The sequence below is a fragment of the Mirounga angustirostris genome, unplaced genomic scaffold (assembly GCF_029215605.1).
Source record: "Mirounga angustirostris isolate CCGP_5_RB_7025 unplaced genomic scaffold, mMirAng1.0.hap1 SCAF_9, whole genome shotgun sequence".
In the NCBI taxonomy this organism is placed as follows: Eukaryota; Metazoa; Chordata; class Mammalia; order Carnivora; family Phocidae; genus Mirounga; species Mirounga angustirostris.
Genome location: NW_026991717.1, coordinates 78643206 through 79219921, shown reverse-complemented (window position 1 = coordinate 79219921; position 576716 = coordinate 78643206). Strand labels below are relative to the sequence as shown.

General features: G+C 37.6%; 2 protein-coding genes and 4 non-coding genes across 8 annotated transcripts; 2 read left to right on the top strand and 4 right to left on the bottom strand.

Moving 5' to 3' along the window:
• Positions 1-42929: 42929 nt before the first annotated feature.
• On the bottom strand, positions 42930-43502 carry LOC123862406 (proteasome maturation protein-like). Its single transcript, XM_045901960.2, has one exon. The coding sequence runs from the start codon at positions 43455-43457 to the stop codon at positions 43032-43034; it is 426 nt and encodes a 141-aa protein (XP_045757916.1). The 5' UTR covers positions 43458-43502; the 3' UTR covers positions 42930-43031.
• Positions 43503-123434: 79932 nt separating this feature from the next.
• LOC123862795 (U4 spliceosomal RNA) lies at positions 123435-123576 on the bottom strand. The gene has a single exon (XR_006795454.1). It is a non-coding gene; the product is annotated as a U4 spliceosomal RNA (small nuclear RNA).
• Positions 123577-200412: 76836 nt separating this feature from the next.
• LOC123862766 (small nucleolar RNA SNORD67) lies at positions 200413-200515 on the top strand. The gene has a single exon (XR_006795435.1). It is a non-coding gene; the product is annotated as a small nucleolar RNA SNORD67 (small nucleolar RNA).
• Positions 200516-230247: 29732 nt separating this feature from the next.
• PRKD1 (protein kinase D1) lies at positions 230248-547850 on the top strand. Of its 3 annotated transcripts, none has more exons than XM_045900646.3 (18): positions 230250-230847; positions 397907-398045; positions 467797-467928; positions 469136-469296; positions 491809-492019; positions 492178-492255; positions 494850-495054; positions 496496-496619; positions 498685-498762; positions 500027-500306; positions 501365-501417; positions 503476-503548; positions 505886-505992; positions 525201-525362; positions 525915-526013; positions 526920-527187; positions 545932-546017; positions 546866-547850. In XM_045900646.3, the coding sequence occupies exons 1-18, from the start codon at positions 230584-230586 to the stop codon at positions 547082-547084; spliced, it is 2739 nt and encodes a 912-aa protein (XP_045756602.1). In that variant the 5' UTR covers positions 230250-230583; the 3' UTR covers positions 547085-547850. The 3 variants fall into 3 exon arrangements, with proteins under 3 accessions (XP_064426964.1, XP_045756602.1, XP_064426965.1); XM_064570895.1 differs by lacking the exon at positions 230250-230847 and adding an exon at positions 230910-231100; XM_064570894.1 differs by lacking the exon at positions 545932-546017 and having other exon boundaries at positions 230248-230847; positions 546866-547078.
• LOC123862602 (U6 spliceosomal RNA) lies at positions 327236-327339 on the bottom strand. The gene has a single exon (XR_006795298.1). It is a non-coding gene; the product is annotated as a U6 spliceosomal RNA (small nuclear RNA).
• Positions 547851-575112: 27262 nt separating the features above from the next.
• On the bottom strand, positions 575113-575218 carry LOC123862553 (U6 spliceosomal RNA). The gene has a single exon (XR_006795257.1). It is a non-coding gene; the product is annotated as a U6 spliceosomal RNA (small nuclear RNA).
• Between the last annotated feature and the right edge of the window lie 1498 nt (positions 575219-576716).

Genomic DNA, 576716 nt, shown 5'->3' with positions numbered 1-576716 from the left:
TTAAGGGGAGAGGAAACCAAAGAAAGGGAATAGGTTCCATGTTCGTGTTAATATGGTGTAAACTTAGACCATACAAGTGGAAGAGTGAGATGATAAAGTGAATTAACCCAGCAGAGAAAGCAATTGAAAGCCATAGGTGGCTCTTAGAACTGAGGCCTTCTGAAAATTCACAAATTCTGGAGGAATATTTTGGAAATTTCTCAGGAAGTAAACAGGCAAGTAGGGCCAATTATATTCAGATCTCAAGCCATAAAGTAACATAACCAAAACAAGGAAATGGTATTAAATGTGTCTTAAAAACTTATAATAAAATTTATTGATTGTCCTTTCTATGCTCTTCTACCACAGGTTAAGAATTTTCCTTTTTTTCCTACTGTTCTTGTCCAGTAATGGTATCCTTAGTTCTTCCTTTGCTTCAGTAGTACCTTTTTAGCTCTCCAATCATCAAAGTATCCCCACTTGAACTTGAAGTTACCTTTCCTCCCAGGCATTTTGATCATGCCAGTTTCCATTTGGAAAAGTTCAGGATGGCTTCTATCTCACTGAGGATGAAGTTTGGGATTTTAACTTCAAGCTTTTATGTTCTTTGCAAGCGTTACGCACCAGGCCAGCTGCTCTGACCACTCCAAGATTAGTGAGTTCAAAGCCCTGTTTTGAGGTTCATGTTATTCCCACTTTTAGATTTTTTAAAATCAAAATACTTTCTGTTTGAAATGTCCTTCTGTCTGCCCCCAATTCCCAAGTAATCTATTAAAGTTATTAAAATAATGAGTTAATATTTGCTTCAATAAGTTTGAAGGAGACGTTTATGTAGAACATATCATTACTGTATTCATTATCAATTGCTACATAACAAATTCATGAAGAAAACTATGTTTGTTTTGAAAGATGGGAGACATAAACATATGTTTATGGATAATAAAGACAGTAGAGAATAAGACTTTGATGATATAGAAGGGAGAAGGGAGAAGGGAGAGTTCTGGAGTTATGCCCTTGAAAGATTGGATTTGTGTATAAGAGGAGGCAAGGCTTTAAATAGGAGTGTAGGTAGTTTATTTATAGGAAAAGGTAGGAAAGCAAAGTATATGCTGCAGGTATTGGTAATTGGGAAGGTCTGGTGGTGGAATTTCGCTAGTAGATGGGAAGAGAATGTGTGGGGGTTCTCTTATGGTTGCTTCAATTTTCTCAGTGAAATAAGAAACAAAGTCATCAGGTGAGCGTGAGGAGGTAAGTGTATGTGTTGAAATATTTGAAAGGGCTGAGATAATTATCTGTGACTAGCAGAACAAATGAACTGGGACACTGTTGTATGATTACTGGGCCCGTCAAGGACCCATTTAAATTTATAGTGACATCATTCAGCCATGTTCAATTGACCAGGCATAGGTTTGAAGTAGGCAGAAATTTGGATTTATACAGGCTTGTGATTTGGTCAAATGACTATAATAAAGTGACAGTGAAACAAAGGAATTGAAAGCATATGTGAGGGAGTTAATATAATGATTGACCATGAAACTTAAGGTGATTTAGGAGGGAAGATAAGAAAAAATATAGTAGGATTAATGGATTGGAGATCCAGGTTGGATGAATGTATTGTTAGAGTTGGGGTATTAGAGAAAGCTCCCCAACATGATAGTTTGAGGGTGAACTATGTGAAATTGAGATCATGGAGAGGTTGAAATGGTCAGCAAAGTCTAAGGCACAACCATTAGTGTTAGTGGCTAAGGTGGAGTATAAGATTATTGGAGGGAAGAAATTCATCCATGTAGAAATGGAAATTGCTTAGAGTTAAAGCAACAAGACTGTTGGATAGAGTGACAATGAACCAAAATTAAAATCTTCAAGAAATGAAAGTGGGTGAACTGGAGGATAATAATTACAACAATAAAAAGGAGTAGTGGGTAGTAAAATTCAATAGCATGAGATTTAAAAGACAAATAAGTTGGAGAACATTAAAAAATTATTCTTAGTATCCTTAGAATATTCAGGAAGCATTCACAATTCAAGAATAGGCTGCTATAAAAAGAGAATAATTTAAGAATAAAAAACAATGTGTGGAAATTAAAAATATCATTGCAAAATAAAATTTGGTAGATGGGCTGAACCATAAAATGGGCATATACAAAGAACAAATTAGTGGTCTGGAAAATAAAGATGAAAACTTTGCCTATGATAGAGACCGAAATTATAAAGACGTGGTATCTACAAGAGAAGAGTTGAGAGACATGAAGAAATAAACTGAGGCTTCAAGGAAGTTCCAGAAGGAGGGAATGGAATACTCAAACCAGTAATAGAAGAGAATCTCCCAGGATTGAAGGATCTTATTGCTCTTACTGAAAGAGCCAGTAAGTGTTGAACATGGTGGATGAAAAAAGACCTAGTTAGACACAGCATGGTACGATTAGAATACCAAAGATAAAGCAAAAATTTAAATAACTTTTAGAAAGGAATAGACTGTTAATGACTAAAGAATGAGAAACAGATTAGCATTAGACTTTTTTTTCAATCCATCACCCTGAATGTAAGATGAAGATTGAGCAGTACCTTCAAACAAGTGAGTGACAATGATTTTTTTTGTTGTGGTTAAAAACACATCACATTAAATTTACCATCTTAACAGTATTTATATGTACAGTTCAGTACTATTATGTATATTTACATGGATATACAACAGATATCTAGAACTTTTTCATCTTGCAAACTTGAAACTCTATACCCATTTGATACATATTCCTCCTCCCCTCTTCCTCCAGTCCTCAGCAACTAGCTTTTTACTTGATGTTTCTATGATTTTGTCTACTATAAACACTTTATATGAGTGAAATCATACAATATTTGTCTTTTTGTGACAGGCTTATTTCACTTAGCATGTTCTCAAGGTTAATCCATCTTATAGCACTGGACAGGATTTCCTTTTTTTAAGGCTGCACAATATTCCCTGAGTGAAAGTAGTTTTTAATTTAGAAGTCTGTGCACATCCTAACTATAAGTCAAATATGAGGGCAAAGTTTAAACATTTTTAGGCAATAAGGCTTCAAGCAGTTCACAGAACCTCAAGCATATGTTGCAGAAAGAGAAAGCTATGGAATATAAGAAATTCTGGTGAGCAGGGACGCCTGGGTGGCTCAGTCGGTTAAGCGACTGCCTTTGGCTCAGGTCATGATCCTGGAGTCCCGGGATCGAGTCCCGCATCGGGCTCCCTGCTCCACGGGGAGCCTGCTTCTCCCTCTGCCTCTGTCTCTCTCTCTGTCTCTCATGAATAAATAAATAAAATCTTTAAAAAAAAAAAAAAGAAATTCTGGTGAGCAAAATCCAGTAAAACTTTCAGTTGTTAAATAATTGCCAATATACAATACAAATAAATTAATTTGCAACTAATTTATTAGATAATTGCATTATATGAAGGGTCAAGGAAAGTTAGAGAATGCTAAGATTTTTCTCTTGTACAGCAAGAAAATATAGATACTATTTACTATTTAATTATTTTTTATTTATTTTTTAAAGTTTTTCTTTAACTTTTAGTCAGTTAATATAGTATAATCTTAGTTTTAGGAGTAGAATTTAGTGATTCATCACTTACATATAACACCAGTGCTCAGCACAAGTGCCCTTCTTAATACTCATCATCCCATTTAGCCCATCCCCCACCTGTCTCCCCTCCAGCAACCCTGTTTGTTCTCTATAGTTAAGAGTCTCTTATAATTTGCCTCCCTCTCTCTTTTTTCCCCTTCCCCCGTGTTCATCTGTTTTTTTTTTTCTTAAATTCCACATGAGTGGAAACATATGGTATTTGTCTTTCTCTGACTTACTTTGCTTAGCATAATACACTCTAGCTCCATTTACGTCAGTGCAAATGACAAGATTTCTTTTTTTTTTTGGTGGCTGAGTAATATTCCTGTGTGTGTGTGTGTGTGTGTGTGTATACACACCATATCCTCTTTATCCATTCATCAATTGGTGGACGTTTGAACTCTTTCCATAATTTGGCTATTGTTGATAATATTGCTATAAACATTGAGGGGCATGTGCCCCTTTGAATCTATATTTTTGTATCGTTTGGGTAAATACCTACTAGTGCAATTGCTGGGTGATAGGGTAGTTCCATTTTTAACTTTTTGAGGAACCTCCATACTGTTTTCCAGTGTGGCTGCTCCAGTTTGCATTTCCACCAACAGTATAAGAGGGTTCCCCTTTATCTGCATTCTTGCCAACATCTGTTATTTCTTGAGTTGTTAATTTTAGCCACTCTGACAGGTGTGAGGTGGTGTCTTATCATGATTTTGATTTGTATTTCCCTGATGATGAGTGATTTTGAGCCTCTTTTCATATATATGTTAGCCATCTGTATGTCTTCTTTGGAAAAATGTCTATTCACGTCTTCTGCCCATTTCTTAACTGGATTATTTGTTTTTTGGATACTATTTAATTGTAGATGTGTTTGAAAAATATAAATATGTGTGATAAAAATGTAAAAGTAATTACTCAATAATATAAATAGGCTCTATAGCTTTCATTTTTTTTTAAAGATTTTATTTATTTGAGAGAGAGAGAAAACAAGCGGGGGGTGGGGCGCAGAGAGAGTGAGAGAGAGAGAAGCAGCTTCCCTACTGAGCAGGAAGCCCAGTGCAGGGCTCGATCCCAGGACCCGGAGATCATGACCTGAGCTGAAGGCAGATGCTTAACCCACTGAGACACCCAGGTGCCCACTCTGTAACTTTCAAATAGAAGAAAAGGAATAAAATAGAACATTAATAAGTCAAAACATCCAGTAGGACAAAGGAGGGCAAGAGAGGACAGGAAAGCATAGTCAATAGGAAACAAACTAGGCAGTAGAAATATTGACAGATATGTCATTAGTTGTGATATTTGTCATGATATTTATGTGGGTAGTAATTTTTAATATATAATTATATTTATTAAGAATGTTTTTATTAATGGATATAATTTTTCTATTAAAAGATGGAGGTTTTCAAATTGGATAAAAACCATATTTAGGTATGATTTAGGGACAACACTAAAACAAAATGATTATAGAAAGGTTGAAAAAAATATATATATGCAAAACAATCTAACAAAACTAAAGCATGTATGGCAGTGCATCAAAAAGTAGATTTAAGGACAAAAATATTTGATAAACAAAAAGGATATTTTATGTTAAAATACAAACAGCTTACTGAGAAGATGCAGTAACCATGAAGGAAAAAATTGTTAAAAATACAAAGAAAGTAACTTATGTGAAAAGAGTTGGAAACTTAATATACTTCTCTCAGAATTTGAAAGGTCAATTGGACCAAAAAAATAGGAAAAATAAGTAAGATTTCAATAACAGTGATATTGATCTAATGTATCTCCATTTCTGCCTCTATCTTTGTAATCTATATGTAGAAAATACACATCCTTTTCGAACCTTCATGAAAAATACACAAAAAACTCCCCAACAATTAATAAAGTTCTATCCCTCCACCCCAATTTCAGTGCATTCAGAAAAATAGAAAGTTCAGCCTCCATGCTCTGATTATACTGCAATAAAATTAGAAATTAACAACAAAAATATAGAGAAAAAAATCTCTAATAATTGAAAATAATTACTTTTGAAGAGGGAGCAGAATTTGGTAGGTAAGGGGGAGGTAAAATGAGAGTTTTATTTTCTGTAAAATTCTTACCTCTCTACTGGGACTTTTGTTAACATTGAGATAGGGAAACTGAAGGGACCCCATGAAGGATTGCCTTTTAAAAATCTTCTTCCTGCTTCTATTCTTGCTAGGACCTGCACCCCCCACCCTACACATGCCTTATAGTACAGATGATGTATGTCCTTGTAAACAAGCAGTTAATGATTTCTTTGGCATCTTCCAGCACAATAGATAATATATAAGGAGTGACCGGGCAAGGTCATCATGTATGTTTTACAGACCACTGACTCACCAAGACTCCTGGTTCCAGGGCATAAATGACTTATGGAGGATGCCTCAATGCTTGTCTTTATTTCAACCAGTTCCTGGATGCCCGAGAGGACACATATATAATCCTCAATAAAAACCCCAGTCCCCAAGCAAAGATGAGACACTCTTCTTTCCTGAGTTTCCCAGATGCTCTATATCTGCACTCTCTCTATTCAACAAACTTTGCTCTCACTTCCTCTAGGATGGCATTTGATTTCTATCCTGCATGAAGCCAAGAACCCTTTTGGCTGGTACTGCAGGACCCCCTCTGGGTCCTCAGACCCAGCCAGCCTGTATCATATATTACTTCTGTATTTAAAAAATAAAAAATCTATAAAAGAAAAAACAATTAGCAAGTTATTCCTTCAGTGAATGAATAGAACCTCAAATGTTCTCTTTATCTTCTGTCCTCTTAATATCCCTGTGAGTCTCATAGAAGTAAGCATGATTCCAATGTGATGCAATGAGAAACTGAGGTATGGCTACGAAGCAGTTAAAACACTACCTGGCTAGATAATTTTCCCCTTTTGGAGGGCTTACAGGATGAGTCTACCTTTCCCCTAGACACTTGTTTTATAGAAATACATAAATAAGAATATCAATTTGTTTACACAAACAAGTCAGAACCAAGCTATAAAGATAGAATAATATATCTGAAAGTTTTCTTACTTAAAATGTAATCCACAATAATACTATGAGAAAAAATCATTTTTTTCAGACTTTTTATTTGGCAAGGACAAATTCTAGCTGCTGATTGAGGCAGTAGAATTCACTGTGTGCCTCATTCTCTGAGAAGTAAATACAAGGAAATGATTCTTAAGAGGTACAAGACCTTTCATTCTTTAGAAGGAACAAGACATTTCTGTGTTTGGGAAAGTTTGTGATCCCTCATTTTGACACACACACAAAATCTTTAAAAAGTAAATATTTTAAGTATTAAAGAACATATATAGTGTTTTAAATAATAGAATGTACAAAATAGTGAAAGCAGTGTTTTCTTATTCAAAATGAAATCACATGACTTAATTGGAAAACGAGTTCAGAGTTCAAATTTCTCAATCCATTGCAAAAAACCAATAGTTAACTTTTCAATATTTTTCTCTAGTGCCCCTCTTTAGTTGCACTGGGACTTCCTGTAGTATTCAGAATCCTGATTCCTATCTTCTTCCTTGATTTTCCACCATGAATCTTAAATTCCTTTCCATTTTGAATAGAGAGCAATTAATCTCTTGTCAGTACATCACCCTCAGGTTTTGAAACCCACACCCAATACTGGCTTAGTAAAACAATGGGCCCTGCTTGTAATGGGACCCACCCTCTTTGGAAGGAGTTGGGATTATAAATAACTAGGTCTCAGTAGTGGACAGCTCGTTTTCCAAGGCCTGAAAAAAGTAGTACACTTTTCTCAAGGACAGGTTAGTATGAGGAAGATCCTATCTTGGGAACTGTTTGAGTGGCAATAAAATTAAAATACTATATTTGATATTTTCAAATATCCCTGTGCTGTGTTAGAGAAACATGATTTCTTTCCCAAGGGTGATCAAGAAACCCCAAAGAGAACAGCAACATCAATTCTAAAAGGAAGATAATTTGCATCATATATATGTGTGAGTTCAGCTATCAGAATTTCAAATTAAGCTAATTTAGTAAAAGTCACTTTTGTACAACCAAATCATTTTTATGTTTGGCACAATGTAAAATAAAGAGTAAATATCTCACTGTATATGCTACTTAAAGTTGACTTAATTACATTTATTTCAGCACTTGGGCAGTATATAAATTAGTCATGTGAAAATATGACTCAGCCTGTGCTAACAACTGCCTTAGACAATTTTGTCTTTTTAGTGGTTAAATGGATTTTGGAAGTCTGGGATATTTTCAAATGCATTCTTGGATTTCTTTATTTATTACCTGGAAACTCCTTGCTGAGAATCAGGTCAGGACACATTGGTAGATTCTGGAGAAGTTCTGTTAGTACTGGTGAATTCCTTTGAACTTCAGAGTAGATTTCTCTGTTGAGGAATCCATTTTTGGTGGCAAAGAGGTGTTTTAGAGAATTAGGAGAAGGAAACCTATGTTGTGATTTATAAGAAGAAATACATATTTGGTCTTTGATCCCGGTCCTGTCACAGAGCTCCTTGGAACTTCCTAAGTGATGAGGGTGATAAAGGTGTCTTTTGTATTTTAATGCAGCAACTTGTGGAATGCCCCTTGATCACCTAAGGATCTGGTCTGATAGACTGGGGAACCAACCTTGGGAAGTTGGAACTTTTAGTCTCTTGCTCCTCTCCTCCCCACCTAGGGCAGAGGGGCTAGAGATTGAGTTTAATCACCAATGGCCAGTGATTTAATCAATTATGCCTATGTAATGAAGCCTCTGTGAAAGCAAAAAGGACAGGGTTCTGAGAGCTTCCAGGTTGGTGAACACATGGGAGTGCAGGGAAAGTGATGCTCCTGGAAATGGCATGGAATCTCCTCTCCCCTTCCCACATATTTTGCCCTATGCATCTCTTTCACCTGGCTGTTTTTGAATATATTCTTTTATGATAAACTAGTAAGTAAATCTAAGTGAGTAAAATGTTTCTCCGAGTCCTGTGAGCCACTCTAGCAAATTAAACAAACCCAGTGAGGGAATCATTGGAACCCTGATCTATGGCCAGTTGATCAGAAGCACAGGTGACAATCTGGACTTGTGATTGGCATCTGAAGGGGTAGGGACCGTTTCCTAGGACTGAGCCCTTAATCTGTGGGATCTGATGAAATCTGCAGGTAGATAGTGTCAGAAATAACTTGAATTGTAGGATACCCAGCTAATGTACAAGAATTGCTTAGTGGTGTGGGAAAAACTCTCCTGCACATTGGAATTATTGGAACAGAGTCTTAAAACTAAATCTGCAAGAAAGAAGACTTAAAATCATCAAACTCATTGACAACCCAATTAGATCTAATAATAAACTCAAGGCAGAGATATGGATGAGTACTGGAAGTGCTTTAAGATCCAAGCAAAAATCATCAACACTGAGCAGGATTTATTAAACACCCACTTGTGCATAATACCAGCCTAAATTTTGTACACTTACATTATTTTTGCATTCTTGAAAATTTCCCTTCAAAATTTGTAGATTTCTAATTCATTTCTTTGAACTGCATTCTTTATACCATTTGTTCTTGCTATCAACCCATTGATCCAGTGTTATGATCCCCTCCTTCCCTTCTCTTTACAACTGCTCCATCTATATTTTTCCAACTGTCCATTCCACTCTTCTTCCCTTAGTTTCATCTTTGTCTTTTTGTCTTTTTTTTTTTTTAGAGAGAGAGCATGAGTGGTTGTAGGGTAGGGGTGGGGGTAGAGGGAGAGAGAGAGAGAGAGAATCTTAAGCAGGCTCTATGTTCAGTGTGAAGCCCAACCTGGGGCTCGATCTCACAACCCTGAGATCATGATGTGAGCCAAAATTAAGAGTCTTCCGCTTAACCGACTGAGCCCCTTATCTTTGGGCCCTTTGTCTTTGTCTTTTTATTTGATTCGGAGGGTGAAGTTGTTGTTGAAGTTTAGGGTGAAGGTTAATTGCATCTGACATCCCCTATCTGCCCCTTTGGTGTTACAGAATCACCATCCCACACATTCTGTATAACATGTGATTTCTTATGGTTGCTAATACAAATCCATAGCTCTGATGAAACCTGAAGGGTAATTTGAGGGGCCAGCTAGTTCTATGTTCATGGATGACCAACCTAAAGGAAATGCTTGGAGTCAGGACCCAATAGGCCCAGAAGCTTGGGTTCCATTTAAAAAAGAACATCTTCATGTTTCCCAGCTGTCCCAGCTCTTGGCAACTCCAGACTCATGTTTTTTGCCTTTTTTTTTCTTTTTTTTAAGTAGCACCTGTTTTCATTGTAGCCTGAATTTGTAGCAAATTATTTCTACACAGTTGGAAATAACATCAAATTGGCTCTTTTACCAGGCACGCTGGACGGGCGCATTTGGGTTTCATAGATGTTTGTGTGTTCTTGTAGTGTGAAAATGCCTTTATTTAAAACAAATACATTTTCCAGCTCATTATCCCACAGTGTGAAGCCCAATTCTGTTAAAAATAATTGCAATGGCTGAATTATTTTGCTGAGAAAAACAGGTATCCACATGACACTCTGAATCCAAACTTTTGTTTCCAACAGGCTTTTGATGCATCATCACCCCAAGATACTGTTGCTTGAAAGTTTAAAGAATGTTCCTCTAATATTATTCTAATAAATATTTTTACTGATTTAATGATGAAAAATCCTTACCAATACTTATAATAAGTATATTTCACATCCCTCTTAGATTATATCAAAACAAAGTTTCTTTTATTCTATTTTTCTTTTTTTTTTAATCCTTAAAAATATTGAAACTAGTCAGATACTGTTGGGAAGAAAATAAAAGGTAATCTCATGACTTGCTATGTATTTATAAAGATGTCTGATTTGCTTTGGGACAATAAGGGTAAAAATCTGAAGAAGGTAGAACGTTAATGATGCAAAAATTTCAATTCTCACATGAAGTCTGAAACCTTGGTCCATGAACCTCTGCCATAAACATCAAATGGACCAACCTCTAAACTCTTTGCCCATATTTATTTTTGTCAGGACTACACAAAGACATTTGCCAGTCTTATTCTTTTTTTTTTTTTTTAAAGATTTTATTTATTTATTTGAGAGAGAGAGAATTAGAGACAGATAGCAAGAGAGGGAAGAGGGTCAGAGGGAGAAGCAGACCCCCCGCTGAGCAGGGAGCCCGATGTGGGACTCGATCCCGGGACTCCAGGATCATGACCTGAACTGAAGGCAGTCGCTTAACCAACTGAGCCACCCAGGCACCCGCCGGTCTTATTCTTTTCTCTATCTTTAATTTGAAGGGAATTAAAGAATAGGCAGATGAGGGAGATGATAAGGTAGAGAGAATTGAATGCTTTGTTCACCAGAAATTTTTTTTCAGTGTCTGAATCTTCATGTTATTCAAATAATCCAAGTTGATCATTAATTCTCTATAAGCTTTCTAAGGTTAAAGCAGTCATGCTATCCAGGGGCACTGGAAAATTCCTCCAGGCGAATACAGTTTTGCAGTAACTATTTTGGTGTGCAAGAAAATTTAGACTACAACTGCACTGGCTTGTTTAAAAAGGACACTGGACAGAGAGACAATCTAGTCCTACAAGTACATTTTCCTGGCCCTCAAAGGTGTTCCTTGAATAGGGCTGTGAGATGTTGAAAAATGCTGTTTTATATCCTCCTTGGTGACTCATATTGCACTTTAACGTACTGAAAGTTCTAAGAAGTTCTGCAATAAAGTAACTTGTTTAACTTTATTTAACCCAAGTTTCCCAAACCTACATGATCATGGTGCCCTTTTTATATGCAACATTTATTTACATTCTGGGATTCCACAGAAGGAATGCTATTTTTTGCTTAAAAAGCTTTGCAAGGAGGATTTCCAGAATTATCTCCTGATGTACAGGTTATGGTTGGTAAGAAATATCGTATGCAGTGATATTGCCAAAAGTATTCTAAAATCATAGAAGATGTGTGAAGGCCCAAGATATAAGGATGTAGCAATGAGTATAAGAAATACGCAATTCAGACTCAAATTTGGTTTTTCTGGCAGACTTGTCATTCTAAATTTTTTTTTAAATTATCACAATTTGTTCTTGGGATAATGTTCACAGAAACTATTATATACATGCTACATTGCTGGAAAGTAAGAGACTGGTTAAATGTTGGTGAGAGTTCAATTTTAGGGGAAAATAGTCCAAAATTTCTATTTAAAAACTATTTAATATATATTCTTTTTAAAAGTCAGTGATAAAAATGTTTGTTTCTCCCCCTTCCACCTCTCTTTGTATCCCCCTCTGCCCTTTTGCATATTTTAAAAGCCATTCTAAATCACCTCCAATGTACAGGGTAGTATGTTAGGTGCCACTGGGGAATAAGAAGAGATAGAAGGCATGATCCCTGGCCTTGAGCAGCTCATCAGAAAAGACTTCCAGTTGGATTTTTACACTGAGTATGTGGATTGTCTGTGTAGAACAATGAGGAGAAGTACTTTCTGGGAGGGAGGTTGAGTTGAACAAACAGTAGCAGCAGAAGGAAACCTGGTCTCAACCCAGAGTCAGCTAGCACCAGGAAGCAGGAATAACTCCTGTTGCCTTGAGGGAAGTGGTTACAAGCTCTCAGCTAGAGGGCTGTTCACTCAAAGGGGAATGGCCTCCTCTTTGCAGCTGGAGCCCCTTTGTTGCTTTTTATATGGATATATCTTGCTCTCAGTTTAGAAGAGTTTAAGTACAAGAATTTTGTTGAGGTCTGTGAGGAAACAATTATTTATGAACTGCATTGACATAGGGGAAAAGTCTACAAGAAATCTGTCCCTCTGATGGATGTAATGACAACTTTATGTGGGATGATTGAAAGGAGCATTTTGCACTGCGGTCATGGTTATGTTAATGAAAAGCCTTTTTCCAGTGGTATTTGTGAGGTCTGAAAATTGTTCTTACTTCCATCTAGTGAAGGAAGGAGAATATATTGGACCATGGCTAGAAACCCAGTTACCAGGTTTCTACTGGAAAATTGATGATGTTTTCCCAGTCCTGGAAAGGAAAGGAAGAAGAGGCACATTTTCCACTTTTCTAAATAAATAAAAAGTCTTTTTAATTCTTTTTGGTAAATTTAGCTGGTTTGGGAAAAGGTAGAAGGGGGAGTAAAGAATTGGAGGAGAAGGTAAGCAAGGGTCAGACTAGTTCATGGCTGTTTGTTTGATGCCAAGATAAATTGATTGCCCTGATCACTTCTCACCTTCCTCTCCCAAAGTACAAAATGGACACAATCAGCTGCTTTATAGTGACCATTAGACTTGAAAGATCAGAAAAAGTACACATTAAGAAATATTATTTCTGATAAAAGATTAACAAAACTCTGCTCTTCTGACTCTCTGCTATGTATAACCTTTGTTTTTTATGTGCTTGTTATGAGGGACTTTACCTGTGGGCTATAGTTAGTTAACCAATTAATTGGGAGTTACTCTCCAAGAATTAAGTAGGGCTTTGCAGTCCAAAGATAGAAAAATCCCAAGAAGAAGAAATGAATAATTTAATTTCTATTAAAATTAGAAAGACTTTAGACATTTTTCTGTTGTCTTCTGGAATTTTGACAGGTCTTTTTAAGCACATTGAATTTGAATTTCAGGCCATTCTAAGTTGGTCTGATATAGCAATGTCAATGATCTTTAAGTGAGACAAGAAAGATTTGTTTAATGTTAAAACCATTATATCTTTTCTTATATGGATAGAACCAGTACTTTAAAATATAGCTGATAGGGGATGTATGATGGTCTAATTATTCTAAAGGAATTTTATTTTTATTTATTTTTCTAAAGGAATTTTAAAATGGCTTATAGGTACATTTGAAACACAAACCTGGTTACTACACAAAAATAAAAAGCTTTTGTACAGTGATGGAAACCATCAACAAAATGAAAAATAACAACCTTCTGAATGCGAGAAGATATTTGTAAATATATCTGATAAGAAGGTAATATCTAAATTATATAAAAAACTTATACAACTTAACAAATTATTTGATTAAAAGTGATCAGAGGACCTCAATAGACATTTTTCCAAAGAACACATGCAGATGGCCAGCAGACACATGGAGAGATGCCCAACATCACTAATTATCAGGGAAATGCAAATCAGAACAACAATGAGATATCACCTCACACCTGTCAGGATGGCTAGACTCAAAAAGACAAGAAATAACAAGTGTTGGTGTGGATGTGGAGAAAAGGGAATACTTGTTAACTGTTGGTGGGAATGTAAATTGGTGCAGCCCCTGGGGAAAATAGTATGGAGGTTCCTCAAAAAATAAAAAATAGAAATACTATACAATCCAGTAATTCTGTTACTGGGTTTTACCCAAAGAAAATGAAAACACTAATTCAAAAAGATATATGTACCTCATGTTTATTGCAGCAGTTTTTTTTTTTTTTTTTTTTTTTAGAGAGGAGGGAGGAGTGGGGAGGGGCTGAGAGAGAGGGAGAAAGAGAATCTTAAGCAGGCTCCACACCCAGTGCAGAGCCCAACACAGGGTTCAAACTCACAACCCTGAGATCATGACCTGAGCCAAAATCAAGAGTCTGACACTTAACTGACTGAGCCACCCAGGCGCCCCTATTGCAGCATTATTTACAATAGCCAAGATATGTAAGGAACCCAAGTGTCCACTGATAGACAAATGGATAAGGAAAATGTGGTATGTATACACAATGGAATATAACTCAGCATAAAAAAGAATGAGATCTTGTATTTGCAACAACATGGATGGACCTAGAGGATATTATGCTAACTGAAATAAGTCAGACAAAGACAAATACTGTACGATTTCACTTAAATGTGGAATCTAAAAAACAAATAAGCAAATGAACAAAAAGCAGAAACAGACCCATAAATACAGAGAACTGATAGTTGTTGGGGGGTGGGGCGGGAATAGGCATCATGGATGAAGGTAATTGGGAGATACAGGCTTCTAGTTATGGAATGAGTAAGTCCCAAGGATAAAAGGATTATAGTCATATTAGAGGGAATATAGTCAATGGTATTGTAATAGGTATGGTGACAGATGGTAGCTACACTTATCATGAGCATAGCATAATGTATAGACTTGCTGAATCATTATGTTGTATACCTGAAACTAATGTAATATTGTGTGTCAACTATACTTCAATAAAAAAATAAAACACAAATCCAAAAAAAATGCCTTCAAAAATACATTGCCCACAAGCATTGAAATTCTGTGTCATTACTTTACCAAGATATCTACAACTCATGCAGCACAATAAGAGAACAAAAGAAGTATAAACAGTTTAGCTGTTTTCACTAGAATCACCTCACTGCTTTATTCTTTATATTATAGCAGCTAAGACTCATTTTAAGACCTAAAATGTGTAAGCAAGCCTAGCATCATGTATTTGTTGTCAGTCCCAGTGCTAGGGATAACTCAAAAATTTGCCACAGCAAGAGTATTTCAGTCTTAGGGGCACCTGGGTGGCTCAGTCGTTAAATGTCTGCCTTCGGCTCAGGTCATGATCCCAGGGTTCTGGGATCGAGCCCTGCATCGGGCTCCCTGCTCCCTTGGAGCCTGCTTCTCCCTCTCCCACTGCCCCTGCTTGTGTTCCCTCTCTCTCACTGTCTCTCTCTCTGTCAAAAAATAAATAAAATCCTTACCAAAAAAAAAGGGTATTTCAGTTTTCAAGAGTAGAATGTGCAGCCCAAAGGCCACAAAGGCTGGGGTGTAGTTCTTGGGACCAGGAGACTACTGAACAGCTTCTAAGATGTGGTCTGACTGAGGGGACTCTGATAATTGACCAACAGTTGGCTAAAGAAGCCTTTGATTCAGTCCTTGCCTGTGGGTGCCAATTGCAAAGCAGTGTGGGCAATGCTATATAGAAATAAATACAGGACACTATAATAGTTCCTTGAGCATCTAGGTGGGGGGGAGGGTCAGCAAAGGCTACTAAGGGAGTGATTATCATTCCATGAAGGATAAATATATAACAGGGAGGTTATTACCTAAGTGCATAACTAAGTAACAATTACTGCAAGTGTTCGTAGATGATAGGATACTTTGTAATGAATAATATTAAACTTTTACATGTGTATAGTACATCCAGTTTCTACAGCATTATCTCACACCACCTAAATGTTACCTACTTGAATATTTCCTGATGTTCTCTTTTTCAGACACATGGTAGGATTATATTTCCTTAATCCTTTGAACTGAGTGTGGTCATCAGACTTGCCTTGACCACAGAAATGTGAATAAAAATGATTATGTGTCACTTCTGGGTGGATGTTTTAAAAGCTTGTATACAATTCATCATCTCTTCTTCCCTGCTGTGATGATCCAGGAAGCCTGTATTTAGATGAAATGCTCCTCAATTGGATCTTGAGTCACTATGAGAGCAGAGTAACCTGTCAACCCATAATGGATGTGTGGTGTGGATGAGAAATACATTTTTGTTATTTTAAGCCACTGAGGTTTTGTTTTTTTTTTTTTTAATGGTGCAATCTTATCTTCCCTGATGGATATAAACATCTATCCATGATTGCTCCTATGAACTCTCATGGTACCTGGTAAAGGAAATTAATGCTGAGTAAAATACAGAAGCTGCTAGTGCTTTTTTGAAAAAATAGGCTTTATTTTTTAGGTTTTAGGGTCACAACAATTTTAAGCTTACAGTACAGAGATTTTCCATATATCTTCTGTGTCCACATATGCATAGCCTTCCCCATTATCAACTTACCTCACTAGAATGGTACATGTGTTATAACTGATGAACGTACATTAATACATTATAATCACCAAAAATCCACAGTTTACATTAGTGTTCACTCTTGGTGTTATACGTTCTATGGGTTTGGACAAATGTATAATGACATGTAGCCATAACTGTAGTATCATACAGTGTATTTTCAGTGCCCTAAAAATCTTGTGTGTTCTGCCTAATCATCCCTCTCTGCCCCCAACCCCTGACAATTACTGATTTTTTTTTTTTACTGTCTTTGTAAGTGTTGCCTTTTTCAGAATGTCATATAGTTGGAATCATACAATATTAGCTTTTCCAGATTGACTTCTTTCACTTAGAAACATGCATTTAAGTTTCCTCCATGTCTTTTCATGACTTGATAGCTCTTTCTTTTTAGTGCAGAATAATATTCCATTGCAGAATGTATCACCATTTATCTGTCCACCTACCGAAGGACATCTTGGTTGCTTCCAAGTTTCACAAAAATAAATGAAGCTGCTATAAACATTCATTTGAAGGTTTGTGTGTGGAAAAAATTAGTTTTTGTGTGTGTGTGTGTATGTGGAAATAAAGAAGTAAATACTAAGGAGCACAATTGCTGGATCATATGGTAAGAGCATGTTTAATTTTGTAAGAAACCACAAAATTGTCTTCTAAAGTGACTGTAGCATTTTGCATTCCCACCAGCAATGAATGAGAGTTCCTGTTCTGTATCATTGCCACATTTGAAGTTGTCAGTATTCTGGATTTTGGCCTTTCTAATATGCTTCTTTTTCATCTGTATATCTTCTTTGTTCAGGTGTCTGTTAAGATCTTTGGCCCATTTTTGAGCTGTGTTGTTTGTTTTTTAATTTTTGAGTTTTAAGAGTTCTTTGGTATTTTGTGGGCACCTGGGTGGCTCAGTTGGTTAAGTGTCTGCCCTCAGTCAGGTCATGATCCTGGAGTCCCGGGATTGAGCCCCACGTTAGGCTCCCTGCTCAGCAGGGAATCTACTTCTCCCTCTTCCTTTACCCCTCCCCTCACTCCTGTTCTTACTCTCTCAAATAAATCCTAAAAAAAAAAAAAAAAAAAAAAAAAGAGTTCTTTGGTATTTTGGATAACAAGCCTTTATAAAATGTGCTTTTGTAAATATTTTCTCCGAGTTGGTGGCTTATCTTTTCATTTTTTTGACAGTGTCTTTCATAGAGCAAAAGTTTGTAATTTTAGTGAAGTCCAGCTTATTGATTCTTTCTTTCATGGATTGTGCCTTTGGCATTGTATCTAAAAAGTTATTGCCATACTGAAGGTCATGTAAGTTTTTTCTGTGTTATCTTCGAGGAATTTTATAGTTTTGTGTTTTATATTTAGGTCTATTATGATTTTGAATTAATTTTTGTGAAAGGTGTGAAATTTATGTCTAGATTCATTTTTTTGTATAGATATCCAGTTGTTCCAGCACCATTTGTTGCAAAGACTGTCTTTGCTCCATAGTATTGCTTTTGTTCCTTTGTTGAAGATCAGTTGACTATATTGATGTGTGTCTATTTTGGGGCTCTCTATTCCATTCCATTGATTTGTCTATTCTTTTGCCAATACACACTGTCTTGATTACTGCAGCTTTATAGTAAGTCTTGAAGTTGGGTAGTGTCAGTCCTCTGATTTTGTTGTTCTCCTTTAATATTGTGTTGCCTATTCTGGGTCTTTTGTGCTTCTAGTACTTCTTGTAGCATAGCATCTATTATAGTGGTCCAAACGCCTTTTTCTGGGTTTCTTTCCTGATTATTGACTGCCAAAAAGCAGAGTTCTGGCTTAGTGAGTTGTTCCTGTAAAAGCCATTGCCTCCAGACACAATACAAATGAATCGGATTCACAAAAAGCATTTAAGTAACTATAATTAAAGTCCATATGTTATTAGTCCTAGAATGAGATGATCATAATTCCAAACACATTTGACAGACCTAAGATCACCTTCTAAATTATAGTTTAAAGTAATCCAATAACCAATTTGTATCAGTGTACTTACTCTCTAGGCAGGTAAAGAACCACAGTTTACCTTTCCTATTTTAGTTCATGACAGCAGTGCCTTCTCAGTCAGACCGGCCCAATTCTCTCTGTCAATTTTCACAGCCTAAGCAACTGCAAGGCCTACTGTCTCCTGCTCCAAAGTTCCTCTCACATCCATCACCTTCTTCCTACTGCATTGCCAAGGCCTAGCTCATGCTGTATTCATCACTTTCTGCATTACTGTATCTTTGTCATTCCAACTTCTAGGCTATAATCTACCCTCTTTGTTGCTATTGTTTTTTTTTCTATTTTTTAAAAAAGTTTATTTATTTATTTATTTGTCAGAGAGAGAGACAGACAGAGAGAGAGCACAAGCAGGGGGAATGGCAGGCAGAGGGAGAAGCAGGCTCCCCGCTGAGCAAGGAGCCTGATGCGGGACTTGATCCAAGGACCCCAGGATCATGGTCTGAGCTGAAGGCAGACGCTTAACCAACTGAACCACCCAGGTGTCCCTATTGTTCCTTTTCTAAATCAGATCTGGACTTTTAGTTAAAAATGGGAAACAAGGATTCATATTTGATAAATTTTTAATGTTCTACTTTCTGGGCTCATTCTTCCATGATCTTCTGGAATTAGGATTTGAGCTTCTTATTCCCATCACATAAATGAGTTCAATTAAAAAATTTAGTTTATGTGGGAGGACATTTGTGACATTTTACTATATGAGAGATATTCTTTCCCTCATAGTACTGGCAGCACAATAACAATAAAATAAAAACTGTAGCCTCAAATTCAGGTCAGATTACATTTGTTCGTCTTTTTCTCAAAAAATTTATTAGATTCCTTGTTCCCACAGAATAAAGGAATTCAAGAATAGCCAAGCTCACTCCTTACCTAACCTACTAGTTTGTCCTTTAAGGTAGAAATTCTTATTATTCCCTCATTCTTGTTCTATAATATAGTGCATAATCCAAATAAATGTTTTTAGAAATGATTTGCAGAATGAATTATTTGTTCTAATGATTAGTAGTATTGGGTGTATGAGAGCCTGGGGTTATTTGATAAATTTGATGAAATTTCAATGAACTTTTAATAAAATGCAATGAGTATCTTCAATTTGAAAAGAACAATGGCCTCAGTTAGGCTAAGGTAGTCATTTCAGCACTGAATCTCATCTATAAATTTAATGAGTTAGACCGAAAGGTCGTGTACAGCAACAACTTCTTTTAAGATAGTGAAGTCCAGCGTAAAAGGCATTTCACATAAATATGGTGGAGCTACTAAATCAATTGGTAAGGGCAGGCCATAAATCCAGTATTACAGAACAAATAAGATACATTTTAAGTGAGTCCTGTATCTGCCTATACTGGTGATCAAACAAGGTTTATAAACAAGGACCACACAAAGAGAACACAGTTGTTTGGAAGAACCTATGGAAAGTATCTTGGAAAAGGGGATTGAGACAGCCCTTGAAAATTGGGAAAGCTTTGGAAAAGAAAGAGAAAAATACTAGGGGCAGGAATAAATAATTGAGAAGCCTATCTGATTGGAATTCATGTTAGAGGAGGGAATTGAGGGAGGATTAAGTAGATAGATTAAACTAGAATCCAGGAGACTTGAATAGCAAACTGAGAAATTTGACCTCTATACTTAGTACCAGTGCTTTTTAGCTGAGGCCAAACATGGGAGGGGATAGCAAAACTTCCAGGAGAGCTTCTTAAAAACTTCATTGCCCTCTCAGTGCCTCATTTCTAAGGTGCATTGAGTGGTCCTGCTGTAGGGAACGACTGTTAATGATGGAGTGCTTAAATTGCTTTTGGCAAGAACAAATATTTGAAAAGTATTGCTGGAGGCAATTAGGAGTCATTGGAAGTTCATGAGTAGAAGAGTTTATGCCAAATAGTTATATAATCAGACAATGAGCTTCACATAATGTCCCAAGTCCCTCTTGAGACCCTCTTTGACACAACTAAAAAAAAAATTGACAGGTGAGGATATTAGAGCCCATGCTTGTCTTTTTAACTTACTATTTATGGCATATCATGGAGTTATAAGCAACAGAAATAATGTTTAAAATACTTTTTCATATTTCAAATAGGAAATATGGAATTATAATATTCATGAACATTATAAATGCTGGGATCATTTTTACCTCTTGATACGCAGGTGATGCTTTGTACAATTTAAAGAGAGATTTTTTTTTTTAAGTGTCATAAAATGAACTCTGTCTCAGGGCAAAGGTATGGCCAGTTTATAATTCCCTTTTAAAAATAAATGAAGAGGTATTTCTTTCCATCTGTTCTAAGTCCTGCACCTGAAGTCCGTATCTGACTCTGAAGCCTGCCAACATTTACATGCTGATTAATCCTATAAAATTTGATAGAGTCATTCCACTACAACACCTGGAATAATTGCATAGTTGCTGGCAAAAGAGAGCAGAAGGTACTGTTAAATCTGCCAATCATGGTGTAGTTAATAGTTCCCCAGAAATTGCACTAAATACTAGAGGCTTGACCTTTTTGTTTATTCATGACCCATTTTCTTTGTATTCTTCTTCCTTTGATTTGATTGTTTGTTGCTACATTTAACAACAACAAAAAGAAGAAGCAAGCCATCCACACCAAAATCCTCCATTAAAATTAAGCATTAATAATAACAGAGGCTGAGAACAGTGAAACTGCTGAATCCTAAGGCACATCAGTAAAATGAAGGATGGGGCTCTTTTACAGCAAGGTAGGTCTGCTGGCTTCCCTATGTTGGACTGTGTCCAAGCCATGGTGCACCCTAGCCTGGGAACAATTCTTTTTGGTAAATTATGTTCAGTTGTTACTCTAGAGCACCTTTTTTTTTTATGTTTTATTAATAGTGCCTCCGTTCTCATTAATTCTGAGAGCCAAGGAAAAAAAGAAAGGACACAGGTGTTTTAGTTTTCCCATGTTATTGATAGAAAACTAGGACATGAAGTGGTTGTAACACTTTTCTGTAGTTAATTCTGGTTGACTAGCTAGATAACCACCTATGGAAAAAAAAAGACAGTGGTCTACAGAAATAAATGGCATAATGGAAAGTATATGAGTTTTAGAATAACAAACCTTGGGTAAGTTACCTAAGCTTATTGTTACCAATTTTCTCACCTATAAAGCACTATTAAAGATTTGTACTTAACATACATTAGTCTTCTCATGATATATTTGCTTAGTTTCATTTTCTAAATTTATAAAGTAGTTGTACAATATCTGTTATGTATGAAGTGCTAATAATTTATTAATACTTATACAAATAGTATTTATCTTTTAATAAAATATAGTTTTTTTTTAATTAGCAAATGGAAAAATTGGGACATTTATATAGATGAGAGATGCCTGAGATTATTTTTAGAAAAGGAAGATTGTAAATAAATAATATTAATCATTTAGAATTAGTGGAGATAAAAATTTCACTAGGCTACAATTTTCTGAGTCCTTTAACAATAACATCTATTTTGTTTTTTATGATTATAAAAGAATATATATTCATTGTATAATGTTTGGAAAATACAGAAGAACACAAAAAGAATTATAGTTTTGCATGAGAGACTGCAGATACCCTTTTTCTTGAAAATAAATTGCCCAACATGTCAGTAAACACATTTTAAAAAGCACAGAACCTCAAGGACACACCAAAGGGAAAGGATCTAACAACAGATAGAGATGTCAATAAAATTTTAGAAGATGGGATGCAGATAGGTTGGTGCTAAATAACTTAGAAGTGTGAGAAAGTAGAAGTCTAGTTACCTACAACAGGGAATGGGGAAGGATTAAAAAAAACACGTAACGGTTTTGAGCTTCCAAATTCCGGATTACAAGCATATAAAATGTTCAATAGTCTGAGGCAGGATAGCGCTAAAAATAGGAAGATTGCTTTAAAATCTATGTAATGAATACTTAAGTCCTCAGATTCCTTCATCCCAGGAGAAGACATTTTTTGTGGAGATGTTGAACCAAAAAGACTATGGATCTAAGGTTCAGCTGAGCCATGAAGTAGGATAAATGAAAATCTGTATTAAAAGTATATCAAAAGTATATTCCTATGGAAGGACTGCCCTAGAGTAACATTCTTGGCATCTTGCCCTATCCATGTCTCACTTTTTTACTCATAATAAGGAGAAAATTATCTGGTTGTTGTATTATAACTATTGATCAGTGTTTCATGACTGGGAGGATCTAATTCATCAAGTTTTTTTCTTCTCTTTCAATGTGAGGCAGTGATCATGGGTAAGTGAATCTGCTCTGTAAGCCTGAAAGTTCCTGTAGGTATGCTGAGCAAGTATAGACAAGGGCATGGAATTTAAGCAGGCTCATTTGGCCCTACATCTAAACCACATTCTTTTAACCACATGAGTGAGGAAGGTGATATTTGGACTTCCATCTCACAGAAGGTTTAAAACTTGGGGAGAGTTTTAAGGTAACAGAGGTGTTATCGATTCCCTAAATATCAAACATCTTGCTATTTGAACAAAAAGATTCACAATCCCCTTTCTCCATTTGACTGCCAGAATATTGGCCACTGGCATGATATACTTCAAACAGAAGATGAGCCAGATCTCTCTGGGGATCTGACCAAAGGTTAAAAAAACCCCACCACAGATATATGCATTCGTGATTTTTCCAATGAAAGAGCCAGTTTGCTGGATGTTCACCTGTGGTAATGCCCACTAGTCAATAAGCCTGTCCAGGCAGAAAGAGTTTCCAGTCAGCATTTTAGTGCCTTATTCTTAAATATAAATGTACAGTCAAGGACTTTTGAGGGAAGGCTGAAATATAAAAGACAAAGACAAGAAAGAAAATAAAATGAAACAAAGGATTTCAGAGAAAACAGAAATAATACATGTACTAGAAGAAAACATCATACTTCATATTTAATATCCTCAAAGAGAAAATAAATTATTCCATGAAATAAGAATAAGATGCTATAAAAAGGTAATATTCAAGAATAAGGCAAATGTATTAGAAATTGGAAATATGATAGTTTATTGGTTTTCTATTGCTGTTATAACAAATTACAATAAACTTAGTGGATAAAACAACACAAATTTATTGTCTTACAGTTCTGAAACTCTGAAGTCTAAAGTGGGTCTCCTTGGGCTAAATTCATTAGCAGGACGGAATTTCTTTCTGGAGGCTTTAGGGGAGAATTTGTTTTTTTGATTTTTCCAGCTTCTAGATGCTGACTTCATTCCTTGGCTTGTGACTCCCTTCCATCTTCAAGTCCAGAAATGGCTGGTTGAGTCTTCATCACATTAAATCATTCTAACTCCTCTGCCTCCCTCCTCTACACTTAAAGACCCCATGTAATTACAATGCCTCACCACATAATCCAGGATAATTTTCTTACCTTAAAGTCAGCTCATTAACAACCCTAATTCCATCCACAAATTTAATTCTTTACTAGTGACATAACATATTCAGGGGTTAAAGGATTAGAATGTGGATATTTTTTGGGTCGGGCATTATTCTGCCTGCCACAGATAGCAAAAATTAAACAATCTAATTGAAGGACTGAAGATAAAATTGTAGAAGTAGCCCAATCAGTAAAACACAAAGACAAAGTGATAGGAAATAGGAGAGAAAAAAAGTCATTACATTTGAGAGCCAAGTCCAATTAATAGAAATTCCAGAAAGAAAATATAGAAAAGGGGAGAGGATGAAATTATTTAAAAACAAGCAAAAATAATATAAGAAAATTGCCTAGAACAAAAGACTTAAATTTATGATTAGCAAGTCATTAATAAGAATTCCAGTGAAGTCATCCTCAGTTTATCACAGCATAAATGCCTCCTCCTCTGCAAAGCCTTCTATGACTATTAGATGTTACTTTCTAGGGGCTCCTGTATATACATACTTTTTTCTTAAATATATATAAAGTGATTAAGTATCAAATGTAAGTTAAATACCTACTAACTTACTTATGTGCACATCCCCTCAACAATATCATAAGCTCCTGAAACAGCAGTGCTTCTCTTCCACATACATTTTCCCAGTGCTCAGCAAGTATTACATTCTAAATAAATATATATTGAATGAATGGATGAAGATCTGAAGGAAAGCACATAAATCCACAGTCGGCTAATACGTAAAGTGTTCTCAGAAAACAAAGGTTTTTCCTAGCAAATCCCCATTTATTCAAACAATTGAAAATCAGAACACTCAGATAAATTGGTTATCCAAATTAAATGAGTTACTATTAATGGTTTCAAGACTTACCAACCTTAAAACAATTTTCATGATTGACTCTATAATTATATTGAAGACAAGTTCTTCTTTCTCTGATGGTTAACTAACTAATTCAACTAACTTGTATTGACATTGTTGATCACTTGCTACATGCAAGGCACTATGCTAGGTATATAATGTAAGCAAAGAGTGCTAAATAATATCCTTCTCTGAAGGACCTATTGCCTTATAGCTTAGTGAAATGGCTCTTGTTTTATTTTTTTAAGATCCCAGTTAAAAGTTTTTCACTTTTGTAGATTTTAGATAATGGGTCTTTGGTGCACATTTTTGCCTCAAGGAGTAAATGAAATCAGCAAGAAACCCTAACTTGCCCAAATTAATTTATTTTATCTATACAGCCCTGATTTGAACCTTTACACCATTCATCAGATTCTTGAGGAATCAATGCTTACTTAGAAAGCTGAGCAATGAAATTCAGCATACTTGTTTATAACAGCAGAATACTCAATATTTTTAGTTTCACATAACATGTCTCTGTAACTTCCAGCCACTTAATCTCAGTTTCCAAAGCCTGCAATATCATGAATGCTGCCAAACTGACCTTGTGGGAAACCCAATCTTCCAATTCCTTCCTTTCTTTCTCCACCTCATTCCATACCTATGATTAACATCTATTAATAAAATTGCAATGCTCATTCATTTTTTCTTTCAAAAACTCGCCCGCAAGAGTTTGAATGAAGTCTATAGAACAAGTGATGAGACTCAGAGAGATAATCAGTCATCTAAGAAGTAAGGGTGGTGAATCCCTGCTCTCTGTCTCAATGTTTGGGGAAATGTTGGTCCTAGTTGCTCTGCATAGCACTTTATTGAATGTTCCGATAAGAGAGTATTAAATAAATAAGACACACACCTCCAAAAGCTGTTAATTAACTCTTCTGGGCCTTTAGGGTATGAGTCAGCAAGTCAACATGGTTCCTACACAGTATGATACTCTTGGGAAGTAGGAAGACTCATGAAGCTTCCAACAGTAACTAACAAATTTAGAGTCATTTAGAATTCTAACAACTGAACTGAAATACTACCCTAGCATGTTGTATCAATTTATCTTTCCTTTTGAATTTAAATATTTTAAATCTGATTGATGCCACCGTATTCATACTTTAAAAAACCCTTTGATCTACATCTCCAGAGATGAAAGTCCAGTCTTAGAGAAAGCTAATGTAGTCATGAGCTTTGCACAAGAACCCATTTTTCTGATAACACCACCACCATGTAATTAGGCCTAATGTGCCCCTCCCACACATACACCTACATACACTGGGGGAGGCTTATAACCAAGGATTTTTCCCCTCCTTTTTCCTGATTGAAGAAAAGTGGGTTTGTTTAAATAAGGATAAATTCTTAAGAGACATATAACATGATGGTTATATGGAACTTTTGAAGTCATTCTGTCAGTGTTCATATTCTAGTTCTGCAGCATGATAATATGGTAGAATGTGTTTTGTAAATAACATTACCCCATAGCCTTCTCCTCAGCCTACGGACTCAGAAGCTTTCATTGTCCACTATGGCAGGAAATGGGTGAATGGTTATATTATTATGTTATTGGAGTAGAGGGAGATTTTGTGAGAATAAGAAAATGTATTTTTCATTGATTTGATGGACCAGAAGGTCATTTAGAGGAACATGCCCCTAAGCTAGTGTTGTCCATACATTTTTGACCACAGTTCCACAGCAGGAAAAAACATTTTGCATTGTAACACAGTGCATGCAGATACAAATACCAAACTGAAACTAAAGTCTCACAGAACAGTATTTATCCCTACTATATGGAATATAGTATGATATTTTCTATTCTCGTCTACTCTAATTTGTGCTGGTTTTGATCTACTAAGTTGATGAGAGGACCCACTCACTGTTGCAAACAGTTGTGAGTGTGGTTCTGGAGTTCGTGGTAGAGATAGAGTTTAACATAGAGACTCATGAGTGATTAGCTACAGGGGGCCAGGCAAAAGTCACAAAAGTGCCCAGTTTATGAGCACCCAGATTCTAGTAGTTGGTGAGGACATGTCTTTACCTTTCCCGTATGGTTCCAGGAAAGCTGTCCATAGATCCTTAAAGAATATTCTCCCATCCTCATAGAAATAAGCTTAGGCTTGTAAAGATTCTTAATAATGGAGACATTACAGAATAAACACACCTTTTTCTTCTTCTTTTTTTTTTTTTTTGGTTAAAATTGACCATGCCCCATAACTTTAATATGTTATTATGCTAATGCAGTCTTGACAACATTTTACTGTTTATGGGAAATCTTGTTCTGTAGTCATGATGTTTTCTTCACATGGAAAGGCTAACATAATAATACTAACCTCTTCCTGTCCCTTCAATGATACCTTACCAGTGAGAAAAGAATAAATTCTATTTGGTGTGTCTGGTAGCTGAACTGGGCATGTGAGCTCAGTCCCTTTCCCCTTCCCTTTTCTTAGGGCATCCATTCTTGTCTTAATCTCCATGTTGTAAAGGAAAGCCTGTGAATCTGGGAGGGTAACATCATTTCAGTGAAATACTAGGACTTGGTGCATTGGCTGAAAACATTAAGAGACTGACAAAGATTGGCATTTCAGGACAAAATAGTACTCTGAGATTAAAATTTGTGACAGGACCTTGATCAGGAGGCTTTAGGATTGTGTGATACTTTAACAATGGAGTTTTTAATTTGACTAATTGGCCATAGAAGTTGTGGTAAGCAAGTACAATTGAGGCAAACATGTGATTATAGGAAGAAGAGAGTTTGTAAACATACCTTTTAGACATTTGGAGACAGAGCAATCCTTAGGTGTTTTACTGTGTTTTTCTGCAAAATCTGAGGACTAGGACTTTCAACTGCAACTAAGTTCCTTGTTCTAGAGTACACTAGTGTCTGGTCTTCTAGCATTGACTTCTATGTGCCAGGCCTCATAGGCAACATAGAGAGGCTGTCCTGAATCCCATTGTTTTAAATGGTGCATTTGGAGCGAAGGGAGAAAACTGGAAGGGATAACTTTAAATTTATGTGGCTTATCCAGAGTTTTAGGACCTGCCTCTTACTACAAGGTCTCAGATGGGTTTAGAATTGTTAAAGATATAAGGTCTAACCATAGTGTTAGAATTCAGAGGCCAAAACGTGATTGGCCCATAAATGTATGGTAGAATTTAATAAAAAATAAGCTGTAAGAAATATTGGAGTCTTTTTAGAAACAGTAAAAAGCTGTCTTCTTGGGCTCATTGAAATTACTGTGATCCTGAAGTTAATGAAAAATGCTTGGCATGGAACATGCTCTCTAGGGATCATAAAGGAGAAACTACAGTGGTTTCCAATGTGCTTTAGTCTTACTGGCATAGCAGGAAGAGTGGAAGTATAATAAGCTAGAAGGAGAGGCATTTATATAAGAAAAAGATGGAGATCTTCAGTTAGAGAAGAAGAAAACTAGATATTGAAGGCCAGTATTGACTGTAGGTAAAGTAATTATGTCTAACTGCCTTTAAGGAGAGCATTGTCTAAAGAGAATATATATTTTAGTAGTGACAAGTTGTTACTAAATTAGAAATGGTTAGTATCTGGCAAGATTTTAGAGAACAGATAGGAATAGACTCTACCAAAGGGAGCCAAACTCTAGGACACTATAAGAAATTTACTTGATATCACAGAGAGTCTGTAGTAAGAGAAATTGAGGTACTGCTACCCCTAAAAGAATCAGCCAGCTATACTATATGTTGCAAAAATCTGGACAGAATTGAGAGGAGAAAGCCAGGAAAATGTGCACTGTTATTGGAGATACAAAGTAAGGGTACATGGTGTGGCCAGTGGATAATTTTGACAAATTTGAAACTTACCAATATCATTTTTCCCTTTAGGGAGGCCCTTTCAATACAAAATTTTGAGTAACATGTTAGAATAAAAAAAACACATCTAGGTTACAAAGCAAAGAAGAAAATAGAAGGAAAGAAATTTTGCTCTCAATTCCAGTTAACAATTCTAGTCTTCATGGATTTGAGATGGAAAGAATCAAAGTGTTTTAAACTATTGGAAACTCAGCTGAGTGTCCCAAAGGGAATTGTTAAGATCTGACCTAAGATGCATTTCCAACTACTGCAGATAAAGGAGAAAAAAACAAACAAACAAACACACACACACAACCAAACTGTTGAAAGCTGGAAATATTCAAAAGCTAAGGAAAGACAGCATCATGAGGATCCTGTGCCATGGGGACTGGTCTGCCCTAGAACATTAGGGTTCCAAGCTTTTTAAAACCTTAATCTTACCAGCAGTTGAACAATCTCCTGAGGTGATTCTCCAACTGAAACTAGTGTGAAGATGAGAGGCAAAACTTCTCCTTGAAACAGATTTCATAACCTAAAGTAAAGTTTCTCAATCTTGTCACTATTGACATTTTGAGCTGAATAATTACTTATTGGGGGCTGTCCTATAATATTGTAAGTGGTTGAGCAGCATCTTTGGCCTCTATGCCCTAGAAGCCATTAGCAAACTCCTCCCTCTTCCCCACCAAGTTGTGAAAATAAAAAATGTCTCAGGACATTGTTAAATATCCCCAAGGCAGAATCATTCCTGGTTAAGAGCTACTGACTTAAGTAATTTCATAACAAGAGATAGTAGAAGAAGCCAGCGTGGCATGGAATGGGAATGTTTATACACAAGACATCATTGATGTTACAAGGTGGAGCTTGCCTTTAATTCATCACTGATACACTAGAGACAGAATCCAAAGGAAAAAGGGAATAAATAATCTTTCTGAATCTGTGCTGATTCAGAAAGAAAGGCATTTCAAATTAGACCTGAGGTTTAAGGCTACCATTATCACAAATTCCTAAACTTCACAAAAAGGCGGGATTATCTCATGCAATCTTCTATGAGGGGTGAAAATATGCATAAGTGTCACCTTCAACACCACCATGGGTATGATAAATACATAATGCCCAAAGTAGCCTCTTTGTAGGAGAATTCTCCCATTATGATGAATTTTTATAGTTGTGGGACAATTAAATAGGACTGACTGGCATCCTAGCTAAATGGAAACCAAGATTTTTAAAATCTAGCTGCCTTCCCTCAAGATACCACTGAATCTCTGCCATGGCCTTTGGAAACACATCCTTAGTCTGTGAACATTATTTTGTTTGGAAAAGCTTAGGGGATGGGGCTTATTTCCCATTCCAAATTTCATGGAAAATGGGGCTAGTGCTATTATAGTTTCTTATGTCTTAGGAATTCTTTGGAATCTTGAAAAGTTGAGGCTCATCAGAGATTTTGAAACTGATAGATTCAGATCCACAGGTTGTAAAGGAACTGTACCTCATCTATCAGAGGATAGAAACTACATAGCTTATTGAAAGAATCCCAACTCCACCAAGGCTTCTAATAGAGAATCTCTCTAGCTGAAACTAAGCAGAATAAGAAGCCTGACCTTAATTTAACTTGAGATACTTGTAATTTAACTTTCAATGGCAAGATAATTTTTATTTATGCTTCAATTTTATTGGACTTAATTTACGAATACTTTAAAAGTGGGGTACATAAGAGTGTTCAATTTCTTAATTTCCTGAGAAATTAATAATGGGAGAGAGTTTATATTCAAATTTGAGGACTCTTATTGCTGTCATTTTATTATTAAAGTATCTTTGATCTCATTGCAGAACCTTTGATAGCTATGTTAGTTAATGTGGCTGGAAAAAAATCTGGAATTAGAAATGGAATAGTCAGTGAAGGCTAAGCTATGGATAATGGAGTGGTCTTAGAAGTTTTAAACTATTGCATGGTTTTGATCCATTTTAGAGCATTTTGGAGGCAAAACTATGCTGACCTAAAATCCCAAATGGAGCAGTGGTCACTGTTGGGGGCCAGTCTCTTGAAAATAAGGGTTGGTCTTATTCTGATACTGTGCTATGGATCTCATTCCCTGGAGGACAGCTTGGTTTCTAGTTTATCACTGGCTTAAAGTTACCCCAACAGGTTTAGAGAATGAAAAGCTAAGCAAAGTTGGATGTGGGAACATTTATCTTTCCTCACATTTCTTTTAACGTGGAGGGATGCCTATTAGTGCAACATTCTTGGCTTCTCCTACTTCACTTCCTCCTGATGCTGATGCACTGAGTTCATCTTGGCGACTTGACTTAGGAATGTGCAGTTCCAGCCCAGCCCTTTCCTCCCACCTTTTCTATAGCCCTGTACAAGTGGGAAGTTTGCTTTGAGTTATATTCCTCAGTGCTCTCAGTTTGATAGCAGTAGACTCCATGTGGAAGGCCAATGATGTTTGGCACCAACTGTCTTGTTCTGAGGTTTTAGCCATAATGCTGATAATTATATGTGACCTACTCCTGTATGTCTCTAAAGTGGTTTAAAATTCAGAACAGAAGAAAAGGGTTCCAATTTATGAACCTCTTCAAATTCCAAAAGATCTTTTCCTTTAGAAGAGGAATTAAGGAGGTAGGAATTGAAAACTCCACCTTACCACCCAAATTTAAGCTTTCCTTGAACCTTTTGCTCCTAGCTGCCTCCTCCACAGGTACTATCCAGTTTCCTGACGGCATGCTGGATGCTGTCCCTCTATCATAGTTGGCCTCTGCATATGTTAACTTATTCTGGCCAGAGGCGAAAAAAAAGTTCTTTTTTAAATTAGCTAAGGAGAGGTTAGCCTTTTTTTCCAAAGCAGCTTTTACTTAAGGCCAGGAATCCAGGGGCAGGAGGCATCTTTAAAGACACAAAGAGGTTAAAATAGATTTCTGATCCTAATAAAAAAGAAACTGATGTTGAGACAAGATTTACTTTGGCTGGCACAGGTCCCTTTTTGTCACTTCACTCCATTTTTTGTAAGGAAATGGATTCTGTAGAAAATGATTCAAACTTCCAGTCCTTTAGATTTATATTAGTATTGTTTCTAAGTCTGGTGGGCTTTAAGTCCTTTTAGAACTTGTTTCTCTGTCTCTCCTATAGGTGAGGTAAGTGCAGTTAGGGAGACATGTACAGTACTGTATTCAAGGGGAGTGGTTTCCAGTATCCCGTCAGTACAGGTATGATTCCTACCAAATATAAAGACCCTTCCTTCATGCTAGGCTGTCTTCCCTCCATAAATTGTCTGTACACGTCTCCATCATGTCAGTCCTCTGAGCTGTATATCCTGCAATGATGGGCTATTTCATTTTCCTGTCTCTTCTTCCCCATTTAATCCAGGACAAGGGTAATCACAACCTTAGGATAATGAGCGAACACCCAATTATATCCTCCATGCCAGGGATTCTGCTGTTGAGAAAATGGAGGAAGTGCTCTGGTTCTTATCTGCTCCCTCAGGGAATTGTTCTTCTATATTTCCACTACTAAGTGACATGCACAGAGATATTCAATACAGTAGATCCCGTTAATAAACTAGTGTCAGGATATACGCCAACATGGCTTTTGAGATGCTCCCTAACCGTTGAATGAGCAAACTAAATGAGTATCCTAGGTATACAAGGCATAATTTCAGAAGGGGGCCTCACCTGTACCAACTTTACTCTTAGCCAACTGATGACTTAAGGTAGTCACTAAACAACTTTGAGTTTCAGTTTTCCAATATGTTTTTTAAAAATGATAATAATATCTACTCGAATATGTGATGTTAAAGTAATACCACAAATATAAAAATGATTGAAAAGTTGAAAGGATTTTAGGAATATTAGGCATCTGAACTGTAGTATTACATATGGTATTAATTATGGTAGTATTACCATAGCCCTGGAAGACTAAGACCTTTGATGATGGGTGTTTGGTGAATGTGCTTTTTGTGAATCCTCTATTATACTGAGTGTAGCACTGGACACAAAACAGGCACTCTAAAATACCTCTTGGTATGATTATCATCTTAGAAATATCTAAAGGATCCAGCTTTTCACAAGAACTAGTATACCTTCCTAAACATGAACGTGTGGTCCTTGGATAAACCTTTTTTCCTAATGTTGATAGTGAGTAGAACAGTCAAAACCATGTGTTTAAGCTCAATCTATGATTCTGCACAGCTGGACACTGCTTTGACTCCCCTTTCTTACAGGGAAGAGTGGGCCCATAACAAGCCTTTCCCTAGATCAGTATTTCTCAAATTCATTAAAATTCTCATTCAGTACGTTGAGTTTGGGACCTGAGATACTGCATTTCTAACAAACTCCCAGTTGATGATGATACTGTTTGTCTGCAGACATCACTTTTTGTGGCAAGGCAAGACTATTAGAGGAAATGGTCAGGAATGTTATAGTTGTCTACAAAACTTCATGAAAATAATGGAAAAAAAGAGATATTCATTGTTCAGATTTGAAGAATTCTTTGTAAATCTTAGCAGCTGGAAAGAGTTGAACGAATATGATGACATTTTCTTGCCCATTGAGATCACTTAGTTGGTGAGTAGGAAGAATTGCCTCTCAATATTGTTGTCATTGTTACAGTTACTGTCTCCATCATGAAAACATCTCTTTGGAGCACATGATTAATGATTGATTCTGCGATGCATCCTGTCCAAAGTCTACCATACAGTTTGTGTCAGATAGGCCACATTGTAATACCAACTTTGAGTAGATAGTGATACTCGATCCATTAGTTTCTATCTTATATGCATGCAACTAGTACAAGAATCAAGAATCAAACAACGTATTTATCTCCTCTCTGGTGGTAGGTAGGAGAAAGCCAATAGAATCAGAACACCCATTAACTTTTAGCATTTTCTTTATTTCTTCTCTATTTTCATGATCATAATAGATGAATGTGGTGTAACGACCATCAAGAAAAAGATAAAATATCCCTAGTATTGAGGGCTCCCCTTTTTATAATGAAAATAATCACAATAGGAACTCATTTAAATTGGGTCAATTGAGATTGGGTGAATTTGAACGAATATAAAATATGAAGTATGACATGTTTTTGAAGTGTATTACTTTCATTCAGATATCCACAATAATGAGAATGAAGCTCAAGAGCATTTTAATGAATAAAAGAGCATACAATTGATTAATCATTTGACATTGAAAATAAATTCTTCTAAAATGTTTGCGAGTATCAGAAAATTGTTCATTAAAGTCACTATTTTATTGCTTTTTTTCACCATTATCATGTATGTAAACATTTTGTTTAAAAATAAATTGAATCAAACTAAAAAAAAAAAATCCTAGTCCTTCTATATATGCCATATGATGGAGCTGAAAATAATGAAGTTTTACTGGCATTACAGTTTGCTTTTCTGTTTGGCTAAAGTTCTTTTGGCAGTAGGCTCCTGAACATATGCTTTGGTTATATTTTGACCAAGTCAAGAGACCGTTTTTAGGTGGCATAAGAATATGCATGGTTCACTTTACTTCCATTTAATACAAGTAAATTTCCATTGCTTTCCTAGTTTCCCAGTTTTGTTTAGAAGCAGGCGATGGTATCCTCATAGATGGTTGCATTCTGAGGTTCTTGTCTATAGGTGGAGCCGCCTATCTGGGGTTTGATGAAAACTCTTTCACTGATGATTCTATTTTCACATTTTTTTAAATAATCTCCCAATTAACTGCTTCAATATGTTTATGAAATTTCTAACCTGATAATACCAACAGGCATAACATTTGGTGGAGATATTTTGATGTGAGAGGAGCTGGTAGTGGTAATACAGCAATAATTGCCGGCTCATTTACGGACTATTTAGGTCGTGCAGTGAGCCAGATGAGAACAGCTAATGAGCACAGCTTCTTGCTGTAATTAGTCGAACAGTGGTGGCTCACAGATGATTTACAGTTTGCAAAAAAATCTGTGTATTTACTGAAGTGCTTATGTATTCTGTAAAGTTGTGACAAAGTAACAACTTGGGGATGTTGTGCTTTCTGCTCCCACATATTCTTCAGAGAGATTAAACAATAATGCTATCAGCACCCACAGCTTTGGCGGCAAGTGGCGCAAGTGATAGGCGGCTTCAGGTTTTCCCTTTGCCTGTTTCTCACCCAGTATTTCTTTCACATTCCCACAGTTTCTTTCACATGCCACTTTAACAATGTGGTAGGTACAACGAAGCATCTCCACAGATTTTCCGTGAAGTCTGCCATGAAGTGAGATTGTTGGGAGTCTTCTTATGGCTTTCCTCTTGGTAGAGTTTTAAAGTCCCAAGCAGCTGGAATAAATAGGCTCAAATAGCTGTAGAATATAGTGGCCTGTCTTTAAAAGGTCGATTCTTCATTTTGGAGAGGACTGAGGCCAGAGAGCTATAGCACTCAGAAAGCAAACACTATAGCAAACAGAAAGTGAACCAATTATTACAGATTTTGGAGGCATCTCACTTTGGAAAATACTCTGTAGGAAAAGAAAAGTTGGTCTGAAGCTGCCCTTGGTTTTGGAATTATGCCAGAGGCATGATTTTAAATCCCTGTGAATGATTAGCTCTCAAGAAAAGAGAGTTAGTTCATCCACTTCCCTTAAAAAATTTTTTTCTACAGGTAAAAAAAAATATTGTTGTGGGTTTCTTTTTCTTTATATTTTTTCTTAATTTCTCTTCTTGCAATGAGGCTAATTTCTTTTTATTCTAATCTTTGTACAAATAAAGTTGCTAATGTATCAGGTCAAACTGAAATGTTGTCACACCATTTGCCCACCACACTCTTTGATCAGTGTGGCAGCCAGAATGGACTGTCTTGTAGAAAAATCCCTCTGAAGGCAAAAGGGTGTTTTCTTCTGGAATCAGTCTGATGGGCATTAAAAAAAAAAAAAAAAGAAAGAAAAAGAAAAGAAAGGAAGGAAAGAAGGAAGAAAGAAAGGAAACCAGATCTATTGAAGCATTTAGTAAATCAGAGAAAGCACTTACAGAGGATGAAAATCACTTGGCTATCTTTGAATTTGTTTTAAGGTGGATTTTTTTGGTTACTCGCAACAAAAATCTTGCTAAAGGATACAGTTCCAAAAAGTTATTGTCATAAATCTGAAACAGTTATATACCAATGACAGCCCACACCATCTCTTGATGATGAACAGTTGATATATTTAGCCCTTACTTAGATTTGTATTGGAGTCAGAAGCATATAAACAGAAGGGTTGTGATCTTGTTTGAAATTGGTAAATACCATTTAAAAGAAACTGCATAACCAGAGAGTATCTCGAGGAGTAATAATAAGTTTTTATTGCAGGATTGGGCGAAATTAGGAGTAAGGAACTTAGAATGATGACTGCTAGGCCTCTGCTTCTCCACTGTGAGTTAGAGGGACTTTCATACTAACCCACAAACCAACAAAGTCAGTTTTACTCTTTATGCTCTTCTACCCTTACATGATTTTGTTGTCTTGATGTCCTTTCTACCTGGTTGCTTGCATTAATTTCTGTCAATGAATCAACAATGAAAATATCCATCCTCACATCATATTCTGCCAGAGAGCAGTCTATGGTTCTTTTAATAAGAATTAACTGATAACTAACTTAGGACAGTTCATTCTGGAAACTTTACAAGACATATAATGGTATAAGTATAGTCGAAAAGTCAAAAGGATATTAACATTTCTGTTGGTAAGAGACTGTCAAGTGCTCCTTTTAATGAAGTGTGCTTGTTTTGACGGCCTAATGGCACTTATTTTCTTATTTTCAAAGGCAACCTTCTGTCACCTCCTTTCCCCACACCAGAAAAAAGGAAGCAATAGTGCATTGAGATTAAGAGACATCTGGTCCAGCTTCTTAACAGAAATATGGCACTACAGGAGGTGCTCTAAACCCCAAGGAATGGAAATGTTAGGTAGAAGCTAGGTGTGAGCAGTGGAAGGAACACCCAAGGCAGAGTCCCAATCCCTTGAAGGGAAATGATAGAGACCGGGGCTGGAGGCAAGGATAGTGATAAGTAAGCTACACTTTAAGACCCCAGGGGCAATCACCCTGACCTTGTAGCTTCCAAGACCTTGGGTCTGACAGATCAAGAGCCACAGGTGCAGAGCAAGCCTCTCTTCCACCTCTGACCCAGGGTAACCCTTAGTTTCATTATAATGCATTTGCATTGTGGGTACAGGCTCTGTCCCCGCCCCCCCTCCATCTCCATGCTGCCCTGATGGTTCAGGTCCAAACCCTGTAGGGTCAAAAACTGGCCCTCCCAACCCATGGGAGGAGTTTCCCAAGTAATTGGAAGCAGCCTCCATTAGAGACCACCCCACTGTATGCCACAGCTCCTCCCAGCCCAGAGAGACCCAATAATATCCAATCCTAAAAAAGCACAGGGGCTGGTTCCACCTTGCAGAACCTGCCCACTCTCCCACCCTGAGAGTGTACTTTTGTTTTAATAAACTGCTTGGTGTTTGCTACTTTCCTTCTGGTTGTCTTTATTTGAGCACTGGTCCCCACATAGATCTTCTCGTGAGGAACCCAAGGATGGAGACCACCATTCATAGAACACAGACTTTCCCACTGGTAACAGAAATACTATGCTTGAAGCAAGGAAACCCTCACTTTTCCTCATCTGTAAAATGTAGACAATACTAGCTACTGTGAAAAATTAGGGAAAATTGAGTACCTAGTATAATGCCTAGTATATAGTAGATATTCAATAAAAGGTAGCCATTATTCACATTAGTAGTAATTATTATAATTTATGTAACTTGCTAGAAAAACTAGTCACTCTCAAAAAGTTGCTGAAATGTACTTTTATGACAATGATGTTCATTTAAATCATTCAATCGTTCTTTAAAATAGGTTCTTTAACAAAATGCATGTGGACAGAGGATACACCATTAGAAAGACATGTTAATTGGTGGCCTCTATGTAAGGAGAAATGTGATTCACACCTGAGAGACTATCTACAACTCCTAACAGTAATGGTGAAAATGTCTCAGAAAATTTTCTACTACACTAATTTCTCAGTATTCACTTTGTCTTTTCTGACATTTTGCTTAGAAGTGAGTGTTAAACTTTACACTATTCTTTTTAAAAGGAAAGTGTGCAGTAGCTAACTTTCAGCTGTTTATCATCTATATGTTCTTATCCCTTAGGCTCTTCTTACATACTGCATATTTCTCTATTTGCATTGTTACCCAGAAAACATAGTACTATATTAAGATTCTATTGCCCCAATTAGTAATTGTTGAAAAAAATAATTTTTGAATAGGGCTGGCAAAAAATTTGACAGGGAGAGATTTTTTTCTTTAAAATCGCGGTAATTATTAAACACAAACTTGATTATAACCCTTACAGACAGTTACTTATTGAAATGAAACTTAATATGTGAACTTCTTGTACCAAATCCCCTTGGACATTCTCGATTGTTGTGTGAAACAAAATTATTTTTCTCTTCATGAGTCTTCTAAAAGTCTGAGAGTACACTGTGTAATCATGTTAAATGTGGCCTCTTGAGGAAATGGCATGCATACACACACACACACCACAGTAAACAGAGTTGTGGAGTCTGAGAAAATTAATTAAACTTGTAGAATAAGAGAGTGTAACAAGTTCATTAAAAATGAAAAAAATTAATCTTCACATACTAGGATTTTAAAATTATTTCAAAGAGATAATTTTTAAATGCTTGCCAGTGACCATAGAATAGTTAATCTATATGGGAGATGATAAATTTTAAAAATGGTGGCAATAAAATGTATGAAAAATACTTACTTGCAATTTTTATCAAAGAAATTTTAAAAGTGAGATACTGTTTTGTACCTAAAAGATTGGCAAAAACTATAGAAAATGAATATGAATTTATGTAAGTGTGTAGAAATGAATACTTTTATACTTTTGCAGCTTCATTAAAACATGTTGTAAAATAAACTGCACATATTTAAATATACGATTTGATGAGTTTTAACATACCTGTCACACTTGGGAAGCCATTATCATATCAAATTAATGAACATATCCATCATCCCCAAGAGTTTTCTTGTGCCCTTTTGTAATTGATCCATCTCTCCTCTCCCATCTTCCTAGGCAATTGGTGATTTGTTTTCTGTCATTGTAAATTAGGTAACATTTAGTGAAATTTTATTTAAAGATAGTTATAGAGTATATACTCACTTATTGTCTCACTTGTATCACTCAATATAATTATTTTAAGAGTCACCCATGTTATGTGTATCAATAGTTTATTCCTTTTTATTGCTGAGTAGTATTCCATTGTATGGCTGTTCCACAATTTGTTTTCATTTGATGGTGGACATTTGAATGTTGTGTTTTTTTTGAAGCTGAGCTACATAGAGCTGTTCTGAATATTAGTGTACAAATCTTTATATTGACATATGTTTTCATTTCTTGGATAAATACATCATAGTGGAATGGATAGGTCAGAATGTAACGTATTGTAACTTCCCTCCCCCCCCAGTTTTATTAAGACATCATTGACATTCATTGCTGTATAAGTTTAAGGCTTACAACATGATGGTTTGATATCCATATGTTGTTAAATGATTATCACAATAGGTTCAGATAACATTCATCTCTATAGATACCATATAAAGAAAAAAAGAGAAAAAAAATCTGCTTGTGATGAAAAGTGTTATGATTTACTCTTTTTTTATGATTTTATTTATTTGAGAGAGAAAGAGAGAGAGATAGGGAGAGAAAGCACAAGCAAGGGGTGGGGAGGGAGAAGCAGGCTCCCCCCTGAGCAAGGACCCCACCGTGGGGCTTGATCCCAGGACCCTGGGATCATGACCTGAGCCGAAGGCAGACGCTTAATGACTGAGCCACCGAGGCGCCCCTGGATTTACCCTTCTAATAACTTTCCTGTATATCCTGCAGCAGTGTTAGCTACAGTCATCATGTTGTACATTACATCCCTAGTACTTATTTATCTTATAACTGGAAATTTGTACCTTTGACCACCTTGCTCTAATTCCCCTTCCCCCAATCCTCAGCCTCTGGTAACCACATGTTTGATCCCTTCTTCTGAGTTTGATTTTTTATTCATTCATTCATTCATTCATTCATTCATTCATTTATTCATTCATTTTTTAGATTACACATGTAAGTGATATCATACAGTACTTGTCTTTCTCCATCTGACTTATTTCATTTAGCATAATACTTTCACAAATATTCTCACAAATAATAGGATTTCCTCATTTTGTATGGCTGAATAGTATTCCATTATGTGTGTGTGTATGTATATGTGTGCATGTGTGTGTATGTTTATACCACACCTTCTTTATCCATTCATCCATCAGTGACACTTAGGTTGTTTCCAAATCTTAGCTATTATAAATAATGCTGTTATGAACATGGAGGTGCAGATATCTTTTCGAGTTAGTGTTTTTGTTTTCTTTGGGTATATTTACAGAAGTGGAATTGTTGGGTCATATTTTAGTTCTCCTTTTATTTTTTTGAGGATCCTTCATCCTGTTTTCTTTTTTTTTTTTTAAGATTTTTTTATTTGAGAGAGAGAATGAGAGAGAGAGAGCACATGAGGGAAGGAGGGTCAGAGGCAGAAGCAGACTCCCTGCTGAGCAGGGAGCCCGACGCGGGACTCGGTCCTGGGACTCCAGGATCATGATCTGAGCCGAAGGCAGTCACTTAACCAACTGAGCCACTCAGGCGCCCTTCATCCTGTTTTCTATAGTGGCTATACCAATTTACAATTCTGCTAACAGTGCACAAAAGGGCTCCCATATCCATGCTAACATTTGTTATCTCTCATCTTTTTAGTGATGGCTATTCCAACAGGCATGAGGTGATATCCTAATGTGGTTTTAATCTACATTTTTCTAATGACTAGTGATGTTGAACATTTTTTCTTATGTACTTGTTGGCTTTTTGTATTTTTTTTTTTTAGAAAAAGGTCAATTCAGGTCTTTTGCCCCCCTTTTAATTGGTGTATGTGTGTGTGTGTGTGTGTGTCGTTTTTTTTGGTTTTTTTTTTTTTGCTATTGAGTTGTGTAAGTTCTTTATATATTTCACATATTAACCCCTTACCAGATATGTAGTTTGCAAATATTTTTTCATTCTGTAGGCTGTCTTTGTACTTTATTGATGGTGTCTTTTGCTGTACAAGAGCTTTTTAGTTTGATGTTGTCCCACTTGTTTGCTTTTTATTTTGTTGCTTGTACTTCAGGTGTCATATTAACAAAAATAATTTCCAAGACCCATGTCAAGGAGCTTTATTCCTATGTTTTCTAGGAGTTTCATAGTTTCAGACTTACAGTTAAATCTTTAATCCATTTTGAGTTAATTTTTGTGAGTGGTGTTAGATAGGGGTCCAGTTTCATTCTTTTACATGTGAATACCCGGTTATCCCAGCACCATTTATTGAAGAGACTGTCTTTTCTCCATTGAGTATTCTTGGCTCCCTTGTCAAATATCCGTTGGCTATATATGCTTGGTTTTATTTTGGGCTTCTCAATCCTGTTCGCTTGGTCTGTGTGTGTTTTAATGCCAGTGCCATCTGTTTTGAATACTATAGCTTTATAGTATAGCTTGAGATAAAGGAGTATGATGTCTTTTGCTTTGTTCTTCTTAGAATTTCTTTGGCTATTCAGGGCCTTTCATGGTTCATATAAATTTTAGGAGTGGTTTTTCTACTTCTGTAAAAGATGCCATTAGAATCTTGATAGGAATTGCATTGAATCAGTAGATAGCTTTTGGTAATACTGGCATTTTAACAACATTAGTTCTTCCAATCCATGAACACAGGCTATCTTTCCATTTATTTATGTTTTCTTTGATTTCTTTTTATCAAAGTCTTACAATTTTCAGACTAGAGATCTTTCACTTCCTCATTAAATTTATTCCTAAGTATTTTATTGTTTTTGATGCTATTGTGAATGAAATTGATTTATTTATTTTTCAGAAAATTCATTGTTGGTGTATTGATTTTTGCATGTTAATTTTGTATCCTGCAACTTTACTGAATTTATTGATTAGATCTAATAATTTTTTAGTTGATGTTTTAGGGTTTTCTTTGAATAAAATCATGTCATCTGCAAATAAAGGCAATTTTACTTTTTCCTTTGCAAATCTGATACATTTTTTTTTTTGTCTGATTGCTCTAGCTAGGACTTTCAGTACTATGTTGAATAGGGAGTGGTGAGAGTGGGCACCTTTGTCTTGTTCCTGATCTTAGAGAAAAAACTTGGTTCTTTACCATTTAGTATAATATTAGCTATGGGCTTGTCATATCTGATCTTTATTATGTTGACAGATGTTTTTCCTATTCCTAATTTGTTAAGAGTTTTTATCATGAGTGGATGTTGAATTTTGTCAGATAATCGTATGATTATCTTTCATTCTATTAATGGGATGTATCACATTGATTGATCTGTGTATGTTGAGCCATTATTGCATCCCAGGAATAAATCCCACTTGATCATAGTGAATGGTTCTTTTAATGTGCTGCTGAATTTGATTTGCTAGTATTTTATTGAAAAATTTGCATCTATTTTTATCAGGGATATTGGCCTGTAGTTTTCTTTTCTAGTAGTGTCCTTTTCTAGTTTTGGTGCAAGAGTAATGCTGCCTCATAAAATGAATTTTGGAGTGTTTCTTCCTCTTTGATTTTTTAGGGAGAGTATCATGATTAGTGTTAATTCTTCTTTAAATGTCTGGTAAAATTTATCAGCGAAGACATCTAGTCCTGGGCTTTTCTTCATTGAGAGATTTTTGGTTACTGATTTAACCTTTTTTCTAGTAATTGATCTACTCATGTATTCTCTCTCTTCCTGATTTCATCTAGGTAAGTTGTATGTTTTAAATAATTTTTCTATTTCTTGTAGATTGTCCAGTTTGTTGGCATATAGTTGTTCATAGATGTCTCCTATGATCCTTTGTTCTTCTGTGGTATCAGTTTTAATGTCTCTTTTTTCATTTATAATTTTGTTGACTTGGGTCTTCTCTCTTTTTTCCTTGGTTAGTCTAGCTAAAGATTTGTCAATTTTATCTTTTCAAAGAACCAACTCTTAGTTTGGTTAATCTTTTCTATTGTTTTTCAGTTCTTTATTTCATTTATTTTTTCTCTAATCTGTATTATTTCTTGTCTTCTGCCAACTTTGGGCTTGGCTTGTTCTTGTTTTAGTTCCTTAATGCATAAAGTTAGATTGCTGTCTATTTGGAATCTTTCATGTTTCCTTTTTTTAAAAATTTTTTTATTAACATATAATGTATTATTTGTTTCAGGGGTACAGGTCTATGATTCATCAGTCTTACACAATTCACAGCACTCACCATAGCACATACCCTCCCCAGTGTCCATCACCCAGCCACCCCACCCCTCCCACCCCCCTCCACTCCAGCAACCCTCAGTTTCCTTTTTTGAAAAGAAAATATGTTCCATGTGTGTAGCTTTATAATTCAACATCTGTATACATACATTACAAAGTGATTACCACCATAAGTCTAGTTACTATCCATCACCATTCAGTTGATCCTCTTCACCGATTTTTCCCAATCTCCAAACCCCTTCCCTCTGGTAGCCACCAGTCTGTAACTATGAGTTTTTTAGTTTTCATTTTTGTTCATTTGTTCTGTCTTTTTTTTCTCATGTGTCAGTACTTTTAATGTTGTGTACATCAACTTATAGTAAAAAGATGACTATAAACAACATGCAGCCCCTCTATTTTCATGAACAGCACAAGAGATTACAGTAAACCGAGTTTATATTCCACCATCAAGTGTGGTTCTCCCACTAGTTCACTTTGTGACGGGTCATTAAGAATATCTTCAAATCCAATAGTCTCATCATTACCCCTCAAGATACCCAGTGAAAGGTTTGAACTTGGAAGAAATGGAAGACGCTGCACCTGCTGCACTGCCTTGAACTCCATGTGTAATTTTAGTGGAGCAAACAGACCCTGGATGTTTCTTAGTGTGGAAAAATTCATTTTATCTTGGTTGAGGTGGAAATTTTTTTCCGATAATTCAAGAGGATGACTGGGCAAAAGTTCATTTTTCACACAAGGAAGGCCTTTTCGAAGAAGATCATGACTTTCAAAAGGTCCACTTAATGAAAGTTCAGTAACTGGAATACCATCCTTTAACTGAGATCCAAGTCCTCTGGCATTCATCTTCACTTGCTCTGTGAACAGCCTCTCAGCCCCGTTACTGTCAGCCGGCCCATTTGTTCTGTTTTTTAAATACCACATATGAGTAAAATCCTGTGGTATTTGTCTATCTCTCTTTCTGACATACTTTGCTTAGCATAATACCCTCAAGGCCCAACCATAATGTTGCAAATGAAAAATTTCCTATTTTTTATGACCAGCTAATATTCCATTGTATAAACATACCACATCTTCTTTATCCATTCATATCAGAGGACACTTAGGTTGTTTCCATAGCTTGGTCATTGTAAATAATTCTGCAATGAACATGGGGGTGTATATATCTTTTCAAATTAGTGTTTTCATATTCTTTGGATAAATACCCGGAAGTGGAATAGCTGGGTCATATGTAAGTTCTATTCTTAATTTTTTTGAGGAATTGCTGTACTGTTTTCCATAGTGGCTGCACCAGTTTACAATCCCACCAACAGTGTACACCAACACTTGTTATTGTTTGTCTTTTTTATGATAGCCATTCTAACAAGTGTTAGGTGATATCTTGTGGTTTTGATTTGCATTTCCCTAATCAGTAGTGATGTGGAGCATCCTTTCATGTGCCTGTTGGCCATATGTGTGTCTTCTTTGGAGAGATGTATATTTACATCCTCTGGCCATTTTTTAATCATGTTGTTTGGGGTTTTTTGTTGTTGTTGTTAAGTTGTATGAGTTCTTTATATGTTTTGGATATATATTATTTGCAAATATCTTCTCCCATTCAGTAGATTGCCTTTCATTTTGGTGGTGGTTTCCATTGCCTTGCAGAAGCTTTTTAGTTTAAAAGAGTCCCAATTGTTCATTTTTGTTTTTGTTCCCTTGCCTTTTGAGTTAGAGCCACAAAGATGTTGCTAAGATCAATGTTGAAGAGCTGACTGCCTATGTTTTTTTGTTTTGTTTTGTTTAGAATTTTATGGTTTCAGGTCCTACATTCCAGTCTTTAATCTATTTGAGTTAATTTTTGTGTATTATGTAAGATGGTAGTCTAATTTATTTCTTTTGCATGTAGCTGTCTAGTTTCCCAACATCATTTATTGAAGAGACTGTCCTTTCTTCATTTTATATTCTTGGCTCCTTTGTTGTAGATTAATTGTCCAAATATGTGTGGGTTTATTTCTGGGCTCTCACTTCTTTTCCATTGATCTGTGTGTTTGGTTTTATACCAGTACTTTACTGTTTTGGTTATTATAGCTGTGTAGTATAGTTTGAAATTGGAGCATGACACCTCCAGCTTTGTTCTTCATTCTTAAGATTGCTTTGGCTATTCAGGATCTTTTGTGGCTCCATACAAATATTCAAATTATTTGTTCTTGTTCTGAGAAGTATGCCATTGGAATTTTGATAGGTGTTGCATTGAATCTGTTCATTGCTTAGGTAGTATGGACATTTAAACAATTTTGATTCTTCCAATCCATGAGCATGGACTATCTTTCCATTTATTTTGTATCTTCTTCAGTTTCTTTCATCCGTGTCTTATAATTTTCAGTGTACAGGTCTTTCTACTTGGTTAAATTTATTCCTAGGTATTTTATTCTTTTAATGTAATTGTAAATGGCATTGTTTTCTTGATTTCTCTTTCTGATGCTTCATTGTTAGTGTATAGAAATACCACAGATTTCTGTATATTGATTTTGTATCCTGAAATTTACTAAATTAATTTATTAGTTCTAACAGTCTTTTGGTGGAGTCTTTAGGATTTTCTGCATATAGTATCGTGTCATCTATAAATAGTGATAGTTTTACTTCTTTCTTGCCATTTTGGATGGCTTTTATTTCTTTTTCTTGCCTAATTACTGTGGCTAGGACTTCCAATATTATGTTGAATAAAAGTGGTGAGAGTGGGTATCCTTGTCTTGTTCCAGATCTTAGATGAAAAGCTTTCAACTTTTCACCATTGAGTATGATGTTAGCTGTTGGATTGTCATATATGGTTGAGACATATTTCCTTTGTACCCCATTTGTTGAGAGTTTTGATTATAAATGGTTGAATTTTGCTAACTTCTTTTTTTCTGCATCTGTTGAGATGATCGTATGATTTTTATCCTTCTTTTGTTAATGTGGTGTATTATATTGACTGATTTGTGGATGTTGAATCATCCTTTTCTCCCTGGAATAAATCCCACTTAATTATGGTATATGAGCCTTTTAATGTATTGTTGTAGTTGTTTGCTAATATTTTATTGAGGATTTTTGCATGTTCATTAAGGGTACTGACCTGTAATTTTCTTTCTTTTTTGGGGGGTCTTTGTCTGGTTTTATTATTAGAGTAATGCTGGCCCCATAAAAATGAGTTTAGAAGCACTCTCTCTTCAATTTTTTGGAAGAGTTTGAGAAGGATAAGTATTAAATCTTTGAATGTTTGGTAGAATTCACTCATATAGTCATCTGGTCTTAGACTATTGTTTGTTGGGAGAGTTTTCATTATTGATTCAATCTCCTTACTAGTAATCAGTCTCTTCAGACTTTTTATTTCATCATTATCCAGTCTTGGAAGCTTATGTGTTTCTAGGAACTTATTCATTTCTTCCAGGTTTTTAAATTTATTGTATGTATAATTGTTCGTAGTAGGGTCCTGTGATCCTTCATATTTATGTGGTATCAATTATAACTTCTCTTCTTTCATTTCTGATTTCATTTATTTGAGTGCTCTTTTTTCTTGGTGAGTCTAGCTGAAGGTTTGTTAATTTTGTTCATTGTTTCAAAGAAACAGCTCTTAGTTTCATTGATCTTTTTTTATCATCTTTTTAGTCTCTATTTTATTTATTTCTGCTCTGATCTTTAATATTTCCTTCATTTTACTAACTAGGCTATGTATGTGTTTTTTTCTAGTTCTTTTATATGTAAAAGCTTAATTGCTTATTTGAGATTTTTCTTGTTTTTTTGAGATAGGCCTATACCACTATGAACTTTTCTCTTAAGGCTGTTTTTGCTCCATTCCATTGATTTTGGTATGTTGTATTTTCATTTTCATTTGTCTTAAGGTATTTTTTAATTTATTCTTTGATTTTCTTTCTCAACCCATTAGTTGGTCAGTAGGATGTTGTTTAATTTCCACATATTTGTGGATTTTTCCAGTTTTCTTCTTATAATGGATCTTTAGTTTTATATCATTGTGGTCAGAAAAGATGTTTGATCTGATTTCAGTCTTCTCAATTTTTTTGAGACTTGTTATGTGGCTTAAAAGTGATCTATTCTGGATAATGTTTCATGCACACTTGAGAAGAATGTGTATTCTGCTGCTTTTGAATAGAATGTTCTGTATATGTCTATTAAGTCCATCTGGTCTAATATGTCATGTAAGGCTGATGTCCCCTTATTAATTTTCTGTCTGGACCTATCCAATGATGTGATTACATGCTTCATTCTACTCTTGGAGTTTAGAAAAGGAAGATTCTAACTGCCTTATTCTCTGCCTAGTAAAATATCTGAATGAAGAGGACAGGGTGCTGGTATATTCTATATTGACTCTTGTTCTCTTAATCAGTAAATATTTGAAATCTAACATTTATTATATGATTAATATGTGCTAAGCATCATGGTTAAGTACTTTATGTAAATTACTTCAACTAAAATCTATAGGTATTCTATAAAGTATGTTGTATTTTATAGGGCTGCTGTATAAAACTACCACTGACTGAGTGGCTTAAAACAACAGGATTTTAGTCTCATGGTTCAGGACAGAAGTACAGATCAAGATGTCAGCAGAGTTGGTTCCTTTTTGGAGGCTCAGAGGAATGATCTCTATTGTGCATCTCTCTTAGCTTGTGATGGTTGCCAGCAGGTTTTGATGTTCCTTGGCTTGCAACTTCATAATTCCAGTCTCTGCCTCTGTCATCACATGGCCATCTTCCCTCTTTGTTTGTGTCTTCACATGGTATTCTCCTCCTCTTATAAGGACACTAAGTCATTTTGGGTTAAGAGTCCACCCTACTTCATATGACCTTCTCTGAATTAACATCTACAATAGCCTTATTTCTGAATAAAGTCACATTCTGAGGTTTGGGGAAGGAAATGAATCCTTGGGGGATATTATTCAACCTGGTATATGAGTATTATTATTCTCCTTTGAACAGATGGGGAAACAAAAGCAGTTAAATAATTTACCTAGGGTTACATGTGTTGTGGGGAATCAGGACTCAAACTCAGAACTGTCTGTTGACAAAGTCCACTCTCTTTAACACTAAGATGAGAAGTATGAGAAACCTGTCCATCTCTCAGTAAACTTACAGTCCAACCAGGAAGCTAAGACATGAAAATTTAAATAATAGCAAAAAAGGGAAAACTTCAAAAAAATTATAGAAGTTAAGCTACCAAGTATCCTACTAATTATCTTTCCAAACAAAATAGCACACAGATATAACGTAGTCTCATTTTTCCTTTCCTTTAAAGAAAATGATGTAGGGAGAAATACAAACATGGTTATTTTACCTGTGGGGTCATTACTTTAATACAAGTTAAAATCAAAGCTCTTTGCTAAATTTCTGCCTCTTACGGTTTGTTGTATTCTCTCCTTATATATAATCTGCATCTTGAATTCATCTGTGCCAAGGCAAGACTTTGGCCCCAGAATCTTCCCTTGTCTTCAAATCAAATTAGGTAGTATTTGTAAATAACTTTTTTCTGTCTCTGTAAACTCATTGTGGTATTTTAGGGCCCATGGGAGCAGTTGGGCATGGTAAAGGCATATGAGTACTACTAAGAACCACATTTTGGGACCTGAAGATGACAGGGGTAGACATTATTTATGCTTCTGGGTCTTAGGCTTAAAGAAGAACAAACATTATGTGGGTCAAGCTGGGGCTAGGTTGGACCAGACCACTCTGGAGCTGGCAGGATTGGAGGAATCATGATAATTTATAGTATTGGGATACTAAGACACAGTGGCTGGATAAAAAGGACTTGCTGATGATTCTCTTGATATCATTAAATTTTCTCAAACATCTGATTTATATCAGTGACAAAACTTGGGACAGGAATAACCTAAGTTGCTCCTGTTACGTAGTGTATGTGGAGGGGATGCACAGAAAGGCATAGGGATTAAATAGCTCAGCTCATGTTACATTGACACTGTTGGACTTAAAAGCCCATTCTTTTAATCACTGCCTTGCATGTTCTCCCAGGGGAAGTGGTATTAGCTGTAGATAATATTTATATAGTTCTTTGGGAAAGAGAAATAACATTTATTAGTCACCTAAAATGTGTGAGACATCTTTTTATGTTTCACATATGCTATCTCATTTAATTCTTACCACTTTTTCTTTGTTCCTCAAAATAATGCTATTAGGATGTGTTATTATCTTTGTACTACAGGTAGGAAGAACAAGACTTCGAGAAGCTAAGGGCTTCTGTAAAGCACTAAGCTAACAAGCTCCATGAGGAAAGGGACCATGTCTGGGGGTTTTTGTTGATTATTTGCTATGTGTTTTTGTTTTTTATCATAGTAAACTCCAACTCAGCACAGTGCACAGAAGGCATGTTGACATCAGTGCCAGTAGGTGTTCGCATTAATTATAGCTCACTTCTTTCTCTGTGTTATTCAGAAAATGTGGTGGAGCTAGTCAGTGGCCATCGAATAGCCATATGCTCTTTACATTTTCCATTCTTCCTTCCTGTGAAGTTGGCTTCATGTGACTAGTTGTAGCCAATGGCTACTGAGTGGAAGGTATACATATCACTGCTGGTCATTTATGACCTGCTGTGCCTCTCCACCTGTGTCTTTCCTTTCTGTGGTGACCTTGGAAGGCAAGAGTTTCACATGGCATAGCTATAAGATGGAGGTTGCTCACATTGCTGAGTCAACACTTAGAGAGCAACTATACAGTAGAGCAATACAACCCACATATAAAGTGTAAATGTAAACTTTTACTGGATTCTCTCTCTGATATTTGGGGGTTGTTGGTTACCGTAGCATAGTCTGTCCTATTCTTACTATCACAGACAAATATCTTTTGTTGATTTTTAAAAAATATCCTCTTCTCCTAAGATGCTTTACTTTTCTTTTATATATTGTTTCCTAGAAAAAGAATGGTATTCTTTTGGGAGGGGGGCACTTTGTCCACAAGTGTGATCAAGAACATCTTTCAGTTTTCTTATGTTCAATACACAGTGAGAATTTAATTAGTGTTAGGTTTAATGACTGTCAGAAACAAAGAATTCCACTATTGAATACATCTTACAAATTGCTGTAAGCACTGTGATATTTGGGTACATTTGGTGAAATTTGAGAAGAAACATAATATTTGGATGAAAGCCTTTTCTTTATTTCATCATAACTGCTACTCAATTCAGGCTACAGCAGATAATTCTAATTATGGGCTGGGGCGCCTGGGGGGCTCAGTCGTTAAACGTCAGCCTTCGGCTCAGGTCATGATCCCAGAGTCCTGGGATCTAGCCCCGCATCAGGCTCCCTGCTCGGCGGGAAGCCTGCTTCACCCTCCTCCACTCCCCCTGCTTATGTTCCCTCTCTCGCTGTCTCTCTCTCTCTCTGTCAAATAAATAAATAAAATCTTAAAAAAAAAGAAATTTCTCTCTCTTCTGTCTTGTTGTTGGTGTATAGGAATGCCACTGATTTCTGTGCATTGATTTTATATCCTGCCACTTTACTGAATTCCTGTATGAGTTCTAGCAGTTTGGGGCTAGAGTCTTTTGGGTTTTCCACATAAAGTATCATATCATCTGCAAAGAGTGAGAGTTTGACTTCTTTGCAGATTCGGTTGCCTTTTATTTCTTTTTGTTGTCTGATTGCTGTGGCTAGGACTTCTAGGACTATGTTGAATAGCAGTGGTGATAGTGGACAGCCCTGCCGTGTTCCTGACCTTAGGGGGAAAGCTCTCAGTTCTTCCCCATTGAGAATGATATTTACTGTGGGTTTTTCATAGATGGCTTTTATGATATTGAGGTATATACCCTCTATCCCTATACTCTGAAGAGTTTTGATCAAGAAAGGATGCTGTACTTTGTCAAATGCTTTTTCTGCATCTATTGAGAAGATCATATCGTTCTTGTTCTTTCTTTTATTAATGTATTGTATCACGTTGATTGATTTGTGGATGTTGAACCAACCTTGCAGCCCAGGGATAAATCCCACTTGGTCATGGTGAATAATCCTTTTAATGTATGGTTGGATCCTATTGGCTAGTATATTGGTGAGAATTTTTGCATCCATGTTCATCAAGAATATTGGTCAGTAATTCTCCTTTTTGATGGGGTCTTTGTCTGGTTTTGGGATCAAGGTAATGGTGGCCTCATAAAACGAGTTTGGAAGTTTTGCTTCCATTTCTATTTTTTGGAACAGTTTCAGAAGAATAGGTATTAATTCTTCTTTAAATGTTTGGTAGAATTCCCCTGGGAAGCCATCTGGCCCTGGGCTTTTGTTTGTTGGGAGATTTTTGATGACTGCTTCAATTTCCTTAGTGGTTATAGGTCTGTTCAGGTTTTCTATTTCTTCCTGGTTCAGTTTTGGTAGTTTATACAGCTCACCATCACTCAGCATCAGGGAAATCCAGATCAAAACCTCAATGAGATACCGCCTCACACCAGTCAGAATGGCTAAAATTAACAAGTCAGGAAACGAGAGATGTTGGTGGGGATGCAGATAAAGGGAAACCGTCCTACACTGTTGGTGGGAATGCAAGCTGGTGCAGCCACTCTGGAAAACAGTATGGAGGGTCCTCACAAAGTTGAAAATAGGGCTACCATACAACCCAGCAATTGCACTACTGGGTACTTACCCTGAAGATACAAATGTAGTGATACGAAGGGGTATGTGTACCTGATGTTTATAGCAGCAATGTCCACAATAGCCAAACTATGGAAAGAGGCAAGATGTCCATGGATGAATGGATAAAGAAGATGCAGTATATATATACAATGGAATATTATGCAGCCATCAAAAGGAATGAAATCTTGCCCTTTGCAACAACGTGGATGGAACTGGAGGGTATTATGCTGAGCAAAATAAGTCAATCAGAGAAAGACATGTATCCTATGATCTCACTGATGAGGAATTCTTAATCTCAGGAAACAAACTGAGGTTGCTGGAGTGGTGGGGGGTAGGAGGGATGGGGTGACTGGGTGATAGACACTGGGGAGGCTATGTGCTATAGTGAATGCTGTGAATTGTGTAAGACTGTTGAATCACAGACCTGTACCTCTGAAACAAATAATACATTATATGTTAAAAAAAAAAAAAAAGAAGATAGCAGGAAGGGAAAAATGAAGGGGGGGAAATCGGAGGGGGAGATGAACCATGAAAGACTATGGACTCTGAGAAACAAACTGAGAGTTCTAGAGGGGTGGGGGCTGGGGGGATGTGTTAGCCTGGTGATGGGTATTAAAGAGGGCACATACTGAATGGAACACTGGGTGTTATACGCAAACAATGAATCATGGAACACTACATCTAAAACTAATGATGTAATGTATGGGGATTAACATAAGAATAAAAAAATAAAAAATAAAAAAAATATATAAATCCATAAAAAAAAAGCTAATGATGTAATGTATGGTGATTAACATAACATAATATAATTTAAAAAAGGAAAAAATTCTAATTATGGGCTCATAATCTTGGATTTTTAGCATTTAAAAATGTTCATTTGAACCTAATTATTGAATAGACAACCTAAAAGTTGCCACTTTTGTTTTTATTGACTCAAAGTTTACAGAGAAAACCTATTAGGATGATTTTCTTTTACTTTTTGCACAGAGAACTAATATATCCAGCAGTTTTGAGGCAAAAAGTAAGATATTCATTGAGGCTGCCTTCAGTTGTTTGGGCGCAGAGACCATCTGGCAATGATAGGAGATGGGGGCTCAACATGCCCTTTGTTAATAAAGTACTTGCCAGTGGGAGGAATAATTCTTCCTTTAATTGTGTACCTATTTGAGAAGAGAGAGCAAATGAAGGGGCTGCCTTCTCAGATGAAAATGATGAATGACCTTGAAGACTCAGCACTAGTCATTTTAGGAAAGCTGGATTCTCATCAACTCTGCTCATTATGAGTCCAGTCTGAGTTTACACAAAGCACCTATTGACTTCAGTGGGAGTTCTAAGGCACAATCATCCTGGGGGAGGTGATGTTTTTAAATCGTGCTTCCTATCTCACTGAAAGGCTAGAAAATGAAGGCAGAAAACACAGACACCTCAATTATGAGCCTTAAAATAAGATTAAGCATACAATGTGGATTTCACATCAATATCAACAATTAACTGCAACCACTACTTGCAAATGGAAACTTGTGGTGCTTGGTGTTATTCAGTCACTGATACTGTGAAGGGGAGGGAGAAATGTAAAAGAATCTTTCCAGAAACAAATATTTAGTTTACAATTTATCTAAGAGTAGTATAAGTGAAAGAGAAATGCTAGAAATAATGGAGCCTAGATTTTATCGATTGGTATTAGTTTTTAGGAGTTAATGATTTTATTTTTTAAACCAATAAGTACTGAACCAAACTTAATTTTGCTCAGTTCTATATCTGTTATAGCAGTTAACTAGCAGTTGTTTGACAAATCCATTTTATTATTTTTGAGGACATTGATGGCGATGAATGTAGGAGAGAGAAGACAGAAAGGAGCACTCTTGCATGGGCTCTCCTCTCAGAGATTTCATGGAATATGGATATTGTAACCTGATGACCTTCATCACATTTTACTAAAGTTATTAATCAGGATTATGGTTTCAATATCATCTAAACCATCAAGGAAAATTGCTATATTTATCAAAAGTCAGATGTTTCAAGATTGTGTCAATCCATCCCACTGAAGAGGCAAGTGGGAGATAACTGGAGTGGAATGAAGGTATTCCTGCCTGACACGTTATTATTCGTTTTTGATCAAATAATTTGAAATCTTAAGTGTTAGGAGTAAAGAGTGTTAGGAGTAAAAAGTCATATTTAAGAACTACTAGGTTAGAAGGGAAAAATGAAGGGGGGGTGGAATCGGAGGGGGAGATGAACCATGAGAGACTATGGACTGAGTCTGAGAAACAAACTGAGGGTTCTAGAGGGGAGGGGGGTGGGGGGATGGGTTAGCCTGGTGATGGGTATTAAAGAGGGCACGTTCTGCATGGAGCACTGGGTGTTATACGCAAACAATGAATCATGGAACACTACATCAAAAACTAATGAAGTACTATGGTGACTAACATAACATAATAAAATTAAATTTAAAAAAATAAAAATAAAAACTACTAGGTTAATATTCCTACCTATCTTATGATCAGAACATACTTTAAATTCTTTACTTTGGTCTCATAAAAACAAATTTTAAAATCAGCCTGGGCAGAGTCCAAAAACTCAAACTTAAAGTGACATATTGACAATTATAACAATATATCACTACTTATCACAGTGTATTAGTAATTTTTTAAAAAGATTTTATGTATCTATTTGAGAGAGAAGGAGAGTGCATGTGTGCAGGAGATGAGGGGAAGAATGGGGAGAGGCAGAGGGGGAAGAGGAGAGGCAGAAGGGGAAGGAGAGAGAATCTTAAGCAGACTCTGGGCTGAGCGTAGAGCTGATGCAGGGCTCAATCTGACAACACTGAGATCGTGATCTGAGCCGAAACCAAGAGTTGGGTGCTTAACCAACTGAGCCACCCAAGCACCCCAGTAATTTTTTCTTTATTCTTATGTTAATCCCCATACATTACATCATTAGTTTTAGATGAAGTGTTCCATGATTCATTGTTTGTGCACAACACCCAGTGCTCCATGCAGAATGTGCCCTCCTCAATACCCACCACCAGGCTAACCCATCCTCCCACCCCCCTCCCCTCTAGAACCCTGTTTGTTTTTCAGAGTCCATCGTCTCTCGTGGTTCGTCTACCCCTCCGATTTCCCCCACTTCATTCTTCCCCTCCCGCTACCTTCTTCTTCTTCTTCTTTTTTTTTTCTTAACATATATTGCATTATTTGTTTCAGAGGTACAGATCTGAGATTCAACAGTCTTGCACAATTCACAGCGCTTACCAGAGCACATACCCTCCCCAGTGTCTATCACCCAGTCACCCCATCCCTCCCACCCCACCCCCCACTCCAACAACACTCAGTTTGTTTCCTGCGATTAAGAATTCCTCATATCAGTGAGATCATATGATACATGTCTTTCTCTTTTTGACTTATTTCACTCAACATAATACCCTCCAGATCCATCCACGTGGTTGCAAATGGCAAGATCTCATTCCTTTTGATGGCTGCATAATATTCCATTGTATATATATACCACATCTTCTTTATCCATTCATCTGTCGATGGACATCTTGGCTGTTTCCACAGTTTGGCTATTGTGGACATTGCTGCTATAAACATCGGGGTGCACGTACCCCTTCGGATCCCTACTTTTGTATCTTTGGGGTAAATACCCAGTAGTGCAATTGCTGGATCATATGGTAGCTCTATTTTCAACTTTTTGAGGAACCTCCATACAGTTTTCCAGAGTGGCTGCACCAGCTTGCATTCCCACCAACAGTGTAGGAGGGTTCCCCTTTCTCCGCATCCCCGCCAACATCTGTCGTTTCCTGACTTGTTAATTTTAGCCATTCTGACTGGTGTGAGGTGGTATCTCATTGAGGTTTTGATTTGGATTTCCCTGATGCTGAGCGATATTGAGCACTTTTTCATGTGTCTGTTGGCCATTTGGATGTCTTCTTTGGAAAAATGTCTGTTCATGTCTTCTGCCCATTTCTTGATTGGATTCTTTGTTCTTTGGGTGTTGAGTTTGATGAGTTCTTTATAGATTTTGGATATTAGCCCTTTATCTGATATGTCATTTGCAAATATCTTCTCCCATTCTGTCAGTTGTCTTTTGGTTTTGTTGACTGTTTCCTTTGCTTTGCAAAAGCTTTTTATCTTGATGAAGTCCCAATAGTTCATTTTTGCCCTTGCTTCCCTTGCCTTTGGCAATGTTTTTAGGAAGAAGTTGCTTCGGCTGAGGTCAAAGAGGTTGCTGCCTGTGTTCTCCTTTAGGATTTGGATGGACTCCTGTCTCACATTGAGGTCTTTCAACCATTTGGAGTCTATTTTTGTGTGTGGTGTAAGGAAATGGTCCAGTTTCATTCTTCTGCATGTGGCTATCCAATTTTCCCAACACCATTTGTTCTTTTAATAAGGAGATTTTAGTGACATACAAACCTCATTAATCTTATTACCATGAGAGGTACGTTATAAGTGATCAACAGATACGTTTGAATAGGCTCTCACTGTGTGCCAGTTAAGTACTGTACAAAGACCTGTTCTCTAGCAGGTTTCTGTTTTATTCTACTTTTTATCTCAAATCATCTTCCCTCACCTACCCGGAGTGACAGAATTTTTACATGAGTTGGGGCGCCTGGGTGGCTCAGTCGTTAAGCGTCTGCCTTCGGCTCAGGTCATGATCCCAGGGTCCTGGGATCGAGTCCCACATCGGGCTCCCTGCTCCGCGGGAAGCCTGCTTCTCCCTCTGCCACTCCCCTGGCTTGTGTTCCCTCTCTCGCTATCTCTCTCTCTGTCAAATAAATAAATTAAAAAATTTTTTTTAAAAAAAAAGAAGAATTTTTACATGAGTTATGTGCACCTTCTAGTGCACTGCAGGTTTTTCGTAACAGTTAAACAACAACTCTAATTACTATGCATAACTGAAGAGTAATTTTCCACAGTACAGGTGTAGTTACCTGAAATCTATTCTCCTACAAAGTACTCAACACTTTTACCCTTGGTAGTTTTGCAAGGAAATTAGGTATCTTTTAGTAATCTCTCCCTTTTTTTTTTTATTTAGAAGGAGAATTGGGCTTTACTTTCTTCAGAACAGAAATGTTCTCAAATCAGTTTATTCCTATCAGCACAGTTTGCTCAGAGAAAGTTGATTCTATTGAGAAGGGTATGGGCTTTGTCCAGTTATTAGAATTGGCTAACAGTTAGTTCAGCAGTAATTATTAAACTTTATTTCTCCTGGACAGAAAATATTAATGCTCTTTACTAAGGATTTAAGTACTTCCATTTGATATATCATAAAGAAATTAGCTCTGTTAAAAACAAGATCCTATCAGTTTTGTACCCTTTGTAGCATTAAGTCAGATGTGTGTGTGGTGATGGGGTGGGTGGGTGGGGAGGGCAGGATAGGAAATGGAAAGTCTTCTCCACAAAGAAAGATTTTCTTTTCTTGACTTTTTGGAAGTCTGATATAAACAAAATAGTATTTTCTTTGGCATACTAATACATAGACTCCAACTTCATCAATTTCCTCAACCTTTAAAAAGTTTATGTGTGTAGTTCTGTATACACATTTAAACATATGCTTTATTAGAGAATTTGCTCTGTTTCAGTTTAATAATTAGTAATATAGCCTTTAGTTTCAGGTAATATGTAATCTGTTATGGGAACATTAATGAAGAGAAGGAAGAATAAAATAGGAATGTTGCTTTACAGCTTAAAGATGGCCAGAAATAGCTGCTTTGTGAAATGATGACCTCCCAAACTCTAAGCAAGTGATGGCTTCATCCTAAGGTACCTCTTATCTTCATGGGTGGGACTGAGAAAGTTAAATTCTATTCTGAAATTTCATGACATTCCAGTTTCTGTGCCTCATGTTAACTTTGACTTAATAATTATCCTAAAATTGTTGTTGTTGTTGTTTCTTAAGGAGGTTTAATATACTTTCTAGGACAGTCTGAAAGTCTGTGTTTCTTGAAAGCAAAATGGCCATGGCCAGAAAATGTTTGGCATTTTATGCTGTAACATGATGCATAGCACTTCCCCAACAGCACAAATTTAATGTGCCATTAAGCGAGGGTTCTTGAATTCACATGCACACACACACACACACACACGCACGCACGCACACATACACAGAGTTATTAATAGTCTTGCAGGACTTTGCAGGGCAGATTCCATGCCTGAGTTTGCTGATTAATTTGTGTAATTCTTTTGCAAGTGTTACACACTAGGCTTCTTGGGTATACATTAATACAGTAGACTTAAAGTCACATATGCACAACAAAACAAATCATAAATAATGAGATACTAAAAACCAACTGTCACTGAGGTAGCAATTATTGGTGTCTCTTTTTCACTTCAGTGACTTTTTCCTTTTACCCTGAGACATGCAAACAGAACAAACAATTAGCGAAATAATTGATGATCAGTACCTTCAAAGTTTGTGGTGACCTGGTTTATGCTTTATAAGCTTAATAATGAGAACACCTCCTATTACTGATTAGTGTACTGCCTGGTGCTATTTGGTGGTGCTTGGGAGGTACATCTGTATCAGACAAAAGGTTTTTATCTGCCCTTTACAGTTAGTTGGTCCCTAATGAACTGAGCTTTTGTCCCTTGCTGTTTTTAGATTCCAATTAAACTTGTTTATAGAATAGACAAATAATTAAAGATGTACTGTTTTCCACGACTTAATATCATCTTCCAATAGGGTTGTGTTGAAGTTGGTGGCAATTAACATATATAGTAATGTTTTTAATCATTTATGTATTAAAACACATGCAAAATGTGCCCATGTTTTCTTAGGCTTCTTTGTGCTTGTAACCCATTCTCTTAACTTGCTTTGGGTATGCTAATTACCCTCTGTCAAGCTGGGGTAATTCATCTTTTCCAAGAAAAAAAATTCAGTTTTCATTTTTATGCTTGAGAAAGTCAAAGAATGGCAATTTATTTTGGAGCTTTCAGAACCAGAGAAGAATGCTTTAAGGTTATGACAAACTGATTTTATGTTGTGCACAGCAAGAAGTATTAAACAGATAAATAGCATGTCATGTTAGAAATTTTACTTTAAAGTAGAATTTCTTACCTCTTTTGTTGAAGTTTCTATCAACCTCCATTCTATATTAGGTCTTTATGCAAAATACCAGTATAAAGTAGTTCTTGACCACAAAAACATGGAAAATGACGTAGCAAACCTTTTGGTAGCCATGCCTTCCCCAGTAAATTAAAATTCCCACAATCCCTAGAGACAGTGAAATTGTTAGTTCTTTTATAATCTATAGAGGAATACTCAAAATGATAATCTCAAGGTCCCATTTTCACAGTTTTTAAACAAAGATTTTAAATATGGTCAGGCCTTACCAGTGAGATGGGCAACTCTTTAAAGTGACTGCCTCTAGGATTTCCAAGAAATGTGTGACATTAGCTAGCACTCTCATATCCCAAACACTATTCCTTCCACATGGCAAGCCCTCAGTAAATGTCTGTTAATGAGTTCATTTCTCCGTCTCCATCCATTTAGTTTATTTCTTTTTGAGTGAAGTGTTAGTGAAAAAGCTGTGCCCTGGAATTCTAAGGGGCTTGTATGAACAGGGAGACTACTGGGAGGTATTATTTGGATAGCTGAACTTGTTTCCCTGAAACATCCTGAGTGTATCTTGCACAGATACTGCAATGGAAAGGTAAATTTATATAACCTGACACCTTTTGAAAGTTATGCTGTATTTGTGGTCTTTAACTTATTAGGACAACAAGTAAAATTTTTAAAAAATGGTCTTTATTCTCTAAGCCTGAGGGAAGGATGGAAACATAATTCTAGTTGTATTCTAATTCCTTTCGCTCTTTGTTCTGGAACATTATAATACTCTGACATTTTATATGGCTGCATTTTAGGTGGCTAGGAATTCTTCAGACACTAAAACCTACTACCCACTATGTAATATAAATAGCTTGGATGATACTTAAGAATGTATATTTCCAGCCATGTTTTGAATCTTTGAGGTTAGTGCTAAGTAGGCATTAATCAGCTTTTTCTATTCCTTCAGCAAAACATGCTGACAGATGACCATGGCACATGGTGTGAGTGTAGGCTACTTGCTAGGGATCCCACACATTTTGCTCCTACAAGATGAGTTGCATGCTTACCAAGAGTTAGTTGTTTGTGTTTTCAAGCCCATGTATTTATATTTGTTATATTAACCACATAAAATTAATTATGATCTTAACAACATTTTATATCCATGAAATAAAAGTGCATAAAAGAAAGTTACATTTCTGTGGCAACTACATTGAATGCTTTGGAAAAACATGTTAAAATTAAGTTACTAAAAAAAAGTGTTGTAGAATTAGATTTGGGTGAGACAAAGAAATACATAAAAATTGATGTGAACACCACGCTTAGATTGTTGTATAAGTTCTACTGGTTGAATAAACCCCAACTAGAACTCCTAGAAAATGCATTATGGATGTGGTTTATGCAAGAAAGATGAAAGGAAATGCCAATCAGCAGACAGACCCACACTCAATGAAAAGGTCCACACAGAAATGAAAATTTCTTGGTTCTTCATAAAAATATTGGTGAAATAATACGCAGTCATATACTTTAATTTAAAATGCTTAGGACAGGGGCGCCTGGCTCAGTCAGTTAAGCATCTACCTTCGGCTCAGGTCATGATCCCAGGTTCCTGGGATAGAGTCCTGCATCAGGCTCCTTGCTCAGCAGGGAGCCTGCTTCTCCCTCTCCCTCTGTCTGCCACCCTGCCTGCTTGTGCTCTCTCTCTCTGTCAAATAAATAAATAAAATCTTTAAAAAAATAAAATAAAATGCTTAGGACATATATTCTTTTAACTATCTCTCACATTAACTTCCTTTGTTGGTTAATTTGGCAACTATTATTTCCATTTGCTTCGATAAGAGAGCATCTTTTGCAGCAGATAGGTGGGATTTCCCTATAACCAAGAACTTTGGGTAATTCATTAACTAAACACCTTTGGTTGGGAGCCCAGGCCCACACTCATTTTCTTGAATTTTGCTCTAACGTCTATGATGATATTAGAGTGAAATAACTCTAGAGTATGAAAAAATGTCATTGTCCCGATTTAAAGCATGATGGGGAACTAAATTATGGCTAAGCCAAATGACTCATTCAGGATCAGATCCTTTATAAAGTGGAGTGTCTAGATAATCTCCCACTAGTTTACACTTCAAAACATGAATCCTGTACATTTATTTCTGGAAATATAATTTCTTCAAACACTAGCTGTTCTCATTTGCTGAATAGTAGGCTATCTAGATTTTGGCAGCACGTTTCAGGATTTCTCCCATTTATATGCATATCTAGTGCAGAGTATGTAAGTGAGAACTAGGCCCTGGGTAACTGACACATTAGCATGTGTGAAAATAGCTCAATTAACACAGGTAGAATGTGAGAATGTCCATTAATTCCTCAGGAAACAATGGCTCATAGTGCTAGGACCAATGCAGGGTCTTGCAGATGGTGTCAAACCAACTGTGTTTGCAAAGATACAATGCAGCATCTGGAGGGCTGGCAAAATCCAACAACTTCAGAGACAGCAAGTCAAATTTGATCATAGAGACCAACACTTGACCACATGAGTGTCTCAGCTTCCTGGGATGAGTTCCAAAATCCATCCATCTCATCCAGCGTGACAGTCGAAAAAGTCACACTTCACATCTCTGCATCAAGCCATGTCTCTGACTGTCACACAACTTGGCCTGCCTGACAGAATAAATTTATGGCATCTTCCAATGGCTTCCTCACCTTTTTTTAAATACATAACCTTTTCTTCCCCTTAAGTAAAATAATATGCATAATAGACACACTGAGCTACAAATGCAATTTTCTGTGGACAAAGAGATCAAGGATTTTAATAATTTAATTGATTTTAGAAAATGCTTCTTCCCCCACCAATTGTCCCCTAGTGGAAATCAGGGCACCAGACAATATAACTACCTGAGCATCTGGGTATCAGAGAAGGGGCTGTTGAGTCTGACTTTCTGAGTGTGAATAGCACTGTCTATTTCTGGGCATCAGAGAAGGGGCTCTTGAGTCTGACTTTCTGAGTGTGAATAGCATTGTCTCTTACTAGCTTTGTGCCCTTGGGCAAGACACTCAACTGGGCTTCGTTTTATATATTTTTTTAATTGGGGGGATATAGTTTCAAGAAGTCGGCTCAGTCATCCTACTTCTTGGACAAGATTTTGTCAACCATACCAGGACAGTTATTTTCAAAACTCATAAGGGAGTTCATTTTTTTCCTGTGATAGCAAAATGGTATAATATAGTGTTCATTTATTAATTCAATAGATACTTACTGGCTACCTTCTTTATTCGGAACACTATATGAGTGACTCCCTCATTACAAAGGTGCAGGCCTCACATAGGGTATTCAATTAAGACTTTATGAATAAATAACTTAATTGTATTCATAAAAGTGCTAAGATATTTTATTGCCTTCTAGCAAATACTGTAATCATTATGTGTCGTGAGTAGGGCAGATAAATGCTAGAGGAATTTTGAAGAGGAATCAGCCATTTTTACTTTTGCGGCCAAGGAAGACCGTATTAAACACATGGAATTTGAGCAAGGCCTTAAAGAGAAAATGACCAGGCACTGCCCTAAGTGATTTAATTACATCAGAAACTAAACCTAGATCACTGAGAGGATAGGTAATGTTCCTATTTCCATTGTACATTGGTGGTAGCCATGCTCAGAGAGGTTGTGTCCCTAACTTCAGTTGCCTAATATCACAGTGGCAGAAATTGTCAGAGGTGGCCCTCAAATCCAAGTTAGTGAGATTTCAAAGCCTTTTTCAATCTTACCACACTTAGTGCCAACTATGTTTTAAGTTCTAAATGCAAACTGAGATAAACAGAACTCCTAATGTAAGTTTATATCTGTATCAATAAAACAATGCAGGAGACCCAAGTTTCACATAGACAGACATAAACACATATTGAAATAAGCATATTTAATATAAGCCTGTTTGATATCATCAGAGATCCATTGGTATAATTGTGAGTTAGGATACTATAAACTCTTTTGCAGTCAACTCTTAATTGTTTGTTTGAGCTAATCACTTTGCTATGTTATAGTCAATGGTCCAGTTTAAGGAAAGAACTTTTATTCATCATTTATGAGACAAGTTAACTTTGTGATTAAGAATGGGAACTCTGGAGCTATACTGCCCTGGTTTGAATCCTGTCCCCATCACTTACTAAGTACATGAGCCTCAGCATTCTCATCTGAAAAGAAGGAATAATAATAATAATACTGTATTCATCATCCTTTGCTGTATAACAAATTACCACAAAAGTGAGTCAGGAATCCAGGTATAGCTTAGCTGGGTACCTCTGCTTCAAGATCTCTCTTAAGGCTGTATTTAGAATGTCAGCAAGGGCTGTGGTCTCACTTGAAGGCTTGACTGGGTGATGATCTATGTCCACGCTCACTTGATTCTTAGCAGGATTTGGTTCTTCATGGACTATCAGACTGAGGTCCTCAGGTTTACTCTGGCTGTTGGCCAGCAGCTTCTTGAATTTCCCTGCTATGTGAGCCTTTTTGTGACACAGCTCCTGGTATGGCAACTGGCTTCCCTCAAGCAAATGAACAAAGAGGGAGCCCAAGATGGAAGCCAGAGTTTTTTCTGTAACCTAATCTCAGAAGTGACATCCCATCACTTTGGCCATATGTATTCATTAGAAACAAGTTGCTATGTCCAGCTCATATTCAAAAAGAGTTGATTACAGACAGATATGAACATTAAGAGTCCAGGATCATCGCAGGCCATCTTAAAGGCTACCTACCACACCTACCTAGCAGGTTCGTTGCATGGGTTGAGTTAATATATGTAGAAGATCTTAGAACAATGCCTGAAACAGAATTAAGAGATACATGTGTTGACTATGACTTACTATATTCAAATAACTGGGATATTTAATAAATAAGACTCAGTTTCTACTTTTAAGAATATGTTAACCTAAAATAGTAATATGGCAGAAAAAGAAAGGTACCATAATGGAGGCAAAAATAAAGAGCTGTGTATATTGAAATGAGGGATTGATCACAAGGAGAGGTAAAAGATTAGCAAAGTCTTGATTAATGAAGCAATATTTGCTCTAAACCCCAGACTATGAGTAAAATTCTGATGGCACTAGGGGAGGGGAGGCTTTAGGGACTGAGGTGAACAGGGAGCTGTTAAAGGCAGCAAAGCAAGGTAGTTAAGGTTGTCCAGGGTAGCTGGGCATTATCCAAGATACCATGGGTAATCCAGGTTAACTGGGGCATCCAAAATGCAGCACTAAATTAAGAATTAGGGTGAAAAGAAGGATTTACACTTGGTTATTGAGAATATTGAGAGAAAGATATATTTGGACTTAATTCAGTCAGTAGTGGGAAGAGGAGGAATGCATGAAGCTGAACTTCAGAAAGTTTTTTCTTGCAGCTGGAGATAAGAATGGATTAGGGCAAGGAAATCCTGGAGGAGAGCCCAGTTAGGTCATTATTATAACAGTTAAGGTGATTAGGGATGAAGATCTGTCCGACTAGAGCAGTATGGAAGTGGATGAATATAAGAGAGGAACAGACTCAGTTAATGGTTTTGTTATCTCTAACGTATGGGATTTCGGTTGACTGGATTTGAGGACAGACCTAGGGACAAATCCTGGCTTTAACAACTGCTAGCTGTATCACCTTGGGCAAAGTGTTATAAACTCTTTGAACCACAGTTTCTTTGTGACAAGAGGATTAAATGAGCTAATGTATATGAATATATATAAAGGACTCAACGGAGTGTCTAGCATGATAAATGTTCAGTAAATACTAGTTTTCTCACTCTAAAAAGATTAGTATTTATAAAAGAACTGTAAATACAATTATGTCATTTTATAATTAGTCCCACTTGAAAGGGTCTAAGCTTTAACTGTTTATATACATATATATATACAGATATATATAATATTATAAATAGCAACAATAGTTAGCTTTTGTTAAATTATTTAATTTATGCCCAACATTGTGCTGAGCACTATATATGCAAGATATCATTTAGTCCTGCCATGTGCCATATGAGATACATGTTTTCATCACCTGCATTTTACAGTTGAGAATACTGAAGCTTAGAGAAACTTTTTTTTAAAGATTTATTTATTTGAGAGAGAGAGAGCACACGTGAGCTTGGGGAGGGGCAGAGGGAGAGAGAGAGAATCTCAAGCAGATTCTCAGCTGAGTGAGGAGCCCATCTTGGGGCTCGATTTCACGACTCTGAGATCATGACCTGAGACAAAATCAAGTGTCGGTCGCTCAACCGACTGAGCCACCAGGCTCCCTGAGAAACTTTCTTAAAGCCCAAAAGCTGATGAGTGACAGAGCCTGTGTTTGAACAGGTTTTTGCTGATTCCAAAGCCTTGCTCTTAGTTTATTGAGCTGTCTTTCTAAAATATAAGTGAGTCGGCATAAGTATTTCTCTTTCCATATATGTCTCACCTGGTATACCATTTGTATAGTGGGAGTTGCTAAATCAATACATGCTTGTTGATAAAGACCCATCACTCATGTTCCAATTGAGATGATGTGGCTGCCATTTTTCTGGCTTCAGACTCTCCTGGCACTTCACCTCCTGAGTGATGAATGTGGTTTTACTCCTTACTGTTTTGGCACTGCTCAAGTGCTTTAAAATGTTCCCTTCCTGACTTCGAGAGGTGATTTACCAAAACGTCAGTCAGAATTAATTTGAATGATATTCATTGCAGTTCCCCAAGGGCTGGAGTTACTGGCATGTTGTTTTTGGATGTCATATTTTGATGGGAGATAACATTTTAACTGGAGTGGGAAGGGCACAGTTTTGGATGAGTCAAGCAGTAAGTCACTAGGGACTATATTCATAACTATATTATGGTTCTGCTTTACAGGAATTGTCTAATCACAGTGATTCCAAGCCGTTTAAAGGTCCCAGCACCCTATCTTTTATTTCATTTTGCAAAAATCTATCTCAAATTATTCTATACCATGTTTTTCTTGAAGAGATTTCAAAATGAGTTTGCTTTGATGATTTTAATAAGCCAAAACCAGTAGGATAATTAGGGCCATTCCAGGAGACTGTAGGCTGTAATACCAGAATTTGGAATTGTTGATTCTGTAATTCCAGATCTCAGCTCTGCTTATTCAAATAAACTTGGGAAATCTGAAGTTCTTTCTTCTCCTCCCCCTCCTCTTCCTCTTCTTCCTTCTCCTTCACTTCCTCCTATTCTTTTTTGGAAGAGATTCTTTCTTTTTAAACTTTATTGAGGGGCACCTGTGTGGCTCAAGTGGTTAAGTGTCCGACTCTTGATTTCAGCGCAGATCATGATCTCAGGGTCATGAGATAGAGCCCTGCATGGTGCTCCACACTGAGCGTGGAGCCTGCTTAAGTTTCTCTCCCTAACCCCCCCCCCTACTCGCACTCTTTCTCTAAAAAAAATTAATGAAAAACTAAACTTTACTGAGATATTTTTGACATATAGAAATAATATATATTTAAGGTATACAACCTATTATAGGGAAATATATATAATATTGAAAAGATCACCACAATCAAGCTAAATAACTTATCCATCACCTCTATATAGTTATTCTTGTGTGTGTATGTGTTGAGAAGATCTGACTTAAAACCTATTTTCTTAGAAAAGTTCAAGTATACAATACAGTGTTGTTAATTATCACCACCATGCTGTACTTTAGATGTCCAGAACTTATTCATCCCATATAACTGAACCTTTGTACCCTTTGACCAACATCTTCCCCTTTCCCTCACTGCCCCTAGCCTCTGGCAACTGCCATTCTCTCTCTAATTTTATGAGCTTGACTTTTTTTAGATCCCTCATATAAGTGAGATTATGTGGTATTTTTCTTTCTGTGTCTGGCTTAATCACATAGCATAATGTACTCCAGGGTAATCCATGTTATTGCAAATGGTAGGATTTCCTTTGAAGAGATTATTTCTAAGTACAAAAGCACGATAACGATGTTTGCTATCTTTTGGGATCAGTGAGAGCAGAGTCTCAGACTCATATAAACCTGGAGTTGCAGAGATTTTAGAAATCATCTAATTCATGCCTTGTCTTTTAGGAACAAGAAAATTAAGATTCAGGGTAGTGAGCTAATTCATCCAAGGTCACACAATTGCTTAGTGATGGTACTAGAAATGAAATTTAGGACTCTTGGCACCTAATCCAAATTAAAGTTAAATTGACTTAGCAAGTGCTTAGGTCTTCAAAGGTGCCTTGTCTAGGTGTTCGATAAAAATGATGAAGTAGTTTAACCATAATCCTTGAGAATACATCACTGTTTGTCACTGAAGATAACATCTGCCTCTCTACATATCATCTTCTGAATTATTACTAACTGGCTAGCAACTTCATTTTGACTTTAGCACACAGTATTGCCCATATTTGTTTCCTTACCACGTTTTAGAAATACACTGGTTAAGAGATGATTCTATCAAACCAAATGATTTTCCTAAAGTATATTTGAAACAAGATCTTCTAATACCAGCATTGGACAGTATAAATTAAGCACCTATCTATACCCAATATAGTTTAGACTATATTGAATAGTCTAAGACAAACAGATAAATTCTGATTTTTCTACCTTTGTGGTATGACTGTTGAAGGGAATGGTGTGAATGGAATGTTATCCAATAAATTTAATTAAATAAATAACGTGTTAAGATACATGTATCAAAAGGGTTGCATTGCAAAGAGGTTAACAAAGATGGGTCAAGTCAATTGTTTAGATCAGTGGTTCCCAGATTTTTTATTTCAAAGACTAGGGAAATTTCTCTCCAAAATTTTGAAAAACAAATATTATAAAGCTCTGCTTGTAAACAAATTTTGATAGCCAAGTTATTTTGACAGATAATGAAAAAATGTTTAAAGAAACTTTATCTACTATTGCTATTATTATATAAGAAACAGGATATTTTAATATTTAAAAAGTTTAAGAACATAATTTCAGAATAAAGGATAACCTTCCCAAGAAAAGGTAGTTTCATTTGACACCTTTCTACCAGTAGGGGTGTATGGTATGTGTGTGTGTGCATGTGTCTGTACACCTTATGTTTCTCACTTTCTACAGGTGGTACAAACTCTAACAGCAGTGGTCCAAGGACTAGTATTGAGGAACAATTAATCTTTGTTGTGTAGAACCAGTAGATAATTATTTACTGTCCTAAAGCTAGAAAGGATTATAGGAAAAGGAGAAATTGCAGGAATGTTTTAAAAACTAAGATACCAGAGGGGCACCTGGGTAGCTCAGTCAGTTAAGTGTCTGCCTTCAGCTCAGATCATGATCCCAGGGTCCTGGGATCGAGCCCCACATCAGGCTCTCTGCTCGGTGGGGAGTCTGCATCTCCCTCTGCCTCTGCCTCCCACTTTGCCTGCTTATGCTCTCTCTCTCTGTCAAATAAATAAATAAAATCTTAAACACACACACACACACACACTAAGATACCAAAGGTTGAGAGCCAGGTACGTTTTCAAGTATAGGTATAGCCTGGAGGAAGTCTCAGCCATAGAAATGTAATTATTCAATGAACAAAGCATTTGGTACATATAGGAATAGAGGAAAAAATAGAATCTGCATAGGGAATGAGATGGAAAAGAAAAGGTTGAGGAAAACCTTTGAGCCATTTAATTAATTTAAATTTGTGGAAGTTTATTACTTTTCCTCTACTTTTTTTTTAAATCATGGTCAGATTAATAATGAAGAGCAATGATTGAAGAAAAGGGAAAAGCACTGATAGAATGGCTGTTCTGAATAAGTAATTGGAAGTATTTCCCTTTGAAAATACCCTACCTGAAATGAACACATACCTGTCAAGCTTCCAGGTAAACCCACTAACTCTCTTTTTTTGTAGTTTGTCCTTTAAAAACACACCTTTCCTGCTAAGGAAATGTTATTTAAAAATCCATAATATAGAAAATAGCAACCAGTCATTGCAAGCTAATCCTGAAACACTTTGCCTAAGAACAGCAAGGCCAGGCTATGCCAGGAGCAGATAGTCTCCCTGTAAGCCAGGAAAATTATTTCCAAATTGCCTTCCCTCCAAGATGTGGCTGTTGAGGTGTGAAGAGAGTTTTTCTTCTCTTCAGGTGGCTCATAGCTGCTCTGATTTAGAGGATGACACTTGGAAAATCACTATTGGAGATTGAGTCTCTTCTCACTTAGCGGTCATTACTTTCTTCAGCAATATTATGGAACACCTGTGTTAACCTGTGATTGGAATCCCAAAGTAGAATTTGGGAATCCATTTTCTTTCCAAAAACAATGTTTTAAATGATATAATGAGAGGGGCGCCTGGGTGGCCCAGTCAGTTAAGTGTCTGCCTTTGGCTCAGGTCATGATCCCAGCATCCTGGGACTAAGCCTCGCATCGGGCTCTGTGCTCAGCAGGGAGCCTGCTTCTCCCTCTCCCTCTCCCTCTCCCTGCCTGCCTGCTTGCCTACTTGTGATCTCTCTCTCTCTCTGTTAAATAAATGATTAAAATCTTTTAAAAAAATGATACAGTGAGTTACACAATGATATGAGTTACATACTAGGATGGAATAGAAAGGATCATCTAACTCCTTGTGTAACCTCAATGCCAGGCCTAATTATTTATTGAGCACCTACCAGGTGCCAGTTACAATTCTGGATCAATAATGGGCCTTCCCTAACTATATTTTAACTCTGTGACTGTGACTTGGGATTATCTGTTCTAATGGGCTATGGCCTGTTTTATACATTCTCCATTAAGATTCCTCTAAGTAGCCCCATTTGTACTCTTATTGTAAATTAGCATGACCAATTGTCATATTTCTCTGTTTATGAAATAGTAATTACTAATAAAAGCAAATACTCTATAGACCCAGGTCAGATTGCATGAGATTCCATATTCAACAGAATTTCACTATTCTTTTGGAAAAAATTACCTCTTTTTCTATTTCAAATAATGAAACTAAGGATTTATATTATACCCCAAAACACAATTCAAAGAATAATATAATGCAGATGCCTTAATTAATGAATGAAAAGAAGAAATGGTTGCCTGGGTCAAATATTTCCTTTTTTTTCATCAGGAGATCTTCTGTAGCCGGATTGATGCTTGCTCTCAAGAGATCACCGGTTGGGGCAGTTGGGAAGCATTTGAAGAAATACAAAGGTAGACAGAAGGGTACACTCTTCTGTTAAAGAAAGCACCTTTACCTTTCTCTCTATTCATACCTTGTTTTTTATTTTAAAGAAATATTTTCTTGATCTTAAAAATGGTGTAATTTATAACAGATAAGGGAGGCAGTGAGGGAGATGGGACAAAGTGTTGAGAGGTTACATGTGAAGTATGGAGTGTGACCAGTAAAGTGCCTTTCTTTGTACATAATGGATGTTAAGTGTCCATACTCTGAACCATACGTTCTGGGTTTGAATCCTAACTCTACTGCTTCCCAGTTGTGTGCCCATAAGCAAATTGCTAAACTCCTCCAAGCTTCAGATCCCTCAAAATGGAGATAATAACAGCACCCCATTGAAAGGTTCTTCTCTCTCCTCTTACCAATGTGTTCTATCACACTGATTGATTTGTGAATGTTGAACTGCCCTTGCATCTTGGGGATAAATCCCACTTGGTCATGGTGGATGATACTTTTAATGTATTGTTGGATCCTATTAGCTAGGATTTTGTTGAGGATTTTGGAATCCATATTCATCAGGGCAGAAGACATGAACAGACACTTCTCTGAAAAAGACATACAAATGGCTAACAGACACATGAAAAAATGTTCATCATCATTAGCCATCAGGGAAATTCAAATCAAAACCACATTGAGATACCACCTTACACCAGCTAGAATGGCCAAAATGGACAGGGAAAGAAACAGCAAATGTTGGAGAGGTTGTGGAGAAAGGGGAACCCTCTTACACTGTTGGTGGTAATGCAAGTTGGTATAACCACTCTGGAAAACAGTGTGGAGGTTCCTCAAAAAATTAAAAATAGAGCTACCCTATGACCCAGCAATTGCACTACTGGGTATTTACCCCAAAGACACAGATGTAGTGAAAAGAAGGGCCATATGCACCCCAATGTTCAAAGCAGCAATGTCCGCAATAGCCAAACTGTGGAAAGAGCCGAGATGCCCTTCAACAGATGAATGGATAAAGAAGATGTGGTCCATATATACAATGGAATATTCCTCAGCCATCAGAAAGGATGAATACCCAACTTTTACATCAACATGGATGGGACTGGAGGAGATTATGCTAAGTGAAATAAGCAGAGAAAGTCAATTACCTATGGTTTCACTTATTTGTGGAACATAAGGAATAGCATGGAGGACATTAGGAGAAGGAAGGGAAAAATGAAGTCGGGGGGATCGGAGGGAGAGATGAACCATGAGAGATTATGGACTCTGAGAAACAAACTGAGGGTTTTAGAGGGGAGGGGGATGGGGGGATGGCTTAGCCCGGTGGTGGGTATTAAGGAGGGTACATACTGCATGGAGCACTGGGTGTTATACGAAAACAGTGAATCACCACATCAAAAACTAATGGATCACCACATCAAAAACTAATGATGTATTGTATGGTGACTAACATAACATAATAAAATTAAATCAAAAAAAAGAAAAAAGAAAATAAAAATCTAATTTTAGGGGTGCCTGGGTGGCTCAGTCAGCTAAGCACCTGACTCTTGATTTCAGCTCGGTCATGATCTCAGGGTCATGGGATTGAGCCCTGCATGATCAGGCTCCTTGCTCAGCGTGGAGTCTGCTTGTCCCTCTCTTTCTGCTCCTCCCCCTGATTGTGCTCTCTCTCACACTCTCAAATAAATAAATAAATAAATAAATAAATAAATAAATAAATAAATAAATAAAATCTTCTTTAAAAATCTAATTTTAGTTCTCTTTAGGAAGAATCCTTATACATAGAAAGTTCTATTTTGTCTTGAGGTTATGGTCAAACCTATTAGAATAGCAAAATATATTGCTTTTAAGACTAATTAATCCCACCGAATTTACTCGAAGTTTCCCTCTTCTTCTTTTAAATCATTTCCTCAGAATGTCTTCCAGTAGGGCATAATTCTTTAATTTTTATAAACATTCAGATAATTTATATTGGTACATTTCTTGAAGACTAGGAACGATTTGGGGTGTATAGATTTAGAAAGACCTCATTTGGGTATTTGTAAACTACTCTTAACTCCTTTCTGTCTCCTCTGTATTTAGGTTTTCTTTTGTGCATTGATATATTAATTCCCCAAATTTATCTCCTGAAAATCTAAGGACAGGAGTATATAAGAATCATTAGCTAGGTGAATATTTCCCTTTTAAAGTTGGGTATTTTAAAATCTTCAAAACATATGTACCTTTATAGCCCCAAACATTTTGTTACAACTGTAGAACAAACCTGTGGCATCAAATTTAGATTGAAAATTAGCAGGAAGCTTTTTGAAAACACCACTGCAGCCACAGAACAAATACACAAAATAATTATTACCATCAAAAAGTTCTAGAGAGGCTTGCTTCCACAAGATGTCATTATATAAGTGATCTTTGGAGGGCCTCAGAGCTCATGATAAAACTACCAAATTGCTTATTAGGAGGCAAACAACAGCTCTGCTGAGATAAGTATAACAGGCTTAGAAAAGCACATCTATGGCACAGTCCGCCTACACAAACTCCGCTCCTACAGGAACACAGAAAACACTTTGGAATTCATTAGCATGCAGTATTTACTCAAAAGCTGCAAAAACATTGTGTTTGCATAATTTTATCAATTGTCAATAGCAGTGCTTGCCAACATTCATATCTTTATTGAGATGCAAAATTAAGAGCAGGAAGAAAGTTTGTATCAATATTAATACTGAACTCACTTGAAAAGATGACATTTATTAATAATGCATCTGGCTCAACATTCACAGTGGTATTTAAAGGCTAAACACAGTCCTGGTGCAGGAAACATTTTTTAGCAGATCTTGTTCATCAGCCACCTTAGAGTTTTGAAATATATAAACCATTTTTTTCCATTCTACAAATGGTTACTTCCCCAAAATTCTATTGAAATGTAGGATGGGCTGGATGTAGTTAGAACAAGAGCAGTAATAAGACAAAGATTACAATGCATTAAACATTTTATGGAGAATTGTGTTGGTGCAAAGCGTATTAGTTTTTAAAACTCTATGTTTGGGGAACAGCTGGTGTGGGCTGAACATGGAAACAACTGTTGTAAAACAAATGTTAAGGAATTGCTGTAAACAAGACTCCATTTATTTACAGTATGTTTCAGTTCTTTCTTTCCTCTCTCTATCTCTCACTCCTCCATCTATATCCTTCCTGGCCAATAGAACCAGGGAGATGAAAGATTCCAGTATGTAGGTAGGTGTGTGTGTGTGATGGGAATGTTGTTATATAGGCATATGCACACACACATACACACATGCATATATAATATAAAATATGTCAGCGTATTTATGTATGTATATTCTGCTTTGTTGAGTTGATCTTTTGTGCTCAGAAACTGTAAAGATGTAAAAGTGATATTGTGGCCATGATGTAGGTTGTAAAAAAAACAAATTTCATTCACTACTTTACCCATAGTCTTCATGACCAACCATCCCTTTGTTTTTTTTCTGAACTTCAACTTCAGTGCATTGTGGACACATAGCCACAAAGACCTTATATTGCTCAAAGCTAACCACACTTCATATATGACATCAGCAGTTTGGAACTTGACACTTTAGATAAAAATGAGGAGGATGCTAAGAACATTTGAAGTGGGGCAGGTACCTTGGGCTCCACCTCTCTCTTCGCATTGATCGCATGGATTGCTAGCAACACCAAGAACCTAACACCTTCTTGTCCTATTTTCAGTTGCTTCCAACCCACTCCTGCTCAGTTATTGAGCACAAAAGAAACTCATATATCAGAGTTATTTTTTTCATCTTTGGTGTTATTGCCTTTGCATGCAAAATGATTATGATTATACAGTTTAATTAGAAGAGAATGAAAGGATTACTGATAAAGTAATCTAATGGAAAGCTCCTTATGCAGTTATTTCTAAGCATATAAACTTTTGGAGGGCAGGGGGGATGTTTTAAATGCCATTTATTTATATTTTTAAAATGCCATTCATTGCAGACTTCTGTAAACACACCGGTATTTCCTGGAAGACACCAGTATCAAACCATGGCTTGATTTTATTACATTTTATGTCTCTCACAAGCATAAAGATCAGTGTGGCCCATAGTAGGGCAGTGTCTGCCTGGCATAGAGCCTTTTTCTTTTTCTTTCTTTCTTTCTTTCTTTCTTTCTTAAGATTTTTTTTTTTTAATTTGAGAGAGAGAGGGAGAGAATGAGCGGGGGGCTGGGGGGGCAGAGGGAGAGGGAGAAACAGACTCCCTGTGGAGCAGGGAGCCCTAGACGGCTTAATGCCAGGACCCCAGGATCATGACCTGAGCCAAAGGCAGGCGCTTAACCAACTGAGCCACCCAGGCGCCCCCAGCATAGAGCCTTTTCAAACTTAACTTTGGTCAGTCAAGAAACTAGGTATTTTATATGTGTATGATCTGGGTTTATGGCTAACCTGAGTTTGAAATAACCTGTGGGGCTTTAAAATAATTTATCTCCCCCATCCTCCCTTTTAAAAACAATTAAGTACTATATGTATTTGAAGTATCTATCCACAACTGTTACCTTTTGTTGTATTCTTGGACTAAACATTTTGAATTTGAAATACTGGAAAAAATACTTCAATGCACAAAGAAATATTAGACACTAAATGTACTTATCTTTTTTATTCACACATTAGCTCCAATACATCAGGAATCCTCACTAGATCATGCCATGCCTCTAGTCCAAATCTTCGATGGCTGTCTGGTTTTAGATAATAAGAAAGTACTGCTTTTGTTTTAATTTGTGACAAAACGCTGTTAAGGAAAGAATACCATTTCTCAGAGAAGTGTAGTTTTGTTCCAGTTTTCCCCTAATCCCTCATTGTTCTGTTGTATAATTTTAAGGAAAAATCTTGTGTATTCTACTTCCTATGAAATGAGAATTACTGATATTTAGAAATTGAATATTTTTCCCCAAGAGTTATGGGCCATTATTATTTATCACCCTTACCCATATGTGTTATGAAGTTTGACAAGTCCTAATTGTTTATTTTCAGTTCTTAGGAAGTAAAGTGCAATATAGAATATATTACTTTTATTATTGCAAGAAATCTATCAAACTATCACATTAACTTTGATAAGAGTAATTGATTTATTGTCTCTTTTGTTTCAACAAAAAACATCACATGCCTACTATTTCAGAAGTGGTACACAGTTGAATATTCTTTGTCATCGAGCTTACAGTTTAATAGAGTAAGAAAAAAGCATGCCAAAAGTATTGAAAATAGCATGTATTTAATGAGAGAAAGAGGGAGCTAGCATTTATTGTGCAAGGCTACTTACATAACTTCATTTAATCCCCTCAGCCATCTTGGTTTGCCATTGAGCAGACTCAGGTTCTGAAAGGGATAAACAGCTGAGAGTCTGAAGGCCAAATAGTGAGATTGTGGAGAGTTGAGGTCATGCCAAAAGCCACATCCCTTTCATCATAGTGAAAGTATATTCGCAATTCAAAAATAGGCATAGGGAAAGGTGTCAAAGGAGTCAGGAGGAGGAAAATAGATTAGGAAGGATGTTAGCAAGATTGAGCAATATTGAGAAAGTTTCATTTCATCCAAATAAGTATCTGCAAATGGTAATAATTTTTAGGGTCTTGCCTTCTCTTCTCAGTTTGCTCTTCAATTAAACTAGCCCAGAAACTTGAAACAAGTTTGGAATGAATTTTTTTATTCAAATTTAAATTGTCTTTTTTAAGACTTTATTTATTTATTTGTCAGAGAGAGAGAGAGAGCACACAAGTAGGGGGAGTGGCAGACAGAGGGAGAAGCAGGCTCCCTGCTGAACAAGGAGCCCGATGCAGGACTTGATCCCAGGACCCTGGGATCATGACTTGAGCTGAAGACAGACGCTTAACTAACTGAGCCACCCAGGCATCCCCAAATTTAAATTATTAAAAATAACTATTGACATTCATTGTTCTAAATATATCTATGACTGGAAACCCTCAGAATTCACAATTAACACCAGACTACCTATATTATGATATAATATGTTATTAATTTGCTTATTATTGCTTAACTGACCATTGATCTGTGACCAGAACATATGGTGAGTTGATGCACCTGTGCCTTTCAGAGCCCTGACCAAAGCACCGTGCTTGGGTGCTCTAGAAGGGTGGAGAGGCCCCAGAGCTCTGATGGAGATCTATAAAGAACTGAAGGTCTCAGAACAGCTCTCAGTTGCTGCTTTAATGACTCACAAGAGTCAACAATGGAAGGTGATGCCCAAAAGAATGTAGAGGAAAAATTTTTTTGTAATGGAAGAGATCATGCAGAAAACTAGCTGGCATGCATGATGTCTTTGTGACCAGTTTGTATTTACCTGCAAATTTTATAGGAATCAATACGTATCAATGTGAATTGAAAATAAAGAAAGCAGTGCAGAACTATAATTTTTCCAAGTAATGACACATTTTCAATACTCAAGTATATGCAAAGTTGGCCGGGGGGGAGCTTATTTTAAAGTCAGCACAAAAATGAGGGGGGAGCCCAAGTAAATGGATTTGATAATCTACAGGATATCAGAATTTGATACAGAATTCATAACTATATGCTTGTTTTTAATTATCAATTTAAAAATAGCTAAGGGGGCACCTAGGTGGCTCATCGGTTGGGCCTCTGACTCTTGGTTTCGGCCAAGGTCATGATCTCATGAGTGGTGAGATGGAGCCCCACATCGGGCTCCATGCTCAGTGGGGAGTCTGCTTGAAGATTCTCTCCCTCTGCCCCCCCAAATATATAAATAAATCTTTAAAAAATAGTTACAAATATATTTTTTAGGAAACAAAGTTTTGAACATCTCCTGATGCACTACCACAGAATTCTAGTATTCTAAGGGACAGAATTTGAAGTGTACTGATTTAAAGCATAATTTTCCTCCTGGAAATTTTCTAAAATGGTTGAAAATGGAGGTAAACACTTCATTTTACTCTAAGCAAACAGGGATCATTCATGCCTGTTCAACTGCTTTTTCCAAATCTTCAGAGGATCTCCTGCTGCTTTTGTTGACATTAGTAACAGCACACTGGGAAAGAAATTTTGTAGAGAGAAATGTTAAATATTTCCTTCCAAAAACTGGAAGTAGGGAAACACAAGAGAGGACTTTATGTGAGTAAATAAAGTGCTCTTGAATGATTTCAATACAAAGTTGCATTATTTTTTTCCATTTCTTAACTCAACTTTTCCAAAACTGTTTCGCCTATAATAAAAAAGGATTATAATAAAACATTATAATAAATTGCACCACCTCCCAATTATATCAGTGCTAATCAATGTTATTGCATCAATTAGGTGATAATTCAGTCACACACATCTATATTTCTATGAATTACACTTCAAGGTTTTACTGTATTATAAAAAGAATAATCATTTTAATAGCATGACTTGAATAGAAAAGTAACCAGAAGAATATTTCCACTTTCAGATTAGATATTCCGTTGTATGTTCTTAATATAATAATCCAAAAAGTTTTGGTTTTCTTCAATTTAACTTCTAAGAGAAAGAATCAAACCACAATAAAACCTATCTATAGAGGAAATGCAATCAAATAGCATGTTGCTCACTTAATAACTGAGTTTAGACTCAGCTGTATCATCTATATCATTTACATCTCTGCACTTGAGTTCATCGTGGCATCTTTATGGTGATCTGTATATAGACAATTTATGTTCAGTTTAGTTATCCAATGACATTTCAGTATACCCTGTTGAATTTATCACAAGACAGATTCAAGTAGATTCACCTTTGATGTTCTTACCAAAAAATTCTAGAATATGTATCTATTTCTATACCTATTTATCCACATATACATTTGTATGGATGGCTTCCTTTTTCCTTTCTTTTCCTTTCTTTTCCTTTCCTTTCCTTTCCTTTCCTTTCCTTTCCTTTCCTTTCCTTTCCTTTCCTTTCCTTTCCTTTCCTTTCCTTTCCTTTTCTTTCTGCGTTATTCTTTATCAGTGCAACAGGGATTGACAAACTTTCTGCAAAGGGCAAGATAAATATATACTTTAGGATCTGTGAACATAGCGTCTCTGTCACAGCTACTCAGTTCTACCTTGGAGCTCAAAAGCAGCTATAGCCAATGAGTAAATGAGTAAATGTGGCTGTGACCCATTAAACTTTACAAAAATAATTAGTGGGCTGAAGTTGGTCCTTTATCCTTTTCTGTATATATAATTCAAACTCATCTCTTATAAATTATATGTGTATGTATAACAAAATCCTCGGGAGAGATATTTATGTTTTTTGAATCTATAATATATTTTAAATAGTGTTTTTAGATTTTTAGATTTATTAGCATAGACCAGATTTATTAGCATGTGCTGTTTCTTATTTTAAATCTCTCTTCCATAAATGTGGTTACATCCCCTTTCCTAAACTTATACACTTGTTTTTTTCTCTTTTTCCTCTATCAGTTTCTTCAAAGTTTGCATATTTTATTTATTTGTTATTTTTTATTTTTCAAAAAACCAGCTCTTTACTTTTGGGGTTAATTCTTGGTAGCTGCTTTCTTACTTACTGCTTCTTGCTTTGTGAATTTATCCCTCTACTTTCTGTTCTTTTTGTTGTACTTTTCTAGCTTGAATTGAGTGCTTTATTAAACTTTGTTCACTAATTCTTTGCTTATGATAAAGGAAATATTTAAGGCTATAGGCGATATCTCATTGCTTTGCATATGTAAAAATAGCATTAGATTTGATTTCCAAATAACCTGGAATGATTAAGCTCCCACACATCACAGTTTCACAGTTGATTTAGCTCAGGTCCTAACATTAAGAGGTCATGGATCTTTATCTTGATTAGGGTAATTTGGGTAATTGTTATATGGATGTATACATTTGTCAAAACTTATCAACTTATATTTTTGAGAGCTGTGTATTTTACCATCTACAAAATATACTTCAATAAAATTACTGCCATGAAACAAAAATAAAATAAATGAGAGTGTGGAGAGGGATATTCTTGGGCACAGCTCTCTTAGCTTTCCTGGTTCTGCAGAGAATACACTGGAAAGAGCAGGGGCAGGCAACTTCAAGCTTGGGGAGCTTGAAAATCAGCCACACTGCTCTCCTTAGCCACTATTGCAAGCCCCTTCTTTGTATGCAAGGCACACCCAACCAGCTACATTTGAATATGTTGAAGAAGAGATCCAGGATTTCAATTCTAACATAACCAACTTATTTATACTTTGGAAGCCTATTCCTGTGGGGCTCATATCTTCACGCCTTCCACATGAATTCCTACTAAGATCCTCCTGATCCATGGATTTTATTACTTTATCCACAGATCGCCTAAATTCTGGCAGTTATCATGTATCTCAATTATTACAGTCAGGCCTGATTATCATTTGCTCCCATATAGAAATTTTGGCCTGACTATGCCTAGGAGATTAGGGTATGAGGTTTCAACACCTTATTCTGTCTCTTGGAATCCTTACTAGTCTTGAATTCTGGAAAATTAATTTTAATTTTGATGTATAACATTCTAATTATAATACGGGAGCCTGATCTTTAACAATAACTTATAACATGAAGATCTGTGACAAAGGAAACACCCAATAAAATTTATGTTTAAACTCTCAAAACAGAATACCACATGAAAAGGATGCTTCTGAAAACACTCCTGGTCTAAGTTCCACAAAGACGTGTTGGCTGGCAGATACACAGCTGAGAACCTCAATCTCAGGTGTTCCTAATGTCCTTATCTTGTCCGTGAAGCATAGAGACACTTACCAACTTAACAGGATACATCTTAATTTAGAGGTACAGCACACCCTTATTGCTTGGGTTTGAATCCTGGCTCTGTTAGTTACTGTAGGTTCATAACCCTCTCAGGAACTCTCCTGGTATAATATTAAACTGGCCCCTGGAGACAGAGGGCAGGGAGAGACTGAAGAGGTAGGCCACTCCAGGTTGGTAGGTGGCAGTTTTAATAAGAGCAAAGGGAATTTACATACAAGGCTTGTCTTTGGCAGCAGTAAGATGAATGGATGCCTGCATCCACCTACCAAATCTTGAAAATTTATAGAGGCCCTAACTGGGCCTAGTCACATGTACCATGCAGGTGTTTTCAACATCACATCACTTTCTAAAGGCAATGTCCTTGGAGTGCTTCTGGGAGTGGGAAAGGGAAGCAGAACCCATATTCCAAGGATAGGGAAGGGAGTAAGGAGTCTCTGAGGGCCCGGCTTCAGCTCACAGGTCAATTCGTGGTCATATCTTTTTTGATCATGTTCCTTAACAGTTATGTGATCTTGGGCAACTCATTTAGCCTCTCTATGCTTATCTGTAAAATGGGAATAATATTACTGCTAACCTAATACGGCTGCTGTGAAAATCAAATGAATTGATTCTTAGAACAGTGCTTAGTATGTAGTTAGTGCTAAATGTGTGTTTTAAAATAAATTCTATTTAACATTACCTTCAAGCCCTGTAATACTATTAGCTGGGTTATTGCCTTGATTAGGTTCCTTGTTTCTGCCTTCTTGACACATGATCCTGTACCATAGATATATTAACGTTTTCCTTTAGTTTCATGACAAATTGCCCTTTTTAAAGATGCGTTATACTCAGGCGCCTGGGTGGCTCAGTTGGTTAAGTGACTGCCTTCGGCTCAGGTCATGATCCTGGAGTCCCGGGATCGAGTCCCGCATCGGGCTCCCTGCTCAGCAGGGAGTCTGCTTCTCCCTCTGACCCTCCCCCCTCTCATGCTCTCTCTCTATCTCATTCTCTCTCTCACATAAATAAATAAAATCTTAAAAAAAAAAAAAAGATGCGTTATACTCAATTCTTATGGATATGGGAATAACATTTTTAGGTTGTCTCTTGTATTCAGTAGCTCTGTTTTAGTTTTTATTTGTTCTGACTGCTCTGCATGACCCTTACCTCTATGATCAATTGTTATTATCTTCGTTGTTGTCATAGTCCCCTCCTCCCTCTTCTGATTCCAGTGTTTGTCCTTCACTCTAAACATGCCTTACTAGTGGCAACCCCCAATCAGAGTATGTACCCTCACCACAGGCTGAGCTTACCATAGTACTTCAACATTCTGGCCACAGTGACTGGTCTAGGCACAGAGTCCCAAGTTGGACCAATCTTAATTCTTCCTTGGGACTTTTACAAACTAGCAGGAAGGCTACTTGGCCTTTTGGATTGTAAAACTGAAAGTGTCTCAGTCCGGAGTAACCAGCAACTATGCTCCCTATCTTGAGGCTGAAACCCCCATGCAGCGGAAGAGAATGGAGGCCAAGACATTTTTTTTTTTTTTTTAGAAAGAGAAGGGGAGAGAGAGAGAATCTTAAGCAGGCTCCATGCCCAACACAGACCCTGACATGCTCGATCTCACAACCCTAAGATCGCGACCTGAGCCGAAATCAAGAGTTGGTTGCTCCACCAACTGAGCCACATGCAGGTGCCCCAAAACATTCTTATAAGCAGAGAAAATCCATGGAGAGACTCTTGCTGCCATTTCAAATTTCTCATTCCAGTTACTATCACTAAAATCAGCTATATCCTTGCATTTTCTGTTTGTGTAAGCCTCCAAATTCCATACCCTTCTCCTTTTTTTTTTTTTTTTTTTTTTTGGTCTGTGTTTTTGCTTAAGTTAATTCAAGTTGGACTTTTCTCGCATCACAGTATCCTAACTTACAGAATAACTCTCTTTCAAGCAGCCAATTTTCTTTATATGTTTAGAGATTTTAAAGTGTCTCTTCATCCTTACAAATGACTGGTTAGAAGTTATCCTCAGTGGTTACATGAGGACATGGACTGCACCTCTCTTAATAATCACTACGTTTCCAGTGTTCAACATAGTATCTTATGCCATAAGATAATGAAGTCATTTCTCTCAAGGAAAACAACCAAAATAAGACCCTCCTCTTTCTATGATTCTGTGGAAGCTGAATTTGTCACTAACTGCAATCTCCAGGTACTCTGCCTCTAACTAAGGTAACGTGTGCACAATCAGTTGAGTGGTTTGACACTAGTTAGACCTTCCTGAGAAGAGAATTCTTAAGCGGGGCAGCAGGGGCACAAAACCCTAGATAGACTTGACTGCACTTGCAGACAAGTAAGAGTGAAACCCAAGGTTTTGTGTTGGGATGATAAATGGCATTCCTGGCATAAAATATCATTGTACCAGTCGCAGACCATCTGTACCACCTGTACCAGTTCTCATCCTGGATTGGTCAATGCAAGTTATGGCTACTGGCATCTCTTCTCTAAATTCTTTCTCTTTCAGTCTCAAAATTTAATTCAAACCCCATTATGCTTTCCGTCTGTCCCCAAATTTTCTGTTTTCATTCCTGCTATTAACTGTGGCTTCTTGCGTATTAGTAGCTTTGGGAATGTATTAAAGCTATCTTCTGATTATACTTGAGGGGGAAGTCAAAATATACTAAATGATGGATTTAAAGTATAAAAAGTTTATATAAGAATGAGCTCTTCCAAAGAGTTAAGCAGAGTCTTCTCAAATCAGACTTGACAGACTTAAGAATTTAAGATTTTCCAAAAAATTATGGGGGTCATTATCCCACTGTTTTGTGAAAGATAGACATGTACTGTGTCTGATTAAACACAAATTCTTGGGCTTTCAGCTGGGCCTGTAGCATGAAAGGGAGTTGAACAATAGCTTATGAATTCATTAAAATGACAGCAATGTTTCTATCAAACATCTCATCTGTTGTATTGATGAGTCACATCAGTAGAATGAAAACTTTAACCACTTTGTGTACAAAACTTAGGAAAGCAACATACAGCAGCAATTCATAACATGTACACACTCATCATCTGGTTTATAAACCATTAGTTTTGGGCCTGCATACACTGTTTGACAGATGCTTCCAGCCTCTTAGGTTTTAAACAACAGTTTTCACTTGCCAAAATTCTCACTTCATTGTTATGAATATAACATGAGGTGGTAGCAGCTGGTTCAGGTAAGCTAACAATTCTCATCCACACATAACAGTGAATCTTAAATTACAAGCCACCTTCTCAGAAAGTTAGAAGAACTTCAGATGAGTGCTTTGAAGTCCTTTTGTGGTTTCAATTTCAAAATATTGTTCAAACACCATTCTTAAATTTCCAAACAGTCCAACCACAGAAATACCCAAACTCAAACAACTTACAAATAATTTATTTTGCTACTCTATTATATAAAATCCAAAATTTAGAATGTCCAGAAAAATCTATTTCTTTATGATGGTATGTCTAAGGGGAAGGGCAAAAGCCAGGAAAACTAAGGATCTGGAGACTGTGGAAAGGTGCGCATGTTTCCATGAATGGAGAATACATCCACCCTGAAATCTGGCTAACTGGCAACCTTGAGAAGACAAGACAAAGGGTGTGTCCTCATGTACTACCTTTCCCTGAGGCCAGGCTACTGTAAAAAAATTGGCTCAATGAAATAGGAAAAGCATGCACTTAAACAAACAAACAAACAAACAGATTATTAGAACCGATCTTGGACAAAGATAGCTGATCTTGGTACAATCAAACCAAAATATAAGACAAAAATATCCAAAAGTATGCTAAAGAAGATAGGTAGAAAAGAATACATACAAATGGCCAACAGAGACATGAAAAAATGCTTCACATCACTTGGCACCAGGAAAATACAAATCAAAACCACAATGAGATACCACCTCACACCAGTCAGAATGGCTAAAATTAACAAGTCAGGAAACAACAGATATTGGTGAGGATATGGAGAAAGGGGAACCCTTTTGTACTGTTGGTGGGAATGCAAGCTGGTGCAGCCACTCTGGAAAACAGTATGGAAGTTCCTCAAGAAGTTAAAAATAGAGCTACCCTCTGACCCAGCAATTGCACTACTAGGTATTTATCCAAAGGATGCAAACATAATGATTCGAAGAGGCACCTGCACCCCAAAGTTTAGAGCAGCAATGTCCGCAATAGCCAAACTATGGAAAGAGCCCAGATTTCCATAGATAGGTGAGTGGATAAAGAAGATAAGGCATATATATACAATGGAATATTACTCAGTCATCAAAAATGGAATCTTGCCATTTGCAATGATGTGGATGGAACTGGAGGACATTATGCTGAGCGAAATAAGTCAATCAGAGAAAGACAATTATCACATGATTTCACTCATATTTGGAATTTAAGAAGCAGAACAGATGAACTTAGGGGAAGGGAAGAAAAAACAAAATAAGATGAAATCAGAGAGGGAGACAAACCATAAGAGACTCTTAACTGTAGGAAACAAACTGAGGGTTGCTGGAGTGGAGTTGGGTGGGGGGATGGGGTGAGTGGGTGATAGGCATTAAGGAGGCATGTGATGTAATGAGCACTGGGTGTTATATGCAACTGATGAATCACTATACTTCTGAACTAATAATACACTATATGTTAATTGATTTTATTTTATTTATTTATTTTTAAAGATTTTATTTATTTATTTGACAGAGAGAGACACATCGAGAGAGGAAACACAAGCAGGGGGAGTGGGAGAGGGAGAAGCAGGCATCCCATGGAGCAGGGAGCCCGATGTGGGGCTCGATCCCAGGACCCTGGGATCATGACCTGAGGAGCCAAAGCAGACGCTTAACGACTGAGCCACCCAGGTGCCCCAATTAATTGATTTTAAATAAAAAAGGAGATAGGTAGATAATTAGAATTGAAAGATTCTTAATTGACAATTAAAATAGAGTAAATAGTAGGGCCTGACAGTGGTAGGCTTCCTTTACAGTTAGACAAGACTCATATGTTTTTAGGTTTAGTTTCTTTCCTGACAAACTTTGTCTCTTTTCACAGTGCTATATCTGCCAATCCTACTTCAAGAACTCAACTTGCATACATTATTTTTCTAATCTCTTATTGTTCTTTACCATTAATGTGTAATTTTTTTCAGGTCTGGTTATTTGTAGAGTACAGACAAAAAGCAGAACACAGTGCTGGATTGTTTTTAAAACATAGGTAACCAGGTCCCAAGACATGTAAGGAATTAGAGAGAAAAACAAATGCTTTGCGCAAACTGTGTTCAGATGCGAAGGATTTATTGCAATATATGTTTTTATTCTCTCCGTAGATTGTTACTTAGAGTCTTGAGTTAACTTAATGAACATATTTCTCATTTCATATTTCTACAGTGACATATGATTAAGGACATTTGTGATGTGCAGGTAATGAGTCTATAAGTTCTGTCTCTTTGTATTCATCTATATTTATCAATGGCAAATGGCCACATAAGCAGCACAATAAGCAAGTAGTTATAATCTAATTTTTTATAGTCATTCTTCTTGCCTGTGTCTTTCATTGTACAGACAGTTTATCATCTAAGTCAGATCATTCACATTTTTTAGTAATGGGCTGTTTAATCAAACGGTGCATGTACTTAGATTATAAAGATTTTTAAAATTTATAAAAATATAAATTGCAGCCTGTGATACATTAAAATAGTTTAAATCATATAAAAGTAATTTTAATCAATTTATTTATATGAAAAGCTTAACATTAAAAGCATATTGCTAGTCATTGATCATTTTTTAGCAAATCAATGAAAATACTGCTACTTAGTAGATTTTCATTTCAAAACCTGTGGGATATTTTTTAGCCAAGACACATATCAGTTCTGATTCCAATCTGTATCACTAATGGTAGCTCTCACTTTTGGATTTATGGTTTCGTGAATTAAAACATACAGAGTCCAGTGAAATAAAATAAAAGACATATTTTTGCTACACAGCCACAAATTAAAGGACAATTCTGAGACTATTAGATACATTTCCAAATTTCAGAGAAACAATATATATTTTTTGTAACTCTCCCTCAGCTCAGTAAATTCCGTATCAATGTTAGCAGCTGGTTTATATTTCACTCACTGGGGAGTTTTTCTTCCATGCATCTTTACTGGAGAAACCTAAATCATGATAAATATTTATCATTTTGTAAATCACTTTCAAAATTGTGATTTCCATTGACTTTGTGGAAGTTCAGTTACATGAATGATTTTTCTTCCCTTACGGTGAGACGAGAATTCCTACCGAGTTTAGGGCAAGACTTAAGAGTCATAGTGTCTGTTACCTGTAGTAGAGATTCATAGGGACATGGGAAAATGGGAAGGGTATGACCTGGAATTGATGTCCAGGTCAAAGCCAAAAGATTTGTCCCAAACAGGTTGTTAATACGGATGAATGAAAGAAGCCATTCAGGAGGGAGGGGGGATTCAGGAAGTGGAGGAAGAGTAAGAGCAGCCCACTGGTGGGCAATATCATGGGTTAATTTCAGAGACAAGGTGCCAAACTTGTGGCAGGCTTGTAGTATATTCCCACATATATTTGTGTTTTCTAGTCAAGATCACTAAGAGGTCAAGATTCCATCTACCCTTTGCTCAATCTCGGCAATTTGAATTTCTTCTAAAAATTCCATAAATTGGCAGAGATTAATGGCACAAGCATGAAGAGATAGACACTCATAATGCATTACCTAATAAGATACTGAAATTCACACTATCTGTTTTCCTGTGGCACAGTGGACACTGGGAACACCAATTTCCATTTAGAATTGAATAAATTGCCAAAAATTTCATTCCCATTCATTATAGCTGCCTTATCTGAGATAACTGGACTTAGTGTTCTCAAGCTTAGATTGAACTTCTCAGTCTAAGCAGGGAGTTAGTTAGGATCTCTGGTTTGTGCAAGCCAACTAAATTAGTCTGATATTTTTAGTTTTCTTAATTAGGTTTGGTTTGAATTTAGTTTTCTTGCCCTGAAATTCTTGAATCTCAGGTAGATTTTATTTGACACTTACATTAGATGTGAATCTTCTTTAGAGTTAGTTAGAAGGGTAGGGCCTAAAAAGCCATTTGCAATGTTCATAACCAGTTAATGCTGCTAGAATGTAAAGCCCCAAAAGATTCAAGTAATGTCTTGCCTTAGAAAGTTACTAAATTACATGTTTTGAGGATTAATGTTTTAGATAGATATAGGTAGTATTTAAGAAATTTTTTTAAAATGTAAATTTATTCTTGAGTTGGTCATTTTCAGAAACTTTTCTGCTCTGTAGTTTCAGGCTTTATTAATTTTTAAAACCCCTTTTATTATTTGCTCCTACCCTATATGTTTCTTTCTTCCTTATCTTGGTTTCTATCATTCTAGTATCCATTATACACAGATTGGATGATTAGAATTTTTTCTCCATAGAGCTCATCTTTTCTAAAATTATTTTCATCCTTTTTGTCCTTAAAAACTTTTCTTCAATTTCACTAAAGTGAATTTTCTGCAGTATCCAGTCTGCTGTTCATTGCCCCTTCTCAGGTTTTATTTGAACAATTTTATTTTTTACCTTTATGACATTTGACTTTTCTTAACTTCTTCCTTTTGATATTTGACATACATTTTGGGGAACCTAAATTAGACATTGAATAAAATGAGCTTTTCGTCTTGTAGTAAATCTATTTTAGAAAAGGCATTTCCTCTGCTTCCTCCAGATGGTCTCCTTTTGACTTACTGTATCTTTTCCATATCTTTCAGAGGAAGCCCCACTCTGCCAACTCTTGGTTTGTGGGGGCCATCTGCTCTAGACGGAAGCTCATCCACACTTATTTTCTGTTTGCTGTGGCTGCCTGCCCCATATCTTGCCCTCATTCCTCTTAGCTGTGGGGTATCAGTGGCGCTCTTTCAGGGTCTCCTATACCTATTTCCTAGGTAATTTCAGAGTATGGAAAGTCACAGATCGGCCTTCTATACCACCTTCGCTACAGTAGAAATTTTCAAGTGTTTGGCGTGTAAGTGGCATTTTTTCCCTCATTTTCCAGCACTGGTATTGGCATATGAGTTTTATACTCTGTAGTCATTTCCATGGCAATTGGGAATGGAGATGAGTTAAATGTCTGCACTCAGGGTTTTTCTTTTTCCTCTTAAAAACACTATTTTTAAGTTTCCATGAAGTACTATCTCCAGTCATAGCAGCATTGAGAACTCATTGAGAATCTGATCTCTCAGATCTTTTCCTTATTCTGCCCCTTTCCCATACCTCCTGGTTTGAACCATCAGTGAGAGTTCTTAGGAGCCATGGCATTCCCATGCTGAGCATTCCTCTTCATTCAAGCACCTCTCTAAATCCTTTCCTAACAGCAGTAGCACATTTCTTCAACCCTCAGGCTTCACTTCCCCTTACAGATGCTCAGGGTTAATATTATACTGGTATATTATCATGGAGAGAATGTAGTCATCAGGGTATCTGACTGCATCAGCGTGAGTTTAGAAGGCAATTCCCTCATAGTAAGTGGGGGGGGGGGTGGAATCCTTCTCCCTCACTGAAAGAGCAGGGGAGATCCTGACACTATAAAGAATACTTATTCACATGGACATAACCCAATTTTAATCTGTTCTGTGTGATTGAATAAACTGCTGTTAGGAAATTTATTCTACTTCTTTTTATAGCTCTGAAGTGTCTTAAGGACTGAGAATCCAGGGACATAGAAATCTTTAGAGCCTGGAAAAAGTAGTTGGAGGCATTTTGCTTAAATCAATATTTTAGTCTCTTTTTCTTTTGATGCTTTTAAAGATCACATATGTTTGATGCTTTGAGGGTTGCATGAAGCATTTTTTTTAAAAAACCTGTTCCTACAAATAATAATCCAAAGCAATCATGCTTTAATTTATTCTATGATTACCGAATTGCTCTTCTTGTGCCTACATCCTAGCTAGCTTCCTATGAACTGCCTCAGTCTCTTAGATTAGTTAAAAATTAGTCACAAAAACTGAGGAATCTGAATGTTGAAATATGCTTTGTCGTGGATCTTTCTTTTAAAGCCATGACAAAGCTTAGCAAAACCTCTGCTAGTGGAAGGATGCTTGACAAAGAGAAGCAGATAGCCTAATGAGGAACAAGTGGTTGTGATTCTACATGTGGCACGTTTGGAGGAAGAACACCTGTGTTAGGTCATGGCCTAGCCTAGTGCCCTGATAAGAAAGGCTGACAACGTTGGAAGTAGGTAACTGAGCAAAGCAAGAATTTCCTCATGTTAATAGAGTAGATCTGATGCCCCTGACATTCTCTAGCCTATAGTAGTAAAGGTAGAGAGCCTGAGATTCGAGCTTATATGACCAGATCAATTCCCTGTGGAATGTCAGAGCAAGAGAGTCTGTAGTAGAGTTTTGTTGTACTCCTGTCTCCATTATACTCACTTGTACCCCTATCTCCTTCATAGCTTTTGCGATGATTATTTGCTGGTTTGATAAATAACCAAAATAAAAAAACAACCTTAGCAGAATCTGAATCTGTGTTCTGAAAAATCTTTGAGCTTGCCTGAGCTTGTGTTGTCTGGTCTGTCTGAATGTCATACAGACTAGAGCAGTTTTTAATGAGAACTTTTTATCCCGACTATTGCACCAGCGATTTCATTAAAAAGGTTTGAGGGCAAAATTAACCATTTTACCAGTGTACCAGATTTGTCTTTCAAATGTAAACACTATTCATGATCAGAGATTGACAAGCTTACATCTGCAAAGTGCTAAAGATTGTTATTTTGGGGTAGAAAATATCTCATTAATCAGAATGTTAAATAATCCACACAGTACTTATATAATGTGTTATTATTTATCAGTCTTGAGCAGCTCTATTTCCAAAGGGGAAAAACAAAATAATTTCAACCAAGTGAGCATAATATTAATGACAGCAGTATTATAAATAAATTTAAAATGATGCCAGAAAGCATGTGACAATAAGAAAAAAAATAGTTCTTGTTGATTTTTCCCCCTAAATGTGCAAAACATGCTGCTATACTTTAATCCACAGACTTTGTTTGAAAATTTCTCAAGACACAAGCCAACCCCATGTCAACAAAGGATGGGTACTTGGTTTGGTGCAATTAAAAGATTTTTACAACTTCTACAATGGAAATCTGCAGGAAACCAAGAAAACTGGCAATTCATCAAACAATCTAATTGAAGGGAAGAAACAAACAGGGTGTAGATGAACCACTGAAAAGAATTTAGATTGGTTTTTCTATGATATTAACATAGTGGTAATCTTAGGGCCCCATGAATATGAATATCAGGCTCCCTTTCATAAGCTCTCTTTGGACTAGGAATTATTCCAGTATGATGTGAATACCCTTTGACATCTCTCCTTCTCATAATTTAACTTGGAGCCTGTGTCTCTAAGCAGCTGTATTGTCATTCTTCAAATAGGACAAACAGACAGGGACACTGTTGGAAACAGGGGCTCTCTGTGTGACACCACTCAGTCTTCCTGGGCAGAGAGAATCATGTTTCCAGTTTGAAGTTCACTATTTTGATACACATTAGTAGAGTATGCTGTGAAGATGAGCTATCCTTTATACATAATTACATTGACTTCTAAGGCCTATTCTGCTGATTTGGACACCTGAAAAGTAAGTTGTTATATATGCTGAATCCTGCCACCAGAATGTATTGGGCCAAGAAATAGATTTTGTAATCTCAATATTTTTCTCCAGTGCTTTATCCAATGGGTACTATTCTAAAAGAGAGATGTTATGTGATTGTCAAATGCCAAATTCACAATCAGGCATGTTAGTTTATGTGGATTGATTCTAGAATGCCTCTTAGAATTTTTAGTTGTGTTGTGCAGAAGTTTATGTCCTAAAAAATATATAGATTCAAAATAATGCCAATCTAAATTCTAGCAGTACTTTTTTTTTATAGAAATCATCTAGCTGATTCTAAATTTCATATGGAAATGCAAAGGAACTAGAATATCCAAAACAATTTTGAAAAAAGAGTAAGTTGGAAGACTCACCCAGTCTGATTTTAAGACTTACTATAAAATGATAGTAATCAAAGCAATGTGGCATTGGTGAAAAGACAGACAAAGAGATCAATAGAATAGAATTGAGAGTCAGAAGTAGACTGCCACATATTTGATCAATTGATTTTTGGCAGAGGTGCAAAGGCAATTTAATAGATAAAGTATAGTATTTTCATCAAAAGATGTTAAAGCAATTGGACAAGGCAAAAAAAAAAAAATGAACCTTGACCCATACCTCATACTTTATGCATAAATTAACTCAAAACAGATCATAGACTTCAATGTAAAATCTAAAATGATCAAATTTCTAGAAGAAAAAATAGAAAATTTTTGTGACTGGGCCAGACAAAAAAATTCTTAGGAAGACACTAAAAGCACCAAAAGAAAAACTGATAAATTGGATTTCATCAGAATGAAAACCTACTTTGCAGAAGACACTGTTACAAAAATTAAAAGATAAGCCATAGGCTTCATGAAAATAATTGTAAAATACCTACCTAATGAAAAGCTTTTATCCAGAATATGTAAATAACTTTCAGAACTCAGTAAGAAAACAAAGAATCCAGTTTTCAAAATGGGCAAAAGATATGTACAAATACAGTACCAAAGAAGATACATGGATCACAAATAAGCATGTGAAATGATGGCCAATATCATTAGTCATTAGGGAAATTAAAACCATGATGAATTATCACTAAAACTATTTGAATGGATACATTTTTAAAAAAAGAACTGACAATACCAAGTGTGAGCAAGCATTCTGAGCAAACGGAATTCTTGTACATTGCTGGTGGGGTTATAATATAATATAACCACTGGGGAAGACAGAGGCCAGTTTCTTTTAAAGTTAAGCATACACTTAACCATATAACCTAACAGCCCTACTACCAGGTAGTTACCCAAGAGAAATAAAACTATGTTTACAGAAAAACTGATATATAAATATTGATAGCAACTTTCTTCATAGTCACGAAATACTAGAAACAACCCATATGTCCTTAACTAATGCATGGATAAACAAACTGGTACATTCATACAATGGAATTCTATTCAGCAGTGAAAAAGAATGCACCTTATATTCATTGAAGAATATGGACGAATATTAAATGTGTTTTGCTAAGTGAAAGAAGTCAGACCCAAAAGGCTACATACTATATGATTCCATTTATGAGACATTATGGAAAAGGCAAAACTATGGAGATAGATAACAAGATAACAAGTGGTTGCCAGGGTTTGGGGGTGAGGGCAGGGTTTGGCTACAAAGGGACTTGGAGGAATGTTTGGGGGTGAAGCAATTGTTCAGTGTCTTTAGTATGGTGGTAGTTACACAGCTCTATGCATTTGTCAAAATTTACAGACCCATATACCAAAAAGAGTGAGTTTTGCTCTTTGTAAATTTTAATGTAAAAAGGAAAGAACCAGTGCTTAGGACTCAAAAACATATTTTAGCTCCTTAAGGGTAAGGACCCTGGCTTCTTTTTCATCCTAGTCCCACACAGTGAGTGTGTATATGATTAATGCTTATTTAAAGTAAATTTTCTCAACATCAGGTCATAGTAAGATTTCTGTAGTCAGAACACTTCTGTGTTCTTGAGACCAACTAGGTTTATTTTTTACCAGAGATTTTTTTTAATACACATAGGAAAAGAAATAAATAAAAGAGATCATTCATTAAAGCATCCTCAAGGCATTCCTCAGAATTGTTTTGTCTCATGTAACAAAGGAAGACTTTATTTTATGATGTGTCTGCATAAATAAGAGCTTTCCCCCAAATGAACCAAAGACGTATTTTTTTTAAAGAAGGCAGAAATAACAGAAGAGAAATACATGCGACCTTTTAAAATGTTTTTCTTTCCCCCTACATTTGAAAATCTGACAGCCCCTCGCCTCCAGCACCTCAGCTGCACAATCAGGACGCAGAAGGATTATTAACGAGGGCGCTCCCATTCTGTTTTCAGACCCACATAATACCGGTTAAAAAAATAGCTTTGCTGAAAGAATATTATACATCTTTCTCACCATACTTGGAGATTTCTGACAGCCAGATCCAAAAAAGTACAACACTCTGTAGTCTATGTCAACCAGAATGAATTTTCTTTACATAGAATCAAGAAACTGCCCCGTTTCCCCCAGAGATTCTCCCAGCCTAATATTCCCTAAGTCAAATGTGTCAGGGGAAACTACATCTTGCTGTGGGATTCAGATGTAGTTCATATAAAGAAATGCTACTGTTGTTGCTGTACTTATGGTGGTGACAATCTAAAAAGTTCTCGTGACAGCAGAAATGACACTTCTGACATGCTATATATAGAGACAGAAGTGTACAGTTTAGAATCGGCAATGGATCATGACTCAGTCTGCTTGTTCTCACACTTTGTATTGTTTCTTGGCACAACTGTGTGTCTTAAAGCACACACCAGTTCTGCCAGTAACAGACCTCCTTAGCTGATCCTCATTATCACCATGGCACAGAATCAAACCCCCATTCAATTCTCTGTGCTTTTAAGAAAAGTATCTTTAAGCTTTACATCAATGTCATGTCAGAGATCTAGGGAGCTCCCTGCTTATGGATTTGCCCTCTTGAATGGAAAAGAAGAAAGGGATTAGTCAATGCTTATGCAGCAACAAAGGAAAGCTCCTGGCCCTAACATTTACCCCACTGGACTAACCAATATCAGGGAAAATAATCTTCTGCCTCTGGGGCAATAACCTTCTCTAAATCAGGAACACTCATGTTTTCCATTCTTCTCTACAACCTTAACTCTTTAACATGAGGGAATGGGAAGAAACTCTTCCCACTTTCCTTTCATCTGAAAGGCCACACATATTCTGTTTGTCATCCTGACTGCTTTTATAGTAATGGAAAAATTTGAGTAATGGAAAATGTCCTGAGGCCATGATGGTTCCTGAGAATAAAAAAAGGAGAAAATGCGGTGGAAGAGAGAAGGAAGTAGAGGCCCAGAGACAAGGTAGGGAAGAAAGAGAGGTTGAGGGGAGCCAGAGAAAAGGGGTCAGTGTCTGGGTAGACCAGTGTATGCTAACTTGTAGACTTTCACAATGGCCACAAAATCTTTATATATATGTATTCTCTGCTCAGGCAGCTAACTCTGCTGCCTTCTGGGTAATTCAGGGTTCTGCTCTTCTCCTCCAGCTTCATTACTTACCTCCAAGGCATTTTCCTTAGAGAGGACATTTGTTCTTGATGTTCCATCCCACGTTATATGGTACCACAGCTTTCTTACTGCCACCAAGAATATTCTTTTGCTTGCCTCAGGGCTGCAACATATAAGCCCCATTTATACACACACACACACACACACACACTCTCACACACACACACACGCATGCACACACACAATGGACTGAGTGACCCTGTCTGTACATCTCTATATCCCATACTTCTAAAAACTATTAGCTTGAAAAAGAGCTGGTAAAATTTAGATATGTTTTTGTGTTTTCTCTGTATCCATTCTTGAAGCTCTTTTTAAAAATGAGCATTGTATGTAATTTGTTTTTTTCTAATGTTTCTTACAAAGTGAAAAAAACTAGCTTTGTTATTGATAAACATGCTCATTTCTAAAAATGAAGATACAGAAAATTATAATAAAGAAAAATTTTAAGATACTGTCATTCTATATACAAAACAAACTGTAGTATTGCCTTTTAGTATATTATATCCTTGGCACTTGTTTCATTTCATATCTGTGATCCTTTTATTTTATTTTTAAAGATTTTCTTATTTATTTTAGAGAGAGAGAGAGCACACATTGGGAGGGGGCAGAGGGAGAGGGAGAGAAAGAACCATAAGCAGACTCTCTGCTGAGCATAGAGCCCAGAGCCCAATGTGGGACTCGATCCCATGACCAGGAGATCCTGATCTGGTGGAAATCAAGAGTCACACAGTCAGCTGACTGGGCCACCCAGGCACCCCATATGCTGTGAACCTTTTAGAATGTATATTAGGATTGGACAGTATATGCTGTAGTAACCAAAACCCAAATTTTAGTGATTTAATACTAACAAATGTTAGGTTTTGCTTATGTTACATATCCCAAATCAGTCAATGGAGGGCTGTGGACCACATATTCACTTAGGGACCCAGGCTAATGGAAGCTCCATTATCTTGCAGCTGCAAAGTAGGGAATGCCCAGCCTCCTTGATTTTTAAGCTAAGAGAAGCAAAAGATTGGAAAATCTTACAAGGGCTTTTAATTGCCACAGTTTGGAAGTGGCACACCAGTCTTCCACATTTCAGTGGCCAGAATGAATCACATAACTCTACCTCACCACAAGGGTATGACAGGAGATAAAAGGAGCAAGTAAAACGTTTAATAGGCATTACTGTCTCTGCCATATCATTTCAATAAATATGGATCTACTTCATGATCTTTGGTGGCTAAAGAATTTTTAAAATGGATATATCATAATTTGTTTAATCAACCGTAGTCGAACATTTAGATTGCTTTGATTCTTCATGACTCTAAATGACTGTGTGACAAACATCCTTCTATCTACATCTTTGAGTACTTTTCTAATTGTTTTCTTAAGATAAATTTCTGTAATTTGCATTGCTAGGTCAAGGCATTTACACAACCTAAGTTTCTAGTGCAGAATGCCAAAATACCCTTCAGAATGGATATTCAAATTTATATTGTCACAGCAGTAATGAATATATTCATTTCTTCATACCTTCATCAACAATATTATTTATTTTGTACTCTTGTCAGCAAATGGGAATGGGGGATAAAAGGAACTTTAGTGTTTTAATTTTTATTTATTTGATTCTTTGACCTGTGCTTTAAAATGCTCCAGTGTTGGAGAGGGAGGGAAGATGGCAGAAAAGTAGGAGACCCACATTTCATCTGGTCCCTTGAATTCAGCTAGATATCTATCAAATCATTCTGAACACCTGTGAATTCAATCTGAGATCTAAGAAAAGAATTGCTGCAATTCTACTAATAGAAAAGCAACCACTTTCTGCAAGGTTGGAAGTGTGGAGATGTGAATCTGAGGGGATATATTGGAAGATAAACTGCAGGGTGAGGGAACCTCCATAAGCTGGCTACCAGAAAGTGATATAGCAGTGGAGCACAAAATCAAAACTTTTAGAAGTCAGCTCTGGTGAGGGACATCCCTGCCTGAAAGGTGCTCAGGTGGTGAAGTGGGGCAGAATCCTAGAGGGGGGACAGTGTGGTCTCAGGATCCCCAGAGTCACAAAAAGAACAGGGGTGCCTGAGTATGGCAGAGTTCCCAAACATTGGAGTAGGGAAACTGGCTACAATTAGCGAGCCTGGGAGTGGCCTCTCAGCTAGGTGTTGCCATAAGCTGTGAACTGCAGCACAATCAGGCAACTGCTCTCCAAGCAGGGGCCCAGCAAGCAGCAATGACTGTGAGACCTGCCTCCTTCTCCTGGGAAGGCAAAAAAGGCAAAAGCTCCCAGAGCAGAGGCCCAGCAAGCACCAGGGGTGGTGAGACCACCTCCCCCCAACCCCCCCAGGAGGATTGGTGCAGGTGAGCACCACAGGAGTCTGCAGAGTTTGGCACACACAAAAGGGATTGACCACCTTTCCCTGAGGGTGCACTGAAGAGTGGGGGCCGTGATCATTCAGCTCAGGACTGGAGACTGGGGCACTGCCATTTTTTACTGTTTTCATTGTCTAAAGTGATGCAAAAAGCCTTCAGGGAACAAAAGCCAATAGAATAACCTGGAGCAGCTTACACTGAGCTCAGCCCCCTGGCAAGAGGTGGTGAAGCTCTGCTCAGGCAAAGACACCTAAGAATCAGTGCAACAGGCACATCCCCCAGAGGATCCACCAGCAGGATCCTCAGGCGAACACCAAGTTTATAGATCACTCAGACCTGAAAAACTCCTGTGCTAGGAGAAAATAGTATATAGAATTAGAGGGTTTTTTCACATGAGTCTTTAGTCTTTCAGTTTAAAATTTTCTTTTTTTTCCTTTTCAACTAGTTTCTTATTTTATCAACTCTTTGTTTTTAAGTCTTTTTTAAATTTTCATTTTTACATTTACATTTTATAGATATATTCTTCATTTTTCGCTTTTTACTGTATTTAATTTTATTTGTGTGTGTGTGTATGTATATATCCATATATATAGATATATATAGATATATACATATCTATCTATATATATATAGTTTTGCTTTCTTTACAATTGTGGGATTTAGTGTCTTCCTTTTTTGGGTGGGGGGATTTAGTGTCTTCTAACAGACTAAAATACACCCAGGACCAAGCGGATCACCCTGTTTTGTCCACCTATGAGATTATATTCTCTTTTTTTTCCCTTTTTTTCTTTTCTCTTTTCTTTCTTTCTTTCTTTTTCTTTCTTTCTTTCTTTCTTTTTTTTTTTTTTGATTTCTGACTTCTTTGGATTTGTCTAGTGTGTATTTTGCTTGGGTTGTGGTTGATTTTTTTGATTTTGTTCTCTCATTCATCCATTCTTCTCTAGGCAAAATGACTAGAAGGAGGAATTCACAACAAAAGAAAGAACCAGAGGTAATACTCTTTGCCGCAAATCCAATCAAAATGGATATAAGTAAAATGTCAGAGCTGAAATTCAGGATAATGATTATAAAGTTACTACCTGGGCTTGAGAAAAGCATAAAAGACACTAGAGAATTTCTTAGTGCAGAAATAAAGTCTAATCAGGCCAAAATTAAAAATGCTTTAACTGAGATGCAGTATAAAATGAGTGTTCTAACAGCTAGGGTAAATGAGGCAGAAGAGAGAGTCAGTGACATAGAAGACAAGATGATGGAAAGGAAGGAAGCTGAAGAAAAGAGAAAAAAACAATTATGGACCATGAGGGGAGGCTTCAAGAAATCAGCGATACCATAAAGTGAAACAATATTAGAATTACTGGGGTCCCAGAGAAAGAAGAAAGAGAAAGAGAGGGACAGAAGGTATATTTGAGCAATTCATAGCTGAGAACTTACCTAATCTGGGGAAGGAAACAGGCATTCAAGTCCAGGAGGTAGAGAGAACCCCCCTCAAAATCAATAAAAATAGAACACCCCAACCTGTAATAATGAAGCTTGCAAATTTCAGAAATAAAGAGAAAGTCCTGAAAGCAGCTTGAGGCAAGAGCTCCTTAACCTACAAAGGTAGACACATTACACTGGCAGCAGACCTATCCACAGAGACCTGGCAGGCCAGAAAGGCTGGCATGATATATTCAGTGTACTAAATGAGAAACACATGCAGCTGAGAATACTTTATCCAGTAAGGCTATCATTCAGAATGGAAGGAGAGATAAAGAGCTTCCAAGACAAATAGAAACCAAAAGAATTTGTGATCACTAAACCAGCCCTGCAAGAAATATTAAAGGGGATCATGTAAGCAAAGAGAGAGCCCAAAAGTAACATAGACCAGAAAGAAACAGAGATAATCTACAGAAAGAGGGACATTACAGGTAATACAATGGCACTAAATTCATATCTTTCAGTAGTTACTCTGAATGTAAATGGGCTAAATGCTCCAATCAAAAGACACAAGGTATCATATTGGATAAAAAAGCAAGACCCATCCATATGCTGTCTACAAGAGACTCATTTTAGACCCAAAGACACCTCCAGAATGAAAGTGAGGGGGTGGAAAACCATTTATCATGCTAATGGACATCAAAAGAAAGCTGGGGTAGCAACTCTTGTAACAGAAAAATTAGATTTTAAACCAAAGACTGTAGTAAGGGATGAAGAGGGACACTATATCATACTTAAAGGATCTATCCAACAAGAACATATAACAGTTATAAATATTTATGCTCCTAATGGGAGCAGCCAATTATATAACCCAATTAATAACAAAATTAAAGGAACACATTGATAATAATACAATAACAGTAGGGGACTTCAACACCCCACTCACAGCAAGGGACAGATCATCTAAACAAAAGATCAACAAGGAAACAAGGGCTTTGAATGATACACTGAACCAGATGGATTTCACAGATACATGCAGAGCATTCCATCCTAAAGCAACATAATACACATTCTTCTCGAATACACATGGGACATTCTCCAGAATAGATAACATACTAGGTCACAAATCAGTCTCAACTGATACCAAAAGATTAGGATTATTCCCTGCATATTTTCAGACCACAATGCTTTGAAACTTGAACTCAATCACAAGAGGAAATTTGGAAGGAACTCGCACTAGGAGGTTAAAGAGCATCCTACTAAAGAATGAATGGGTCAACCAGGAAACTAAGAAGAATTTAAAAAATTCATGGAAACAAATGAAAATGAAAATACAACTGTTCAAAACCTTTGTGATGCAGCAAAGGTGGTCCTAAGAGGGAAGTACATAGCCATACAAACCTTTCTCAAAAGATTAGAAAAGTCTCAAATACACGAGCTAAACTTACATCTAAAGGAACTGGTGAAAGAACAGCAAATAATGCCTGAAACAAGCAGGAGAAGAGAAATAATAAAGATTAGAGCCGAAATCAATGAAATAGAAACCAGAAAAATGGCAGAACAGATCAACGAAACTAGAAGCTGATTCTTTGAAAGAGTTAATAAGATTGATAAACCCCTAGCCAGACTTATCGATAAGAAAAGAGAAAGGACCCAAATTAATAAAATCATGAATGAAAGAGGAGCGATCATGACCAACACCAAGGAAATACAAACAATTTAAGAACATATTTTGAGCATCTATGTGCCAACAAATTAGGCAATCTGGAGGAAATGGATGCATTCCTGGAAATTTATAAACTACCAAACCTGAAACAGGAAGAAATAGAAAACCTGAACAGACCCATAACCACCAAGGAAATTGAAGCAGTAATCAAAAATCTCCCAACAAACAAGAGGCCACGGCTGGATGGCTTTCCAGGAGAATTCTATCAAACATTTAAAGAAGAATTAATACCTATTCTTCTGAAGCTGTTTGAAAAAATAGAAATGGAAGGAAAACTTCCAAACTTGTTCTATGAGGCCAGCATTCCCTTGATCCCAAAACCAGACATAGACCGCACCAAAAAGGAGAATTACAGACCAATATCCCTGATGAACATGGATGCCAAAATTTTCACCAAGATACTAGCCAGCAGGATCCAACAATACATTAAAAGGATTATTCACCACATCCAAGTGGGATCACAAGAACCATATGATCCTCTCAATAGATGCAGAAAAAACGTTTGACAAAGTACAGCATCCTTTCTGGATTAAAACTCTCACAGTGTAGGGATAGAGGAACATACCTCAATGTGATAAAAGCCATATACGAAAAGCCCACAGTAAATATCATTCTCAGTGGGGAAAAACTGAGTTTTTTCCCTAAGGTCAGGTATACAACAGAGATGTCTATGGTCACCACTCTTGTTCAGTATAGTACTGGAAGTCCTAGCCTTAGTAATCACTTAACAAAAAGAAGTAAAAGGCATTCAAATTGGCAAAAAAGAAGTCAAGCTCTCACTCTTTGCAGATGACATGATACTTGATGTGGCAAACCCAAAAGACTCCACCCCCAAATTACTAGAACTCATACAGCAATTCAGCAATGTGGCAGGATACAAAATCGATGCACAGAAATCAGTTGCATTTCTATACACTAACAATGTAACTGAAGAAAGAGAAATTAAGGAATTGATTCCATTTACAGTAGCACCAAAAACCATAAGATACGTAGGAATAAATCTAACCAAAGAGGTAAAGGACCTGTACTCTAAAAACTATAGTACACTTATGAAAGAAATTAAGGAAGACACAAAAAAATGGAAAACCATGCCATGCTCATGGATTGGAAGAATAAATATTTGTTAAAATGTCTATGCTACCTAGAGCAATCTACACATTCAATGCAATCCCTATCAAAATACCATTGACATTTTTCACAGAGTGGGAACAAATAATCCTAAAATTTGTATCGAACCTGAAAAGACCCCGAATAGCCAGAGAAATGTTGAAAAAGAAAACCAAAGCTGGCGGCATCAGAATGTCAGACTTCAAACTCTATTACAAAGCTGTAGTCATCAAGACAGTATGGTACTGGCACAAAAACAGACACACAGATCAATGGAATAGAATAGAGAACCCAGAAATGGACCCTCAACTCTATGGTCAACTAACCTTCAACAAAGCAGGAAGGAATATCCAATGGAAAAAGGACAGTCTCTTCAATAAATGGTGTTGGAAAAATTGGACAGCCACATGTAGAAAAATGAAACTGGACCATTTTCTTACACCATACACAAAGATAAACTCAAAATGGATGAAAGACCTAAATGTGAGACAGAAATCCATCAAAATTCCTAGAGGAGAACACAGGCAGCAACCTCTTCAACCTTGGCTGCAGCAACTTCTTGCTAGAAACGTCTTCAGAGGCAAGGGAAACAAAAGCAAAAATGAACTATTGGGACTTCATTAAGATAAAAAGCTTCTGCACAGCAAAGGAAGTAGACAACACAAGTAAAAGGCAACCTATAGAAGATATTTGCAAATGACCTATCAGATAAAGGACTAGTATCCAAGATCTAAGATAAAGAACTTATCAAACTCAACACCCTAAAAAATAAAAAATCCAGTCAAGAAATGGACAGAAGACATGAACAGACGTTTCTCCAAAGAGAACATACAAATGACCAACAGACACATGAAATAATGCTCCACATCACTTAGCATCAGGGAAATACAAATCAAAACCACAATGAGATACCACCTCATACCAGTCAGAATGGCTAAATTTAACAAGTCAGGAAACAACAAATGTTGGCGAGGATGCAGAGAAAGGGGAACCCTCTTACACTGTTGGTGGGAACACAAGCTGATATAGCCACTCTGGAAACAGTATGGAGGTTCCTCAAGAAGTTAAAAATAGAGCTACCCTGGGGCGCCTGGGTGGCTCAGTCGTTAAGCATCTGCCTTCAGCTCAGGTCATGATCCCGGGGTTCTGGGATCAAGCTCTGGATCGGGCTCCCTGCTCGGCAGGAAACCTGTTTCTCCCTCTCCCACTCCCTCTGCTTGTGTTTCCTCTCTCCTGTGTCTCTCTCTGTCAAATAAATATATAAAATCTTTAAAAAAAATACAGCCACCCTATGACCCAGCAATTGCACTACTAGGTATTTACCCCAAAGATACAAATGTTTTGATCTGAAGGGGCACATGCACCCCAATGTTTATAGCAGCAATATCCACAATAGCCAAACTGTGGAATGAACAAGATGTCCATCGATAGATGAATGGATAAAGAAGATGTGGCATATATACACAATGGAATATTACTGAGCCATCAGAAAGGATGAATACTTATCATTTACATCGACATGGATGGAACTGGAGGGTATTATGATGAGCAAAATAAGTCAATCAGAGAAAGACAATTATCATATGTTTTTACTCATATGTGGAATATAAGAAATAGCACAGAGGATCATAGGGGAAGAGAGGGAAAACTGAATGGGAAGTCATCAGAGAGGGAGAAAAACCATGAGAGACTCTTAACTATAGGAAACAAACTGAGGGTTGCTGGAGGGGAGGTTGGTGGGGGGATGGGGTAATTGGGTGATAGGCATTAAGGAGGGCATGTGATGTGATGAGCACTGGGTGTTATATGCAGCTGATGAATTATTGAACACCACATCTGAAACTAATAATGTACTATATGTTGGCTCACTGAATTTAAATTTAAAAAATGCTCCATTGTTCTGGGAGAAATAACTCAGAAAATCCAGGAATTCAAGAAAGAGGCCAACAATTTGTATGAAATGAGAAAAATTAAGTAATTTACGTATAAATTATTATGACAAAAATATCTTCTTTTAAAATTATGTAGTAAATAATTCATCTACTTATATCTGAAAGGCAGATTAATCCAGTTTGGGGCAGCTATTTTTATAGTCTCATAAGTTTTGCCAGGATTTCTTTACCAAAAGCAAATAAAATGTTGCCAAGTTTGAAGAACAAATTTTGCAGATATTTGCTTCAATAATATATGGAAATCATATATTATTAGTTACTTGTCTCCCAAACAATATTGTTAGAATTTTTAAAAATGAGCTGGATAGATGGAGTCAGCATTTTGGGGAGGTCTGTGAGTTAATTGTCTGAATTAAAGTATATTGGAATATTATAAAGCATATTGCAATGTATTATTATAAAGTATGTTATAAATATAAATATAACCTTGATAAGTCCATAAAAATCATTATTCTATGAAAGAAAAGCTCACTCTAGTTAAATTTTCAAAAAGTATATGATGTACAGAAGAATCATATTGAACACAAAGAACAAAGTAAAAATATCAGATCAGAATCTTTGGTAAAGGAATCTAAATAAATGTTACTAAATTAACAAGCGCGTTGTTGGTTTGAAGAGAGAGAAAGTTTTGGTCCCATCTGCTTTTTCTTCACTAAATTCCAAGTCCAATGTTAAAATATTTCATTGACTTTATGAGGTGACTTCATCGTTTTTAATCCAAAGAGAAGAATTTACTATATTTCATTGTTTCTATGGCATACTTTTTCTTGGTTCATGTTTTCACATTTCTGAAATCGGAATGTGTTTTATAGTTGCTGTTAGCTGGGCAGCAGTGAGGACTTTCAGTCATTGTCAGCATATGCATGTCAAAGCTTAGAGGATGGGTGAAGCACTTGGAAGAATGTCTTAGAGACAAGACATTTCCTAAGAGGGACACTTTTGGGAGACGATGTATGCTTTTGGTAGCACAAAGTATAATATTGAGTGGGAAAATAACATCAACAACCCTGAGTTTGTGAGGAATTGGGCTGTCAGTGCAAAGTTTTAGGAATACCTTACTCAATTTACTAGCTAATGTTTTCCTTTTCATGTAGACTCAAGAATGATATATGGTGAATATCTAGATGTGTGATAAAAGTGTTCTATCCTTGTTTAATGGCAGCATTTTTTCCTTCTTTGCAAGTGATGATATCTTAATGCCAATAAAATAGAGATATTTTAAAATCGGTATTATAAAATAGAGTCAACAATATAGAGAATAAAAGATGAAAGATTGAATGAAGACTTGAAAGAGGGGTTAAGATACTGGAAGAGGCAGAAGTGGATAAGATCATTGACATAAATAGAGGAGTTACCTTGGGAAAGAAAGTGAAATTCTTTCTCCGTTGGAAGGAAAGGAGAAAATGCACTTTCTTCCTTTACTATCCCATTGTTCCTTATACCCACCTCCCACTCATGCTGCTGCAGAAACCCAAGTCAGTTGATAAAGAGGAAGTAATTATCCTGTAGCACATTGACAATGAAGACTCTGAATAATAAAAACTGACATTTATTGAACATGTGCTATCTCCCAGGCATTATACTAGTACTTTATATGTAGGTCAGAAGAAAAAATTTGAAAGTGCATCTGTTTGAGGGCCCTAACTTTGAAAGTTTAAGTCAAGACATGTGAGGTTTCTGAAAGGTATTTTGAAGGAGGAGGAGGAAGAGAAGAAGGACAAGGTAGAAGTAAAGGCAGAAGCATGGAGGTAGTAAGATTCTCTTTATACAACAATTTTAATAGACAATCTATAGATTCCATAGCTCTGGTGTTCTACAGAAGATATCAGGGCATACTAATGTCGGGTTATCTGGGGAAAATATTTGAATTTGGAATAAAGTGAAAAATTTAGCTTAGCTGTCATGGTAAATAAAAACAAATAGTATTTGTAGAGCATGTTTATAGACCAAGCAGTGGGCTGTTTTACATTCATTCTTTCATTTACTTACAAGGAAGTAATTATTGGGAGGCAGTACAGTGAGGTGCTGTAGAGCATGAGTCCTGGAGGTTTAAGTCTTGGCTCTGCTGTGGGTTACATATGTGACCTTGATTGAGTTATTTATCCTCTTGGTCCCTCAGTTTCTTCATCTGTAAGATGGAGATAATAATAACGCCTCCTTCATTACGTTGTTATAAGGATCAATAACGTTAATTTTAAGGGGCTTATTAGAGTGCCATTATTTTCACCTTTTTATTCATTAGAAGATCAAGACAGAGGAATCTGTGTGATAGGTACTGTGATAAAATCCGTGTTTGAGGTTAGGAAACCGAGTTGTATACTTAGTGCATGGCAGAGCTGTGACATGTTCTTATGTCTCCCTGATGCCAAATCTTATACTGCCTCCCTAATATGGTTGGCACGCAATTTGAAAGCAATTGCTAAGCAACAGAGTAGACCCAGATGAATAGCATAGATTTTTAGTGAAATCACTCAGTGGGTTTGGTAACTTAAACTTCTGCAGACTGTTTGAGAAAGTGATGAATATGCAGGTAATATTTGTGTGTGTGTATAAATTTACATATTTTTCTTTTTATATTGTACATATGTATGTGTATATTATAATTACAGTATCCTGTATTTGAGACAAAACACAAAAATCATAATTAAGAAAAATGATAATATCAGTATTTAAAATGTCTGCCTGATAAGTCACAACAAAGTTATAAGGCAGACACCATGTAGAGAGAAGATATTTACAGACATGTGTGGATGTAATCATAGTATTCAGAATATATAAAGAACTCCTACAAATAAGTGTGACAGAAAATAAAATCTCAAAAGGAAGTTGGGTAAAATATATGAAAAAACAATTCACAAATTAGGAAACCCAAATGGCTAGTAATTATGAAAAGATCTTCAAGCTTGGTAATCATCCAGGAAATTTAAATTAAAGTAGGGAGATTTTATTTTCTGCCATCAGATTGGCAAACGATCTGACAATATAAGTATGAAGTGCTGGTGAGCATGTAGAGAAAAAGAAACTACCAAACATTGCTGGTGGAAATGTGAATCCATATAATCCCTTTAGAGAACCAATTCTCTCTTTCAACCAAAAGATGAAAGTACTCATATCTTACAACCCTGTAATTTCACTTGGAAGTATAAGCATCCATAGAGAGTTGTTGCACATGGGTAGAGATATGTATAAGGATATTCATACAGTATTGTGCATAATAGTGAGAAATTGGAAATATCTAATGGGGGAATAGGGAAATAAATTATATTAAATATAAATTATGGTATAATTGGTTATATAATGAAGTGTTACAAACAGTAAAAGTTAACAAACAGTTAAAGTGAACAAACTAGTTATAAATGTACTCATGGACAAGTAAAACATAATGTTGAGTGATTAAAAGGCAGGTTTAAAAATATGTACAGCATGAGTGCATTTATGAATGATTATCATAGGTGTATATATAAAATGATCTGGAAACATAATAAGACCTAGAAGTATACAAATTAAATAATGATAGCCTCTGGAGGGGGGAGGGAAGGTTGGGGATGACATGGGGAAGAGTAACAAATACTGTTTCAAATTTATCTGAAATGCTCTATTTTTAAAAAATCTAAACAAAGTGACAAGCTGTAAGCATTTGTTAGTTATAGAAAATGAATACTACAGGAATGTTTATGGTTGTGTGTGTGTGTGTGTTTGTATTTTTTAATGTTTCCTGCAAAATATTTAATGGGAAGCCAGAGTTTCCAGGAGGTCATTGCAATGGGAGATAGTATTGTTGACTGAACAATATAGATTTCAGAAGAGTAATTGTCTCTAAAATGCTTCCCTCAACCCTGCTACTATATCAGATTACTTTCTCTTCTCTATAGATTATTTTACAAACAAATGCATGTATTAATTTGGGAGGTTAACCCCTTGGCCCCATAGCACAGTAACGTGGATTAATTTCCCAGATTAGCAGAAAACACTGCAAGGCTTCAAGGAAAGAGACAGGGCAAGATGAGTAACTTCAGTCAGTATTCAAATTGCAATAATTCTCATCAATTTCTATGTGGATACTGTTCAACACAATTTGTAAATTGTAAGATTTAAAAGTAAAAGCCCAGAGTTTAAGTATGTTGGAGTTGAGCATTCGGCAGGTCAGGGCATGGTGGTGTGTATGGACTGGCCCCAGGATAGGGAGGACCTTGTGTGGCTGGGACAGAGAACACTGCAGTTTGAAAAACTGGTGATAGTCCTTGCATTTGAGCCAGAGCCAGTCTTGCTCTCCAATATCTGACCTCCACTTGGGGTCCTGGAACTGCTTGACTTTTCCTTTGTTTTCAGTACTGGTATTGAGTTGTTGCTTAATCACTCAACATTTATCAATTCTCCCTTACTATTCATGGAATACTGTGCCAGTGGAGTGGATACAAAAGAAATAGAAATCACTTAGAAGAGGAATGGAATAACTATATTAAAAATCCCTTCATTAACAGGATTAAGAAAAAATTTTTGATAAGTTATTCATACTCCCCTACACGATTATGACTTGTAGATCAATAAATAAAATTCCTTTGGCATAGGAATTTTCAGGTGAGCAAATTTTAGGCTTAGATTTTGTGGGTAAAATTATTATTTTCTCTCTTTCAATTAACCTTTCTTAACAGAGATCTCTCACTTATGGTATGTAGTGACTTCTGCCCAAATTTCCCTCAATTTTATAAATTTTCCACAAAGGCCAACTATGGAATATTTCCAGTGTTTCAGTTTCCTTCTTTCAGACTTTGATTTTTTTTTTTCCCTTAGAGGAATACATTGCCCAATGACGTAGAAATGCTACTTCAGCTCATGTGATGTATCACTCAGAAAACCTTTCTGAGCCTTAATAACATTTTCACTTCTGCTTGCCACTGTGGGATATGGTGCCGACATGCTTAGAAACTTTGTGGTCTTTCCCAGCACCTGCTTTTTTCAAATATGCAATTGAATTTTTCACAGTTGAACTCTAACATTTCTCTCCTAACTGAGCGAAGTTTCACAACACATTTGAAATATTTCTGAGGCTGGGCATATGTTCCTGTTTATCCAACACAAAGCTGAGGCCTCTTTGAACTTTCATCTCCTGATAATGTGCCTCATATTTTAACATCATAACACTCTAAGATTGGAACTGTTTAGAGGCTTTTGTGCTTTCTAAAGGATTTTCTCCTTTTTCTTTTGGCAATTTTTCTCCTTCCTCGTTTTAAACAGCTGCCTAAGGACAGCAGTAGAAGAGCACATTGGTGGTCAGTGCCAATAAACTTTTGATATGTACCCTCTATTTTCTCAGTGGGGAATTCCCTAAGAATCTTTATCTTACACATATTTAAATATCCTACAAGACCTTTTCATGAGTTCCAATACACCATTGTGGGTGTCAGAAGCTCATTCTGTGCCAAATGGCTTTGTTTCCCCAAGTTGAACCCCTTTATTTCTTTTCTCAGATGCATTTCCAGTCCCCCTCTCACTCTATTGCTGATGTGTTGCTTCCCACAGTCATGAGAGAGAGAAGCATAACACAGCCTCTTCTCCATAAGGAGATGTAATGATGTGAGTACAGGTTGGATATATGAAAATACTAAAACTCATCTTGAACTTTATCAGGGTTGACTTTTTATCTTTTGTGGATAGTTTTTTAAATCTGGCTCAGAAAAACCTGAGAATGACTTTTCTTTGGCTCTTTAACACCTTCACACACCACAAGAATATTATCCAGGATGCATTTGGCCCCCTATCTGCCATGAAACCTTGGTGAGATATTTCTCTGGAGTTCCTCCAAAGCTGGAGCAGACCACATGGCTTCCTTTGACACCTATAGGAAAGAAATAAGGTATTCAAACTATATTTGTTGGCTGTTTCCTTGGTTGGCTCCAAAATACTAACTTTACTTCAGCACTGGTACCTTATGCTAAGAAAATATTACCTTCTCAGTCCCTCTTTTTAGACGGACTTTAACATATTTTCGCCTCTTTTTGTCTTTTCCTTATGAAGGAGCATAGTAAGTCTCACACATGAGTTCTAAGGGAATGGATAAAATGATTTAAATATTTAAGACATAGTAATTAATTGGGTTGGACAAAAGCAAAACTTGCATTGTTGTCCAAAAGATTAGAATGTCCCATTTTAACAAAATCTACAATTATAGCATCTCATGTGAGCTGATTTTATTTCAGTCTAGTGTTATCTGCACTATGAATTATCTTTGAGTTCTTCATAAAAAGAACAAATTTATGAATCCAAGATGTCATCGTAATTATGCTTATGTCTTCCTGGAAATTTACTCAAGTGATTGGGCAAAAGTGAACTTTGTAGCAATTCTCTTTCTCCATCTGTGTTTGAAACCTTCATTTTTCTATAGATTTTATTTGTAAAGAATAAAGTAGCAGTTAATTTTTTATAATATAGATATACTGAGTAAATAATTGGATCATCTGGAATCTGCTCAAAGCCTAGAATATCTGACTAACCTGTCTATGCTGGCAACGTTACTTGGATTAGTAAATAAGTCTTCCTGAAAATTTTAATTAGAAAGATGACACAGTAAATATTTATTTCCCAGGAGATCCAGTGCAGCAGAAAAATCTAATCATAAGGAAGTTTGTCCTTAGTTTGGTTGTCTAAAATAAAATATTCCTGAGCGTCATCAACACACATAACTTAGAAAGTCTTAGAATTTCTCCAGATGTGTGGTCAATAGTCATGTGAAGCAGAGAAATCTATTTACTTTCTTCAGTTTTCAGTATATTATGAATTTCTTATAAGTTGTTGATAGAATGAATTATGTTCTAAATCAAGATTTTATGAAGACTTACTAGAAATGGATCAAAGTCTACATTTCCATTTTCTACATAATTATTTAGGGACTATCATCTAGCTGATTATCTTTCTTCTAATCTTTTTCTCTTTTCTAATTCATTTGTCACACACTTGTTACGTACTTATTTGTTCACTCAGCTATAAATATCTCTCAAAAGCCTAGAAATTCCAATACAAAATAGTCTTTTAAATATCTATCAAGTGAATTAAGTATAAGATTATTTACCTTTACCTTTTTCCTGTAATTCACATAACCTGTGCATCACTGGCAACTTCCAAGGGCTTTTCTTTACCATAGAATACCTATGTCCTATAAAACCACTGGCTATATGTATCATACTCTGTGCACAAAATTAGGAAGTGTACCGGAGATATCTGAAAGTCTATTAATTCAAATAATCTTAGGAAAAAAATACCTGAAAAGGAAATACAGGAAAACTGAGAAAGGAATCAAAATTAAGAATTCAAGGATGAAGTAGTCAAAACATAATAGCCCTAGTGATTAGCATTGTTTTGGGGTAAACATTTTATTTCAGTTAAACAGTGGTCCAAAAAAAATTATTGTAATTACAACGTGCAACACAAATGTCAAAATTGTTTTTAAGAGAAAGCACTACATATTCAGAATAATATTTTAGTATCAAATAGGTGAAACTAAACATTCAGATTATGTGAATAAAGATGATGAAGGGCAGTGGGGGAAGGTAGAAAGAAGTAGAGTTTGCTAAATTCCTTATTTTGAAGAAGGATTCAAAAGATGAGTTTTTTGTTTATTTTTAGTTTCTAATTGTTATTTTTCAAGTTATAAAAGTAATTATTATTGTTATAGATCACTTAAAAATAGCTTTTATGTACTGATTTAAATTTTTTTTCTCTTTAAATGCTTTTTATTTTTCCATTATTTGTGAAATGAGCCAGTTTACATACACTTATTTCAGATATTACTTGGATATAGTCTCCAAAATGAAATTCTAGTAGTGTTTTCTCTAAGTACATAAAACTATGGATTTTTATTCACACAGATTCAGTGATGAAATCCAGAACCAAAATATAACTTTTCTTTCACTCAACACTCTGACTTTAAAGCTGCTATTTACAGGTAAAGTGGTCTAAGATATTAATAAATCATGAAAGGCAGGGACTAATTCACTAATTCAAGGATGATTGCATATGTTGGTTTTGTCTATGATATTATTGAAACTTGCTTTAAGAACATGGGGAAAAATGAATCTCACTGGGCTGCAGAGGAAGAAAGAGGCCTGACAAGTTCTGCCAAAAGATTTGGTCAGGGTATGTGTGGGAGAACAGGGGAACGAACGGCAAGAGCTAGTCACCAGCAAATTGATATTGTCATCTGAGGCTGAGCGTGTCTTCTGGAGAGTGTCCTAATTTCCTAGATTCAGTTTATGTGTTTTAAAATTAGTCTGCTTTCTCTTATGCACATCACAGAAATTATAAATGAGTACTGAGCTAGAGGAGAGGCCACCTGAGCTGCTTTGAGTCATTCTCTTACTAATGACAGGAGGGAAATGAACATTACCTAGGAAAGTACCAAATGAGCATAAGGGACAAGCATTGATCTGCCTTTGCTAAAGGAATAACTTTTTGTGATTTGAGCAAAGTTGAAGAAATCCTTGGAGAAAAAAGAACAAAACACAGTTTTCAAGGATCTTAAGTAAGCCAGCAATTCCACACACACTTGGCCATTTTATTTTTAAAAAGACAAAGGGGCACCTGAGTGGCTCAGTTGGTTGAGTGTCCAGCTCTTGATCTCAGCTCAGGTCTTGATCTCAGGGTCTTGAAATGAGGCCCCACATTGGGCTCCATGCTGGGTGTGGAGCCTACTTAAAAATAAAAAATAAAAAAAGAGACAAGAGGAAATGACTTTTCAAATACATGAGGCAATTGGATTCTTAGTATATAATACCACTTTGAAAAACTTACCTTTATTTACATGTATGAGGAACAATAATGACATGCTTAAAGATAGAGTGCTTAAAAATGAGTTGAGGAGGGGTGCCTGGGTGGCTCAGTCGTTAAGCGTCTGCCTTCAGCTCGGGTCGTGATCCTGGGACCCTGGGATCGAGCCCCACATTGGGCTCCCTGCTTTGCGGGAAGCCTGCTTCTCCCTCTCCCTCTGCTGCTCCCCCTGCTTGTGCTGTCTCTCCCTCTCTCTCTCTCTCTCTGTGTCAAATAAATAAAATCTTTAAAAAAAATGAGTTGAGGAATACTCAACATATTTGAGGCTGCCTAATCATATTTTTGAAAATTTTGAAATAATATAGGCAATTTAAAAATGAAAATCTTTGTTACTTGTTGAAGAACTATATCAAAAATGTTTTTAAAAGAACATTCCTGCCTATTTGAGAGTATCTTACATTTTATTTCCAGACAAAAATATGGAAAAAAACACATATTAACTCCAACTTATTGACTGAGTCATTACATTCAGTAATTTTTTTTTTTTATCAATGACTGTGTTAGATGCTAAGGTTCATACTCTTTGCCCTCATGAAGCTGGCATAACAATTATAACAAAATAATCCCCAAAGTTAAAAATCTACTTCAAAAGGAAAGTATCCAAAATAATGGCATTTGTGCTGGGGTGATCAGGTTATGGATGATCTTTCCCTCTTTTCTCTATTTTTTCAGTTTCCTACAATGTGAATATTATCCATAAACTACCACTGATTGAGATCACTGTGCTAAGTGCTTTATAAACATTGTCTCATTAATCTTAATGATTAATAACAATCCCTATTTTATACTTGTAGAAACTGCAGTTTAAAAAATTAAAAATCATACTGCAGGCACTTATAGAGTAATTTGAAACCTGGTTGGTTTTACTTTGCATGCTCCCAACCACTATGAAACATTAGCAAATCACAGAACTTTTAAAACTATATTCATCTCCCCAGAATATAATATAATATGTTGAAAGGTAAAGTAAAATAAAATTTGCCTGGAATTTATCTTTGTAAATTATATTTTTTGCAAGAAATGTAACAATTCCTCGTTTTCTTTAAATCAGTTCAGTTTCCAACTATCTGTCCCCCTTCCCTTTAGGCTAGTGGCAACTCCTCTGTCATTCTTGAAGTTCTTCGTCCCCAAAGTTGCACCAGGGATCCAATATTATAAACTAGCTTCAAGGTATTCTAGAGATCCTGCTTATCTGTCTCCACTGGTTCATACTGAAATGTCCACTGTCCAAATCACACACTTCTTTCAGGTCAGGATAACTCTACAGCATTTTAAGTCCTATTTTGGGCATAGGGATCTTTAGAGCATTTGGAGACTTGTAGTCCTTCCCCTTTGGGGTATTGCAGTCTCTTTGGGGCATTGTTGGAGAATAGGGAGTAGGTCCCTTGCCATCCAAACCAGCTGTATAATGTAAAACCTCAGCTGGTGTTGTATGAGACTACCATTTCCCCATATCTTTGCTAATCGTCGTTAGAGGTAAAGTTAACTTATTCAAGACTGAGCTCTTGTTGGCTGCCTTCCCGAAGTGCTGGACTCCTACAAAGCTCCATGGAAAGTGGTTATGACCTATGGTTAAGGCCACCAATACTTCTCAGGCTCAAGGCTTGGACCCTAGTTCCTCACCCCTTCATGCAGTGGAGGCACCAGTGTTTCCTTAACTATGAAGGCAATGGGGTGAATTCTTTGCTAATTTACCACAACATATCCTCGCAGGTGTAAGGCTTAGATCCCACCTACCTGACTCCCAGGAGAGGGACTGACATTCTTCCTAACCATAAACACCAAACCAGCCACTTAGAACTGTAGCAACTGTTTTGCATATCATGTTGCTATTGAATCCTGGCTTTTAATTCCCTCAGGGAAGTGGTCGGTTTTTCCCTAATCCTGCAGCTTTAAAGCATCATAGTGTAAAAATCTGAGTTGGGCTCTACTATATTGTGATGTGAGATGTCAGGCTACTTGAACTTGTTTACACAGTGCTTTGACAAAAAGTATTAAAATTAAAAATTTTTTGCTCATTTCCTGAAGGGTATAAAATGATATATATTATGCCTTTAATATCTATTCCCTTGGCTATTACTGGATTGAGCATCTTCCCTTATGTTATTCCTTATTGGTCATTTCTGTTTTTCCCCTGTGATGTTCTTGTTCACAGTCTTTGCCTTTTTCTTATTAATTGGTAGAAGTTTACTGAAAACCATTCTTCTATCTCGTACATGTGCTGCCAACCTATTTTCCCATTGTGTCTCTTCTAGTTTTATTTATAGTATCTGTGTTTGCAAGAAATTTACATTTCTACTCCTGACTTTCATCCAAGCTTCAATATTTCTTTTTCTTTTAAAAAAAATCTGATCTTATTTATTTGTTGCTCTTAGAATATCTTATTTTTGATTCATATTAAGGATAGAAGCTCTCAGAGAGGACAGCCTCTGTCTCTTGGATATGTTGCTGGCATTTTTCTTTGGTCTCCCATTCTCTTGGCCCAAAGTTTGGCCTAATCTGTAGCCTCTTCCTTATTTTTCTTAGTACACCGTTTCTTCAGAGCAGTACGTCAGTGTTTTGTGTTCTAGAATACATGGGATAACAGGACATTCGGGTTCTGAGTTTCTTTCCTTCTTTGTATAGGGATTTTCTCACAGCATATTGGTGGACATCATCTTTTTAGAGAGATTGAAAGAAAACTTTGCAGATTCTGCCAGCTCTTTTTTGGGCCCAGGCAATGAGGCATGGTCATTCCAGGAATATTTTCTCTGCCTTTCTTACAATAACCAAGTTAAGAACACTCAAACTAACATCCACAATGCAGCCCTAAACATATTTTCACCTTCCTTCTTCAGTTCTCCTTGGTCTATCACAGGAAAATCCTTTATTGAGTAGCAATGAACTTAGGAAACTGTGTTTGTCATTCCCATACTGATTCAGGCTGCACACCCCTCCACTCTTTACTCAGAACAGGGACAACAACCTCAGTGGCCATACATTTGTGTGTGTGTGTGTGTGTGTGTGTTTTATTTATTTGAGAGAGAGAGAGGTAGAACGAGCAGTGGGGAGGTGCAGAGGGAGAGGGAGAAGCAGACTCCCCACTGAGCAGGGAGCCGGATGCAGGACTCCATCCCAGGACCCAGGGATCATGACCTGAGCCGGAGGCAGACGGTTAACCGACTGAGCCACCCAGGCGCCCCCATACATTTCTTTTATATATGGAAAATATTCATCTTTGTCCTAAAGTAGCTGCTTTTCCTCTGAGATGCCATGGGAAAGAGAAAGCCAGTTTTATATTTCTAAGTATGTATTGGACATCTACTTGCATGTACAAAATGAGCTCATCTTACTTTTCTCTTCTAAACCCTCCTTCCCAGCTTTTCTGTCTCGCCTGGTCCCAAACTACTGGACCTATTGATGTGAAATGCTTATAGTCAATTTTGACTTTTCTTTTCATTCCTTCCTCCCTCCTTCCTTCCTCCCTTCCTTCCATTTTTTTTAACCTTTGGGCCCTTCTAAAGACAGTTAATCAAAACACATTTGATGCCAAACAAACACACCATATTATTCTTTTCGCTTTTTTCAAAGTTGATAGAGAAAATATTTTATTGGTATGTTTCTTACAAAATGTTTTCTGAGTTCTGAATTGGAGGAAGAAAATGTTTATACAAATAAACTATCATGTGCCAGTCTTTAGCCAATGAAAGCTATACTGTAAAATGTTTCTATGATTATTTAATATGCAAATAAACTCCCATCTTTACCTTTCCCAAAAAAGGGTTCTTGGCAAACCTCTTTTCTTGGACTTTTAACAGAATAGCATTTTGTGAGTATGTGGGAGCTCTGGAGAGGGCTGGCGCTTGCTGTAGCTGTTTCTCCCGGCTCCCTACATGGTTACCTCCAGTCCCATCTATGGGAATCTCACTGCAAGTTAACTATATGTTGCCTTCTTACATGAGCCATACAACCATCACAATTTTATTTCTCAGTAGCCAGCTAGGTAGAAAAAAATTAGCTGTAATTGTAATTTTAAAGAAGCAGAATTTACATTGTTTCCAGGCTGTCTGCCAATTTGCTGTTTAGTAAAGTTAACCCAGATACAGCTTAATCAATTTATCTTGCCTTTTTTTTTTTTTGAATCACCAAAAATTCTCTTGTCAAGATCAGATGAATGGTAATAATACATCCTTAATGGTTTTGCACACTAGATGAGAGTCAGTCCCTAACTTCAGTAACTATGAACCAGATGGCATTTCCCAGAGGCCCTAATGGTCTCTTCATCCTGTCCATGGTCTGCTGTCATCAAGCTCTCTTCTCCCTGCCCAGCCTGTCTCTGTTGGCTTTAGCAAGTCCATCAGTAGATGAGGTGTAGCCTTTGACCAAATAACTTCAGAAGCAAAATCTGACCTTGTTGTAGTAGGTCTTCAATTGAGTCATAAAACTTTTCATTATATTTAAAGTGTCTTGATGAACAGATTTGAATTTTATACTCTCATAGGACATTGGGATTGCCATTTATATTTCACAATTTGCATAGCTGATTCCCTTCCTATAGCCATCCATTTTATGTTCTATAGTTTCTGCCAGTGTGTGTGTGTGTGTACAAACCACTAGAACATTGTGATATCATACTGGGATATAAAACTCTGTGGTGAGAGACAGGGTAAGATTATGGCCCCTACCCCCAGGGGTCTACCTAAAAGTAAGATTATAGTGGCATTGATAAAGCTAGTAATATAATGCAAAATCAAGAGGTGGAATAGTTTATCTCAGTCCCAAACATGTTGATTATTTTCCTATAAAAGAATAAGTAAAACTTAAGGGTCCAATTCATATCCTCTACCGTGGAAATGGCCAGACTCATTCCATGTTCTTTTCTTCACCACCAGCCTCTCCCCTGCTCCCTCCCACCATCCCCACCAATTACATGATGGGTGCAAGTAGGCAATTACATGATATGTGCGTCCTGGACCCGTTTGCCCTCACATCCCTTCCCTCCCTTTCCCTGCTCTTCTCTGTATCAAGAGACACTAATTTCCTCAGCTGTGGTTCCCATGCTTCACTGACTTCAGAATGAATTGTGGAGGGGTGTGTGGGGAGGAATAGGCCAGGGTCTCTCCTCTTCCTTCCCTGCCAGCTGCTTCATGAATCCAGCTCTTGGCAGGGAGGCCAACAATGTCTCCAGCTTCCACTAGTGCTGGGAACACTGCCTTTGCCCTTTATGCCTGGTGGATGAGGCTGGATTCCTGCTGTTGTTAATCTTTGGATTTCCCCCATGTCCCCTGTTTGGTGTCTCAACTCTTTCATCACCCACGGAATCAATTTTCTGCATTAAAGTCCCTTTAACTACTCAAGTGGTTTCTATTTCCTGGCTAGACTCTGATGATATACATAATTTCCTCAGTACATATGAAATAACCTTTCAGACTTTTTTTTTTTAAACTCTGTAAAGACTAGAAATTATTCCATCACCCGCGGAGGGCAAAGCCAAAAATATAACTGCCAAGGGGGAAACCCAAGAATGTGCAACTTTTTAATTTGTTCTGATACATCTGTTGACTTACTCTATTTAGAATATAATATTTTTATTTAAAATAAGTATTTCCCCATCAAAGATGGTTGTAGTAAAGGAATCTGTGCTTTAGTGAAGCGTAAGAAGTTGAAATATCACTTTTTACCTAATCATACTATTTTCATACTTATTGATGTTTAGAATTTTAAAAAATAAACTTTTACAAAGAGAATTGTGTCAGTAGTTTGTGGAGAAAGAAAAATCAAGCAACATATAACACTTCCCATTATTTTTCTCTGGTTAACTGATACAAAATATGAAGCTAGTAACAATAAAAGTAGCTTCCAAGGCTTCCCACTTAATTTCCAACTGGAGCAATGACTTAGAGTAGGGCCTTTTAACCCTCCTGTATTTGACATTAAATATTGACTTTCAGTACACTGCATGTTGATGTTATTCTTCTGTTTTTCAGTGTAAGATGCCAGAAATTTTATAAAATAAGCAATAAGATTGGAAGGGTATGTGTAACATTTTCTGTTTGTTGCTGTATATTCTCCCTGAAATAAATGGTGAGAGTTCCAAGGAGAATACGGCACTGATAGGAGCCTTAGATATGACATTGTAATAAAATAATTAGAGTCTTAAGTGACTTTTATAACTGTCCAAAGTTTCCATTCCCCTTTTTACTTTATTTCTGAAACAAAAACTCTAAGCTTAATTTTTCAGTTTCATCAATAATGAAAGTACATGTCACATACCAAATGCCTGCCACGAGCAATGTGTTTTACTTGGCTATTTCTAATATTTATCATGTTAGACATTTTTACTCCTATTTTACTGATGAAAAAACTGAGACTCAGATGTAAGTTCATCACTTGACACGATGCAGAATTACTTTTCTGTGAAAGAAGAAAAGCAAATGGAAAACATTTCTTGAGCCATTTCTTTGTGCATAGGACCCTCTTAGGATTTTTTTTTTTTTTTTGAAGGCCTTACAGTTGAAAATATTGAACCTTCTCAATGAGTTTACAATTTAATTTGAGAAAGAAAGTGTCCCAAATAATAAACAGTAACAAGATAAATATCAATCTAGACTATATCCAAAGATGTGTCAGAATGGTGTGGATTAATGAAATAATCTCTGAAGTAATAGAGCAATGTTAATCAGGCATGTTTTCTTTTTTTTTTTTTTTAAGATTTTATTTATTTATTTGACAGATAGATACACAGCGAGAGAGGGAACACAAGCAGGGGGAGTGGGAGAGGGAGAAGCAGGCCTCCCGCTGAGCAGGGAGCCCAATGCGGGGCTCGATCCCAGGACCCTGCGATCATGACCTGAGCCGAAGGCAGACACTTAACGACTGAGCCACCCAGGCGCCCCAGGCATGTTTTCTTTGAAGAATTAAATCATGAAAGATCCAAAAGATAACAGAAGACACAAAGTACTGAAAGAGTGAGGCAACTGGTTTGATTGAACCAGGTTAATAAATAATGAGTAAAGATAAATCAGATTTAAGATATATAAGTTTTTTTTTAAGATTTTATTTATTTATTTGACAGAGAGAGCGAGAGAGCACATGCAGGGGGAACAGTAGAGGGAGAGGGAGAATCAGGTTTCCTGCCAAGCAGGGAGCCCGATGCGGGACTCGATCCCAGGATCCTGGGATCATGATCTGAGCCAAAGGCAGACGCTTAATCATCTGAGCCACCCAGGTTCCCCAAGATATATAAGTTTTAAAAACTAAGCAGACCTGGCTAGGGCAATTTGGTAAGAAAAGCCATAAAAGGCACCCAGATTGAAAAGAATAAAATACTTAGGAATGAATTTAACAAAAGAAGTACAAAAGTTACACTCTGAAAACTATAAAGCATTGTTGGAAGAAATTTAAGGAACCAAATGAATGGAAAGACGTTCCATGTATATGGATCAGAAGGCAACATTGTTAAAATGACAATACTCTGAAATTGATCTACAAATTCAATGCAATCTTCATCAAAATCCAGCTGGCATCTTTGCAGAAACTGACAAGCTGATTCTAAAATTCACACAGAAATTCAAGGGATCCAGAATAAACAAATAATCTTGGTAAAGGAAAACAAAGTTGGAGGATTCACATTTACTGATATCAAAACTTACTACCAACCAACAATAATCAAGACTGTGTAGTACTGGCATAAAGACAGACATATCGATCAATGGAATAGAATTGGTAGTCCAGAAATAAACCCTCAAATTTACAGACATTTGATTTTTGACAGGGTGCCAAGACGATTCAATGGGGAGCGGATATTCTTCCAACAAATAGTGCAGAGACAACTGACCACACAGACCACATGACTCTCTCTTGTCTTTCTCTTGGCCCAGTTTACACATTTCTCATACCTGCTTTGTGTCTGCAAGCATTTGATTTTTCAAACTTGATCCAGTCCAACCATTCACCCAATGCTTGAATGCTGCTTATCATTTCCCTAAGAGGTTTTAGCGTATCCTTGAATAAGTGTAATGGCCAGGGATCTCCTTACATTGGGCTGCATTACTTAAATCAGTAGTTCTTTACAGGGAGAATTTTTAAATTATGTGATTATTTTTATTTTTTATAGCAGTTGGAGGACGATGCTGGTACTTAGAGGGGATGGATGCATAGAGAAGCTAGATGTCCCACTATGCATATGTCAGCTTTGCACAATAGAGAATGATGGTGCATGACCTTCAAATATCTCATCAACATTTGTGTAGGGGAAAATTGGTTTACAATTATTTATTATGACAAAGTTTCAGTCTTCATAGTTATAAACTAAAATTTCCAGGAATGCAGTACTCTTTAAACCAAGGGAATATTGCACAATGTTTCCTGAGCATTGTTCGCCGTTTCAGAAAATCATATCAACAAAACAATGTCACTCATTATAATTGAATGACCAATATAACATGCCAGTGTTATTTGGCACACATAGCTGTCACATGCAAATATATAGCAAAGGAAACCCGAGACTCTTTTTAAGAGACTTAGACTTAAATATTACGAAATTAGCAAAGATACACAAGATGCAGGGATCTCACTGAATTGTATTAATAAAGATTGTTTTTATGTTTCATATTATTGCCATCACATATGTTTTTAAATTTTTGTGAATAACAGTAAGAGATCTGGATTATAAAACTTACATATTGAAAGTATTTATTCATTTGGGGGGTTACCTGTTTTTGCCAGTGTACATAGATTCTGTCTCTGCCATTGTTTTTTTGTGGTTTCTTTTATTACTGCTTCTTTTTGCCGTACACCTTCATTCCTCATAGTTTATCAAAGGATATGGTCTCCCGGGTCTTTCTAAGTGCCAGAGACTGATTGTGAGCCTCAACATGTGGAGGAATTCAAGGCAGGAGATATGTTTTCAGAGATACTTTGTCACCATCCCGTCATAACATTGGGAATTATTTTGACATTGCACTTATAAATAAGGCCCAGCTCGTTTGTGCTAATATCATACTTCATCATTTTCTCTGTTTCCAAAGTCTGTAATTTGTCTTGGCATGTTATCTTTATTTCAATTAAGATCATTTCCCTCTTTTTCTTATAGACAAATAAGTCTGGTCTGTTAGGACTTATTTTTATTTTAGTGACCATTTATATTTCCACTGTTTTATCTTCCTGAATTTCTTGTACTGAAGGGTTTCTGACCTTAGCCCTCTTAAATCCCAGTGTGTTCACTCGGGAGGTGCAGGCATCGATCATCATCATCAAGTCTTCTGGATTAGCTTTGCCTGCGCATTTACATATTGAAATACATTATTTTATCATAAAGGACTCTCTTTTATTCCACTGACAGTGCTATTCTGAGTTGTAGTGGAACTGAGGCTCCTTTGTGCTTCTTTTTTTTTTAATTTTTATTGTTATGTTAATCACCATACATTACATCATGAGTTTTTGATGTAGTGCTTCTTTTTTTTTAATATTTTATTTATTTATTTGAGAGAGACAGAGATAGTGAGAGAGAGCTCGAGCAGGAAGGAGGGAGAGAAGCAGACACCCCGCGGAGCAGGGAGCCCGATGCAGGGCTCGATCCCAGGACCCTGGGATCATGACCTGAGCCGAAGGCAGAGGCTTAACCATCTGAGCCACCCAGGAGCCCCATGATGTAGTGCTTCTTATAAGCATTCTCTGAGCTGAACCAAAATACAAGCATTGTGGAGCCCTGTCCACATCTTCATTCTTTCACACCTTGCAGCCCAGAGGAGCCTCTGAGGTCTGGCCAACGCAGCAACCAAGAGGGTCTACCTCACGGGTTTTCTCTTCTTCATGGTAAAATTCCCAGTTGCTTTAGCCACTCCTTATGTGACAGAGTTTCAAATGTTGAAATATTGGTAGCAAGTGCTTTCAACTCTATTTCTACAATGGCTTTGGGGTCAATTCCCTAACTCTCTCTGATTTATTTTTAATTTTCACTTGTGTTCTTTCTATAATGTCCTAATTAATTCCCCCACTTGGTTTCCCCTTCCAGTTCTACTATCACAGAAGCCAGTTGACCTCTGAAGTATCACACCTCTGAAGGTGTGATCGTGGAGCTCTTCTGCTCAAAGACTTTCTTTTTTTTTTTCCCAAAGATTTTGTATTTATTTATAATTTATTTATTTATGACCGAGAGAGACACAGCGAGAGAGGGAACACAAGCAGGGGGAGTGGGAGAGGGAGAAGCAGGCTTTCCGCTGAGCAGGGAGCCCGATGCGGGGCTCAATCCCACGATGCTGGGATCATGACCTGAGCCAAAGGCGGACGCTTAACGACTGAGCCACCCAGGCGCCCCCCTTTTTTTCCAAAGAATTTCAATTTATTTATTTCCCTCCCTGTGTATATACATGTATGTATATGTACTTATTATATGTGTTACATATAAAATATATATAACACCTCTTACTGTTTCTCATTTTTTTCCTGAATTAAGTCCAAATCCCTTAATTATTTATTTATTTATTTATTTATTTATTTTTAAAGATTTTATTTATTTATTTGACAGAGAGACACAGTGAGAGCAGGAACACAAGCAGGGGGAGTGGGAGAAGGAGAAGCAGGCTTCCTGCGGAGCAGGGAGCCCGATGTGGGGCTCGATCCCAGGACCCTGGGATCATGACCTGAGCCGAAGGCAGATGCTTAACGACTGAGCCACCCAGGTGCCCCTAAATTCCTTATTATTTAATTAGCGATTTTCTTAATGCTGATCTCAAATAACTTACCCAGTATTCTTTCTTTTTTCTTTTTTTTAAGATTTATTTGTTTATTTGAGAGAGAGAGCACAAACAGAGGGAGGGGCCGAGGGGGAGGGAGAGAGAGAGAACCCCAAGCAGACTCCTCACTGAGAGCAGAGCCTGATGTGGGACTCTGTCCCTTGACCCTGAGATCACGACCCCAGCCGAAATCAGACACTCACCTGACTGAGCCACCCAGGCACCCCCCAGTATTATTTCCTTCAATCCTCTATACTTTTGCTTTGCTTACACTTTTGCCACACTGGTAGTTTTCAACTCCCCAAGCTCAATAATTGATTCAGTTCTTCACACTTTTTAAACAATTTCATTTGCCTGGAATGACCTCTTCATTTCTTTGGGCATCTTTGCTATCCTTCAAACACATATTCAGTTGTTGATTCTTTCCTGAGCTTGTGCTGATTGACATCTCCTTCCTCTGAATTCTGAGGCCCCTTTATGTTCTCTTACAACATTAGATGATACCACATATATGTTGCATATTTTCTATTTCCCCTACAAAAAATCAACTTCCTTGGTGAAATGACAGGGCATAGAATTAAGAATGTGAACTCTGGAGCCATACCTAACACTTACTAGCTATTTGGCTGTCGTAGATACCCAGTGTCTAGAGTGTATTAAGCATGTCTTTTTAATTCTAATGCTTTGTTATCTGGGAAATTACTGAGCCTGCAGGACTTACCTGCCCCTCCTAGCGCGAGCCAGTTCTTAGAGATGGTAAATGACTAGCCTGTGAGCACATTTTTTTTTTTAATACCTTATTTATTCATTCTGAGAGAGAGAGAGAGTGCAAATGGGTGGAGAGGCAGAGGCAGAGGGAGAGAGAGAATCTCAACCGGACTCCAAGCAGATGACCAAGCCCCATGTGGGGCTTTGATCTCACAACCCTGAGATCATGACTTGAGCTGAAATCAAGAGTTGGAAGCTTAACTGACTGAGCCATGCAGGTGCCCCTGTGAGCACATCTTTCATATGCAAGCTAACCAATCCAAAGCCTCCCCTACCTACCTCCTCTGTCGGGTTCTTACATGCCAATAATTCCCTGCTTCAATCACCCCAGGACTAGGCACCAAGCAACTTGGAAAAAGGCTGGAGTCTGGAGCCCCTGAAATTATTCAAACTAGAGAATCTTAAGCCTGCCTACTCTGCCTTGCTTTTTCCTTCCAATGGAAATCTCTTGCTCGCACTTTCCGTCAACTTCCTTTGTCTCCTAATTTTTTTTAAAGATTTATTTATACCAGGGAGAGAAAGAGAGCTCGAGAGGGAGAGAGAGGAGGGAGGGGGGAGAGGGAGAGGGAGAGAGAGAATCCTCAGGCCGACTGCTCCCCACTGAGTGCGGAGCCAGACACAGGGCTTGAACCCAGGACCCTGAGATCATGACCTGGGCCAAAATCAAGAGTTGGCCACTTAACCACCTGAGCCACCCAGGTGCCTCTTCCTTTGTCTCCTGACTCTGGTGCTTCCTTTTGTGGCCCTGTATAGCATGGCATGTCCCCTCCACTTGGGAACTATTCATGACAATTTGTCTTTTCAGTGGCAGTCATCTCCTGATCTGTTAGCCTCACTATACCTGAATAATAATAAAACCTACATATAAAAACGAAGTGCATGTTGGGAGGGCCAAGTGAGGTAATCTTTGTAAAGCAGAGATCAGTGCCTGATACATAAGTGGCACTGCATGAGCATTTGCTGTTAGTGAGGGCAATGATGGTATATAAAACATCTTTGTGTTCTCCCAGGGTTTTTTTTTTTTTTTTTTAAAGATTTTATTTATTTATTTGAGAGAGAGAATGAGATAGAGAGAGCATGAGAGGGGGAGGGTCAGAGGGAGAAGCAGACTCCCTGCCGAGCAGGGAGCCAGATGTGGGACTCGATCCAGGGACTCCAGGATCATGACCTGAGCCGAAGGCAGTCGCTTAACCAACTGAGCCACCCAGGCGCCCCCTCCCAGGGGTTTTTGCACATAGTAAGTTCTCAATAAATATGACTAATAAAAGAATGCAGCTCTTTAAATAAAAGTAGCTAGTCCTAAAAAGTTTTCATTGACAGAGAGCAAGAACAAATTCATAAATAGATTAGGAAAAGAGTTTTCGATTAGCAATAATCGCGCCTCGGATAAACCTCATTGGCTACGATACTGCCACTGCGCAAAGCTGGATTAGGAAAAGAGAATAATCAAGAAGAAAACAAGACAATAACCAAAGGAAAATGTTAGCATTGATAATTTGAAGGGGAGTTGGGTGGGAGCCAGGGAGCTGAATAAAGCTGAAATCAGAGAAATAGACTGCCATAAAGAAAAGAGATAAGAGGTAACAGGAGATAAAAATCTAAAGGGATGTAGAACCTTAGAGAAGGATCCAAAAGGAATAGGGAAATCAAAACTAAATTTTTAACATTAAAACCTAATTACACATTCCCTGCTCAGGGTGTTCAGGTGTGACCTACCCATCTGCAGACTTTGATACTGACAAAAAGGGGGGAATAAAGAGCTATTCTGTGCGTGTGCTTAGGGCCAAAGTAAGAACTGCGTGAAATGATTCCATTTTCACTACATGAATTTTCACTTATGAAAAATTAGACTTTTGCAGAAACTATGAATTTATAAGGACTAAAATTGTGTCATTTCTACCACAGAACAGTAGATTGTCATAGCACAGAAAATAAATACAAGTGGCACAATTCCATGTCAGTAATACATCCGCAACTCACTAATATTGCCCCTGGCAAAAAATTTGCTGAGCTATATAATGTTAAAGGAAAAAGAGCTCTTTGGTAAAAAGGATGGGCTTTTACCTGTGAGAAGTCACCTGTCATGGAAGAGGGAAAGAACAACTTAAAAACTAACAGAAAAAAATGCAAGTTGATTTTGTTAGGCATGTATCTCATCTTTCTCACCAATGGTGAGATTTTTTTTCCCTCACTGTTCTGGAAGAGAAAGCAAAGCTGAACTCGGCCAAAGTGTCCTATATGAAAACAAAAACAAAAACAAAAAAACTATGTCCATAAGCTTAGAAAAGCACAATGTTTCATTTTAAATTTTTTTTAGGAAATATGACAAATACAAAAACAGAACAGATGTTATGTCTCTAAGCAACATCATCTTTGACACATCTTGAAATTTTGTGAAACCTGCTCTATTTTATTTCTAACTTTTTATATCATAAAGGAAGGAAGACAGAAATGTTTGGTTTTTGTGTTTCCTGGGGTTGTTAGTGAATTCTTTGCTTTTTTTCTACCACACCACAAGCAAATACTTGCTCTTAGGCTTTCTCCATCTGTAATCAAAGGGTCGTTTACATACAGTTACTCATTTTATTTAATTTAACTGTGCAGCATAATTATTATTTACAGATTGTGAAGAAATATCTAAAAACTATGCTAGTACTAAACGTATTGCGGTATGGTATAAATATATTATTGTGTCACCTCTGCAACCCTTTAGGCAAAATTACTATTTATTTTCAAAAATAAATTTATGAATCACAAAAAGAAAATATACACAGAAAATTTGAGTTCTTTACCTGGCACAACAAATCAATGCCACAGTCAACAGCTTTGTCCTTTATTTATTAAGACCTAACATACAATGATGAAATTATTAGACAAAGTAATGAGTCTCTATCAATCTGTCTTTAGTTTTATAAAACCCAGCTTTACTCTGTCAGCCTTGTCAATGCTACTGAATATTAATGGGAATAAAGTTAATTGCTGGGTGGAAAAAGGTCTTACTCGAAGTGAAAAGGAAGCACCTTGTTGAAATCTGTCGTTTTTGACAAGCCATAATTTGTTTCTACTTAGTGATATGTACCGACAGGTTTCAACCTCACTCTTATCTTTACCACAGATTCTAATTATTTTCATTTGGGAAGTTGTTGGATCCTGAGCCTCTGACCACTTTCATCATTTAGAAATAAATTGTTTCATGAAAGGTGCTTATACATTCTGAGTGAAAGGAGTTTTGCCTCGAGTATAAGGAAGCAACTGCCTTCCACAACCTTTAAAAGACATACAAATATACTTACTGTATCTTAGTGACCAAGGAGGAAGGAAGAGCAATGACTTTCAGAACAAGAAAGGGTTATACGTGAACCTAATAACTTTCTAGCATAGCTACATGCTAGTTAAACCACTTCATTCAAAGAAATGAATAATGAATAATCACTTAAGGTTCATCCTGATTAGATTGTCACCTGATTGGAAACATAACAGTCAGTTGTGTTAAGAATCTTAAGAACTTTCCGTTAAATTTTAAACAGTTGGAACGTTAAAACAATACATATATATATTTTTTAAATCAGTCGTCTATCAAATGCAGTGCCATTCTTCACTGAGTCGAGTTTAGGAAATAAGCTTGAAAATGAGCACTGGCCAGTTCATAAGGTTCTTATGAGAAAGGACCAAATTAAGATGAGGTGATAAAATGAAAATACATTTACTATTGTCTATTTCCTCTTCATATAGCCTTGTAGCTGCTTTTTTTTATAAGAATCTACATTTATTGTTGGAAACTTTGACTGACCTACTCTTAGCTGAAGGCTTATTGTGGTCCTTACCCAAATAATAAAGAAAGCAGTAGAAAGAAAAAAAAAAAAGTAGCTAGAAGGAAAAGGGGTTGTTTGACGGAATCAACACAGGGTTTTGTTTTTAGAAATTAGACTGTATGGCCTAGTGATTTTGGTAATGATTTAATACATGAAATCCATCTGTCCTCATGGCCTGGCCTCTTAGAGTTGGCTGTAGATTTTTCTCTGTATTTGGCACCTACATCTAATAACATTTCAGGAACCTGCTCTTTTCCCCTTGGCTAAAAGTAAGTGCCGCGTGTGACTGGCCAGCAGATTGGGTGGCGTTTATGTTGTGGTTCTTAGTCATCCCAATTTTTCTCCACCACATCCCAGTCACAATGGGGAAAAAATGAAAAGCAGCTGCTAACAGCCTCACAACAGTTCTGTAATTACTTTCCTGGGCTGGCATTATATGATTTGACAATGGCCTGGGGATGTAACAAATAAGAAAAACCTTGTCATTCAATGTAAAAGGCTTCCTACCAGGGCAGCACACTCCCCACTTCATCAGAATGACAGTACTCAACTCTGACACAGCCAGTGTGTTTAGTGCTGAGCGATGTAACTGCAGCCAGGTGGTGCCAAGCACAAACAGCCAACTTGCTTTCCTGTTGACACCGCCGTTGAATTGAAAGAGGAATCCTAACATAGGCCAAAGATTCGCATCTCAGTTCCAAAAAGCACCAACCTATTTATTCCAAGGAGAAATGCTAATATATTATAGTTAAAAGAGCAGTTTTTAGAGATGCAGTCTTGCTTTGCCAAAGATTTCAAGTTTCCTCAATGATAACATGTGCCATTTTCATAGCTTCGCATAATCAAGTTTCATCCGACCTGTCTGAGACAATATTAGGAACTGGTTCTGTTGGTTGGTCATGGTAGACTAGCTATCACAAAAATCTATCCCAATTATCACGGAGTTAGAACTATAAATATTTTAGCCCTCATTCCCATCCGTGTCCATTAAAGAGTTTGGTGAGTGGCCTTCTACCCTGTGATTCAGAGACTCAGCCTCCTTCCATGCAGTGATTCCATCATCTTCTCAGGTCTCTGAATCCCCCACTGTATCCTATCCTTCTGACCAGAGCACAAGGAAAGAGAACAAAATCGTAAGGCAAATTTAAGAACTCAGTCTGGGAGGTGCAATCCTGTTTTACTGAATTTCCACCCCATTCTGTTGTCCAGAACTACTCTCAAGATGAACAGGGCTGAGAAATGGAGTTCAGCAGTATACCAAGGAAGAGATAGTGTCAGTCCCCGCCATGTTTAATTGCACAATAAGGTGGAGGACCATTAATCATTGCAGCTTACAATCACTTAAAAGTAACCTATGCAAGACCATTAAATTATCATGTTCCCTAGCACACTGCACAGCTCTTGTCCACTAGTATCAGTGATGAAATATATTTTTTGAAAGCAATTTTTAGCACTAGTAGTGTCATACTAGTCATAATTATACTTTAATAGGAAGTTCACTAGAGGGGAAAGAAAAAAATTCTTTTTTTTTTCCCTCCAGGAGGTATTGATCTAGTCTTTTTTTTTTTTTAAGATTTTATTTATTTATTTGACAGAGAGAGACACAGCGAGAGAGGGAACACAAGCAGGGGGAGTGGGAGAGGGAGAAGCAGGCCTCCCACAGAGCAGGGAGCCTGATGCGGGGCTCGATCCCATGACCCTGGGATCATGACCTGAGCCGAAGGCAGACGCTTAATGACTGAGCCACCCAGGCACCCCGGTATTGATCTAGTCTTAAAACCTAAACAAAGTATTCATTCACTCAACAAGTGCACTGAGTAACTACTATGTGTCAGGTGTTGTTCTTGGTACTTGAAATGCATCAGTGAGCAAAAAGACAAAAATCCCTGTCCTCATGAACCTTGTATTCTAGAGGAGGTAGAAGTAACAATAAACATAAGAAATCAGTACATTACATGGTATAAATAAGATGGTGAATACAAAATAACGAATACTTAGAGGGGGTATTGATGTGGTTGGAATAAGCCTCATTAAGAAGGTAATATTTACTAGACTTGAAAGAGTGAGGGATTATAAATGCAAGTATCTGGAGAAGAAGCATTTTAAGTAGAAGGAAAAGCAGTTGTAAGGGCACTATGGTAAGGGCAAACCTTTCATGTTTGATGAATGTTAAGAGACAGTATGGCTGGTGTGAAGTGAGTGATAGAGAAAAATAGAATGAGAAGAGATCCAAGATCCAAGGGACCAGTTCATGTAAGGCTTTATGGGCTACTGTAAAGACATTGGCTTTTTCCCTGCATGAAGTAGGAAGGCATTGGATTTCAGTTTTGAACAGAAGAAAGATTTTATATGACCTAGGTTTTATCAAGTTTATTCTTGCTGCTATGCTGTGATTAGTGCAAGAGAAATGAGCCAGTTAAGACATTAAAGTAACAATTCAGGTGAGAAATGGTAGTGGATTTATGAGACTACATCAGTGGAGATGGAGAAAGTGTTTGGATTCCTATTATATTTTTAGTCTTCTTTATATTTTGAACAACAGACCCTCTTTGTGGATTGGATATGGGGTGTGAGAAGAAGGGAGAAGTCAAGAAAGACGAAGATTTTTGGCACAAACAACTAAAATGCTATCATCAGAGATGGAAGTGGCTAAAAGCCGAACACTTTTGGTGGTAGGATGACTTTGGTTTTGGACATGGGAAGTTTGAAATGTACTACTATACACTCAAGCATATTGAATTGGCAGTTAGATATGTGAGTCTGAAGTACAGGAGAGAGGTCTAGACTGGTTTATAAATTTAGGAGTCATTAGGATGTTATTTGAGGCCAAAAACTGAGTAAAATGCCAAAGGAATGCATAATTATATAAAGGAAAAGAGGTCCAAGCATGCTCTGGGATGCTCAATTATTGAGAAGTTGGAGAAGAATCACCAGTAAAGACCAGAAACAACAACCAGCTAAGTGAAAGGAAATTGAGAAGAGTATAGTGTCCTGGAAGGCCAGTGTATCAAAGAGACAAGAGTAGCCAACATGTCAAATGCTATTGATAGGTCAAGGAAGATGAGGACTGAGAATGAACCATTAGATTTTGCAATCTGGAGGTTACTAATAATCATGACAAGAACATTTTGAGTGGAGTGGTGGGGTGAAAGCCAGATTGGAGTGTGTAGGAGAGGACTTAGAGAAGGGAATATAAAGTCTTCTAAGGAGTTTTGTTGGAAAGGGGAATAAAACCATTTTTACAGCATCTGGCAAATAAAGTGGACTCAAGAGTTCTTTTGACATGAGCAAAGTAATATTACCTTTATGTATGTTGATGGGAATGATCCAGTTGAGAGTGAAAATAAGAAAATGGGGAAAAAAAGGAAATAGGAAAATGGGGGAGGAGGATTTGTTTAAGTAATGCCTTGAATAGTCAAGAGAGGATAGGATCTAGGGTACAAAATTATGATAGGCTTTATTTTTTTAATTTAAATTCAATTAGCCAACATATAGTACATCATTAGTTTCAGGTATAGAGTTCAATAACAGATAAGAACATGGATAAGATATCTATGGTAATAGCCAGATACCAGAGATTGTCAGAGATGATGTAGGAAAATCTGTGGAAATTCCCAGCAAGATAGGAAGAAACAAAAGCACCAAAGAATGAGCAAACAAAACTTAGCATTATTAAGTTCTAGAGGCGATACTTCTAATACTCTGAATTTATGTAGGCTATTTTGGGAAAGACACCTTTGGAATTGATTAATATTGTGTTGCATCTGCACTATGAATATTTATGACCCAGGTCTCATGAATTCCATTTTCATGATTATCCTCACTTTTCCATATTACATGTCCTCCATTCCATTCAGGCTAGTTTCCCAACTAGACCAGTGTGGGTTGAATTGTGTCTCGCTGGAAGATTTATTAAAGTCGTAACCATTGGTACCTGTGAATATGAACTTGCTTGGAAATAGGGCCTTTGTATAAATACTGGGTTAGGGCCTTAAATCCAATGACTTGTATTCTTATAAGGAGAAAGAGAATTGGACAGACACAGACACACAGAGGTAAGACAGCCATGTGAAGACAGAGGCAGAAGTTGGAGAGATGTAGCTGTAAATGAAGGCACACAAAGGATTGCCAACCAGCAGACACTAAGAAGAGGCAAAGAATGATTATTGACATCTTGCTTTCAGACTCCTAGCCTCTGGAACTATGGGAGAATAAATTTCTATTATTTTAAGCCACCCAGTTTGGGGTAATTTTTTACAACAGCCATAGGAAACTATGTCAACCATCATCATTTCAGCCTGCATAATTTTTCTGTGTTCTTTCCTCACATGAAATGCCTTCTCCTTTGCTCAGTTCAATTTTTTGTATGTATTTACACATGTTAATTAAAATTATATATTGTAAGCATTTATGTTAAATGATCTATGACCAAAAATTGAAGTAGAGAAGGAAAAGCAACCCATGGCAAGTTGAAAATAAAAGAATCTATAGTATTTGTTATCAAAATAATTTAAGGAGCTCATCCCAAGCAAATTGAGTGTATTAGCCTCAGAGAAAATCCAACAAAGTTTCTTGTTTTTTTTTTAAAGATTTTATTTATTTATTTGACAGAGAGAGACACAGCGAGAGAGGGAACACAAGCAGGGGGAGTGGGAGAGGGAGAAGCAGGCTTCCCGCTGAGCAGGGAGCCCCATGTGGGGCTCGATCCCAGGACCCTGGGATCCTGACCTGAGCCGAAGGCAGACGCTTAACGACTGAGCCACCCAGGTGCCCCTCCAACAAAGTTTTTAACACTTGAGGAATGGAGGGACTCACATAGGAATAAACCAATTATATTATAGATGTCAGTCATTGTCCTCATTTCCAGTCTGTGCTCCTTCCTAAGGACATCTCCATTCATGGCCCCTGCATGGCCATAGAAAATCATAATTACTCCAATAAGCCTGATCCACTGGCCAGAGATGATTGAACCAAAATGGATGAATCAGATTCTTTCATTTGAGAATTGTAAAAAGAGCAGCAAGTGTCTAAGTCAGTTGTGGAAAAAGAGCTGCAGTGTGATAAAGACAGATGAAAATCAGTGTATGCCGAGTCAAAGCCATGTGTCATTTTGTGGGAGCAGAGAGACCGTGGGCAAAGAAAGAAAGCTGGTTTATAGAAGAAAGTAGGAGAACAAATAAGATAAGCTGCAAGAAGCAGAGACCCATTGGCATGAAGATCCATTAAAGCCAGGGGGATAGCCTTGTCCTGACCTTTTAGATCCCGTTGTATGAATCCTGGTGTTTTTTTTTCCTGCCATGAATTCTTGTGAGATTATCTATTAATCCTTAAATCAAACTTCTCTATTGATCTCCCTTCATATCAAACACCTATACAACCTTGCAGAGAATAGGCTGCCCCATGTTGTATTTTATAGAGCTGTGTCTAGAAGGACATATGGAACTGAATTAGGACTAGAGTGGGGTAAAGATTTATTCCCAGCCTTGAATAACAGTGCTACCCCTTCCTTTCCCTTAAAATTCTCAGAAATCATCATATTTTTATGTCCATTATTTCTTTTAGCCACCATTTCACATACTTGTTTGTCAGTGTTACTAGGTTGCTATGCTACTGGGTTGCCATAATGTTATGGTGCCTTTCCTAATAACAAGGATAGTGTGAATTACAGTTAGTAATAGGCAGACTGGTTTCTAATTTATATCCTCCTTTATGGATCATTTAGTAGTTCTAGACCACTAATAAGGTAGCTTAAACAACTGTAATATTTGCATTTTAAAATCCAGCATGATTATTTTCCTTTGTTTATTTGGGACAAATTTAACTCTATCTCTGTACCACTTTAGTTAGGCATTGCATGTCAAAATTGTTCCCCAGAACAGAAACTAAATGGTGGGAAAAGGAGCCACTGTGGGGTAAGAAATGCATAATTTGAAGGTAGGACCTTGGACCTTAGAGGAAGGAAGAGGTCAGCAAATCCTATTCTCAAAAGCCATCTATAAAACTGTACAGAATTGTCAAAGCAAATCTCCCAAGCATTTCAAGGCTCTAGAAACCAACCAAAGACAAACAACAAAGAGATAACCATTATTTTATGAAAAGCTGCTAGAAGTTCAGCTAAAAGCAGTGGGAAGCAGTGGCCTTCTTGCCTGGGGCTACTTCCGTCTCTCCTTTATACAAGCTCAATTGGCACAGTTTTTAGACCAGAGTAGGGTTGTTTGTGAAAACCAGCAGATTTGCTGCCAGAGGGAGAGGAATTGGTTTGGGGCTGAGAGCAAAAGCACATGCCTTGCAGGTGTTTTCAGTACAAGCAGAAAACTTGGTAAGAAATGAATGAGGCAAGACTGCAGCTCTGCTAGCCTGAGGTTGCAGTCCTGGTTGTGATGAGTGACAAGCCTACAGAGCAGCCAGAATCTTAACCAGGACATCCTGGAAGTGAGAGAGCTGCAGTGGGGCTGTATATGTTCTCCACACATCCCTGACTGACTGGGAATTGTACACACACACACACACACACACACAGACCCAAGAGGGCTGAGAGGAAAATAAAATCTGGGACAGAGGAAAATTGTCTGAACTTTGTATGTCCTCTTCAAATCACACACAGACCCATTGGCAAAATGTAAGTTTTAGGGGCACCTGTGTGGCTCAGTCGTTAAGCGTCTGCCTTCGACTCAGGTCACGATCTCAGGGTCCTGGGATCGAGCCCCGCATCGGGCTCCCTCCTCCGCGGAGAGTCTGCTTCTCCTTCTCCCTCTTCCTCTCCCCCTGTTTGTGCTCTCTCTGTCTCTCTCAAATGAATAAATAAAAATCTAAAAAAATAAAAAATAAATAGTACGATTCTAGTAATCTGTTCCATTTGTAAAAGGATTACTCTCATACTCCAAATGTATAGAAATTACCTTAAAAAAAGGGGCGCCTGGGTGGCTCAGTCGTTAAGTGTCTGCCTTCGGCTCAGGTCGTAATCCCGGGGTCCTGGGATCGAGCCCGCCATCAGGCTCCCTGCTCTGCGGGAAGCCTGCTTCCCCCTCTCCCCCTCCCCCTGCTGTGTTCCCTCTCTCGCTGTCTCTCGCTCTGTCAAATAAATAGAATCTTTTTAAAAAATTTTTAAAAATGTAAGTTTTATAGGTTCAAGGTGTTTGAGCATAAGCTCTAACCAGTTATTGGCTGGCCACTAAGCAAGGTGACCCCTAGGAAGCCAGGCTAACGAAAATAAGAATTAAAAATTTCCTTGTAGAGGCACTAGTGGTAGCACATTGCTGAGGAGACAGCCTGTACAGAGTAAGTCCAACCTAGCTGTAAAAAAAAAGAAAAAGAGGAAGAAAGGAAGAGAGAAAGGGAAGGAGGAGAGGGAAAGAGGAAAAGAAACAGTGCAAGTTCTAGAAATGAAAAGCACAATAACCAAAATAAAAAATTCACTAAAGGAGTTCAACAGCACATTTCAGACGACAAAAGAAAAAAAGTTGGAAAACATGGAGCTAGATCAATAGCAAAGTCAAACAGAAGGGTTTTGAAAGAAACAAGGGAAAATGATTCATTATATAGGGGAACAATGTGGTTAATCACTGATTTCTCATCAAAAACAACAGAGGCCGGAAAATAATGAATTGGCATAACCAAAGTACCAAAAGAGATGGAAAACTATTTTCAACCAAGAATTCTATATCCAAAAATGTTCTAAAGTCGATTGTGGCAATGGTTGCACAGTTCTCTGACTGTACTAAAAGTCATTGAAATGTATACGCTAAATGAATGGATTGTATGATATATAAGTTATACCAATAAATCTGTTAAAAACAAATAAAAATCCTATATACAGCAAAATTATCCTTCAAAAATGAAGGCAAAAATGAAGATACTTCCCCATAAATGAAGCCTGGAAGAAATCATTGCTAGCAAATCTTCCTTACAAGAAATACTAAAAGTAGTTCTTCAGGCTGAAAGGAAATGACACCAGATAGTAACAGGAATCTATAGGAAGAAATAAATAGCATCAAAAGTGGTTGACGTGGATAAATATAGACCATATAAATATTTTTTCTTTTTTCTTCAATTATTTTCATGAAAAGACGTAAGATTATATGTAAATGAGAGCAAATGATGCCAAATGCACTCAATTTAAAAGAGCACAGTAGAGCCCTCATTGACTGAAAGCAATGGAAGCATGGCATGCTGGGCCCATTGCTTGAAAGCTTACATTGCACTTTCCCTTAAAAGTGCTCATTAACTGAGAGAAAAACAACACTCAGAAAACAGGAAAACAGGGGCACCCCGGGAGGCTCAGTCGGTTGAGAATCTGACTCTTGATTTCTGCTCAGGTCGTGATCTCATGGGTCATGAGATGCAGCCCTCTGTTGGGCTGTGTGTTCAGTGGGGAGTCTGCTTGAGAGTCTCTCCCTCTGCCTGTCCCTGCTCACACACTTTCTCTCTGTCTCAAAATAAATAAATAAATCTTTAAAAAAAGAAAAAAAGAAGAAACAGGAAAACATACTATTAATTGTATGTATATATGTATTTGATATGTATATCATTGTTTTATATCTGTTACACACATAACATTTTACACATGCCTGTTTTGGAAAATATTACAGAGATAGCTTTAAAATAAATCAGCTTCCCTAGTTACTAACATGCATAGAGGCAATCATAATTACAATTACATCCAATTTACTCATATAAAAATAGGGAATAGGACAGAGGAGGGGAGAATGCTGATGGGAGACAGTAGGTGGAGAAGACTGGGAACATGAGTTACTGCAGAAGCTCTCAAAATCTTATGTAATTGTAATCTTCTTCACCTAGGGTTTGGTAAGGATAATGAAAAACTACAAAGGTGATTAAGTTTCACCTTTAAGTTCTTGGCAGTGGTGTGAACACAAGTCCATTTTGCCACCGATGGCACTTCTCACACCTCTGGGATTTGAGACACTATCATGGGTACATGGCTGATTGAGTCTGAGGTAGTTCCCTAGAAATCAAGGCAAAGGGGGCCTTTTGCCATATTCATCTATGTTAGTTTCCACTTAAAAACAGATGCCTGTCTCAATTTCTTCCAGCCTATTCTTAAACCAGCATACAACAGTATTTTTCATCGGTTCTTTCCTCAGTTCAGAAACCCTCACTGAATTGTTTTAGTCTGTCAGGCTCTCTGTGATCTGAATTTAACCATGTTTTTCACTCTTGTTTCCAAAATACTTACAAGCTAGTCTATTCACAGTGGAGCATTTTAACCAAGAAAATTATTGTCAAAGAGATGAAAAACAGATGAGAGACAAAGATATAAAGATGGTTGAAATAGGCAAAAAAAAAAAAAAAATCACCACCACCACAAAAATGAGGAAGACACAGAAAGGAATATATAGAGTTGATGAGAAGATGAAGTAACAAGTTGTCACATGTCTTGCCAACCTTGTCCTTTGTAACCTTTTATTATGAGAGTAAGTCAAATACACCAACCAGAATAAACAGAACCTTAATGCTGTGAGTTGGAGACTCCCACCAAAAATATCTCTTTTACTGCCCTAACTTGTTTTTAAGAATGCATCTTAAACCAGTTAAAAGATTATATCACTTTAGAATATATCAGCCAAAGATTTGGTGTTTGAATGTGTTTAGTTGGAGAAAATGAGATATAGTTATTTAGACTCTCCTGAATTCTTAATATACATTAGGATCTGAGGGACATGATTAGTCCTTTTCCTGATGTTTAGGCGAAGTGGTCAAGGAGAGTATATTTGCCTCTCCATTGATTGTGATCCTTCCCACTGTTTTCTGTGGAGTTATAAAGGATTAAGAAGGGAAAAGAGTCTACTCACTCCTTTTATTAGAACCCTTAAGAGGAAGTCTTCTTTCTGGATTATCCTCACCCCTTTGCTCTTTTGGCTGTAAGCACTTGCTCGCTGCTAAATCAGTAGGACAGATTTTGTATTGTGGACTCACTTCATCACAAACTCATGGCTGGGCCTTGCTTTATTTTTACTGTGTAAAGCTGGCAATTCATGCCCCTATGTTTTCTTTAACACCATACCTAGTAGGCAACTGGATAGCTGTGTTTGTTGTTTGTTGTCTTTTAATCCTGACCTGATTTTAGGGGTATCTATATTAAAGATTCTTTCTCTGAATTCTTAGTTCTTGGCCTGAAAGCACAGGGGAACCATCCAATTTACTCATATAAAAATAACCAGCCAACCCATCTTCAGGAATTAGCCTCTCTGATTTATCAGCCAGCCTTTTTCACATATCTAGGTACTGAGGGAAGAGGACAGAGGAGGGGAGAATGCTGATGGGAGACAGTAGGTGGAGAAGACTGGGAACATGAGTTACTGCAGAAGCCCTCAAAATCTTATGCTTGGTGATAGCAGTATGGATGATGGTGGTGGTGGTGGCGGCTGGGGTACCACATGACACGTAATGAGATGTACCTTAAAAGCTGTACAAGTCTTCCAAAAGAAGGCTGGCCAAAGAAAAACTGCTCCTATTTTATAGTGTTGCCATGGGATGATCTTATCAATAAAGTTTGATGACAATAATGGTAGAAGGCAGGTGAGTAAACAGTATTTTTAAGCTCAGATGGGGAGTTGCTACACCTCTTAGCCCTCATGAAAGACTTCTTGTGCTTTTTTCCCTCTATGAAGTCAGTAAAATTGACCTATTCAGGGCTTTTCTAACTTTAACAAGTGTGATTTAGTCACAGTGTTCTGAATTCTTATTCCTTTCCATACATCATCCTTCATCTTGGGGAGAAGAAAAGAACAGAACAGTTAAATAGGAAGGGGTTTATCCTTAACTACTTCTTCTATTCTCTTCTCATCATCAAAGAACTACACATCTCCCTGCCAAGCCACAGAAACAAAATAAAGCAGATATGTGCCTCTGAGCCTTTCTGGATATTAAGGGATGGATTGAGCAAAGATCATTTTGTGGCAGTTATTTGCCTTTGTTTCTGAGTTTATGTGGTTGTTTCCATAGAAGTTTTGTTTTTCTCTATGCTGTGGAAGTGTCCTAACAGTAGTCATTAAAAATATCAACATGCTAAACAAATACCTAATAGATAGTTAATATGTATTGCAAATATATCCTTTCCTTCGCATCACACTTTAATTTCCTTCTCCAAGGTGGACATGCAGTGGCATACCAAAGGGGAAGGAGGTGGGGGAGGACCGGAGGCCTGCCCTGGTGAGGAGCAGTACCTTCTCACCAACATGATTTAGAATTGCACGGAGTCAGAAAAAAATAATCAGATTTTCAGCTGGTTTTATGAATGTTTTTCACCTCTTTATAGACAGGGTGCCTCCTTCTCACCTACACCTGGGGCAGACAACACCCCTACACCACCCTCACCTTGCTCACTGCTGGCATTTAGAATACACAAGACATGCATATTGAGCCCCAAGAAAATAGAGGCTTCATCTGCACCTTTTTACAAGTGAACACATAGGCAAACATGAAAAGACAGTTATATTAATATAGGATCTAGAGCTCTGTGTCTAAAAACAAATTCCTTAGTTGAAACCTTCTGGCTCTGCTGCTGAGAAAATACGTATGGACAAATATATATCTTGTATTTGCAACCGTGCACACGTTTGTGGCTTAGTGCACAGTTAACAGTTCTTATTCCCATAGATACATGAGAGGGAGAAGGAGAGAGACAAGGAGATAGCAGCTGGATAAACTACTCCGAGCTCCTCAGATAGAAGTTGTGTCCTTTTCACCTCTCAATGGTAAACTGAAGAGAATGGTAATGCCTACCTCGGGAAGTTGCTGCAGGATTCAGTGAAATGAGGCACATGCAGTGCTTATTCCAGCCTAAGTCCGCGTCGAATAGTCATTAGCTATTATTTTTATATGAACTATCCTTTTATTGCAGTGAATTGCTTATGTTTCTGTATGCTCCATTTCCCTTTTGCCAATTTCCCCACACCTGCATATTTATCAGGCAGAGGAGGAAAAGGCATAAATGTTTTCTTGGTGCCATCACCCGGAAGCAGCTGTGTGCCCGCCGACTCCCCGGGCCACTGCTGCGAATAGAAGACATTTCCTGGGGGCCACGCGTTAGTCGAAGTGTTTTTCAAACATCAGCTAATTCAGTCCCTCCAGCAACATGATGAGGATGAGGAAGCCGATGAGGAAACTGAAACCGAGGCACAAGCATTTTGCTGCAAAGCACAGGAACATGTGGCCGAGGCAGGAAGTCAACACTGGGAGTTGGGCAAAGCTCTGGTGGTTTGGACCAGCACTCTGCCTCGCCTCCTGCGGTCCCTCACGGATACACAACGCGGGGACCCACTGCCCGCAATGTGGGTGCTTAGACTGCATTAAGATCCATTAACGCGGGGCGCCTGGGTGGCTCAGTCGTTAAGCGTCTGCCTTCGGCTCACGTCATGATCCCAGGGTCCTGGGATCGAGCCCGACATCAGGCTTCCTGCTCCGCAGGAAGCCTGCTTCTCCCTCTCCCACTCTCCCTGCTTGTGTTCCCTCTCTCGCTGTGTCTCTCTCTGTCAAATAAATAAAATCTTAAAAAAAAAAATCCATTAACACAACTAATAAATCATTGAGCACTACATCAATAACTAATGATGTACTATTATATGTTGGCTAACTGAACATAATAAAAAATAAGTAAAATAAAATAGTAAAAAAAAAGATCCATTAACAAGGTCAGGTTAAATAGTTTGGAAGACAAGTCAGTTTCATAAAGGGAACGTCTCTGTCTTTTTGCCACCTGTTACAGGTTGCTTCCTCTGGTTGTGAGGGGGACTAACGAATACTTCACCACCAGAGCGGGGAAAAAATCCCACCTCACACTTCAACACTCCCAGGTGTAAGAAGCACCATTATTGTATAGGAAACATGAGACATTAATTCATTGACTAGATTCTCTCCTCTTTGTCTTAAAACAACTGTCATTTTTCTAGTCATCAGTGGGCCTTTTTGAGCCTTTCTTTGGTGAGAATTCCTCCAGATTAGATCCCCCTCCTTCACTCCCCTAGAGAGAAAAGCAAAATAAGAGCAAAACCCTCTTTAATATTATAAACTTAACTTCAAAAAGGAAACCCATCCCCAGAAAGTACAGTAATACAGTATGATCTTACTTTGGGGATCTATTTGCCTTCTCGAGGCTAGCGCTCTCCTAACATTTCAGTTCAGAGCACATTGCCCTCTGTTATGTTACCACCTGCATGGCTGGCTCCATTCACCTCTAGTGCCAAGAAGCATGAGAAGATTTTATAACAAAAGTAATTGTAATAGGATTTAATCATGTTGTTGGCAGCAAAGGGCCGGCAACCTTAATGATAATGTTACAATAGAGAGCCCTGAAAATTGTATAAGTAGGTAAAATACTGTAAATTGAAGGTGGCTTGTGCCTGTAATATACACTTTAATAGCCATTCAAAGCCAGGCACCGTGAAAATATGTCCGGCCTCTATAAGGCATTAAACATGAAGCAAACCTCTGACAAAAGTCCAAAATCCCAAAGGATGCCATGGCGTTAAAACCCCATCTGTTAGAAAACTGCATTACAGTGCATCCAGAACACCTTAAGAAATCAAAAAACAAAGGTGGAAAATGAGAATTTACAAATTACTAGATCTTTGGAAATTTTGAACAAATGAAACTTCATGACACATTATTTCACCTTTCTAGCTGGTATGGGTAGACTGGAACCCTGAATTTAGATGGCAAAATAGATGCACACATATAATCTTTTGGCAAATGCTTTAAGTGACTTAGAGTATGGTATAAGCCTAATGTCAGGTTGATCAGGAAGCTCTCACTTACAGGTTTTCTATATGTTCTCTAAGAGCTAATCTGTGCATTAGCTGATACCGACACTTTATTCTAAACCTTTCTAGAGTATTGCAAATGTTAGTTCATCGGGCTCAACAATACTCTTTTAGGATAACATGAAAAATAATATTAATAACACTTTGGGCTATTATAATGCTTTTTATCTGAAAATCCCTGAAGGCATCATAAACATTAATAACATGAACAAAAGTCCTAATAATACTAGCTGGATCTCAAACAGAAAAGATTCCTAACCTCATTTTGCAGATGCTGAGATTTAGTCACAAATAGGCTAGGAAAATTGCCTCAGACTACAGAAGCAGTCACCAGCTGAGCCAGCAGTAGAAATCAATGCTTTTGATTTTTATGTCCCTATTTCAGACACTGTACTTTTTCCTATAGAAACAAGAGGCATTCCATCTTTACTCTTGGATGTAACATTTTGCATTCACAAAACCATCTAAACCTATCTAGACTTCTCCTCCTTGCCTACCTCAGTTATTCCCAGTATCAAGAACCGCTTCAAGGTTCACTTTAGACATCTATTTTAGGTATAGATACAAATATCGTAATGGCTGACTTTTCATGTTCCCAATCATACCTGCCTGTACTAGATGTTGTTCATGCTTTAACTTTAACAAGATCATGAATGGCTTGATTTTTTTTTTTTTTTTACCATAGCTAGACTTGGAGCCTTTATTGAATTTGAAACTTGCCAAAGCAAGTGACAAAAAAACAAAAAATCCAATTCATTAGATGATGTCACTAAGAATTTTTTTTCCTACTAACTGTTGGTAAATATTTACCTTAGACTTAATTTATGTTAAATCCAGCTTGTACTTTGAGTGTCTAATCTCTTTTAAAGTCTACTCAAAGCCAACTAACTAGTTTCTTCTCAGATTATAGATCTTGACAACTTTTAGTATTTCTCCCTTAGAGCTGCTTTCATGAAATGATGTGGAGCTTTTCAGCTTTACTTTTGAAGGAAGGTGATGCTTTGCTTCCCTTTCATATTTGCTGAAAGCACCTTTGCCAGCCAGCTAGCATCTGTGCTGCATGTGAACTTTTCTACAGAATCTCCCAAACAAGGTGAAAAAAAATCATTAGTAGTCCAGATTTCAATCTTCTGCACAGCTCAGGTAACAATAAATGAGTAATTTGCCGCCCTTCGCTTTGGCAAGCTGATGCCTAATGATTACCCAGGGACAGGATAATGGTACCATAGTGATTACACTGTTTTTCTAACCACTTTCAAGGCCTTTGCTTTCAGACCTGCCCTAATGAAAAGAAAGCTCTGAAATTGGGCCAGGTCTTTATTAAAAATGTTCTGACAGGCTCTGCTTAGGGAAAATGTATTCACTTCTCAGATTTGAACCTTCTTCTGAGGATTTGGAAGGCCTGGGCTCCAGAGTAGATATGATTGCCTGAACACTTTCATAATGAGGAAATGAGGTGTTGGTTAATTCCATAAGCCACTGGAAAGATTTATTTAAAGAAGATACGATGATAACCCATCTCTAGACAGTGAACTGGCTCAGGGAGCACTATACAAGACAAGGAGACAGAAAATCATAAAAATCTGATCTTTGCTTATGTTACTGAGTTACTGTGTGACTTTACAAAAGTTAATATATCTGAGTTTCTTGGTCACTGTAGGCAGCACAGCTGTCAGTCATCTATTTGATAGCTAGAAGAGATTGATGGATGACAATGATAGATACACAAGCACACGGATAGACTTACTATGGATGGGAACCACTATCTGTACCAGCAGTTGTGGCTATAACTACTGCCTTCTAAATTTTTATATGCAAGAAAACATATTGGCTGTGTTTACTCAGCCTCCAGTCCATCCTGTATACTACTGCCTGAGCTATCTTTCTGAACCACCATATTATACAGCGTCACAGGTTGTAATACCTCACCCGCGCCCACTGTTTGCCAGAGGATGGTTTACTTGATAAGGACCTGGAAAAAATTTAAAATGCATGAGCTGTATCATGAGTATTATGTGAGCTTTGGGTGTCACACATTTGACCATTCTCGTAATTCTAGGGTGGGTACCCCCTTCCCCCTCCCCAACATTGGGTAAATAGGAGATGATCAAAGTGGTTGAGTGTGTTGTTCACCTGGACCTTGCTATTATTGGCCAGCATGATCTCAGGACTTGGGTAAGAGGGAAACTGAGTCAAGGGCCAAAGTTTTAATGAATATTCAGAAGCAGTTTTGAGGCAGGTAGAGCCTTAACGATAAGAGCAGACAAAGAGAGAATATCCAGGTACCATGAGCCATGTGCCTGGGTTAAAGATTGTCAGAAATTGCTGACCTTCCTAATCCTCAAGTGGAGATATGGGAGAATTGTAGGAGGTAGGGGGGAAAAAAAAAAAGACCCATGTCTGGAGAGACAGATCTATGCCAGATGCTATACTAGACACTGGTCATGATACTTCATTTAATTCTTTCCCCAAACCAAGTAAGATGAGGTATTATGATCTCCTTTCTTCCGAGGTGGGAGCCAGGGCCCATAAAGATGGGGAAATCTGGCCATGTTCTCACAGAGAGACAAAGGCTAGATTAGAACACTCATCGCCAAAGTCCCGCAACTGTACCAGCATGACTCCTTCAATTCTGACCATTGAACATTTTATTTTGAGATTCTCTTATGTTCAAAACTCTATTTTAGGCACTGAAGATACAGGACATCAGTGCGTGTACAAGAGTTCCTTGCTCTCAAAGAGCCTGCAATGTAATGGGAAATACCATCATAGCCATTCCTCTGGGAGAGGCAATGACTTATGCCAAAAGAATTTTTAAAGATTGGTAATGTGAGGTCTGTCTTTACTGCATACTGTATTATAAGTTATTTTCAAACCTAGTGTACTCGTTTTGCCAAACATGAGAAGAGGAACCACTTTTACCAGTGAATATAGAAACGTCTATATTTAGTCACCCTTTTGTTTTTGGATCTTGCACCAGCCCATACAACTTAAAGCTGTTTCTGTTTCTCTTATAAGCAGCCTAGATACAGGCATTGTATGTGGTTCTTTAAGAGCCTTATGATTTTTTATTACCCCTTTGTGACAGTTTTCTCAGAGTTATGCAAATGGTATGCCAAGTGTAGTAGACTGAAATTTCTTCCATTTTATCTCTGTCCAAATAGAAGTTGCCTCATCTGCATATAACAGTTCCCTTTGCAACTCAGTTGTAGTAGAAAATTGGAAGTCATTTGTATTTGCATTTCCTGGGGATACAGACAAGAGCAGATGCCAATAATGGATGTCATAATTTGCTGCCTTCTCTTTGCTGCCTATAAATCTTTGAATATTTTTCCTACAATAGCGAGTAAAGAGATTCAGCAAGCATAATGGGGAGAGAGGAGATGTAAATCTCAGCAGTGGTGGTGGATTCCAGCTATGAATATTTCAGAAACAAGACACTCTCTTTAAATGAAACACTAATGGTTTTTAAGATGCTGATAGGCCTGATGTGCTTTTCATTTCATTTAATAACCCAAAACCCCTGACTGTACAACACTAGATCCTGGTTGGTAGATTCTAAAGAAAGTCTTTTCTCCTCTTCTAATTTCAAATGCTGGCCTTATTGTGGTGTCAATTCTTGATTACCTGCATACTACACCAGAGATACACAGGTATGCACAATTCAAAAATGTAAATAATTTATATTTCGTTCTGAAATGACACTCACATGCAAAAAGTCTCTCTGTCTCATACACATATACACACCCAAACTCACCCCCAAATACCTAGTCTTGAGTCTTTCACTCTCTGAACCCTCTTTCAGTTAGGTTATGACTCAACTGAGTGATGGTGAGTATTTAAACATTGATATGGAAGACAACATCTTTACTCAAATTGAGTCTCAACTATAGAGATTTCAAAATGTAATGTTGTTGATTAAATGTCCATTTTGTATTTTTTCTCACTTCTTATAAACTGTGAATAGTAAATTAGGATAACCCCAAATTATCCAAACTCCTCTTTCCTAATTCACATTGGCCATTTTTCTACCCATTTTGCTTTAAACATAAACCTCTATATGCTACATTGTTTCAGAAATTCTGGAGCCCTTAGCAAGACTACCTTGTTCACACAGGTTTGTTGTTGTTGTTGTTTTTAACATCTGCCAAAGTATACAGCCTTTCTATAAGGTGTCTATTATTACTGTAGTGAGATGTTTAAATACCTTAATTAGTGCAAATGTTGTAAACTAACCCCAGTATACCTCATTAACTAGCTATATTCAGTAATACTACTGCCAGAAAGAATTGGCAAGCCATTAGCTTAAAGCAGTTAATCCCAAAAAAAAGAAGAAAAGAAAGGAAAAAGAAAAGAAACTAAATAAAAATTAACACCTAAATGAGCTTCCACTGAATTCAGAAGAATGGTGAAATCCAGAGTAGTATTTAATTCTGACCACAAATCTCCAAATTTGAACTCCGTGAACTTACTGCCTCAATCACTCTTCACTCCCTACCGTGGCTACACCATTCTTAGCCTAGTTACCTCTTTTCTCTTCCTTAAAAGCCAAATGTCATTTTCATGATAAAATCTTTTCTAATTCCTCAGCAAAGAGTTTCTCATTCCTACTATAGTAGAGCTGTCGGTGCCCAGCCCCGATCCTCTTCAGCAGGCAGCATGCCCAACCCTCAGTTGCTGTGAGTGTTGGCCACTAAGAACCGGCATACGGCCACGCTCTCTACCTGAGGATTGCCTCCCACCAACAGGAATCTCCTCACTCAGAAATGTCTGACATGTTGTTCTCTGTCCTGGGAACTTGCTGATTTGGGTATCCAAAAGGCCAATCTCTTGCTGCAAGATAGGACAACTCAGTGTGCCATTCATGCTCTAGGGATCGCCACGGGATCGCTGAGGGTAACCTGCTGTATCTCTGCCTACTTTATCCCCTGCCCCATTCTGCTTTCCTCACTAACTTAAGGTTTCTCCTGAGAGAACGCCTTCATTAAATCATTTGCACAAGAAATCCCTGTCTCTGGTTCTGTTTAGAACACCCAACCTAACCTAGTCGGTGCCAGGAGTGATCTTATAAAGTAGTCTCTAAGAATGCGAGACTGGAGTTAAATCATTCACCAGCCAGATGGCAACAAAGACTCCATTACTGTTGACTGGTACAGTATTGATCATCCCTGACCTGCTGTAACAGTATAAATGCTGAGACTTTCACTTCTGGTAATCTCAGATGACATGGTTTATGTAATGTTCTTGGTGCATAAGAATTTCAGAGTAAATAATAACTACAAGGACTGTGGTATTTGGTAGCTGTTGCTAAGTGCCATTAATGCCTTAAATAGAGAAATGACAGGCTTAGACTTAATCTCCAATTTAAAGCAAACCATGCTTCCTTGGCTGCAGTGAAAGAGATCCATATCTCTTGTTGCCAAAGTGTAGACAGAACTGACAACCAGGCACAGGACTTAACTGCAAGAGTGGCAGAAATTCAAAGAAGCCTGAATTCATAACCAGTCAGAACCCTGATAGGGCTGGGCCCAACAGAATGGGCTCCCTCTTGATAGGGTTCATCGGGCTACTTCCATGGCTGACTGACCTGTCAATCACAAAGACCAGCACTGAGCTCCCAGTACAGGACCGTCCCCCAGACTAATTAACCACTTGGTTGCAAATTGATTAAATGGACCCCTTTCACCCTGGAAAGAGAAACAATTTAATCTGATTGTGATTAACTTGTATCCTAGATATGAGTTTGCATTTCCTGTTCATAGTGCCTCAGCCAGCACCACAGTTGAAGGGGCTGATCTATCAGCATAGAACCCATATACTATAGTGCTGGGAACCAAGACCTACTTTATGGCAAATGAAGTGTCTGGCTTCTATACCATTCAGAGGCTGCCGGCCTGACAGTGTTGGAATGACCTCTTGAAAGTACACTTGAGGCTTAAAGATGACACCTGGTAAGGATATGAAGGATATGGTGACTCCATGATGCTGTGTCCCCAGCAGGCAGAATATATGCATCTGGTAATCAAGGAGTAGAAGTGGGAGTCACCTCACTCCCATAGTTATGTAACCCACTGGAGAATTTGTGGTTCCCAACTCATGTATTTAGGTTTTGTGTGTCTAGAGATCTCAATGAGGAGGAATACTCTTTTTGTTTACCAGGGAAATTAACTATACAAATCACACTAGTCATTTTGGGCTCCAGCAGGAAAAAAAAAAAAAAGAAATTATCATACTGTGAGGGGTAATTGAACTCTGATAACGAAGAGTAGTTAAGACTTGTCTCATAATTGTTGCATAATAAGGTAAAGAGTAATAATTTCGGCACACAAGTGACCCCATGAGTCATCTCTTGGTATCTCCATGCTCCATTTTAATAGTAAATGAGTAAAGGATAAATGGGTAAATATAGCAACCATGACCTAGTACAGTCAAGATAACTAGGGATTTTGATCTGTGAGGGATGAAGGTCTGTCTGGGTCACCCTTCTAGGCAAGACACCTGGATCAACAAAATGCTAGCCAAGGCAGAGAGGAATCTAGAATGGGTGGGTTGTAGGGAACATGATGCACATTAGTGCAACAGGAACTGTAGTTTGTCTCAATAATGCTCTTCTTATAAGTTTCTTCAAAAATTCTAACCAACCAGAATCTTGAAGAAGTTGTGCCATGATGATATGAACTTTATGTGAGAAACAAGTGAGTCTGAGCAGTATTTATGGTGGAATGTAGTAGACACAGATCCTATTTACTGGGCTAGCGCACCCATCCCCCAAGCAGCTCTGATGATAGTTTACAGCCTATGGCAATATTCCTGAGAATTGTCCCTGGCCAACAGAAGCCACCCCATTTGGAAATGTACAGGAGCGTATGCCCTTTCCTCAGGACCAGCCTGAAAATTGTCACTTATTCATAAAAGGTTTGAACCTTTACCTCAAAGTGGGACAACTTTATGATGCCATTTATGACCCTGACCTTCTCGAAGAATCAGACTAAAGCTGAATTTCTACTGAACTCTCATCTTTGCCTAGCTTCTTGCTTCCCTCACCAGGTTGCATCTGAACACACTCCTTCACTAGATAATTTGCTTGGGAATCTTTGTCTCTTAGGCTCTGCTTTTAAGAAACTCACCCTCAGAAACTTTCTGCATTCCCATAGCTCCTTTTTTCACTTTGTATCAAATACCTCTTATCATGTCATTTAATACTTTGCATTTGTCTTCAGTACTACCAGTGAGCTCCAGGAGGACTTGTCTGTGTTCTCTAAGACAATTCCTAACATAGACTACATAAAAGCATATTGAATGAGCTAAACAAACAACTAAACAAATGGGTAAATAAGTCATTATTGTCATAGGGTTTGCCAAATCTGGGCTAGTCTATGCCTGGATTCTTTTAATCTTAATTAGAAAAAAAAATTCCAGATATTTACTGTAACTGACCAATGGTTTCAAAGGTTGTAATTCTCAATCAAATGTAATTTCTCATAATATTTAGGCATTTCTCTTTGTTTTCAGCTCAACACCTGAAGGTGGTGAAATTCAATTGATCAGATTGTGCTGGTCTCAACAGCTACTATTGCTCACTCTATGATGAGAGGAATATACCATATACTGCCCTAGCATAGAGGAACCCCTCAAGGGTAAATTGATTTTTACAATTTCTTCTGATGGTAAAATACCACTAGGCTTTTCCCCATGGGGAAACCCTATTAGATTTTCTTTTGCTTTATTTGGGAAACAGTGGTTCCTATGTATTCCAAAGTAGTTTAGGCATACATATCAAAATAAGCAAACATTTCTAAACAAAGATGTGCAAATTTTCTTCACTTTTCCTCTATGCACATTTATAGATGTTTTATTGGAGAAATCTCAGAGATTTTGGTTAGCAAAGCTTGCAGTGTGGGATATTTCCCATTTGTTCTTTCAGATTCATTCCTCATTTTCCACCCTTCTCTCTGACCTAGGAGACTGACCTGTATGAGCAGCATCAATGGTAGAATTTTATCATTAGTGAGGCTGAATATTTTTTCACATACACATATGCAATATATGTGTATTTCTTGATAATCTGTTCATGATCTTATTCCACAGGGATGTTTATCTTTTTCTTAAAGATTTATAAGAGTTATCTTAAATAATTACATTTATTAATTATAAGTTATAAATATATAACATATGTGTTAAATATGATATAGTATAATTATTTTTAAAACTTATTTTTTTTATAAACTTGCATCTAATATTTATTAACATGTTTCTTAACTACAGATTGTATCCAGGATGATGCCAGTATAATACTTTAGTAATGCTAAACATCACATAAATTGTGGTAGACGATTTTAATTTAGTCCCTTGTTTTACATGTAACAACATTATTTCTAGTTTTCTGTTTATTTTTCACTCTTTTAAAACTGTGCATGAATCTTTATTTTTATATTATCTAATGGTTTCTGTGTTTTATATCTAACTTGGAAATGTCTTACCCATGGAAAATTCTGGTTATGAGTCAAATAAATGGAGGATCCCAAATAATAGTTGGCTGCTATGAGTAATACCTGTTGTCTTTTGGGGCTACTGAAAACAACCACTGACTTGGACAGTAGAAGACTGAAGAACATCAGATTTCTTTATCTATTGTAGTATAGATCATATTCATTGATTTTCTTTTAAAAATTCTTCCCTCTATTTGGAGTTATCTAGTTATAGAACTTCCCAGTTATTTTGTAGAGGCTGGAGGCAAGTGTACCTATGGAGTTACTCAAGCATTTCATCCGCTGATTTAAGGATTACTAGTAGCTTTTCAGGTCTCTTGGTAAATGGTCGATGAAATATGTTGCCTCCAAAATCCCAATAGCCCACTAGGTGTTATGCCTTTTTTTTGGTTGTGGGAGAGAACAGATACAACGACTTATCCTTCATCTTAGAAGACATAGCTTTTTTTTTTTATTAACATATACTCTATTATTAGTTTCAGAGGTAGAATTTAGTGATTCATCAGTTTCATACAACACCCAGTGCTCATTACTTCAAGTGCTCTTCTTAATGCCCATCACCCAGTTACCCCATCCTCCTACTCACCTCCCCTCCAGCAACCCTCAGTTTGATCCCTATAGTTAAGAGTCTCTGATGGTTTGTCTTCCTCTCTGTTTTCTTCTTATTTTATTTTTCCTTCCCTTCTCCTATGTTAATCTGTTTTGTTTCTTAAATTCCACATATGAGTGAAATCGTATGGTATTTGTCTTTCTCTGACTGACTTATTTTGCTTAGCATAATACACTCCATTTCCATCCATGTCATTGCAAATGGCAAGATTTCATTCTTTTTGATGGCTGAATAATATATATATATCACATAGAAGGCATATCTTGACATGCCCTAAAGTACTGGACTCCTAGAAATTTCACTGAGATAGAAGATTCCTGAATTTTTGTCAGATTTATCTCCCACCCTCTGACACACAAATGTCTTACCAGTAAGTCTAGAGTAGTTACTTCTTGCTTACTAGGTCCAGTCAGCATAATGTCATTAATGTAATGGACCAGTGTGTTATTTTGTGGAAGGAAAAGGCAGTCAAGATCCCTGCAAACTAAATTATGACATAGGACCAGAGAGCTATATATCCCTGGGACAGGACAGTGAAGTTGCATTATAGGCCATGCCAGCTTAAAGTAAACTGCTTCTGGTGGTCTTTATAGACAGATATGCAGAAAAAAGCATTTGCTAGGTCAGTAGCCACATAGCACGTACCAGAATTAATTGCTCAATTAAATCCTATCTGGTATAACAGTTGCAATTGGGGTAACTATGTGCTTAAACTTACAATAATCTGCCATCATTCTCCAAGATCCATTTGTCATCTTCACAGACCGAATAGGCAAGTAGAATGGGGATATGGTGAGAATCACTATCCCTACATCTTTGAAGTCCTTGTTAGTGGTACTAATCCCTGCAACCCTCCAGGAATGTAGTTTTTAGTTCACTCTTTTCTTAGGTAGAAGCAGTTCTAGTGGCCTCCACTTGGCCTTTCCCACCATAATGACTCTCATTGCACAGTTCAGGGAACCAGTGTGGGGAGTCTGCCAATTGCTCAGCATGCTAATTCCAATTATGCATTACAGAACCAGAGAAATAACCACAGGATGGATTTTGGGCACGACCCCACTGTGAGTCAGACTTGAGCTAAAACTCCATTGACCTCCCGGCCTCAATAAGCCCTACTCTATCTGGTAGACTATAGTGATGTTTTGCATCTCCTGGAATCAGTGTCAGTTCAGAAATAGTGTCCGCTAGTCTGGAAAGATCTGATTATTTCCTTTTCTCCAATGCACAGTTACCCTGGTAAAAGGCCATATGTCCCTTTGGGGAAGGCTGGGATAAAGATTAGTAGTATAAATTTCTGGCAGTGTACCATGTTCCCTCCTCAGGGAGGTCCTTCCTCAAGAGGGCCTCCTTTGCATTTAAAGGGCTCTGGATCTGTAAACTGGCTCAAGTCTGGGAATTGATTGAGGGATTCTGACTCTGTTTTTATGATTCAAGTCAGACTTTCATTGACTTAACTTAGAATTTTTCTGCTTATACAGATCAAATAAGAATTTAATAGACTTTCTATTTCACTTCTAGGAATACCATGATCAGCTAGCCAATACCATAGGTCTGCTTGAGTCAGACTATTCTGAATGTTGCTTTTCCTCTGCTATCCATTACACTCACCTTTCTTTTGGCAGCTGAGTGCCACCACTTGACCTTTGCCACCCTGGGATCCAATTACTCCCATTGCATTTAGGTTTCCCAATTCAGTGACTGCAGATCCCAAAGTAAGGTCTGGCTTCCAGAGACAAGCAATTACAGAGCTCTTCCAGGATGATGGGGCTCCCCTCACAAATTTATTACTCATAGTTGCGGTGAAAGGTATATGTTCTGGACTCCTCCAGGGTGGTGAGTAGGTCTTAAGTGACAAATCCACTCTAACATTCCAATCTTCCTAAGTCTTTGAATCCCTTCCTCTACATTAAACCAAGGTAGGTCCAGCATTTTCAACTACTCACTGTGGGCCACCTTTTGGCCCATATTTCAGCCAACCAACCAAATAAATTGTTAGAGCCCTTTTAACTCCCCCAGATGCAACATTAAATGCAGAATCTCTGCTTAGTGAGCCCATATCAATGAATCTGACCCAATCAACTTTATATTTCTGACATGATTTTCCCACATCCTTATAATCCATTCTCACACATGTTCTCCAAATTTCTGTCTGTGTAAGTTAGAAAATTCAAGTAGTTTTTTGGGAGTATATTGCACCTCTTTATGGGTCATACTCTATAACTCAGTCTTAGGGGCCTACTGGGACTTGAGGCTAGTTTTAGGTCTAGAAGCAAAGAGGGGTTGTAAGAGTGGGTCCTGAAGAGAATCAGCATTGTCTTGCATGTCAGCTATCTCAGGGGAGGCCATTATAGTTTCATCAGGCAATATACGGTTAATCCTCTCAAATGGAGCTGGAGAGGCAGCTTCTACTGGGGCTGGGGAGGCTATTTCCACTGGGGTTGGAGAGGCTACTTCCATTGGCAAAGATGATTCATCAGAATTTAGAGTCCCAGTGTCTCCACCCTCATCAGGTTCTTCTCACACATCTCCATTCCACTTTTCAAGATCCCATTTTTGCCCAGTCAATGCCTTTACTTTAATAGTAGACACCCTACAAGGCTGGGTGTTCAAATTGCATTGTAATCCAGTCAGTTGCAGGTTGAGATTCTGCATTTGATTTTTAACAATTTGAGCCCTGAAGCTACAGGGGATATGAGTGCTCTTTAGGGCACACACAGAAGCTTTCAGGTCATTTCAGTGGTGCTTGGCGCTGGGAATTTGAATTCCTGAGTTCATCCATTTCTTTCCCTACTCTGGCCAGCGGCATTAGGAACAACCAGTCAATCTCTTTATACTTGTTAGTTTGACAAAAATGTTCAAAAGTATCATATACAGGGCACCTGGGTGGCTCAGTTGGTTAAGCGACTGCCTTCGGCTCAGGTCATGATCCTGGAGTCCCTGGATCGAGTCCCGCATTGGGCTTCCTGCTCGGCAGGGAGTCTGCTTCGTCCTCTGACCCTATCCCCTGTCAGGTGTTCTCTCTCTCTCAAATAAATAAATAAAATCTTAAAAAAAAAAAAGTATCATATACATAGTTACTCAGACCCTTGCTTATAAGTGGCTGTTTAGGAGTCTCTAGCAGTGATAGTGTACTTATCTCTATTGCCTGATCATGCCAGGGACTATCAATGCTCTCTTTACTACTAGAAATAGAGTCATTAGCATCTTTAAATCTAATTAGATTAAAAAGCCAGTTCCACAAACCCCAGAACCAATTCAGAAAACACATCCTTCTAATTCTATTTCTATAAAATTGTCCTCAGTACCAAAATCTGTTTTATTAGTGTTCACCAGAGAAACAGAACCAGTAGGATAGAGATTGAGATCAAGATGGAGATAGTGGGGCAGGATGGGGCGGGGGAGAGGGAGAGCGAGAGCAAGAGAGAGAGAGAGGGAGGGAGAGAGGAGAGATGGAGAGAGAGATTTCTTACAAGGAATTAGCTCACACTGTTATGGAGGTTAGTAAATCTCAGATCTACAGGGTGAATCAGCAAGCTGGAGACTCAAGAAAGCCAGGGGTTAGGTTCCAGTTCAAGTCTGAGGATCTGAGAACCTAGAGAGCTGATGGTGTGGTTCTACTCCAAGGGCCAATGCTTGAGACCCACAAAGAGATGATGTCTCAGTTTGAGTGCAAAGGCAGAAAAAAAACCCCAGTATCTCAGTCCTCAGAATGTCAAGAACTCTCTTACTCCCGGGAGGGTCAGCCTGTTTGTTCTATTTAAGCTTTCAACTGGAGGAAGCCTATCCACTTTAGGGAAGGCAATGTGTTTCACTCAGCCTACCGATTTAAATGTTAATCTCATCTAGAAACACCCTCTCAGAAACATCTAGAACAATGTTGACCAAATATCTGGGCACCCCGTGGCCCAGTCAAGTTATCACATAAAATTAACCATGATACTAGACTTTCCTGAAATAAAAAGTGTTAACCATTCCAACTTATGTGTTATTTTTGGGTATTTAAGTCTCCACTTTTTTTCTCCTCCCCAAATTAATCATTATTATCCTTGCTGTTTAATGCAGTCAGTGCTTTTTAAAATTTATCTACTTTTTTTAAAAAAGATTTTATTTATTTATTCATAAGAGACAGAAAGAGAGAGGCAGAGGGAGAAGCAGGCTCCCTACTGAGCAGGGAGCCCGATGTGGGACTCAATTCCAGGACCCTGGGATCATGACCTGAGTCGAAGGCAGATGCTTAACCATCTGAGCTACCCAGGCACCCAGATTTATCTACTTTTTTACCTGTTTACTTGCTCACCTTTCCTTCTTTCAACTTAATCTTTCTTTATTGACTCAATATCCTTTTTCTTGAATATACATTAGAAATTCCTTCAGTGATGGTCTTTTGACTATAAATACAATCACTTTTCTTTGTGAAATGCTTATTTTGATCCCATTCTTAAATGATGTTAGATGAATCCAAAGTACTCTTTTTTTTGAGAACTTACTTTTTTCATTGAAGAGAATAATTCACTGTCTTCCCTTTTTCATTATTGCTATTGATAAAAGATATGTCTAACTATTGATTGTGATCTGTCTCTTCTCTTGGCTTGGTTTTAAAAATCATTTATTTGCCTTTGCTAATTTAGAAACTTCTTGGGATTTATAAGATTTCTTGAACCTGAGGACTAGAGTGCTTTATCACTTCTGGACAATTCTCAGCCAATCTCTTTATAGACTCGCCACCATTATCTCTCTAGTCCTCTCTGAAATTTCTTTTGAATGTTATTATGAGACTTTCTAATTTTACCTTCATGTCTTTTTAACCTCTCTAATTTTTCCATTTCTTGGTCTCTCTTTGTTTCTGTGAATAATATCTTCAAATTTATCTTTCTGTTCACTAACTCTATCTCTAGCCATAACTAATCTTTTTTATTTTCTGTTTCAGTGACTAAATTTTTTATTTCTACAAGTTATTTTTCATTCCTTTTTTTTCAAATTTGGTCCAATTTTTTTATTAGTAATAATTTTGTACTATGTTCAGTAGAAATTATAGGAACAAAGCAGTTAACTGGAACCAGATATAAACAAAATGCATATCCTTAAAGCAAACATATAAGTGTCTTTTTAATTCTTTTAAACAACAATGTATTTATACTATATGATGCTTTTGTAACTAAATTTTCTATAATAATGAATTTTGGAAATATTTACACATCAGCATATATGGATCTACCTAATCTTTTTTACTTGCTGCAAAGTATTCTATTTTATGCTTTTTAAATAACATTACATTGCTTTCTTAGACTTTTGATTCTTTATTTATTTAAATCAGTTTAAACATACTTCTTTTTTAGTGTGTTTCAGTCTTATTACCTAAAGCTTCTGGGTTCTTATTCTGTTTGCTCTTTCTGTGGATACAACTTTTTGGTGTAGACTTTTTTTCCTACTCAGATCTCAGGTCAACACAACAGGTTCCTTTCATTTCACTTTGTCAATAGATGGATTTTTCCCTAGCTACCATTTTCCTGAGGGCATAGCCTTTTATACGTCTTGACTTTATATATAACTCTATGAGGGGAAGGTTTGCTAGTCCAACTTCCCAACTGAAGCAGTCTTAATGTCTTATTTTTTGGTCCACAATGTTTATTAAATTCATTTGAATAACAGGACTGACTAATGTCTCCTACTCCCTTAAGCTGCCAACGTGTCAGAATCAGTTTACTACTCTGGTTTTCAGTGTCCTTGCTTTCAGCCCCTGGAGATTTTACAACTTCTTTGTGAGTTTGACTCTGTATTTTAAACAATACTAGTGATGTGATTAGCCCATACTTATAGGTGTTTGCAATTGAAGGTTCTCAGGATCTAATCATCTGTAATATTGTTCAACATAAAAGGCCTACTGTTTCATCACTTAGCTTAGAAATGCCTGGATGTCACCTACTTTTATAACTCTCTCCCTACCTCTGAACACCACTGTCTTCATGTGTTCTCTTTGATATATTTAGGTAAAAGAGGAGCTTATTTAAGTCAGAAGCTTTGATGTGAGGAGTGATCTTGTTTGAATTTCAAAGTGAAAGTGAATACACATAATATACAATGTCAAGGACATATCTGGCAAATATCTTTATTCTTTCTCTCCTACTTTCCCTTCTTTCCTGTGACAATAGCTCAAGGGCATTCCTGTTTCAATCCCAAGTCTGATCTATATTTTACAATTACATTTGAGGCAGTACACGGTCGGTCATAGAAATAATAGTGACTACAGTGAAACCATCTGAATTATAGTTTAGCTGTACTACTAAACTGTATGACCTTGAGTTAAATAGTCTACCTCTTAGTGCCACTGTTAATCTGTTATGAAACCTTCAAGCTGTGTCTAGGACCATGTAATCCTGGAGCTTATTACTTCTAAGAATTCCTTCTAGCCACCAAAAGTACAGAATGATTGAAAGCTGGAAGTTTTCCTATTTATAAGTGCTTAAAATCACACTTTTTAAAGTCATTCATAAAAATTGCATTAAAGGGTAACTCTTAGTGTCTGGTTTTCCCCCCATAAATCAGGAAAAAGAAGTGGTTGGAGACATTATATTAAAATTATTTAGGGTAAGGAAACATATCAACACGATTTGAGTAGGAAAAGTCTAGGCACCTGGGCATGTAGGTGTCTAGGTTACATGAAAGGCTAGAGATAACTATTCTGACCCAGAGCATAGTTGAAGGAATTAAATATAGTCACAAAGCATATAATTAAACAACTAACTATTGTGTTTCATTCTTTACAGTAATTTGACATTTCAGCTATAGCCTGTGCTTATCCTGTCTTCTCTTACATTTACCCTTACTCCTATTCACACAATCTACTTAAGCCCAGAAATCAACAGAAGTCATTAGAGAAGGTCTCTGAATCCAGGCCGCACTGGATCCAAAGAGTTCCTTGTAGTAGTTCAGAATTACATATTCATATGTCTGTGGCCAGAATACTCCCCTTAATAAAAATGCTGGGAAGGACATTTGTAGATCTTTTTGCTTGTGGCCTTTTAGTCATTTTACCATTTCAGAGGTGAATCACTCTTTCCATTTTGCCTACTCAAATGTATATGGGTTCATTCTGTACTCTTACCAGTGATTAATGGTATTATTTTATCTTTACCTTTTCTTCACTGGTAGTAAAGAACCTCAAAACCTGTGATATAATTTTCTCAAATAGCACTGATAGCGTTTTCTAGACTCACTCTCTGGAGGCCTTGAGTTGCTAGTAGGGAAATGTACCTCCCATAGACGTCCAGTAGATGGCAGGTGCAGTACTTCAAACCTCTCATAACATGAAAAAAAAATCCAACAGCTCAATACATAAATGTAGATTGTTGCTGTGTTTTAAATCTCAAGAGCAATAAAAAAAAGGAGTGAAACTTTTGTTTACGGATCTCGTATTATATTACCATATAAGTATCTTCTTATTTTTATCTTCTACTAAAAATACAAATGCAACAAATGAAAATATGTCTTTATCAGGGAATGCCTGCAATTCCAGATTGCAAATTAAGTATTTAAATGTTGAATAATATAATCACCACGTTATAGATGTTAATTAAAGTGCTTAGTGAACAAAGATACATTTAGCAATTTTTAAATATAAATTTTGGAGGATGAGAAACTATTGTTTCATAGCAATTATAATAGGCTTCCATTTACATTTTATTTATTCATTTTTTATACATTCATAGATGGCAGAAGTACAAATATAGATAGATAAGTGCATACATATGTATATACATACAGACAAAGATTTCTCAACCCATTTCTTTGCTTTCTTTGAATAATGAATCCCACGGTGTTTTCTTCAACTTACTGTACAAATGAATTTCTACGGTGTATTTGGAAAGAAATTCCTCTCTGTGACCTATGGTAAGAAACAAAGAGGAATGCTTGGGGTGGCCCCTTACAGATGAAAAATGAGCACTCAGTCAGACCATACATCACCTGACTAATAAGACAGATGTTTGTTTTGGGAGGGATGACTGTGAAAGCTGCAAAATATTCTATTACACATTCATAGACACACTTTCATTGAAAATGTTTCCAGGTGTGACAAATCTAAGGTACCCAGGACTTTCAGAAATATTTTTTTAAACTTAAAATACTTTCCAAGTACTTAAAAATAGTTTTAACTTCAACATATATCTTAAATTCCTTATAAACTTATCATATTTGTGTTATACAGATGATGTTTAATGGGACTTATTTGAATGAAACTCAGCCAAAATTATAGTTATGTGAGTTTGGGCTATTTGCTTGGTTTTCCCAACTTTAATAATATGCATTTTAGTTATTTTATTTATTTTCTGTCCTTTCCCTTAAATTGTAAGCAGAGTTATTATATGGTTTTATTCATTATTGAATCCACAACATTTAGAACAATGCCTGACACTTAGTGGATGCTAAGTACATATGTGTTGACTAAGTGAATGAATGGCTAAGGTCGCAGAATAAAAGAAAATAACGAAGAGTAGTCACTCAGTAAATGTTGGATTGGCTCAGCTCCCTCTTTTTCTGTCTCCTCTAGCACACTAGAAACCTTGGAGTCACCTTTGGTTCTTTTATTTTCCTTCATCACATTGGATTAGATCATCATTTTCAAAATCTTTGCTCCTCCAAGTGTGGTCCACAGACTAGCAGCGTAAGTGTTACTTGGGAGGTTGTTAGAAATTCAGAATTCTGGGCCTTAGCCCAGAACTTACTAAATAAGATTTACATCTTAAGAAGGTTCTCAGGTGTTTCATGCACACAGTAAAGTTTGAGAAGCACTGATCTAAGTAAGTTTGTTTCTCCTGTCCTAGATTTTTTCACTTTTCTCTAATCACACAGAGATGACTCTTCTGAGAGAGAAGTCTTCCAAGTTAGTTCACTTGCCACTAAACTATAGAGCATACCACAACCAGATTCAGTTTTTTTAAAATATTTGATTACATTGTACCTCTGCTTAAGGATCTACAATTTCTCCTTTTACTGAGTTGGTTATAGGAAGTCTAAACGATTCTTCATTCTGGAATTCAAGCCTCTTCATCATCTAACTCTAGCCCCGCAACACAATCTCATCTTTTATCTTTATTCTTTAGTTGGATTTCTGCAAGTTCTTGGCTTTTTGTCTCTTAATCTAGAACACATGTCACTTTTTACTTAACCAAATGTTATTCATCATTCAGGGTTTAACACAAAGAATTAATCCTCTGAGGTCTTTCCTCATTGCTAGAGCTCACATGGATTTCTCCATTTTCTATGGCACCTAATTATACCACATAATGCTCATTAGAGAATAAGTTGCATTGTTTTGGAGAGTTTGTTATGAGTGAATTTCTTGTTTCCCCAGTAAGATTTTAAGTAAATCAAAAGCAGAAATTTTACCTTTTTATTTCTTTGGTATCATTCATAAGTGTTTCAGAAACTTAAATAAATCTTTATGTTCTATTTTAAGCTAGTCTACTGTTAGGACTCTCTGGGTTTCTAGCAACACAAAGCAAAACTAACTAACTTAAGCATAAGGAAATATCTCACAGAATCTAAGGGCAGTTCAGTAGAACATTGGAAGGTTTAAGAACTAGAGTGTGGAAAACTCTCTAGAATTCTTTCACTACTCAGATCCCTTTCCTTTCTGCCTGGTCTGCTCATTTGCACACATCTGCTTCATTCTTCTTTCTCTCTCTGCATATTAACTGTCTCTGCTTCTCTGGTCCGCAGGACAGGAAGATGACACTCACCAGTAGGCTCTATCTTTGAGCCTGCATATTTCAGAAATTGAGTCAAGCTCTTCTCACCCTGATCTTAGATTTCTGATTAGTCCAGCTCAGAGACATCCAGTCAACTAGTGTCAGAGAAATCATCACTGCCAAGGCTTCAGTATTTTTGTGATAAACAGTTAACAGTGGAGAGAGGGGAGTCATAACTTAGGAAATTATTTCCACGTATGTACATTATAACCAGCTAAGGTAGACTCTTAGCCCCATGTCTAGTCAGGAAGGAAAAAAATAAAGCTTTTTTCCCCTGAAGCAATACAGGCAGTATAATTAATTCAACAGTCTAGCTTTTTCTTTTCTCAAAATCTTCAGTTACAGGTTTCTTTAGTCATGTGAACAGTGAAATAGATATTTCACTCTCCACTTCATCATGGCCATAGCAAAAGCAGTTTCCAGAGTTGCAATCAGTCAATATGAAAATATATGTAAAGCATCCTGGGACTACAAAAAAGGGGAAATAGCCTAGCTTATCCTAGTGCTAGGGAGTAAGGGTCAGGAGAGATACATTGAAGGGACTAATGCTGGAATTAATTTTTCACCTAACATTACAAAAAATTTCAAACATATAGTAAAGTTGAAAAAATTTAGCAAACCTTTTTAAAGAAAGCTTCTATTGGGGCACCTGTGTGGCTCAGTCAGTTAAGTGTCAGACTCTTAATATCAGCTTAGGTCTTGATCTCAGGGTTGTGTGAGTTCAAGCCCTATATTGGGCTCCACACTGGGCATAGAGTCTACAAAAAAAACCAAAAAACAAAAACCACCTTCTATCATTACAATTTCACTCTATCTTATCACATCTATCCATCTGTCTATTCCTTTAACTATGCATCAATTCAGGTATTTTTTATTAATTTCAAAGTAAATCTCATCAATACACTTTTCCTAAATGTTTTTGCATGCATATCATTAACTAGCGTTCAGTATTTGTGCCCAGTGTTTTTCTTTTGATGTAAAGTGTGTAATACAATAAAACACACACACACTGTAACATTTGCTGAGTTTTGATAAAGGCTGAGTTTGGACAGCTGTGGAACCAAACTCCTGTCAAGATAGAGACCATAACCATCACTTCAGAAAGATCCATCATGCCCCATCAATCCCCATGCACATCCACTGACACCAGAGGCAACTACTGCTGTGATTTTCTCCACCAAAGATTAATCTTGCCTGGTTTGGAAATCTGCACAAATGAAATCATATATTCTCTTTTGTGAAGGATGTTGTGTCCTTTTTTAAAAAAGATTTATTTATTTATTTTAGAGAGAGAGTGAGAGAATGGGGGGAGGCAGAGAGAGAGAATCTTCAGACAGATACCCTGCTGCACTCAGAGCCTGACACAGGGCTTGAACTCATGACCTACGAGATCATGACCTGAGCCAAAACCAAGAGTCAGTTACTCAACCGACTGAGCCACGAGGCACCCCAGGATTTTGTGTCTTACAAGATGAAAAAGGACAAGTCAGGGAATTCTGTGAGGGGGGAAAAGGGAGAGTTTGGTCAGATTGTACAACCCACCCTAGCCAATTTTTGAAACATCTTGGTAAATTTCACGACTGGACCCTGCTTTCCTGTGAAATCCTGACTTTGACCCCTTGACTACCTAGATATGAAGAATCAGCAGTCAGAATCTTTTGGCTTGTGATATTTTATTTTCCCTTCTCTGACTTATATGAAACTGTTGCTACTAAACTCTTGATGTGACAGTCTAGAATCAGATTGCTTTAGTGTAACTTCTTGTTTTATTTTTTAGAGAAAAGATATTAATTTTATTTTTAGATTTGTAGTTACCCTTATTTTATTTTTTAACTTTTTTTTTTAATTTGAGGAAAAAAAGCTGCAACAAGAATACTCTATCCAGCAAGGCTATCATTTAGAATAGAAAGAGAAATAAAGTTTCCCAGACAAACAAAAGTTGAAGGAATTCATCACCATTAAATCACCCTTACAAGAAACATTAGTGGGAATTCTTTGAGTGGGAAGAAAAGGCCATAATCAGGAGTCATAAAATTAAGAGAGGAAAATATTTCACAGGTACATACAAACATAATAAAAGTAGTAGATTAATCAGTTATAAAACCAATACAGAGGTTAAAACACTAAACAGTAAAATCAATTATATCTATTAAGGGAACAATCCAGCAAGAAGACATACAATTGTAAATATTTATGCATCCAACATGGAGCACCCAAATACATAAAGCAACCATTAACAGACATAAAGGAAGAAATAGATAGTAATACAATAATAGTAGGGGACTTTAACACCCTACTTACATCAATGGATAGATAGATCATCCAGCTAGAAAAACAACAAGGAAACCATGGCTTTGAATGACACATTGGACCAGATGGATCTAGCATATATTCCAAACAGTTCAATCTCAAAACATTCTTTTCAAGTGTACAGGGACTATTCTCCAGAATAGATCACATGCCAGGCCACAAAACAAGTCTCAACAAATTCAAAAAGATTGAAATCATATCATGCATCTTTTCTGACCACAACACTCTGAAACTAGAAATCAGTCACGAGAAAAAGTCTGAAAAGAACACAAATACATGGAGATTGAATAACATGCTACTAAACATGAATGGGTCAACCAAGAAATCAAAGAGGAAATAAGAAAATACATGGAGACAAATGATAGTGAAAACACAAAGGTCCAAAATCTTTGCAGATGCAGCAAAAACTTTTCTAAGAGGGAGGTTTATAGCAATACAGGACTATTTCAAGAAGCAAGAAAAATATCAAATAATCTATACTTACACCTAAAGGAGCTAGAAAAAGAAGGGCAAACAAATCCCAAAACCAGCAAAAGGAAGGAAATAATAAAGATTAGAGCAGAAATAAATGAAGTAGAGACTAAAAAACAACAACAAAAACCCAGATCAATGAAATCAGCTGTTCTTTGAAAAGATAAAAAAAATTGATAAACCTTTAGCCAGACTCACCAAAGAGAGAGAGAGAGGACTCAAGTAAATAAAATCAGAAATGAGGGGGAGGAGCAAGATGGTGGAGGAGTAGGAGACCTAAATTTCATCTGGTCCCAGGAATTCAGCTAGATAGTTATCAAGCCATTCTGAACACCTACAAACTCAACAGGAAATCAAAGAAAGGAACAGCAGCAACCCTCTGAACAGAAAAGCAATCACTTTCTGGAAGGTAGGACATGCGGAGAAGTGAATCTGAGGCAATATTTGGGAAGGTAGACCGCAGGGGGAGGGAGCCTCCATCAGCCGGCTACTGGCAAGTGATAGAGCGGCAGAGCACAAAATCAGAACTTTTAGAAGTCTACTCCGCCGAGGGATGTCGCTCCAGTGACTAAGCAGGGGTGGGGGGTTGGGGGGGTGGAACACTTGCTGAGACAGTGTGGTCTCAGGACCCTCAGGGTCACAGAAAGACCAGGGGTGCCTGAGTGTGGCAGAGCTCCCAGGTATTGGAGCGGGGAAGCTGGCAGCAAAGACAGAGCCGAGGAGTGGGCTCTCAGCTTGGGGTTGCCATAAAGTGTGATCCACAGCACAGTCAGGCCACTACTCTTCAAGCAGGGACCCAACAAGTGGAAGATCTGGGGAGACTCCCCTTCTTCCTCCAGGAGGAGTGGCACAGGAGCGCACTGCAGGGATCTGCTGGGTTTGGAGACTGCAAACAGGGTTGTGTGCCAGAGATAAAAACACTCCGTCACAGGCTGGGTGAGCATGGAGTGAGGCCAGACACCAGGGAGAAAGGAGTGATTGACTGCTTTTCTCTGAGTGAGCACTGAGGAGTGGGGGCCCGAGCTCTTGTCTCCTCTAGGACCAGAGATTGAGAGGCTACCATTTTCACTCTCACCCTCCAAAGCTGTACAGAAAGCTTTCAGGGAACAAAAGCTACTGAGAGCAAACCCAAGCAGATTATTTAGCCTGGCACCCCTGGAAAGGGCGGTGCAATCCGCCTCTAGCAAAGACATTTGAGAATCACTGCGATGGGCCCCTCCTCCAAAAGATCAGCAAGAACATCCCAGCCAAAACCAGGTTTACTGATAAATGAGAATGGCAAAACCCCAGTGCTAGGGGAGTACAGGACATAGAATTCATGGCTTTCTTCCCATGATTCTTTAGTCTTTCAAAATTAAATTTTTAAATTTTCTTTATTTTTCTCTTTTTCTATTTTTTAGTTGAATTTTTCTTCTTTCCTTTTTCAACCAACATCTTATCAATTCCTTTTTTAAAATCTTTTTTAATTTTTCATTTTTACAGTCATATTCTATTTCTTCATTGTATCTAAACTTATTTTTTGTATATATATAAGTTTTTCTTTCTTTAAACTTTTGGGATACAGTTTCTTCTAACAGACCAAAATATACCCTAAATCTAGTGTATGACGTCGTCCTAGTCTCCCGTCTGATCACATTCTCTTTTTTTAAATTTTTTTCATTCTTTTTTCAACCAACTTCTTATCAATTCCTTTTTTAAATCCTTTCAGATTTTCATCTTTTTTTTTTAAAGATTTTATTTATTTATTTAATTGACAGAGAGAGAGAGAGAGAGAGGGAACTCAAGCAGGGGGAGTGGGAGAAGGAGAAGCAGGCTTCCTGCTGAGCAGGGAGCCCGACACGGTGCTCTATCCCAGGAGCCTGGGATCATGACCTGAGCCGAAGGCAGTCGCTTAACCAACTGAGCCACACAGGCACCCCTTAAATTTTCATCTTTACACTCTTACTCCATCCCTTCATCGAATTTACCCTTATTTTTGTATATATATATATAAGTTTTTCTTTCTTTAAAATTTTGGGAGGCAATTTCTTCTAACAGACCAAAATACACCCAAAATCTAGTGTGTGGCTCTGTTATATTCACCAGTCTGATCATATTCTTTTTTTTTTTTCCCTTTCTTTTCCCCCTGGTTTTGAGTCTCTTCTGATTTGTTGAGTGTATATTTTTCTGGGGTCGTTGTTACCCTTTTAGCATTTTTTTAGCATTTTGTTCTCTCATTCATCTATTCTCCTCTGGACAAAATGACAAGATGGAAAAATTCACCTCAAAAAAAAGAACAAGAGGCAGTACCGACTGCCAGGGACCTAATCAATACAGACATTAGTAAGATGTCGGAACTAGAGTTCAGAATGATGATTATAAAGATACTAGCTGGGCCTGAAAAAAGTATAGAAGATACTAGAGAAACCCTTTCTGGAAAAATAAAAGAACTAAAATCTAACCAAGTCGAAATCAAAAAGGCTATTAATGAGGTGCAATAAAAAATGGAGGCTCTAACTGCTAGAATAAATGAGGCAGAAGAGAGAATTAGTGATATAGAAGACCAAATGGTGGACAATAAAGAAGCTGAGAGTGGCACCTTGGTGGCTCAGATGGTTAAGCGTCTGCCTTCGGCTCAGGTCATGATCCCAGTGTCCTGGAATCGAGCCCCACATCGGGCTCCCTGCTTGGCGGGAAGCCTGCTTCTCCTTCTTCCACTCCCCCTGCTTGTGTTCCCTCTCTTGCTGTGTCTCTCTCTGACAAATAAATAAATAAAATCTTTAAAAAAAAGAAGAAGAAGCTGAGAAAAAGAGAGATAAACAATAACTGGATCATGAGGGCAGAATTCAAGAGATAAGTGATACCATAAAGTGAAACATTAGAATAATTGGGATCCCAGAAGAAGAAAGAGAGAGGAGGGCAGAAGGTGTATTGGAGCAAATTATAGCAGAGAACTTCCTAATTTGGGGAAGGAAACAGGCATCAAAATCCAGGAGGCACAGAGAACCCCCCTAAAAATCAATAAAAATAGGTCAACACCCCGACATCTAATAGTAAAACACACAAGTCTCAGAGACAAAGAGAAAATCCTGAAAACAGCTCAGGACAAGAGGTCTATAACCTACAATGGTAGAAACATCAGATTGGCAGCAGACCTATCCACAGAGACCTGGCAGGCCAGAAAGGACTGACATGATATATTCAGAGCATTAAATGGGAAAAATATGCAGCCAAGAACACTATACCCAGCTAGCCTGTATTGAAAATAGAAGGAGAGATAAAAGGCTTCCAGGACAAACAAAAACTAAAAGAATTTGCGAACACCAAACCAGCCCTACAAGAAATATTGAAAGGGGTCCTCTAAGCAAAGAGAGAGCCTAAAAGTAACATAGACCAGAAAGGAACACAGACAATATACAGAAACAGTCACCTTACAGGCAATACAATGGCACTAAATTAATAGCTTTCAATAGTTACCCTGAATATAATTGGGCTAAATGTCCCAATCAAAAGACACAGGCTATCAGATTGGATAAAAAAACAAGACCCATCAATATGCTGTCTGCAAGAGACTCATTTTAGACCCAAAGACACATCCCAATTGAAAGTGAGGGGGTGAAAAACCATTCACCATGCTAATGGACATCAAAAAAAGCTGGGGTGGTAATCCTTATATCAGACAAATTAGATTTTAGGCCAAAGACTATAATAAGAGATGAGGAAGGACACTACATCATACTTAAAGGGTCTGTCCAACAAGAAGATTTAACAATTGTAAATATCTATGTGCCTAACATGGAAGCAGCCAATTATATAAGCCATTTAATAACAAAATCAAAGAAACACATCAACAACAATACAATAATAGTAGGGGACTTTAACACCCCCCTCACTGAAATGGACAGATGATCTAAACAAAAGAACAACAAGGGAAATAAAGGCTTTAAATGACACACTGGAACAGCTGGACTTCACAGATATATTCAGAATATTCCATCCCAAAGCAACAGAATACACATTCTTCTCTAATGCACATGGAACATTCTCCAGAATAGATCACATCCTGGGTCACAAATCAGGTCTCAACCAGTACCAAAAGATTGGGATTTTTCCCTGCATATTTTCGCACCATAATGCTTTGAAACTAGAACTCAATTACAAGAGGAAATTTGGAAAGAACTCAAATACGTGGAGGCTAAAGAGCATCCTACTAAAGAATGAATGGGTCAACCAGGAAACTAAGAAGAATTAAAAAAATTCATGGAAATAAATGATTAATGAAAACACAACTGTTCAAAATCTTCGGGATGCAGCAAAGGCGGTCCTAAGAGGAAATGATATAGCAATACAAGCCTTTCTCAAGAAACAAGAAAGGTCTCAAATACACAACCCAACACTACACCTAAAGGAACTGGAGAAAGAAAAGCAAATAAAGCCTAAACCCAGCAGGAAAAGAGAAATAATAAAGATCAGAGCAGAAATCAATGAAATAAAAACCAAAAGAACTATAGAACAGATCAATGAAACTAAGAGCTGGTTCTTTGAAAGAATTAATAAGATTGAAAAACCCCTGGCCAGACTTATCAAAAAGAAACCCCAATATATAAAATCATGAATGAAAGAGGGGAGATCACAACCAAAGAAATACAAACAATTATAAGAACATATTAGGAGCAACTATATGCCAGCAAATTAGATACTCTGGAAGAAATGGATGCATTCCTAGAGATGTATAAACTACCAAAACTGAACCAGGAAGAAATAGAAAACCTGAACAGACCTATAACCACTAAGGAAATTGAAGCAGTCATCAAAAATCTCCCAACAGGGCGCCTGGGTGGCTCAGTTGGTTAAGCGACTGCCTTCGGCTCAGGTCATGATCCTGGAGTCCCTGGATCGAGTCCCGCATCGGGCTCCCTGCTCGGCGGGGAGTCTGCTTCTCCCTCTGACCCTCCTCCCTCTCATGCTCTCTGTCTCTCATTCTCTCTGTCTCAAATAAATAAATAAAATAAAAAAAAAAAAAAAAAAAAAATCTCCCAACAAACAAAAGCCCAGGGCCAGATGGCTTCCCAGGGGAATTCTACCAAACATTTCAAGAAGAATTAACCTATTCTTCTGAAACTGTTCCAAAAAATAGAAATGGAAGGAAAACTTCCAAACTCGTTTTATGAGGCCACCATTACCTTGATTCGAAAACCACAGACCCCATCAAAAAGGAGAATTACAGACCAATATCCTTGATGAACATGGATGCAAAAATTCTCACCAAAATACTAGCCAATAGGATCCAATAGCACATTAAAAGGATTATTCAACACGACCAAGTGGGACTTATCCCTGGGCTGCAAGGTTGGTTCAACATCCACAAATCAATCAACGTGATACAATACATTAATAAAAGAAAGAACAAGAACGATATGATCTTCTCAATAGATGCAGAAAAAGCATTTGACAAAGTACAGCATCCTTTCTTGATCAAAACTCTTCAGAGTATAGGGATAGAGGGTACATACCTCAATATCATAAAAGCCATCTATGAAAAAACCCCAGCAAATACCATTCTCAATGGGGAAAAACCGAGACCTTTCCCCCTAAGGTCAGGAACACGGCAAGGATGTCCACTATCACAACTGCTATTCAACATAGTATTAGAAGTCCTAGCCACAGCAATCAGACAACAAAAAGAAATAAAAGGCATCCGAATCGGCAAAGAAGTGAAATTCTTACTCTTTGCAGATGATATGATACTTTATGTGGAAAACCCAAAAGACTCCACCCCAAAACTGCTAGAACTCATACAGGAATTCAGTAAAGTGGCAGGATTTAAAACCAATGCACAGAAATCAGTGGCATTCCTATACACCAACAACAAGACAGAAGAAAGACAAATTAAGGAGTCGATCCCATCTACAATTGCACCCCAAACCATAAGATACCTAGGAATAAATCTAACCAAAGAGGCAAAGACTCTGTACTCAGAAAACTATAAAATACTCATGAAAGAAATTGAGGAAGACACAAAGAAATGGAAAAAAGTTCCATGCTCATGGATTGAAAGAACAAACATTGTGAAGATGTCAATGCTACCTAGAGCAATCTACACATTTAATGCAATCCCTATCACAATACCATCCACTTTTTTCAAAGAAATGGAACAAATAATCCTAAAATTTGTATGGAACCAGAAAAGACCCCAAATAGCCAGAGGAATGTTGAAAAAGAAAAGCAAAGCTGGCGGCATCACAATTCCGGACTTCAAGCTCTATTACAAAGCTGTCATCATCAAGACAGTATGGTACTGGCACAAAAACAGACACATTGATCAGTGGAACAGAATAGAGAGCCCAGAAATGGACCCTCAACTCTATGGTCAACTCATCTTTGACAAAGCAGGAAAGAATGTCCAATAGAAAAAAGACAGTCTCTTCAACAAATGGTGTTGGGAAAATTGGACAGCCACATGCAGAATGAAACTGGACCATTTCCTTACACCACACACAAAAATAGACTCAAAATGGTTGAAAGACCTAAATGTGAGATAGGAGTCCATCAAAATCCTAAAGGAGAACAGAGGTAGCAACCTCTTTGACCTCAGCCGCAGCAACTTCTTCCTAGAAACATCACCAAAGGCAAGGGAAGCAAGGGCAAAAATGAACTATTGGGACTTCGTCAAGATAAAAAGCTTTTGCACAGCAAAGGAAACAGTCAACAAAACCAAAAGACAATCAACAGAATGGGAGAAGATATTTGCAAATGACATATCAGATAAAGGGCTAGTATCCAAAATCTATAAAGAACTTATCAGACTGAACACCCAAAGAACAAATAATCCAATCAAGAAATGGGCAGAAGACATAAACAGACATTTCTGCCAGGAAGACATCCAAATGGCCAAAAGACACATGAAAAAGTGTTCAACGTCACTCGGCATCAGGGAAATCCAAATCAAAACCTTAGTGAGATACCACCTCACACCAGTCAGAATGGCTAAAATTAACAACTCAGGAAATGACAGATGTTGGCGAGGATATGGAGAAAGGGTACCCTCCTACAGTGTTGGTGGGACTGCAAGCTGGTGCAGCCACACTGGAAAACAGTATGGAGGTTCCTCAATAAGTTGAAAATAGAGCTACCCTATGACCTATAGTGAAAATTGAGCATATTAATAAGAAAGGAGGAAAGTTGTATCTCGGTATTTTGCTACTAAGGAAAGCCTGGTTTTTTGTTTTTTGGGTTTTTTTGCCTCCTCAGATTCAATAAATTCATTTGTACATCCAAGAAATACTCACTGAGCATCTCTGTTCATCCAGCACAGGAGTTATGGAGATGGACGGAACCAATCCTGATGCCCAAGGAGCTTAAAGAAGCAGGAAAGCTAGATGCATGAACAAATGGGTAGGGTGCCATGTGAGAAATGTTGCAGTAGAACTTTGTGATGATAGACGGGGAAACAGAGATGAGAAGGTGAAGGTGACCTAGACAAATAGAAGGGAGGATAGAAAAAGAATTTATGGATGAGGAAATCAGTAGGAACTTAACAAGTGTAGAAGAAAAGGACATTCCGGGTCAGCAGTTTCTTGCAGACAAATGAGAGAATTTATGTCTCATGCAGGGAGTGGAACATAGGCAGAGAGCAGGCAGGGTCTGTGATGGGATGTGGAGGTGAAGCAGCAAAGCAAAATGAGCAACAGGAGAGAAACTCAGGTGTGCAATATGGGCAGGTACCTGATAGTGAAAACCTTGAATGCGAAGCTATGGATCTGAATTTCATCTCATTGTCCATGGAAAATCATGAAAGATGTTTTTGTTTTATTATGTCAACATTATGGCATGATTTATAATATAGAAAGATAAAGTCTGCAAGATTGCAGAGGATAGATTAGTGGGGAAAGAGACTGGAACCACAGACCATCTTGGAAAACTTCCAATAGAAAGTGGTTTGGTACTCTGGAAAACAGTATGGAGGCTCCTCAAAAAGTTGAAAATAGAGTTACCCTACCACCCAGAAATTGCACTACTGGGCATTTATCCCAAAGATACAAATGTAGTGATCCAAAGGGGCACGTGCACCTCAGTGTTTATAGCAGCAGTGTCCACAATAGCCAAACTATGGAAAGAGCCTAGATGTCCATCGACAGATGAATGGATAAAGAAGATGTAGTATATATATACAATGGAATATTATGCAGCCATCAAAAAAATGAAAATTTTGCCATTTGCAATGACATGGATAGAACTAGAGGGTATTAATCTAAGCAAAATAAGTCAATAAGAGAAAGACAAGTATCATATGATCTCACTGATATGAGGAATTTGAGAAACAAGACAGAGGGTCATAGGGGAAGGGAGGGAAAAATAAAACAAGATGAAACCAGAGAGGGAGACAAACCATAAGAGACTCTTAATCTCAGGAAACAAACTGAGGGTTGCTGGAGTGGTGGGGGGTGGGAGGGATGGAGTGGCTGGGTGATAGACATTGGGGAGGGTATGTGCTATGGTGAGCACTGTGAATTGTGTGAGACTGATGAATCACAGACCTGTACCCCTGAAACAAATAATACATTATATGTTAATAAAAAAATTTTTAATAAAATAAAATCAGAAATGAAAGAGGAGAAATGACAATCAACATCAAAGAAATACAAAGGAATATGAGAATATTTAAAAAATTATATGCCACCAAATTGGATATCCTAGAAAAGGTTGATAAATCCCAAGAAACATATAACTTTTCAAAACTGAATCAAGAAGAAATAGAAATTTGAGTGGACCAATTACTAGCAATAAAATTGAATCAGTAATTTAAAAACTCCCCAAAAACACAAGTCCAGAACCAGACGACTTCACAGGTGAATTCTACAAAACATTTAAGGAAGAGTTAATATCTATTCTTCTCAAACTATTTCAAAATATAAGAGAGGAAGGAAAGCTTCTAGATTCATTCTATGAGGCCAGATACTAAAACCAGATAAAGAAACTACAAAAAAGAGAACTATAGCCCATATCTCTGATGAACATAGATGCAAAAATCCCCAACAAAATATTAGCAACTTAATCCAACAATACATTAAAAAATCATTCACCATGACCAAGTGGGATTTATTCCAGAGATGTACGGGTGGTTCAATATTGGCAAATCAGTCAACATGATCAATCACATTAATAAGAGAAAGGATAAATTCATATGATCATTTCAATAGATGCAGAAAAAGCACCTGACAAAGTACAACATCCATTCATGATAAAAACTCTGAACAAAGTAGGTTTAGAGGGAACATACCCCAACATAATAAAGGCCATATATAAAAAAAACCCTGCAGCTAACATCATCGTCAATGGTGTAAAAACTGAGAGCTTTTCCTCTAAGATCAGGAACAAGACAAGGATTCCACTCTGACCCCACTTTTATTCAACATAGTACTGGAAGTCCTGGCCACAGTAATCAGAAAAGAAAAAGAAAAGGCGTCCAAATTGGTAACGAAGGGGTAAAACTTTCGCTATTTGCAGATGACATGATACTATCTATACAAACCCCTCAAAACTCCACCAAAAAACTACTAGAACTGAGAAATGAATTCAGTAAAGTTGAGGATACAAAAATAATATATAGAATCTGTTGAGTTTTGAAATACTTATGAAGTAGTGGGAGGAGAAATTAAGGAAATGATCTCATTTACAATTGCATCAAAAAGAATAAAATACCTAGGAATAAACTTAACCAAGGAGGTAAAAGACCTGTACTCTCAAAACTATAAAACATTGATGAGAGAAATTAAAGATGACACAAACAAATGGAAAGATATTCCATGCTCATGGCTTGGGAGAACAAATACTGTTAAAATGTCCATACTACCCAAAGCAATCTACAGATTTAATGCAATCCCTATCAAAATACCGACAGCATTTTTCACAGACTAGAACAAATAATCCTAAAATTTGTATGGAACCACGAAAGACCATGAATAACCAAAGCAATCTTGAGAAAGAACAAAACTGAAAATATCACAATCCCAGATTTCAAGATATACTACAAAGCTGTAGTAATCAAGACAGAATGGTACTGGCACAAAAATAGACACAGAGACCAATGAAATGGAATAGAGAGCCCAGAAATAAACCCATTCTTTTATGGTCAATTGATCTATGACAAAGGAGGCAGGAATATACAATGGGAAAAAGACAGTCTTTTCAACAAATGGTGCTGGGAAAATGGGACAGCTACACGCAAAAGAATGAAACTAGACCACTTTCTTATACCGCACACAAAAATAAACTCAAAATGGATTAAAGACATAAATATGAGACCTGAAACCATAAAATTTCTAGAAGAGAACATAGCCAGTAATCTCTTTAACATCAGCTGTAGAAACATTTTTCCAGATTTGTCTTCTTTGGCAAGGGAAACAAGAGCAACATTAAACTATTGAGACTACCCCAAGATGAAAAGATTTTACAAAGTGAAGGAAACCATCAACAAAACAAAAAGATAGTCTCCTGAATGGGAAAAGATATTTGCAAATGACATGTCTAATAAGGGTTTAATATCCAAAATACATAAAGAACTTATATAATTCAATACCAAAAAACAAATAATCCAATTAAAAATGGGTAGAGGACATGAATAGACATTTTTTCAAAGAAGACATGCAGATGGCCAATAGACACATGAAAAGATGCTCAACATGACTAATTATCAGGGATAAAAGCCACAATGGACTATCACTTCACATCTGCCATAATAGCTAGAATCAAAAACACAGGAAATGGTAAGGATATGAAGAAAAAGGAACCCTCATGCACCCTTGGTGGGAATGCAAACTGGAACAGCCACTGTGGAAAACAATATGGAGGTTCCTCAAAAAATTAACAATAGATTACCATATGATCCCATAATTCCACTACTGAGTATCTACCCAAAAAATATGAAAACACTAATTTGAAAAGATATTTTCACCCCTATGGTAATTGCAACATTATTTACAATAACCAAATTATGGAAGCAGCCCAAGTATCTATCCATAGATGAATGTATAAAGAAGATGTGGTATTATATGCAACAGAATATTACTCAGCCATGAAAAGGAATTAAATCTTTCCATTTGCAACAACATGGATGAATCTAGAGGGTATAATGCTAAGTGAAATAAGTCAGTCAGAGAAAGACAAATACCATATGATTTCACTCATATGTGAAATTTAAAGAACAAAACAAACAAACAAAGACAAAGAAACCCCACTGAAATATAGAGAACAAACAATGGCTACCAGAGGGGAGGTGGTTGGGGGATTGGGTGAAATATGTGAAGGGAATTAAGAGTACACTTATGGTGATGAGCACTGAGTAATGTATAGAATTGTTAGATCATTATATTGTACACCCAAAACTAATATAACACAGTTATAAGTGGACTTTTAATCCCCTTTATTTGACCCATCCCCCCCCATGCCTCTGGCAATCATCAGTTTATTCTCTGTATTTATAGGTCTGATTCTGTTCTTTGTTCATTTGTTTTGTTTTTTAGATTCCACATATGAGTGAAATCATTTATTACTTGTCTTTCTCAGTCTGACTTATTTAGCTTAGCATAATACCCTCTAGGTCCATCCATGCTGTCACAAATGGCAAGATCTCATCCTTTTTTATGGCTATATAATATTCCATTATACTCTTTTTAAATGTCAGTTGATAAAAATATTATTGTATTCCAGACTAGGAGTCCTAGGTTCATCTAGGTTCAACTACATACCTGTAGCACTACTCTCATCATGGCTCCTGGCTCCCAATTCTGTGATTCTCTAGATCCTCCTTATGCCTTTAGGTGTGGAAGCACAATCAAATATTTCTTGCCTTTCAGCACTGCTAGTAAAAAAGCATAAAATCCCAGATGATGGGAATGTTATCACATGAGAAAATTTCTTAATCAGCTAAAAGAGCTCAGCATTCATAGCTATTCAAAGCAACTAATCAGACATTTTATCCTAAGAAAAAGCAAGTGGTAAAGAGAGTCATAAAACACTACTTCCAAGAACTGTGTCAAAATTAAAACAACCCCCCCCCAAATTTGGAATAAATGGTTACTTTACTAGCGTGCAAATACATAATGATGTTCTAAGTAATAGTAAAACAACTTTTAATTCAATTGCATGAATTTTAAAGGTAATTTGAGGCACAAAGATCACATAGATGTAGTTTTTTAAGGCATTTAAGTAATCTCTTATCTGTTCTCATTGCCATTGTTTGCAAAGGCATTGCCTGTCCTTAGTGAAGATTTTACTACCCATCACAATATTCAACAGTCTTCTGAAATATGAGTGTGATATCCAGGTAATTTGAGAGAATTCTCCGTTTTCATTCCGTAAACTATTCTAGGCCTTCAACTTGGCACTATTCCCTTTATCCTCTGACTATTCATCTTCTTTAGGACAATTCAGCAGCCAAGATTGCCCCAGAAAGATCCACTCTATCATTGTGAAGAGGAAAATGCCCAAGTCTTCAGGAATCACTGCAAGGATAACAATCATCAAAAAAAATCTAGCTGTATTTCTGCTATTACAAGCTGTGTGATCTTGGTTAACCCAATATATTTCTTTGGGCCTATGGTTTCCTGCTTGTAAAATGAAAAATACTGTGGTTCTACTATAAATAAAAAATGTCAGCTTAAAAGGGTACGTAAAAACACAGTTATTTTTAAATGTGATTTTAACATCCTTGTTTCATATAGGTTGTACAAATTCACATCATTTTGTGTTACTGGATTTGTTGGAGAGTTCATGAGTGGTGATCACAGATGCTTTTTTCCAGAGTTCTTGGAACAGTAAGGGTTAGAATTTTCTTTAATAAGTTTTTTTGGAATTCATTAATTAATTCAATTATACATTACTTGATTTCCTATTATGTGCTTCATATAATTTCTACAGAATTTAACTTGTGTATAGTAGGCAACCAGGAAGTAGGAAATAAACGAATGACTGAATAGAAAACATTATATCCTAACTTTCAAGAAACAGGCACATAAGGTGAAGGTACTTCTATTCCCACTCCCTGAGCACTAGTACCCTATACTTCTGTTCTCCCCGACCAGGCTCTGCCCATCCAGATAGCACCTTTTTGAGAATTAGAAAAACACACTTCTTCTTCAAGGAAAGAACACCTATATTAGTATATTTTCTCATTTGTCAATAGCAAAAGTTATAACAAAATGAATTGCTACCCCAATCGGATTTTGTTACAACAAATGGGTAAGTATTTTAAATATTAGTTATTAAATATAATTACATGTAAATCATGTCTTAGTGAAAGTACTTGTATATTTAAACTGGGAACTCAGCAAACATTCTGATGGAGTAAATGTAGATAATATTAACTACAAAATGAGATTAACCATAAGACAACTTTAAAAATGTAAATATATGCCTCTTAAGCAGTACATCTATCAAAAAAGAAGCTTCTGGATTCAATGGTTGTAAAGAAAACATGCAAAATGGAAAAACAATAAAGATGTGAACCAAGACCCATTAGATACAGTGCTTTTGCATAATGTATAACCCCAAGTGTGTGATGCAGGCCTATCCCTGTAATATGACTCATATCTCAGTGATTTTCACATACAATCCCCTCTGTTGGAATGTTATGGCCACCTTTCCAATTACGAGAAACTTCTATTCACTTTGTGGCAGACATTTCAAATTGAACCTACCTAGTGGAATATTCTGGAACTTTATTCTCCTGATTTGTTGAGCCTTCTCTGTGCGCTCACAGCAGATGGTTCCTTTTGTATTGCAAGATATTTATCAAGTTGTTTTATGATACAATTAGTAGTGTGCTAGTAAACAAGCTCCTTGGAGGGTGTGGGGGATCTCCGATTAGTAGCATTTGTTGATTTCCATTGTATACTCTCATCTTGGCCAATTTGAAGCTACCACTGATTTTAACAACTGACTGGCAAAAATTCCTAAATGGCAAACGATTGGCTCTCGTGAACCTTTATCAACCAGCTCCAGCACATCAATGGATATCATTGTTTTATATATCAATCTTCTCTACTGGATGGTGAATTTCTCCAAGCCAAGAATCCTGTATCCTGTATCTTTGTATCCCTACAAGTTACCACAGTGCTTCCAGCACTACTTGTTAAAAAGGTTTCCTTTTCTCCATTGAATTGCTTTTTCACCTTTGTCAAAAATCAGTCAGACAAATAAGTAGGGATCTATTTATGGATTCTACATTCTATTCTATTGATCTATGTGTCTATTTCTGCCAGTATCATATAGGGTTTTTTTAATATACTGACTTACTCCATTTTTCTATATATTTTTTTAAAATTTTAACTCCAGTATAGTTAACATACAGTGTTATATTAGTTTCTAGTAATTAACTAGTTCTATACATTATTCAGTGCTCATCATGCTAAGTGCACTTTTAATCCTCTTCACCCACTTCACCCATTCCCCCACCCACCTCCCCTCTGGCAACCATCAGTTTGTTCTCTATAGTTGAGAGTCTGTTTCTTGGTTTGTCTCTTAGTTTTTTTGTTCATTTGTCTTACTTCTTAAATTCCACATATGAGTGAAATCATATGGTTGTCTTTCTCTGACTGACTTATTTCACTTAGCATTATACTCTCTAGCTCCATCCATGTTGTTGCATATGACAAGATTTCATTCTTTCTTATGGCTGAGTAATATTCTGTTGTATACACATCTTCTTTATCTATTTATCTATGGATGGACACTTGTGTTGCTTCCATAATTTGTGATAATAATTTGTAAATAATGCTGCAATTACCATAGGGGTGCATATATCTTTTCAAAGTAGCATTTTCGTATTCTTTGGGTAAACACCCAGTAGTGGAATTATGGGATCATATAATAGTTCTATTTTTAATTTTTTGAGGAAACTCCATACAGTTTTCGCAGTGGCTGCACCAGTTTGCATTCCTACCAACAGTGCAGGAGGGTTCCCCTTTGTCCACATGCTTGCCAACACTTGTTGTTTCTTGTGTTTTTATTTTAGCCATTCTGACAGGTGTGAGGTGATATCTCATTATGGTTTTGATTTTCATTATGATGAGTGCTGTTGAGCATCTTTTCCTGTGTCTGTTGGCTATCTGTACAGTATCATACAGTTTTGATTATTATAGCTTTATAATAAATCTTGAAGTTGGATAGACTGATGCATCCCACAAAATTCTTAGTCTTAATAATTGTTTTGGCTATTCTAGTTCCTTTGCCTTTCCATATATGTTTCTAGAATAATTTTGTAAATAAAAAATGTAGAGATTTTGATAGCAATTATGTTAAACCTGTATATAAATTTGGAGAGAATTAATATCTTTACTATGTTGAGCCTCCTAATCAATGAAAATGGTATATATCTTCATTTATTTAGATTTATTTAGTCTTTGGTTTCTTTCATCAGTGTTGTGTATTTTTTAGCATATAAACGATCCACAGAGAGAGAGCAAGAGAGCACAGGCAGGGGGAATAGCAGAGGGAGAGGGAGAAGCAGGTTCCCTGCTGAGCAGGGAGCCCGATGTGGGGCTCAATCCCAGGAACCTAGGATCATGACCTGAGCTGAGGCAGATGCTTAACTGACTGAGCCACCCAGGCAGCACAAACTGTCTTCATTTTTATATTTACATCTATGTATATCCTTTTTTTAATGATTATAAATGGCATTGCATTTTTAATTTCAGTACTTATGTGTTCATAGATAGTGTATAGAAATACAACTGATTTTTTACATGATTATTTGTAATCCTATAACCTTGGTGAACTCACTTATTAGTTCCAGGAATATTTTGTAGATTCCTTGGGAATTTTTCTGTGTAGATAATCATGTCATCTGCAAAAAGGTAAAGTTTTATATCTTCCTTTTTAATCTATATACATTTTATTTCCTTTTCTTGACTTATTGCATGGGCTGAAACTCCCAGTACTGTTTTGAGTAAGAGTAGTGAGAGCATATATTTATGCCTTGTTCCCAATCACAAGGGGGAAAGTATTCAGTTTTTCAGTCTTTTTCTATCAAGTATAATATTTTTCTGGAGGTTATTTGTAGATAATCTTTGAGAGGTTGAGGAAGTACCTAGACCAGTATTTAGGATACAAAGATAAATTGCATAATCTCCATCCTCAAAAAGCTCAAAGTTTAACAAAGGAGACAAATGCAAACAATAACTAAAATATAATGATGAAAATATGTATAAGGCATTACAGAAACTCTAAGGATGGGGACATAATAACATTTATACTAGAGTGAAGGTGAGCATGAAGGTCAGGAAAGCTGTCAAAGGGCCCATGCTGAGTTAAGTCTTTTCTCTCTCAACATTTTGTTATGAAAATTTTTCAAATGTACAGCTAAGTTGAGAGAATTGTAGAGCTCCCACCTCAAGAACCTAGAAAAGGTAGAGTAAAATAAACCCAAAGTAACCAGAAAGAAGGAAATATTAAAGATAAGAACAGAAATCAATAACATTTAAAACAGAAACACAGAATAAGTCAATGGAACAAAGACCTGGTTCTTTGAAAAGATCAGTGAAAGTGACATATCTTTAGCAAGACTGACAAAGGAAAGAGAGAAGACATAAATTATCAATGTGTGGAATGAAACAGGATATCACTACATATTCTGCAGACATGCAAAGGATAATAAAGGCTTACTATGTATAACTATGCACACATAAATTTGACAACTTAGATAAAATGGAACACTGCATTGAAAAACACAAACTACCACAACTCACCTAATATGAAATAAATAATTTGAACAGACCTATAACTATTAAGAAGATTAAATTACTAATTTAAAAACTACCAAAAAAGAAATCTCCAGGACCATTTCACTGGAGAATTCAGCCAAATGCTTAATGAATTAACACCAATTATACATGAAATCTTCCAGCAATTAGAAAGGGAGGGAACAATTCCCAATTTGTTAATGAAAACTATTACCATGATATCAAAACTAGAGAAAGACAGTTCAAAGAAAAACCATAGACCAATAGCTCTCATGAATATAGACACAAAAATCCTTACCATAATATTAGTGAATAGAATCTAGCAATATATAAAAAGGATTATATGCAAAGGCCAAGTACAGTTTATCTCACTGAGATTTTTTTTAAAGATTTTATTTATTTGAGAGAGAGAGAGAGCATGAGCAGGGGAGAGGGGTAAAGGAAGAGGGAGAAGCAGGCTCCCCTCTGACCAAGGAGCCCGATGCGGGACTCAATCCCAGGACCCTGAGATCATGACGTTAGCCGGAGGCAGATGCTTAACTGACTAAGCCACCAGATGCCCCATTATCTCACTGAGGTTTTAATATGTATTTTCCTGAAGACTAAGGTTTAAGGAACTTCTTAGATATTTATATGAGTGCATTTTTTGGGGTCTAATGTCAAATATCTTGCCCATTTTTTATTGTATTGTCTGTCATTTGCTTATTGATTTATAGGAGTTCCCTGTAAACTCTGGATACAAGGTCTTTACCAGTTAAAGGTGTTGCGAATATTTTCTCCCTTGTGACCTGTCATATCCCTCTGTTAATGGTTTTGTTTGTAGAAGAGGAGTGTTAAATTTTAGTGTATAATAGTTTGATCATCATTTCCTTTATGGTTAATACTTTTTGTGCCCTATTTAAGATTTTTTACTGTTATGAAGAAATGCTCCTTTATTATCTTCTAGAAATTGTATTATTTTATCTTTCATATTTAGCTTGCAATCCCTTGATCTTTGTGTATGATTTGAGATAGATATTATTTCATGTTTTTTCCAAATTAATATTTAATTGATTCAGTATAATTTATTGAATAGGTTACTCTATTCCCACTGCTTTTCAGGTCTTTTTTTGTCCTTATATGTATGGGTCTATTCCTGGATTCTTTGCTCTGCTTTACTCTTCTATTAACCTATTCTTGTAACAATGTCACAAAGCTCTCTCATTTTTTTTCTATTTCTTAAAGGTGGTCTCACTGTCCTCAGTATTTTACATCTCCATGTGAATTTAGGATTATCTTGCTGACTTCCACAAAAAAAAAAAGTGCTGTCACTTAGCCTGGAATTTCATTTACAAACACTTACAGACTACTTTTTAATACAATTTATGAACATGGTCTATCACTTCATTTATTTAGGTATTCCATTTCTCTCAATAGTGCTTTATAATTTTATGTATCTGGAGGTCTTATGTATCGTTAGATTTATTCCTAGGTATTTGATTTTTAATGCTATTATAAATGTATCAGTCACTTAAATTCTTAGTGTCTTATTTTCCTTATTTTTACCCTATATGGTGGGTACAGCTACTTTAGATAAAGAAAATAAAGCTTAAATTAAAGGAAATTATTAGGGAGGTTAATTTTCTCGTAAAAGGTCACACTTCTAATGATTGGCAGAGTCAGGATTTAAAACCAATCAATTTTATTCTGGAGCTTACTCTCTCAACCACCACCTTATAGGATCTTATCAGTCATTGCTGATTTCAGAAATGCCAGTGGACTGTGATGAGGCTGGCCACAGAGAGTACTACAAAATGCCCTATACCTTTGGGCATCTGCAGGATGGCAGGCATAGAAAAAGAAGAAAGGAAAATATAGCCTTGTAAATTTGCCAACAAATTAAATTCTCAGATTCCTAAGAAAATACCTAAAAGGAAAGCACTGAAGGTGATTTTTAAAGCCTTATTTTCAAGTCTGAATTAAAAAGAAAAAAGAGAGGTGCATCATTCCAGAGGTCCAGTTCCGGTTCTAAGACTTAGATGGGTTCTTACTAGTTAAAAGTCATGATTGGCATTATTCTGGCTTTATGGGAAGCCTGGTGCAGCAGGCACAGACATTCCCAAACTGGTCCAGGCCAAAGAGACCCATGAGTGTCCTCAAATGGGCAAACACTAAATTTGCTTCCCATGTGATCTGGGGCACAAATGGAAACACTAAGACCAAGGGTGGAGTTCCTAGTGAAAATACTGCTCATCCTAATGGGATAGTGACTCCAAGACTTAGGGAAGTGCAAGCGGGAAGAGCAAGCACTCTTCTTTTTGTCCTGGTTATGGAGTAAATAGACTTTTTTTTTTTTTTTTATGGTAAACAGCCCTCTTTGGGTTGATATTTTTATCTAGGGGAATATAGAGCCACGTAGGGGGTGTTGGTTTATGGACAGACTCCAGTTGCTGCAATTTCTAATCTGCTAAGACAAGCGGTTGTGGGGGTCCACAGAAACGAGTGGGATCACAGAGAGGAGCCCCATTAGTTCCATAAAGCCAGGCTGAGCTGAATCTGTTTGCTTTCATATATTAGGTGTCTGATCAATGAGGAGGACAAGGTAATAGATGGGGTCGCGTTGAAGAACTGCACATTGGTCCTCTCCTTCAGTCCCCCGTTTTACTCCCCTACCAATTATGCAAGGCCTATTAGAGGCTTATCCCAGACAAAGAACATTTCACTGGAACCTCTAGCTGAGCTTTCTGGAGAACAGGACTGAGACACTCCTAAGGAAACATGTAGTGACCCACAAACAAAGGGGATAAGATATGTGTTCTATGATGAGGCTCCCCTACTCCACACCAAGGGAAAGGTCACCACACAGCCAGCCAGGGCTATTGGAGTAGGAGTTACAGTTCTCAAAACCCTATTTGTGACAAAGACACAAGTCCCACACTCTTGAGATGGTGGTGGAAGTGGTATCTCGATTAAAAGTAAAATTTCTTTGCAGAAAAGATAAGGATTTCTAGAATGTGTCAGGATGGTATTTTTTTGATATTTACTTATGTTTCATATCCTAGTATTTCCTCCTTTTTACTACTCCCATTAAGACAGATGAAAGATCATCTTTATAGCCCCAGGGAAGGAATATGAGAGGTTTTAGGGAGTAGAATAAACAGCTAGGACAGAAACATTAGAGAAAAAAAATGCTCAGAGACCAGAAAAATTTCCCTTGGATCAAAGAGGTGGGAGGACTTTGAATGGCTTTCTGAGAGTGTGTCTGAAGACACAGGACCCTGGGCAGCCTCTCATAAGGAGGTTCCTCAATGGAGGTTGGTGAAATCCTGAGCAAGAGAATATAATGCACAATGTCCTCAAACTCATTTGGCCACCTAATCCTTTCTTTCCTTGCAGCTTAGTGTAGAGGTCTAGTATATTGATGAACAACTTCTGAGAAGCAGTAGATTGTACACAGTCTCAGGGGTGGGGGGTTTACAGAATGCAGGGAAGATATCCATATTCATTCTAACCCAGTGGTTAAGTAACACACATTTCTTTAAAAAATTAATTAAGCAAGTATTCTCTTCACAGCTGAAATGGTAGTAAATATCAGAAGGGTGAAAGTCCTTTCATCTGTGTATAGGCTACAAATGTTTTAAGTCTTTAGTGGGGTTATCAAGTGTTTAAATGACCCTGTTTTCCAGAACAAAACATTCTGGAGAAAATATTTCTTTCTGAGCCATTGGCTGCTGTAGAACAAGATAAACAGGTTTTGTTGAAAGAGAGAAAAAAAAAAGGTAACTTTTATTTTCAGAAGTAAACATGTTATTAAAAAAAATAGGTACATCTGTCATCAAAATGTCTATCTGATTGTATTATGAACTTCAGTTTTACAAATGTATTCACATTTCTGTTCACTTCCCATTAGTTTTTCTACCCTTCCGTGAAACACACTCATTTTTAAAAATTAAAATCTTTTTCTTGCACAGTTGTTTCCCAACACACACACACACACACACACATCCTTATATATATATTTTTTTCTTTAAAAATACATATGAGGTCATTTGTTACCATCAAATACTCCCCTAATAAGAATCAATTGTGGTCTAGCCTAGGCAAACATGGAATTAAAAGTGATTATTTATTAATGATTGAATTCCTGAAAGGGGAGAGTTCCTCAGTGCAAAGCATCCCTTTATTTTGTCTTTGTTTAACTTACCTAAACTGGAGTTAAGACATCTGAAGTGCAACTTGGTTGGAAAAACTTGAAGTCAACAACTGATTTATTTTCATTTCCTGAACTTCTGGGGTCAGATGCAAGTGAAATTCTGTAGGAAAACACACTTTTCAATCACTTGCACTTTACTTCCTGTCCTCATCAAAACACACAAAACTCTTTTTCAGGGAAAAGAATTCTTGTTGGAAGGACAAATCTGATTGCACCTAAGGTCAAATTAGCTTTTATCTGCGAGCGAGAAGGAACTCTGAGACGTGTCAGTGTAATTTTAGTAAGTAGAATTAGGAAGCCCAACAATTGCCAGGAATGATAAACATACCATGACAGTACCTGTTGCCCATGTTCACTTCTGGCTTTTTGGGGTTCAAATATCAGAGAACAACGTGGGAGAATGTGCAATGTGATGTATGAGATGATCATCAGGTGTCATATTTTGTCTTGGGGTAACCTTCAGTGTCTCCCCTAATTAGCACCTCTCTCCCTTCAGATAGTCTCAGCTTCTAAGCCATTTAATAAACAGAGATGTATTCAGCACACAGGAAAGGGCAGGATTGCAGACACGGTTGGGCAGCGCCTTTCCACTGTTTCTCCGTCATACCCAAATACCCACAAGGCCTGATCTGTGATGTAAATAAAGATCAAAATGTGTTACACATTTTATCAATTGTTATTTTTCGTGCTTTTTCCTAAATGTGTTTTCTAATTTTTCTAATTTGCTGTAGGAACTACTCGAGTTATTTAATAGTCAAAATATAAAACACCCCTGGAAAGATAAAACACTGAAAAGATCGTTACTATCCAGATTGACTTCTCATCCCAGCAATGACGGATTTTTCATGTCAGTTTTAAAGAGCAATAATGGTAAAAAGCAAAATGGCATGTAACAAATCGACACACTAAACAAGCCTCACAATACTAGGTGAGCTTATGAAATTGTTGGGGGTTGCACCATTTTTGACATAGAAAAATGGCTCTTTCATGCGCTTCGATGTAGTAACGAAGCACACAGACCTCGTCTAAACTGGCTCCCTGTTGCCCTTCCAGACCCCCAAAGGTGAAGCTTCCATGTGTAAACTCAAGAAACCCTCTAAGTGCCGAAGCTTTGTGATGCCCAACTATGCTAGCAATGGTGATAATGGCAGTTGCCCCGTACTGATCATCTACTATGTGCTAAGAATCTTAGGTTATGTATCATACTTAATCATTACAAACAAAGCATTGGCATATCCATTTTGCCAATGAAGCTCAAGGAGGGTAAACATTTTGCCAAATTCACACAGGTAGGAGGTCGTAGTGTTGGTGGTCTTAATTTTGCCTAACTCCAAAGTGTGCAGATTACATCCCTTCCCACAAATCGTAAAAGTTCGTTTTCATTTAATTCATTTTCTTTTCTGAAAGACAACCAGTTTCACTATGTTTTCAAGGTGTCAGCTTGGAGTTAAAAATAACTACTTTCTCATTCACTGCTATAAAAACAAAACAAAAAAACCCACAAACTACAGTTGAAATACATGAGTTCAAAATAAAACAGTTGCAAAACAACTAACCTAACTAAAAAGCAATAGAAAATAAGTATAGTTTAAATTTCTACTTCACTGCCTGGTTTCCTCTAACCCTGGTTAAACTGTCACCTGTAATTCTTCAAATGCAGTTCGTCTTTATTTTCTATTTTTAAAGTTTTTTAGTACAGACTCTGATGAGCTTTTGTTAAAAAACAAAAACCACCCAAAGGAGTCAAAGGTAGCCAGGTGAATGCACCTGTGAGGTTAGCTGTTTTCTTTAGATTCAGTAGCTTACAGAAGCAGCCAGGGGTGATTCTGTGGGTTCTGCTGCCTGGCGCAAGTGTGATCTGTCAGACAAAGTACAAATCGCAATCCCCGTGAAAGTACCTAAGGAGGGAAATACAGTGAGCCTCAGTATACACTTTTTTTTTTTTTTTTAAAGAGAGAGAGTGAGAGAGAGCAGGAGGGTCAGAGGGCAGAGGGAGAGGGAGAAGAGAGAATCCCAAGCAGGCTCCATGCTCAGCATGAGCCGACTCGATCCCACGACCCGAGATCATGACCGGAGCCAAAATCAAGAGTCAGACGCTTACCTGAGCCACCCAGGTGCCCTGAGCCTCAGTATACATTTCAGTCAAATGTACACACACTTAATTACTAAAAAATTTATCCAGGAATCTTAGTAAAATATTTTAGCCCGTTGTTTAAGGAAGCATATGTGCAAAATGCCCACCATCACTCATTCCTCTATAATGTTCTGAGAGTTTAGCATGACATTTGTTTTTCTAGCAAAATGACAATGATTTAATTTAATTTAATTTAGATTTTTACCTCCGTGTGCTGCCTATCTTATTTAATGTCATCATTCCCATATTTCATCAATGCTAAAGTGCACTTTCTGCCCTCATTTTCACATCTCTGAAATCAGGATGTATCTCATAATTGATGACATCTTCTAATTATTGTTGGCCCAGAACACAGTTGTAATATAATTTTCATTACTCATTCATGCATGAACATCTTAATTATTCTGTTGATACAGCTGGACAATGGCAATTCCCTGACCTTTTCGTCAAGAAAAATTTTAAGGATCACTTGAAGGCATATAAATCCTAGGCATTGTCTAAAAGCCTTCCTTTGACATGTTCTTGTAAGATCAACAAATGCCAGAATCAAAGCTTATAACTTCAAAGACGGTCTCTGAAACAATAGTGAAGAACTCTTGTTGCCACAGAGGACAATACTGTATGAACAGAATGGATTTTGATAATTCTGAGTAGAAAACGACTTGTAAGAATTGGATTCTGAATGTAGAAGTGTTTTTAGGAATGCTTTAGCCAATTTATTTTATGTTTTCCTTTTCAGAAGAGTGAAATATGACTTAAACATTTTCTATCTAAAATTCAAAATAGCCCTTCCAGTTTGTTCAAAATAAAAATTCTAAGGGTAAGAAAGCATTGTGTCATAGTTTAATAGAGTTTGTTTTCTTTTTTAGTAATAGGTACAGTAATGGTGCATTTTACAATCAAAGTTGCCATAGATCAGTAATAATCTAAGCTAAAGATGATCAGAGGTTTCCACAACATCTTCACTGCCTATACACAATTAATTGCAAGACCTTGTCACTTTTTCTTCTGGAATATAATTTTAGTCTCACCATCTTCCCCCATTCCCAGTATTTTTTTCCCTCAATTATGATCCTCATAATTTCATCCAAGATTGTTACAATAGTCCTTTATAGTTTTCTTTGTCTTGGGTCTCTTCTCAGGTCAATTCATTCTTCACAACACTGAGTGATCCTCATGAAACACAGCTACATTCAGATCTCTACTCAGCTTGAAACCCTCAATAGCTCCCTATTTCCCAAAGTATGTTTCATAAATATACTAAAAGCATGTCCTCTCCCTACATGCCCATGGCTCATCAACCGAAGTTCTTTTTCCCCTTTAGTTTATATCCTCATTGAGGACAGGGTTTGTATCTATTTTGCCAACCACTAAATTCCAAATCCTTAGCATATCACTGGCACATATGGTCTCAATAAATTTTTGATGAATGAATACATGAGTCAAATATGCTTCGTAATCCATCTAAACATCAAATTCCAGGTAGCAGCTATCTATCTCTTAGAGTTGGCACTTAAAGTTAACCATCCCAAACCTACAGGACAAAGTCCTAAACTCTTTAAAATAGTAATCAAAATCATTAAGTCTATCCCTATGATCTTCTACAGTCTCATGTCTTGTCTCTTTCCACCATGCCATCTTATTCTCCAACCTCATCAGACCACTTGACATTTCGTGAATAGTCTTGCCAAAATTTATAACTTCTTCCTCTGTGTTCCTCTCCTACTGCTAACTCAATGTTATTACATTGAGCTAATTGTATATATATCTGTTTGCCCTCTAGAAAGTGAGTTCTTTTTTTTATTATGTTATGTTAATCACCATACATTACATCATTAGTTTTTGTAGAAAGTGAGTTCTTTTTTTTTTTCTTTTTAAGATTTTATTTATTTGAGAGAGAGAGAATGAGAGACAGAGAGCATGAGAGGGAGGAGGGTCAGAGGGAGAAGCAGACTCCCCGCCGAGCAGGGAGCCCGATGCGGGACTCGATCCCGGGACTCCAGGATCATGACCTGAGCCGAAGGCAGTCGCTTAACCGACTGAGCCACCCAGGCGCCCTAGAAAGTGAGTTCTTAAAGGAATTATGCCATAATCATTTTTATGCCCTGAATACCTAGAGTCATTTTCATCAGGAAAATGTGCTGAAGTAAAATGTTTATGGGTAACTATTATTTTCTTTGGGCTGCCATAACAAATCACCACAAACATGGTGGCTTAAAAGAACAAAATTTATTCTTTCATATTTCTGGAGTCAAGGTGTTGGCAGGGCCATACTCTTCAAAGAATCTAGGGGAGAATCTTTTCTCACCTCTTCCAGCATCTGGTGGCTCCAGACACTTCTTGGCCTCCATCTTCACATGGCTTTCTCCTCTTTTCTGTGTCTTTTCTCCATTAACATGATAAAGATGCTTTTCATTGGAGTTAGAGCCCAACTGGATAATCTTGAGATTCTTAGCTGATTTACACTTGCTAAAACCTCTTTTCCAGGGGCACCTGGGTGGCTCAGTCAGTGAAGCATCTGACTCTTGATTTCGGCTCTGGTCATGATTTCAGGGTCATGAGATTGAGCCCTGTCACAGGCTCCATGCTCAGCAGGGAGTCTGATTGAGACTCTCTCCCTCTCCCCCTCCACCCCTGTGTTCTCTTTCTCTAAAATAAATAAACAAATCTTAAAAAAAAATTTTTTTTAAATAAACCTCTTTTCCAAGTAAGATTACCTTCACAGGTTCTGGGATGTAGACATATCTTTGTGAGGGGCACCATTCAACCCATTAAATGGCTTTCTAGCATACATACTTTTCTCACAAATATTTCTAAGTGCCTTAGAAGTGAGATTTAGCAGATCTGGAAGATTCTAAGGCACAATGTAAAGGTGGATCTCCAAGAGACCACATATAAAAAAAACCACACATTTTGAATAATACTAATATATAATCAAGTTGCTTAAATCTCGGGCTAATGTTGCCATTTTGCATTACTGCATTTTTACTGATGTTAGAATTATGTCCATTCTGTGGTATATCACTAAAATGCAAATAAGTTATTCTATTACAGACCATGGAATATAATCTCATCCCTCCTCATTCAAAGTAAGCATGCATTTTATTCATACACTTTCCAAAGACAAGCAAATTATACCAAAAGCTATAAAACCATATATAGCTTTTGCTGTTGCTAGCCCAGTGGAACATTGCTATTTCTTGTTGGTGTCCCTTAACCTTGCCCATAAATTTTAAATAGTTTATTAGTTTTGCTTTAATTTCTTCTTTTGAGAATGACATCTGTTTCCTTATAGGATCCTAAAAGATGTAACTGGCATTAATGACCCCAGGAAATAAACCTTTAAAAGGGAATTTTGTAATTAAGTTGCTAACACATTTATGAAGAATGCAGATAACCTCCTTGCCATAGGGAAATATGACAAGAAATCATGGCATATAGTGGCATCACTATTACTCAAATTATCACCTATGGTGGCACGGAATAGAGAGTAGGTGAGGGCAGAATACTGGAAGACCAAGTGACTGTGACACTTGATCACTTTGGGCACAATGGTGACTACATAACTGTGGCTTGCACTGATTATTTCTGACCATTCTCTATAGTGTGTAAAGAGAAGAGGACAAATTGAAGGCCCTGAATGCCAAAGTCATTGCATAAAGGAAAATCACAAAGCTTTTATGGCTAATAAAAAGGAATGTTTTATCCTTTATAGCTGCAGAACAGATATGGCTAAGGATCAAGACCCTGGCCTGACTCTAAAAGTTGCAAGCTCTGGTGCCAATTACATATGCCCATTTGATCCAGGGAATAGGAAGTAGCAAGCACCCTAGATGCTTTACTAAAATACTTATGTGCCAAAGGAGAGGAGGTCAACCCCACAAAAGTGCTGTGTCCTTCACAAAAGTGAAGTTTCTAGGCCTCTGTGTCATCTGGAGCTTGCTGTGATGACCTTTCTAAAATGAGAGTCCCACGATACTGCCCACCACAATTAGGCACAATTTCATGCATCTCTGGATAACGGGGGCTGCATGTACTACATTTGGGCACGTGGTTCCAATTTATTTCCTGAGTAATCCATAAGGAAGTTTTGAGTGATGTTAAAAGCATAAAAATATTCTGCAGCAGGGGCAGGGGCAGTATAAACTACCTTGCCACCTAAGCCTTAGGACCCAGCAGATGGATTTCTATTCAGAGTTTTTGGCAGACAGAGAGGATCTGGTAAACCTTGATAGGAAAGCACTAAGGGCTGGAGTAAGTTCATGTCTTCTTCTGCCATTAACCATTTTCCATTTGAAAGCCAACCTCTGGCCTGCTTTAGTGGAGCTTGAAGACCTGACCATGAGAGATCGAGTGACTCTACAGTCTGAACTGCCCATGTTATGATCTACTGGATCACAAAATTGCACATGTGCAGTAGTATTCCATTGTTAAATGAAAATGGTATGTATGAGATTGAGATTTAGCCAAAATGGAAGTTTCTACAGAACGAATGAGTAGGTAGCTCAGAATCCCATGGTATCTGCTTCTACTGCTTTGCCGCTTCTTTCTTAACTTGCGTCCCTGGCTCAGCACTGTATGCCAACACATGCCAGGAAGTAGATAGCCACTGCATCATCGCTCCCCCAGAGGTGGCCCTGAAAGACAGAACCTAAGGAAAATCCTCTAAAAGAAAATATCTAGTTGTCTACTTGGCAGGGAAGGAGAGATGCCCGGAGATGCAGGTTTATGCTGATTTCTAAGAGTAGATAGCAAGTTTACTAGTTGGGCAGGGACCTGGGAAGAACAACATCAGGAGAATGGTAATAAGAAAGAAGGGAAAGAGGCATCTGGATGAGCCCTTAATAAACTGGTAAATAAAGCTTTTAATAGGCCAGTGAGTAAGATGACATAACCCATAGATATCAGTCAGATTTTAATCCCAGCCACTCTCCATGCTTGCTAAATGAGCCTATGAGAAAGCACCAAGAGGGCAGGGATGGAAGTCTTGATTGTACTCAACAATATGAACTTTTCTCTCACGAAGGCTGAACAGTAGCTACTCCACTCCTGACCCCACAGTCTCTCAATTCATCCCCAAACCTGTTTTCATCCATGGGAGAAAGGCCTACTACTGCAGATAAGAAAAGTTGAAACATCAGAGAGACTGGAATTGAAGGACAGCTATTACCCACTTTATATGTGTGCCCAGAATCTTTTCCCCTTCCCCACCATTTCCTTAAAGTGATATAGTGTACAGATTATGGCTATATGGGATTGGTTTTCTACTCATTTCACACTTTACCGAGAAGATGACAATTCAGATCTTTTTAGAAGGCATTTTAGAGGAGACTACCACCCTCTGTTGAGTTGTCATTTTTAAAATTTATTTGACTTGCTGCTGTAAATATCTGAAAAATTCAGCAAATTGCAGAATACAGATTAGTAGTCAACAACAAAAATTAATAATGAAAAGGAAGCACTGGTCTTTATTGGCAATGTGAGCATCCAGTTTCACATTGTCACTAAACACATCGGAGTGTCTTTGTTCCTTCTCTTAGCATGAACTGTGGGTTGATGTCAGAGTCTGCTGTGACACCTGCCAGCAACTCTGCCCCTTCATAATTCAGTTTTTCTCACATGAGCAGAGCTATCTATGAAATGTACTAATAGATGTGCGCAGTTTGTTTGTTTACCAAGAAATTAGAAAATTAGAGTTCGACAGAAGGCGGGGTGGGGGGTGTCATGTAATCACGCTCACTTTAGTCTGTTGAGTTCAAAATATATTGTGATGCTAGCATTGTGTAATGTTACCTTTGATCCTCTTGTTAAAATACAAAGTCTTATAAACTAACAAAAAAAGGAAAATATACATATATATATTTTTTTAATTCAGCAGCAGAAATTTCAGGCCATTCTCCTGAGACATAATTTATTGGTTCCATGACTTTTTAAGTTTCAGTTTCCTTATTTAGGTTTCCACAAGTTAGTCATCACTTAGAGCCTGCATTTTTACTTTGTAAGAAGGGCCTGTGATCCCTTTAAATTTAGGTTGTTTGAGCTGTGAAAATGCTTATAAAAATAAACATGTTTTGTTTAAACTGTTCTAGTTTAAACTGTTCTTGTTTGTCGGAAAACTGCACCCTATTCATGCTTTTGTTTTGTTCATTGTCTTTGCCTTGCTTTATTTTTCTGATGGAGTAAAACCTATGATTTGTAGTCTAAATTTTTTGTAACAAACTTGTGATTATTTGAACTCATTTCCATTATAGTCTGTGCCTATCTTATTTAGTTTGCAAAATATCTTTTTGGGATATTTAGGGGCTAAAAAACTAAAGATTAAGTAGGGAATTTAATTTTAGTTCTTGAATTTATTGGCAAAATATTATAGCTATGTCCCAAATAATTAGAGAAATGTAAGTTATTAGCTGTGTCCACTCAAGCAATATAAACTTAATTTTGTATACTTTTTTTAGAGTGGGAGAGGGACAGAGGGAGAGGGAGAGAGAGAATCTCAGGCAGACTCCACGCTGAGTGCAGAGCCTGATGCGGGGCCTGATGCGGGGCTTTATTTCCCAACCCTGAGATCATGATCTGAGCCGAAACCAAGAGTTGGATGCTTAACTGACTGAGCCACCCAGGTGCCCCTGATTTCATATACTTTTTAATGAATCTCTTTATCTGCCAATCCTTGATTAAAGTAAATAAATTAATTCCTTAAGTCATATTTATTTCTATGTTTTTTTAAATTTTGCCCATTTCTAGAGAGAATGCCTTGGTTACTGCTTGGTACCAGATAACCTCTTAAAATACAAATGAAAAAGTACACCTGATTTTTTTTTTAATATTTTAGTTATTTATTTGAGAGAGAGAGAGCACGAGCAGGGGGATAGGGAGAAGCAGGCTCCCCGCTGAGCTGGGAGCCCAATGTGGGGCTCAATCCCAGGACCCTAGGACCATGACCTGAGCCGAAGGCAGACATTTAACCAACTGAGCCACCCGGAGGCCTGGCAAAGTACACCTGATTTAATCAGACTTGCTTCTAAGGACTTTATGTCTGTTTCACTTGAAAACCCAAGATTATTAATGTTTCTGAAAGTACTTGAGAATGATTCCTTCTAAAATCATATGGCTTCAAGTTTATCTTCCTTTTCAAATAAACTGGACTTAATATTTAAAATAATTTATTTAAAATAATTGTTAAATTAGTAATTTCTTTTAACTTAGCTTTCTAATCAGCTAGTAAAACATGCATAACAATGCAAATGTCAGCATATACAAATTTGGGAACTGTGGCAGTATGGAATAAGCCATTTAGTACAACATTTGGGGAGTAATGCAGGTCAGACTGGTACTAATTTTAATTTTGATTAATATCTGGCTTGTCAGTCTATGCATTTACATTTTCAATGTTGACAAGTATAAACCACAGGTGCTATGCCTATAGACAACTAATAAATGTTTTTTCATTACACTATTACTTTCTTTAAAGTATTCTACTGATTACCAATTGCACCACTGCTCAACTGAACTTTTTTTTTACAAAAAATGTACAGTTATGAATAAAAACAATAATTTTAGTCTTTGTCAGTATATAGTAATTTTCTTTAATTATCTTTACAGCTCAGAGGCCAAACTATATAGTAGAGACTATGTCAGGATCATCTCTAGAGACAGGTTTCTCATGCTCATGGATAAAAATCAGAGTAAGAGTAAAGTTGTCAAACTACACCAGAAATCAGCAGGTGAACAAAATTAACATGGCATTATTTACTCTTATAAACTTTTAGGCTTTTAAAAATATCCCTTTGTAAAAGCCTTGACTAAAAAATGTGGCCAGGGCACCTGAATGGCTTAGTCGTTAAGCGTCTGCCTTAGGCTCAGGTCATGATTCCAGGGTCCTGGGATCCAGCCCCGCATCAGGCTCCCTGCTCGGCGAGAAGCCTGCTTCTCCCTCTCCCACTCCCCCTGCTTGTGTTCCCTCTCTTGCTGTCTTTCTCCCTGTCAAATAAATAAATAAATAAAATCTTAAAAAATAAATAAATAAACAAACAAATAAATAATGTGGCCAGAGGGGATGGGGGGGCTAGGCAAAATAGACAAAGTGCGCTGAGAGCTACCAACTTCCAGTTACAAAATAAGTAAGTCAGATGAAACATGAAAAGTACAGCAGAGAAATGTAACAATACAGACTTTTTAAAAAACAGCTTTTGTAGAATTCAAGGCAAAAAGGAAACAATGAAAAATATACAACCCACAATGAAGCTGTTAGTTATGGACTTTTAAGTACAAAATGTGTAAAAATATATAAAGAAAATGTTTTAGGGATACAAAGATTCCTTGAAAAAAATGCAGTACAAGTGTTACAGAACCTGGACTGGATCGCCCGATGGAAGAAACAAGCGGCACCCGGAGATCTTGGAGGATCAGAGGTTTATTTAATGCTGACAGGCTCAGAGGAGGGTGATCTCCGAAGGTCTGAGCCCCGAGAACAAAGGGGGCAATTTATACATTTCTACTTCCACATACTTGGCACTTCTGGCGCGTGCACGAAGTGGGGCAGGGAGAAGAACCTGGATTGGTGCGCGTGGGAAGCAGAGCAGGGAGAAGTACCCGTAAGAGCCCCAGGGCAAGGACTGGGACCCTCTCACTGCCTCGGTCAGCCATCTTAGGTCACAGATTTTCCTATCATTCCCCCCTTTGATGCCCCTTTATTTTATTTTATTTTATTTTTTAAAGATTTTATTTATTCACTTGAGACATAGAGATACACAGAGAGAGAGAGCATGAGCAGGGAGAGAGGCAGAGGGAGAGGGAGAAGCAGGCTCCCCGCTGAGCCAGGAGCCCGATGCGGGGCTCGATCCCAGGACCCTGGGATCATGACCTGAGCCGAAGGCAGACGCCTAACCATCTGAGCCACCCAGGCGCCCCTTTGATGCCCCTTTAAACACCTAGTTTAGAGGGCATCATTTTTAACTTCTAAGGGGCGATAGTGAGTAAGGAATAACTGGAGTCTGATTTTAGCAATTTGAGTAGTGATAAACCTAGTAAGAGCATTAAGAATACAAGGACCAAATGCTACTATGAGGAGAAGCAATAGGAGGGGGCCGACGAGGGGGGCGAACCAAGGGAACCACTGTGAGAGGGTATCCCACCAAGTTGTCCGTTGGAGTGTTTCCCACCGGCAATGTACTTGTTCCTGTAACTGGGATAGAGTTTTCTTGGACCACCCCCAACTCGTTAGCATAGAAACAACATTCCTCCTGTAAGAAGAGGCAGAGCCCCCCTTGCACGGCTGTGAGCAAGTCAAGCCCACACCTGTTTTGGAGGACCACTGAGGCCAGTGAATCGAGTTGGTGCTGCAGGGCCAGGGCTGACTGAATGAGGGCGGAAAAGTCTGCTGTGAGTTGTTGCGCTGACCCCTGGTACTGAACCTGAGACATCCCAATGCCAGTGGCACCAAGGGCAATACCTGATTCGGCCAGCAGGCTCACAATAAGAGGGATGGCCGCGGGGAAGCGTCGAGGGCGGCTGGGAGGTCTCCATGTGAGTGGGGCATAGCTCCCAGGGAGGACTGAAAGATCAGGTAAGAGGCTGACAAGCGTGCATGACTGATCGTGTGGGGTGATGCAGATGTATACACCTTGATCACGAGCCAGAAAAGTGTTGTTAGGTGCACAGACTTGACTGTGGCCCATGATGGGAGAGGAAGAGTTGCCATACAGCAGTACTGGAGCCAGAAAGGGATAATCTGAGGTCCCCGGTGCCAAGGTGGGAGGTGACATGGTAGATTGGTTGAGGATGACACCTAGGTATTGGATGGGACCGGGCTTCATACAGATCCAGCAGTCAGACACTAGGGGTGGATTCGAGTGGTTAAGCGCTTGGTGGGAGGCATTAATCATACCTAACAGTTGTGCTATATATAGAGTGTGGGGTCCTGTCCATTGTGGTTTGAGGGTATCTTTCTTCCAATCTTTGACCCAAACTGAGTCCCCTGTCTGGAAGGAGTGTACCTGAGACCCTAAGGAGATTGGAGCCCTCTCATTGGTGTACTTTTGTAATTTATTTAGGGTGGCCCCCAGGGCCTGAAGCTGCTCCTTTATCCCTTTATCTCCAACCTGATGCAAGTTTCCTGGAAGACTTCCCAAGCACGGGGGTGGCCATCCATATATTAATTCGAATGGGGAGAAACCGAATGTCCCGGGCATGCAGCGAGCACACAGGAGGGCTAGGGGTAGCAGATCCGGCCATGGGAGGTTAGTCTCCTGACAAAACTTTGCTAAGGTTCCCTTGAGGGTGCGATTCATTCGCTCTACTTTCCCTGAACTTTGGGGCCGGTAAGCGGTGTGGAGTCTCCAGGTGATGTTGAGGGATTTGGTCAAGACCTGTACAAGGTCTGCTACAAATGCGGTCCATTGTCACTATGGATTGTTAGTGGCAGGCCGAACCGGGGCACGATCTCCCACAAGAGGACTTTAGCTACTTCCTGGCTTTGTTCCATCCTGGTCGGGAAGGCTTCAACCCACCCAGAATATGTGCATACTATTACTAAGAGATATCTGAACCCCCTGCTCGGCTGCACATCTGTGAAGTCTACCTCTAGATCTTCGAACGGGGTTGCTCCCATCCTCTGGACACCTGGCGGGGGCCATGGTGCAGACCAAGCATTATTTTTAGCACATGTTATGCATTGTTCACTCGTTGCTCGGCATAGTGCTGGCAGCTGACTGACGTAGTAGTGCTTCTTGAGAAGGGCCTCTAATGCAGTTTTCCCCAGATGAGTGAGTCGGTGGTATTCTTTGACTAGATGCCCTCCAGTTGCTGTTGGAACAAAGTTTCACCTGCCTGGCATCATCCACCATCCCTTTTCAGTCAGGGTGGCTCCCTCAGCCATGGCCCATTCCTTTTCCTTTTTAGTGTAACTGGGCAGAGGGACTTCTTCCAGGGGTGTCAGGGCCATGGTGAGGGAAGGGGCTGTGTCCATGTCCTCACTGGCTGTGGTCTTGGCTGCCTCATCTGCCAGATGATTTCCCCATGCTTCTTCCTCCTTTCTGGTGTCCCTTACAGTGCAGGATTGCTACTTACTTTGGAAGCCAGATGGCTTCGAGGAGTCTCAGTATCTCCTCCTTGTTCTTGATAGCTTTTCCTGCTGTGGTTAGGAGGCCCTCATATATTCTGAGGGACACAACTGCATGAGGGACCTTGACGTTTGTCCGCCTCCTTGATGAGTAGGACTGTGGCTGCCAGCGCCCTGAGGCATGGTGGCCATCCCACTGCCACAGGGTCCAGCTTCTTTGACAGGTAAGCAACTGGCTGTTGCCAGGATCCAACAGTCTGGATGAGTACCCTGAGCGCTATTTTTTCCTTTTCATCTACAAAGAGATTGAAGGGTTTTTCTACATCTGGTAGGCCCAGGGCTGGAGCCCCCCCAGGGCAGTCTTTATCTCTGTGAGAGCAGCTTCTGCTCCTCAGTCCAGGCAGGGAGTTCTTGATCTGGTCCCCCTAAGAGATCATAAAGGGGTCTTGCTATTGCTGAGAACCCAGGGATCAAGATGTGGCAGAATCATGCAGCCCCCAGGAATTCTCGTAGGCCCCTTTTGGTCTGGGGCTGTGGCAGGGAGATGATGACCCTTTTCCTCTCCAGTCCTAGTTCTCTCTTCCCTTGGGTGAGGAGGAAACCAAGGTATCGGACCTGTTGTTGGCAGATTTGTGCCTTCTTCCATGAGGCTCAGTATCCCGAGTCTGACAGGAGCTGTAGGAGGGCCTTGCTGCCTTTTGTGCAGTCTTCTTGTGTGTCACTGGTGAGGAGGAGGTCATCCACATACTGGAGGAGGGTGCATCATGTGGCCTCTCTTGGGAAGCTGGTGAAGTCCACAGCCAGTGCTTCCCCAAAGAGGGTTGGTGAGTTTTTAAACCCTTGCAGGAGGTGCGTCCAAGTCAGCTGCATCTGGCGCCCTGTATCAGGTTCAGACCATTCAAAGGCAAACAGTGGCTGGCTCTGGGGAGCCAAGTGGAGACAGAAGAAGGCATCCTTCAAATCTGGGCAAGTGAACCATCTGGCCAACCCTGGGATTTGGCTGAGGAGGGTGTATGGGTTTGGGACCACTGGGTGCAGAGAGATGGTCACCTTGTTGATGGCCTGCAGGTCTTGAACTGGTTGGTATCCCCCTCCTGGCTTCTTGACTGGCAGGAGTGGGGTATTCCAGGCTGACTGGCACTCGACTAGAATACCCACTTCTCTGAGTTTGGTCAGATGTTCTTGGATGCCGATCTTAGCTTCTTGTGGAAGGGGGTATTGCCTTTGCCTCTGAGGTTGGGCTCCTGGGATTAGTTCGACAATGATAGGGGCCTGATTCCGGGCTAGTCCAGGTGGGTTGTTTTCAGCCCATACTGAAGGGAAGGCAAGTTTGAACTCCAGTGGGCTGCTCGGTTGGGCCTGGACACAGAATAGCCTCCATTCTTCTTCCGTTGGCGTGGTAATTGCTAATATTAGAGACCCTGCCTCCTCTTGCGTTGGGTTCAATCAGAGGCTAGTGTGTCCAGTGGGCTCAAAGGTTATCTGAGCCCTAAGCTTGGAGAGTATGTCTCGGCCCAGGAGAGGGATGGGGCAATCAGGCAGATAAAGGAATTCATGTCAGACCTTGTGGCCCCTGAGTTTGCACTGGAGAGCCTGGCAAAAGGGCTGTTATATCGCCTGCATCCCGGTGGCCCTGAGGATGGTTGCAGTCCTTTTGCTGAAAGGTGCCACTGGGGAGATAACAACAGAGTGCTCAGTGCCAGTATCAATCATAAAAGTCACTGGTTGGCCCCCCACCTTCATTTTGACCATGGGCTCATGGGGGCCAAGGAGGAAAGAGCCTGGTCACCCTCAGTCTGAGTCCATTCCCGCAAGGCCTATGAGGTACTCCTCTCAGGGTTCTTCCTTATAGTGGCTGAGCTTTTGAGCCTTTCCCCAGTTGGAACATTTGTTTTTCCAATGCGCTGTCTCTTTACAGTAGGCACATTGATCCCTTGGCAAGGGGGTTCTGGGCTTCCCCCTTTTGGTGGTTGGGGTCTCCCCATCTTTGTGTTGTCCTTTTCTTTCAGGGTGGTGAGGAAGCTGACTTTCTTTTTCATCTTTTTGTCAGCTTCCTGTTCAGCTGTGACCTCTCTGTTCATGTAGACTTTATTGGCAATCTCTATCAGCTGGGTGATGTTCATCCCAGCAAAACCCTCTAGTGTCTGAAGTTTTTTCCTGATGTCTGGGGCGGCCTGAGCCATGAAGGAGGTGTTTACCATCTGTTGGCTTTCCTGTGCCTCAGGGTCAAATGGAGTGTATATCCTGTAGGCTTCACATAGTCTTTCATAGTAGTCCCCGGGGGACTCCCCTGGTTGTTGAGTGACCGAGGAGACCTTAATCATATTCATGGGTTTCTTAGCTCCTGCCCGGATTCCCTGGAGGAGGGCCTCCTGGTACCGGCAGATGTGGGCCTGTCCCTTGGTTGTGGTGAAGTCCCATGCTGGGCGCTCTTCGGGTTCGGCTGCATTAGCCCAGGCGGCAGGGCCGATGACTCCCACTGGTGCGTGCTCTTCCAGGTACTGCCATGCACCTTTCATTATTCTCCTCCTCTCCTCTGTGTTAAACAGGGTGCGGAGTAACTGTTGACAGTCTTCCCAGGTTGGCCGATGAGTCTGGAAGAGGGATTCTATGAGGTCTACCATAGCCTGTGGTTTCTCAGAGTAGGATGGGGTGTTATTTTTCCAGTTGAGGAGGTCGGTGGTGGAGAAGGGCTGATAATACATCATGGAATGGCTGGGTTGGACCGTCCCATCTTCATTGTGCCTCTCGGGTTCCCGCATCTCTTGTACTGGCATTTGAAGAGTGTTTGTGCCTGGCCTGGGGCACAGCCTGGCTGCTGGTCCTGGAGAAAGTGGATTTTTTAGGCCTGGGGGCACCAGTGGATCCTCTGGGCCTGGGGACGCAGGTGAAACCGATGGCAGCAGAGTGTCTGGAGCTGAAGGGCCAGGTGTAGACAGTCTTGGGGGTATCTATGGTGGGGGCAGGGTCGGTTTGTCCTCGGGATCTCTGGCTAGGATTTGTGGAGACTGGGGCTTTTGCTGATTTTCTTTAGGTTGCTTGGATGAGGCAATTAAGACCCTGGCCTGTCCCTGCCTATTGCAAGTGAGTTGCACCAGGGGGGAAGAGCCTGAGCAATTCCTAGCCAGGAGTCAATGTACAGAAACTGGTCAGGGTGTCCTGGCTTTCCTGTTATGACTCGCCATACTCGACGAATCACTGGGACATCCAATATCCTGTCTGAAGGCCACCCGACAGACGTCAAAGGTGGGCCATTCCAATTCACATAGGGTTCTCAACTTGCTGGGGTTCATCCTGACTCCATAGTCTCCTGAAAATCCCTTCTTGAAATTTTTGATCATGGTCTCTAGAACCATAGGTTTACTCTGCCCTGACCCCATGGTGATGTCCCCATGTGTGGTGGTGCAGAGACAGACAAAGGGGGGGGTGCCTCCTGAGATGAGGAGACCAATCAGATGCCCATCTGGCCATGTCCTGAAGGAGCTTAGGTGAGGCTTAGCCGTAGCGGTCTCAGTGACTTATGATCGGAAACTATTCTGATGATGCCATAGACTGTATGCCATTCACCATGGAATTACAGACGGGCCCACTCAGACTCCGTAGGCTTCTGGGGACCTTAAGGCTGCCCACCCGTGGAGTCACAGAATCAGTCTGCTTGAGCAAGCCCGGTTGGACTGCACATTCACTCACACATTCACACTCCAGAAGTTATTACATTCCCTCCCTGGGAATCCCTATGTGTGAGACCTCTAAGAGGTCTCTGGGAGGTGATCAGGCTCCCCTTCCACCACAATGGGGCTGGGCCTGTCTGGGTCCTGGGGCCCCAGGCCTTACCGGAATCCAACGTTGGGACCATGTCCTCACCTGCCAAGTCTCCTCGAGTCCAGCGAGAACAGCGGAGCGGGGCTGGTCCGAGGTGACCAGGGTGAGAGACTGCTGAAAATTAGGCAGGGTGCGCTTTCTCTGTTATGATCCCTCATTCCGTCACCACCCCACCATTACCCCCAAACCAGTGGCAACAATGGGCCAGCGTGGTTCGGTTTCCTGGTCAGGGAACCAAATGTTACAGAACCTGGACTGGATCGCCCAATGGAAGAAACCAAGCGGCACCCAGAGATCTTGGAGGATCGGAGGTTTATTTAATGCTGGCGGGCTCAGAGGAGAGTGATCTCTAAAGGTCTGAGCCCTGAGCACAAACAAAAGGGGCAATTTATACACTTCTGCTTCTGCGTACTTGGCACTTTTGGCGTGTGCACGAAGCGAGGCAGGGAGAAGAACCTGGATTGGTGCTCATGGGAAGCAGAGCTGGGAGAAGAATCCGGAAGAGCCCAGGGGCAAAGACTGGGACTCTCTCGCTGGCTTGGTCGGCTATCTTAGGACATAGATTTTCCTTATCAGAAGTAGGGGACCACACCACTCTATCAATCTTTGACAAATTAAGGCAAAACATGAATAAGGTACAGATGTGAAAAATATAATTAGCAAATTTGATTTGAAAAATTGTAAATATGTCATTTTTGTGTCCTATACTTGAAAACACCCACTTTTTTTTTTTTTTTAAGATTTTATTTATTTATTTGGCAGAGAGAGACACAGTGAGAGAGGTAACACAAGCAGGGGGAACAGGAGAGGGAGAAGCAGGCTTCCCGCCGAGCAGGGAGCCCGATGTGGGGCTCGATCCCAGGACCCTGGGATCATGACCTGAGCCAAAGGCAGATGCTTAATGACTGAGCCACCCAGGTGCCCCGAAAACACCCACTTTTAAGAATCCATGGAACATTCACATTCCTTAATCTTATAGTAAGCCATAAAACACTCAATATAGTTCACATATTCTCACCACACTGCAATAACTATAAACATTAATATTTTAAAGCTTAACCATAGGCAACTTGGAAACAAAAAAATTTCTCTAGTAGTTAAATTACAAAGTATTTAAAATAGAGAGTGATGAGTTGCACACTGGTGGAGCCCCGGTATCAGGTGATACAGGCACCACTCAGGACCACCCTGCTGACAAAGTGTTTAAAATAGAAATTCACAGTAGGAGAGCTTATTTTTCATTCATACTGGAATTCAAATAAAATTTGTAAGCATAAGATTTTTATATTTGTTAAAGAGATATTGCTTTAAAATTTTGAGAAACACTGATTTAGAATAAAATCAAAATATATTATGTATGAAAATTCATAGGTACGAAGTCAAGCTTGAAACAATGCTTAAATGTTTCTATTATTGGGCGCCTGGGTGGCTCAGTTGGTTAAGCGACTGCCTTCGGCTCAGGTCATGATCCTGGAGTCCCTGGATCGAGTCCCGCATCGGGCTCCCTGCTCAGCAGGGAGTCTGCTTCTCCCTCTGAGCCTCCCCCCTCTCATGTGCGCTCTCTCATTCTCTCTCTCTCAAATAAATAAATAAATAAATAAATAAATAAATAAATAAAATCTAAAAAAAAATGTTTCTATTATTAATCAGTATGAATTAAAGTTACCCATAATGCTTAAAAAGGTAGAAAGAAAGCACAACCATCTAAAGAAATAAGGAAAAAACAATTAATAAATTCATTGATCGCTGTCAATTCAAAAGTCTTAAGTAGAATAAAATGTTCAACAAATTTGAAAATATCTTTCAAAGTGATTGATGAAGGAAAAGGTAGATTAATGGGAGGAAAAACTACTATCTTTGTATTAGTAAATCAAAAAAGAAAAAGTTTCACTATCCAGAGCAATGTTGAAAAAAATTTTACTGAACTGGAAAGATAAATTAACAACATGATCAAGAATTTTTATTTCCAACCAACTGCGGGTCTTATATTTAATGGAGCATTTATATTAAAGTTAAATTCAGGAATGACATGGCCTGCATCACCGTCTCTATTTATCTATTTTTTCCTGGAATTTAAGCTAATGCTAGGAAACAAACCAAAAAAGAAGGAAGGAAGAAAGGAAGGAGAGAGGGAAGGGAGGGAGAGAGGAAGTGGAAGAGGAAAAGAAGGGTGGAGGAAGTGAGCCAGAAAGAGAAAATGAAGGGTATAAATATTGGAAAAGACAAAAATGTACTTGGAGGCAACAGGATTATCCTATCAGTGCCCCCAAGGAAATGTTAGCCGTTAACAAAAACTAAAAAGCATAGAATTCTTATGAAAAACAAAAGCAGGGGTGCCTGGGTGGCTCAGTCTATTAAGCAGCTGCCTTCAGCTCAGGTCATGTCTGGGATCAAGCCCTGCATTAGGCTCCCTGCTCAGTGGGGAGTCTGCTTCTCCCTCAGACCCTCCCCCCATCTCATGCTCTCTCACTCCCTCTCACTCAAATAAATAAAATCTTAAAAAAAAAAAGCAAGCAAGCAAGCAAGAAAGAAAACAAAAGCAAACTAGAAATATATTACCCCAAAAAAGAGATTTAAATGAATGGGCATTTATTTTCTACTGGGCTTTTTGGTAAGATTCAATATCAATATATCAATTCCTCCAAATTAATTTATATGCTAAATTCAGTTCAAATAAAAACCTTAACAGAATTTGTAAACAATCTTGAAGTACTTCTATGATGCTTCTGGATAACACATGAGCAAATATTGCAAGAAAAAATATAAATAAAGAAGAGTAACGAGAAGGAAATCACCTCACTAATATTAACACATATTTGTAAACAGCTGTTTGCATTTTTAATCACATATGAATCATCAGAAAAGACATTGGTGCTTCATCTCTAGGAACTTGGAATGAGGTGAACGGTTGTGTCTGAAACATTAGACAAATCCAAATAAAGACCATCTAAACAAACACACATTCCACAATAATCATATGTTTGCAAGTGAAGGAATGAAGTCACTTAATGAGACTGAGTGAAGAATGAATGAAGTGTAAACAGAAAAATTCAAAAGATAATATATATAAAAAAGAACACACAAATAATCCTCTACTTCTTCTATAAATAATGAGTAAAAGAAACTGGCCAAATGTGAGTTGTTGATAAAACATTTAAAGTAGTAAAATGTCTTTTAAATTTTTATTTTTCAAATATTTGTGTTTCAAGAGCAAGTAGAAATGAGATCATCTTTTAACTGATTTGATCATTTATAAACAAATGTGCCTCTTTTTTATTATTTAGCTTTCTTCCAGAGAGCAACTTCTAATACAGGTGCAGAATTATGTGTTCTCAAAGATTTTGTTATAGTCTTTGGTAAGTGTTTCAAAGTGGAAACAAAGCTGACCTTGGAGTGTAGTAATTTATCATTAACAGCTCTCCACAAAATCAACTTTAGAAGTTACAAATGAAGACTTACCATCTAAAAATTTGTCACAAGAGTTTTCTGCTGAAGGAATTCAGAGGAGAAAGCACTCACCTTGCTCTGGCAGTTTTTAGATGGTGTTTCATTTATAGACAGAATAAAAGAAATATGAGCTTGTCATATCGGAGCTTATTTTGCAAACTTAAACGCTTCAAGTGGAGCATGACTTTAAAATTTTCTTTTTTACACTATTAAAACATAATCGTGAGAGTTGTGCCTCCTCCCTATCATTCCAGAAAAATTATTCTAATTGGAACCCTCATCCACAGAATCTCTTTTTCTCCTTGTTTTTCTTTGCCTGAGACAACAATCTTTCAAATCAGTCTTTTGACTCACCTCCCAAGTCGCCTTTCAAAGACTTCCCCACAGGCAGGATAGGGGAGTGGACAGAGGCCTGGCTGGAGGAAAAGGAAACTGATTTCGATAATAGCTTTGTACACGTTTACTTTCTCTGAAAAGGGAAAATGACACCCTTTCTTTCCAACGGCCCAATGTGCGGGCTCTTGACTTTGTTCATTTATCTACATTATGCCCCCATAACATTATCTAATTATTTCAATGTGTTAAGAACAAGGGACCAGGACATATATTTATTTTATATTACCTACAGTTCTATCATGGGGCTAAAAACTTAATACTTCTGTGGGGCAATACAAATTTTGAATTGAATGAGAATTATTATTCCATATTACAATACTGAAACACTTTAGAAGTCTAAAGGGATAAACAAATATAAGATTTTATTACTATATTACAGAAGTTGGGGGGCACCTGGGTTGCTCAGTCCATTAAGCATCTGACTCTTGATCTCAGCTCAGGTCTTCATCTCAAGGTTGTGAGTCCAAGCCCTGCATTTAAAAAATAAATAAAAATGTATTACAGAAGTTGGAAGTTTACTATATCTTTTTTTTTTAGGTGAAAATTCTTTTTTTTATTGTTATGCTAAGTGAAGGAAGCTTATATATCTTAAGTCTCTTTCCTATCTTTTATTTTATTTAGTCCAAAAGTATTAGAACCCAAATTCTATTATAGTAAACTCCTAGGGGGTGATCTAAGCTATATTATTGCCTTAAATTTTTTTGTCATATTAGTAACACTGCAAAGTTGGCTGGAGGTTGGAAATAATTGTTATATATAATTTTAATCTTTTTTGTTAGAGATAATTTTAGATTTTGTTTCAGGATAATAATTATCATCCCTAATGGTAATCTTCAGTTTATCTTCAAAATGTTCAAACATATTTTTTGTTGACTTAGATCTTAAGTACACTAGTTTTTTTCCACGTGAAATTATATTTTCTTATAGTCATCACATATATTTAGCCACAACCAGTCTATCACAGGTGAACAATCTTTTGTCCACATTTAAAAATTCAAAAGCTCTGAAAACTAAAAACTTTTCATGACTCATTTGGAGTCAGCATCAAACCTAAACTGCACTCATTAGGTGGCAAAGCTTGACTTGGACTGACATGAAGCTATTTATATCTTTATTTGTTTTTGTACATTTTGTCACAAAATATAAAAATATTAATGTTTTTGATTACAGAGTGTTGCCCTGGCCTGGATGGGGTTGTTAACAAAGAAACAGTAAATGTATGACTTTGCTTTCTAAACTTTGAAAACAATTTAAATTCCCAAACACATCTGGGGTGGTTGGCCTGCATTTGTATTTTCCCTCAAAAAAAGATTTTGATCATATCAAGAAAGATCACAGCACTTATTTTTAGGGTTAGTCCTTGCAGGTTAACTCTTCATTCCATTGCTGTTTGACTGTTTGCTTTACCTCTCCTGGTTATGGACATTATTCTTTTCTACCTTTACTATAATTACCTCTATTCGGTGTTCCTTTGTGTCCCCTGGACCAAAAACCACCCTTGCCATACCTCTTCTTTGTCACTGCTACCCCTCCTTGTTTGTTCCTCTGGAGAAAAAATCTCTGCAAATCACTAAAGTAACCTCTTGACTTGGTCTTCTCACTTTCCCACCTCTATACTCCAAATCTCTCCTTATTTACCTCTTTCCATTATTAATTACAAACAGTCAACTTCTGTGGCTTTTGAAACTTTTTGCTCTTCATAAAATGGGAACTACAACCCAGTTTGAGAGAAATTTATTCCAATGTACTTTAAGCCCAGAGATGGATATACTGCATAGTAGTCAGCATGTGTAAGTTACTAAAGAAAAAAATGAAGATACTACAGTGTTCTGGTTACCTGTTGCTGTATAATGAACTACTCCCAAACTTGGTGATTAAAGAAAAAAAACTTGCTCATTATTATTTTATTTCATGATTCTGCAGGTCAGGATTTTGGACAAGCACAAAGTAGATGGCTTTCTTCTCCTCCATGATGTCTAAGGCCTCACCTTGAATGACTTTGAGACTCTAATTGTTGGGGGCTGGAGTAGTTAAAGATAAGCCCAGAATTTCTCTCTCTCTCTCTCTCTCTCTCTCATATCTCATTTCTCAATTCAATCTGACATAGCATCACTTCCACTATACTGTATTGGTAAAAGCAATGAGAGAATTGTCAAAGAATTTGTGTCCATCTTTAATCTGCCACAGCAGGTCAATCAACTCCTATTCTCTGGAGTCCTTCTCTTTCCTTTTATTTTCTTACTTCTATGGTCAAATGACTTGATTCAATGACCACCCTAAGTTGATTTCCAAAAGTTTTCCTAAGTCATTATTTTAAAAATGCAATTTCTTTGTATTTTCTGTTATACTTCCTCTATTCGTCCCACCTCGTACTATAATAAGGCCAAAAGAGGTAATGATTGCCCTAGTCATGCCTTCAAATTGCGGTCTAAAAATTATCTGGAAATAGAAGCAGTGGCCAAGAAAGAGAATATTTCCGTCTTATTTTTTCTTCATAAAGGCTCACAATGAGAAAGTTGTGGATATCTCTCATCATTGTTCTCTTCTAAAAGATTAGCAATTTGAGAAATAAATTTAGAGAATGCTACAAAAAGGATCAAAGGAGATATTTGAAAAGTCCTTTATTTCTCCCCTCTAATAACCACATATTCTTGAAGACTAGCTTCAAACATATTTTATAAGGTGTAATTAAAGTTCTTAATTGCAAACAGGACAATTCATTTCAGCTACTTACAGAAAAGAGATGAAGTAAAGGAGGGAGAAATAAAGAAATCACACAAGCTTCTAGAAACAATGAACAGGAATACATCCAGAGAACTGGCCTGACAAGAAATGTGTCACCAATGTCTCAAGAATGATAGCACTACCTGCAGTAGGAAAAAAAAGTCACCATACAGAGACTTTTCACACATAGTTCACTTCTAAATCATTGTCTTCTGTGAATGTTTCTGATTGATGAACCACGGTCATATTTCCCACCCTAGCTACTGCACTCTCTTGGACATGTAGGATTTAAAAAGAAAAAAAAAAAAAATGGAATCAAACTTGAGAAGATAGAACTTAGAGTGTGGCAATATATCAAAATGCAAAGTATGGTGTTTACAATTGATTTGATAGGCAGATATAAATGAGAAATACCTATCTCAGCCCATCTTTCAGTTGACAAATTCATCAATTTGTCTACTATATAAAACTTACAAACAGCACAGCAACAATATTTTCCAGCCTAATATTCTGTAAAAATCCCTTGTACTTTAAAAGCTTTTACTCTTTTCATGAAGGGATTACCCAGCTTCTCTTCAATTACTTAATCCAGCTCCAAGTATGAGACCTAGGTGATAGTTCTTCTTCCCCCATATTCTGTGCTTATATTTCCCTCCAATATTCTGTCCTATCCTCCAACCTTCCTTGCCATCTATTTTCCAATCTTGTTCCTTGTAAGTCCCTTAAAATCTAAACATGTAGCCATGAATCAATGTATACCCATACCTCAGGCCATCACTTCTGGATCCTGAGATTCACCATTTGAAATTTTGTCCATTTTGAGTATCTTCCTTCTCTGTTGTTCTTCAGATTACCCTTGAGTAGCAACAGAGTACACTCCTGCCTGATACCAATACTTAACTACAAACCCAAAGTATCCTGGACTCGGTTTTTACCGTCCTCAGTGAACTGACCAAAGGGAATTCCTCTTGAGGCCATAGTTGTGGATTGAGAGACAAAATGCTGTGTAGCAGGAGTAAGCACCCCATGGATGTGAAACTTACTTGTGCCCATAGGGCCTGTTATACCCATTGAAGTAGTTCTCACTTCCATCTGAAGTAAGGAGTGCTGCTATGTATGCCTGATTGTTGTTTTAGATGATACCCATGGGCATCTTCGTTGGAATGGTCCAGAGGCAACTACAAGAAACAGTAGTTACAGAACAGCAAATATAGAATAACGGTTGTTACTGGATTTGTCTTACAATAAACTACTGTAATTCTCCAAGAATTATCTATAAAGACTAGAGGAGGGTTGTATAAGGATATGATAGAAATCAATGTTCCTGAATTTTTCCAGTCTTTGTTGGAGGTACTAACTTCTGATGTTCTTCAAAAAAAAAAAAAAAAAAATGGAACATTGCTTTTGTTTTATTCTTTTTATGGGGAGTAAGATCTCCCGTGGCTTTCACTTGGCTGTTTCTGCCTTAATACCCTTCACTCCATAGATTAAGTAGCTAATTCAGACTTTCTGCCAGTTGCTGAGGATATCTATTCTAACAGTAAATTAAAGAATTGAGAGAATACCCACAAGATATGTTCACAGACCTGATCCCATGACGCTATGAATGCAAGCCCAAACTCTATTTATCATTTGACCCCTCCTTCCCCCATAAAGATCTTCTTTGTCCAGAGGAACATTATCCTATTCTGGGCCCCAGGGATTAGCATTAGGTCAGATCACCTGACCACAAAATCCTCAGGGCATAGTTATGTGTTTCAGGTCCTTTGGAGGAAGGTGAACAGTAATATTTATAGTGATCTCTGTAATGTCTGTAATGGGCATTGTGTGTACTCCACACAAATCTACTCAGATTTCTTACCATTTTTTGTGAATGTTTTGGATCTGCAATTCTTCTTTTAGAAACTGCCTGTGGACTAATGGAGTCACTCTGAGACTCAGGTGCAGAGAATCAAAGTACCTGAAAGTAAACTCCTGGACCCCTCAGATAACCATTAGCCAATGGCTGTGGTACAAAAATAGGAAAGCTCAGCTCCCTTGCCTCCTTGCCTCGAGCTGGGACGAACTCTGAGGTCCAATTTGTGCTCCAGAGATCCCTTAGAGTCCAGCTGAGGCTAGGACGTTGCCTGAAACTGCACCTGGTTTGGCTTTTCCTTTTCCCAGTCCAGCGTCCCCACTCCCCTGCTGGCTCTCCTTGGAAGCACTTTTTAAATACTCCATTTGCATAGAAACCTTCACTTCAGAGTCTGCTTCTGAGGGAACCCAGTCTAAGACAATGTCATCATAGGGTTCATCCTCAAGAATTCCCAGACTCCTTTTCATTCAAGAAATCCTGTGCTGTGAATTGACTTGGGGAGCCATGGCATGGAGGCTCAATCCTAGAATCTGTTTTCCAGGTGGAGTTGTTGCTGTTGTTTGTTTATTTGTTTTGTTTTGCTTATACAGATAAAACGGGACCTTAGTGGGTATGCAACTTTTTTAAACCCAAGGATCTCCTAATCCATCAGCAAGGTAAAGTGGTGTGTGTCAAATGACTCTGATTATCACTACGTGGGTTAGGTGCTGCTAATGAAGCACATATTAATGGCAACATCTCCCACCATTGTTTTCAGCCTGCAGAGAATAGATACTGCATCCTTTGCAAAGATGGTTGTGTCTATTTGTCTTATTTTTAATACAAATTTTCCTTTTTTCTAAACCTATATCTAAAACTTTGCCACAGTATGTAATTATATTCCATTTGTTCTGGTCCAGAACCTCAGAATCCATTCCCACATATATTCCTGCAGGTTTTTGCCGATGTAACTTGGCAAAATACTGCGTTCTTTTTGGTGTATGAGCGTGTTATACCTGGGTTTAATTTTGCAGTGGCTTCTGGGAGCATGCTGGACTCTGACACGAGTTATGAGTCTAAGGCATTGGAGGATATCAGGAATAGGTTGTGAGGAAATTTATACCACCTTGCAAGGTAACTGCCCCAGGCAAGGTGCTTACATAATTTCCAAGGAAGGCAGAAGCAGCTCATCAAATGCTGGAGGAAAAGCTATTTCTTCTAGCAAGGGATGTTTAATGACCTAGAGTACCCAGAGTGCTCTGAGTTTTCATGGTTTTCCCATTTATCCCAATTACAATTGAGATTCCAAAGTTCTTAACTTTAAATAAAACACATTGTACCATTTGAATTCAACTGACGTAATTCAGAAACCACAGGATTAGACTGTGCATTTAATTTTCAGTTTCATCAGCCCTGCAGAGATGAGAGCTAATTTTAGGGTAATCATTTTATCGCCCTGGCTTTTTGACTCTCTTGAACTGGGAATTTAAAACTTTAAGCTTGTCATTTCCTTTCTTTCTATGCTCAGCACATTTAGTAGTTGACTCACCCTAAAGATCTGGCATTCTTCATGCCCATTATACTGTTCTTTTTTTTTTTTTTTAAGATTTATATCTATTTATTTGACAGAGAGAGAGAGCACAAGTAGGGGGAGCAACAGGGAGAGGGAGAAGCAGGCTCCCCTCTCGAACCCTCAGTTTGTTTCTCAGAATCCATAGTCTGTCATGGTTCGTCTCCCCTTCCTATTTCCACCCCCCTTCATTTTTCCCTTCCTACTATCTTCTTCTTTTTTTTTTTTTAAACATATAATGTATTATTTGTTTCGGAGGTACAGGTCTGTGATTCAACAGTCTTACATAATTCACAGCGCTCACCATAGCACTTACCCTCCCCAATGTCTATCACCCAGCCACCCCATCCCTCCCAATCCCCACCACTCCAGCAACCCTCAGTTTGTTTCCTGAGATTAAGAATTCCTCATATCAGTGAGATCATATGATACATGTCTTTCTCTGATTGATTTATTTTGCTTAGCATAATACCCTCTAGTTCCATCCACGTCATTGCAAATGGCAAGATTTCATTTTTTTGATGGCTGCCTAATATTCCATTGTGTGTGTGTGTGTGTGTGTGTGTATACACATCACATCTTCATCCATTCATCTGTTGATGAACATCGTGGCTCTTTCCATAGTTTGGCTATTGTGGACATTGCTGCTATAAACCTTGGGGAGCACTTACCCCTTCGGATCACTACATTTGTATCTTTGGGGTAAATCTTAATCACTTCCAAATTGAAGACTTATGTGGGTGCAAATGATTGGTAGAAACTGGTCCCCTGGCTGCAATCCTAGGCACAAGGGAAGTTAGAAAATGCAGATTTTAAATTCTATTTGGGAAAGCAGAATTCAAATATATCAAAACACAGGTGAGGGTTCAAAGTATTTTGTGCAACCAAAATTGACGAATGGATACTGTATATGGCAACTGTGTTTAACATACTTCAATAAAATTTGTGAAAATACTTCAATAATTATACCTCCTTTTGTCTCATATATTTATAATACAGAAATGATGCTTATAATACTGGTATTAACACTTCAGCACTTTAAGTGTAGACTTACTTCCATTTATATCCCTTTACTCTCCCCACTTTTAAAATATAATTTTCTCAAATATTTCCTCTATAGTCATTGAACACCACATCAGATGGTGTTATAATTTTTGCTTCAACCATCAAATATGATTTAAGAAACTCATGAGAAGTGATATAGTTTATTACATTGACCCTTATTTTTACTCATTCTGGTGTTCTTTCTGTTCTGAAGTTTCAAGTTTTCTTCTGTTATAATGTCCTTTCTTTTTAGAACACTTCCTTTGGCTGTTTTTTAAGGCTAGATTTCTTGGAAACAAATTCTATTCTTTTTTTTTTTTTTTTTGGTCTGAGAATATCCCTATTCTCCTTTCATTCCTGAATGACATTTTGACCAGATATACAATTCTCTTTTTGTTAACTTGCCCTTTTATTAACTTTACTGAGGTATAATCGACAAAGAAAATTGTAATATATTTAAAGCAAACAACATAATGATTTGATAGATGTGTACATTGTGAAAGAGTTTCCACAATCGAGCTCATGTATTGAGAGAAAACTTTCAGTACTTTAAAAATGTTGTACCATTTCCTTCTGGCCCCTCTGGTTTCTGATGAAAAATCCACTGTCATCTGAATTGTTTTTCCCCTAAAATGTTATTTCTCTCTAGATGCTTTCAAGATATTTTCTTTGCCTTTACTTTTCAGAAGTTTAATTATACTATGTCTTGGTATGAACTTCTTTGGTTTTATCTAAGCTGTGTTTCACTCAGCCTCTTGAATATGTAGGTTTATGTCTTTTGCCAAATTTTAGAAATCTTCAGCTATTATTTCTTTGCATGCTTTTTCAGTCTCACCATCTCTCTCTTGGTTTTTTTTTTTTTTTTTATAACTCTGGTGATACAAATAGTGGCTATTTTGCATTGTCCCATTAGTCTCTGAAACTAACTTTCCTTCCTTCCTCCCTTCCTTCCTTCCTTCCTTCCTTTGTAGTCTATCTTCTCTTTGTTGTTCAGATTACATAAATTCTATTTCTCTGTGCTAAGTCCATTGATTCTATCCTCTGTCATCTCTACTATTGAGCTCATAAAGCATGTTTTTATTTTTGATAATGAATTTTTTCAGTTTGATAATCTCCATTTGGTTACTTTCTTCTAACTTGTATTTCTTTGCTGAGATGTTCTACCTTTTCATTTGTTACAACAAAATTTATAATGGTTTGTTGAAACATTTTTATAATAGTTTCTTTAAAATTCTTTTCCCAATAATTCCAACATTTGATTCTTCTCCGTATTGGAATCTGTTGATTTTTTTTCTCAGTCACATGATTTTCCTAGTATGATGAGTGATTTTCTATTGTATCCTGCCCATTTGGGATATTCTGAGACTCTGGATCCTATTTAATCTTCTTTTAGGAGCCAATCCCCTAGTGAGGTGTAGTCCAAGGGCTGGGTAAGTGTGTATGTTCAACATCTTGCTGGGCTTCACTGATAGCAGCCAGGCAAATGTGGAGCCCTAACTGACATGGCCTCATCTGTCCAGTCAGATTTCTGTATCTAGTGAAAATATCCTTCCAGAATTAAAGGAAAATAAAGATAGTCTCAGATGGAGGAAGACTAAGAGAATTCAAATGTAGCTGACAGACTTGCTCTCAAAGAAGTACTAAGGGAGAGTCTTCACACAGAAGGTAAATGATACCAGAAGGAAGTGTTAAATATTTGGAATGAAGGGAAAATAATTAAATCCATGGAGGAGTTACATAGTAGCTGGGGTATGGCACTGTAAGAGAGAGTTGAGCCCCCTGGAAGCACAGGCCAGTGATCCAGAAGGTAAGGATGTGGAACTAGGAGAAAGGGGAATAGACTTAGGGTATGAGCCACTGGGCTTTCCAGCTAAGAACGCAAGCCCTGAAGAAGGGTGGAGAGCTACACAGAGATATAGGCCATCAGGCTTCATGGTCAAGGACACGGAGTGGCATCGGGGGCGCTGTGGCAGTAGAGGGCGAGCTAGTGTTGTTGAGATATTGGTTACACTGAAAAAATAAGTAAACTTATTGAACAAATACATAAATATGTTGAGGATGATGGGAACCAATTTCTCATGTTTAAGAACATATTAACAAACTCAGAAGAGGAGGAAGTTAGAAAGCCCTGAGGTATTGGATTACAATTGGGGGTATCAACACGAACTCATTGTTTTATAATCTATTTATGCAAATGGATATAAAATAGTTCTAGAAGTATGAATGTGTATATGTTTATGTATGTATACATATATTTCCTAGCTTTGTCTACTAAGAGGGGCTAGAAGGTATGACCCAGAAATAGCAACTGGCCTTGGCAAAGTCCTGATTTTGGTTTCTGGTAACTATCTTCCACTGCAAAGAACCAGAACTTCCTGGAGAAATGACTGACTCTCGGGCTGAGGATGGAGGACAAAGTGAGCCTGGAATATATTTTTTGCCAAAAAGTAAGATACTCTATGATAGGGACACATCAAAAGACACAGGTATCAGCTGAAAGGGGCTCAGTGGCTGAGTATAGGAAAATTTGAGCATCAGAATAAATAGTAACAAAAGATTTCAACACTTCAGTTAAATAACAATCCATTAGCCCACAATCATTAATTTTAAACATGAATAAATAAATATAATATCTTCTCAGAAAAAAAGGAGGATGTAATAGCTAACAGTGAGCTTTGTTACCTTGTAGAGGAAACCTCCATTTAGAGGACAGAGGTTCATAAAAACTTACAGTAAAGGTCTGAGGTTTCCAGATCTGAGATAAAATTCTTTTATACCTTAGATTTGATGTTGCAAAATGTGACAAATACATTCAATTTTTCACTCTTTAATATACACTAGTTCTTAAATTTTTAGATCAAAAATTTCAAAAGTTAATTTCAGTTAATTTCAAAGATTTTCAAAGGTTTTTTTTTTTTTTTAATAGATATCCTAGATTTTAGTCCTTTGTCAGATAGGTGGTTTGCCAAATTTTCTCCCAGTCTGTAATTTGTCTTGTCTTTTTTTTTTTTAAGATTTATTTATTTATTTGAGAGAGAGTGTGAGGGAGGGGGCAGAGGGAGAGGGGAAGAGAGTCACAAGCAGACTCTGCACTGACCCTTAGCCCAATGCAGGGCTTAATCGCACAACCGTGAGATCATAACCTGAGCTGAAAACAAGAGTCCAACGCTTAACCGACTGCGCCACCCAAGTACCCCTGTAATTTGTCTTTTCATCCTCTTTTATTTTTTTAAGATTTTATTTTATTTTTGACAGAGAGAGAGTGTGTACAAGCAGGGGAAGCAGCAGGCAGAGGGAGAGGGAGAAGCAGACTCCCTGCCAAGCCAGGAGCCCGATGTGGGGCTCCATCCCAGGACCCTGAGATCATGACCTAAGCCGAAGGCAGACGTTTAACCACCTGAGCCACCCAGGCACCCCTCTTTTCATCCTCTTAATAGGGGTTTTTGCTTAACAGCATTTTTGATTTTGATGAAGTCCTATTTATTGATTTTTCTGTTATGGATCATTGCTATGGACTGAATATTGTGTCCCCTAGCTCCCAAATTCATATGTTGAAGCCTCATCTCCAAGGTGGTGGTATTTGGAGGTGGGGCCTTTAGGAGGCAATTACATTGTGAGAGAGGAGCCCTGATGAATGAGATTAGTGTCTTCCTAAGAAGAAACCCCAGAGAGCCAACTTTCTTCCTCTCCCTCTCTCCTCTCTCCTCTTTCTGTCTGATCTCCCCAAATAGGGGTACAAGGAGAAAATGGTCATCTATAAAGTAGGAAACTGGCCCTCACCAGCAGCTGACAATGCTGGCACCTTGATCTTGGATTTCCCTGCCTCTAGAACTGTGAGTAATAAATCTGTTGCTCAAGCCACCCAATCTATGGTATTCTGTTATAGCATCCTGGACTGACTGAGACAATCATGCTTTTGAGGTCATGTCTAAGAACTTTTTAAAATTATGGATTTAATTTCCTTAATAGTTAAAGGGTGATTCATTTACCCATTCTATTGAGTGAGTTGTGGTATTTGTTCTTTTTGAAAAATTGCTCCATTTCATCTAAGTTGTCAAGTTTATGTGTGTAGAGTTCTTTATGGTATTCACTTATCATTTTGAAGTCTGCAGAGTCTGTAGTGATATATCCTCCTTCATTCCTGATATCAGAAATGTGTGGCTTCTTTCAATTCTTTGTCAGTTTTTCTAGAGGTTTTCTTATTTTTATTGATGTTTTTAAAGAGCTGAATTTTTGTTTTATTGACTTTCTCTATTTTTCTGTTTTCAATTTTATTAATTTCTGCTCTTTATTATTTCCTACCTTCTGCTTGCTTTGGGTTTGTTTCCTTTGTTTTCTGAGCTCTTGAGATGGTACTTAGATCATTGATTTGAGATTTTCATTTTTTCCATTATATGCTGTTAGTGCTATAAATTTCTCTGTCAGCATTGCTTTAGCTGTCTCCCACAAATTTTTTTTTAATTTAATTTTATTATGTTATGTTAGTCACCATACATTACATCATTAGTTTTTGATGTAGTGTTCCATGGTTCATTGTTTGCATATAACACCCAGTGCTCCATTCAATAAGTGCCCTCAATATCCATCACCGGGCTCCCACAAATTTTTATGTGTTGTATTTTTATTTTCATTTAGTTCAATGTATTTCTTGATTTCCCTCAAGACTTCCTCCTCAGTCCATTGTTTACTTAGAAGTGTACTGCTTAGTTTCTAAGTGTTTTGAAATTTTCCCATTATTGTTCTGTAATTGATTTCTAGTTTAATTCCATTACATCAGAGAACACACTCTGTATGATTTAAATTCTTCTAAGTTTGTAGAGATTTGTTTTATTGCCCAGAATATGCTGTATTTTGATAAATGCCCACTGCATGTTTAAAAAGAAGGTGTATTCTGCTCATGTTGTGGGGAGTGTCCTATAACTGTGAATTCAATGTTGTTGGTTGATGGTGGTGTTGATTTCGTCTATATACTTGCTGATTTTCCATCTAGTTGTTTTATCATTTGTTGAGAGTGGGGTGTTGACATCTCCAACTCTAAGTGTGAATTTGTCTGTTTCTCCTTTCACTGCTATCAGTTGCCCCCCACCCCCATACTCACTTTGCAGTTGTTATGTTTGGGGCAAAGGGCAATCCATTTAGAATTGCAGTGATTTCTTGGTGGATTTACCCTTTCATCATTATGTAATGTCCCTCTCTGTCCCTAGCAGTTTTCTTCACTGAAGTCTACTTTAATTAATATTAATATAGGCACTTTGTTTTCATTAAAGTTTATATGGTATATCTTTTCCATCCTTTGATTTTCAGTCTTTCTGTAGTGTTATATTTGAAGTGAGTTTTTGTAGACAGCCTACACTGGGTTGTGATTTTTAATCCACCCTGCCAATCTCTGCTTTTTAATTAGTATGTTTAGAACATCTACATTTAATGTAATTATTGATGTATTAGGGTTTATATCTGCTATTTTATCTGTTTTCGGTTTATCCTGTTTTTCTTTTCTGTGTCTTATTTCTGCTTTTCTGTGTGTTACTTGAACATTTTTTTATAAATTTATTTTGATTTATTATCTGTAGTGTGTTTGAGTGTATATTTTTGTATAGATTTTTTTTTTTAGTGGTTGCATTAGGTTTTACATTGTATATACATAACTTATTATAGTATTCTGGCATCAACATTTTACCTATTCAGGTGAAGTGTAGTAATCTTATTTCCCTTTAAGTCCCTTTGCCTTCCATCATTATAATTGTCTTAACTATTTCCTCTATACAGACCAAAAGTGACATCATACAATGTTATAATTTTTCTTTCAACTATCAAATCCAATTTTAAAAACTCAAAAGAAGGAAAGTGTATTGTATTTACTGTGTGTTTATTTTCCCATCATCCTTTCTTTCTTGTTTATGTTCCAAGTTTCCTTCTTTTATCATTTCCTTTCTGTTTCAACAACTTCCTTAGCCATTCTTTCAGGGTAGGTCTGCTGACAACACATTCACTTAAGTTCCCTTTTATCTGAGAATGTCTTAATTTTCCTGTTGTTCCTAAAGGATATTTTCACTGGATATAGAATTCTATGTTGACAGGTCTTTTCCTTCAACACTTAAACAATATTGTGGCTCTTTCTTCTAACCTCCACAGTTTCTGATGAGAAATCCCCTGTCATTTGAATTGTTTCTCTTCTAGAGATGAGGTGGTATCTGTTGATTTTCTTTTCTTATTCAAGTAAGGATTTCCTGGTTCTTGTTTTGACAGTGACTTTTTAATTATAATCTAGACATTTTGGATCCTGTGTTATGAAATTCTGGATCTCATTTAAATCTTCTGTTTCAGTAGGTCTTCGCTGACACTGTGCAAGGAATGAAAGGGAGGTGCCACCTAATTACTGCCAGGTGGAGATGGAAACCCAATCCCTCTGTCAGTCTCTTTTGTCCCTCCGGTGAGGAGAATCACCTTATTACTGAGTGGGTGTGGAATTTCAGGCTCCCCACTATGCCTCTGCTGAGACCATTCTAGCAGTAGGGGAAGGGGGATGCTTCATTACCACTGAGAGGAGGGGGAGTCTAGATTTATCATGTTCTCTCTACTGATTGGAGATTATTGACACCTGAAAGGATTGAAAGTCCACTTGGCTTTCTCTGATATCATCCCAGGGCAGAGCGCAGAGTGGTGGGGTGGTGTGGGTGGGGGTTGTGGGGAGGGTGTTGCCAATTATAGTGGGGTGATGAGAAGCAAAGTCTAGGCTTCCCTCTTAGCCTTTGAGGATGTGGGGGGGGGGGTCCAGTTTTTCCCATGGTGTTAGGCTGGAGTAGGGCAGTTATTGTCTCAAAATTTTCTGTCTTACTAGGTTTCCCCTCTCCTGATCCTTTGGCTGGAGAAAGCAGACTTTTTTAAGGGCTTTTTGTTTGCACTTATTGGTGTTTCTAGGTTGTAGGCTTCTCTAGGACCCAGCATAGGCATGTGAGACAAAAAGAAAACTTACTTCCGTGTTATTCCGTGAGTCTCAATGTCTCTAGTTGATTCATCTTCTCTTTACTTTTCAGAGTCTCTCCATTTTCTTTAACATACAACATCCAGAGTTTTTAGTTGTACTTAGCAGTAAGAGTGGGGAAAATTGTATCTACTTTATGTTATCCAGAACTGGAAGCCCTTTAAATGTGATTTTAAATTTCTCTTTTTGTATATATTTTATACCAGTCATATACCATTCATATAATTATATATATATTAAATTACAAATAATATACAAACATATATCAAAAGTACATGTTCTCTCTCTCTCTCTCTTTTTTTTACAGTGGGGTGCATAGCCAAATGCAGATTGCAGACCACTGGTGTAATCAAAACAGCGTTGACTCATTCTTGGCTTGGCACTTTTACAAACTTGTGTGATTTGCAGCATTTCTTTTTTTCACCTCTAAAATGAAGCAATTCGGTAAGACGGTCTTTAATACCACTTCTACCTCTAATATTCTACAAACAATAACAGCTAGTATTCCTTCCAAAAGATATAAAATACCACGTGAAAATTGTTTCTCTTATTGGTGGTTTCTTTAAAGCATTTTTTAAATCCTGAAAAATATTCATTCCCTCAAGGACAAAATTTTATCCAATTTGATTATAATAACTTAATCAAGATTGATCTCATACATGTGATTGTTACTCAAAAACAGCAAAATAGATTTGATTAAAAAGACTCTATTATTCTAATTTTCTGTGAATTGTTAAGTTCAGGGTTGTATTATCTTATTAAGTAATTTAGTATTTTTCCTTGACATTTTTCAGTAATATACTCCCCTCCCACATTTTTCTGATGGAACCAAAAAGGTCAAAAATTGGAAAGGGAGGCTATTGTACTCTGTGCCGAGTGGTCCAGAAAAATAGACCATTGTCTTTTGTGCTCTGTATGTATACATAAAATACATTCACTCTACCCTCACACATTACATGCTATTGTCTTCCTTAGCTAGTGCTGCCATAACAAAATATCCCAGACTAGACAGTTTAAGCAACAGAAATTTATTTTCTCACAGTTCTAGAGACTGGAAGTCCACCATCAACATGCTGGCAGGACTGGTTTCTTTCAAGGCCTCTGTGGCTTGCAGATGCCCTTGCCCTTCTTGCTGCCTTTTCACATGGTCATCCCTCTTAGCACATATGCTCCTAGCGTCTTTCCACGTTGTTTTAATTTCCTTATTCCGACACCAGGCAGATTGGATTAGGGCCCACCCTAACAGCCTCTTTTTAACTTAACAGCTCTGTCTCAAAATACAGTCACCTTTGGGGTACCGAGGGTTAGGGCTTCAACATAGGAATTTTAGAGGGACATAATTCAACTCCTAATGGCCACATTCATCATTCTGCCATTAAAATATGAATTCTACAAGTTAAGATTTTGAGATGAGTCTCAGAAGGGCTATTTTACAGTGACCATAGCTTTATTCTGGCTAATACAGTGCACTGGAGTGTGTGTGTGTGTGTGTGTGAGTGTGGGTGTGTTTGGTATTTGTTCAGAAGAAGCTAGCCTTCTCTCGGTTGTTTCAAGGCTGTCGACTGCTAAAGTGCTTCACAGATATGCAGTTTAACAGTATCTTTGAGTATGAATCAGTTAGAGATATTACACTGACATAATTTGGGGATGAACCAAGCAAATTTTCTAAGCCAAATAGAATAATGTTGTTTAATTAATTTTTAAACTAAAAACTGGATTATTTAATCAATTGTGTCATTACTCAATAAGCTGTAACTTTGTAGTTGTGGAATCATTATGTTGTATTCCTGAAACTAACATACCACAGTGTGTCAACTAGACTTTAATAAAAAGGAAAATACAAAAAATAAAAATAATCTGTAACTTTGTAAGTTTGAAAACTGGGATTGGTTTATGAAAATAGAAAATTTTCTTTTAACATATTTTGCAAAGTTTTAAAAATTAATTTTAAACATCCTTTATTCCATCTGCTTGTGAACCATGTGCTTATCATTTTTAAAGTACTATACTTTAACATTAAGAAAATTAGATTGGCACTTATATTTCTAGCCAATTAACAAAAAGTATGGTTGGGAAGTAGCAAAGCAAATACTTTACAATTTTGCTTGTCAGTGATATTTCATGAAGTTAATTAATTTCTGTCATAATAAAATACAGTAAAAAATGTATATATATTTATATTCTATTACTTACTTTCCAAATATAGCATACATCACTGTTTTGATTTCTGACAGCAGAGCTGATGTTCTCCTGAGGTGTCAAATTTGATTTGAATATTCAATTAAAAAATCTATGATATGTCTTGCTAGTTAGAAAAACGTGTTTTTAGGTTTTATGTCAGTTTAATGTAATTCACCATCATGAATTCTTTGAAATTTTGTGCATCATTATATTATTCTATTTTAAAACCCTCTACATATAATCCTTATTAGCAGAGTCAATCCCTCCCACAATTTATTAGTCTTATTTTTTTTCTTGTAACTGTATTTCTAAATCTTTATTACAATTTATGAATATATTTTCTGCCCAAGTAATGGTGCTATTTTTCACATTTTAAAAAAATGTGTCAGCAAAAAAATGAAATAAAATAAATGTTCAACTATAGGGAGTGACAAACCACATTCTAGAATATTCTGCAGCCATCCCAAATGTTTCTGAAGAATATTTAATGACTTCAGGAAAATGCTTGGTATGTTAAATTTAAAAATCAGATTAACAAACAATATTTTAATTTAATTTTTTATTTATATTTTTTAAAGATTTTATTTATTTGACAGAGAGGGAACACAAGCAGGGGGAGTGGGAGAGGGAGAAGCAGGCTTCCCACAGAGCAGGGAGCCCGATGCAGGACTCGATCCCAGGACCCTGGGATCATGACCTGAGCCGAAGGCAGACGCTTAACTGACTGAGCCACTCAGGCGCCGCTCAAACAATACTTTTAGTATGATTCGACACACACACACTCACATAGAAAAAAATAGAAGATTAATAGTAATGCTGAGTTAGATTATAGTTTTTTTAATTTACATCTTATTTTTTCCTAATTTTTAAAATTAATATGTGTTACTTTTATAATCAGGAAAATAACTGTACATGTTATTCCACAGCTGAGATGGTTGATTTTGGGGAAGCTAGGCCATTAGATTATGCTATCCATTTCTTGAAGACATTTTAAACTCAAGTCATTGACTCATTCAGTAAACAATTATTGAACTATTACCAAGTATCAGTCTCTAGTCTATGCCAGGTAATGGTTCTATACCACATGAGGAGGGGTATGTGGAGATGGTTATAAAATGGTTCCCACAGGGTATAGGATGCATCAATACTATGTGATGGGTGCTAGGGTAATAGCGCTAAGAAAGTGCTATATCCGGACAGAGTAGTAACTATGCGAATCGGATCTGACTAGATCACGAGGATAGCATTTATCTGAACCTCATTAAATGAGTCCCAAAAGGAAATGTCTTCATACTTAGAGCTGGTTACTGACTTGAGCTTTTGAACAGGGTGGATATAAAAGACTACTACCTTGAAAAAAATGTGTGCAAATTTTTAATCTTCAAAGTGGAGTTGAACAGTTTATTCAAAAAGCACATTAATAAGCATTTGCTGTGTACTGGTACTAAGGGATAGAAGGGTACGACAAGAGTCTTGCTCTCAGGGAGCTCAGAATGTAAATCAAGAGTTTTTCCATGTCTTGTATAATATGGACACCTGTGATAATTTCATCTAAAAAAATTTTTTTTTAAATCAGACAATAAGAATTAGGAATTCATTGTTTTCCTTCTTTTGTTTTGCCTGTGAAGAAAGTTAAAGCCAAATGTTACAGCAGAGATTGTGGATATTAGCTAAAGTATTTGTGCTACTTATTTATTTTGATAAGATTTTTCTATTCATTAAGATGGTTTGTTTTTTGAAAGAACACAGGTAATAAATCATTAATAGATGCTTTTTATCATACAATTATGAAGTATTTTAATATTCTTTGTAAAAACAAAGAAAATATGTTTGGTAAAGGAAATAAAGGTTAAAATGAATCTTCCTCATTGATGATTTAAATTGTTTATTTCTCCAAAGCAAGTAAAATTTATTTCAATAACTAAATTTTTTAAAATTTCAACTTGTAAAGGGGCACCTGTGTGGCTCAGTTAGCTGAGCATCAGACTCTTCATTTTGGCTCAGGGGCTCTGTGCTTAGCAGGGAGTCAGCTTGAGAGTCTCTCCCTCTGCCCCTCCCCCACTCAGGCACGCTGTCTCTCAAACAAATACATCTTTTAAAAAAAGTTCAGCTTGTCAGGTCAGATGTAGATGAAAATGTATTGAAATAAAGAGAAGACAAAGATGTATTGGACAGTCATAGGACAGCTGTTGCATGGACAAACAAACAAGCATTTAAATCCCATTATCTACACTTGTCAACCTCAAGGCGGCATTCAACCAGAGAAGCAAAGCAGAAAGGTTAAGGTATTCTAGAATGTTCTTTTTTCATCTAAAAGAGTATGTGCATAATTCTTAAATACATTCTCAAATAAGTCTAAAATCTAATGATTTTTTTTCTTTTTCAGTTTATGAGGACTTCAGTTTTCCTAGACAGTCTGGTTGACTGATTGAACAAAACAAAGTATATTTATGAAAAGTATATACAATATCTTATAAATATAAACAATTTATATATATATAAAATTAATATTTAATCAAGAAGTAAATATTCTGCTTAATGCTGTCTGAGGCAGAGATTTTTAGTTTGAATGCATGTGAGTTCATATGCGTAAATAATTCAGTTGAAAAATAGTAAACTATGGGAAAGAAAATTTACTGTGGTTGCAACAGTATGACTTCCAGGATTGTATGTTTGAGGATAAGAATTAATAAACAAAATGCAGCATGATGACTAGATAAAATATGGCTTCAATTCCATATAAATGACCTCATTTTAATTATGCATCCTTTCAACCTTGTGCCATGTGAATTTTATAGTAATATGTGAATTTTAGAAATAATGCCATTTAAAATTTTTCTAAGCCAAGAAAAGCAAATTATTTTTTCTTAAACTATTAAAACTATTTTTCCTGGTTATGTCACTAAGAAGTAAATCTGCCAGATTCTTTCCCTTAAAAAATTTCATTTTCCAAATCAAGCATCAGAAACAACATGCAAGAAATTTCAGGTCAAAAAAAAAATTTTCCAGGAAGGAACCCAAAAAGTAACTTTGGATTAATGGCAACTCATTTACTCTTTCTTAATTTTTCAAAATTTAGTCAGCGCTTTTTAAAATGTACCAAATAAAATAATATTGAATCTCACAAAATGACATGTACTAAGAATAAATTAGGTTATGGCATATTATCAACTAATGGAATGTATTTGATAGTCATAGCTGGAAAGTGTTAGGCTATGACAACAAATAAAATCCAATAAGCAGGGAAGAAAAGTTTGTATCCCTGGAACGAATGGGCCTTGAAAACAGGATTAGAAGAATTGCATCTTTATAAAAAGAAATGTGCTGTTGTTAATGGTTTCTGAATTTGAATATTGGATTGATTTAATAAAAGCTGATGTGCACAATTAGAGTTGGCAGCTATAAGCAATAGACTGTGAGTATATTGAAGTTCAAGGAAAAAGTGTGTCATTCTGTTTTCTACAGGGAACCTGAGCTAATTTTGTACCTTTGGGCCAGTAGGTTTTGGTTCTTACTAGAGCAGCAGAGTCAAAGTTGTTACTGCCCAGGAAGGAATGATGTTTAGGGAATCAAGTCTAACAAGAACAAAAAATGGTAGAAATGTAAATGTATGTGTGCAAAAGTAAAGCTTTAAGATTTTGAACAGGGATGCCTGGGTGGCTCAGTCAGTTGGGCGTCTGCCTTTGGCTCAGGTCATGATCCCAGGGTCCTGGGATTGGGTCCCGCATCAGGCTCCTTGCTGAGCGAGGAGCCTGCTTCTCCCTCTGCCTGCCTCTGTCTCTCTCTCTGACAAATAAAATCTAAAAATAATAATAATAATAATAATATTTTGAACAATAAATTTTATTTTTTTCCCTGGACAATAAATTTTAAAGTACACTCATGACCTCAAAAATTAGAGAAATATCGGTTAAAACATACTTTAGGAAACTTAGAGGTAAATGCTGGAAGCTGGATCTATTTCTTTTAACCCATTGATGAAAATAAAAGCAAATAAAAATGTCCTCCAGTAGCTGACTATTGACTTGAAGGAAAAAAAATGTCTAGAAATTAATACATGTACTTAGATAGCTCCTAGATTGAAGTACTAAAACAAAAAAATCCTAAGAGTAATAATGCAAAATAAAAACTATAGATGGATATTTTTCTGATTAGATTAGGGAATTCCATTCTAAGCAATATAAATAAAGGCAGAAAAAATATTTATAAAGCAGCTTGAAAAATACAGCCCCATAAAAAATTAAAAGATGAATGGCAAAAAAGCAATTGCTTTTATATATAACAAAGGAATGGGGCGCCTGGGTGGCTCAGTCGTTAAGCGTCTGCCTTCAGCTCAGGTCATGGTCCCGGGCTCCCTGCTCAGCGGGAAGCCTGCTTCTCCCTCTCCCACTCCCCCTGCTTGTGTTCCCTCTCTCGCTGTGTCTCTGTCAAATAAATAAATAAAATCTTAAAAAAACAAACAAAAACCCAAAGGAATGACATTCTTTACCTATTAACAGTCTCTTCTTTATTTATGTGTAGAAAAGGAATATTCCAATATAAAAACACGTAAGGAATTTAGAATATGATATTCAAATAAGAAGACCAAGTGACCAATAAGCACATTAAAATGTTTAACCTCACGTAAGTAAAAATTAAAATGAAAAATTCAATTTTTGCCTACAACTTAATTACTCAGGGGTGGGAGAATGTTTAAAAACTTAGCACTCTTTCTTTCTTTTTCTTTTAAGTAGGCTCTACACCCAACGTGGCATTTGAACTCACAACCGCAAGATCAAGAGTCACAGGCTCTACCGATGGAGCCAGCCAGGTGCCTCCAAAACTTAGCATTCTTATGTATAGCTAGTACTTATTGCTTTTAGCTTAAAATAACCTTTATTTGTATATACTCTCGTTCATATAGCTTATATCTATTTTTGTTCATTCTCTTTGCAGATCTGTACTCATCTAGAAGTTGGCATGTGGTCACACTGGAGTCTGGGTTTATTCCTCACCTAGATCATGATGATTTTATAGTTGAAAGCTTGTCTTCAGAGAAGGCCTCTTGTCCTTTTTGGAGTCTCTAACTCTACAATCTTACCTGTTTTTTTCCCTTGGAATTTAAAAAATCTGCTTTCTTAAAGAATCAATTTTCTTTTCTTCTTGGTGAACTAAACAAGTTCATTTCTTTTTTATTTCCCATGAAGATATCAGTAAGATAGGCAACATTTTATCACACACCCAGGTTTTAGTAGGTTTTTGGCAGATGTCTATATGGTTGACATCTCCATTAGGACCTTCTTTTTCTTTTTCTTTTTTCCTTTTTAAAGATTTTATTTATGTATTTGCCTGGGAGAGAGAGAGAGAGAACAGCAGGGGAAACAGCAGGCAGAGGGAGAGGGAGAAGCAGGCTCCCTGCTGAACAGGGAGTCTGATGCGGGGCTCCATCCCAGGACCCTGGGATCATGACCTGAGCTGAAGGCAGACGCTTAACCTACTGAGCCACCCAGGCATCCCTTATTTTTCTGTTGTACCAGTTTTGTCACATTATCCTTATTTAACCTGATCTTACAGACTATAATTTATGAATGCTCTTAAACAAACAACAGCATAAAATGTTTTTATCATATATATTAATAATCTATCATCCATCCATCATTATCTTTATCCGTATGCTTACAACTTCCAGTGTTCAATTATATAAAAAGAAGGACATCCTGGGACCATACTTTCTCTTTCCAATTTCTCATTTCCACATTGGTGTATAATTTCTCTGATCCTCAGTTTCTTAGGCTGAAAAATGGTTGTTTTAGAGGATAGGACCCTTTCAGCTATAGAATTGCATATCTTTTCCACTCACTTCTCTTTCTCTGTTGCCCATTTCATCTGAACAAAGCATATAGTGCTTCCAGACTGACTCCCATTCAAATCAGATTCTTCTTTTTTTTTATAAAGATTTTATTTATTTATTTGACAGAGAGAGACATAGCGAGAGAGGGAACACAAGCAGGGGGAGAAGGAGGGGAGAAGCAGGCTCCCCGTGGAGCAGGGAGCCCGATGTGGGGCTCGATCCCAGGACCCTGGGATCACGACCTGAGCCGAAGGCAGACGCTTAACGACTGAGCCACCCAGGCGCCCCTTTTTTTTAGATTTTATTTATTTGAGAGAGAGAGCAAGAGAGAGTGAGGGAGCATGAGTGGGGGGGAGGACAGAAGCAGGCTCCCACTGCACTGAGCAGGGAGCCCGAAGCAAGGCTCCATCTGAGGATCCTGGGATCGTGACCCGAGCCGAAGGCAGATGCTTAACTGACTGAGCCATCCAGGCGCCCTCTAATCAGATTATTCTTAATCCTCTGATAATTAATTATGAATTAGTGGACACTCCCAATATTATGTGCATCTGTTTTTGTCATTCATGCTCTTCTTCAAAGTATCTGCTTTTAATTATCTGAGCAATTTTCTTTACCTTTAACTTTTAACTTAAGGTCTTTTAAATTTGTTGTATAGTACTGTTTCTCAAAGTGTGTTCTGTGGAACACTAGCTATGTGAAATGTTAAGATATGCTACATGGTAAAAACAACAACAGCAACAAATGAGGAGGGATTTTAAAGTCAAGAATGTCTAGAAAGTATTGTTAAGTGAAATAAAGCTTGTAGGACTTCTTAATGCCTTTATATGCTAATTTATATTGAGGATTTAAGTGCTAATTTAATTTATAAGCTATAACAAAAAATGAAATTTATGCAGTTATTTTCAGAATTATTTCAATATACAGCTCTCTTTTAGAGAATATCCTACAGAATTAGCATTTATCTTTGGAAATTGTTATAAATATCTCCATATGCTTCTGCACACCCAACTCACTTTTACATACAGTCTTCGTTAGCGTATTGAACCTTCTTTCTAAGATAGGTTACCCACAATTAAAAAAAAAAAATGAAATCCTGGGCACCTGGGTGGCTCAGTCGTTAAGTGTCTGCCTTCGGCTCAGGTCACGATCCCAGGGTCCTGGGATCGAGCCCCGCATCGGGCTCCCTGCTCCGCGGGAAGCCTGCTTCTCCCTCTCCCACTCCCCCTGCTTGTGTTCCTGCTCTCGCTATCTCTGTCTCTGTCAAATAAATAAATAAAATCTAAAAAAAAAAAAAAAAGAAAAGAAATCCTATTTCATGAATATAATTTGTATAAATAGCTATTCACTTTCTATTTCTTCTTTTCCAAAGTTCACACATCCAGAAGGCATTAAAACCACTGAATTCTTTAAAACCTTCCACATGTTCTATGTATAATTTTGAAGGCACTGGAGATACCCATCAGATTTCTTTCAAGTATTATCTATTGTTCATTCTCTTGTCGTTCAGCAAAAGTGGGTAGAGGTTGGCAAACGGTCAGATCTTAGGTGCCTGCCACAGAAATTGTAATAACCACTCATTGGGAATTTTCTGCTTCTTATGGGGAGCTCCTGTGGTTTGAGTTTTTTTTTTTTTCTTCTTCTTGTTTCTCCTTATTCATTCTTTGTCATTCAGTAATTTACCAACTTCTTAAAAGTAATTTTAATTCTTCAGGGCTTCCTTAGAATTTTCTCCCCCGCCCCTGTTTCCTTCTCAGTGATTTCCAACACCCCACAAGAATCTTTCATACTATTGAGAAACCAGAATATAAGAAGCAGCTATTTACATAGCTTACTTTCTTCCTAAGTAGGACATCTAAGCCCTGTGAGTTGCATGTAACTGATGAATGCCTGAAGTCTTCCCTCTGTAGATTTCTCATCTAACATCTCCACACTAATGATTTCCAAATGTGTTTTTGGCCCTATTCTCTTTCCTAAACTCTGGGCTCAAGTATTCAGTTGTAGTTGTTATCTCCAGGTTGAATATCTGGTGGCATCTCAAACTCCACATGGTAAAGCAGAAATCTTATTTCTTTCAAAACTTGCTTCCTCCCTATCTTCTCTGTTTCAATCCAGCACCACCAATAGGCTAATTGCTAAGAAACTCATGAGTCTGTCATGAATCCCCTCTTTTCTCTCTCCCTATAAACCTCATTCATCAGTTCTACCCCCAAAATAGAGCCGGCATCTTCCTATTTCTTAATATCTCTACTACAACTGTAGTCGTCCAAACCACAAATGTCTCTAGACTGGACAACAGCAAGTCTCCTACCTGGTGTCTCTTCTTCGATTCTTTTCTCTTATACATGGTAGCCAGAGTGCGATTTTTAAAAACTGCTAATTAAGGGCGCCTGGGTGGCTCAGTTGGTTAAGCGACTGCCTTCGGCTCAGATCATGATCCTGGAGTCCTGGGATCGAGTCCCGCATCGGGCTCCCTGCTCAGCAGGGGGTCTCCTTCTCCCTCTGACCCTCTTCCCTCTTGTGCTGTCTCTCATTCTCTCTCTCAAATAAATAAAATCTTTAAAAAAAATGCTAATTAAATCTTACTCTCTGGTTTAAAAAACCTTTCAGTATTTTGGCAGTGCAGCATAATAGAAACTCTTAACTATGGTTTTCAAGACCCTTTGTGATCTGGCTTCTACCAGCTATCTGACCTCATTTCACACACTTTTCTTGTGCCTTGAAAATGCCAAGTACATTCTTTGTTACACTCTTTATGTTAACTGGTCCCTATGCCTCGAGTGTAATTAACCCGGATCTTCTTAAGGCTGGCCCTTTTCCATTATCTAGGCTTTGGCTCAAGTGTAAACTCAGTTGAAACCTTCCCTCATCCCTAGTTCAAAGCAGTGTTCCTTTCTCTACTATCCTCCCCACAAGTCATTCTTATTACTATTGCATTATTTTTATTCATTGCAATTATGATTATCAGAAATAATCTTAGTTACTGTTTTCCTTTTTTTCTTTCCTTTTTAAATGTGATTCGTTATGGCAGGGACCTAGTCTGTCTTCACAGCTGCACGCCTGGTGCCCGTTTAGTGCCTGACACAGAGAAGGCCTCAATACTTTGTTGTGTTACCTATTAAACACGAATGTCTTCAGCTAAACTAACTTTTTGTGAGTACCTTGTAAACTGACAAGGAAACTTTTTTTTCTGGTAATAGAAAGTTGGGGGAATACTCTATCCAAACTTTAAAAGAAAATGAAACACGTGTTCTGACATTAAAAAAACAAAAAACAAAACACAACTTCCTAGAGAATTCAGAACAGCATTGTATCAAGAATAAACCCACCATTCTCCTACTTTAGCTGAATCTGCCATATTAGAAAAATTATACTCTACCATGGATGAAGAGAACTACTTCATGAGTAAGGAGGCAGGGAAAATGCCAGTCCATCCAGGTAGACCTTATCACACCATCAGATCCAGAGAGAATAAATTTAAATCTCTTCTAGAGCAGCGAATGACATAGGATCATTGGAGACCTTCAAGGCTCCGTTGCTAAGCCTGAGAACAGGGGTCTAACAGGAAACTAACTTTTGATGTCCTGTCCTGGGTCAGAAACATAGATCAAGACATACGTACATACATACATACATACATACATAGAACAAAACGAAATAAAATGCAACTTAAATACAAAAGAAAACGTACATACTGATTTGCTCGAGTAGGTGGTATGCGCACTTGTGCAGCGTAAGGGGAAGGACTGGAGAAGTGGGCTACGTAATTTGCCCAGCCCACTGCAAAATGAAAAATTATTAAGAATTCCAAGATGGTGAGAGGCAGCAAAGCATTGTGGCAGAGGGTTACACCCGGCAGGGCCCTTCTGAGGTCAGGGCCCTGTGCACCTGCACAGTCACACCCCTGAAGCCCATCCTGGGGGAAGGATAGGATTAGAATTCGTCTCCACAGACTGGGAAGCACCCATCCCCCTACCCCTGTCAAGACAACAACAGCAACAACGAAAAGCAACTACCAGAATTGGAGCAGATAGTGCCCAGCCTTGATGGTGGTGGCGCTGGGTGAGGCCGGGAGCACCAGTCCTACAAAGCAGACCTTAGAATGATGGGAGAGGAAAGAAACCAGGGTGTCCGAGGCTCCAGAAGTAGAGGTGTCAGATAGAGAATAAGATAAAGGGAAAGAGGCCACATCAGACCTTCCTCCTGTCTTTATGAAGACAATGCCTGCTCTTTCAAGAGACCATCTCCTCAGTTCGGCCACTTGTGTAAGTCTGGTGCCTTGGGAGCCGCGGTGGAGTAGGTGGAGTGGAGTATCGGGGTGTGTCAGACACAAAAAAGGTAGAGACAGGTTTAAATACATTTCCGTGGACAGGCTTCCTACCCTCTCTGGCAAGAAACCCGAGGGCTCCCAGAAGGAGGCGGGCTGTAAGTGGATTTCCGAGGACCCTCTATTTTCATCCTCCCTTGAAGCTTCGAAGGTGAGACCCACGGAAAACCGCAGGGCTCGGCGTCCTTCGGTCCATCACAGGTCGCCCCACTGGTAGAAGTGCGTTGTCCTCGGGCATTTGGAACTGGTGGCGGGGACTGGGGACAGGGAAGCTGGCGGCGCTAGGAAGCGGGTCGGAGGAGATGCGCCCCGTCCCCTCCGTCTGCGGCCGGGCACCCCGGCCGGCGGAGACCGGAGTCCGGACGGAGAGGGATGGACCACGCCCGCGGAGGCGGCCTCAAGCCCCGCCGCTCAGTCCTGCCCGGGCTCGGGGAGGCTCAGGCCCCGGGAACCCAGGGCAGAGGGGGCGGCGACCGGGCGCCCTGCGGCTACTGCGGCCGCGCGGCCGCGGCTCTTGCGGCTCCGGCGCCCGCCGGGTGGTGTCTCCGCAGTGCCCGCCTCCAAGCTCCCCTTCCCCGCCCCTCGCGCCCCCTTCCCCGCCCCCGCCCGGCGCCCGGCGCCCGGCGCCCAGGCCGCGCTGACCCGCCGCCCCGGCCCTCGGAGCGCGCCGCGGCGGCTGCTCCACGGCGGCGGCAGCGCCTCCCGCGAGCGGCGCCCGCGCTCCCGGCGGCGCAGTCCTCCCGCCTCAGCCATTTTCCCTCCCCCGCTCCCCTCCCGATCCTCATCCTCTCGCCCTCCCCCCGCGCGGGGACTTTTCCGGAAAGTTTTTATTTTCCGCCTCGGCTCTTGGAGAAAGAAGCTCCCGGCTCCGCGGCAGCAAAACTTTTCGGCTGCCGCTCCGCCGGCCCCCGCCCTCGGCTGCCCGACCCCGCGGCCCTTGGCGCGCCCTGCCGAGCGATGAGCGCCCCTCCGGTGCTGCGGCCGCCCAGCCCGCTGCTGCCCGTGGCGGCGGCGGCAGCAGCGGCCGCCGCCGCGCTGATCCCGGGGTCCGGGCCGGGGCCCGCGCCGTTCCTGGCTCCCGTCGCGGCTCCGGCCGGGGGCCTCTCGTTCCATCTGCAGATCGGCCTGAGCCGCGAGCCGGTGCTGCTGCTGCAGGACTCGTCCGGGGACTACAGCCTGGCGCACGTCCGCGAGATGGCTTGCTCCATCGTCGACCAGAAGGTAAGGCGCCGTACAGGGGGCGCTGCCCGTCCGGTCGCCCCTCGCCGCGCCAACTTTCCGGCTCCGGGGGCTCGGCCGGGAGCCAGCCTCGCCGGCGCTCTGGAAGGGTCTGGCACCGGCCAGGGTTGGACGCCGGCGTCTGAGGCACTGCATTCCCTGTTTCCGGTTCTCCCCTTGCCTCATCTTGCATTCCCGCTTTCTCTGCAGTCCGCAACCTCCTCACCCATTTCCATTCCTCTCGGGACATTTCCAGGTATGTTGCTTGCCCATTTCTCTTAGCGCCTCTCCCTGCTCTTAAGACTTCCCGGCTCCCCCCCCCCCTTCCCTCTGGACCTTGGACCGGCACGTTCCTGGCGCCAGATTCCTCCTTCCCGTACCAGAGTTCCCCCCGCCTCCCCCCGGGACACGCTCAACACGATTTCAGCACCACTCCCTTCCTCTTCAGGCCCCTCTCCCAGCTCAGACTGATGCTGAGGAGTTCCTGGAATGATCTAGAGATGAGGAATTTCTCACCTGTCAAATAAGCTTTTAAGAGGGGGTGATTGACTCAGCCAGCTGTGAAAACAACTGACCAGATCACAACCACTCGCCTCCTGGTAGTTTTTTAGTCCTACCTTTGTGTGAACGTGAAAGCAAATTTTTCAACCCTGAGGCACTGATAGTGGGGCATTGAAGTGGAGGCACAGACATATAAAAGGTGGGGGCACTCCCAGGAGCACCCCAAGGCTGGCTGTGCCCTTAAGTTTGAGGCTGTGGGACTCTGGACGGCAGTTACAAAAGGCAGGTTGGAAAAAGTGCCGTTATCCTGGGCCAGCCCACCCAGGGAGGAGACTCACCCTGCCCACCACTGTTTATAGTGCAATTCTGAATTTCAGGGTGTTTCTGTAGCCATCTAGAGTGATGTTGCATGGAAAGGGGTGATAAGAGTGTGAAGGAGAGGGGGCCATGGCGCCAGGCTTCTCAGTATAAACAGGCAGGGTTTAGGGGGTGGGGACAGAAGTCTCTAAAGGTGCTGAATTTCAGCCCTGGAGGACTGGCTAGTACTTGCCTTATAAAGGTCACTTGAATAATCATGAATGTTTTCTTTAAAGTATTTGGAACAGAGTTTGCTAATTCCAAGTGTTGTTAATTGTGGTATCAAGCACAGGGATTTTTAGAAAAAGCCCCAGGGAAAAATCAGTAATCTAAGAAGTTTGTAAAAGTTCTGGAGGCTAGACTAAGCAACAATGATGTCAAGAATTTTTGGTTATTGAATGTAGTGACATTTTACAGTGCATATGACTCAATCTTTTTCAACTTCCATGTAAATGACAAATTCTGTCTAATTCTAGTATAAGTCCTGTCCTGTGCCTCCTCATCAATATTATGGAATATTTGTTGCAGGTGAACAAGAGTACTCTCCTAGGCACTGAAAGCCTTCACTTAGTGGAAGTTGTAGTCTACAACAGTCTTCATTAGGGTGCAAACCAGTGGATTTAAGAGCATTACTGGATAAGCATAAAAACAATGTATAATGAAATTTCTGAGAAAGCTAATGCAATTGTATAGAATTTTCATTTACCTAAATTTAAAACAAGTGGTAGAGTCACAGGGAATATTCAGATTGAGTCAGATTAATATGGATGGACTGTTTTGACCAGCTTTAACACACAACACACACACACACACCCCTTGATGGAGTTTAGGATGGAGAGAAACATTAATGGTTCAAGAGGTTTGGGGATTTGGGATTTTGAATGGAGAGTGAATTCCAGTTGTCTCAGTAGCTACCAAGAAGGGGGTTCTATGGAGGGAAGGATATGAGTGCAAAGGGAGAGAGGCTCCAAGCACCTATGGATTGCAGCAGGCCTGAGGGTAGTGACTAGGTTATTTAGAGAAACTATAACGGTGAAAAGGCCTTGAAATTAAAATGAACATAAATTAGTAGAAGCCTCAGTAGTCTTCCACATAGAGATATCAAACCAAGGACATCTGAAAGATGTATTTGCTGTGTAGAAGATGTTTTAGAATGCCAAAAATGTTATGGTAGAAAGAAAACTGGAGTTCAGTCATGAGCTACTTGAGACCTGAGCCAACACTCTGGGGAGAGACCTGGAAAGGTACCGGAAAGGGAAAATCATCAGCCTTGGTGGCTGATTTATAAGGGGAACCTCTTCCTTTTGTATTTACTCTTGTAGCTCTTCTCTTGCTGAAAGAAGTTTGAGAAGTTAAATGGCTTGGGATAGCCAAGGTAAAGAACTCCCTTGTACTTTTTTTTTTTAAAGGTTATGGCAAAGAGTTCGATTTAGAGATATGGATTTGAGGGTTATTTATATACAGAATACTGTAAGTAAATATTTACTGGATGGTGGGTCTGGACAGAAAAACTTCCATCTCTCTGTCTTCTGTCATCTATCTTGAGCTACATTATCACCCAAGGCAGAAACAAGATTAAGAGGGCTGAATATCCATCACAGGATAGCAGGGATCTCTCTGCTTTGTGACAATGGAAATGGCAGACAGGGTCAGTGCTGAATTAAGGAAATGGGAGGAGATCCTTTGTCCCTTATTTCAGGTTCTTTTAAGTACTGGCTGAAGATAACCATGATAGGAGGGAAAAAGAGAGAGGGAGGGAGGGAAATGAATGTTTTAGGTTGGATCTGAGAGTTTGAAGTCATTTACGATTTATAATGTAGACATGGAGTCATGTTGAGCTTACAGCAGAAGGTTCTCCTGATTTTCTGAGCCCTCTACATTCATTGGGTTTTTTTTTTAGATTTTATTTATTTATTTGAGACAGAGAGAAAGCACAAGCGGGAGGAGGGTCAGAGGGAGAGGGAGAAACAGACTCCTTGCTGTGCAGAGAGCCTGGTGCGGGGCTCGATCGCAGGACCCTGAGATCATGACCTGAGCTGAAAGTAGACGCTTAACCAACCGACGCAGCCACCTAGGCGCCCCTCTACATTCATTGTTTCATTAACTTTTTGAAAAGGGGTTTCATAGGATTTGAGAATTCTCTAAGTACTCATACTAAAAGAGATCAGAGTAGCTTAAATCTTTGGAAGTATTAGCTGACAATTCAATTTATTTCCTCAACATTCATGGGCCATTTCTTGTGGGGTGTGCAACTGAGGTGTGTAGGGCTGAATAAGAGAGATCCTGTCCCTGAGAAACTCATCTTCAAGTTATTACTGTTGTTATTTAGAATTTAGAGTATAGTTTTTCTTTGATTATGTAGATTTGGAAACTGGCAGACATTTGATTGTACTTGAAAAATTTTAATGGTAATTCAGCATTTTAAGGTAAATGTAGTCCAAGTATGTACTGAATTATATGGCTAAAGAATTACTTCTTTTATCTTTTAGTTTAGGTCAAAAATCTAGTCTGGCTCTTCTGTATGTAACAATGTTTAAATATACAAGATGTTATTCCTTCTTTTTTGGAAGTATTAGCCTAAGGTTTTACTTATGCTTATTTCTTTACTTTGCAAGTATATAACCTTGAAGGCTGGTTGTATATAAAGACATGCATTTTGTTAGTATGTTATAAAAACATGATTATTGTTTTCTGGAAGGCAAAAAAATAATAGTAATGGACTTCGCTTTGAAACACTGTTACTTTTTACTATCAAAGGAACCTTGAATATACAGACTAAGAAGGAATTGTTTTGAGGCAAGGAACAGTATCCCAAAGGACGAATTAGTTTGGTTTCATAGTACATTGTCTATCTACACACACACACACACGCGCACGCACACACGCACACTTTTTTTAAACAAGCAGTACTAATTTAGGGATGTGAGATGCAACTAATATGACTACCTGTCCATTCATTTTGGTTATTATCTTATTAGAAAGATGACTCATATTTCCCTTTTGAATTTACTAAAATGAAGTAATAACATCAGTAAGTCTCTTGGCATATAGTTTCAGTTTACACAGTCATGTATCTGACCAGAGAAACTAAAGAGTGAGATTTTATAGAAGATAGCTCACTAAAAGAATAATAAGTAGCTTTGCTATGCTTATAATTGTTTCACTTTCTTAATTGTAAATTGTTCTCTTAGCAGTTGTAGTGTCATTTTTGCCTTTATTGTAATTTTAGCTACTCTATTTCTACAGATTAAGCTGGAAATAATTAACTACTTGATCAGCCCAACATATGAGGAACAACAACATCCTTTTAAGCTAATGATGGTGTTTGGGTCTTAGGTGTATACTTTTTTTTTTTTTTAAGATTTTTTATTTATTTGACAGAGAGAGACACAGCGAGAGAGGGAACACAAGCAGGGGGAGTGGGAGAGGGAGAAGCAGGCTCCCCGCTGAGCAGGGAGCCCGATGCTGCGGGGCTTGATCCCAGGACTCCGGGATCATGACCCGAGCTGAAGGCAGACACTTAATGACTGAGCCACCCAGGCGCCCCTAGGTGTATACTTTTTATTCAGATTTTATATTTGTCATTATTATAGGTCATTTGATTTCTGATTTAATGATGAAGTATAGAAATTGTCCTTTCATTAAGTGATTCTTAATATAATTCAATAGTGTATGTTTAAAATTATAATTTCAAGCTTAGTAGTATAATAGGAATATATTTTGATATATATGTAATGCTCATGTACTATATATGTGCAGTTTTTACACATATACATAGTAGTTTATTATCTAAGTATATAAGTGTGTTTTGGAACATAGTTTTAAAAGCCCACTTTGGGGGTGGATCATGACCTGAGCCCAGTGCAGACGCTTAACCACTGAGCCACCCAGGTGCCCCAGAAAACCTTTTCTTATAGAGGTATGCTATTTGACAGTTTTCGCAAGAAGAATATTCCTTTTTTAAAAAAATTTTATTTAAGTAGTCTCTATCCCAATGCAGGGCTCGAACTCACAAACCTGAGATCGTGGGTCATATGTCCTTCTGACTGAGCCAGCCAGGCCCCCCACAAGGAGAATTCTCTAGAATATTCTATATTCTAGAAAGTATTCTAGAGAATATTCTAAGAATTAGATGATTGGATGTTTTGACAAATATAGAAATTAATTTGGGCCTTTAGATCCAGGATTGAGATAAATGTAAAAGAATTTTCTGTGAAATCTATAGTGTGTGTGTATGTGGGGGTTGGAGGGTAGGTGGGGTTGGAAAATTTTTAGTAAAGTTTGAAAATTTGCCCCATACTTGATAACTGTGTTTGTCCATATCAACAGGCTTCTATCACGGGTATTAAGGGAGATTTAAAACTTTATTTAGCAGTTATTATTACTCTTTTTTTTTTTTTTTTTGGTGAGGTGTTTATATATAGGCCTTCACCAGTTTATGCATGAATAACTTTATTGACCTTACTGGACAGTACAAACAAATTTGTAAGCTTGTGAATGTGTGGTTGTGACTTATCTAAGATTACTTTGAACATTAAGGATAATATATATAAAGGATTAAATATACTGCCTGGCAAATAGGTGCATAGTAAATAGGATTATTGATATCCCAAGGCTTTACAAACTGGCATACTGTCTTGTTAGCAAAAGAAATGTGTACTTTATCTTATATCAATATTTGAATAAAATTGTAGTATTAAAAAGCAGTATGACTTTAAGGCCTGTAAGGCCTAGATAACATGTTTTCTCTGTCCTCTATAATACGGCAAATCTTAGGAGTAGTTGTTTGAAACTGCTTCTCAAATTTCAACCTCTCAGAATTCCTCAAGGAGTAATTTGATTATTGCTAAATGCAAAACACATATGCTGATAAAAGTACAGCACATCTTCATTGCTTTTTATTATTTTTGACAAGAAGTTGATTTAATTCTTCAGTTGCAAGTGTAATTTCAATGATATTTCATTTGATAAAAAAGGGAAATAAAATAGGTAAGGGTACGGTATTTGGCAACATAATGATTCTCAAATCTGGTCCTGAAGACCAAAATCAGAAGTTCCTTTGCAAATCTACCCTTGATACGAGGAGGAAGGCACTTGGAAATGACTTTGGGAGATCATATTTTGCTATTATACTAGCATGTAGGGGTTGTTTGCTAAGTTGTTACATCTGATGAATAGCTCATATAACACAGTTGTTTGCACACATGCCGAAGTGTGATATTGGGATGAGAGGCAGTTTTACTCGGAAACAACTGAGTTAGCCGTTTCGCTGAGCCAATCACAAATCTTTTTCAGATCTTTTCACTAATTACTCCTTACCTCTTATTAAAGTCCATGCCCCATTATAAAACCTTTAAACAATCACAATCAGTGATCTTTCAAAGTTCTCGGGGTATCATGGCCAACCTTCAGGGGGGGCATTCATAAGAGCTTCAGGGCATCTGGTATAGGGAATGGGAAGAATTTGAAGACACCTAAGAGTGATTTCTTTATCAAAGAAAACAGATTATTAGGGTGGGACAGGAGAATATTTCTCATTTTATGGAAAAGTCCAGTCTCCTGGCCATGAGGAACCATCTGTAGAGTCTTTGTACTCAGTGTCTTTGAAAGGTTTGGTGTGCATCCTGGATATGGAAAGCTGCAACTAAGAACGTATGTGACTTATAGAGTTGTAATTATTTAGAGATTGGTTAGTCCAGTCAGACCCTCAGAACAGTAACAGTAGGGCTCGAGACCCTGTGACCAAAAGCAATGGTCTAGGTCAAACAGCTATAGCTTTTGCTCTTGTCAAAAGCTGGAAAGAGTCAGGGAAATGGTAGGGTTGGAGGGGTGGCAGTTAAGCTTTGGTATAGGTGGTGACCTGAGCAGGCTACCGTAGGCGAGGCTTCTGGGATTATGAGACTAGTGGCACCAGAGGGCAGAAGAGGACAGTGAAGCTCTGACCTCCTGTGGATTGAGTTAGTGAGAATGGCCCCACCACGTAACTCATGGATAGCAGTGGGGAGAGGTCTAGGGGTGGCTTTTTACAAGCTGAGTAGTTCTCCTTGGAAGTTTTCACAGTGTCACAAATGAAAGGTTCAAAGAGCAACTCCAGGATGACTTGGTAGGAGAGTTTTAGGAAGAGCTCATCCCGGGAGCATTGGGTCGTGCTCTGTAAGGTTCTGGGCCTCACGGTAACAATGGCCGGCAGAGGGAAGCCTCCAGGAACAAAACCTTCCTGGCATGTACTCTCTGTGCCTGCCTGTATCTTGGCTTCTTTTCATTTGTCATCTCTGATTTTCACAGTAGCCCTTTGCGATAGACATTCTCTCTACTTTAAGGGTAAGGAACCTGAGGGGGTTAAATTGTTTACCCCATTCCACTTGGCTACTAAGTAGAAAGCAAATCCCCCAGTATCTGATTCACTTCACTATAGCTATTCCTAAGAACAGAGGGGGCTGGGCTGGCCATAGATCTGAACAGAGAGTTTGGAGTTATCAGAGTATGGGAGAGGGGGAAATGTTAAATTTCCTATTGTGTTAGCTGAAATTTACTTAAAGGCACTTAACGCTTTGACAGTGTATTATTTATGTGTGTGTTTAAGTGATTCCTTAGTCTGGAAGGGTTCCCTCGTCTGGAATTCACATCCCACTTCGTGGTCAGCTAAATGTGTAGTCACTCTGGTGGCCGCCACAACAATGCTTCTCTTACTGAGCAAGATCCTGCCCCCGCCTCTCCCCCCAAGTACTGACAATTAATGTGAGGAACATTAAAGATGGACTCTCCCTGGGAGTATTAGGGCCATTACAGATAGCTGATTGCCCAAAGTATTTTAGAGCCATACCTCACCCTTGAGGAATTAATATGCCTTTTTTTTTTTTTTTAAAGTGGAGTGGCAGAATTTGGTTTGAATTTGCTTTTATTTTACTCCAGTAAGAAGAGGTGGAGATAGCCATGCCTTACCCATCTTTACATTTCCAGACACCACTGTTGTTTTTCCAAAGAAGTTAATTACCTTGTGTGATTAAATTGGCCTACCTTGGTTCACAACACTTCTTCCCAGGGAGATATGGACACGGAGGTATCTTGGAAGAAGCGATTATGGAAGACCACCTATTGATCAGTGTGGCTCAAGACTTGTGGGTATAAAGAATCTTAGCTACCAGTGTAAATCAGTGAATCATTTCTTCTTGAATACTTCATTGATTTTGAGGAGATTCTGAGAAAATAACTAAAGGTCCTTAAGAAAAGTGCCTTTCAGTGGTTGCTTTTCATTTGAGAGGTATTTGGATTGCCCATATGCTAAGGATCATGTTTTGCAGATACATTTTCTCTTTTTATAAGTTTTATGTATTTGTTTGCTTATTTTTGGTCAGTTATGAATGAACACACCCTAAGGTAAACTTAGTCCCACTTGTTGTGCATGATTAATCAGGCCATGTGGAGGTTTTCTTTCCACTGCTGGCTATTCCAAATTGTGACTTGCCTTGCATTCCTTTGCATTGCTTGTGTACAGGGCTAAGGCCAATATTTCCCTTGCAGACTAATGGTACTATCTTTAGGCTTTACAAAAATGTATCTTTATATATAGACACAATATAATCTAAAGTATATCAGTAATTCAATTAAATCCAAAGGGTTCCTGCCCTGCATGACTACTGGGAAGCATGTAGTAGTTATTTGTTCCTAATAGGTGAGAAGGGTGCCTGAAATGTTGCCTCTTTTTGATAAATTTAGAACTTTTGCAGCTTTAATACAATGGATGAGTTACATAGAGAATTCTCTTTTGATATGACTTCCTGGTGGTCTCTTGGCTGACAGAAAGGCAACAGACCTCTCCAGCTGTACTAGAAGTCTGAATCTGCTAGGTATCTGTTAGTCAAGTACTGTGCCTTGTAAGCCTTATCTTGAGACCATTCATCTTTAACTAGTAGGACACAGGGCATCAGTTGCTGTTTGAGGAGTAGTTGGATGGGTCACTCATGCCTAGCTCTTCTCTACTAAATGACTAGTGCTGAGAAATAGATTAGCCTCAGAATAGCTCCTAGACAGGAATGCTCTGTGCCCTTCCCTGTGACAGATGTTAATTTCATCTATTGACATGGAATGAGCTGTTGTCACCCTGGGATATAGATCTTCAGAATAATTAAATATAGCCAGTAGCTTTTATTCTTCCAAGAATAAAAGACTGAATCTTGCATGATCTTTGCTTTTATTCAGTTCTTTGGGAATGGACCAGTAGAGTGGATCTGAGCTAATACACTATGTTAAATAGAATGACTGTAAAACCACTTGTCCAGAACCCTCAGTTTATGTCTGTTATCCTAGAATTCCTTTTGAGTGTGTGTTCAACAATAAAAACTGGAGTTTTAAGTTAAAAATAAACAACAAGCAAAAACAGAAAAACCGTCCTTAGGGAAGACATTTTATGATCTTTTGGCCAAAAATCCTTGTTTGTTTGTTTGTTTGTTTTTAAAGATTTTTTTTTAAATTTATTTGGCAGAGAAAGAGACACAGCGAGAGAGGGAACACAAGCAGGAGGAGTGGGAGAGGGAGAAGCAGGCTTCCCACCGAACAGGGAGCCCGATGCGGGGCTCCATCCCAGGACCCCAGATCATGACTTGAGCCAAAGGCAGTTGCTTAACCTACTGAGCCACCCAGGCACCCCAAAAATCCATGTATATTTAAAGATAAAACTTACACCTAGAATTTATTTCATGGAAAGAATCATTAGATTATATATATTGGCCATGTCATTTTGAGTAACTTTTCTAAATGGAGTCTTAAGTTAAAAACAAAAACAAACATAAACCTTACTTTGGTTAGAATGTTATCCCCTGTGATCAAAAGTTTTCGTATAACTTAAAGATGAACTGACAATGAACATTTAGAATTGGTTTCATTAACTAGTTAATTAGATCTCACTTTGAATGTAGTATTTAAAGTAGTTTTAAGTCCACTTTCTCCAACCACTATAAATCAAGATACTTTGATAGGTTTGTACATGTTTATTGTGTCAAACAACAAATAATTTTACTTATTTTGGTAGTTCATACTACCTTATTATTTCAAATAGGTAAACAGGAAAGGCCTGCCTTGAAGCTTCAGCACCCATGGCAACCATCACAAAGGCAAAATATACTGACTTACATGTAGAAGGATAACATTATCATAGTTTTGAGTTGTACTTTATTATATTCTGTGCGCTGGAGAAAATAACATGGTTAGCAAAAAAAAGAGAGAGAGAGAGAATTTCACACAAATGCTCTTGATTACTTAGAAAACTCCTTTTCTATTTAAAAAATAGGCAAATAAGGGATATAAAATTTTGGAAATTGTACTGTCCCACAATCACAACATGTAGGCTGTAGCTCATATTTTCTTTTTTTTTTTTAAAAGATTTTATTTATTTATTTGAGACAGAGAGAATGAGATACAGAGAGCATGAGAGGGAGGAGAGTCAGAGGGAGAAGCAGACTCCCTGCTGAGCAGGGAGCCTGATGCGGGACTCGATCCCGGGACTCCAGGATCATGACCTGAGCCAAAGGCAGTCGCTTAACCAACTGAGCCACCCAGGCGCCCTAGCTCATATTTTCTTAAGATGTTCAGAGGCATAGACTGAATGAAGCAAATACATGTTATACCTATCACTCTTTACTTGGTTTCTGTTGATAAATATGTTGTTGAAGTAATACTAAGAATTATAGGTTCAGAAATTATAATGTTGAAGGTTCTGGCTCCTGAAAAATAATGCAAGTTAGTGGGTCTAAAGCCACTTGAAAAGGAACTTGATTTTGTATGATCTTTTCGGTTCAGATTTCCCCACGTGAAAAATTATAACTTTTATACTTCAATTACTTAATTATTTTTCTTTTATTTTGAAAATTACAAAATTACCATGTGTGATAGGTTGAATAATGACCCTCAAGGATGTTCACATTCTAATCCCTGGAATTTGTGAACGATAAGGCAAAAGGGACTTGGCAGATGTGATTAAGAATTTTGAGACAGGGAAATTATCCTGGATTAACTGGGTGAGCCCAGTTCCATCACATGAGGGCCTTAAAAGTGTTGAATCTTCCAGGTTAGGTCAGATGGATGAGACTGAGAAGCAGGAGAGATTCTAACCGTGAGAGGGACTCTATCCCTTGTTGCTGACTTTGAAGATGGAGGAAATGGACAAGAGCCAAGGAATGCTGGGGTCCAAATATGAGGGAAGCAGGGGGTAGTTAGAGCATAGTAGTGATAGGAGATGTGACAACAGAAACAGAAGTTTGGGGTGATGTCAGGAAGCAAGTAATACAGTCAAAGCTGAGAGCTCAGAGCTCAAAAAGGCAAGAAGAGTGATCTCCCTTCGGAACCTCATAGGGAACCACACCTTGACTTTAGCCCAGGGAAACTGATTTTGGACTTCTGATCTCCAGAACTGGAAGAGAATAAATTTATGTTTTTAAAAGCTGCTAGGTTTGTGGTTGGTTGTTATAGCAGTAACTGGAAATTTAATATGTCACATTCATTGGAGAAAAGGTGAGAAATTCACATAAGCCCCCAAATGGATCATACTACCCAGATTTAAAATATTTTAATAAATATCAGATGTCTGTCCTACAATAAGCTCATCATAACTTCTTTGTGGTTTTTTTATTTTCTTTTGATACTATTGTTTTTTCTAGTTTGTTTTTTTCCCTGACTTTATTGAAATATAATTAACATATAACGTTGTGTAAGTTTGAGATATACAATATGATAATTTGATTCCTGTATATATTGCAAAATGATTGCCACAATAAGATTACTTAACACATCCATCACCTCACATAACTGCAATTTTTTCTTTATAATGAGAGCATTTAAGATCTTTTGTAGCAACTTCCAAGTATATAATAAATGATTGTTAACTATAATTACCATGTTTTACATTGCATTCCCAGAACTTATTCATCTTATAACTGGAAGTTTGTGCCTTTTGACCAACATGTCTCCATTTCAAACCACTCCACAGCTCTTGGCAACTACCACTCTATTCTCTGTTTCTATAAGTTCAGCTTTTTTAGATTACTCCTTTGAGTGAAATCATTCAGTACTTGTCTTCCTCTGACTTATTTCACTTAGCATAATGCTCTCAGGAACCATCCATGTAGTTGCAAATGGTAGGATTTCCTTTTTTTATGGCTGAAAAATATTCCTCTGTGGGCATGTGTGTATGTGCATGTGTATCTATCCCATTTTCTTTATTCATTTTTCCGCTGATGGGCACGTAGGTTGTTTCCATGTCTTGGCTATTATGAATAATGCTGCAATGAACATGGGGGTGCAGATATCTCTTAGAGATAGTTATTTCATTTTGTTGGATGTCTCTTCCTAATCAGTCTTTTAGAGATAGGAGAAAAGAGAAAGTGTCCAAACTCACACTTCTTACTCCATATTTACTATAACTATCACAACCAGATGGTTTTATTTTTCTTTTAATTAATTTATTATTGAGGTAAAATTAGTATGTAACATTATATTAGTTTCAGGGGTACAACATAATAATTAGATATTATCATTCATTACAAAGTGATCACCACAGTAAGTCTAGATACCACTTGTCACCATACAATTGACCCCTTTTACCCATTTTATTCACCCTCCAATCCCTTCTCCTGTGATAATTTCCCACATCTGTTCTCTGTATCGATGAGTTTTGTTTGTTTGTTTGGTTGTTTGGATACCACATGTAAGTGAAATCATATGGTATTGGTCTTTCTGACTTATTTCGCTTAGCTTAATACCCTCAAGGTCCATGCATGTTGTTGCAAATGGCAAGATTTCCTTCTTTTTTGGGTAATATTGCATTTTGTATACATTCCACATCTTTATCCATTCATCCATGGATGGACACTAAGTTGTTTCCATATCTTGGCAATTTGATACTTTATCTTTCCATGTCAGTTTTTTTTTTTTTTTTTAAAGATTTTTATTCATTTATTTGAGAGAGAATGAGACAGAGAGAGCATGAGAGGGGGGAGGGTCAGCGGGAGAAGCAGACTCCCTGCCGAGCAGGGAGCCCGATGCGGGACTCGATCCCGGGACTCCAGGATCATGACCTGAGCCGAAGGCAGTCGCCCAACCAACTGAGCCACCCAGGCGCCCGTTTCCATGTCAGTTTTTAAATATAAAATGTTCAGTGCCTTTTGGAGTAATTTTTATATGAAGCAAATGTTTTTCAGATATTTATTTTGGCTTTATAATTTAATATTCAAGTTAAAGTTACAGGTTAAGATATTAGTCTTAATTTTTCTAGTGCAACTTACACTTTTTTTTTAAGTCTAGCAGATTTTAACAGTTACACTTAAGAACCTTTGAAGAATTATTAGTATCCTTTACAAACCCAATATTTAGATACTTTTGAACATTTTAAATTGAATTTGTAAATTTAATATATTTGATTTCCTTTAAATATTGCAATCACCAGCCTGATAAAGCTTTATATGTCTTTAATCCTTCTGCATCTAGTAAGTGAAACTAATAAACATGCAAATATGGTAAAGTTTTAAGTTCCTAAATGTTCCAGTGTTATACAGATAAGCCACAATCAATTGCTTAATTATATGTATATAATATGCACAAAAATATTGATAATATAGTTTTCTCAAACTGTTCTATATTTAATTTCAGATACTCCCATTTTAAAAGATGTTTTTCACTTGTGAAATAATTATCTGATTCCAAACAATCTGTGGAGTTCCCTTCTCGTATAAATTTTGCCGTTATCTTCCTGGCTTGATTAAGGTTGCATAATCCCCAGTGCTTTTCACTGGGACAGAGACTGAATTCTTGTAGGCAAGGTAGATCAGTTCTACAGAACTCTATTTCTTTCAGTGCTTCTATAACTTCAAGAAAGGGAGGGAGGGTAATTATGTAACTTACATCCCTGGGTTCAATTATATTTAAAATATATTCAGTATATTACTTCTGTGTGCCCAAAAGTCTCACATTCCTTCCCAGAATGATCATTTGATTGGATTTTGAATTTCTTTAGCACTTAAGATAAGTGAATCCTTTTGTATCTACACTAAAGAACTTTGAACCTAATAGAGTACTGCATTTTTATATTCTTTCTCATAAGGCTACATAATTCTTACAGATATTAAATATGTGTAATTGACTGTTGGCAGCCTCTGGGGTTTTGCCTGACCATATTCTAGTCACAACTCATAGGATTGTTCTTTTACTTTAATATCTTCTTCTGTAAATATAAGAAAGAATGCTTAGGACACCACCTTTTTTTTTTTTTTTAATTTAATTTATTTGTTTGTTTATTTATTTAGAGAGTGTGTGCTGGGGGTGGGCAGAGGGAGAGGGAAAGAGAGAATCCCAAGCAGCCTCCCTGATGAGTGCCCGCCCCTGAGATCATGACCTGAGTGGAAATTGAGAGTCAGATGCCCAACTGACTGCATCACCCAGGTGCCCCAGGACTACTTTTTAATATTTAAATAGAATTGGTATACGGATTTATCACAATATGTTTCACTTGTTCCCTACTCCTGGATATTTAAGAGTCAGTTTTTGTTTTTGTTTTTAAACATCTTTATGCATATACCTTGGCAGATTTTTTCCACTTACATATATAATATTTATATTTGAACTTGTCTGTTAATTTTCCTAAGATTATTTAATATTTTGATATCATCAGTAATACTTAAAAAATTTTTTTTTCATTGGTAATATTCTTTTTTTCTTTTTTTAAGATTTTATTTATTTATTTGACACAGAGAGAGACAGCCAGAGAGGGAACACAAGCAGGGGGAGTAGGGGAGGGAGAAGCAGGCTTCTGCTGAGCAGGGAGCCTGATGCGGGGCTCAATCACAGGGCCCTGGGACCATGACCTGAGCTAAAGGCTGACGCTTAACGACTGAGCCACCCAGGAACCCCTCATAGGTAATATTCTTAAGATTAATATTTAAATTGTAGTTTTTATAGTGACTCTTTGCTTTTTTCAGTTTGAAAAGCAAATGCATAGGTTTTTGGGTTTTTTTGCTCTGTATTTAAAGAGAAAAATGAGGGGCCCCTGGGTGGCTCAGTCGTTAAGCATCTGCCTTCGGCTCAGGTCGTGATCCCAGGGTCCTGGGATGGAGCCCCGCATCGGGCTCCCTGCTCAGCGGGAAGCCTGCTTCTCCCTCTGCCACTCCCCCTGCTTGTGTTCCCTCTCTCGCTGTGTCTCTCTCTTCAAATAAATAAATAAAATCTAAAAAAAAAAAAAGAAAAAAATGAGGTGAAGCACGTGACAAGGTGCAGAATAAACTGTTATATTTAATAACCAACACTTAAGCCCATTATTGGGTTGACTGCATATGAAATACATCTAGTAAATTCACAATGAACAAACAATAAAATAAAAAAAAATTAACTCCCATTTTCCTGCTTTTTTTTCAGTAAGCACTGGCCTGATAGTTTCTCTGTATAACCAAATTCATTTTCATCTTTTAAAAAGCAGTTTGAGAAATACACATTTCTATAAATATTTTAGAAAGTTCCATAGAATAATTTCTTAAAAGTTAAATTTCACTCTACTTGGTTCTTATTCAGTTCTCGAGAGTGTTCTTTAGAAACCTGAAATATAAAAAACTGAGTTTTTTAAAATATGTAAGTGTGGATGTCATCTTTGATATGTCCATTTTTCACCCAGAGCCCTTTCTTTTTGCAAAAGAAGCCTTTGCATTGCTTACTGAATACTGTAGAGCTGTCTTTGTTCATTTAAAATATGTTTTGATTGAGAAAACTTTGATTTACACACAAAGTTTCTTTGTTAGCTGAAGTCAGTAAATTTGGGTAAATCACCTAAGAGCATAAACACCCTTTGGGCCATAATCTTTGACTGTTCCCGCACATATCCCAGGTATCTAGAAGAGTGCCTGGCACTGAATGATAGGAAAGAATGATTTGTCCCATTATTTACTGTTAAGTTCCCAGAAGCAGTGTTGTGTGGTCAATCTGTATGCAAATTAAGTTTTTTGTTATATCTGGGCTATTTGTTTTCTAGGAAGTGCTGTTTCTACCTTTGATCCATAATTATTATTCAAATCAATGCTTTTAAAAGGTGAATTAGAAGTGTTTTAGGAGGTAAGAGGTACTTAGGGGAGAATGTGGGACTTGTATTTGAGACAACACACAAACACAAAACCCTGGGATTTGAGTCTCTTCCGAGGAGTTAGTATTCTTCTCATCTAACTGGGCCAAGGATTTAAAGCCAGTGAAAGCCTTCTTCCTTCCTGAAAACATTTTATGATAGAGCCTGAATAAATATTTGTTGAATTGAATTGAGTCTTTGGAACAGGAGTCTTTTGTGGTTGTTAGTGGATACTTAGTTGAAATATTTTGAAAGACACTTCAGTGTTTTACTTGTCAAACCTCAGCCTACTTTACCTGTAGATTTTAAGAACATAATTACGGAAATAATAAAAAGCCCCACATATGAAATATAGCGGTAGGAGAGATGGTGGTGGAGAAGAACAGTGTCTTTGGGGAAAAATCAGGAAAAGACAAACTCAGCCAATGTTAGCTGGAAGTCCCTTTGCTGCTCTTTTGCTTCCCACAGGCTTGTGAAGTGAATTTGAGAAACTCCTATGGGCTGACGGGGAACATTTAGCAGAGTGGCCCCCAGTGAGGAAATTTTTCATAGTTAATAGTCTCTAGTTTGGGTGCTTTCGTGTGAGTCAGGAGGATTACAATTTAAAAACATTTACCTTTTCTTTGTTTCCTGCCAATTCTTAACCTTAGTTACTTTAATTTTTTACTTTTTATGTCTCAATTACTGTGTTTTATATTTCTGAAGTCATATTTCAGTTTTTTAAATGATTGAAAATTGTGCTTCTTTTTGAAAATCATTTTATTCATACTTTCAATACTTCTTTATTATATACTAGATGACAGGTGTTAAACTATATTTATACCCATCTATATGCACATGTTTGTTTGCGTTTCTTATCTTATTTTCTGTGATTTTTTTAAAAAGTCTTTTGCTAATTCTTTTAATTTTCTCCTCTTGGTAATTCTAGCTCTTGACAACCCAGATTTACACCTCATATGTTTTAAATTTTCTGCCCTGCTGTTTTGGTTTCCCACCCCCCCCTTCATAATTTACTTTCTCATGCAGTTTTAAACCTCCTAGGACATTCTTAAATGTCTGCTAGATTCTCATGAGTTGATTTTCTCCAGAGTCATAAACGCCGCTAGGTGGATATCGTGTTTGATATTCTGGAACCCTATTGTTTTTTAACATAACATCCAGTCCTTGGATGAAGAATTTGTCACTCGCAAGTACATAACCACTGTATTTTGGGCAGTTGCAGGCTGTAAGCCAGAAGTTGCGTATAAACTTCTACAGTCACTCCTGGGGAGGGCTTCTCCCAGTCGTTGGTACTAAACCAGGGGAGATGATACCCCCATGTCACTCATTCATAAGAGGTGGAACAGTAGTAATTTGTAGCCTTTTTTAAAAAAAATTTTAAACTATTCTGCTTTCTAGGCTGCTTATTCCAAGGATGGTCCCCACCTTTCCTGTTAAGAGTTTACAAAGAACTAAGCGGTTGGTGAGAACAGGAGTTATCTCAGCTTGGATTTGCACAATGCAGTGTGTTTTCTCCACTGGCAAATAGCTATTTAAAATCATCAAGTGCACCTTTTATCCAGGCATTTTAAGAGTAGGTCTCTTGATATACAAAACAAAACAAAACAAAACAAAAAAAACAAAAAAAACCCCCAAACCCCATTCCTCCTGTTTATTTTTGGATTATTGACTATAGCCTTCCCCCCCAATTCCTTGGGGTGTAGAGACATGGAAGACTGGAGTCCCTAGAGGGAAACTTGGTCAAATTTTAGGAATTGGGCCAAATTACAACTCTTGCTGGTGTAGTGAGACCTTTCTGCCTTTCCCCTCCAAGAATTTTTCTCTCTGACTCCCATGAAGGTGCGCTCTTTTATCTTTTGGGGAGTCCATCTCACATAGTCGTTGTGGTTGTGCACCTGAAAATCAGCTTAGGAAGTGACATCACCCATCTGGCAGACCCAGAGTACAATTAAACTGTCTTCAAAAAAAGTGACCATGTGTTTGTTCTCCACATATTATGATTTATTGACCTTTTGTCCAAACTGATTTCCAACTAAAAATCTAAGTGTGGATATTTTAGACCAATGATTTTATGCTAGGCATAGTCAGGATTTAGATATTCTTTAGTGCCACCTTTTTAAATCAGGAATAATAACAAATTGCTTTCAGGTTTTATTAATTTTCCTTGGCCTTTGAATCCGTGAACAAAAACCAGTTGTGAGTTAATCTACTTGAACTCAGTATATAGCCCTGATCATTTAAGCTCTATCAGAATCTGCACAGTAAGGGACCACTGGCATAAAAATCAGTAGGAATCAACTTCTGATAGGCCAGTTAAAATATTTTTTTTTTTTTAAAGATTTATTTATTTATTTGACAGAGAGAGACAGCGAGAGAGGGAACAGAAGCAGGGGGAGGGGGTGAGGGAGAAGCAAGCTTCCCGCTAAGCAGGGAGCCTGTTGCGGGGCTCAATCCCAGGACCCTGGGATCATGACCTGAGCTGAAAGCAGACGCTTAACGACTGAGACACCCAGGTACCCCAGGCCAGTTAAAATATTAATAGCAGTCATTATGATGATGATTATTAATCTCTAATAGAGCTAACATTTATCAGCCATTACTATACCAGTCTTTTAAAGGGCCTACCTAGACTAACTCATTTACCCAAGAGGTAGATAACTACTTTTACCCTCATTTTACAGGGGAGGAAACTGGGGCACAGAATGTCCAGGATTACATAGGCAGTGAGAATTGGGGTTTAAATTTAGGCATCTAAGCTCCAAAGTTTTATGTGCTTAACTATCAAACTATATGTATAGAATGTCTTAAATATTTCTGGATGGATTAACAGATCTTAAAAAAATTAGCCTTTTCTCTTTAGCTTGTTTCTTAATCATTTGATAATTCTTTTGAATGAGCTAGATGCCTGTTTTAGAGAACACACAGAAACTATTCTTTTATAAATTGATACATTTTATTATTTGGAATTACAAGGAGCCCACACTGGAAACTGACCCTGTTAATTAATTATTGCCATAAAGACAGGTACCTATAAACTTTTCTAAATCTAACTTTATTATGTTGGCCAATGTTTCCGAGCTTATAATTGGTTTAAGAGAAGCAATCATATTATATATGTGTGTATATATTTGTGTTTGTAAGAAAAAATACATAAAACATATGTATTTGTAAAAACATATAATTGTATGTGAAATATATATGTATATTTATTTTAAATTTCTTGGTATCCTCTTAAGTAGTTTATCTTAAAGAGTACATTAAGACTAGTGCTGTACAATGTTAGATTTCCTTTGGATACTTTATTAGATTTTCATTTTCACTTTTTAATTATGAACAACTCTATATACCCATCACTCAGCTTCAGTAATTATCAAAATAGCAATCCTCTTTCATTAATAATTATTTTTTTTGTTTCCCAGTCATTACCCCTTTAGCCTCTTCTTGGATTGTTTTAAAGCTAGATATTAAGATTTATTTTAATCCAATTTCTGGAGAGTCTCCAGAATGAGTTTTGGAGAGAATCCTGGTGGTATATAGTAGTACCCTCTCTGAGGCTTCATGCCTTGCATTTTTATAGGTGCTTGGCTTTGAAGGTGTCCTTACATTTATATTTTATTGTCTGGTAGGACATGTGGTTCTCTGTTCAACTGGCAACAAAGAAAAACTATATTCCAGGCATTTTACTGATGCTGACTACTTAGTAGTATCTCATGTGAGTGATGGCTGTCAATAAAAATTGCTTGAAGGACATCTATCCCTCCATCTAGTCTGGATCTTTTAAAGTACAGTCCTGAATCAAGTTATATTCAAAAGTTGTGTGTTAAAAGGCATTGCATTGGTGAAATGCAGACTTACTTGTGGTGATGCCATTAATCCATTTTTAGGTTTGTAAGACGGGATGATTCTATGAAACTCAAGTCTGGGGTAAGGACCGATACATGTTCATTATAATGTTTGGTCTTCTTTATGAGGAACCCGTAGAAAAATTTCCTGTTAAATTTTAATTCCAAAAAATAAATAAATAAATAAATAAATAAATTTTAATTCCAAGAATACTTGTTTCCCTTCTGAGCCATTCCTGTGCTTTTAATCTCACTGATAGTGTGAAGTGTGAAATTAACATTTTTCCATCTTGTGTTGACTGTCCTAAAGGTCAGGGCCAATTTGGGGCCCAAAGAGCAGGTATATAGGACATTATGGCATGGATTTTAGATTTGTTCCTACTTCCCCTTTATCCTCACCCTTGTTAGTCTTTCTTGCTTTTTCAGGTAAGACAGAATATAAGCAAATTAACAAATTAATCCTGATAGTGGTTATCTCTGGTTTGGGATAAGATAGCTGATGTTACCATTTTCTTTTTATTTTCCTAAATTTCTTATAATATATGTGATTACAAAAGTAATAAGGAAAAGATGTGAACGCTTTTAAAAATTGAAACTGAATACTGGGCGCCTGGGGTTAAGCGTCTGCCTTCGACTCAGGTCACAATCCCAGGGTCCTGGGATCAAGTCTTGCATTGGGCTCCCTGCTGAGCAGGGAGCCTGCTTCTCCCTCTCCCACTCCCCCTGCTTGTGCTCTCTCTCTCTCAAATAAAATCTTTAAAAAGAAAATTGAAGCTGAATAATGAACCACTAATAAAAGAATTGTGGTTGGAAAGCCAGAGTCGTGTGAGATTTGAAGGGATCTGTGGGTACAGTTTTTTATTTTGTCACTTTGAATTAGACTTACTTGAATTTACTAAGTAAACCTTTATGGATCAGGTTGTATGCTAAGCACTTTCTGAACAGTATCTCATTCCATCTTTGGAGCATCCCTGTAGGAGAGAAATTTTCAACCACTCCTCTGTGGGTCAATTAAAAAAATGTAATGATCCCTTCTCAAAAAATATCTTTTAAAGGAAATAACAACTTCAGTTAAACAACTGTTAATTTGATGCATTAGCTTTACTGTATTGGCGTTGTCTTCTTTTGATAATAGAAGGCATTGTATTCTTTTGATAAGCCATATTATTTTTTTATTTTTATTTTTTAAATTTTTTATTCTTATGTTAATCCCCATACATTACATCATTAGTTTTAGATGAAGTGTTCCATGATTCATTGTTTGTGCATAACACCCAGTGCTCCATGCAGAATGTGCCCTCCTCAATACCCACCACCAGGCTAACCCATCCTCCCACCCCCCTCTGCTCCAGAACCCTCAGTTCGTTTTTCAGAGTCCATCGTCTTTCATGGTTCATCTACCCCTCCGATTTCCCCCGCTTCATTCTTCCCCTCCTGCTACCTTCTTCTTCTTCTTTTTTTTTTCCTTAACATATATTGCATTATTTGTGATAAGCCATATTATTGATAAAAATAACTTTACCCATTTCTTCTGATAGCATAATGTATTTTGAATGAGTTTCTTGAAGATGATTAAATCACAATTCCAGTGCATCTTGCTCCCAAGTCATGCTTTGAGCCCAGTACGCCATGAGGAGAGTGACAACATGACAATATGAAAAGAGAACACTGGCTTATGAGTAGAAGACCCAGGTCATGGTCTTATATGGATGCAAATCCAGTACTTCCTGTGTGCTAAGCTCTGTTCTAAGCACTGGAGAGAAAAGCTCCAACAGCTTTGGGATTCTCCATAGTCTCCTAACTTTCTGAATTCTGAGCTTCCACATCTTTACCCCTGTCTCCTCTAACAGGAGTAGCAGTCCCTGCTGTTGTCACCACCAGGGGTTGTTGAAGGATCAAAAGAAAAATGGCTTGAGGGAGTGTTTTTTGAAAAGGGCCCAGCAATGTTAATAGTTAGAAGGTAGTATGTTCCAGCGAAATAGTTTAACATTTTTGTGTTACTGTGGATCAGATGCAAATGTAAGTTGATTAAATGATAAGTGTGGAGCTGAAAACACATGGAATTAATGGACTTTTAATGCTTTACCTTTTAAACTGCTCTATAGTAGGGTTATTATAAAGATTTTTATTTTTCTCTTTCCAAAGCCAACGGTTTTTATTAACACTGGCTCTTGCTGTGAACACTATCAGGGAATGGTTTAGAGGACAAGCCTGGGTTACTTGCCTTCTGAGTAACTTTGGGCAGTTTGCTTAAGATCCTAATTGCCTTTTCTGTAAGATGGGGATAATAAGTGTCTATGCATCATAAGAATTACTTTCTAAGGTTAGCATGTAGGTTGATAACATCTATAGAACACACAGTGCTTTACACATGCTAAGCAGTCAGTCCATGCTAGCTAGCTCCAACAGACTCCTGTATAGCATTCATTATGAAGGTCATAATTTCAGTCCTGTATGGGCAAAATACTAAATGGTAAATTCTTATTTTACATAAACAATCTCTATGTTTAAGGGTGTATTGTGTAAAAGAAATTGATTGTACAGTTTTCTGACAATTAAAAACTGGCAAATGATTTATAGAATTGTAACTCTCATGAAGAGAGGTTTAAATTTTATTTACAAATATATCTAAGTTCAGTGTTATGAAAATACTTTATTTATTTGATATAAACTGCCTTCTACTGGTGTGTGCTTGTACTGATTCTTAGTGAATTGTAGATTGAATTAAAAATAGCAAGTGCTAACCTTGATGTAAATATTTTCATATTTGCATCACAAGTATGAGAATTTGCACTTTGAACATTTCATAAATATTAATCAATTAAACTTCAGAACACTCCAGTGATCAAGATATTGTAAATCAACCTTCTGGATGAGTATTAAAATTTGCCAGCCCACAAAGATATTCTCTGCCTTCTGTCCTCTAAACTACCATCCAGATAAGAGTCTGTAATATTTATTTGTTATTTAAAATGTATCTCACTTTCTTTTTGTTTTAAAAGAAATATTTAAATATTTAAAAACGTCTGTGCTAAATAGCAAATGAAAGCTTACACAGTTTGTAGACACAATTGATATAATCCTTTGGACATTAGAGCCTACTTAGTCAAATTCTCAGCCACCTCTTATTAAAAACAAAACCAACATGAATAGTCATAACAGTGACTACTTTGATCAGAATTATCAATCTGGTTATTGAAGATATAATGATATGGATGAACTGATGATGTGCTTCACCTTAAATTAATCTAATAGCCAAGTGAAGTGATGACATGTGATATATTTTACACTTATACATCAGAAGCACCAGTATTTGAATAATATGGGATTCATTTATTCAGTATACATTGAGTACTGCTGAGGAAAAGAACTTACCAAATTATTTAAAAACTTTTAATTTTTTCCCTAGCTTTGAAAATTATATGTCTGGCTTGAATGATACAGCATAGGGGACCAATATATGTTTCATTCTTTAATATTTTTAAAATTGAGGAATAGTTGATATTTAACATTAGTTTCAGGTGTACAACCTAATGATTCGATATTTGTATGTGAAATATTTGTATACAATACAAAACAATAACCACAATAAGTCTAGTTACCATCCATCACCATACAAAGTTACAAAACATTTTTTTCTTCTTGTGATGAGAACTTTTAAGATTTACTCTCTTGGCATTTTCAAATATGTATATATTTGTACATAATGTACAATATTATCGACTATATTGACCATGCAGTACATTATATCCCCATGCTTACTTATTTTATAACTGGAAGTTTTTACCTCTTTATCCCCTTTACCCATTTACCTCATTCCCCAGCCTCCCTGCCCCTTGGAAATTGCCATTATGTTCTCTTATGAGTTCTGTTTTGTTTTGTTTGATTGTTTGCTTTGTTTTTTAAGATTTCACATATAAATGGTATCTTATGGTATTTGTCTTTTTCTTATTTCACTTAGCATAATACCCTCAGGGTCCATCCATGTTGTCACAAATGGCAAGATTTCATTATTTTTTTTATGGCCGAGTAATATATATGTATATATATATGCTACACCTTCTTTAGCCATTCATTCATTGATGGATACTTAGATTGTTTGCATATCTTGACTAGTATAGATAATGCTGCAGTGAACATGGGGGATACATATCTCTTTTCAAATTAGTGTTTGGGTTTTAACACCCAGATAAATACCCAGAAGTGGAATTGCTGGACCACATGATAGTTCTATTTTTAATATTTTGTGGAACCTCAATACTGTTTTCCAGAGTGGCTGCACTAATTTACATTCCTACCTGTAGTGCCTGTAGTTCCCTTTTCTCCACATCCCTGCCAACACTTGCTATTTCTTACCTTTTTGATAATAGCCATTCTAACAGGTGTGAGATGATCTGTCATTATTGTTTTGATTTGCATTTACCTGATGATTAGTGATATTGAGCATCTTTTTATGTGCCTGTTGTCCATCTGTATGTCTTCTTTGGAAAATTGTCTATTCATATTCTCTGCCCATTTTGTAATCAGATTGTTTTTTTGCTATTCAGTTTTATGAGTTTTTTTTTTTTAATATATTTTGGATCTTAGCCCCTTAGTGCATTTATGAATTGCAAATATTTTCTTCCATTTCGTAGGCTGCATTTTCATTTTATTGATGGTCTCCTTTGCTGTGCAGAGGTTTTTAGTTTGATGTAATTTCATTTGTTTATTTCTGCTTTTGTTGCCTTTGCTTTTGGAGTTAGATCCGAAAAATCATTGCCAAGATAGGTGTCAAGCAGCTCATTGCCTATATATTCTTCTAGGAGTTTTATGGCTTCAGGTCTTATGTTCAAGTCTTTAAACTATTTTGAGTTAATTTTTGTGTAAGATATAAGATAGTAGTTTAGTTCTTTTGCATGTGGCTGTCTAGGTTTCCCAGCATCATTTATTAAAGAGGCTGTCTTTTCCCCATTGTGTATTCTTGCCTTCTTTCTTGTAAATTAACTGACCATGTATATGTGGGTTTATTTCTGGGCTCTCTGTTCTATTTCATTGATCTATGTTTCTGTTTTTATGCCACTACCATAGTGTTTTGATTACTGTAGCTTTGTAATAGAGTTTGAAATCAGGGAGCATGATGTCCCCAGCTTTGTTCTTTCTCAAGATTGCCTTGGCTATGTGTGGTTTTGGCTGTTGGCTTTGGCTATTTTGTGGTTCCATACAAATTTTAGAATTGTTGTTCTGTTTCTTTGAAAAATGCCAATGGGATTTTTATAGGAATTGCATTGAGTAGATAGATTGTTTTCGGTAAAATGGACATTTTAACAGTATTAATTCTTCCAATCCATGAGCATAGAGTATTTTCCCATTCATTTGTGTCCTCTTCAATTTCTTTCATCAGTGTCTTGTTTTTAGTGTACAGTCCTTTTATCTTTTTGGTTAAATTTACTAGTAGGTATTTTATTCTTTTTAATACAGTTGGACTGAATTCATTTATTAGTTCCAACAGTTTTTTGACAGAGTCTTTAGGTTCACTATAATATAAAATCATGTCATCTGCAGATGTCAAATAGTGATGGTTTCACTTCTTCCTCTCCAATTTGGATGCTTTTTGTTTCTTTTTCTTGCCTAATTGCTGTGGCCAGGACTTCTAATACTATGTTGAATAAAAATGGTGAGAGTGGGTATCCTTGTCCTGCTCTTAGAGAAAAATCTTTCAGCTTTTCACCACTGAGTATGATTTTAGCTGTGGGCTTTCATATATGGCCTTACTATGTTGATGTATGTTTCTTCTATACCTACTTTGTTGAGAGTTTTTTTCGTAACTGGATGTTGAATTTTTTCAAATGCTTTTTCAGCCATTACTTCTTCAAATAAGTCTTCTGTCCCTTTCTCTCTCTAATTCTCTTCTTTTTCTTCTCCCTATAATACAAATGTTATTCTGCCTGATGCTGTCCAATAGTTCCCTTAAACGATCTTCACTTTTAAAAATTCTTTCTTTCTTTCTGCTGCTCAGGGTGAGTGTCACTGCCCTGTCTTCAAGCTCAGTGATCCTTTCTTGTGCTTCATCTAGTCTGTTGTTGAACCTCTCTAGTGTATTTTTCAATTCAGTTATTGTATTCTTTAGTCTGTGACTTCTGTTTGGTACCTTTTTATATTTTCTATTTTTTTCTCACTGTGTATCTTTTCTCTCTGCTCTCTCATCTATTCTTTTCCTGAGTTCAGTGAGTGTCTTTTTGACAATTACTTTGAACTCTTTATCAGGTCAATTACTTATTTCCATTTCATTAAGTTTCTTTTTTTTCTGAATCTCTTATTTTGTTCTTTTTTTGGGAACATATTGCTCTGTTTCCTCATTTTGCTTGACTTTCTGTGTTTGTTTCTGTGTATTAGATGAAACAGTTACCTCTTCCAGTCTTGGAGGAGTGGTTTTTTGTAGGAGATAGATCTTATTTTCAACTTTGCCCTAGCTCTTGTTTGTCTTTCAAAACTCTGTGATTGTCTAAACACCCTGGATTTATTCTTGACAGGTCCCAGTCACTGAGGGTGTTTTAAGACCTGCCAGTGTTCCAAAAGGAGGGACCTCCATCAGCACCTAGTGTCAGGCTGATTGGAAGCTAGACCCTTGGGTAGCAGCTTTTAAGGTTTGCAAATATATACTGTTCTGTGGCACTGCATTTGTAAACCCTGCTGGCCTACAGACCAGGAGATCTGGAGGTGTTCCCTGGGCCACGTTGTAAAAACTGGGGCTTCAGACAAGTATAGAAGTCTCTTTCTGGAGGTAATGATGAGCTATAGTGAAACTAAGGGAGAGAGTAAAGATGGCAACCCAGCTTATGTTCCCTGAGAGTGGCTCAGAAGCTTCTAGATGTGTGGCAAAGCTGAAGTCTCCCCTTCAGGGTGAAACTGAAAGACCAGGGCTGGGGGATGTGGACATTGGTGGGGGGAGGGTGTGTTTCATTCTGTTGTCTGTGTAGTGCCCTGGGGGTGGTAGCCTACCCAAAACTTTCTCTTCAATGTTACAGTCCCCTGAGGCACACCAACAGAAGCCCCTGGCCACCAGATGATCAAGGGGTGTCCTCTGTGTGTAGTGCGTTGGCACCTGGCTTAGGAAGGCAGTGGGAGAGTGGTGGGCTAGGACATGCCTGCCAGCTTTTGTGGGTTTGTGGGAGAGCACAGGGCCAGGGTATCCTGCCACCTTTAGTGGGGTGGACAGCAGGAGATGGTGATAGGACAGCAAAAAGATGGTGTCCACCATCACCTCCCATCTCCCGGGAGAGGAGGCCCCTGCTCCCCTGGCAGATGCTTTAAGATTAGCAAATGAATTACCTTCACATATAGTCTAGGTACTTCTCAAACTTCTGCTTTCGTGCTGGTCCCTGGGGTGAGTCTGCATGCAAGCCCTTTAAGGGAAGTATCTTCATTCTATATAAACCTTTGGTTTTCAAAGCCAGATGTTTTGCGAGGATCATGTCTCCATTGCAGGTCCCAAGGGTTGGGGTACCTGATGTGGGGCATGAACCCCTTTCTCCTCAGGGAGAAGCTCTGGTTTTGTGACATCCCTCTCAATGATGGGTTGTGGTACTGTGGGTGGTATTTTTGGCAAGACCATGTCTCTGCCTCACCTACCTACCTTGAAGTGGCCCTTTTACTCTTTGTTATGAAGGAGCTGTTCAGCTAGCTTTCAGGTCTTTTTCAGAGGGAATTGTTCTATCCATAGCTATAGATTTGGTGTGGCCATAGGTGGAGTTCAGAATCGTCCTATGCCTCCATCTTGGGTTGCTCCCCTATTGCTTTAATCTTTGAGCTCATCTCAAGAAGAGAAAGCATTACTAGTTTTCTGTTTTTATGTAAAATGTCCTCCAAATCAAACTTCACATGCAGATAATGTTTTGAGTATTGCAGAGGTCTTTTTTTCCTGATAACTCTGCATCACTATCTCTTTAGCAATAACTCAGCTTTTTTTTGGATGACTTCATAGGCTTTTGGTGGGTCCTATTTTGCTTGATAGCTTACTACAGCTATTGTGCACTGAACAGTTAGTTAGCTGTCAAAATACTATGAGATCATACAGAAGCAGTCAGTTTCTGCCAAGTTAGTAAGTTTCAGAACTCTAATTCTTAATCATATCTTTAGGAAAAAACAATAACTAGACACCTACTAGATACATAGCACTTTGTCTATTTTCTTTCCTTTTTTCTTTTTATCTTCATAAAAAATGCTCTGAGGTTGCAATTGTTCTCTAATTTCACAGATTAGGAAACTGTGACACGAAGAATTTAATAACAAGGCTGCATAGTTAGTAAATGGCAAAGGTCTATTTGCTCCAAAACACTTGTTTTCTCACTGGATTGTAGTTCCTCACTAGAAATCGTTATGATGCAATGCACAGTGTTGCCTTAAGTGTGGCATTTGTCATCTGGCCATGGAAAACACCCCCATTTTCAAAGTGAATTGGAAATATTAGAGCTGTTTGTATGGTTCCATCAGTGTAGAGAGTTAGTGGGGGCTTTGGAACACAACTTCCTCCCCAACACATACTTCCTCTTTCTTTCTTCCATAAGAGTGTTTGTTTTTAATTCCGTTCTTAAAGTATAAGTTCAAAACATAAAAATATTATATAATGCTTCCCTGTGTAGTGAATTTTAACTCTAAGGTTAAATATGAGTTGCCTCAGTCACACTGTTTACCACCAAATAGGCTCCAACTTAGGAGGCACAATTTTACTACTTCTGAAATTGGATTATGTCTTATCTCTGTTCTGTAGCATTATGAAGAGTTCTTTCTTTGGTTAGCTGCATGACCTTGGATAAGTTACCAAGCCTCCTTGAACCTTTTTCTTTTTAAACTTCTGGAAGTATCTCTAGATCTTAATGTTCTACCTGCTTATTGAATAGATCTATTGAAACAGAGTAAACCAAACCTTTTGTAAGCTTTTCAGCTCTATAAACATTTAACATATGGGTGAGTGATTCTCAGATATGAGTGTTTATTAGAATCATCTGCTGATTGTGTGAGTGCTGAGTGCAGAGTCCTGGGATTCACTCCCATTGATTCTACTTCTGTGGATTTGGGGATTATAAACAGGCTATTATAAAAAGAAGTAGAAGTAGAAGAAGATTGTGCCAATAAGCATGTGAAATTTTATAATAAAAATTCACATAAAACATCTCTAAGAGACTGATTTTCACCTATTAAATCAGTAAAGATGAAAATAGTAGGGGCACCTGGGTGGCTCAGTTGTTAAGCGTCTGCCTTCGGCTCAGGTCATGATCCCAGGGTCCTGGTGGATCAAGCCCCGCATGGGGCTCCCTGCTCGGCGGGAAGCCTGCTTCTCCCTCTCCCACTCCCCCTGCTTCTGTTCCCTCTCTCTCTGTCTCTCTCTGTCAAATAAATAAATAAAATCTTAAAAAAAAAAAAAAGATGAAAATAGTAGTACTTGGTGTGGGGAAATGACTATTTTATGTTGTTGATTGAGTATAAACTTGGAATCACCTTTCTGGAGAATAGTCAGGGAATATGGATTAAAAGGCATAGAAATATTTTTGTTCCTTTGATTTAGCAATTCCAGTTCTTTAATTTTTTAAAAATAAAATCCCATGTGTACACAATCCTATATGTGGGCATATTCAGTCGTGTGTAGGAATATCTGGTGCATAGTTGTGTGGTTTTTTTTTAAAGATTTTATTTATTTATTTGACAGAGACAGAGATAGCGACAGCAGGAACACAAGCAGCGAGAGTGGGAGAGGGAGAAGCAGGCTTCCCACTGAGCAGGGAGCCCGATGCGGGGCTCGATTCCAGGACCCTGGGATCATGACCTGAGCTGAAGGCAGACGCTTAACGACTGAGCCACCCAGGCACCCTGGTGCATAGCTGTTTATGAAAGGAAACAAATTGCAGACAACTCAAATATCTCACAATAAGGAGTTAGGTAAATGAATTATGTTATATCCATATAACGAAGAATTATGCAGACATTAAAATGTGGATGTAGAACTATATTTTTATTTATTTGAAAGATGTTTGTGATAGTAGTTAAGTAAAGAGGGTTTCTGAACATGTGTAAAGTGAACAAATTAAAATTTTGTATAGGGCACCTGGGTGGCTCAGTTGGTTAAATGACTGCCTTCGGCTCAGGTCATGATCCTGGTGTCCCGGGATCGAGTCCCGCATCGGGCTCCCTGCTCGGCAGGGGGTCTGCTTCTCCCTCTGGCCCTCCTCCCTCTCATGCTGTCTGTCTCTCATTCTCTCTGTCTCAAATAAATAAATAAAATCTTTAATTATTATTTTTTTAAGTTTTTTTTTTTTTTTTTTTTTTTTTTAATTCATGAGAGACAGAGCGAGAGAGAAAGGCTGAGGGAGAAGCAGGCTCCCAAGGAGCAGGGAGCCCGATGCGGGACTTGATCCCAGGACCCTGAGATCATGACCTGAGCCGAAGGCAGACGCTCAACCATCTGAGCCACCCAGGCGCCCATAAATAAAATCTTTAAAAAAAAAAAAAAATAAAAATAAAATTTTGTATATATTTGTAAAAGTCTAGAAAGATACTCTGATCATCTAAAATGGTAAATGGTTTTCTTTGGCTGATGGGATTATAGATGTTATCAATTTTAATAAAATATGAAAAATTTACAAATTTTTGTAATTGGAAAAAAAAGAAAATAATTTTTTGCTTTTAAAAGGAAAAATATTTAGGGAACTTTGATTATTGATAAATGTCATTATTTTCTCTCAGACTTTGTATCTGTAGCCCCTTTCATCCCCCCATTCTAGTTACTTGGTTTGTTTTCTTCTAAGGCTCTTACAAGAAGACTCATTTGCATGTTAGTTGGGGTTATAGAAGCCAAGGAGGTTCTTGCCCCTTCCCTGATTTCTGTATCTTTAATTCTCATGGTAAATTGGAATGTCTTAAAGCTCAGCCCTTTTAGAGGATTTTGTGTAACTAAGGTTTAGTCACGATAACATCATGAACTTTAACTTGGTTGCCACATTATCTTGTTTTGGATTGTGTTTGCCCAGCTTTATAACCATATCTGAGAATTTTGCTGATGGCAGGAGAAATAAATTCTCTTTTTATTTTCCTGTTAGCTTACTGATTTTCAGGGAGAGAAAACCAGTGATCAACTTCCCCTCCTGTTACTTAAGCAAATACTACTTGTAGGAGGGATAAACAAACCTAAGGTAGGCTAACAGTCTGGATGGGGAATGTGTGTGTGTGTGTGTGTGTGTGTGTGTGAGCATGTGTGTATGTCTGCACATGCATGTAGAAGCTGTAATCCTGATGACTGGGAATGGCTAACATCAAAAAGACACGAAATAACAAGTGTTGTCGAGGATGTGGAGAAACAGAAACTCTTGTGCGCTGTTGGTGGGAATGTAAACTGGTGCATCCACTGTGGAAAACGGTATGGAAGTTCCTCATAAAATTAGAAAATAGAACTACCATATGGTCCAGTAACTCCATTACTGGCTATCTACCCAAAGAAAATGAAACCACTAATTCAAAAAGATACGTTCACCCCTATGTTTATTGAGGCATTATTTACACTATCCAAGATATGGAAGCAACCTAAGTGTTAATCCATAGATGAATGGAAAAAGAAGATGTGGCATATATACATATAATGGAATGTTATGCAGCTATCAGAATAAACTGGTGGTTGTCAGAGGGGGGAGGGCTAGGGGGTGGGCACAATGGCCGAAGAGGAGTGGGTGATACAGACTTCCAGTTAGGAAATGAATGAGTCATGGGAATAAAAGGCACAGCATAGGAAATATAGTCAATGATATTGTAGTAGTGTTGTATGGAGACAGATGGTAGCTGCACTTGCGGTGAGCGTAGCCCAACATGCAGAGATGTTGAATCACTGTGTTGTACACCTGAAACTAATGGAACTTTGTGTCAGCTATACTCAAATAAAGAAATTCACAATTTGATGACTGGGAAGCATTAAGGATAAATGAATTTACTGAATTTAAGAGTCAAGAAATCTGATTTAAGCTCTGGCTTACTATATTAACTACATAGGAAAATTATTTAAATTCTTATAGGTTCTGTTTTCTCATCTATGAACTAGAGGTATTGGTTCCCATATTACTTTACAGGGTTTGGGATGTGATTCAATCAGATAATACTTTGTCCTTCCTTCATTCATTTGTTCTCCAAATATATATGGAGCACCTACTGTATACTAGGCATTATTCTAGGCACATGATCTATTAGTGCACAAAACGGACAAAACCCCTACTTCCTTAGAGCTTATATTCTAGCAGGTAGAGATGAACAATGAAAAATAAGCATAATAAATAGTAAATTATATAAAACATGATTAGTGCTATGGATAAAAGTAAAAGATATGGGTAAGGAGAACTGAGAGTGCTATGGGTAGAACAGGGTAGGGTGGTGGATGGGGGAGCAGGTTGCAGTTTTTAATAGGGTGTCAGGGTGGACCTTCTCGAGAAGGTGACATTTGAGGAAAGATTCTAATTAGAAGAAAGAGTAGCCATGTAGCCATGTGGACATGTGGGAGAAGAACGTACCAGGCTGAGATGACAGTGAGGGCCAAAGTCCTGTGGTGTTTGAGGGACAGCAGTGAGACCACTTAGGCTGGAGTGGAGTGAGTGAGATGAGGGGAGCTAGGTATGGTCAGATCGCAATGACTTGTGGGCTCTTTAAAAACTCTAGCTTTCCCTCTTAAGGAGATAGGAGCCATTACAGGCTTGGAGAGGAGACGTGATGTGACCTGATTTAAGTTCTTAAAGGATCACTTCTGTCTGATGTATGGTGACTAGACTGTGGGAGTAAGAGTGGGAACAGAGGGCCTTATTAGGAGCTTTTACAGGAATTCAGGTGAGAGGTGATGGTGGCTTGGGTGAGAATGAGCGGTCTGGGTAGGGAGAGTCATCCAGGAAGCACGTGGAAATGAAGGTGTGTTTATCCTTTTTTTTTTTTAAAGATTTTATTTATTTATTTGAGAGAGAGAGCACAAGCAGGGGGAGTGACAGAGGGAGAGGGGGAAACGGACTTCTTGCCGAGCGGGGAGCCTGACGTAGCTTGATCGCAGGACCCTGAGATCATGACCTGAGCCGAAGGCAGATAATGCTTAACCGACTGAGCCACCTAGGCGCCCCAGGTGTGTTTATTCTTATAAACACGGTGTTGAGCTAAAGGGTATTCACTTCTCATATATTTTCTTAAGGGCTTAGAATTTAAATATATGTTGTTATTTGAATGTATACTTTTTAATATCAGATGTCTAGAAATTAAATGGGACCTCTTAGTTTTAGTTTACTTTTACTAAAGCTCTTTTGAAGAAATTGAAGTTTCAAGCTCAACAAAGATTGCTTTTGTGCCTCCTCTGACAGTACAGGTAGCATATGATCCAGGGGTGGTTCAGTATTGCCCTGGCTTATTTGAGAAATTGAGATGTCCCTACACCACCACCCATTCTCTATCCCCTCTCTAATCACCAAGTCTTGTCCACTGTATTGTTTTTTTTTTTAAGATTTTATTTATTTATTTATTAGAGAGAGAGGGAGGGAGTGAGAAAGAGCGAGCGCATGCACAGAGGGAGAGGGAGAAGGAGATTCCCTGCTAAGCAGAGAGCCTGATGCGGAACTCGATCCCAGGACCTTGAAATCATGACCTCACTGGAAGGCAGACGCTTAACCAACTGAGCTACGCAGGCGCCCCATCCATTGTGTTTTTGAGTGATATCTCAAATCTGATTACTTTCCTCCATCTCCACTGTTAACCCCACGGTCCTAGACATCATCAGTTTTGCTTGTATTACAAGTATCCTCTTCCATTCTGTACTTAGCAAACAGAATTTTCTACAAATGCAAGTGTCATCAAATCATACCCCTGTGTAAAAACCTTCAGTGACTTCTGTAGATTATTTTCACAGGCCCCTGTCCATTCTTCACCTTACTCTGTCCTGTGTCCCAGGAGGTGCAGACCACATCACCAGAAATCCTTTGGCTTCTGCTTCCCATTGAAGATGTTATATACTTTCTGCACCTAAGATGAAGTCCACAATCTATGACATGGACAAGAATCTGCAAAGAAGGCCCTGCAGGGTCTGACTGATCCACCCAGGAGACTCAGCTTGCCTCTTTTTCCATCTCTGGCCCTGACAGTTGCCTTTCAGTTCCTTAAAGACCCCAAGCCCCTCCTACCTCCTTGTGTTGGTACTTCTCGTTCCTTCTTACTGGACTACTTTTCCTCTACCGCCCTTCCCCTTCACTTGTCTCACCCTTGCCCATCCTGAATGTCTGGGCTTTAATGTTGTTTCCTCGGAGAAACCTTACATGGTTATACACTCCATTTCTCACTAAATGTTCCCTTTGTAGCAGGTGGCATGACTCTACATAAATATTCATGTAACTATTTGCATAATGTTTCTCTTCTCTGCTAGATTCCAGGCTTTGTGAGGTCAAAGATATGCAAGTTTTTGTTTATCTTTTAAATCTCTGCCTCAGAAATACTTGATCCATACAAAATACTCACTAACTCACTAACTGCCCAGAAAATGCATCCTGAAAGTGAAGATAGCTTCACCGGTTGTTTTCGGTAATTATCAAGGAAATTTTAATGTGTTAGCGTAGAGTCAGACCTAGGAGCAGAACTAGAATTTCAAATCACAGTGAGAACTAGAATTAGAACCCCGGTGTCTGTGCATTCTTCCTGTGTTGCAACTGACCCTCATGAACCTAGCAGTACTATGTAGGAGACTCGAACCACACGCTAAAGAAAATAATATCAGCAAGGCATTTCTTATCTTTCAGTTTTGAGGTTGAAAGAATATATTTTTTCATTTCATATATTTATTATGACTTCTGTAACTGGAATTATTGACTTTTTCTTGGGTAACTTCAAGAACAAAGTTACATTTAACAAATAGAAATGAGAGAGAGAGGGAAAGCTTTGGCACCAAATACCTGGGTGAAGAAAAAAGAATGACATTAATAAGACTTGAAAAACAGAACTAAAACTAAAAACTAGTTATTTAAAAAATAAAAACAATTCCAGTTATTTTAAAACAATAACTTTGGTCATTAACACCCTCGGTAAAGTATAACTTGAAACAGGAGTATTTGGTCTTGGCAATAATAAACTGCTCTGTTATATGCATTAAATGTATTAATTTATCTGATCTTATCTGATCTAATTAATTAATCTGATCTTTTACATTTTTCTGTTATAAAACTTTACTTATTCTACTATTTCTACTAGAAAATGGAAATGTATCAAACTCTCAGTAGTATAACTTAGTTTTATTTCATCGATTGTCATTTTTTTCATTTTAAAAAGTTTGAATTGTATTTTGAGAAGGTTTATCAATAGCCATTTCAGAAGCAAATAAACAGATACGTTATTGAAATACATATGGTATTCTTTTTTTTTTTTTTTTTTTTAAAGATTTTATTTATTTATTTGAGAGAGAGAGAATGAGAGAGAGCACATGAGAGGGGGGAGGGTCAGAGGGAGAAGCAGACTCCCTGCCGAGCAGGGAGCCCGATGCGGGACTCGATCCCGGGACTCCAGGATCATGACCTGAGCCGAAGGCAGTCGCTTAACCAACTGAGCCACCCAGGCGCCCTACATATGGTATTCTAAGTATTTCAAATTCATAGAGCTGAATGGAATTTATTTTTAACATTATGAAGAAATAGTCTTTCATGGACATTTTTAATGGTGCTTCTATTCCAAAATAACTTTTGTGGCTGTGACATTCTAGAAATAGATGTATTTGATGGAAATGTTGACAGATTCTTATTTGTAAGCAATGAATGAAGCCACCTAGAATTTTAGTGACTTCCCTTCCAATGAATGGCCATTCATATTTATTATTATCAATTCTAATAATAATCAGTTTTAGAATGCCAGCTGGGCACTGTAGAACATTTGATGTGATCTCAATCTAATGAATCCACTTCTAAAGTACCATTGTTCAGTACATGAAAGTGAGTGCACACCTGAGAAGAAGAGTCAGCCTTGAGCCTTTGCCTTTTCCAGAAATTAATAATATGATAGGAGGTCAGGGCATCTATGCAATAGACCTTTGAGCATTAAGTCATTCTTGGCACTGCAAAGGAGGGTAATTTGTGTAAGACTTTTATTGTGAAGTCTGTCAGCATGGAAACTGCAAAACAGACTCTTGAAAGAGAAAATGCGTAATACTCTTCTTTTTCTTTTTTCTTTTTTATTCCTTCCTTCCTTCCTTCCTCCCTTCCTCCCTCCCTCCCTCCCTCCCTCCCTCCCTCCCTTCCTTCCTTCCTTCCTTCCTTCCTTCCTTCCTTCCTTCCTTCCTTCCTTCCTTCCTTTTTGTTGGTGTGGATGGCTACAATTTAGTAGCACAAGGCACGGAAGATTGTTCTTGATATGAAGAGAAACTTCCTCAATAGCTTGGCGAAGGTGTTTGGAAAATTTGAATCCTTAAATGAAAAGAGAAAACTCAATTAATAATTATTTATCTAGTATCTACTGTGTACTTATCAAGGTATTACATTTAATACGTTGGTGTGTTTTTAAATGAAAGAAAGAATGGTTGTCTGTTGAAATGAAAGAAAGGTGCCAAAGAGCTGTGTGTAGAAAAAATACCTGGAGAATGTGTGACCTGTAAGAAGTGTGTGATAAAACATTCACCATATATGAAGAGGACATGAAGTTTGGTGAAGCTAAATAATTCTTAATTTATGCCAAAGTGAAGTTATTTACTATTAATATCAAGGCAATAAATTAAGTGACTTATTTGTCAGCATCGGTGCTGACAAATTTTGACAAAAAATTTTGAGAGGTGAATAGAAAGTCCTTTAGAAGTTTTTATAAAAAATAGGGGTGACTGGATGGCTCAGTCGTCTGGATGTCTGACTCTTGATTTTGGCTCAGGTCATGATCTCAGGGCTGTGGGATCTAGCTCCACGTCGGGTTCCACACTCTGTGGGGAGTCTGCTTGGGATTCTCTCTCCCTCTTTCTCCCTCTAGCTCTCCCACCACTCATGTGTGCACGCACTCCCTCCCTCCCTCTCTAAAATAAATCTTTTATTTAAAAATTTTTATAAAGACTAAATATGTATGTATTTCTAAGTAGCTAGCTACATGTAAACTCTCTTTCTGAATTTAATTCCATGAATATCTCTCTAGATATTTCTCAGAAAATGTATATTTTATGTAAGGGCTAAAATAGAGGTATTTTTTTTTTTAATCTCAAAAAGGGATTAAAAAATACCAAAAATTTACCATTCGGTAGTAAAAGCAGAGACTGTGCCTCGGAGAAATAAAAGAGGGTTAAGATCCTATTCAATTAGAGGGATGCTTGCAGAAGAGGTGTGCACTGGAATAGACCTTGAAGAGGAGCAGTTTATTTGTGTATATGACGGTGGAGAAGGGAGAGGCATCAGGACTGACAGTGATGGACTGTAATAGTATAATAGCCCTAAGGAGGGCCCGTACTGAGTGGAGCACTGGGTGTTATGTGCAAACAATGAATCATGGAACACGACATCAAAAACTAATGATGTAATGTATGGTGACTAACATAACATAATAAAATAAAATAAAATAAAAAAAAGAAAAAAGAATAGTCTAATAGCCCGTATGTGTGTGTGCATGAGAGAAACAGAGGAAAAGGAAAACTGGTATCTAACTAAATATTTCACTTGTGGCTTTTGGTTACACCATGCAATTGGACAGACAGTTTTGCCATCCAAGGTGGCTCTGTTTTATATGATTAAATTCCACTCTGATTATTGCTTGAGTCTCTGAGCAGCCTATACCTCTGCCACAGCAATGATATTTATGCTCCTTTAAAGGATTTTTTCCGCTTATTCATTTTATCTTTGTAGCTTATTACATAGCTGTGTTTTGGGCATCCTGCTAGCATCCATTCACCATATTTGTGTCCTGTGATAAGAGATGTTGTATGTTGGTGCATTTCTTCCTTAATAAGTTCTGAGTGTCTAGAACAGTGCCTGGATATAAGCAGGCATTTGTTAAATATTTGGTTAATGTTTCTGGTAGGGATTCTTTCTTGCTGTTTAATACCAGCTATATTTTATGTGAAAGGCAGATAAAACTTACCACAAGAAACTGTGACCATGGTGGTAGATACAAATTTCAGTCATATGAAGCATCTAATTTCACAACAGTGGATCAGTTTCATAAAAAATTACATATCTTTGTTTATCAGAGTATGTAGTGTCAGACAGAAATTAGGCTTTTTTTTTTTTTTGTATAATTGGTTTCAATGTTTGCATTCTCATCTATCTGTGTACTGCTAGTTAGGCAATGTCTTCTCTTGGAAGAGTTATTGCATTAGAAGATTTCATTCCCTTGGAAGATACTTGGAATATTTTATCTTTAGCCATTTTATTGAAAAAAAAAGGGGGGGGGGCAGGTCAAGGGACTGATTTCAGTCCTGTGATAGTCCTTTAAAAGTATCTGAATTTGGGGCACCTGGGTGGCTCAGTTGGTTAAGCGTCTGCCTTCAGCTCAGGTCATGATCCCAGGGTCCTGGGATCGAGTCTGGAATTGGGATCCTTGCTCAGCGGGGAGCCTGCTTTTCCCTCTGCCCCCCACCCCCCCACTTGTGCTTGCATGCTTTCTGTCTCTGACAAATAAATAAAATGAAATCTTTTAAAAAAAAGAATATCTGAATTTTCTAAGGTTATTGCCTAACTCACCTTCATTTGTTATGTTGTCAGTTTTCACACCTATCTGTCTGTCTATCCATCCATCTATTATCTTTCTGTCTGTCTCTCTGTCATCTACCTATCCATGTAGCTACTTACTCATCTGTGTATCATCTCTATATTATTGTGTCTATCATCTGTCTGTTTCTCTACTTCTATCATCTATCTGCCCATCTATGTATCTGTTCATCTTCTATTCATCTATCAATCATCTACCCCTACCTACACACACACACACACACACACATGTATTTATTTTAGGATACCATTTATTATGTCAGGTACCAGATCACATTTGTTATTCCTTCCAGCATATTTGCTTTATAGATGAAGAATTAAGAATTAGGGGGCTTAGCTTTCTTGCTCAATTAATGAATTAGGAGCAAAAATTGATTTTAAAAAGATCCTTTATTTGATGGGGTTTTCACTTTTGAAAGATGCTATTGAGAGATTTAGTCTTTTACTTGTAACAGATTGGGAGAACTAATAAAAAAATTTTTTTTTTAAAGATTTTATTGATTTATTTGACAGAGAGAGACACAGCGAGAGAGGGAACATGAGCAGGGGGAGTGGGAAAGGGAGAAGGAGAAGCAGGCTTCCCGCCGAACAGGGAGCCCGATGCGGGGCTCGATCCCAGGACCCTGGGATCATGACCTGAGCCGAAGGCAGACGCTTAACCGACTGAGCCACCCAGGCGCCCCTAAAAATTCTTAACAGTGAGAAAAAATAAAACATTTGAAATATCTGAGCATGTCAAAACTAGCAGTTCTTTGCTTTATCTTAGGAGAACAGGATGGTGTCTAGAGAGGACTACATTTGATAAGATATTGGTAAAAATATTAAACGAATACTGTGGTAGTATCAATAATATAATCGTATTTAAGATTTAAGGGATTTAAGAAGTTCATATGCATACAGAAAATGATACAAATCATTTGAGAACCTTGTTAGAGAATTACCAAGGAAAGATTTTTTGCTTAAGTGATTTCCTGTGTTCTTCAGGGCTAACATTTGTCCAAAAGTTTCTCTTTTGGAGTCAAGGAGAATGCACAGGATTGAAGTCTATCTATGAGCTTCTTCAGATTAGAATTCCCTAAATGCCTGGAGTACTGCCAGCTATTACCGCCAATATTCTCAGTTTGCAGCCTAGGGTATAAAAATATGTAAAAATACATATTTTTAATAAGCAAATTTGGGGGTTATGACTGTTATATTACTTCAATTCCAATGTGAACAGTTTTTATAGTGAAATGATCTTAGTTATTTTATGCTAGGGTAGCATAGCATAGACCTTTGACTTTGTCTCTATACTTCTTTTTTTTCTTTAGTAGCACTTATCTCATTATTGTCTTACCACAATGTAATTTCACATTTATTTGTGTGATTCTCTAACTGCTGTCTCCTCTGTTGGACTCCATGTTCCACAAGAACACTTTTCTGATTCCTTCCGTAGCCTTAGAGCCTAGGATTATGCTGTACACACACACACACACACACTGTAAATTCTTGTTAGGGGAAGGAAAGGACCTCTGAGAGACTTTTAGACTAGGCTAGATAAGAACTCATTACAGCATCCCTGACTGCATTATTTTCTATATGCTCAAAGAGCCTATTAAAGATGGAATTGTCTTTAGCAGCCTATAGCTTTTATTTTTTATTTTTTAAAAAAGATTTTATTTATTTGTGAGAGAGAGCACGAGTGGGGTGAAGAGTAGAGGGAGAAACAGACTCCCTACTGAGCAGGGAGCCTGAGCCGGATCATGACCTGAACCCAAGGCAGACACTTAACTGACTGAGCCACCCAGACGCCCCAGCCTATAGCTTTTAAATGACACCTTTTCCCATTTTGAAAATCCTTCTTTGATTTACTTGGATGTATTCATAACTAAAAACACATGGATACATTGACTTGTCTGATTTTCCCCAAAACATTTTTTTTACCTTGAAGAAAATAACAATGTATATTAGATACTTGCTTGTATTTGCGGATGAGGAAATTGGGGTGAAGTCCTTTTCTTATGATCACTTAATTAATAATTAAAAGGAAGATAGAAAGAATTGTATTCTTTTATCTCTCTCTTTTTTTTGCAAAGAAGAAAATAACCGCTTAGTTTTTCAGGTGCTTCTTTCTCTATTTAGCTGTGCAGTTATATTGCAAGTGATGATATCGTTACTTCATTTTCAATACATAACTCTTTTATTCCTTTTTCAAATGTCCATGGCATTGGTCAGCGCTTCCGAAAAAAGTTTAAAATGTGAGCAACAGTATTTCTAGAAGAATACTCCTAGTGCTTCATTATTAGGTAATGCTATTAGTTGTTTCATATAGGTTTTTTTCATGTAAATGGAAATTTTTTTTATCCCTAATACTAGTAGATAATAGTATAAACATCTATTAATATTAAAGAAGCACTGGTAGAGATCATTGCAACTACAAATCTTAATCAAAATTTTGGTTCGGGAATAGCCTTACTAATTTATATCCAAAACATAATTGTCTTTAAAATAATAATTTCAATCATATTAGGATAGCAGTATTTATACTTTTTTTTTAAGATTTTATTTAATTATTTGACAGAGAGAGACACAGCGAGAGAGGGAACACAAGCAGGGGGACTGGAAGAGGGAGAAGCAGGCTTCCCGCTGAGCAGGGAGCCCGATGCGGGGCTGGATCCCAGGAGCCTGGGATCATGACCTGACCTGAAGGCAGATGCTTAACGACTGAGCCACCCAGGCGCCCCAGTATTTATACTTTTAAATTGCAATAAAATTAAGATGAGTTTAAGAAAATAGTATCAAGGACTAGAGGTCTAGCGCTGCTAACTTTAGTAATGTTACTCTGAGGAGAACCCAAGCATGTTAGGGTTGTGGGGTGTTTGCACACGTTAGGAACACAGCAGTTCGGGGCATAGAAGATATCTGCTTCAGAGCTTTAAGTCAATATCACTACTTGAATAATGAAGTGTTAGCTCTGCTCTGCTTTACCCAGCACATTATTTTTACCTTATTTCATCTTGTACATTGTATGCTTTTTTGGTGAATTTTTTTTTAACCATTTTAGAAACAAGTTTGAGTATGTATCAATAAATATGGTAAATAACTTAGGGTTGTAGTAATAATAACTTACACCTTACCTAGGAACTGAATCTCTGCTTTGTGTGGTGTACTTGTTCTTTATATCACTCCTCCGCTTTTTTTTCCCATTTCATTGCTATGTGGACTTTTATTCCCATTACTCACTTATGTTAACCCTGTGAGTCAATATGGATGTTACAGATTCCCTCATATACCACTGTGACTTATTGTCCTGTTAACCTTGAATTGTACCATTTAGGTCTGATTTTCTTTTTCTTCTCTTGAATATATTTGCTTACTAATAGGTTAACTAAAATATGCCCTATGTTCCAGGTCTCAAGTATCCCTTCAAGGGATGCCTTTCTAGCCTAATTCATGTAAAAGTTGATCTATCTTTCTGTAGGTCTTCCAGCATGATTATGTTTGTCCACTCATCTGGGCATTTATACATTGCCTCAAGTCTTATTCACTGGGGCTCATATCACTTACAACATATTACACTGTATATTTATAACCTAAGCTTTTCTTCTTCATTTTGCAGTCTTTGAGAAAAAGCGGTGTACCTTATATGCTGTCATATCTCTCAGGGAGCCTAGAGCTGTTCCTTGTATAGATTAGGTGCTCAGTTTTCTCCTCCTTGTCTTCACAGAACAGATACCTTATTTCATGCTTGTTTGAAATCTTGCTTCTGCTGCATCAGTGATATGGACATAGTAAATATACTACACATGCAGATATGATACAGATCAAACCTTCATGCATCATAGAGGGCATGCATTTTGTTGACACCACATCGTGTTCTGGTTGCACCCCTAGCAGGAGACCTAACCATCTTTGTACAAGAGGAAGGCAGAGCGATAGTGGCGTTAGGCTGTGTTAAAAGTATTCAAGTCCACCTGCAGGGCAGTTGGGATTGCTTTCTGGGCTTTTTCCTGGAGTTTGAGCTGAGGGAACGCATTAAAACCATCTCTAGAAGATTTTATATTAACATTGGCAAGAAACAAACAATTGACATCAGGCATAAGTCTTAATTTGCGTTATGCTTTTGGCGCATCGTTGCTGGGAAAATTATGCTAATCCTCACCATCTGCAGCTACCAGATGTGCCATTGAGAGGTGCACAAGTTCCTTTCCAGAAAACTGTTCGATGTCGAATGTCAGTCATTCCAGTTAAAATGACAGCACCTACCATCAGAGGAGGGAAGACAACTACAATTCATGTTTTTTCTTTACCATCACATACAAATCTGGATGATTAATACTGTGATAAATGTAGCTGACAGAGGAAAACTAACAAATGTAGTTGCTCAGTCCATCTTTTGTTCTGTTGCAAAATAGCTATGGAATCTGTTAAAGACTATCTCATTGAATATACATGTACAGTGGGTGTGGTTACGTTCTGCTGACTGCATTACATTTCTTGGCTTGTATGGTTTATTAAGAGAATTGGCTGGAAGGGTGTCAGCAGATGGTGCTAGGCACAGAGTAAGTTTTGTCATTGCATGGTTTAGCATGCTTCCAGGAACTCTCTCCCAAATATGATTTTTGAAAATAAACTTGTTCATTTGAACACACTGACAGGTTCTTCCCCGAGAGTCGTATATCATAAGAGACATTGCCATCAATTTACTGGAACTATGATTTTGTTCCTTTTGGTTGGGAGGAAGAGAACAAGAGAGAGTAAGAAGTGGTGACAATGGACTTTTATTTAAAATCTTTAATGTTTTACCTGGATCTGGATGTATCTACATTTAGACGTATTAGGAATCCTTTCTGTACTAGTTTCATACCTTTTTAATTTTGGCAGCTACAGCTGAGCATTACAAGAATGCCAGGGCACAGAAGCACATTGAACATACCAGGTACACCCTAAAATTCCATTGATTTCTAGAATATTAATGAATAACAGTGTATGCCAGCAGCTGGACCTTACCGTGAGCCTTCCTTGTTCAAGAATGTGTCAGAGTGGGGAGCAGGTGCCTTCCTCCCCGTTCCCTCATTCCTTACTCAGGTCCCTGCCAGCCACACCGTGCTGTTGCCTTGAGAGGCTTTGTGTGGACATCAGAGTATTTTCTCATAGCTTAGGTATTCTGTAAACTCATTCTAACCAATGTGTCCAAAAAAAGTATATTTTCATTTAAATTACACTCCATAGGGAATGGGGAATTCCCCCTTAACCCTGCTAACTGCTGTTCTTATTCAAGTTTTGTCAGGAAATGGGGCATTTTTAAGTCATAATTATTTCTCCAAACTGCCTGTGATGAATATCTGAAGTCATCCCTTTGTCCCATATTTGTATGTGGTGGTGTTCTTAAATCCTGAGTAAATGGGAATTTATAAAGGAATATGAAAGAAGAGGCAGCTTAGTCCAAAAAATAAGGGTTCCTCTGGATGAGTAGGAGATCATGAATGTTGAAAGAGTTACACTGTTTTGTCTTTTTGAACGATAGTGCTCCCTGAAAGTTCATCTCAGAGATAAATACAACTGTGTTTTATTTTCTCAGGACTGAGGAATAGAGCCTACAAAGGAAAATATTTTAAGTAATTTTCGTCACTCTCTGTACCTTTGCCCTACTTGTTCTTGCTGCCTAGAGACTTGTCACTTTACCTGTGCAAACCTGGGCTCAGCCCCAGGTAAATTTTTGCTCATTCCCAAAGCTTAATTTCCTCATCTTCTTTCTGGAGTGCCTTTTTTTGACCTTTCAGGGAAGAATTCTGTGCTTGCTTCATTCTGAACCCCCAGCCTCTTTCTCTTCTACTCTTGAGTGGACTGCTCACCTGGTCCAGTAATAATAATAAGCTAGCATCTGTCTTTGTCGCCTGACTGAGGTCCTTGATGTGTTGAGACTGCTCTCTTTTTTGTTTTGTCAGATATAGCTTTGAATCTGTCTCTGGAACATTATAGCATCTATTAAATATTTGTTGAGCAAATAGATGGGTGAATAATATTATATTATTCTTATATGCAGAGTTTCATATATGGAGAATCATCTTCGATGTCTTTAAGGTTCACGAGAATATAACATTTTGGACTATAAATAGCAGACAAAATAATTTGTGTCTCTTAATTTTGAAATATGTAATAATGTGTTCTATTATCATTGGTATTGCTAACATTAGACTTGAAATATTAATACATTGGTGTATATATGTATGTTTTTATAAAATCTCATTACCTTTCAGTGTTTCAGTCCAGTTTTACATTTGAAATATTTGTCATATATGTTTCACGTTAAAAAAGAAGTTAGCTCACTGAAAATCCTGATAGCAAAAGTCACTTTTAAACTTTTATTCATTGTACAAGCAGAACATTGCATACATTTTGAAAAAATTCTTTTAGTCCTAGTGTCAGTAAATTACTTGTGATATTTTTGTCTGTACTCCTGTAGACCTTTTAAAATGTACTTATGTACAAACTTTTAAGTAAAAGGAAGATCTCACTGTACATACTGTTCTTTAACTGAGCATCATTTTTGAGTTGACAAAATTACCCAAAACATTTTAGGGTAGGAGTTGCCATTTGATGATCATCTCTGCAGATGATGCTCACATTGAAACTAGAAGGTCACCCATATGGAGAGGTTAAAAATAAAATCTGCTGGCCTTCAAAATCCTTTTATCAGCCACCTAACGGGGTCAGATACTGACAATGATGCATCTGAGAGCAGTGAGTAAAGACAGATTGCAGAAGTTTCATAATTGTGAATTGTGTTCTCAATTTATTCATTTTTGCTTATGTTTGTTCCCTGTCTTGGGGTCTCTGGACTGTGCAAATTTAGGTGGCAAATCTCAGATGTAGCCCCAAAGGACTAGTAGTCATTTACATATTCATGCATGAAATAAAGTATTTTATGATATGTCAATCAAATATACCCAGAAATCAGAAGACAAGTTTTTTCCCAAAGTAAGTTCCATCTAAATGTAGCTAAAAAGAGCTACTTTGTCATTAAAGTGAATGAATATTCATTTTTAGAACAGACATGATGTTTGGATTGTGTTAAACATATGTCTGTTAGTGAAAGTGTGAGTCACAAAGAAAATTTCATCTAAAAATAATATCTATAGAAAAAAGGAATAAATATAAATATGGAAAAATACTTCTTTTTTCTGTAAACTTTTACTTCTTTATTTTTAATGCTTGTGATATCATGTATTTATTTTCTGTTATTAAAAGAAATGGTGGACCATGTTCAGAATAGCATGATTCACAATGGCTAAGAGGTGGAGTCAACCCAGGTGTCCTATACAGGGATAGATGGATAAACAAGACATGGTATATACATACAATGAAATATTATTCAACCCTAAAAAGGTAGGAAATTCTGACACATGGTATAACCGTGGATGAACCTTAAGGACATGATAAGATTAAATAAGCTAGTCACAAAAAGACAAATGCATATAATTCCACTTATATGAGGTATCTAGAGTTGTCAAATTCATCGAAACAGAAAGTAGAATGGGAGGTGCCAGGATCTGGGGAGAGGGAGAAATGGGGAGTTGTTTAATGGGTATAGACTTTCAGTTTTGTGAGATAAAAAAGTTCTGGAAGTTGGTTGCATAACAATGAATAGACTTACCCCTTCTAAACTATATAGCTAAAAATGGTTAAGGTAGTAAATTTTATATTATGTGTATTTTGCCACCATAAAAAGAGAGAGAAACTGGAGAGAAAGTATAATTTTTAGATTGGAGCTTATTTATTTTTAACCATAATTGTTTCTACAGAATAGATACCTAGGATTGGTCTTGGACCTTTAACAGGGTTATGATATAATACATGATTACTGATCAAATATAGATATATAAGAAAACTAGTTAAGGCTCAGTGGCAAGTAACTTGTCCCTAAATTGTCTATTTTATTTATTTTTGGTAGAAAACACTGGGCATTGTAAATTATTATTTGTAGAATAATTAAAAGCTAACTACGGGGCACCTGGATGGCTCAGTCGGTTACGCATCTGCCTTTGGCTCAGGTCATGATCCCAGGGTCCTGGGATCGAGCCCCGCATGGGGCTCCCTGCTCAGCGGGAAGCCTGCTTCTCCCTCTCCCACCTGCTTCCCTCTGTCACTGTCTCTCTCTCTCTCTGTCAAATAAATAAAATCTTAAAAAAAAAAAAGCTAGGTAAAGTATTAAAATCACCATGTTCAAATATGTATTTAACAGAGCTTTGCTTTTTAATGGTTATTAATAATCCAGAGACATTGATTTATTCACAGATTTATTGATGGCTTACTATTGTGTTAGAGACTGAGCTGGGTTCAGACATATAACGATGAATAAGTTAAGTCTTGTCCTTGAGGAATCTAAAGTCAATTGGAATGGAGTGGGAGGAGAGTAGCAAACAGAAAATTACAGTAAAGTACCATAAAGATTATGAAAGGGGTAAATTAAGAGTATAATGGAAAAATGTAGGGTTTTGGGAGTTCAGGGTTTCTGTTTTGGGGCTTCAGGAAACAGCTTGTGGAAGAACCAGTAGCTTTGTTCAGTGAAAAATGTAAGTTCACTGGGTGAAATGTTTGGAGGAGAAAATGGAGGACACTAAATGCAGAGGCTGATCGGTCGAGAGAGCTTCCGGTCGTTTTGCAGGGAGAGTCCTTTATGTCTGCTGTCCTGGAGTGCATGGGTTCTCTTTCACTGTCCTAAGTCCAGGTTTGGTGGTGTGCCTGTGGGGCTCAGCAAACGTGGCTTAGTAACTGAGACTAGTTTACTGTGCTTGGAACACTGAGTTTCCCCTTCTTTTGGATATATACCTAGGAGTGGAATTACTGGGTCATGTGGTGATTCTATGTTAACCATTTTAGGAACAGTTTGTCACAGAGACTGTGACATTTTACATCCCCCACCAGCAAAGAATCAGGGTTCCATTTTCTCCACATTATTGCAAATACTTGCTTTCTGTTTTATGTATGATTCTTGGACTTTAATAATGATAATACTTCTTCCCATCGGGGCTCTTGTGGACTCCCTCGCCTCTACCCCGCCTGCCAATTTTTATCTGCCCATGAGGCATCATCTCCATTTTATAGGTGTAAAAACTGAGGCTTAGGAACATTCAGAAGTTTGCCTAAGATAAGTAAGTGCATTGTATCTCGGGGTAAAATCTGTATAGCTGTAAAGACAATATACACATGTTCATCATTGGTCTTTATTTTTCCTCTCAATGAAATAAAACCAAAACCAAAACCAAACTAAACTAAAACTGAAACTAAAACTAAAATGGAGCTAAAACTTGAAGCTGAAATGTGTAAAATTACAGAGCAACCTGCTGTTCAAGACACACGCGGCTTTTACTATGTGGACTACCAGGCAGTGAAAACCTATATTAATGCACCCGGCAGTTACATTTGATAAAATTGTTAGAGAATAGATCTTAATAACATAAAATAACTGCGTGAATTTGATCTGTGAATGAAGAGTTTTCCATTTTGTGTAGTTCTTCAAACTCTTTTGAACATTCACACCATTGGTGAAAATAAAGTTGATCACATATTCCTATATATGTGATCTATATTAATAAATGATACTGTAGTAATACAACTTATAAATTATAAAATAAAAGCAATATATTTTGTAAAGGTAAGAATAACAATTTGAAATTATTGAGTATGAACATAATCTCCATTTTCTTTCTCTATACAGTGGTTTTTCTTGCTCATTTCTGGAATCGGTGCCCCTCTACTTATATAAATTACTGATTAAAAAATGGCTAACAGCCATCTTGTGTGATATGTTCAGCTACTTTTTAAAACAAATATTTAAAACATCCTTTGTATGTGAAAGTTATTTACTCAAATGAATTCACAAGTGCATATTGAATATTTATTACATACAAAGCATTTTTGTACATATTGTGATCTTGCTTTGCTCTCTGCAAAATATGCAGTAAAGTTTAATTGTAACTATATCCACCTAAAGTTCCAAAAGCTTGCCCTTGAGGAAGTGCCTCTAATTGTGGGAGAAAAGAAGTATAAGCAACATCAAATTTACTTATAAAGCAACCTTCATCTATAACTTGTATTTAAATTGTCTTTGGAAAAGTGAACGAGGTGATAATTTATCACATGAAGTTGTTTGTGCTGATGTTTTGGCATTTTGAAGAAAAGCACAAGTACATAAAATCTAATAGAGTGTCAAGGGGAAACTGGCAAAGCACTCTGTGTGATCTCAGGAAAATAATGTCTAAAATACATATGTATTTTTTAATAAACTGAATTCACTTAAATATGTTTCTGCTTTGACTGCTTTTGTGCATCGATTTGCTCCATAGCAACTACCTAACAGAACTATTCTAAGGGGGAAGAAAGAAAAGGAAGATATTTAGTGTAGAGATTTTGAGTCAGCTTTTGAGTCAGCTGTTTTCCTTTTGACCATAGTAATTAATTAAGAATATTTGAAATGTATTTTTGTGGTTACATTTTAAGTACATTAGTGAGTTTTTCCTGAATGGTGTGTTTTTGTTTTTTCATTGGGTAAATAAATGAATTTCCTCTCTGGAAACAAAATCAGATTCAATTTTTTTTTTTTTTTAAAGATTTTATTTATTTACTTGAGAGAGAGAATGAGAGACAGAGAGCACGAGAGGGAAGAGGGTCAGAGGGAGAAGCAGACCCCCCGCTGAGCAGGGAGCCCGATGCGGGACTTGATCCCAGGCCTCCAGGATCATGACCTGAGCCGAAGGCAGTCGCTCAACCAACTGAGCCACCCAGGCGCCCCCAGATTCAATTTTTTTAAGGTCAGAATGCATAAACTTTTTGCTCAGTGGCTCTTGAAACTCTCATGGCTCCGTGCAGGTGACTGTCTAGCTAAATTCCAGAGATGACACTAATGAGTAAGAAGAGTGACATTATGGGAACAGCTTATCAATGAATACAGCTACTGTTATACTAGATCTGGAATAAGGAAAAGATGACAGTTTTCCATTTGTGTAGGAGAGTCAGGAACACTTTCTAAGTGTGTTTCACATTTTTTACATACCCTTTTCACCCTTATTTTAACAAGATTAGTGGATGGTAATTTGGGCCAAGAGGTTTACCATTTCATGCAGAGCTGACTGGATTTCCAAACATGTTATCATCTCTTTTAGAAAATAGGTTAATATGTGTGAGTCAGGAGGACCCAGACCTAGAAACAAATACTTTGGCAGACAGTTGATATAAAGCAGGTAAGAACACTTAACTATCATACTCAGACTGTGGGTCTAGAACTGCTCTTTCAAATGATGGTGATGATGGTGATGATGCTGATAAGAACAGCTAATGTTTACTAAAAATTGACTGGAACCTACTTTGCTAAGAGCTGGGTATGTATTATCTCATTTAATCCTCAGAACTTTGCATGCATTGTCTCACTTATCATGAGTTACTCATAATCCCCTTTTTATAGATGGGGAAACAGATATAGTGAGTTGTTCAAGGTCGCATATTTATGGCCAAGTCAACTTAAAAACACAGGCTTCCTGACCACAGAGACTGGGTCTGTGACACTCTGCTGCCTCTGATTTTGGTGATAAATTTTTTGGCAGATGGTGATCACAGAAGTTGCTTTAAGTCCCAACACTCAAGTACTCTTTTTTTCTAAGGCCAAACTGTGTGGCTTTTATCCCCACCCCCCACATATTATATTATCGCTTTTGTAGTTTTAAAGAGGAAGGTGTGAAAATTTGAAATGTTACCTATTCTCATTTAATTTCCTACTTTACATGGAGAGCATATCATACCCAGATCTAAATGTCATTACCATTTGCTTCTCACACTTAACGAAAGGGAAAGTATACGCTCAGTTTTGAGCAGAGGCTCCCTTGTAGGAGTATAACAGTGCTCAGCAAAGTTTTGGCACTTGTGTTTGGCAAAACATCCCAGGCAGATGAATGATTCATATGGCAGGAGCACTGCTACTCGGAAAGGTGCATTAATATGAATATTAACACCTCAAAGTGTTTGTGAAATAACCTTAATGGAAGGACTAGAATATTGACAAAACATTATCAAAAAATTATTCTATATTTAACAGATAAAGATACAAAGAGTAATTTATTGCAGAAGTCTGTGATGATTCAGTTCCAAATTGAATGTGATGTCTGTAATTATACTTTAGAAGAATATTAAACAATATGGATGTGATATCTGATTCTTAAATATCATCATTACACTGAGTTCTAAATATAATCCATCTATAATCATACTTACAACAGATATTACTGTGTTACTGCAATACTTAGATGTAACAAGAAAGAAATGGAAAATCCAAATTTATGTGATTCCAAAATAATTCTTAGCGTTTCTTCAGGGGTTATTAAGACAAATGGAAGGGATTTTTACAAGGTATAGTTCAGTTGCAGTTTTCTTTCTCAGAATTCACATTATTGCCACAGCCTACGAATGACAAACATTTGTGGACTATGGCAGCAATCTGTTGGGTGTTTCAATCTATTTTGAGCTGAAATTGATTAGCACTTTATGAAAAGTGTACAGAAAATTGCCATGCTTATCAAGGCAAATCAAGCCATAATTCTGCCTTTTTTTTTTGTACACCTGCAGCTATGAATATTTTTTGGTGGATACACTGAGATGTGCTCAAGAATATACATATTGGACTGCATATCATGCAATTTATTCTGATCTTACTGACAGTTTGCAAACAAAAACTCAAAACAAGATGCAACTGTGTGCAGCTCCCGAACTGTAGGTTCTGATTTTGGCATCCGTGAATGCACAAGGAAAGGGGCCTACAGCTGAAGAGGTGTGCTTTTGCTCATCTTACTGTGAAATATAATCTGGGCATTTGTTTGATGGATTTCATGAAATATGGAGGAAATCTGAACTAAGGGTAAGAATTTCAGCTGATTGCCTTTATTTTTACCCCACCTTGGTAATACTAAGGAGAAGAAATGAAAATAACCTGGAGTTGATGACTCTAGTGACGTAAGGTAACCATATTCAAGGGGAGTCGTTAAGAATGAGGAAAAGGAGGAAGTGAGCAGTGACGGTGAATTTCATATTTTGAGAGGAAGAGCCCTTTCTGTGGCAACACCTTCAAAGAAAAACAAGTATTGTAAGCCAAAAGAAAAGGAGGAAGACCATGGACTACATGAAAGTCAGTGTTATTCGAAATACTTTTAAAAACAGAAAAACAGGGACACCTGGGTGGCTCAGTCATTAAGCGTCTGCCTTCGGCTTGGGTCGTGATCTCAGAGTCCTGGGATCGAGCTCCGCGTCAGGCTCCTTGCTCAGCGGGAAGCCTGCTTCTCCTTCTCCTCCTGCTGCTCCCCCTGCTTGTGCTCTCTCTCTCAAATAAATAAATAAATAAAATCTAAAAAAAAAAATATAAACAGAAAAACAGTGTAGAAATAGGCTAGTCTTCATGTTGTCACTCTCAGGCAGAGGTGAGAATATCATCAAATTAAAAAAAAGAAAGAAAATCGTTGAAAATTTACAGGTGCTATGGAGTAAGCTATAGCGTCACCTGAAGTTCAGTTTAATTCCAGCAAATGTTATAAGTTGCTACTTAAAAGTCCCATGTTGTGTGCAGTTCTTTTACTTTATGCGTGGCTCTATGTAGAAAAGGATCCTGAATCATCTTGCTAAGTTCTAGATCTGCAATGAGTCTTCTGATAAAATTCTGTATTTTACATGAAAACACATTTTTAATAAAAATTTTAATCTTAAAAAACTGTTTAGATGTTTGTAATGAAAAATAAGGAAAAGGAAAATTGAAATCATTCATGATGCTAACACTCAGACTATATCATTCCACTCTTTTTATTATAGATTTGATGGGGTAAACTGTTTTGGGATTTGCTTTGCTATACAATACACTATGAACCTATTTCTGTGTCATTAAATACTCTCCTGTGATATTATATTTAGAAAATATTCAGGTTTTTTTTTTTTTTAATCAGGTGGACTTTCCAATATTATCGTATGGATTTCCAACATACAGTCTCTGCATGTTTGGGTGTTTAGATATTTCCAGTATTTTGCAGTTAACAATAGTAATAATTTTTATCATCATCATGGACATTAACAAAACTTATTGAGGTGAAATTCTCGTAACAATCACAGTGTTGTACATTCACCACCTGTCTCTACTTCCAGAGCATTTGCATCACTCCAAAGAAACGCCTTATCCGGTTAAGGGGCATTTCTGTTTCTGGCCTCAGCCTAACTCTCCATCATTGTCTCTCCCCTCCTCAGGTTTTTTCCAGTGCCCAGACCAACCTTGTGAATTCCTGCTCTGTCCCCTTTGTCAGTTGCATTCACTGTCCATTTCTCTTCATCCATTATTCAAACCCAAGTCAATTATCATGTCATTTGTGGAAACCTCTCTTACCAACTCAGCCGCCATGATCTCTCTCTTCTGAAAACTGTTTGCACACATGTCTGTACTATTCATGTGACCCATTTTGCATCTTATAATGCTATTCCAGTAGCATGTGTTGCCCAAAAATTGTATTGCAGACAATTTCTGTTTTGCTAGAGTGGTATCTTAACTATTTTATGTTCCCTGATGGTTGTCTTAGTACATGGCACAACAGAAATGCACAATAAATTCTTCTCAAATGAATTAAAATTCATTTTTCCCTCTACAGACCTTAGCATAGTGCTTAGCATAGAGTCCCAACAAATATTTACTGATTGATTTAAACATATTTATACTTTTACCTAATTATCTCTCTTGAGGTCACAGTTCTGCATAACTAATAGCTTTGTAAACAAGTACTGTATGTGTACTCTCATTTATATGACCTTATTTAGGAGATGCATTTTTAAATACTGAGATTTATTGAACAAGGCAGTATTCATATGTAAATCAGCCTTTCTTTCTTTCTTTTTTTCTTTCTTTGAGTTTGGCCTAGTCTTTTCTCAGCCTTCATATTTCTATGTGTGATGTTTGTTTACATATGGCATTTCCACCTGTGGGACTACAAAGTGTAGGATTATGTTTTTGCTTTTGTTTTCCTAATGGCACTCCTGGCTAGTAGCTTCAGAGGTTTCATATTGACTGTGGGCCCTTCTTGGCAAGTGTTTCTGGTATCTCAGAGCTCATTTTCCTAGAGATAAAAATTATATGATTTCTCCCTAAGTGTATTTGCTTTGCATTTGTGTCCATGTTGGTTGGACTCTGTAAGTGGAATGCGTGTTTCCATAGGAACTAGGAATAATAAATTGATATTACTATGCCTAGAGTTTCATTGTTCTGTGAAGACATTTCTGAAGCAAGAGAATGTGAATCTGTCCATTTGGCTTTCTATAATAATATATATTTTTGAAAAGTTCCACTTTACTCGAAAATAACTTTCTCTTCTTCATTACTTCTGAGGAAAAATTCCTATTATGAATTGATGAATTTTTCACCCCACTTTACCCTCTTATATGATTCCATGAAAAGCAGATGAAAAACAAATGCAGTGAAGATCAGATTCCGAGCTAATCTCTCAAAGTGTATTTCCTTCCATATATTTCTGGTGGACTTTTTACAGCATAAGGGCCACCATTTATTTTTATTGTTCGTGTAATCAGTGAATAGGTTGAGCTTAATTTTATTGACACTCCTTTTTAAAACAATTCAGCCTGATTTCAGTAGTGACATATTTTGCATCAGAGAGGACTAAACTGTGCAAAGTGGCATCCTTTGAGGAATGCTCATTACCAGAGTGGCAACAAGGAACTCAGCTCAAGCAGTTCCTATAGTGATTGCAAACTGGCTCACTTCCCAGCTCTTAACAATTTCAGTGTGGGTTTCTCTTGATTGACCATCAGTCTTCGGCATCTCTAAACACATATATTACACACACACACACACACACACAAACACACACTTGGCCAGACACAAGATAAACAAACAAAGACTCTTATTAAACTCCAGGAACAGCTTACATAGAGTGATTTAATCCTTTTTGCATATAAATAAGATCCCTGCTCTGCTCTGCTATTTTGGAATATGGAAAGTCTATAAAGCTTGACTCTAAATTTCAGAAGGCATAGTCAACTGTAGAACGTTTTTGAGTGGTCCAGATATTCAGGGTCTATGACTAACATTCTCCCAACATAGATTCTCTCTAGTCTAAAACACATTTGCCAGACTAATCATTCTGAGACTGATTTGTGACTGCCGCTTCCAGCTTCAGAGGTTGTTGGCTCACTTATCCATTACTTCTGTCATTTATTTTTGGGACATTTAGCATGTGCCAGGTGCTATACTAGACGGAGTGTCAGAAACCTGCTTTATATAGCCCCATACCTATTTTTTTATTATAATGTTACGTTAGTCACCATACATTACATCATTAGTTTTTGATGTAGTGTTCCATGATTCATTGTTTGTGCATAACACCCAGTGCTCCATGCAGAACGTGCCCTCTTTAATACCCATCACCAGGCTAACCCATCCCCCCACCCCCTCCCCTCTAGAACCCTCAGTTTGTTTCTCAGGGTCCATAGTCTCTCATGGTTCATCTCCCCCACCGATCCCCCCCGCTTCATTCTTCCCCTCCTGCTATCTTCTTTTTTTTTTTTTAACATACACTGTATTATTTGTTTCAAACGTACAGATCTGTGATTCCACAGTCTTACACAATTCACAGCGCTCACCATAGCACATACCCTCCCCAATATCTATCACCCAGCCACCCCATCCCTCCCACCCCCCACCACTCCAGCAACCCTCAGTTTGTTTCCTGAGATTAAGAATTCCTCATATCGGTGAGATCATATGATACATGCCTTTCTCTGACTGACTTATTTCGCTCAGCATAACACCCTCCAGTTCCATCCATGTCGTTGCAAATGGCAAGATCTCATTCCTTTTGATGGCTGCATAATATTCCATTGTATATGTATACCACCTCTTCTTTATCCATTCATCTGTCGATGGACGTCTTGGCTCTTTCCACAGTTTGGCTATTGTGGACATTGCTGCTATAAACATCGGGTGCACGTACCCCTTCGGAGCCCTACGTTTGTATCTTTTATGTAGCCCCATACCTATTCTGCCCCGAGCACCATGGCTAGTGCCACCTCTGTGAACCACAGTCACAGTCATCTCATAATAACATAGATTTGACCGTGTTACCTACCCTCCTGTTTAAAACATTTCCGTGAAGTCCAGTTACAATTGGCCTAAGATTCAAACTCCTTATCACAGTTCACAAAGCCTTGTGTGACGTGGCCCCTGCCACCTGTCTGACCTTTCCTTCTATTCCGTCCCTTGACCACCATGTTCCAGCCACACTGGCCACCTTTCTGTGCCCTGAAGAGGCCAGGATCTTTCTTGCCTACAAGCCTTTGTACATGCTGTTCCCTCTGAATGGAACACCCTATCCCCTTCTTGCCAGAGTTGGCTCCTTCTTCTCTTTCATGTCTTATCTGAAATGTCGCTCCTCAGAGAGTTTTCCTCTGACTGTGCTATGTAAATAGGCTCCCCATAACTCTCTCTTGTTATACTCTGTTTGTCTTATAGCACCTTCAAAGTTCTAAGTTTATATTTATTTGCTTTCTTTAATTTATGCTGCCTTCTCTAAAGAATGATATCGGGAGGGGGTTTATAGCCTGTGAGAGTAAAGTTTCTCTCAGGTTGAAGAGGAGGTGTAGCAGAAGGGAAGTTTTGAGAGGGCCAGAAATTAAACAGTGTGAGATTACTTCTAAGATTTTATTTTATCTTATTTAAAGATTTTATTTATTTATCTGAGAGAAGGGGGAGAGCCAGAGGGAGAAGCAGACTCCATGCTGAGCAGGGAGCCCAATGTGGCACTCCATCCTGGGACCCCAGGATCATGACCTGAGCCAAAGGTAGATGCTTAACCGACTGAGCCACCCAGGCGCCGGTCTTCTAAGATTTTAAATGTGCATCAGTTATCAGGACAGCTTTTGGGGTGAGGCTGCGTGTGTAGGAGGCCATTTTCAAGTGGAGATGAAATGAGGGCTCATAGTTGAGTGTCTACCGCAAGCCAAACTTCACTGGGCATTCGGTATATAAGCCTCAAAACACAATCCAAATTGTGTATTTTTACCTCCTTTGTTGTAAATTAATTGGCCATATATGCATGTTATTTCTGGGATTTTTGTTCTGTTCTGTTGATCTATGTGTCTGTTTTTATGCCAGTACCATACTGTTTTGACAGCTTTATAATATAGTTTGAAATCAGGGAGTGTGATACCTCCAGCTTTGTTTTTCTTTCTCAAAATTGCTTTGGCTCTTTGGGATCTTTTTAAAAAAAGATTTTTTTTATTCATTTATTCCAGAAAGAGAGAGAGAGCATGTGCACTTGGGAGCGGGGGGAGGGTCAGAGAGGGAGGGAGAGAGAGAGTTTCAAGCAGAATCCATGCTGAGCATGGAACCTGATGCAGGGCTTGATCTCATGACCCTGAGGTCATGACCTGAGCCAAAACCAAGAGTCTGACGCTTAATCGACTGAGCCACCCAGGCGCCCCGCTATTTGGGGTCTTTTGTGGTTCCATACAGACTTTAAGATTATTTTTGTGAAAAATGCCAGTGGAATTTTGACAAGCATTGCACTGAAACTGTACTATACTTTGGGTAGTATGAACATTTTAACAATATTATTCTTCCAATCCATGAACATGGAATATCTTTTCATTTATTTGTGTCTTTTTCAGTTTCTTGCATCAGTGTCTTTCGCCTTCTTGGTTAAATGTATTCTTAGGTATTTTATTCTTTTGATGCAATTGTGAATGGATTATCTTCCTAATTTCTTTTTCTGATTGAAACAACAGATTTTTGTACATTAATTTTGTACCCTGTAACTTAATTTATTAGTTTTAATAATTTTTTGGTGGAGTCTTTAGGGTTTTCTATATATTGTGTCATGACATGCGCAAATAGTGACAGTTTTACTTCTTCCTTTCCAATTTGGAATTCCTTTATTTCTTTCCTTGCTTAATTGTTGTGGCTAAGACTTCTTTTTTTTTTATTCTTATGTTAATCCCCATACATTACATCATTAGTTTTAGATGTAGTGTTCCATGATTCATTGTTTGTGCATAACACCCAGTGCTCCATGCAGAATGTGCCCTCCTCAATACCCACCACCAGGCTAACCCATCCTCCCACCCCCCTCCCCTCTAGAACCCTCAGTTTGTTTTTCAGAGTCCATCGTCTCTCATGGTTCGTCTACCCCTCCGATTTCCCCCGCTTCATTCTTCCCCTCCTGCTACCTTCTTCTTCTTCTTCTTTTTTTTTCTTAACATATATTGCATTATTTGTTTCAGAGGTACAGATCTGAGATTCAACAGTCTTGCACAATTCACAGCACTCACCATAGCACATACCCTCCCCAGTGTCTATCACCCAGTCACCCCATCCCTCCCACCCCACCCCCCACTCCAGCAACCCTCAGTTTGTTTCCTGCGATTAAGAATTCCTCATATCAGTGAGATCATATGATACATGTCTTTCTCTGACTGACTTATTTCGCTCAACATAATACCCTCCAGTTCCATCCATGTCGTTGCAAATGGCAAGATCTCATTCCTTTTGATGGCTGCGTAATACTCCATTGTATGTATATACCACACCTTCTTTATCCATTCATCTGTCGATGGACATCTTGCCTCTTTCCACAGTTTGGCTATCGTGGACATTGCTGCTATAAACATCGGGTGCACGTACCCTTTCGGATCCCTACTTTTGTATCTTTGGGGTAAATACCCAGTAGTGCAATTGCTGGATCATATGGTAGCTCTGTTTTCAACTTTTTGAGGAACCTCCGTACTGTTTTCCAGAGTGGCTGCACCAGCTTGCATTCCCACCAACAGACTTCTAATACTGTCTTGAATAAAAGTGGGGATGGTGGCCATCCTTGCCCAGGCCTTTCCTTGCCATTCCTTGTCTTAGTGAAAGAGTTTTTAGTATTCCACCATTGAGCATGATGATAGCTGTGGGTTTGTTTTATATGGTATTTATTATGTTGAGGTACCTTTCCTTTATACCCATTTTGTTGAGTTTTTATCACAAATGAATGTTGAATTTTGTCAAATGGTTTTTCTGCATCTACTGAGATGATTATGTGATTTTTATCTTTTATTTTGTTAATGTGCTGTATCATGTATCATGATTTGCGAGTGTTGAACCATCCTTGTATCCCTGGAATAAATCTCACTTGATTGTTATGTATGATCCTTTTAATATATTGTTGAATTTGGTTTACTAATACTTGTTGCGGATTTTTGTATCTATGTTCATCAGGGATATTAGCGTGTAATTTTATGATGAAAAAGGCAAGAATATACAATGGGGAAAGGACAGTCTCCTTGATAAATGGTGTTTGGAAAACTGGACAGGCACTTGCAAAAGAAGGGAACTAGACTAGTATCTTACACCATACACAAAAATTAACCCAATGGATTAAAGACTTGAATTTAAGACCTGAAACTCCTAGAAGAAAACATAGGCAACAAGCTCCTTGACATTTGATTTGTTGATGATTTTTTGGACTTGACTCCAAAAGAAAAGGCAGCAAAAGCAAAAATGTAAACAAGGGGAACTACCTCAAACAAAAAGCTTCTGTGCAGCAAAGAAAACTATCAATAAAAGGAAAGGCAGCCTACTAAATGGGAAAAAATATTGGCAAATAATATATCTGGTAAAGGGTTAATATCCAAAATATATAAAGAACTCAGCCCAATAGCAAAAATACAAACAATCTGATTAAAAAAAAAATGAGCAGAGATTTTTCTCCAAAGAAGACATATAGATGGCCAACAGGCACATGAAAAGATGCTTGCCATCACTAATCATCACGGAAATGCAAATCAAAACCATAAGGAGATACCACCTCACATGTATTAGAATGGCTATTGTCAGAAAGAGAAGAAATAACAAATGTTGGTGAGGATGTGGAGGAAAGGGGACCCTCTGCACTGCTGGTGGGAATGTAAATTGGTGCATCCTCTATGGAAAACAGTATGGAGATTCCTCAAAAAATTAAAAATAGAACTACCCTATAATATAGCAATTCCATTTCTGGGTATTTATCTGAAGGAAAAACCCCACTAATTTGAAAATATATATGCACTCCTCTGTTCACTGCAGCATTATTTTTAATAGCCAAGATTTGGAAACACCCTAAGACTTCATCAATGGATAATGGATAAAAATGTGGTGTGCGTGTATGTGTGTGTATACACACAATTATATATATATATATATATATGTGCATACCACTCAGCCATAAAAAGCATGAAATCGTGCCAATTGCAATAACATTGATGGGCCTTAAGGAAATTATGCTAAATTAAATAAGTCAGACAGGGAAAGACAAATACTGTGTGATTTCACTTACATACGGAATCTAAAAAACAAAAGAAAACAAAACCATACATACAGAGAACAGAATGGTGGCTACTAGAGGGGAGGGGGTCGAGGGTGGACAAAATAGGTGAAGAGAGTCAAGAGGTTTCAATTATAAAAGCTTTCAGTTATAAACTTTTAATTAAAATAAATAAGTATAGCATGTTGACTATAGTCAATAGTATTATAGTGAATACTTGAAGATTGCCAAGAAAGTAAGTCCTAAAATTTCTTTTCATAAGAAAAACAATTTTTTTGGTACTTTTTGTACATTTTTGTGTGTGGTGAAGGATAGTAACTAGACTTATTGTGGTGATCATTCCATAGTGTATACAAATACTAAAACATTATGTTGTACACCTGAAACTAACATAATGTCATGTCAGTTATACCTCAATTAAAAGACAAAAATAAAATTCAAAACTCAAAACCCGCTATAGTAAGTTTCTTATTGTTTCTAACTTCATTCCTCAGTGATTTTGTCTATTAACCTCCTGCCTCTGCCACTTTCTTTTCTCTAAATCCTGTTTAGGTCTACTGTTTGCCTTTCCTTTTTGCCTGTTTAAATCCTGTCCATCCTGTATATCCCAACTCTTATAAAGATTTTATTTATGTATTTAACAGAGAGAGACACAGTGAGAGAGGGAACACAAACAGGGGGAGCGGGAGAGGTAGAAGCAGGCTTTCCGCAGAGCAGGGAGCCTGATGCGGGGCTTGATCCCAGGACCCTGGGATCACAACCTGAGCCAAAGGCAGACGCTTAATGACTGGGATACCTAGGCGCCTCTATATCTCAACTCTTAGAAGTGCTTTCCTGTTACCTCCTTTCTAATTGCCCACATCTCCCATTGGTATGTGTCATCTGTCTCTCCCCTGCACATGCAGAGAGTTGGTTGTATCATTCTATATCTCTGCTGCCATTGTGTTTTATCCTTTCTCCCACAGATCTTGTTTTCCTAGTTAGACATAAGCGTGAACGGCGCATAACAGTTCCTCATGTATCTTTGTAATATTATGTCCCAATGAAGTGTGCTAGGGAAGACATGGGAAAAACATTTGATGATGGAAAATTAAGTCAGAATTTCTTGTCATATAGAGCAGCTGCCAAAGTGTTATATGGTGCTAATATATAGCTAATTAAGAAATTAACCATTTGACTACTTTGTTTATAAAATGTTTTGTGTTGCCTATTATTTCAGTAGAAAACTGATGGAGACTAGACCTCTAAATGACATAGTTGCCGTATTCAAGGCTAATCAATGTATGTTTCTTTCTTTCTTTTGGGCAGTGCTAAAATAAAGGTAGTATACTTTCTAAATTTCCATGAATTGTTTTCTGTCACTTTATCTTATGTGACCTTTCACAATGACTAATGTATAATGAATATCATCATTCAACATGGTTGAATAATAGTATTTTTGTTCATTTTAATGTTTGGATAATGCAACATTCTAAATTTTTTTTTTTTAAATAGGTTACATTGGGGAACCTGGGTGGTTCAGTCAGTTAAGTATCTGCCTTCAGGCTCAGGTCATGATCCTGGGGTCCTGAGATCAAGCCTTGAGTCAGACTCCCTGCTAAGCAGGGAGCCTGCTTCTCCCTCTGCTGCTGCCACTCCCCCTGCTGTGCTCTCTCTCTCAAATAAACAAAATCTTTAAAAAAAAATTACATTTAAGGAGTATTGAGTACAAGGTAATGTTCATTGATTAAAAAGTACTTTCTAAGGTCTCATATAAGTTGTAATTATTAACAAGTATTATTGTATCTCAGATGTATGGAAGTTAATGGACAGTTTTCTTAATAAAATACAGGATTAGCAGAAGGTTTGTTGTAATAAGTAATATGGAGAATAGCCAGGTGAGTGGAATTTGGGATTCCCTGCCAGTACCAGAAACAACATAGAGATAGGGCAGATGGCAAGACATAGGTAACTGAAACATTTTGATGGCCATTTTGATTTCCTCATTTGTAGGATTTTTGAAAACTTACTCATTCAGCAAATGTTTATTTAGTGCCTGTTTCATTGTGTTGGAGGGTAGAGATAATTACAAAGAGAATAAGACAAGCACAGTCATCCACCCCCATGATACATTATCTTCAGTATGCAATTGAGCATGCAATTTTTTGGCACCTACCTCCCTTGCATTTTGTATATTAATTTCATATGATCACTGAGTACTCCCAGACTGATTGATATTATCATAAATATATGGTAGCAGTTTTGTGTATATTTTTATAATTAGATGTTACTTGCACACATGACTTGTGTTCCAGAAGGTAGATACAGAAAATAGTTGAAGATTTGAAAAGACTACTATAATTTCTCAGTTCATTTAAGATACAGCTATTTGAGGAAAAACCTGATCAAGTAATTTGAACATTGGCTCAAAGATCAAACTTAGGGACAATTCAAGAGCATCCTCCAGCAAACTATGAGAAATCTAGTAGTAAGTTTATTCACATGGACTGTTAACTATAATCTTCTTTTTCCTTTATTTCTCTGTTCTTTCTATCTTAATCCCAAGGTCTTGGGATTTTAAGTAAATTGCTCCTTTTTAAAAAAGATTTATTTATTTATTTTAGAGAGCGAGAGGAGGTCTGAGCAGTGTGTGTGGGGGGGGAGGGGGAGAGAGGGACAAGCAGACTGTGCTGAGCGCAGAGCCTGACATGGAGCTCCATCTCACGACCCTGAGATCTTGACCTGAGCCGAAATCAAGAGTCTGTTGCTTTAACCAACTAAACCATCCAGACACCCATAAATTGATTCTTCTTAAAGTTATTTTCAGAGTGATTTGTTTTGGGTACCAAAATGTCCCTCAATTTATCTACATATTCACACTCACACTCTCCCTTTGCCTTGTGTATGTGGTATGGTACATTTAAGTGTCTGTTCTGAGCCTTTGCAATACAAAAATGACAATACACTTATGGTAAAAAAGACTGGCATTCTTAGGAGAAAAAGTAGCTTGCTTCTTTTTTTTTCGTCATGCTGCCTCTACTAAGGGTCTATGGGAAAGAATAGGTATTGGACCCAGAGCATTGGACTGCCTAAGACATACTTTGCATACGCTTGGAAGTCAGATAGAATGTGCCTTCTTTTGAGAGTCAGGGTCTACATTTAAAAGGGAGAATTGGATTAATTGGTAGATAAATTGAGATTCCATGTTCAGGTACCCTTAAAGACTTTTAAGTGCAGGCTTTACTGTTTAGATATTAGGTGAAACTCTCCATATTACTGTCTTTGATTCCTTTTGTAGATTTATAAGGATATCTTCTGACCAAGTTACATTGGCAGGAATATTAATATGTTATTAGTTGAATTCCCGTATGGTCATTGCCCAGTAGTTGAGCATATGTCCCAATTAATGTGATTTAGTTCTACTTTTTAACTGGTAAAATAAATACTCTTTAGTATCTTGCTTTAGAGTTGGATTCGTTGCTTTACAACTGATACTATACATTCATATTTTAAAAATGAGTATTTTTTACTGTAAAATTGTATATCATTTAAGTTTACCTTAAAAATAATTTAGCTGTTCTTATAGTTCCTCTGTTTCCTAGAACTAGCTAAAATTGCTGTTATTCTTTTGTGGTTTTTGAGATCATATTGTCTTACCTTAGATTCTCTGAAAAACTGTATGCTTTACTGTGTTTTCTTGGGGAAAAAGTGTGTATTTCAAGCCACTGTTTTCTAGGGTAATGGATAATATCCAAATATGAAAAACAGATCTGGAGAGAAAGGAAAAGCATGAATTCAAGATTTTTAAAAAATAAAAATTATTTCAGTAGCATCAGATTAGGATTGGAAGAGAGGAAGACAAGAGCACGTCAAGAACACTAATGAACAGAAGCCATGGTTCTTATACTTGGAAGTGAAAATTGGGGAGAAAAGAATTTGTATGTTTATTATTTCCTGATGGGAACTTTCCCTGTCCTCTTATACTAGGTCCCAGGTGTGCCTCTTCTACTTTCTCTTAGTGCTAGGTACCTTTTCCCTCATGGCAACATTTGCAGTAGTAAATGTAATTATTTAATGATACTCTGTCTCTCCCTGGTAATCAGAGTAAACATCATGGAGCATGGCACATGGGCTCAGTGCATTAAAAGTACAACAAAATAAAAATGTTGGGAAGACAGAAGAATATAAAAAATAAATGGTGTGCATGTTGTCATGTGAGAACAACAGAATGCCTTTTGTTATGGTTCCCCAGATGAAAAACAGATAGTAGAACTGAAAAATAAGATGGCTTGCTTTCAGCTCCAGGGGAGTGGTATATTTTCTTCACATGGATGAAGCATTCATTTGAAAACACTTTGTTTTGGATTCCACTGTTTCCAAAATACTTTTGTATCTGATATTTTGTTTTTTACCTTAGTCTTCCTATGAGGAGGTATGAGTAGATTTTATACTTCCTTATTGATTAAAACACAAAATGAACGATACTGAAAAGATAATTAGGGAACCTTCCAAAATGCCCAGAGTAGGGAATTTAAAAAACTCTGACTTTTGACTTCAAAACGGACTCTCTTCTGCCAGTGTTACTTAATACGTCGTTTTTCCCACTTGAGAGGTCAGTGAAGGAAACCCGTGAGCCTCTGCTACAGCTGTTCAGTAAGGTTCTCAATGAAGTGGCAGCTTTAGTCCAACTAGTAGAATGTTGCTCCTTCTCAAAGCCAGTGTTGACTTTGTTCTGTGAAACTACCAAAGAAGAGAATGCTTGGTGAAGACGTAAGATAGAGTTATATTTGGTATGGAAGCTTTTAGAAATGGTGTGTCGGGGGCGCCTGGGTGGCTCAGTTGGTTAAGCGACTGCCTTCGGCTCAGGTCATGATCCTGGAGTCCCGGGATCGAGTCCCGCATCGGGCTCCCTGCTCCGGGGAGTCTGCTTCTCCCTCTGACCCTCCCCCCTCTCATGCTCTCTCATTCTCACTCTCAAATAAATAAATAAAATCTTTAAAAAAAAAAAAAAGAAATGGTGTGTCAGGCTGCAGTTTGTAAGTCAGGGCACCCCTTATTAGCGGTAAGCTAAAACCAGCTCACTTCATGAGAAGTGGCACAAAGAGGGAGACTCCCTTTTTACTTTGCATTTTGACCCCAGCTATTACTCAGTGAAAGTTCTACTTGGTTTAGGAGGTGTCAGTTGGAGTTTATTTGGACTTCTTTTGTTATTTTTTTCTAACTGAAAAATGAGTTTGATTTGGCTTGTTTTGTATACTGTCGAATAATTTTGAATAAATATTAAAAAAAGTAAAAGATGGAAGGGAGGGCCTATTTCGTCTCGGCTTGAAAATTAGACTAGTCTGTTTTTTTTAGTAAATGTGGAGAATGTAATCCGTCTGATTACAGAATTAAAACATAAGTGGATAAGATAAAGATCTGGAAAGAGCTGGGAAGTTGATGTAGTGGAAAGTCTATTGGCCCTGGAGTCAAACGATCTAAATTTGAGTGGAAGTTTTTCTTATTGAGTGACCTTAGGATTGTCACTTAAATTGTTTAAGCCTCAGTTGCCTTATTTATGAAGAGAGAATTTAAACATTTACTTCAAAGGATAGGAGGTAATATTTATAAAAGCACTTTCTAAATTGCAAATGATTAAACACATGCAAGGTCTGACTATGAAATGAAAAAGGCACTTGTGATGTGTGTAAATCTTACAGTGACATCAGGAAGCAACAGCTAAAATGATCTTAATTTCTAGAGCTATAGCTGCAGAAGAAATAACTCTGTGTATCAGCTCTAGACAACAACATCTCAGATGATATTTGAGCTCAATGAACTTAAATTGGAGCTACCATGAAACCTCCGTGTATTGCTTCTGGACTTGGTTGCAACAGGTCTGAGAAGCCTGGTTAGACCTTTTGTTTTGCAGTCTCTACTGTTAGGAGCACTGTTACCATCTGTCTTGCCCTGTGTTAGGAAGAGTATCGCTGTGCGGCTTTCTGAGTTACACATTGCCTATGCAGTTTAGATTGGATTTAATTCTTCCAGAATTTTTCCAGCAATAGCCAGAAATATTTTCTACAGTGGACCTTCTGCCCCTCCACGGCCTTCAGCGCAATAGAGTGGGGTCAGGCCTAAAATCAGTGTTATTTGTCTTATAATCATGATTATTTTTAGGAATAGCACTCACAGCAGAAAGAAGTGTACTTGTTTGGAGATTGCAAATGTGGTGTATTTATTCATGTGTATTCTGAGTGGAATGTTTATTTTCTTGTCTCTCCCTTGTTGCCCATAAGTTTCTAGGAATGAACGGTTGATTTGACTAGCGCTGAATGATATGAGAAATGTTCAAAATACCTACAAGAACCCTTTAGTACATTTAGTTCAAAGATCAGTTTACTCATTCAGATTATGAAAAATATTAATTATATATTGTTTTACAGAAATATCTTAGATTAAGGGGCGCCTGGGTGGCTCAGTTGGTTGAGTGACTGCCTTCGGCTCAGGTCATGATCCCGGAGTCCCGGGATCGAGTCCCGCATCGGGCTCCCTGCTCAGCAGGGAGTCTGCTTCTCCCTCTGACCCTCCTCCCTCTCATGCTCTCTGTCTCTCATTCTCTCTCTCGCAAATAAATAAAATCTTAAAAAAAAAAAACAACTATTAAAAAAAAAAGAAATATCTTAGATTAAGCTTATTATTTTTAAAAATATGTTATTTCCTGAGCACTGTTTTCACCTGATGAAGAATTACAAGTCTCTTTCTAGGCTTTGAATGCTTATTCCTGAGTCATGTAACTTTATGATTATTAGTAATTAATTAGTTACTAAATTCTCCTTTCCATCTTTAAATTCTTATAATGACGTCAGGGTTATAAAATGAAGCTTGTTTTATTTCACTCATTTATCTAATGGGGAAGCTGGGTGGCTGAATATAAAAGAGACATTATTATCAGGCTCTTAAAGATTTATTTATTTTAGAGGGAAAGGAGAGCATGAGTCAAGGGAGGAGCAGAGGGAGAAAATCTTCAAGCAGACACCCTGCTGAGCATGGAGCCCATGAAGGGCTTGATCCTACTACCGATGAGATCATGACCTAAGCCAAAATCAAGGGTCAGACACTTAACCTACTGAGCCACCCAGGCGCTCTGATGGCCTGATATATTTTGAGAATTATCAAGCATTTAATGTGTGAGTCTGTTCAAGTAGAGAAATGGTCTACTATTTTATAAGTTAGTATAAATAATGAATATATTGGTCTAAGAAGATAATTTGGCCTGCCTTTTGCCATCGATATAATAATCATGGACTTTTATAATTAAAAAGATAATAAATTATTAGAAATAAATGGTATTGTCATTTGATTTCACTCCTATGTGGACTCTAAAAAACAAATGAATAAACAAACAAAAAGTAGAATCAGACCTGTAAGTATAGAGAACAAACTGATGGCTGCCAGAGGGAAGGGGGATGAGATGTTGGGCAAAATTGGGGAAGGGGAGTGGGAGATACAGGCTTCCAGTTATGGAATGAATAAAAGTCACAAGAATAGAAGATGCAGCATGGTTAGTGATATTATAATAGTGTGTGGTGACAGACGGTAGCTGCACCTGTGGTGAGCACAGCATAATGTATAGAGAAGTAGGATCACTATGTTGTACGCCTGAAACTCATGTAATATTGTGTGTCAACTATACTCAAAAAAATTAAAAGAAAAAAAGGACATAAATGGTATTGTGCCATTGTTCAAATAGGGGAGACTTCCCCAATATTGGAAGCAGATGGTTCTTGGGGAGGTGACTTCAGACACCAAATGTAAAGTATCTTGTAGTGTCCTCTCCCCTTAGTTTTCTAAATAGCAGTATTTTTTCCTCCAGAAAATGAAATGGGAAGATCTTACAAATGCATTTATGTGATTTGCCTTCAGAGATCTTTTCAAAGAAAGAGGATAAGAAGTTTATGGCACTGTAAAAAAAAAAAAAAAAACAGGGAAAGCCATTATATGGATGGAATTTTCTCCTTTTGGTGCAGGTGGAAACTCTCTTTGAAAGCTTGCCATTTTTCTAAAAAAAAAAAATACTCTCAGAGAGAACTGGTACCAAAGACAAACCCCAGTGTCATGACACGCTATCTCTAGTGTTTCAAAGGGATTGGTAGGGCGTGATTTAAAAGGACATGATCACAAGCCCAGACCTAGTCTGGCACTTGTGGGGTGAAACAAGAAGTAGAGACTGAGTGAGGGAAGGATCCAGAGTATTGTTCCTAAAGGCTTAGTGTTTACCCTCAATGTCATATGAAGACATTTCCTGTTCAGTTCAGTCACTCACTTGTTCAACAAATATGTACTGAGCATCTGTGATTTGCCGCACACTGTTTTAGGTGAAGACTTGAGCAGGGTGAGAAACAGTATAAACCCTCATGGAGTTGATAGTCGAATGAGAAAGGCAGACATTGAATCAACAAATACATAAATATTACATTTATTGCAAGGACTGATAATGTATTATGTATTATAACGTCTGATAATGTTATGTGATTAGAAGAAAACCAGGATCAGGGGAGAGAGATTCATCAGGAGGCTGCCTTACCCTCCTTGTCAGGGAGGCCTTCCCTCCATTTATTCATTTAATCACCTGTCTGCTCATCAGTTCACTTCATGAACTCTGCTACTGATCTAAGAAGAGACAATTATGGTTTCTGTTTCAGAGAACCATATGGGTGAGTTCTGTAGAACTTAGAACTCATTCTCCTATACAAAATAATGTTAAACAGATGAAGTTAAGTTTCCTTGCTGGCTCACAAAAATCCCACTAACTCATGTTAAAACTTCAGTGTGGTACCAATGATGGACTCCTGCATTCTGGTGCTTGGGAGAAGGAAGAAACCAAGGCATTGGAAGGGAAGGAAGGAGAGGACTTCCTCCTCTTTCCTGGACGCCAGGCAAACATCTTGCGGGCAGATTTTTAAATTGGCTAGTTTGGGTTTCCCATTATTCTGTCACGTTTTCAGCCCACCAGACTTTCTTTATTTCTCTCACGCTGCCCTTTTCAGTCCCATTCACCCTGTTCCACTCTTAGAAAGTGTGCCATGGCATTTTAGTATTTTCTTTATCTTTGGTTCTTCCTCAGGTACCATAGGAGGAGAGAAGATTGATTGCTCTACTTACCATAAGTGTATGAAAGAGTAATGATGTGAGCATAACCCTAATCTGAACAAAGGAATTTGCATTCTTTTTTTTTTTTTAAAGATTTTATTTATGTATTTATTTATTTGAGAGTGTGGGGGAGGAGCAGAGGGGGAGAGAGAATCTCAAACAGACTCCACACAGCATGGAGCCTGATGCAGGGCTCCATCCTGGGCCCCTGAGATCTTGACCTGAGTTGAAATCAACAGCCATTTAACCATCTGAGCCACCCAAGTGCCCCAGGGATTTGCATTTCTAAAGAGGGTACTTGAATCACTAATTGCTGGACTTGTAAGCTAACAAAGTCGGGTGAAAATACTCAAAATGTAGTGGAACTACTACTGTCAGTCAGGGGCCACCAGGTCACCAAGGCCAATGCTTCCCTTTTGTCTACTATGGGGTAAGGTGTGCAACCTTGCCTTTCACCTTTTTTCTTTTCCTCCTATGAACAAACTGGAGTATTTTCCTCTGAGGGCTCCCCTGTCGGCAGGGGAAGAGAAAACAGGTACAGAAGGCACTTTTATTCTCTGCCTTTTTAAGTTAGACATTTGTAGGTCACAGGTGGTATGGGTGGACTTTGTTCTACCAAGGTAGGTAGTCTGGCCTGCCACCACATGGAAGGGGGCAGCCAGGAACAATGACGGTAACAGTGGTTCTATCAGAGACTGTGTTTTCTGATTGTCTAATATGCTAGATATTTCACATGCATTCATGATTTTGTTCAGTTTCAGCCACAGTCCTCAGGGTGTGTAATTCGACCATCCACAGGGAAAGAAAGCTGAGAGGTTGAGTAATCTGCCCAGCGCAACATAGTAGTGGAGTTGGAATCAAGATTCAGGTTTGTTTGATCCTCAAGTCTCTTTTCTCCTCACCCCCGTTATCCCAGAAATAAGCCAGTGATGGTTCCAGAGACATTAGTCCCTTGTTAGACTTGAGCTCTGTTAACTCAGGACCAACAAGCAGCTCCTGTGTCCTAGATGCTAGGCAGCTGGGTGAGCTGTGGAAAGACTGACAGCTGGAGTTCCTTTTGATTTTACTCCTGTCAGCTCACCAGGCTATAGTCGGTTCCCACCTCAGGTAGTCACTCCCCAACAGGCCTCTGAGGCCTTCTGTGCTCAATTTGGTCCTAAATTTGCTCTTTCCTTTCTCTTTGGAGTATACAAAGTAGAAACATGGATCAGCTCATTAGTACAATGAGCTGACAGCCCTGTTGGTCCTTCTCGTGCTCACTATTCACGGGGCCTTCTGCTGCAGATTTTAGATAAAGTTTTCTCTATTATTCACACCCTTTATCTGTTTGTATTTCTTACTCCATGGACACTTTCACTGATTGTTTACTTTTATTCCCCAAAAACTCTAATAAGAAATCTGTGGTTTTTATGCCTCTGTTGTTCTGCTTAGGACCCTGACAGAGCTTTGGTTGTGGTTGTATTACCAGTTATTCAGGTATTTCAACAACTGGCCGTTATTGTTTTATTTTTTTATTTTTTTTGAGGAGGTTGGGGAACAGACACTGATGCCTGGGTTGCTATATTTGGAATGTAAAATGATACGCTTGGCTCAAGTGAAGGACTCCTTGTAGACTTTGGCAAAAGGATTTGTCTTTGTATAGACTGGCAGCCGCTTTTTGGTTTTCTAGTATTTTCTAGTCAGCCAATTTCAACTTCCTTTACCCTATGATGTAAGGTATGGGATGCATTGTTCTTTATACCATGTCATCCTTCATCCAGACGCACATGTTTCAGTGAAGCCTAAAGCTGAAGGAATAGAACGATCCCATTGTGATGGGTGTGCAGACAGGCTATGATGTATTCTCCGTTATCAAAGATGATATCAAGTGTACTTTTGCGTCAGAAACTTCATCACCAGTGAAGACGGTGGAATATATGGAAAGACAAGGAATCTAGGTGGCCTTTGTATGGTCCCATCTCTGGTACTGACTAGAAATGTAACCTTTCCTAAGTTCCTTTATTTTGTAGGTCTTAATTTCCTAGTTTGTAAGTTAAAGCTGTTACTAAGATGGCCATTTCATTCAGGTCTCATATTCTATAATTTAAGGCAGAAATAAAAAAGAGTGCAGAGAAATGCATTCTAGGAATGAAGAACATAAGTAAGCCTGAAAAATTAAAAATATATGATGAAATATGGAAACAACACCAAAATATAAAATTTCATATGTAAATCTCAGGTTGTATTGAGATGTGGTAGAAGGGTATGGATTTTGGAATCCACTACTATAATTTACTTTAAAACATTTCATTATGACAGTAGTATAGTGTGTTTGTGTTAGTTTAAGCTGTATTGTAGGGTGGCCATTGGCCTAATCAGGAATACACATCACTGAGAACTAAGCATTTAATCAGAATTCAGTCTGAAGAGATACATACCACCAGCTGTCTTTATCTCTGGTCAACTGTGAGTTTTACTGGTAAGCCAATTAATGTTAGAACTGGATTTTCATTGGTAAAATTTTTGGCTTCTTATTAGCATAAGGGGTGCTAAAATGAGTTTTTACTTTTTTAAAATAAAAAGTGGTATTCAAGATTTGTGGATTGGCTACAATATCTTAGACATACATCCTACCCTTGCAAGAACATGGCATCAGGATCTAGTGAGGCCTTCAGGAATGGCAATGGAAGCATGCATCCTAAACTAGCCAGCTGATAAGCTAGAGGATTGTGGTTGCTATATATCTGTTTAGGGATGACTGAGTCCTCTCTGTAGATTGTTGCATGGAATATATGATTCCCCTAAAAAACCCCTAAAAAAGAATAGAAACCTGGGACCTCATTGAGTATATAAACAAGCTTAAAGAACTGTTTTGTTTGTTTGTTTGTTGATAATTAATGTTCTAAGGCTTGCTTTTATACCTGCATGTGATGTGCAGGGAAATCAATCGATCAATCAATCAATCAATCAATAAATCCAGACCCTTCACTGCCGTCTGACTGTTGGTGGTGGCTGTCAAAGAGAGCTTCCTAGCTGTGCATGACCTAAGTACCTTAGACAGGTTTTCATGAAAGTCAGAAAATCTCAACTCTGCCACTTAACCACTGTACGATGCATTATTTAGCATTCATGAATCTTGGGTTTCTCATCTGTACATCGCCTCAACTGGTGATTGTGATTACTGAGATAATATTATGCCCTGTCCTTGGCACAGCTCTTGAAACAATGGTCAGAATGAAGGCGGGGTTTGGTTATAGTTAGGATTGCCCAGCACATTTGTGCTTGACCAGGTCCTGGATGAAGCCAGTGGTATTAGACACAGTTCCTCTGCCCTACAAGAGTCACATAAACTACTAGGGTAAACACCTGATCCAAACTGGGCCAGATAGATGATTTTTCCTAGGGATTCGGCTGTTGACCCTGCAGCTGGTAGTCTCTAGGTGCGTCTGGAGCTGTGTAATGTGTTTAAATTGGGGAGCTGTGGGGTGGTGACCTTTTTCTGTCTTGAGGGGTTCAACTCCGTTTCTGCCCTAGCTGCAAGAGAGACTTCTGTGTCTATCTAATAGATAAAATAAAATACATAAAAATAATCTGGGTTAACTCAGGTTAGTTTCTATCAGTTATAACCAAAAAAAAAAAAAAAGAAGTCTGAACTCCATTTTCAATGTTACCAAGTAAAGTTAGTCGCATCTTTGTCAGGCTGTTGGTAGCATTTGATTCACAGTATTGTCATCCTCTTTCTTGAAATACTTTCTCGGGCGCCTGGGTGGCTCAGTCGTTAAGCGTCTGCCTTCGGCTCAGGTCATGATCCCAGGGTCCTGGGATCGAGTCCCACATCGGGCTCCCTCCTCGGCGGGAAGCCTGCTCTCCCTCTCCCACTCCCGCTGCTTGTGTTCCTGCTCTCGCTATCTCTGTCTCTGTCAAATAAATAAATAAAATCTTTAAAAAAAAAAAGAAATACTTTCTCACTGGATACCATTACACTGTGGTATCCTGACTTTCCTCCTACAACAGCAGTGACTCTTTTCCAGTCTCCTTTGCTGGATTTCACCTTCTCTCCCCAAGCTCCAAATGTCGAAATCCTGCAGGGTTCTGTTGTTGGCATTTTCTTCTCTTTACTTACCCCTGGATATTCATGTGGTGCTCTTCCTCCCTTCAGTCAGAGTTCTGCCTAGGTGTCACCTCCTCAGAGGGACTTGCCTTGACCAAAGTCAAATACACCCAGCTTCCTCTCATGCTTGAATTTTTTTTTCCTCCACCAGTTTTATTTTCCTTGTAGCACTTACCACCACCTGCAATTTGTTTTTATATTTGTCAGTTGTGCCCCACACTAAAATGTAAGCTCCATAAGTCAGGGATTTGTCTTGTTTTTTCTGTATCCTCAGAGCTTAGAAGGATGCCAGACATCAGTAAGTATTGATTTAGTATTATAATTAATGAATAAATATTACCAACAACTATCACTACTTAGATGTTGAAAAATATGCCACTTTATTGATTATATGAAACATGTATATCATATTTCCTTAGATTTAAGATTTCATATTTTATTTGAAATCCATTTGCATCTTCCAGTTGTTATCATTTATATTTAATATTCTGATATAACATTCTGATCTGTTATTAGATTTATCAACATCTTATTCTAGATGATAAATTTTAAACAAGATATTGGTCTGCTCCTTATCAAATATTAATAACAATGCATAGCTTGTTTGGGAGTATTTTTTTAATTTTAAGTTTTTATTTTTTTCATTAAATATTTATTTATTTTTAAAGATTTTATTTATTTGACAGAGAGATAGCACAAGTAGGTAGAGAGGAAGGCAGAGAGAGAGAGGGAAAAGCAGGCTGTCTGCTGAGCAGGGAGCCTGATGCGGGACTCGATCCCAGGACCCTGGGATCATGACCTGAGCCAAAGGCAGACGCTTAACCACTGAGCCACCCAGGTAACCCAAGTTTTTATTTTAATTCCAGTTAGTTAACATACAGTGTTATGTTAGTTTCAGGTGTACAGTACAGTAATTCAACACTTCCATACATCAACCGGTGCTCATCACAAGTGCACTCCTTAAATCCCCATCACCTGTTTCAGCCATTACCCCCACCCACCCCCCTCCCCTCTGGTAACCATCAGTTTGTTCTTTGTAATTAAGAGTCTGTTTCTTATGTCTGTCTCTCTCTCTTATTTTTTTCCCCTTGTTTGTTTTGTTTCTTAAATTCCACCTATGAGTGAAATCATATGGAAATCATATGTCTTTCTCAGACTGACTTATTTCACTTACCATTATATTCCCTAGCTCCATTCATGTTGTTGCAAATGGCAAGATTTCATTCTTTTTTATGGCTGAATAGTATTTCATTATGTGTTGTACTATGTCTTATAAGTTGAACTATAGGTGTGTTGTACTATGCCTTTTAAGTTCAACTATAGGTGCCTTATAGATAGTGGTTTTGATTCTTTTTTGATTTTGATTTTTTTTTGCAATTGTATTACTTTATCAATTTAGCAAAATATGTTGCTATGTAAAATGTGACACTTTCTGAATCTCATACTATCAAAATCATATGCTATCTTTCATTTACTCATATTTTTGGAATTCTGCAGTGATCTTGATCACATTGTCTTTTTTTTTAAGATTTTATGTATTTATTTAGAGAGAGCACAAGCAGGGAGAGGGTTTGGGGGAGAGGGAGAGAGAGAATCTCAAGCAAACTCCCGCTGAGTGCAAAGCCTGACACGAGACTCGATCCCACGACCCTGAGATCATGACCTGAGCTGAAATCAAGAGTTGGATGCTTAATTGACTGAGCCACCCAGGCACCCCTTGATCACATTGTCTTATGTTCGAAGTTTATCTAAATATTTTCCAAATGTTGAACTTCAGTAAAATAATGTAATTTTGCAGCTCTTTTTAAAGGTTTGTTTTTTGTTGTTGTTGTTTTTTGTTTTTAGCTTTACAAGTTGTTTATTCAGCACTGCAATTTTCATTTCTTAGGAAACATGAAACTGTAGTAAATTGTTAACAAAAAAAAAAAAAAGAGGAAACCTGTGTCTAAAACAGTTGAATAAATTAGGACTCAAGGAAGAAGCAGTCCCACACATTTTGACTTTCCCACATTTTAGCAACACTTTTCAAATTTTGAGAAGTAATTTCATAGATCTGTTGTCTCCTCAAGATTTTTCAGTAAGAGTACTATTGATTGTTTTCATTGTTTGAGGAGCTAGAGTGTTAGAGTTTAGTGGATAATTGAAGCTCACCATAAAGATATGATCTGTTTTGTTTTTTTTTTAAGATTTTATTTATTTATTTGACAGAGAGAGAGAGAGAGAGCACAAGTAGGCAGGCAGGCAGGCAGCAGGCAGAGGGGGAGGGAGAAGCGGGCTCCCTTGTACTAAATTTATACCTGACAAAGCCATAGGTTATAAGTGCCCATTTAAAATGAATATTTTATGTCACTGTATTTCATCATAATTTGTCTTTCTTGAAAGTAGGTTTTTAGTTACTTAAAGGTTTATACAAATGAATTTGATTACCTCTCTACTTTTATAGTGTTAAATATTAAGCTTTTCTAAATACATAGAAAGAAAGCTGAATAAACATCCTTAGTGCTGGGGCGCCTGGGTGGCTCAGTCGGTTGGGTATCTGCCTTCTGCTCAGATCATGATCCCAGGGTCCTGGGATCGAGCCCTGCCTCGAGCTCCCAGCTCTGCAGGAAGCCTGCTTCTCCCTCTCCCACTCCCCCTGCTTGTGTTCCCTCTCTCTCTGTGTCTCTGTCAAAAAAATAATATCTTAAAAAAAAAAAATCCTTAGTGCTAATGGCTGATACTTATTAGAAGCAGTTGATTGAAAGTGCAATGGTTTGGGCACCTGGGTGGCTCAGTTGGTTAAGCGACTGCCTTCGGCTCAGGTCATGATCCTGGAGTCCCTGGATCGAGTCCCGCATCGGGCTCCCTGCTCAGCAGGGAGTCCTGCTTCTCCCTCTGACCCTCCCCCCTCTCATGTGCTCTCTCTCATTCTCTCTCTCTCTCTCAGATAAATAAATAAAATCTTAAACAAAAAAATGTAATTTGGTTTACAACACATAAACCATTGCACTTTCTTTCTTTCTTTTTTTTTGTAAAGATTTTATTTATTTATTTGAGAGAGAGAGAGAGAATGAGAGAGAGCACATGAGAGGGGGGAGGGTCAGAGGGAGAAGCAGGACTCCCTGCTGAGCAGGGAGCCCGATGCGGGACTCGATCCAGGGACTCCAGGATCATGACCTGAGCCGAAGGCAGTCGCTTAACCAACTGAGCCACCCAGGTGCCCCCAAATTACATATTTTTAAAGGTAGACCAACCCCGTCCTTCAGGCTACAGCAAAGCAGGGAGACCTATAAATAGTGGTTTTTGTTTGTTTTTGTTCTTCTTTTAGTTTTGGAAGTAATTTAATTTTGAAATCTTAAAAGAAAAAGAACACTTTAGTCACCATAAGAAAAAAGGGTGCTTAGTTGCCTTTCACTTCTTTTAGTTTGTGTACTTATTGGAATTACTGATGCTGTGGAAGTGCATGATTTTTTTTTTTTTCTTTCAGTTTTTAGGACCACGTAAGGTCTAAATCCAGCCATGGACATAAAGACTTTTTATTGGGTAAGGTACTAGATGGAATCATTTTAATTACACTTAGAACCAGAAGCTAAGCTAACCATCCTGGTGATAGGTCTATGTTTGCACTTTATTTTGATTTTTAGGAATACTTTGTGGAATTATGTGGCCTGCCATTGTTTCCTCTGACTTTCCTCTCTCCTAAACTTCATCCTCACCAAAGATTGCTCATCAGCTCTGGCCTTGCTACCTCTTGGTCTTTACATCGTCCATGAGCAATGCACGTTCCACTGCTCACCCCACAGGGCCTTCACAATTCCGGCTTGCTCCCCTAGCTGAACGCTGGATCCTCTGATGACCCTAGTGTTTCTCTCAGAGCTCTCTCCAGGGAGGCTGCTGTCCTTGCTGTGTCTGAATGAGGACAAGAAGGAGGCATTGGCAAACCTGACAACCAACAGCCGAGTCCAGACTTTGGTTATGTGATTTCTCAGCAGCTCCTCTCTGCAGTTGCAACCTTCTACTTTATGCCAACAACCGCTACTCACCTTCGGTAGTGTGGTTTGACCTCTTGCCAACTGTCATTCTTGACCTCTACGTCTGCAACATCACTTAATCGTCCTTCAGGGTTTTCAGTACCACTGACCGCTTTTTCAGCCTCTAACCTTGTAATAAACCTCCCTGGGCTCCATCCTACTCTCAATTACCATAGTAATTTTCCTAGTTCACGTCTCTGACTTGAGACTGAATCGTTTAAAATCGTCAGTGATTCCTGAAGGTTTAGCAAATAGAGTGCCAAAACCTCAGGCTGACAGTCCTGCCTTGCCCCCTAAATCAGCTCCAGTTTATGTCCACACACCTTTATTTCCCAGCTGGCGAGGTGTGCTGGATGTTTCCAAGCACACTCCCTTGTTTTTGAAATGTCCTCTTCCATCTGGCTGTTTCATTTTAACCATGCTGGAGGGAAAACCTGCCATAATAACCACCTTCTCAATGAAACCCGTCTGGATTGTGTCATCGGAGAAGTCCTCTCTCCTGTTCTCCCTTGGTACTTAGTTCATACCTTTCAAGTGATATTTATTATACATTTTAATTTTTAATGCTTTGTTGGATTTATGATTGCATGAAATATGAAAAGTATCCTGGGCCTCAGGAAGAATATGTTATTTTTTTTTTTAAGATTTTATTTATTTATTTGTCAGAGAGAGAGAGCACAAGCAGGGGGGAGCGGCAGAGGGAGAGTGAGAAGCAGGCTCCCCGCTGAGCAGGGAGCCCGATGCGGGGCTCAATCCCAGGACCCTGGGATCATGACCTGAGCCAAAGGCAGACACTTAACTGACTGAGCCACCCAGGCATCCCTGTTACTGGTTTTATCTGCATTTTTAAGTAATTTGTTCAAATGCAAAGCCTAGAGGAAACAAACTTACAGTCTGGTCAGTGCGATTGAGGAAATGAGTCTTTGAAGGAGAAGTAGCCAATTTTTGATCAAAGTTGGTCTAAAATCACCAGTTTCTTGAATTTACACTGTAATTCGGTACTGTGTAATTCTAAGATTTTTCACCCAGTAAAAAAGGCAAAGCAGAATGTGTTATCCAGTTTTCAGTTATTCAGGCCAGCACAGGCAGGAAATAGAGTATGTGATGGAAATTATTATTATGGTCATCAGCACAACCAAGTTGCTAAGTCATAGCAATGAATAGTTTTGATCTTTTCATTTTCTTTAACTGCTCTGGTATTTGTGTAAAATAAATTTATTTTTTTTCAGTGTGCTGGGACACCATTCACAACATGAGTACATGACACATTTCTAATCAAATGTACTTGTTGGTTGGTGTCTCTATATTTGTTTATATTTCTTTATATGTTCATTTTAATTTATCAGATTGTAGACTCATCAATGAGAAGGATAAGCTAGTTCTTCAGAGGGAAAAGAAAACCAGTCTTAGTGCGGCATCACGTAATAGGAGGTAGTAATGAATAGCATTTAAAAGCATTGACTTTGGAGTCCTCTGCCTGAATGTAGATCTTAGCTCCACCACCTTTAGTTGTATGACCTTTGTCTAATTACTTAACAGATGTGAGTCAGTTTCCTCCTTCCTAAAATGGAGATAATGTTTACTTCATAGGATGTATGAGCATTAATGAGATAATCCTCGTAAAATGGTTAGGGAAGTACGTAGCACATAATAATTGCCTCATAATGTTAGTAACTTATTTTTGTTACTGCTGTTTTAATAAATATGTTACAAGACAATGCCACTAATATTTAGTGAAACAGAAAACAAAAGCACTGGGAGAAAATTCGTTCTCTGATAATCAATAAACTGGGAAAACCAAGCATTAAATAATTAAGAGCATGCTTTCGTTAATCTGCTTTGTTCTAAGATTTAGGGCTAGCGAAACCAAGAACTTAGTTATATGTGAAGACTAATGTCAAAGAAAAAGAAATATTTTATTGAAATCCAAGCGATGTGTGTGCTATGTGAAAGAAACTAGACAGAATTATTTTAAAAGGGAAAAAAAATCACTTAAAAAAATCAGGCCTCTACTTCAAACAAAACAAGAAAATTTAGACAACAGTATGTCACCATGAACAAACTAGATAAATGGTACAGCTATCTTTTTGCCCAGCTCACAACCTGGATTTATGAGTTCTCCCAACCAGAACAATGAACAGCTGACAGCTTCTGTCTCTAGCAGATCCAGTTTGATGAAACTCATTGTTGTTTTTTTTTAACTGAGAAACCCTGCTTGAAAGTATTTGTGTAGTTTAAAACAAATTCAAGTGTTATGAACACATGCAATTTAATATTAAAACCCATATCACTATTTTTCAAAGGAAGAATAGGTCTACTGCCATAGGAAATGGATAGAGAGGCTCTCTTTCAAGGGAAGACGGAGAGGGACATGCTCTTCAGAAGACAGCTGTCTTCCTTTGCTCTGTATTTTGCCTTGAGAGGTTTGAATAGCTACTCTCTTGAGAGGTTCTCTTTTTCTTTTCTTCAGATTCACTACTATGTATTCAGTAATGGGGCTGATGGGTAGAAAATAGGGGAGTAAAAGGGATTGCTTTTTTATATATGAAATTGGTAGAATTCAACAAATAGCAATTTCAATGTATAGGAAGATAAAGCAACTAAAGTAAAGTTCTTTCAGAGATAACTCAGAAAATGGGTATGTGGTCAGTTGTAAAGTAGAATCCTATATTACACGTTTCTTATACCAAAATGTTTCCTACTTGATGGGAAAAGAAAGGGTGTTCAATGCTGTCTGCTCTGGAAGCAACAATAAATACCTGACATCATCAGAATCCATTTCCTCTGAGGCACACTGCCTCTGGTTGGTGAGTAATGCTTTTTATTTCAGTAGCTGTATTGAAGAAAGGAAGTTGCCCATCCCACTTTGGGCAGCTGCATGTTACAATGAAATTTTAGTTTCATAGCTGATGTGTATGTAGGCCCTTAAGAATTGTGTGTATAGGTACGAGGAGCAGACTTTAAAGGGGTAGAATTTTGGAGATCATTTTGCTTAATATATTAATTTACATAAAAGGAAAATGAGATTCAGTGACTTACCTGTAGTCATACAACTAATTTGGCAGGGTGTTAGATATGTAGGACAACTTTAAGTACTGTTTACTCATCCACATGGTATCCACAAGAATAATGCAGGATAGGGAAGGCATTCATCAGGGACTGGAAGAATGAAAGGGGGGAAATCGGAGGGGTAGACGAACCATGAGAGACGATGGACTCTGAAAAACAAACTGAGGGTTCTAGAGGGGAGGGGGGTGGGAGGATGGGTTAGCCTGGTGATGGGTATTGAGGAGGGCACATTCTGCATGGAGCACTGGGTGTTATGCACAAACAATGACTCATGGAACACTACATCTAAAACTAATGATGCAATGTATGGGGATAATATAAGAATAAAAAAATTTAAAAAAAATGGATTGTTTTCAAACTCTATACTTTTGAGATATATTTTAAAAAATAAATATTTTATAATGAATTATAGGGAAAAATAGATTTTGTCCTTGTAAAATCTTCTCTTGTATAATATTCCTCAGTTGTACATAATTTTGTATTTCCAAATTCTCCAAAAGTTTAAAAGTGTAGGTTAACTCAGTAATAAGAAAAATTGACTCCAAAGAAAGAAGAAAGCATATACAAAGTACGATACCCAGGTACAAACAGGGGCTAAAATAAAATACCACAGATTGGCCAGTTGATAAAATGTACAATCATATAAGTTCTGGGATCCTTGTTAAGATGGATGATGTTACTTTAATAAAAATGTAAATATTTAAATATTTTTACTTAAAATGATATAAAATGAAAAGATAATTCCACTTAAAAATGAGTTGATGAATTCTGAATTTTATTGATAGTAACCAAGGATTTAAATAGTCATTTTAAGGGTCATTTTGCTCAGTGCAGAGAAGGAAAGTCCAGTTCTTGTTCTCTTAATTTTCTTTGAGCAAAGAATGAGGGTGCCATTTCTAAAAATTTTGGATGAAAAATATAAATGCTCATATCAATTTGAATGTATTGTGCTAATCAAGAAAAAAAAAAACAGATAAACTTTACTATCCCCAAATTAAAATTTATGTATAATAATGGAGACTATGAAAAAAGCTAAAAGCCAAGTTAGTTTGAGAGAAAACAACATACATAACAAATCAATATTTGTTTGATATTTTACAAAATCAATAAGAAAAATGCAAATAAGCCAATGGAGGAATGGGTGAATGATAAATAAATTTAAAGACAAGGAAATCTAAACAATATACTGGTATTCAGGAAAATGCATTAAATAAGAAAGAGAAAACCACTTCAAGTCCACTAACAAAATTTAAGAGTTTAGAGAATATTATGCATTAGAGAAGAATTGGCAGGGGAGTTGGGTGGGGCTGACTGTCTGTATAGTGGGTAAAGTGTGCATTGGTATAGTTCTTTCGGTAAAGTATTTGGCCATGTCTAGTGATGCTGGACATATACACTGAGTCAGCCATTTCTGCACATAAGCCCAAAGAGACATGTTCAAATATGTTCACTGTAACTTTGCTATGATGAAAAACAAGTATAATTTATATAATAATATGGTATGTTCATTGGATGGATATAACTAGAAATGAAAAATAATGGCCTAGATATACATACATATGTCACAAGGACAAATTCCCTCAAGCATACTTTCGAGTGACGAAACAACAGACTGACAGTGTAGAAGGTGCACATAAATAAAAAATAATTCCACCTGTGTCAGTTATGAACACTTACAGTAAGTGATTATGAAGTTATCAGAGACTGATTAAAGCATGGGCTGGAAGAACACAGAACAGATTGAGGAAGGGTTGGTCACAAATGGGGAACACAAAAGATTAAAATGTAAAATTAAGATTAAGATTTAAAATTAAAAACTCCTATATAGAATAAGAAATTTAAAAAAATGTGAATGACTACTAGACTGTGAATGGGAAAAAAACTAGGTTTAGGCCTTGTTCTGCTATTTGCTTAACTTAGTTTGGCTTATATCCAAAACAAGATGTTATTATTAGGCCATCTTAAATGTTTTGTCCAAACTTAAAAATTTTATGAGCTTTGTAGCGGTGTGACATTAGGCCTATTTTGGAAACGTTCTTTGTCCTAGTTTACTTATCTGTAAAATGGGACAAATAGTATAGTACCTATTTAATAGGGTTATTTTAAAGAATATATGCAATAATTCATGTAGAGCACTTAGCTCTGTCCCAGACAGATCTCATTGCTCAATAAATCTAAGTAACTACAGACATGACTGCTGAAATTCATGACACAGATCAATTATGGGATGGATACTTTAATCATAAAGATTATTTTCCTCTTTAGAGACTTCTTTTAGATAAATTTTTCCAGGATATTACAATAGCCTTGTTGTATTTATGACTCCTAGGGACTCATGTCTTATATAAAATAAGATGGTTATACTTTTTCTAAATGTCAGTTATACGCAGTTTTTAATCTGGAAAGGAAGAAAATATATACTTATATATATGAAATAAGGAAAGATTTTAAATGTGTTATATGTGATTTTTTTTTTTTTTTCTATCAGAAGGTCTATCAGAAGGGAGACTGTACTTGAACCAGGTCCTTTATTAAGTCTGCTGATTGTTATGGTTAAATATATACTCACTTGAGGAAAGTGAAAAACTATTTTATTGAGAAAACAGTATTTAATTATGTAACATGAGAATGGAGACATAGACTACTTCCAGGGTAGACCTGACTTAATTCTCAAATATAATTCAGTAAAATATAGATTTCTTAAATGAGAAGATTTGACAATGTGCATAATTTAATTGTACAAAGACAAACTCCACTCTGAATGTCTTCTTGGCAAACGAAGGCCCATTCAGGCATGTTTCAATGCAGGCTCTGGGGTGGAGAGTGGGGAAGGAGGGAGGGACAATTTGTAGTACACTGTGTCTACTTTATGGCTACTGATTTTAAACAATTTCAGATTACCCTTATTGTCTAATCATATGTTTGGGAGGATGGGCTATTTATGAGATGTTAGCTTTCCAGATGCTCGAACAATGTGCTTTAAATGCTGTATTCATAAACCAGCCCCCAAAATGTGGCAGATTAGCTGTTTCTAATCTTTGAATTCAGAACAAATGTTAGAAAAAGGAACACTTGCAGATCTGTGTAGTCTCTATTACCTCATTAAAATGTATTTATAAATGAAGTAGACGAGGAGCAAATGTCTGCACAAAACATTACTACTTCATTAATATTTTTTTTATTACAAAAGCACTTTCTGTGAAGTCTGTCAGCCTAAAGGAAATAAGTGAATCAGTTGTCTTTCATTTTTGTGTTTTGTTTATTTTCTCTGATATGCAAACGCAAGTTTAAAAGAAATGTTTTAGCAGTAAATATGACCTCAGTGAAATAAAAAAGAAAAGTAGCATGTGACTAGGAACAACATCTGGTTCAAAGTAGGCATAAAGCTAGGATTTAAGTGAGGAAATCGTCTGAACTTGAACAAGTTTCTATTTTTCTTAAATGTGAGGTTTCTGTGTTGGTAGAGAAATACGTTATGGTAGGTTTCATGCCTAAGGGTAATTCCTTAAAAGGCTTCTTGTATCAAGCGTAGCTAGAAACAACAAAGGGACATACAAACAAACCTTTTCTTTCCCCTCCAAATTAGAAGTTTTGTTTAAAATACTTGGGTTGATCCTTTTATAAATTATATTCCCCTTTGGATATGTTTTATTTCACCAGGAAGCACCCATGACATTTATTGGCATGTGTAATTTGAGAAAAACTCTTCTGAAACCCAGAAAAGAACATTTATCTTTGATTCCTCATTTTTTTTTAAAGATTTTATTTGACAGAGAGAGAGAGACAGCGAGAGAGGGAACACAAGCAGGGGGAGTGGGAGAGTGAGAAGTAGGCTTCCTGCAGAGTAGGGAGCCCGATGTGGGGCTCGATCCCAGGACCCTGGGATCATGACCCGAGCTGAAGGCAGACGCTTAACGACTGAGCCACCCAGGTGCCCCTGTCTTTGATTCCTCATTAAAGAAAACTGGAGACCCACTAGATTTTAGAACAAAAAGTATTATCTCTTTTTGGAAGATTCTCATACTTCATAAAATTTTAAAACATGAATATTCCAATCCTCCCATGGGATACAGCATTAATCTGAAAGGTCCCCTGTCGAGGGGATTAATTCTCTGACTTTTCAGTATGTACTGACATACTGAATTGATTACTGAGTTAGTGTCCAGTTGGACTAAATAATATGTTGTCATCAATACTGACAAATGCTGGAATGTTTGTAGCCAAAAGGCTCACAAATTAAAACGACCAAACAAAAAGGCAAGATACATCCTAAATTATCTACCTAGTGATTTTTATATGGCTGATTGTATAACTATCCCCACGTCACCTAGAATGGCAACCAGTTAAAGAAGATACTCAACAGTTTTTGATAGAATAATTTCATAGTATGGTGAATACATTTCTTGAATGGGAATGTAGTCTGTTGGGTTAGTCAAGTTGTTTGTTTTTCAGGTAACATTTTGACAAGTCATTTGATACATGGATTATAATTGGAGAGACTAACATTGTGCCTGATTATTTGTATAAGGCCCTGAACAGAAAATGAGAATTGACTCTACTAAATTGATTTCCCGTTGATAGAGCTCATGTAGTAGGGAAGGGAAGGGACCTCGCCATGTGCTGGTGCTACTTGAAATAATGGTGGTTAGAGTTTTGAAGGGGGATGGAAGAGTTAAGAATCAAGTTTATTTTTTAAATTATTTTGGTTGTTCAAAATGATAAAATACAGCTCCTACCTTTAATTTTCATAAATGGAAAATTGTGAAAGCTTGTTTTGGAAACTTGGACAAAACATTATTTAGCTTAGTCTGCTACCACTAAGTTTGATCCTTGTAGACTTTGGCAGAAGGTAGCAAGTGTGACAGAGGCTGTTTCTCTGAAATGAATAAAGGAACATTAAAACATTCAGATCCTATTACTTCCATTTAAAAACTTTCCAAATACAGAATTGCTGCACCATCAGCATAGCTGATAACTCACTTAAAATTCACACAAACTGATTAAAAAATGCAAAGGCCTCAAGCCTGGCATTCCAACTGTGCGCATTCTGATTATACTGAATGCATGCAGTGTGTGTTTGAGGAATGTGTCAGTTTATGAAGAACTGGGGGAGTTTCTAAGGCTTAACCTCAGAGTTCTCAAATTGAACATTTGGAGAGCCAAAATACACAATGGAAAATACACACAATCTTACTGTTTCCAATTAGAAGTGGGCTCCTGTTTTTTTGACTTCAGCAGGTGGCTATTCATCATTAAGATGAAAAATGTTTATTGTGAATATAATATTTTGGGATATTTACAATTGGGAATCAAAACCCATAAATCTTCCCCCCCCTTCCATCAACAATTTTATAATGGTCTCATACTAATATTTCTGTCCTCTGACCTATTACTAAAGAATACAAAGGTGGACTTGTCAGCTCTTAGGTTCTTTTTTATGTCAGCTCTTGGGTTATATAATAAGGACAGTGTCCCACTAAAGAGTGTTTGTATTTGATTTAGTTGACTAGGGTAGTACGAAAGAAGTGGTAATATGGTATTCATTCAGTGATTTTGTCATTTGTATCAATCAGTCTGATGGGATGAAGACCCTGGGTATTTTGAAATTATGAGCCTTATTTACATTTTTAATCACATGTGTACTTTAATATGTTCACATTTGAGGGGTGCCTGCATGGTTCAGTCAGTTAAGCATCTGCCTTCAGCTCAGGTCATGATCCCGGGATCCCAGGATCCCACCGGGCATCACATCGGGCTCCCTCCTCAGAGGGGAGTCTGTTTCTCCCTCTCCCTCTGCCCCTCTCCCCTCTCATGTGTGTGCTCTCTCTCTTGCAAATAAATAAATAAAATCTTCTAAAAAATATGTTCACATTTGAATGGTTTTTTGTTTTTTTTTTTGCATTTTTCTATGAAAACATAGGCATGGAAATAACTAACATTAAAAATAGCTTATGAGGGGCGCCTGGGTGGCTCAGTCGTTAAGCGTCTGCCTTCGGCTCAGGTCGTGATCCCAGGGTCCTGGGATCGAGCCCTGCATCGGGCTCCCTGCTCAGCGGGGAGCCTGCTTCTCCCTCTCCCACTCCCCCTGCTTGTGTTCCCTCTCTCGCTATGTCTCTCTCTGTCAAATAAATAAAAAAAAATCTTAAAAAAATAAAAAATAAATAAAAATAGCTTATGAGCCCACTTTTGGTAGTTACCATGTATCAAAATGGGATACTTGTGATATTCTTTGTTTACAGAATGGCAGGTAATCATTGAAATGCAAATCACAAACTTACATAATGAAAAATTATGGAATTCCTTAATGGATTGTCACTGACGGTATCAAAATGGAAAGTCAAGATGGAAGGTAATATTTAATGAGTGCCTATGGGTTACCAAGTGCTAGGCTCAGTTTTTCACATATTATATTCAATTATTTCCATCTGGATTCTTGGCAAAGTCAAGTAACTTGTCCAAGGTTATCCGGCCTGTATATCTGGGAATTCAAGTCTATTTGAATTCAAATGTGATTTTTAAACCTGGAGTGCACCATTTTCAATCTTGGGTTAGTCTTTTGTATAATTTACTTTTGACATAACTTTAAATTTTCCTTAGGTGTGTATAGATATCTTGATTCTTCACAGAAATTTCCAGCTCTTCTTTAGTTAGATGCTCCTTTAAGACAGTGGTGGGACTGAACCAAGAACTGTGGGAGTATTTTCTTAGTAGCAAGAATCCATAAAGAATGTCCTTTTTGCATCCTCGCTGCTTGTGGGATATTCCCTAAACAGAATAGTTTCCAGATATGCATGAACAAAACCCAGGATTCTGTACTTAGAGCAACATTTTAAAAAATGTTGATGAAAATGTAGATATTACGTACCTAAAGTAAAGGGCAGAACATTAACTGCCTGCAAACATAGTGATTGCTTTCTTCCTTTGGAAGCTAAGGATCTCTCTGCATGAGATTTTATTTATAAACAATGCTGTTTCTCTTACAGGAGGTTCATCATAAGGTCATCTTTTGACCAGATTGAAGCACTAAAATAATTATTGCTCTATTAACATGCTAGACCAATGGCAAAACCATTTTGGATCTGAGCCTTTATTTGCTGAGTTAGAAAGGCATAAAGTGAATATTGGCCCAAGAGAAATATTCACAAAATGAAAAAGAAGGTTGTATAACGTGCATAGGACAAAATTCAGATCATTTCTGGTGAGCCACTTGAAGAATTTTGTATAAATCATACCTGCGTCATTTGTTTTGAAGCTACTAAACTTGATCTGTGACCAATTATTTTCTATAGTTCATGTGTAATGAATACTTGCAGTCAGATGACTGGGTATTATTTATTCAAAAGATTGTACGAGAAAAACAGATTGCTTTCTGTGGTGACCTGGGAGGCCAAAAACATTGAAGATATGGGTAATACATTAATCATGAAATTTAAAAAGAAAAAAAAATTGTGTAGAGGGTAAATTGGTTCATGGAGTTAGTTGTAAAACCTGGTTGCTATGCTGAGTTACTAGGGTAGGTATCACCGTTTCTGTGAGAGGATAGATAATTGCATGAAACTGGTGGTCACTGTGGGGGATAAACGCAACATGTTTAAAAGGCTGCTATGACTATGAAGTCCGTGTTTGAGGAGGTCGTGTGTGGGTGTGTGTGGGTGCACGCACACATGCTCTCACATGAGATCTGCAGGCATTCCATGGGGAGGAGGCTCATTGTTTAATCCAGAGTCACTTGGCATTGCTGTGTTGAATTATTTGCATTATTTGAACCATGGTTTGTTTTAACGTTTTTTTCATCAGTAATTTTTAAAAGAAGGGTTGAAGATTAGTGTTCAAGAATGAGTTTGTGAACCTTTTTTCTTTGTGTTGCTTTATAAGCCTTAAATGGCTATCGAGGCTCTAGTGTGTCCATGATTATGCTTCCTTTTAAAATGAAGTCCTCTGTTTAATTTTGTAGTTCAGTGTGTAGGCAAGAGTGTATAGAATGAGAACTTAACTTGAACTGTATCCACACTTAAAAGTCACCGTCTTATTTGGATATAGTAAAGATTGGTGCCAGTATAATAATTAGGATGTAGCAAAACATCTGGTATGTAAACACCGTAGTGAATGTGTATTGCATGTTGGTTGAACTGTGGTCACTGGGTGTCTAACCCATATACAAGTACCATGTAATGCTGGTTACCATATAATTCTGTCCTCTCGTTCTTCTTCCTTCTCTTAGCTTATTTTCTTTCTGATCATCTTTAAATATCTATTCTTAACTATCTTCTCAAGCTACACATTCTTTTTTTTTTTTTAAGATTTTATTTATTTGACAGAGAGAGAAACAGTGAGAAAGTGCACACAAGCAAGGGGAGGGGCAGAGGGAGAAGCATGCTCCTCACTGAGAAAGGAGCCCTTTGCGGGACTTGATCCCAGGACCCTGGGATCATGACCTGAGCCGAAGGCAGACGCTTAACCACTGAGCCACCCAGGCGCTCTCAAGCTACACATTCTTGAGCACTTAATCATTCTTAAGGTTCCTTTCCCTGACACACAGTAATTGATTATTGAAAAACTGAATGAGGCTAAACTATTCACTGAGACCTTCTCAGACACTCCATATACACCTTTATTACAGCAACATTTCATAGATGATATTGTAATTACAGAATTATGTCTTTTTGCTCCTTAGATTGTAAGTTCCTTAAGATTAGTGCCAAAGCATATTCATTTTCTCTTCCTACCATATAGTCCAGTGCCTGCACATAGTAAGCACTAAGTAAATATTCACTGAGTCAGACTACTAGAGTTGTAGACTTGGTGGTGTGGATGAACCTTATTTCCAGGGCTGATCTGGGGTGGCTTTGTGATCCTACAACGGTTGTGTTTAAGGTGGGTGGACGTTCCTCATCTTCTCATTGTGGACGTTGTGAGTTTATAGTGGCTGAGAAACTGGAGTGTATTTAGGAGTGCCTTTTAGGAGACCTTAGTTTTAGAAATAACTGCCACTCCATGTGGACCAAGGCCTTTTGAGACTCGAATGTCTGTGATAGCCTACAACATAGTATCAGTACCTTGAGGGCAAGTTTCAGGAACTCTCTGTGTGCTGTAAAGAGTGAGCTCAGTCCATGGGATTTAATTCATACTTGTGGTTCAGGTCAATATAGTTTTTCATTGTTGCCCCCTCCCTTTTTTTTTTTACTTTTTATTTGGGAATTATTTTAAATTCACAGAGAATTTATAAACTAAAAATAATGCAAAGATCAGTCTTCTGGCTTTTACCCAGGTTCACCTAAGTATTTTACCCCATTTGTCTTCCCCTCATTCTCATGCTTTTTTCCCCCTCCTGAACCATTTGAGTGTGTTACATACCATGAGCCTTTGTATCCATCCACTGTAGTGTGTATTTCTCAAGAACAGGGTATTCTTTTATACAACTAGAGTATAATTATTAGCCTCAGTAAATTTATCATGGATAAATACTTTAATCTATCATTTGTATTACAGTTTTATCAACTGATTCAGTAACTTCCCTTAGAGCATCTTCCCCCTCCCGTAGGAGTCAGCCTAGGATCAGGTATTGAATTTGGTGGGTTTATGTCTTTACCCTCCTTTAATGTGGACATTCCCATAGCCTTTCTTTGTACTTTATGGCATTGACTTTTGAAGAATACAGTGTACTCTACCTTCTTTCCTTAATAGGATATTCCTTATTTGGGAGTTTGATATATTGGTAGATTCTGCTTTATCATTTTTTTTCTTTAACTAATCATTGGATTTGCACTAATAGTCTATCACCACATCTAATATAAATAATTACTGTGTAAAACTGTTATTTAATTTTCTTTGAGTAAATTAATATTACTTATGAAACTACACAGAAATAAAGCAGATCCTTCAAAAATGTTTATGTTCAAAAGAAGCAGATTGAATAAACCAATTTTTGGTAAATAAGCTGTTCTGGTACTGTGAGGAAAAAAAGTCTACTCTTGGGTTTTCATTGATAACAAAACCAAACAAAAATAATTGTATTGGAGAACAGATAAAATTTTTGTTTTATCTTGAAATAAAATGGTATTTCAAATGAAATATCTATCTCAGTATTTGAAATTTTAAATGCCAAGAAGATTGAGTTTATCTCCAGTTCCCTATGCTGACCAATTAATTGATATTAAGTCTTCAAATAAAAATTTTTGCTGTTATTTTGAGGAAAGTACTTTATACTACAGGTGCTTATAAATTAATTCCTTGGAGAATAAAACCCTCAAGGTAAAACATAATACATGAATATTTAGTAGATAGCAAATATTTAGAATGTTTAAACAAGGAAGTAAATTAGTATCAAATTAAATAAGCTGCTATGGATCTTTATCCCCACTATTGGAGAGAATTGTGTGGTATGGTGTTTCTGTTTGTTGTTGTTTGTCATCTGTTCTGACATCTCAGCTAAACTCATGAATTGAGAAGCAGACTGGGCTTATTTCCACAACATTCAGACCTTACTGTGCATTTACATTAGCTTACAATATGCTGCTTTTTTCTTTCCAAACACGGTCATCTTCAGTGTTCACACCTTAGGGCGCTCTGCACAGTCACCGTCCACAGTGCAGGCAACTTGTCGTGGGCAGCAAGGGACAGGAGATCCTGTCAAATGCCATTTTTGAAAACTTTAATTTGTTTTTCTCTCTTCGTTGTTTATGATAACCTTGTAGAAACTTGAAAATAGAATTTCCTTCCCTGCTGTTTTTGTCATTTGTGTTTGGAAGTCCTTTTTTTTTTTTTCAATGAAAAATAGTTATGTTGCCTTTTACTGAAAAGGAAACAATCTCCAAACCTATATACCCTTTTACTTTCCTCTGTAATAAAGATGTTGTCTTTTCTTTCTTACTGGATTTTTGGGTGGAATTTTTGAGAAGAGTTAAGGAGGCAGTGGCCAGGAGAAGCAGGGAGTAAGGTAGTTATTAAGAGCATGGACTCTGAAGTCTTAGAGCTTGGGCTCAAATGTTGGGTCAAGCAGTTTACTAGCTGTGTGGTCTCAGGGACATTATTCCATCTCCGTGTCCCTCTGTATTCTCATCTGTAAGTGGGAATTTTATAACTGTACCTACTCATACATTTGTTATGAGGATTTATTGAGTTGATGTTTGTAAAATACTTAAAATAGTGCCTAGAATGTAGTAAATGGTATGCTTTTGTTAAATAAAGACAAATATCTCCCCCCTGCAATCTTACTGCACTCATCCCTTTTCCTCGTGGTATGTTAGTGGAAAACAGTCCATAGCTCTCTCTTCAGAGAGTCCTCCTCAGAGAAGTAGGAGGACCCTAACTGAACATTTTTGGAATTTAATCTTTTCAAAAAGTTGAAATGCATCAGTTTGCCACTCATTTCTGTGCTTTAGCTTCATTGAGAGAAGGCATTATTAAAAGGCTAACTATATTTGTTCACTTCTGGACTTCTTACCCATGACATGACTTTATTTTGATTTAGAAGCCCTACTCTGTAGTTTTTGTGAAGAACATTTAGTTTAAAATTTAGTTTAAAATTTCACAGATATCAGGTATGTAAACTTGAAAGAAAACACATTTTCCAAGCTGTTTCTAAGAGATACAGGCTCATTCTTCAAACACACATACACACACCCAGCTAGCATAAAAGTAGGGTATGTAAATGTATGTTTAGAAAAATTAGTTGAAGCCTTCAGTCCTTAAGATGTCTTTTTTATCTAAATGTGGTTAAACTGAGTAATTTTTGAAGCCTAGTAGGTCACAGGTAGTTTATATTTATTTTTTACTGGAAGTTAGCAATAGAGAAAACACGGTCTCTTGGACTGCCAGGACTTTGGGGGCATTTCAATATGTGGAGACCATTTTTAATAATCATAGCATTACGTGAAATAGATTATTTACTTTATTGAGGACATAATATCCTGATGACAACTATCTTAGTTCTGGTTGCTATAACAAATTATCATGGAGTGGGTGGCTTAAACAACAGACATTTATGTTTCACTGTTCTGGAGGCTGGCAAGCCCATAGTCAAGGTGGCAACAGATTCCATGTCTGGTGAGAGCCCACTTCCTGGTTTGTAGATGGCCATCTTGTGTTGCAAGACAAGCACAAGCAAGGGCAAGCTCTCTTGTCTCTCCTCTAAGGGCACTAATCCTACCATGAAGGCTCCACCCTCATGACCTAATTACCTCCCAAAGGCCCCATCTCTTACATTGGGGATTTGAGTTTTAACATATGAATTTTGGGAGTGGGGGGTGGGGACACAAACATTCAGTCCATAGCAATAACTTCTATACTCCACTGAAATATAAAACTGTCAGCAAAGCTAAAGAATCCCTAGCCAACCTTTTTAACACAAGGCAAAGTCAGAGTAAATGTAAACTTCTGCAGGATTATTAATGATATGGCTGAGGATATATATTTAATAGAAAAAGAAATCACCCAAGCAGTTACAGTGGGTAATGAAAAGAAGTTTATGTGTTGGTCAGTGAATGATGAGAACTTAAAAAACAGATTACTTTTCAGATTATTTAAATGTGTTCATGGCTAACAATTTTTCTATCATTATGTTTTACAAATTTCATAACAATAGATGTAAGCAACAGTAAACTATATTAAAAAAAAAAGGTTGAAAATCAACTCCAACTCCATACCACTATGGTTCTATTGTGGCACATGGTTAGTAGCTGTGGTGATAGCTCAGGATCTCTGCCTTTCTCTCTGTGCTGATTCCTATAAACTGCTGATGAAAGGCTTCCAAGGGGAGTTTTGATTAACTACTGACTTGGCTGTGTTCCATTCATTCTTCCCTTTGCCTGTACCTACACTGAAGGTAGAAATATATTTTTTTTAAGTTAATGGAGAAATGAGTATTATTAACATGTAGAACACTGGCACCACATTGAAACTGGTAGACCTAAGAGCTTTTATAATTTCTTTTGTTTACCTGGAAATAAAAATGGGGTCTGGAGTTGTGCTGTATGAGAATCGCAGTCAGAGTGGTCAGTGGACTAGGAGTCCACTTTAAAAAGACTTTTATTTTTTATTTTTTTAAAGATTTTATTTATTTATTTAACAGAGAGAGACACAGCGAGAGAGGGAACACAAGCAGGAGGAGTGGGAGAGGGAGACGCAGGCTTCCCGCGGAGCAGGGAGCCTGATGTGGGGCTCGATCCCAGGACCCTGGGATCATGACCTGAGCCAAAGGCAGACGCTTAACTGACTGAGCCACCCAGGTGCCCCTAAAAAGACTTTTAATGTACATACATTGTTAATAGTCTGGGAAGAACCCTGAGACGAGGAGACTCTCCAGATGGTGGATGTTACATGATGCATCAGGTTGAATTTTTAGTGAATGTTCCGTTGCATAGTTCTGTAAATGGTTCCAGGCTTTCCAGTTAAGTACAACTTGGATTAATGGTTAGGTTGTTATCAATAAATTTCTCCACATTTGCTCTTTTCATATTCAGACCTCAGTTTGTGCCAAAGGCTTGTATTATGTACTTGGATTTTCCTCGTTGTTATGTTTCACCTCTTGCTCGCAACAGTTTCCCTCTTAGGGACATTTTGAAACTGAATGTCTGGAATGGAGAGGTGAAAATATGTTGGAAGGATATAAATCATGAGACTCTAAATGGTATTCATGTTAACTATGATGTTCTAGTGGATTGGAAAGAAATAGCTAATTACCATATGTTTGATTTAGCTTAAATAATTCAGATACTTCTAATGGTAGTTTTGCCATTTTGTGATTAATTATTTAACGTTATAGGACTGTGCAGTTGACTGTGGTAATTAAAGGGTCATTTGATGCACATTTTTAGTAGCTTTTTAGCTTTAAAGGTGGTAAGAAACCTCTGAAATAGAGCTTGGAAGAAGAGCAGGGGAGTTAGAGGGGCCATTGATTTGAACGACACATTTTAGAAAACTAGTTTTTAAGAAACAACACAGAACACTTGGCATTGTTCATCTACGTTCAACCACACGTTTTGTCACCTTCTTTTAGATTGGTGTTTATTTAAATATTAAGCCATCCTTTCTACTTCTATATAGTCACACAATTCAGGTTGGCTCTTGACCTGTATTTTGCTTAGTCATTAATATTTTTGCATGGTAGTTCATTCAGCTTCATGAAATATAATTGGCTTAGTTTCGAGTGCTAAGGAATCAACGATGGAATAGAACAGAGTCAAGGTTTTTGTGGCGAGCAGATACAAAGCAGTATTTATGTTGGTGCCAGCGATGGAGGCGGCAGGGAATCGCTGGGAGGGCGCCCCTCCAGCCTGGGACCCAAGCCTACACCCAGCGGAGAGGGTTTTGAATATCCCTTTGAGAAAGAGTATCGAAGTCTGGGTGTGCAGACTGCGCTTAGGGTGCATGCAGACATATCAGGGGTAAGCTGGTTGGGACTCGAAGGCCCAGGATGGGACAGGGAGAAGCCCAGTTCCTCAGTACACTGGCCCAGTCAGGAGCCTAGGAATCCCTAGGAACCTGAGCCAGCCAGGACAAAACTAGGGCACCACGAGCAAGGACACATTGATAGGCAGCTAGCGCTGCTCTCCTGCCTCGGGAGGTTTCTTAAGTGCTTTCTGTTAGGCTGCCGGGCTGCAAGCTTGGCTCGATGAAGACTGGGTGATTTGCCACACCTGGCAAACGCTGACTTGGAGCTGCCTGCATATCCAGATCTGACTGGTGCTGACAGTGAGGAATTCTGTCGCGGTGCCGCACAGTATAGTCAAGCGAGGTCATGAGCAAAGTGCTGTCTTATCTGTGGTTCCTTCCCTTCTCCTTCCATATTTTAACTCTGAAATAAAGCTGAAAGGGAATTTCACTAGCTAGTGAAGAGGAAAAAAAAAAGAAGCCAGGTTGGAGGAAAGTCTGTACATATCCATTCATTAATTCAGCCTTTCATTCAACAAATTTTTTTTTGAATGCCTTAGTATGTAATTCCCCAAAGTGAATGAATATTCATTTATCTTTGAAATTCAAATTCTGTTTTACTAATGAACAGCTCAGTGTTTTACCCAGAGGTACAGAGTTAGCAGCGGCAACGTTAATTTGGATCCCAGACCTCTTGCTTTGTGTAATCAGTTCTCCAGGTCCCTGTGAAGTCCTGGCTTGAACCAAAGGTGGGTTTATCTTGGCTATGAATGCGTCTGACTGAGCAAGAAATAGTAATGGGATGCATAATTTATATTGGAGTTGGTGCTAAGCACTTGAGAGGTCAGAATGGGAACCGGCTGCCATAGTTGATATAAACTGCTAATGTCTGTAGAGTATTTTCAATGTGTTCGACTCTGGTGTTGAGGGCGTCTCTTCGATTGTTTTACTTAATGCAGTTTGAGTAGAATTAGGTGCCCTTTGAGCAGTCTTGATCTCTGAGGCCCTACAGACACCACCACACCCTTTCCCCCAGGATTGTGACAAGATTGATCCCCTTTGGGCATTTGCTCGCATACACAGTCTTAAAAAGCAACAAAGAATTCTCACTTGGCTCAGGTCCTTGGGAACTCAGTCTGGAGAATTCAGATTTTCCCTATTATACTTTTGTTTTTTTTTTTTTTTTAGCATTTGACAGGCAAGATGTTTTGTCTTATGTATATAAAAATTAAGTAACTGTACCAGCATCAAATATGTACTTTCAGTTGTAAATGGTACCCAAGCCAACTTTCTGGGTGCAGTAATTCAACATTTTAAAGTTGATTTTGCCCTATTTAATACACACTTATTCCCCTTTTGTGAGTAAAGGCATGCTTTTGCAAAGACCACTTTGGTTTCTAGAGTATTTTTATAGTTTCTAGATTGTGTGTTTTCATTTTGTCTTAAGTAGGTAAGAGAAGTTTTAACAAGAAATAGAGCTGAGCACATTCCTCTTGGTAATGTACAGTATGGTTAACATGCTGATTATAGATTTTGTATTTGACCTAGTTATTTAAAGAATTGTTCTTTTATATCCTATCAAAGTCAAATTATATTCAGTTTAATGTTCTGAACATATCCAGGTATAGGTAGTTTCGGTAATGATGGCCTGTATGCTGTTTTTTGTCCATTTAATAAGCCTTGGATGTTTTTAAAATTGAGATAATTATAATATACGGTTATAGGAAATAATACAGAGACATTCCTATATAGTTTATATGGTTTCTCCCAATGGTAACATTTTGCAAAACTGTGGTATAATATCACGACTAGGGTACTCACATTGACGTAATCCGCCTTTCCCCATTTTACTCAGATATTCCCAGTTTTGTGTGTACTCCTTTGTGTATTTGTCTTTAGTTCTATAAAATAAAAATACAGAAACACGTAATGAATTTGTGTGTCATCCTTGTGTGGGGGTCACGCTAATAATGTCTCTTGTCCAATTTTAGTATATATGCTGCAGAAGTAAGCACAGGCCCACAGGCCTTTTTGTTTTGTTTTGTTTTGTTTTTTTGTTTGTTCTGTTTTTAATGAATCAGGGCTGGCTTCACGGGCCTGTGACCAGAGTGTTCAGTTAAGATTTAATGCTCTGGCTTTGCTGTCTTGAAATCCTTAGTTTTACATGTGAATTTGTGTTTCGTAAGTGAAGTCTGCTGGGATAATGGAGCCCGCCCCTGCCTTCCACAGCTTGCTCCCCCACCCCCTAGGACCCCAAGGACCTGGCTTCTTCCTTCACACTCTGTCCCACAACGGCTGCTGCCTTCAGTACCTGGCAGGGATGGGGTGGGCTCTAGAACAAGAGCCCAGGACATTTCAGGACTGGACACTGATGCAGTTGTCCCCATCCCGGAGTGTCACAACGATGCCTCGGTGGGGTAAACTTCTCACTTATCCCAATTTGGGTGCCTGATGTATCCTTGTGTAGAGATTTTCAGCGCTCCTGGGGATGGCTTGGGGTGGTGTGCCTTGGGGAAGGGAGACTCCTGACTTGACTTCCCCTCCCCCAGTAGGTGCACAGAGCTTTGGTCTGCAGCTGGACGGAGAGGAGACTCAGTACCCAATGGCGGGGGGCAGTTTGTGTGCACCTGAGGGCAAATGCAGGCTGGTACCCCAGGTGTGCACTCACTCTGCAGGTTGTGTTGAGGGATCACAACGCAGACTCGCAAATAAACAATACCATGGCAGGTTGAGAGAGAAACTGCAGAGGAAAGGGAAAATCTTGGTATTTTATAGTACCTTTAATGGAACGTTTCTTCTGCCTTTTGAACATAGGGCCCCGCATTTTCATCTTGCACAGGGCCTGCAAGTTATGTGGCCCATTCTGATAGGCATAGTGTTATCTTCAGCAGTCATTTACTATACACAGTGCCCCCTTGTTTTCACTGCATCATGCTATATTTGCTTCACATTTCAGGGACATAATAAGAAGATATTCAGTGAGACTGTGTGGGGACTAGAGCAGCACAAAACCCATAATGATATAAATATGTGGTGGAAAATTACAATAAAACTCTTGCATCTTCCACTTTAATTTTGCCTCAAGGAAATGGCAAAATGCCCAGCTGGCAATAACCAGTTCTAAAGGAGCTGCCAAAACTGCTAGGTGCTGAAATCTATAGTTTGTTGCTCTTCCCCATTTTGGAGCTTGACTATAGGTTTTGAGGTTGGGGTTTCAAAGCCAGAGCAGGTGCCTGCCACCTGGAAGCATTTTCTTAAGTGCCTTGCTAATATCAACACAATGAGACCTATTGAAGTGTATTTTTAAATAACACTGAAGCTGCTTTACATGTGTATACATGCCTATTGAAATACAATCATAAATAGGCCTGAAATGTTTTCATCTGGAATTCAAAGGGATATGATTTGTGTCTTGGAACAATAAAGGATTCTTGTAAAAAGGAACATGCTGATGGAAAACATTTAGATAAAATTAAAATATTTGAAAAGTTTGTAAATGTAGGTTGAAGTACAGGCAAAATTCGATTGCTTCACCTTAGAACCCTACGCACAGACGTGCCTAGTACCTATCAGGCTGCAGTGCTAGCGAGGGCGAGGGCATGGTGACAAGTAAGTACAGTTGTTGGGACACATTGCAGTCTTGGAGGCCAGGGGGGACCCCTCTTGTTTCATTTGAAAGAATTAGCTTCATTTCTGTACTTGTAAATACACTGACACATCAGATCATTTCTGGATGCCGAAAGGCAGGTCCTTGTCTCCAATTGAGGTTTTTCTTTTCCTTAAAGCTAGTGTTAGAATTTTCCATGAGCATCTCTGTATATATATTGTATTAGGGATCAGTGAACGTCAGAAGTTTCTGAGGTCAGTTTTTGTTTTAATGCTTGTCTGTACAATCTGAACAGTGTCCCAGTGCTCATCTAACCAAACAGCCACTTTGTTTATAGTTCTGCCTGACCTGAGGTATACTCTGCATAATGCGCCGGCTGTTTGCTAGCTCAGACTACATAATTCAGACTGGCTCTAGCAACATGAAGTCCAGGCAGAGAGGGTTCCTTGAAATCTAGGATTAAAAAGAATGCACTTTCAATATTAGTTTCATATCCTATGCCCTCTCCCAACCCTATTTCTAGAGCCCAAAATAAGAGCAACAAACTCAACAAGCAAACAAAAATCACCCCCCTGCCCCGCCCCGATTTAATAGTCTTCTCTTCTCCCTACTCAGTCTTACAGAGTTGCTAATTAGAAGCAAAATATCCAAACAATCTTGTAGGAAGAAGAAAGAGACCCAGCAGGGGACATAGATAATCTGTAAATTAGGTAATTAGTATAAGAATAATCATGACTCTGTTGTCCTTGAGTGCTTTTTCATGTATTTGGTGCAAGTAAACTGTTCAAGTCCTCCTGTGGTCCATGAGATCCACCACTTGACCTGCTTTCCTCTCTTGGGCATTTATTTGCCAAGCAGATCTCTGTCTTCATTCAGGCATCTGAGTCTGAGTGGGTGATGCCTCTGTTTTCACAGTACACTCTTATAAATCTGTTTTTTCTCCAAACCTTACTTTCATTTTCTAATTTTTCCTTTCTCCAGCTTGTTCTCCTTTCCTATCTTGCCCTAACTTGTAGATTTTCCTCTCTCCTCTCCGTTGCATATCCCCCTTCATTGGTCACTTACAAGTCCTTGTATCACCTTGTGGTGATTCGCACTTCCCATCAACACTGAAATGTGCTCATGTTCCAGAGAGTGGAGGCAGGGCTCTGGAGGCATCCTGGAGGGGTTTGCACCCTGGCTCCACCACTCACCAGCCTTGTGACTCTTGGCTTACTTAACTTCCTTTCTTCCTTCTCCACATCCGTGCAATGGGGATGATTATATAGTTTATCCCTCGTAAAGTTGCCGTGAAGATTAAATGAGTTATTCCATATCATATATTTAGAACAACGCCTGGCACGTAGTAGGTGCTTAACAAATGTTAGCCATTATTAGTACTTAGTGTTTGGTTAACGGAGTTATGTGACTCTTGAGTCACCTATTAGAGTCTTATTTTTCTGGCATCACCTATTAATATCCTAGATAACGGGTTCCTTGGAATACGTTTGGAAAATGCTACTCAGGATATGTTTAGTGTTGCCATTTTTCTCAAGTCATTTTCCAAGGAGGGCAGTTTGAGGTGGAGATTCTAGAAGTAGAATCTCTCTTATGGTCAAATCCTTCTTTTGTAAAGCATCTCTCCACTAGTACGCATGGCTTTTGTGTGCCCTTTCTCTCCATGGGACAGTAACATGCGCTGACATCTTGCTACCTCAGGTGTGGTCTGCTGACCAGCAGCATGGACATCACCTGGGCGCTTGTAAAAATGTAGATCTCAGGCCCTACCCTAGACCAGCTGAATCAGAATCTGCATTTTAGCAAGATCCCCAGGTGATTCATAAGTACATTAATGTTTGAGAAACATTAGGTTAATGTTTCTGGGTCTGGAGCACCAAAATTCTGCTCTAGGGAAATAGGAAGACATCAACCTAAATTCTGTTTTACAGTACATAGTATTGATTACTTCTACAAGTATAGCACTTTAAACCCTATGTGATTTCCTGGAAAACCTATATTGGCATTCTCTTGGGTGTAATTGTTATCGATTAATGTCATTATTAAAAGTGTAGCTTAGGTCTACTGGGAGCTTTAGCTCATTGAAAGAAAAAAAAAAACCCTACCTCATTGATTTGAAGCCTTCAGTCAGTCATTCTTACCTTTTCAGAAAACACTTCAGATAAATAGCAATAATCTTAGCAGTGAGATTTGTCTCAAGGGATAATCTTTCCAACAATGACTTGCATTGATTAAGTTCATTGCTTTTTAACTGTTCACTTTGTTGCTGTGGTAACTCTGTTTTAAAAATTAGGATGCATTTTCTTAGCTGGGATTGAGTGTGGGGAGGGTAGCACAAAGAAGCACATTTGGGCTTCTACTACTGGTTAGATACCTGCTGACAGTCTAGTGTTCTTGATGTGTTCTGAATATTGCTTTGTTGAAGCAAGGTTCTGGTAAGGGGAGGCATTGAATATGTTTAAGGGGTGGACAACATACAGAAGGGTCAAGCTGGTATAACGAGTCTTGGTATCTCTACCAGGTACCAAGAAAGGACCTAAAGTGCTAGATTATTAGCTGGACAACTTTGCTTTTTGAACAGTTTAGTTTTATAAACCATGTGTTGTTAGATTGTTACCTTGCCTTTTGCATACCTCTGTCCTTATGGGTGGGTGGAACATTTGGAAAATCTACAGATTGCTGTGGTTGTGGAGAGTGAAGATTCAGCTTGCTAGATGGAATTTTGATTTACGAACCACTAAATGGAGTGTATTAACTCATTCAGCTCCTTCAGCTACCATGTGTTCTTTATAATTGCAACGATAAATATTAATTTAAAATAGAATTTACTTGAGTTTCCATAACATTAACTGCCTCTCCATAAAGAGAGACAGCAGAAATACAAGACTGGTATTATCTGTCTCCCATACTTTGCCTTACAAAAGTAATCTTAACCTGGAGCGCTTGGGTGGCTCAGCTGGTTAAGCGGTCTGACTCTTGATCTCAGCAGGTCTTGATCTCAGGGTTGTGAGTTCAAGCCCTGCATTGGGCTCCATACTGGGTGTGGAGCCTACTTAAAAAAAAAAAAAAAAAAATCTTACTAAAATGTAATTCAAATCATGTCTCTCTGTTACTTAAAATTCCCTGGTGCTTCCCATCACCCCCTGAACAGAGCATGACTCATGAAGACAGCTTCTGACCATTTCCTATGTGTACCTGGAGAAATACTTGGCATTTTCCAGAACACTTTATGATTTCTCAAACCTATGGATTTCTGACCATCCTGGTTCCTCTAACCTGCATGACATTATAGCCCCTCACGTGCTCCCTTCTCTGCCTGGTGTCATAGCTTCAAGACTCAGCCCAACCATATCACCTCTGTGGAACCTTCCCTAACCCCATAGGTTGTTTACCTTGTGTGTGCCTACTTCTGCCGTGACATTTATCATGTTGTATTAGTCAGGGTTTTCCAGAGAAACAAAACCAGTAGAATATTGTTGGGGGTGGGGATGTGTGGGGGCATGTGAAAAAAAGTTGATTTCAGGGAAGTGGCTTATGTGATTGTAGGGGCTGTTAAAGTCTGGAATCCAAAGGGCAGACTGTCAGGATGGAAACTCTCAGGCAGGAAATGGTACTGCAGTCATGAGGCAGAATCTCATCTTCTTCACGGAAACCTTCATTTTGCTCTTAAGGTCTTTTAACTCATTGGACGAGATCTATCCAGATTATTGAGGGTGATCTCTTTACTTCAAGTCAACTGATTGTAGATATTAGTCACATCTACAAAATACCTTTACAGTAACATTAGTGTTTGATTTAAATAACTGGGTATTGCAGCCTAGCTAGGTTGACACATAAAACTATACATCATATGTGGCATACTGCAATTATTTATGTACCTGTATTTCCATCTTAGGACTGTGGGCTCTCTCAGTCATAAACAAACATTACCTTTAAGTAACTCAAACATTATTTTATAGATTGCTTAAATTGTGAAATAAACATACTATTTCTACCATTTATTCATTATTATTTTAAAGATTTATTTATTTTAAGGAGAGAGAGAGTGTGAGCAAGCACACGCAAGTGGGGGGAGGAGCAAAGGGAGAGGGAGAGGGAGAATCTCAAGCAGACTCCCCACTGGTGTGGACTCTGACAAGGGGCTCCACCTCAAGGCCCTGAGATCATGACCCAAGCAGGAATCAAGAGTGGGACACTTAACAAGTTGAGCCACTCCGGCACCCCAGGATTTCTACCACTTAGATGGATTAGTCCTTAGAAACTTGAGTCAGTTTGCCTATGATTTATAATGAAGTTCTCCATTGATACTTTGCTAATAGTTTTAAATGAAAGGAAACAGAGGAAGTAGTATATTATTAGCAATAATTTATACATTATATATTGGTAGAAATTCATTATATGCCTTATTATTAAACTTGCAAAATATGGGTATAACAATGAAAGAAAATGATCTGTGGAAGAATTGGGATTCATCTTGTTTTAAAAATAAGAGATCTGTATCATTTATGTAAAAATATGCTATTTTTATTTTCACTCAGAAAAATCCTTAGTATATATAATACTTAGTAAATATAATACACTTGCTTAATAAGTGTTTGGTGTCAGTTTTTTTTCCATCTTGTGTCACCACTGAAAAGGCAATTCCCTTATTCTGATCCTATCTTTGTAAGTTTTTGAAATACAGCTCAAAAGTCTTTTCTCTCAAAACTTCCAGGATTAAGTAGTATATTTTGATGTTCCTTTTTTCTTAATATTTGTATATGTGTTCACATTTGCCCTTTTTAAAAAACTTACTGTTATGCCATTACATAACTTTCAAACATCAATTTACCCTTGAATCTCTTAATATCACTATTTAACACCTGCACCTGGGTTCATTATTTAAGGTCAAATTCCAATTGTCTAACTCAGCCTCCTTGTCTTTCCTGCTACTCTATATCCACTTTGTTCCTTGGCACATGTGTTTCTCTTAGTGGTGCTTGTTGAAATCCAAATCACTAACCTTGGAGTATGCATCAACCTTTCCAGGTCCCCCACCTTTCCCATCCAATCAGATGTTCGGTGAATTCCAACAGTTGTCTTTTCCTGAGTGTCTCACCTTCGCATCCTCTGTTTTTATTCCAACAACTGTCTTTCCAGCTTGGGTTGTTATAACCCCCCCGTGTAGATTCTTGCAGTAAACTTAATGGACCAGTCACTCCCTCCTCAAAGATATCTCCTGTGCTCTCAACAAGTTAATTATGCTAATATAGTTACTATTTTGATATTCACCAGCTCAAAAAAAGAAATCAAGACTTGGTGGCTTCCCATTGCCAGTAAAATAAAAACAAAATGTTTTCCAATCTGGTCATTTACAGTACTCCAAATGGCCAGTTTACCTTTACAGTTTTCTTATTCAATCTTCCTATGTATGGAGACATCAAAATTGGACTGTTTTTTTTTTTTTTTTAAAGATTTTATTTTTTAGAGAGCGAGTGAGAGAGAAACAGCATGAGAGGGGAGAGGGTCAGAGGGAGAAGCAGGCTCCCCGCTGAGCAGGGAGCCCGATGTGGGACTCGATCCCAGGACCCTGGGATCATGACCTGAGCCAAAGGCAGATGCTTAACCATCTGAGCCACCCAGGCGCCCCAAAATTGGACTGTTTTAATCAATATGTACATTGTGTTTCCCCGTCTTTGAACCTTAGCTGTGCTTTTCTCTCCACCCGGAATGGCCGACTCACAATTTCTGCCCATTAAAATTCTTCCTATCTTCTTTCTTTTTGCTGAAGCTGCTGGGTCCTTTTCAGCCTTCAGTGTACAGATATGGCTTAAAGACCAGCACTGGGGAGGAGTACAGAGAGGACAGTCATGCATGGCCTGTCACATGACTGATTCATTGAGGTGCAGTTTTTGGTTCTCAAATTTTAAGCTCCAAAAATTTTATTTTTTCCTTCCAGCCAGAGGTGCTATAGTTCCTAGAAGACAAACCCTGCTAGTAAAACTTACAAAAAAATTTTGTGATCTAGAATGGCTGTTTACCAATTCACGGTGAATGATGTGCTTATTTAATGATGGAGAGGGTATTGCCTTCTCCATAGCAAGACACCTGCAAATCAGTAACTGGAAAGTTGCTGAATCAGCCCAGAGTTGAAACCTGAGGAACTGGTTGGTCTTGAAGGATATTCCATCTAGGTTGTGTGAAAACCTTGTTGCCTTATTGGGTCACATGATAAGGTTCTTTTCCTTGGATACTTTGATATAAACAATAATGGATCTTCAGGTTCTGATCCCTTATCCGTCATCCCAACTGACTGAATTACAGTTCTCCTTTACATGTTCCATTCCAATAGTGTCATTCGGAAGATGCTGCTTTGTGACCTTGTTTTAAATTTAGCAACACTCTGTCCTTATCAATTAATTTGTAAGGTGATCCATGTCTACACAACCACATTTAGATCTACCTACAGTGGTGTCTTTGGATGGCAGATCTCATATGTCATGTGTTTGGTTTTGACCCTTCCTGGTTTCAGAATGTGCCTTTCGTTTGAACTTACACCAGAATTCTTAAATTGCTTTATGCATTAGATGCAGTCACTTCTGTATCTCTTTCTTAATATGTTTGTATTATGGTTATTTGCATACTGGCCTTATTTACTACATGTCAGGTCTATATTGCTTGAGAACAGGGACTATTTTTTAAATTTTCATTTGTTTTTTCTGTAGTCTCAAATATGATGACTTTGTTCTTTCCAAAAGTGAACTCTGACATTCATTCCTTCATTTACTTATTTATTTTCCCCCTTCCTTCCTTCATTCCTTCCTCCCTCCCTCTCCTCTCTCCCCTTTTTCCCTCTCCTCCTTCTTTCCTTTGTTCCTTCCACACACATTTATAAAACACCTACTACCTGCCAAGAATATATCAATGTCTGCTAATCGGTTATAAAACCCACAGACACTAATAGTATGGTACTACCACTCGTTGACTGCCCTAAGTTCTTCACCAGATCCAAATAATACCACCAAATGGTATGTATGAATACACTGCCTCCCCATTTTGCAAATAAATGGACTGAGATTCAGAGAAAAAAAATTACTTTCTTAAAACCACACAGTTTGTGAAATAGCTGGGATTTAAGCTCAGGATTGTTGCCTCAGTTTATTCTTTTTTCCTATTTTTTATTGGTGTTCATTGGAGGCACCTTTATGGTTTAAGGTACTGTGTGCATTAGTTGTATGTGCCAACGTGGCTAGGCTGTTATGTCCATTTATTGGTTCAGCACTGATCTGAGTATTGTTGTGAAGGTTTTTTGTGGTTTTATTTTGTAGTAGTTACATCCATAACCAATTGATTTAAATAATAATGTGGGTGGGCCTTATCCAATCAGTTGAAGGCCTAAAGAACAAAAACTGAGAAGAAATGTTGTCAAGAATACAGCATTAGGGTGCTTGGTTGCCTCAGTTGTAGAGCATCTGACTCTTGATCTTGGGGTTGTGAGTTCAAGCCACATGTTGGGTATAGAGATTACTTAAAAATAAAATCTTTTAAAAAAATAAAAAAGAATGCAGCATCAATTCCTGCCTGAGTTTCCAGCTTGCCTGTTGGCCCTGTAATTTTGGACTTGCCAGCTTCCACATGCATGTGAGTCAATTCTGTATTATATATTCTGTATATATATATATACACATATATATGTATGTGTATATATATATGTGTACACACACACACACACACACACATATACACACTATTGGTTGTGTTTCTCCGGAGATAGAGATTGATTGGCTAACTAATACAGCTTCTGACAATTAAATTGACAGAAGTATTATACAAAAAAGTGTTTATTGCATTATCTTAAATTTCCAAATTAAAACAATGTTTTAAATTTAAAATCTATATGGCATACAGTAATGTTTTAAAAATAGGTACAGTTGCCGGGTGCCTGGGTGGCTCAGTTGGTTAAGCGACTGCCTTCAGCTCAGGTCATGATCCTGGAGTCCCGGGATCGAGTCCCGCATCGGGCTCCCTGCTCGGCGGGGAGTCTGCTTCTCCCTCTGACCCTCCCCCCTCTCCTGCTCGCTCTCTTCATTCTCTCTCTCAAATAAATAAATAAAATCTTTAAAAAATAAATAAATAAATAAATAAAAATAGGTACAGTTGTTAACATGGTCTTAGGTAGGGAGCAAGTGTGGAAAAGGAAGGAGAGGAATGAGGGATTGGATCGTTTTCCTAAAGTGACTGAAACAGAGAGTTGAAACAACCTGAAAATACTCATTCATGTGATATCTGCAGGGAAAGATTTATACATTTGGCAAAGACTTTCTTTCAAGAAAATCCACCAATGACAACAGCAAAGACAAACCTGTTTTTTTCTTTTCTATTTGAAGTTGGCATTTGTCTACACATAGAGTTAATAGTGTTCACACTTTTACGTTTGGGTTTTACAAGGTACAGCAAATCACGTATTCTCTTGAGACATGGTTTTCCCAAATAAGACATTGAAAAGGAAAAAGAGCAGTGATTTTAGGATTGCAGTAGAAAAGTAATTTCATTGTTAGACTCAAAGTCATATGGTCAGTCCACAGATGTTTTCTGTTTCTTTGTTTGCTATAAATCAAAGATAACACTAATAAACCCCAAAGTCCAAAATACAGACTTTAATTAAATAAAAATTGGACCAAATCTAGGAACAGAGTTTTAAACTAATGTGAATACTCTGCTTTATTCCCCCTGCCGCCTCCCCTTGGGATGGTATAGCACAGTGAAATTGATTGGAAATACACAGTTAGTGGTAGTAATGTTCTACAAAGTCACTTCAAACACTGAATTAGCAAATATTGAACCATCTATTGTTGCTAGGGGAAATACAGTGTTGATTCCTGCAAGCCTCTGGTTATATTTTTGTTTACTGATCGACACATGTATCTGCTTACGTGTGTTTCTGTTTAAAGACACCTTGTTTAATATATTCATGGCCAACACTACTATAACTCATGCCAGATCTAACCCACATATTTTCTACATAAGGCTCATCACAGCCTTCTTCCTTTCGGAACACTAGACAGCACTTCAGTATCATGCTTGGGGGCCATTTTAAATAACGAAATCACCAGTGAGAAGCACAAAATAAAAGGTGGCACTTACTAGACTGAGAAAAGTACACTTGTTTACAGTATGAGAGCTGAAACAAGAATGCAGAGTGTCAGCTGGGGATGTGCATGTTGGGCAACTCAGAAATTTTGCCACTCTGTGAATGACCCAGAAATGTCTGAGAATGACCCTGAAAGCACCATGAATATTGATTTTGGGGTTACAAATACATATTAGCCGGTAGGCGAATTCACAGATACAGAATCTGCAAATAATGCAGATCTACTTTAAACAGCTTGGATCTTTCTGGAAGATACATATATTTGTGAATAAACAGCCTCCTGCAAAGCCACTCTGTGAGAGAGTGCAGTGCTGTCCAAGTTGTTGGGCTACCAAACATTTTATGTTCATTTGCAAGATTCTTTAATAAACATTTTTAATCTTTGCTACTGCAGTATTTTAGGAAGAGAAAAGAAGTTCTATAAATAAACAGATCTCCAAATATGGCAATAGGCTTTCCTTAGGAAACTCTGAGCAATTTCAGGTGTTTGTTTTGAACCACTAGCATGTGTAATAAAATCAACACAAATAAACAAGAAATCAAAATCCGAGCAAAGTAGTTTGTCATCTTTTCCAAAATATTAGTGGAGAAGCAGTTTGTTTTCTTTCACCAAGATTTATGAAGTCAATTCATTAACATGTCACGTGTTTAACCATGTTAAAACGATTACTTGTTTAATTGAGGTTTTCACCTTTTGATGATTTTTATCATATTGAAATTTGCCAAGAAATTAGCAAGTCTACAACTTTGATTCTTGCAAACTGTTTATGTACTTTTAGGTTGATGCCAATCCTTCAGTTCTTTACTTGTGAAGCACTTATGTGCAAATTTCTGTGCTTAAAAGTCATGAATTAGCAACCCAGGGCTTTTCTTGCCTTAACCAGCTGCCACATCATGGAGGTACCCCCACCCAAGAAAGAGGAGTGAAAGGAGATGCCATTTTATAGGTACTGAAGCAAAATTAGAACTCAAGGGCAGAGGCAATAGATCAGCTCAACTACTGGTACCAAAAAAAAAAAAAGAACAAAAGAAAAAAATGAAAAAGAATCAGAGATGTGGAAGATGATTTGAATATTTTATTGTCAGTGTTTCCACCACTAGACCATTGTACCCTGAAAAAAAAAAGAAAGGGTAGGTTGTTATTTCTTTATTTTGAAAAGATATTGCAAGCCACTTTTCTTAGCCATATCATAAATTAGAATGGGAGAAAATAGATTTATATTATAGCAAGTAGAATTTAGTTTTTACTAGTGGAAGGAGACCCTATCAGAGGACTTTGGTTATGAATATTTATGACCTGAAATACATATAAGAAGTAAATTAGAGAAATTAGCATTGGCAATAATCATATTCATATAGTGACACTCTGACTTGGAGAGAATTATATTAGGTAGTCAGAAAACTTAAGCCTATTGCTGCTTGAAATTATGTATATGTGGATCCTTAATGTTCTGGGCTTGAATTTGAAAGACTCACTCATCAAGATTTTTAGACACATTATATTTGCTTTTGCAAATTAGAAGCTCCAACCACAGATGCAAGTGTACATTGCCATGTGTGGAATTAATGCTTCAGACAGCTTATGAATATGTATGTGTATTTTGGTGGCGCTTCTGCTACATAAGTCTGAAAAGCAGTGGGAAGTGGGTGTAACTGCGTGGAACTGCATATTGCTGTCAGGAAAGTGCAGTTCTCAAAGAAAAAAAATTATAGGGGCAAATTTTCATTTCAGACGTGTCTTCGGAGACAAAATTTTCCAAGAGAGAAAAGCTGATATTTGTCCATTTTAATTAAATTAAAATTTCTGTTGGCATTTTCATAACATAACAGCTTGGAAATGTTCTGAGGACAATGCTGTGTATTTAAGTGTGCATACATCTTCATGATGGTTTCTGGAATGCCTTAAGTTTTAATACGAGGTGAGATTTGGATGATATTTAGTTCTGTAGTTACAGTTGATCCTGGTTAAATGGCTCTATTACTGGTATGAATTGGTTGAGTTCAGCTTAAATTTTAGTGTAAGGTTTAGTTTCTATACGTCCCCTGGATTTTGATATTAACCAGTGATTACCTCAAAACTGTGTTCGTTTCAGCAAAGAAATGCAAAGTAAATGGTAGTGCAGTTGCAATCGCTTCCGTTTTATGGTTTCCAGGCCTCGGTGGTGTGGTCTCTCCAGTAGTGGACATGGCTTGAGATTCCTGGGCTCAGTGGGACAAAGGGTCTTCACCATTTACGTGTGGCCCCATGGGTAGTTTGAATTAATTACCCATTATGGTTCTTGCAAAGTGGCCTCTTCCATAAAAGTTTTAGGTGTTCTGAGAAACCTTGTCACTTAATATGACTGAAGTAGGATTAGATTATATTTACATACTTTATATGTTCTAACAGTGCAATTCCGATAATTTCAGACATTTAAACCATTCCTTTCAGAGCACATTTTGAACATTAAATTGAACTGGTGCTGGTAACATCACCACTCCAGCTTTATTTTATTGAGTTAAACTTAGTACATTTGACCAATGAATAAATACCAAAGAAATTTTAATTCATCACTTACCTAAAATTTATTTACAAGTCATACTTATAGCCTTCCTAAAAGACCACCTGGTACAGCTTTGCTTTTTTACGTGTTCTGGGAATAGTGATCATCAGGGGATTACCCAGTATCATTTATGAAAGGGAGAAGAACAATTGACTGCTGCTTTTTATATGTAGTTAGAATCCCTGTACACTTTAATTACTTTGAAAATAGGACTGTCCTAATTGAGGATCAAGTTTTCTAGACAAAAATATTTCCTACCATTTAGCTCAGGCCATCATTTCTCAGTGGATTTTCCTCATTAGAGCTTTTGATTGGATTAGGGGAATGTGTTGTTTAGGAACTTTAGAAAGAATTAATTGTTACAAATTTTCACTTGTCTTTAAAACAACCAGAAAAAGCCCCTCTTGCCTCTTCACCTCTCTTGTTTCTCTAGCCATTCTTTGTTGCCCTTGGCATTGAAATTCAACAAGTCTGTACTTGTCTCTACTTCTCCTATAGGTATCTCTTAAACATACTTTAATTAATTTAACACTGTTGTCCCCACCACTCCTCCAGCAATCTGATTAGGTTCAACAGTGACCTCCAAGTTCCTATATCTATTCGTCATTGTTTGGTCTTCATCTTACCTGACTTACCCCAGAGCAGCAGAGACAGATGCCCATAACTCACTTGTTCCTAACTTCTCTTTCTTTAGACCTTTCCACGTCAGAGTACCCTAGTGATCAGTCCTTGGTTCTCTTCTCTATTTGCACTTATTATTGGAGATCTCATTCAGTCTTGTGACATTAAATATCATTTATAGGCTGATGACTACCAGATTGATGTCTTTATACCAGAACTTTCTCCCAAACATTCAATTTTTCTACTTCACAAGTTATAGGAATTTCTGGTTCTACATCCAGAAATTTTAATAGACCAGTTTTGCATCTTCCACCAAAAAAAAAAAAAGCCATCTATAAGATGATAAATAAAGATGCAATTTAAAAACTTTGATATTGTTGTAATTAAACATTCATTTTAATTTCCCTATTCAGGAGTTGGGGAATTTACTTCAGATATACAAACTAGAATCACTCAATTCAGGAAGGCACATCATACACGTTTAAGTGATTTTTATGCATACTTGTTGATTGCTATTTCATATTTAAGATTATTTACCTAACAAACTAATTCATGCCAACATAATATACCGTGTAATCCTATTGGGAGATATCATTTAGCCAGAGAAATCATTTGCTCTCTTAGAAGTGTTACAAATATGCGTATCACTGTTATTTATATATCAATAGATGAAAGAAGAGTGTAGCATTTATAATTAAGTAGGAAACACACATACTAATATGACCAGCTAACACATTTAAAACGATCTTAGTAAATTATGTTTATTTTGCTTGTCCTCTTTTGTAAGTGTTGTTATTTTTGCCTATCTACCAATAAAAAGTTAACTGTTTTCAACCAAGCTGAAAATTGAATTTTATAACTTAAATATGCAGTTCACAGCATATTTCATATATTGTTAGGCTTAAAAATGTCCCAAATGATAATAATGAGCATTCTAGAACATTTTGTTTTCTGCTAAGTGTCTTGAATGATTGTTTTAATACCTAGAGTTTGGCAATATTCCAAATTATTATATTTATCATTCTTACCTTGTTGGTCAACTTTACTGTAATTTTCCAATGGAAAAGAACTCTGATTTGAAAGCAATTTCAGGCAGTTTCATTTCAACCATAAAGTCACCAAAATGTATACCCATTCCTAAGTTATACTACTACTCATGTTGAAGAAAGGACAAAGATTCCAGAAATGTTTATTAGAATTTATTATATGAGACTTGGGTGAGACTATAATAGAAACATGAGTTATTTAACGCACAATGTTGCAAAACAGATGTAAGAATATGGAGGTAGATAAACTTTTTCTATATCTCATGTGGTTCAAAAACAGACATATTTACTATGTAAAATAGATTAAAAGTAATTAAATATACATAAATAAATATATTTTAAATAAAAATAGAAGAAAAACATAAAAATAGACAAAAGCAAAATGGCTTAGGGGTGACATTTTCTGGCTTTCTATATTAAAATACTCAATAAATTTTTAAAAATTTTACTGAATAATAATTGACATATATAATATTATATTAGTTTCAGGTATACAACCTAGTGATTTGATGTTTATAATCATTTACAGAATAGTCACCCCATAAGTTTTGTTACCATTTGTCACCATACAAAGTTTTTATATTATTTATATTATATATATTTTATATTATATATATATATATTTTAAAGATTTATTTATTTATTTATTCATGAGAGACAGAGAGAGAGAGAGGCAGAGGGAGAAGCAGGCTCCCAAGGAGCAGAGAGCCCGATGCGGGACTCGATCCCAGGACCCTGGGATCATGACCTGAGCCGAAGGCAGACGCTTAACCATCTGAGCCACCCAGGCGCCCTATTTTATATTATATTTATATTATTTTATATTTATATTCATACAGAATAGTCACCCCAATGAGTTTAATTACCATTTGTCACCATACAGAGTTTTTATATTATGCTGTACTTTATGTCCCTGTGACTAATTTTTTATAACTGAACAGTTGTACCTCTTAATCCTCTTCACCTGTTTTGCCCACGTACCCATTCTAACTTCCCTCTGCAACTATCAGTTTCTTCTCTGTATCTGTGAGTCTGTTTCTCTTTTGTTTATTTTGTTTTTTAGATTCCATATATAAGTGAAATCATATAGTATTTGCTTTTCTATGTCTGACCTATGTCACTTAGTGTATTACTCTCTAGGTCCATCCATGTTGTAGCAAATGGCAAGATTTCATTCTTTTTTATGGCTGAGTAGTAGTCCATTGTGTATATATACCACATCTTTATTCATTCATCGCTGGTTACGTGGGTTGCAACCATATCTTGGCTATTGTAAATAATGCTGCAGTGAATATAGGAGTGCGTATATCTCTTTGACTTAGTGCTTTTGTTTTCTTTGGGTAAATACTCTGTAGTGGAATTACTGGATCATATGGTAGTTTTATTTAATTTTTCGAGGAACCTCCAGGCTGTTTTCCATAGTGACTGCACCAATTTACATTCCCACCAACAGTAAATGAGAATTCATTCCCTTTTCTCCACATACTCACCAGATATTATTTCAGATTCTCAATAAAGTTCATGGTATGATGAACTGTTGGATACATATGGTGACTAGAAAATTAATATTGATGTCATTTACAGAATTAATGAAAATGTGTAAGAGTGATATACAAAGGAAGATATTCAGAGAATGAAAATAAATTTTCATATAAATGAAAACAGTTATCAAAGATGAAAGGAAAAATGTTCAGCTTAGTAATATTACAGAAATGTAAATCAAGTGTGTTTATTACTGTCTACTAAATTATTAAATAACTAAAAATTATAAATCCATTTTAGGTGAGTCTATAGGGACATGTGTGAATTCACACAATGATTAATTGGAAAAATTTATCCTTATATTAGAAGGGCAAAAACTGTGGTTATTCCTTTGATTCTATCATTTGGCTTCTCTTTCTGAGACTTTTCCTTGAGAAAATGATTCCAAAATAAAGTACAATGGTGGAGGCAGACAGAGAAGTATTTGGGGTTTTTTTTATATTGATTTATGAAGATATAATGTAGATTGATGAACAACTGTGTTTGAAATAAGTAAGTAAATCAAGGTGCAGCATTTTATCTCCATGGTGATTATAAATACCTAACGCTCTGTATGTAGAAGGGGAATGAAAGGAATAGGCCAAAAACCAAAACAAACCCCCCCCCCAAAACCCCTAGTAATTGATGATTGATAGATGTTATTTAGTGTAAGAGGAACTTTATAGTTTTGTTTACTTCTTCACTAATTTAAATTTCAAGTTGTAATAATTGTTGCATATCCATGCTTTAAAAAGGAATACAAGAATTTTATATACTGAAGTATATTCTACCGTATAGCATAATGTGTAAGTCATGGCCCTTATTCTGTGTGAATAAAATTAAAACTTGAAAACAGCCTAAAATTACTTTTTGAAATTCTGAGCCCCTTTTTATAAAATCAGCATGTTAACCTTAAATTACAAGTTGGATTTGAACCTAAAACATCTGTTAATATATCTACATTTTATGCCAACAAAACAAACTTCATCACTATGCACAGCAGAAATTTGCAAACTGCTAATAAGCTTGATTTGAAGTGGCCACAGTAAAAAAATCTGTTTTGGAAGGAACATTCAATGTTAGTAAATTCAGAACAGAGCCCATGAATAGCTGTGTTGAGAAAAGGTACTGTTTTACCTTATGTGTATGGTTGTAGCTTGTCATTGCCTCTAGCTCTTCCATTAATGCCAAAGATACCTATACATGGAATAAACATAATATTATATGTTTAAGAAAAAATCTAATCAGATTTCACATCTCATTTTCTGTGGTGAGACAGAAGCTGTGGGTGATTTAAAATCCACTGCTTCAGTAGTGTTGCAGGAGTTCTGGAGACCAAGTCCATTTTTTAAAGTTTAAAAAATTAAACAAACAAGCAAAACCCAAAGACAGAGCAAAAGACCACACTTGTACTTGTTTCTTCCTATTTGAATCAGAAATATCCACTGTTCATGAATATGATTATTTTGAACATTGCTCCTATTTAAGCGTAAGAAACCAAATTGTTCAAAGAAAATAGTGTTTTTACCTCCCAACTTCCCATGGAACATACATTGAAAAGATAGCCGTGGGATTTAGGCTCATGAGTATCTTAGAACAAATTGATTCTTGATAGTGGCTTTTGTTTTCTTTAAGGAGAATGTATCTTAGATTTACCTGAGGGCGGGGGGGGAAGTGAATAGATGAAGTGTTTCTTGAGTTATTATGGTATGGATGATTTTAAAATAGTTTGCTTCTTTTATTTTTCCTGTAGGCATTTTTTCCTGCCAACATTTTAAAGATGACTACTATATATGAGATATGGAATTGGATGTCTTTTTAAGTGCAATTCCATTTTCTATTCTGCAGAAACACCTACCATTTAAATAAAATTACAGTGCTCCTACAAGCAAAAAATAGTCTTTTGTTACCCTTGTATATTTATGCATATTTTGCTTTTATTTTAGCCACAAGAACTTTTTTCAGTTTGGCAGCACTAATAATCTGCAGATTGTTATTTTTTTTCCATGATGCAAGTGTGAAGTCTTTTAAAAGGAATCTGATTAGGTGTCTGTATATTGCCATTCTATTCTCCTGTATGTTTTTTAATGCGTTTTATTTTGCAATTAGATCACTTTTGATCCAGTGAACATTAGGGGAATGTTTGGCTTTTTTATTAATTTATTTATTTGTTTGTTTGTTTGTTTCACATGCTCCCTCTTTTTTTATTTTAGTTTTTTTTATTATTATGTTATGTTAATCACCATACATTACATCCTTAATTTTTGATGTAGTGTTCCATGATTCATTGTTTGCGTATAACACCTGGTGCTCCATTCAGTACATGCCCTCTTCAATACCCATCACCAGGCTAACCCAGTTTGTTTTTCAGAGTCCATAGTCTCTCATGGTTCGTCTTGTTTGGCTTTTTTAAAGCAGTGGCTTCACTTTGGCAGCACTTTAATATTGGCTGCTTTACTCAGACCTTGCTAAGTGAACTTGGATTATTTTTGTCTAGTTTCTGTCCTGTCATTGCTTTCTTCCCAGATATTGCTGCATCCAGGTATTTGGGAGTTGGTAGCAAGTTTCTATGTAGATGATAAACCTTTCCTTCCTGCCTGAGATCTTCAACAGTTCCATGTTCTGGCACTTTCGAGATTTTAGCAGTTTTCCTGGATGTTGCTGTCATTGGACGGCAAAATTATTTCCTCCCCATTTTTTGACTGATTTGTAATGGTCATCACATTTTAGCATCCTGGTTGAAATTTCACAAGCCCATGCCATGCCAAGGGTTGGCCTTGGAAACTTTCAACATTAAATAAAATTCTTCTCTACAGAGGAATCACTCATGATAACATTTGAGATAAATTGATACATGAGACATTTGTAACATTATTAATATTTGATAACTCAGTATACTAGGAAGGTCTCTACCTCATCCTACCTAACTCCTTTCTGACCTTGTAAAAGATACTTCATTTTTATCCTATTTCATATTCTAGTGTATGCTTGGTATTAAAATTCATTTGTTTGCTAATTTTACTGTGACTGAAATCTGTAGTATAAAACTTCAACTATAATATTAAATGGTGTAAGAATTTTGACATTTTTAAAGTTTTATTTTTTTATATTAGAACACAGTTTTGTGTGCTTTGAAGGGACTTTGTATAATTTCTCTCATTGGGAGAAAAATATAGGCAGAGCTTCACTTTTCTGATTTATGATATGAAGACGATATGTATGTTTCACAGAATTAAACCGGGTACACCTTTAGAATGGCAAAAATTAACATGATTTATTGTACTCAGTGTTGGTGAAGATGTGAAGGAGCTGGAACTCTTATACATTGCTACTGGAAATATCAAATGGTATAATCACTTTGGAAAACAGTTCAGCAGGCTCTTAAAAAGTTAAACAAATGCTTAGCATATATTCTAGCTATTCCACTCCTGGGTATTCACCTAAGAGACATTTATTGTACCTTGGTATGGCGTGTCTGTACCAAGAATTATGTGCAAATTTTCCAATAGTAGCTTTGTTTGTAGTATCAAACTAAAAATAACCCAACTGTTCAACAACATGTGAATGTATAAACAAACTATTGTATATCCATATCCATATGATGGAATAATACTTGGTTATGAAAAGGAATGGAATATTGAGATACGGTACAGCATTGAAGGATCTCAAAATAATTATACTGACTGAAAGATGATACACACAAAAAAGTACATAATGTATGATTCCATTTATAGAAAATTCCAGAAAGTGCAATCTAATCCATAGTGCAGAAGAACAGATCAGTGGTTGCCTGGACTCAGAGGGAGAGAAGGACCTGAGGGAGGGACTACGAAGGAGCTGTCGGAGAGTGATGCCTTTGTACCTATTTTAGTCAGTTTGGGCAGCTCTAACAGAATACTATAGACTGGGTGGCGTAAGCCTTAGAAATTTATTTCCTATAGTCCTGAAGGCTTGAAAATTTGAGATTATGGTGTCAGCTTGGTCAGGTTCTAGTGAGGGCCCTTTTTCTGGCTGGCAGATATCACCTTCTCACTGTATCCACATATGGTATCCACAGAGATATCATCTCTCTCATGTCTTTTCTTTTAAGGGCACCTATCCCATTCATGAGGTAAGTAAAATAAGTAAACAAATAATAATAATAAGTAAATACAGTGGCAGGTCGTGGGATCTCCAAGTGACCGCTAAATCTGGGGTTCACTGAGATGGCCCAGACTGAAGAGGAGCTATGACCGAGGACTTTGGAGAGATGCAGAAGGGCAGAACTGGACAATTTCAATGGCTTTCAATGCAAATTGGAGAAGTAAGAGACCGAACTATGACTGGAGTTGCCATACTCACCCCTACCCCTTCTGTTTCTTGCAAGTAGCATGACAACATGCATTCAGATCTCAAATAACGTTATTAGGGTAGGAGAACCAGAAGTGCCCTGGGGAAGCATACACTTTAAGCCTCTGATGAGCAGATTCTGTGACAAAGTCATGATAACAACAGTGAAACAGACAGCTACAAACTCTCAGGTCCTTTGTTGTTATTCCTGAAACAATAGATGATGGGTAGTTATTCCTAGCACATCTGCTTCTATTCCTAGTATATACTAGATATGTCTGGTCTGGAGGAGTAGGAAAGATCTTCAGCTGAATGGTTTAACTGTGTTGTCATTGTCATCTTCCTCCTCCTCCTCCTCATCATCACTGCTTCATTGAGTGGCTTTTATGCCGAGTGCTTTTCAAACATGTAATTTTCAAAGTAACCTTCAGAGAAGACTTTCCTGAAAGCCTTTTCTCCCATCCCTCTTGCCCAGATTAAGTCAGAACTTCATTTTATGTGGTCTCATAGCATCCTGTACATCTCTCTAATGCTTGTGACTATTGCAGTCATATAATGGATTACATAATTAGGATTGTTGTTGATTAATATCTCTATCCCCTCTAAAATGTGAAACTTATTCATAACATCGTGTACATACTTGAAACTTAATACTATTTGTTGAGTGAGTAAATGAATAAAATATCATCACAACATAAATTTTATGATATGGCAATAAAGGCTCTGTAATACAGTGATTCCGAGTTCTGTATAAAGATGTTTAGAAATAATTTTAATTTTAAACCAATGGAAAAAAAACAACAGAAATATGAGCAATGGGATTGAAAACAAACATAGAAATTGTTTGTTTTCTATGTTGTAGATCAGTTAAATCAGAGAAAAATCCTCTGAGGCTGGCTATTCCAGGGATTGTTAAACTTAATCAATTGATGAATACTTTTGTCAATGAGAGGCATCAGCTCCTTTTTTTAAAAAAGCAAAAGTAAAGACCTAGTGGTATTTATGGCGTCTGATCAGCATGCTATTGAATAAATTATGAATCTTCTGTTACATTACAGCTGGCATGATAAAAACTAAGTAATAATTGGACTTTATCCATAATATACATCTTTTTATTGTAAGTTGCTCATTCAGCCAAGCACACATCATTAGCAAGTATAACTTTTATGATATACATCTTTAAATGCAACATACTTAGATGATGCTTCTAACTAGTTTTCATCCTTATTATTAAATAAACAGTGAAGAGTTCCCAAAGAAAATGCCATAGAATATAATTTAAAAATTGTTATTATATATATGTATATCATATACATATTAAATATTAAAATTGTTCAGAGGAAAGATTTATAGTTCTAATTCATTTCCCTTACCTAAAATAAAATCATATTTTGCAATTTGTTTTAGAAGCTTGTTGTTGTTAGTAACACTCACAACTCAGGAGAAATCATTAAAGTAAAATAGTCCTCAAGATAAGGCAAATTCCCCAAAATGTATTTGTGAGTCAGGCCAGAACGTACTCTTGCAAGCAAAACACTTGGCTAAGACACGGGGAAGCACTGATAGTGTTCAGAAATGTTCACTGGTATTTAATTTATTTTTTTAATTAAAACAATTATTATTGAAGTATAGTTCACATATAATGTTTTATTAGTTCAGATATACAATTTGACGATTCTATACATTATTCAGTGCTTACCATGGCAAGTGTAATCACCATCTGTCACCATCCAGTGTTATTATAGTATTATTGACTATATTCCCTATGCTGTACTTTTCATCTCCATGAATTATTTGTTTTGGAACTGGAAGTTTGTACCTCTTAATCCATTTCACCTATCTCTTGCCCACCTCCCCTCTAGCAATCATCAGTTTGTTCTCTATATTCAAGAGTCTTTTTGTTTTTGTTTGTTCATTTGTTTTGTTTTTTGTATTACACATATGAGTGAGATCATATGGTATATGTCTTTCTCTGACTTATTTCACTTAGCATTATACTCTGTAGGTCCATTCATGTTGTAGCAAATGGCAAGATCTCATTCTTTTTTTATGGCTGAGTAATAATCCATTGTTTATATACCACATCTTTTTTATCTGTTCATCTGTAGATGGACACTTGGGCTGCTTCCGTATCTTGGCTATTGTAAATAATGCTGCAGTGAATATATGGATACATACGTCTTTTCAAATTAGTGTTTTCGTTTTCTCTGAGTAAATACCCAGGAGGAGAATTACTGGATCATATGGTATTTCTATATCCAAAATATATATTAAAAAAATAGTTGTATAAATCAACAACAAAAAACCAAAAAATTTGATTAAAAAGTGGACAAAGGACCTGAACAGACATTTTTCCAAATATAAACACATGGCCAATAGACATTTGAAAATATGCTCAGTATCACTAATCATCAAGGAAATGCAAATCAAAACACAGTGAGATATCCCCTCAAGCCAATCCGAATGGCTAGTATTAAAAAAGACAAGAAGTGACAAGTGTTGGTGAGGATGTGGAGAAAAGGGAACACTCATTCACTGTTGGTGGGAATGCAAATTGGTGCAACCACTATGGAAAGTAGTGAAGAGGTTCCTCAAAGAATTAAAAATAGAACTATCTGATCCAGTAATTTCACTAATTCAAACAGATATACATTCACTGTTAACTTTAGATTATCACTGATGACATCTCTTGTTTATCCAGAACCTTCTCAAAACAAGTAGGATTTTAGTCTTTAACTGGAAAGCATCATGATACAGTGTCTTAGGAAACAGTTATTTTCAGATCCTCAAGGAATACAGGCATATAAAGAATGTATCATAGATCTGTTTCTGGATGCACAAACCATATGGATATTCTTGACAAAAGAAAAAATGATTTAATCAAAGAGGAAGAATATACAACAACCACTTCATGGAAATAGCAACAAAGTGAATCATATACCTTGGTGCACTTTCCAAGAATATTCACAAATGATACAATGGTCTCCTTTTAAATACTTTTAAGGAACAATATGCTGACTGCTCTTTTTTCCCCTGTCAAGTTAGTTTGGTAAAATTGCGTTTGGGGATTATGTTATGGAAGTGTTCCTATAAACTAAAATCTCTGAATATGCAACACACAAAATGAACTTGAAAAATGTTGCAGGGCTGCCTGGGTGGCTCAGTTGGTTAGGCATCTGGTTCTTGATTTTGGCTCAGGTCATGATTTCAGGGTTGTGAGATCGAGCCCCAGGTCAGGCTCCATACTGGGTGTGGAGCCTGCTTAAGATTCCATCTCTCTCTCTCTTTCTCTCTCTCTCCCTCTGCCCCTCCACCCCCCACCTCTCCAACTCCCTCTCCTAAATAAATAAATAAATAAATAAATAAATAAATTAATTAATTAATTAAAAAATGTTAAATGTTTTTACCCTCACCTAGTGGTGAATATTTGTTATTTTTTTAGATCTTCCTATATTTTGGGGACTCTCTAATATTTTGAGACAGAGTCCTCAGCCATTACCAAGACTGAAAACCCCTTCCCAGTCTTCTTTGTAATTTATCACAGCCAGATCCACTTTGGGCTTGCGTAATGGCGGCCTGATGACTCTGTCAGTTGGTGGCTGCAGGAGAAAGCAGTGACAGCTACTGATGACAGTGTCTAGCAGTGTCTTGCTATGGGCTTGCAAGCTGGGGGTCACTGTCCAGTGGTGGGAGCCTCTGTTTTGTAACTTGAGGTATTTTATGACTGATGAACTTCCTCAGGCTCTCTGGTCCTCTCAAGATTTTGCAAGCTACTCAGATCTCTTTAAGTAAAATCCTTATGTTCATAAATTAGAATATGCTTCTGCTGCTTCTACCTAAGAACATTAAATGACACAAACTTTTCTCTCTACACTTTCATCAAATCTTGTCATTTCATGCTTCACATTGGCCTCTGTCATACCCAATTTCTCATCTCCATTGGAATGGTAACTACAGCTTCTTGGTAAAGTCTTTTCGGTCTTCTCCTATGATTTATCTTTTATAGACATCTCTTTAAAACACAGTTGCTATCTGCTGCTTTCCTGTGGAGCCCCAAAATACCTCCATAGTATCTTCTAAATGTTGTGAAGCTTTGGAATCAGATGGACATGAGCACACATTGTATCTTAGGCAGAGCTTTGCACCCTCTGGGCAATTGTCAGATGTCACTAAAGACAGTATTGGTAGTAAGTAGGTGTCAGGAACATTCTGGATGATAATAGAAGGAAAAATATGCTTATACACATAGATCAATATGAATAATATATAAGGTATAATGCAGGATATATGACATGATATATAATATGTAATATTCGTCGTGTATTATTTTATATAATATACAGTGTTAAATAATGTTCGTATTCATTTATATAAATAAATTTTATTATATAACAGTCCACACCACTATTTTCTTACACCTTTGTATGTATGTGTATGCGGTGTATAGTTTCTTTGTTAGTTTCCTTACTATACAGATGGGCTGGGGGTTGATATAGCAGACTGCTGCTTTTTTCCACATAAAGCAAAATATTGGCATGGATTCTTTTTCAAGAAATTTTTACATTAATTCCTGAGGAACATAGATACTCCATATTAAAAAGAAAAATAGGTGGGAAAATTGATGCGTATGGAGGAGTCACTTTCTAGGTGTGTCCCTGAAGGGTAGACCTGTCTGTGTTGCTTTGGTTTTCTCCTGTTGGTGATATGTGGAGCTCCCATGACCTCTGTTTCTTTCTTTTTTTTTTTTTTCCAGGACTCTTATCTGTTGACACTTCTGTTATTTCCTGCTATTTGTAAAAGTTGCTGTAATACTTTTTTTTTATTATTATGTTATGTTAATCACCATACATTACATCATTAGTTTCTGATGTAGTGTTCCATGCTTCATTGTTTGCGTATAACACCCAGTGCTCCATTCAGTACGTGCCCTCTTTAATGCCCATCACCAGGCTAACCCATCCCCCCACCGCCTCCACTCTAGAACCCTCAGTTTGTTTTTCAGAGTCCATAGTCTCTCATGGTTTATCTCCCCCTCTGATTTCCCCCCTTCATTTTTTCCTTCCTGCTATCTTCTTCTTTTTATTTTTTTTAACATATAATGTATTATTTGTTTCAGAGGTACAGGTCTGTGATTCAACAGTCTTACGCAATTCACAGCGTTCACCATAACACTGTAATACTTTCAGTTTCCTTTTTATTGGCTAACATTTGGCCCAGGCTCAGTGTTTCGGGAAGTGGGGGGCAGAAGGAAATGTGGAGTTCAGGAATTAGAAGTGACTTGGTCTCACTACTTTTGTATCCTTTCTGATTCACAGAGGCACATGCACCCCGATGTTTATAGCAGCACTATCCACAATAGGCAAATATGGAAAGAGCCCAAATGTCCATTGATTGATGAATGGGTAAAGAAGATGTGGTATTTATATATATATATATATATATATGATGGAATGATATATGATATAAATGTATATATATGAATAAATGATTATATACATATATATGATCGAATATTACTAAGTCATCAAAAAGAATGAAAGCTTGCCATTTGCAATGATGTGGATGGAGCTAGAGTGTATTACTAAGCAAAGTAAGTCAGTCAGAGAAAGACAAATACCATATGATTTCACTCAGATGTGGAATTTAAGAAACAAAACAGATGAACATAGGGGAAGTGAAGGAAAAGTAAAATAAGATAAAAACAGAGAGGGAGGCAAACCGTAAGAGACTCTTAACCATAGGGAACAAACTGAGGGTTGCTGGAGGTGAGGTTGGTGGGGGAATGGGATAAATATGTGATGGGCATTAGGAGGGCACATGATGTAATGGAGCAGTGGGTGTTATATGCACCTGATGAATCACTAAATTCTACCCCTGAAACTAATATTGTACTATATGTTAACTAACTTGAATTTAAATAAAATCTGGAAAGAGAAAAAAGAGTGACTTGGTCTCCCACATTCAAGACAGTGGGTATTGTGCTGGGCTTGAGACATATGTAACCAAGGATATTTATAACAGAGGGGGAACATCTTTTAAAACTGCTTTGAGAAAGTTTAATGCATAGAGTAATCTAAAATATACAGCGTCCTGCCAGAAAGAAGGTATTTGAAACTACTTTCAGACCATGGGAGAGATAGGCTTTTGTTTGAGGCCTGTTATATGGTATTTCTAGATGGCAACGAGGTAACAGAAGCACATAGTAATTGTTTTGTTTGATTTTTTTTTTTTTTTTAAATCAAAGAGAAAGAGCTTCCAACTCAAGAGGTAGAACAAAGCTGGCTAGCAGAAACTTGATGCCTAAAAATATGTGGCTATTAGTGAGTGAGCTTTTAGGTAATGAAGGGATGATTTCTTTCTTTCTTTCTTTTTATTTATTTATTTGACAGAGAGAGACACAGTGAGAGAGGGAACACAAGCAGGCGTGAATGGGAGAGGGAGAAGCAGACTCCCTGCTGAGCAGGGAGCCTATGCGGGACTCGATCCCAGGACCCTGGGTTCAAGACCTGAGCTGAAGGCAGCTGCTTAACGACTGAGCTACCCAGGCACCCCGAAGGGATGATTTCTTGTGAGTCCAGACTCACCATGAAGGGATGTTGGGATCTTTACAGATTCAAAGAACTGACGAGTTCTAAGAAATTAAAAATAATTTTCCAGAAAGGGTAATAGAAGAATTTGTAAATTCCCAATTATTAAACTTAACCTCGAACTCTTCAGCCAGATTTCAAAATAGATCATGAAACTGTGAGCCTTCAGAAAAGTAGCAGTGATTATTAACAGGAGATGAGGCATGGCTTCCAGAATCCAAGAGGAAATTGTGCTTCACTAACTTGTGCTGTTAATTAAATAAGGAGGCCATTAGACACAGGTGGTTCTAATGGGTTAGTAACCTACATAAACAAACCAAAGCTAAGCCTGTAATGCCTCTAGGTTAAGAGATCAAAACCTAAGGACAGCCAATCACAAACAGCCAAGTAGGCTTTCCTGAACAAGGCAACCGCTTAAGCTATAACCAATCAAATAATTTCCTTTTGGGCCTTCCCTATAAAAGTCTTGTCCCTGGCTCCTGTTGATGGAATGCTTCTAACCACTTCTGGTTTGGCACGGTCCTATTCCAAGGCATTTTTGCTCAAATAAACTTAAAGTTTTAATATGCCTCAGTTTAACACTTGGTATCTCTTTTTAAATAATTACTTGATTCAAGGGCATGCATGGAACTTTGTGTATGTGGTAAATTTGGACCTTGTTTTTTTTTTTACAAAATTACTTTTGATGGTCTTATGGAGTAGATGGAAAGTATGGGCTTGATGGAGATAGCTTAGTTCTTAATTGTGAAATTAACTCAGCAAGGACTGGTGCTTAGTGGGTCAGTATGTCTCCCTGTGGGGGGTTTCTAGTTATGTGTTGCAAAGTTCCATCCTTGGGCCTTGCCCCATTCAGAAACATATCAGTGACTTGCATAAAGACTAGAAGACCTACTTGTCAATTCTGTGTATATCTAAAGTAGTGGGATGGTTAATAAAGGACAGGGAGGTATAGCACGCACTTTGGAGTCACACAGACTAGATAAGAATGCTGATTCCAAGGCAAGTCACTTTAAAGTTTTGGATTTCTGTTTCCTTATCTTTAAAATAACAACCAATTTTCTGTTATAAAATAGTAGATACTCACCGAATGTTAACTGATTTCAACTTCTTAGTTGAAAGAATAAAGGTAAATACTTCAAGCAACTCAAAACTTGTTCTGTAATGAACAGGGTGATTATTATGTACTAGTATAAAACTAAACTTAACTATTGAAATTAATCACTTATACAACATATAACTGTGCATGAGGGCAAAAGAGATTCTGGAGGGTTTGCTGACTGATTTTCAGTTGACAGTATTCTATTGCTAACAAAACAGACCTTATTCTAGGCTGCATATTTAATAATAACATGAATGAAGTACAAAGTACCATGTTTAGTTTGAGCACTTTGTTTTGGAGAGAACATTGACAAAACGGGAGTTCAGTCCAGTGATGGATCTTGAAACCATATCTTTTGAAGAACAGTTGACAAAACGGAATATGTTTAACTTGGAAATAAGAAAATAGGTAGAGCAGAAAATCTGGGTACTTTTTTGTTTCAGGGGCAGAAAAGATTCAGGAAAGTCTGGCAGCATGAAAATAAGGATTTTAGAGGTGAACGGTTGTGGATTATATTAGGAGTAATAGAAGATCAGCCACATAACTTAAAAAGATTTAAACAAGAAAACATGGAGTACAAACCATTCTTGTTTGGAGAGTGTGTTTGAAGGAAAACATGATTCAGTTGGGAGAAGAAACAAATTCCTACCCTTATGGAGAATTTCTCCCTCACAACAGTCAGGGATTGATTAGCCTGTTTTTAAGTTCAGGGCAGCCAGTGATACCAAAGTGACCCCAAAGAATCTGTAGTATGTTGAGCAAATGTTAATAATAAAAGTTTGTCTATTTGTTTGTTTCCTTCCCCTACACCCAAACATCTGTGATCTTAAATTCTGATTTAAAGTTTCACATTTTAAGGAATCACATTCTTTTTGGTCCCTAAAATTTATTATTTATTTGAATTATTCAGTTATTTATTATTTATTTCAAAATCTATTAGAAGTCATGAATTATGTTCAGCAGCCACATTTTTCCAACTAAATTTTTTTAAGGTACTCAAAAAATAAGTCCATGGGAGTATACATATTATAAATTATAGGTAGTACTTCTACTCCTGCTGAGGTTGAGAAAAAAGTCACATATTTCCTTATACCTGGAGAGCATGACATCGATTACCGTATTGTCAGCACCGTTCAGCATTGGTGAGATTCATGGACAACACCCATGGAAAGAAAGCCACAGTTGAGGTACTTATCATACTTGTAAGAATGATGACTGTTAGATTAAATGAGGCTAAAATTGTATTGAGCAAGTGTCATCCTATTTCCCCTGCTCCTTGAATACTTACTCCAGGATGTGTTAACAGTGTCATTGTTTTTCACTGATTGAGAAAGCTGTCGAAGAGAACCAGAAGTCAGGACAATGGCCAAATTAGAGCCTACAGTGAACATAGTGGGGCAGTGGAGAGGGTTTACTGAAGGGACTATATGGTAAGAGCTGATCTGACGTCGTACACTGAAGAGAAAAGATACGGTCACGGGTCTTATGGAACTCAGGATTTAAATCAGTGTTGCTTCTCCTGTTCTCCTCCTCCTCATTTTCCTCCTCCTACCGTTTCTTCTCTTTTCTCCTTCTTTTCTTCCCTCTTCCTATTACTCCTCTTTCTTCTTCTTTTTTAAATATTGCTTTCATTATGAAATATAATATGAAACCAGGAGAGTCCATAAAGCTGAAAGTATGGTTTAATGAATATTATAAAGCACAAATTCATGCAGTCATCACCAGGTCAAGGAAAAGAACATTGACAGCTCTTCCAATTATAACCTCTCCCACTCCCCCGTTCCTTTCCTTTTTCCTTAAAATTTTACCCCTATGGGGGTGCCTGCGTGTCTCAGTCATTAAGTGTCTGCCTTCAGCTCAGGTCATGATCCCTGGGTCCTAGGATCGAGCCCCACATCAGGCTCTCTGCTCAGTGGGAAGCCTGCTTCTCCCTCTCCCACTCCCCCTGCTTGTGTTCCCTCTCTCGCTGTCTCTCTCTCTGTCAAATAAATAAATAAAATCTTTAAAAAAAAAATTACCCCTATGGGGTGCCTGGCTGGCTCAGTTGGTGGAGCATGTGACTTTTGATCTCAGGATTGTGAGTTTGAGCCCCACACTGGGTGTAGAGATTATTTAAAAATAAAATCTTAAAAAAATAGAATAAAAAATAAAATTTTACCACTACATATGTACACCTAAACAATATTGGTTGGTCTTACCTGATTTTGACTTTCATATAAATTTAATCATGCTATAGGTACTTTGGTGACTTGCCTTTTTTCATGATTTATTTACTTTAATGATTTACTCATGTTATTGTGTATAGTTGTAGTTTGTTTATTCTCATTGCTATAAAATATTCTATTGTGTGTTTATACCACAATTTATTTATCTATTCTGCTGTTAGTGGACTTTTGGGTTGTTTCTAGTTTTGGCTGTCAAGAAAAGTGCTGCAAAGAACATTATTGTACCAATATATCTCTTGATGTTCCCTGTTCATGAGTTTCCCTAGGGTATATACCCCAGGGTGGAATTTCTATAGCATGTGAGTTTCTTCAACTTCACTAGAAAAGGCCAAATGCTTTCCAAAGCATTTTTTAAAATCAATTTATATTCATATTAGAAGGGCATGAGAGGTTCTGTTTCTTAATTCTCAAAAACGTGTCCCATTCCAACATCAAGCAGTCAGGAGTGTGTGTAGCATCTTTAATTGTGTCTTTGTTTTTTTTATTTTCCTGATTATTAACGAGGTACACCACCTTTTCATGTATTTTCACCATTTAGATTTACTCTTTGTGAAGCATCTATATATATTTTATGTCTATCTATATTCTGGATACTAGTCCTCTGTCTATTACATGTATTGCAAATTCTTTTCCCATCCACTGTCTTCCTTTGTTTCCCTATCTTTATGATGTCTTTAATGAACAGAAGTACTTTATTTGAACATAGTCACGTTTAGCTGAGTTCTGGAATTAAGCTAACTTCCTCTGGAAAGAATCCATATTTGCTTCTGCTGGGCACAAGGCAACACTTTGAATGTAGCACCAACCAAGCTTAAGGCTTGAATTTCTTTGGAGGATCTTCATAATGCCAATTTGGGCTGCAAATCCATTCTATTTCACCTGTACTCTAAATTTAAGTTGGCATTCCAAAAGGAAACAATACTTGCTTCTGCCAAGGTGATCTCCTGTTAAATCCTCCACTCTGTGTCAGTCTGGGGCTTTGATTTCTGTCACCTTCTGCTAATGAGGCCATGAAGACAAAAGGTCAGATCTGTAGGAATTTTAAAATTTGTCAGAACTGGCTAATGGACTCATGGAAAGAAAACTTCCATGCTAGCTTATCTCTCTGGGTTCCTGCAGTACTGAGCTAATGATTCCTTATTATCTTGTTAGTTCTGTGATACTTTTAAAGTGATTTATTAAAAAAAAAAAAACACAACAACCTACCCAGCATATATATATATATCTCCCCAGTGGAGGAAGATTGGTTTGAAACTCTAGTTCGTCATTATGGCAAACTGGCAGTTCTCCAGTGGTTCTTTATCAAGAGTGTACATCAGAACCAAATAGGATCTTCCCCATTTTAGCCCCTCAATTATGCGTTCTTGGGTCCCACCATGAACATTTTGATTCATTATGTCTGTGAGATAAGTCTCCCTAGATGATTCTGTTCTGCAGAATAAGTATCATTGTAAAAACAAAATCAATCTATCTGCAAAAAAAAAGTAGAATATTCTAATTTATGAATTTAAAGCAGATTATAATCAACAAATTAGAGGGGTAATTTAGATTTGCCTAGATTGCATTTGGATCCAGGATGAGCCAAAAGTCACCAGACAGTATATGTTAACTAGATGAGGAGCTACTGTAGCTAGTTCTCTGGGGAAAAATTAGGTTTTAGCTGCTCAATTCCCAGCCCATTGTCCATTCTATGGCTCCTGTGAGGTGCAAACCATGTCCTGAGCCCTTGAACACCTGTGGAAGACCCTGGGGCACCATCCAAGGCCATGGGAACTACATTTCCTGGATGTGAAGCTTTTGCCTTTTATTCTCCCTACCACAAGGAACACAAAATTAACAATAATCACAACCACCCCTCCTCATTACTAATCTGTAATTTACTTTTTTTAAAATTTATTTTTTATTTTTTTAAATTTATTTATCTGACAGAGAGCAAGAGAGGGAACACAAGCAGGGGGAGTGGGAGAGGGAGAAGCAGGCATCCCACTGAGCAGGGAGCCCGATGTGGGGCTCGATCCCAGGACCCTGGGATCATGACCTGAGCCGAAGGCAGACGCTTAACGACTGAGCCACCCAGGCGCCCCTGTAATTTACTTTTAAAATACTTCAGTATAGAGAGTAATATGTGTGTGCTGAAGTTGACTCTCCACTGTAGGCATAGTTATTTATATAAGAAGGACTTTTAAGGGGAGTCTGCAATCTAAAATGATCACTAAGAACACTTCAAATATTGAACCACAAAACTCATCTAATATATACAAATGTATCAATATATATGAACTGCATACAGATATGAACCATAGAATTCATTAATTAGTAAAATGGATGCTAGAATTCTTCAGTGGTGAGACAAGTGCGGTTTGTTAGGAATTGTATAGGTACCTCCATCCTTGGAATGAAGTGTATAAGAATCTTGCAGATAGAACAGCTAACCCCTTCAGAGTAAAGCCCCTTGATTGAGAATTCCAGTGGGTCCACTCAAAGAGCATTCTGTCTTCTAATTTGACTAGAGGGCTAGCTGATTCTTGTGGAATGGTAAATCTTTCATGCAGGTGGTATGTGGAGTGCCTAAAAAGACTAAGAGAGGGGAGGGGCACCTGGGTGGTACAATTGGTTAAGAGTCCGACTCTTAGTTTTGACTCAGGTGGTGATCACAAGCCTGTGAGATCAAGCCCTGCACTGGGCTCCATGTTCAGCATGGAGTTTGCTTGGATTCTCTCTCTCCCCTCCTCCCCCACCTCCCCCTCCTCCCCCACCCCCCCTTCCCCTCCTCTCCCTCTCTCTCCCAAATAAATAAATCTTTAAAAAAAAAAAAGACTAAGAGAGGGGAGTTGAAGAGTCTGCAGTAACAGGTGGCATGATGGTGTATGCCTTCTTGCTAATGCTTGTTTGAACTTGTGGTCTAGTTCAGTCTAGGAATTGTTTTCATTAAAATAATTTTGCTGATTATCCGATGCTACTCATATGTTTATCAAAAGAATTGGGCAGTTGTGCCTGGCCCAATTGTTGTATCAGTTTGAGACACCTCTTTTCCCATTTTCCTTCAGGAACCTCTTTATTTCGGGAAACTCACTTGTTTGCTCACAAGAGGAAGAACTCTTTTCTGTGTACGGGAAGCCTTCTTTTATTTATTGAATCCTGTGCTCCCTTTTTATTTTACCTGTTAGACTACTGGCTAATATAATGATACCAGTGACAGCATGAGTTTATGAAACCATGACAGGCAAATAGTCAAAAGTAATAAAATTAAGCCTGAGCACTCTAAAAGTGCAGTAGTGTGGTGCTATTTAGACTGGAAGCAAACATTTCACCTACCTCAGCAGATTCTGAGTACACTCCAGCCTTCTAGAGAAATGATGAAGACTTGTTTTTTTGAGTACTGTTAATTATCTAACTCAGTCATCCCAACAACCAGATGAGAAATGTGTTCTTATTCCCACTTTGTGGATAAGCAATCCAAGGCTGAGACAATGCCAAATTAGTTGATGAATTTGAGCATTGAGCCCAGGGCTTTAAAATGCCTCTGCTTTTGGTGGCCCACTCTGGTGCTTTCAGTAATTATTGATGTTTATTATGGTGACTTCAAGCTAATGTTTAAAATTTTAACTTATGTTTAACAAAGTTATACTTAAGGAGGAAAGGAAACATTTTCTATTTTAAAGGGATTTCAATACTGGTTACTTAAAATAAGAGGTTAAAGTGGTAATTAAAATTAAAACATAAAATCTAGCAAACAAGGGTGTGCCTAGGACCACCAATTCTGTAAGAGTTTAAGATAAACTTCTACAATGTAACTATATAAATATAAGCTACCAAAACAAAAACTAACAAGAAGCTATTATTATATATCTATTATATAATATATGTAATACATATATTATAATATAATATATATATGTGTGTTTATGTTGCAAAGGATCTAGAAAGACTGAAGTGGAATGAGTTATGTTGTAAGGCTCAGTAGAATGGAGCTTCTGGGTAGTAATCAAGAAATAATTCCCCAATATGTATTTTAGCTAATGTGTTGAATGTTAGTTGAAGGTGAGAAAATTCTAGTCGGTGAAATCTAAGTGTCCCCTTTTTTTTTTTTTTTTAAAGATTTTATTTATTTATTTGACAGAGAGAGACACAGCGAGAGAGGGAACACAAGCAGGGGGAGTAGGAAAGAGAGAAGCAGGCTTCCCGCCGAGCAGGGAGCCCGATGCGGGGCTCGATGCGGGGCTCGATCCCAGGACCCTGAGATCATGACCTGAGCTGAAGGCAGTCGCTTAACCAACTGAGCCACCCAGGCGCCCCTCTAAGTGTCCCTTTAAAGTGAATTTGAAATCCAGAAGCTGTTCTAATGAACCGCTGGTGCAAGCAGGATTGAACTGTGTGAGCTCTCTCATTGGCATAACTCAGCGACTCTGTAAAATAGAATGCAGAACAATTTCTCCAGTATGAGGAAAGAGGGAATCTGGGGTTAGCTGAATGGAATGCTGCCTATTAAAAGAAAATAAGAGTGCTATTGAAAACTGCCATCATACAAAAATAGTAAACCATGCTGTTTGCCCATTCACTGGACGCAACAGTCTCTTATTTAATAACATTGGGGAGGTCTGTATTTCTGAAGCCTTTGCATGTATTTACAATCAAGTGTAGGTCAGCCAGATTATTTTAACTTTTGTCCATAAGCCTCTGAATGTGAAAAAATTGGAATTTGTTTTTATAAATAAGAAATATTTGCCAGTGACTAATATGCAGTTTCTTAGTCATAAAGGAAAATGTATGTATGGAGTTTTCTGTAGGAGTGCTCTCTTTTAAGAGTTTTCACTCAGTGAATTTTGCCACAACGCACCAGTTCTTTGCTCACGTGAGGTTGGCACCTTCGACACGCAATCCCAACTTCTGCCGCTGAGCCTGTGGCTCTTCTATTTTCTGTGTGTTTGGTGGGCTCTCACATTTCTTACGTGAAAGTACAGTGTTGTGCATCTGAATAGAAGCCTCCCTCTTGTGCTAAAATAACTCGTAAACTTACTGGGTGTCACTAAGTTGCACAAGCTCCAAACCACTGCAAAATGAGGAGGGCTAGTGCTGCAGTTCATTCCCCATCTGTGGTGGCTTCTAGAATGATTACATTTTCAAATTAGTATTAGGACAATGGTTAAAGTTACCTAAAGTGTGAAGATGCTTAACACATGTTTTTGAATGTGACCAGTTTAATCATGGAGCTTCCTTTCATACTAATAGAAAGATTGCTGTTTTTAAATTAATTAGAGTCCATTATATGAGCCCTGTGCCTTCCACACACTAGGTGATTCACATGCTGTTTGAGGCGAACTCCATGTGTACTTGGCATAGTCTCAATTACTCTTTTTCATTTTTTTCTCTTCTTTAGTTTGCTTCCTACTAATATGTCTCACCTCCCTAGCACCTTCCACCCTTACTGCCTATGTACCTAATCTCAGTAGTGTGTACTAACTACAGTTGTGGAACCTTTAAAACCCAACACAATTACAAGTCTCCTTAGACTTTAGAACCCTGTGATGGTTAAGACCAAAATGACCACATGTGACTAATGGACACCGTCTGTACAATGTTGACATACTATTGCTCTGTAGCACAGTTTTATATATAAAGTTTATAAATTGAGAATTCTTTTTTTTTAAAGATTTTATTTATTTGTCAGAGAGAGAGAGATTGAAAGAGGGAACATAAGCAGGGGGAGCAGCAGACAGAGGGAGAAACAGACTCCCTGCTGAGCAGGGAGCCTGATGTGGGATTCGATTCCAGGACCCTGGGATCATGACCTGAGCCGAAAGCAGATGCTTAACCAACTGAGCCACCCTGGTGCCCCTAAATTGAGAATTCTTAAGGATAGGAACTCTTGTATTTAAAAACTTATTTCTATTGGAAGGGAATGTGCTTCTGTCAAATGAATATAACTGCAGTATGAAAAATAATTGATGTGACAATTCAAGAGTGATAGATTAAGGTTTCAAAATCATCAAGTTCTGCATCTGAAGAGGGAGGCCTCTCTTGGTCCCAGCCTTGGAGAAATCAGAAATTATATGAAATCTCCCCATTTTAGCATATTGGCCAACAAGATAAAGTATGAACTACACCCAACACCTTGGTGGAATTTGAACCCTTGTGCTCTAAAACTCAGTTAAGGAATTGACTTTTTATATATAGGATATAAATAAGTCCTGATCTTGCTATTAAACTTCTACAGTTATACATTTGCCAGCTATCTGCAAATGTGGAAAAAGAAGTAAAATACACCCTGCTCAATCCCTTCCCTCCTTGGCTTCCTCAGAGAGAGAACAGGCTTTTACTAAAAGAAATGTCTGAGGTCTCTGACCTCCTGCTGAACTGCCAGCTATGTCTGGAAGTTTTATTCTCATGGTTTGCTGGGTCACCAGGGTTTGAAGACTCACTGTAGTAGCCACCTTGGAGTCATGTCTGGACAACTGCTCAGGTTTGGCTCATACTCTATGGTCTTTCTACTCTGTGGTTAGCATTTCCACCCTCTTTCCTTCCTTTCCTTTCCTTTTTCCTTTCCTTTCCTTTCCTTTCCTTTCCTTTCCTTTCCTTTCCTTTCCTTTCCTTTCCTCTCCTTTCCTTTCCTTTCCTCTCCTTTCCTCTCCTTTCTTTCTTTCCTTTCCTTTCCTTTCCTTTCCTTTCCTTTCCTTTCCTTTCCTTTCCTTTCCTTTCCTACCAAGAGAAATAATAATAATAATAAATAATAAACCAAGCTCTTTCATTTTGAACCAAGAGAAATAATTTGTTTTTTCATTGAGGTATAGTTGACATACAATGTTCAGTTACTTTTAGGTGTATAACATAGCGATTCGACAATTCTGTACATTACTCAGTGCTCGCCATGCTAAATCTAGTTACTATCTCTCACCACCCAAAGTTATTACAATATTATTGACTGCATTCCCTATGCTGTACATTGCTGTGACTTGTTTGTTTTTATAACTCAAAGTTTATGCCTCTTAATCCCCTTCCCCTATTTCGCTCATTCCCCCGCACACCCCTCTGCTCTGACAACCACTTTCACTTTTCTCTTCTTTCACATTCTTCACTCTGCTCATTGACGTATCTTCTTTTTTACTTTCCTTGCTTTTATCCTCCCCTCTTGGTGAGAAGAGCTTTTTATTTACCCCGTAGGAAACTATAATTTTGGCAGAAAATTACTGGCTTTTGAGCAGAGCATTCAGAAAGTGAGGCACACCCAGGAAACAGACCTTGTATCCTGGCATTTCATAGCTCCTAGAACAATTCCTCATCTCCTTTCGAGTCTGTTCTTCCCCTAGATTCCTAATTTCAAAGAATGTCAACATGAACTGTCTGGTGGCTCAATCCCCATATCTGAGTGATGTCTCCACTCTGCCATTTCCCTATGCACGCTTCACCCTCCTTATCCAGTCTGCTGCCCCTCACTGTTCCCCTGCTGCTCTGCCCTTGGGAAGGCCCTCAGCATTTCCTGTGTTGGGTCATTGCTGCTCTACTCTCACTCCCTTTAAGCCAGTCTGTGGGAAACCTCATTTATGATCAGGCCATGTTTCTATTTAAAAACAACAACAACAAAAATCAAACTCTTTTGTGTCCACACTAAAACAAAAAGTCCTTGTTGTAGCAATCAAGGACTATTCCCTGCCTAGCTCTCCTGCCATTTTCCTGAAATATGATTTGATATGGCTACACTCAATCCTTAGTCACTCTCATGGAGCATATATATTTGCACATGCCCCTCGCTCTTTGTGCAGCTTCACCTCATGCTTCAAAACTCAGGTGAGATGACACTTTCTCCATGTAGCTTTCAGGTGGAGCTGGGTACCCCCCTCATCCATGCTCCCTTGGCACCCTGCATTAGCTTTGTCACTGCGTGAAGACTGCGTGCGTGGTTCTCGAGCTCTCTTACTAGACTGGGAGCTCCTTGAAAGCAGGAAAGAGCTTTCATTCCAGAATCCTTAGGAGTTAATGTGATGCTCGTCTGTATGCCCAGGCACCATGTTAGAACCTGAGACTGGTGAAACAGCTAACCGACTTCACTTACTCATTAAGGAAGATATGGAGCTGTTCCAGCTTACTAGCAATATGATGTTAACTCTGCTGATCTTTGTTAATAACCAAATACAATATCTTACAATCATTATTTTTTATACAGTTGAAAACTCTGGGTTATAATTATATGATTTTTAGTCTTTTGACTACACAGATAAATAAATCTAAAATTAAAAAGATGAAGTTTATATGGTAAGGGTGCTGTGGGCTGAATGTGTCTTCCTTGAAGTTTCATATGCTAAAATCCTAATGCCCAATGTATTAGGAGGTGTGGCCTTTGGGAGTTGCTTAAGTCACTAGAGTAGAACCCTCCTGAATGGTATTAGTGCTCTTTCAAAAGAAAAAAAAAATTTTTGAATATAGTTGACACATAATGTTACATTAACTTCAGGTATACAGCATAGTGACTTGACATTTCTATACATTATGCAATGCCCACCACAAGTGTAGCTACCATCTGTCATCATATATTACTATTAAAATATCATTGACTGTATTCCCTATGGTGTACCTTTTATTCCTGAGACTTATTCATTCCATAACTGGAAGCCTATAACTTTCACTCCCCTTTACTCATTTTGCCCATCCCCGCCATCTCCATCCCCTCTGGCAACCATCAGTTTGTTCTCTGTATTTATAGGTCTGATACTATTTTTTTTTTCCTTGTTTATTCATTTGTGTTGTTTTTTTTGGGTTGGTGTTCTTATAAAAAGAGACCCCACAGAGCTCCCTATCCCCTTCCTCCCTGTGAATAAGCAGATTTTTGCCATGCAGAAGAGGGCCCTCACCCGATCATGCTGGCACTCTGATCTTGACTAGATCAGATCTTGACTAGAACTGTGAGAATAAATTCTATTGTTTATAAGCCACCCTCCCTGAACGGACTAAGACACAGGGGCTTCAAAGTCGAAAAGTCTGTTCTACCAGAGAATATATTTAAGTTAAAAGAAGCATAGAAATTGGTCCATGGCCACTCTGCCCTTTTCATAAAATTCATGACAGCTATCTCAAAGGGCAGTTGTTTTGATGAGTCCTGAGCCTGTCACATAATTTCTGAAATAACACATCTCTCAAGTAAGGGACTACTACTATGGTTTTGCCACTATGCAGGCTCACAGAGCTTTGTCTGCAGAACCTCAGGCTTTCTGATTACTTGGTAAAGACTCTAGCCTGCAGTGAGGTTAGGAAGGACCAATGGCAAAGTTCCTTCAATCACATGAGTACTCCATATCCACACTGGTGCTGTTTTCTTCCATCAAGGATAGAATAAAGGACAGACATAGGGCAGTTTTGGTGAAAGTTTTGTCTTGCTTTAAAGTAATATCCAAAGAACATTAGGGTGTTTTTTTTTTTGAAATGTTGCTTTTATTCTTGAAAGTTTAATTTGTAGAAGAGGAACTACCACGTGTATGTTTTCAAAATGTACAAAAAGAAATCCTCAAAATCTTGAATATACCTTCATCACTGATCAATTTTTGATTTAAATTTTGATTTAAAAACATAGAAAGTCTTTATGCATAGTACAGAGAAAGAACACTTCAAACAGACTTTGGCAGCATGTGTCATTGTTTCTAAATGTAAAGTTTTTAAACATAGCTTGGTACAACAGTTTGTTACAGTTAAAATTCAGTTTGTGTCACTTTTAGAAATCTAAACATTGTTTCTCTGTCATATGTCTTTGAAATGATATCATATGTTCTAGAAACTCAGTGGGGGTATTGAGAGTGCCAGAACTTACTAGAGGAAAAAATATATATGTATTACCATTATAGATATAGATAAAGATATGACTATATATCAAGATATTTTTTCCATTTTTTTTTTCTCATTAGGCTATGAAACTGTAATGTCACACTAACTATGTACACACTAACTATAAAAATTGAGTGAAAAATGTGTGTGGCAATTGGTAAATCTCCACTCTATCTGCACATCTATGACACTGTGACCTAGGCATTGTGTGGCTATGCTGATTGGGTGGAGAGCTAAAGAGAGAGCTGGTTGTTCACAGGGTCAAAAGCAAGCCAAGGTCTGAAAGTGAGATCAAGGCCATTGAGTAAGAAGGCTCTGTCCCAGCACATTTGAGAACAAGCAAAAAATGTGGGCTCAGGATATCATGCCAAGGGCCAGGGAGTCATCAGCTTCCTCCAGGCAGTGTTTTAGGGAGCGGAGGTCAGTAATCCACAAAGAACCAGGGAGGATCCAAGTTTACAGGCTGAGGCTTTAAGACCAAGTTTTTAGGAACTGTGTAATTACAAATGCAGAAACTGGTTGAAAAACTTTTTCTTGAGGAACTTGATACACCAAACCATATTGACCAGGGGTGGGTTTGGTTTTATCCAGGACTCACAGCACCACCAGGGTTTATCTCCTGGCTTAGTTGACCTTACATTTGGCTCCAGTCTACACAGTGAGCCCCTAAAGTCCAGTCTCTCCCCTTAGGATTCCAAGGTTCCAAATTGGAATTAACCAATTAACTATTAACTATTAAAAACAAATAACCTGTGGCCTGTTGGCTTTATAAGTCAATCATACCAAACTTTTAAGGAACTCTAATTCCTATTGTTGAAAGTTTGTTCCAGAAAATTGAAATTAGCAAAAGCTGTCCAGCTCACTAACTGAGACTAGTGACATCTTAACTTTAAAGCCTGATGAGCACAACAGAGGAAAAATCATTATAGGTCTGTTTTTCATGTCATGTAGACACCACAACCCAAAGTAAACCAATAGCTAAGCAGATCCTATAGTGTATTACAAATAATGCATCATGATAAAGTGGAACTTGATATTTGATATTTTAAAAAAAAGAATAATTCATCTATTAGATCAAAGGAGAAGAAAAAATCAAATGATTATCTTGATTGATCCCAGGAAAGCATTTGATAAGGTTCAATACCTGTTTATGAAAAATATATCTTGGGAATAAAGAATTAGAATGGCGCTTCTTAATTTAGGAAGTATCATGTACAAAAAACTTGTAGAAATAATTATATTTCATGGAAAAGTTTAGTACATATTTTGGAACATTAAAAGGTGAGCAGGTAAAGAACAACACTTTAGAAAAAAAAAAGAAATGGAAATATTGGAATGAGAGAGGTAAAGCTCTCGCTATTTGTAGATGAAATGACCATCTATCTTAAAAGAAAAAATCCCTGAAGAATTTACAGGCAAACTACTAGAACCATTAAAAGAGTCAACTAAGGTCCTGGATGCAAGATCAGCTTTCATAAATCAATAATATTTTTCTATACTAGGAGACATCAACTAGACATTACAGTGGGGAAAAAGAAAGCAATACAAAGCATTAAATATCTAGAAGTTAACATAATTGAGTTTGTATAAGGCTTCCATGGGGAATATTAAAACTTTAATAAAAAGTATAATAGATGATGTTTATAAAAAGAGACAGTCCATGCTCTTAGTATGATATAATTTAATATTATAAAGATGTCAAACTTCCCTAAATTAACCTTGATCACAGTTTCAGTTAGATTAAAAAATACTAATTTTATTATAAATTTTTTATGGAAAAATACAAATTCAGAAGGAAATGAATCATCCTCAAGAAGAGGAAAACAGAGATTTGACCATCAAATATTAAGATGATACCAAGTCATAATAATTTTTTTTAAAGTTTTATTGGTATAAGAACAGAGAGGTAGACTGAAAAGATTGAATGAAGGGCTCAGAACTAAACTGATATATATGGGAAAATTTTATATATGATAAAGAATTGTACCACAGATCAATGAGGAACAGATGGATTAATTAGTAGATGATATTGGGAAAATTGGCTTATAATATGGAAAAAATAAAACATGCATTTTTAATCTTATACACAAAGGTGTATTCCAAATAGATGAAAGACCTAAGTCTGAAAGCTGAAATTATAAATTGAATAAAAAAAAATTAGGAGACTGTCTTGTAATGGAGAGAAGGAAGAAGGCCATCTTAAAATTTCAAAACAGAAATCATAAAATGAAAAACTGATGAATTTTATGACATCACTTACAGGATTTCTGCTCACTAAAGGACACCATCAGGGACATTAATAAACGTGTCTAAATGGGTGAAGATATTCCTAATGTCTAAAACCCAATATATAGAATACAAAGAGGTCCAAACAATCAACTACAGAAAGAAAGCAACACCAAAAGAAAAATAAACAAACAATATGAACAGCTAACTTACTGAGGAAGAAAATCCTAATGCCCACAACATCAAATCATTTTGTAATTAGATAAATGCAAACTAAAGGAATTTTGAGATGTCACCTTTTACGTATTAAAATGCAAAAAACATTAGAGCTGGATAATGCCAAGTATTGGTGAGGATTTGATAATTAGGAAGCCTCAGGCATTGCTGGTGAAAGTGTAGACTGGTGTAGCCATCCTAGGGAGCAATCTGGTACTATTTAGTTAAATTGAACTATACAAATATTATAACTCAGCAGTTTGGGTACATATGGCCTCAAGAAATTTCTCGCATAGCTACATGAGGAGCAGGGATCAACATATTTATTGTAGCATTGTTTGGGGGGTGGGCAGTGAGTTGGAAGAAATCTGGGTGTCATCACTAGAAAAGTAGATAAGTAGTTTATAGTGGACATCAAGGAATAGAATGAAGCTGGTAGAAACTATGGATTTGATGTGCATATAGCAACATGGATACATCTGAAAAGCAAAAAAGGACTAAAATGATATGTTGCATAATGTTATTTTTATAAATCAGATATATGAATGCATATACAAACCAAAGATACACACGAAGCATCTTACAGTGGCTTTCCCTGGGGTGGAGAGAGAAAAGGAAGTAAGTTATAGTAATAAAAGAGAGAGAGAGAAAAAAAAGACACACCAAAGGAAGCAAGAAGCATAGATATCATTTCCAAAAGAAGGAAGAATGAATCCTATCTGCCAAAAATAGCAAGTGTCTACTGTCTCAGGAATGTCTCAAGAAATCAGGATATCAAAAGTATACTAACAGAATATGTGATACTGTGTGAACACCAGCCTCCTTTGACTTCATTCATTGATATTATCACACTGAGAACCACTCAAGGACCCAGACCCCTAAAATGTGGGGAAGAATGACCAGCTACTTAAATTTAAGGAGAAGGGTTTGGAAAGCATTAGCAGAATGGATTCTGAAATACTCATCATGGCACAGTAAATTAGAAACTAATCATTCTCTCTGGCTCTTTTTTTTTTTTTTTTTACTCTTCTTTCTTTTATATGCCACTTAATTTTGTCTATACTGCCATTTACATTTTTTGGCTCTGTCCTTTCATGATCTTTTTTCACTGCATCAACTTGTCTTCCAATTTGTTTTTTTCCTTTCTATATTAAAAAAAAAAAAACAAACAACCTACTGTCTTGTTATTTCTCCTACATTTTTCCTGTTCCCAACAGTCACATAGGGTCTCTCCCCATTTCTTTCTACTAAGAGGTTGATTTTCCTCAGCCTGGAGATCTGTCCTGCACACCTCCCACACTCTATTCCTATATATGACTTCAGGAGGAAAATGGTGGGAGTGAATAAACTACTAGGTTACTTGATCTTATTTTCATGCACATATTTTGGCAGGAGAAAGTAAAGGTTATGAAAAAAATCAGGCTTCAGGAAAGTTTTTTTTCTAAGTACATTTACTTTTTTTTTTTTTTTTTTTTAGTACTGTAGGTTGTTCTTGATGATTTCACAGATGGAAAAATTAAATTGAATCACTGTTACCAATTAATACCCTGTTTTGGCCTTTGGCCTTATGTTAAGTTGGTGATGCCCTCACAGGTCCTCAAAAATGAGGCCCACATAAGAAGCTGTTACCTGATTCCTATTCCTAATTGGTGCAAACATTTGAGAGAGCCTGGATATAAAAAGAAAAAAAGTAATTGTTCATTCCTGGAGAGGAATGCAAATAAAAAGTTCTTGTTTTTAGAAATCCAGCTCCTCACCTTACCTCCAGCCATTATTCTGGCTTTTCCTGCAGGTTTATAAGGAAGTTGCAGCCCACTTTTACTAATTATGTCATCCTTTTCTAAAGAGTTGAGCACCATTTCCTTGAGGAAAATAATTTATTTTATTATCTTTTTTTTTTTTTATGATGGAGAACTGGAAGAATCTCTTCTTTGTCTCAGCCTCTGGGACTTAGGGGGCAAGATGGCACATCATATAATACTCAGTAGTATGCTGGTAAACGTTTAACAAGAAATGCTGAAAAAACTATTGTAAGTTTTAATGATATAAAATGTAATATAGCATATAATTTACAAATAAAATGTGCAATACCCTTTATTATAAATTCCATATAGCCAATTCTATCTCATAGAATAATTTTGTCTATTTTTTTTAAACTCTTGTATCCTGTGGTTGCAACCTATGTTTGCAAATGATAAACAATTGTAGTTCTGACATGACCACTGGTGTATAATTTTATGTGAATGAGTAAGATGAAAATGAGGCAACAAAGGTGGATGTCAGAACTTCACATGTTCATCAGTGACATGAATGAGTTCTTTGCTGAACCAAATAATAGTTTTGAATACTGGAAAAAAATTTTCTCGGTTTGTGTGTGTATATGTGTGTACGTATGCATGTGTGTGTTGTTCACGTGGCAACAGTGGCTTCAGGGGCTGGCAAGAGAGCACAAATGCTAATCTGTACAGCTTGAATCACGCTTGCTTATATCCTCTTGGCTAAAGCAAGTCACATGGTCGATCTCAGAGCCAGAGTGGGAGGGCACTGAAAATTACAGGACAGCTAAATGGACATGGATACAGGGAAGGAAATAATTAGTGGTCATTTTTATGTGTTTCATGCATCATAGATGCCTTCCACCCCATGTCACAGAAAACCCACAGAAAAATACTGAACGATAAGGCACATAAGTATATTTAACACGGAGTTTGTAGGTAGGGGGCTGTAGGCTCTCCTCTGCTGCTCCACAATCTCAGGTTGCGGGGATAGTATCTCTAGGATTCCTTTGGCTTTATCCCCTTGGTCATAAGATGGTTGCCCATATTCTAGACATTTTGGCCTTACAAAGCTTGAATAAAAGCAGAAGATACCTGAGGGATCAAGGCAGTGAGAAAGCTTATTTTGCATGCCTCATCCTTTTTTTAAGCTTTAATTAAATGCCAGTTAGTTAACATACAGTGTAATATTAGTTTCAGGTGGACAGTATAGTAATTTAGCACTTCCATATATCACCCGGTGATCCAGATAGCCACATGATTTTTTTGCACATAGGTAAGGAAGCTGACACCAAGCATGGATCCGTAATGACCAATAAGTAGGTACTTGAGCCAAGTGTGCCTGACCTGCGTGCGTGACCTTGGTGGTGTTCTTTCCATGATTGTATCTTGGTGCTCGTGACTGTACCGTGGTGGAGGAAGCACCTTTACCTGCATACCCTCCCAACATAGACATATATGCACACATACAGATGTATCTGGCATATATTCTAACCTGAATAGGCTATGAAATTCTGTCCTAGAATGCAGAGCACAGCCCATAGCCTGGTTCTTGTCTGTCTGTATAACTGCCTCCTTGTCACACCTCCATTTTTCCCTCCTTTCCTGTGTGAAGGTGGGACTACAGTCTGGCACATAACATGGTGTGAGCTGGCTGGCTACAGAGTGGGAGAAGAGATATAGCATAGTACTTCCAAGAGAACGGCAGAACTAAATCCTTCTGTTATACAATAGCTTCCCCCCCTTATTTACAAAGGGATTATACATATGTAGTGAGAAGCTTGAAAAATGCAAAAAAGCACAAAAGATAATACAGTCTTTCATAATCCCATTGCCAGATATATCTTCAGTTGATATTTTTGGATTCTCCTCAAGTCCTTTTTGTATGAATGCCTTTATTTTTAACAACATATGGGTTTCATTGTCTATACTATTTTATGATCTTTTTCACTTAACAGAGCATCATGGCAAATTTTTCACAACATTAAAGATTTTATTTCCACCATTTGTTCATTTGTTCAGAACATATTTATTGAGAACTTCTTTTGTGATTGGCATTGAATTTTAAAGGTGGTATAGGAATACATTAAAATGACTCATCTTTGTTTCTTTAATTTTCTATTGATGGCTATTAATTCATTCAATAGAAAAATATGCATTGAGCACCTCTTATGTACCTGGAATTTACTAGGTGCTGAGGATGTAGAAGTGAATGATGCATATAAGACCCCTGCTCCCTGTATATTGAGGGAAATCACAGTCAGAGTCTCCATGTAAATATATGCACAGGAAAGGTGACAACCTTTGTATGATCTGTTTCCATCAGATTGCCATCTTCTTGATACTTGTTAGAAGTTTTGGTTCTTCCATTGCTCTCTCCAATCCCATGTTCAGGGTAATATGGATTAAATTCCCTTTGTACTTTACTATTGTTTCAGAATTTGTGGAAATGAAACTTTATTTTTTAATTTTTTTTGGATATGAAACTTTAATATGTATGCTTCATCTGTCATCCTGGACCAGAAGGCTTATTGGCTTAAATGATTAGAAAGGACTTTCCCCAGACAGATATACTCTTATATTTCTTTCTCATTTATTTATTTAACTATTTGTTTTATATTTAATTCCTTTAGCATGCATTTTGGTTGGTTGTAGAGATTTCAGTTTATTTTTCTCCAGTATTTTAAAATCTGAAATCAGGGGAGCCTGGGTGGCTCAGTCGTTAAGCGTCTGCCTTCGGCTCAGGTTATGGTCCCAGGGTCCTGGGATCGAGCCCCGCATCGGGCTCCCTGCTCGGCGGGAAGCCTGCTTCTCCCTCTTCCACTCCCCCTGCTTGTGTTTCCTCTCTCACTGTCTCTCTCTCTCTGTCAAATAAATACATAAAATCTTAAAAAAAAATAAAATCTGAAATCATAGCACATTATATGTATTCCATAATTATAGCTTTAACTGTTTTTTTCAAAAGATTTATTTATTTGAGAGGGGGAGGGGCAGAAGGAGGGTATTTTAAGAGTGTCGAAATAGGCTGCTAGTTCCAAAGTAAATGAAAATTCATTCAGTGACTAATGGGGGGAATTGGGAAGGAATGATGAAGATATGCTGTTTATGGAGCATTCATTTGACAACCATTAGTTAACTAACTGCTCTGCACCTGGCCTTGTCCTGGGTACTGGGATTCAACAATGAATCGAACACATGGTCCCTCTTCAAGTGAGGGCACATTTTACTGATTAGAGAGATACTGTATGTATACACAGTGAGTTAAAAAATATAAAGATATTTGGGCAGAGACCTGAATTAAATGAAGGTGTGTGCTAGTAGACTGTTAGGTGGAAGAGTGTTCCAGGCAAAAGGAACAGCAAGAATGGAGACCATGAGTCTAGCTGTGCTTCATGGCTGATGCTTCCCAAGAAGAGTGGCTGAGGGGAGAGTGGAAAGTGGTAGTTGGTAAGTGAGAGAGGTGAACTGAACCAACATCGGGGGGTTATCTATTAACTTGGTGAATCAGCATATTCACTTTTCTTTGCTTAATCTGAAGTTTCTAGAGGTGATAAGATACTCTGGTAAGTCAACTGAGGAAATACCCACAGTGGCACAGAATATGAGAATTAGACCCTCAGAGACCTGGAGTTTCTAAATTGGGGAAACATGCTTCTTCAGTGTGAGCAGTCTGCCAAAGTCATTGTAAACGTTTGAGTGTTTGACTGTGTCTGGCTGTAACCTCTGCAAGGAAAGGAAATCCTGGTTTCTAAAAATAAAGACGGTTTTTATTTTAAGAGTCAAAGGGGAACAGATCGTCCCAATAAATACAGGTCATTGACATGTTTTAGTTGTGGATTTAGAGTATGAAGAGAGATCATCTCTTTAAATCTGTGGACAGCTAGGTGCCCATTTTTTTAAACGTCTCTGGATAGATTCTAAAACCTCTATTGAGAAGTCATGAATTAGTTTTCGGTACTTCGGTACTTACCCAACTTGCGGTTGGGTTGATAATTAAAGAAAAGTGATGTAATAGTTAACCAATTCCTCTAATACTTTCATGAGGTAAAATAGCTTGCTTTTGTCGTGTTATTTATTCATGCACTCATCACTATGTATTGAGCACATACTACCTACCAGGCACTATTCTAGGCTGTTGAGTTATAATAGTGAATCAGATGGAATAAGTTCCTGCTTTAATGGAGCTTATGTTGTGGTTGAGAAGATAATAATTTTTAAAAATGAAGATAGATCTATAGCTTCAGGTAGTGACGATTTTTCTGAAGTAAAAGGAAACAGGAAAAAAGAAAGGCATCAGAGGAGCTGTATTTTACTTAGGGTGGTCAGGGAAAGCCTTGCTAAGGAGGTGACACTTGAGCAACATGAAGGAATTAGCCATGTAAATATTGAGAAGAGGAGTATTTCAAGCAGGAGGAAAAGGGCAAGTGTAAAAGCCTTGAGGAGGAACTATCTCTGATTTACTTGAAAAACGGTAATGGGACCAGAGTGGAGGAAGGGTGGCAGAAGATGAGGGCAGAGACGTAAGAGCCTTGTGGGCTTTGGTTACGACTGAAGGATAATTCTAAGTGTGAAGGGAAGCCATCGGAAGGCTCTGATCTGATAGTCGATTTAAAAGGGCGACTCCCATTCCTGTGTGTAGAAAAGATTGTGCAGCCAACAGGAGGAGCAGGTGGCTTGAGCAGTTATGGCAGTATGAGCAAGAGATGGTGGCTTGGACTTGGGAGATAGCAGTGGAAATGGTGTCAGATTTTAGATTTGGAGTATATCATGCTTGTATTGCAGAGCTAATAAGATTTGTTGATGGGTTCCATGTGAAATGAGAGAAAGAGAAAATTTAAAGATGATTCCAAGCTTTCTGACCCAAACAACTGGATGTTGGTGCCCTTTCTTGAGATAGGGACAGTGAAGGGGAAAAATCAGGGATGAGTAGTCAAGAGTTCTATTGTCAATCTCATAGATGTAGCCGCACAGAGATGTTGAGTGTTGTTAGATAGATGGGTCTGTGTTTTAGAGGAATGCTCAATGCTAGAGGTAAACATTTGTGCCATCTGAGTATATATGGTATCTAAAGCCAGGGGACTGGATGAGATCCTCTAGGGTGATTATAAATAGAGAAAATAGACTTCTGCAGAATGAGCTCTGACCACTCCGGCATTTATCTAATAGGCTGGAAAGAAGAGAAAGATTCAGTAATTGTGACTGAAAAGTTGTAGCCTTTCAAGTAGAAGGAAAACCAAGAGAATGCACTATTCTGGAATCAAGGGAAGAAAGTGTTTGTTGGAAGGAGGGAGTGATCACCTGGGGGGCAAATGCTGCTGACATATTGCCTAAGAGGATGGAGATTACCCATGGAACCTGACAATGTGAAGAACAGCTCATCTGCAGGCCATTCCAGTGAGAGTGTATGCATGGAGTGCTGATGTTTCTCGTGAGGACAAACAATTTCTTTAAATAGGATGAGGGAAATGGGTGCAATTTGGAGTGCAATACACCTTGACTGTTTTTCTGGTAAAGTGAATTCTGATAAATGTATTTGAAGTTTTGTGAAGGACAGTGTTTTGATTCTTAATGCATTTCAGTCTCAACTAATGAATTTTATTTTCTATGAATTTAGAGTAAGATTTATATATAAATTTATATACATATTTAGTGAGCTTTAAAATATCATGTTCAATTCAAATGTCTCAGTTCTACTTTTTATATGCACCCATTCCCTCCCTCTGGAAAGGAATATGAATTAGTGCAATGACTGGACCCAGATGAAATGACATAATCACAGACCGAGCCCTTTTATAAATTCCCAGTTGCTTCAAGAATACAATAGGGGGTTTTGACAACTTGCAGTTGCTGGCCTATTTAGATGGCCCAGATTTCTCAGATATCACAGGTTCCTCTCCTGAGGTTTTGTTGTACCCTCTTTTAAAGTCAAATAGAAGGGGTGCCTGGGTGGCTCAGTCAGTTAAGTGCCAGACTCTTGATTTCGGCTCTGGTCATGATCTCAGGGTGGTGAGATCAAGCCCCGTGTCGGGCTCCACGCTCAGTGAGGAGTCTGCTGGAGAGTCTCTCCCTCTGCTCCTCCCCACCCCCCTCAAAATAAATAAATCTTGGAAAAAAAAATAGTCAAATAGGAACTTCTCTTACGATGTCTCACTTAAAACATTTCCTACACTGACTTCTTCCGTCTTTACTGTCTCGTGATTATTGGCAAACTGGATCATAGAAATGCAAAGGGAACAGGAAGTTAACTTTTGGGGGATTGCCTCTGGCAACTCTAGGAAATTCATGAAGTTTCAGCCGAGAAAACAGAGAAGGGTATCGTAGATCTTCATGAAAATTTTCCATATCGTTTACCACTGTTCTCCAAGCACCCAAAAAATAAAAATATAAATTTATACTGAAATAATTTATGTCACAGGGTATTAGTATAATGCCATTGTTTTCTTCTTAAAAAATCGTTTTATATTTTTTATATATTTATATATATATTTATATATTTATATATATTTATATATATTTTTTATATATTTTTAAGATATATTTATATTTTATGACCTTTGATAAGTATGATAAATGAAAGCAATTAACCTATTTAATGCGAAGTCATAGTATAATTCATAGTATATAAGTCATAGTATAAGATTTTGCCTACATATAGGTATCCCCCCTCACTTTTTGAAAGTTCTTAATGATCCACTTTGCTTTTATGAAAGACCTACATTAGTACTTATTTTAGCTAACTGAAAGGAATTTGAAGAGGATTCTTGCTTTTACCAAGAAAAGGCAAAAAGCAAAAATAGTGTTGAGCATTTGCTTTTCAGGGGCAGTTATAGAGGCAGCATGCATCCCAGGCGGTGAGAGGGGCCCTGCAAATATGCTTCCCCTGAACTACACTCACTGAGTGTGTCAGCATCTAGTCTCTACAGCTTTGAACTGTACCTGTGAGCATCTGTGCTTTATCTCGACTTATTTTGTGCATCCCTTAGCGAGATGTGTCCTCAGGCATCAGAAGAGCCTAAGAAGGGTTATTTTCTGTGTTTGAGAATGCTCAACAATTTTCCCACGTAAATTAATGGTAATTGCTTTTTCCCTTTACCAACGTTTCGGCTTACAAAAGGTTTTCTAGGAATGCCCTACTTTTGGGTAGTGGGGGGAGCCTGTATTCATTTTTTACTGTACCGTTCATCAAAGAACACAAACTTTTATAGATTTTTTTTTTCTCAACATCTCATTCTTTAATTCTTTCTCTCTCTTGGGATCAGGTGAACTTGATCTCTCTCACCATTTTTCAGATTTCGTCTTTGTAAATTATCTACATCTGCCTTTATGAGAAACAGCAATAGACAATTACTCAGTTTTGCTGGAAATACATTTCTCTATGACCCAGTAACCTGAATCAAGGTTCTAAGGCATCACAGATATCCATAAGCGCTTTTGTAGATGCCTTTTTAATATAAGCGTAAAGAGGTCTTTGTAGGCGGGGCCAAAGCTGCTCTTGCCTGAGAGCTCAGCTGAGGACATCTGGCCCCTTGGGAGTGAACTGAAAGGCCAATTTATTAAATGTTACTTCTGGTGGGGTGGCAGGTGGTTTTATTATCTTTGGCCACTACTAACTCTTCCAAAAGCTACAGTAATCTTTCCAGAAGCTGTATAGCATTTTACAGGGGGTGAAGAAATTCTTTCCTGTCTTGGGGAACATCAAAGTAATTGAGAAAAATTGTTTTCATTTTGATCCTTTAAATCAGATGAAATGCCTGCTTATCAGTACAAAGAAGAAAAAAAATACAGCAGCTCCTTGGGGATTTGGTTTTCAGGAAATGAGATTTTTATCCATGGAACCAAAGGATCATTAGCAGTACAACCAGAACAATGGAATTCCACAGTATCAATGCCAACATCCAAATCTGTGGTCCTTGCTTTTTTCCTAGTACAGTACATGAAATTAACACAAAAATGTCATAATATGAACAAGTACAAGGGAGTTGTTTAAAAAATTAGTTGAGTTACTTTCACCAAATATAGGTTAGTTTTGAAGAAAAATAATAGATATCTTAGGTGTAATGAATATTTATATCAGAGAATGCACAACATTGGAAGGTAAGAAAGCCTTAGTGTAGCCTTTTTAGTTTCAGGATCTGGCTAGAGCCAATTAGAAATCATGTCAGCTATATGGAAGCTACAGGAACTAAGCAGAAATTGCAGAACAATAAGCAGGCTTATTGTGCATCCAAGTGGTCCCTCATATGGAGTTTTGATAAAGAACAGAGTAGACTAGAAAATCTTCGTTTTCTTATAACTAACTTACTTATAACTAAGTAATAACAACAACAAACATTATCACTTTCCTTGGTTCTATTATAAATATTGTACAGGTTTTTAAATTTATTTTATTGTTATGTTAATCCCCATACATTACATCATTAGTTTTAGATGAAGTGTTCCATGATTCATTGTTTGTGTATAACACCCAGTGCTCCATGCAGAACGTGCCCTCTTTAATGCCCATCACCAGGCTAACCCATCCCCCCCACCCCTCTCCCCTCTAGAACCCTGTTTGTTACTCAAGAGTCCATAGTCTCTCATGGTTCATCTCCCCCTCCGATTTCCCCCCTTCATTTTTCCCTTCCTACTATCTTCTTTTTTTTAACATATAGTGTATTATTTGTTTTAGAGGTACAGGTCTGTGATTCAACAGTCTTACACAATTCACAGCGCTCACCATAGCACATACCCTCCCGAATGTCTATCACCCAGCCACCCCATCCCTCCCACCCCCCCACCACTCCAGCAACCCTCAGTTTGTTTCCTGCGATTAAGAATTCCTCATATCAGTGAGATCATATGATACAAGTCTTTCTCTGGTTGACTTATTTTGCTCAGCATAACACCCTCAAGTTCTATCCACGTCATTGCAAATGGCAAGATTTCATTCCTTTCGATGGCTGCATAATATTCCATCGTATATGTATACCACCTCTTCTTTATCCATTCATCTGTCGATGGACATCTTGCCTCTTTCCATAGTTTGGCTATTGTGGACATTGCTGCTATAAACATCGGGGTGCACATAGCCCTTTGGATCACTACATTTGTATCTTTGGGGTAAATACCCGGTAGTGCAATTGCTGGGTCATATGGTAGCTCTATTTTCAACTTTTTGAGGAACCTCCATACTGTTTTCCAGAGTGGCTGCACCAGCTTGCAGTCCTACCAACAGTGTAGGATGGTTCCCCTTTCTCCACATCCCCGCCAACATCTGTCGTTTCCTGACTTGTTAATTTTAGCCATTCTGACTGGTGTGAGGTGGTATCTCATTGAGGCTTTGATTTGGATTTCCCTGATGCCGAGCGATGTTGAACACTTTTTCATGTGTCTGTTGACCATTTGTATGTCTTCTTTGGAAAAATGTCTGTTCATGTCTTCTGCCCATTTCTTGATTGGATTGTTTGTTCTTTGGGTGTTGAGTTTGGTAAGTTCTTTATAGATTTTGGATACTAGCCCTTTATCTGATATGTCATTTGCAAATATCTTCTCCCATTCTGTTGATTGTCTTTTGGTTTTGTTTACTGTTTCCTTTGCTGTGCAAAAGCTTTTTATCTTGACGAAGTCCCAATAGTTCATTTTTGCCCTTGGTGATGTTTCTAGGAAGAAGTTGCTGCGGCTGAGGTCGAAGAGGTAGCTGCCTGTGTTCTCCTCTAGGATTTTAATGGACTCCTGTCTCACATTTGGGTCTTTCATACATTTTGAGTCTATTTTTGTGTGTGGTGTAAGGAAATGGTCCAGTTTCATTCTTCTGCATGTGGCTGTCCAATTTTCCCAACACCATTTGTTGAAGAGACTGTCTTTTTTCCATCGGACATTCATTCCTGCTTTGTCGAAGATTAGTTGACCATAGAGTTGAGGGTCCATTTCTGGGCTCTCTATTTTGTTCCATTGATCTATCTGTCTGTTTTTGTGCCAGCACCATACTGTCTTGATGATGACAGCTTTGTAATAAAGCTTGAAGTCCGGAATTGTGATGTCACCAGCTTTGCTTTTCTTTTTCAACATTCCTCTGGCTATTCGGGGTCTTTTCTGGTTCCATACAAATTTTAAGATTATTTGTTCCATTTCTTTGAAAAAAGTGGATGGTATTTTGATAGGGATTGCATTAAATGTGTAGATTGCTCTAGGTAGCATTGACATCTTCACAGTATTTGTTCTTTCAATCCATGAGCATGGAACGTTTTTCCATTTCTTTGTGCCTTCCTCAATTTCTTTCATGAGTATTTTATAGTTTTCTGAGTACAGATTCTTTGCCTCTTTGATTAAATTTATTCCTAGGTATCTTATGGTTTTGGGTGCAATTGTAAATGGGATTGACTCCTTAATTTTTCTTTCTTCTGTTGTGTTGTTGGTGTATACGAATGCCACTGATTTCTGTGCATTGATTTTATATCCTGCCACTTTAGTGAATTCCTGTATGAGTTCTAGCAGTTTTGGGCTGGAGTCTTTTGGGTTTTCCACCTAAAGTATCATATCATCTGCAAAGAGTGAGAGTCTGACTTCTTTGCTGATTTGGATGCCTTTTATTTCTTTTTGTTGTCTGATTGCTGTGGCTAGGACTTCTAATACTATGTTGAATAGCAGTGGTGATAGTGGACATCCTTGCTGTGTTCCTGACCTTAGGGGGAAAGGTCTCGGTTTTTCCCCATTGAGAATGATATTCACTATGGGTTTTTCATAGATGGCTTTTATGATATTGAGGTATGTGCCCTCTATCCCTATACTCTGAAGAGTTTTGATCAAGAAAGGATGCTGTACTTGGTCAAATGCTTTTTCTGCATCTGTTGAGAGGATCATATGGTTCTTGTTCTTTCTCTTATTAATGTATTGTATCACATTGATTGATTTGCAGGTGTTGAACCAACCTTGCAGCCCAGGGATAAGTCCCACTTGGTCATGGTGAATAATCCTTTTGATGTACTGTTGGATCCTATTGGCTAGTAATTTGGTGAGAATTTTTGCATCCGTGTTCATCAAGGATATTGGTCTGTAATTCTTTTTGATGGGGTCTCTGTCTGGTTTGGGGATCAAGGTAATGGTGGCCTCATAAAACGAGTTTGGAAGTTTTCCTTCCATTTCTATTTTTGGAACAGTTTCAGAAGAATGGGTATTAATTATTTAAATATTTGGTAGAATTCCCCTGGGAAGCCATCTGGCCCTGGGCTTTTGTTTTTTTGGGAGATTTTTAATTACTGCTTCCATTTCCTTAGTGGTTATAGGTCTGTTTAGGTTTTCTATCTCTTCCTGGTTCAGTTTTGGTAGTTTATATATCTCTAGGAATGCATCCATTTCTTCCAGATTATCTAATTTGCTGGCATATAGTTGCTCATAATATGTTCTTATAATTGTTTGTATTTCTTTGGTGTAGGTTGTGATCTCTCCTCTTTCATTCATGATTTTATTTATTTGGGTCCTTTCTCTTTTCTTTTTGATAAGTCTGGCCGGGGGTTTATCAATCTTATTAATTCTTTCAACAAACCAACTCCTAGTTTTGTTGATCTGTTCTACTGTTCTTTTGGTTTCTATTTCATTGATTTCTGCTCTGATCTTTATTATTTCTCTTCTCCTGCTGGGTTTAGGCTTTATTTGCTGTTCTTTCTCCAGCTCCTTTAGGTGTAGTGTTAGGTTGTGTATTTGAGACCTTTCTTGTTTCTTGAGAAAGGCTTGTATTGCTATATACTTTCCTCTTAGGACTGTCTTTGCTGCATCCCAAAGATTTTGAACAGTTGTGTTTTCATTTTCATTTGTTTCCATGAAATTTTTTAATTCTTCTTTAATTTCCTGGTTGACCCATTCATTCTTTAGTAGGATGCTCTTTAGCCTCCATGTATTTGAGTTCTTTCCAACTTGCCTCTTGTGATTGAGTTCTAGTTTCAAAGCACTGTGGTCTGAAAATATGCAGGGAATGATCCCAATCTTTTGGTACCAGATGAGACCTGATTTGTAACCTAGGTTGTGATCTATTCTGGAGAATGTTCCATGGGCACTAGAGAAGAATGTGTATTCTTTTGCCCTGGAATGGAATGTTCTGAATATATCTGTGAAGTCCATTTGGTACAGTGTATCATTCAAAGTCTTTATTTCCTTGTTGATCTTTTTTTAGGGCAGTTCTCTGTGCCTCCTGGATTTTGATGCCTGTTTCCTTCCCCATATTAATATGGGAACTTCTCTGCTATAATTTGCTCCAATATAGTTTCTGCCCCTCTCTCTCTTTCTTCTTCTTCTGGGATCCCAATTATTCTAGTATTTTTTCATCTTATGGTATCACTTATCTCTCAAATTCTTCCCTCACGATCCAGTAGTTGTTTACCTCTCTTTTTCTCAGCTTCTTTATTTTCCATTGTTTGGTTGTCTGTATCACTAATTCTCTCTTCTGCCTCATTTATCCTAGGAGTTAGAGCCTCCATTTTTTATTACACCTCATTAATAGCCTTTTTGATTTTGACTTGGTTAGATTTTAGTTCATTTATTTCTTCAGAAGGTCTTTCTCTAATTTCTTCCATGCTTTTTTCAAGCCCAGCTAGTATCTTTAAAATCATCATTCTGAACTCTAGTTCCGACATCTTACTAATGTCCGTTTTGATTAGGTCCGTGGCAGTTGGTACTGCCTCTTGTTCTTTTTTTTGAGGTGATTTTTTCAGTCTTGTCTTTTTGTCCATAGAACAGATGAATGAGAGAACAAAATGCTAACAGGGTAACAATGACTCCAGAATAATATACACAAACTAGTCAGAAGAGACCTGAAACCAGGGAAAAGGAAAGGGAAAGAAAGAAAAAAGAAAAAAAAAAAGGAATACGATCAAATATGATCAGTGCCACACACTAGATTTTGGGCGTATTTTGGTCTGTTAGAAGAAAGTGCCTCCCAAAATTTTAAAGAAAGAAAAACTTATATATGTACAAAAATAAGGATAAATACTAGGAAGGGATGGAATATGACTGTAAAGATGGAAATTATAAAAGATTATATAAAACAAATTGATAAGATAAGAAGTTGGTTGAAAAAAGAAAGAAGAGGAATTAAAAAAAAATAAGGGAGAGAATGTGATAAGGCAGGAGACTAGAACAAAGCCATACACTAGAGATTTAGGGTATATTTTGGTTAGAAGAAACTCCCAAAATTTTCAAGAGAGAACAACTTATATATATACCAAAAATAAGGTTAAGTACTATGAAGGGATAGAATATGACTCTAAAAATGAAAAATAGAAAAGATTTTTTAAAAAGGGATTGATAAGGGGCGCCTGGGTGGCTCAGTTGGTTAAGCGACTGCCTTCGGCTCAGGTCATGATCCTGGAGTCCCTGGATCAAGTCCCACATTGGGCTCCCTGCTCAGCAAGGAACCTGCTTCTCCCTCTGACCCTCCCCCCTCTCATGTGTTCTCTCTCTCTCATTCTGTCTCAAATAAATAAATAAATAAATAAAAATCTTTAAAAAAATATAAAAAAATAAAAATAAATAAAGGGATTGATAAGATGCTGGTTGAAAAAGGGTAAAAGAAAAATTAAAAAAATAGAAAAAGAACAAAAAGAAAATAAAAAAATTAACTTTAACTAAAGAACCTAGACTAAAGAATCATGGGAAAAAAGCCATGAATTCTATGTGCAGTGTTCCCCTAGCGCTGGAGTTCTGCAGTTCTCATTGATTGGTAAACTTGGTCTTGGCTGGCTGTTCTTGCTGATCTTCTGGGGGAGGGGCCTGTTGCCGTGGTTCCCAAATGTCTTTGCTGGAGGTGGAATTGCCCCGCCCTTGCCCTGTCCTGGCTAAGTAATCTGGTCGGGTTTGCTCTCCAGAGCTTTTGTTCCCTGCAAGCTTTCCGTAGGGCTTTGGAGGACGAGAGTGAAAATGGCAGCCTCCCAATCTCCGCCCTGGAGGAGCCGAGAACTCAGGGCCCCACTCCTCAGTGCGCCCCAAGAGAAAAGCAATCAGTCACTCCCATCTCCCCTGTCTCCGGCCACACTCCGTGCTCACCCGGCCTGTGACCGCACGTTTCTATCTCTGGCACCCGACCCCATGTGGAGTCTCCAAACCCAGCAGATCCCTGTGGTGAGCTCCTGCGCCGCTCCTCTTGGGGGAGGAAGGTGAGTCTCCCCGGATCTGCCGCTTGTTGGGTCCCTGCTGGGAGAGCAGTGGTCCGACTGTGCTGTGGATCCAGGTTTATGGCAACCCCGAGCTGAGAGCCCACGCCTCGGCTCCGACTCTACAGCTGGCTTCCCTGCTCTGATTCCTGGGAGCTCTGCTGCACTCAGTCACCGCTGGTCTTTCTGTGACCCTGAGGGTCCTGAGACCACACTGTCCCGTGAGGGTTCCACCCCCCGCTTTGCCACTGGAGCGACATCCCTCAGCGGAGCCGACTTCTAAAAGTTCCGATTTTGTGCTCCGCGGCTCTATCACTGCCAGAAGCGGCCGATGGAGGCCCCTCCCCCGCCGTGTATCCTCCTGAATATCGCCTGGGATTCACTTCTCCACACGTCCTACCTTCCAGAAAGTGGTCGCTTTTCTGTTCAGAGAGTTGCTGCTATTCTTGTCTTCGATCTCCTTTTGAGTTTGTAGGTGTTCAGAATGGTTTGAGCCCTCTGTAGCTGAATTCTGGGACCAGACGAAATTTAGGTCTCCTACTCCTCCGCCATCTTGCTCCATTAGTCTGTACAGTTAGTTTATTTAATAATTTCTACAGTGGTTCTGGGAAGCAATCAGTAAACAAAGAAGTATATGTATATGTGCCTATAATACATATGATATATGTCACATATATATACATATATGTGTTAAATATAGAAATATGACTGGGAAGAAAGTTTCTTTATAAACATAAATATGATAAAATGCATGGTGAATTTTCAGGAAGGGTATAGTATATGCCACATTTTCCAAACTTATTTCAGAGCTTCTTGTCATAGAGCTACTCATGGAGTAAGTATATGGGAAATGTTAATTTTATCACTGAATTCTGACGTTGGTCTAAGTCCAGGGGATTCTTAATAAACAATTTGTGGGGTCTCATATGGTGTCAGAGCTATAAAGTAGATCCTGACATGGGCATTAGTCCCAGCGTGAACTACCATGAGATATGAAGGAGTAATGATGTGGGAACCGACAATACTTTTTTCTCCCCTTGATCGAAGGAGCCTTATTACCGTGATGTTAAAGAACATGTAAGATTTTTGCACAGATGCTTGTGCTCCCAGCAACTCTGACCTGTTACCGCCCTCCTTCCAAAGTTACTGCTTTTGAACATTGGATCTGAGCTGAAATGCCATTTCTTCAGGGAAGCCTTTCCTAATTCCCTGTCTGGTCCTTTGTTGTATGCTTTCTTGGGAAGTTGCTCCATTTCTTTATTACACTTATCTCACTGTCCTGTTACACCTTCATTTGTGGGATTAGCTGTCTGATGTCTGCCCTTCCTCCCCCACTTGTGCTCTCCCCTTCCTTCTGAGAAGAAGGGACCATGTCCAGTTTGATTTATCATTGTATCTCTAGGTAGGGACCTAGTACCTAAAAGTTTGGGTGAACGAAGGACTGGGTTCACTTGTGGTGTGCTGTGATATGTCTCCCCGACCTCTTGAGAGAGGTGTTCTGTGTGTTACGTGTGCTGTAGTGATCCAGGTGGGTGCTCAGCAGGACGGTTATATTTGTGACATCAGCCTTTCCACTTCATTTGGAAGGTCTGTGTCCCATCCCCATTTCTTGTTCCTTTAGGTATATCATTCAAAGAGCTTTGGTAAGAAAAGTATTTTACCTCTAAATACTTCTCCCTAACCTCCATTTCTAGATTTCTGATCTGAGGCATAATCCAGGCAGTTCGTCTCTCTCCCACACCCTTCTCCAGTATGTTATATCCCTGATGATTGCACATACTTAGGTCTGTCCAATTATTGTGTGAACAAAAATTACCTAGAGTAAGATTAATTTAGTCAAAATCAAACATTCTAGAACATAAGAGTAAAACAGTTAAAAAGGAGATGGTTTACTCATTCAGTTATTTTGCTAAAGATTGTTTTTTTTTTTAAACTGGCTTTTCTTAAATTGACCAGACCAGCTGTTTATACAGTGCATAGCTGTTTGAGGGTTAATGCCATCATTAAAGATTACATAAATACTTTGTTGTGAATGTGTGTAGTTAAATTAGCATTTTCTGGTCATTGGTTTATGTATATTTAATGTTAAAATATAGTTTTAATTTAATGAAAAGTTACACTTCATGCATCTGAAATACAAACTCAGATTGTAATACGCTAATATAATTATCTCTCATTATCATCAATGAGCATGATGGACATATGTACAAATTTTCCAAATAAGAGTACATTTTATTTTCCAATTTTATCTTAGATAATATAGTGGAAATCTTTTCAAATGTATCACTCAATACTATGTATATGTTTCTTTATATCTAAAGGACCAATAATTCTGTAAATATTAATTATGGTTCTCTTATAATAAAACTCTCCTTTGAGGGTAGGATGTGTAAGACTGTGACCTCCCCCGCCCCCCCCCCCCCCCGCCTTGTCTTAATGACCCCGACCAGGTTTTCTTCTGCTATAAGCTGTCCATTCTGCTATCATTCAGCCTTCAGTGGGCTGCCTCACTGCCACTACCCTTTTAATGACTTGTCTATGTAGTAAGAACTGAAGATTGCCATGGAATAGCTGTTTTAAAATTCACTAAGTCATTTACCTTAGTTTTGTCCAAAATCCAAAATCTGTAAGTGTGGGTCCAGCACTTTCTGGCAAAAAAAAAAAAAAGGTGCTCAGGGTTTTCAGTTCTGAATCACTGTTGGCTGGACGTTTGGCCACTCTTCCTGTGTTTCCTTCCTAGGAGAAGTGGAACTGAGAGGGAAGATCAAACAGTATGAGTAAGGAGACCTGGCTTCTCATCCTTGTTCTGGCATTACCTAGCATTGTGACCTTGGATAGATTCCCTAGTAAATTCTGAGCATTAGTCTACTCATCTCTAAATGAAAAGATAAATAACCTCTGGAAATTTTTCTTCTCCAAAGTTAATGATTTTTAATTTTTGGTAAAACCTTTTTAGTTGCTGTCATATTCTTCATTTTATCTAATATGTGCATCCATTATCATTAATTCATTTAAGTAATGAAAAACCATGTAGCCTTATTAAGAAATGTAAAAACTATACAGTATTCTATAATGACAGTTGAATACAGAGTAAGACAAAGAGTGCGAAGTACATTTTTTTCCATTTCCAAGCTGCACATCTACACACCTAATTACTGTTGTGTGAATAATTTCAGAGTGCCTACTAAGTCTTCTAATAGCTATCACTGACTAGTAATCTGTCAAGGTATAATGCAGTATAATATGTTTTTACACAACAGTGGTGAGGCTCTCATTAATTATTACCACCTATAATTGCTTGATATGAACATTTATTTTAAACCTTAAAAATTATAGACAACAAAATAATGATCTAAAATACCTCCAGGAAGTCTATACACAGAAGTTACTGCATTAGAGTTAATGATGTATTAAGTCATTTCTTACTGCTTTTGTCTTTTTAATAGATGACATATTATTCAAATTAACGTAGAAGAAAAGTTTCTACTAACAATTAAGCATCACACTGAGTCACATCTGCTGCCTTAAAGATAAGCATATAATTTATTAAACAGACTTCTTTAGCAATATCTGGTATATGATGTCAATATATTTATATGCCCTAGGAAGAAGAATTTATAGTCTAGCTTTATTCCCCAAAGGTGTTGCAAGTTCTTGTTATATGCATGTTTCTGTTTCTGGTAGTACAACCAACTTTTAAATCTCATAACCAAAATCTACCATTTCACATTTAATCTAAGGATTCCAAGCAGACCTCTCCTTGATGAAATATATTCCTTTTTTTCCTCAGATATTTTTTTCTGCTTATTTTTCTTTGCTGCAATGCAAATGGAGGGTAAGGCTAAGGTCCAAATGTAAAATTATGAATGAAAATGATTGTTTTAACAATGGGATTTTGAACTTAATGGAAAGGAGAGTGGCTAAAAAAGAAAATCTAAGCAGAAGAAAGTACGTGGGTCAGATTCTAGATCTGCCTTTAGGAAAGCAAGAGTGGAATAAATTCAAATCCTGTCTTGAATGAGAAAAGGAAGTGTTTTGGCACTAGAGCAGAGAGAGGAGGACTAGACAGAGTGACTTTTGTGTTTGTAAATTCAGACCTTGGAGATTTCTGAAGTTGATAGACCCTTGGTGTTAGGCATCCCTTTTCAAAGGAAGCATTGGGTTAGTAAAGCAGAGTCATATGATTGCAGGTGCTGGTGAGAGAAAGAACTACAGAGGGAGCCAGGCAAGGGTTGTGATTGTTCGCTAGGGTTCTCTGCATCTGGACAGCATGCCTGTGGCCCAGAAAATAGCAAAGTAAAATGGAGAATGGGCTCCTGGCTTTGTAGGCGACAGTTGTGCTGTTTTTCATGGCTTGGGCAGTGTATAATGCATCTTCTTAAGGCAACACCGTAACTATCATTTAGTCATCATTTTCAGAAACTGGAATTCTGAAAAGCTTTTCAAAATATTTCATGAAAATAGGTGTTACGGATTTATTTTCATGAATCATATCTTTTGGACTGAGAGACCAGTGATTCAACCAAGAATCTGTAATAACAGTTGCCACTAGGAGAGATAGCAAAGTTCTGCCACTGACAGTGATTCTTAGTTATTGTGATGGAACACTATTCAATTTTCTGCCTGGCTTGGGGGGAGGTGGGTTGGGTAGGGGAGGGAGAGAGTTAAAAAGAAAAGTTAATTTTTTTTTCTGGATTCTGTTTCCTTAGATTCAGAAACTAGTCACACAGCTATGTGGTCATAGGGTGGAATTCTTTTCATGTGTGCCTTTTTGAGGATATGAAATCACCAAATCAAAGAGCCTGTGCCCAAATTTGAATATATTTCAGAAATATGCCTCCAGATAATATAGAGTATTCACTTTTTCTTTCCCCTTTCATTTACACTTCATAACTTGTGTTTTAAATGACAATTAGTGTTCATGCTTTTGGTGGGCTTGAACCAGCTCATAATTTGGTTGCTACCCAGTGGTTATTCACTAAGTATTTGTTGTTCTTTCATATACTTAACTTTTTTATATACTTACATTATTAAAAAGTTATATAATATATATTATATATATAAATTATAAAAAAGTTACTAGACTTTTTTTTAATTGTGAGGTGATTAAAAATGGGATGGGTTAGTGTCCTAGGAAAAGTTAAGAATGTAAGTTTACCACGGTTGTCTTAGGTCTCACCCATGACATCCCTCAGCAGGATTCAGTTGACCTAAGGATCCACTGCTTTCAGAACCATCATCAACTGCCTAGTTGTTCCTGCTTTTCACAGTTCAATGCTAACATCATCCAGTGAGGGACCCCAGAGGCAGTTTTCCCAACTGTTTAGGCATTCTCGTTAAGATAGTTGCTCATCCTGTATCCTTGTTGTCCCAGTACTCCCAGAACAATACTTAGGGAGTATTTTGGCCAAACTAGGAAGTAGTAGAACCTTTTTAATTTCTTTGCTCATTAAGGGTGGCCAGTCATGGCACCACTTGTTACAAACAAGAGAGTTCTTGGAAAATAACTTGGAAAGCATCTTTGATGAGAAGAGTTCAATATTCACCTGCCTGGTGTGTTCTGTAATTGAGCAGAATAATTTAATTCCAGGATTTTCATCACCTTTTAGCAAAAGTAAACTGGCCGTGTATTTTCATTTCTTAATCAGGCCATCTCACACACTCTCTCTCTTTTTTTTTTTTTCTACTTGACTGAATCATGGATTAATTTGTTTCTGGTATTGCTTGTTCCTTGCCCTTTGTGATTGGCCTCAACTGTGGAAAAGCACCCTTTGTTCCTCAGAGTTCCCGTTGGCCAGGTCACATTTCAGCAACTCATTAAAACATGTATTTATTCTACTCTGGAGCACATTGTCTGGCCAGCCATGAATTTATAGTGAAATGTAACAGTAAATTGTGCTCTGTGGTCAAAAATGCCAAATGATACACACAGCAGCACAGAGGTTTCCAGCATAGGGTAGAATTAAAGAGCTTAGGACCAGTGCCGTGATTGTTGGCCGTATTTTCACAATGGCCGGTTTTGTTACAGTCGAACTTGGAGAGAGCTTGAAATCACTTATCTCAGATGTTTGCGCTCACAACCACAAAGCCTCTGAGAAACACAGAACTGATCTTGTAATAAGCTCCAGCTGAGTTTACAAGCCTCTGAGCCTTTCTGAAAGCCTGTTTAGTTTAATGAGGGTTTTCAGATTTCAAAGCTCACACACCTTCACGTAAAAACAGATGATTATGACCAAATTAGGGAATGTTGTTCCATGAATATTTTCCCCCAATATGTTCCCTTCTCAGTTGTCAGGCATTGTTTTGTTATACTTTCCACCTTCCAGACATCATTTTTAAATACAATTTTTGGAAGTCTTATTGTATAGTTTCTATTCAAGCAGAATGTTATGTTACATCAAAGAAAAGATTTTTTTCTCTTACAGTAAAAGGCAAATGTGCATATATTTTTCTCTGGCTAATAAAAAAGGTACAATTTGAAAAAAAAATCGAACCCTCAGTTTCTGCTGCCATGACAACTGTCCCGTGAGGCTAGGCCTTCATGTTCACCCCTGTGCCCTGCTTCACAGGCCTCTACAACCTGATTCAGAATGGCTTGTTAATGAAGAGAGAAAAGCCATGTTTATGACCCAGTAAGATGGAATGTGGGAGAAAGGATATCCACGCCTCATTGCTCTATATCTTGGACAAATAACTTCCATGAATATTTATGATGGTATCTTTGTTTTTTAAATTCAGTCTTTTTAAATAATAGCTTTAATATGGGTTGTATATATTGGTATTTTTCTATCTATTCTTATTTTTAAAAGTGTTTTGTGAGTCACCCTCAGAAAGAAATATAATAATTAGGATGTGAGGCACTCAAGCCTTACTTGAATACAAAATCATCCATTCCATATACCCACTTTTACAAAGAGGCACAATATAGAATGGGATACTCAAATGTTAGCAATCTAAGACCATAGAGAAATAGAATTTAGAAATGTCCTTGAAGAAAGGACAATTTCCTTGCTGAAGAAAGCAAGAGGTGTGTGGACATGTTGACAGAAATCATGATGAGGTGGCAGAATCCTTGTCTCCTAAGCCCCTCTTCATTATTGCCACCTGATCCTTCCTCCACACAGCACATCCACAAGACATTATTAGAAGACACTGTAAAATTTGGCTCTTCTTTGGGAAGACAATTGCTATTTCATCTCTCTTCCTGTCCAGCTATTTATTGTCTACTCACCCCACCTCAGACACTGAATCCCTTGAATTTTCTCTCTCCTGTCTTGAGTCAGAATCAGCTACCCATGGTTTTGGAAAGGATATGGTAAGATGATCTGTGCATTAATTAGTGTATTTTGAAGAACATTTGTGATCAAATCAGGGAAAATTCTTTAAGTTAAAGTTTAGGTTTAAGAGTTTTATGATAATTATTAAATTTTTTAATTTTATTTCATTAAATGTATTTTATATATTTATTTCAACGTCATCTTAAATGTACTCTTACCAGTTGTGGACATTTTATTTTTCTTTGACTGACTTTTCTTGCAAATGCTATTTATATAGAATTGGGTAGTCAAAAGGTTGGGTAGAAAAGATTAGCATTCTATATTTTAAAAGCACATGAGGCTTTGAGTTCTACTCCCAAGGAGTATCTGGTATAGGACATGCTCACCTCCTCCAAACAAATAGAAAACACTACACAATGTGTAGAATGCCTGTTTTCGGACATTTTCCAACAGGCAATCCAGGATTGTGATCCCTGAGAGAAGAGAAGCAAACAAGGTAAGTAATAGCTTTCTGCCTGGAGGCAAAATCCAGAGTGTAGTGTAGGGAGAAAGAACCTAAGAGGAGCCTAGTTGTCTGGCTGTATGGAAGACATACAGAATAGAGCCCAAGGTGACCACGTCAAAAGGATTTTTAGGGGAGAAGCACTGGAAATGTGGGATCTATACAGAAAAAGAGCTTCAGAAATCTGCTTAAGGGCCTGCTTGAGTATTAGATTGAATACAAATCTGTGTATGTGTATAATGAAAATCATTAAGGCAGAGGAAAGAGCAGTTGTGTGGAAGCTATGAAATGAACACTTACCAGAGCTCACACAGGGCTGAGAGACAGTTGAGTTTCTATCAGGCAAATGGGAGAAATTTCACTGAACACTTAAGGTATTTCATAGAGATGTTCAAAGAGTTATGTATTAATAGTAGGGTTAAACTATCCCTAGAGGAAATACTACTCTAAAAGCTAACCTAACAAAGCTTAAAAATAAGCCTTGAAAAGACAAAACTGATCTGCAGTTTTCTTAATATTTTTGCCAAGACAAATATCAACATTCTTTAAGGGAAGACAACAAAGTCCAACTGCTCACATTAATTCATAAAATCTGGCATCTAATTTAAAAAGTACATGTATGTTCTACATATAAATGAAATCACATGGTATTTGTCTTTCTCTGACTTATTTCTCTTAGCATAATTAATACCCTCTAGGTCCGTCTGTGTTGTTGCAGATGGCAAGATCTCATTCTTTTATATGACTAACATTCCATTATATATAAACCATATTTTCTTTATCCATTCATTTGTCAGTGGACATTTAGGTTGCTTCCATATCTTTGCTGTTGTAAATAATGCTGCAGTAAATACGGGGGTGTATATATCATTTCAAATTGGTGTTTTTATTTTCTTTGGGTAAATACCCAGTAGTGGAGTTACTGGATCATATGGCATTTCTCTTTTTATACTTAGTGAAATAAGTCAGGCAAAGAAAGACAAATACCATATGATTCCACTTACATATGGAATCTAAGAAGCAAATGAACAAACAAACAAAAAAGCAGATACAGACCCATAAATACAGAGAACAAACTGGTGGTTGCCAGAGGAGAGAGGGTAGGGGGTTGGGCAAAATGGCTGAAGGGGAGTGGAAGGTACAGGTTTTTGGTTATTGAATGAATAAATCAAAGGGATGAAAGGTACAGCATAGGGAATATAGTCAAGATATTTTAATAGCATTATATGGTAACAGGTGGTAGCTACACTTGTGGTGAGCATAGCATAACATATAGAATTGTTGAACCACTCTGTTGTACACCTGAAACTAATGTAACATTGTATGTTAACTATACTTCAATTTTTAGAAAGTACACATATGAAAAAGCAGGAAATGTAGGAGGAAATGTAACCCATAAGGATCAAAAAAGAGCTAAAGGAAATAGATCAGAATGGTAGAGGTGATGGACTTAGTAGAAAAGAACTTTTGGGCGCCTGGGTGGCTCAGTTGGTTAAGCGACTGCCTTCGGCTCAGGTCATGATCCTGGAGTCCCGGGATCGAGTCCCACATCGGGCTCCCTGCTCGGCAGGGAGCCTGCTTCTCCCTCTGACCCTCCCCCCTCTCATGTGCTCTCTGTCTCTCTCATTCTCTCTGTCTCAAATAAATAAATAAAATCTTTAAAAAAAAAAAAAAAGAAAAGAACTTTCAAGGATTTACATGAAAATATGAGGTGAAAGACTTGTACAATGAAAACTGTAAAGCACTGCTCAAAGAAAGGAAAACGAACACAAATAGAAAGACATTGCATGTTCATGTATTGGAAGAATTAATGTTAAAATGTCTGTACTACCCAAAGCAATCTACAGATTCAATGAAATTCATATCAAAATACCAATGGTATTTTTTTATAGAAGTAGAAAAAACAATTCTAAAATTCATATGGAACCACAAAAGACTCCAAATAGCCCAAGCAATTTTGAGCAAGAAGAATAAAGCTAGAGGCATGATACTCCCTCATTTCAAAATCCATTACGGTAATCAAAAACAGTATGGAACTGGCTTAAAAACAGATACATAGACTGATGGTCAGAGACTGATCAAGCAAAAAGAGAGAAAAGACACAAATTATGAAAAAGTAATAAGACAGTACTGTGGACCCTACAGACATTAAAAGGGTGATAAAAGAATAATATTAAAAAAAACCTTTTTTGCCCGGAAAGTCAACAATTTAGATAAAATGAATAGGTTCCTTGAAAGAAAACTGCCAAAACTCACTTAGGAGAAAATGGAAATCTAAGTAGTGCTATCTAAGAGATAAATCTTAGTAGAAAAATCCAGGCTTAGATGGCTTTGCTGGAGAATTTTACCAGATATTTAAGGAAGAACTTATACCAATTGTAAAGGAATCTTCAAGAATATGCACAAAAAAAAATGAGCCTAAATTGATGTTTTTTTACTTCATTCAAAAATTACCTCAAACTGTATCATAGATCCAAATGTAAAACCCCAAACAAGAAAATGGTAGAATAAAACATAGGAGAAGATCTGTGTTACCTTAAGTTACACAAAAATTTATCAGATATTAAACCAAAAGCATGATCCATAAAGAAATATTTGATAAGTTGGGCTTCATATAAATTAAGAACTTCAGAAAATAATGTGAAGGGAATGAAAAGCCACAGACTGGAAGAAAAATCTATGAAACACGTATCTGATAAACAGCTTTTATCTAGAATATATAAAGAACTATCAGAGCTCAATAATAGAAAGACAATTCAATTTAAAAAATGGGGAAAGGAGTTGATCAGTTGTGTGCATGGGGGTGGCGCAATGGAAAGATGCTCAATATCATTAGTTGTTAGGGAAAAATTAAAACTATGAGATAGAGTATCTACAATAAACAACCAACATCTATTAGATTGTTTTTCTATTTCTATATCAGAAAAACATTGTTTTTCTATTTCTAACACCTATTAGAATATCTACAATAAAAACAACCAACATCACCAAGTGCTGTCAAGGATGCAGAGCAACTGGAACTCTCATACACTGCTGGTGGGAAGGCAAAATGCAATAGCCACTTTCAAAACAGTTTGGCAATTTTTTATAGAGTTATCCAGATACTTCCATACACCCCAGAGAAGGAAAAACTTGTGTTCACACAAACGCCTCTAAGTAAACATTTATAGCAGCTTTATTTGTAATAGTCAAAAACTGGAACTAAAATGCCCTTCAATTGAGGAATGGATACATACACTGTGGTATATCCATGCACTACAATGGAACACTCCTCAGCAATGAAAATGGATTAATGGGCAATCTTAAATTCATTACACGAAGTGAAAAACATCAGATTCGGGCACCTGGGTGGCTCAGTCGGTTAAGCGTCTACCTTTGACTTAGGTCATGATCTCAGGGTCCTGGGATCAAGCCCCGCATCGGGCTCCCTGCTCAGTGGACGTCTGCTTCTCCCTCTGCCCCTCCTCCCCACTGTGCTCTCTTTCTCTCTCAAAATAAATAAATAAGAAATCTTAAATAAAAAAGTAAGACATCAGATTTAAAATTATATACAATGTAAAAGGTACAATACCATTCATATGACCTTCTTGAGAAGACCAAATTTTGGAGACAGAAAGATCAGTGTTTTCTAGGGGCTGGGGGTCAGGGGAGAAGTTGATAACAAAGTGGGAATGGAGACATTTTAGGGGGCGATGGGATCTGTTTTATAGCTTGGCTGTTTTGTGTATACCACATAGATGGTATGTAGTTATTCCTATCCATTTGTCAAAACTTGCAGAACTGAGCACTAAAAAGGGTGAATTTTACTGTATGTCAATTATACCTTGACTATTTAACATAGTATAAAAGTATCAATTAGCTTGTATTTGTGCCCTGACACTTATTTTTTTTGGTTTCTATTCTAAATTTAGGAGGATTTTGACATTTAACCTATTGTGATATTTGTATTTACAGTTCCCTGAATGTGGTTTCTATGGAATGTATGATAAGATCCTGCTTTTTCGCCATGACCCTACCTCCGAAAACATCCTTCAGCTGGTGAAAACGGCTAGTGATATCCAGGAAGGCGATCTTATTGAAGTTGTCTTGTCAGGTAGTACACTTATTTCTCTATCCATTGATTAATAGTTTGTATTTGAAGACATCTTGGGCATAAGTTTTTAAGGCAACATAGAAAACATACATCAAACTCAGCCCTAAAAGGAAATGTTAGGCCTCTGTCTACAGGAACTTCCAAATTATTTTTTGGAAAAAGCAAATGGTTTGCCTCGAGTTGGCTGTTTCTGCACCCAGTACGGCCCCAGTCACTTTCTCCAACTTTACCATCTCCCCAAGCCTCCCAGCAACACACAGGCATACTTTTATTCATCACCTTGAATCATATGGGCAGCAGCAAAAGCAAACTAAAAACTCCCCAGTGGTGAAAGATAGATGTTAGGACCCCAAATGCGTGGAGGGGCTGGAAGCCAAGAAATAGCAACAGGGCTAGGAATCCGTAGCTTTAGTTAAGTCAGATGTCTACTCATTCTAAGCCAAGACCAAGTTGTAAAACAGAGTTCGGGAGTTACAGCAGGTCAGGCTGTGCCCTGTGATACTAGCCAGATCCCTCCTTGAGGAGTGGCTGTGTTTCCCTCTGCCCAGGTTTAGATTTCTTATTTAGGATTTAGAAGTTACTAATCAGACTGTGTGTATCAATACAGAAAAAAATAGGCGTATTTAACTTAAAAAAAAAAAAAGTGCCAGAGAACAGCTGTAGTGGGGATCCTTACAACAATGATCAGTGCAATAATACAGAGATACAGATTTTTAATGTTTAGTTTTGTGAAAATTGAAGAATTCTTGAGAAACTCTGATTGTATTGTTCCTTTCTCCCCTCTGGCCATCTTTGCTTGTTATTTCTTTGACTAAAGGAAATCCATTTGCTTTACTGATTCTAGATTTCACTTCCTCAAGTTCCTCAACTTGTTCAGAGCCCAGACCTTGGTTGCACCGATTATAATTCAGTTGGACTTTGCTTTGATTCACTCCAATTTGTCTTTATCTTTGTTTATCAGCTATCACTGTGTGAGGTCCTGGGATTGCCATATTTTCACTGTGTAGCTAGATCCTATAAACTTGTTTCGTTAGATAAAAGAGTAATAATGTTGTTTATAGGGTTGCCGCTTGCTAAATCAAAAAAGCAAAAGCTTTCATGTGCTTTCTGTAGACAATATCAACCACTTTATTATTATTTTTTCATATATATATTTTATTCAAGTATAATTAATATATAGTGTTAAATTAATTTCAGGTGTACAGTATAGTGATTCAGCAATTCTACACATTACTCAATGCTCGTTATGAGTGTACTCTTAATCCCCTTCCATCTATTTTACTCATCTCTCCCACCCACCTCCTCTCTGGCAATCATCAGTTTGTCCTCTATAGTTAAGAGTCTGGTTTTTTTGTTTTTTGTTGTTGCTCATTTTTTTTGTTTCTTAAATTCTACATGAGTGAAGTCATGTGGTATTTGCCTTTCCTTGACTGACTTGTTTCAATTATCATTATACCCTCCAGATCTGTCCATGTTCTTACAAATTGCAAGATTTCATTCTTTTTTATGGCTAAGTAATATTCTGTTGTACATACATACCACATCTTTTTTATCCATTCATCTGTTGGTGGACACTTGGGCTGCTTCTATATCTTGGCTATTGTAAATAATGCTGCAATAAACATAGGGGTGCATATATCTTTTTGATTTAGTGTTTTCATTTTCTTTGGGTAAATACCCAGTAGTGGAATCTTACTGGATCATATGGTAGTTCTATTTTTAATTTTTTAAAAAGATTTTATTTATTTATTTGAGAGAGAGAAAAAGAGAGAGACTGGGGGGGGGGGGTAGGAGCAAGAGGGAGAAGCAGACTTACTCTTGAGCAGGGGGCCCGATGTGGGGCTAGATCCCAGGACCCTGGGATCATGACCTGAACCAAAGGCAGACGTTTAACCGACTGAGCCACCCAGGCACCCCTCTATTTTTAATTTTTTGAGAAACCTCCATGCTGTTACCTTTTGTTGGCTCTTTCACAAAACTAGTACACCTGGCCTCAAAAAGCTAGTGCCTCAAAAACTAATGATGTAATGTATGGTGATTAACATAACATAAAAAACAAAAAAACAAAAAAAAACTAGTGCCTTAGACATACTGTTTTTTAAGTTTCCTATTTCTGAACAGGAGGGTCTGTCTGTAATAAATTATTCAGGGAAATCATGCCCTGGATCCATTCTCTCTATAATTCATATTAAACTCATAGCCAGGCTGCTTTGCAAATAATGTAATACTTTTTATGAATCCTTTTTTTTTGCCTGTGGCAATGTCCAGAAATATATGAGAATTTTAAAATTGCATTTCAAAATTTAATTTATTTTTCTTTCCATTTTATTTTTGTTGTCAAGCACTTTATAGTGATGCCAGACAGATTGAATGCAAGCTAGGTGTGGGTGTGCTTGTGCTTGTGGGAGAGGAAAGAGGGCTGCCTGTTTGCATGTTATCCCAGTGAGTGGGGCCTGCTCTTCGGCACACTGACCTGACATAGCTCTGTGCATTGCCCTGCCGCCCAGGGAACAGCATGATGCTCCTCCAGCCATCTCTGCAAACCAAGACCCTCATTGTGCTTATACTCTAACTTCTTTTGCCAGCCACCCTTACTGTTCCGTGTTCTGCCTCCCCTGTCTCCATGGCCACCACTGCTGGGAGGGCATTTAAAGGCAGCCTTTTTTCTTACCTGTTGTCCCAATACCAGACTCAGGAAGGTCTCTCCTACTCTTATCAGCTTACTTGTTGGTATTTAAAAGGAGCCATTCTGTAACAGCCTACTTTCAGACTTGAACCTGGAGACTTTCAACTTTTTCAGTCCACATAGTACCACGTCCCCAATGTCATTTAACCCTTAAATATTCAAGTATATATGTTTAATTAAATATATGTATTTATAATTACTTATTATATATAATATATGTAGTATATGTGTTTTTTATATATACACGCATTCAATTATGTTTAATTGATGATCTCCCGCATTTCCCTGTTAGCTTCTTTGGTGGCTGTATTCTCCTCCCTCCTCTCCCATTCAAATGCTTCACATTGTGATTTTCTCAGTAAATGTTAAAAATGGTTTTTCCTTAACTCCCCCTCCCCCCATTATAACCTTGTTTCCCCCCCACCCCTTTCCTTTCTGCTTGTCGTCGGTTTCCTATGCCTGAGCTCACCACGAAGCCATGGTCCAGCTCCTAGGTCCTCGCTCGGGCACTCCTCCTCCATCTTGCCTGCCACTACCAAATCCACATCGCAGGCCCTGTCTTTTGACTGTAGCTTTCAGTCACCAACTCCCTACCATCTTAGGACTGTGTTTTTCCCTTTCTTTTTCTCTCCCCTCAGCACATGGGCCACCATGTGCACGTCTTACGTCACTTTGATGCAGTCTCAACTCTCTTGTGTTCTCTTACACCCTTGCAGGGCCCATTACGCAGGTCTGTAATCTGAATAACTTTACCATCCATTTTTGCCATTCCTGGTCCTGAGCTACACAGGGCTGCTAGACACACAGTCCCCTGCCTCTGTGTCTCAATGCAGACTCGCCTTTACCGGTCTTACTGCTGTTCACCAATCTCTTCTTCCCCCTGTCCCCACATCCTTTTGTTACCACAGTTGAGGTTCTCAATAAAAATATATGAGCTGATTGATTGACTAGTGGCTTTCACATTAGAAGTTACCACATTTACAAAATTTTGACAAAATATTGATTTGTTATAAAAATATTATTTCTAGGTATATCCTCAATAGTAAGAAATAGAAAGTTCACATCTCCTTGCTGTGCACTGACTCAGCCCTTACCAGAAATTAGCACCTGTGATGTGGGCAGGGTTGCGTTGCATTATAATTGGAGGCAAGACAAATGATTGCTAACGAAGGCATGTCAGGTGTGAACGTGAGGGAGCTCCTATCACTTACTCATTCCTGACCGAGTCCCGGAAGAATATGCAGTGCAGTGTAATATGCCATTTCCTGAAGGTGTGGTTAAGTATCAACTTCATTCAAAATGCAATGGCCAAAGGAGGTAGGAGAACAAAACACAGGGCGCACCCCCTCTGTTGTCTTTCGACCCGTTTGAGAACATAAACGATGCTGTGGAGATTTTCCTCTTAATGACTATAATTTTATTGTTCTAACTCATTTGTCCAAATTTTCTGTTTTTCCTTATGAAAAAAGAAATTTTACTCTGTAGTTCAGCATAAACATAATTTGATTCTTTTAATGTTTAACCTGTATTCCACCCATAGGAACATGTTCTGACATAGGAGTCCAGTAAAATGTGAGAAAATATGGAAAAAATTAATTTTGAGGAAGGTGAAATACTCTAGTCTCTTCAGGCAACCATCAAGAATTTTCTCTTGCTTCTGTCATTTTGTGCTGAGACCTTTCATCGTCCGTTAGTACTAACCAGGCTGCTCCTGGCTAATTTGCTGGTTTTCTCCTTTTTGAAAAACAGGGCTTGTATGAGCTAGTGCATTTAGACCCTGTAAGCCAGGAAAACATTGCTCATGGGTGGATGGGTTGGGTTCTGGAGAAAAAAAAGAAAGAACTCCATGGAAGTTCCCCACCATGCACACTCCCACCACTGGCAAATTTTCTTTGTTAAGCAAAGGATTAGCATTGGTACTATTGTTATGGAGTAGGAAAACACGGCAAATGGAAATTTCTCTTACTAAAGCCAAAGTCAAGTTCAAGTGTGTAGTCCTAAACTATAAAATAAAGTTCATGGAATTCATCTGATACCTTCTTCATGATGGGTCTCTATCAAAGCCTGATAATTCAGCCATAGCAAAGCAAATTAATAACCAGCACTGCATTCACATGACTCAACTCTTTGTTTTTTGTTTTGGGGGGGCTTGATCTCTAATAATTGTGTGTGTGTGTGTGTGTGTGTGTGTGTTGCGCGCAGGGGTGTGTGTGTGGGGGGTGTGTGTATCTAATAGGTGGTTAAATGGAAAATAGACAAGGACTACAAGAATTTCTCTAGTAAAATTACAATTTTAAAGTCTTAGAGCTAAATGTTGAATCTTTCCTTCTTTCATTAATGGTAAAAATCCAATTTTTTTCGGATATTTTTCACTAGTTTTTGCAATAGATTATGCAGTATTATTTATAACTTTTGCAAAGCGGTGTCACCACATGTGGCTGGTTATTTGTTCCACACCATCTAGAGATAGGAGCCTCATTAGAAAGCTAGTGCTGTAGCCCAGGCAGAGGGGGCTGTGGGCCTATTTTCAGGCCATGATTCAAGAGCTGAAAATGGGATAGAGAGATTAAGGAATATTTTAGGGGTAAAACTGAAGAGATATATGCCCATTTGGATATAGTTGATGAAGGAAAATGAGAATATGAAGAGGGCTCTAAGGACAGCTACAACCACCTAAGAGTGATCACATGCTCTTTCCCTCCCACCCAGTCTTGCTCTCACATGTTGTTCAATGTGTTTGTTGAGTGGTTTAGCTACTGCTCCAAGACGCTGGAGAACTAATTTCTTGGGCATATAGTATCATTGATTTCCTTTGTGATTTTGTACAAGTTGCATAATCTCTGAGATTTAGGGGTTTTTGTGTGTTTCTCAATCAAAAAAGAACCTTACACTGGATGAAAGTATCAAACAGGGGTAATAGTGCCCGGATTCCATATTTTCTATTTACATCTTTGCGAAGACATTTAGTCATTCTGTGCCCTAGTTTCCTCATCTGTGAAATGGAGGCAGCACCAGCATGTACAGTGTGAGGTTACTACAAACATTAAAAATAAGTTAATGCACATAAAGCACTTCAGAGATTTCTACACACAGGCAACTACACAATAGATGTTAGCTGTTCTGGTTGCTTCTCCTCCTCACACGCTAAGCTGCCTTTCCCCACAATGTGCATGGTTGTTAGGGAATCCTGGTCTGACAACTTTGAGAATTGTTGTGTCAAACAATGTTAAAAGAGCTATTTATTGCAGGACTCTTAAGAACTTTGGTTCATGCTAATATGAAGCATAACTTTCTAAGATCACTTCCCAAATTCACTTTAACACAGATACTTGTTTTTTCCCAAGTATATAGTGAGTCTTGGGCTCAGCAATCTACACTGGCGATACTCCTCTGGGTCAAGCCCATGGACCAAATGGTCTGAGAAGGTCTATTTGTTCTCTCTACACGTAGGCCACTTCTCTCTCACAGAGGGGAATACTTGAACCATGGAAAAACAGGAGTTAGGAAGAAAGAAAGCTTTGTTTACATAATAGCACAAGCTTTTGAATCTGTTTACATAAGTAATGTTTCCTTCACAATGACTCTGGGAGGTAGTGAAATCAGATATCTTAAAAGCTATAAAATGTACATTTTAACTTGCCCACATCCTGCAGTGAGTAGTAGAGATAGTACCAGAACTTGAATCTAAGTGTTTAATCACTATTAACGTTACCTTAAGTTCAGGTTAACCCTTTGAACTTGCACCAGTAAACAGGATTTCTTGAGGATCTGTTCAAAGAATTCCTACTATGGTCAGTTGATATTTCAGGGAAATATTGATGGTATTTGTAACAACAAAACCAGTAACGAGCTACAGGTTCCACTGGCATTATTTTTATTGTAGAACCCTTATCCCCTCTTTTTCATGAAAAAATAAATATTTAATAAATATAAAAACTGTGATCAGGTTAAGAAAACACAGAGGTTTTTCTTCATAGAGTGACAGTACAAAATAGGAAAAAATATTTTTTCCTGCTTAAACAGGATCCCATCATATAATTTCACAACTCTGATCAAAATTGAAATATTGTCTTAGCATCAGTGTATTTCCAGGAATCCTTATGACCATGTTTTTAACCTATTACTAGGCTTCAGTGCCTTAAACCATGAGCCAAAAAAGGTAAAAAAAAATCTAGCAAGGTCCTTTTTTCTTTTATAGAAAATGTAAATTATTGATTTGTGTGGTACTTTGCCAGTTATATCCATTTCTGTCAGATATAGGATACTGCTTAGCAGTGTTTTATACTCCCCTGAAATATGGATGGAGGAGGAAAACTGTGAGAGTGATATATTAGGTCACTGCATTATTTTCCCCAAGAATACATTAGATAGACGTAGTTTTGTTTGCTTTTAAGAAGAGTGAATTAATCGTGGGAAGCACCTCCCCAGTTTTCATACTGCTTGAGTAATTAAGGTTGTAAAAGGCCTAGCCTGAGTACTCAATTTATATTTCTCTGTAGTTGTTTTGGACATCTAAGCGTTCCAGGCTTTGTGGTGCCAATTCCTGTCCGACTTTAGTTGCAATTATTTGTGCTGGTGGTTTTATAATAATGGAAAGCTTAAATGTAAGATTACAGGTCGTTACTCTTTTCTTCGAAGTAGCGTTTATGTTAAGTGTGTCTTCAGCATTTCCTTGTTATTATTGTTAATATTAATCCTCTTTCCGTCTTTGTCTTGCAAGCAAGCCTCATTTTAGGTTCTTTGTACTACATTAATCGTTTTCATAGAAAAGTGAATACAAAGAGGAGGCTATTGGAATGTTTCCATAGACTTTCCGCCTTTCCCAACTTGTGACCTCAACTGGGATATGGGGGCTCGGAGCACTCCTTCCTTACTTTGATAGTTTTCTTGATTATTTGTCTCTTTGTAGAGTGGAGTCTCTAGGGAGATGTGGCACAGTAGTGCATTGCTTCTCTGTCTTTTTATACCCAAGTAACCCTAAGTGTCAAGGCAGAGTGAAAACATTCTTCCCAGGTAACATGGGGCATAAGACAAACCCTAAAGGGAAACGTTCTTTGAAGAATCTTATTTCATTTGAAAACTTTATGGACATTTTGCATTCTGCTGTGTTCGATTTCTCTTGTTTAATTTTGAATAAATAATATTTCTCCCCCATGTTGTTCTTTAAGAAAAACAACATTAATGATGATGATATAGGGTGTATAGCATTCATGATGTGTTAGGCACTGTTTTAAGTGCTTTGCATATATTAACTCAGAAATATGCATCACAGTTATTTTATGGCATATATCCACATAAATCCAGTTTGATAATTAGTGGACTTCCAGTCAAAGACTGGGCTGAGCTGCCATTTATTTCTTGCATAATAATTGGCAAGTCACCTCCTTTCCCTGAGTCTTTATCCATCACCTGTCAAATAGCAATAGTAATATCCTTACTATGGTGCTGGGCTGTAAATTCCATGAGGATAAATATAAAGCATTTCATAAGATGCCTGGTGAATGTGAGGTACTCTGCCTTCTTGTTCTACCTCCACCCACACATTTCTTGAAACAAGAACCACTTATTTTTATATTGAATCCTCAGGACCTGGCATGTCACATGCAATCAATGTCTGCTGAGTGAATGAATGGATACTTGAAGTAACAAAATGAACAAACCAATAAGCACGTTATTAAATTGGTGCTTATATATGATATCCAGAAGTTACTGATGTTCTGTAGGAAGAATTTCAATGCTGTTCTGTAGGAAGAATTTCAGTGCTTACTGTTGGCTCTCCTTGGCCTAATCTATTAGTAATATCAATATTATTATCACTTGACTAATACTTTTTTTTCCAGATTCTTGCTATCTTCTATATGTTGTCAAAAACTAATTATTTTTTAGAAATTACTTATTTTTAGAAATCCAGTTCTGCTTTCAAAATATTTCAGCGTCTTTTACAACATTTCTCATGTAAAATAAGAACTAATTCATAAAACACCAGTTGTTTTCCTATCTGATTCCCACAACTCCTGGATTATGCTCATCACCATGACCAAGTAACTCATTTGCTACCAACCTCAGTTCATTCTTCCTTCAACCAGTTTTCCCAGCCATTGCTCTTTTCTTACAAATATTCTTGCTCTCTTTCTTATAATTTTATTTTTTTATTTTTATTTTTTTATTTTTATTTTTTTTAAAGATTTTTATTTATTTGAGAGAGAAAGAATGAGAGACAGAGAGCATGAGAGGGAGGGGGGTCAGAGGGAGAAGCAGACTCCCTGCTGAGCAGGGAGCCCGATGCGGGACTCGATCCCGGGACTCCAGGATCATGACCTGAGCCGAAGGCAGTCGCTTAACCGACTGAGCCACCCAGGCGCCCCTCTTGCTCTCTTTCTTAAACGTGTTCAGTAATCACTCCTTTTGGATGCACCACCCCTCGCCCCTCCCCCATGCTAATCTCACCTGCCTTCATCAGTTTAGTGTCATTTCCTCATCTGGAGCCTCAGTGCTCTATACCTGCGTTAACTCTTAGTAATGACGCTGGAGCTGGCCTCAGGCTCTGACTTCTCTATTTCCGTGTCTGGAAGGAACAAGGACTGATACCCTGGGATGCCGGCTGACCTTTCCTGCTCTTCCTCCTCCTCTCACCCCCAGTCCTCACACTGGAGCACCGTTGCTTTATCCACCTAACAGAACAACTGTCTGTGCCTAAGGCTCAGCTGGCACCATCTATAGGAAAAGCTGAGTCATGTGTTCCAAAACCAGAGTCTAAATCTGCACAGATCTCTGTCCACGTACCTACCGTGGTTCAGAGACAGACGTATCAAGCCCCTCTGTTCACGCAGAATTAGCCTGAGGCCTAGTTCTTCACCATCTGGCAAGTGGATAGCCAGCCATAAATCAGAGTTTTTCCTTCTCTTCTCTTTTCATCTGTTACTTCTCTAATCGAAGCCAGTATTACAACTCATTCAGATAAACAGGAAAAGAACACAGGGGTAATGAAAACCACACAAAGAGGACTTTTTCTCTGTATTTCCTGGTCTCTGTGTAACCAAAAATTCTTTATATTTGCTTCTTAGGGTGGAGATTTAACTGTCTCATGTATGTAAATCTTACCATGTTAGCACCTCAATGTACAACAGGATCTCAGAGAACTTTGCATATTCAGAATCATTCTAGAAAATATACTAAGATACTAGCTCATTCTTTTTGCCTTTTTACATGAATTGGTATATAAAACACACACACAAAAGTCTTATTAATCTACCTCATTTACCAGATTTGACTCTGAATTATGTGGGACTTATTTAAGAAATTGCACTCCAACTCAAAAATGAAGATTTTTACACATCAGAGGTAATGAAACAGATGACTTACAGGACTAGACCCTAATATAAAAAATGTTTTAGGCAGTCACAGTATCTGGTAAATAGGTATTTCCTTGGCTCACTTCTATATAGAGGTGATATGAATAGGTTTTTTGTCATAATCTTTGAAAAAATTATTATTGTTGAGTTAGCACAAAATTCTTGTGTTCTAGGCTCAAACTGGAGAATAAAACTGTTTCAGTTCTTATTTTGTTCATCTGTTATAGAAACACGAAATTATGTTCATGAGAATTGGCTGAGAGATAGGCAACCCCACCATTTCTCTAGTTCTGCCCTGTCCATACTAACTGTGAGTGGCTATACTTAACTAAAAGTAAGTAAAATTAAAGCTGAGTTCCTCAGTCACACTAACTGTATTTCAAATGTTTAATAGACATGTTAACTAATAGCTGCCATATTGATATAAACATTTCACTATCAAAAAGAAGTTCTGTTAGAGCAGCTAGATAAACCACATTTACTCCTAAAGGTCTAGAACACATTGTTTGCACACACACCTACACACCCACCACAGGCTGCAGAAATGCTTTTACTGAAATGTCTTTGATATGACATTTAGAGGAATGTTAGAAATAACACACCTGAATGCTTTGGTAGTATATTTACTACCAAAATCTCAGGGGAGAGATTGTCCACTGTATTGCCCTGTGACTTCCTTATAGGACAAATTCCTCAGACTTTAGTATCCCAAAACAGCTTTATTTTCTGAGTAATGTTACTCTTATATGATGTCTGGTTTTTCTTCTTGCTTTGGCCTCTCCCTCTCAGATCAGAATTCATGGGCTGCCTTTAATATGACACAAGTCAATACTATGTCACTTTTACTATACTAATTCTTTATATTTGCCACAATATTCTATTTCCCCAAGTTTCTTAATTTATCTTGTTTCATTGAATGCTACACAGCATACCTTAGTGCTTAAAAGCACAGACTCTGGAACCAAGCCGCTTGAGTTCAGTTCCCAGCAGTGCATTTATTAGCTCTGTGGCATTGGGAAGGCTAGTTAGTGTCTGGGTGTCAGTTTCCTCACCTTCAAACTGAGGATGCACATGATAATCATGTATAGTATCTAACACACTACCTAGGACATAAGGAACTTGTAAAGTCATATTAGAAATGAAGGAGATAGGAAGTGTAGATAGGAGAAAAAAAGGTCAGGAAGAAAAATACAGCATCATGATACAGTATATAGACTAATTGTCTGATTGATGAATGGCGTCATTTCTTTGTTTTGTCTCACCTTTTTTCCAACATAAATTTTTGCTGGCTTACAAAAACATACAAAATATAATAAATATAAATATATATAAATACAAATATAATACAAATTTAAATATATAAATATATGAATATAAATTTATATAAATATAAATATAATAAAATTGTCAGCAATTGACAGTGGATGTTGTCCAAGTTAGAAAAGGTAACTTTCTTTTTTCTTTTCTTATTTATTTGGGTGGGGGGCAGAGGGAGAGGGAGAAGCAGACTCCCCGCTGAGCAGGGAGCCAGACGCAGGACTCCATCCCAGGACCCTGGGAACATGACCTGAGGCAGACGCTTAACCAACCCAGGCGCCCAGAAAAGACATCATTTTTTTTTTTTTAAGATTTTATTTATTTATTTGAGAGAGAGAGAGCTCATGAGAGGGGGGAGGGTCAGAGGGAGAAGCAGACTCCCTGTTGAGCAGGGAGCCCGATGTGGGACTCAATCCCGGGACTCCAGGATCATGACCTGAGCTGAAGGCAGTCGCTTAACCAACTGAGCCATCCAGGCGCCCAAGACATCATTTAATTAATGTGAATTCTAGAATATTTATTAAGAAGCAGTCATATAACTTTATCCTCACACTTCATGAGCTGCTTTGAATTCGAGGAAAGCCTGTTTTTGAAGGCCAAACCTTTTGTTGGTGTAGTGCCCATCTGTTTATTCTCAGGAAAACCATCTCTCTGGGTTTTGGGGAAATTTACATAGCAGCATTCTGAATGCAGTTTTTAAAATTTTTTGATCAAGATTGATCAATAAAAATTGATATTGATCAAGACTGTTTATGATCTTACATCGTTTTTTGTTTTTTTTTTCCTTTTTTGCTGCAAAGACATTAGCATGCTTTCTTGTCTTCTGCAGGGATAATTCCCTTAGTAATGAGAAAAAATTATAACATATACTTTGTTTCCCTATTCATCTCTCTCTCCAACACACACACACACACACACACAACAGGAGGGCTTGGAAGAGGAAAGGAAGGAAGGAAGGAAAGTCAGAATTATAGATACCATCAAAATCTGAAATAAAGGCATCAAAGGCTGCCTGTGTTAAGAAAGGCCAATTGGAGAATGGCTACTGCATGGCTGTCTGGAGACCTCTACGGCATGGGTATTTTTGTTTGAGGTAAAGGATTGGGCTTCCCTTGAAAAGCTGCCACATACCCCTTTTGGATGTCCCACGATGGGTGGTGGCTTACAGCACTTCAGTTCAGTAGCTCCGACGTGCCACCATCTGCCCAGCACTTTCATTCTGCCGGTTAGCGTGTCGCTTATTTGCTTTTAACATGCAACCCATGTAAAAATCCCTCATAATCTGCCAAAATTAGAAATGCAGCTGTTTTAAGTCTTAAACAGCAATAGCACTATTCATTATGCCAGTATGCAGGAATAAAATAGAAAGATGTATTTGAAAAGAGCAATACTACACCAGAATGGATTTGTACCTCCACTTTTCTGGGTTATTTTTAAGACATCTATATAGCCTGTTACCAGTGTTGACTTCAGGCTTTAAAGTGAAGTTGACACATAAATATACCAAATATCTCTTTCCCTACATATATTTTAATACAAGAATTGAGATTTGAATCAAGCTCTGAGCTTTTTTTTTTTTTTCCATGTTGTGAGGCAATTTCAGCTTTTCAGTTTCTAGAAAATGACAATTTTTTTTTTTTGGCTAACTCTGGGTCTCATCTTATTCTATTTTTATTTTTCCTCAGAAGTTTTTTGAGGTTCTCATTATTATAACTTGTTAATCCTGAGAGCATGGTAATGTAAAGCTGTGTAGAGAATCCTCAATGAGTCCAAACAGTTGGTCCTCTATTAAAAAAAAAGAGAGAAAAAAGATTTTTCTCCCCACACAGTAATCCCTTGATGTTGAAAAACAAAAACCAAAGGTAAAGTAAAAACTACTCCTTGCTTCACTATGTTATCCACAAGCAGTGTTTTAGGAATGATAGACATTAGGAAACAATGAAGATCTGGTATGGGGCAGTCCATCCAGAGATACCTTTTTTCAGTGATTAGACATAACTGTTCTGAAACTAAAGTTGCATAGTTTGAAATTGGTTTGCTCCAGCCTTTACACTTTGATATTTGTATAGGTTTAAAGGTCTAAGTTGAATTCATTTGATGTGTTAATATTGCCCCCACGTGAGATCTTTCACCATGTGGATTTTAAGCACTTAAAATCATTTGCATTTGTGAGAACTGACCTGTAAAAAATTACTTCCTATGGAAGCAGGTCATGAAAAGCAATGACAGAGCAAGACATAAGTTTGCTGAAATGAATGTACTTGATATGCATTTATCTTACATATTCAGTGAGATTAATAATCCTACTAAAGGATGGAGCAGTAGGTTATCGTTCTTAAAAAAAAAATCTGTATAACAATTAGCTCAGTGCCAGATATACAGTAGTCAGTCCAAAAATACTTGTTCATGATTGATATGCTTTACTTTGCAATTTAAGACTTCATATATGGCTCTCAATGTGAAAGGAAAAATTTAAGTTTGATTTTAGGGAGTTAAAATATTTGGAAAATTTCAAAGTTAAAAGAGACATTATTTCTTATGACATGTTATTCTAACAATTATCATAAATTTTTTTGTAAAAAATTATTGTAAAATTTCAATGAAAAATATTTGTTTAATTCTATAGTCTTAATATACTACCTTTTCCATGTAGAAAAAATGTGTAATGTTTATATATTGAGCCAAATAGATTCATCTTGTCCTTCAAGCTTAATAGCAATTTCAGGATTATCTCCTGTGTAAATCTCTACTCTTGCTGGTTTTATGCTTTTAAAGACATTTAGTGCTGAGCAGAGGTCTTGGTTTGCTATCTCTAATGATTGAAATCTATTTTTGGTTTCCTGGAGTACTTAACATGCAGAACAAGTGAGACAAACACAAATGCATCTTTCCAGCTTTAAAATCAGACTAGCCTCCATAGATGATACCAGCCTAGCAAGTGAATCAACAGTCAAAACCCAATAGCTTTTTAAATAAACTTTTAAATTTTTTAATAGTTTTAGATTTACAGAAAAGTTGCAAAGATAGTACAGAGAGTTCACCTCACCCAGATTTGCTTTCCTTTAATGTTATCATCTTACATTGTCATGGTACATTTCTCAAAACTAAGAAATCAACATTGGTCCATGATTTGAACTTACCAGTTTTTTTCCCATTAATAATGGTCCTATTTCTGATCCAGGACCCAATTCAGAGTACCCCATTGCAGTTAGTTGTGTTTTTTGAGCGTCCCCTGGTCGGTGACAATTTCTCAGACTTTCCTTGTTTTTCATGACTTTGACGGTATTGAGGAAGACAGATCAGGTAGTCTGTAGAATGTCTCCCATATGGGTTTACCTGATGTTTTTCTCATGAATAAACTGGGTTATGGATGTTTGGTTTAAAGTGCCAGGGAAGTGCAGTATACTTCTCAGGTGTCAACACAACCTCACTGATGATGTGAATCTTCATTACCTGGTTAGGGTGGTGTTGGCCAGGTTTCTCCACTGTAAACTTACTATTACTCTTCCCCTACTCGGTTACTAATTTTAGCCTCCTTCAAGGGAGAAGGTGAGGATAAGTTCCACCCTCTGGAAAGGGAACTATCTATATATATTAAGTTGAATTCTTCTGGAAGGAGAATTTGTCTCTTCTCCATTTATTTATTCAAAACACAACTTTAGGGTTTTTTTTTTTTTAACTACATTTAATAACACAAGTTTTAGTGCTGTACATTTAAGAGAATACACACATGTATGTGTAATTTAAAGAGATAATTATGGATACCAGTGAATACCAGTATGGTCAACTGTGGTGGTTAATTTTCTGTTAGTTTGACTGGGCCATGGGTGCCCAGATTTTTGGCTAAACATTCTGGTTATGCCTTTGAAGATATTTCTGGATGAGATTAACATTTGAATCAATAGACTGAGTGAAGCAGAGTGCCCTCCCCAGTGTGGATGGGCCTTCTCGCTCAATCTCTTGTAGTCCTATCAAAAAGGCAGAGTAAGGGAACATAGTCTGCTTGACTGTCCCTGAGCTAGAACATTGCTCTTCTCCTGCCTTCACACTGGGATTAGGATTGGGACTGTTTCATTGGCTCTAGAGCTTGCTGACTGCTGATCTTGGGACTTGTTAGCCTCCATAATTGTGTGAGCCAATCTTCATTCTATTGGCTGTTTTAATCTGGAGAACTCTGATTAATATACCAATCATCCCACTGAAGATTAGAGAAATACTATAAGCCTGAAAAACCCTTTGTGTGCCCCTTCCCTGACTTTGTCTCTTTCTGTTGAAATTTATGTTAATCACCTCTTTGCATTTATTGTTTTATGTGGTGAGATTTTAAAACTTATAAATTGAAATTCTTCTAAGATACTCTTCTAATTCTTCTGTTAAATAGATATGAATCTGAGCTAGCAAAGTCTCTAAAATAATTCTTTTACACTTTACATTTTCCCCTTTTATTTAGGAGAATAAAATGCATGTCTTCCTTAATTCTTTAGTAGCAACAATGATAAAGCATACTCTGAATAAACTAAGTCTTAAGGAGTTTCTTCATTCCATAAATAATCTGCTTCTGAAGCAGGTGCTAATCAATGGATAAGGATCCTCTTATATTTAGTTCTAATTTGCCATGAAAAAGGAGCTTTGCTTAATAACAATTTTCAAGTATTGTAGTGCAAATTGTAGAAACTTGACATATTAATACTATGATAAAAGCTAAGTCATATAAAATATATCTTGGAGCAGTTATATAACATTGTACTGTCTTTCTGTGGAATGAGTGATTATAGCTTTGTTTCGATTTAAAGACCTATACTTATTTTTAAAATAAATATTATAAGTTGTAAAGACACTTGATGTCTTTACTGAGACTAATAGGTAAGGAGAAAATACTTAGACAAATTTCTTTTTTTACATTATGGCCACTGTATACATTTTGAAATTAAATTTTTAAAAGTTTCAGATGTTTATGCACTTAAAACAATAGTATTATAATCCCTAGAACAAAGACCTGCAAGCTTCAAACCCTAATAGTTAATTCATGTGTCTAAGTCATTTAAGTTTGCCCGCTGACCACATGCAAAACTAATCCTACTCCCACATCTTAATGTCATCCTTTAAATACTTAATGCCCTAAAATCTCCTCTTTTCTGGGTCATGCTTTCTTTTATTTTTTCATTTGGTATTTTTTCCAGCTTTATTAAGATATAATTGACAAGTAAAATTGTAAAGTACTTAAAGTGTACAACATGATTAGTTGATACATGTGTAGACTGTGAAAGGATTGCCTTCATTGAATTACGGAACTTCTGTCACCTCACAGATTTACTTTTTTGTGTGTGAGACCATTTATGTTCTACTCTTTTAGTAAATTTAAATCATGCAATACCATGTTATCAAGCGTAGTCACCGTCACCATGTTATATATTAGATCCTCAGGCCTTAATCATCTTATAACCAGGATATGTTTTTATAGTTCCTTCACTTGCCTAAAGATCATTTACTTGGTCATCCCGTTAAATTGTCCTACCTAACGTCATTTTATTTGCTTGATAAAGGCATCACTATGTGTTACTCTATTAGAAAGGGATGATAAGCATACTAGATTGACTGACAGTGTGTACTTACTAAGCAACATCTGTGTTTTGGATTATAGAGGAGTCCCCAAAAGTAAGATTGACAAACTTACCTTTAATGGTCAACTGGCGCTACAGTCAGAAGTGATGGGTAGTTGATGGAGACTGAAGTGTCAGAGTCAGATAGTTCCAGAAGTCATGACAGTGTCAGTGATCTGTCAACCTGAAAGATGTATCCTAGGGGTCATTTTATGATTGTGAGTAAGCAAATCCAGGTAGGTACATCAACATTCAGGAAGCCCATAGGGTTAGTATGGGTACTTAAGTCAGATTTCGATTTAAATATGATATGGATGATAATCAGTTTAGAACATTATCATTATTACTTATCAATTGAAAGAAAAAACTTTTAATGATTTTTTTTGTGTGTGGCTTTTTTAAATTCATAACTTGAATAGCATCTAACAACGATGTTACTGAAAAACTCTCATCAGTGAACAAGAATAAAGACTATATGGAATGAATTTCCATTGAAGTTCAAAGGCTTAAAAAGAAATGAGGAAACCAAATTTTTAAAATGGGCAAAGAATTTGCAAAAAAATGAGCAAAGGATTTGAATAGAAATTTCTCCAAAGAAGTTGCATACATGACCAATAAGCACATGAAAAGATGCTCAACTTCATTAGTCACTGGGGAAATGCAAATCAAAACCACATGAGGTACTACTTTATACCCCAAAATCAAATAGAAAGGCAATAACAAGTTTTTTGGCAAAGATGTGGGGAAATTAGGAGCCTATATTGCTGATTAGAATGTAAAATGATACAGCTGCTTTGGAAAAGAGGTTGACAGTTCCTCACAGTTTCCCAGTAATTGACTCCTAGGTATATACCCAAGAGAAAACATGTTCACACAAAAACTTTTACACAAGTATTCATAGAATTATTCACTGTAGCCAAAAAGTGGGAAAAGAACAAAGCTCCATTGACTGATGAACAGATAAACAAAATGTGGTATATCCATTCAATTAATGTTATTTAGCCATAAAATTGAATCAAGTACTGATACATGCTACATCATGGATGAACCTTAAAAATATTATCCTAAATGAAAGAAATGACACAAGTGGTGAATTATTGTATTATTGTATTATTTCATTTCGGTGAAATGTCCAGAATAGGGATAACCATAAAGACAGAAAGTAGATGGAAAATAAAATAAATAAATAAATAAGAATTTGGCTTTTCTGTTCACCTAGAGGATAAAGGTTTTGTAGAGGGAGGACAAGGGAAGGTATTATATCAAAAATACCGTGGAGGTCTTTTATACACAATTTTAGTTGCTTTAAGAACTTTTAATTGCTAAAGATCAATAGAATATAAGGATTACAGAGTCAAAAAGCTGAATATAAGCTTTATTTTGGGGACTTAAGGAAGGATTATTATTCAAATTATGTTCTTAGGATAACCTGTCAATGTGAGTAATTCAAAGGATTTGGCTTTAGCACGTTGCAATATTGACGTGTAATATGCTTTTGATCCTTTTGCTTTAGAGATTTTTCTGTTCTTGCCAATGCGGAGTAATCTCTTCTCAACTGATACATGTTTATGCAATGATATGATATTCTTGATAGAGCAATACTACATCTTTAGCTTTGACAGAACAAATATTGCATGGACTGACTTGTGTGTGTATGTGTGTGTGTGTGTGTTCAGTAATTAGCTGGTGTGGGATGCCTGGGTGGCTCACTTCATTAGGCGTCTGCCTTCAGCTCAGGTCATGATCCCAGGGGCCTGGGATCAAGGCCCACATCGGGCTTCCTGCTCAGTGGAGAGTCTGCTTCTCCTTTCTCTCTCCCTCTGCCTCTCCTCCTGCTTTTGCTTACTTTCTCGGTCTTTCAAATAAATAAATAAAATAAAGTAAAATAATTAGCTGCTGCCCTATTTTCAGAGGTGCTCAATAAATATTTAGCTATTCTCTTGTTCACTCTGTCTTACATTTTATGAGCTCACAGATTTTTATGTGTTCATTTGAGTTAAGGGCACTAGAAACAACCCCCAAACCCAGTGCAGTATGATGTAGAACTCTGCGTGGTCTACATACCAAAACAGTAGCCCTAGAATTTAATTGTCATACCTGGTGTGGTGGGAGCTTAGCAAAGGTGAAGAAGATTTCTTGAAGAATGAAAGGCAGAAAGTGAAAAGGAGACCCTAGCTTTAGTCCACAATCTGGTAGATAGACTCCTAAATATTATCATGGTTTTTACATGGAAGGTGGTGGGAGCCTTCTCTATTTAAACGGGAAAACTTTGTGAGCTGGAGATCAATAAATGAAGATGAAATAACTGAAATGAAAGCATAGACAAAGGATAACCAAAAACCCTTGGGAAAAAAAAAAATCATAGGTTTGATCACATCATGAAAAAAAATCTTAATGAATTCCTCAAGTAGAAACCATTCATAGTATGTTTCTTAACATGAATGCAATAAAGTAAGATAAAATAATCTAAAGGACAAATATATCAACTTGGAAATTTTAAAATATCCTTCTAAAAATTCAGGTTACAGAATAAAAGCAAACAGTTAAGTTATGGACTATTTGGAAATGAGTATGAGAATACTGTACATCCTGTACTTTAGGATATTGCCAAAATTGTCTTAAGAAGAAAGTATATAGAGGGAGGAGTTAAGATGGTGGAGATGTAGGGGGACTGTGGGCTTGCCTTGTTCCTTAAACACAGCCAGATAAATACCAAATCATTCTGAACACCCAAGAAATCAATCTGAGGACTGAGAGAACAAAGCTGCACACCTACAAGTAGAAAAACAACCACCTCATGGAAGCTAGGGGCTGCAGAGAGTTGATTTGGGGGAGAAAAGAACTGCAGGTGGTGTGGAGGGGAGGGAGCCCTGATTGCGGGGGTGGGGGGGTGGTTGGAGAGAATGCAGCAGGCAAGGGATTGCACAAGAAAAACTCTTCTCCAAAACCACTGACTGGGAAAAGGAGAGGGGCTGACTACCACAAGTTTTTATCAACAGTGGAGCTCAAAGTCTGATGTTTAAGAAGTCCACACCATTGCTGGGGTCATGCCTGGTGAGTTTGGTGGTACTCCAGTGAGGAAGGAGGGCAGAGACCCAGAATCGGGCACCACAGTCTGAGGATCCCCTGTATCACACGGGGAGAAACAGTTCCCTTTCTTGGAGTGCATTTGAGAGTGGTGGCCTGGCCTCTCTGGGGACAGAGGAACTGGTGGCACCAAGATGCTGCCCATTCCCTACCACAGGAATAAAGACACCAGTTGAGGGCAACAAGCTTTGGTGCAGGCTTGTTGCTGTGCTTTAGCATAGACTCTGAACTGCTGGGTGGTCATGAGACTGCTTTTCTGGGACAAATCAGCACTGGCCACAGCCCAGTGAGATTCTCCCCCATAAGATCAGCACAGGTCCTCAACACCTGCGTCCCTAAAAGTTGGAAGTTTTGAAATCCAGGCACATGCCTAAGAAAACACAGGAGTACTGTGTTACCTGGCAGCAGACAGCTTGGATACAGACAGGGTGAATGCAGGAATCTGACAGGAGCCGGGAACACAAGAGGGCTGATTGATTGCTCTTCTGTGAGAACTTCCTGAAGAATGATGGGCATGAACTGTCTGCTCTGGGGAGGAGAGAGTCGGCCACGCCATTTCTTCCCTATCCCCCATGAGCACTGACTGACTTTGGTGAGCAGCACAGCACCCCCCCAGTGGAGGACGGAGCTGCTTACATCAACCCCTGCAGATGCATCTGCACTAGGGCAAGTCAGCCTGAGAATCAACGCAGCAGGCCCCTCCCCTAGAGGACCAGCACATACCCCTCACACACACCAAGTCTCCTGATCATAGAGTGCTGCAAAGCTGTAGCTCTAGAGGAGATAAGATCTAGCTGCTTCTCCTCCTCCTCCTTCTTCGTCTTCTTCTTCTTCATCTAGCTTCTTTTAACAAGCAGACCCTAACACACCTAGTTAAAACTTGCCACACAGTGGACAAAATCCAAGCACGCCCCACTGCAGGCAAGGAGAAAGTCTGCAGAGGACTGACCTAAGGGAAGGAGCAGCCAAACACAACAGCAGAGTGTACATTCTGAAATACCTCCTGAAAAACCAGGCACATGACAGTATAGGAACTCTTCTTAATATAGCCATTACTCTCAGGAGCAGGAATATAACAGGCTTTCCTAACAATCACACACATAAAACAGTGACCTAGACAAAATAACAAGACAGAGGAATTCACCCCAAAAGAAAGAATAGGAAGAAGTTATGGCCAGGGATTTAATCTATACAGATATAAGTGAGATGCCTGAACCAGAATTTAAAACAATTATAAGGATCATAGCTGGGCTTAAGAAAAGCATGGAAGACACTGAAGAATCCCTTACTGCAGAGATAAAAGAACTAAAAACTACTCAGGCCAAAATAAAAAATGCTATAACCAAGATGCAAACCCGACTTAATGCAATGACAATGAGGATGGACAAAGGAGAACGAATCAGTGATATAGAAGATAAAATTTTGGAACATAATGAAGCTGAAAAGAAGAGGGAAAGAAAGGTATTGGATCACAGATGCAGACTTAGGGAACTCAGCAACTCCTTAAAGCATAATAACATTTGTATCATAGAAATCCCAGAAGAAGAAGAGAGGAAAAAAAGGGGCAAATGGTTTATTTGAGCAGGTTACAGGTGAAAACTTCCTAATCTGGGGAAGGAAACAGACATCTAAATCCAAGAAGCAAAGAGAGCAACCATTAAATTCAACAAAAGCTGAACATCGCCAAGACATATAATAGTCAAATTCACAAAATACACAGACAAGGAAAGAATCCTGAAAGCAGCAAGGGAAAAAAGTCCTTAGCCTGCAAAAGAAGACAGAGCAGGTTCTCAACAGATCTATCCACAGAAACTTGACAGGCCAGAAGAGAATAGTATGATATATTCAACCTGCTGAATGGGAAGAATATGCAACCAAGTATACTTCATCCAGCAAGGCTGTCATTCAGAATAAAAGGAGAGATAAAGAGTTTTCCAGACAAACAAAAACTAAAGGAGTTAATGACCACTAAACCAGCGATGCAAGAAATAGTAAAGCGGACTCTTTGGGGAAAAAGAACACCAAAAGCAACAAAGACTAGAAAGGAACAGAACGTCACTAGAAACACTGACTTTACAGGTAACACAATGGCACTAAATTCATATCTGTCAATAATTACCCTGAATGTAAATGGACTAAATGCTCCAATGAAAAGACATAGGGTATCAGAATGGATTAAAAAACAAGACCCATCTATATGGTGACTACAAGAGACTCATTTTAGACCTAAAGACACCTGCAGGTTGAAAGTGAGAGGATGGAGAACCATCTGTCAGGCTAATGGATGTCAAAAGAAAGCCAGAGTTTGTCAAAATCTGACAAACTAGATTTTAGGCCAAAGACTATAACAAGAGATGAAGAAGGTCATTATATCATAAATAAGGGGTCTATTCCTCAAGAAGATCTAACAGTTGTGAATATTTATGCCCTCAACTTGAGAGCACCCAAATATATAAATCAATTAATAACAAACATAGAGAAACTCATTGATAATAATACAATAATAATAGGAGGCTTTAACACCCCCACTTACAGCAATGGACAGATCATCTAAGCAGAAAATCAACAAGAAAACAATGGCTTTGGATGACACACTGGACCAGATGGACTTAACAGATACATTCAGAACTTCTCATGCTAAAGCAGCAGAATGTACATTCTTTTCAAGTGCACATGGAACATTCTCCAGAATAGATCACATACTGGGTCACAAATCAGCCCTCAACAAGTACAAAAAGATTGAGATCATACTATACATATTTTCAGACTACAATGTTATGAAACTGGAAGTTAATTACAAGAAAAAACTTGGAAAGACCACAAATACATGGAAGTTAAAGAACAGCCTATTAAAGAATGAATGGATTAACCAGGAAATTAAAGAAGGAATAAAAAAAAAATACATGGAAGCAAATGAAAATGAAAACGCAACAGTCTACAACCTTTGGGATGCAGCAAGGGTGGTCCTAAAAGGGAAGTGTATTGCAATACAGGCCTACCTCAAGAAGCAAGAAAAGTTTCAAATACACAACCTAACCTTATATGTAAAGTAGCTAGAAAAAGAGCAGCAAATAAACCTTAAAACCAGCAGAAGAAGGAAAATAATAAAGATTAGAGCAGAAATAAATGATACAGAAACAAGAAGAATAGTAGAACAGATCAAGGAAACTAAGAGCTTGTTCTTTGAAAGAATTAATAAAACTGATAAACCCCTAGCCAGACTTACCAAAAAAAAAAGAGAAAGGACCCAAATAAATAAAATCACAAATGAAAGAGGAGAGATCACAACCACCACCACAGAAATACAAATTATGAGAATATTCTGAAAAATTGTGTGTCAAACAGAGCAATCTGGAAGCAATGGGCAAATTCCTAGAAAGATACAAACTACCAAAACGGAAACATGAGGAAATTTAAAATTTGAACAGACCCATAACCAGCAAAAAAATTGAACCAATAATCATAAAATCTCCCAGCAAACAAAAGTCCAGGGCCAGATGGCTTCTCAGGGGAATTCTACCAGTCATTGAATACCTGTTCTTCTCAAATTGTTCCAGAACATAGAAATGGAAGGAAAACTTTCAAAATCATTTCATGAAGCCAGCATTATCCTGATTCCAAAACCAGACAAAGACACTACTAAAAAGGAGAATTACAGGCCAATATTCCTGATGAACTTGGATGCAAAAATTTTCAACAAGATACTAGCAATTAAATCCAACAGTATATTAAAAGAATTATTCACCACAATCAAGTGGGATTTATGCCTAGGCTGCAGGGGTGGTTCATTATTCACAAATCAATCAACATGATAAACCACATTAATAAAGGATAAGATCTATATGATCCTGTCAATAGATGCAAAAAAAAAAAAAAAGCATTTAACAAAATACAGCATCCATTCCTGATAAAAATCCTCAACAAAGTAGGGATAGATGGAACATACCTCAACATCATAAAGGACATGTGTGAAAGACCCACAGCTAATATCATCCTCAGTGGGGAAAAAGATGGAGGGCTTTTTCTCTATCAAGAGGAACAGGACAAGGATGTCCACTCTCATTATTATTTAACATAGTACTGGAAGTCTTAGCCTCAGCAAACAGACAACAAAAAGAAATAAAAGGCATCTAAATAGGCAAGGAAGAAGTCAAACTTTTCACTATTTGCAGATGATATGATAGTCTATGTAGAAAACCTGACAGACTCAACCAAAAAATTGCCAGAAGTAGCAGGATATAAAATAAACGTACAGAAATCTGTTGCATTTCTATACACCAATAGTGAAGTAGCAGAAAGAGAAATCAAGGAATTGATCCCATTTACAATTGCACCAAAAACAATAAGATACCAAGAAATAAACCTAACCAAAGAGGTAAAAGATCTGTACTCTGAAAACTATAGAACCCTTATGAATGAAATTGAAGAGGACACAAAGAAATGGAAAAACATTCCATCCTTATGGATTGGAAAAACAAACATTGTTAAGATGTAAACTACCCAAAGCAGTCTACACTTTTAATGCAATCCCTATCAAAATACCACCACCATTTTTCACAGAGCTAAAGCAAAGAATCCTAAAATTTATATGGAACCACACAATAGCCAAAGCAATCCTGAAAAAGAAAAGCAAAGCTGGAGGCATCACGATTCCAGACTTCAAGCTCTGTGACAAAGCTGTAGTCATCAAGACAGTATGGTAGTGGCAGTGAAACACAGACACATATATTCCTATATATACATTGGAATATTGCTCATCCATAAAAAAGAATGAAATCTTGCTATTTGCCGTGATGTAGATGGAGCTGGAGTGTATTATGCTAAGTGAAATCAGTCCATCAGAGGAAGACAAATACCATATGATTTCATTCATATGTAGAATTTAAGAAACAAAACAAATGAACATTTGGGAAGAAAAACAAAAAAAGAGAGAGGGAAGCAAGCCCTAAGAGATTCTTAATGATAGAAAACAAACTGAGGGTTGATGGAGGAAGGTGGGTGAGGGATGGGCTAAATGGGTGATAGATATTAAGGAGGGCACTTGTTATGCTGAGCACTGGTTGTTAGATGTAAGTAATGAAGCACTAAATAAATAAAATAATTACAATATCCCCAAAATAAAATTATTAAATTAAAAGAAAAAGAAAATATATATTCTTAAGTGCATTTATTAGAACACAAGAATGTTTGGAAATAATTTATCGTTCCACTCAAAACATGTAAAGAGAACACTAAAATAAGTGAATTGCATAAGATTAAAGAGTATACTATGCATATTTTTTACCAATACCCTTGAAAATAGAAATTCGGTTTATGCTACAAGTGAAGGATTGCACACTTTTTAAAAATTTATTAATGTAATTTACACTTTAATCTACATTAGTGGATTAAAAGAGAAAAATGTTATGATTAACTCAGCATGTATTGGAGAAGTTTTGCATTTTTTTCTGAAATAAATCTATAACAAGTTAGGAATAAAGATAAACTTCCTTAACTTTATAAAGCATATTTTAAGAAACCTGTATCAAACATCTCATGTAACAATGAAGTGAGAAAGAATCATTCTCAGGGCGCCTTGGGTGGCTCAGTAGGTTAAGTGTTTGCCTTTGGCTCAGATCATGATCCCAGGGTACTGGGATCGCACCCTGCATCAGGCTCCCTGCTCAGTGGGGAGTTTGCTTCTCCCTTTCCCTCTGCCTGCCGCTCCCCCTGTTTGTGCTCTCTGTCTCTCCCTCTGTCAAATAAGTAAATAAAATCTTTAAAAAAAAGAATCATTCCCATAAAAGTCTGGAATAAAACACAGTAGTCTGGTCTCATGCCGCATTATTAAATATTGTACAGGAGTTCTTAGCTAATGATATATGAAAAAGAAATTGTATGTAAGTATTAGGAGGAAAGCCAACTTTTTTTTTTCAACAATATGATTGTCTAATAGTTAAAATCTAAGGAATTTAACTGAAAAGCTCTCAAGATTGATTAGAGGGTTAGAATAAAGTGATAATAAATCATAACTCATGAGAGAAATTTATAAAATACTTAATTATAAACCTTAGAAATGTTGATGCCTCTAAAAGAAAACTATGATACATTCCTGGAAGGCATTCAAAGAAGAGCAAAGAAAATAGTTCCATTTTCCTACATTGGAAGATTCAATAAATTTAACATTTCAGTTCCTCCCAGATTAATCATGTGTTTACTGCAACCTCAAGTTTAAAGATTTATTTATTTGAGAGAGAGAGATAGCATGTGTGCATGAGCAGAGGGGCAGAGGGAAAGGGAGAAGCAGACTCTGCTGAGCAGGGAACCTGATGCAGGGCCCAATCCCAGGACCCTGGGATCATGACCTGAGCTGAAGGCAGATGTTTAACCAACTGAGCCACTCAGGCACCCCTTAATAAAGTTTAAAAATAGTTTTATTTAATGTGAAAAGCTGATTTTGGAGGAAAATATGCAAGAATAAGACTATTTGGGTTATCCAGATTATGATTTTCTTGCGATTCTTAGAAAGTTGGAGGATTTAGGTCTGAGACAGGAAATAAAGCAAGATGAGCCTGCAATATTTTATTGTGCCAGGAAGCAAAAAAGCTATCAAAAACTAATGAGTTGAGAATGATATCACCAAAATGACAATCAGGAGTTGTTCCTGACTTCAGTCTTCCTCACAAGAAGAACAACTAACAACTATTCAAAAACAAGACACCACTGAGAGAGTTCTAGAACACAGGGGTGAAGCTGAAGTGCCAAGAGCACCACAGAGACCAAGACAGACTGCATTAGAAGTTTAAGAGAAGCAGTTGACCAATTGCCCCTTCCCCAGTCCAGCACAGAACCATGCAGAGAGGTATCCCCTGATCCTCAGGTTCCTTCAGTGAGGAAGGAGAACCCAGGGGGGACAGCCAGCCCCTCTCCAGCATTGTGGGTCACTTTGTGGAAGCCCCTACTCTGATCTTGCACCAGAGGGCTTACAGGGCAATGTGTGGGGCTCTACCACTGGGAATCTGCCTGTGATGGACATAGGAGGGAGTGGCTTGCAACACCTAGCACACAGGACCTTTTCAGACAGCTCATATCTGCATTGTACAGTGATCTCAACCAGCAACTTTGTTCAACTTGGAATGTGGGTTGGCTTAAGTCAAGAAAACAAAGAACTTTACCAGCTTTAGAGCTTCTTCTCCTGCTGTGAGTGAATAGGGAATCTAATTTGTATCCCTGTTCATTGCTGAATATAGTCTTCAGCCTGTGACCAGGGAACCTAACCAGAGCACATGTGAAGCCACAGAACTCATACTTTGTACAGTGGCATTTGAACAGAGAGCACAGCCTGTGGCTTCCCCTATCTGTAGAACCAGTGGCCTCATCTGCCCATGGAATTCAGTGTAAACTTTGGACTGATTTGGGTTCCCAAACAATGAGGTATATGAGGCCCTGGGTCTCATTTTGCTGCCCTGCCAGGACAGGGTAGCTCATAATCAACTACTATATATAGTAGCTAGTCCCAACCACCTAGTAAGCCTGACAAGGGAATCTAGGCAACTGCAGAGCCCATCTACAATCTCATTTGGGTAGGGAGCCAAGCCAGAAGTCCTGTCTAACTGTTCTCAGCCACTGGCACAATCCTCATCCCCAATCTCAGAGCTCAGATAATTTCCTTGCCCCAAAATAGACCATATTAAGACCCCACCTGTTCAGGAACATTACCAGCAGACATACCCAGAAACCCAACTGAGCTGACTGGTGAAGAACTGTCTCTGCCAAAGCCAACCTCTAAAGTCTGGAAGAGGAGCTTGATTATTCAAATGCACAGATATCAACATAAGGAATAAAGGAGATGAAAAATCAGGTAAATATGATATCACCAAAGGAAACTGGTTAAGCTCCACTAACTGACTGTAAAGAAATGGAGATTTCAAACAATGAATCATGGAACACTACATCAAGAACTAGTGATGTAATGTATGGTGATTAACATAACATAACATAATAAAATAAAAAGAAAAAAGAAATGGAGATTTCAGAATGTCCAGACACTGAATTCAGAATAATTCTCTTTAGGAAGTTAGGAAACTATTAGAAAACACAGACAATTAAGTGAAATTAGAAAAACCATGCATGAATAAAATGAGAAGTTCAACAAGGAAATAGCAATCACCAGAAAATACCCATACAAAAATTTTAGAGTTGACAAATATAATAACTGAAGTGAAGAATTCAATAGGGAGTTTCAAAGTAAACTTGACCATGCAGAAGAAGAATCAGTGGCTTGAAGGATAAGACATGAGAAATTACCCTGGCAGAGGTGTAAAAACAAAAGAGAATGAAATTGAGTGAAGAAAGCCTAGGGGTTTATGGGACGCAATGAAAATAAATAATATTTGCATTATGGAAATTCTAGAAGGAGGAGAGAAAGAGAAAGGGACAAATAGTATATTTACAGCAGTAATGGGTGAAAACTTCCTGAAGCTGGGGAAAGAAATGGATATCCAGATCCATGGGGCCAAAGGACCCCAAATAGGCTGAACCTGAATAGGACTGCATTAAGACACATTATAATTAACTTACCAAAAATCAAAGACAAAGAAAGAATTTTAAGAGCAGCAAGAGAAAAAAGATAAGTTGCATACAAGGGAAATCCCATAAGAATATTGGCAGAATACTGAAGCCAGGAGAGAATGGAATGACACATTTGAAATATTCAAAGAAAGTAACTGCCAAGGAAGAATTCTATACCTGGCAAAGCTACACTTTTGAAATATTGAAAGAAAGTTAACTGTCACCAAAGAATTCTATATTTGGTGAAGCTCTTCTTCAGAAACAAAGGAGGGATAAAGATTTTCTCGAATGAATAAAAACTGAGGAAATTCATTACCACGAGACCTGCTTTACAAGAAATGTTAAAGGAAAAAAAAAAGAAATGCTAAAGGAAGTTCTTTGAGTGGATGCAAAAAAAACCCATGAGTTAATGTCATAAAAATATAAAAAAGTAGTATAAATCTCACTGATAATGCTAAATATATAGTTATAGTTAGCTTCCACAGTATGGTAATAGTGGGGTATAATTCACTTACAACTGTAGTTTAAAGTAAAAAAAAAATAGTAAAATAATTATAATGATGATAATCTGTTACTCATTGCATAATAGAAAACAAATATAATTTGGTTTTTTTTTTAAAGATTTTATTTATTTATTTATTTGAGAGAGAGAATGAGAGAGGGAGAGCAGGAGAGGGGGGAGGGTCAGAGGGAGAAGCAGACTCCCTGCTGAGCAGGGAGCCCGATGTGGGACTCGATCCCGGGACTCCAGGATCATGACCTGAGCCGAAGGCAGTCGCTTAACCAACTGAGCCACCCAGGCACCCCAGAAAACAAATATAATTTGTAACAGCAGTAATGTAAAATGTGGAGAGAAGCAAAAGTGTAATTTATGGATTCTATTTGAAGTTAAGTTGCTATCAGTTTACAATAGGGTATTATAAGTTTAAGATATTTTATGTAATTCTCATGGTAACCACAAGGGAAAATCCTATAGTAATTATGCAAACCAACATGATGAAAAAGTCAAATCATACTGATACCAAAGACATCAAGACACAGAAATGACAGCAAGATAGGAAACAAGGAACAACAGATCTGCAAAACAACCAGAAAAATTTTAGCAAATAGCAATAGTAAGTTCTTGCCTATCAAAATTACCTTAAATGTAAATGGATTAAATCCTCTAATTAAAATAAATAGAATAACTAAATAAATTAAAAAAACACACACACAAGGTCCAATAGTATGCTGCCTGTGAGAGCCTCATGTTAGCCATAAAGACACACATAGACTGAGGTGAAGGGATAGAAAAAGACATTTCAAACAAGTAGTATCCAAAAAATGCAGAGGTAGCTCTATGTAGCTTTAAAACAAAGACTATATTCAGAGACAAAGAAGGACGTTATATAGTGATAAAAAGGTTGATACGTAAAGAAGGTATAACAATTGTACATATTTATGTGCCCAGCATTCAACACTTAAAGGTATAAAGCAAAAACTAACAGAGCTAAAAGGAGAAATAAACAATAATATGATAATAGATGAGGACTTTAATAGCCTACTGTGTGGATACATCATCCAGACAGAGAATCAATAAGGAAACAACATATTTGAACAGTACAATAGACCAAATGGACAAAAGACACATACAGAACATCTATCCAACAACAGCAGAATACACATTGTTCTCAAGCTCACATGAAACATTTTCTAGGTTGGACCATCTGTTAGGCCACAAACAAGTCTTAGCAAATTCAAGATTGAAATTATACCAAGTATCTTCTCTGACCGTAATGGCATGAAACGAGAAATCAATAACAAGAGGAAAACTGGAAAAATTCATGAACACACGGAAATTAAACAATTCTCTTCTAAACAACCAATGGATCAAAGAAGAAATTAAAGGGGAAATAAATTTTCCAAAAAAACCCACCAAAAATGGAAACACAACATACCAGAACTTATGGGGTACAGCAAAAGCAGTTATAAAGGAATTTTAGAGGGACATATCTAAAGAAAATGAAAACACTTAACTCAAAAAGATATCTATACCACCTTGTTCGTAACATCTTTATTTACAATAGCCAAAACATGGAAACAACCTAAGGTCCACTGATGGATGAATAGATGAAGAAGTTGTGTTATATATGTGTATATATATAATAGTGGAATATTACCCAGCCATTAAAAAAAAAAAAAACACAAGAAAGGGGTGCCTGGGTGGCTCAGTCATTAAGCATCTGCCTTTGGCTCACAGGTCATGGTCCTGGGGTCCTGGGATTGAGCTCCGCATCAGGCTCCCTGCTCCGCGGGAAGCCTGCTTCTCCCTCTCCCACTCCCCCTATTTACGTTCCCTCTCTTGCTGTGTCTCTCTCTGTCAAATAAATAAATAAAATCTTAAAAAAAAAAAACACAAGGAAATCCTGCCATTTGCAATAACATGGGTGGACCTTGAAGGCATCATGTTAAGTGAAATAAGTCAGATGGAGAAAGACAAATACTGTATGATCTCACTTATATGTGGACTCTAAACAAAGAAACAAATTCATGGAAAAAAATATCAGACTTGTGGTTATCAGAGGTGCAGGGTAGAGGGAGGGGAAACTGGAGGAAGGTGTTCAGAAGGTATAAACTTCCAGTTATAAGATAAATAAGTACTAGGGATGTAATATACAACATGATGATGGCAGCTAACACTATACAGGAAAGTTGTTAAAGAGTAAATGTATGAGTCTTCATTACAAGGAGAATTTTTTTTCCTTTTTCCTTCACTTTCCAAGTGTTTTCTTTTCTTTTTGTTGTATCTGTATGAGAAGATAAATATTAGCTGAACCTATTGTGGCAAGCATTTCGCAATATGTGTGAATCAAATTATCATGCTGTATGCCTTAAACTTATACAGTGATGCGTGCCAGTTACTTCTCAGTGAAACTAGAAAAACAGCAACAAAAAGAGGATTAATAACTCTTGTTGAAGGGATGTAGGAACCAACATGAAGAGTTTCCCATTGAGTAAATACGGTGCAATTTAAGCATCCAAAAGAAAAATAAGTTCAATTGATGGAAACATATTGGATATATATAAAAATTTGTGAGCTCATGATATGTAAGACAAAGAGTGAAAAAGAAGAAAAATACTTATATTGGAAATAATTAGGGCACCAACTCATTTTGAAAATAATAGCAAGTAAAAGGGAAAAAATTAAGAGTTTATCTTGCCTTTTCTGTACTAACTGTATTTCAGGAAAACCCAATAGCACCAGTTTATGAGGAAGAGATATGCTTTATAGAATTATCCCAACTGGGCGCCTGGGTGGCTCAGTTGGTTAAGCGACTGCTTTCGGCTCAGGTCATGATCCTGGAGTCCCTGGATCGAGTCCCGCATCGGGCTCCCTGTTCGGCAGGGAGCCTGCTTCTCCCTCTGACCCTCCCCCCTCTCATGTGTTCTCTCTCTCTCTCATTCTCTGTCTCTCAAATAAATAAATAAAATCTTTAAAAAAAAAAAAAAAGAATTATCCCAACTAACAATATGGAATGAATAATAGAATTAGAAAATCACTGTTTTGCGGTCTCTAATGAAATTGTTTCAGATAATGTTCATCAGTGGATGAACTAAAATTTGATTTGATTCTCAAATTTTAGTGAGCATCAGAATCTCCTGGGAAACTTGTTAAAAACAGATTGTTGGGCTTCATCCCCAGAGTTTCCAATTCAGTATGTTTAGGTGTAGCCACGAATATGCATTTCTGATAAGTTTTCAGGTAATGTTAATGCTGGTGGTCTGAGAACCACACTTTGAGAGCCTCTGCATTAAATGAAATTTTGGTGGGGAACTTCAGAATGGAAAAATCATGCTGTTATCACCAGAATCTACTCATCAGTGAGCATTACTAAAGTGGGTCAACCAGATATCATAGACCTCCAGATGTTATGTAAAATGAAGTACACAGTACTGAGTTGCATTAGATAGGGTTCTTCAGAGAAACCAAACCAATAGAGAGGTCGTGTGTGTGTGTGTGTGTGTGTGTGTGTGTGTGTGTGTGTGTGTAGAGAGAGAGAGAGATTTTAAGGAATTGGCTCATGTGCTTGTGGATACTGGCAAATCCAAAACCTGCAGGTTAGTCCAGCAAACTGGACATACAGGGAAGTTTGATGTTTCACCTTAAGTCCAAAGGCAGTCTGCTGGCAGAATTCCCTCTTCCTCAGGGAATGTCAGTTTTTTTTTTCCTGTTAAGACCTCCAACTGATTAGATGAGACCTACCCACATGATGGAGGGTAATCTGCTTTACTCAGAATCTACTGATTTTAATATTAATCTCAATTTATGAATGCTTTTACAGAAATATTTAGAATACTGTTTGACCAAATATCTGGGTACTGTGGCTTAGCCAAGTTTACACATAAAAGTAACTATCATATGAACTTAAAATGTTCTTGCCAAAAAGTTGAACCTGAATCCAGGCAAGGCTCCAGAGCTAACTTTTTTTTTTAATGGGAGAAAGAGGAACAAGGTAAATGATAAAACAAGGAATAGAAGTGATTAGGCTTCTTCGACATGTCAGTGGTATTGAAAGAAGGAAGGAAGGGAGAGAGGGCAGGAGGAAGGAAAGGGGAAAAAAGGACAGAAAAAGGATGGGGGATTGCCCTGGACCAAGAGAGATTTAAGAGATATAACAACCAGATGTGATGTATTGAACTTGTTAGGACCTTATTCTCACAAATCAATCATAAAAAGAAGTTTTGAAAACTATTGGAGACATTTGTTTATGGAGCAGAAATTATCAAGAAAGAAAGTCTTTTGTTAGTTTCAATAGATGTTATTATGGAATTTGTGATTACATCTGAAAATGTCTTTTATTTGAATAAGTGCATTCTGAAATATGTAGGGGTATAATGACAAAATGTGTGGATGGAATCTGCTCTCAAATACTTCAGCAAGGGAAAAAAGAATTAAAAGGGATAGGTGAAGCAAATAAGGCAAAATTTTGATAATTTTTGAATCTGGTTTGGGAATGGGAGCTCACTGTACTATTGTTTTTCCAGGTTTGAAATTTTCACAGCAAAATTTCTTTTAAAAAAACCTTTGAAAAGAATAATAGAGGGGCACTTACCCTTCCAGATATCAAAACATCCTATACATCTACAAAATTAAAACAGTGTGGTTTTGACTGAGAGATAGGCAGCTCAGTAGTAAAATATAGTCAAGAAAGAGACATATTTGTATATGAACATTTAGTTTCATTTTGAATCAATAGAAAAAAAGAATGCATTATGCCATGTGATGTTGGAACAATTGGATATCCACTGAGAAAATAAATTCTAGGGGTGCCAGGGTGGCTCAGTCGGTTAAGCGGCTGCCTTCGGCTCAGGTCATGATCCCAGGGTCCTGGGATCAAGCCCCACATCTCGGGCTCCTTGCTCAGCAGGGAGTCTGCTTCTGCTCCAGAAATGCAAACAAATGAAATTAAAGGGAAAATGTGCAAAGGTCTGGACAGTTAGTTTACAAAAGAAGAACTAAAAATATGTGAAGACAAATGGGAGACTATTAATAAAAATTTTGAAAAGATGGTCAACCTCATTTGTAATCTAAGAAATGCAAATTGATAGGATAGAGTTTTCACCTAGCAGATTGTCAAAAATAAAAACCCTGGGCAAGATCCAGTACTGATGAGGGTACAGGGAAATGTGCAGCCTCACTACTGTAAGTTGAAAAGCAAATTGGTAAAGTTCTTTTGATGGCCAACTTGGTAGTTCCTTTCAAAAATTTTAAAAAGCAAACTTGTGACCAGGCAGTTCTCCTTCTAGCCCTCAGTTCTTTAGAAATGCTCTCGCATTTAATAAAAATACTCTTACAAGGTTATTAGGAACACATTAGAAATCTGCTATAAGTGCCTTTTATTATTAGAGAACCAGAAAGGAATCAGAAAGGATAGAATATTCTGCGGCATTTAAATTTCAGTGATAACATGGAATGGCAGAAATTAATTTAGGAGGTCAAAGGATATCTACCATCTAGGATTTTTCCTTAATAGGCCATTATTTAATATCTCATTCCTTCCCTGTCAAGTTTGACAGAACTCGATTAAGGCTTACTTCATGAAATTTCAAAACTATAAATAGCTTACCTTATAAATAACACCAGTGCGCTTGTTACTTGTTGTCTTCATTGAAAAGTGGCATCCTAGAGGACCACATCTACTTCTCATAGTTTTAGGAATTTTATAAGTTTTACATAGTATCTCATGATCCAGGTAACAGTCACTAGAAACATGTATTTATGTTTCAAATGTCATTTTTCAATTTTTCTAAAACTTAGTTTCAAATATCCAAATCTTTGTAGTGAGGAAACACCAGGTTCATGCTCCAAATATTGACACTTTGACAGATCTCATATGACTAGTGGTAACAGTTTTTAGAAAAATTAGAACTATAAGATGTAATCAGAAAGACATATTTCAGTAAAGTTTTTGAGCATCTCTTGTTTTCATGTGAATTTTGACCTCGGGTTACTTTAGAAATGCCTAGCACATCTTTAGATACTGCTTTGCAAGTTTGAATAGACATTTATTCTCAGGTGCTCTGTCTTCTCTGGCATATAAAATTACAGGGTTCTTATATAATATCAAAAAAGTAGAAAGCTGTGGGAGTTATACAATTTCATTATGTCAAACAGGAATACATTAAAGCTTACTGTTTGTTAAGGTTAAAAATACATTTGCTGAAATTGCTGGAGAAATTCAGGCACAATCATGTCAAAAAAAATGAAAAAGAAGTGAAGTGTGATTACCTAAAATTTCTTCAGTCCAATTCATGAAACACAATTTTATATTAAAACATTATTCCCCCAAACTTGTTTTACGCATACATTTTAATAGAAAAGATGTTTGCAACAGGATAACATACTGTAAATCAGCGGCTGCCCTAAAACGGCTTCATGAAATTTAAAATGTTACTAAAAGATCTGCATACATGATACAGACCGTCCTTATTTTAGAGGATAGTAATTCAGATGAAGTTTTAACTTTTTATTAAATGTCTAATCTTGTGTACATACACTCACTTAGGCAATAGAAACGCCAGGAGTTGTGTTGGTGTTATCATTTGCCGTTTGAGTTGTAAGTGTTAAGAACACTTCTCAAAATATGCAGCTGTGTGTTTCAGCTCCTACTCCTGAGATTTTAAACTGTCCTGTCAGAGTAGGAGTGGACTTAAATACCGGTATGGGATTTTTTTTCTTCATGTGTATCAAAATGTAGCGACAAACCAGCAGTGCGTAGGTCAGATACAACCTGCAGATGTGCGTTGAGAGTCAACAAAATGGTGGGGTTTTTTTTTTAACTCTTTTTTTTTTTTTTGAAGATTTTATTTATTTGACAGAGAGACAGTGAGAGAGGGAACCCAAGTAGGGGGAGCGGGAGATGGAGAAGCCCACGCCCCGTTGAGTGGAGAGCCCGATGTGGAGCTCGATCCCAGGACCCTGGGATCGTGACCTGAGCTGAAGGCTGATGCTTAATGAGCCCCAAAATGCTGTTTTGTTTTTTTTTTCTGGAAAATTAGAGCAGACATTTAAAAATATGGAGATTTGACATAAACTCTGGACTTCAGGGTTGTCTTGAAATTTCAGAGGAACCAGCACTCAGGCTCAGCATTCCACGACAGGCCCCCCGCCCAGCATAGGGAGCTTCCCTGCTGATGGAACGATGGAATTTCAGCACTGTTGTTCACTGCAGTCACTGCCACTCTTCATGGTCTTCCTGTCGCTGAGGCCGCATTATTAGTCACTACTTATCTTTGCGATTGCCAGGTGTCCCTAATAATTTAGAAATATTTAGTAGGACCTGTGTCTGTAGCCAGTGACAGAAAACCAAAAATTGAAATGGCTGCATGTTTCAAGTAGAGAATATGTTTAAGTAACATAAAGTGGCTCATTTTGTTCAATTTTGTTTACTTTCTACCAGGTCTTATAAACATTTAAAAATTATCTTTATTGGCATAAAATCCATAGATCATAAAAATCAGTCATTTAAGATTTATAGTTCATTGGTTTTCAGTATAGTCACAGCATTGTGTAGCCATCATCATCTAATTTTAGAAATTGTTGGGGCACCTGGGTAGCTCAGTTGGTTAAGCATCTGCCTTCAGCTCAAGCCATGATCCCAGGGTCCTGGGATTGAGCCCCGACATCGGGCTCCCTGCTCAGTGGGAGTCTGCTTCTCCTTCTCGCTCTGCCCCTACTTCCCCTCTCTCAAGCTTGCTTTCTTGCTCTTGCTCTCTCTCAGATAAATAAAATCTTTAAAAAAAAATTGTCATCACCCCCAAAAGAATCCTCATAACCATTAACGGTCTTCATTTAAAAGTATGGGGGTGCCTGGGTGGCTCAGTCAGTTAAGGGTCTGACTCTTGATTTTGGCTCGGGTCATAATCTCAGGGTCGTGAGATCACACCCTGAATCGGGCTCAGCATGGAGTCTGCTTAAGATTCTCTCCCTCTCCCTCTGCTTGATCCCACACACTCATGCTTGATCTCTCTCTTTCTCTCTCAAATAAATAATTAAAAAAAATAAAAGTATGAAAGTGGTAGAAGATGTGAAACAAAGGAAATCAGCTTTAGTCTGTTATCCAGATTCTTTTCCAAAATTTGGGAAACTTGGTTTTCATGTCTTATAAACAGCTGGCCTTTCCTAGCTTTTTGTATACTTCAAGTTTTATAACCAGGTCTCTTGTGTCTTTATCCGAAATAATTATTTGATAAAAAGAAAACCCCCCCAAAACCTATACATATGCACATACATAGGCAAGTACGTGGCTCTGTGGAGTATCACTAGATGCTTTCCTGGTGATGGACATGAATCCATTAATTTGTAATTTGTATGCTTAATGTTCAGCTCATGGGGGTTTTTTTGTTTTGATTTTTTTTAATTTATTGGACTAACCTGAGCAACTCTGACACATGCTTTGTAGAAAATAAGAGTCTCTATGCTGTAGTAATTCCCTCATCTTTGAGTAAATACCAAAATGAACCTTTATAAAAGACCAATTCCTAAGACAAAGTGACTTTATTTGGCTCAAATCAATCAACTATTCAGTACTTTTTTTTTCCCTCAGTGATCTCAACTTGTCTACTAATCCAATATGAAATTTATATTTTAAGTTCACTGGACTATCATTTTTCTGCTTTCTTTTCTCTCTCTCTTTTTAAAGATTTTATTTATTGATTTATTTGAGAGTGAAATAGAGAGCATGTGTGTGCGAGAGAGCATGAGTGCAGGGCGGGGTGTGGGGGTGAGAGGGAGAAACAGACTCCCCGCTGAGCAAGAGGCCCCATGCGGAACTCAATCCCAGGACCTCAGGATTACGACCTGAGCCAAAGGCAGACACTTAACCAGCTGAGCGACCCAGGTGCTCCTCTTTTTTTTTTTTTTTTAAGTCTAGGATAACATGCACCAGTTTCCACTGGCTGGCAATCCCCCTCTTTTCTGATACTACCCTAATGATTCGCTCTAAATTCTTATAGTTTGAAGATGTGTCCCCTGAACTCTAGACTCTCATATCCAGCTGCCTACTCAGCATCTCTGTTTGGAATGTCTTATAAATTTTACAAAGGCAACATGTCCAAAGCTGGACTCCTCTTTGTTTCCTCTAGACTGGCTGCTCCCGTACTCTTCCCTTCATGGTGAAAGGCAATTCCATGCTTTCTGTTGCTCAGGCTATAGATTCATAGAGCCATCCTTGCTTTCTCTCTTTCATACTTTACATCTGCTCAGTTATTAAATCATATCTACTCTGCCTTCAACGTACATCCAGAGGCTGATCACTTTACCCTTTCTCTACCGTGCCTGCCCCAGTTCAAGATATCATCTCTCACCTGCTTCTGTCCTTGCCCCTACACAGTTTATTCAAAATATAGCAGTTAGATGATCTAATTGAATTCTTAGCCTGTTCCTTGAACATACCAAGTCCATTCCCACTTCTGGGTCTTTGTACGTGCTGTGCTGTCTGCCTTGAATGCTCTTGACTCAGATATCCATGCAGTTCATTTAGTCATTTCCTCCACTCTCACTCAATGGTACCTTCTCTATGAGTTCCTAGCCACAGTGTTTAAATTTTTTCTATCTAATAATCCTTATAATATAAAGTTGGCTCTTGAATAATACAAAGGTTAGGGGTCCCAACTCCCTGTGCAGTCAAAAATTCATATATAACTTTTGACTCTTCAAACTTAACTACCAATAGCCTACTGGTGACCGGAATCCTCACTGATAACATTAATAGTCAGGTAACACGTATTTTGTATGTTGTATGTATTATATACTATATTCTTACAATAAAGTAAGCTAGAGAAAAGAAAATGTTACAAAGAAAATCATAAGGAAGAGAATATACATTTAGAGTACTGTACTGTCAAAACTCTGTGTATAAGTGGACCCACATAGTTCAAACCCATGTTCAAGGGTCAACTGTAGCATCCTTATATATAATCCATATACTACAGTATTATATATATCTTCTTATAATCTCCTCTTTGTAATCATATTATAATTGCTATATTATAATTATTATAGTTATAATCCTGTATTATATATATAGTATTCCCCATAATAAGTAATAAATCTCCTTTTATATATAATTATTATTATGTGTTATTATAGTAACTGTCTTTAGATATATGATATATATGATCACATGATTTTGGAGGCTGAGAAGTCTCGTGATGTGCCATTTTATAAGCTGGAAAACCAGAAAAGCCAGTGGTGTAGTTCTAGTCCAAGTCTGAAGTGTTGAGAACCAGGAAAACTGATGGTGTAAGTTCTAGTCCAAGTCCAAAGGCCTGAAAACCAGAGAGCTGATGGTGTAAATTGTGATCCAAGTCTCAGTTCCTGAAAATTAGGAGTGCCAGTGTTGTTAGTCCCAGTCTGAGAGCAGAAGACCAATGTCCTAACTCAACCATCAGGCAGGGTGAATTCTCCTTTCATCTACGTTTTTGTTCTATTCAGGTCCTCGATGAATTGGATGATGCCCACCCACACTGGGGAAGCCAGTTTGCTTTACCCAGTCTCCTAGCTCAAATGCTAATCTCCTCTAGAAATCCCCTCACAGACATACCCAGCAATGATGTTTAACCAAATATGTGGGCACCCCATGACCCAGTTACGTTGACATAAGGTTATCACACATTGCTATTTTCTTGCATGGATTTCTGGATTTCCCAGAATTGGTATTAGTTATAATATGGAAACTATATATTTGCTACAACTGTGAGTAAATAAATGAAATGATCTGACCCAAATTTGCAGCACAAAGTATCAGATTTAACTGCATCTTCAACAACTCCTGGCCTTCAAAATTCGATCTTTTTTTTTTTTTTTAAGATTTTTATTTATTTATTTGACAGAGAGAGAGATAGCGAGAGCAGGAACACAAGCAGGGGGAGTGGGAGAGGGAGAAGCAGGCTTCCTGCCGAGCAGGGAGCCCGATGTGGGACTCGATCCCAGGACCCTGGGATCATGACCTGAGCCGAAGGCAGACGCTTAACGACTGAGCCACCCAGGCGCCCCAAAATTCGATCTTGATGGGCTGTAGAATACAAACGACTGGAAGCTCCCAATTTCTTAGAAGAGGTATTTTCTGACTATCAGCATTCAACAGTGACAACATGAGTACAACATCTTTAGAGTTTAACCAATTAGTAAGGGCACCAGAACTACACTGCTTGTTTAACTCAAATGCTTTCCAGACATTGTTTCTAAATATAAGACAGATGTTTGTAATTTGCATTGAAAAAATGCACAAGTTCATTGCCAAATAACAGAAGATTTCAAAATATATCATGTGCAATGTATTACTGAGCAATAGTTTAAGAAATAGCAGGGCCATGTAATAATTGCTTTATTACATTTGGCCTACACTTCTTTATATGAGGATATTTGTTGTCATGTACAATTTAGTCACTGTAGAATGAATCAATATTAGCCAATGTAGAGAAAACTACTGTAATTATTTGGCAAACTTGTATCTCTGATAACTTCCGGAGTCATAAAAATCTTATATTTTATCAGGCTCCCTATGAGGACATGATGACAATTTCTTGAAAGGGAAGGGTGGGTGAATCAAGTGTTTGTATAGTAGCATTCAGAGTAATCTGAATTAGGGGAAGTTGAGGATGGTGAATAAGTGTTAAATCAGGCCACTGTCATTCTTATAAAAAAAATTTTTTTAAACTTTGAGTGCAATAATGATTCCAGTAATTACATTCAAACTAAACTAATTGCTAAAGGAAAATATTCTATTTGTCTCCTCTTCCAAAACATTTTAAGTCCCTTTTTCTGGTGGCCATCAAATTTTGCAAATTTTCCTCCATGTAAATAAAAATAATCCTTTTCCTAAAAACTACCCCAAGAACAGTCATTCTGTGGTTCTCCTTTATTAAAACCCGTCCTTAAGTCGTAGTGCTCTCCTGTTTTCAAAATCCAAACGAGGTCAAGTGCTAAGACAATCTGAAACTCTAGGGCACTGTGCACACGGAAGGATGTAAAGCAAGAATTGAATCATCCAACAGGTACATTTGGACCAAAGGGTATTGGAACACTATTTTCTTTTGAGCAGAATTTTTAAAAAATGAGTGAGAATTCTGTTGTGAAGTTTGTTTAAAGACATTTTTACATACATAAAATGATGACCATGATTATCATAAGGAGGCTGACTTACAAATTAATTATCTCAAGCACATAGTGCCCTCATGGGAAGATTTAAGTTTCCTCAGTGCTTGGCTGTGTGGGTTAAGTTTCACATTTAAAATATTGCATTTGTATACCGCCCTGAAAGTTGATTATGCTGCTTATTCTGGTGGAGCACCTACCTAGAATCATATGTACATATTTTGAAAAGCCCCGGAGGAAGGCTGCCTCTTCATTAAGGTATGCAGGGAGATGGGGAAAACTCTTTTTTAAAGCTCCCATAGCTGTATGCTAGCGTGGAGCATTCTAAATATACCTTCAAAGTTTGATGGAAATATATCCCTTTTTTTTGTGACATAGTGGTGACAAATTGAGGGAATCTTTGTTTTAACTTTATAAATATTAAATGCTGAAGAAGTGATCAACAACCATATTTAACCCTTTGTACACTGCTAATCCAACTAATTCTACCCCTCGAAGTACAGCCCCAGGATGAGATGTTGTCTCAACAGAATAAAACTGTTCTGTTGTTGCTGTTGTTTTGGCAACCTCTGCTGGGCAGTGTGGGCCTCAAGCTGTTTAGATCTGTGTGGACCATATGCTCTCAGAAAGCCCTTATTCTCATGGCAGTAATTTTAAAGATCACATCAGTGGTTTTAAATTTTGGCTCCTTATTAAAATCACATGGGGGAACTTTTTAAAAATACCTGTGCTTCACCATCCCCAAGACTTACTCATTTTGTGTAGGTATAATCCGGCACCTGTATAGAAGATCCCAGTAGAATTTTAGTGAAAAGAATTGGGCTGCTTCTCAACTCCATTTAAGTTTGATCTTTAATATAATTAAACCTGCCATTTCTTCATGTTACAACAGTGTCTTGAGCATCTACTATGTGCCAGGCACTGTGCCAACATGAGGATAAAATGGTGCTCAGAATAGCCATGCAACTGCCATTATGGGACTTAGAGCCCTGTTGGAGAGTAAACAAATCACTAGACAGTTTTCATACAGGACCACGGTAAAGACAAACAGGTCGTAAAGGTGTCTACCCATACTGAGGGGAAAAGGGAAGTCAAGGGCAGACAAATGAAGTTTATGCTGAAAACTGAAAGATGGTCAGACTCAGTCAGATGAGAGGGTAGGAATGGGGAGCATTCTGAGGAAATCAGGAACTCAAAGTCCAGGAGAGTGTGTGTGCCTGTCACAAAATGAAAGCATTTCAGTGATGTTGGAGTGGGGTCCCAAGGTTAGGAGTTCAAGTTCAAGCAGAGAAACAGATCTAAGGATTATAGTCATGTCATTATTCCTACAAGCAGTGTTTTTTGTTTTGTTTTGTTTTTTAAGATTTTATTTATTTATTTGCCAGAGAGAGACAGCGAGAGCAGGAACACAAGCAGGGGGAGCGGGAGAAGCAGGCTTCCAGCCGAGCAGGGAGCCCGATGCGGGGCTCGATCCCAGGACCCTGGGACCATGACCTGAGCCAAAGGCAGCTGCTTAACGACTAAGCCACCCAGGCACCCCACAAGCAGTGGTTTTGACTCTCTTGCCATGACACTGAGAATAGATTGAGCAAGGAGGCAAGAGTGAAGCCGGAAAGAAGGGGTGCTGAAGCAGAAATGTAGTTAAGAAGTAATGGTGGCTTCCGTCACAGCAATAGAAATGGAAAGAAGTAGAAAGCCTATGAGAAGAATAAGAGTGAATTATTGGGTATTTGGAGACAGAAGAGAGGATGAAGGCATCCATGCTTTGGATATGGGCAATTTGACCAAATTAAGAACCTTAGGAGGAAAAACAGGTTTTGAGGAGAAGTTGATGAATTTGTTTTAGAATAAGTTACATCTGAGGCTCCCATGAACTGAACATATTCCCCAAGCCAATCCCTAGTCCCAATATCTGTCATGAGCTTTTATATGCATTACCAGATGTTGGGACTAGGGAAAGACTTGGGGATATAAACATCCATAGGATAATTAAACCAGGAGAGTAGATGACTTCATTCAGAAAGTGAGAAGGGGAGCCTGTATTTCAAAGTTTAAAGAACAAGGAGTCTGCGGTCAGGACACTGGACATAGGTATAACTAGGTTTTAGTTCTGGCTTTGCCACGGCTTATAACTGTGCCACAGGCAAGTGATTTAATTGTTCTTATTTCATTTTCCTAAACCCATACCAGGAGAAACTCCTGCCTCCACCTAAATCATAAGGTTATGTGGTGGGCAGAATAGTGCCCCATCTAAGATGCCCATGTCCTGAGCCCTAGCACCTGGGAAGATGTTAGCTGCATGGCAAAGGAGAATTAAGGTTGCAGATGGAATTAAAGTTGCTAATCAGCTGACTTTAAAATAAGGAGATTATCCCTGTGAGCCCACTATAATCAAAAGAGTCCTGACGTGTAGAGGAGAGAAACGAGAGAGAGAACCAGAGAGATGGCAGCAGGAAAAGAACTTGGCCTGACATTTCTGGCTTTGCATATGGAGGAATGAAGGGGTCCGGAGGCAAGGAATGCCTGCCACCTCTAGAAGCTGCAGAGGCGAGACCAGTTCTCCCCTGTGGACCCCGGCAGATATGCAGCCTGCTAACACCTTGATTTCAGCCCCCTGAGGACCCCTTTTAGACTTCTGACTCCCAGAAGTGTGAGATAACAAAGGTGTGTTGTTTTAAACCACTCAGTTTGTGGTATGGCAGCAGTAGGAAACTAATTCAAGTATTGAAGTAGTGAAGTCAGGTAGGGATATGAAGTAGGTTCGAATGTAGCAAATGGATATACAAATGCACATGCTTCTGAGGGCATGTTTATGTGTCCCTCTACTAATTTCAGTGACAGATATTGAGCACTAGGTGTGGGTGAATTGTGCCAGATATGATTGATTTTAACCTTAGACTCACTAAGTAGATAGGAAGTAACAGGGAAACTGATGAGGAGACAAATGGCACAAAAACATAGTTAACGATGAGGGGTGGTTATATATCTGTGGAGCGCTAAGTAGTATGTCAGAGTGGATGTGCTAACCGAAGCGAGCGTCCCACCCCAAGCAAAGACTGCGCACAGTCAGGGCCCCCTTCCCACATGGCTCTACGTGCAGCAACCTGTGCCGGAGTCTTAGAGGAGCTCAGGGTCTCATGCCGCTGACCTTGAGGAAGTTAGCAGAACTTTTTCAGTCCCTGGTGATAGGTCGTTGTAGAGCTGCCTGAAGAGTTAAGTGTACCCATAATTAAACCCTTTCCCCTTCTTCTCTCTTCTCCATCCCTAATCCCAGCCAGTTTCTCCTTCCATCAAAAATCTGAAGACACACAATTTCAGCTGGGCTTTTTGTACAGCTAGTAAAATAACTTCACGTACTTTACTTCTCCTTAAGAGATTAAAGTCTGTTTTTTAAAGATACGCAAAAATTTTTCAGCTCTGATATGTATTTTTTAGAGCCCATATTATGGAAAGAAATATGTTGCAGATGGCGACCAGGCCTCTAGGGAATGCGCAAAGATTAGGGGTGGCTGACTGGGCATGACCTCTGCCTCAGGAAGCCTTGAGCTAGCAGATCACAGAACTTGAGGCAGGGAGCAGGTGCTCAAGGTTATGATGTTCAAGGATAAAGTAGAACAGACTAAGCTTTAGGAACTGGGCCAGAGAAGGCTCTGACAACAGAACTGTGACATGTCGTTAATAGTCAGCTGGTGGTAAGTTCTTCACTGTGGTCAGCATCAGCCCTATCTAACCTGAGGTAGAAAGAATGGTAATGATAATAGATTTCCTTCTTGAATATTTAACAGAGTGCCAAATATTAACTTAATCACATTACAAGGAATCTTCAAAATATTTTGTTAAGCAAAATAAGCAATAAGCAATGTGATTATCATTCCCAGTTTACAGATGGAAAAACTGAAGCTTAGAGAGGTTTAGGAATTTGGCCAAGATCACACAGCTGATAATTGGCAAATAGAGTTACATGGCCTATAGACAAAGCCCTTGACGGGGAATCCAGAACATCTGTCAGATAATGACAGCCCCTGAGTTCGTATCTGTGGCTGAACCTCTGGGATAAAAACTGGCAAAGTAACAGATGAGGTAACAGATACAGAGGGCATACCTAGGCGTGGATCCCAGCACAGATTATGAGGAAAAGATTCAGCCGTCAGAACGGGGGACTTGAGCACCCTGAGTATGGAGAGGAAGACTGAAGAACACAGTTGTCACAGTGGATTAACACGGGTATCTAGGTGATATGCCAATGGCGGAGCACCAGCTTAAAGCCCCCAGATCTCTCCCACTGACAACACTCTGTAATCATTCCCCTAAATGCCTCCACCCAGAGACTTAGTATGAGACTCCTGGTGCTTCCCAGCGCATCTGGTCAGAGTCAGATACATCAAGCAAGTTGGTCACCGGCTGAATTATGGAGCACACTCTCCACTCAAACAAGGAAGAACCGAAAAGGATTCCAATTACGAGGAAGAGGGTGAAGGGAAGAGGTTTTGAGCTCTTGGTGGGACAGGAGCTCTGTATCCCAAACTGTTAAAGAAAGTAGCAAGCCCTTTGTAAGTATTGTGCAAACCAAATCCAAAACTGCATCATGTCTTCCCCCTTATAATACGGCTACTATGGAAAGTTATTATGTGTGTGTCTTTGAAGACTTTAAATGGAAATAAACATTTTCCCTAAATCAGCTGTCATCATCAAAATGAGAATCTGTCTTACTGTTAGAAATTCTGAGTTTAAAAAGTTTCTATTTCTAAAACTAAATGCTGATGAGAGCTATACAGTCCAAAATAGAATTTTTTTTTCTAAGCATAAACATCTGAAATTTGAGTTATAGTTAGCTGGTCCAGTATTGCATAGAAAAGACTTAACACACACACAAAGAGTGAGGATAAAGATACATCTTTGCTCATTCTGTGAATTATAACTATTCATCTTTCTTAAGTATGAAAGATCCACAAAAGATGCTGTTTGCCTCCAAAAATTTATCACCTTTACTGGAAAATATGTCACAGTGTTTATGACAGGATTGGGAATTTTAACCATCTACATTTTTGGTTCAGTTCGCTGAAAGTATCTTGAACAAGATGAAGCCAAAGTTGAATTAAATGCTCCCCTTGTAACAGATCGTGATCCCTAATTCATTTCCGTGAGATTAAAGGAGTACTTTACTTTTTTTTCCTTGCAGATGATGAAAAACTGTGTTTAGTTAAGAACATCATTCAGTTTAATATTTCAGAGAGATAAATGGTGATAACTTACAGAAAAAATGTAATCATATAAGCTTGTGGTGTATGCAGAAAGTTCATTTGTAAAGAACTTCATCGCTATGGTCTTTTTTCACCAAAATGAAACTTTTTAGATGTTTGGATGTGCTCTATCATTTCTGTCAGAGTCAAGTTCCATTGCAGATGATAAAAGGAACAGTGGTTTTAAACGCATTTTGTTTGGCATTTACTTTCTCAAATATATTTAGACTGACATTGTGGAGCATATTTAAACAAGCTGAAAACAGGCACTCAAAGCAGGGCAAGGGCATACTTTCAAGCAGTCATCAAGTTAGATGTTCTGGGTTCAAATAAGGTGTCCCAAATCCCAAGGGCAGTCAAGCTTCTGCCAAGTGGGCTGCTCTTCTGCACTTCGAGTGGGAAATTGCGGGAGAAGTCGCCTTGGGCCTGTAGCCTGAGAAATGCTGCTGGATGGTGATGAGCCAGGACGTTTGAGGGGCTTCTGTTTTGGAGTTTGTCTAAATCTTACTCTAAAGAAGGACTCCATCAAAGTAAAGCTTTGTTTCAGAGATACTTTTTGTAGAACACTCCCTGAAAGGGGGAAAAAAAAATTCTTCCAGAATTCAGAAAATCAAGTCTTCTAAAATAAGCTTAAACTGTGAGTCCACTGGAAAAATTGTGTGCCTTAATTTGTTAACAATCTCAGGGGTGTGATAACTGCATGAGAAGCCAAGTGTATTTTCAGAGCTTTTAGCTCAGAATAGTTCTGCATAGCCCCACCCAGTGAGCAGGGTCTTTCCCTCCTCGTCATCGTCCATTCAAGCTTGCACAGGCTTTTTAGCGGGCTGGGAACGTCCTTCTGCTCTCTTAGAATCATCCTGTTAAACCCATATAACTGAGAACATTTCTGCTCCCTTAACCCTCAGCCAATTCTAATTTCTCTTAGCATCTGGGGACATGGGTTCATTTATAACAAATATTTCCTCACTGGGTACACCACACCTCTCAATGACAAGTGTAGGGCACAGAAGAAATGTAAAATGTGATAAATAGGTCTCAGGGGCCTAAAAAGAACATGTTTCCTTACCTCTTCCAGCTACTTAATTGAGGGGAGAGCAGTGCACTTAAATTATTGATGTATAATATAAGGACAGTACATAGAACTAAATGATCCTCTTTGTCTTAAAGAGTAAGGGCTGTGAACATTATAAAGAGGATATTTGGAGAGTCCGGGAAGACTTTCTGGAAATGATGGTTTTGGAACTGGGCCCTAAGGGCTGGTTTTGAGGAGTGTGAACATGTAGACACAAGGAATTTGTTAACTGTGAGAAAATGGTCATTAGCGTTTGATAGAGCCCTGGGTACATCCATGGTCTGCCGGTACCAACCAGCATTATGTCCTTGGACAAGTTCCTTAAACTCCGAAAACTTTAATCTTGTCATCTGTTAATGGACAATGACAGTAGGATCTACCTTGTTGCAGTTTGGGGTCAGGTGTGAGTGAGATCATGCATATAATGTTTAGCATAGTGCCTGATACATGCTACATGCATAATAAATGTTAGTTATTACTGTTTCTCACTCCATATTCTACTCCGTAGTCCTCTGTTCAGCGTTTGATCTGGTTTAATTACCCTTCAGTTTGGACATCGCATCTCCCTTAGCTTCCATTGAACTCCTGCCTCTTCTCTGACTGTAGCTCTTCCATCCCTCCAAAGACCTCCACTAGGCCTCTTTACTCCTTCTGTTGGTAACCTTGTCACTCCCGTGTCTTTAAGAACTGTTTGTGGGGTGGGTGACTTCTCCACTCTCAGTCTCTGTCCGAAACTCTCTTCTGAAGCACATTTCTAACCATTTGGTCGACATCTCCACTTGGATATCCTAGTGGCACTCCTAGCTCAACATATCCAGAACAGAACTCATTGCTCCTCTGGCTCAACTCACCCCTCCTGCTGGTGATCTGTTATCCTTGATGGTAGCATTTGGTTTCTGGTCAGTTTGTAAGGGCTCAGTTGACACTTTTCTCAATAACGTCTCATTGCATCTGTTGTCAAGTTTATAACTTGCCTTTCTTTTTCTCTCCTTTGTTTTTACCATCAGAACCCCTGTAGCTGTTCCTAATTAGTGTCCTCGCCCCTCTGCAGTCCATCCTCTCTATGACCATTCTACATGTCAGTCTTCCAAAAACCTGACCGTAATCTGGCCTGAAGTCCTCAGTGCCTTCCATTTCATCATCTGCTGAATCCCATTTCTCTAAGCATCCAGCCCTTTCTATACAAGCCCTGACTCACCTTTTGGCTTTTCCCTGGCAAACTTCTGTACATGCTTTTTGGGTGTTCTGTGATTCAACCTAACTGAACAGCTGACCTTCTTGAACTGTTCTTTGCTTTTTTGGGCATTTCCTTCTGCTGAGAATACCAGCCTCTTTCCCAGCTTTGCCTCTTAAGGTTTACATTTACCCTTCAAGATCCAGGTGAGATCCCAAGTTCTGCATGAAGTTTCCCCTGCAGTGTTACAGTACTTGTTACAGCTACGTAGTGTTTATATATATTTGATCTCTTCTACTAGACCATAATCTCCATAAGCACCCCAGCCATATTTTACTTTTTCTCTTAGCATCCCCACCTCCCCTTGCCTGTCCCCTTCCTAGCCCTGTGTATTCCATGCAGTTGCTGTTCAACAGATGTTTCTTGAATAAATAATGCAGTGAGAGACAAAGCCATTTAATTTTAAGCAAGCGAGGAATATTGGTGAAAGTGGTATTTCAGGAAGATTGGTCCAATATGGATTACATGAAGGATTTGAGCTAATTTTACAAAACACTTGAAATGTACAAGGGAAAGTAAAATTATTTAAACAAGACCTTGAACCCTTTCAGTCCTTAGGAGGGACTAGAAAAAGCCCTTGAGATAGAGGTTAAAAGAAATTCTTCTAATACATATCTTCTTTCCTACCAGTGTGCAAAGTTCAGTATCCTCACTTTAACTGATGCTAAATAAACAAGTACATAATAATTACCAAACCTTGTTGATAGTCCCAGATCTGACATTTACATTTCTATATGAACTAGTATGATAGAGAACCAGAAGCCAAATTGCATACCTACACCCTTAATTACATGAATACTCACACAGACATGTAATGTAGACTTTATGATTCAGTGGCTATTAAATTATGTACAATGATCCATGGCCATTTTGCTAGTTTCCACTTTCCATTTGTTCATTCTGTTTAGGTTCGGTGTAGTTTTTTTTCTGGCAAATGTCATTGGTAGTATAATTGAGAATTACATCTATACTCAGCAATTTCAAAAGCTTAACTGCTCATTTTCTCAGCATTCTCTTAGTGTTTTTGGCTTCTACGGATCCTTCTAAAAGCATTTCACCATTAAGTATGTGAATTCTTGAATACAGATTGTGCCATGTTGCATATTTGAATAAAAAGCACAGAATCGAAACTATGATCCATGAGGGCAGGTTCTGATTTTACACAAAGGACAATAAAATATAGCTATGACAAAAGAGAAACATTTCTCAAAGATAATATTTTTCCTTACTTAATTTAAAGATATTCAAGTGTGTAATTGCTTGACATATCTAAGTGCCTGCCTAATAATTTCAACATAATAGAAGTCTCTGCATGGCTCACATTACTCAGAATACAATGGAGAATAATGCCTGTCATAATGACTTTCCAAATACACATTGACTGGTGACGTGAGGGAGGCAGGGTTGGTCCCATGTGGACACTGTTAACAGTGACACAGACAGTTTATTCACCTTTCCCTTCACCCAGTGTGAAAATATTACTCATCTCTTTAATGGACACATATAAATACAATTAGCTTGTGATTACTCAGAAACAGAACAAATTTGCCAGGGTACCAGTTTCTCTTCTCTTTTTCCTTTTTATTCTTAAGCTTTTAAATTCATCACCTATTCTCATTCTCCTGAAAAGACAAAGGGTCAGGGAGCAGAAAGAACATAAGAAAACTTTGAAGTTTTACTGTGAGAAAAAATTGGAGGCAGTAGCTAAATAAAGTTTGGGGATTTTTTTTTTTTTTTAATGCATTAGTCTCCCAGTTTTGAAAGCAAGAGAATATACAATATGAAAGGGAGCAGGTAAACAAGAAGCAGTAATACTTTCTTTGCAGCAGGAAATTTGTCCCAAAATACTGGTATAGAACACTACAGGGCGAAGCTGAAACAAATGGAACAGTGCTTCCCTGTTCAGTTTTCTTTTGCTGCTTTAAAAATTTTATTTTTTATATTGAATATTTATATTCAGACAGCACAAATTTATCTTCTAGTTCTGGAGGTGAGAAATGCAAATGGGTCTCACTGGCCTAAGAGAACATGTTTCCTTGCCCTTCCCAGTTCTCAAGGCCCACACTCCTTGGCCCTTGGCCCTCCACCATCTTCAGAGCCAGCAATGACCAAGTGAATCCTCCTCATTTTGCATCACTCTGCCTTTGACTCCTCTGCTTCCCTCTTCCACACTTAAGGACCACTGTGACTACATTGTTCTGACCCAGATAATCCAAGATCATCTCCCTGTCTAAAGTCAGCTGATTAACAGCCTTAACTCCAACTGCTAGCTTAATTTATCTTTGTCATAACATATTTACTGGTTTGGGGGATTTAGATGTAGACATCTTTAAGAGGGGAGGGAGTGACTGTTCGGCCTATCAGTCTTCCCTCTGGCCTGAAAAGATTCACATCCAACCCATATCCAAAATACACTGACCACATCCCAAGATCACCCAAAGTCATGATAGAATCAACTCAAAGTCCAAAACCTCATCAGCTCAGAAGTCTCAGATCTCATTATGTGCATTTGAATATCCTGGGTATCTTGTTAAAATGTAGATTCTGATTCAGTGGGTCTGGCAGGGTAGAGGGTTCCCACCCTCTAGAGGGTAGAGTATGAGGTGTGGTTGTCTGAGATTGCCTTTCTAAGAAGCTCTCAGGTACTGATGCTTCAGGTCCATGGACCACATTTTAAATAGCAAGAATTTAACTTTTTTTCTAAAAACCTTAGTGGTAATTGTTGGAAAACGTTTCATGAGATTTGGATTTAGATTTTTGGATTGAATACACAGAGCATGTCTTTAACAGACTTTAATACGGTGTTATCTAATGGGGAGACACACACACACACACAACCCCCCCCCCCCCCCGCACTCCCCTCCCCAAAGGAGGAGGCCAAAGGCTTATGTATGCCCAGCGCTTTGACCCCAGTGTATACTCTTAGCCATGACTTAGAACTGTCATATTCTACTGCAATGGCTATCCTAGCTCCACATATAGGTCAAGTTGATGAGGGCAGTTGCTTCAGCTGTGGAGTGCCATAGCCAATTAGAGAAAACACCATCAAAGGCTAGCCTTACTTCCTACCTCTTAGGCTGCAAGGAAGATTGAAGAGACCACACCTTTCCTTACCCCCAGCCGACTTTATTCCTCTGAGTGTTCCACCCATTTGTAGGACTTCAGTCTACATGGTTTCTTGCAATCTGACCAATTAATTACAATGTAACTCCCCCTTGAGAATGGACCAGGTACCGTGGTTGTCCAGAAATGGTCACCTTGGTTCCCCCCCTTAAGGGGGTCTGCCTCTTTAGGTATGGATGTCCCCTGGGCAAGCTGAATTCAGATGTGAATTTCTGATGAAGGAATAGACAGAAAGTAGATACCAAATGAGCTTACAGGGTTAGAGGTGAATGATTCTTATCCAAAAAGAAGACTCAGTAAACCTGCTTCTTGCTGTTTAGAATCCATTTCATCAGGGTCCAGGATGGACCATCAACTCTCCATAAGTGGCATTTTTAATAGGATGGTACCATAGCTTTGAGGACAGACTCTCTGCTCTCTTATGTAATCTTTCATGCCACACTGGCCAAGTCCAAAAAATAACTTATGTGTACATTTTAGAATCCACAGAGAGGAAACACATAGCTTCTTTCCCTTGGTTATCCTAGCAGCTAATGAAAGTAGAGATGCCAGGCAAGGGATGACATATATATGGCCCCTGTTCCCCATCACTCCTTGTTCTTATGGCGGATGTTCACAGCATTGCCTTTGGAGAGTTATTGAATCTACAGGCAAACACTGATCAGTGGTAAAGGATGTTTGGAAGATTGAAGAATTTTACTTCAGTTAGACTGTCTTTCTCATAGGTTTCTGATTTTACTAGGCTTATGTTAAACTGGCATATTCACTCCTATGCTTTGAAACATAGCATCAGGCATATTTTTTTTACTGTGTTAGCCTCACTGATTGTCATCATACAATTCAGAGTCACATATGTCTTTTGATGTTCTTAAAATTGTTATATACAATGTTGTTTTATTTCCCTCCTTAGCAAAATTATGGATGGTGATCACATCTTACTTCAAATATGTCCCTTAATAGCTTGAAACGTAATAAACTGATGCTAGGTTCTAAGTCCTTTTTAATTATCAGCTTATGGAGACCCATGAAAATCAGTGAGGTCAGCCTTAGGCAGTGATTTTCAACCTTGTTCACTCTTGAGAGCTTAAAAAAAAATGAATATCTATGGTCCAAACCAGAATAATTAAATCAGATTCTCTAGAGCTCAGGATCAGAACTTTCCATAGATATAAAGCTTCCTAGGTGATTCTAGTGCACAACCAAGGTCAAGAACTTCTGCAGTAGATGCAGGCAGTTTGTGAGGAGGAAGTGCAGGGAAGTTTAGGAAAGCCCAGCTGCTTTGACACTGAATAGGAAATATGTATTTGTTCTTGTTTCTCCTTCTTAAGGCATAAAGAGGCTCGGAGGAAAGAGGTGATGAACGTCTCAGCTCTGCCCTGGGCTTATTAAAGGTGCCAGAGGGCTAGTTATGGGTCACCTCAGCAGGATTATCATGATATGGCTACAGTCCAAGGACATTTTGCTCTTGCTCCAGTCACCCTAAAGGCATCACTGCGGACCTCTGCTACCTTATAATTCCAGTTGCTGTGGATAAGAGAAGCTTAAAGGAACAGGAGATTCCTTTGGCTTTCTAAATGAGGAAAGAAATACCTACGTAACTGCTTTCCTCTCTTTTTTTTTTCTTCCTCAGTTTCCAGCAGGCTGCACTCTGCCCCTTCACTCCCTCTTGCAAAGGTCTCTAACTGACCTGATGTGAAAAAGTCTGGAGGTGTTTTCTCAGGCCACACAATTCACCCTTCTCCAAAGGCTTTCTTCCTCCCTCATCTGTGACAGAGTAGCTCCTGGGTCCCCCTGCCCTCTAACAACCCCTCACCTGGTTATTTCTTAGCCCTCAAGCCTCAAATCTTAACTCTTTGCTCTACTTCTTCTCAAAGGTTCGTGTAGTCTCTACTGGACTGATGTAGGTTTTATACTTAAATCTTTCATTCTCTCAACTATGGGTCTAAAACATGGGCTTTCCCTTCAAACCTTCCTTTCTTTCCTTTTTTTTTTTTTTAAGTAGTGGTGCCATTGTTTTGTTTCATCCATGCAAAAACAAGCCAAACATAAAAACAACTCCAAAAATAAACAAGTGGAGTCCTATTTGTCTTCCCATTCTTCCATAGGTTGTCCCTTTCTTCTGTTTTCCCACTGCTTCTTTCCTAGCTTAAGGCCCCCTGGGTTCTTGTTGCTTTCTCAAGTGTCTCTGTACTTTCTGTGTTTTCCCTTTATATGCTCTAAACATGAGTGAACTCATCTCACCAAAACCCTTTTCTACATACTTCACCTAGCTGGAGACGGGATCACAAGGCAGTTTCCAAGGTAATGGTAGTTTTCTTCATTTGGATAGAAAGTACGATGGCTGTTTGTTATTATTCTTTTTTTTTTTTTTTTAAAGATTTTATTTATTTATTTGAGAGAGAATGAGAGACAGAGAGCATGAGAGGGAGGAAGGTCAGAGGGAGAAGCAGACTCCCCGCCGAGCAGGGAGCCCGATGCGGGACTCGATCCCGGGACTCTAGGATCATGACCTGAGCCGAAGGCAGTCGCCCAACCAACTGAGCCACCCAGGCGCCCTGTTATTATTCTTTAACCTACTCATATGTTCTACATGCTCTTTTGTATATGTGATACTTTTAACTAAAATAAATTCCAGTCATTTTTTAAAAAAGACTTTAAAGGATGTCTTACTGCATTCTAGAGCCTCAACTTGAGATACCAAAATTGGCCATCAGCTGATCCCAGATAAACTGCCCACTGTCTTTCCCACTTCTTGACTATAATGACCTTCCCATCCGATCATGTTGATTCCTTCAGTACTCCAAACTTCCCACATTTATTTCCTCTTCTGAACCTTATTCCCACCGTGTTTCTATCTGAGAAATTCTGTTTCTTCTTCAATCCAAGATTTATACTTTCCTTCATCTTTTATAGCATATCGTTCTGTGCAGTCTCCCTTCTCCTTCCCAGGAACTCTTCCTGACCTTTACAATCTCCCAATCCATATTTGGTTACATACTGTGTTATAGCCTACTTGGCCTATTTTGTTTGTTTTTTAGTATATTTACCATCTTTCTTCAGCTAGAATATAAAATCCTAGTGGAATGACCATGAATCTTTTTGCTATTTTCTTTTAAATATGTTGGAAGAGGCTATATTTGTTTGGTTTAATCATGTCAAGTGTAGAAATAATCCAGAGAGTGTTATTGTAAATGTGGAGTGAGCCGAGAAATGTTGAAGGCCAGATACAATCTTTGAGTGCCAAGAACAATGGCCTTTGAAAAGACTTCAAAGCTCTACTAAATGTAATAATCCTACAGGCAAAATCACCTTTTGGAATATTTTGCTCAGAATCACTTGTGCTAATATTATGTTTATAGCACCCTTTAGGAAGATGGGCTAAAATTGACACGTTACATGTTGAATCTATTCTTTGCTTATTATCAAATCAATTTTCTTCCATTAAAATTTTCACTTTTAGGGTTTATTTTCATAAGCTTTTTAGATAAATGTGGCACATGGCTTGGTTTCTGGGTTTTTTCTTTATCATTTTCATCTCAGAAAATTACTGAAAAAGAGTCCAGGAAAATGATTGCACTCTCTCCTGCCATATGGCCTTCTGATAACATGCAGCATTTAATAATGGCTGGAGCTTTTAAATTACCTAAAGCTGGAAGTTGATGTACAAACTGTCCTCTGTTTTTAATGTTTATTTTAATGCTTACTTGTTATCATTTCAAATAATATTTTATGATTTAAGGTAAGGATTATCATGTTAAATGTATGCTAATCATGTTGTGATTCAAGTATTCATGGTTTATTAATTTAAATCTGCACATATATGTTAAAATCCATTATCTTCATCAGAGATACAATTAAAATCAATTGAGTACTGAAATATATTTTAATAGTAAGATTTATTCACTGTCATATGATTTGGCTTGTAATAATGCATTAAAATATTCTCTTTACTCTCTGGTATATGCACTCACACACACATACACACACTTTTTGTTAGAAAAAAATTACAATTTGTTTGAGATATATCAACTTTCTCCCCGCCCACTCAAAAAAAGAGCATTGTGTAGACAATTTGGGTGGAATTTCTATCAAATACCTAAGCACAAACTATTTCAGAACACATAAAAGTTGAACATCTTGTCTAATAACTAACCCAAACCTAGCAAAATTTTAATACTGAAACCTGGAAAAGACACCATAAGAAGGAAAAGGAAGTGCAATGGATTGAATGTTTATGTACCTGAACTTCATTTGAAGTCCTAACCCCCGAAGTGATTGGTATTAGGAGGTGATTAGGTCATGAGGGTAGATCCTCATGAATAGGATTAGTGCCCTTATAAAAGGTACCACAGAGAGCTCTATCACCCCTTCTGCCATCTACAATTAGTGACAGGAAAGACCTCCATCTGTGAACCAGGAAACAGACTCACCAGACACTCAATATGCTGCCGCCTTGATCTTGGACTTCCCAGCCCCCAGAACTGTTGTTTGTAAGCTATCCAGTCTGTAATATTTTGTTACAGCAGCCCAAGCCGACTAAGAAAGGAAACTAAGACAGGAAGAATAGACTGTGTCCACTAATGGAATGATTAATGTTTTTAAACACTTACCATTCACTAGGCACTATGATAAGCCTTTTTCAGAGGTATAGAAAAGTTAAGCAATTTGCCAGGAAGCCCCCAGTTACTTAGGAGTAAAATTGTACCTAAAACCCAGGAATATCTGAAATCAGAACCTACATGCAATTAATGAAATATTTTTGCTTTCTGGATACAAAAGCCCTAAATAAAGTGTTGAGAAAAATAGAATCTGTAAGAATACAAAAGAATAATACAAAATAACCAAGTAAGTTATTCTAGGAATAAAAAGTTGATTTGACATTATTAGTCAATTTTTATAATCTTTCATGAATCTTAATAAGAAGTAGTTAACTTAAATCAATAACATCATTTTTAATAAGAATATGCAAGGCACAGTCCAATTAAGGTTAAGAAGAAAAGAGCTATCTTTCCTAGTTCAGGAAATTCTTAGCAAATGGAATAACACTACAAAAAGAAATGAAGTAGGAATATTGGAAAGGAACAGGCAAAGTGATACTAAATTTGCAGTGGATATGATAACTTGGAAAATCCATATGTAGGTCTGGATTCAGGATGATCTAAATTATTCTCCAGGACTTTCCTCACTAAAGTGTCTATGCGTTTTCGCCTAATTTGTCCACATTCAAAACCTGAATTACTATTGCAGTTATCACTCTCATATTACAGATGTGGTCACCGAGACCTGCAGAATCAGGAATCATGGCCAGGCTCAGACACCTCGTAAGTGGTGAAGCTGGCTTTCAAACCAGGCAGTCTTGCTCCAGAATGGCCTTTCTAACCTGTTACACTGCATTGAATAACGCAGTCCTTTCTGCCTCCATGTTATCTACATGCCCAGCACAGAGTGAACTCTGCCATTACTCAAGATAATCACAAGAGAATATTCCCCTAGACTAGGAAAGGAGCTGCTATCCGTATTTCAAGGATTGCAGATATAATTTGAAAACTACTTTGTTCCCCTCCCTCTCAGTGCTGGTATATCTCCCTGGAAAAAAACATTACTACCTAAAACTGCAACAGGAAACATCAAATTTACGTAAAAATTTACCTCTATCTTTTTTTAAACATTTTTTTTCCTATGCTATTTATCCTCTGTTGTCCTGAAATCACTAGATAGCTTGTTTAGAATTTATTTGCTGATAAAATTAACCCTTTGTTGCTTTAAGTAATAATGACATTGGGATTTGCAATTTAAAACGGGAGAGAAAGTGGAATTAAATGCTAAAATTCAGATATGACTGTAATAGTACTATATGAGACTAAAATGTATATTGAATGAGTAAATGAACAAAGTTACAGTAATAATTCACTTACCATACACATGCAGAGCATTTTGATATTCAAAACATGAATGTTGTTGCACAAAATTAATTAAAGCTTGTCCAAACATAGTTAATTTTAGATTAAAAATCATAAACTGCAATTACTTGTGGTGTTTTCTAAAAATTGGTAATGATGATCTCCCAAAATATTTTCTTGAGTAAGACCAAAGTTTGTGATCTCATTTACAAAGATGGAATGTGATGTAAGATCCTAAAATAAGTATAGACAGACCTGTATATGAGTTATGTCCCCAAACACATTAATTTGTAAATTAAATATTTAGAACAAGAATGATTTTGTAACTGAAAGAATATCATAAATGGAGATAATAGTTCCAAACTAATGTACCAAAGCCCACTGAACCTACAATGTACCCACAATGAACTAGGTTTCATGTACTTATTTACCATCTACATTAGATTCTTTTTTTTTTTTTCAAGATTTTATTTATTTATTTGACAGAGAGACAGCGAGAGGGAACACAAGCAGGGGGAGTGGGAGAGGGAGAAGCAGGCTTCCCGCCGAGCAGGGAACCCGATGCGGGGCTCGATCCCAGAACCCTGGGATCATGACCTGAGCCGAAGGCAGACGGCTTAACAACTGAGCCACCCAGGCGCCTCCCATCTACATTAGATTCTTTGATCAACTGTCTTTCAAACCTATTCTTTTGGTTCTTTCCTTAATATTGTTGAGAGTTTTTAACATAGTCTAGATACAAGTCCTTTATCGAAATGTATTTTGCAAATACTTTCTCCCAGATTGTAGCTTGTCTCTTTATTTTAAGAGATCTTTTGAAGACCAGAAGTTTTTAATTTTGATAAAGTCTACCAATTTTTAAAAATTAATTAAAGTGTTGGTTGTATCTAAGAAATCTTTTTTTTTTTAATTTTTTTTTTAAAGATTTTATTTATTTATTTGAGAGAGAGAATGAGAGAGAGCACATGAGAGGGGGGAGGGTCAGAGGGAGAAGCAGACTCCCTGCCGAGCAGGAAGCCCGATGCGGGACTCGATCCCAGGACTCCGGGATCATGACCTGAGCTGAAGGCAGTCGCTTAACCAACTGAGCCATCCAGGAGCCCTGAGAAATCTTTTTTTTAGCCCAAGGTCATAAACATTTTCTCTAAGGTTGTCTTCTAGAAGTTTTACAGTTTAGGTTTTATGTTTAAGTCTATGATCTATTTTGAGTTTATTTTTTGCTGATGACATAAAAACATAAGATTATTATAAATCTACATATGCATATATATTTGAGAAAATGTCTACTATATTTTACCATATTTTGTGTACTACCACAGTATAGTGCCAAATATAATACTGTTATTTTAAAATATTTTCTCATTAAGATGATTGTGAAACTGTTATTTGAGTTTATTATTCTACCCATTTCAAAAGATGAGGTAAATGAGGTACAGAGAGATCCTACAGCTTATAAGTGGTAGGTGGAAACAGCGGTGAAGCCACCTTATCTCCTCCCAAAGTCATATGCTGTCCAGTGTTGTAAAAAAGAAATTGTTTTCAACAGTAAACATGTTTCAGCCCATGTTATGGATGTCCTGGACTGATCACAAACATTCCTTTCCGCCTCTGCCTTCCCCCTGGAACCTGGGCTCTGGACCCTATATCCCTACCACCCTCAATCTCAAAATGACCGTATGCCCTAATGCCCTGGTAGATGGATAAACTGATGGTCTGTTGAAAGGATTCACCTGGAGAGTTGGTCAGCAGGCTGTAGTGTATCAACCACACGGACTACAACTCAGCCATAAACAGGAGTGAACTACAGATTCACATAGAACATGCATGAATTTCAAATGCATTATGCTGACAGAAGCTATACTCAAAAGGCTACATTTATATGACATTTTGAAAAAGGGACAGAAAATACATCAGTGGTTGTCAGGGGAGGGTGCCAGGGGTGAGGAGGGGATTGTCTACACAGTGGCACAGGGGAATTTGGGAGGAGTTGATAAAATTGGCGCGTATCTCGATTATGGTGTTAGTTACATAATGACATGTTTATCAAAATTGTGCACAAAAAAGCGTGGATGTTACTTAATGTAAATTGCACCTCAGTGCACCTGACTAAAAAGCATCAACTCAGATTTTCAATGGGTAAAGCTCTTATTCTGGTGAGCTAGCGTAGACCAATGAAATCAATGAGCCTGGTTCTTCAGAAAGAATGCAGGGAGCTCCTCAGCAGCACATCCCCTTCCCTTGGTCCCCTGAGCGGCAGCCAGAACTTTTCCCGTGTGCAGCAAGCCCTGGATTCAGTTTAGCCCGCACTGAACTCTTGCTTCTTCTGCAGTGGGAATACCCAGCAGATTTCACAGCTTTTAAGGGTTCTGTTGTTTGTGAATCAAAAGTAAGCATCTGTTTTTATGAAAGGTACAGTGAGACTTCAGCTTGAAGCAAAGCATCTAGGACCTCAGTCTGGTGTCTCTGTGTGCAGATGTCCTTGACAACAGTGATGCCATTTGTTGCCAGAAACCCTGCTGCCTATCAGAGCATTTCCCATAGTACTGTACCTAGCCTTATCTACCAGCTTTTTGTAAGTATCTAAAGGGCGGTTTGCATGTGGGTGTTCCTCATGTAAATGAGGTCATTATCCTTTTAAAGGTATAACATTTCCTGTATGCTCCGGAACTTTCTAAGAAACAGACTTGACCTTTCTTTCCCTCATTCAGGGTGCCTGCAGAGCCTGCACTCATTAGCTAGAATTTGACTCCATGACATTTTTACTTAATTTTCTTTTTCCTCTATGTTGGACACATGGGGCAACCATTTATGTTCTTTCTTGACCTGAGATGCTCTCTAATCTCTTTCCAGCTGTGGCATTTGTCATTCAGTCACATCAGGATACAGTGACCCTTCTTTCCCCACAGCAATTCCCAACTGTTAATTGATTCATCTTAGAGAAGGAACTAGACACCGTCCTATGGGCTTAGCTTCATTTAATTAGTGTTAACCAGAACAGTAGATAGAAAAGCAATTTCCTCTGGAGTGGAAACATATTCTTTATAAGGTAATGGAGGGAACAAACGGTAGTAGTTTTTAAAGCCCTTGGTTTTTTTAAGTGCTATGGATTGGTAATAGATTTAAAAGCAGTATTGCCTTCCATTAATATTGATGGTGACAATAATAATTATAAATAATATTAATAATAACTGGGATTCAAACCCAGGTCTTTCGGATTACAAAGCCCGCACTGTTAATCTAAATTATGCCAAGACGTTTTTGTGATAACCACTGCTGGAACTGTGCTGGTTACTTTGTGTCTTCCTCACGTCCCAGTCAAGTGAGCTTTACTAAGCGAGTTTTGTAGACAGGGAGACTGAGGTTTAGAGAGGTGGACTGTGACTTACCCAAGGTCACTCACTTGCTATGACCAGGATTAGTAGCCAGGTCTGCTCTGACGCTGTGTCCATGGTTTTCATCACTATGACACCAGGCTTCCTTTACAGTAATAAGGAACTAGCAAGGACATCTCTGAAAAGCACTGCTAGACACTTTTTAAAATGTGATCCAAGTTATGGTTTTGATGGGCTTTGCTTTTAAACTTCAAATACTGTATTTAGAGATTGCTGGGATTTCGTAAAATATAGAACCTGGGATCTGCAGACAAGCATATGAGTTTTGAAGGCATTGCTTTATTTATTCAGTCATGGTTGAATCATATTAATTGATCATTAATATGTGCATATAAAGTGAGAGAAGGTGTGATCTCTATCCTCCAGCAATCTGTTATCTCAGATGTGAACAGATAAAGGAGTAAGGAAGGGGATTGCTATATAGAGTGATACATTTTATAACACAGGTGTGCCCAGGAGCTTATGAGAACAGAGAAGAGGACAGTTTACATCAGGTGGGGGCGGTCGTATCACAAAAGGCTTCCCAGAGCAGGTGATACTGAGCTGAGTTTGGGGATGAGTAGAGTTAGCTTCCTGGGGTTACCACATGCTAAACAAAGCAAAGGTTTGGGTGAAAGACAGGGAAGCCTACGTCAGTAGTGGTTGGAGCACACTGGGAGGCATTGCTGCCTCTAAAGCAGCTGTTCTGCAAGAACCAGAGTTCAGTTGCCTGGGAGGGAAACAAAGGGTCGGTCACTGAGGCACTAACTCTAACTCTGCTGGTTCAGGAACAGATCGTCAGCCGCTTCCTGAGCAGGGTTGTAGCCCTGCCATCAAACACTCCTACTGTCTTGCTGCTTGCTTCTGGTTAAACAGAGAGGAAAAAAAAGAAGAAGGATTTATTTTTTTCTGAGCAAGAATGCATATATGCAGACTTTCCCAATTTTCATAACGGAACATAGGCCTTGTCACCTGCATGTCTGGTGTCTGACAATGCATAGGGGGCTCTCCTTGTATGTTAGGAGTTACATTCTGAATACCTGAAAATGTTAATATAACTAGCTTTCTGTGACCTAGCTTTATATAATTATCATAAATCTATTGTAACCATGCTTAAAAAAAGAGACTATCATTATGACCCTTTGGCAAGTCAACCAGTAGTGCCTACTACATGAGCATCTTCATGAACTTTACCATTCATTTTCTTCCATCACTGTTAAGACTTATGAGCTCCCCTTACTTTCTACAGTCACGTTTCTTTTATAGATTTGATGAGCGTTCACTTCTGTTTTGTTCAGGTTGGTGTGTTATTTGAACTTTTTATTCATCAGGTATAACATACATAATACATATATAGGTGTGTATGTATATATACGTACATATATAACCTAGGAAGTTTCCTATGTTTCCTTATTTCCTATAGTATAGGACTATCTCCTGTAATATAGAAAATAATATAAAATCGATTTTATAAGTTATAAATAAGTTATAAATCATTTGTAATTTATAAATATTATATAAAAATATATTTCCTATAGATTAGGAAATAAGATTCTAAGTTATATTTTCCACCATGTAGCTAATTGTTAATCATTTGGTTAGATGTTTTCCTGCTGTACTGATTTACGATATTCCCTCTGTCATATTTTAAATTCATACATAGAGTGGATTATTGTGCTATCAAGGCCTTTTTTTTAACTTTTGTCTTACAGCCAGCACATTTTCAAAATATCATAGTTTTATAGAATATTCTGATAAAAACTAGGGCTGAATTTCTTCTTTACTCTGCTTTTAAACTTTTATGTTTGTATCAGAATATTTTCTGTTTTTCATACAGAAGGCCTTCAGAATAATTTCATTAGGCCCAATAAGATTTTGTTAGAATATTCTGTAAGAATATTGCAGTAGATGTTTTCTTAAGATTAAGGCTGAATTTTGAGCCCTTGTGTATAATTTCTTATGGCTTATTTAAAATAGTTCAGTTAAAGCCCTTAGATAATCTTTGTTCATCTACTCTATTTTCTTCTCAAATATATTTGTTCTTCTAATTTTTTGTTTTTTGAAAATAGTCCTCTTCCCCTAGAAAAGATAGGGAAAGAATTACAACTGAAAAATTCAGCTTTTTCTATTTTGTTGCATTAAGCTGTGTTTTTTGTTTTTGTTTTTGTTTTTGTTTTTTTTTGATGGTTCAGGACTGTCTCGGCTTCATCCTTTCCACATATCACATGGCTGCAAGGTCTTTTGTTCTATTTCAGGCTTTTTCAAAGCTTCGGCTTTTTCTTTCCATCAGTCTTCTTGGGGTGGCTCTTACTGGCCAGAACCGCCATTTGCCTTCACCGGACTCTGCTGCCCCTTCTGTAGCTCATGCATTTTACTTTTCAGTATGAGCTTGTCAGAGAGTTCCCTGGGAGGTTACGTCAGTTTCTCTAGCTCCCACCCCTTTTTCTTCCTAATTAGGATAACTTGTTATTGTGCTATCAATCTGGCTTGAGAGACCATTCCTCCTGGAGCCATGTTTTTTTAAGGGTCTCTGGCCATGGACTTATAAAATATTTTCCCAGAACTTTCTGAACTGCCTAATCAACATATCTAAATGCATTTTATGGTTTTTTTTTTTCTCTTGGCTGCTATAACCTCTGGGATATTCATAGCCTCCCAAGTTCCCATCATTGCACCTCGCTAACATTTTTCTGGTCAGATATGAGTCAAAAATGGAAATTCCAATCTCATTTCTTCAAAGGGAGAATCTGGTACAAACATGGCTTGGAGTGACTGAGACAAATGAAGAAGCAGAAAGAAATGACCAGCCTTAGGATGTCCATGTAGATATGTGTGTATGGGGGGCAGAGGTAGTACAGACATATGCAAACTTAATTTTATAGGTACTGTCAAATATGTGGGCCACAATAGCATAGAAATGATCTGTTGTCAAACTTCACGTGCCTGCCGCATGGACAGTTGGGAGTCCCTTTGCTAACTGTCCTGACAGTGCACCAAAGATGAAATGTCAAGAACTCACAGTAATTATAATTATAAAGAAATATGTAGCTAATCCTATAAATTGTCTATACTTAAATAAAATCGGACTATATAAAAATGTTCCCTCTTCATCCCATTGTCTACTTTTCAAAATACAATGCACTTCATCCTTCGGTTCTGTTCAGTGTCTGTCCTTGAGGAAGCTCTCCCTGACAGATCCAGGCAGTTTTAGTCACCCTTTTCTGTTTCCATTTCTGCATTTTCTGTTATGATTATTATGGGTCTGTCATCCTCACTTCGATTTTGAACCCTCAATAACAGGTACCGTTTCCTTGTCATTTTTCTTTTTCAAACATATACTACATTACTTAGTGGGTTGTAGATAACGTCAGTAAAACTAGCATTAGTCAACTACATACTTGAAGATATTAGGATCACTTGGCCTCTGCGAGCTAATTTATGAAAGATGTGGACCATGTCGAAGTTACAGAGGAGTGTTTGAGTCTCAGTATATAAAAAAAAATCTTTCTACTAATTTGAGATATTCACAAATGCAATAAACTGATTTGTGAGGAGTCATCATTCCACCAATGGAAGCTCTCAAGGAACCGAGGATGATTTATGATATCTATTTGGGTGTCTGGATAAATGATGGGATGTTAAAGGACATAATGGTTTCTTAGCCTTAAAACTGATGAGTATGTGTATTTATGTGGGAATGGTACCCAGAAGCTATTTGCAGTATTCTGGAGGTTAAGGAAAAGGCAAATTTATCTACAATAAATCTTAACAGCTTTAAAAAACTTCATAATGTTTTGCACTTGGCCAGACTTACCAGTTGAATGTGGCAACACTGGTTATCATGTGGACAAAAAATTCCACTGGCTGTTAGTGATGCATTACCTTTGATTTTGTGACAATTTAAAAACCAGTTATTGTTACTAGCTCCTATTGGTTTGGAGGCAGAAGGATTTAAAAAAATGGAGTCCATGCAGAAAGCATATTAAAAGGATAGTTGATCACAAACAGAATTAATTTCATTCTATGGTTATTTCATGGACTCCTTTTCTGTCCAGTATCTTTTGCATCTCTGAGATAAGGATGCATGATACGAGGTTAGTGTGTTATATTTAAATGCATTTTTTAAATATCTTTTCTAGTGATTCATAAAATTAAGATACAGTTTATAATCCATAATGTTTTTAATGGTCAGAGAAATACGATAATTTGATCCAGAGCGGCTTAGAGAATTTGTATGGTTCAGGTGTGAAGACTGTCTGAATCAGGATCCTCTATTACCTAGGACAGCTTCTTAATTTCTCTGAGACTCAGTTTTCTCATTTGTAAAGTAGGGATAATAACATCTACTTCATAGACTGCTGGTGAAAAACGGAAAGAGATGATACTTGCAGTGTGTTAACCTTTTCTCTTATATCTGTCCCAAAATGCTGATACCAGAAAGAGTTAATGCTTCTCTGAAATTGCCAAAATTACCAATAAAAAAAATTACTGAAAATCTTGGAGGAGCTGACATTATTTTATTTTATTATGCAAATAATTTTGACCTCTAGAGATTATTTATTTTGCTTCAGAAGCCTCATTTCTTCTGTACTGCTAACCAAACAGTTTATTCCATTTTGTGCAACAATTCATAATGAACCTTAAAAGAACTACTGATTATTTTAGAGTTTTTGGCTCAATTACCTGTTTCAAAGGCTCAGTGACTAAGGAAAGCATGTCATTTTCTCCTCTCTTGCACACTGGTGTATAACAATAGACTTTGAATAGAACAAATCAAAGAGACACAAATACCAGTATAAGGGGCCCATTGTGCTTGGTTTGTAGCCCTGTCACATGCTTTTAATTTAGGTTGGTTGATTGATTATGACAAACTGACAGAGATAGTACATTGTTCCTCTCTTGGAGTCTCTAGACACTTTAATATTCCTACTCTCATCTGTCCATTTTGATTCCAAAACTTAAGTGAAATGGAATTACAGCATTCACTTTGTTTTCCTGTGCTAAGTGATTATCTCTGAAGTGCAATTTTGTGATTAGGCGAGATGGCATGCATACACTCAGCTAATGCTGATTTCCCCCAGGGTGCAGAACAGGTAAATTCATAATGAATGGATGTTGTGCTTTGATTTCAAATGGATGTAAAACCTCCCTGTACTTGGTAGTTTTATTTTAAAAATGTATTTAATTATTCTAAAATTAACAGGAGAATATTAAAATTGAACTTTAGAAAATGGCATTTAAACATAAGTCAAGGGTGCTAACCGCTTATGAATGTTAATCCCCTTTAAAAAGTGAAAAAACAAACTTATCTGGCATAAATGGGGTGGGGGGGTGGAGAAGGAGTGTGGTCATTGAAAATCTTCAGTTTAATTATTTATATTTTTCCTGATTAATTCAAAAATATCTGAGAGCACAGCTTAGTATTCATATTCTCAAATATTAATGTTCCTTATTTTGAAAACTACAGTAATTATTAACTAATTGGTATTATAGTATTGTCATAGTTGTTTGGTCCTGAGGGGTGACTTTTTTAGGGGGAGGGGAAAGAAGAGGCAAGGAGTTAACGATTGGCACAAAGTATTTTCTTTGATATTTTATTTTTTAAAAGATTTTATTTATTTATTTGACAGAGACACAGCGAGAGAGGGAACACAAGCAGAGGGAGAGGGAGAAGAAGCAGGCTTCCCGCTGAGCAGGGAGCCCGATGTGGGGCTCGATCCCAGGACCCTGGGACCATGACCTGAGCCGAAGGCAGCCACGTAATGACTGAGCCACCCAGGCACCCCTTCTCTGATATTATAAAAATAATTTTTTTTTTCTCTCTCCATAAGTCAGAGAGCTCAGTTTTAAAGAGAATTTACCATCCCCAAATTAGACATGTTTTGACCAAACCACAAAATTAGATGATTGGTACCCAAATCATACTCCTTTACTGATAAGCATTGACTATAATATTGTGAATCTTGAAGTGAGAAACATAATATGCAATTTTTCAACTTATTTCATTTGAAATCCTTTTTATAAAGAATATTAACGCTAGTCAGAACTTCATGGAGGCCGTGTTGGTGCATGGTTGTTGGTGGTTCTTTGATCAGCTTCTTCTTCCCACACTTAAATCTCTTAGCATAATATCTAATATATATTAAGAGCTCAATACATCCTAATTATTCTTGTTATTTTAATTATCTTTCCAACTGAGTAAAAGTCATGATTTTAATAAGTTGATTTTCAACAGTAAAGCACATTGATTTGGAATAAAGTGCTTTTATTCAAGGCTCAAAGAACAATCAACCCATTAAAATTTTCAATCTTCTATTATGGTCCAGTTGTATGTCCTGCGAACCATCAGTAATATTCTTTCTGGTTGAAGTGAGTCACTTTCCTGCATGTTCTATTATCACTTGCTCTGAGGGATGTGTTACCCTCAGAGTTGTCCTCATAAGTTTGGACACCTACCTAGCAGAGATGAATGGCCTACATCTTCAGTTTGCACTCTGTGACACCTTGTATACTTGAGTTAACAAGGTAAGCACTTCCTAAGTACACTCAGTGAGTGATTTGTTAGCCTATAGCCTGCTCTCCAAGGCAGCAATAGGAAAACTGCACATATTTATTCTCCACAGCATGGGCCTATTGGACATAACTCTTTGGGCGGAGATAGGGAAGATAAGATGTAATGCCGGTGTGATGAAAAGGACAGTGAACTGGGGGCCAGAACACCTATGGGTTGTAATTTTAGTTCTATTTAGTATCATAGGTCACATTTTGTAGTTTCTCTGAACCTTGGAAGTCATTTTATACTTACCGTGGGGTTTTTTTGTTTGTTTTTACCTATCTTTCTTGCTAGTTTGGTAAGCTCGGTAGAGAGGTCTTACCCATCATTAGATCTTTATCCCCATTTGTACCATTGACAACACTGAAGGTGCTTAACAAAGGTGTGTTGAAAAAGTAAGGCAAGAAGGCAACCAGAAGGAAGAGAGAAGCAGAATAGAACACTGTATTTAAGGCCTAAGTTCCCCTCACCCCACAAATTCTCTTTGAATAAAACCTTATGAAATCAAGTGCACATGGTCCTAACTTTAATGGAAGTGTAAACTTTTAGGGCTTGGAGAAGTTACCATCAGTCAGATCTTCTCTTTTTATGTATGAGAAACTGAGGCTCATGATGATTAGGTGAGGTGTCACTTGAGTAATGGCAAAGCTGAATCCAGCTCTTCTCCCTCCCAGCTCAGCACACTCACTCGACTGTCCTGGGTAAGCTCAACATTAGGCTATGTATGCAAATAAATCTAGAAAGTTACACCCCCTACCCATTAGAATTTTGGTAAAGTGGGTGGTCTTTTACTTTCAATTCTCTGTATCTTTCTTGACTTGAACAACAACAAAAAGCATACACTACTTTTGTAACACAACAAAAAATATCATTTTGGGGCGCCTAGGTGGCTCAGTCATTAAGTGTCTGCCTTCGGCTCGGGTCATGATCCCAGGCTTCTGGGATCGAGCCCTGCATCGGGCTCCCTGCTCAGCGGGAAGCCTGCTTCTCCCTCTCCCACTCCCCCTGCTTGTGTTCCCTCTCTTCGCTGTGTCTCTCTCTGTCAAATAAATAAATAAAATCTTTAAAAAATATATCATTTGGAAAAATATAATTTAAAAAAGTAATGAATTTCAGTACTTTGCAGGAGTACCATATAGAATAAGTAGCAATATGTGATAACAAAAAGTACCCTACATCATGAGTATAATTTGCTAAAGTGTATTTCTCAAGGAGTGGACTGGAATTCACCAGTGTGTGTATTAAGTCCCTCTTACCTATTGGTGAAGAGGCTGCTTAGTTATTTTTAGGTCATAATAAATGCTTGTTTATATTGCCTTAAGAGTTCAAACAACTCTATCTCCCAAAGAAGAGGCTGCTTAGATTTCTCATCCGTCTTCCAGTGGGGCCCTACCCTTCTCATGTAGTTCTACTGGTCATATTCAAGTATTCCATCTTCTGATCTGTCAAATTCAATCCATCAAATTTGTTTTTCATTAATATTTCTGACTGCCTTTCAGGGAAGAAAAAGCAAAATATTTTTTTTTAAAGATTTTATTTATTTATTTGAGAGAGAACACATGAAAGGGGGGAGGGTCAGAGGGAGAAGCAGACTCCCTGCCGAGCAGGGAGCCCGATGCGGGACTCGATCCAGGGACTCCAGGATCATGACCTGAGCCGAAGGCAGTTGCTTAACCAACTGAGCCACCCAGGCGCCCCGCAAAATATTTTAAAGTAACATCAGGTATTTGTAAATCTGATTGAACTATCCTTGATTCATGCTTTCTTCCACATTTTACCTATTCTCAAAGTGCCCTGAAACTTTGACTAGCAGGAAGATGGGAGAGAGGCTATGCCAAGCCACCAGTGGTAAAGTTGTGGGTGGGAAGAATGGAGTCTCACTGCTAAAGCCAAGCAGTCTTGCATCTTATCTTTCCTGACTTTGCCCAGAGAGTTATATCCATACTTGCATATTAATTATCCTGTATGCTAATTATCTAAAGATCAGAGTATCCATTTGACTTATTTTCCAATGTTACTATTTCTACAGCTTCTGCCACCTTTGAAGACTTTCAGATTCGTCCCCACGCTCTTTTTGTTCATTCATACAGAGCTCCAGCTTTCTGTGATCACTGTGGAGAAATGCTGTGGGGGTTGGTGCGTCAAGGTCTTAAATGTGAAGGTAAGGTCTTTCCTTCCCCAATCAAGTCAGTCACGTGCAGGAACATATCAACTATCTGCTTATGTTGTGCCCTCTACAATAATGTCATCTTTCCCTCAGATGTCTTCCAGCGATTTTTTTGGGTGCGTGGATTCTGTTCTGTTCATTTCGTTACATCTCCTGTCTTCAGCATATTTGCTCTGATCTGGGAAACCTGACACTCACACCATTTACATATTTTGTAGATTTGTTTCTTTTGTGTTATTTTGGCAACAAGCTAAAAATAATATTTGCTTCTTCAGTCAGGATTTGGATTAGTAGGCATTCAATAAATGTTTGTTAAAATGAGCAGAGATTTAGGAGGTTAATCAAACCATGCAAGGTCATTCAGCTGTAGAATGGCAGACTGGAGCTTGTACCTATGTGTCTTACGTGAACAATGAATAGTGGGAATATTGAAAAGAAAATGGTGCCTTCCTAATGATCTACCATGTGGAAACTACCATGTAAGGTATTTTACATATTTTCTTAACAAAGTAACGTATTCCTGGGGCGCCTGGGTGGCTCAGTCGGTTAAGCGTCTGCCTTCGGCTCAGGTCATGATCCCGGAGTCCTGGGATCGAGTCCCGCATCGGGCTCCCTGCTCCGCGGGAAGCCTGCTTCTCCCTCTCCCACTCCCCCTACTTGTGTTCCCTCTCTCACTGTGTCTCTCTCTGTCAAATAAATAAATAAAAATCTTTAAAAAAAAACAAAACAAAGTAACTTATTCCTGTTTTATAGACAGCAAAACTGAGGTATGCAAGGTCATGTGGACAAAATAATTGTCGAGCCAGGATTCAAATCGACGTAGTTCAAAAGTTGTGATGAACTGTGATTAACTTTCCCTTATGCATCCACTCGCATTAAAACTTGTAGCAGTTAAAAATGCCTCAGGTGATCTCTTTGGGTTTTTGTTGCTAGATCCCTCAGAGCCCAAGTCCATTCTATCAAAGAACATTTAAAAAAAAAAAAAAGATGACTAGAATAGTTGCTGAGCTGGTCCAATAGAATCAGAATTCAAAACCCACCCTATTTACAAAATGTGAAAAGAAATCAGAAAAAGCTCAGAGAAAATCTGAATTTCCAAATAGCCTCAAGAAACAGTACTATTTTTAAAAAGCATAATTTAATACCAGAAGAGCTTTTAATTTATGGTTGAACAAAAATCATTTTTACTTTCTCTTTCCAGGATGCGGTCTGAATTACCATAAGAGATGTGCATTTAAAATCCCCAACAATTGCAGTGGTGTAAGGAGGAGAAGGCTCTCCAACGTTTCCCTCACTGGGCTCAGCACCGTCCGCACAGTGTCTGCTGAGCTCTCTACCAGCGCCCCTGACGAGCCCCTTCTGGTACAGCCTCCTGTTTATCCATTTATCCATTTACGTGAGGAACCTGTGGGACAGTGTGGTAACAGTGTTAGCCAAGACAGTGCCCTGGGAGGGAGGACACAGCCAGGGTGTTAATGACCAGGTTTCCTCAGGGCCTATGCTGGAGATTGGTCAGTACTTCGTCAAATACCGAGCAGCTTTGCGTTTGCTTTTATCTGTGAGCTTCGTGCAATTAGAAATATGTGAGGTTTCATCGTGGTCGTAGGGCCAGAGCAGCACAAACCTAATGTGTGAATATTGCAAAACATGAGTTCGTCGAAACTTGGAAACCAGAGATAAAAGAAGTTCTCCTCTGGAGATTATTAGAGTGCTTTGTGATGTCGCTGAATATTTATTCTGGGAGAAAATTTTAAATTTGCTCTTATGAAAATAGGCAAGTCTTTAATGTCTTGGCATCACTGGCGTACATTCTGCGATATTGTCAGGGTGACGCTGATGGACAAATGCTGAGAGAAAAACAGGACTTGAATACTTTAAATATTTCCATTAGCTCTAAAATACTTATGGATATGACTTAAATAGTCTTCTTTAAGACAGTTAAATTCGGATTTTCCACACATTCAAAACCAAGTAAAAATTGTGGTAATTATGTGAATTATTTAAAATAAGAACATAGGGGCACCTGGGTGGCTCAGTCCTTAAGCGTCTGCCTTCTGCTCAGGTCATAGTGCCAGGGTCCTGGGATCGAGACCAGCATCGGGCTCCCTGCTCGGCGGGGAGTCTGCTTCTCCCTCTTCCACTCCCCCTGCTTGTGTTCCCTCTCTCGCTGTGTGTCTCTCTGTCAAATAAATAAATGAAATCTTAAAAAATAAATAAATTGATTAATTAATTAATAAAATAAGAACAAAGCGGGGCGCCTGGGTGGCTCAGTCAGTTAAGCAGCTGCCTTCGGCTCAGGTCATGATCCCAGCGTCCTGGGATCGACCCTGCATCAGGCTCCCTGCTCAGCGAGAGACTGCTTCTCCCTCTCCCTCTGCCTGCCTCTCTGCCTACTTGTGCTCTCTCTCTCTCTCTCTGTCAAATAAATAAATAAAATCTTTAAAATAAGAACATAAGCTAACAGTGTGAGACATTAAATTTCCCATAGTTGCTCCTTTCCCCCAAAGAATATTACAAAGAATTTTTAGAATCTAACTATTGTAAAAATCAATTAAAGAAAAACTTTAAAAATTATTACAACATTAAAAACTAATGATGTAATGTATGGTGATTTCCATAACAATATAAAATTTAAAAAATTATTACAACATTAAGGTTAAATTTATCCTTCTTGGAGTGGAGAAGGGTGATAAATTTTTGAAGACATCTCTAAAAAAAGGTGTATCAATGGGTCCCTTGTTTGTTACAGCATAAACCAGACATATAGCCCAAATGCATGCTCATTTTGGTAAATAGGAAAATGTCATAGTCTGTTTTCCCAAGACTTTCTTTTGAGACTTTGTTGTGTTTTCAGTCTTTCATGAAGTGAACCTGTTGGGGGAAGGCAAATACTTAATCCTGCCATTTAACTAGAAGAATATGTTATGTTCGGTAACTATTCGGAATGTACATGCGTAATTTTATATTATTCCATAATGTTGCATTAATTGGAACTAGTGATATTCTAACTGAAAGGTGCTTAAATCAAAGGCTATTTACTTTTTCAAATAACTCATGTCAGCTTCCCAATTCTGAAATTCCTTGATTTAGTTTGAATTTTTATAGGTAGTGATTTTTCAAGTTATAGTAGTTACTCTTGCTTTTAAGTTAGTCACTGAGACAGTGTTTATAGAATACTTAAAAATAAGTTTAAGAAACAAAATTGTAAATTAATTGTATATTGCTTTCAGTTTTACCAAGAAAAGTTCTTAAAAAATTATTTAACATCCCACAAGAAATCTAAAACTCTAAAGCCATTCATTATTAGAATAGATTAGAAATCTAGATGATTAATACTAAAGATTCTTCTTTTAGATCTATCTCAACTTTTTATAATATATACATATATATGTATACATGTTTATACACATGTATACACATACATCCATATAAATAATATAAAACATTATGTATATAATTTAGATTTTATAAGTATAAATTGAATTACATATTTAAATTATATGCATGTGTATATTTATAAATATATATAATTTATATGTAAATATAATTAAGGGTACATAACTATAGTCTTTAACATGGGTTTTTAAATCAAATTATTTAATTGCTTTATTTAACCAAATTAAATAATTATTTCATCATTTGAATTACTTGATTACAAGCTATATTTTACATGAAATGTTGAAATTCATTAGTGCTTTATTGCTGAATGGAAATTTTTATAGTAGAATGCTTAAAATGTTTTTTTTAATATATTTTTAAAAATCAGATTTTAACCATGTCTGTCAAGAAAGCTTATAAGATTGTGACCAAATCAGAAATTTGTAAGGTGAGAAAATATTGGGGCCATAAAATACTTTGAAAAATATTATTATCATAAACTTTCATAACCTTGTATAAAATGCCCAGCAGGTAGCCTTTACATGAGAAATGCCTTTGGAAATCATGTTTGTGACACTATTTGACCCGCTAGTTCTCAAAGTCATGTTTTCCATGTATCAAAGCTCTTTGTACCTTCACGGTATACCTATTTATCTCTTGTTTTATCCGATAACTGAGAAAGGAAGCCAACACTGGCCCACTTTGAGGAGGGCATGTATTTTCTGGTTGTCTTGGGTCATGATTATGCCTCAGATGCTTTATGTAGGGACAAAACTACCCTGCTCTACCCAGGCATTTTGGAGTACAGTGAATATGTCCTTCTTTATCCCTGGGCAAGACATAAAAGGTCAGTAATTACGGTTTAAAATTTATAGTGAATTATCTAATCAAAAGTAATATTATGGAAATAATAATAAAACCTTTTAGTTATATATGCAATAAAAGATATTTTTCCATTTCTGAAAAAGACAATGACCAAGGTATAAAGGTGGCATTGCTTATTAATCCCATTGATATCATCCATGTTGCAAGTCTGCCATGACAAGTGTATAGATTTTTTCTCAAACATAAGAAAATGATTTTTCCTGTCCATACTTGATGGCTTATTTTGACTATAAAATCACCATTTCACAGACAGATGAAGACACTGGTAATTCTATTAATTTATTCATTTTTGGCACATAAATTGAATCTCAGATTTCCACATTGCTGCTAAGATAGAAAAACAAGTATAACAACATAGATCATATGACAGGCTTTATCTGTCATCAGTTTTGGCTGTAAACTGCATTCATTATAACAACCATGAGGCAGTCCATCTTTTAAGAAGACCCCAAATGCAGTCAATTTATGGCATAACAGCTCAGCAGGGGGTGTATACCTTTTTGTAAACCATCACCAGTATTAGGAGGAAATGAGAAAAACTCAATAGGTTCTTAAGTAGGCTACATTAATATATTCTATCATTATGTATAAGTATACTTATTAAGATTATATCCATTTTATAGACTTTTAAGAAAATTGCAGAAGTCAGGATTAAATGATCCTATCAGTCATTTCTCTGTACTTTACTCATCTTTTTATTTATTTTTTTCATCTTTTTATTTTTATTGACAAATGTTCTTGTGTTATTTGGGAAAAGTCAAAACCGATTGGAACCATGTTATATGAGACTTAGTCTTAGGCAAAAAGTTAATAATCTCTTTCAGAATTATGAAGAAGCTTATATCTGATCAACTGTCCTACAAGGGACAATTATAAAAGCTGAATAAAATAGAAGAAACCAGAAGAAAATAATATTTGAAGATACCCAAGAGCAACCAAAGCAATCAGGATTTGAGGGACTGGTGTCTCAGAAGGAAGGAAATCACAGAGAGGTCAGAGCACAGGATAGGCGCCCACAACAAAGAAGTATCTGGCCCCAAATGTCAGTAATGCTGAGGTTGAGAACCCCTGAGGTAGAACCGTGCTGGAGAATTTCCATATTATAAAGCCGTAGTTAAGACAATGTAGTATTGCACAAGGTTTAAGTATTAAAAAACAAGGTGGTATTATGCAAGAGCAGAACAATAAACCAATCAAACAGCATAAAGAGTCTAGAAACTACCTGTGTGTATGTGTAAGCCAACTGATTTCTGACAAGGGTATCACTGCTGTGAGAAAAAGATGGTCTCTTCAACACATATTTCTGGGACCAATTGGGTATCTATCTGGAAAATATGAATCTTGACCCTACCTTACACCATATACAAAATTAATTCAAGGTAGATTGAGAGCTTCTAGGAGATAACATAGAAGAGTATCTACAAGAAATTGGGGTTGGAAGAGCTCTTTTAAACAGGACTCAACTCACTGATGTCAAAGGGAATAGAGTGATAAATTGGACATCATTAAAATTAAGAAATTGTTTTCAGCAAAAAAAAACCATTGATTGGAAAGCAAGTCACTGAATGGGAAAAGGTATTTTCAATGTATCCATCTTATAAAAGACTCATATCCAGAATGTATAAAGAACATCTACATAAATTTAGAAGACAGACAACTCCATTTAAGATACAGGCAAAAATACTTGAAAAGCACTTTATAAAAGAGCACAGCCAATAAACATGAATATGTACTTTACGTCATTAGTTATCAAGGAGTCTAAAGTTAAATGAACAGTGAAATAGGTCCACACCAGAATGTCTAACACTGAAAAAAACCCTGATAATAACGAGTATTGATGAAGATACTGAGGAACTGGAACTCACAGACACTGCTACTGTGTGGATATAAATTGGTTCACAGCTTTGGACAAATGGTTGGCATTTATCTTCTAAAGCTGAACATATGCATATCATGTGACTCCACAGTTCTACTCCTAGGTTTATATTCAACAGAAATGTGTATAGACATGTATAGAAAGATATGTACAAGCATTTTTTTTTGTTTCTTGCTTTTAAATTTTTTAGACTTCATTTTTTAGAGCAGTTTTAGGTTCTTAGCAAAATTGAAAGAAAGGTACAGAGATTTCCCATATACCACCTGCCCCCACACATGCATTGCCTCTCCCATTATCAACATCACTCGTCAGAGCAGCACTTTTGTTAATACTGATGAGTCTACACTAACACATCATAATCACCCAAAGTCCCACGTTAGTGTTCAATCTTGTTGTACATTCTTTGGGTTTGGGCAAATGTATATTTGTGTATTCATCATTATGGTATCACATGAAGTATTTTCACTGCCCTAAAAATCCTGTGTTCCACCTGTTCTTCCCTATTCACTTTCACCCAATCCCTGCTAACCAGTGTTCCTTTTACTTTTCCATAGCTTTGCCTTTTGCAGAATGTCATGTAGTTGGAATTATACAGTATGTACCCTTTCCACATTGGGTTCTTTTACTTAGTAATATGCATTTAAGTTTCCTCCATGTCTTTTCATGCCCTGACAAGTCTTCCCTTTTAGCATGGAATAATATTCCATTGTGTAGGTATCCACAGTTTATTTATCCTTGCACCTAACACAGGACATCTCGGTTGCTTCTACATTTCGGCAATTATGAATAAGGCTAATAAACATTCATGTATAGGTTTTTGTGTAGACATAAGGTTTCAACTCTTTTGAGTAAGTATCAAAAAGCTTGATTGCTAGATCATAAGGTAAGAGTATGTTAAGTTTTGTAAGAAACCACCAAACTGTGTTCCAGAGTGGCTGTACCATTTTCCATTCCCACCAGCAATGAATGAGAGTTCCTGTTGCTCCACATCCTTGTTAGCATTAGGCGTTGTCAGTGTTCTGGATTTTGGCCATTCTGATAGGTGTATGGTGGTATTTCATTGTTTAAATTTACATTTTCTTGATGACATATGATGTGGAGCTTCTTTTCATATGCTTATTTGCTATCTGCTTATATCTTCTTTTTTTGTTTAAAGATTCTTATTTTTAAGTAATCTCTATGCCCAACATGAGTCTCAAACTTACAACCCCAAAATCAAGAGTCTCATGCTCTACTGACTGAGCCAGCCAGGCACCCCTGCTTATACCTTTTTTTAGCAAGGTATCTATTATTTTTGGCCCATCTTTAAAATTAAGTTGTTTGTTTTCCTATTGTTGAGTTTTAAAAGTTCTTTGTATATTTTAGGTAACAATCTTTTATTAGATGGGTCTTTTGCAAACATTTTGCAAATATTTTCTCCCAGTGGCTTGTCTTTTAATTCTCTTGACAATGTCTTTTGCAGAGCAGGAATTTTTAATTTTAATGAAGTGCAGCTTATCAGTTGTTTCTTTCATGAATAGTGCCTTCGGTGTTATATCTCAAAAGGTATCACCATATTCAAAGTCATGTAGGTTTTATCTTATGTTATCTTCTAAGAATGTTATAGTATTGTGTTTTACATTAAGTCTTTTACATTACATTACTCTATTACATTGCATTGCTCTGTTACATTAAGGTCTATCCATTTAAAGTTAATTTTTCTGAAGTGTGTAAGGTATGTGTCTAGATTTTTTTTTTTTTTTTTTTTGCATATGAAATTTAGTTGTTCTAGTACCATTTGTTGAGGAAACTGCTTTTGTAAATTGTATTGCCTTTGTTTCTTTGTCCAAGACCAGTTGACTCTATTTACAAAGGACTATTTTGGGGCTCATTAATCTGATCCATTGATCTATTTTTCTCTTCTTTCACCAGTACCACACTGTCTTGATTCTTGTAGCTTTATAGTAAGTCTTGAAGTCAGGTAGCATCAGTCCTCCAATTATGTTCTTCTCCTTTAATATTATGTTGGCTATTCTGGATCTTTTTCCTTTCGTCCTAAACTTTAGAATCTGTTTGTTGATGTCCATAAAATAACTTGCTAGGATTTTGACTAGGATTGCATTGAATCTATAGATCAAGTTGAGAAGAACTGACATCTTTACAATATTCAATTTTCCTGTCCATGAACATGGAATGTTTCTCCATTATTTAGTTCTTATTTTATTTCTTTCATAAGAATTTTATAGTTTCCCTCATGCACATCTTGTACATATTTGGTTAGATTTATACCTAAGTATTTCTTTTTGAGGCGGTGCCAATGTGAATGGTATTGTTACAAGCATATTTGTATCTTTATTCATAATAGCTAAAAGCTAGAAACAAATAAATAGTGAGTTATAAAGTTATTACGTTTCTTCATCACAGGTCATGTGAGAAAATAAAATCAGAATAATTAATAATTAGATTTATTTCTGAAATTAATATTGGTTGATGAAAATGGGGTTATAGGAATTATATTATTTAATAAAGGAAAACAAATTCTTTGGGTGCTAAAGAAAAGTCATGTGTCACATCATCCTAATATGCATATCATTTGCATAATCAACATTGTTTTCTACAGTAGCTTTTACTACAGATGAAAAACTGTAATTCAGATGATCTTCCTTCAAGGGGAAAACAAAAATAAAAACAAAACTATAGCATAATATTACAGCCAACTGCTAAAGGAATAGGTGGCACCTATTTGGGATGAAAAATAACCTTTCTGGTGATTCTACCTTGATAGCAAAGTAGAAAGAGCTGTGTGTCCCCCCCAATTTTTTCTTTAAAGTAATGGTCCTATCACATATTCTGAAAAAAAAAAAAAAATTTTCCTGGTCAGATAATACTGGGAAGTCCTTCTTGGTCCATCCATGTATTAGACATCGTAATATTTATTAAGCATAATTATGGGTCTCAGAAGTCTTGGAATAAAGAAATCAGTGTTCCTATACTGACTCAAATATGGAATCCCTTTTTCCTCATAAAACTTAGGGATATCCTATAGGGGAAAAATACACTTTGAGAAATGGTAACTTAGTGGAATAAATGAACATATGTTGCATAGATCATCTTCAAATATCATGAGCTGAATAGCATTCAGCTGAAAGTGAATGCTGATTAGAGCCCAGAGTAAAGGTATTCAGAGCTTACAAACGGGAGGAAAATCATGAACTTTACATATCAGATATGTTGATGAGGATAAGGATAAGACCTTATTTTGGAAATTGAGAAAATTGATTGATTTCCTCCCCCAAAGAGAAAGCATTGCCATCTCTGTATGAAAATGTTCCATAAAAGTACATACAAAGAGGGTTATAATTTTACCTTGTAGGGACCCAGGGCGGGCTATCCCAAGATGGGCCACTTTGGCATAAAGATTGTTTTGAGTTAAAAGCAATCAAAACCCAGCAGATGCAGGGAAAGCTCTCTGCCTCCCCCACAACTGCCTAAATTTGCATTGGAAAAGAGAGCCTGTAACAGGAAGAGATCTATTAATAGAGACTCCCCTTTACCTAAGGAACTTATCTGCATAATAGGGCAACTTTGTTTTTCCAAACATCTCTCTTCACCTTCTTGCTAAAGACCTTCTTCCCCTATATATCCTCAGGCCCTACCTGTCTCATTAGCTCATATAAGCTTCATGTTGCCTCATTGCTTTTGGAATTTCATGTCTGTGTAGATTCCCCATGTGTACAGCTATTAAAATTTATTTTCTCCTGTTAATCTGTCTCATGTCAATTTGCTTCTAAGTCCAACTACAAGGCCATAAGGCAGAGGAAGGTCTTCTTCCCTAACATCCCTAAAAGTCTGTTTGGATCTGTTCAAATGAGCGGTTGTTAACCCTGAGTTCTGCACATGCTTCATGTCAATCCAGAAATGTAGCAGGTATTACTGGGTAACAGTTAATCTTGTCAGAACCTCAGTCTAAATGTACACTACTTCCCAATGTCTCTGATTGTAGATTGTACATTGCAGAATAGGGTATGGGGGTTCAGAGAACAATGGCCATGCATTTTTGTTAAGAAAAAGAGTCAGCTATATTTTAGTTTTGATTTGGGATGAAAAAAACATATTCAGTGTAAATACAGGATATGTGTTGTTTACTTAACCAAGATGTTTCTTACATTTTTCATTGATATTCCTCTTAAAACAATTTTTCAGAATAACCTTTCTACTTTTGAATTATACTTCAACCTTGAATGAAATCAGACAGAAAACAATGATATGCAACAAAGATTTTAAAATGAGCAAAGAATGCATTGTAGGCATATTTCTCTCATTAAAACTCTAACCCACTGTTGGACTTTCCAGGTTTGTAAACCACTGAGTAATACTGATTATTCATCAGCTTATTCTTGCCTGCAGGCAGATAACAACTATGTAACATTTGATTACTTTGATGACCTTTTTCATTCTTTTCCCATTGAGAGGATGAATTATTGTGAAGAAAATCTAATCCTTTCCGTAAAGGTCAAAAATGCTTCATTTTGACTATAATTTATTTTCAACAAGGTGAAAGAGCTGTCTTTCATCACTGACACCTTAACAAGTAGATTTTTTTTTTTTTACCTCTCCCAACTCACAAATTGTAAACTGTGTTTTTGCAATCTTGACTTAGTGTTCATAATTCCATTTAAATGTTAAAAAGTAGTTTCTAACTCAGATGTCTCTGTGACCGTAAAGCTGATTAGTGTAACATTTTGCTTGAAAATGCATCTATATAAAACATTACTGATAACATGTCTTGCTTTCTTCAAATAACACCATTTTCTTGTCTTTTTTCCTCTTTATTCTGCACCTTTGCCTGCTTTTTGCTCTTAAAACTTCATGTTTCAGTCTCCTGTGAGTCCTGGCTTTGAGGTAGGTACTAACTCACCTGACAATAGGAATGTGCCTCACCATCTTTTACAAACCAACATAATGCTAATAGGTTGACATCAGACAATTATTTGTATTAACTCTGTGAGAATAATCAGGTCAGAATTTAGCTCAGAATCCAACCTATTGAACTGCAGAAAGCCCATAGGTTTTTCTAGGAAATTGAAAAGACAGGTTGAGAATAGAACAGAATACAGTCAGCACGCACTTTACCTGGTGACATGTTAACTGAAATGCATGCATATTGGAATTGTATCCCGAAGCCAGGTACCACAGAACCATGCAAAGTGAGGCCACCATCCCAATATATATATATATACACACACACAGGTTTTAGTTGGCATACAACAAGGACTGCCTGAAGATGAATATAACTTTTTTTTTTAAGAAAGAAGCTTTTTTTAATCCTTAATGTATTATCACAATCTATTTAATTATTTTTTAAAAGGATGGTATGCAAGTGGATATATCAAGGTCTCAGTCCAAGAAGAAATTATACTTACAAAATTCACAAATTTCCTTCCTAAAGGTTTTAATTAAGCCCCCCTCCAAAACTGGCCTTTTATTTATCTTAAGCAATTGATAGCCTGGACTAAGAGGAAAGGCATTTAGATCAAGTGTTAAAGGAGAGTATACAATGATGCTTTTATAATGATAACTTGTTTTGACCAGTTGGCTTATTAATCTTTAGTTTTCCTTATTTCCGTACTTCTGGCAAATTGAGAATTGACATATTATTTTTCTTCATGAGACTATAAATTTCAAATACCATTATCAGTGTCCATTCTTAGATGGTCTTGTTAAAGTAACTCTAACAAAGGAAGCTAATGAAAACACAACCAGAACGTGTTCTAGGTTAAATAAAATTGAGAAGTCAAGATATCTTGATTCATAGGATATAAAGTGAAGATATCTACTTCAGTAATAGTAAATTTCTATGTTTGGAAAAATCATCCTAGTTCAAAATGTGCTCTACTTAGAAAAGTCCAGGGTGAAAGCTAGGTAAATGTAATTTTTTTTATATTCTTGCAAATGTAAATTTTGTAATTTACAATACCTTCCAGACATAATTTGAAATGGGAATTAGTATCTTTCCCTTCAGATTGTCCTTTCGGAATGAAGCCAAAGAAGAATGAGAAGCATTTTTCACTTCCTTCTCCTACATTGCAATCAGGAACAGATTATCTAAGGGACTGAGGGAGATCATCTACTTTTCTGTGAAAGTTATACAACCTCTAAAGGCCACCAGGCTTTCACAGGATGACTCCTGATGCAAATAAGATGCATTTTTGGCACAAGCTGTTGTTCTTGAACTTGTTTATATCCAGTTTGTTGAAAAGATAGCAGACTTTTGTTTTTATACTTGTCTTGGAAGAAAATGATGCATAAAATTTGACCAATATATTCATGACAGTGTAAGTTGCAGAATTCTTATAGAAACCACCCCTCGGTTCCACATTCATGTCCTGGTCAATTAACATTTTTAGGTTTATAACTCTGGAGTGAGGAAGCATACGAAATTACATAAATTCTCTGCCCTTATGGAGCTTGCATAAATGGCCAATGTGCAAACAAATAGATATAGTATATATGTCTTTGTAAAAACTTCCTGTGTTATATTGCAATGATATATATATTAACTTTCTTAATCTCTCCTATTGATTAAGTTGTTTTCATTTTTTAATTTTAAACATAGCTGAAATAAGCATACTTGTGTTTTTGTTGTTGTTGATTTGTAAAAGTGTTAGTAGGTTTCTTGGTCAGCATTTGTTGAATGTATTTAGTAAGTTATCTTCTTAGAAGCCAAATGGACTGAAGAATATATACAATTTTTTTCCAAACAGCTCTTCAAAAAGTTGTAAAAGTTTAAATTTATAACCCTGTGAACTACAATGTATGAAAATTTCTATTGCCTTATATTCTTCCTGACAATAGATTTTATCAGTATTTTAAAAGGGTTTTGTTTTGTTTTGTTTTTTTTACTAATTTGACAGGTGAAAAATTTCTATGCCTAAATATTATTTCTTTATTGGAAGATAAATAGCTTTTCATATATTTATTGGCCATTTGTATTTCACCTGTGGTGAATTGCCTTTTTTTCTGTTGAGTTGCTTATTGGTTGCTTAGAATCTTTATATAGGATTAATCCCCTGTTAATTAATCCTGTGTTAATATGATTAATCCTCTGTTAATATTTTCAGTTTTATGTGTGCTTTTGCCGTCTTTTCCCACCCTGCTATTTTGACAGAGAAAAGACATATTTGCACTAATTTTCTTACTACAGATAGACTGTTGAAAATTAATCAATATGGCCAGATTAAACATAATACCCTTGCAAATGACTTGTTATTAAGGGTGCATATTTTCTAAATAATAATTTGCCATAAACTGCTATTACTTTCATAACGTTTGCTGACTCACATTTAATTACACAAGCATTGTATTAAAAGGAACTCTTGCTTGAATACTTTCCTAGAAAAATCTCCCCTACAAATGATTCATTCAGTTACTGTTTTTGTTCATTAAAAAAAAAAAAATGAAGACAAGAGGATACCAGTATTGCATTATCTATCTGTTACTGGATATCATCCTGATATGCTTTATCATATCCAGGTAGATTCTTTTCAAATGAGCAAATAATGGAAAAAAAAAAAGCTATTTCTAATCGTGAATGAAACTATGATGATATTTCTGACCAAATAAATATTTTCCAGGGTATTTTCCAAAGCAGCAAAGTCTATCTAGAAACAGAGACTTAAATTGTTATTACTCTTGTGTTCTGGGGTTCCAGGAATCCTGGTGATTCATCTGAATTAAAAAGTCATTTTTCCATTGAAATATGCACCATAACATCCATGTAGTACATTTGCCAGATATTGCAAGATTTCTTTTGATGATTGTGTAAACTATTTCTCCAGATTCAGACCTGGGTAGTGTATATGTTCAGTGAGGAAAGACATCCAAGAATTCTTGAACCAGCACGTCTCCACCTCCTGAGAGTTAGAAGAGTATGTGCAGTGGTGGGTTTGTCAGGAAGGAGCCCTTCAGTAAAATTAAGAGTGTGTGGTCTACTTGATGTGTTACTAATCAGCTGTTGCCTGATTTCATTGAGTGTGTCTGGCTTACTATATGTGCATTATTAATTCATGCTCTGAACAAAAACTTCCAGATGTGTAACTCTAAATTAAACACTTCAGGAGTGTTCTTCATGAACTCCTGCAGGGGAGAGGGGCATTTACTACTTGCCCACACTTACAAGCATATAGGTCTTGGGAACTAATGGATCTTTAAAGCAGGCTCTGTAGGGCCTGTGTTCCCCTCAGGAGAGGGACCATGGCTTCCCTAACTCTACCCACAGCCATGCCTTAGGACACAAAACACGGCTCTCTACCTTTCGATGCAAAACAGCCACCCACCCTTGTTATCAATAACAGGCATTTGTTCTAATTCAAGCCAGACCTGGCCAGATTTCAGTCGCTTCTCATTTAATTGCTGACCAGCCATGACTACTGAGGTCCTCAATTAACTTTGAGAGCTTGTGTCTTCATGAAGGTTTCTACCCAGAAAAAAAGTTTTGTGTAGGAGAAATAATAATGAAGTGTGAGGAAAGTGGAAGATTGGAATTGGTATTATAAATTAGACTTCCAGAAACTTGAGAAATAATTCAGCTTAACATATCTATCTGTGTTTTCAGAAATATTTAGATACATGATTTTACTTGGATCATTAGACATGGTTTTCTAATATTTGGTTCTATTTGATCAGATGAATTCCTCTCTCCCTTCTCAAGAAGAGTGAAATTATTGCCATTTTGATAATAAATATAGTGAAATGCAAGATGAAACAATGTCTAGAAGTTATGAATAAATATACATACCTCTTTGTCCAAATAGCCCAGTTTTTTAGTGATACCTATCTTTCTATAGCTATGCATTGAAAATATCACTGAGTGGTGTAATTTTATTGAGGTAGTGCTTTCCTGTATTTTTTAAACTCAAAATTGATGAGGAAAAAGTCTCATCTTATTCTTCTCTCTTTTTCAACTGAGTTACATTAAAATCTAGCCTTTGGTTCTGCCATGTTGTTTCAGAAGCACAAGTGCACGTACACACACACACACAGAGCACTTCGTAGTCACCATTTACTGTTATAGGTTAAGATTCTATAAAATACTCTAAAATTATCCTATGAGCCCTTAAGTTATACTTATTTTTGAAGGGAGAGGCTCACCTTTATAGCCTTGAACTGTGTTTATGGCATGCTTTTCCAGCTTTTCTTTGGTGTCTCTAAGGCAGTAATCAATGTGACAGCCTCTTTCCAGATAATTTCATTCAGCTTTCTCGGACCAGGTCCCTATCAGCTTAGGCAGGGTCAGATACTATGGGAATGGGTGTTCCTAACATCACTGTTCTTGATTTTTCCACAGAATCTATTTACCTTCTAGTTCACTTTCCATGTGTAGACCAATTCTGACATTTGAAGCCCCGAAACAGAAACTGTTGACATGCAAAATTATTTTCTTCCTCAGTGGAAGTGCTCCTTTTTTATTGTGTAAATTTAGAGTGCATGGCATTAAGGTCACATTACCTTCAAGTAAAAAGAGAGGTAATCTTATGTTATGTTTCCCCTTTCCTCCAAGATCCCACGATTGGTAGGATGTTGGTAACTGACATTTTGAAAGAACGGTACATGTAATTTGCAACAATTCTCGAACAGTTCTGGTGCTTTCCCTGCAAAGGGTGGATCGCTTAAGCAAATAGTAAGGTTCCTTTACCCTTTATTTCTGTTTACCCAAAAGAGAGTGATGCAATAAAAAAGTTAATGTAACTTTCAAGATTATTTTAGCACTCAGAAAATCCAGACCACCTTGTATGTTTAATACAAGATTATACATATATATGTTATTACCCTGAAAGCTTTCACAAATTGCAGGAAACATTAAGAAATGCATTCTCTGCTGTAAAATACAGCACCGGTCACCACTAAGCAAGGGCACCCTTTTTTTTTCCTGCCCTATAGCAACTCTTTTCACTGTTATGAAAAGGTGTTGATTAGCTTTTATATATGCTATATATATTTAGGGTATCCAACTGAGTGAGGAGGCAAACTCATTTATCTGGCATGCTTGGCAGGCAGCTCAAGGGGTGTAGAATCAGAATTGTAACGGAATAGCGTTGAACAATCGAAAGTCACCAAGCACCCTACCTTCCCTCTACTCAGTGAAGTACAGGACATGGAAACAGGGGTGTTCCTATATGAATTCCATTTCCCAGGGGTCTTCAGACGTATCTTTTGCCCAACAACTGGTCTGTGCTGGAAAATCCCTCACTCCTTGTGTGAGAGGTAGTGTGTTCATCTAAGTGCTGTTGAGAGAAGTTGATCATTTTTAAAAAAAAATTTTAAATTTTTAAAAAATTTTTTTTATTTTTTTTAATGTTATGTTAATCACCATACATTACATCATTAGTTTTTGATGTAGTGTTCCATTTCTTTTTGCTTCAGAAAGTAGTCAGCCTCAGACTGAGCATTCACAGTGTTGTTTTACTGGCAGCAACTAGGGGTAGGGTTAGATAATCATTTCCAAGAGAGATAAAGAGGTATCAAAGTAAATAGAGAAATCTCCGTGTAGTTTCAACATAGTCATTCATGGCAGGAGTCACTTCAGGGTCCACACCAAATGCTTATTCTTCAGGAAGCCTCTTTTCTGAATGACCCCCTCTGCCTCCACCATGGGGGTGGTTTCTCTTTTTTTCAAACCTTCATATATATGGGTACTTATTCTATGCAAGACAGTATTTCAGAAGTTGGTGATACAGTGATGAACAAAACCATCAAGATTCTCTCCTCATGGCCCTTATATTCTATTGAAAGGAAACAGTAAAAATCCAATATGCAAGTGGGCGAATAAGACAGTTGCAGGCTTCAGTAAGAGCTCTGGGAGGAGATAGGATGGCATGCCAGAGAGAATGAACGGGGAGTGAGCAATAAGGTGGGTGGTCTGGAGGCCTCCTGGAGAAGGTGACATACGAACTGAAATCTAAAGAATAAAGCAGAACCCTGTATGCAGAAAGAAGGGAAAAGCACATATTGTGATTGTTGATAGTAACACTTATGTTGTTTCCAGAATTCTATTGGATTTAGAGTTATCAGGCACAGAGACTTATTTACTGGTCTTTCTATGTCCTGCAGCATCTGAATTGGGCCTTCAGGTTAAGATTTGCCCCAGGAAATGCTTGTTAAATTAAATAGATTAATCATAATGGCGAGAGAAGAGAACTATCATAAGGCACTATTCCTCACAGTTCTTTGAATGATAGTCCAAAATGCTAGATCCTAAAACTTTTGAAATAAAGGATTGTTTGGTTGGATGTTTTCACACAGTTGTGCTAGTATCTTTTAAGTATAACAGCACCTGAATAGGAAAGTAGGCCGACAACTGAGTGATGATGCTCATACAATAGAAGCTGTTTATTCTGCTAGTCATTTTGTTCTAGAAAACATGCACGACTCAGATGCTATCCTCTAAGCACAGACAAGCTGGTTGGAAGTCTCTTCTGTAGGTCAAGGTTAAGGGATTCACAATATTTTCACATAGCATTATAACATGTAGAACATGTTATTACTTAATTATTCTCACTTTCCCCCCAAGAATTCTTCCATCATGATTTAAATGAAGGGAAGAAAATCCTTTCTACTTTCATATTAGCATAAAAGCAGGGGATGTGAGAGCTGGGAGGGGCTAGGGAAGAGGAATCACTGTTAATCACCTGGCATGAGACTACCTGAATTCAGAGTTCTGCTACTGACGACTGTGTGACCTGGGCCAAAGGATGTAACCTCCCTGAGACTCGGTTTTCTTATTTGTAAAATGGGGGGTCATAACACTAGTTGGGTGTGGAGTTTAAATGAGTTAATGCACATAAAATGCTATGAAAAGAGCTTGGCACATATAAAGGTTAAAGAAAGTGTTTTATGTCATTATCTAGTTCACAGGTCTCGGAATCCCCACGGGCCAGATTTATTCCCCAAGTAAGTTGACTGGTAAAATGTTTCATATTTTTTTCAGAGTTGCCAACATTTAAAAATACAGTTATTTCATAAAACAACTAGATTTTTTTCTGCTTGTTTTGAAAAACTCAGAGGCCTGACAACACTGGGCTCACATACTCACATGGCAGCTATCAGCAGTCTATGAGCAGGGGCCATCCCTTTTATTCTGAACCTTCCTCCAATTTACCATAGTCTCCACCATTCTCTATTGCATCCCTGATACTGAAGGGGGCTACGCATTGATCTTAGCAACCTACAAGTATTTGAACTTACTGTCCCTCTCTTTCTAGAGCAGAAGAGTTCTGACAGATTTTGTATTTGTGTTGGATATGCCAAGTAGGGGTGAGGAGCAAGCAGACAAGTACAGAGAGCAGTTGCAATGAAAAACATTCCTTAGCAAATTGTACTCTTAAAATTGAAATCCTGTAAAGCAAATATGTCAGAGTTACAACCCATATAACATGTTTAAAAAGAGGCTTGGGGTGCCTGGGTGCCTTCGGCTCAGGTCATAATCTCAGGGTCCTGGGATAGAGCCCCGCATCAGGCTCCCTGCTCAGTGGGGAGCCTGCTTCTCCCCACCTCTCTCCCTCTGCCTGTCCCATGCTGTTTCTCTCTCTCTCAAATAAATAAATGAAATCTTTTTTTTTTTTAAAGGCTTATATAATAGTCTGTATTTGCATATCTCTATTGAAGTGTCACATCCATTATTTCCATGCAGTTAGTTCTTGAAAACATTAATTCTGTTCAGTTCAAGCAATGTTTATTGTTTATCATGTACCAGGCACTTGTTTCCATTCACAGAGGACAAATGTGATTAAGACAGTGTTTTTCTCTTAGGAGCTTATTGCCTTATGATTGAGACAAGTCCAAAAAGGATGTCAACATGTATGCTAAAGCGTTCTCTACTTTTCTGTTTCTCTTTCACTCAAGGGGAGCTTATGTCACCCCAAATCCATTCCCAGTATGAGGCTGTGAAATGAATTCTAGTTAATGAATATAAATATATTAATACCGCAGTTTTATTTGAACCAGGCATTATGTAAAGTGACTTTTATCTTCCAAAATCTTGTGTTTGATTTTTACATCAATGGTAATCAGCAAACGACAAGGAAAGGCAACTCCTCCCCCTCTGTTTTCTAGCTTTACTGATGCAGAGAATTCATTTTGAACCACGAAGTGGAATATACCTTGTTGGGAAGTGGTTTCAGAGTCCTGTTAAATGTTAAAGAAGTGCTGGCAGTTGGAGTTTCCATAATGTAATCTAAGCCATCATTTCCTGGGAAGGTTCCAAACTTGCTGAGTCATTAATTTAGCATACCAGGTTAAAAAGCAAATTCAGTCTCTAGAGAAGCAGGGTATATTATCTGTGTAAGTAAGTGTTCAGTGCATATCATTTTAACTTTGGCTGTAATTTCAAATGAATACTGTTAGCATAAGAAGACTACAGACACTTTACAACACTACAGACTTAAAAATTCATTTCTACAATCTTTATTTTATCTCTAAGCCGGGCTTTAAAAATCAGCTTTCATAATTTTTGTGTTCTCATATTCTCCCCTGTCTGTGATGTGGATACATCTTACACTGAGAACAGAGAAGAAATCTTGATGCTTTGCATCAGCTATAATTTGCCAAATCAAATCATTTGTACACAGGCGTCTGAGTACCATACTTCTCAGTTATGTCAGTTCTCCCAAAATTTGCACACCTGTAACTTGGTCTAAACTCCTCCACTCAGGAAAAGAACAATTCATAATACCACTGGCTAGTGTAGAAATGTAAATTTTTAGAAGTACATCCTCCTGCATGCACTTACCATAATTGCAGAGAAGGGAATTTGAGATCTGTCCTGTGAGTTTTGAGCCAGTTTTTGCTCTGAACATAATAAAGAAGCAGAATGAAACAAAATGTAGCTGTTCCCTTTCCAGAGCATTTCAACTTTCCTCCCCTATTCCCATAAAAAACATTCATTCTACAGGTTGCTCAGGTTCACCAAATACATGGTGCCAAACTGGAACAGCAAGTAGCAGTGGGAAATAATTTAAACACCACTTAGTTAACCTAGTAAAACCTTCACTGGTGTTGATGAATAAAGAATTTTCTCTTTACCAGAGCTGACTTTAAAGAAAGATCTTATGGGGCACCTGGGTGGCTCAGTCGGTTAAGCATCTGACTCTTGATCTCAGGGTCATGAGTTCAAGCCCCACGTTGGGCTCCATCTGGGCATGGAGCCTACTTAAAAAAAGAAAAAAAGGGGAAGATCTTAAAGGACTGTGTACATTATAATTATACAAATAAGTAAAAAAATAAAATGAAGTTAAGGAAGAGATAAGACAATACTATTTCTCTTTATGTTGTATGATAATGTATCAACATGAACAAAAGCCCGGTTGTTTAAGTCAACATTACTCCTTGACTTTGACTCACCACTACGTCTAATTTCATGTTGAAGTTATTTTAAAGACCAAGCTAGTTGGATTTAGATCAGGGAGATTTTATTAAGGATCTGGTTTTTTTGTTTTTTTTTGTTTTTTAACATTACCAATTTCTAAATTTTGCCTACTTTGATACAACAAACAAAATACTATAATTATGGCTTTCTGGTCCACATACCTTCAAATAAAACTTCACATAGTTGAAATTACATTTTTTGGCTTAAAATGGTAACTGAATATTAATTATTAAGGAAAAATGCATCACTGATTCTGAAAATCCTTAGGAATGTTTGGTTTGTGTTCACATCATTAGAATTAGTTTCAAAGGGATGATTGGCAGGATTACTGAAAAGTTGGTGCGTTAACATTTACATAAACAATGATAAATGTGTATTACAGGGCAATAGCCTTATTTCATAGGCTTTTGTTTGTTTTACAATCTGTTATGTATCAGTGAAGGCCTTGTTTTGCATTTTGATTGAAGAATGGATAAATATAAGCACTTACAGAGTTATCAAATAGTGACCCACTCTTCCTTTTTTGTCTTAGCTTCTGAGATTTGCATCCTCGTAGGAAAAACCACATGCACGTGTGTGTGTATACTCCAGAAAAATAGAATATAATTCTGCAAACAAAACTTCCAAAGCCTTTCCCATTCTCCCTTTCCCAGAGTGTGTGTTATCTAGTAAAATTAGACACAAGCTCCTTCTAGCAGTAAATCAGTTCCCACATAAATCACTATGCATGCAACGCATCTCAAGATTTTAAAGCTTTACTTTTTAATTTAGAAACATAGGCCACATTGAAATTAAGTAATGTATTTGGAACTATAAGAAAAGGTGATGATATGTATTTCTGGTCATGATGCTAGCTGATTTTAATTTTAAAATGTCATGAATGCCAGGAGGGCACTCTTTGTTAATGCTACTAAAAGCTTAAATCGCTATTAAATCTTAAGTGCTATTAAAGTCTTAATTTCTGACACTATAAATTACAGAATTTGAGTTGTTATTCCGTGCCAAGCACACATGTGGCTGTATGAATCTCACCGTTGCCTGAATGTGTGTATAATACAGTCTCTAGGCCACAGTGACAGCTAACTTCTCTTCTTTAAACTCATATAACATTTTAAAATTCCGTATGCAATCCTGCCTTGAAGGTAATAAAGGAAATGACTTGTAGTTTAAGGCAGTGTTTATGTGAATGTTACCGTGTTGGCTAAGAAGAAAACATTCAATTTATCAGATTGCCTCTTGCTCTTCTGAGTGACTTCACTCCACGGTATAGTAAAGAGCCCTTTGTGAAACTGGTTCTGTTAACATAGCCTAGAATTAGGTGTCTTAAATTAAGGAAAATAGTTGAAGAGTGATTTGGTCAACTTTTCATAGGATTTTCCAAATCTGAGACCATTTTAAAATGTGACACCAGGTCAGCTTTTATTCTGAGTGTTGAAACTTTCCAACTATGGAAAAGTACCAATTTGCATTTTAGTCTATGCTTAAAACTGTCCCGTTAGCTACAGTTATTCAAGAAGGACACGTAAAACTGAGACCTAACCCTGTGGATTTAATTATTTTTCAATTCCATTGAAGATATTTATTCAGTATATTCGTAGTCATGATTCTGGTCTGGCAAACCTTTGGCCTATCATTAGAAGCTCCCTCAACTTCTCTGCAAGAGTTGAACCGTTCCAGAGTAATTATCCTTTGTAGTTTTCTTTTATAGGATTGTAATTACAAATTTAACCGTAGACATAATATCCCTGTGTAGAACTTCATCTCAGATTTCTTTTTATTGCAGCTAGTAAATCTGCAAATCAAAATATCCCCATTTGGTAACACATGGTGCTACCTTTTGGTGCTGATAGGCATTGAAATGGGTGGAAATTGTACATAAATATGATTTTTTTTTTCTTATCTTGTCAGTAACCATTCCAAATCAGAAACTAACTGAGTAAGGTAATACTATAAGGGCTCTGGAGGCAAACAAACGTGGGTTCAGGTTTTGGCTCTTGTAGCATTTGACTCAAAAGAATATATTTAAATTTTGTGGGCTTAGATACCTTGACTTTAGATAATAAAGCTTATCTTGTGAGGTGCCTTATACAACGATTACTGAGGGTAGGAGCTTAATAAATGAGATCTATAAGTATAGTAACTATTAAAAAGTAACTCAATTCCTCTTTTATTCTGATAATTCCAAAATACATTTATTCTGATCATTCCCAAGTACATTTCCTTGATATCAAGAGCTACATGAGGGGCGCCTGGGTGGCTCAGTCATTAAGCATCTGCCTTCGGCAGGGTCTTGGGATCGAGCCCCGCATCGGGCTCCCTGCTCCGCGGGAAGCCTGCTTCTCCCTCTCCCACTCCCCCTGCTTGTGTTGCCTCTCTGGCTGTCTTTCTCCCTGTCAAATAAATAGAACCTTTAAAAAAAAAAAAAAAAAAGAGCTACATGAAATTGCCCAAAAACATAGAAACAATTTTAATTCATTTTATTTTAAATTAACTCATTTAATTAAATTTATTTGAATGTAATAATGTAATAATTATGTTATAAATTTATATATAAATAACATGTATAATAATGAATATATATAAATGTAATAAATTTAAATGAATTATTTAATTCATTTAATTTTAATTGGTTTAATTAAAAAATCTATGTACTGGGCTGATTAAATAATTTTAAAATGAGAGACAAGAGTCACAGAGATGTAATTATAACCAAACACCCATATTTGTGTGTCTTGTATAGTCCACTAGTTGCTTTGTTTTTTAATTATAAAAATGACAATATAATTTTAACCCTTCACTTTTCTATTGTTGAGGAATAATATCAAACCATATTTATTTTTTCTTTGAAGAACTTCAGAGGAACCGTAAGCACTTTTCAGATGATGCACTATGCAGACCTGCTTGCCTTTTTTTTAACCACGTGCATGTCATACTTCAGAAAATGTCAATGAAATAACATGTGCAGTGGGGTGAAGGACCATTGTGTGTTTGCCTTCAACTTTATACTTCTGCATTACAACTAATTATGTTACTTTTTAAAAGCCCCAAATTTGAAAGTTCTAGAAATCAGGTTCAAATATTCTGATCTCTAATTTTCTTCTTTTCAGACTGTAAAAATAAGGTAAATCAGATTAGAAATAAAGGGGGTATAAATTACGTTAAATAACAGAAACACAATTTTAGTTTACTCCTCTCATTTCCTTATGGACCCAACCACTAAACAGTAAAACAAAACAATTTATATATATAGATATATATATATATGTGTTTATATGTATATATAAATCAAGTCATCTCTTACATCTTATTATCCTTTACTGTATTTCAAACATAGCAAAAGTCACCATCAGAGTCCTTTATTGGTCGAGAGAAGAGGTCGAATTCTCAGTCATACATTGGACGACCGATTCAGCTCGACAAGATTTTGATGTCTAAGGTGAAAGTACCGCACACGTTCGTCATCCACTCATACACCCGGCCCACCGTGTGCCAGTATTGCAAGAAGCTGCTCAAGGGGCTCTTTCGGCAGGGCCTCCAGTGCAAAGGTAAGGAGGATCTTGCCACCAGACATTTGTCGCCAGCCTCACTTTGATCTGGAAAGTAGTCCTCATCCATTTGAAATTACTGTTCTTTTTCTTAGTTCACAACTCCTCTTTCTGATGAGTGCTTGGTTTTTGTTTCCTTTTACAATCGTTGTGATCAGATTGCAGATTCAACTGTCACAAACGTTGTGCATCCAAAGTACCCAACAACTGCCTTGGTGAAGTGACCATTAATGGAGGTAAGTGAAAGATCAGCCGTCACATCTGTGCTTCTTCCCTGTTCAAGAGTGTGTCCATAATGACTTCACAGGATTTTTTTTTTTTGTTACTTGTGACCCAGCCCAAAGTAAATTATGGGCTCAGCTTGTTCTATTTGACTTTAGAAAAACGCTCGTCATTGAGTTTTGATGAAAACCAAAGAGCTTGGGGCGCCTGGGTGGCTCAGTCATTAAGCATCTGCCTTCAGCTCAGGTCATGATCCCAGGGTCCTGGGATCGAGCCCTGCGTCAGGCTCTTTGCTTGGCGGGAAGCCTGCTTCTCCCTCTCCCACTCCCCCTGCTTGTGTTCCCTCTCTCGCTGTGTCTCTCTCTGTCAAATAAATAAATAAAATCTTTAAAAAAAAAAAAAAAAGAAAGAAAACCAAAAGCTTGACTTCTATGCAGTGCACAGCTAGTACTAAAAACTTGGATGTCCAGAATTTCTTTCTCAGCTTTCTTCTTAATACTTCTTTCCTAGTTTGTTCAGAAATGTAGAAAATGTTGGAATGCCTGCAAGTTATAGCTCTCAGTCTCTTTTTCTCCATCCTTCTCCTTCCAAGCATTGGGACAAAGATTAATTTTTCTTTGGGAGGAAAGGGAGGGAAGAATCAGAGACCGACCCATCAAGAAATAATCACCCACTTCTTTCCTCCACCCAGTTAATTCGGTTATATGTGTGCTTATTAACTTGAATCTTTAATAATAATAATAAAAAGAACTTTAATTCAGCCAATTAAAAATATATATTGTTTTTTATACTTGGGAATATTCTTTTGGGAAAACTCTAACTGTAAAAATTAACTTTGAAAGATTCCTAAGTAAAACATCATGTCCTAAAGGAACAGCTGACATTTTCTTCCTGAGTAGTATTCCTAATGGAGTCTTAGTAAAATATTTGACTTAGTACCCCAGGCTGACTTTTTCTGTAGACAGTGGACTGCTTTATACCTTGAGTCAAATATCAGTTTTGTGATTCCTCTGGGAAAAAAAATGGTGGACAGAAGACCAGAGAAAAAAATTGAGTATTTTTAATGCTAAAACGCTGAAAAATAAAGGGTTATCTTTTCTCCAGAACCTTCTTCTCTAGAAGAAATATGTACCTAGTAGAAGAAGAGGGGAAATCTCTCAAGGAAAGCATTTCTATACTAGTTCCTGCCTTGGAGATTCATGGATTAACTGCCAAAATGGAAATCTTGGCAGTCTTCCCACTTTCTGTGGCATGTGGAATTGACTTTTTCAGGCCCAGGAAATGTCAGTATGTTCTTGATAACTGGAACTAAGGGGAAACAGTGCAGTTTTTGATATTGTTGATTACTTCGAAATTGCATTTTCCCATACAGTCAGAAGAATCTGGTAAAAACGTGAATTTCCCAAGCTTGGCAGGCTGAGGTCCGGGATCTATTTTTCAGTTTAAAATAAGTACTCTGCATTTGTAAGTACAGTTGACACTTGAACAACTTGGGGATTGGCGGGGTACCAACCCCTCCATACAGTTGAAAATCTGACTATAACTTTTGGCTCCCCCAAAACTTGACTGCTAATAGCTGACTGTTGACCAGAAGCCTATTAATAACATAGTTGATTAACACATATTTTGTATTTATATGTATTATATACTATATTTTTACAATAAAGTAAGCTAGAGAAAAGAAAGTGTTATTAAGAAAATCATAAGGAAGGGGCGCCTGGGTGGCTCAGTTGGTTAAGCGACTGCCTTCGGCTCAGGTCATGATCCTGGAGTCCCGGGATCGAGTCCCGCATCGGGCTCCCTGCTCGGCAGGGAGTCTGCTTCTCCCTCTGACCCTCCTCCCTCTCATGCTCTCTGTCTCTCATTGTCTCTCTCGCAAATAAATAAAATCTTAAAAAAAAAAAAAAAGAAAATCATAAGGAAGAAAATACACATTTACAGTACTGTATTGATCGGAAAAAATCTGTGTATAAGTAGACTCACACAGTTCAAATCCATGTTGTTCAAGGGCCAACTGTAATTATAATTTATTGCATTACCATCAAATGCATGATGACAGGATTCAGTATTACTTCAAATATCAAATATCTTAAGTATTTAAAAACTGCTGCTTATGTGACCAATGTGATATATTGGAAGCCATGACTTAAAAAGTTACTGGAATAGCAAGAATCAGTGACCCCGGGTCTTCTTGCATGTGAAAGTTTCCCTCATCCTCCCATGTATCCCTTTTTTCCCACTGGGGCTGGGCTACTGAAATAGACCAGTTTTCTCCTCACTCGTTCCTGGTATCACTTTGGTTCCTAGAACTTTGCTTCTGTCCCACCCTTGGCTTCCTTCCATGGCTCCCCATGTCTTTTCATGTTTTTAGGCTTAGGGGCATGAAAAAGAAACATCTGCTTATAAAATTATCTATTCATCCTCTGATAATTTCAAATACTTATGAACTAAAATTTAAAAAAAATAAAGAAAAGGAAAGAGACGATCAATTCTTGAAATAAGTTTTTTTAGGGCTTCCAATTGATAATGTTGAAGGATTGCCTAACTCTCGTAAGCCCTGACTCTAGGATTCCAGGCTTATCTTCATGGATGCAAAACAATTTTTTAGATTTGCTTAGCCCTGGGGCAGAGTCTGATGTGGTCATGGAAGAAGGGAGTGATGACAATGACAGTGAAAGGAACAGTGGGCTCATGGATGACATGGAAGAGGCAATGGTTCAAGATGCTGAGGTGGTGATGGCAGAGTGCCAGAATGACAGTGGGGAAATGCAGGACCCAGACCCTGACCCTGAAGACTCCAACAGAACCATCAGGTGAGGGCTGCACTCCCAGTCTCACTCCAGCAGGGGAATTTCCTTTTTAAGATTCTTTGCTATTTTTATCTATTGGAGAAGAAATTTAAAGTGTGTGCTTGATTTGTTTATGAATGCGCTGTGAACTAGGGGACAGCCAGTGGAGTTAGGAGGTCTGGATAGCCTTAGAGAGGTGTAGTTTTGCATCCTTTCTAGCATTGCCTGTTTCTGTGATCCCTTTTCTTTTGCATGTGAAAGTTACTCATACTTGCCAGCCACAGGTTTACTGCTAAATTAATGTTTATTCAGAGTTCATTGTTTGGACTTGCAAAGATCAGGGGCCAACCTCAGTGGACACCATCTATCTTATAGCTGGCCCCTTATACAAATATCACATATGTCTACATCTTACTGTTCTGTATTTTATTTCAGAAGTATGTGAAATTTTATATTGGGATTTGATCATCTGTACTTCTTGATTACTAGATGATCCCCATTTTTGATATCAGGGATCAGCATACTATGGCCAATGAGGCTGCTGCCTGTTTTGTAATAAAGTTTTATTGAAACATAGGCATGACCCATTCATATTGTCTGTGGCTGCTTTTGCATCACAATGGCAGAGTTAAGTATTCTACAGAGCTTAAAAATGTTTACACCTAGTCCTTTGCAGAAAAAGTTTCCCAGCCTCTGATTTACATTATAAAATGTATTCACACTTTTGTGTCCGTTTTACAAATGCTGTATTTATTGGCAAACTGAAATTGTTCATGAGTAGAGAGATAAAATAATTGGATTTTTTCCATTTAATGGCATAAAAAATATACTGGAAAATATTAGTCTTGTGACGGAACTATCTTTTGAAGGTGTACCTTTCTGTAGTATCAAAGTGGGGGGAAGTTTGGGGGGAGGTGCTTGCATATATGCATAGTGGGTAGGGAAGAAGACAAGAAGAGACAGAGACAGAAAGGAAAGGCAAAGAGATGAAGGATCCTGTGAACAATAGCTATTTAAGAGAGTTTAAATAGCAGATTCTACTTTTTATGAAATTATCCAGACTCAAATTCATGTTCTATGATATTATGCACATGATTAATATTTTGCCTGTAGTCTATGATAAGTAAGCAAATAAGCTTTTATGTGTGATTCTGAATACTGTGGCCTCAGGACACTAAGACGGTAATCTAGCTGGTGTTTCCCCAAAACTGAACACCATGCGGTTCCACCTAAAAAACTAAGGTGATTATTATCCTGCTTCAGGATTTTTAAAGTGTACCTGTGAAGTGCCTATCACTCAGAGTAATCCAGACTCTGAACCATGGTATTCTGACAGTACATTTCACCAAAAATGGGATGTGAATGTTTTTTGACTTTCCCTCTGAAATAGCTGAAATAAGGTTTTATGCAGGAAAAGATCTGTATCTAAAAACATTTCTCTCCCAAAATATTTTGACTTTTCAAGTCCATCAACAAGCAACAATATCCCGCTCATGAGAGTCGTGCAGTCTGTCAAACACACAAAGAGGAAAAGCAGCACAGTGTTGAAAGAAGGATGGATGGTCCACTACACCAGCAAGGACACCCTGGTAAGATCCACAGCCAGCCGTTTACTCTTGGCTCACTAGCTTTCATTAGAAGAGTTGCTAGTGCCTTGTCAAGACCCGCGGGATGTGTGAGTTAGCAGGAGCAAACCTCTGCTTGGGCATGGCGTAGGATCTGGTGGAACACATTAATAGTCTCTGGGTGTCAGATGTAGTTGAGCAAGCAACTGAGTTAGAAAAAAGTGTAGACAGCAATCTCAGGGAAACAAAGTCATTTACCTCTGTTACTTGAGATGATCTCCGAACAACTTGAATGTCTACCTGTCATTTTATAGCAGTCATGAAAATGACAGCATGTATTTTCAGAATGCTCCTTTGTGATTCAGAATTTAAGAAAAAAACCAAAACACTGCATTTTAGGGAGAGAAAAAAACAATGATAACTATTATATACTTTTTAAATCCTTAATTAAGTGATCACTTAACAACTGACCTATTCGGGAATACATTGATCCTGTATTTTATTAGATAAAGGACAACATATTTTAATGTTTTAAATGTAGTCTGAGGTGTTCACTACTCCAGATTTTTCTAATAGGTGATGAATGAGATTTGTGCATGTGTGAAAGAGAGAGAAAAGAAAAATCTTCGTTTTTGTTGAACTAATTGGCATTTGCTGATAAGCATCTTTCTTAGTTACTGGTAGTGTTTTCCACTCACCTCCTATCTATAGGATCCCCAACATTTCTTTAGAAAAATAGACACCCATAACCTAATTACTCTATTTATAATATCAGTCTTCTCTGCTGGAGAGAGATTTACATGACTTACTATAGGATCCAATTGAATATCATCCTCTAGTTCTTCCTAGACATGGCAGACATACAGTATTTAAAGCATATCTAATATATTTGACTGGTCTAAGATAAGTTGTGATTCAGATCAAGAATACTGCTAGGGCTTTTTGGTCTAAAAGGATGAATACACCCCCCCCCCCCACACACACACCCTAAAATTGTGGAACATATACCTAGGCTGAACAAGGACCTTATCACCAAATCATGGAAGTTTAGATCTGTAGTCAACTTAAGAGAACATAGAGTTTGGTGCATTCCCCTGACTTTGTTACGTTGATGTCATGGAGTCAGACTTGACATCCAACAAAATATTCTTTAGTTCTTTTGTAATATTCAGAATTCTTCCATCTCTAATGGAGGCCAGAATAGTTGACTGGATAAGCATGGTATTCCTTATGTTCTGAAATAACGAGTATACATAAATTCTACATCTCTTATTATCTCTTATTATATCTCTTATATCTAACCCTTTTTATTTTATTACAAACTACAAATCCACCTCTAGTTCTGCAAGCAGTCAAATAAATTTTTAAAATGGAAATGTACCTGGGGCGCCTGGGTGGCTCAGTTGGTTAAGCGACTGCCTTCGGCTCAGGTCATGATCCTGGAGTCCCGGGGTCGAGTCCCATGTCGGGCTCCTTGCTCAGCAGGGGGTCTGCTTCTCCCTCTGACCCTCCCCCCTCTCATGTGCTCTCTCTCTCTCATTCTCTCTCTCAAATAAATAAATTAAAAAAAAAATCTTAAAAAAAATAAAATGAAAAATAAAAAAATGGAAATGTACCTGAGTGGCACAGTAGGTTAAGTGTGGGTTTCGGCTCAGGTGGTGATCTCAGGGTCATGAGATCAAGCTCCTTGGGCTCCACACTCAGCAGGGAGTCTGCTTCAGTTTCTTGCTGCCCCTACCCCCTGTGTGCTCACTCTCTCTCTCTCTCAAATAAATAAATACATCTTTTAAAAAATAGAAATATTTACTATGCATGCACTAAGTGCCAGGCGCTACACTGGGTGCAAATATATTATCTCCTTTATTACTCCTAACTCTCTAATGGAGATGCAGAAACTTATCACACAATTGCTAAATAGTCATCTTTTTCTAGAGTCTAAAATTCAGTGTGAGTCTTCCTGGTCCAAAGCCCATCAGATCTTATGTCTCCATTGGGAAAATGTTTTGGTTTTATCATTCTTAGGTATTTTTTTTTAATCTTTGGTATTTTTAAAATTTTTAAAATATCCTAAATCTAATTTCTGTTTCAGCGGAAACGGCACTATTGGAGATTGGATAGCAAATGCATTACCCTCTTTCAAAATGACACCGGAAGCAGGTACTACAAGGTAAGGATGGCTCTTGCCTTAATTGGAGTCTCCTGCTCCCTCTTATCTTCTTGGGAATGTAGGGTGTTAAGAATACAAAATACGTCTAACAGACATGACAGTTTTGTGCTTGTTCCAGGAGATATTTATTATTTTTCTGTAGTTTACAGATCTGGGGGGAATCAGGTTGTGACCCCAAGTTAGTCATCTGTGAATTTCAGATTTCCCTGAGGAGTGCTTCTGGCCCCAGGAAATGGTGGTGGGGAAGAGGAAGTTTAATTGAGTATATTAGATATGTGCATTTTAACTAGAAAATTCGAAGTCCAGCAGATTAGCTACAAGAAAATTCTTGAAATCCACTACATCCAGGTTTTTTGTTCATCTATAGTCTTACAACACATTCCCCAGGGGGTTAAGAAACATTGTATGATGTCTCCATGCATTGCCAATATGCATAAGGAGCACTTTCCTCTAGAGAAAAATTTGGCAGCAGTTTCTACTTTGTCTCTCTACGTGAAATAGTACAGATGTCACATAATGTATCACCCAGTAAAACATGGTTCCAAAAGAAGTTCATAGTGAAAACAGTATATTCTTGCTCCTTCAAAATTAATGCAGCCTCAGCCATAGTTGACATGACTCACAGCGTCTACTTTACACAGCTCTAACAGAAAAAGGAAACCTCATTAAGTTTTAAATGAAAAATTTATTTTAGAAGTTATTATTTCTTAGTCACGCCATACCTCTGCATAGATAATGTGGTGATTAATTATTTTTTGCTGTCAAAATTGTCTTAAAAGCAACGGCTTTTAAAATCAATCTCTGTGGTCTACCTCACTAAAACTGTTCATTTGGCTATACTATTATATTAACATCTGTTGAATCAAATTATGTGATTCATTTTCAGTGCCTAAAAGGATAGTTAAAACTTAGCAACAGCCAGGCATACCCAAGTGCATTTCAAAAGTGTTGTGATTCTATCTCACCATTATAAAAATTAATCATTTATATTCTTAGATCTCGATGCAGGTTCAAAATCATTATACCTATTTGTACTTTTTCTTGCCACATGAACATAGTAAAAAAGTCACTTGAATTTTTCTGGCAAGAGGAGATGATAAAGTTTCCCCCAGTAAAGCTTAACAGTATTCTGTGTTTAATAAAACTATTTTACATGAACGATGGCTATTTGTAATGTCATTTGTCACATGTGCCTAGCATGAATTTTATTTGAAAGTTTATAGACTTGCGATAAACTGCAGTTAGTACACTCTTTCTTCCACAGGAAATTCCTTTATCAGAAATTTTATCTCTGGGACCAGCAAAAGCTTCAGCTTTAATTCCTAATGGAGCCAATCCTCATTGTTTTGAGATCACCACAGCCAATGTAGTGTATTACGTGGGAGAAAACGTGGTCAATCCTTCCAGCCCACCACCCAATAGCAGTGTCCTCACCAGTGGGGTTGGTGCAGATGTGGCCAGGATGTGGGAGATGGCAATTCAGCATGCCCTCATGCCCGTCATTCCCAAGGGCTCGACTGTAGGTTCAGGAACCAACTTGCACAGTGAGTCTGCTCTAGTTTTGTGTCTATAGAACAGATGAAGAGAGCCTCTTTGGGGATGACTTAGTTTATTAGAGAACATTGGGTCTCTCAAATAGAAGCTGCTACACCTACTAAGGTATCTCATTAAATGATCATATGTTATTGGTTTCTTTATTTTATATGAAAATTTGAACAAATTCATGTAAACTCTGTGTATTAGGTAATAGCAGGAATCTAGAGCTGTGGTTGGTCCTAAAAGAAGGAGTAATCTAGTCATCTTGCGTTTGATCTGGAATGCCAGTCTTGTTATTTGCAAATGTGAGTTAACATGTTTCCTCAAAACCCCCTAACATGGTACTCTGTGCAGGATACTTGGTGTGCAGAGTACTTGGAAATTCTTGATAACTGTATCCCAGAAAGAAATCTCTGTTCATTAGTAGAATGAGACAGATTTTACCAAAATGCAACTGTGATTAGGTGTTGAGGATGAATTTTAAAAAGATATTTTAGAGGAATATCTATGTAAAAATATGTAATTTTAAATTTCAAAATGGCTCTTAATAATGAAGCTTATCGGGGGGGAACCTGTTTTTCGTATTGCAATAAGTTATCTGGTGATTGATCACAACTTTTCAATTGATCTGTAAAGCAATGTACATATAAATAGGTTATATATGTTTATTTTGGTGCTAAGCATTTTACGTGAGGTCTCTTTTAATGCCTAAAACAACCCCGACAGGCGGACGTTAATGATTTGCCTGTGTTACAGGTGAGGAAATCAGGCCTTAGAGAGATTAAGTTGTCCCAACATTACCAGAGTGGTAAAGCGGCAGCCAGCATTAACCCAAGGCTTCAGAACTCCAGACTCTAAACTGACAAAATATTATTTTTCAAAGCCAAGTACAGAGTAAATCTGTAATTGTAAAAGGAAAGAAATATTCTAATGAACATTTTCCTAGAAACATTTAATTGCTGTGATTTAAAAACAGCCTGCAGCTTGATTAGTAAAGCCTGTAATCTGCTTGCTTTGATGTTACTTCTCTTACTTCTTTTGTGTATTTTTTAACATGTATTTCCAGGAGATATTTCTGTGAGTATTTCGGTATCCAATTGCCAGATTCAAGAAAATGTGGTGAGTGTGTACCTACTAATATAAAACTTGGTAATGTGATTCTTTATTGGAAAATAAGAGTATCCTAAATACACGTTTATTTATCTAACATTTTAATTTTTCAGTATTTTCTAGAAAGTAAAATAGGGTCTATTGGGATATTTTTCTTCCATAAGATTTTAAAAACATTATATTATGTGGATTTTTTAAAGTGATTTTTCTATATCCTGTAGTGTGGAGAGCTAAATACTATTATTCATCTCAGATAAACAAATATAATGCAGTGACTGATTTTTCTCACATTTGCCCACCTTGGTATTGGAATTTTAATGGTCACTATAACACAATACCAAACAAAATAAATTCTTTGAGTTGCACAAGTGACCCTTAAATTCTCATTCCTTGATTGCTACCTAGCAGTGCTGTCTTATGACAAGGAGTTGTGAACACTTTTAGAGTCACTTATGCTTATCAAGACCTCAGAAAACTTCATAAATCATTATATTTTATGGGTTCATATTCTAACGCCCTAGTCGGCTATGCCACATAACTCCATCCTTTCAACTCAGTTTTTGAAAATCATAAACATGAGATAATTTATTATATTTTGTCATGACAGGCAGCCAACATGTAATAAAGCCTTTCCTACCCCGTCCTGTGACTCAGACCTTTTGCTCTGTTTTCCCTGCTATACCTATGACTGAAAGCAAAATGTTTACAGCCTTACTTACACTTATGTGAGTTTAATTTTTAAAGAATAAAATCCATGAAACTCTGCTCATCACTAGTTATAGCTTTGCATCCTTTGCTAAATTGGCATAAAGTAAACTGAAAACCAAAGCTGAATTGAAGAGAATTAGGAAAACTTCATAGTGAAGGTTAGTTGTAGTCTTATGCTGTTAATCTTGAAATATATTTCTAAACACTTGCACATTCCTCTTGCTCTTGATCAGCCAGAGAAGACTTTGGGAAATAAAGGTAATCTATAAGCCTCTTGGAAAATTCTAGATACCTGTCAAGTCATTCCACCCTGTTCAGCCACTGTTATCCACTGAAAATTTGGGGTGGGCCATTAAGCCATATGAAAAAGATGGAGAAGCTGGGACTCAAAATACTGGAACAGTTTTAATTTGTTTTCTTGTCTCCAGACAACCTTGAACTCACTCCATGGTTACTCTGAAGGGATAACAGAATAGAGACAACTGGTAGTTGTTTTATAGGGAGGAGCACAAAGGAAAAGATAAGAGTGGGTAGGAGATGAAGAGGGTAGGGATTTGATGTAAAAGGACTCGCTTTCTGAAAGGACAAAGACTGTAAGAGTGGAGGACAGGCAGAAAATTCAGTATGATATAATAGGAATACATAAAGTGGAAAGTGGTGTTTGTGTTTTCATGAGTGTAATCATCAAATAGAGACTGTACGACATAGATTAAAATATAATGCTTTCTTTAGTAATTATTATTTCAAAGAGAGAAGACTAGACATTTGGATCTTGTGACCTCCAAAAGTGGTAAAAATAGCTACCTCACAGATGAGAGTTTCACAGTGGGTTGTCATCCTTTTGTGGTGTCTCCAACTCACAGTGATTGAGCCCCTTCAGTTTAGATTCATCTGGGTTGGATGGTTGATAAAGAAGCATCCTCACCATCCTAGCCATAAAGAGTGAAGTGATTGGAATCAGGACTTACACAGACATGTGATTGGGACCCAAGATTATTTAACCTGAAATTTCTAAATAACCATCCCCACAAGCAAATCTCTTTTTGAATACTTAGAGTAAGTAGCGTAGTATAGTTATAAGTCTTATTTCTCTCTGTTAAAACATATTTGACTGAACATTATGAAACCTCTGCTGCTTAAGAACCAAATAGTTTGCAAAAATATTACACTATTAAATTAATTGAAGAGTGTGCTTTGAGTTCTATAGTGATGCTGCACATTTCATCTAGCATTTACAATCTTATCATTTACATTAAAATATCTAATAATATTAGTAATGTATGTAATAGACATATAATTTATCAGGACTAATGTTCTGTTCTATTTCATGTTTGTTTTTCCCTGGACTTGCACCTGTAGGACATCAGCACAGTATATCAGATTTTTCCTGATGAAGTACTGGGTTCTGGGCAATTTGGAATTGTTTATGGAGGTAGGTTAGCTCACTAGTATTTTTATTAACTTGGAATTTTAGCTACGTGTATTTAGAACAGTAATATCTCCAAGAAAAATATAATAGACAAGACCTATGTGTACATATATTTGTATGTATATCTCTCTGTGTTTTACCTTTTCAGAAATTTCTCTTGAGATAGTCACTATCTGGAGAACTGGATATTTCTGTCTTGTAAGAGAAGTTTTTCTACTCCTAAAAAACTTCTTTTGCTTAACTGTTGACGGAGTCTATACACAATGCTGGTTAAATATTGGTTTATTTAGACAAACTATTGAGAAGCAAGGAAGTTATAATTCATAAATTAGTTCCATTTCCCTTTAGCATATTTGATCAGAACTCTACAAGAAATCCATTCACATAACTAGACAAATAATCTTTTAATTCTAAAATCTGTGACAATGTATTTCATAAAGGTTGTCATTTTTTAAATTTTTGAAATGAAATACTAGGTTTTTACCCTTTTCCTTATTGTCAAGCTATTTGGTGAATAACTCTGCTGTTTTAGATTCTAGCCGGTTCAATTATATTTTTCAAGTCTTTAAGAAACATTTAATACTTATACTTTACCTCCCCTATAAACTGACACCACAACTTTCAGTTCTTGGATATAATCAGTTAAAAAAAATTATCTTTTCTGTGAGGTGGGAGGGCTCTGAAATAATCACAGTGTCTCACTCATTATTGTTTATGATAGTATAATACGTGCTTTTTTAGTGGATTAAGTTATATGCTGTTCTAAAAAGTGATTTGGGCCGCACCTGGTTGACCCAGTCAGTAGAGCATGTAGTTCTTGATCTTGGGATTGTGAGTCTGAGACCCACATTGGGTGTAGAGTTTACTTTAAAAAAATAAAAAAAAATAAGAAGTAATTTTGATTCTTATAGAATGCTCAAATGCTATTTTTTTATGGGAATCCCACCGATGAGTCAGCAGACATTGTGCTTTTTGTTAATGCATAACAGTGTAACAGTGCTGCACAGAGTATTGCTCTGCAGTGTAATCATTGCTTGCAAAAAAAAAAAAAAAGTCACGCAATATAGAACATAGTAAATATAACTGCACATCCTGTAGGGGTGAGAAATGAGGGCAGAGGGATGAGCAGGTGCCAGATAATTTTAATACCCGACACTGAAGGAGCAGGCCCAAGAAGAGGCCTCCACAAGGAAACTGAAAAGTTTAGACCGGTCTCATAGGGGATGAAGCAGATGAGAACGACTATCAGAAGAGAGGTCAAGTACTCTATATCATGACAGAGGAGTGGAAACAAAAGAAGCTCTGACCCTGAAGAGAGTAGAGAGTGGAATGACTAAGTAGAATAGAGATGGCAGTGCATCCAAGAGTAAGTGATGTTAAGGAAGTAGAGAATGGGAAAACAGGACAATCTGGGAGTGAAGGAAGGAGGAGTCAGAAGGAAGTCAGCAAGAGTCTGGAAGGAGTCAGAAGGAAGAGTGAGAGTAGAGTGTAGGGGGGAAGGAACGCTGGATTTACAACAAATGTAGGTATCATGTAATTTCAGGTTTGTATGTGAAGGAAAAAACCCACATAATTAGGTCATTTTCATTTTCATACTTATTTAACACTACTCTATTCTATACCTACTACAGTATAGTAGTGTAGAAATTAAGAGCTCGAGGGTGCCCTATAGATTCCCTAAAATGTTTGTTGGGAGGCTTAAATGGGATGTAATGTATGTAAAAGGCCTGTCTTGTGATGACAATGACAGTGATGATGACGAAGGTTTTCTGAGTTTGTATAATTCTCTGGGCACTGTGTGCACCTTACATATCTTATTTCACCTGATGCTCAGAACAGCCCTACCATTGAAGATGAGGAAACTAAAACTCAGAAAGCCTAAAGTGATTTGCTCAGGGTCACAAAGCTAGTAAGTAAGAACCAAGACTTTTTATTCTTTCCCTTACGACATGCATTAGTTTATCAGGACTTTAAAATTATACTTTCTTAAGGAGAGCATTTCGCTGGTGGTATAAGATTGTTTATATTAACTAGCTCAATATCGTGTTTCTAAATCATATATTTTTATGAGAAAATATTAGGCTGGTGATATGTATAGACTTTAATGTCCCACTTTTGTTTTCTAAATTGTGGCTAATTTTATGGTACATATTTGATTTAGAATAATGGAGCTAAGAAATGAAATCTTGATGGATGTAAGTCAATGCTCATTAGAAATGTTAATGCATTCAATGAAATATTTTTGTAATTCCCAAAATTGTCCTTGTAAATTCTGGTGTTCTTTAATATAGATGATACTTAATAACATTATCCTAATATCTTCCTCTTTTTATTTTAAAGGAAAACATCGTAAAACAGGAAGAGATGTAGCTATTAAAATCATTGACAAATTAAGATTTCCAACCAAACAAGAAAGCCAGCTTCGTAATGAGGTTGCAATTCTTCAGGTACATCTTTGTTTTTCATTTGGAGTCTCTAAGATTGTCCCCCAACTTCTGCAGAACAAAGAAAAGGTCTCCAGATATCTATGGTGTAGTTTTTTTTGGAACGCTTTAAAATAACAGGAAAGGCAGCTTGAGCATCCGACTATTGCCTGGGTAGTATCTTTCCTAAGTCTGGGCAGTAGTTGTTCTCTTTTATGTACTTAATTCTGGGTTTTAATATATTATTAATGCCCATTAAATGGGTAATGTTTCAGCATTTGCTCACAGTGGACATGCTGAGACCATTTTGTTTTACATCGTAAATGACCTTGCCTTCATAAACATTCCTCCTTTATGCTGTGATAATTATATGAATTGAGTATGGAACTGTCAGCATATCAGGTACATGAGTAATGTATGCCCGAGAATCAGATCGTCTTGGTATTATTAATGTCCTTTTTGTCTCTCACTGTAAGCCTTTCCCTTCATAGTGAACATGTTACTTAACTCCTTTCATTAACAGTAATCCCTTTTTCAAGCCAGAATATGTTAGTCAAAGATATTATGTGGTATATATAATTTTTGTAACCATTAAAACTTTTTCCACAGACTGAAAGGAAATTGAGCAACTGTTTGCTAAATGTGGTCAACCTAGCTCTTCAGTCTAGACAATCAGGCCATTGATAAATGCCCGTTTTTTATATAATCACCATAATTCTGTACTTGTGCAAGCTGTTCATAATTTCTAATTCATAGCTTTATTGAATAATTTTCATTTGAATGTGGCTAACAAAACAGATTGCATTTCTTCATTTATTGTTTCATTGAACTGCCATTTATTGAGTTTCATACAATAAAAAGTTGAAAAAGATGCAATTTCTGCCCTAAAGGAGCTCATGTGCTCAGACAACCAAAAATAATGCCCGCTATACATAGAAAAATAACATAGACTTTTCTGGGACTCAGAATTTCTAAAGATGGTGTTTTTGTGCTTTTGGACAACTGTGTAACACAGAGAACTACCACAGTGTTCTATGTTTTCCTGGGGAAGATGATAACCAGGCTCTGAAGATGCCAGTTTCATAGATTCATAGCTTAGTGCTTGCTAATCAGTTACCAAAAAAGATTTTTTAGAAAATTCTTAACTTGGCAACATGGAGCTGTTAATGACGTCTGAAAACTTAGTAAATGACATCATGCCAAACCTGGCCCCTGCTCTCCCAGTCTCTACTCCCAAGTATGGTGTCCTGAAGGCAGATCCTTTGCAACATGCCAACCTCCAGACTGGCATATGTACAGAGACATTTATCCTTGCTTGCCAGACACGAGAGAGGGAAGCTTCCTGGTTAACATGGCTCTGTCATTCTACATGTTATTGCAGTGGCAGAGAGTGATCGGATCAATGTAGAAGGTCTAATTCTTTGTGTCTAGGCCCTATAATTGGCTCTCCCCAGCCTTGTCAGTAAGTATCAGCTACTGACTCTATAGTGAGGTAGAAAAATAAAATACACCTGAGCATAAACTGCCTCCCGTCTCCTCTTCTAAAAGAGTAGGCACAGTCGACAACTCAGATACAATAAAGAGACATTTGGCAAAATTTTCATTATGGTTTTCAAAAAAAAAAAGTTTGTTTAGGTTGAAAGTCAAATTCTGCCCCTTGAGCATGTGAAGAGGTTGAACAGTTCTCATATTATGGCCTGGAATCTCAAAAATCGTCATTGCTCATCCCTCATCCCCACTGTCCCTAACCATTCACTTTATTCATCAAACTCCTATTGATTGAGTACATAGCATGAGCTAAGCACCATCCTAGGTCCAGTGAATACAGTGGGGACAAGACGCATAGATCCTTGTTGTGGGTCTTTTTTTTTTTTTCTTGAAGTGGTTTTATTACAGCATGGGGACAGGTCCCATGGACAGAAAGAGCTGCCTGTTGTCGTGGGTCTTAATTTGAATCACTCAGCTGTACCTTCAGTCACATGTTTGCAACTTATTTATGTGTTGAATTTTCAATCATGTAACATGTACCATGAGTCTTCTTAAGCCTTGGCTTAATTACATGCACATGCGGGATTCAGAAGTTCATACTTTTATCATAAAGTTGCCAATTGTTTCAAAATTTCAAATATAGGGGACTCATCCTATCTCCCAACTGAAACAAATGAAAGAAAATGTTTTAACCCTTTAAGCATTGTCTGATTTATCAGCCTCTCGGGAAAGATTATAATTCAGTATTCAAAGACAGTGAAGTTCAAGCTCACCTCTTTTGAGTCTTTGCTCAAATATCATCAACTGTATAAGTACCATGCTTACCTTATTGAAAACTACAATTCACTCAAACCGCCTCCCATCCCTACCCCTGTGCCCCTCTTACTCTGATCTATGTTTTTTTCTTCCATAGCACTTATCACCTTCTGTTCTATTAAAGAATTTCATTTATTGTATTTGTTGTGTGTTTCTCTCCCCAGCCCCCTAGAATATACACATCAGGAGGGTAGATATCATTCTTTTGTTTACTGATATATCCCGAACACCAGAAATTGTTCCTGGCACGTATCAGGTGTTTAGCAAATATTTGTTGATTGAATATTTGTTGAATTAAAATTGTACAGAAACACCATCCTGTCACATAAAATGTCCTACATAGTATCTAACCAGGTAGCAGAAGTCTAGACTGCATTTGCTATTAATGGTTAATTGATTGGTTAGTTAAGAAGGATTAACTACGGTTAATGGGGTTAGTTCTTTGAAAGCCCTCATTGCCTCATTTTATATTTATCAAAAGTAAGAATTCATCTTTTTGGACCTGAAAAGACAAAGTGGTAATGGGGTTAGAGAGTGGGGGTTAGAATTCTGACTCACTAACTGATATGTTCAGAAAAAGTACCATGATTGAAGTCAACTGGATGGTGAGCAAGGTTTTCTTCTACTACTCTTGAGGAACAGAATTCCATCCCTCTGGATATAAAAGTGATTCCTAGAAGCATTTGGTATCCTCTGCCTTGTAGTCCCCTACTTAGGAAAGCTGGAGTCCTAGTTTATGGTTGTACCTGAAGTCTCACAAGTTCTGCCCTGTCCCCTTCCTCCAGATTCTCCAGAAGGGGCCGTGTGGGCTGAAGTGACTGATGGCAGAAATCCCTCCGCATGCAGCTCTTCTAGTCCTCTGGTCAATTTCTGATGTGTTTCTGTTGTTTGTAGAAAAGTACCTTTGCTTATAGAAGACTTCAGAGTTGTGTAAATATGGAATATGTGAAATAGTAGAATTCTTTCTTTGTCCATTTTCTCCTTGCTGTATAACCTAGGTCAGGGCTTTCCAAAATCTGATTCAGTCATTAGAAAACTAAGCTCTTCAGATATTTTTGAATAGTTGACAAATTAAGGCAAGTGTGAATCTTACGGCATAGTCATCCCTTACTTATATCATTTAGAATAGCCTATTTTCGTTAGATGTGAATACTTCGTTATTATTATTATGTTTCAGTGGAATGTTAATGTACATGTTAAATGTTTCATAAAATCCCCAAGGGATCCTGCTTATATTAGTATGTTAAAAGTTGTATCTTGATTTAAAAAAAGACATAGCAAATTAAAAAAAAAATTTTTTTCTATTCATGTCAGCAAAATAAGAATAAGAAGATTGTTGTTTTATGATTAGGAATATCACAGAAAACTGACCTTTTACAAGGAGATGGCAACTGTCTCTTACAAAACTTAGGAACTTAAAATTTAAAGTAAATGGTATTGGTATATTTAGTATACTGTACTAACACGGACTTGTTCAGTCAGAATTACAACACTAGCACTTCTGTTTATGATACAATGTGTGAAAGCATTTTGGAATTTAACAAGGACTGAATATAGAATACATAATATAGAAAAAATACATAAGAATTTTATAAGCCATAAATTAAATGTATCCCTTTGCACTCCAAAATTACCTCTATTATTCTGGTTTCTCTCTTGTGAGGCACTCCTCTTCCCATTCAAGTCTCTCTTCCCTTAAAAACCAAACAGCAGCAACAGCCAAATGTGGTCTTGATTTGTCCAGGCTAGCCTTGCATAGCTGCATCCAATTCTCCCTTCTGTGTGGCCACACTTTAGATTTGTGCTCTCCTCTTCTTTCCATTCTTGTTCATACATTCCCTTGTCTTTGGTTTCCACACCTTTCTTAAAGAAAATGCAAGGTCCTTTTGCCATTGCCTTGTTTTCTCCTTCTGCCTATCTGTCACCCTTTGGCTCTTTTTCAGTCTTTATCCAACTTGACTAATCTCAATCCTTATGCAGCATTGATCATTTGTTCCCCTGCATTTACAAGATCCTCTTTCTCCTTCCCTGCTAGTTTCTCCAAACTTCTTCCTGAACTTCTCCTTTCTTTCACCTAACTGGCCTATGCTAATGTGGGACTCATTCCCGGAATGAGGTCACCCACTTTAAGAGCAGCCTCTGTCATCCCTTTCCAGGTCATTCCATAATTTATCTTTGAGTTCTGATCTTCCAGAGGCACTTGAGTCTCATATTTTTGACCTTTGGACATCTCCACTTTGCTGGGCCAGTCTCACCCCAAACCAACCAGCCTAAAACCAAACACTTAATCCTAAGGTCTTATCCTGCAAGATACTCTCTCCCTAGCTTTGTTTTGCTTTCATTCTTCCAGTTTCTAAGGCAAGAACCCTTTTCCTCAATTAATAAAAGTATTAAGTCAATCAACAGTACCTATGAAGTACTTCCTTCCTTTATACAAAGCGATATACTGAGCCTCTGGGCCATATAAAAATGAATGAAACCTTTTAAGATGTTTATCATCTATCTGGGCAGTCAGGTACAAGTAACTACAAATCAGGATAGCTGTGGAAGCCTAGTGAAAGAAATCATGGATTATGACTGAAGCCCGAATGTTGGAGCAGTTCCAAGAGAAATGGCATTGGTGAAGTCTTGAAAGATTCATGGGTTTTGATAACCAAAGAAATGTTGGAAAGGGTTATTAGGCTGAGGGGCCACCTTAGTAAAATAAATATTCTATGAAGATTGAGTAGAAAAATTTAGATCATTTTAGAAGATCAGCTTTCAGACATTTTTCCTCATGTATCCTCAAAAAGAATTCTAAAAAACGTTGTACCTTGTACCTGGTTGTGTATTTTTAAGATGACAGCTAGAACTCTTTTATCAGACATTTAAAGAGTTTTAGTTTTGCACTATATTAAAAATATTGATATTTAAAAATAAAGCTATTATATCACTCCTTTACAAGTGTGCATTAGAATCTAATTGTCATAGTCATTTGATATACTTTACCAACCATTTAAAAAAATATATGAATGGGCTCTTCTTTGACAATATAATTCACAATATTGCTTTGTTTTCTTTGACTATATTACACTTTTCTCACAAAATTGCATTCTAATGTAATGTGTTTTTATAATTGAAAATCTTTTATTGGTCCCCTTTCATAATTATTTACAGTAAAAATAGGTATATATTTTAAATTTCTTGATTACAACACTTTTAATAAGTGTTTCAAAGCATTCTTTTGGGTTCAGTTATCATTACAAGTATTAGTAAAAACTTAATTGCATAAAATTTTACCTATACTTGTTAAACATAAAAAATAAGATGCTACTGAAAATACACTATTTATTGAGATTGACTTTTTAATTTAGTTCATAAATTGGTGTGTGAATATTACTTGTTGTTTGAATTAGACAGAATTCAGCAACAATTTTCTTTCTTTTTTTTAAACTATAGGAGCCAAGTTATAAGCCCAAACAAAAACAGTGATTTATCTTCAGAAATTCATTTCAGTCCTCTCTCCATTAATAAATCCCTTAAATCTCTAATTCTGATGAAAGCATGAATTAGAAACCAAGTTACAGATGAATTGATTTCCAAGTTAGAGTCATTCACTTCAGACTGGCACAGTATTTCAAATTTTCTCTCTGCTTTTCTCTCAGGGGATTTTTCTCCCCCCGGCAAGGTGCTCTAGTAATATTGGGAGTAAGTGAGAAGCATCCATGGAAGGAAGAAAAATGATTATGAAAGGAAACATGTGGATGGAGAATTTGAGAACTACACAGATATTTTCAGATCTGTATTAGAAGTTATTTGTGGACTGGTCTGATTCATTCATTCATTCCTCATATATTCTTGAGTGCCCACCGTGTTCCAGCTACAGTAAAGATACAGATATAAACAAAACAGATTTTCTTAAAACTATATAAACAAAACAGATTTTCCTAAAACTATGCTCTGCTCACATATCTCTTAAAAATCTTTCTGTTCCCCAAGAGTATGCCTACTTGGTTAGGAGACTGCTGTGGTGGAACATAGTGTTCAGTAAGACCAGGAAATGGCTTTCATGTGAGTTCATGGAGAACCTTAGATATTGTGCCAAGTTGATTGGATTTTATTATGCTTGGGTGATTGTAAATTATTGAAATGTTTTGAAAAAATATTATGATCAAATTAGCATTTGGAGATGGCATATTATAGAGAAAAATGTCTAAAGGCAAGAAAACCTCATTGGAGGCTATTTGCTGTTTTCAGCTGGTAGTGACAAAGTGCCCCTGTTCCTCTTCTTTCTTGCTATGCAGTTGTCTTGGCTTCATCCTTAACATTTCCATTGGCACTAGTCTAGACCAGACTGTTGTTGTTGTTGTTTTTTTTTAAGATTTTATTTATTTGTCAGAGAGGGCGAGAGAGTGAGCACAAGCAGGAGGAGTGGCAGGCAGAGGGAGAAACAGGCTCCTGGCTGAGCAGGGAGCCTGATGCAGGACTCGATCCCAGGATCCTGGGATCATGACCTGAGCCGAAGGCAGATGCTTAACCGACTGAGCCACCCAGGCATCCCTAGACCAGACTTTTAAATTCATGCCTTGATTGCTGCAATGGGTGATATTCTGATAGTTTGGTTCCCCACTCCCCCAACCCCACTCTGTCATCATCTTGCTGACCCTGCCTTTTCCCCTGTCCATCCTGAAGACCACAATCAGATGAGTCTTTAGTGGGTTTCCATCCTATCCCTCCCTAGCTCAGTAGTTTTCTTATTTCATCAAATCTGTTTTTAGCATTGTAGGTGATCATGCTGGACCTTATCACTCCTATTCAACTGAGTCCTTCTTTTCAAGTTACTGTTCTCATCATACTCTTAACCTCTGGCCATTGCTCAGCTTTTAATTCCAAGCCTGGATGCCCATCTTGGTTTCCTTGGTTTATTCATGTTTGATTGATCTTCGAGATGTATCAATCCTCTCTGACTGCTTGTGCTCTTTTCCATATCTCCTGTTTACTTATGGTTTCTAGTCTTCATACAAAGCAGTAATACTTATCAAATACTTCTTATGTCATAATTATATTATAAACAAATTTGAAGGTCTCAGCAACACCCTTGTTTTCGGTTTCCACAATGCCTAGCACAGTAGTAAAGACATTACAAGTAATAGGTTAACATTTGACAAAATTGTCTTAAATCACATACTGTATTAAATTTTAAGGGCCTTTGTTATAAAACCTTTTGCGTGAACCATTAAATTTTAGGCTCGAATTAGAAAATTATGGTATTTGAGGAGGAGGAAGAGTTTGTAGAATAGCTGTTAATTGTTCCAGATGTACAGCTGTCTCAAAAGCTGAATCCTGTGGGGAAAATTGGGCTTTAGGTACAAAAGAAGTCAGAGAATGTGTCAGAGCGATACCTTTAAAGACAGTGGAACCTCAAGATCAAGAGGGGATTTGGTAACCTAGAACTATACTGTGGTGGTACATGGGTTTAGAAATAGAATGAGCTGCCAGTCAGGAAAATAAGGAATCATCAAGGCAACTTGTCAAGGTGGATGTCATAACAGGCAGAGGGAGCACTGAGAAGACTGACCACAGGCAGCATTCAGAAAACCAGACAATATGCTGAGATGGGTTGTGAGATCATAGTGAAGAGGCTTAAGTGTCATGGAGCCTGGGGCATACCAGTTAGAACAGGCAGGACCCCAGTCCTAAATGGACTTGAGTCCACAGAAAAAATTAAAGCAATGTGTAATATAGCGTTTAAAGAACATGCGTTCTGGAATCAGATGCCTGGGTTTAAAGCTCAGACTTATTTAAGAGTTCTCAGGAGCTTGGATAAGTTACTTACACTGTCCGAGCCTCAGTTTCCTTCTCTGGAAAACCTCGTAGAGATGTTGTGAGACTCGGAATGTGATAATTTTGTGAAACTCTTCACAGTGCCTGGCAGGTAGTAAAGGTTCCATACTTACTAAAGTGTTACTAGCTTTGCCACCACTAGGTCGTAAAGTCTAGCTCCTAGAAAGCGGGTCCCATAACTTGATGTTGAATTCCGTAAATAGAGAACCTCAAGACACATTGTTTCATCATAGCAAAGAACATGGTTGACTCAAAGCATAGACTCAGGCTGAAACATACCTTAACATATGCCTGGCCCCTGATAGGCCTTAGTAAATATTTATTGAACCAATTATGTCACCACACCGAAGAAACCAGGGGAATACAGAATTGCAGAGCATGCCAATAAGATAATAAAGCATTCCTTATCATTTGTCTAAAAACATGGCAATTTGTCTTCACTGAGCAAGATGAAATATATATCTTATAAGTAAATGGCTTTGTTCTCTTAGTCTAGAAGGATGATCAGGAGGTGGAGAAGAGGTGATCATGATAGAAAACCAGAGAATAATACTGCTAAGTGTGGGTGGGAAAGTGAAAAGTTTTGCAAACTGGTGATTTTTTAAAAAATCATGGAGGAGTCAATTTTTCTTTCTCTAGAGAAAAATAGGCAAAATTTGACTTTCAGTGTGTAGGGAGAGGTTTGTTTATACTTCTGTTGTTTCATCTAATCTGTTTATTATATTTCCTCAAATATTTCTTTGTATTTTATTGCATGAAGAATTTTCATGAAATTGTTTCTTTAGATAAGACATGTTTTGCAACTCTGAGGTAATCTTGTTATCTTCTGCATGTTCCAAAAAATGAAGCCCATTGATTAGGTATATACATATCTAAAATAGAGCAAGAAAGGAAATAAAAATGTATTATAAGAAAAAGAAAAGGAACTTAGAAATTTTTCCAAATAGATATTCTGTTCAGTAAGAAGTTAGTCATAGTGAAAACTTAGTGTCAAAAAGCCAGGTTCCTTGCAAGTCAAAACTGTTCCCCTTTTTTGGGGGGGGGTAAATCTTTTTAAACTTTGATTTCCTTAATTATGAGTTGGAATTCTTCTGACTTGCTGTACTTGGTTTACAAGAATGTTTTGGAGAACTAAATTAAATAATATATTTAAATCAGTGTTTCCCAGCATATTTTTGGAAGAACACTAGTCTTTTGAGTTTGTTCATGGAAGGGGATGGGGGTCAAGATTCCCTCATTGAGACAGTTTAGAAAATGCTGTGTATGATATCCAGGTCATCCACGTCTTGGAAGTGAATACAGTCTTTTCACTTATTAAAGCCCCATAATTAAGAACTCGTTTAATTTTGAGAATATGCCAATTAAACACGTTTTGCCACAGAAAGCTTACACAAATGTGAAATATCACCATTTGACCTTTTTGCACATAACGTTCTGTCTTCTATTCCTGTCCAGTAGACCCTATATACTTGTTCCACTTCCCATTATCTGATATATAAGACATCAGAAGGAGTATGTGTCTGCACAGATCATTTAACGCTATAATAGAATGTTATGCTTTCTGGAGTGCTGGCATCTAAATATAGAAGCCGGGCTACAGTGATATGATTTGTTAAAAATTACACTTTAAATCTAACACCAAGACTGGATTGGATTTATGCATTCATGTTTCTAGCCAGATAGATTAACAGGAAATAAAAAAGTGTTCCAGATGTGTCTCCATTGCTCTGCATTTGATAGCAAATTTTTAAAAAATCCAGATATTTGAACCATTTTTCAGCTTTTATATACAATAAACATATCTTGATTTACAAATTCCAATTTTTCTGTTTTAACAACCATACTTTAATTCTTGCCTTTCCCCTAAACACAAACAGTAATAGCATGGAAGAAGGGGGGTGTTATATTTTATGGGTGAAATGTTGCTAACATTGATTTTTTTTTAAGGTATTGATCAGTCGTTAATTTTCTGTCCTTGAAGTTTTTGTTGTTGGCTCTCATATATCAACACCTTTTTACCTAGTCAACTTAAAATTCTGGCCTTGGTTAGGGGTCAAGAAGTAGGTACTGGAGTACATACAAGGTCCTTTCTGTTGGGGTCTGTCCTGAGTTCTCCTGATAGAAACCACTCCCCCTTCACCCAAAAATTACAGTATCAAACTCAGGCATATATAAGCATTAATTCCAATGAAACCTCAGTGTATCAGACCAGATGACAGACTTAGGACATCTGGATTTGGTTTTTTAAATTTTCCATGTACCTCTAATTTAAAGGATTCCTGGTGATGGATGGAAAACATCACATAGCTTTGTACTATTTCTACCTGATAAGAAGTCAAAAAAAGATGGAAACAGTATGAGAGAAAATGATGGGAGGGTTTTTAAAGTATTGTTTTATATATATTTCCCTTTAGCTTCTCTTAGAGGGTAAGAAGAGGACTCATTCTATTTATCGTGTGTTTGCAGCAACCCTGGAATCTAAAGCTAGATTGAAGCATTTCCAGAATTGATGAAGAGAAGAATGACTCAGAGATGTGTAGATAGGTTTATGGGTATACATGAATACAAAATCATGCATCAGCCCTCAGTTGATTTTCTTGCTGAGCAAATATTGAATTGGTCCTTTTTCTTTTTCTTTTCTTTTTTATTTCTTGGGCCAGTGTTACCTAATACAATACACAAGACTTAAAGCTATTTAAGATGTTGTAGTAGACTGTTCATTACAAGCTGGCCACCTGCAAGTTGACTGTCTTGAGAGCCAGGCACAACACAGGTATATCTCTTGTTTTTAGCAGTTAATGAAGATGCTTCAACGTACTGTTTCTCTCACAGAATTTCAGACTGTATTAAACTAGCATTAATCTGTGCTAACTACTGCTACAACCAAAGTAAATTACATTCCAGTTGTGATGGATGGTATGAGCAGACAATTCTTACCAAAAATTATATGAACGTTTCTGAGGTCCAAGAGTCCAGTGGGTTAAGTTTGATTGTGGCCCCATTGATCTCAGTGTCAGCCAGTGATAGCTATATATAAGAGGATGGATTATTATAGCTGGTCTTGTGGTTGAAGTAATGTTGTATGCCTTTATTCCTCTGACAGTGCATGTTAGCTTTATTTTGTTCTAGGTTGTTATCAAGTCCCTTTCTAAAAGTTTGCAGATGAAATTTGCCAAAAATGCTAAAAGATAACTACTTAAAGTAGGACCTCATGTAAACTGTAGGCCTTTGGCCAACTGAGCATGAAATGGGCACACGTTTACATGCAACAACCAGGTGATCTCCATTCTCACCTGAGGCCAGGAGGGCCTTCGCCTAGTGCAACACAGCCCTCACTTGGTTGACCTCAGAGTAGATGCATCTCTGCCATCACTGAGGTCTAAAAACACAGCAAGGGGAAAGATGGGGGAGGACACATTAGAAGGTGCAAGTTTGTGGCCGTTCACACTTGCCCCGTAGCCTCTGTTAGATGAACGGCAAAAGGAAATTTTCTTTGCTGCCACTTACTGTAAACTTTCAGGTATCAAACTAGAGAGAGAAATGTAACCCAGAGCTTTTTAAAATGACAGAAAATCTGCCTAATAATATTATCAGTTAACCTTTACTATATATCAGGCATGATTTCAGGTATTTTATACACATTAAATGATTAAGTCCTAGTCACATTTCAAAATTAGACATATTATTCTTTTTTTTAAAAAAAAATTTATTGTTACGTTAATCACCATACATTACATCATTAGTTTTAGATGTAGTGTTCCATGATTCATTGTTTGTGCATAACACCCAGTGCTCCATGCAGTACGTGCCCTCTTTAATACCCATCACCAGGCTAACCCATCCTCCCACCCCCCTCCCCTCTAGAACCCTCAGTTTGTTTTTCAGAGTCCATCGTTAGACACATTATTCTTATGCCATTTTACGTACAAAGAAATGGAAGTCGAGCTGGGAAGTGCAGAGCTCCAGTACACTCTGGCATTCTGTCTCTAGGTACTGTGCTCCTGAAATTCTGTTCCACGCCTTGAAACTTTCCTTGTAGTCATGCCTGCTCTGGGCTAAAGCAAAAATGGAGAAAGAGAAGGGAGTCCCAAGGGAGTACACAAGAAGGCAGAAGTACGGTGACCCTTATTATCTGAAAAGCCCATTTTTCATTGCTTTATTTCTCATCCTCAGGACAGTAATGAAATCCTAGGAATTAGGTTTTCATAACTCATGTACGGTGGGGGGGGGGCGGTGGTGGTGGCATGGAAGGAAAGGGATAATTTAGAAGGAATATACTGACGGTGGCCTTCAGCAACTGCTGCTTTGCTTCTCTTGCTGATAACTCTTGCTTAGTAGCCTTTGAGAATGAGCTGAAACTATGAATAGCTCCTTATTGAGAACTAGATATAAAATAAATACAAATCACCCAAATAGCAGGAAAATTATGGGTTTCTTCCTACCAAAGATGCTGAAGTATTTATCAGGGCAGTGGCCAGAACTTGTATGTTTTGAAGGAGTGGTGCCCAGAAACCACTAGGAGGTCTTTGTCATTCCCCTGAGACTTCAGAAAATCATTTTTCAACTCACACTAGTGGCAGCATCTCTGATATTAGTCATCATCAGAATCCTGAGATTGCTTACTAGCAGATTCAAGTGAACTTACAATGAAAAATTCATGTACTGTATTCTTATATGAAGAGAAGATACCAGCATAGACCATATCCAGTGCAAAATGTGCTGACCAAATATGTCAGACATGCGTTATCATCTCTTCAGTAAAATAATTTAAATCCTAAAGAATGTTATCTACATACTAAAACGTAAGGAGATACAGGAATTTGTCTTTCAATCAAATTAACAAATTTGCATGGGACATTTAATATGTACCAGGCACTAGGCTTATACTGACTAGGAATATAACAGATAAAATATAGGCCTTATGGAGCTTATAGACTTGTAGATAAGACACACAGGTTCACCAGTAACTGAGTATGACATGTTAACTGTTCTGAAAGAGCATTTATCAAGGATTGAGGAAAGAGGGTGGAGAGACACCCAAGTCAGACTATGGGAGTCAATGAAAGCTGCCTGACCGCTAAATATTCAGACCAGGCAAAATGGTCTGGTTCAGGCTGAGAGAAAGTATGTGTGAAAGTGTAGAAAGGAGAGAGAGAGTGATACTTGTTCTGAAAATAGTTTACTGTGGCTAGAGAGAAGGGTAGATATGTAGGAGAAGAAGAAAAGATGGGGAAATATTGGGGTGTGGGGAGGATAAGTAGTTGATGGTGAAGGGTCCTGTGTGCCACGCTAACAGGGTACATCTCCTCCTCAAGCTAGTGGTGATTCCCTTATGAACTGGAAGTAAGATGGAATAATCACAATCACAGTGGCAGCCCTTTGAGGAGTGGGCTGGAGGAGAGCAAAACCTAAGAGGAGATCACTTGGGAGGCTGTGGCCCATCCCTAGGAAAGAGATAAGGCTCAAACTAAGGCATTGATGGTTGAGGATGTGAGAGAAATTCTCAGTGTGAGAGAAATTAAGGGGATGAGCTCTAAAACTTTCAGAGACCAACTGGTTGTTAGAAGTGAGAGGGAAGGGAATGTTTAGGATGACTCTCAGGTTTCTGACCCAGATGGCAGGGCATTTAGCAAGAGCGGAAACACCACCACAAGAGTAAGTTTGTATGGAAAGACACTGATCCCAATGTTGGCATCATTCATTTACATGAAAAAAGACACTTGGATATAAGATTCTGGAATTTAGGAGAGATAGCTGAGCTTCCCTTATCAATTTTGGTATTATCTTTACTGAGTCTTCTTATAATCATCTGCTTTCTACATTGACTTTTGTTGCATCTCTCCAGGAATTACATGCTTTTTCCCCTTTATAAGGCATCAGATGATGGTGATTTCGAGGGTCCTTAAATGAGTATAAATTTTAAGAGAATGTGATTGGAAAATAGATAAGAAGGTGTGCTTTTCTCTCAACCCTGGCAAACGGGCAGTAATGAGGATCAACAAAGCCATTGCCACAATGCTTTACTTCTGAGAAAGGCACCTCATGTCCCCACCAATACCACTGTGTAATGGAATATTCTTCCTTCTGTTCTGCATGCCATGTAGAATTTAGACCTTGGACTCATCATTGTTAAATTTATTTCTTTCTGTCTCAGTATGAACCAAATCATTCAGGTGTTTGATAGAAAAGTAGTCAGAAGTCCCCATATTAAGGCTATATTGCTCCTAAATAACCTGTTAAAAAGATATGTTGATTCTAAGTCTCCTCTTTTCCTACCTCTCATATGTTTGAGTATAATAATCCTGAAGGCAGAATAAAGAATGGGAAAACATGACACCTTTAACTTATCACAGCTAAATATATGGAATGAATACTGGACTTCAGAGTTGAGTATTAAAATAAAGCAACACTATTAGAATTAAAGAATACAAGTACTAATGAAATATTGCTTAACATGAATCCAAAAAATATAAATAGAATGTATGCATTCACTAAAAATGTGGATTAGTTAAATTCTTATTTCTTTTTTTTTTTCAGATAAAATATTGTAACCTTTATAAAAGCTTTTGCTTTTAGTGACTAGTTTCCATTAATTACATAAGGATTTTCTAGGCAACTTGAATCAGGAAAATTTTTGTCTTGATCTCCAAATGGTATTTCCTCCAGACTTCAGAATAATTTATATTCACCCTGTGGATATGTCATCAATCTGTGAAGTGTGAATGGACACTATTCTTTCCTGTACTTGACCAAATGTTTCATTTCCTGAAAATTAAGTTGCTTAAATGTAACGAACAGATGGCCAGAGAGTCCAGGAGTAGATTACTCTGCCATGAAATTTATTATCTGAGTTCCTGAGGCAGGCCTGAGAAGTTAGCACAATTCCTTCTGAACACTAGTCTGCCATAGTGTTGTGGTCATCAAGCCACTTTTCAGTTAATTCAGTTACTTTGGACATTAGTAGGAAAAGTTGAAAAGCTATTTCATATTTTATATAGAAGAGTAAAATTGTGAACAAGTCACATGGACCGCTTGGGTTGAAGCTTATCTTAGAGTTACCCTTAAGGAATTAAAAAGGTAATATGAATTATAATAGAAAATAAGGCCTTGAATTTTTTTTTTTTTATTTCCAGTCTCCAAATACTATCTTCTCTAGGGTAAAGAAGTATTCATCAGTATAGTATGGAGAATATGGATAAATAAGGCATGATTCTTTCTATTCTCTTTTCTTTTGTTACTGTCAAATATAAAAACAAGTTTGGTCATTTGGGTCAATGCAAAAAATACAGCTCGTGAGTAAGCATCTGTGATAGCCTTGTCTCAACTACACATGATAAACTTTAAAAATGTCAATTTGTTATATATCAGCTCTGCCGGAAAAAAAAAAAGTCATTTTTCTCTTGGAAAAATCTTTCAACTACCACTCAGTGTATTCTTTTTTTTTTTTTTTAAAGGAATCTGGAAAGGATTTTTTTTTTTAAAGCTATCTTTTATTTATCTATTTGACAGAGAGACAGCACAAGTAGGCAGAGTGGCAGGCAGAGGGAGAGGGAGAAGCAGGCTCTCCGCTGAGCAGGGAGCCCGATGCGGGGCTCGATCCCAGGACCCTGGGATCATGACCTGAACTGAAGGCAGCTGCTTAGCCAACTGAGTCACCCAGGTGCCCCCCACTCAGTGTATTCTTTAGCAAACCTAGAAAAGCATAAACGTTTTTATAAGAGCAAGGGCCACGTGCAGCAAACATATTAGTCTAAACTTTTCTAAAACATCTTTTTACCAGTTGTGTAGACATGACTTTTAGTTCAATGCTTTTACTGAATTTTTTATAAATCTATATACCTAACTATATTCAAAGTCCCTTATTAAAAATAGCAAACTTTCCCCTTATCCTTTCATAAAGATGTTAGTAGGGGACATTTTAGAGTGCTTCAGAGTTTACAGTGAACATGGCACAAGATAGTTGACAGTGAATAATCTCATTAATCTGTTCCATACTTTTGGCCTAGAACATTCTGGGAATACACCAAATAGATAAACCCATTTAAGTCCTCGCCTCATATAGGAGCTCCTTAAGTCATGTTGTAGAATAGGGAATAGGAAAAAAGAAATACTGACACAGGATGTTAGTACTTTTAAGACTTCACTCACATAGAGGAATGCCAGTAGAAGCACATGAGAATCAACATTGCATGTATATTTGGATTAATTTAGGTAGGAGAGCTTCCTGGCCATTTCCTGACTCCCTCTTCTTCCCCACCCTTCATAGCCCAAGACAGGGTACAGAAGCAGCACCACTTCTGTTCTCCCCTGCACTTCCTGAGCCTCCTTTTCATTGATCTTCTTCACACTCCAGTTTTTCCTAGGTCTACGCGGGAGACCCCTTGCATTGCTACCTTCTTCTGTCTGTCTCCTGCTTTCCTATTCATCGTTGCTGCTCCCCACTCAGTCAACAAGGCCTTGGTCATTTAAGAAAGCCAAACTCGGGGCACCTACATGGCTCAGTCGGTTAAGCGTCTGACTTCCGCTCAGGTCATGATCTTGGGGTCCTGGGATCGAGCCCCGTGTCAGGCTCCCAGCTCAGCGGGAAGTCTGCTTCTCCCTCTCCCTCTGCCTCTTCCCCTGCTTGTGCTCTGTCTCTCTCTCTCTCAAATGAATAAATAAAATATTAAAAAAAAAAAGAAAGAAAGCCAAACTCTCCAGAATATTGCTTAAATGCTTAAAGTTAGAGTAAATAGAAAAAAGAATCAGTTCAGAAGATACTCAAAGAGGAAGGTACACTTAGCACATTTCACAGTGGACTTGTTGCAGGAGAATCGTAACTCAGGCAGGACTCTTATGTCATTCTTAAATCCTTTCCTGTCATCATTGATTTAAAAGAGGGCAGCTGAGATGCCTGTATACCCCAGGGGCTGGTAGGCTTTCTACTCGGTGTGGCTCCTGGATCCAGGAAGGGGATTCAAGACCATGTGACAGCCTGGGCATGGGTTCAGGTATGAGCCATGCTATCACTGGTCCTCCATACTGCATATCAAATGGACTCACAGAGTCCTTCATTAGCGTCTCCCACCTAACGATCTGGCACCCCCACAATGGTCAAAGCCCAGCAGCTGTCCGGTATTATTTGTAGCCAGTCAGGACAAATAAAGTAGTAGTTTTGTTCATCTCACTCCCTCTCCATGTACTTCAGCTCTGAAGCTAGAGGCTTAGTCTATCCTGAAGTAGACAGTTTTGACCAGTTAACAGTGTGACAATTTTTTTTTTAAAGATTTATTTATTTATTTATTCATGAGAGACAGAGAGAGAGGCAGAGGGAGAAGCAGGCTCCCAAGGAGCAGGGAGCCCGATGTGGGACTCGATCCCAGGACCCTGGGATCATGACCTGAGCCGAAGGCAGACGCTTAACCATCTGAGCCACCCAGGCGCCCAACAGTGTGACAATTTCAAGAACAGTGACTCCAGCCCTCTGGAGGTGAAAGGCTTTGGGGTAGAAGTGTAGACATCTGTTCAGACCACGTTCAGAAACTTGCTCTTTCCTGACCACATTAATGGTACAGGATTGGGCATCAAGGCACCAAAATCAAAAAGACCCATCAGGTGTCTGAGGCAGAATCAGCATGGCCCAGGTACGGGCAGGGCGTCCTGAGAGACGGGTTATCATCATGGGAGCTTTGGTCAGGCTCCGTATCCAGTTCACGCCAGACTCTCCTTGTCCGTGGGCAGAGGGAGGACGACAACCGTGCAGAACTCACCTGCGATCCCTTCTGCTACTCACCAGCCAGTACCCATCTGTGAAGTCTAAAGAGCGAGCCGTCTCAGGTTTCAAGAAGTTTGTGAAAATTTCGTTTTACGTGCACTTTTATCTCTGAAGGAGAATTTTTTTTCTAAAATCATTTATTTTTTTTTCTCTGTCCAGCTGTTAGTACATTTCAGTTAGTGCCTGATTTTTTCTTTAGGTAGTTTGTGTTCATGGTGATTTTTTTTTTTTCTGTTTCTCGCTGAAATGTAAGTGGAATGTATAATAGTTCTTTTATTTTTTTTATTATTTTTTTTCTAAAGATTTTATTTATTTATTTGGGAGAGAGAGAATGAGAGAGAGAAAGCACATGAGAGGGGGGAGGGTCAGAGGGAGAAGCAGACTCCCCGCCGAGCAGGGAGCCCGATGCAGGACTCGATCCCGGGACTCCAGGATCATGACCTGAGCCGAAGGCAGTGGCTTAATCAACTGAGCCACCCAGGCGCCCCAGGAATGTATAATAGTTCTTTTAATGTTAGGATTTTTTGTTGTTGCGCACAGAAGAAAAATAAAATAAAGGTCAGATGATCGAAGGCTTTGTTGATGACCCCACAGCAACATTCAGACTGAAACATCCTCACAAGGGTCCATCTAATGTTAAGAGTAATTTTACTTGACATATGTGACAATTAACATGTCAAGCCGAATGCATCCTCTCATTAGCCATCGCTTTATTGTGGAAATATTTATTGAGTGCTTGAGAACCACGCAGGACTATCACGTGGCATGGGTACCGAACAAAACATGGGCTCAATAATTTTTTTTTTTTTTTTTTTTTGCTGTTTTCCTGGCAATCTTCACTCTGTATAGGAGTGTTGGTAGCAACTACTGCAGCTTCTCTTAGCAGAACAATTCCAAAAGGTTTTGACTCATGTGCTTCCTCAGTGCCATCTGATGCGCTGCAAGTACAGATTTCATCTTGTCTACATTAACTTTCTATCAAGTGTGTAGAGATGGCCTAGTATGCTTATTTAGGGTGGTATGCTTAATATTGGAGATGATCCTGAGAAATTACAGATTTCTCAATATGGCATTCTAATTAAAACCTAATTAGCAATTCACTCTGCTGGAACTTAGGTTTTTCAGCATAGAAAAAAATAATTTCACTCTGCATAGAAAGTAAAGATATATTTCTTGGAGACATTATAATTTCAAAAATATAAGGCAGCACATGTGGAATTTAGAAATGTTAAAAATCTGAAGTGTAGGTTTTTCCATAGCTTTAAGCTTGAACAGTTTTATATAATCAGTGAGCTTGCCAAACAGTATCAAAAAACTCATTTTCTTCAAGTGCTTTATTTATCTTTAATAGAACCTTCATCACCCTGGTGTTGTAAATTTGGAGTGTATGTTTGAGACGCCTGAAAGAGTGTTTGTTGTTATGGAAAAACTCCATGGAGACATGCTGGAGATGATCTTGTCAAGTGAAAAGGGCAGGTTGCCAGAGCACATAACGAAGTTTTTAATTACTCAGGTAAGAAATCAATTAGAGACAGAAAAAAAAAGATAATATTCAATATCAAATGTTATCACTGTTTTACTGCAGCTTCCTAGCCTTGTTTAGTCCCTGAGTCCCAAGTCTGACTTACACTTGGAAAGGTGGTGGGGGCTTGTTGTATTATTTCGTTTCTATCTGTGGTTTCCAGAGTCCAGCATACCAAGTGAGTCATGCGTCTGTGGGCCCATGTATTAAAACTACTCATGAAACTTTCAATTGCACAGTGACTGAGTCCTGGTTCTTTGAAACTATTCAAGAATGGGTCTCCCTGGAAGATATTACTGACATCTGTTATCTACACCTGTCTTGGTTGCTGTATCAATACCATCATATGCTACTCTTTCTGCTCTCGTTTCCTTAGAAACCTGCCCTGTGAATTGAGCTCATTTCAGCGTCTTGGTGTAAAGAGGCTTAACTGTTCATTGTGGGTTTTCTCGTGGCCCTTCCAATTTATGTCCCAGTAGAAGACATTTAGAAATAAACTCATAGACCAAAATAAGATTATTTTGATGATTTTCTTGTCTCTAGATACTTGTGGCTTTGCGGCATCTTCACTTTAAAAATATCGTTCACTGTGACCTCAAACCAGAAAACGTGTTGCTGGCATCGGCAGATCCTTTCCCCCAGGCAAGTATGAAAGCCTCTCTCGGCAAAGCCAGCTGATGGCAGCCGGCTCCCCTGCAGGATTTTTTCCTCAAAAGCTTTATTTGTTTCATGTTTTACCTGTTCGTTTTCATCCATTTGTCTCCTTCTTCGATCTTGGGGACTGCAGCTTTGTTACTCTGGCTTCTCAGTTCAGCCTGCCTGAGTGCAACACGTGCAGAGCCTCCTCATTGTGCTTGTTCAGCTGGTAGTGTAGACAGAGCCTGGGACACTGGCAGCCCCAGGCAGTGCTGAAAACACTGGCCAGGGAGGGAGGAGAACACTGAAGAGTCCCAGGGACGGTGAAGTTCAGTGTTGTTCTGAGGGGCAAGGGCAAACGTTTCTGCTTTTCCTCAACTCAGAGGATGGAAAACTACTGCACGTCTCCCCAGGGAATCTGCTATCCGAAGTGACCTAAGGCGGCTATCCGCCTTGCTTCCCTGACCTCTTCAGGTTCTGTCTAGGTTCCCAAGCAGAGCTGATTTTGAGGATCATCGTAGGTAATATGACAGGTCTCTATGCTGATCCTTCAACCTTTACTTATAATAAGCCCTTGCATTCCAGATTTGCATGAGGTTTTTCTGCCTTGTAAAAGTATTACCCACTTCTGAGTATACATATTTTCACATTTATCTCTCAGTTTTGTGTTGGGGGGAAGGAAGGATGAATGTTTAGATGATTTTTTCAGGAATGAAAATATACTTTTGTACCAGCGTTTCACCACTGTCTTCAAATATATAAAATGGAAAATAGCTATTACTTCTATCATGCACGAGAAATCTATACAATATATGTGAAGTATTCTAATTGTCGTTGACAGACCTGGGCTAAGACACACACAGACACACCATTTGTGACCTTACCGTTTCTGCAAACATCTATTACCAACAGGTGAAACTTTGCGACTTTGGTTTTGCCCGGATCATTGGAGAAAAGTCTTTCCGGAGGTCAGTGGTGGGCACCCCAGCTTACCTGGCTCCTGAGGTCTTAAGGAACAAGGGCTATAACCGCTCTCTAGACATGTGGTCTGTTGGAGTCATCATCTATGTAAGCCTAAGTGGTACGTTCCCGTTCAATGAAGATGAAGACATACATGACCAAATCCAGAATGCAGCTTTCATGTATCCACCAAATCCCTGGAAGGAAATCTCTCACGAAGGTACTATCTCCCACTCAAAAATGATAATGGCTTAATGCTTAAATGTTATACTATTAATTCAATTGTGAATTATTAAATTGATAAATGTTCATTGCAAATTGTCCACTGGAGTAGGGGCACAAGTTGTTAAGGTGGATTAGGAAGGAGTAAAGGAAATGGAGACCGAAACATCTTCTGATGAAATGTCCATATTTTATAGAGAAATTGAGTGATACATGTTAAGAGACAACTGAAACAAAAAGAAATTGTTATTATTTTGGCATATTGCCTTAGAACTTGTAAACGTTGATGTAATGGAAACAGCTAATCTCTTTTAAGAGTAATCTTTACTAACCATATGCCTGTTTCTGTATTAAGCACTTTATTAGGGACACACGAACTTTATGATGATAGTGATATTTTAATTATCATATTATATATTAGTATGCCAGTTCTTTGTGTGCTGATTTCCTTCGTGTGACGTTAGAATATATATGGTATTTTCTTTAGCGATTTCCCTGGTATTATATTTTTAGGTTGTTCCTATTTGATCCTTATATATAATTTCTATGTGTATCTCTGATTGATTTCTTTAGGATAGATTGCCTTGGCAGTGCTGCATTATTTAAAGTTAAACTCTTAAAAAAAAACTTTCCTTCTTCTTAGAAAGAGTTTTAAAAGTGGGAGGGGCAATCAGGGCAGAGAAAATGGCACACCCAGTGCTGCGGAATAGAATAACCCGATGAACGTACTTTGGAGTTTCTTTAATTCTCACAACAACCCTGTAAGATAAGTTTTACTGTTACACCTGGGTTTCAGGTAAGAGCACTGAGGCAAAAGAAGGGACACCACAGGCCAAAATCACAGAGCTAGTAAGTGGCAGAGCCAGAATTTATACCCAGACAATCTGCGCATACATTCTTTAACCACCACCGGTTAATGACCGGTCCTTCTTTAGTTTTTAGGCCATGTCTAGTTCTAAGTTTGTTCAGATTTTTCGCCACTTAAAAAGGCAAATACAGTCATAGATAAACATCTGTTCAATACCTGTTACTGAATGTGATGATGTAGAAATTGGAAAAGAATGTAGATAAACTGCCTCAGGTAATTAAGTTCTTAGACTACTGTTGGTATTAAATGGCAAGAGCTATCCATTATCAGGGCTTTGAGTTACTATTAGCAACAACCTTTAACATCCTCTAATTAGTTGTAAATCATAGCTGGATGGATATATCTTAAAGGAATCTGTGACCTACAAAAGAACTATCATGTAGCCAAAGCACTAATGAAATATTTAGGATAATTTAACAGAGACAAAAAGCAAAAGTATCATTATGTTTCCATTCCAGAAGGCAGAAAGGTGGAATTATCAAATAACCTCGTGACCAGTATCCTTGTTAGGAAACACTACCTTTAAATACGGTTAACCATTATGCTTGATACCTGCAGTCCAGAAATCCAGTAAAATGACTTGATATTGTTACCGCAGTGCAAATTGGGAATACCTCTGAAGCCAGTCACATTTTCCTGTTATGCAGGAATAGGACATTGGGAAAATAGCCTCCACATTTTAAAATCTTTTTCTTGGAGTAGTGGAATAAATGATGCCCTCTCTCTGGTACCGTGGAAATGTGCTGGCCTAGCCGTGTTGATACAGCCTACTGAGGCCGGAATCGAACAGTCACAGACTGTGAATGTTTAATTATCACTGATAGTAGAGACCAGAGACCTAAATATTAATGCCTCAAGGAACTGTAGTTGGGAAACCCCATATATGTGTGTGCACAAAATTTGCAAAGAAAGAGATGTAGCATTTCAGAAAGAGAATTACATGGGAAATTTAAAAAGGCATTTATATTTGACCAGGAAGTACATATTTGACTTGCTGTACATATTTCTAAGTGCTAAAAATTTCCTACCACTCAGACAAAGTGAAGTGGAGGCCAGCTCAGATAGCCCCTCACTTTTCTAAATGACTCAGGTATCAGTTGGGAACTAACTGGCCTCTCTCCTCAGTATCTTCTTCCGACTCATCCTGGCCTGTGAAGCACAAGAGCTGTCACTGCCTGCCAGTTGAGGCTCTGGATGGCAAATGAGTTACCTAGCTGCTGGTGTATGAACAGAACTAATAGTCAAATATAAAGAAGTTAGTTGAAGATGTCCTAATATTAGCTGGAGTGTTACAGAAGTAGTTACTGGCCTGGAGTCTATCCCACTATCTTGTTGAGAACAAATAATTCCCTCATGAAAAGTAATAACGGGCTGGTACGACATAATTTTAATCACATAGGAGCTGATAAATACACAAGCAAGCTAGTATTGGTAAAGGATGGTCACAACTGATATTAGTGAATTTTTAGTCACAGTATACTTTAAACCACACCAGACTACCATCCGGATACAAGGAAATAAAAATCTAAGCACCTCAGTGACTCTAAAATCAAAGGTAAGGAACAGTAGTCAAGCAGTTGGGTTTATCATCCTATCTGCCATTCTCATTAGCCATCACTTAACCTTCTTTGAGCTTTGGTTCCTGCCTACATAATGAGGTTGTAACAGAGACTGAATGAAATAAAGGATGTGAAAAGCATCTACAAAGGCAGGTGTGGGGTGAACCAAGGATTTTGATTTAGGAGGAGGCTATAACACTAAGCTCTAAGCAATTGCTCTGGCGGGTAACCAAGAATTGATTGTATAATTTTAGAAATTATATGCAAACTGATGTGCATGTTTCCCAAGGATTCTTCAGACATATTTGTAGTTGTATTTTTTTTTTTCTTGGCATGAAAACGCAAAAGAAAAAAGAAAGTTGTAGGGTCCTTGTAGCATACATAGATGGGTCAGAATGAAAAAAATTCCTGGGTCATGCATTTTTTTCTGTTAGTATAGAAATGTACCTGATACAATATAATACTATGTATTGGAGTGCTGGAGTTATCATTGTGCCACTTGAACCTCCCAACAATCCTCCAATATGTAACTTGTTTTAGTCTCTGTAATAGACAGAAACCGGAAAGGTTAAGTGCCTTGCCTAAAGTCACACAGTGGCAGGACTTGGATTTGAAATTATTTGCCTCCATTCTTTATATCATACATTGTTGTACATGAAAGGGTGCTTCTTTCTTATGGGTTGATGTTTAGGACCCTATAGAGAATATTTTAAACTCATTCATTATTTTTGCTATGATGATAGAATAAGCCGAGTACTAGCATTCTGGAGATGTGCTTACTAATAATTTAGCAGTGAATTAATTAATCAGGACTCTTGTATGCAAATAATAGAAACCTATAACTAACTTAAGCAGAAGATAATTTATTGACTCACACAACTGGGAAGTCGAAAAGATGAACCTCGTCTCTTTGGATCCGGTGGTTCAAGTGTCCTACTTCTCCATCTCTCATCATCTCCGCTTTACTTTATGATGGCTTCCTTCTCAGGTGACTCTTCATGTGATGCCAAGTGATCCCCGGCAGCCCCAGGCTTTACATGCTACTCATTGTACATGATCTCAGAGTGGAAGAATAATTATCTCTCAGTAGCCATAGAGTCTCTAAAAGGGGCACTGATTGGCTCTGCTTAAATCCTGTAATACCCTGGGAACAATCCCATTGTCACCGCAGGAGTGTGGCTTTGATTGGCCATATGGATGATGGAGAGCCTCTCCAGTTTGGAGAGTAAGCTCCTGCAGGGAAAGGATAGTAGGCTAAAAACAAACACAAAAGCATTAACAGATGTCCATTATAAAAATAGATTTTTTTGTGAATCAAGGTATGATTTGAAAAATGAGAAAAAATTTGAGGAAAACTTAACTCACCAAATGTTACAGGTACAAGGGAGATAATAAAATTAAACTTTCAAAGAAAAAAATAATAGTGGCTAACACTTCTACGACATTTGCATTATAGCCAAGCACTTTACATATATGAACTCATTTAATCATCCCCAGCCTTTGAGTAGATACTATAATTGTTTCCATTTGAAAGACGAAGTGGTATAGAGGGTTAAGTGATTTGCCTGAGTGGGGCCAGGGTGCAAATCCTGTCAGCTGGCTCCAAGGTAGATGCTCTTATCTACTACATTTACAGCCTCTTGATTATCCTTCTAATGGATTTTGCCATGCTGTCACATTAAATTTTAATATGCTTTCACCAGCTTAGAGCTACAGTAGCAACACAATTTTCAATAATGTCTTAAAATACAGGGAAACAAGATCATGTTGTGATAATGACCTGAGTTGAGAGCTCTTCCACTTAGTGTAACGGTGACCCCATCCAAGTTACTTACTCTCTTAGGTCTCAGTTTTCTTGTCTGAAATATGGTGACAGTAATTCCTAATTCACTGGGTTATATTAAGTATTAAATGAAATTATACTGCAAAGTGCTTAGCACAGTGATTGACATAGATAGAGTACCTTAAATATATGAACACTTTCTGTTTTCCAGTCACTTTACATGATCTTTGTATCTGTCTTTATATGTGTATTTAGTTATACCCACACATGTATATAATTATATAAAGTTATATATGTAACTAAACATATATTTAATTACAGTTATATATAGTTATTTATATATAGAACCAAATACACACATTATAAATACAGTTGTACAAATATAACTAAATAAGAATGCATGTATACAATAAAACCCTCCAGAATGAATCATATTACAAATAATTGCACAAGAGAAGACTTGAGGTAATCATGAGATGGGAGTTTGAGAACATTACAGTTCATTCTAAGCCAGCGTTGTGTATTTGTTTCATTTCCTCGTTTCATTTCATCATTGTGACTACTGGATGGGCATTTGACATCATCCAGTTTATCCATTATTACCCATCAGTGATTACACATGGCCTCACTCCCACCTCTAGCTTTATCACATGCTGAGTTCAGTTTGGCCCTCAACACATCCATCCTATGACCTTTCTCAGTTCCTTGAAAGGACTTGTGTACCTGTTTTAAAATATGTACTTGATTAGGCAAATTTACTTTATCTTATGGAAAGAGCAGCCCATTTCCACTTAAACATTTTTTAGATAATCAGATGAAACTTAAGGAAAATGATGCCTTACTTTATCATGTGTCAATGTGCCCTTCCTTTCATTGCATTTTTAGCAATTCCAAAAGAACAAGGGATAGACCAGGCTATTCTCCATGTTTGGCACATCTGGTACAATAATAAGGGTAAATCTTGGATGGACATTGCCAAAACATCAGAAAATTGCAAACAAGACTCTGTCTATGACTTAAGAAGTAGATACCAGGGGTGTAAGGCTTAGAAATGGGAAATGGAAAAACTAGCTAATAGAACACAGGAATATTTGCAAGGAAAGGGATTTCTAATAATTTTGCCGAAGAACCTTCTTGATTATGGCTCATTTTAAACAACCTGTCATAGTCTAGCTCTAAGTCTGTAGCAGGCATTTTTTAACTTTGGCATGCCACCCTTTCATCAGAGGAGCTAGTTAAAAATGGAGATTCCCAGGCTCCACCCCCATAAGCTGCAATCCTGCCCTGAGAATGTAAAAAGTCCACGGATCACACTTCCAAAAACGCTGCTCCAGAGCCCTGATCCTCTGAAAGACCTAACAGCTGAACAGTGCTCTAAAATTTTTTTTTCTAAAAAACTTTTTAAATAAATTCCCAGAATTTAAATTTAAATAAACTATAAAACTCCTCTCTAATTCCCAACCTCTTTTTGCATTCACATTTTCTTTATCAGATATTTAATATCAGGACATGTAATTTTTTCCAAATGTTAAATGTATTTCAATATACATTGTCATGAAAGTAGTAAGAATAGAAAAACTTCTTGACCAGTTTCTTTTGTGAAGAATAAAAAAGAAAACATATAAACTCCAGGAAATACAGAAAGTTGTATAATAAAGTTATATACAATACATAATAAACTAACATGTGCCATGATTTTGAGCAATTAAAGGAATGTGGGATAAGAGAATCCTTTTAACACATGAAAATTCTCCTTTGAATGGACATAGGCTTGGAAATTTTATATTATAGGTTATAGGGAATAGGAGGCAGGGATTATAATCTTATAGTTCATAATAGTTACATATAAGTTATTCCACATATTAATTTAAAATTTTAGATAACCTTTAGACCAAGCATGTCTGACTTTATTATACTTATGCAAAAGAATGTAAATAATGAAACATCTGCAATCCTGAGAAGGAGGAGAACAGAGAAGAGGTAAAGAGAACTCTAAGAGCCATAGCTTTCACAGAGTTCATATAAGATTCTGCCTAGGTGAACGGACAGAGTCATACAAATTTACCTGTGTATGATTTAATATATAATTTAATCTTAAGAATTAATACTTGTGAATAAATATTACGTATATGTATTGTGATAGATATCTCATATTGTGTGCCAGGCACTGTTCTAAATTACAAAGGTGGCCAGTACATTAACTTAGGATAATCTCATTACTTGGGGGAAGGAGGACAATAAGGTCAAGAAAAAAATAAGATGATTCATTGTCCTTAATGGAAAGGAATCTGTTTGTTTTGTTTTCTTTTTTAAGGTGATTCTTCTCAAACTCTGTGATAAAGGACCAGTTTTATTTTATCTTAATTTCCAAACATATGGACCAGTACTTTGTAAAATAAAATAAATGTGACAGCAATATCATATTGCTATAAAAGTTTCCAAAGACTTAGTCTTACTTTCTATACTTATCTCATTGTAGACCAATAAACAGTTCACAGATTTACAGTGATCCATGGACCTCCTCTGAGTAGCGCTGGTTTAAATCAGAAGAATTTTTTTTTTTTTAAGTAGTTAAAAGAGGTAATCTCTGGAGAGTGGGTCTCATAATGAGATGTGAGGTTTTTACTTTTCATTTTGAACTCCTTTTCCTGATTAATTTAGATCTTCTACCAAGTGCATGCAATACTTTTATTACAAAATAATCAAAGTGGGGCGCCTGGGTGGCTCGGTCAGTTAAGCGCCCGCCTCTTGATCTCAGCTCAGGTCTTGATCTCAGGGTCGTGGGTTCAAGTGCTATGTTGGGCTCCATGCTGGGCATGGAGCCTACTTAAAAAAATATATAAAAAATAATAAAAATGAACAAAAGTGTGAGGGGGGAAAGAATGCTCCAGAAATAAATGGAGTACAACCTTTTATATAATTCTTCTGTGCCTGGTCTAAAAATGTCTAAAATTTTAAATACACAGACAGTATATGTAATATTTTATATATAAGTATCATTCACTGAAGAGTGAGGGTTATGCTTCCTTTTCCTTAACACCAACCCTTGCATCGTGACTGGGCAGATGAAGAAGACATAACCTTCACTCTCTAAACCTGTGTCCACACAAAGGAGAATTTTCAAGTGTGAAAGTCAAACAAATTCTCTTTTCCTAAATTCTTTCAGTTGCTCAGAATCATAACATACATCTTAAACTGTTCTTTCTTATGTATGACTTTAGTAGGCAGCTTTTGTTTTCCCAAGATTTTACTCTTAGAGGAAGAAGGGAAGTGACATAGATAACTGAGTGATGTGGATTGTATAGCTGGTAGAGTGAGATATCATATTTGTTCCAGTGCAAGTCATCTCACCAGAACTCTGACAAACCTGCAGCAATGGGAAAGCATTTATTAGAGTAAAAAGTACATTTCCATCATCAAACTGAATCAATGTGTTCAATTAGAGACACATAGTAAATCTGAGGAAGGTTAGTAATAGACTGTGAAGATCACCAGAGAAATTACTATTTTTTTTTTCTTCTGAGTTTTGATATTCCTTTATGTGCCATTAGGGAGGCAAGCAGGCAGTAATCAACACAGAGGCAACCTTGGAAATCGTCTCACAATGAGCCCCCACCCCCTGCAGACAGAGATCATGTTCTGTATTCACAGGTGAAGTCTGAAGAAGCACCTACTCTCAAATCACCTGCTGTGTTGTTACTGCTCAGCTTCAGAGTCACATGGTTAGTTGGTATTATCAAGAATTAAGAGCTGACATGAAGCTTTCACATTCCACATATAAGGGGAGGGGGGAGGAAACCCCTTGCTATGAATCCTATAGCTTGTCTTCAGTTCAGAATGATCAAATCATGATGATGCCCCAGTGACATAGGGTTTTTCCACTTGTGTACTCGATTAGCCTCAAGGTTAGTATTTCTGTCTCCTCCTTTCCCTAATAAGCATAGCTGTAATTTATTCTTCCAGTGAGTCTCAGTCCTTTGGTGAGATTTATGCACAGTGTACAATATATGGCATCTCGAGTCATGGACTAGCTATCATAATATACCACTAAATTTATCAAAGCATCCCAATTTTACTTTAAAAGCAATTTTTACCATTCACTGTGGTTAATTCAAATAAAATTGGTCACAAGTGTGTTTTTCCCCCAGAAATTGAAGATGAAAAATACAGCCAGTACAAACACAAAGCAAAGCTAAATAAAAGCCTAGCACCAAGAATACCACATGGTATGTTTTCAAAATGAACAGTGTTCCAGAACGCTAAACACTTAAGTTGGAAGTAGCACTTTACCATGAAAAGGAACCAGCTGTAGGTCCCTCTTGCACTACATATTGTTCAAAACAAAAAATAACCCCGTTGAAAATAAGCCTCGGGTAGACGAGACCCAGAAATCCAATGGTGTAAGAAACAAAAGAAAGACAATTGTCATTTTAATAATTAAACTCTGTTTGTAACAGTTTATGAGGATTGCAGATCCAGCAAGCCTGCTGAATATTAATGAATAGATTGATTTGTCAACATATTAGCACCACTGTCAGACATATCAGCACGGGGGAGACGTGAGGGGACGAGCTGGTGAACTGCTTCAAAAGGCTTGACTGAGTCCCAGGAAATTCTATCACGATTGGTAAACTAAAGTGAATTATGTGGGTTCGAACTTCCACGGGGTTTAATAATCCCCACTTGAAATTCTGGAGTTACTTACGTTTACTTTTTTTTTTTCTAAGCCATGCACTTCATTCAATAATAAGGAACTTTAAAATTGTGAGCAGTGATTTTCTTTTTAATCTAATAGAGTGAATTCTTTATTATGTATGTATGTGTACATATACATGTATTTCAAAATCCAAATGAGATAATATTTGAAAAGACGTACCACCAGGAAAGGAATTGTTTATTTTCATAGCGAGTAAGATAAAACGAATAGAATTTTCTCTAAAATATGGTAATTTGTAGAAAGAAACTGCTGAGAAGTTTTAGCAAGAATATTGGCATTACAGGTGCTCAAAAATCAGCTGTTTATTTGTCCCCTCCAATTGAAGTGTTTCCTGTATATCTCAATTATAAAATTAAAATTTCACTTATGAATGTATATCATAGTTGAGTTGAAATATGACATCTGAAATGTCAGGGTAGAAGAACAGTGAAGTTTTAAGTATTCTGAGTTTGCTTTCTTCTATAATGACAACACAGAATACTTCAAAATACAGCAGCTTAAAAATCTTACTTAACCCCTGTACTGCTCTATAGTTCAAGATATCGAGTAATTATCCAGAACATTCTTAAATTGCTTCAGTGATAGAAAATACAGAGTTTCATGAGGAGCCCTGTTTCTTCTGAATTTGACCCTTGCACAATGAGCAAAAATATCTCAGTGTTTATATCCACTGTTAGAACAAGCCAGCTCCTTTTTCCAATTAGAGGCTCATCTCAGAGGTTTGCAAGCAGCCATCATGTCACCCCTGAGCTCTGCTTCCCTCCCCTCCCCTCCCCTCCCCTCCCCTCCCCTCTCCTCTCCTCTCCTCTCCTCTCCGGCAGTCAGCTTTTCCTTCACAGCCTCTTATTCACTCTGGTCCAAACACTCTTATCTTCGTTTATGTTCTTTTGAAATCGAACCCCAAAACTGTTCTCACTCAGGTTCCGTGAGTCTAGTTAAGTGTAAAGTGATGTCACCACTTCCTCATGATAAAGAACACATTTCTTTTAGCATGACATAAAATCACAGTTGAGTTGGGAATAGTAAGTAAACAAGTGTTGAGTTTACTGTGGATTTAGAATCCTGAATTCTTTCTCAGAATGTTGTTGGTAAGCCAGGTTTTCCAATTCTGTACTTAGACCTTTCCTTGGGGTGGGGGGGAGTGGGACCTAAAAAGAGGACTTCTTTTCATTTGTCCCTTTTAAATGTTATCTTATTAGTACGGCCCATAGCTGCAGATACAGTTACTTTGGAACTTATTTGTGTAATCCAATTTGCTTGCTCTTCCTGTTGGCATCCTCTGAATCCTAAAACCCTTCTGTGTCTTCATTGCAGAATACTGAACCAGATAGGGCTGAGGACAGATACCTTTCTCTATGTTTAGAGACCTTTCTCTATGTTTACATCCATCCATTCAGGGGCCCTTTAGGTGATATTAACCAATTACTAACTCCTGTCAATGTTCTCATAGCTCTAGTTCCTTGCTACTTAAAATGTGGTCTAAGGTTCTTCCCGGGATCCACTAAACCATAGATTCTGAGGTCTTACCCCGGATCTACCAAATCAGAATCCTCAGTGTAGGATCCCTGGATTATTCATATGCATGTAAAAGTCTGAGAAGCACGGCTTGGCAGAGTTGTTCTCAACGATAGCTGCACATACTAGCAAAAACTTGAGATACTTCTAAAAATACTGATACCTGGAAGCCCCTCCCTAAAGATTTTCACTTGAACCTGCGGTTTGAGTATTAGCATTTTTTTAAAAACCAGAAACACAGAAGCCTCTCCAAAGGATTTTAATGTGCAGTGAAAAAGGGGAAAAAAATCCACCTGAATATCATTAGGATCATGTAGTAAATGTATTTTGATTTCTACCTTAAATTTTGAACCAATTTGGCATCAGTTTGGGGGCTGCTGTAGGCAGTTTTTTAACAACTCATGATTTCCAAGATTGTGTTCCTAGTCTTCAGGAGGAACTGAAATTGTAAAGCAAAGGCATAACCATTGATAGAGTAACTTTCTACAGAAGAAAGAACTGGAAAAGGAAAGATACCGACTTGAGTCTCGAAAGGTCCTGCACTTGACTGGATTGGGGTCATTGACTCAGACCGAGTGAGAGGATGATTTCTAGTGGCCTTGTTTGCTGCCAGCCTCTGGTTTCAGCCCAGGAGAAGCGTCCCGGTTAGTGTTGCCGGGCAACAGCTTGCTGGGTTGAGAGCTGGAATGTGAAGGGTTGCAAAATGATTTTTAAAATAAACACACAACTTACCATCAGCATGAAGCAAACCAAGAGAAGTACTGAGCACTACACTATGACAGGCAGTGAGGCAGAATTGAAAGGGGAAAAAGAAAATACCTCCTGGAAGGCAAGGAGCGCAGTGGTTTGACAGATGATGGCTCCATCACTAGAATAATAGTTTCGATCTGGTTTCCTATTTGAAAATTTGTACCTGACTAGTTTGTGGATGGACAGAAGACAGTGTGGGAAGTGTTGAAAAGGTACTGTTTCTGGAAAAAAGAGGTCAGCCCATGGGATTCACAGGTAATTTCTCTTCTGTAAAATCAACATTGCAAAATAACATGATCTCTATTTCAGATATTCTCAGCATTATTTTGATTTTCTGATAGAAGTCACCAATCCTGTGATCTATTACATTTTATAGAGTTGTGATGTCTTTCCATCCAGGGATATGTTTAACCAAAATAATACAAACCATATGCACATAATGTGGATATTAAAACTTAGAGCTGAGAAAGTGGCCATTTAAATTTCTAATTAATGTATTCAATCTACCAAATGCCGTTTAGCAAGCATTTTTCTAATGTGCTGAATGATGCATTTTATTTTAAATATTTATGAAACTTATGTACAAAAATCAGTACATAATCTGTGTGACCTTAAAGGATTTAAAATCTAGTGGGAAGAATTGGGGGGAAGACAGGCATATACTGAGATAATACAAGATGGGAAATGGGAAATGACTGAGAGGTTTGACACGCGGGACCTATTATATATTCAAATATGTCCAATTCTATTCATTTGGTAGGATTTTCTCCAGGTTTTGGATGTCCTTCAGTTTAGCCATAGTAATGGCGTATGCAAATGTACCAATCTATATAGAGAGAAGCTTTTTTTTTTTTAAGAGAGGGAGAGAGGTCAGGGAAGGGGAAGTTGCAGAGGGAGAGGGAGAGAGAATCTTAAGCAGGATCCACACACAGCATGGAGCCCAACCTGGGGTTCATCTCACAACGCTGAGATCATGACCTGAGCCAAAATCCAAAGTTGGACAGTCGACTGACCCACCCAGGCGCCCCGCACAGAACCTATTCTGTCCATACACGTGGTATTTACTTTGAAATACAGAATGACTGCAATATAGTCTCTACAATTTCAAAGGTAATTTTGAATTTTGATGCCAGAAAAAATGGAATCCATACAATTAGCACTCTGATGGAACATTTCTTTTCCTATTAAAACAAAGCCCTTCAGCACCTGCATATACGATTTAGTTTTTGTTTTGTTCCGATATACTTGTACACCTGGCAGACAGGCTACCCAGAACTTTAGCTATCCTAACATCTGCTAAAGTTCCATTCCAGCAAAAGAGAACGTCTGATTCAATTTTCTCTTTGCTTTCCTGACATTTTAGACTCTCAGCTGATGGGGCAATGAGAGAAATTGCTATACAGGAAGTTAGGGGGAAAGTAACCATGTTAGCCAAGAATTTATTGTGGCAAAAAAGAAACCTCAGGCTTCAAAAAACAGATTTTCTTTTCTCTTGTTTTCTAACTTATAGGAGACATCAGTGTGAATCCATGGCTAGAGACATCTTAGAAGGCACAAAGCTCTTTTGCTCATGAAGGATAAGGGATTCTTTAAAAATGAAAATTTGAACCATACAATTGCTTAAAATTTTCCAATAACAAATAAAAGGGAAAGAGTTTCCACATTGCCTCTGTGGTGGGGTCATTGGCACAAAGGTCAAGAAAGAATTCTTGATATGTTTTATGGTGCAACTTCATAAGTTTATTTAAGTAGCACAGGGACAGGACCCGCAGGCAGAAAGAGCTACCCTTTCCTGAATGAAGCTGGTGCTTATATGCCTAGTGCTCAAGGGGGAGGATGCAGGGAATATTAGATCATAAATGTCTTCTTTGAGTTTCTACTCGTAAAACTACTTTCACATGATTTCTCTGGTGCTTATCATTCAGTTCGATATTAACTATTGGTGAGATAGACAGGCAGTCATGAGACCCTTTAAGAATGTAGCAACCAGCATGTATTTGATCTATATTGAAACTCTGCAGGCTATATAGGTCAGCCTTCTGGACTAAAGGTGAACATTTTTCTGCTTCTCTCCCTCATCACCTCGATGTGGCTCTCCAAGGTGTTTAGAGAGCTTGGATTTACGACAGTTTATTAATGACAGGGAAGGAGGGGATTGAGTTTAAGGAAGGGAACAAAACCCTCAGAATATTAGAAAGGCTAACTCCCAGAATAAATGGCAGAAGGTAATCCTACTAGTCTCTGAAAAAGTTACCATATTTACTGCAAAGAGGAGAAATCAGCCACTGCCTATTTTTCTCCTGTTTTCTTCAGGGAGGGATGGGGGAGTCTTCATACTGAGAGAATAAAAGGAGGAGACTGTGAAACATATATATATATATATATATAGTCCAAGGGAATAAAGGATTCCCTGCATAGCTTTTGCCCTAGCCAGTGTTAGGTATTCAAAATTGCATCTGCTGATTGCCCAGAACTGTGGAGACCAGCACTGTGTTGCAATAAATTTCAACTCTTGAAAGGCAGGTATTTGGATATATCCTTTTTGCTATATCTAGGGAAGGAGGTACAAGATACCAAGATTTTCTGAGACATTATCTCCTTCTCCAGTATCCCTTTCTCATGGGGCTATGGAAACCTCTTCGACTGCAGATCTTCATGGAGCTCTGGGGAACGTGGAGTTCCTGCCTCCTTCTACCTTGCCCCTTGGGCTCTGGAGTTCTGCTCTGCTGTGGTGCCAACATGCATTTTCCTTCTGACTTTCCATTCTAAGGCAGTCCTCTTCTCTACTCCTGTTTCCCACAACCAGACCCAGAACATGTTCCCTCTTTCCTTTGCTCAGTTTTGAGAGAAATTCACAGAATGGCCCAATTTTGTATCTGTCTCTCCCATTTTCTCTCCCTCCCCCTCATCCCCTGCATTCCCTTTAGATCAGATTGCTGAGTCTTGATTTCACATTTGGGAACTGGAGTTGAGACCCCCATCTGGACTTTTCTTCTGATTGCTGGCTCTATTTTGGGACTGCTGGGGCTACTCCAGTTTTACTAGTCTTTTAGCTTATTTGTTACTGGCTTCCTCTTCCCTTAGCTTGGACCCTCTACACTCTTAATATTACACCTAGTAGTTTCTGCTGGGAGTTAGCTTCTATCACAAAAGGAAGGACACTCGATGGCATCTATAAAAATGTTTATGACTGCATATTAAAGAAGTTCACAGTGGTGCTCTTAGAGCCATTGTGAGTAATTTTTAATCATGGATAAAATGAGAGAGATGCCAGGATACTTAAGACAGGCCAGAGTTTTCTGAATTTCTGAAAGGGGTAAAGAATGAATTCTGAATTCATTCAACAAGAAGCTTAACATTGATCCTTGACAAAATCCTAGACTGAATGATAGAGTAGATAGTGTTCAAACATTTAGAAAACAAATCCTGGCCCTTAGAAGGAAATGACTAAAAGTCAGTATTAGTCAATATTAGTTTACTTAATTTTTTTTCCAGAATAATTGAATTTTTTTTTTAAATAAGAATGGTAAAATAAGTACTACTGAGGACTAATGTGCCTTCACTATAATAAAACATTTGGAAAAAATCTCCCATCCATCTTCCATCTTTGGAAAAGATGATAAAATAGGGGGGGCGCCTGGGTGGCTCTGTTGTTAAGCGTCTGCCTTCGGCTCAGGTCATGGTCCCAGGGTCCTGGGATCGAGCCCTGCATTGGGCTCCCTGCTCCACAGGAAGCCTGCTTCTCCTTCTCCCACTACCCCTGCTTGTGTTCCCTTCTCGCTGTGTCTCTCTCTGTCAAATAAATAAAATCTTTAAAAAAAAAAAGATGATAAAATAGGGACTGGATGGCAGTACTCCTAGGAGGCGATTGCCTTTTTTTGTCAGCCTTGCTCTGAGAATAACCAGTAGGCATGGCGGTTGGGAGTATGATCTAGGATAGAGTCATCCAGCCTCATATTAAAGCATTTTCCTGACCAAAAAAAAAAAAAAAGGTTTCTAATAATCTAATTAATACATAGCAGATAGACTCATTCAGTTGGAAGTGGTAGATAGCTAGGATACTTAGCCCTTATGATAGGAGGGGCTCATACCATATTCAAAATAGTTTTTGAATGCCAAAATGTTGAGTTAAACTCACAGAAGAACATAAGAACATAAAAGTGTGGTAGAAACCTAATTAAGAAGAATTTAATGTCCAAAATTAGAAAAAATGTTAAATTTAATTAACTTTTAACATTAATATCAGTTAGTAATAATAAGTTAATGGTATGATCTGGTTGCTATATGCCATAGTCTTTAACAGCAGGGGCTTTGGAGCCAGACCCCCAGATTTCAGTCTCCGCTCAGGAGCTGTCTGACTTTGGCCAAGTTACATGACCTTTTCCTTTTATATAAAGTGGCAATGAAAATAATAACTACTTTCATAGGGTTGTTATCAGGACTATGTAAGAATATGAATGTGCAATTTAAAATACCCTCAGTTCTAGGCTACCTGAATAATATCTGGGTGTACAAATAAGTCAGTTAATTATGAGGAGGCTTCTGTCAACAATGAATAGGAACATTGAAGAAAAGCTAGTGAATGTCAAGGGTGCACAGGAAGAATGAGGAGTGTGAAGGACAGCTGAAGGAACTGTAAGAAGGTGAAGTGAAGGTGAATTGCTGTCCCTAAGACTTGAAAAACTGTCATACAAAATAGAGCCAAGTTAATGTGGGTTAGCTATAAAAAGACAGTTTGGGGCATACTATAGGAGAAACAAATTCTTGTCACTAGTATTCATGGGCATATGAAATAGACTGGACCGTTGGAGATAGTCTCATACTATCTCCAGTGTGTCTGTGCGCGCTCACGTTTTGCCTTTGCAACTAGATTGGGAGCTTTTTAGGGTTAGAGCTTTATCATTAACTCTTTTGTTCCCTAAGTAATTGCCAACAGTCATTCCTTAGGGAAGATTTGATGAATGAATGGTGAATGAACAGATAAATGAATGGTTGACCCATGTGAGGAACATAGCCAATAAAGAGAACATTGTGAAAACAAAACTAGAATTTATTTTAAAAGTGGGTTTAGTGAAAGGCATTTTGGATGGTACAGTTAATGCTGGATTGTATGACTTGATTAATAAAAAGGATGTTTTAAGAGCTCCAGGAACAGCGACAATTAGAATGGAGCTCTCAATGATGGGCCTATTTTCCGAGTAACACCAGGTGCCCAAAGTTAATTATCCCCATTTTTTTTTTTCTACCAAGAGCCACAAAATATATTTATAAACACACAAATCCACTCACATATTTATATGCACACACGTATCCCTTCTAATTCTCTCCTTATATCCTAACCGATTTTCTCTTGGTGGTACTTGCCCTTATTTTGCTGTGTTTATTCACATCGCCCGGCTACTGCGGCTGTAGTCAGACCTGTGATTGTGTGCTTCCTTCAGCAGAAAAAATTTTCCATCTCCACATATTCCATTCCCTTCAGACGCTTACAGTTTCTCCTCTGGCAGTCCTTCCCTCCCCATTAGGCAGTGTGGCTCACTGTTGGGGTGTATTTGGGCACAGACCAGGCCTTTTGTTGAGTTACTGTACTCCTACCTTCCTAATTATAGAATTCAAAGCAGAATGAGTGAATTAATAACCTGTATTTATTGCCTGCGGGGTCTGGGGAAACGTAATGCCATGGCACACTTAGAGTAGCATATAAGCTCTCCCGAGTCTCCCCTCATCCTCCATTTCTGCTCTCTGACTTCACAGCAGCAAGAATGGAAGGTGCAGTTTACTCACCAGTGAGTAAATCATGTGAATGGATGTTTTAAAGCACATGCCCAATACACAGTTCACTGAGAGAGCTATACTTTCAAAAGCTCTCTGGGAACACATGCTTGGAGTTTGAAATTGTACTAAGTACGTGTTTCCTGAGATATCCTCGCTGAGGCAAGGGTATATGGGCCTAGACAGCACTGAAATGTGTGCTATTGCCTTTACTTTCTCCAGTCGAAGGATTCTTAGGTGTTTGATTCTCCAGCCGTTCAAGCATGCAGACAAATACTTGGAATATTAGTGTGAGAGAGCTAGAACTCTGGATTGCCAAGACTATAGACATAATTTCTCTTTGCCCAATAATGAGAAGGATTCTGATTCATTCTCTTTGAAGCAGTCTTTGTCCCAGCTGCCTCTGGACCCCTGTGATTGCCTGTATTTTCAGATCCATACAGGCTGACATAAACCATACATAGAGTCAAAGTCACCTGAATCAGGACTTGGTGGTTGGGGAAGTTGGGGAATTAATTCACATTTTTTATATCAGCTACCTATTTGATTAAGATTTGGAGGGGAAAGATCCATCTCTCAGGAAACCTAATGACCAGGGTAGGTTAAGGATAGAAATGAACTCCGGTGAAATGTGAATGTTTCCATTGGTTTGGCAGATTTCGCTAAGCTCTTTCTTGGGAAGAAAATGCTAAGATGAAAGAAATATGGGAAGTTATTACAAGAATGAGTAAGAAGTGTAATAGTGAATTTAATAATGACCTAGTAATAATAATCTAGGCTGAAAATATAATTTTTACAAAGGTGAGGGAAAATTCTGTCACATGGTAACTCAGGTGCTTTGTAACTAGATAACTAGAAAAATAACTTCCCCGCCCACCCTCTGAATTACACTCTGAAGGAATCCCAATCACAATCAGAGTACTAAGCTGGATAGACTGGTTCTAACCTGTTTTCTTTCCTGTCTTCCTCTAGTAAACAATGAAGGCTGATATAATTCCAATTCATTGGATATTTTAAAAAACAAAGTGAAAGAGACCAGAGTGTTTTCCTATTGGGCCATTTTTAGGCTCTGAGTTTATCCTGAATCTTGGCCCATGTTATATTTTATTTTATTTCTTTTGGTGTCCAGATGTCTGTCATTTGATTCAAGACTTTGAAGCCTATTATGCATATTTAAACTTTAAACACATTTTATAACAAAATTAGTAAATGCTTTCTCTTGAATATTAGTTGTATCCTGCAGTTAGTGTAAGAAATAGTTAAATGATGTACATTTAAACAAAACTCCTACTTTGGAAAAGTGTATTAAAGACCAGACCAAGAGGGCGCCTGGGTGGCTCAGTTGGTTAAGCGACTGCCTTCGGCTCAGGTCATGATCCTGGAGTCCCAGGATCGAGTCCCGCATCGGGCTCCCTGCTTAGCAGGGGGTCTGCTTCTCCCTCTAACCCTCTTCCCTCTCAGCTCTCTGTCTCTCATTCTCTCTCTCAAATAAATAAATAAAATCTTAAAAAAAAAAAAAAAGACCAGACCAAGAGAAATTCACATCATGTTCACAAAAGACTCAGACTTCCTCCTCCATAATTATTTTCAATTTCATTTTTTAACATCCAAAATAAAATGAAGGCCAAGGTTTTAGAATTCTCAAGAGGTATTTTCTTCAGGTTCTAGTGCCTGTTATCACTATGCTGCATTTAACAGTGTGAAATAAACTGTAAATGAATTATTCATATGTTCCAGATTTGTCATCTGTTTTTATCAATAATTGAAATTTTTTTCAGCCATTGATCTTATCAATAACTTGCTGCAAGTAAAAATGAGAAAGCGCTATAGCGTGGATAAGACCTTGAGTCACCCTTGGCTACAGGTAAAGATCAATCACTGGATATTTTCCCAATCAGATGGACTTCTAAATATTTACAAGATTCTGGTATTATATGTAAAAATCTTTTGTCATAGTCTTAAAATTGTTATTCTTATATCAATTTGTTTGCCAAAATGCATGCAACATCTTAGTATTTAATAACAATTTAGTGTTTCTAGATCTCTTTCTCTCTACCAAGAATATTTGACGGGGGAGAAATATACCACATTACACACTCATGCATATGTCCTTACACATGCACCAAAAATAAAAACAGAAAAACAAAAAAAAAATTAAGGGTCATTATAAAACTCCAAGGACCAGATTTCAAGAGTGTCTATATGTATAATCCTGATAAATGTCCAAGCAGATGCTCATCTGGTCATGTACTATACTCATTTGGAGGATGCGTTTTTAAATCCTGGGCTAATATTCATGGAACAAATGCATAACAAATATAAAGTATATGCATGTGTTTGTTTCCTCTTATATATTTATTTTCACATTAAACGTAAACATTAGAAAAATGATACTATACAATACTGAAGGATTATTCATAGGCATTAAATTTCAGAGGAATACCAGTATTCCTAATTGGTTGACTGCAAGCATTAATTGCCCACTCTTTGATGCATGATATCATATAAACAGTCTGCATTTGCAGAGTTTAGGTAAATAGGAAGGCTTTGGTGCTGATGTTGTCACCTGAGGATGCGTGATGAGAGACACAGCACGGATAGAGTGGAAGGGAAAAGAGTAACTCATCAGTTGTGGGAATTAACAAGAAATGAAACCGTATTTTAATGAGTTGTAATCGTCTCTATGGTAATATTTTGGAATTTCTTCCTCAGGATTATCAGACCTGGTTAGATTTGCGAGAGCTAGAGTGCAAAATCGGGGAACGCTACATCACCCATGAAAGCGACGACCTGCGGTGGGAGCAGTATGCAGGCGAGCAGGGGCTGCAGTACCCTGCTCACCTGATCAATCCAAGTGCTAGCCACAGCGACAGTCCTGAAACAGAAGAAATAGAGATGAAAGCCCTCAGTGAGCGTGTCAGCATCCTCTGAGTTCCATCCCCTATAATCTGTCAAAACACTGTGGAATTAATAAATACATACGGTCAGGTTTAACATTTGCCTTGCAGAACTGCCATTATTTTCTGTCAGATGAGAACAAAGCTGTTAAACTGTTAGCACTGTTGATGTATCTGAGTTGCCAAGACAAATCAACAGAAGCATTTGTATTTTGTGTGACCAACTGTGTTGTATTAACAAAAGTTCCCTGAAACACTAAACTTGTTATTGTGAATGATTCATGTTGTATTTAATGCATTAAACCTGTCTCCACTGTGCCTTTGCAAATCAGTGTTTTTCTTACTGGAGCCTCAATTTGGTAAGAGTCTACAGAACCTGTCCATGAAATAGTTCTGTTCTGTGTGTCCCATTGACATTGTCATTATAAGGAAACTCTTGAAGAGTAGATTATTACCAGTTCTATGAACAACTCCAAAACTCATGTGGAAAAAAAAAAGCGAATGATGGGGGATGGGAGATGGATATACAGTCCTAGACACAAGTGCATGGAAGAGTTTACTGTATAGATTCAAATCCTTTGCCTGCCTGGTGTGCCTCAGTATGTTTAAACTCAAATAAGTGGACCTAGGTGCGCCTACTGCTCATAAGCCTAAATGCCTTAGAAATGTAAACTGTCATCTATAACAGATATTTCCCCCTTTCTTACAATACCCTCTGTACTGTGGAAAATCAGCAGCTAAGCAACCTTTTGCCTTTGTGTATTTTTCAATAATAACAAATAAATATTCTTGTCAAAGAATGTGTCCACTTGACTGAATCATTTTCATTTGCTTTTAGGCCATTTAGGAGCAGAGGTATTTGCTCAAAAAGCAGAGAAAGTCTCATGGTTTTGAATTTAGCTTTAACTACTATGAAACCTAAAAATGTGTTTCAAGGTGTAATGAAGTATTTCTGTTCTAGCGTGTCATCTAGTTTCCAGTAGAAAAAAGAGCTCTCAAAGAGAAAAACAACCAAACAGGAGACTTGGAGGCATAAGTAAGAATATTACAAATGGCAGTCTCGATGTAGCATCCTGATTTAGTCCGTATAAAACCAGGATTTATTACAATAATGGCTCTAATTTCTTTCTATATTATCTAAACAAGAAGGTTCTAAAGTGAACTACAAAAACACATAAAGACTAGAGAATAATTCCTAAAGAGAAAGCCACCTGAGGTAAAGTTCTATAGCCTGGGAAAGAAAACTTTCTTTGTAGCAAGACAACAAAGCATTAGCATGTGTAGCGTGTTAAGGCTACACAATATTTACAGATGGGGGTAGAATGGTTGCATCTTTCCAGCGGTTAGTCACTATTTTGAATCATTACCTATTCCTTATTCTGTTCTGTTATTATTTATCTCTTTATGTCTCAGAACACCAATTGAAACTTTTCAAGCAGAAGAATAAGCAACATCATAGAGTTCACTCTGCCAGCAAGACAAAGTCTGGGTAGAAGCCAGGATAAGGAGTGAGCCAAAAGACCAGCTAAACTATTGTAATAACCCTTCTGGGGTGATGAGGACCTGACATAAAACAGTAGTAAATAGAATTTAGATGTGGAATTAAAAAAAATCCAGAATGAATCCTAGGTGTTTTGGCTTGGATGATTGATGGAACTATTAATCAAAAGGAGTTACAGCCTTAGAAAGGGTGAGTTCATGTTTGAACATGGTGAATATAAAGTTCGATAGGACACCAAGTTTGGGATATCCTGAAGGCATTTATATATGTGCCTGGAGCTTGGGGAGAATTCTGGAGTTGAAGATACAGATTAGTAAGTCAAAATCCCACCATATGTTGATCAGAATGACTTGGATCCTTGGGGATAGCGTGAGACAGAAGGCATCTTGGGACACAAGCCTGAGAAATACCAATACAGAAGGTTCAGTCAGAATGAAAGGAAAATTGAAAAGGAATGCTTAAAGATGGAATTAAATGAAGCAATATTACAGAAGCCAAAGGAAGAAGTTCAAAAATGAAGTAGACAACAGTAGAAAATACAATGGAGAGAGAATGATTTCAGCCTTTTGGGGGCCAGCCTTACCAACCATTCCAGCATTTTGTAATGAATATGACTACAGCTACATTCAGAATAGCCATGTCAAAAGGACATCTGTGTGCTATTGACACCATCTATTGTGCCTTGTCATCAAGCACAGGAAAAAGAAAAAACGGCTGTGTGTTTTCAGAGAAAGGGGGGCCACTGAAAGTCATGCCACTTTTCTTCCACCCAAAATATCTACAAAGAATCCAATTTCATTGAATGAGCACCCACTTTCTATGCTAAATTATCATCAATAAAGTCCAGACTTCACATCAGTGGTATCTCATAGTATCAAATGATATGGGCATGTCCATAGTCTATGTTTAATTTAAAAGACAACCCAGCATTTTTGATACAGAAGTATCTTCTGATTCTAACAAAAATAAGAGAAATGACAAAAGCATGTTTTAGGGAGGCTGTGTCCTCTGTCATTGTCACAGAAGCAATATTCCTTAGGTAAGGACATTATCAGCCCAAGATGCCATAAAAATTGCTGGTCTCTACGTATCCTGAACCATCAGCACAAACAGCCACCATTCTTACATTTGTCCTGAGCAAGAGGACAGTGCTGAGAAAAGTATTTTGATCACTGATGCTTTTGATACATCCATTTGTCCCTAAGGAAGAGATCATCTTTGTGTTTAGTGAATACTCACTCTGATGGAGACATTTTGAGAAATATGTAATGAACCTTTGTATTGAATGTGTAAAATAAGTACAGCGGTGAAAATAAGCCATCTGTTTCCTCTGCATCCATTACCCAGTGTTAAAGCTTGACTACCCCTGTGAAGTGATTCTGTTTGCAGACCATTTGTTTGGAGTTGGTTTAAGAAACCAAGTACTGGTTCATCTGAAGATCCACCAAGGCCCATGGAGAAGGGCCAACTGCTTTCAGTGGCCAAAAGGGAAGAAGTTCCTTCATCTCAGCCTTTACACATTGCCCATAAGATGGTTCTGGCCCCCCGCCCCACTCCCTTGCCTTTGCTCCTATTCATCCTTTAAGCCTGAATTTGACCTATGTCTCACATCGTTTCTGCTCCCCTGCTTCTCTTTAACTGCCTTCTTTTTTGTTAGATATTTTTAGTATCCACCAACAAATTACCCCTTGACTTAAAACAGGCTCAGCTTCCCACTTTCAACAGAACAATATAAACAAATCATCTTGAGCCTGGCTTCTCCTTTTAGCAAATATTTTTGCAAAATAATTTCTGTCTATTCTTTCTCTGGTAAATTTCTCACTTTTTTTCCCCCTTTGGCTTCTGTGTTTATATCCCATGGAATAAATTTTCATTTTTATTATTGATAATCCTCCTCTCACGAAAGTCATCAATGGCCTCTAACTCAAAAACGATGGATTTTCTCAACATAGCTTAGAGGTTAGAAACCCAAATGTAGAGACAGACACTTTGGCTTGAATTCTGAGTGACCATGAAAGCACTACAATCACTCATACATCTTTAGGTGTGTTGTGAGAGACTAAATAAAATAATACAAACGTACAATTCAGTGCATACTTGGCTTGAGACGTCGATAAAGCCATCAGTAGTGGTTGACTGTTGTTTAGTCACTCAGCAATGACTCTTGACCACTTCCTGTGTGCTGGGAATATAGCAGCTGAGAGGTAGGTGGGGTCACTGTCCATATTGCCTATGACCTGTTTTTCCCTGAGGTCCTAACTCTGTTTATTTTGATGGCTACTGAAAGGGGCGTGAACTTTGAAGCTTAATGGGCATAGATCCAATCCCAGCCCCAGGCCTTGTTAGTGAACTTAGACAAACTACTTTAAAGTCTCTGAGTCTCCTCATGAGTAGAGTGGCAACAATGCCTATTTTAAAGTGCAGTTGGGATAACTAAGATAAGTATGTAAATTTCTTAGGCAAATTGCTGGCATGTATTGCAGGTCAACAAATAATTTCCTCCTCTCCCTGACCTCTGTTTGCATTTGCCAAGGTTTTCCTTATTTCCTTTTTCGATATTTTCTCTTTCGATATTTTCTCTTCATATGATTTATTTCCAAATCCATATTGGCTACTAAACTCTCAGCAATCCAGTTTCCTCTCTCCATGAATTTATAGGCTCTATATATCTAAAGATCCTAAAATCAGCATTATCATTTTCACCTTTAAATCAGCTGCATCATAGACTTCTTCTAGGTGGAACTTTTTCTTCAGGCTCTCCTCCCTCCCATCTACTCTCCACACCACTGCCAGATTTATCTTCACCAAATTTGCTTTCATCCTTTTACGCGTATGTTCTAAAATCCTCAAAGACTCTGCTCCCAGTTATCTACAAGATACATTCAGGTTCCTTAAAGTTACAAAAGCTGTGGAGTCCAAAAATTAATAAAGTTCTATTCAATAAGAATTCTATGTATCCCACAGATTTATGGAACACAGAATTTCAGGACTTAGACAGGAATTAGTTTTACCTCTTTGAAGTTCATTTCTTATTTCTATAACAAAACAGGAAGCTAGACAATATGACTTCTAAATTATCTCCTAATTCATAGATTTTATGAAAGCATGGTTTAATCTGAATGTCAACAAGGTGCCAATGATGTACACTTTTTGTCAACTCTCTTTATGTTTCTAGTTCTCTGGGGCAAATGCTCTTTTGAAAAAGGGAATGTCACATCCTTTCCTGACCTCCTTTTGTCAAAGATTGTGTCCAGGAACTTTTGACAATAGATGGTTTCTTTAAGTGAATCTGAGCTACCAGATCGCTGAAAAGTGTGAACGAAAGTGTGAACATTTGCTGCAGAACTTCTTTCTGTATCTTAAGTGAAATGGTAAGACTTTGAATTAAGATTTGTTTTTTTCTGGGAAATGGAAGAATCTTCATGTCTTCTGCTGGTTTTTTGTTTTTTGTTTTTTTTTAAATATGCCCTAAAACCCTTGGATCTTCTCCTTTTGAAATATTTTAGTGTAGCTTAGTCTGAGAACAGAGGTTGGGCTTTACTTGAGCGTTGGGCACTTAACTGATCTCAATTGTCAAGGAGATTTTTATTTTCTCCTCATAATTTTTCCTCCACATTTAAAGGCAGGTAACTCTCTCGTATTGGTTGGCTACTGGATTCCACTAGCTTCCACAGAGACAAGGATAATTAGGGGCAAATACCTGAGTGTGACCAATATTAGGTCTCATGTAAAATCTCCAGCTGGATTCTATGCAGGAGCTTTCACCCCTTTAGATTGAGGGAGAGGAGTAAGAGGAATCGCTTGAGTAAAGATACGGAAGTCAGAAGAACCTGACATGAGTAGAAGAAAAGCTCCCGATGAAGTAAAGGGTTAATATGAAGGTAGACCCCGGGAGTAACATTGTCCAGGTTAAATAGAGCTAAATTATCAAAAGCCTCAAAAACCAGGAAGAAGAATTCACCCTTTGTCCCAAAATAAGTAGGAAGCTAACTGCAATTTTTGTAAGGGGAATTATGGAATTCTTTTCTTTTGCACTTAAGAAAGAAAGAAAATTTGGGGGGGGGTGCAGTTCTACGAATTCAAATATTTAAGTCATGCTTTTGTTCATAGAGAGTAAAAGGCTTTAAAAAAAATAATGCAAGCAGAGTCCAAATTAAACAGACTATCCTCTCATTAATTCCTTTCGAAGACAGAGTACTCTTATTTTCAGAGGTGAATGAATGTCTTCCTTGCACTTGATTCTCTTTCTTCAGACACCCAAACTAAGAACATCTCAAAGGAGATAGTGACTTGAAGAATAAGCCACACTTGGACTTCATAAAATTGTAGCTTGTGTACATAGAGAAATAATCATTAGAGCCAATTATCTTTAGACAGACTGATGTTTCAAATTCTAATTACAAAGTTTTAGCCTTGTTAACACATGTGCTTCATTTTATATCTTGGCTACCACATTTTATTGTTACAATTCATTAAAAATAATGTGAAAATGAAGATGATCATAAACTTCATCATACAAGCAAAAAAAAAAATAGGGCCTGGGTAATGATAACAACATTTATATTTGCATAGCAACTTCCTTTTAAGGAGCTCAAAACATTTCACAAATATTATCTCATTAATCCTATGAGTAAAGCAATAAAAAATAGATATCTGAGCTAAGGAAATTGAGGCAGGAAAGGGCTACAGTTTGTTTCTAATGTTCCACATTGAATTATGAGCAGATGAAGGAGTAGTCAGATTTATTTTTTATTTTAAAATTTACATATAGTAAAATTGACTTTTTTTGGTCTACATTTTTTATGAGTTTTACCACATATAGATTAATGTAACTATCATCACATTCAGGGTACAGAATAGTCTTATCACTCAAAAAAAAAAAAAACCAACTTCTTTATGATACTCCTTTGGAGTCAAGCTCTCTCCAACATCTACCCCTGGTGAACACTAATCTGCTCTCCATTCCTATGGAGTTGCCTTTTTCAGAATTTCATATAAATAGAATCACAGAGTATATAAACTGTTGTGGTTGGTTTCTTTCCCTCAGCATAATGCCTTCGAGATTCATCTGTGTTATTGCGTGAATCAGTAGTTTATTCCTTTTTATTGCGGAATAGTATTCCATTGTGGGGATGTATCAAGTTTGTTTATCCATTCACTTATTACAGGACATTGAGGTTGTTTCCAGTTAGAGTTGATTTTTAATAGAGCTGCGATATGTATTTATGTACAGATTGTGTGTGAAAATAAGTTTCATTTCTCTAGATTAGATACCCATGAACACCGTTGTTGAGTTATATGGTGTCTGTTAACCTTATAAGAAACTGACAAACTGTTTTTCAGAGTGTGGATACCATTTTTTTTTAAAGATTTTATTTATTCATTTGACAGAGACACAGCAAGAGAGGGAACACAAGCAGGGGGAGTGGGAGAGGTAGAAGGAGGCTTCCCGCCAAGCAGGGAACCTGATGTGGGGCTCGATCCCAGGATTCTGGGATCGTGACCCGAGCCGAAGGCAGACGCCCAACGACTGAGCCACCCAGGCGCCCCTGTCGATACCATTTTTAATTCCCACCGGAGGCGTATGAAAGTTCCAGTTGCTCTATAGTCTCATTAGCACTTGGTATTGTCACTCTTAAAAAAATTATTTTAACCATTGTAATCAGTGTGTAGTGGTATGTCATTGTAATTTTCATTGCATTCCCATAGTGGATAATCATACTGTCTTCCCTGTGCTTATTTTCCATTGGTTTATCTCTTTTGGTAGTGTCTGTTCAACTGTTTTGCTCTTAGTAGTTCTAGAAATTTTGTAGATTCTTGGGGAATTTCTACACGGATAGTCATCTGCAAATAGAGAAAATGTTATTTATTTATTCCTGATCTTAGGCATTTATTTATTGATGCTTTGTATCTAAGCTGTCAAATTTAGGCAATACATACATTCATCAATTTCATCAGTCTTTTCAAAGAACCACATTTCAGTTTTAATGATTTTTTCTACTGCTTTTTTTTGTTTTAAATTTAATTGATCATATCTTTATTATTTTCTTTCTGCTTCCTTTGGAATTCTTTCTAATTTCTTAAGGTATATCTTCAATTATTGATTTGATACTTTTATTTTTAATACAGCATTTTATTGGTAAATATTGCCCTCAAGCATTACTTTAGCTGCATCTCTGAAATATTGATATGTTGTATTTTAATTTTGTTAAGTTCAAAATATTTTCTAATTTCCCTTCAGTCATCCTCTTTGAACCATGGATTATTTAGAAGTATGTTCTTTAATTCCCAGCTACTTGGAGGTTTTTCAGTTATCTTTCTGTTATTGATTTCTAGTTATTCTTTATGATTGGGCAATATATTTTGTAGGATTCCATTCTTCTTGAATTTGTTATGATGAAGATATGGCCAATCTTGATAATGTGTCATGTGTACTTGAAAAGAATATGTATTCTGCTATTGTGGGGTGAAGTGTTCTACAAAGGTCAACTAAATCCATTTGAGTGATGGTGTTGTTCAGTTCTTCTGTATCCTTCTGGTTAATTTTACATGGTATATGCTTTTCCATTCTTTTACCTTAAACCTACATCCATATATTAAAAAGTGAGTTTCTTGTAGATAAATGTAATTGGGTCTTGGATTTTTAAAATCATTATGAAATCTTTTTTTTTTTTAAATAGCTGAGACAATTTAAACTTAACATAATTATTCTTATTTTTGGATTTAGGTCTACCATGATTTTTTTTGTTTGTTTTCATTTCCTCTCTTTTTTTTATTTCCTTCTTTTCCATTTCTTTCCTTATATTGAATTATTAGAATACTTTATAGTATTCCATTTTTGTTTATTTGTTGAGTTTTACTATAGCTCTTTAATTTTTTGTTAGTGGTTGATCTAAGGATGACAGTAGACATACCTGAAGTTTCACAGTGCATGTAAAAGTAACATTTTACAACTTCAAGTACAATATATAAATTTGCAATCTTGTAGATCATTTATCCTCTCCTCTTTATGTTGTAGTTGTAATATGTATTACATCTATATTGAAAACCCAGAGGCACCGGGTGGCTCAGTCGTTAAGCGTCTGCCTTTGGCTCAGGTCATGATCCCAGCGTCCTGGGATCGAACCCCACATTGGGCTCCCTGCTCAGCGGGAGGCCTGCTTCTCCCTTCTCACTCCCCTTGCTTGTGTTCCTTCTCTTGCTGTGTCTCTTTCTGTCAAATAAATAAATAAAAATCTTTAAAAAAAAAAAAAAAGAAAAAACCCCATCAGACTGTTATAATTTTTGCTTTCAACATACATTTTTAAAAAGAGTTAAGGGGAGATTTGTCTATTATGTTTACCCAGATATTTACTATCTCTGTCCCTCTTCCTTCATTGTTGACATTCCAAGTTGTCCTCCAATGCCATTTTGATTCAACCCAAAGAACTCCTTTTTACATTTCCTTAAGAGCACTTCAGCTGGCAACAGCTTCTCTAGTTTTCCTTCATCTGCGAATATCTTTATCTTACCTCCATTCATAAAGGATACTTTCACTAAGTGTAGAATTCTGGGTTGACATTTCTTTTCTTTCAGTACTTGAAAATATCCCACTGACTTCAGACCACTACTTTCCGGATTCTGATAAGGAAATCTGCCATCATTTAATATCGTCTCTCTACGTGCATGCAATGTTTCATTTTTTTCTAGTAGCTTTCAAGATTTTTTGCTTGTCATTTGTTTCTGGGAGTTAGATTCTGGTGTTTCTGGGCATGGATTTCTTGGCACTCATCCTGTTTAGGTTTCATTGAGCTTCATGAATCTTTAAATTATGGCTGGCCAAATTTATAAAGTACTTCCTCACTCTTTCTTATGATGGTTTTTCTGAACTACACTCTTTCTATTATTTTTCTGGAACTCCAGGGATGAATGTTTAACCTTTTGGTATTATCCCACAGATCCCTAAGCCTGTTCATTTTTTTAATCTCTTTTTTTTCAAATGAGATACTTTCTTTTGATCTAAGTTCAAGCTTACTAATTCGTTCTTCTGTCATTTCCATTCTGTTCTTGAATCCATCCAGTGAGTTTCTGGTTTTTGTTATGGTATTTTTCAGTTCTAAAGTTTACCTTCAGTTTTGTTTTTATGTCTCGTATTGCTCTTCTGAGACTTTTTATCTTTCCATTCATTTCAACAGTATTTGGCATTACTTTTTGGAGTATGGTTAAAATCACTAATTTTTTTTCCTGATAATTTCCACATCTATGCCATCTGTTGAGAGTTTCTTGCTTCTCTGTATGTTAAATTTGGGGATTTTATCATGAATATTTTGAATAGGATGTGGGTTCTTTAGTCTTGTTTAAATGTTGTAAAGAGTATTGATTGCATTATTTGTTTCTTGATTTTAATAGTAATAGATCCTGTTAGATTCAAGCTACAAATTCCTACTTGCCTTCTGTGGGCTGTAGTTCCAAAGTCAGTTAACTTTTGAACACTTGTGCTGTGTCATTTGGACCTGTCTTTTGTGTGCACCACCCGGTGGCAGTCTAGGATCTGGGAAATGGTCTACCTCACCATTCACTTCTCAAAGTCTTTGATAAGCAGACTAGAGATAGATTTAAGCATGTACAACTTGTGACTGAGCCCAAAAGTTCATATACAACCTTTTGGAATTATTTTCCTGAGCGCCCTCCTCTCTGAGATCTCCCTGACACCTTCTGTGTCACAGGAGCCCCCTTTTAATGGTCCTCTCGCTAGTAAGTCAAGGCTATGGCTTCCTCACTCTGTAACATAATTAGCATGACTGTGTCTGTCTCCAGGGCCAAGCAGCAAGAGGATATATAGAGAAAAAGACACAATGGGGTATTTCCCTACACTCTTAGGACCAGAGTTCTTCTGGTCAAGGGGAAGTGCTCCTTCATTTGAGTGTTAAGTGCCTGCCAGTCATTACCATTGCTGTCACTGCTGTTTTAGGGTTAGCTGGGGTGAGAAATCATAGAAAAAAAGCACAGAGTATTTTCCCTCACTTTCTCTGACACCAGGGGGCCCTTCCTTGCTCATTAGCTAAGAAATAGCTTATCTTGGAGCCCTTTCTATTCACATTCAGTGCACAGTCTCAAGTCCCAGGCTGTTTTTGAGTTCATTGCTAGAGATACCAGAGAAGAAAAAAAATGGGAAACTCATTGCTGATTTGGGGATACTTCACGTTCTGGTTTCCTTCTCCAATCTGCCTACTACCATTTACTTTTCAGAGTCCTCAGATAGCTGCTGCTGCATTATGTCCAGGGATTTTAGTTTCTTTTGGGGGAAGAAACTGGGTGGAATGTGTTTTCTCCATTTTGATTGGAACCAGAAACCAAGGTTCATGTTTCTTGAATCTTAGTCATCAAACCAATCTTGAAGGTGTGCTTTAGTCTAAAACCTAAAACAAATGTCAAAACAATAATGGTATATAAGATTTAAGTAATAAAGGTGCCAAAAACTCAAGCATTTCATTTAACTCTGCCATAACTCTATGAAGGTTGTATGATAGGCGTTTTATATATGTTTAACTTTATAGATAGGGGCCTGGGGTACAAAGAAATTAAGTAACTTACCCAAAGCCACACAGCTAATAACTGATGGGGTCAGGATTTGAATCTAGATAGTCTGGCTCCAGAGACCAAGCCCTTAATCATACATTGGTGCTTAATATTCTATTTCTATTTTCTCTTTTTGTTTTATTTTAGTGTATGTGTTATTGTGTGTTTATGGAAGAACACTGAGTATAACTATATAGCTACAAGCATAGCTTATTTTACCCCAAGTTTAGGAGAGAGAAAAGATCAGTTGGCAAAGAGGTGATATGACCACTTCTCAGAAAAACTGAGAAAATATTTTGGGGATCAAAACAATTTTAAAGCCCACTGATCCTTTAAATATATATGTGTATCAGCTGGATTTATTCACACACATCTCCTTTTCCCTTCAATTTTTAAACTCTAATGTTAAGTAGAAGGGCATATGGAGGATAGGAGGTTTCTGTTAGAATCAGTCCCTGCTGTAAAAAAAAATTTTTTTTAATTAAAAAAAATCGATAGTTTTCACTCATTTGTAAAATTAAAACCCCAACCAAGACACTAATGTAGCCTATAAAAAGTGAAATCTGTGGAGTAGGCTGGTCTTGGGCCACCACAAGATGAGTACAGAAATTATAAGTGTTTAGGCATTTTTATAGCAATTTGATAGTCTTTCTGTTGTTGAATAAAATAACTAAAAAGCAGATTCGTATTTTTTGTCCTTGTTTTTATTTTACTCTCATAGTAATTCATTTCTAGTATACTTTCCAAAAGTATAACTATGCTTTGGATTGGAAATTAAAACAAAAAACAAAAAAACTGATTGTTACCCCCCCAGCTTGAGAAGGGCCACACTGCTTTCTAATTTTAAAAGAAACAATGACAAAATTAATGAGAACACAGGGTCCTGACATGATTTTCTTCCTTCAGAGATTCTTAGCATTTCTAAAAAGTATGCCTGGCATTTTAAGTAAGGTTGTGTTTGTTTTTAAGAGACAAAGTCCCAGAGAAAGGTCCCCAGAACTGATGTTGAATCTGTCTGAAAGCTCGTGTTTATATTTATTTCTTTTCCCTCGAATTTTAGGTTTGGAGAGTAAGCGCCCCCCCCCCTTCCAGTTCCATAAGGAAGAGCCCAAAAGCGGCTGAAGCAGGGGAAGATCACTGAGGCCAGGTAAGGTCCTGGCCTGGGTGGGGTTTCTCAGGGCCCTGGAGGTCCTTGAGGACCACTGTAGTGGTCTCAGACCTTGGGAGATAAAAGGCAATGAAGACAAAAGAGAGGGGATTGGAAGCAAGTGCATCCCAGCACAAGATTGGCTCTTTACCTTATTACTCAACTCAGCAACAAACAACTCTTACTCTTAATCAGCTCAACCAACACCCTACTAATTAATATTTTTTCACCCACATGCTACATAAACATCGACATTTGGTTAAACACAACAATCCACCAACTTCTCTGGAGGTTTCCTTAAGTATCTGGAATTAGATCTTAATATGAGAATGTATTGCAACAAGCACTAAATGTGTTCTTAGAGAAAAGAACTGTATACAGTGTGGAGATTGTGTTCCTTGTGATAAAGTTTTACAATATTTAATCAGAAAAACCTATCCAAATTTGTTCAAGACTTTTTCTTTTCTATTTTGCCTTTTTTTTTCTAATAGATCCAAATCTCAGTATTGTAAAAACAAAAGTATTTATGGAATTGGAAAATTGGGATATATAAATGTCTGAGTTTGTTCTAACAAAAATATTAATAAGAATTAATCAAAAAATACTGAAAAGAAAATTAAGTCATTAGTTATATATATCATGTTTTTTGAACTGGTCCATCAATGTTGGCTTATAGTGTTCTGATATCAGTTGCCTAAATATGTTTAAGTCTTTCCAACTAGTTGAGCCACTCTATCCTGTAAAAATTAATAAATCTTCTTTGTGAGGTAGGAAACCCAGTGTTTTATCCAGGATTTCCTGGAAATTCTTGGCGTAGTCTGATATTTCTTGGATTATCTCTTCCTACTTACAAAAAATATTTTTGATCCCCTTGTATTTTTTTCTAGTCTGTATTTGCTCAAATGTGAAACATAGCCTTTCAATTCCCTAAATTATCAGTTCACGAGGCATCTGTGCTTTGTAAACCTTTCCTGAAGATTGGGTTCATAATAGCTCCCACTTCATACAATTTTTAAGAGCATAAAGTGAACATATGAAAAGAAACTCCCTCGTATACAGTAAACATGTAATAAATGTTGGCTGTTATTATTCATTTAGGGATAATGATATGGAGTTATATCATAGCAGACAGAATAAAATGGAATGTTAGACATCCCTGACCTCTTTGAAATTCTTTAGCCTGTTCATCCATAGGCATTTCTCTCCAGGTTAAACTTGCTTCCATGATCTGCTTTTTACTCTTTCAACCTAACTGTACATATCTCAGTTCCTGTTACTTTTCTTAGTCATAGGGACTCAGCTCACTTGCTCAGTGTCTGTCTCTCTGTCTGTCTCTCTCTCTCCCCTTCCCTCTCTCCCTCTACCCCCTTCCTTGTCTCATAGCATTCCTGTCCTCTGGTGTGGTAGAGAGGAGAAAGGATTGGGATCAGACATGGGACCAAGAATCTTTTGATGGATCCTTTCATCTCCCAAGTGACCTATTAAGGAGGAACTGTTCCACTACCCTAACAGCATCAGGCCAGTCAATTGTGAGATTAAAGGTTAAAGTGGCCCCAATTTATAATTTGATTTTACCCAATGATCTCCAGTAATGAAACCATCATTGAAGCAAGGAGAGTTAGATTGGGTGAAAAATGACTCTTAGAAAAGTCATATCAAATATTGTTCCACCTTCAGGGGTGCCTGGCTGGCTCAGTTGGTTAACCATGCCACTCTTGATCTCAGGGTCTGGAGTTTCACCCTTAGGTTGGGCATAGAGCCTACTTAAAAAAAAAATATTGTTCTACATTCAATCTTCTAATAAGCTATAAGCAGCAAATCTAAATAAGAAATAACGACTTGGATTTATTTGTTTAATCAATTTAGGTAAAATTATATTGAAAACATTCTTTTCAAAGAAATACAATCTGATACTAACAGACCTCTAAAGAAAAAAGCCAACAAACTTTCAAATATTTAACCAAACTAATTCTTCTACTTAATGAATTTTTAGAGACTGTTCATGTATTAGTTTCCCAGGGCTGCATTAACAAAAAAGTTGGTGGCTTAAAACAATAGAAATGTATTCTCTCATAGTGCTAGAGACCAGTTGGCAGGGCTGTGCTCCCTCTGAAGGCTCTAGTAGAAAATACTTCCTTTCTTCTTCCAGCTTCTGGTGGCTCCAGGCATTCCTTGGCTTGTGGCTGCATCATTCCAATCTCTACCTCACTCTTCACATGACCTCCTACTTTGTGTGGCTCCTCTGTGTGTTTCTTATAAGGATATGGTGTAACTGAATTTAGTGCCCACCCTAAGCCATGATGGTCTCACCTTGAGGCCTTTAACTTAATTACATCTGCAAAGACCATTTTTCCAAACAAGGTCACATTCACTGATTTGAGAAGTTAGGATATAGACACATCTTTTTTTTTTTTTTACAATTTTTAAAAATTGAAGTGTAATTAGCATACAGTGTTATGTAAGTTTCAGGTGTAGAACATAATGATTCAGTAATTCTATCCAATACTCAGTGCTCATCACAGTAAGTGTTCTCTTAACCCCTTAATCTATTTTGCCCTTCCTCCCACCCACCTCCCCTCTGGCAACCACCAATTTGTTCTCTGTATTTAAGAGTCTGTCTTTGTGCTTGTTTGTCTCTTTTCTTTTTCTTTCTTTGTCGTTTGTTTTGTTTCTTAAATTCCACATGAGTGAAATCATATGGTATTTGTTTTTCTCTGATTTTTTTCACTTAGCATTATACCCTCTAGGTCCATTCATGTTTTTGCAAATGGCAAGAACTCATTCTTTTTTATGGCTGAATAATATTCCATTGTAGATATATACCACATCTTCCTTATCCATTCATCTATGGATGGACACTTGGGTTACTTCAGTATCTTCACTATTGTAAATGATTGGTGGGAATGCAAATTGGTACAGCTGTGGAAAACAGTATGGTATGGAGGTTCCTCAAAAAATTAAAAATAGAATTACCACATGATCCAGTAATTCCACTACTGGATATTTACAAAGAAAATGAAAATATTAATTCAAAAATATATATGCATACCTATGTTTATTGCAGCCTTATTTACAAATAGACATCTTTTTGAGACCACAAGTCAACCCACCACAGCTCAGAAAATGGATAATGAACTGAGTTGGAAAAAATAAAAATAAAAACCTTTTCTAGAAAAATTTCACCAATTGGGTAGAATTAGGGTAAGCATGAAATGATAAAAAATACTTAAAAATCTGGCTATATTTCAGTATATATAATAATTTTAGCAAAGCTAACAATCTATTAAATGAATCATATCAGTGAAATGAGAGTGGTGCTCTAAATTTGAAAGCAACTTCTTTTTTCCCCTTGAGACTATTCTTTATATTATTATATATGATTACTGATATGGTTAGCAGATACTTTCATCACAGGTAAAATTGATTTTAGCTGAGCTCTTTTGAATGTTCAAAAATCATTTAAATTTGAATTTATAAAACATATCACTCAATTTTTTGAAGTTGCTTGAGGAATTCCACGGCTGAAGAATTAAAATTTACCTGAATTCACTTGGACACTTGCTTATTTCAAAACATATTCCTATAGATTAATATTATTCTATATTCTGGAAGAAGTCCCAGTTTGATGAGCTTAATAAGGGATAAGAAGATATTAAAGTCTTAAATCTTGACCTACAATATCACAGGTATATTATAATATCAGTAATTTCTAACCAATTGGCTAAGCAAACTAAAATTATTTATTTTTTATATCAGAAGATAATAAACATAGGAAAGATGAGGCCCTTCATACCTACTTGTCTAAGCTAGGTTGTGATCTACAGAATTTTTAGCTACCCTCAGAGTAGATCAGTAGACTATCATAATGTGCTTTTAATTATATTCATTAACATTCATTTGGGAAAAGTATATCATAGTTTCTATTTCAAGAACAGAAGCTGGAATATGAAAACTTGCTTTTGTCTAGAACATTCAGTTTGAGGCTAATCTTTTCAAGACCTTTCTCTAAGGAGATTATTGTGCTTTAACTGTTCAGTTACTGAAATGTAACAAATTTGCTCCATTGAATTATAAACAATTTCTCTAGGGAGTACCCTATTTAGACCAAAGGTGAATGATTTCAACTTGGTTTACTAATTTGACTCATCATTTTCCTGAGACTGCATTTGCTTAGAGAATTAATCAAGGGGTATGGATCAAAACAGCTGTCCACATAGGATGTCAGTGGTTTCATGGCACCAGAAATCCAGTCTTGAACAGTGACATTAGCAGGCTTTTATTTCACACTTACTATGTGTCAGCCACTGTCAGCACTTCACATGCATTAATCCATAGAATCCTCAAAACAGATCTGTTATTGTCATTCCCATTTTACAGATGAGAAAACCAAGGAGCAGAGAGGATAAATAGCTTGTAGTGAGAAAGTGACAGAGCCAAGATATGAGCCAGGTAGTTTGGCTCCAGAGTCCTCTCAACTCCCCCAAACTTTGGTTTTTCCTTAATGTTATACAATAAACATTTTTCTAAACAAACCATTATTTGAAAATGCTGTTGACAGAGCTATCCAATGTTCTTAGGTTTTTGCTGTAATTTATTTTACTATTTCTCTTTATCTAAGTTTTCTGGGATCTTTTTTGCTATTGTAAATAATATTTATACAAATGTCAGACCAACTTTTTGATAATTTCCTTTTTAAAAGTGGAATTGACAAATATAAGAATGTGAATTTTTATAAGGTACTTAATATTTTATGCAAAAAGCTTCCAGAAGGCTTATATCAATTTGCAACCCCAGGAGTACTAGCTGGATAACAAAATATAGCATAAGCAAAGACACACAGGGTGAGAGAACATGGTGGGTTCCGCCACAGGAGAGCGACAGAAGCAGACAGCGTCCAGATCATGAAGGGTACAGGGAAATTAAAAAAAAAAAAAAGATATTAAGCAGTCCTAGGTTTCTGACTGGGATGTCACAGTCCACTGGATCACCAAAAGAGAAATCAGATGAAAAGAGTAGGTGTTTTGGGAGGAAGATAATGAGATCAGATTTAAATATATTAAATATAAACTGTGTATGGCATATCCAGATGGCTATTTTAGATTTTCTGGTCAAGGACTCAGGAAGCCAGGACTTCAGCTGTAGATCTGAGAGTCGTTATTTTATAGGTCACTGAAAACTGGTTGATTACTCAAAGTACATTACAGGGAGAAGAGAAACCAGAGCACAGAGTTTTGGGAACAACAATATTAAGAAGTCTTATAATCTAGCTTCTCTAAACCAAATTTTTTTTGAAATATAAATAACTGTAATTTTGTGATAACTAGCACTAATCATACAATCACATCATGGTTCTGAATTTGTGTAGCAATAACGCCCACTTTCCAACTGACTCGTTTTATACATATCAAATAGATTTAAAATGTTGTAAGAGAGGGACCCAATAATTTTGCCTTTAAAATATACATTTAGGATTTAAGAAATTCAATTTTGCTCTAAAAAGAAAAAATTTATAACAAATTAGAATAGTAACATGATACATACACTCATCTCAAGAACCAAGAATTTGGAGTAATTACCAAATTTTGAGAAATTAGTATAATTTTGCTATTTTCTAGCCAGCAGACAATCATGAGAAGCCCTACCCCTACCCCATCCCCCATGCCGAAAGACATTTTTTTCTTCTGGAAGAGCCCATCTAAACCATGTAGATTTGTATACTTTGCCACCTTGTGGTCATTGCAGTTCTTTGCATGACTCCGTTTGTACTGTGGTTTGAAGACTTTTCTGTTAAAATGGCTAGATGCTCTTATATATTTAATTACTAGCAATACCAGCACAAATATATTAGAATAAACTTGAGTGACTTTGACAAAAGGATTATCATGCCCAAAGTGAATATCTATCTGATGAATTTATTGCAGGCTGAGGTATTTGCTTGATAACTCTTTCTGGACCTTTCTTAAATGTGTTTTTTCCATGTGTTGCTACAGTAATTATTTTGACACAGAATGAATGTTAATAAAAATAAGAAAAGGCTCATTACTCTTGATAGTTTGAATATTAGCTTTTTTTTTTTTTTTGCATTTCACTAAGGTTTTAACAGAAAATAAAACTCATGGCATGGCATATATGGAGTATATATATGAATAAATAAGACAGCTTTCTGTAAAACTCAAACCAAAGCATCCATGAGTGCTTAGGCTAAGCTCTAGTTTCTATCTTTTCTAGTTCAATCTATCAGAAACAAATGTGCTGGAGAAATGAATTTTTAAAATGTCTCGGGGCACCTGGGTGGCTCAGTCCTTAAGCGTCTGCCTTCAGCTCAGGTCATGATCCCAGGGTCCTGGGATCGAGCCCCACATCGGGCTCCCTGCTCCACGGGAAGCCTGCTTCTCCCTCTCCCACTCCCCCTGCTTGTGTTCCCTCTCTTGCTGTCTCTCTGTCAAAAAACAAATAAAATCTTTAAAAAATAAATAAATAAATAAATAAATAAAATGTCTCTAGAGGTTCAGTAGCCATTGCCAGATAACTAATGTGGTACAGATGCATTTTTGAGAGGTTTGGGTGACTTGCAAGAGAAGAATTACTGTATATTTCATTGTACTTTTGTTTCATCTTCTGATTCCTTTTCACATGGGATTCGATTTTCCTCTGTGAACCTACAAAATATTCAAACATTTGTCTTGGAAGCTACTCAGGGAACATCATCTTTGCTTTAGGACTCTTTCTTAGGCATAAACAGAGGTCTCTTGCCATTCCTAGTCACTAGCTCCCTGTGTCTTGAGGCAATAAGCTGGGTTTTGAGCAAATGGTTTCATAGCAATTACCATTCTTAAGCTGCATTTTATTTCTCAAAATATAGGAGATGCCATTGAAATTTAGCAAAGAACAGCTGAGCTAAATTTCCTTAATTTTTTTTTCCTTTAAAAAAAGATACACTTTGGACTCATTTAAGCTCTGGTGATACAGTTGATAGACTGCTTATATACTCATGTTTTTCAACTGAAGGGACTTCGGGAAAGTTAGACCAGTAGTAAAGGAGCCATGTGAAAGCACACAACCTTGACTGTAAGAGAAGACACAGGGAGAAATGATAGCATCCTATCTCTATTACTGGAAAAACCAACCCAAATTACAGATTCTTTTAAAGTTAGGTCCATAGTGCTTCTTTTACATGATGGGCTCTCAAGAAGTATGTTGGCTTATGTGTCCCAAAAAGGACCAAGTCCCTCCAGAACCATCAAGTAGCCAGGACACACAAGTTTCTGCCCCGAATTTGTTACCAATTACCCACCAGTTTTAACAGAAATGAGGAGAGAGATTTCTTAGAGAATAGATTGTTTTCTGCTATGTAGTGGAAACAAATCATAGTACCTTGTTAAACTTTAACTCTCTTGGGCACGGTTGGATTTTTCCTCATGGATCAGGAAGCTTTACTTACACTGTGAGGATGGTCATAGCAGGGATATGCTGAAAAACATAAGGATCAAAGAGGATAAAAGGAATCACTTTTGTTCACCTATCAGGGAAATTTGATGCAAAAATAGTAGCTCCATTCACATGCAAGTCACATTAAATGTGATATAATAAAGGAATATTTTTAGGTTAAAAAAATATTAGTTCAGATGAAAGCTGGATTTAAATCCCAGTTCAACCATTTCCTATTTAGGCAAGTTAGTAAATGTCTCTAGTTCTCAGCTTCCTCATATTCCTCAAATAATTATACTTCCCTCAAGTGAACTCATGAACATTAAATAGGAAAATATTAGAAATACACAAAGGTATTATTAGTCAGGTTAGCAAAGACTATGCTGTGATAACAAATAAACCCCCAAATCTCAGTGGCTTCACATAAAAAGTCTTATTTCTTGCTCATATTACAGTCTGAGGTAAAGATGGTGTGGCTCTTTTCTAAGCCTAGACCCAGAGATTCTGGGTTTCAGCAGGAAGTGGGAGAGAGCACACAATATAAAGTACATCCAATTTTTATTTTGTAGGTAGGGCATGAAGGAACACATCACTCCCCTTAATATTTGATTACCGAGAGATAGTCACATGATCTTACGGAGAGGCCTGGGGGCTTGGAAAAGTAGATGGGGACATGGACATATTGTAAAAACCAATGATCGTTACTACAAGCAATGCACTTTTATTGTTGAAAAATAAAACTGCCCTAATTTCTCTGAAATGCATATCAATTTCTATAATTATTGGCAACAGATTACTTGTGATACAACTTTTTTTTTTTAAAGATTTTATTTATTTGTTTGAGAGAGAGAGAGCATGAGTGGGGGTGGGGGGAGGGACAGAAGGAGAAGCAGACTCCCCAGTGAGCAGTAAGCGGACCCCAAGATCACAATCTGAGCCAAAGGCAGCTGCCTAAGGGACTGAGCCACCCAGGTGCCCCTCTTGTGATACAACTTTTACCTAAGACCATGAAACAATGTGTCCTGATTCAGAGGGTAAAAAACTTCTGCTTGTAGAACTTGCCAAAAGACTTAGGTGGTGACAGAGGGAGCCATTGAACTTGGAACATATTTCCCTGGCTACTCATGTTGCTACTTCAATTTTACTTGACAAAGTAGTGCATATGATTTTTTATTGTTCCCTAAGGATGTTTGTATGTGCAGTAAGTCAAATTGCAGCATTCAATAAGCCCCATGTTTCTGTTCAAAACAAATTACAGTGCACACAAATTTATTTTTTTCTCTGGTCTCACTTGAAATCAGGTAGCTATTATAAGTAATACAAAACAAACACTTTATTTTAGAAAATTACAGAAAATAGCATCACCTTTTACAGTGTTACAGAAATATGTGGCTATTTGGAAATCCTAAGTCAAAACTCCTTTGAATTAATATCCAAACATACTTAGGGGAAGTAAGACTGATTTTGTTAAATCATCTTTTCAAATTTTTAATGCTAAGGTACATGTTTTGTTGTAGATTAAGCATGACTATAGAGATGCATAGACCAACAAGACAAGACCATATATTCCTGCTACCAGGACGGTAAAGACAATTGTTAAATGGGTCGTTGGGAGTTTATTTTTTTATGAGAAGTAATTAAGTCCTGAGTGACTTTCTTAGAGCTTATGAAATACACTGTTGGTAGTCTTATGAATACACTCATCGGAATTTACTTAAATATTCTTTACTGAATTTAATTTAGAATAGTAATAGCAATAGATGCTATTTGTTGTCTGTCTATTACATGCTACATTGCTATATACTCTGCCGGAGCTGGTCTGTGCTCTACCTCACGTATTCACAAAGAAACTGCAATATAGCTTTTGCTTCATTTTACAAAGGAGGAGCTGAAGATCAAAGAAGTCATGTAAAGATAGAATGCTGCATAACCAGGATTGGAATTCAGGTCTTTTCCTTCCAGAATTCCTCTTCACCGCAGTTTCTTTCTTTCTTTTTTCCCTTTTTCCTAATTTATTTAGTTATTTAAATCACCTCATCATTATTCTAAACTATAGGCATCAAGCAACCAAAGATCAGCAAATTGGGAGCTGGAGTTCAGGACCAAGCCTTTCATGGAATGGCCAAAGAGAGAGAGAGATGGGAGACGCAAAATTTTCACAGAAAAGCAGAAAAATCAAGGTAAATTGAGAATGAGGTAATGGGTACATTACAGACCCTTGGTGGTAGTTAACCTCATGAGAGGAGCTGGAAGAACAGTGCCTACTTGACCTGGAGTGGTTTCGATTATTTTGTTAATGAAAATATTTCAATGTTTAGGGTCTATGAGAGCAGGATAAGATAGTTCCCTTAAAGGTTAAGAATTTCTAGTTCCAGATACTAAGTTCTTGCCTCGCTAGAATGAACCACTCACTTAGGAATGTAGAAGTTCTGCTTGTGTAGACAGGATAATCCCAAAGTCTGGGCTGGAGACTTGACCTTTCACCACAGAGGGTTGATGTGAACTGGGGTCTGGAATTAGGCTCAAATGTTTTTAGTCAAAGATGAAGTTTTCTGGGACCTCACAGAAAATGTGTCCTGCTACAATAGTATTATAATTGGGGATATGTTTTAGGAGGTTTGGAATACCAGTGATAAAACACTTGTAAATCTCAGGAAGCAATAAACTCACAGTATGTATTGAAAGGAAACCTACCATGTAACGTAAGCAGCTAGAAAGAACAGAAAAGATGGGGAAGAAAGGGAGAAAGAAGACAGAGAGAGAGGAAAGAAGAGCTGGAGAGAGACAAACAGGTAAGAAAAGCCAAGATAAATGGGCAAGTAGCTGCTCTAATCCATGAAGGGGTTCCTGTCCCAATACCAGGTCACCTATAATTTGTTTGTACTCGATAAATTTAGTTGCACTTCATTTTGATAAGCCCATTCTATTAGTAAAATAAGAATATTTTTGTTGGACTGGTTTAAATGGATTTCTCAAACACACATGGCTTGATACATTCATTTCATCAGTGTTTGAAGAAAACCTACTGTTTGTAACAAAGGTAGCATATTCTTTGTAGAGAGCATGAAGATAAAACAGGAGTTGAATTCTGCATGGTGTGACTTGATTCAACCAAGATAATACTAAAGAGTGTATTTTTACTTTTATGTATTTTTTTAAAGCAGCATTCAGAGAGAGCCCATGTTCTCTGAGGATTTATAGAAGATCAATAAGAAGATATAATTCTCAATCTGGAAAAGTTTGAGTCCAGCAGTGGAGCCACAGACTGGCAAGCTCTGGAGGGTTCTTCTTTGGGCTAGAAATATCTCTGCCATTGAATAAATCCATCTAGGTTGTGGATTGCCTGGAGTTGGTAATTTCTGCTCTTGGTGTCAGTATTCCATGTGGCCCCTCCTCATGCTTATTGTTAGATTTCTTACTCCTTCATTATACTCATAAAAAAATCCATTACCAACCTGAATTCTCAACCATGAGATTCTGTTTTGTTTGTGTACAAGCCAGATTTACTTGCTGTCTTTGTCAGCTTGAGCTGCTATAACAAAAATACCATAGACCAAATGGCTTCAACAATGGAAATTTATTTCTCCCTCATCCTAGAGACTGGGAAGTCCCAAGATCAAGAGGCCGGTAAGTTTGGTTCCTGGTGAGGGTCCTCTTCCTTGTTTGTAGACAGTTGTCTTCTTTCGGTGTCCTCACACTGTAGAGAAAGAGCTATGGTCTCTTCATGCCCTTACAAAGGCACCAGTCCCATCATGGGAGCTCCAGTGCCGTGACCTCATCCAAACTAATTACTTGCCAAAGGCCCCACCTCCAAGTACCATCACACTGGGCGTTAGGGCTTCAACATAGGAATTTGGGCGGGGGGGGGGGGGGGGACACATGCATTCAGTCCATAGCACTTGTATAGGATTACCTCTAAAACAGGGTGTTAATTAAAGATGAGCCAAATGTCTCATTCTAGGTAAAATTTTAGCTAAAATATGAGATGCAAACATGTTCTTTTGCCCAACTGAGATAAATATACTTGAATCCTCTTTCCAGAAATCTAATCAAATGGAGAGCTCTAACCCTGGTCAAGTTTTCTAAAACATCCAAAATGCTCGGGGCGCCTGGGTGGCTCAGTTGGTTAAGCGACTGCCTTCAGCTCAGGTTATGATCCTGGAGTCCGGGATCCAGTCCCGCATCGGGCTCCCTGCTGAGCAGGGAGTCTGCTTCTCCCTCTGACCTTCCTCCCTCTCATGCTCTCTGTCTCTCATTCTCTCTGTCTCAAATAAATAAATAAAGTCTTTAAAAACAAAAACAAAAACAAAAAAAACCCATCCAAAACGCTCCATTGACCTACATCTTTGTACATTGCTAGAAGCTGAAAAATAATGTTGTAGAAGTTACAAAATGTTTTGAAATAGTTCTAGAGACTTGGTGATGCTTAAACAGCTCAGCAAAATATTCGGCCCTACACGTATTTGTTGACTTCCTATACGCATTTTGCAGGCACTCTGCTAGATAGTGAAGACTCAACCCTCAAGTAGATTTTAATCCAGAAGATTAAAAAATCAAAGGGACAATATGTCAAAACTCACAGAGATAATTCCATAGAAGCTTGACTCTGGAAGGGAACCAAAGCATCTGGGCCAGCCCTTCGCTGTGGAGAAGATGAAGCTGAGGTTCAGAGAAACTCACTCATTATGGATGTACCAGGAATAGAAGCCAGGGCTTCTGAGGATCCTAGGAGCACTGTTTATTTGTCAGAGAGTGGGTGCACCACAGAGCCCAAATTCATAGATTGATTTGTTTTACAGACTCATTTACGTTCTTGGCTTTCTTATTTTTTTAAGATTTATTTATTTATTTGAGAGAGAGAACAAACAGGGGAGAGGCAGAGGCAGAGGGAGAAGCAGACTCCCTGCTGAGCCGGAAGCCCGATGTGGGGCTGGATCCCAGGACCTGGAGATCATGACCTGAGCCTAAGGCAGATGCTCAATCATCTGAGCCACCCAGGTGCCCCTGGCTTTCTTATTTTTTATAGGAGTCAAAGTCTTGCTGCAAAGAATATCATGAGCATCCAATTTCAAAGATGCACATGACAATGCTGTGAAAATTTTATAGTACAATTTGTAAGGCATTCTTAGTGTTCCCAAGTACTCTTTCATTTTTAACTTCTAGAACGAAGTCATACAAGCTGGTAACCTCACAATATGGAAAACATTGTTGGTGTTAAGTACCAAGCTGTTAGATTAATTAATTAATATTTACTGGGGGCAGAGGAGTGCAAAGGTGTGGTTTCAGGAAGAAGTAATTGAGTAACTTGTTCTGAAAAAAACTTGACTGTATAACAAGTGTATCCACCTGACTTATAAATGACTAAAAATAGCACTTCCTATGAGAGCATAAATCCTATGTGTAGTACCAGGCAAAGTTCTAGTAAGGTTTTCAAGAAAAATGATATAACAAATGACAGATAAATGGATGGTAGGATGCAAAGGTTAATTTAGTGTTCTTGCATTTTGTGCCTTTGGATTTTATGTATATTCAGATTGAACTTCCACCATTAAAAGAAATCACGCTCTCCTCAAAGATGCCATGGGACCTCAGTAGCCCTTTTTCTATTTGTGCGTAACTTTACCGGGACCTGCTTTTCAGGTTATGAGCTACACCACCAAGCCATGCCTGTTTCTGCAACAGCTCCAGGAGAAGCTCAGAAAGGTTGCACAGAATTGGCATCATCACTAGTTCTTCCATAGTCACAGAATTTCAAACCCTGCTGGTGTTCTTTCCTTTTAAAAATTCTGACGTGAGCCTCAGAGTCACAATCTAGAACATGTTTATTTGTTCACTTTAAATCACTTAACTCTGTCCTTTTGATACCAGAAAAGAGCTTCCAAATATATAGAACATTAATATTTGCTTAAGTGACAGGGGTTTTATTAAAAATCAACCCTAGTATCCAACAGGTGGGTGCCACACAAAATCTGCCAATTATTTGAAAGAATCCTCTGCATTTAGAAAAGATTGAGAGGCTAAAAATAATAACTAAAAAGTTCTCGATCAGGGTTAGTGAGGCATATTTTCCATTTGTCCTTCCAGATTCACTCTGCTGTTCCTGGCACTTGTTCTGTGCTTCGGGAGGCTGAGCTCTGTGCACTGTCTCACCTGGGCATCCTGCCTTCTGGCTTCACTGGGCCTCAGCCAGTGGAAGGATGCAGCAGAAGAAAGGTGGAAGAAGTGGGGTCTTAGAATTGACTTCCCGGGTTCCCTCTCTAGAGATACACGGACTGCTGGCTACAGCCTCTACTGAAGGCTGCTGGTTCCATCATGCAGCCTTCCCCATGCAATCACCTAACTAGAATTTAGGGAACTACTCCTTCCCTTTCCCTCTGGAGGCAGGGAGAGGAACAGCTCCCCTTGTTGTGAGCCCCAGGGTGCTGGACTATCTTTTCCGTTTCCTTCTTCTCATGGCAGATACAGAAAAACTTAAGCAAAAACATAGAGCTCAGTTACGAGGTTAGGAATTTCTGTCTGCTTTGCTTGGTGCCTAGAAGAGTATCTGGCAAACAGTAGACACTCCATCCATATTTGTTGACTATATTGTTATAATATGATTTTTTAATGAAAACTAGAATTGTTAAGCAGGTAATGTTTATGATTTGCCAACGTAGAAATTAAAAATAAATTCCTACATGCATGCAAAAAAACCTCCATCACATCCATTTTTATTATACATACTTAATTGTACATATATACAAATATATGAATAAAAAAGATATTAAAGAATGAGAGTGACCCTAGTGGTGTCCTAATGGCCATAACTGGAGAAAGATGTTCACTACTTCAGATAGAATTCAACCTTGTAAGCAAGAGGTAACTCATGCCTTCTCTTTCAATTCCCCCAAAATAAACACGTGCATCTGGGGGGTCCAATGAAATAAATATTTAGTCCCAACTGAGCATCTGCACCTTCTCTAGAAGCTGGGAGTGTAATGGCGAATATGCTAGATCCCACCTCTCCACCCCCTTTGGCAATGTGCTGGCCTAAGGGTGGGGTAGAAGAGTACTGAGTGTTCTGGGAGGGGGGTGGGCGGGAAGGATTATCTTTGACTTAAAACTTCTTAACTGCAGAGCTGAGAGATAAGGTGTTATCCAGGTACAGGAAGCAGGTTGGGAGGAGAAGGGGGTTCCAGGCACAGGGGACAAGAGCTTGCGGAACGGGGTGGAGAGTGAAAGCATGACTCACTCAGGCAACTGAAAGAAGTTCTTTATGGCTGGAATACAGAGTTTGAAAATGAAAATATTGAGAAATGAGGATGGAGAAGTAAGAAGAAAGTTTTATATGGGATTTAAGGGAGTTGAGATTTCAAGCCAGTTAAGTGCTCATAGAGTGAGAATAAAAGGTGGGAAAATAATTATTCTTCCCCTATTCTCCAAAATATAAATACACATATACACTTTATATCTCCCAATTGGGAGGAAGTTAAGGATCCCAGAAATTACTGGAAAGCAACAATTATCTAATTGACATTAACCCATATTTTACATGCTTAATTAACTATGGTTAAGCAGCTAACAGTTATTGTGTGTTTACTATGTTACAGGCACTGTTCTAAGAACTTTATAGGTATGACTTTTTTTTAAAGATTTATTTATTTATTTGAGAGAGAGCCAGCGCTTATGCACGCACATGAGCACAGCGGGTAGGGGCAGAGGGAGAGAGGAGAATCTTAAGTAGATTCTGCAGAATCGCCAGCAGGGCCAACAGGGGCTCAATCCCACAACTTGGAGATCAGGAAATCATGACCTAAGCCGAATCCAAGAGTCAGGTGCCCAACAGACTGCGCCACCCAGGTGCCCCTAGGTATGGCTTTTTTTAAATTAAATATTTTATTTATTTATTTTTGAAAGAGCGCGCGGACAGAGAGAGAGAGAGAAGGAGAAGCAGACTCCCTGCTGCATGGGGCTCGATCCCAGGACCCTGAGATCATGACCTGAGCCGAAGGCAGATGCTTAACCGAATGAGCCACCCAGGTGCCCTTGACTTTCTTTAACACACTCACAGTAACCTGATAGATAACCCTATCAGCTAGTTACTATTATTATCTGAAATTTACAGATAAGGAAGAGGCACAGGAAAGTTAAAAGAGTTACTCAACGTTACACAGATAGTAGGTGATAGAGATTTAAAAAAAGAAGGAGGGGGAGTAGTTGTTTTTCCTCACCTCCTATAGAAGGTCGGTTGGGAAAAATACTTGGGAACTGCACTGATATTGAACATAAATAATTAGGACTATGGTGACAAGCTTGCTTTATACAGAAGCAACAAATTGTGCACACGCCTTATATCGTGGCATAGAGAGCAAGTTTAGTGAATAGATACATTAAGTGTTGAAATCAATGTAATACAAACATGGCAATTAAATTGCTTTTCTTTTCTTTTTAAAATATGGAACGTGTCATGAATTTGCGTGTCATCCTTGTGCAGGGGCCATGCTAATCTCTCTGTATCGTTCCAATTTTAGTGTATGTGCTGCCGAAGCAAGCGCTTAAATTGCTTTTCTAAGGGGGAAAATTGAACAGAACTTTTTTAAAAGTCAGGGAGCCATGGAAACTAAAAAATGAAATTTGAATCCAAGCAGGTCATGAACCAGTAAGTCAAGGCTAGGTCTGGTGCCTCCATTTTCCTAACTTTAAAATAAAGTGACATCTTATATTACTATATTGGAGTGGTAAAGAATTATGCATCAGACAGCTGTTTGTAATTATAAATGAGAAAAGACAGTTATTGAATCAAATAACTTCAGCCTTTAGTCTTATTAGAAGCTTACCAATTATCTTTAAGAAAAATAGGTCTTTGGTAGTTTGACACCAGCAGATGGCACCCTAACAAAATAATTTGTGTGCCATAGGTGAACTTTTAGAGCCCTCTGTACATTCAAATACAAGGCAAGTTCACTGTATTTGGATATGCAGGATAAAAAAGAGAAAAACCAAAGACAAGACTTGCTTTTTTTGAGTCAGACAATTTTTATTTGGAGAGGAAAAACCAAAAAGAACATTTTCCTTATTACTCGTTATTTTGTGAATACCTAGCTAGCATGAATCATTATTATAAGAAAATTCTCTATAAATCTGCAGAAAACTCCAACTAGAAAAGGTAACATGATTACACTGAAAGGAATAAAATGGACTGATCCATATGCTTTCCAGCCAAAATAAAAGGGGAGGGGGAGGGAATTTGGTGAAACAAATATTCTTTTTGATTGCTTCTACTGTCAGAGATGACACTAGTTTTTTGGGTTTTTTTTTTTTTTTTTGTCTTTTACAGTTTATTGAGAAGAACTTAAACATGAAGTCTGTACCCAAGATACTTGCCACAATGCCCATTTCAATTTCAGACCTATTCAGCTTGAATTATTCCCAATTAGGTAATTGGTGTTTGAATGCCGCCCCCCCCCCCCCCCCCGCTATTTATGTGTTAACTGTTATTTTTAAAGCAAATACAGGATATTTTGTCAAGATCATGATAAATGCATCTATAAGGGATGAATATATTCCTGTTTTGGAAGATGTCAGGGTCACCACTTTTTCTTTCTTCATCTTTTAGCCTATTTGCTGGTATTTGATTTAAGGAATCAACCAGATCTACAGTTTGCCCATCATTTTCTGGTCTCTGAAAAGTGTAACCAAGTTATTGGCCTTTTCACTAAACCCTCTCACCTGCGTCAGTCCCTAACAAATAATTTTTCTACAAATATATCAGTTTATAATTAACTCTGCAAGGAACTGTAATCGAAGAGTCAAGACCAGCCCTCTGTCTAAGATGGAAACTTTAGGTACAAGGCAGCAGTAACGGGTGGTAGTAGTAATTACGTTCAGCCCCGTGATCTACTTTCTTTGTACACTTACTGCTTGGTCTTGCTCAAAAAAAAGAACTGAAATTAAGTATGTAATTCCATCCTCTTGAAGACCTTGAATGAAAAGAAGGAAAGGCTGAACAACCTGACTAGGTATTTTAGGGATAGGGTGTTTGGGAAGAAATCA

Coding starts and splice junctions, on each gene's coding strand:
- LOC123862406 (XM_045901960.2), bottom strand. CDS start 43,457: ATGAATGCCAGAGGACTTGGATCTCAGTTAAAGGATGGTATTCCAGTT.
- PRKD1 (XM_045900646.3), top strand. CDS start 230,584: ATGAGCGCCCCTCCGGTGCTGCGGCCGCCCAGCCCGCTGCTGCCCGTG. Junction 492,256..494,849: donor TGAAGTGACCATTAATGGAG/GTAAGTGAAAGA, acceptor ACAATTTTTTAG/ATTTGCTTAGCCCTGGGGCA. Junction 498,763..500,026: donor CCGGAAGCAGGTACTACAAG/GTAAGGATGGCT, acceptor TTTCTTCCACAG/GAAATTCCTTTATCAGAAAT.